Genomic DNA, 530,115 nt, shown 5'->3' on the forward strand with positions numbered 1-530,115 from the left:
CGGCCTATGAGCGCTACAACGAAGGCAGAAAGTACTGGGCGCAGCTGATTCTGGCAACCCAGAATTTGGGTCGGATCTACTGGGTGCACGCTTCTGGCCGCAAAGATGTGCCCGGAAGAGAAGAAGGACCTGGTGAAGAGACGCGAAGTCCTGGAGAAACTGTAAGTCCCCAGGCCGTGGAGAGTCTAGGCGCATGTGGGCTGACCTGTTGGCGTGACGACCAGTACCGCTATGAATCTTTTGGTGGCATTTGCTGTTGCCCTTAAGCACAAGCTGCGCTTCGAACCATACACGTGCTACGAGGACATCTCGAGTCTCATTTCGCACCTGGATACCTTTGCCAAGGTGGCCACCGAGGAGGACCCGAAAATGCGCACCGGACCTTCAAGCGCCCGAGTTTCTTCAAGAGCGTGGGCGAGTACCTGGGGTGTCGTTTGCAGAAAGCAACCCACGCAAGTCCCAAGAAGGCTGCCGTCCCCCCCTGGGCAACCTCCCCTCGAGATTCTGTCGTACCTTGCCTCCTTCACCGACGAGCTCGCCCTCAGCGGCCGCCTGCCCGTCACCATGCACCAGACCATGGCCTACAACAACATCATGTCGCTCAACGACGTGCAATGGGCACGGAAAGAGTGCTCACCACGCCGCTCCCCATTGCCTACTCGATCGCCATCGCCCAAATCACATGGGTGTACATCCTGCTGCCTTCCAGCTCGTCAAGGTGCTGGGTGGATCACGATTCCGCTACAGTTGCCGCGGCGTATATCATCCTGGGCATTCTGTTCATCGGTCGCGAAATCGAAAACCCTTTTGGCCAGGACGTCCAACGACCTACCCCTCGAGGCCTATGCTGCTCAGGTGGCCGCCGAGATGGACGTGATCGCCAGCCGTCCCGTCCGCCCCAGCTACAGTGGATAGAATCCAGGACAACCACGTCCTGTGGCCCCTGTCCCACTCCAGGCTGGCCCGTGGATGAACCGTCGAAGAAAAGATTCACGAGGCCGTCAACCACAAGGTCCTGGCCACCTTTCACAACAAACGAGCCAGGAAGAGGCGATTGCACAAGGGAAAGTGCACTCGGAAAGAATGGCCACAAAACGGTGAGCGTTGAGGCCGTGTAGGCTGTAGGCAGAGTAAGGGGCGTCTTGAATTTGTGTATGAAGGAAAAACGGCGGGGCGAGGAAGTGTCGGGGTTGGAAAATGGTCTGGTCATGACAAAATAAGCCAAAATGATGCATGGAATGGCGTCGAGCATTTTGGTTTCACTTTCTACAAATCTTTTTTCTCCTTCCTCCCGTTGCTTGTCTCATAAACCACACGACAACGCTGGGGTTGTTTTCGTCACACATACCTATTAACCATCTAATAAATATTGATCATACACATGGCTAGCTCTTCTCTGTCCCATTCTTCTCCCACCAAACTTTTTATCTTGGCCTTTCAACGATAGGGCAACGTGCGAACCATCTCCTTGATGTCTCGATCCTGCCTGTACTCGGCAATGCTGTGCTTGCCGGCAACATGGCAGACCAATGTCTCCTCGGTTTTACACAATGTGTCTCGATCGCGATGACACAGGCATAGGTAACAGGCGTACCTGAATCTGGACGATGACACTTTGCCACAAACCGCGGGGTCAATATGAAGGACTTAGTATCGACCTTTTCGTCTTTGTCGCCGTAGCGACTTCCACGTGAAGATGATCTTCCTCGACGTTCCCAGTCCCGATCGGTCTCCGGATAACCACCTCCTTTTCGATTCGCCAGGAGGATTGACGCCCCTCTCTCTCTCATCTCGGTCCGCGGGGGATTCTCTAGCAGGGTACCACACGCCGGGCAGGTGACGTGGACCAGTGTGGAGACTGGCTATGCTGCAAGTCTACCGCATATGGGCAGAATAGAGGGTCTTTTCTGTTGGTGCCGCTCCGGCTGTCGTCATGATACAGATTGTCGGCTGCTGCAGGAGGAGTGCTTTCGTACAGGTGGATGGTCCCAGCCAGCCTCACTTGCTCATCTCCTCGAAGAGAGGGCGTGGAGGACGTACGGCGGATGGGCGCTCCAGGCCTTGGCCCTCGTCTGGGGATCGGGGCGGACTGGAGGAAACGCTGATACTGATCTTGGAGGGCGCGAATGCTGCCCTCGCGCAAACTCGGATGTGTTGTACAGCCTGCTCAGATCTGGCGGTTGGCCAGTAAGCAGGGCTTCCTCCAAGAGCTTGATGACGGTGCTTTGGAGTACTATGATTTGGCTCTGCAGCTGGGTTTGAGCGACCACTGGTCAGGAAAGCCAACAGTCAGCACGTCGTTCCTGGAGAAAGGTAGAGCGGGACTGGAGGTCTTACGGTCACCCCGGGCAAACTTTTGTCCCATCGTATTGTAGAAGCGGTCGTACTCTCGCTGGATACTTGGGCCGCCGTGCTGAAGAGAGCGTCGAAGATGGCGGGCGCCATCATCGTCTCGGTCGTGGTCATCATCCGCATCGGAATCAGACGCGGAACCGCCACCCTTTGCTCTCTTTCTCTGACCCTGTTTGCCTTGCTCTTCCTTCAGTTTCGTCCTCTCTTCCTCGGCCGTGTTCAAACGCCCTCGAGCTCCTTTGATTCGTTTGTTTTGGCCCTTGTCCCGCTTCCTCTGCCGGCGCTGCTCGACCAAGCGGTCGTAGAGGTTGATGCCTGTGATGAATGTGCCTGCAATGGTCGAGATGAGCGTTGCGAGGACAAATGCTTGCTGCGGGAGCTGTCAGCTTTCACGTCGTCAAACGCAAGAGAGATGGATGCTCTACCTGCCTTCAACTCTTTTTTCTCAGCCAAGTTGGCAGCGTCCATGGCTGCTGCTGGTCGGTTGTCGATAGCGGCTTCTGCACAATAGACGGTCGATAGCGACGTTTGCTGGCCAGAACTGGAGGGGAATCACGGATAATTAAAGTAGGACATCTGATCGACATGCAATACGGCCCAAGTACTGACCCTGGGACCAAGATGGCATTCCTCAGGCCCCCTCGACATCATCCCGCATGGGCTGTCTCGGTTCTGTGGTGTGTTGTGTCCCGTCGAAAATACAGGGTTCCAACCCATGACATCATGGGTGCTATTGAAGTCACTGGCAATTGGCTGCTGGCTGCCATTGGACGGGTGGGTGCAGATCATGCATCTGGGGCTGCTATAGTACTAAGTGTCGGATCAGCTTCATCAGCATCGGTTGCATCCGAAAGAGCCAAGTGGCACATTTGGAAGTACTGTTGTCTGCTAGCGTCAGCAGGTCAAGTGACCGCCGTATGATGATGGTGATGACGACGCTGCAGCAAGAGGTAAAAGAGGTAAGTAGGTAGGTAGTGTTATTCTGTAGGTACTGCGGGTCACACTGTGGCTCGTGCACTTGCCCTTCACCCTTAGATATCGTGCACAAATAGAACGGGCCGCCCGCCAGCTGAAGGCGGGGGGCTGCCCCTCACCGCCAAGCACGGGGCTCCTGTCCAGCTTGAAACTGCCTGTGCTGTCCATCGGTGCCTGGACCCGACGCGGGTCGGGTGCCCTTCCTCGCAGCGCGTTCCCGGCCGATTTGAACCACCTACTCCGTAATATCCCCCGATCCAATTGAAGCTGAGCTGCAACCACCACGCGGACAGCAGGCCAACCTCACGATGCTGTCGGGAATCCTCATCTTCAACCAGAAGGGCGAGAATCTAATCTTCCGTGCCTTCCGCAACGACTGCCGCCCACGTCTCGCCGATGTCTTCCGCATTCAGGTCATCAGCAATGCCCAGGTCCGCTCACCCATCCTGACCCTCGGCAGCACCACCTTCAGCCATGTCAAACACGAGAACATTTACCTGGTGGCCATCACCAAGAGTAACGCCAATGCCGCTCTCGTTTTTGAGTTTCTCTACCGCTTGATTCAGCTCGGCCGTGGCTACTTTGCCAAGTTTGACGAGGCCGTCAGAACAACTTCGTCCTGGTTTATGAGCTCCTGGATGGTGTGTTTGTCTTGTTTGCTTATCTGCTTGTTGTCTGCCGCGGCGGCCGCTGCTAACGGTGCTCTCTCTCTCCCTTTTGCGCAGAAATTATCGACTTTGGCTATCCCCAAAACACCGAGACCGACACGCTCAAGATGTACATCACCACTGAGGGCGTCAGGTCGGACGCGCGCCGTCGAGGACTCGGCCAAGATCACCATGCAGGCCACGGGCGCGCTGTCGTGGCGCAAGGCTGATGTCAAGTACCGCAAGAACGAGGCCTTTGTCGATGTCATTGAGGATGTGAATCTTCTGATGAGCGCAACCGGCTCCGTGCTCCGAGCCGACGTCACCGGCCAGATTATCATGCGCGCCTACCTGAGCGGGACACCCGAGTGCAAGTTTGGCCTCAACGACCGCCTGCTTCTTGACAACGACGGCATGCAGACTCTTCCGAGCGGGAACAGGCAGGGGAGCAAGGCAACCAAGGCGGCTGCCGGCAGTGTGACGCTGGAGGACTGCCAGTTCCACCAATGCGTCAAGCTGGGCAAGTTTGACAGCGACCGCATCATCTCATTTGTGCCGCCTGACGGCGAGTTTGAGCTGATGCGCTACCGTGCCACCGAAAACGTCAATCTGCCCTTCAAGGTCCACGCCATCGTCAACGAGGTCGGCAAGACAAAGGTCGAGTACAGCATCGGTGTGCGCGCCAACTTTGGCTCCAAGCTTTTGCCACAACGTTATTGTCCGCATCCCGACCCCGCTCAATACGGCTAGGATCACGGAGCGGTGCACCCAGGGAAAGGCCAAGTACGAGCCGTCGGAAAACAACATTGTCTGGAAAATCGGCCGCTTCACCGGTCAGAGCGAGTTCGTGCTGAGCGCCGAGGCCGAGCTGACCAGCATGACCAACCAAAAGGCCTGGAGCCGACCGCCACTGAGTATGAGCTTCAGCCTCTTGATGTTCACCAGCTCCGGGCTGCTGGTCCGATACCTAAAAGTGTTCGAGAAGAGCAACTACTCCAGCGTCAAGTGGGTGAGGTACATGACGAGGGCCGGGAGCTACGAGATCAGGTCAGTTTGCCAACCCAACTGGCTTTTAGAGGTGGGGGAAGTGTCCATGCTAACACGGCCATGCCAGGTTCTAACCCCGTTTACTAATACCATGTGTTTTCTTTGGTGTGTCGCGGTATCTGCTGCATTGCATAGCACTGGCGTTTGGCGGCGTTTGGTTATTTCAAGAGCATGCGAGAATCTAATGATACACAACTTTGATCGGGAATGGGAAAAAAAGAAACACCGTCTCCCACAGTGGCAGACCAGGACATGGCAGCCCACGCCAGCGGTTCTGCACAACGGAACTTTGATGTCTCCTCGGAATCACGTACTCCCTTCGCTGTTGCATGTGCTACCTCTTGGAGGGTGACCGGCGGGATGGGCCCCAGAGCTGACGAGGTGGCGGCGCCCGTCTCGATCATTTCTCTGGTTCCCATAACCTTATGTTCAGATGGCTTGCTGGCAAACCACTGCTAGCAGCCTGCGGACTTCCGGTTAACCCTGATCTTCTCGCTTCGTTCCGAGAGCACCCTGACACCCGCCTCCATCCTTTAACCGCGCTCTCGTCGATGGCTTTTAGCGTAAAAGCCGCCTGGTTTTGATCATGCGCTTCTCTCTCTCCCTCGTGGCCTCGTTCTCTGCTGCTAGGTGCCGTGGCCTTGTGTGCCCTGGCCACCGCCCAAACCTACACAAGCTGTAACCCAACGGCCAGTGAGTGCCCAGATAGCCGTTTGAGGTCCTCTCAAGGGACAGATGGCAGCTGACCAGACTTTGTGCAGAGCGCTGTCCCCTGATGTTGGCCTGCCCGTTCCTAAGTACAGCATTGACTTCCGCAATGGCCGGACAACAACCATTGGTCATCTGTCGGCACGGGGTCCGTCACGTACACGCCTTTCGGCGGTGCCTTCACTATCAACAAGCAAGGTGACTCCCCACCATAGAGACAGCCTGGTACTTCTTTTTTGGCCGTGCCGAGGTTGCACATGAGGGCAGCCAGTGGCACGGGCATCGTCAGTTGTGGGTCCTAGAGTCGGATGACTTGGACGAAATTGACTGGGAATGGATCGGCGGCGAACGGAAAGAGGTGCAAACCAACTACTTTGGGAAAGGGAACACAACCACCTGGGACCGTGGCGGCAAGACCGCCATGGGAGACACCCAAGGGCTGATACATAACTACACCATCGACTGGACCCCAAGCCTGGTAACATGGTATATCGACGGTGCCATTGTCAGAACCCTGGCCTATCAAGATGCCCTCGGTGGCCGCAATTTTCCTCAGACGCCCATGAGGCTGAAATTGGGCATTTGGGCCGGAGGGGATTCAAATAATCCAAACGGGACAATTGACTGGGCCGGCGGCGTCACCAACTACACCCAGGGGCCGTTTACCATGTACGTAGAGAGCGTCTCGGTCACGAATCTGAATCCAGCGGCGAGTTATTTTTATTCGGATTTGTCCGGAAGCTGGAAAAGCATCTCCATGACAAATGTCACAACCGGGCCTGTGCCAAGCCAAGCTCCAGAACCGATGCCGGTAGGAGAGAGTGGCGGTGGCCAGGGTCGTGAAAGGGACAGACAAAAGAGACAAGGGCGGAATCACCAGCGACGAGGAGCCCTTTGTGACCCACGACGTGACCGAAACAGCATCTGGCGTGGCTTCCTCGGCGACCGGTTTTGCCGGACATGGTGGAAATCCCATCACAACAACCACCATGGTTTCCACAGACCGCCCTACGGAGCCTGCCAACATCATTTCCGGAGGAAGTAGCTTGACGACTCGATTTGGTCTCATGGGGATCTTGAGTGTTGCGGTGTGTACAGTGGGAATGCTGGCAGCAGTTTAACTTCTTTGTTGGATTCGTATGGCTGGAGTCTTTCTTATTGAAAAGTTGATGGTATGGGCACCTACCTAAGCAAACCTTTCCTTGCAAAACTCATTAGAGATATTTGGAGAATATTAGTAGTTCAAATCGAAGACCTACTACTTACAAACTGCTCGACGCAAGCTCCATTGTGAAATCGTATCTGACTGGTTGCAAGCCTCGACCAGTGGCCTTCTTATCTTGCTGTCTGCGAGCAACTAGGTGGGTGAGTATGTAAGGGTGCTCAGGGTGGAAACATAGGTCTTGGCCTAGCTGAACACACGATAAACCAAAGTCGAGTTAAGGTAACTCCATGTAGGCGATGTTGGAACTAATCTTGGATGGTTGATAACAGGTTAACAAGGAACCCATAGTGCAACCAAGTCTCTCGGCGATCATCCCGAGCCTTCTGCAACACATAGCAAGCTTGAGCTTAGCTGCTGATCGTATCTGTTTTCTACTTTACAACGTATGATACAAACCACTCGGTGCTCTCGCGGTAGTTATATCAGTCGTACCTGTCTCTCAGTAGGTAGGAACGTGCACCAGCATCGGTGTATTTACAGCATCTCATCCAACGATGCATTTGTCATGACATGGCTCCTATGACACATTCACCCGCCACGGATGAATTTCCCGAGCAATTTTCACGAGAAAATCTCGAGGAGCGTCTTCACAGGTACACCAGCAATGCCTCGGACGCGGCCAAGCTCAACGTAACACTCCCCGCTCCCACGCTAGCCTCCTCCACCTGTTCGATTCCTTGCTTCACACACGTTCCGTCTTGGAAAGTCTGACCACCAAAGGTGGCGGGACTAGACCTGTCGGATCTAGAAGTAGCACTACTCCCAGTCAGTCTTTTGGACAGGACGCTCGTGAGGCCGGAAGGCAGTCCAGTCAACGTGAAGCTTTCTCTCGATCTGGTCCCCGATTCGTAGTAGTTGGAGTTGATGAGCAAGATTCGGATGGGCTTGTTGTCCTTGTAGATGGCGTATCCCCCAAAGTTATTCAAGAAGCTATCCAACGGAGCAATTCTTTGTGCTTCTGCCAGGGCCGCCGTGATGAAGTAAGCCCCATAATAAGGGTTTCCCATACTGAACCTGCCCCACCAACAGTACTGACAGTTTCCGATAGTTCCCTGGTGGAAGTAGATAGACTTGATGCCCAATAATAGGGACTGGGCCACATAGTCTACGATCCACAAAGCGGCGCCGAATGTTGGGCTTATGCCACCCCCTCCTGCGATAATGCTGTCAGTAGCCGCAGAAAACACAGACGTTATATAGGACAAACCTTGGGTTGCGCTGTTTGTCTCCCCCATGATATAGTCCTTGCCAGCAACTCTGGCTGCCGCAGCCTCAGCCTTGAAGGGCGCAATCTGTGTCGCAATCGCGCTATGGCTCATGAGTCTTGCCAAATTGTAGGTCCCTGCCCACTGTGGGTAATTATGCGAGTTGAAATTTTTGACAGCTGCCATCGCGTTTCCTTCCTCTCTGGCCAGATTCGCATTGTTGAATTTGTCTGTCCCAAAGAAGACGCCCGCGGAGATGATGCTGGAAGTTGTCAGATTGCTGGCCAAGGCCCTCTGCCATTCAACCTGACTGGCACGGTCCCGAGCTGCGTTCCAGGTGCCACCAGCGATCGGGTCGCTATTGGTGTAGAAGTTGGGTTCGTTGCCGAGCTCGATCGAGTCCAGGTTTCTCATCCTTTGGTGAGCGAGCCTTGAAGCTGCGAGAGTGTTGCCCAGATTATTCAGTCGCCTGTTGAGTCCAATTATAACCTTCCCGGGGTATGAGGCCGCCAGGTCGAAAAACGAAGGACCAAACGTCAGACTCATGGGTGCATCAGCGGGGTTGCTGACAGAGTAAGTGACCGCTGCCGATGATTGGGCATTATATGTTGCCCGGTCTCTGTTGATATCCATTAGAGCGTGAACCCGAGGTGTCTTCATGCAAGAAAGATATGCTTACTGCGTTGTTCCACCAACCCTTACCGGCGGCCATGAGCCGGTGAGATCTTTGAAGTTCTTCAAGCACGTCATGGTGGACGTGACATTTTCCATGTAGCCAGGGAAAGTGAAGAATTCCAGTCTACCCTAGAATGTCAGCCAGAGGTGCCTTGAGTTTCACTCGAGGGGAGACAGCAGTTGACTTACGACACGCCCACCGGCGCCGGATCTAGGAGAGGACTGGAATTCGATGGAGGCGATGATGGCACGCTGTACGAAACAGCTGCAACGAGATGTGGTGCATAGCTTGCAAGCCACAAAAAACACAATCTGCTCACCATCATTGCTAGATAGGAAAACCAACAGGAAATAGTATACAACTTCCAGACAACGAGTTAGTTATTGGTCATAAGGACGTGTCCATTTTATTCTATATTGAAGATCTCTGTCAACACGAGAAAGGTTGCGTTGCAATGCCTAGCTCGGGTTGCGTGTGGCATACAGGGGTTTGACAACTGGAGGTAGTAGTACCCCTTGTTGCAAAAGCTTGGAGCCGGCAAAATACAAACATGATGCGGAGAAACTTAGTTCATTGGTGGAAATAATAGGCCGTCGAAACTGGCTTGCCATGGCTAAAAGGAAGGAAAAGTTTGTTTCACAGGGACATCGGAAACAACCCAATTCAGTCTCTACGAACATGACATCGAGACTTAAGGACAATGTCTAGGAAGACTCAGAGCTCCTGAGCTTTACGATGGTAATTTTAGCTCAACTAGCTACACAGCACTATAGTAACATAATCCCTGCATCGTTTTTCGCGCTGATCTGTATCGCAGACCGACATGTCGGGCTGTTCCGCGAAGTGGGCAAGACATAAAGCCATCCCCATGGAAGCTAGGCTTTATAGGCTGCTGGGATTTAATATGTGGAGCGAAAACCGTCGCGTTACTGGAGGCCAGTGTACACTCCAGTTCCGTGGCTAAAGGTCGCCTGAGCTTCTTCCAGTTTGTCGGGGGCTCCCTGGGTACGGTAGTACCGTGGAGGGTATTTATCCTGCACTCTGCTCCGTACGTGCTCCTAATCTCCTATCGTTAGTTAAATACTTTTAAAGCTTTTTTAGTCGTAGATAGTTACTATCCCTCTAATCGATATCTAGGTTATAGTCTTTATACTATGGTTGCCCTAGGATTATATTTTTCGAGGGTCCTATATTTATAATATCGAATATAATTAATATTATTTTTCCTTCGATTATAATGTCTAGGGGTAGTATCTTCCTATAGACCTTTTACGTAGGAAATAGTTTTTATATAACGATTTTTTTTTGTTTTTTACGGTATACGGGCCTGGTATACGAACTATAGTAAAATTAAGTTTATCTCCGCACTACCGTTTATTAATGCTATTACCTAGAGATCCCTTTACCGTATAGTAACCTAAAAGTATTTATTTTTCTTACCTTCTCTCTATATGGTAGTAACCTCACTAACGAGCGCCGGATCGTTATTCTATACCTTTACCTTACGCCAATACCTTTAAAAATACCGTTTGTGGTCCGTTAGAGGTTAACGGTTCCCGCGAAAGGCCGCGAGTCGTTTCTTAAGCAGTTATATCGTTTAAAAGCGTTCTCCTACTCCGGGTTATTTAATAATACGAAGTCTTTTAATTATACTTACTTAGTTTCCTCCTATTTTCCGTTTTTAAAAATTTTTTATATTTACTTTCGATAGCGGTTTTTTTATTTAATCTTAAACGTTTTAGCTTAATAATATTACTTAACTTTCTCCTGTAAATAAATAACGTAGTCTGGGCTTAGATATTATCTTAATATTATTTCTTCCTATAAACGTATATTATCGTTTATATTTTAACCGTTTATATATTCGATATGGTATTTTATATACTTTAATATAATCTATATAACCTAAAAGCTATCCTTTAATTTAATTAGGTCCTAAACTTTTTATAAGATATAGTCGTTTAGGTCCTTCTATTAAGCTTTTTTCTATCGGGCTATAGTCCTTTTAACTAGCTATAGCTTACTCTCTTTACTTACCTTACGTACTAGCTAGTAACCGTATAATAACTTACTTTAATAGTACTTTATATATTTATATATAATATATTAAAACTAAAGTACTTTTTAATATTCTGGATATTTAGGATAAAGCTATACCGTATCTCCTTTATAGGGTATATATTATATAGGTATTAGTATATCCTTTAGTAACTTCGCGATCTTAATACTAATAACCTTTTTACTTTTCTAATATTTTTTTTAGCTTTTATATAAGAGCTTTATAAACTATAATATATTTTATAAAATAATAATTCCGTATTTATTATATTACCTTTTTAATATTATTTACTTAATAGGTCCTTACGTAAGACCCTTACCCTTAATAACTTCCGTAGTAACTTCCGTAATAATCTATATTAATTAATTTCGTAAAACCTATATTTAAAAATCTCTTTCTTTATACTTTACTTTTAGCCTTTTTAGTATTTTCTTTACTTCCTAAAACTCTATATCTTTTTATCCGGCGTATTAATTAAAATCTTCCTCGAAGCTTATTACTCCGCCTTATTAATACCCGATAATTATTACTTTTATAACTTTCGGTCCCTTCGATATAGTAGTTAATGCGATCTTCTTTTTCTATCCGAGCTACTTAGGTACCTTATAATCTTTTTTAAAGTATTTTACTTTACTATAATTGAAATATTTAAAGTTATTTTTACTTTAGCTCCGGCCTTACGGCCTCTACTACTATATAGTATCGACGTTTATCGGTCTTAAGTATATAGTACCGGAGTAGCTAGTACTAGGGTATCTATTTATATTTATTGTTAAAACGATTATTACTAAAGTGCCTTTTATAGTTATTACCGTAGATACTTTTACCGTAGTTTTTTTTTTTATACGATACTTAAACTACCGATCGTCGATCCGTATAGCTATAGTAATATATTTATCGATAGTATCGGGCTTTAACTCCTTATATAACTTATCCTTTACCTTTTTTTTAAAGCTATAGTAAAAGAGCTATATTAATCCTTTATTGTTAATAGTATTACGTAGGCTATTAATTTTAAATTAAATTACGTAGTTAGCTGCTAAGCGCGTTTAGCGTAGGCTTAGGAGCCTCCTTTACGCGCGCTTTACCTCGTTGTATTTCCTAAATACTTTTTTAAACTTAGCTTTAAAGGTACGGTAGCTCTCGAAGTATTCTATAGTAATTTTTTTTAGTCTTCCGGCTCTTATTTATAGTAATTATCGAAAATAGGTTTAAATTGTACGAGAGCCCTATCCTTAAGCTTAATAACCGCGAAAATTATTTTCGACTCTTTATTAGTAAATTAGTTTAGATATTAACGAAAATAGGTTTTAAGCTAAATTAAAAATCTTTTAAGTTCTGCCTTTTCTCCTTTATAGCGCTCCGGTACCGGGAACTTAATAGTCGACTTAGTCGTAGTTAAAATAGCGAAAATTTAATTCCGGGTTTACTAAGTCTCGTCCTTAAGTTCCTTAAAACGCTTAATAACCTACTTTACGGTAAAGGGTATAGGTCTAGCGGAAGGTCCTTCGGCGCCTAGGCTAGGCAGGACGCCTCCTATCTAAACGTTTTTAGGTCCGGCTATAGTAGTGAAAAGACGCCTTTAACTTATCCGTAATAGAGTTAAAGTAAGTATATAATATATAACAAACTCCTATCTAGAACCTCTAAAAGGGATACTAATTGACGGCACTTTTAAATAATCCTAGTTCGGTATAGCTAAATAGTATATAATAATGGCTTACCTTAATTATAATAGTCTGATACTAACGATTGTAACTTATATTGTATACTGCGGAACTATCTATCTATACTAGCTAGTTCCTCCGTATATATAGACCCGTGGACCGTGGACCGTTGTCTTGCATACGGTCCTCGGTCCGCTCCGTATTGGCCGATACTGGACCGTGGACCGTGAGCCCCGCCGCGGTCCCCGGTCCCCATTTTATTAGTCCGTCTGATCTCCTGGACCGTGAGCCCCGCTCGATGGCGCGGTCCAGTCTTGATTGGTCCTCGTGGCCCTACTGTCTTCCAGAACCGTGATAGTATGTATAGACTTAGGGACCGTAGACCGTTAACTTATAGACTGTCCCGGGTCGACTCTGTATTAGTCGATACTAAACCGTGGACCATAAGCTCCGCCGTGGTCTCCAGTCCTAGTTTTATTGGGCCGTGAGCCCTGCTCGATCGCCCGGTCCAGTCCTGATTGGTTTATTGTGTCTCCATTGTCTCTCAAAACCGTGAAACTACTTTAAATTAATAATAGTAATAAATATATAATCGAGTAATATAGTTTTTAAAATCTTTAGTAAAACTATGAAAACCGAAGGACAACTAAATACCTTTAAAATCAAGAAATGACTTTCAATTTATTTTTATAATATTCATTGTAATTTTTATAAAGAACTGTCTTTAACAACAAAGCGCCTGGGGGCAACGTAATAGAAGGGAATAGTGGCCTTATCCACTGTCAAAAGGGTAAATAATTAAAATTCTAAATTTTGACAATTGGATCTTAATAGTATAAAACTACCATTGAATATTTTTTATATTGAGCCAGCTTAATATTTGAATTGTATATTAAGAATATTCTTTTTTATTTTTTAAATATTTTATAATATTATTAAGATATATACTATACTGTAATGATTATTGAAATAACTTCGGAAGTTTTATTTAATAAACTTTCTAACAATAATAAGTGAAGTATAAAAAGTTAATAAAGATATTTTATATTCAAAAATACTTGATTTCATGTAAAAGGCTTTTAATACTTTACTTTCAAAATTTATATAAATTTAATTCAAGATTTATCGAATATAAATTTTTGAAAATGTCTTTGCTTTTGAATTGTTGTTTATTATTTTACTGTATAAAAGAGGAGAGTAATAATATTTCATGACTTTTACATGTATTCTTTAGTAATCAATGCGCAGCCTTAGGGATTTATTTACTTCTTCTATAAAAAAAATCGTTATTTATAGTTTGTTACTCAGGATAATTTAATGCTTTTATAATATATTTTATTACTTTTAATTCCCCACTTTCTTAGAGATATCCTAAAAAGGACTTTATTATTTTCTCTTTTAAAATGACATAGTCTTAAAATGAACCTTTAAAAACACAAAGCTAAACATGTTTTTAATCTACATGTTTTATTATTGTTACTTATTAATGTATTTTCATTGATTCACGTATTAACCTATGTTTTTTTATTTTAAGTAAGATAATTTAAATTAAATTGATAACCTAATCAGCGCCTATATTATTAGCTTAGTCATACTTACATATTTTAATTAGTAGTATTTAAATTCACTGATCTTTGTCCCTTTTATATTATAATCCTTTCTTTAGTACTTTGATAAAAAAGTTTAGACTTCATGTTAATATTCTATCAGGAATATTGATGGTGTTCTCTATATGCTATAATAGCTAGTTAAAATAATTAATTAGATTTCTTGTTTCTAGTACTAAAATCTTTCTACTTCTAAAAAACAATAGTAATTATATTTTAATATAGTATGATATTCCTTGACAAAAATAAAGTTATTATTGATTTACAATACGAGGCAATTCAGTAATTTAAACTTCATGTTCACTTTTATGTATTTTCATTTCAAATTATACTCTTAATTTGAGCCTCCTTTTAAAACATTATTATATTGAGATGGAACTTTACATATTGTCACGGTTTCGGTGAAATTGGAGATGTAAGCAACCAATCAGGACTGGACTGGGCGATGAGCGGGGCTCACGGTCTAGGTGGGCAAGATAGACTAATGAGATTGGGACCGCGGACCGCGGCGGGGCTTACGGTCCACGGTCCAGTATCGGCTAATAAGGAGAGGACCAATGGCCGTCTGGAAGTCAACGGTCCACGGTCCTTAGGTTTATATATGGGGGAACTAACTAATATAGATAAATAGTTCCGTAATATATGATTATAAGTTATAATTATTAATCCTTAAATTATTATAATTACGACAATCATTTATTATACATTATTTAGTTATACCGCACCAGGATTATTTCAAAACATCTTAAATTAGCATCTCTTTTAAAGACTTTAACTAGAAGTTCGTTATACGGTATATATTTTGTTTAGCTTTATTATAGATAAGTTAAAAGTATTTTATTATTATACCCGGACCTAAAAACGTTTAAATAGGAAACTTCTCGCCTAGCCTAAATGACGACGAGCTTTTTATGACAATTATTAGATCGGATATTGTATTTAGAGAGTACTTCATGAAATATATTAAAGAAATTTCAAATCGAAGTTTAATAAATCCGGAATTAGATTACTATAATAATTATATCTAAATCAATATTTACGTTCTCGGTACCGAAATGTTATAGAAAAAAGCTGGAGCTTAAAGGGTTTTTAATTTAGTTTAAAACTAAGTTTTATTACTATTTATTCTAATTTATTAATAAAAGATTAAAAATAATCTTTAAGGTAATTAAGCTTGAAAAAAAAGCTTTAATATAGTCCGAATCTATCTTTAACAATCATTATAAGGAGAAGGAGGATTAGGAGAAAATTACGGTTTAATATATTAAAGGTTATTATATTTTCGAGGTAAAATTTAAAGAAGTATTTAGGGAATACAATAAGGTATTTCTAAAAGAGATTTATAAATTTGATATTAAACGCGATTTATAGTATTACGTGGTTTTATCTAAAATCATTAATTTATATAATGTTATTAATAATCATGGACCAATATAGTATTTTTACAACAGCTTTAAAAAGAATAAAGGATAAATTATATGAAAGTCGGGGCCTAAACTATTGATAAATATATCGTTGTAGTTATACGGATCAACGATCGGTAATTTTAACGTGATACCGAGTGGAGAAATAATACTAAGGGATAGTAAATGAATAACCGCTTTAACGATAAACGTAAGCGGTAATACTTTAACATTGGCTACTCCGGTATTTTTTAGGTAAGACTAATAGAGGTTACCGTCATATAATAATAAAGGCGGTAAGGCCGAAGTTAAAGTAAAAGTAAAGTTAAGTATGTTATGTATAGAAAGTAAAGTACTTTAAAAAGGATTATAAAATTTAAATAATGTAATTGAGAAAAGAAAATTACGGTAGTTACTATATTAAAAAGCATGAGGGTTGCAGAAGTTATCGTTGTAGATATTAGGAAAGTAAAGCTTTGAATTTCGAAGAAAACTCTAATTAATATACCGAATAAAAGGAAATACAATTTTGGAAATTATAAAAAATAATAAAAAAGTTAGAAGCGAAGTATAAAAAAGAAAAGTTTTAAATGTAAAATTATAGGATTAATTGATATAAATTATTAAAGAAACTACTATAGGAGTTGTTAAAAATAACAACCCTGTATAATAAATAGAACCTACCCAGTAAATAAAAGTAAAAAAGTAATACAAATAGAATAGGATAATCTATATGTAGCAAGTACTATAGATTAAACGGTTTGCATAAGAAAAACTAGAAAAAACATTAAAATAAATACTTTTATTTTCATAATATGTATTTTTTAAGGAAAATAAAATATAACTTTATTTTGAAAAATCGGAATAATAAATCGTAATTTTGTTAAAATATATTATGAATAAATATGTATATGTTATATTATCAAAGTATATTACTATACGATTAATCGCCGGTATATGAAGCAGATAAGGAAAGTAAAGAATAATTAAAGAAGAATCTAATATGGAAATTAAAACTTTTTAAAAGAAATGGACGATTTTTGTCTATAGAAATTTAGGATTTGGTTAAATTAGAGGATAGCATCTAAATAATATATTTTGTATTCGAATATATAGGATACTATTTCCAATAGGTAAAAAATTGAGGTATAAAAGATAGTATAGGTTTATAAAAAAAGTAGTACTTACGTGATATTGAAAACGCGGACTATAAGTTTAACTTACGAAAAAGTTAAGCGATATTGGTATATAAACGAATTTAGAGAAACAACAAGCAGTAAAGCTATATCAATATAGTAAGATAATAAAATGGTTAAAAACGGGAAGTAAAAGGATATTAAGCGGAACTAATTAAAGAAGTTACGCTATCAACTAACTCTGAATAAAAAAAATACTATTAAATAATATAACCGTTTAAGAAACGATTCACGGCTTTTCGCGGGGGCCGGTAGTTGTTACTAAGTTATAAAAAGTATTAGTTGAAGTATCGGTATAAAGTAAAAGTATAAAATAACGACTCGATATTTAGTATTAAAATCACTATTATATAAACAGAAAGTAAGAAAGATCAACGCTTTTAAGGCATAGTGTATTAAAAAAAGTATGTCACCGGTAATATTAGTAATTAAGAGTACGGAAAAAATTCAAGTTCGTTATAATTCGTATATTATATTAAAATATTTTCCAAAAATTAAATCGTAATATAAAGATTATTTTAACGTAAAAAGTATGTAGAGATATATTATTTTTAAGTAATATAATCGAAGGGAAATAATTTTGATTATACTTAATATTATGGGGATAGTATTTTCCAAATATATAATTTTAGGGTAATAATAGTATAAAAATTACAACTTAAATATTGATTAAATGGATGGTAGTTATTTACGATTTAAAATAAAGTTTAAAAGTATTTAATTAATAATAAAGAATTAAAAAGTATATATACAATAAAGTATAACATAAGTATCTCATATAGTATTACCGTATGGTGTTTCCAAGTAATAGTATACTTTATTGATGTAGGCGGTAAAATCGAAGAAGCAAGGTTAATAGTATGAATAAAAATATCAAAGGTTAATTGATATATTTATTATAATAATATAAAAAAAGGCGAGAAATAAGCGGTACCGGTAGAATATTCAAGGTATTTAACATTTACGGTTAAATATTAAAAAGGATGTCAAAGCGGAGACTATAGAATCACGAAATTAAGTTAAAAGAAAAAGTTAAGCTACGGTTATTTAAAGCTTATTATACTAACGATAAGTAAACTAGAAAGTTACCGATGTATTGAGACGAAAATTTAAAAAAGAAAATTTATTAAAGAATTTATATTACAAGTAAAACATGCTATTTTCTTTATACCGAAAAAGACAGGTAATGTACAAGTATATAGAAATTACTATAAATGGAATAAAGAAAGGGTACTTGTACAATATTTACTTATGACTGATGATATTTAAAATACAGAGCTAAAGAACTAAAATATAATATTTTATATATTTTAAATATACCCATTAAATATATTCACATATATGTTAAAGAAAAAAATCATAAAACATAGGGTTTCATTTAAGTTATAATTTTTTCAAATGCTTTGTAATTTTATTTGAGTTAATTAATATGCATATAAAATTTTAATGTTTTATTAATTACACGATCTAGAAATACCTTAATAAAATAATAATATTTTATTTCGATAATGTTTTGATTTATTTATATTTCTTAGAAGAATATAAACGATACATATAAATAATACTTAATGCATCATATAAAGCCGGACTTTTAATTGATAAAAAAAAGTAAGTTCTATATAAAAAACAGAATCTTAAGGATAGTCAATATTATTAAGTAAAGTTTGAACAAAGCCTAAAAAAAATTGTAGTAATTAAAAATTAAGTAACGTTATAATTATTCATATATATTAGGTAATTTTCAAATCGTATAACCTTTTATTAGATATATTTTTGGAAATATGTAAGAATTACACAGGTATTTCATTATTTAATTAAGAAAAACGTAGAGTTCCGGTAAAGGTAAAAGGAACTATAGGGCTTTTAACAGTTAAACAAGCTATTTTAAAGGAGCCTGTTTTTCATTACTAGACTTTAATGGACTGTTCGAGGTCGTGGCTAATATATTGAATTATACGATCGCAGCATAATTAGGTTAGGGAATCGACAATGAAAAATTTTATTTAATAACTTTTCTTTCAAGAATTTAAAGGAGGTATGTAAAGACTATTTAACTTCGGATAAAATATTATTTATTATTATTTAAGTAATTAAAAAGCAAAGGCTATATTTTAATAGTATTAACTATATAATGTATACTTTATGTAGCTTTTAAAAATTGTTAACGTATAATGAACACGATGGTTACAGTTTCTTTCCGAGTTTAACCTTTAAATTAATTATACAAAAACTTCGAAAAATATTAGGGTGAGTTAATTGAATTAAAAAACTAATTAATAGAAAAATATATTGATGGAGCTATTTTTACTACTTCAACACGAATGAAAAGGTATTCTTAAATATTTACTTTAACCGTAAATAAAGTATTAAATAATCTATTATAAATAAATTGCTATTAATAAGTATTATGGCAAACTAAATAACGATATTATAAAGTAATATTAATACTGAAAATAAAAGTATTAAAGTATTGAAAAAGATAATTAGGGCAAACTATAGTAAAACAATGGATTATTTATAAAGTAAAGTGATAAAACGGTATTAGTAATAGAAGCGTATAGGTCGAAATACGTAACATATATAAATATTTTAAATTATATATTTAATTTATAGTATTCTATTAATAGAATTGATTAAGTTATACTGTTTTTTATATACTTAAAATAAAAAGCTAAGTTACGGTAAGGATTTCGTAATGGAAAACTGAAGATTAGAGTTAAACTAAATAAATTATATATAATTTACGGCAAGTTTAAAGAAAATTTAAAGTTAATGTAGAAAAGAATACAGAAATATTATAGGAATAAAATGCTCAAGGAACCTCGCTTTAAAGAAAATACATATAGTTTTTCTTTCTATGTAATTCAGATATTAAGGAGCCTAGTAAGAAACTAGACAATAGGAAAATAGGTTCGTTTAAAATTATAAGGACACCATCAAAGACAATATTCGGATTAAAACTACCTAATATAATATATTTACGGTTATATACTTTCTATATTCTATTTTTAAAATCTGTGATACCGGCAAGTAGAATTGATATATAGGAAGTAGCGGAGAACGAAAAAAGCAAAATAATGTAAAAAAAGTTAAATTGATAAGTTAATAAAAGTGAGTCAAAGTATTTTAATTAATTACTTTGAATGGTTAAATTTAGATAATTTATAAAAAATAACGATATACTTTAGCGATTCGAATCAATTAAAAAAAAGGTTTTTTGGTAATATTTAGACTAGGGAAAACTAATACTAATAAGCAGAAACTTATTGTTACTTTAACTAAAAATTAAAAATAATAAAGCAAAAGCTTACGTTTCTAATCAAGTAATTAATATAATATATACTATGCTATAAAGCTAATATGAATAACCAACTTGAAATATTATTAGTAGTACGTATTTTTATTACTTTAAAAGTTAGTAACGTATTATGAACGGTACTTTTAGTAACAAAAGAAAAACTATATTAGGATTTAAAAAAACGTCGGAAGACTAGTCGAAGCTTACGTAAGGGGCCGAAACGTAAAGAACCTGTAAAACGATACTTTAAGTGGTGTTGTGCTACGTAAAAGTACCTAGTAAAAAGTTAAATAACGCTATAATTATATATTATACTATTTAAATATCCTTCTTCTAAATACCTTATGTAGATAAACGCTCCTGGCGTATAGGGAAAGAGTAACGCGTCCCTTTTACCCGGAAAATCTAGCGGTTAATTACAAAGACTAGTTTTAAACTCTTACTTCTTACGCTCGAACTTATCTTGCTCTTTTATCGTTCGGGTTATTATAAATAGGTTAATTATAATATTGGAAACAAGAAAAGCGTATTTAAAAGCAAAGCTTACGTTAGGCTCACTATATAGGACTAGACAGTAAATATATTGTGAGTATAAAGAAAATTTAAAAACTATAACATGAAAATTTCTGGAGGTATAATAAATAAAATAAGGTATTATTATAAACCTATAACGGAGGATTTGCGAGGCGAAAAAAAGAACTATTTAATTTTATAATAACGTTTCTATACGTAATTAAATATAATGATTCTTAAAAAAAAAAAAAAAAAAACCTATAATATTGTTAATAGTAAAAAATGTTAAGCCGTAAGGGTTTCGGCTTAGAGAAAAGTATTATAGTGCGGTTTTGGGAGAAGGTAGAGACGTAAGGTACTAATTAAGACTGGACCGGGCGATTAAATAGAGCCTACGGTCTAGGTAAATAAAATAACTTAATAAAATTAGGACCGGGGACCGCGGCAGGACTTACAGTCCACGGTTTAGTATCAGCTAATAAGGAAAGGACCGAGGACCGTCGAGAAAGTAACGGACCACGGTCCCTAGGTCTATATATACGGAGGAACTAACTAGTATAATTAAATAGTTCTGTAATATATAGTTATAAGTTATAATCGTTAATATTTAAACTACTGTAATTAATATAAGCCACTAATGATATACTATTTAACCATACCAGACCGAGATTAATTAGAAGTGCCTTTAACTAGTATCCCTTGTAGAGTTCCTAGATAGAGGCTCGTTATATATATTATCAAAGACTGTATAATATATACCCTTACTTATCATTTTATTTAAAACTCTTTGTTTGTTAATAACTGTTGTAATAGCTTTAAAATATTCCTTTATTAGGGTATAGAAGATCAACTTAATTTAACATAATACTATAGTTTATATTTAATTGGTGTTTCTATTTAAAAAAGTACGAGAGCACTTTGTTGCTTATCGATTAATTAAGTTTAATCTTTTTATGATAGATACATACAGTATTTTAAATTATTTATTTGATATAAAATAAAACATCTTAACATTCGCTTTTTCCTATTTAGTTATAAATTAAGTTATTACTAATATATCAATTACCTCATTTAGAATACTATCGGACCATAGTACTATTAAACTACCTATATTTTACTACTTATAAAAATAACATACTATATGTATTAATTAATAATTTCTGAAATTTATTATCATTTTCTTGATTATTTTATTAAGCATAAAATTGTAACTTCTCTTCATTATTAATTTTAATATTTCCCTTGGAGATGTTTTGATTAACTTATCTCTTTCTAAACTTACTAATGCATTATTCAATTATTTTATTGACATATTTTGAAAAAAACTAGGCTAGTCTTTTGGGATAACTTTAATTTAAATATGCATTATTTCATAAACAATAAATCTTTCATCTGTTAAGTTTAACCTAATCATATTTTTTTAAATCTTATAATAATTACTACAGTATTATCTTATTGAAATGTTGTATAATTCTAAGGATATTTTACGATTACCGAAGCTTATTACTTTTATCACTCTAGTTGACTTCATCATAAAATTCATCTTTCTCACTAAAAACTAAAGACTACATGATTTATAAAAATGTAATAACAAAAATTGATCTGATAATTAGCATGAAAATTTAAAGATGAAAATAGAATACTTTGATCTTTAAATATATCACTCACATTTATGAAACGAATACTTTAAATTTATGAGAATTTTAAAGTAAATATACCGCCTGATCGTCCAACGATTACATATTATCCAGTAGTGTTTCTACTACTCAATTCGTCAATTCTTTTATTGAAAATTATAAACTGAATATTTTTTAAAAAAAATACCACTATAACTTTCCAATCCTAAAGTTCAAATATTCTTTTAGTAATTCTATTTTCATTATTTATTCATTATGAAAGAAGTGTGCTTGATATCTTATTAAGCTTGTTCTTATAGAAACCATTAATAAATATATATTTATATACTACTATACCACTTATTTAATCTCTTTTCCGATACCAAATACTATACCTTCGACTCAATATACTGTGCATTTATCTTCTATCTTAACTTATTTTATACAATTCGTTGCTATTTTTTATTTCTTATTTTATTTTAAAAAAATATCTACTTTGTAATGTAGGTCTTTTTATTTTAGTATATACTAATACAATAAAAACTGTAAGGTAAATTTTTTATTCTACTAGTAAATCTAATTTACATTTTACTCTACTCTAATTTTTTTTTAGTTTAAAGAAATAATTCTTTACTGAAAAAACGTACCTAGTAGTTCTCTTATGATTATGTTATAGTTCTCAGTATACTATATTGCAAATTCCAGATTCATATACTATTTTATTTTGATTGTAGTTTATCTTACTATTAATAATTAGATTAACTGTAAACAACCTATCTCTTTTTAATAAATTAGATATCATAACATCAGTTCTATTTATCAGTTTAAATCTGAAGAATAACTTTCCTAATAAATTACTAGACTGATAAATATATTTTATGATAATAACATCATAATTATAGAAATATATTTATGTCTTATATATTGTAAGTTGTAGTAATACAGTATTTAATATTAACTCTAGCATCGTAATTCTTTGACTTAAGTACCCTTTATTTATATTTTAGCCTTGATAGCCTTGATAGCCTTGAAAATACCTTATCATAATCAACTTATTAGTTTAAAGTTTGTATCAGAAGCAATTCTAAAAAAAAGATCCTTGATTATCACATTGTAATTTCATAATAAATAAGAACTCGTTTCCTAATATTTATATAATACTACAAAAAAATTATTTTTAATAGTTATGTACTTTGCTACAATGTATGTTTCTATTTATATTCCAATCTCAACAATAGCCTAGATTTTGAATAAATATTAAGTTAATAGTACAGAATAACATTCATATAAATAGAAAATAAGGTTTTTGAAAAAAGAAAGTACCGGGGCATAATGTAAGAAACGGAAATCTTGACTTTATTTATTATTGAGATAGGAAGACAAAGATAAATACTGAAGAGCTAAAATAGCACCAAATAGTAGCGCTTACAACTCCTATAATAGTATATGACTATTAAAACCATTTTTATATTTTACTAAGCATTTTATAAATAGCAATCCTTTTGGTAGTTTGATTTGAAAAAAGTGATGGTTTTTTTTGATATTTAGTAAAGATTAGGATAGAAAACAAGAATACTTTAACCACCATAGATTATTTAATGAGGACAATATAGTTTTAAATCAATATGTGTAAAACTTTATGGTAACAAAGCTATATCTTATGAATCATGAATATTAATAATTAAGAAAGCTAATATTGCTTGGATAAAAAGAAAATGTAATTCAATAGATTCTAAAGATTTTATGATTATTTCTTATAGAAGAAAAAAAGATTTATTAGTACTAATGATAGTATCTATATTATCGTTAGCGTTTTATCCAACATTATACTAAGCCTATTGAAAGCGTTTATTCTTTGTTGTATTAACTCTTTTAAATTATTTTAAGCTTACTCTGCCATATGTTTAATATACTATATAATCTTTTCGTCTAACTTAAGACTCTCTTTATATTCATCCATTTTTAATCAGTATTTCAATATCTTCGTAGACTTTCTTTTAAATTTATAATAATCGTGCTATATAATGTAAGAAAACTATACTTGTTTTATTACGCTATACAAGGTATAATATAATTTAAAGGCTTTATTACCTTAACCTTTTGAAAATCTGTCATTAATATTCTGAAGTGAATTATTATGATGGAGCTATATTCTTTTTTAAAAAAAGAAGAATGCGTTGATAATGTTAACTTATTATAGTCCTCAATTAATACTTATAATAAAAGTTATAGTTGGGGAAATTTATGAAAATTTTGAAAAAAAAAACCTATGAATATTAATTATTATATTGTGTTTTGATAATAAAGAAGGTAAAAATAAAGTGTCAATTCTCGATTAGGATGGAGTAAATAGGTATAGTACTGGGATAATAGAAGGTTAGTAGAAAGAAAGCAGTTAGTTACTTTCCAGAAGTAGTAAAATGTTTTTCAAAATTAATATATATAGCTGATTTATATCCTTAAACCTCTTGACTTTAACCTTTACCAAGAAATTTATGCAACCTACCTAAGTAACTCTCCGCAAATAAAATTCTTCTTAATTGAATTACCGGGATATAGTACAGCAATATCGAAGATCAACCTTAATTACAAAAGGGTACCGGACTACAGTATAAAAAATAGTTCTTAGAATAGTAGAGCAAATGCTAATAATAAAAGACTAAAATATCACCCAAAAAGAATACAATAAGCCTTTCAAAAAGCTACATAAATTTTAAAGTCTAATAAGTAAATCCTAAGGTAATAGTCATACTATACTAATTATTGTTTTATTACATATAGTAGTTTATCATCATTAGGATCAACCGTATTATTATATTGCATTTGAACTATACCTACATATACTCTGTTAAATATATTGAAGGATTTAATTCATCCTATTCTTACACTAATATCAATTTAAGAAATTGAATACGTTTTTAAAGTCTGATATTAAATAATGAACTATTTCAAGACCTTACTCCTTTCAATCAATTTAGTACTATAGTGCATCATGACATATTGTTTTTCAAAGAAAAAGCTATTTATTATTATAACTATTTATCGTTTTAAAATTTAAATTCTTTACTTTTTAGCCCTTGATAGACTCACTAGAGAATTTACGTAATTACTCAGCTATAGAAATCTTGCTTATATTTTAACTTTTCAAAATTTTTAATTCATGTATATAACCTACCTTTTTTTTTGGAGTTGTATAAATCTATTTTATCAACGAAGAAATTAGTTCATTATCGAATTAATTAATTCATTAATTCTTTTTAATCATATATACTTTCTTTTTAATGTCAAAGTTGCATGTACAATGATATTGACTTACTATTGTGCATTATTTATTCAACGCTCTATTTGCTTCTTCATGAATAATTTAAATATATTAGTAAATGGTCTAATCCTTTTTTCAATAATTTTGTATACCAAATTCTTTCTCATCAATAAATTAGGGCATCAAGTTTACTTTATTTCTCTAATAAAATAATAACTCGATAGAGTAACCCAAAAATGTATTATAAGGTAAGACTTCAGGACTATTACTTAATAAACATATTTATATAGTATTTACTGTAACAATAACCTCTAACTTACTATGCTAATCTCTTATAAAGAGTATATGTAGATTTTAAGAGAAAATCCTTTCAAAACTTTAAGTTATCTTACTATTTGAAACAGATTTATAATTTCTTTTTTCAAATAACCTCTACAGTTTTGACGAATCTTATTGCTAAAAGTATTTTTTGAATATAATAATATTAGAGAAGTAAAAAATGTAAAATACTACTTTATAATATATTCTAACAGTTGTTCTAATTATAGCACAAGTATTCTGAAAAATGAATTTGATAATTTTGATCAACCGATTCTTGATTTATAATCAATATGTTAAAGAATTTATATTTGTTTTAAAAGAATAATTTAACAACCATAACCAGGCTTTTTAATCTATATGTTATTTTTTAATAAATATATAAATTTAAAGATCTTAATTCATAGTGTTGATATTCATTTATGGAAATCATTGGGAATATATTAAATTTTGGGCTTTAATAATACCTATATACGGATCAATAATATCTCTAGCAACTTTTTATTTCACTTTAGCAAAAATTTATAATTTTACTGTTTTATAAATTCTAACAAAAATTATAATATCCAAATCATACTCTTCAAATACTGGCAAGTATCATTTATAACATAAAATTAGGATATTTATTAGTAAATTTTCTTTGCTGAAATAATTGTAATATAGTCTAAATCGTTTTGTTATTTTATCAATGTTCAATATAGCGTTAAGAAAATGGTAATTAGTAGATTATAATAGATTTACTTTATTTCTATTTTGATTTTCAAATCTTTAAAAATGGACTGCATTATCATACCCTAAACTTATGGTTAATTTAAGAAATGTAAATACTCGAATTATAATGATAAATAACATTTTTATTTATAATTAAATATTCAGTCTTATTATTCAATGAGGTAGCCTATATATTGATTAATACAGTTCCGTAGTATAACTATTCTTTCTTAGAGTTTACAATCCTTGGTTTTTTCATAAATAATTAGTAAAGGTATTTTTAGTATTAGCGTGGTATATTAAATACATATACTAAAACATTCTTTTACTACTGTAATTTATCACTTTATAGTAAGTAAATATATAATTAAAGGTATTTCAAAGCCTTGCAATTTGCCAAAATAATAAATAGGGTGCTTTAGGACTTACTATCTCTCGCCCGTTATACTTGTAATGATCTTGTTACAGTAAGAAACTTTTTATTTAGATTGAGAAATTCTACTTGGTACTTTATATTATCTGAAAGTAATATACTCCGGGGTACTAAGTTCTTTTAGAGGTTAAATGTTATATTAGCTAGTATGTAAATCAAAACGGTACTTTCTGGATTCATGAATTAAATATAGTTAAAATACTAAAAGATAGAAGCCTTGAATAGGCTGTTTGGTTCTTGATTTATAATTTATAACTTAAATAAATACTCTCTTTTTTTATTCAACTTTTGAAAAAAATTAAAAATGCTACTATGAAGTAAAGTATTTTAAGAGGGTTAATTATAGTACTCTAAATGTTAATAAGCCTTTGATAGTTCATCTATATTGAATAACCTTTGTACATTTTAATTCTAGTTTATAATGCTACCTCTTTTAAATATATCATATTTATTGAATATAAATTGACTCTTTTACAATTTAATAAATTAGAATATTATGGAGATAGACCAAATGAAATAAGTGTAAATACCCTACTATCGTTTCATTAACATACTACTGAGATGTTAAGAGTTTATTAATTATAATACTCTATATTTAGACGTACTGTACTATATGTATAGTATAGTCAAATTTTATTATTTTAAAGTATATTTGAATATATTTATGTATTTAATCTCTATGAATCCTAAGATATGTTTTAGCATATTTAATATAAGCTACAATTTCATTAATGTAAAAAAGAGGGCAGTAGTATTTGTCCATAATAGTACTTAACTTTTAATAATGTGTTTAAAAAATGAAGGCTGTTGTTAGCTTTGTGCATACATAATACCGGTACTATTTTATAATTAAGATTTCTATAATGTATACTTTCTATAGTATTAGTTTATTGATTAACATTTTAGAGTATTAGGTAGTGGATATATATAAGTATAATGAAGTAGTAGTATATTTAATTACTTTTTACTAAATATACTTAAAAGTTCGTAGCATTTTAAAGAATCATAGTTAATAACCAGTATTATAACTCGTTACTCTCCTTAGGTAATATATCATAAGCCTTATTTATTATTGTTTCTCGTACATGAATTAATTTCATTTATACAAATTAGTTACTTTTACACATTCTCCTATTGAATTATACAAAAGAACTTTAGTTATTATTATATTAACAATTACGAAAAGAGCCTATAAATCCTCACGCTAGGTAATAGTAAGTAGACTAATTTCTAAATCTTCAAAATTTTGTAGAATCGTTCTTTAATATCTTTCTATATTTGGTTTTAAGCTTTTAATCTATAATTAAAACTTTGGAAGTTCTTCTGCTTATTAATTTTTTTATAAGCTAATCTTGAAATTCTATAAATCCGGTTAACTATTCGTTTGCTTCTGTTCTACTTCTAACAGCCTTAGTATATTTTAATTCTCTAATATACTGATATCAACTAGTAGTAAAGTATTATAACATAAATTATCTAGTTTCTAATTTTGTTAAGAAATGATTAAAATTATCCTTTATAGAATATTTGACTTCAGAAGTTTTATTAGAATATAAAAGATATCATTAATCATAGTTTAAACAATTTTTTTCCACTTTTTCCCTTTTGATATCAACATTATATACATTCCGAATAATTAAAAAAGTTTATATTAAATCATACATAAGTTTATAATATTGAATCAATGGTTCTTAAGTTTTAACATAACTTCTCGTTGAAAAATTATTTGAAGTAGAAAAATTCTATTTTTGAATAGTTAAACTACCAAAACGTTCATTAAACACGCACTAGTAATAGTTTAACTTATTCTGCTATAAATAACATTATTACCAGTTTTTTTTTTAGTTTTTATCGTTAATTCTCTTTTTATCCTTTCAACTAATTTTTATTACTATAGCCTTACTCCTTCCACATAGAATAATAACCTGTCAATATTAATTTACATATATCTTTTAACAATAAGGAAGTCTAGAGAGTTTTAATAACAATTTACTAAAGATAGCAATAGTATTTCTATTGTGTAGTTTATTTGTGTTAATTTAAAGGAAAAAATTATTTTTAAGTGAATATATAGATTTCTTTTTAAATGTTATAAGAGTATTTATTAATCTTAGTAGTGGTCATTATAATTATATTTATTATTTTTATAATAATATTACTATCATAATTGCGATCTTAATCCTAAAGTAGGTATTATGAAGAAAATGATATTTACTGATGTATTTACTTTTTTATATATGATATCAAATTTCTGTAGATTCTCTGCCACAATATGTATAAAGATAACTAATTTTCTTTTCTTATTACTATAGAAGTAAGAAGCGTTTAGTATTCTAAACGTATAACTAGACTTTAAATAGTAAAAAGCTTGAAATATCAAGTATTATGAAAATGATACGATACTTTACTTTCGATACTAACGGCTTTTAGCAGGATAGCCTTATAAGCATGTTGTAGTTTAAGCCTACTCTTCTCTTTGGATGATAATGCTTTATTAGTAATAATTATCATAATCTAATCAACCATCAACCATGGTAATCTTTATTTTAACAAACTTCAGTTCTAGCCCCTAATATAATAGCGAAGTTAATTATTTACCTTTTGGTTTCTTGATATCTATTAATAGATTCTGTATACTAGGTAAGACAATTTATTTCAATTAAATATCATACTTTATAAAGGCTCTTTCTAGGTTAAATCTTTTAATAAATCTTCAATAATATTGTATATTTTTGTTATATCATTTTAACCTAATAAGTAAAGGTACATTATTTTTGAGTTAAAGTCGTTAAACAAAACAGAAACCTTGTATATTGATTATATCATGCAATGAACCTTCTTATTTTTACCTTGAAATCATTAATATAACCTCAACAATATGATTAAAACGTAATTCTGAGATTGTAATGTTTGAAAATTCTTTAATTTTGAATAAAATACATTTACTACTATTAATCTTAATATTACTATATAGGTAGAGGTATTTTGATCATTTAAAGTTTTGGTAGTATATTTATGAGGAATTAAAAACACAATTATAAAGAATACTAGATGAATAGAGGTTTATTTCACAGTTGTTACGGTTTTCATTGAGGAAATTACTTGAGCTTACAAAGATATCGATTTTAATATGAATTTACCACTTAACTTTAGTCATAGCTCTAGTAGAAATCATAAATATAGTTATAAAGGAACTTACCAAACTTCAAGTTTACAAAAAGACTAGGTACTAAATTAGTTATAGTTAGATTATAGAGCCGGCAAAATAATATGGTTAATTTCATAATGTAGAGGTATGAGTTTGTTGAAGGGATATTATAGTTCGTAGTAAACTCTTTTAATTGTATATATACTACTATAATATATTGTAATACTGTATCCGCTAATTACTTTGCGGATTAGGTCTCTTCATAAAGTAAAAAGTATAAACATTTAGTAAGCGTATCGACTACCGTTAATATACTATCGTATTTAGCGCCAATTACTATATTTCTTAATCTTTATAAAGTCCATTATAACTACACTTTATAATCGTTTTGTTACTAATAACAGCTTCAAAAATCTTCAAGGCTTATGCTTTATAACACTTATTCTTATGTATATAGCACAACCAAATAACTTCTTCAACGTTATCTTCAATCTTTAACTATGTAAAGTAATATTTAATCTTTTCTATAGTCTTTACGATGTTAGTATATATTCTAAGCTACGGCCTGAAACTCTCTATTATTAATACTAAGCTATTTTGTAGTTTTATGTACGTTTGATTTTTATATTATGATCTTTTTTAATTATCTTTTTAAATACCTTACGGCTTAAATTTTTCTCACTAATATTACTCCGTAATATCATAATTCAGCTTCCTTTAATCGGTATGGAAAGTAACTTATCTCTCATATATTATATAATACTGTGCTTATAATTAAAATAGATACTTAAAAGTAGTTTTTAACATTTTTTAGGTAATAATAGTAATTCTTTAGATACATTTTTATAATAGTTGGCTCGCTAGTTGAACGTGTTTGCTTTGACGTTTTGCAAACTCTGTTTATAATTAATCTAAAGTTAAACTCCGAAAAAGAACTAATTATTATATTTATTATATTTTCCAACCCATCGTAAAAATAAAATATCGTAGGTTTGTATAATCGAAATAGACTTATATTTCGGAATTAATATTACTAATGGTTTGGGGTGCGGCCACAAGCCTAAAGTCGTCCTGATCAGAGGGTGATGAAGTAGGGCTCTCGGAGGATTCGGGAGTTCAGGGGGTTATGTATATAAGCGGTCTGCTTCGGACATTCTATTTTAGACAGGACATCGACTTTTGTTCCTTCGTATTTTGTGCCTTGCCCGCGTGCAGGCAATTCTGGCCCTCTGATCAGGCCATTCCGGTGCTTATTATGTGGCCTGCGAGCCCATAGTGTCTTTTCATTGTCCTGCGTGAAGTGCGGCCTGCGAGCGAGACACTGTCACGTAGGTATATTCATTCAGAGACCTATTGAGGGTATATAGTGGTGTCTTGGTTGTATTTGTGTGTTTTCTCAACATTTCACTAAGGTATGGCCTTTACTTTTTAAATACTTTAATAATAGTAAGTAATTCCTTATTTTAAATTAGATAGTTGTAACGTACCCCCTCCATTGTTTTCGAAAAAGAAATACCGGGTATAGTTTTCCGTCATCTCGCTAACTTCATTATCCTCCGATCGCATAATTTAATATATTAACGTAGACTTAAAAGGTTAATTAAAATCTAGTAATTTAAAACCGGGTCTCTTGAAATACTTTCCTTTAGTTCCTAGATACCGTGCTCTTTTTTTCTATCATTACCGGAACTTTATATTTTTTACTTATGTAATTCAATAGCTACGTAAATTGTAGGTACCCTCGGATAAATGTTGATTAGAAATTTATAAACTTTAAGAATTCTCTCACTTATATTTATTATTATAGCGTACATTAATCTTTCACTACTGTAATCTTGTTAAGTTTTACCCAAAGCTTATTTAATAATATTAAATATCTTAAATATATTTTCTTTTACATATAAAACTCGCTCTTTTCCTTACCAACAGAACTTACGGCTTTATATAATACGTTAAATATTTCTTATATATATCGTTTATATTTCTTTAAAGCACGTAAGTAAATAAAATATTCTTAAGATGGTATATTACTAGTTTATCGAGGTATTTCTGGATTATATAATTAACGAAATATTAAAACGTTGCGGGCTTACTGATTAACTCAAATAATATTACGAGATACTTGAAATAATTCTAAAATTGATAAAATGCTATTTTCTGATTATCGTTTACTCTAATTTGTATATAAACGAACCTAGTATACATAGTTAGTCGTATAAAATATTACGCCCTATTTAGTTAATTTCGTAATTTGGATATTCAGAATAGCGATTACTTATTTCTACCGTCTCTTTATTTAACTAGTAATGATCTATTTATACTTATAAGCTACCGTCTTTTATCTCTATAAAGAACACGGAGTATCTTATTAGTAATAAAACATTTTTAATATATTCTCTTCTAAAATTTTTATTCAACTACCTTTATGATTCTTCACTTTATTTATAGATTATATAGTACACTTTATATAACCGTAGTTTAGTTGCTTCTTTTAATTTAATTTCATAGCCCTACGGTTCATACTCTAAATGTCCTTCTAAATACTTAACTATAAAAGTTAGGTATCCTCGCTATTCTAATAGGATGGCTTTTTTCTACTTTTCTTATATTATTATATTCGGTATATTTATTTATAAACCTTACGGCTTTGATCTTATTACCTATATTCATTAAATATATTGTGACTTTTTAAGCGCCTTACAATAGTACCGTAAAAAGTATTTATCTTATATTTTACTTTATATGTACTGCTAATTTATCATCGTGAATTAGATATTTTTAAGCTGCTTTTAATCGTAAGTCGTTACTATTTCTCTAATTAATATCCAAGTAATAGTCTTTATATTATAATTACTTTCAGACTATATTCCTCGATGGTTCTATATTAATAATTTTAAATATTATTAAGATTCTTTTCATTTCGATTTGAATCTTCAGAAGTAATATTTTTCTTAAGTGATTTTACGGTAGAAGTAGTCCTTATATTACCATCTATCTTGTTATAATATCTTAACCTAATTTATTGATTATAGTAAGATTAGCTCTATTTTATAGTTTTTATTTATTAACATTACCGCATAAATATCTTTTTAATGTATTATAACATAAAAATATGTTTTGGTGACTTTCTTTTTATTTTCCGTTTTTAACTGTCATAATATCTTATCGTTCCCATATTTAATAGCGGTTCAGCTACTTGATCATTTCTTTAAACTCCTTTACTGAATAGAATCCCTTAACTTTCTTTCGTAAACATAATATATAGTCCGGGCTTAAATATTACGTAAGTATTATTGTTCCCTATAAAACTATATTAGTTTTTTTGGTTTTGTTTTTTTATTTGTTAAAAATGTTATTTAATATCTTTTAATACACACTATATTACTTAAAGGTATTTTTAATCTAATTAGCATTTAAATTCTTTATGGAAAATAACCGTTTATGTTTCGTTACAATTTTCTATTTAATTATTATTTTCATAATTAATTGATGTTTACCTTTCCTGGTTACTTTATATACCGGCTAATAACCGTTAGATGACTTAGTTTAATGGTATATTATGTTTCTATATATACTATCTTTAAATTCAAGTATCTTTTACTATGCCGAATATTTAGGACAAAGTTATACTATATCCTCTCTATAGGGTATATACTATATAACTCAAAATATGTATTTCACTATTTCGAAATCCTAGTTTTAACAACTTTCTTATTTTCTTAACGATCGTTCCAGTTCTTATATATAACCTTTTCAAGTTATAGTATTAATTATAATACGCTGATTATCCTATATTATTTATATTATTTCTCTAGTATCGTTTATCGTGAGAGTTATTTTTATTATATAGGGTTATTAATTTTTATAACCTCCCCAATAATTTCCTTAATAATTTATGTTAGTGAATCTTATAACTTTTATAGTTCAAAGTCTCTTTCCTTATACTTTCACTTTTTTCTTAAATCCCGTAAGTCCTATAACCTTCCTTTATTTAGTATGTTAATTAGAATTTTCCACGAGACACGAAACTTTCTTTGCCAATATGTAATAATTATAATACCTGCAACCCGTGGTCCTTTTAGGATAATAATTACCGTAATCTCCTTTTTTAAACCGAATCGTTTAAATACTTTATAATCTTTTTAAAGTACTTTACTTTACCGTAATTAAAATACTTAAGGTTACTTTTACTTTAACTCCAACCTTATAGCCCTTATTACTATATAACGTTAATCTTTATCGGTTTTACATATATAATACCAGAATATTTAATACTAAAGTATTATTATTTATGTCTATTGCTGAAATAATTATTTCTATATTATCCCTTATTTTTTTTCCCCTATATAACGCTATAATTACTCATCGTTGATTAATATTATCATAGTAATATATTTACTCATGATACCAAATTTCGACTTTTTAGATAACTTATCTTTTACTTTTTAAAGCTATTATAAAAGAGTTATTTTAATCCTTTATCGTTAATAGTATTATATAAACTATCGATTTTATATAAAACCGCGTAACTCATTTATAAGCGTATTTAACGTGAGTCTATGAATCTCTTTTACGTATGCTTTACTTTATTATATCCCTTAAATACTTGTATAAACTTTACTTTAAAAATATAATAATCTTTAAAATATAAAACTATAATCTTTGTCCTCTTCTTCGTAGTAATCGTTAAAGATAGGTTCGAATTATATTAAAGCTTTATTTTTATGTTCAATTACTATAAAGCTTACTTTGAATGTTTCATTAATAAACCAGTTTAAGTAATATTAAAAATAGGTTTTGTACTAAATTACAAACTAAATCAAATTTTACTTTTCCTCTTCCACAGTATTCTGGTACCGGAAACCTAAATACCGACTTAAATACAGTTATTTTAGTAATAGTTTAATCTTAGATTTCTTAGACTTTATTTTTAAGTTCTTTAATACGTTGAATAAACCATGCGCGAGTATAATATTAAATTTGGTTATTAAAGTAGAAGGCTCATTGATAATTAGGCTAGGGGGAACGGTTTTTATTTCAATACTTTTAGATTCGGCTATAATAGTAGAAAAATGATTTGGTCTATGCGTTATAAAGTTAAAGTAAGTATATAACGAACCGTTATTTAGAACTCTAAAAGCGTTTTAATTAATGTTATTTCTGAATGATCTTAAGTCGGTATAGCAAAATAGTATATAATAAATAGTTTATGTTAATTAGAATACTTTATTTTAGTTATAGTAGTTTATTTTATTTATAATCGTTTAAATATTATTAAGTATAACTCATATTATATACTACGGAACTATTTATTTATATTCAACTAGTTCCTCCGTATATATCGACCTAGTGGTCTCCTGGATTACTAACCTTTAATAAAAATCATATCTCGAATTATTAACTCTTAGCAATAATCCTCTGCTATATCATTCACTCTTAGCAATAATCCCACAGGTAAGGCTATTCCCGTCCTAATTGGTTCTGCTAGCGATTGACTGTGCGTGCCGTACCCCGCACACGGTCCGCCCTGCCCGTTAGCTTAACTGTAACAACTTAAGAGTTTATTAACTTAAATGATAAAGAGAAAAGATTCTTTAAAATTAAATACAAAAGTTTAACAATCTATACTATATAGATTTTTGAATTCTTTTAATAAAAATGTACTAGTGTTTTTATAGGTTTCCCAAGAAAATTTAAACTTTATTAATTTCCTATTTATAGACTTCTATTTATATACCACAAAGTGTTTAAATTCGATAAAGACTAATCTATTGTTTTTAAATTTACATAACATTAGTGTTTAATCACGAAATCGATAAAATAATAAAACTAACTAATATATAATATTAATTTAGTTTTATATAAATTACTTATAATTTTAGTTTAATTTAATAAAGGGTAATTTATCACGAATATAATGTGGATACCCGCAAAGAACAACCAATAGGAAAGAGGAGGCACGGCGGTCAATTAAGAGAACGGAGGATAGACCAATAAGAGGTAGATTATCCGGGACACGAAGGAATTATAAGCGATTTCTAGGAATTACTTATGATCCTTAAGAATCGGTTATGGTCCGGGGAGAAATAGAATAATCCAGACTTAGTATTAGGTCTATATATACGGAGGAGCTAGATAGCTTATAGATAGTTCCGCAGTATGCAATTTAAGTTATATTCACAGTATCTAGTGTTTATATTGAGATATCTTATTGTGCACTGTTTAGCTGCACCGAACCAGGATTATTCAGAAGTGCCTTCAACCGATATCCCTTTCAGAAGTTCTGGATAGAGGTTCGTTACATAATTTTACTATTTTTTGATATTTTATATATTATTTGTCTTCTTGTATTATGAGAATACATTGATTAAGTAATACAGAAATATTAAATTGTTATATTTGATTAAAACTTTCTTTTATCGAAAAGTACTTTTTTATTTCATATAAGTATTTTCATTTATGCTTTATAAATACAAGAATTTTATATAATAAAATATCTATTAATAAAGATTAAACTATCTAGGTTTTTATAGGTATAGGGCTTTTTATAAACGTTAACGTAAAAAGTTTAGGATTATGGGACCTTTATATATTAATTTTCTCAAAATATTATTTAGTTTTAATTCTATATTATTCTCGTATTATACTTTTGATGTTAATTTTAACCATTTTATTTATTCAGAACTTTTCAAGTCTAGAATAATATTAAAGAGCTTTTCAATAATTCCAGTTTTTTTGTACACTTTTTGGAACTTTACTTTCTTTTTAATGAGTGATATTGTGGTAAAATATATTAAAGCTAAACTTACAATATATTTTATCATAAATATATGCTTAATGAGTATTAGTGAGTAGTATTCTAGGATAAGATATTTACTAACTATATAGATTATATAGCTCTTAATAGTTTAATAGAAACAGAGATAATTCTTAAAATGGCATCCGACTTCATACGCTCCAATTTAATTTCTTAATAACTAACATTTTTAATGTTTAGTAGAGAATTATATTGATTTTGTTGTATTAATATTAATTTTTTTAATACTAATTTAGTAATTGATTTTACTAATTTATCTTTTTTCTTTTTCTATAATAAAGAAATAAAGTTATTACCTAATTATTTGGAAGGTTTATAATATTATGGTCTACGGCTACTTTGGTTATTTATCAATAATATTTACTTTACTATTGTAATAGTAAATAAACTTTTGGAGTTTAACATTTTACGAATAGTTATGGTTGAAATTTTCTTTTTAATAATTAGGATTAGAGTGATTAGTTAAGTTTTGATGGAAAAGAAATTTTAAAAAAACGTTTAGAAACCGGCCTTCTGTTTACTGATCCCATTGGCTATCTAGCTACTGTTCAATTTAATACATTCTATAATACACTTATCTTAAAGTTTCATATTTTTTATTCATTACAAAATATTAACTTTATATTACCTTCCTTTATTAATACAGTACCTTTAAATCTATTGTTATTAGCGTAATATAATATGCTAAGATTTATAGTATGTTGAGTAACGACGTGCTGGACTATATACCTCACATCATATAGATACTCTCCCCGTGATTTCTTCTTTTTTTCCTTATTTATTTTAATGTAACTCACTTGGACCATATCCTGTTGGGCTACATAAATTATCTGCGCGTACCTATTATTATACAAATCCCTTAATATTTTTACTTGATTAATATTATATTTATTAAAGTAATGTTCAGGACGGGTATTGGAAGGTTCTAAATAATCACTAACTTTCCTTTAAAAGTAGGGACGTTAATTATATTATTTAAATAGTATATATTATAGTTTTGATTTACTGTAAGATTATCGAGTTTTATTATTAACGATAAATAATAAAATAAGTCTATATTTTAATTCCAGTATAATTTTACCTATAGTTAATATATTGTGTAATAATTTGCAATAAGGTTACTTGAAGTATTAAAAAAAAGGAGAATTTAAGTAAAAAAATATGGAAAAGGATAGGATTTAATAACTGAACCTTTAACTATATAGCTTTAGCTATAGAGGTATTACTATAGAATTATTAATTAAATAAGACGTAATAGAAAAAAGCATTCCACGGTTTTGCTCTATAGCTAATATATATAACGTGTGATGATAAAGATACAAAACATACATAACTCTAGGGCTTTAAAAGTATTTTTGAATCTAAAATAAAAAGTAATATGAAGAGCCACCTATAAACAAATGATGTTTTTGGCCTATGATTCTTTTTAAATGCGATAACGATATATAAATACAGTTACTCCTCTTCCTTCTATATTATACATAAAAACATCTTTTAAAAACTTATATATTATTTAATAAGATTAATAGTAAAATACTATTTAACTTGATCCTATTGTAATATGGTATAAACATTTTTGTTTTATTTAAAATAATAGTTTCCCGCTTAATTTAATTGTTTTACTTATTTATAAGTAATAAATAATATAGTACTATTCATGATCGTTTTCTGAATATTCTTTTAATTTATAATTTAAAACCAAAATATAGTAGAATTGTTAAAGTATATTCTATAGAAGATAAGAGGTTAATCGATATTTTAATTATAAACATATATTTAATAGGTATAAAGAATTAATACCTTGGTAACAAGATAATATAGTTAAAATTATAGAAACTGTTTGGTTTTTGTAATTTAATAGGAATTAATATAGTTCTGAAAAAAGTATTATATTTAAACTAATAGAGATCTTGATAGATTGGAATTAAATTTTACAATAAATAATAATTCCTCTATATATTTAAAACAGAATTATATTAATTTCCTATGTTATTATCGTGAGAGGTTTCCTATAAGGAAATAAATGTTTTATATAGGTTTTATAAACGCTTGCAGTTCTACCACTCGTGGTTATTTAGATCTCATTTTATTAATATTACTTTTTTACCGTTTTAATATTAAATGAAGCTACTATTCATGCTTACTACCATACAATACGGCGTTTCTTTTACCCAACTTATTTATTATATTACTTCAATCTTTTAAATTTTAAACCGTTGGAATATTTTATATTCATACTATATATAAAACGGTACTTTTATATACAATTTATATAATTCTTACATAGTTATTTAGTTGGTTATACTTTACGGGTAGGGGAACTTTTTATAAATGTTAGAGTAGAGTGGTCTAAAACTATAGAATATTTATACATTAATTCTTTAGAAAATTTAATTATCATTGGTAACATAAATCAATATACCTTTCCCCCTATCCTTAATGTATTTAAATACTATATATCTTCTGTTTAATTTAATCAATTTTATACTTAATTTAATTCTGTAGTTTAGTCATCTTTTAGCAACTTTAAGATTTTTAAAAGCCTGATTAAGTTGTATTCTCCTTTTAATTACTAACCTGGCATTAAAACATATAAATATTATTAATTTAACTTTTCTTAAAAATAAAATTACTATATATTTTAATGATAACTATTTACGTATTTATTATTAATATTTTTTTCCCGATAATTAAACTAATATAGTTTATAAGTTTTATAGTTAATTATAATTTAGTTATATCATAGAAAACCCTTTCTTAGTATAATATTCAATATATTTGAATTCGATCCTAGAGTACTTAATAGGTTTTTTTTGATCTTATATAAAAGGTAATATATTTTGAAATTATATTTTTAAATATCAAGTTTATAGTTTACTATGTTAGGTTCTTTCATATTTTATAGAGAACCTTTTTTAATATTGCCTTTTTAAGGGTCTATAACGTTTAACCCCTCGTTATCTATACTTTACCTTACTATTTTAATATTAGGAAAAGATATACTCCTATCTTCTAGAAACATTACGCCCTTGTTTTTTTTCATAAACTTATTAATAGTTATACACTTACTCTAGTAACAAATTTTACAAAGAATTAATCAATAAACTTTAATCTTATACTTCATAATTTCTCATCGTATTACTATCACAATATAAGTAATAAAGATAACTTAAAGATAACTATTTTTTGCACATTTAACTTTATTTTTAAAGTTAATTTATATTTCTACAAAATGAAATTTAACTAAAAAAAATTCAGGCATAAAAAAAAGGTTCATTAAATAATTAAATTTAATCTAAAAAGGTATTCCGGGTAAAGAATAGTACTAAAGAAAGATATTGAAGTAAGATAAAAGCAAACCGATTTATTATTAATGTTACTAAAGACATTTCAAAGGTTTAGATATTAACATATTTATATCCCTAAAATAACATACTTTATAAAACGGTCTATTCATTACATAGATCCAATTAAACTAAGATCAGTATTGCTAAATTTTAAGCGATATTAGTAATTTATAATAATAAAAAATATATATTATAAATATACATCTAATTAAAATTAAATAAGTCAAGATAATTGCCCAGAAGTACGAATTATTAATTTAATAGAAGGTTTATTCTAAAAAAAAAAGTAGATTGACACTATTACCTGTATTTTGAAAACCTATAGTTAGGCCGTTAAATATAAATTATAATGTATTTATAAATTTATAATGTTTAATGTTATTATTATATAAAATAAAGCGTTATAGAAGTACCATTATTTTTATATACCAATCTAATAAATATCCTCGGTGACTTCTATTTTTAAACTAACAATTCCTTTACCAGCTGTTTTAGTAGTATTCCAATATCTTTCTTTACTATTACTACCTATACCTAAAAGACTTTTTTAATATTTAATTAAATTACGTAATAGATTTCTTTGCTTTAATTCGATAATCAAAAACGTAACTTTATTTTAGTTAATTACAATTTAAATTATAATTATTCCTTTTTCGTTTTCTTTTATCTAAACAAAAAATTATTTAGACTTATAGTTCAGGATAAGATATTATCAAAAGAATTATTTCTAACTTATTAATATATATATAGAAAGTTAGATAAGGATATCTAACCTCAAAAAAACCTCTTTTAATAAAGTCCGCCTCTCTACGTTGGTTTTTCCTACAATTAGAATTATATTACTAGAGCCTTACTATACGTATCTATTACGTAACTGTCTTTATATATTTAATTATATAATTAAATCTTCGAGCGCTTATTTTTACTACCCTATTAATGTACTACCTTTTACAGTAATAACTCTATAGCTAAAGCAACAGTAGGAGGCCCGCTTAAATTCTAGAAAATAAATGATTAATTTTATACTTAGGGAGTTTAGGTATAGAAGGACAAAAAGTCTATTAATTAATATTTCTTGAATGTTTATTTTTATAAATTATTATATTTGTTCGATACTAATAATATAGTTATCTATATTCTATTCGCTTTATAAAGTAGTTATAAATCTTTCGTTATTTTCAAAGGTATTAAAAAACAGTATACCTGCTTAGAGCTTTATAAGGCTTTATTATTACACTTAGTTATTTAGTATAGTAAGTACGGCTACTATTAAAGTATGATTTTTACCCTATCTAACGTTTCCTATAGTTTTATTATCCATTGGGTTATAATAAAGGTATTTTATTATATACTTGTTTTATTTTTAAAGGTCGATTTATAATTTTATATTTAATTTTTTTTTCTCTTTATAACTATACAAAATAGTACTATATTGTCTATTATCCAGAACTATAGATTGCAAAACAGATTTAAAACTGTTCTATTTTACTTCAATTCATTATATTACTTATATCTATATATATTCTGGTAAATAACTAAGAATCTAGTATTTCTTATTAATAAATGATATTTCAAAAAATCAATATTTTTAAATATTTATTTGAAAACTCTTTATAAGTTATACTAAATATTAAAATAAACTAAAATAAATTAAAATAAATTAAAATAAATTAAAATAAATTAAAATAAATTAAAATAAATTAAAATAAATTAAAATAAATTAAAATAAATTAAAATAAGTTAATAATAAAACTAATACATTACTTTGTAATGTTTCAAGATAAATTAAAGGATTAATAAAAGGTAAGGCTGTTTCATAAGCCTATTAGTAGACTTTAAAGTATTTTGGTATTATAGTATTTCAATTTTGATTTCAATTCTTAAATGGGGATTTACTCTAGATTATTATGCACTTTGAAAAAAATTTTAATTTATTTAATAATATTAAAAGCTTATTAAACTTGAATTCTTACAATAATATTACTAAAGGTAAGTTCTATCGTAGAGGTATTAAAGTTGCTTTGATTCCTTTAAATACAAACTAAAATCTTTTATGTTTTTTAATATTAAAGGAAATATATATAAGCAATATAGTTATATTAACAAGATATATTATTCAAACCATAGAGGAAAGATATCAATACAGATGACAAGAATTATATTATTAATTATATTAGTAATTTTCTTATTAAGTGTATTATTAAGTTTATTATGAAGTTTATTATTAACTTTATTATTAAGTTTATTATTATGTTTATAATTAGGTTTAGTATTAAGTTTATTTATAATTCTATTATTTATTTGTCACGGCTCAACACTTGGTGGGGCGCGGGGCGCACTACGGACCAATCGTTAGTACAGGAACAAGGACCAATCAGAACAGGATCATTAGGATCGAGAATCGATCCAGAAGAGTCAATCCCAAAAGGGACAGTATCGATAGGGTCGATAGTCGAGTCTATCGATCCAGGATAGTGCCAGGCTTAGTATAGGGTCTATATACGGAGGAACTGGCTAGTGTAAATAAATAGTTCCGCAATAGATAATATAAGTCACAATCGTTAGTATTTAGACTGTTGTGATTAAGATAAGCTATTGTTGTACACTGTTTAGCTGTACCGAACCAGGATTATTCAGAAGTGCCTTTAACCAGTATCCCTTTCAGAAGTTCTGGATATGGGTTCGTCACATTTTTTCATTCGTTAAATTGTGATAATAATTAATATTTTATATCATTAGATTATTAGAAAATTATTGATTTTCAAGCAAAAGGCCTTTTAAGATTTAAATCAACATTAATCTTTCTCGAAGAAGTAAAGATACCTACTTAAGTATTTAATGTAGTAACCGCTTATGGTTATATATATTAAAATGAATAATAGATTTATTTTCAGGAAACACTATATAAATAAGTAATAAAATAATAATTTCTAACTTGGTTTTATAAAACTATTTATTTCTAATTTATATCAATCGTTTTATTATTTAAGCCTTGTAGAGTATTATTTTAAAAGAAATAATATATAGAGTATAAAGTTTTTTAAATTCTGGTTAAATATGCTTTTTATTTTTTAGTTTAACATTTTAAGAAAAGCGATATATGTAGAGAATAAGATACCTTTGATAATTTGATTATAAGACTAAAAATTAAATAATTTGTTTTATAGCCTTTATTAAATAATGTTTTCATAATAAAGGGTTAATGTGACGAACCCCTGTACAGAACCTCTGAAAGGGATACGAGTTGAAGGTAACTTCTGACAATTAGTTCGGTGCAGCTAAACAGTGCATAACAAGATGTCTCAATGTAAATACAAGATACTGTAAATACAAGCGTGAATTGCATACTGCGGAACTATCTATCTACGCCAGCCAGTTCCTCCGTATATATAGACCTTATGGTCTCCTGGATCATTGATTCTTGTCGATGATCCCGCGCTGGATCATTGCCTCTTGGTAATGATCCCACAGGCGAGGCTACTCCTGTCCTAATTAGCTCTGCTAGCGATTGGCTATGCGCGTTGCGTCCCGCACACGGTCTGACCTGCCTGTTGGCTTAACTGTGACAGTTAAAATTTATTCAATCTTTTGAGATTAGGATAGAAACGAGAAAGTTTTTATATAATATTTACATATTATTTTATCACGAGCAGCCACCTAGCCTAACCTGCAGGTCTGTAAAGGATAACGACAAACAATACGTGGCCTATCACTAGATATTAGATTCTACCGCAATACCGAAGCTACCTTAAGCTACAGGCTACGAACGCTATATACTATAATAGTAGTAAAGAGAGAGTTTCCGTGCACAATATTTCCACTGAAATAGTACCCCTACGACTAATATTTTGGTCCCTATTACTATATAGGTAAATGGATTTTAATTGACTTTAAAGTAGATCAGCGTAGAATAGCTATAAAATCTTCGATTTTTACAGCTCTAGCAATCTACATTTAATTGATTTCCCATTAAAGTAATTTAATAACAAAAGTTAATAAAAAACCTTTGAAGTTATTATTATTTACTAAAAATGTAAGAAGAATGATAAATTGTTTAGAATTCTTTTTACTATAAAAAATAGTTTATCATTTCTTGCTATGATTAACTTTTAACAAAGTAATAACCAAAATTATAGATTTTTTATATGATAAAATGAAAAAGTTATTCAAAAAATGTTATTTCCTATAAATTAAATTAGTCTAAAGGTATTGATCTGCCTAGCTTTTTTCCCACGCGCAAGGTGCTTTTTAATAGGGGTCAAGGTAGAAAAGTCTAAAGGTTATCAAGTATTTCTAAAGATCTTTGAAACACAATGAATATATAAATGAAAAGAAATAATGTAATGCTAATTAATTAAGATATCACAGATTACGCAAATATAATAAAAAAAAAGTAACAAATAGAAGATAACCAAAAGAAAAGCTCCAAGTAACTCTATTTAGAAAAGGAGATATAGTAAGTTACTAAATAAAAGAATATGGTTTTTTAATATAACATACATTTCAATATATTCTAATAATCAAACCTAATAATATTTTTGATGAAATATAGTATCTATAAAGATAAATACTGCAATTTAACCTTACAGGTAGACTGTTTACCCTTTGATAATATATTGATAAAATATTAATGAAATACTTAAATCTACTCTGTCTAACTGAGATTAATGCTATTTTGATTTATTTCAACAATAAAGGAAATTTGGATTTATTTAAAATAATGCTTGAAAATGTCAAAAAGAGTAGCATTATAAGTTAACATTCAACCATTATATGCTAAGATATTCCTATAAAATGTTAAAGTCTCATCTTAATATTACAAATATTATAAAGAACAGAATTAATAAGTGTATTCCTTCAAAAAAAAACATAACGCCGGGGTAAAATGTAAGAAAAGGAATCAGTAGCTTCATTTACTATAAAATAGTTAAAGAATAAACTAGCCCCAAGCAATCATCCTGCAACCTATTTATAAAGAGCCGTATGAAAAATGTTTTATCATAATGAGCCATTAAGTTAATGTTAAAGGAATTTTGCATTAATATGATTTTACTCTTGATTAAATCTTAAAGGAAAGTTATTATTTGCTATGAAAACAAATTTTAATGTAGCGAATACTATAATATATTAAATGCTATACTTTTCTTTTAATACTTTCAAAACAAAATAACCTTTATAATTTGAAACTCATATTACTCTAGCTTTTAATAGAAGTGTCAAATTAAACAAGGATAGTGAACCCTGAAATTTATGTAATCCGTACAGTTCCTTACGTTAGCTTTTTCTAATATTAATAACTATTTTATATTATTTTATAGATCCATATAGCGATATATTTATTATATAGTTACCTCTTAAAATAAATAATATTAACTGGGTAATTAAAGCTTCGCATATCTTGTTTTACTGTCCTATAATTTAATGTAAAAACTTTAACTGCTTTATTCTATAAATAAAGATACGGCCGGAGGTTCGGTTATTAAATCCTACTTTCTTCATCCTCTTTTACCCAGATCCTCGTTTTGCTTCTTCGCTTAATAACTTAATTAATAACGCGATCGTAAGTATACTAATATTAAAAGGATAAGCTTACCATACCACTTACTATGATATACTATCAATTAAATAACTATGATCAACGTCCCGATTGCTTAAACAGGTTCGGCAATTATGAAAGCTTTCCCGCGCTTTAAAAAATAGTTATCTCGACAGCCCAAATACCAGCTAAGTCTCAATCTTTTAAATTATACTATAATAGGTTCAAGAAAGTGGAACTTAAAAGAATATATTAAATAGAAAAACTTGCCAGGAAGTATTAGGTAAAAATATATTTAGAGTAACTAACTAAGCCTACAAATAAGAGACCTATTTATAGGTATAAATGTATTTAAGTTGATTAAAAAAATCTAACTAGTAACTTAATTTTAACTATTAAAAAGATAAGTGTTATCAGAGGCCATCTGTAAACCCTCACAAACCTCTTGGGCCCTAGCCTTTAAAAGGCGTTCAATAAAATTCGGATTATTTACTTTAGTATATTGGAATTTTGTGTTAATAATTAAATAAGTAATAAAGCTCAAAACAGCTTGTAGAGACAACCAAATAGTTAAAAAAAAATCATCAGTGCTATTATATGGTTTAGGGGTCTTAAAACAATAAAAGAATTAAAACAAAATGTAAAACTTACATTTGTATTTAAATTAATGAGGAAATATATCCCACTAGAATAGTATAAATTAATATGAGAAAATACAGGTAGTTAGCTGTTGAAAATAAGGGTTTTTTAAACAGGATGTTAATATGTAGATCTTTTATAACTTCAAGTTTCTCTACTTTTAACCTTTATTGAAAAGTCTTCTACCAGTAGGAGCTTACCAAATCCAATCCCTACAAATAAGGGTTGGCCTATATATATTTAGTATAAAATATAACGGGAAGTTTCCTACACATAAAAAAGAAATTAAAGTTCTTTTGCAATTTTTTTAATTTCCATGAATAGTTTATTCAAACATATTATCAAGTTATTTAGTTATGAATGAATATTCTTGAAAGTTTAGTCTTCTATTATTAAAATTATACTCTACTGTTAAAGTTGAAAACAATAATCGCCAAAAATATATTAATTAGTATAATACTTTGATTTTCTCAAAGAAGTTAACATTAAGTAGAAATTAATAATTTTGTTTAAAGAAATAACGTATTACAATAGAATGTAAAAAAAAGAAATAGTAACTTGACTTACCATTAAAAGGTAAAATTGATACCTTGAATAACAAACACAAGTAATCCACAATAATATTACTGTAAACCCTTGAAGTATACAAAGAAATCATGTTAAAATTATAAACTGTTAAATTGATATAAAAGAAATATAACATTGATAATATGAAAACAAAAACTAAAAAAGATAATATAAACTTTAAATATGTAAGATATAACAATATAATTATAACTTTATTTACTATAAATTCATGAATAATTATTTTAAAAAAACACCCGAACGTGACGTAGAAAACAAGAATTAATGCCTTACTTTCACGGCACTGGGCTGACACTGACACTGACACGGACGGACTGGACTCTGGGCACGTGCGGGCCATGTGGAGCATGTGGGACTCTGGGAGCGAGAGCAAATGGTTAATGCTTTGCCCTGTCAAAAAGCCATGTTTTGCAGGCACTGTTGGAATTTCCTCTCTTTTTCTTCTTCAGCGTACAAATCAATTGGTATGGTATAACTGTTGCCTTGTCCCAGAACTTACCTATCAAGCTGTGACACTTACTTATTACTAAAATAATATATTAAAGGTAAGTAACGAGGGGCTAAAGTAGCTCCGAACGGTAGTATTGTAAACGCTCAAAGGAGCTATATATAAAAATGTTATATAATATGAGGAAGTTAAGTTATATAATGAATTATTAAGCTAATATTAAAAGAATATAATACTAATACAAAATTATTGACTAATAAATGAAAAAAAATGATACAATTTATTAGCAAGTTGAATTCTAGTATATTAAATACCATATAATATCAAAAGGTTGGTTGATTTCTGTTATACTATGAAAATTAAACAACTTTTATAATCCAAACGTTACAGAGTCCTAGCCTTAAAAGGCCGGCTATTAAGAACTATTAAATTCGTATCTACATTCAAGTATATTGTGATTTTTTCTTAATAAGATTTAAGTTAATAGTTTTCGTATACTTTGAGCCTGAATCAGTATTTAAATAGAAAGTGTAGGTGGAAGAAGTTTATAAGAAACTCGAAGTAAGGAAAAAATTTGTCAATAGACGATACAACTTCAATAGATAAAATAGTTAAATTAGAGGTGGAATTTACACCTTCAAAAGGGGCGGAAGGATAGTCAGTTGATTGTCGAAGGTAGCAAAGATATAAATAGAAATTAGTGCGTAGATATCTTACAACCCCGGACTTCTTTACCTTGACTCCTGTAAATACGCCCACTGCCTGTGGGGACCTAGTTAGCTCAGTCCCTACAAGTAGAGCTTTTTTTACTATATTAAAATAAAAGATAAAATCTACAAAAATGAGAGATTTATAAAGCCCCAAATAACGTGATATAATTTTAGTATTTTAAAAGAATATTAAAAAGTCTATTTTGGCTTTATTAAATATTAATAAAACATAAAAGCTCTTTAACTAGTTATCAAAAATATGTAGAACTTATTAAATACATATTACAGAAATATTCAATAATAAGCCTTTTTCTCCTTTACATTTAAAATTCTTAAATATCAAAAGAATAAATCAATCTCTATATCTTATCTGCTTACATTATAACTTTCTAATGTTATTGACAAGTATAAGTAATGAGATATAGATGAAATAGAATATTTTTAGGTCATTCAACTTTACTTTAAAGCTAATAAATCTTTCCAAAATAAGATAAAATACCAAGATCTATCATGAAATTAAGACAAACCCAGCTTTAAGGTAATTTAATTAAGTATAGAAGCAACTTTTGCAGATAAAAATAATAACAAAGAAAGGTAATAGAAAAACATTGAAATAGTATGAAAAATTAAATTAAAACTATAATTAGTGCAATATTAAGGTTTTTTTTAAAATATATTTTGAAAGTTAATATATAGATGTATTTATAACCCCAAGAATCCGCCTCACAAAGGAGGTCTTCTATTCATAAGCACTTAGTTAATTAAAACTCTATACATCAAAGCGATTTTGAAATAGTACTGCTGTTTATTAAATATTTGAAAAAGCTTACTAATTATTATAAATTAAATTTTGGCATCTTAGAAACTACATCAAGGTGTATATATATTGTTATTATAGTATAAACAATAACTGATCTACATAATCGAAGACTACAGTATTTTACTTTTGAACAGACTAATTATAAATAAATATCAAGTAAATATTTCTAGTTCAAAGTATTTTAACTTTCTTTTTTCAATTATTTTGAAGTAATAATTTGAATATAACATCTCTAAAAAAAAGATCATAAAATACCCCAGAAATATAATTTACAATATTTTAGTAGAATCTTTATTTATTATATAATTTAACAAACTAAATGTTAAAAAAAGGCCCATAGAGCCCTAAATAAACCTAGTCTTCTTTCCACAAAGAAATCTATTTTGATTTACTAAAAAGTACTAAAAGAAAATAGATTTATTAGATTAATATTCAACAAATATAACAAATTATCACACTAACCATTCCATATACATTAATTAATTAGTCTGTATTTCCTGTAAATTAAAAAACTTTTCATCAAAAACTAGTAAATGATTTTTAATAGTTTAATTTTTTATTTTGAATATTATTTAATATCATGAATTAAATATTAGTTATTAAGCATAAATTAAATATATTTACGTTTGTAATACTAAGCTTTATTTCATAGGTAAAATATATTTCTTCTGAAAATTAAATAAAATTAAAACAAATGAAATAATCGAAAATTATAATTATCATTATATAGAATAGGTTAAAGTTTATATAATTAAACAGAGGTATTACATGCTTACAGAGTAGTTCAACAGAATATAAGGGCAATTACTTTAAATAAAAAGAGTAAAGAAAGATTTGAAAATAATGTAAAAATAGGAGCGAAAAGTACTAGTAGTTTGAAATTCAAGGTTATCCAAAATAATCAAAAGGTTAATATATAAATATATTTTAAAACTTTCAAGGTCATTACTCTATGAGAGGCTTTTCATGTATGACGATTTCATTTAGTTGGTCCTTATAAGTGGAATTAAAATGTAATAACCAGAATTGATAGAATTATAAAGTACTTTCTTCATTGTTGTGAAAAGATGATACAATGTGAGAATGATTTTCAAATAAATATCTATTATATGTAAGTATATACACAAAATTAAGAAAATACTTTCTTATCATTTCTATTTGTTATATTATCATAACGTGAGAAACATTTCAATGAATACTTTACTAAAGAAAAGTAAAGGTTTTATAATTCGCTTAATAATCTTTATTATATTTCTTTATTTCTTTGGCAAGTACTATAAAGTAATTAAAAAATTAAATTGAACTAATATTTTAATGATGGATAATACGACTTCTTTATATTAGTTGTTCAAGAATTATATTTATGAAATAAAATATTGATTTAAAAAGAATTAATAATACAGTTAGTTTTAAAAATGAAACTCAGAAATAATAATGACAAAAGTTAATGCATTATAATTCCAATAATACGATATTTTATTGAAATAAAAGAATAGTCTTTGCTAAAAAAAAGATTTGTAAATTAGTTTAAAAAGATATTCTTGTTTTAATAGTTTCTTTTATTGTATGATGAGTCACTAGCGGTATTCAAGGAGAACGGAATATATATTGAAGCCTTTAATAAAGTGATTAAACCAAAGTAATGATTTATTCATGTTAAAATAATGTCTCGAACGCCTATCCAAAACCTCTAAAAGGGATGCTAGTTGAAAGCACTTCTGAAAAATCCTGGTTCGGTACAGCTAAACAGTGTATAATAAATAGCTTATCTCAATTATAATAGCTAAGATACTACGGTTATAATTTATGATTACATACTACCGAAATATCCATTTATACTAACTAGTTTCTTCGTATATATAGACCTTAGGACTGTAGACCGTTAATTTATAAATAACTCTCAATCAATTCCTAATTAGCGGATACTGGACCGTGGGCCGTAAGCCCCGCCGCGGTCCCCGGTCCCTATTTTATTAGTCCGTTCTACTTACCTAGACCGTAAACCCCGCTCGATTGCCCGGTCCAGTCCTAATTAATGGCTTATAGCCCTATTATTTTTCAAAACCGTAATACAATATTCCCTCTTTAAGCCGAAGTCCCTACGGCCTAGTTTTATATTATTGTCAATAACATTATAAGTCTTTTCTCTTTACTTCTATTTACTCTTTACTATATTTCACCGTATATAAAAACGTTATTATAAAACTAAATAATTTTTTTTGCCTTACAAATCTTCCGCTATAGCTCTACCATACTACTTTATTTTACCTATTTTACTTCCGGAATCCTTTACGTTATAACTTCGAGATCCTTACGATACTCCGAATATATTTACCGTAAGAGTTTATATAATAAATTTAACGTTAGCTCTACCCATAATATACTCTCCTTTTTTACACTCTAGTTAACCGCTCTATAGTAACCCAAATAATGGAAAATAGACTCGAACGTAAAGAGTAGAAGCTTAAAGACTAACTTTTATAACTAATTTTTAAATCTATTTAAATAAAATAAATACATTGTTTCGTTTATATCTAAGAAAAGTATTTTTTCGCGCGAGAAATTTAGAAGAAGGATATTAGGTAGCGTAATTCGTATTTTTGGCGTTACTTAATTTCTTATCGGGTACTCCGATGCGGCTGGACGTCGCCCAAAATACCGTCCCGTAGTCTTCTTACGTCCCGGACCCTTTTTTAGACCTTAACTAGCCTTCTGACCTTTCCTTCGATCTTAGTATAGCCGGTCTATCCTTTATAATTCGTAGGGTACCGCCGGTAACGCGTCTTTTACTTCCTAAAATAACCGAGCTACGTAGTATTAATTATATTTAGGTTCCTTTATATATTCAAACTTTATAGTATAATATATAGTACGTTAGCTACTACGTTAAAAGTGTAGTTCTATTTCTGTCGAGGTTCTATATCTAAGTTTATAGATACCATCCGTAAATTTAAATACTTATTTTTTTAATTACCCCACCAGTAGTACGTCTTCGACTTTTTCTTACGGTAGTATAGTATTAGGTAGGCCTAGATTCGATTCCTATCGAGGCTTTTTATATTTTAAATTTCTAGAAATCCTTTTATAACCTAAAATACGTTTTTTTTTTACTTATTTTGGTTCAAATAAATTTAAGTATGAATAACGGAATTCAGTCTGTCTATTTAAGTAAATAAAATTGACTTTAATTTCTATAAACCGTTCAAAATTTAATATTTTAATTAATTTTTGTTAAATAATACATAAAACACTTCTTTTATATTATACCTTTAGTTTTTATTTTCGGTTATTTACTATGTTTTAGCTTTATTTACTAGTAGTGCGGATTCTAAAAGTATAAAACAAAAAGTATATATCCTTAAACGTATTATATTAAATTAGCTTTATTTCGAATACCGTCTTTAATATTTTTCTTTAACCTTCATCAAACCTACTATTTCATAGTATAACCTTTTACTGAATCTTTTGATATATAAATTATATATATAAAGAAATATAATATTTCTTACTTTAAGTCTAGGTCCTCCAACGGTTTAGTACTATAGTATTTTTGTATACTTTCCCTGATAAACTTTAGTTTTCTTTTGGAAAGTTACCGTAAAGTATATATAATTTATTTACTTTCATTTTAGCCCTAAGTACTTCAAATTAAATCTCTATTATATATCTATCTTATATCCTAAATTCATCAAAAATAATATAGCTTTAGTTTTTTCTTTTAGTGATATTATATATTTTAACTTTATCCTTTACTCGAAATTAATATAATTCCGTTAGTATTGATATATAATTAAAGTAAACAGTTCTGTTTAACTATTTATCCAAGAGTTGTAGGCCTAAGACGCTTTATTTACTACCCATAGCCTCGTTATTAATATTTTTTTTAACCACCATACAAATTTCATATCGCGGTCCGTTAAAAAAACTGTTAACTATAGATTTATTACTATAATATACCGTAACACTATATTTGCTAATTACTTTACCGAATAGGTCTCTTTATAAAGTAAAATATATATTTATTTAAAAACTTTATCGATTATTATTAAAGTTTTATAGGTTTCTATAATTTATTTAGACCTATATTAATATTATTAAAATTTTTCGAATGTTTCGATAATAGCGAGTAGCTCTTTATTATAAAGACGGTAGTTTTAATATATGTATTTTAGTTCGAAAAGAAAGCTACCGGGTATCGCTTTCTGTTATCGTTTCGCTAATTTAATTATTTACTAATGGTATAGTTTAATATATTAAGTTCGACTTTAGATTATTAATTAGGGTTTAGTAGTTGAAATAGTAAGACCTTCCAAATAGTCTCCTTTAATTCCTAAAAGCTTACTTCTCTTCCTACCCCTATTAAAACTTTACATTATTCTTTATTAAATAATTAAATAGCTGCTTATTTCCCGTATATCCCTAAATAAATGCCCGATAAAAATTTATAACCCCTAAAAGTTTCTTAACATATATTTATAATTGTAGTATAGTTAATTCTTAATTACTATAATTTTCCTAAATTTTGTATAAATCTTTCCTAATAATATTCAATATCCTAAATATATTATCTTTATATATAGTACTTACTCTTTTCTATATAAATTAAAAGTTCGTTTTTGTCTAATACGTTAAGTATTTCTCGTACATATCGGTTATATCTCTTTAAAGTATATAAATAAATAAAACTATTTATAAGATAATATATTATTATTTTGTGATAGTATTTCCGGATTATATGGTTAATATAAAATGAAAACGTTACCGACATATTAATTAACTTAAATAGTAGTACGAAATTCTCGAAATAACTAAAGGATATACGAAACGTTATTTCCTATTTATTGTTCTTTAATTTATACATAAGCGTATCTTATAAGTATATTTAAGTGTGACGAACCCCTATCCTGAACCTCTGAAAGGGATACTAGTTAAAGGCACTTCTGAATAATCCTGGTTCGGTGCAGCTAAACACTGCATAACAAAATATCTTAATGTAAATACCAGATGCCGTAAATATAACTTAAATTATATACTACGGAACTATCTATCTATACCAGCCACTTCCTCCGTATGTATAGGCCCTGTGCCAAGCCTAACGCCGTCCTGGATCGATAGACTTAAGCATCGATCCTATCGATACTATCCATTTTAGTTTAACTCTTTTAGCTCGATCCTCGATCCTAATAATCCTACTCTGATTAGTCTTTAACCCTATACTAACGATTGGTCCGTGGTACGCCTACGCCCCACTGAGTGTCAAGCCGTGACATTAAGCGTATAAAATACTATATTGTTACTCGTTAAATCCGTAATCTAAATATTTATAGTAGCGAGTAATTATTTTTTTACTATTTTGTTATTTCGTTAACGGTAATCTATATATATTCGTAAGCTACCGCCCTTTTCTAGTACGAAGAATACGGGGTGCTTTACTAAGGATATAAATTCCCTAATATATTTCCTTTTTAACTTTTCGTTTAAATCTTTCCGTAATTCCTTACTTTACTTATAGTTAGTGTAAAAAACCTTAAATAGTTATAATTTAGCCTTTTAATATCTAATTTTATAGTCCTACGGTCATCCTTCTAAAGGTCCCTCTAAATATTTAACCCTAAAAGGTAAATACCCTTAATATTTTACCGGTACCGCCTTTGTTTTTATCTTTTTTATTATTATTATAGTAAATATATTTATTAATCTCTTAAATTCTTACTAATATCGTCAACTTTACTTCTTTAGCCTTACCATTAATATCGGTAAAGTAGAATAATACTTTTTAAGCTCTTTACGGTAGTACCGCAAGGGTACTTACCTTATATTTTATTTTATATATATTCCTAATTTCTTATTGTTAGTAAAGTACTTTTAAAGTGCTTTTAACCGTAAATAGTCACTATTTATCCAATCGATATATAGGTTATAGTCTTTATATTATAAATAGTTTAGGAATATTTTTTCCGAGGATTTTATATTTATAATATTGAATATAAATAAAATTTTTTTTGTACTATAATATTTAATTGTTATATTTTTCTATATACTCTTTACGTCGGAAATAGGTTTTATAGCATATATTTCTACTTTATACCGATATTTCTAGTAATATAATTTGTAATCCGTTGAAAATCACTAGCCTCCGCGAAAGGCCGCGAGTCGTTGTCTAAATGGTTATTTCGTTTAAACTCTTTTTTACTGCCGGTTATTTAATTATATAAGGCTCTTTAATTATCCTTACTTTACTTTTTCTTATTTTCCGTCTTTAACTTCCTTAATATTCTTTTATATCTATATTAAATAGCAATTCCTTAATTAATTATTTCCTTAAACTTCTTTACTTAATGATATTGCTTAACCTTTTTTTATAAATATAGTATATAGTTTAAGCTTCAGTACTATTCTAATATTATAAATTTAAAACAAATTGTAGTATTATTTATATTCCTGCCGTCTATATATTTAAGGTAGTATCTTGTATACTTTAAAACAAATTATATTACCCAAAGGCTATCTTTTATTTTAACTAGGTTCTAAACATTTTATAAAAAATATTTTTTTTAATTATTTATAGGTTCTTCTTTATTTAATTATAGTTATTTTATTAAATTATAATTTACTTTTTTTACATACTTTATATACCGCTTAATAACTATATAATATATTAAAACTAAAGTACTATTTAGTATTTTAGAAATTTAAGATATAATTGTAGACTATTTTTTATAAGATATATATTATATTAATATAGGTATATCCCTTACTATTTTCGCGAACCTGATACTATCGATCTCTTTACCTTTCTAATATTCTTTTTTAAATTTTTATATTTAAGTATTATAAAACAATTTTATATAATAGTAATTTTATATTTACCGTCTTATTTCTTTTATATTATATACCGAGTAAGTCATTTGTTTATGTAAGGTTTTTATTTTTAATAATTTATATTAATGGACCTCATAATATATATATACATTTAAAATTGTCTTTCTTTATATTCCGCTTTTAGCCTTTTTGTTATTTCCCATGGCTCCTAAAACTCCACTTCCCTTTATTTAATATACTAATAAAATGTTTTTTTAAAGTTTACCGTTTTACTTTATTGATACCCGATATTTATAACCTTTATAACCCTGAGTCTTTTCGATATAGTAATGAATATAATTTTTTTATCCGAATCGTTTAAGTATTTTATAATCATTTTTCAAATATTTAACTTTACTATAAATAAAATATTTAAAGCTAGTTATAACGAACTTCTATCCAGAATCTCTGAAAGTGATACTAGTTAAAGGCATTTCTAATAATCCTAATTCGGTATAACTAAATTGTATATAATAATAGCTTGTCTCAATTACAATAGTCTAGACACTAACGATTATAACTTAGAATTATTATATATTAGTAAACTATCTACCTACACTATCTAGTTCCTCAGTATATATAGACCTTAGGACCGTGGACCGTTAACTTTAGACGGTCCTCGGTCCACTCTTAATCAGCTAATACTGGACCGTGGACCGTGAGCTCCGCCGCGGTCCACGGTCCCCACCTTATTAGTCCGTTCCGTCCAACTGGACCGTGAGCCCCGCTCGATCACTCGGTCCAGCCCTAATTAGCTCCCGTCGCCCCACTGTCTCCCAACACCGTAACATATTCCTCTTTTAGTTCCGGCCTTACGGCTATTATTATTAAATAAAAATAACGTTTATCGGTCCTAAATACGTAATACTGAAGTATTTCCGTTTATATTTATCGTTAAAAGTACTATTTTTAAAGCATCCGTTATTACTATTACTGTAGTAACCTTAGTTATTACTTTTTTTTTATATAACGCTAAAACTATTAATCGTTAATCCGTATAGCTATAGCAATAGATTTATCGATAATATTAAACCTCGACTCTTTTCATAATTTGTCCTTTATTTTTAGTAGTATTATATAGGCTTTTAATTTTAGAAAGAATTATATAAATAACTGCTAAACGTATTTAATATCAACTTACTGGCCTTTCTTTCGTACGTTTTACTTTATTATACTTCCTAAATATTTCCTTAAGTTTAATTTTAAAGATATAATAACCCTCGAAGTATTTTATAGTAATTTATTTTTAGTACTCCGGCTTTATTTTATAATACTTATAAAAAAAAGTTCGAACTACGTAAATACTTTATTTTTAAGGCTAGAGCCGCGAAAATTAATTTTAACTTTTCGTTAGTAAATTAATTTAGGTACTAACGAAAGTAGGTTTCAAGTTAAATTGAGAACCTTTTAAATTCCATTTTTACTCCTTTATAGTACTTTAATACCGGAAACTTAAGTACTACTCTAAATACAGCCGAGATAGTTATTATTTACTCCCGTTATTATTAAGCCTAGTTCTCGAGTTCTTTAAAGCGTTTAACACTTATTTTACAATAATAAGAGTAAGTTCAATACTAGTGGAAAGTCCCTTGCTGCCTAGGCTAAGCGGGACACATTTATTTCAACGTTTTTAAGTCCGTTTATAAGAGTAAAAGACGTTTTTAATTTTATTTATAAAAATATTAAAGTAAATTTATAACGTATAACGAACCCCTATTCAGAACATCCAAAAGAAATACTCATTTAAGGTACTTCTAAATAATCTTAGTTCGGAATAAATAAATAGTATATAATAAATAGCTTATTTTATTTAAATCTTAGGACCGTAGACCGTTGACTTATAGACGGTTATCGGTCCACTTCTGGATTGGTCGATGCTGGACCTTGGACCGTGAGCCCCGCCGCGGTCACCGGTCCCCATTTTATTGGTCCGTTCTGTCCACCTGGATCGTGAGCTCCGCTCGATCGCCCGGTCTAGTCTTGATTGGTTCTTTATAGCCCCACTATCTTGCAAACCATAATAACTAAACTACGGACTTTAATTAATTTTCAATACTATTTATTTACTAAATATACTTAAGTGTAGAATAAGTATATTATTGATTATTTATATCGGTTCATTTCTTTATTTTAATAAATATCTTTTGGATAGTTCTATTTTTTTTCGGTATTAATTTACAAATGAAAAAGCTGGATTTTATGTTCCGAGATCTTGAAAAATAAATATAGATTTAATAATATCTTACTGCCTATAAATAAATTAAATAAATCGATTTATGTATATTTTATAATATCTATACTATAATACTATATATTGCTAAAATATATTTATTATAAGAGATTTTTTTATGTCACTTAATTGTTAAATATTTTATTATTTAGTAAAGGCTTTTGATTTATTTTACGATATTTCTAGTAAATTAATAGCGGTTAATTGGAGATTAATATCCATAGGTTATTTTTAAATGGTATTTTAATAAGATTTTCAACTAGATGTGACGGGCCCCCATCTAAAACCTCTGAAAGAGATACTCAGTTGAAGGTGCTTTTAGATAATTGATTCAGTGCACAACAATAACTTGTCTCAATCAAAATAGTCTGATATCAACGAATGTGACTTGCATTGCATACTGCGGAAGTATCTACAAGCTATCTAATTCCTCGGTCTATAGAGACGTATCGTTAGTTTATTATAAAAATACGATAGTCCTACTTTTCGGATTATGTCCTTAACTTAATAATCTTTTTAGTAGGTCTGTTTTTTATTCCTTTGATTAGCAGTCTCTTTCTTTCTCCTGATTAGCCGACACTGCCGAAAACCCGCATTCAAGACGTAACGCTAGATCTTTAATTAACGCTTATATTTATTTTTTGGAAAGTTTTAGGATAATGAATTAATGACTACCTGTATAATAGGCACTAAATGAAGGTCTTAATTATATAATAATACTGAGGTCTCTTTTACAGATTACTTGTAAATTACTTTGTGAAGCAATCTTTTTATCAAAACTTATACAAAATAAATATACCTTTTTTAATATATGACAGATATTCAATGTTGACAATAACTGAAAAGGAAGTCTAAAGCTAGTTTTAAGATTAGGAATAAAGTACTTAATTATGAAGATAGATTTCTTCATATAATGATAAATTAAATTTCCTATCATTAAATCTATGAAAGTTCTGATGTTAAAAGAGTGATCTAAATAATTTAGAAATACTTAGAAGTTAAGCATATAAATAATACACCTATAAATAACTTGTATTTATATAAAGTTAATGAGTTAGGCTCTTATAAAGAAACGTCTTTCATATAGAGGATAAAGTGGAGAGATTTAAGGGTTATCAAATATTTATACACTAATTTCTGTAAATATTGCTAGTATTATTTAAAATTGATTGATTCTACTTTTTCACGTTCACTTTATATTATTTTACTATTAAACTTTTCGCTTTTACTGTATTTAAAAATCTAAGATTCTATCTTTAATTTAGTTATTTTATTTACTTAGAATTTCTGAACAACATAGTAATATTACTTTACTGGTAGGGATCACGCTAGCTAGGTTCTTACAAGTAGAAGGCTCTTTTATAGTAGTTAAAGTAAAAAAGTCTAGAATTATTAAAATATTCATATACTAATTCTTTTTAATAGTTTTGTTTCCTCTGATTAGTTAACTTCATTTTTCCCCGTTACTTTTATCTTATTCCAGTTCTATACCAGTTTCTTTTTTTTTAATGACCTAACCAGTTAAGTCTCCATAAATAGGGGGCTTTTTTATAGGGGTTAAATCAATGAAATTTCAGGTTATAGAATATTTACATATTGCCACGAGTTAACCTAACGATAGGTTGCACAGCATGTGGGGCGCGAGACGCCTTCAGCTATTCATTACGAGAGCTAGGAAGTAGCGAGTCGGAACAGGCCAGCAGTGCTACGGCGCTAAGACACACGAGCATTTTGCAGAATGCAAGATGCTTGGGGTGATCGAAGGCATAGCACGACGAGCACGGCGTATCCAAAGAATAATTTATCAGAATAAAGAAGATATTATTAAAGGCCATAGATTAAAGTTAAAAAAGTTGAAAATGTTAAAACTATGAAAGATAATAAAGATATAAAAAAAGAAAAAACACTTTTAAAACTATAAAAGATATAGAAATTACCTTAGGTTTTAAAACCTTAAAAAATAAAAATACATAATGTACCTATATTATTAAGTTTATAATTTCATTATGGCAAAACATAATTTCAATAATAATGTTATTTATTATACTTATATACCCATAAATAATGATAAAGTTATTAAAGTTTTTGAAAATATTGAAAAAAAAAGTTTATAATTTTAGTTATAAAAATATTTGTACTATCATATAAAAATATTGGAGTATTATTAAATTAATAATAGAAAGAAGGTTCTAAGAATTTCATGGGTTTTCTAGAAAGAAATAATTTTCAAAAAGTTAATTTTTTAAAGTTTAATATTCAATCTATAAGAAAATTAAACTTTATATATTTAAGAAAAATTAATTTCTATAGATTCATGAAAAGATTTAATCAAGTAATTTTTTAAATAAAGTATGTTATGAAAGAAACTTTATAGGCGTGTAAAAAAGCTTAAATCTTTTAATATTTTAAGCTAAAAGGCAAGTTGAACGGTATGTGGGGCACGGGATATTCCCAGCCAATTGCTACGGGAACCAAATGGGAAATGGAGCGCCTGGGAGCGCCTGGGAGCGCCGGGAGCGTGGTGATCTAAGTGATCCTAAGATGACGAGAGTAATCCAGGACCACTCTTGGCACCGTGATCTATGGTGATCCAACGCTGGAAGAAGTGATCCAGGATTCCGCTTAGCATAGTAATTCAGGTAAACTACTAGTCTATACAAAAAAACTGGCTAGTATAGATAGACAGTTCCGCAGTATGCAATTCAAGTTACAGTTATTAGTATCAAGGCTATTGTGATTAAGACAAGCTATTATTGTCTACTGCTTAGCTGCACCGACCGAACTAGGATTGTTTAGAAGTGCCTTCGACTAGTATCGCTTTCAAAGGTTCTGAATAGGGGTTCGTCACAAAACTATAGAAGGTTATATTTTTGAAAGGTATTTACAAATATCATTAATTCTATTATTAATAAAAAATTCATGAATTTATAAAAACAATATTAAATTTTTATAGTGAAATGAATTATATAAGTTTATTATTCCTAAAAAAAAAGCTCATTGAAAAGTTTTGTGTTTATAGTAAGAAATATATCACATATATCTATATCAATTTCTTGAAAACATCAAACTTATTAAGAAAATTATTTTTAAAAATCAATTTATATTTTATAATAAGTCTTTTACTATTTCATTGTTTTTGAATTTTATCTTTAATGATTAAGCGACTATATTCTCTTTGGATATAATATTTGTTGAAATAGGTGCTATTAAGGCCTGTAAATATAGGCTCAAATAGCTATCGGCCCAGTACACTAAGAGCGAAGAAGACTTTGACTACAGCATTCGACAGTTGCCGTAGCACTGAAGGAAGGAAGATTACAGAGGCGGCGCCCTATAATATATAGAAGAGAATTACTATAACATAGGCTTGTGAGGCACTGATGAGTGTGGTGAACCAGTATATTGATTGAACCTTGTAGACTAAAAAATACCATAGTGGATAGGGTGTGAGGCAGAGGTCTTATAGGCTATCGGCCTTTTACTTGCTCCCCGAGGGTGGCTCCGTTCCCGGGCTTGAACGCGCGTTTCCCGGGCCCAAACGCCCGCTAAATGCGCTAACCAAATATAAGGTTAGGGACCACGTTACAGGCCACGTTGCCGCTACCGTTTGACCACTGCAAGGCACGTTGGCGCTACCGTTTAACTACTGCAGGGCACCGGCCTTAGTGCTCGGCTTTCCGGAACCTCGGACTGCTTCTGGAGGCCGGGCTTCCGCTCCGGTAACCGCAGTCCCTAAACACTGCTGATTTAAGCCATCGTATTGCCTCTAAGGCCCTATAATATACAAGGCTCAGATACCCTGTAAAATCCACAAATAAAAGCTGTATTTTAACAGATTATAGTAGTTTATTTACTATTATTATTTAAGTAAGTTATATAGAGTATATCTTATCTTATAGAATACCCTACTTTTTAATAAAGTATTTAGTTATCGCTTATGTTAAAATACAGCTTTTGTTTGTGGATTTTACAGTGTATCTGAGCTCTATACATTATAGGGCCTTAAAGGCAATACGATGGCTTGAATTAGTAGTGTTTAGGGACTGCGGTTACCGGAGCGGAAGCCTGGCCTCCGGAAGCAATCCGAGGTCCCGGAAAGCCGAGCGCTAAGGCTAGTGCCCTGCAATGGTTAAACGGTAGCGCCAACGTAGCCTATAACGTGGCCCTTAACTTTATATTTGGTTAGCGCACTTAGCGGGCGTTCGGGCTCGGGAACGGAGTTACCCTCGGGGAACGCGTAGAAGGCCAACGGCCTATAAGACCTCTGCCTCACACCCTATTCACTGTGATATTTCTTAGACTTTAAGATTTAATCAATATACTGGTTTACCACACTCATTAGTGCCTCACAAGCCTATGTTATAGTGACTCTCTTTTATATATTACAGGGCGCCGCTCCTGTAATCCACCTTCCTTCAGTGCCACGGCAACTGTCGAATGCTGCAGTCAAAGTCTTTTCGCTCTCAGTGTACTGCGCCGATAGCTATTTGAGCCTGTATTTACAAGCCTCAATAGCACCTATTTCAACATAATCTTTGAGAAATATACACTTTACCCTTAACAGTTATTTTTATTGTTTCGGTTACTTACTTTTATAATAACTATGGAGTTGTAGATTCATTTATTATGCTAGACTATAAATACAGTTTTTGTAAATCATACTATTAGAAATATATAATATATTGTTAGAAAACTCTAGAATTATTTCTTTTATTTATATGAATTCCATTGATTGAATCAATTTAGGTTAGATTTCCACGGTAGCTGCTATTGGATTTTTATGTTTTATTTTGTTTTAATGTTATATTAATTTCTATAGTTATTATAGAAGTAATACTTTTTATTATTTAACTCATAGTATGAAGGTAGATATAGTTGACTAAATTTGTTCTATTTATTAAAATATACAATGAAATATTTAACTTATGTTTTATCAGGTTAGTTAAATCCATATACAAGTAAAAGATTTGAAAGGTGTTCGGCTACTATTAAGTTTTAGCTTTATTAAAATGATATTTCAGTTAGGTAAAGTATATAAAGATACTGTGTTTTATAATGTATAAGTGATCAATAGTATAGTTTAATTTATTCAGATTATTATAAATTTTGATCAATGTTTGAAACATTAAGCTTAGTAATAGAAAGCTTCTATTATTGATAATTTAAGGCGATGTCAAAGTGTAAGTTTGTTTATAAAAATTCTAATAAATATATTAAATATAGCCCATTTTAAATCCTAAAGTGTCTTGATTAATATATAGTTTAGTTTAAGCTAATGAATCTAAGATAAGTCAAGTCATAAGCTTAAAAAAAAGCTTTTAGAGTTTAATAATTAAATTCAAAAATATTATCAGCTAAGTTAAATAATATAGTCACTAATGTAGTATTTAAACGATTTAAACTAATTTTCTCAGTAGTTACAATAGTATAGATAAATTAAACTAATAAAAAAACAATTAAAATTATTAGCCATAATATGAAAACTATTTATAGTATTAGAATAGAGGGTTTTGCTATAGATATAGTATTAATCGAAATATTATTTCAAGGTTTAAAAGTTTATATAACATAGTGAGATTACAAAAATTAAAGTGAGTTACTAGAGTAGTAATGTACAATATAAATTAGTTAACATGATTAGTAAAGAATTAATTAATAAAAGCTTAAAGAGTTTAGAGAAAGATATATTAGCTAATTCAGTAACTAGGAAAAGATGAGAAACTGGTATCTTCAGTAGATCTAATAAATGTAGTAGATTTTGAAGATCTAGTGAAGAAAGAAGATTGATTATTAGAGATTAGTAAATGATTAATAAATATAGTAAAAAGTAAATTAATCAATATAATAAGTAGTTCACTTTTTTTAAAAAAAAATAATATTACTATGTTAGATTTCTGCTTTTATCTGCGAAATTGGTAGTAAACTTAATATAATACTAGCTTATTATTTATTAATTATAAAGTTAGTAACTGTAAGCGTATTATAGTTAAATTATTATAAATTATTTAATCAAAAATCAAAGTATTAGAAGAGCTCCAAAATAGACTTATTTTAGCTGTAGTATGGAACCTGGAGCCAGTATGAAGATATTATTATATTAACTAATAGTATAAAAAGGTAGGTTATAAATCTATAAAATACATATTTATAAGCTATAGCTAAATACTTTATAGAAAGATAGGGTACCTAGTGAGGTAGAGTGCGTTATATAAGAGCTACCTCACTATAAATAACAGATCTAGGCTTCCAACCATAGAAGCCGTCGTACCCGGTAGTTTTATTTTTTTAAGTTAAAAAAAGAAATTCTGTTATTATTGATAATAGTGGTTTACAACTAATTTTTAACATTTATTGTATTACATTATAAAGTATATAAAAACATTAAAAGCTTATATCCAGTAGCAAGGTATTGGTTTAGTATAAATTAATTATACTACACTATAAATACTATGAGTATCTACCGTTATAGGGCCTTTAGGCTTATATATAAAACATAACTTTCAATGGATTTAATAGCATTTTATTAAAAGACATAGAAAGAATTCTTTATTTAGTGCTTTATAAAGTTTCGTTTTAAAGTTTATCTTTTTTCTTAGTTTTATTATAGTCAGTAAAGCTATAATGAAAAAACTAAATTTAGTAAAAAAAAAAGCGCCGGAACATAATGTGAAAAACGGGAATAGTAGCCTTACCTATTATTACAACGGCAAATAAAACGAAAGTAACAAGGGACTAAAATAATGCCAAACAACAGCGTTATAAGCCCTAAATAAACAATATGTGTAAACAGTTATATAGTATAATAAATTGTAGGAATAGTCCTAAAAATCATAATATTAATATAATACTATTCTCTATGAGATATTTTTCATTAAAAAACTGGTATACTAAGAATTATATTATATTAAACAATATATTCATCTCTATTATACTATAAAAGCTTAACGACTTATATAATCCAAAAATTATAATGTTTTAAGCTCTAAAAGACCAGTTATGAATGATTATTAAATAAATATTTATTAATTAAACATATTTTAATACTTTTAAATAAATAAAATAATTAGATTAAATATCAAAGTTATATTCTTGATTAGAGCAAAAGGGAAAAGTATAATATTGAGATAGTATGCAGTTAGTGGGAGGAAATCCGGTTAATTAATCGTCGGAAGTAACGTAAATATCTTATAACTCCAGACTTTAACTCCTATAAACAAGCTTTTTACCTGTAGGGACTTAGCTAGCTAAGTTTCCACAAGAAAGTAAAACCATTATTAAAATATATTTTATATATCTAGTGTTTGCTTTACTTTCTTTTTTTCACCTAGACTCTTATTAAATTACGGCATATACTTCAGTCTATTACCCGGGCATTTTCCAAGCTACAACAATTTCCCTCTGTAAGATGACTAGGTAAGGAATATAAGAAATAATAGTATATTCTATTAATATAGGTAGTAAGATCGAAGAAATAGGGTTAACGACGTTAGTAAAAATATCGGAGGTTACTAAGTACGTTTATTATAATAATATAGAGAAAGGCGAGAAAAAGGCGGTACCGGTATAATTTTAAAGATATTTAGCTTTACGGCTAAGTATTTAAAGGGATTTTCATAGTAAGGACCGTAGGATTATAAAGTTAAAGTTAAAAAGAAATTAAAATACGGCGATTTAAGATCTCCTATATTAACGATAAGTAGAGTGAGGAATTACGGAAGTACTTAGACGAGAATTTAAAGAGGGGATATATTAGGGAATCCATATCGCTAATAGGATACCCCGTATTTTTCATACCGAAAAAGGATGGTGGCTTACGACTATATATGGACTACCGCTAACTAAATAACGAGACAGTAAAAAATAATTACCCGCTACCGTTAGTATCTAAATTATAGAGTTACTTAACTAAGGCGTAAAACCTTGCACGCTTAAATATGCCTATCGGGTACACTTATATACGGATTAAGGAAGGAAATAAATGAAAAATAGCGTTTTGTATACCCTATAGTTATTTCGAATATCTCGTAATACTACTCGGGTTAACCAATACGCCCGCGAAATTTTAATCTCTCGTTGACTACATAGTCCGGAAGTATCTCGATAAAATAGTAGTATACTATCTCGATAATATTTTTATTTACTTACGTACTCTAAAGACGTAAAAAACGGTACGTACGAGAAATACTTGCCGTGCTACACGGAGCTAGACTTTTAATTAATGAGGAGAAGAGTAAGTTTTAGGTATTAAAAATAATATATTTAGGATATTTAGTACTATTAAAAGAGGTTTATATAGGGCCTAGGAGAATTACGGTAGTTAAGGATTAGCTTACGCTAAAATTCTAAATATATATTAACAAATTTTCAGGGTTTATAAACTTTAATTAGATATTTATCTGGAGGTATATTAATATCGTGCGATTATTTTATTATTTAATTAAAAAGGACGTAGAATTCCGGTAGGGGCAGGAAAAAGAGCAGGCCTTTTAGGAAGTAAAAAAGTTTATCTTAAAAGACCCGATATTTAAATTACTAAACCCTAATCGACTATTTAAGGTCGAGATTAATACATTAGACTATACGATCGATAGATAAATAAGTTAAAGAAACGACGACGGAAAGCTATACCCGGTAGCTTTTTTTTCGAAGAAGCTAGAAGGAGTACGTTAAAACTATTTAAACTACGATAAAAAGCTACTTATTATTATCGAAACGTTCGAGAAGTAAAGGCTATACTTTAATAGTACTGACTACGAAATATAGGTTTATACAGATTATAAGCACTACGATACTTTGTTACTACGAAAGTCCTTAACGTACGGTAAACGCGATGGTTAGAGTTTCTTTCAGAATTTAATTTTTAAATTAATTATAAACGGGTTTGGAAAACGCCAAGTAAATATACTTAGCCGGCAAGCCGACTACTATAAAGATATACCTAAAAAGTGACTACTACTACTTAAGAAGATACTAAATGATACTCTTAAATATCTACTTTAGCCGTAGATAGAGTATTACGTAATATATTATAAATAAGCTACTTCTAATAAATATCAAAGAAAGTTAAGTAACGATAGTAAGAAGTAATATGAAGAAGAAAAATTAAAGCTATAAAGTATTTAAAAGGATAGTTAGGGAAGACTATAGTATAAAAATCAAACGTACGTAAAGCTAGGTAATAGGACGGTACTAATACTAGAACCTTACGGATTAAAGTTCGCAGAATATATAAATATTCTAAAAATTATACAAAAAAATTAAATAATGCTTTAATTAGCTTAGGATTAAAGACGACGTTAAAGAAGCTATTTAGTTATACTATATATTAGAGAAAATAAAAGTTACGAGGTATAAGCCTTATAGAATTATAGAACGATTATTAATAACGGAACGACTATAGACTTCAATTATAATAAACTTTATTACTAAATTACTAAAATCTAAAAATATACTAACCGGTGTTAAATACAACAATATAATAATAAAAATCGATAGGCTTATAAAATAAATATACTTCTTACTTTAGAAAAAAACTTAATCGGTAAAGTAATTAGCGGATATAGTACTATAGTATATGATACTAATATATATATAACTAAAGGAATTTATTACGGACCGCGATAGTAAATTTATATTATAGTTTTAAAAATCGTTAATAATAAAACGAAAGATACTAAGTAAAGCGTTTTCGGCCTAGTAACCTTAAATAGACGGATAGACGGAACGGTCTCGTTAAATTATAAAATAGTATTTACGGAATTATATTAATTCTAAGTAAAATAACTAGGTTAAATTACCACTTGCGGAATAATTTTAGGAAGTATATTGTTAACCAAGACGAAAAAGTAATATTCGTCTTTAAAAATTATAAATATAAAGTAAGCTTGTGTTAGGGACTGGATATAACGGTGTTTAGGGCTACAGTCAAAGTAGGTCAGTTATATATACTTTATAGTAAGCTTAGAGTTTACAAGGAAAAGAATACAGAGATACTATAGCTTTAAAAAGCTCGAGGGACTTTACTTTAAGGGGGGGTATAGTATTCCCCTTTATACGTAATGTACATATTTAGAGATCTAGTAAGAAACTAAACTATAGGAAAGTAGGCCCATTGAAAGTTAAAAGGAAACTATTAAAAATAGTATTTAAAGTAAAGTTACTTAGTACAATATATTTTCATAACTATATACCTTTTAAATTGTATTTTTAAAACCCGTATTATTTGTAAATAAAGTTAATATTTATGAAGTAACGGAAGACGAAAAAAAAGGTATACTATAGAAAGAGTTTTGGATTTATAGTTTACATAAACTTATTTAAAATACCTATTTAAATAAATAGATTATTTAACTATGGATAATTTATAGAAACTATCGGTAAGCCTAAACTATTAAAATAAACTGAAAAAACTGTATTAATAATATTTAACTGGCCTAAGAAGAATTAAGATTTCAGTTTATAGTCGGGTACTTATCAACTTAAATACGAAAATTTTCAACGGGAATCGAACCCCCGCTTCCGATAACATAGTCGATATACTATAAAATTAATAAATGTTTAGGGATTTACTTACAAATAACGTTATATATTTTGATCTCTTTAAGAGGTTAAAAGAGTTTTACCGGTAATACTTGAATTAATTAAGTAGAAGGGACCGGTTACGTTAAAGCTAGGATTTAGGAAAAGATCAAGAGGCTAGTCGAGCCTTAAAGAGGAATTTGAGACATAAAGAGCCTATAAAGCGGCGTTCTAAATAGCTTCTTCTAGCTACATAGAGATCTCGTAAGAAGATTTAGGCGGTACGGAAATAACGGGCTATACTACCCGGGTGTTTTCCTTTTAAATACCCTGCGCAAATAGCCGCTCTTGACGAATGTAGAGTTGTATTTATTTGATTCCGAGAAGCTTAATGATTAATTGCGAAATTTGATCTTTAGGTTTTTACTCTTTACGTTCAAGTTTATCTTGCTTTTTTATAGTTCGAGTTACTATAAAGCAATTAACTATAATATAAAGTAAAAAAGATATATTTACGAGTGGAGCTTACATCAGAACCGTTATATAGGATTTTACGGCGTACGTATTGAAAGTACCGAAAAAAGCCGGAAACTATAGTACAAGGGATCTCGAAGTAAGATAAATGCAGTAAAGTATTATATTAGAACTATTGCGGAGGATTCGTAAAGCAAAAAAAAAAAAACTATTTATTTTTACAATATCGTTTCTATGTACAGTTAAATATAATAAAGTACGGTAAAAAAAAGATTTATTACATTATTAATAATACATAAAAATTAGGCTATAGGGACTTTGGCTTAAAAAGGAAATATTATATTACGGTTTCAGGAAACGGTAGAGATATATGTAACTAATGGCCGCTAGACCGGGCGATTATACGGGGCTTATCGTCCAATAGTAGGATAGACCAATAAAATCGGGACTGGGGACCGTAGCGGAGCTTACGATACACGGTCCTTAGGTCTATATATACGGAGGGACTAGCTAGTATAAATAAATAGTTCTGTACTATATAATATAAATTAGAACTGTTAGTATTATAATTGTTATAATTAAGACAAGCCATTATTTTAGACTGTTTAGCTATACTAAAATAGGATTATTGAAAAGTAACTTTGATTAGTACCCCTTTCAGGGGTTCTGGATAGGAGTTCGTTATATTTACCTTTAAAAATCCATTTAGAATACTTTTTTTTTTCAATAAAAAAAACCTATAATATATTTAATGGGAAATTTATTCATAATAAATTTTGAAATCTAGTCTAGGTAGTTAATTAAAATGAAATTATACTTGTGGTTAAGAAAAGCAAAATAATAATAGAAATTCTTAAGTTTTTGCATAAAATAATATATACTACTATTTAAACTTTACAATTATTCTGGAAATTATAAAAGTATTTAATTACTAACTTGAATTACTTATATTAATAAGAAATTATCTTTAAAAGCTGAAGTCATTAATTTGATTAGTACTAAATTTATTAAAAGCATTATAGAATGAAAAACTAATTGCATTATATTATAGAATACTATGATTACTATTTAAAAAAAGAAATTTATTATTTGATTACTAGTGATTCTAGAAATATTCTTTAGTTATGAGAATTAACTATGTAACCTATTTTAAATAAAAGGTTTTTTTATAGAGCTTCAAATAAAACAAATTTATAAAATATTTATACTAACTTCATTAAGTATTTTCGTTACCTTTGATAAGTTATTCACCGTACTTTTTCCCATATTATACCGGTATTGTACCATTTTTCTCTACTTTAATTCATATTCAAAATCTAGATTCATATACTAGCATTCATATTTTTTTTCAAAATTTTTGAGATTTGTATTAACTCTTTACATTATATTTCTTTTTAAATACTTTCCTAATCTAATTTTTAATGAAAAAAAACCTCTTAAATGTATTTGGATTATAAATATTTCTTACGTAATTATTAATTTTTAATTTCTTAACAGTTAAGCTAACGGTTTTGCAAAATTTCATAAGCTTTTGTATTTGTATAATATTAAATAATATTGAATATATCGGAATTTGATTTTGTCATATATAATAAGTTTATTTTTATATTTAATAAAGAAAAATTCTACATAAAATGAATTGAAAAATTTGTTTTATTAGTTTGGTTTTTATATAATAGAAAATTAGTTTTGTATGGTTCTATGCAGAGTTTATAACGTTATTATTTGCGGCTATTTTAGTTATTTTTATATTAGTAGTAACTTTAACGCTTTAATAGTAGATAAGGCTATTATTCCTATCTTTTATATCAAACTCCGGCGTTTTGGTTTCTAAAAATTAAGCTTTTATTATTACTAACAATTATTATATTTCCTATCGATAAATTTTTCAAAAAAATGATTATTAAAAAAGTTTCAAAATTAATTATAATCTTCTTCGAAGAGAATATTATGAAATAGAAAAAATTGTGAAAAAGATTATTTATAATTTATATAATTGTATCACTATAAATTGAAATATCGTAGTTATATAATCTTCATTATTAGAATAATGGAAATCTAATATATAATGATTATTCCTATTTTGAATTACTACCATTTTATAATTATTACAAAGCTAAGGTTTATTAAGTCTCAGTTAATATTATATTCTTATAATTAAAGTGTATATATATATATATATATATATATATATATATATATATATATATATATATATATATATATATATCAAGGAATGTTTATGCGTAATTTACGTACTCACCAAAATATCTTTATCCTATCTTACTTATACTCTACCTATCCTATACCCCTTCTTACTTTTGTTATTAGCTATAGCCCTATCCATACTCTTTCCTCCTTAGCTTTAATCTCCACTTTTCAATAACTCTGATATAGTATCTTACTTATAGCCGTGTACAGTTACATTTTTCATAAAGCAAGTAAATGAATTCGGTTTTATTAAATCGATTCTGTAAACTCTGAATAAAGAATTTATTTATCTTTTAATTCTTTAATTGAAATTTAATTATCCTTTTTTCTTCATAGGAAGCAATATTTTATCGGTGTTATATCTATCTTTTTAACACTAATCTCATAGCCTATTATATTAGTTGGTTTGTTATATGACGGATAAATGGTTCTTCTCTATGTAGTTGTCCTTAAAGATAATAAAACTGCTATTCGGGGCCATTTTAGCCCTCTATTATTTATATTTTATTAGTCGTTTTAATACTGGACGAGGCTATTATTGCCGTGTTTTATATTACATTACGCCCCGGCACTTTGTTTTTCTCCTTTTAAATTATTTATTATAACTATACATTATTTATAGGGACCTAACTAGCTAGGTCTCTACGTGTAGGAGTCTACCTTATGGAGGTTAAAGAAAATCCAAAGTTATAAAATTTTAATATACTTAGTTTTCTAATGTATTTATTAATTTCAATATTTGACTATGATTCGTTTTATTGACATTATAGTATTATAATCTTATATCTTGTTTTTTTTTCGTTGTAAATTGCAAATTTATATTTCACTTTATGTTACTATTAATAAGTTTTGTATGATGTTTAAAATCTTTATAAATTCCTTTCTATTTGTATTGTTTGATTTAATTATGAGGTTAAAGCTAAGATATAGGCAAATTATTAGTTTAAACTTTCCTCAAAGCAAAAGGTTTAAAGATTTGGTTCTAAAAACTTATTTAATTATTACAAATAGTTAGTTTATCAGCAGTTAATGTATTCTATTTCAAATTATTTAGATTTTTTACTTTTTTTCGTTTAATAGAACGAATATAGTTTTTAATCAGTATGATATTTAATATTTCAAAGTTCACTCCTATAGGAAATAATACGGTTTTGGATAGTATTTATGAGGAAATATATAGAATTAACCTCCATTTTCAATGATTGAGTTAGTAGTATATTTCATTCATTAGTTATTTATAAAACAAAAATAAGAATCTATATATGTTTTCTAAACTTTGTAATATTGTTATTAACGATTTTTTGAATTGTTAATTATAAATATTAATTTTATTATTATCATAAAAGATATAGTTATTATTTCTTTTCTTTACACTATACTTAAATATTTCCTTGAATCATTTATTTTTTTATCCCCTATTTAGTTTTATATTGAGCATTCTATTATATAATCAATCAAAATTACTTGGGAAGAGATACAATATTCAAGGTATTCAATTTTTTATTAAAAATTATAATAATGGTATAATCATTCCAGTTTTAACCATTAATTGAATTAATAAGTATATACAGATTATAAATATTCAACCAAAGGTTTCTCTTATTTTTAATAATATTTTCATTTCTGAGTAGAATAGTACAAATTGAAATAACATTCATTATCATTATTATTATTAGTAGCGATAATCGACTTTTATTATATTTTTTATATAAAATAATTTTCATAAAACTTAAAATTGATTACGGATCTACTTTTAATAATATAGTATAAAGGATCTTTCTCTTTTCTAAAAATTAACGATATGCTGTGTTTTTATACTAACCTTTTGAGATACAATATAATAAATAGAACATGTATCTGTGTTTAAATAAAACTTTGATTTACATCAATTACATTAGAAAATTAAATTTAATTAACCAAGGAAAACTGTAAATTTTACAATTACGATTATTCTTTTGAAAAAGTAAGTATTATTTAGTTGCAAAGAAAGCATATGATTACTCCAAAATTAAATCATCTTTGTTAATATTTTATATATAAGTAAATAGTATATTTTCTTATTAATTTAATTTCCAATGTTAAACTAAATATATATTAGAACGTAATAACCTGTGCTTAATTTAATAATTTAACAACTTGATAACTTTCAATGATAGTGTTCTAAACCTTGAAGAAAAATTAGATAAAAAGAGTTCGCATTTCACTTTAGAAAAATATTAATTAGTATAAAACATTATCATCATGATACTAAGAAATATTTTTTATTAAATATTAAACGCCCTTTTTAATTATTATATCTATTTTGAAATTTTCATTGTCAAACATCATATTACATTAAAATTACAATAGATTTAATATTTTAGTCTCATAATTAAATAATAAGTGGAAAAAAAAAATTTTAAAAAAAAGGGTTATAAAGGCTTGAAAACTACTAAAAAGTCCATCAAAACTATTATACATTTTAAGATTCTTAAGATTTTTAATTAAATAAAATAAAAAGAACAGCTACAAGATTAAGATGATATTTGGTTAATAGAATAATGTGACGAACCCCTGTACAGAACCTCTAAAAGGGATACGGGTTAAAAGTAACTTCTAACAATTAGTTCGGTGCAACTAAACAGTACACAACAAGATATCTTGATGTAAACATTAGATACCGTGAATATAAGCTTAAATTGCATACTGCGGAACTATCTATTTACACTAGCCAGTTCTTCTATATATATAGACCTTAGGACCATGAAGTGTTTATACTGTTATAGCCCCGATTACTGCTAGCACATTGCATCCTGCAGAGTGCTCGTCGTACTATGCTTTCGATCACCCCGAGCATTTTGCATCCTGCAGAGTGCTCGTGGGTCTTGGCGCCATAGCACTCCTGGCCGACCCCAATTGGCTGTCTCCTGCTTTCCTAATGATTGGCTGGGGACGTCCTGCGCCCCACATACTGCGCGACCTGCCGTTGAGTTAACTGTGACAAATAACGTCTAATTAGTTAATTATTAAAAGTAATAAAAATATTTAAATCAAAAATTGGTACACAGACATTTTATAACCTTGAATTTCTTTACTTTAATCCTTATAAAAAATTTTACTGTTTATATAGGCCTAACTAGCTAGGTCCTTATAAGTAATAGAAAAGAAGTATAGTTACTTAATTATTCCAAAAAAAAAAAGGTATAACCTAATACTCTTTGACTTTAGCTTCTATAAAGAAGCTCCCTACTTATAGAGATCTAAGTATCTATAAGTAAAAGTTAACATAATAAAGCTATGAAAAAAAAATTGTGAGTGAAGGAGAAAAGTGTTAGCTGTAGGAAAAAGATAACTAAAGCTATAGTATAAACTTTGCCTGGCTCGGAGTATACTATTTTACTTAGACTGGCGGAACCCTAACTTTAGATATAAGCAACATTGATAAGACTCTATAAGCTTATAATCTATACCCAAGATGTAAGCCCTCTACCTAATACTCTAGAGGTAACTACTTCTCTTACACTACGGGGTCCGCAAGTGTCGTCTTTGTATTAATTCTATACACCGCCTCTATTAGACTAACTTCATTCTACCCGGATATTCCACATCCTGAGCTAACTACTCGTGCGTAATCTATACGACCAGCAACCCCACTAGTATTGTCCTCAATCCCATTCCTCTGGTCTCCCACTTCCTGTTCTCCTCTTTTATTATACCTCCCATTTACGTTCTCTCCCCGGTCTTCCTTCGCGTTCTTGTTTGCGCAGTTGCACAAACCTTCTCGCTCTGGCCATGGGCGCATAGCAATATAATTGCTGAAGCTACCCCAGTATGACGCGGACCACCAAACGATTCACAGAACGGCGGAAAATCGTCGAAGATGACACCAGAAGCCAGATGCTCCAGCCTTTCACCATAATCAGATGTTCCAAACCCCTCAAACCTCAACTTCCACGTGGTAGGGAATGGCACCATCTCATCCCACTCCAGAGTCAGGTACGTGTCTGTGGCAGGCTTCAAGATTCGGCCACTGTCATATACTCCTTTGAGCCTTGACCTTTCTTTCACCAGCGACTTCTCTTTTTCCAATCTCTCTTCGGGGTGGGCATGTGACAGCTCCTGGAGCAGTGTCTCAATCTCGACGGTTTTCTGCTCCACAGCAGCCTTGATACTTTTTACGCGCTACGGGGCCATAAAATTGGAGAATCCCTCGTACGAAGAGTCGAGCTTGATCCTCTTGAGCTTGCCTTGCGTGTCATGTCCACGGCGTAGGTTTTTGAGTTGTGCCAACACCTTGATCATGGTAACCAAGCCTAGAACTGCCACATGTTTGGGCTGATAGATGGCAAATTGATGCGAAAAGTTGGATTGGTAGGTTGGGGGCTCGGTGTCCCAGCAAGATGCTGTCTTATTGCTCGTGGCTGTATGAACGTCATTTGTTTTGACTTTGTTTGCGTGGTGTTAGAATACAACATGTCGGTCAAAAACTTCCAGGTAGCTGTTATCATTTCAGTTTTGTCGGTAACTCACAATGTCGCAAATAACAGTGTCATCCGGCTGAAGGCTGAGAACAGTCCCCTCGCGATCCCCTAACTTGACTTGGATATTCCCAGTGGCGACGCGAACGGCTGGTAGCTTTACGCTGGATCGCTGGGCGTTGAACCAGAGTCCTGAGTGCCTCGTCATCGTTATCACTGCCATTGAATACTGCAAGCTCCTGGATCTTGGGCCAGTCGCAAGTGGTTTGGCCGGCAGGCTCTACTTCCCGCCGCTCAAGCTCTGCTCTCAGATCGTATAGATCATCGAGTAACATGCTGAGAACAGAAGTAAACGCCAACACGGAGGTGTAAGCGCTTTCAAGACCCACGAGCAGAAATATGGCAGCGGCTTTGCCCAGCTCAAGCTCATTTGTCAGTATGTGTGTTGCAACATTTAGCCCCAGTGTTGTCATTTGGTGGTATGGTCCCTGTGACTTCCAAAGAGCCATCGTCTGTAAGAAGAAATCTTCCTTGTGATCATGCTCTTGTTCGCTTCCACTATGATGCCTTCTTCCAACACCAGCCTGTACAGAAATCTCATGGACCTTTTGAAAGCTAAACGCCGCTTCAGCATCTTGTCTCGTCTGCATTGTACAAGAGGTATACTTGGCAGTTTGTAATGTGTTGGTAGATATCGTTCTCGGAATATTTTGCCAAGGGGTTAGCTTCGCGTCTGACCATGTGGCCCAACCCCAGGAAATCGGCGACGTATCTGGTTACGGCTGGAATTGCATAATCTCGCGTAACATCCAAAGAATAGATTTTCCTGCCGCCTAAGGGGTCCATAGCAGCAGACTCACGCCTGATGATCCCCCTCATGAGGTTGGTGAAGTACTCAGCGAGAGCTGCAGAATCATCTGGGCTCTGTTTAAAATGCCCCTCCGTCGAGGCCTTCACAGACGGCTGGCGTGGGCATAACACCGCTACCATCTCAGGTGGAGGATCCAGAGTGTCCAACCGCACAGGATGAACGATGACATTGGACTGATCTTGGAAGAGCGATCTGATTTGCAGTGCATCCTTCAGATATACTGGTTTGGAGGGCTTTCGGGGCTCCGATGGTTTGGTATCGAAGGTGTACTTGATCTGCTTAGGAATGCCAAGCCAGTTCTTCTCGCCCGCCTCGGCTGTCTGGAGGTTCATGCGGAACTGTTTACCATATCCTTGTTCTTGTGCGAGTTGGGCATTCTTCTCCGAGGTGTAAAATGGATGGAAAAACCGGATCGAATCAGCTGGAACCACTCGGGAAAAGCGCGCTGGAGAAGCTGATGGAAAAGAGAGCTTTTGAGAACGTTGTTGTCCGGCGTAACTTCTTTCATTCCCCATGAAGTAAGAGAGTCTGTGTTCCAATCCACCGTGTAGAATCGATCGGATCTGACTAGCGTGATTGCGTTGGAGAATGTGGCAGCCCACAACGCCGAGTCAGCGTCGCTCGGTCCCGGATCCCCATTCATCGCACTATCAGACTCGCAAAAGACACCAGGATAAAGCTCGACTTTGTCAGGGTGCTCATACAAGTCGCACAGCGCCTTCTGAACAACAGGGCTCTTGCAAATGCTCTCAAAAGTGTCGTGACGCTTGAGCCCGAAGAATTCACGGAAATCATTCAAAGTGCCCACACCCCATTTGCGCGCCTGATGAATACCCATTATCTCGACGGCCCTGAGGCATCGTGGCACATTGTTGGGTCAAAAGTTGGCTGAAAGAAAACCGGGATCGTTAGCATAGCTGTCTGGTTTCCAACATGGACAGCAAACTTATCAATTGAGTCATCCATCGAGTCCAGCAGCTCGTCAACCATCTCTTGATCATCAAATAACCCGGTTAAGCTGTTGCGCTTGAAGACCTTCTTCCCTGCTAGGTTGCGTTCATTGTCCTCCCTCAAGCCAAACTCCCTCTCCCAAACTAGAAGCTCAGGCTCTTGAGCCTTCCCACGAGCCTCCTTCGACTTCTGCATCAAGTTGACAAACTCAGGAAGAGTCATATTCTTCGGGGTCCCACTTGTTGTCTTTGATGAAGAACATATCGCGCATGGAGTCTTCAGCATATCGTTCATCCCTGGCAGAAATGGCGCAATGGAAGCGATAAAGCAAGTTGAATTCAACTGTTACTTGATTTCCCAGCCCGCGTGTCGTGGTTTTTGCAGCAGTCTCGTGGACGCACGGATCGAGTGTGAAGTTTGTGACATGGGCGTGGAAGCCCATCAGAGCCCGAAGGTAGTCATGGATCGACACCTGGATGTACAGGCCACATGTGATCAACCGCGCGGTGTTGAAAAGGTCGTCGTCGAGCTTCTTCCATGCAGCGTCATACGCGTCACAAAACTCTTCAACTATCTTCTGGCAGGGGGCGTGCTCATAGACGTATGTCTCCAAAGCCTTGACGGCTTTGGCAAACCTCGGACTTGCATCCGTCCTTTTGCCGTTGGCCACAAACTCGTCGTAAGCCTTTGCATACCAGGCGATACTCAGCGAATGTATCAGGCTTGAGTAGACCAAGCCTGTACTTGTCGTCTCGCACCTGACGCTGCATCTCCTCGTTGAAGCCTAAAGGGGGGAAAGATCGAGGTACGAAGATGTGTCCGAGATGTTCTTGTCGCCATCATTGGTTCGAAAAATGTCGTGTATGATAATGGTGGCGTGATAGATCAGCATGCTGGAAAGTCCAGAAGAGCTGTTCCGTGCTTCCTTGCCTCTGGCCATAAGTCGGTCCAAATGTCACCGGGATCGGGAAGAGCACCGAGTGGGTGAGTCTTGGACGGCACGGTCTTGGCGTAAGGGGCTCCTGCCTGTCCGAGATGGGGGTCCAGGGCGCTGTTGAGCTTGCTATCGGCAGCACGGTACTTAAAAGCATCGCCTAGGTAGGTCAAGGGGGGATGGAGCATGCGGTCGTACTTGGTCTTGACTTGGCTCTCAATAAACTTGGCCCTGGCCTCACTGCCGTTCGACATGAAGCCTATTAACTGGGCTCCTGCTTTGATATCCAAGGTCCCATGCTTTAGAAACATGGCCACGACATTCTTGATTCTGGGAATGTTTTTCAAGTGAGAATTCTATGTAGATCGCCAAAGACCCCGAGCTTTTGAGCCCGCCTTGTTCTATATAGGGGTTAACGCCTACTTCATGATACGCCATGCTACAGGCATGTTCAACAGAAGACTCACACCGATAAGTGTATCCCCATGAAACCCATTTGGCAATTCCGTTGTGCTCAGGCTTGCCAGCTGTTTGTCCAGATGCTCCAGCTCTTGTTGAATTTGGCTGGCTTTCTTTGCCGCACCTTGGTTGACACGACTGTTTCTCTGGCCGTAGGCTTTGCCATTTCCATCAGTATGACCGTTGGTAGAGAAAAGAGGTCTTTCCAAGTGGGACGACATGGCCGAAAAGTGACAGTAGCCCCAGTTGTACCTGGGGGACGACCAAATGCTTGTGAGATGGGCAAGCAAACAGCGAAGCAATCGCTAGCTAATAATCTGTGAATCACCGAAGAAGACAAACGACGCCTTGGAAGAAATAAAACCACAAGTGGGGTAGGTAGGTAAGGAAGCGTGCATATTTAGCAGCGAGTCCAGGTTTTCTTTTTGACTGGAGCAGTCATGTTGTCTACAGCTACCGGCCCTTCCAGGCCCAAGAGCAATACTTTCCCGTTTCAAGATCCAAGACGTTTTCAGCTTCGCGCCCCATGGATACGGATGTGGGCTGCAACTATTGACTTCATGTCCCAACATCATATATCTGATCTCCAGGTTGGGAAGTGTGATCCGAGCTGAGGGTTGCCTATCGATTTGCTCGAGTGCCTAGCCAATACTTTCACCGGGCAAGCTGAATCATAAATGTCGCGGGGGCGGTAACTGAGAGCGCTCAACTCGAGTCCAGATTAGCCCAGTCAGTTTCAGCTGAGCCTAGAACCGGGTGGGTGCGGTGACTAGGCAAAATATGGCTTGCTTTGACTAGCTGTGCTGCAACTTGCATCAAGCCATGCTACATATGAAGCACTTGTTGGGTTCGGAAGACACATGGCGATAAGGGATGGGCATCAGGCTGACTGGAACGCAACCCGGCGCTCCCACCGTTGAACAAACTGTATGCATGTGCTAGGGGAATATTACTATAGGAGGCTGGGCCTTTCTGATTGCGCATGAGTTTCTCGCTGTTGGTTTCAGACTCGGTCGATTTTGGCAAATGATTTGATATTGTTCCCACGAGTACTTCCCAAGGTGGACATTGCTCCTGGCGCTTGATTTGCCATTCTCTCCTGCGCCCTGCCAAGACATGAGGATCAGGGAGGTACCTAGGTATTGTAGTTGTCTAGGTGCCTACGTATCTATGTATGTCAGATGGGTGGCTTCATTTCTTCCGGCTGACCACAGGCAGCCACCCTGCTGTCCATCAGAGCTACTTTCCACCACCGTATTTACCTTGATTACTGTACCAATAGCCCCTATCCAGAGATCTAGACAAGTTATTAACCTTTGCATGTTCAAGTGACAGCCCCAGGCCTGCCCTTTCATCCCTCACTCCACGCACCCTGGTATTCCCAGTCAAGCTCATCTTATCTTCCTCAGACCTTTGCTGTCGATTCTGTTACACACAGTCCCCTGGCCTGCCATCATGTCCATGTCAATAGCTGCCGAGTTAAACGATGTTGCAGTGGGATAATACACACGACCAAAGCCAACCAACATTCGCAGCCCTTGCCCATTGTTAAATGCCCTTGCAAACCACGGGTATCTTCCCCGCGATGGCAGGAGCTTTCACCAAGCAGAGCTTTCGGCAGCCCTGAAGAAGGTCGGCCTGTCCCCGACACTTCGCCTAGTACTCAGCAACCCCGTGATTCTCGAGCATCAGACAGCAGCGGCAAGTCAGCAGCAGAGACCGGCCTCTTCATGGAGCAAGCTGTGGTATCTCATGCGGATTCCGTGGGCAATCTTCTTCTCCTTTTTCGGCATGCGCAGACCCGGACAGCAGGACGTCAGCAGGACGACAGCGGCGAACCGGTGCTCGATTTGGATCAGATTGGGCTCCCTGGGGTTGCAGAGCACGACATATCCCTTACACGTCGCGACGTTGCCCAAGGCGATCATCTGAAGGCACAGCCGGATTTGGTCGAGGGGCTACTGGCATCCTCCCCAGATGGCGGGAAAACAATGACAGAGGAGGAGTTCGCCTTTCTGCGTAAGCGTCGGATGGATGCGCAGAAGCAAGACAACCCAGGGCTCTTGTACGGACCGTTGCAGCATCGCATTAGCTGTGCTGAGATTGCGCTTGTGCTCTGTGTTTTTGGAGACGACACCAAAGTTCCGTGGGAATATGTGCGTGCTTTGTTTGCCGAGAGATTGCCAATCAAGGAAGGATGGAAGCCACGCCGCTGGTGGCGCTCGCTAGGTTTGATGGAGTTGTCGAGGACCTCAAACAGGGTTGCGCAGCTTATCGGCGTGAAAGTTGAATAACCATGTTTTTGACCGACAGTATGAAGCATAGATAGATCAGACCTCGAGTTATTTAGATACTTGCTCCAGAAACTATCAATATATACGACCATATCCAGCTGAAAACTCGGGATCCCGTCCGCTCTCCCCTGGATAAGTAGCTGAGAGCTGAACTAGTACTCAGGTGGGTGACCACGGTGGAACCCACGGTGTTGTATGTTGTTTTGACGCAACCAAAAGATTGTTGATCTTGGCATTCTTTTTGCTTGCTGTGGTGCTGTTATTCTTTTCGGCACTGTGTTATATGCAGTCTAGCTGACGGAGAGCACGCGCCGTCCCACCGAGCCGGCAACTCTATTTTGACCTACCTCCATGTCTCCGTCAGATTGTCAGAAGAGACCACCATTACGGGAACCTGCGCAGATGACACGGTAACACACATTATCACAGGATGGCGGCACAAATCCGGATGACAGGAGCCAGGCGGGCCCTGGTTGCATGTGAGCCAATCAGCTGGCACAATCATGATTTCCCCTTCTGCTGCCCGATTACGTTGTATGGGCTGCAACTTGGCCACGGCTGGTGACATCGTGTGTCGCTGGCGCAGTCAGCTGCCGCACACGACAAGGCACATCGCCAGGGAACAGCCAGGAGACAGCCAGCAACGACTGCCAAGCGGCCAGGCCAAGTAAAGCTCAACCAATGCCGCCCTGTCCTGCTTGGCACCATGCATCATCGACAGGTAGGCACTTACTTGGACACTCACTTGGGTTGGGTGGGATATATAGGTAGGTATCTTTCCCTTCTTTCCCCGTGTGTGTGTGTGTGTGTCGCCCCTTCCAACTTTGTCTGCCTGCTCTCTCCTCGCCCTCATCTTGTTTTGAATAGCACCAGCATCCCTCCCATATCATCCATCGTTCTGTCCTCATGTCACACCCACGGCGAACTCCTGCTGGCACTCCACGGGCCCAGTCTATTGGCTTTGAGAAGCGGACGCGGAGCGAATGTGGTTTTGATGATGTCGAGTCGTCGCTGGCCCCATTTGGCGTTTCGGCGTCCCAAACCCACCAGCGCAATCTCACCAAAATCCTCTCTTACCTTGGCTCTCGAAACCCGTTCCCTGCCCAGATAGGCAAGGACGATATTGTGTGGCTGCTGGACAATGTTGCCTTTCGAGCCCAGAACGGGAACTGGCATGCCGAGTTTGTCGCCGCCGCTTTTGACCACCAGGCCTCGCCCAAGTTGGTCGATCTCGTGGGCGACATCGCGTCCAGGGTTGGCTTGTCCAAAGGAGACAAAGAGGAAGCCACCATCGAGAAACGTATTGCCCCCTTCGTCATGGAGGTTTTGCCCGGGAGACAAGTAAACCTCAAGTTCGACAACGCTACCGATATTCGTCTAGGGCCAGGCGGGAGGAATGGCATCAGCAGCGACGTTAGGAAGGTCACAGATGGCCAAGAAGGGGCTGTCACCGTGTCCAAGGCTGTCGTCCCTCAGGGTGTCACCGGAATGCTTGAAATGAAGACTGTTTACGCGGAACCTGAGGGATGGGCCGTCATCTCAGGTATGTGATTTTCAATTGCCTACTCGGAATTGCAGGAGCATGGGAGAAGCTGACTCAAAACATGATGTGGCAGATGTCGATGACACCATCAAGGTCACCCAGACGAGCAGCCCAGTGGGCATTCTACGCTCGACATTTGTTGTAAGTTAATCAACGGATGAGAGCGCCAAGAGGTAGAGTTAGGAAAGACTCACCATTGCCTAGTCCCAACCCACACCAATTCAAGGCATGCCCGAGCTTTATGCCTACATCCAGACCATGGTGACAAGCTCAGCACCGTGGTTCTACCTTTCTGCTTCTCCCTACAACCTGTATCCCTTCCTTCGAAAGTTCAGGGATGATTACTTTCCGCACGGACAACTTATCCTGAGGGATTCCAATCTTATGACTATCTCGGGGCTGCTGTCCAATCTTACCCTTGGTACTGAGAAATACAAGGTTGATCGAATTGAAAAAATCCATCGGTGGCTCCCACGAAGGAAGATGATTCTCATCGGAGACTCGACGCAAAGCGACCCAGAGGCCTATGGAGACGCATGTAGGATGTTTCCAGGTTGGATAAAACTGATCCTTATTCGCAAGGTTGAAGATATTGCGGCTGTCGGGATTCACGAGAAGAATGAGCCACAGAGGTTTGAAAAAGCCTTTGAGGACCTTCCCAGGTAAGACTATTGCCTGCTGATCTTGGACAAGCATTCTGAGAGCAACTTCTAATTGAAAAACAGAGAGCTATGGCATGTGTTTGAGGATCCTGCCGAGTGCCAGGAGTTGATACATAAGACGGTAACTGCTGGATTGTGAAGCGTTTCAGCGAGCGGCACAGGGAAGGACTTGGACTGCAGTGGGTGTTGTCCACCTTTATTACGTCACCATACCAAGTTGAGAAACATCTCGGAATAAGACCCCGCACCGCCTTACCGCAACTCTTCCCGAGCATGCCACCCCGCTCTCATCCCCTCGGTGGAAGAACAAACCTGACTCACTGTCACCATCTCTCCAGCAATATACAATCTTGCCGGAAGCGTGACCCCTAGCCAGTGACAATGGCATCTGAAACCCCAGCCAAGCGACAAAAGTCTTCCAAGGATGTGCCATACCGTCTCATCTACTGGCCTGGGCTTCCCGGCCGCGGAGAACATATCCGTCTAGCATTGGAAGAAGCCGGTGCTGAGTACGTCGACACGGCCCACCTCGAGGATGGCATAAACGATGTTCTTGCATACAACAGTGGTGAGCAACCCAAGGACGAAACCAACATCCCGCTCTTTGCACCACCGTTTCTGCAGCACGGAGACCTCGTCATCAGCCAGACACCCAATATTCTCTTGTATTTGGGGCCTCGTTTGGGGCTGGTGACCGACCTGGAAAATGATCCTGATGGGCTGTACAGGATCAACAGCCTTGTCCTCACAGCTCTTGATGGCTTGAGCAACGAGCCTCATGACTGCCACCACCCAATTGCCACAGGTCTGTACTATGAGGACCAAAAGGAGGAGAGCAAGAGAAAGGCCGAGGACTACGTCAAAAACAGGCTCCCCAAGTTCTTGGGGTATTTTCAACGTGTGTTGGAGTCAAAGGCCAGCGGCGACGGTCCGTGGCTCTATGGTGGAAAGTTGACATACGCAGACTTGGTCCTGTTCCAGGTACGTTGCACCACAAGAATTTGGTTCTCGTGCTTTGCGCGTGTTTTCTGACCTGGTTGCGCGTTTCACAGTGCTTGGACGGTTTGATGTTCATGTTTCCCAAGGCAACGACCAAGTTGGAGCGTGAGGGCAAACATGGGAAGGTTTTTGCGCTTCACAAAGCTGTCGCGGAGCGTCCAAGGATCGAAAGCTATTTGGAGAGCTCACGGCGACAGAAGTATTCCAACGGCGTCTATAGATACTACGAGGAGTTGGATTTTGAAGGCTGAGTTTTGCTATTCTTGGATATGTGCTCGTATAAATGGAGACTGTAACAATTTCCACGCCAAGATGATAAATGTTGGAGTTGGGAGATGGGTGTATGTATATCGTGCCTGTGTCGTCAGCTGAATGATGACGTATTGATTTGACATCCATGATTCTATCTCTCCAGATATTGCATCGCAAGCCCTAGTGTATTTTAGACCTAAGACCTTTTACTTTTTCAAGGCCGGAAATACCACCAAAGCTTTACAAGAACAATGCTCACTGTGCCGCCTGTACGTCTAAGATCCTCTTGGTTCACAGCAGCTGCCCGCCTTCATTGTATCACGCTCCGCCCGGCCGACCATTCATCCCGTCAAATACACGCACCCCCCCTGAATACAGTTCGTCCCGTATCGGGTTCGACAAGAAACACAATGCCGCCGTTTCCAAAGCCCAACGAAGAGCCACCTGCGCACAGGATGGTGTACTTTCCTGACATGACGACGGCGTTGCCGTCCGAATCAGGAGAGTTTCGTCGTGTGCTTTGGACAGGACTGTACTCGCAGGTTGTCCTCATGACGGTGCCGGTAGGAGGTGACATAGGGGAAGAGGCATGTATTACCTCACAGTGCCGTCTTGGTCGGGGTGAGTGGGTGCTAACGACAGCCGAGGCAGATTCACACGGTGGATCAGATCCTCACCTTCACTTCAGGCAGAGGTCTTGCACAGGTTGGAGGAGAGGAGCGGGGTATCAAAGCCGGGGACATGGTCGTCGTGCCTGCGGGGACCAAGCACCAGTTTCTCAATACTGGTCCTAACCCGCTCATTTTGTACACCGTCTACTCGCCTGCGGAGCACAAGGCCACCACTGTGCACAAGACCAAGGAAGAAGGAGACAAGGCCGAGGAGGAGGGACGGGACGAGCCTCCTGTCTGGAGCCAGCGGAGCAAGCAGGAGAATGAGGAGGATCGTCCAGTGGGCTGATGATGTGCAGGTGTTGCATGAAAGTGCTGGTGGTTTCGTTAGGGGCACTGTATGTCAAACTGGATAAGCATGACATTTTTATAAGCTTTATACACTGCTATGAGTTTGAAGAGACGGTGTTGTGTGATATTTGTATAAACCTGCCCATCAGGGGGTTATTGCGTGTCCCCTGCCCAAGATGACATCTCATTATGATTGACGTCACATAACGCCAATGGAAGACATTAAATCAAAACTGAACGAAGAAAGTCAAAAGTGTGTACATGTTGTTCTATCAATTCAAATTTATTATACATCCTGGACTGTCAGTCCATTTTGAATTACTCCAAATCGCCAATGGTAATCTCAAACTCCCCAGTGAGCGGCTGCTCAACCTCCACCGTCGTCTCGACCGTCTCATCTCTCTTGCGCTTGCCAGCTCCAATGACGGTGACCTTGGTGATCTTGACCTTGGTCTGGAAGCCAAACTTGCCCTTGGCCGTCAAGACACCGCGGGCGTAGCGGAAAGTAATCTCGGTAGTGCCCTTCTGCTCGACGCTAACACCGTCATCAAGGTAGAGAGTACCTGTGGCAGTGCCATCGGCACCAACGGGCACGAGAAGCTCAAAGTTCTGCTCACGGACCCCGGTGGTGGTCATGGCCGACTTGACGCGGGCTGGAACAATAACACCGCCCCGAAGGAAGAGGGGAATGTCGGACAGACCTTGATTCGCGAGGCGGATGGTGCGACCTTGACCCTGGATCTTCTTGTGGGTGTAGAAATCATAGAAGATATCCTTGGGGAGGTACACCTCGACGCTGGTGGAGCCCTCCTGGGTGACAGGTGCCACGAGGAGGCCAGGGCCATAGAAGTACTGGTTCTCAAGGCCGAACGTGTTGGCGTCGTTGGGGTACAGGTAGAAGACGGGGTTGATGAGGGGGGTGCCGTCAACGGTCTGCTTGTGCATGGCGGTATAGATGTAATCGAGAAGGCGGTAGCGGATATCAATGGCTTTGCGGGCGGCCTTGGTAACGCTCTCCCAGCGGTAGAACTCCTGCGAGATGGCAGGGGGGTACTCGTTGTGGTTGCGGTAGAACGGAGCGAAGGCACCAAGGGTGGCCCAGCGGGCGCAGAGCTCCTCCGTGGTCGAGCCAGCGAAACCGCACACATCAGCACCGACCATGGGAACCTGGTAGATGGCGGCAAATGCCATCATGGCTCGGATGGTTCCGCGATAAGCAGCCCAATCGGCAACGTTGTCTCCCAGCCACTTACCGACTGAAGCGCCGGCGCCGGCAAAGGTGGAACGAGTGATGACCAGAGGGCGAAGACCGGGACGTCTGGCAAGCATGGCATCGCTGGAAAAGGTTGACATCATGGAGCCGTAAAGGTTGTGGACATCGTACTCGGCGAGGCCGTTCTCGTGAATGGTGTTTGTGTTCACGGTCTTGTTGGAGATGCCGCCCTTGTCAGCGTTCCACGAATCCATGTAGGCGGCCTTGTTGTGGATGGAATACTTGGGGAACAACAGGTCACGACCGGGAAGACCCTTCCACTTGGTCACGGGACCGGCGTGGGGGTTGCTGAGGGGGACAACATCCCGAGCAGCTGGAGCCGCGATCTGGGGCACTTCATCGCGCTTGCACTGGGTGCCCTCTGGCTGGAATTCACACGGCCAGCCTGGGAGAGGGCGCTCGGAGTGGCTGCGCACAGGTGGCGGGGTGGGCGGGAAACCGACGGCAGCCGCGAAGGGATCGCTGCAGGGGAAGAAGCAGGGGAAATTGGAGGGCTCGTTCATGTCGATCCAGAGGCCGTCGATATCGACACCGGTGTCTCTGGAGAAGAACAGAGAAAACTCGTTATTCCAGTACGTGGTAATGTTCGTAGAGAACCAGTCAGGAAAGACGGAGACACCAGGCCAGACGACACCAAGATACTCGGATCCGTTGTCGCGCTTGAGAAAGATGCTGTCCTCGACACCACGATGATAAGCAGGATAATCGGCGTATCCGACAGCGGGATCGACCATCACGATATATTTCTGCTGGTTCTTGTGGAGGTGGTCAACAAGACTTCGGTAGACGGGCATCGGGAACCTCTCGGGGTCGTTGGAAAACACCCTTCTCTGGTCCATGTAGTCGATATCTGTCCACATGACCTCGAGGGGAATCTGGGCTTGGCTGTAGTTGTATACTACCTCGGCGACCTCATAGATGTCACGGTAGCCATACCTGCAGTTGTGGTAACCCAGACCCCAGTACGGCATCATGGCGGGGAGTCCCGCGACCTCGGCATACTGGCGCGCAACGTCAATCGGGGTTGGGCCGGCCATGAAGTAAAAGTCAAACACGCCTCCGATGGTGTTGTACTCGAGGAACTGTCCTGATTTGTCCTTGTCGATCTTGATGTCCATGCCGTTAGAGTTGAGGAAAAAGACGCCGTGAGTGCCCGTCTTCCTGTGCTCGTAGTACACGGGATGGCTGCCATACAAATTTGCCCCCTCAGGCGTGGCAAACGAGTCCTGGGACCACATCGTGCGGATGTAGTTGGTGGTATTGAGACGGAACGGATCCCAGTGCTCACCGAGGCCATACAGGTTGGGGTTGTTGGGAAGCTTGGTTCTCAGGCGCAGGTACTGGGACTCGAAGACGAGGGGGGCGGCGGAGGTGTCAAACAGAACCTCACCGGTCTTGCGCCGGACGACTGAGAACGAAAAGGGATTCGTCTTGTACTTGAATTCCAACGCCGACCGCTTAGCGTTCGATCCAGAGCCCTTGGGACGAGGAAACACAGATTCCGGGACCTGGAAGACAGCATCGTTGGTGTCCTGAATCTTGACGTGGATGCGGTTATCTGGCGGGCTGTTAGTGGGAGGGAGAGATGGGCGCCGGGAGTTTTGAAGAGATGCAGAACACTTACCAGTCTCGTAGGTGACCTCGAGACGGAGTTTCTCCAAGTCCGTTCCGTAGGTGTTGCACGCGCGACCGGCCAGCGACAGGTCGGCCGTGAGCCCGGATGAGGTGGTCTTGACGTGGGAGGCTTTGTAGCCAGGGCACTCGCTCAAAGGGCGTTCGACAGCGACAGCGACAGCGACAGCCTTGGGCGCGATGGCGGCCGAGCTGAGCCCGGCCAACAGCCCGAGACCCAGAAGACGAGGTCCGATCATGTTGTCCCTCTGGCACGTAGGATATTCACACGGACAGCGGCACCTAGGAGGTTGACCATTGGAACGGCAAGTAAGGGGTTGGGAGCGCTATTTATCCCCGCGAGGGATGTGGATGCACACATCTACATCACAAGCCCACCACCCCGCATTCTGGTTCTGCGGTGCTCGGTCATGGCAACCACGGATCATGGTGACACTGCTGTCGATCCCATCTACGCCATTCTTCCACTCTCCCCTGTCGATTAACCATATGGCAAGGAGTTGCAGTGCGCTCCGTCACGAAGAAACTCCGCAGTGTGGACAGAGGAGGTCCATTGCAGTCTTGACAAGACCTCCGAATGGCAAGGCAAAAGGGCCGTTTGACATCTCAAGCCAGCGACATACAGCAGTATGTGATGTTGGTGAAGCTTGGCACCTAGTCTCTTCACCGGCTCTGCCCAACGTCTTCAACCTGGCCGGCAAGGTGTGGTGGAGCGAGAAGGCCCGCTTCTTCCCCGGCCGGTACGGAGTATGACATGGTGAGCGACGGTCAACAGCCGTTCTTCGTCCCCAGACCAGCTTTCTCCCCGCACCATATTTGCTTCGATTGGCTTGTCCCCCCGAGTCTGGTAGGATTGGAGGTGGAGCCATCCCCCGGCCCGACAAGAAAACCGTTGTGCCATGCACGCCATAAAGGGCCGAATGCGGGCTGGAGAAGCCCCGGCTAGAGCCATGTCCATCACCATCCCGACCGGCCGCGCCAAGTTGCTGCAGGGCGGCGGTAGCTTCATCTCGTTGTGGCCCTGCTGCCGTGTTTTTCGCTCTGATGGCCAGTTGGTTCAGCGGTTGGTGGAGAAGCTAAAGCCGGATCGAGCGGGTGTAGATGGAAATGTTTAGGGCGACTAAAAGACGTGGAATTTTATTGTGTGGTGGTCCCTGAATAAACAAACTGCCGTGCTGGTGAAGGGATAGTAGACACAACGGATTTACGTCGCTAGTAAGATCGAGCTCTGCCAGCTCAAATGATCCCATAAAACCCCCTTGACTCTTCCAGTAAATACACTCCATGTTGGGGGGAGGGGGCTCGACGTCAACAGGTCAGCCACCGCCCGATGTGCTGGACAACCCAAATGCTTCCTACAGTAAAAGACCCCAAATCCCTGCGCACAATTGCCAGCCTTGATTTGTATTCCGACCATGCCCTGGACCCCCTAGGACAAAACAAGAATGTACCAAATCGACTTCTTGTTATACATGCCTTCATAAGCGGTGTCTTGATATTCGTTCCAGAAATAGAAGATACTGCGAGTTTCGCCTGCATACCGACTTTTGCGAAAAAAGAAAAACCCATTCAATCCACCTCCATATCGTCAGCCATCGGCAACGTTATCGCTACAGTGATGGACGGGTCTTCGTCCTCCCTCTTCCCACCATCCACCAAAAAAGAGTTGTTGGTATTGCTGTTGCTGCTGCCGCTGCCGTTGCCGTGACCGTTGGAGTCCCTCTCAGCAACCCCGTTTCCATTCCCATTCCCACTTGTAAGCTTGTATTCCCCGTCCTCCACTCGTTCAATGATACCTTCCTCCAGCGCCCAATCAGACAGTAGGCTGTCAACGCCCATTTGCTGGGCCTCACCCTTTTCCATGTGGCGGCCGACGTGTTCGGTCCACTCATCCCAGGACCCGGGTCCTTCAAAAACACTTTGGCAGTCTTGTTTCGGACAGGCCGAGCGTTGTGGTGGTTGCCTCCTCGTCACCAAACAAGAGGCCTGCATCTCCTTGACATGAGTTTCCCATTCCACTTGCAGTTTGCTGTCGCCCTTGGCGATGGACTTTTTGATGGCGAACGGAGCATGCATCCGCCGAAGATGTTGCGTGAACAAGTCCTTGCGGTTGAACTCGTTGCCTTTGCCATCGGGACTGCTCTGCGGACACGAAGAGCATCGATAATACTGCAGACACAGATGCTGGGATGCGATGTGCCTCTTCCACTCATTTTTGGAGCCAAATGTGCTCGGGCAGCCGGCGAAGGAGAAGGCACAAGGAAAGGGTCTTGTGTGGGCGGCAGCGACATGCTTTCGGAGCGACGAGGAATCCTTGAAAGGTGCATGACTGCAGAGGTCACAAAGGGTATCCTGCTTGGGAGTTTGTTTCTGCAGGGGCCTCCGAGCTTTGGACTTAGCGGTAGGAGTCCCATATTCGGGGGCATATTGGATCTCGTCGGCCGTTGGCCCAGCCACTTCAACTGGGGGCGATCCGGGATCGCCGGCATGTCGCACGGCGATGCTGTCCCCTATTCGTGTGTTTGAGGGATCGTGGGCCGATAGGCCGTCATCACTAACGTGACGGACGTGGCTCAGTGCTTTGAGCTGCTCTGCCGCTTCTTTCATTTCAGCTGATTCCTCCACCTCTTCCTGGGGGACAGCGGAAGGCTGCTGGCCTTGGGGTGCCGGAGGTGGCGCTGATATCGCCCCCCCGTTGACCACTGCCGGTTGTGAACGTGAATCCGCCTGACGCCCCGGTGTTTCCTGTTGAATGGGGACGAACTGAGCCACAGCTTGCTCGCGCCGAGTAGCGGATGGACTACCCTTGGCAGGTGGGCGAGCTTCGAACGCCGTGCGGTTCTCATCTAGCTCTTTTGGCTGCAGCGAACCGTTGGCAGCCTGATTTACCAGTCGCTCGTAAAGGTGGATCATATTATGTGACCCAATGGAGCCCAGGAAGCAGCACACCTTGTCGTGCTGAACAACATTCCACACGCTGTTGGGCATGGATATGAGAAGCATCGTGGGAGGGCCCAGGAACATGCCTTCCACCTTGATTTTTGACGCTGCAGGAGGCGTGTTGTGAAGCCACTGATTAAAAAACGCCATGTCGGGACTCGCCTCGCCAACAAACGTGGTACACACCAAGACTCTTTGTTCGTCAAACGTCAGGCCCATCACCTCCTCAGAGCTCAAGGGCCGGTCGTTACGGCCGGACTTCCACGTACCCTGAAGATCCGTGTCTGCAGACTGGGGAGGCGACTGAAGCTGGGCGGCTTTGGGGTCCAGAGGTACCAGAATGATTCCATGCCCCCTAGTGTGGGTAAGCGTAAACAAAGCAGGTATCCTTTCATGGGCCACGGGTTGCTTGCTGCCCCCGTTGGCCAGTCTGACCAGAGCTTGTGCGCTCTCATGCTGTCTTTGTTGTCGAAGATCATCGAATAATCGTTGAGCACTAAAAGGGCGACTCGTGAGACTCAGCTTGTGAAGTGTGTCGGTCAAAGAGGCGGTAAATGAGCGAGGGCCGGGCTCAAAGGGGGTCTGCTCTGGGGTGTATGCCGCAATGGCTTGCTTGGCTACGTTGCTCCCAGCCATGGGCGCATTGGGGATGGCACATGAGTCAAGGAGGAGCAGTATTTCGGACTGTGCATCCTCAAACAGGCACCGGACACCGTCCCACTTCAGCTTGGCAGCATCCTCACGAGCATTGCTAGAGCAGAGTATTAGCACATCGAGACCCCAGCATCGAGACCTTTGATAACCTACCAGGCCCAGTACAGTTGGTTGTCGGAACCAACATAGCCATGGCCAGCATAATATATAATCAAGAGATGATCTGGGCGGGCATTGTCCAGAAACGAGGCCATCTGAACACCGAGCTTGATGCTTGGATTTGGTACCGTGGGGATTGCCCACTTGTCAGTGTGATAGTTGTAACGCTCAATAAACACCTTTTCCAATGCCAGCAGGTCCTGCTCCACGGAAGTGTCATCCTCCCATCGCAGCATGAGCACCGACACGCTGGTATGCTGTGGCTTCAGTGTTTGCTGGTGGATGTGCATGGCGGCATCTTGGAGATGCCGAGCAAAAGCCTCGAACTCGTGCCGCTCGGGTGGCGGCGCAACAGACTCGGTGGGCGCATAGTGAGGAGGTGGAAGCTGTCGACACCGTTAGTGCTCCGGCGGGCAGGTGAACAAGGGCGACACGATACGCACCTGTTCTTGGGGGAAACCGTGTGGCGGAGGCTGCGCCTGAGTATGTGGAGGTGCTGAAGCCGGGACCGGGACCGGGACCGGGACGGACGCCGGAACGTGAGGAGGCAGGACGGGCGGATCGGCGACTTTGGGGGCAAGCCTCCGGCGTTTGGAAGAAGGCTCCATGGTGGTGGTGGTGATGGTGGTGGTGCACGAGGACGACTGTTGGGCAAAAGCACGGGGCCCAGGCGCAACAGCCAGAGACCCAAAAGACACGGCAATCCGATGTGTGTGCCGCCTTTGCGGTGGTCCTAGAGAATGAGAGATACCAAGAGCTGAGATGGTGGGGAGCAACCGAAGGGCCCAATGGTTCGGCAGCGTTCAAAGGTGCGGTAGTAGAGACGAATTGATGGCGACAGCGTCAACAACAGCGACAGCAGCAGACGGCGTGGTGGGTGCGGGGGGAGAAAGGCAGGCAGGAGAATGAGGTTTGAGGCCGCACCGTCGGGGGGTGGGATGGGATAGGATAGGATAGGTGGGCGAGCGACACACACACGCACACCTCTCACACACAGTAAGGCTGTGCTGAGCTGGAAAAGGACCACTCGGCTCTGGATTAGCCTTGTGGCAGGGCCATGGCGCTATATGATTGGCTGGTGGCGGCTTGTCCTAGATGGAGCCGGCAAGGAGGGGGAGCGGGGCTGTAACTCTGCCTTGCGGCCAGTCACAGGCCGCCACAAGAGCGCTCGAGCCACCCGGCATGTGTGATCAGCTGACAAGGTCTGGCAAAGACTTGGCTTGGGTTTGGGATTGGGCTTGGTTCTCCTCCAACCTTGTCACTTCTTCTCATCTCTCACATCCTCAGCGTTAGCTGTGTTGTCTGTTGTCTGTTTCTCTTGTGCCTGTTGTGTTGTGCTGTGTTGTGTTGAGTGTGAGTGTGTGAGTGTGTGTGTGTGTGTGTGTGTGTGTGTGTGTGTGTGTGTGTGTGTGTGTGTGTGTGTGTGCGCGCATGTTAAACAGGTGGAATGAAGCACTATGTAAGGTAGTAAGTAGTGTGTAGGTATGTACGATGGATTGGATTCTCCTCGTTTCCCATAGACCCATCCCTCCCCCCGGTGGCACTGTTTATTAAAGCACCAACCTGGAGCCAGATCGAATTTATCTATCCGTTGCATGCATGCGTCTCTGCCCAACTGCCTTTTCTCGCTCGCCTTGCTGCTACAGGCGGGCTTGGTCTGGCTGCTCGTTCTGCAACGGCGCCTTCTTATTCGCCTCGTAGCTCGACCAAAAGAGACAAATCAGGCCAGCAAATGGGGCCATCAATGGCCATGCAAGACGAGGCCGGATCCTGACCAAAGCTGCAGTCTTGCAGGCTCTTCGGCCTTCTCATTGGCGCCTGTCAGCCTTCTGCAGCACACTACCTGCAGCACTTAATTGGCACAGGTTAGCCGTTCACCACCTGACTGCCAAGGTAGAGGATGGGACCTATCTTTACACCGACTCCAAACCGCCATCCGAGTTGCCAAGCCCCCCAGCTTCCAACCTGGCGATGGCCCTCTCAACCTCTGTCTCCCAGTTGCTCACCCCCACAATTACCCACTCTAGAGCCCCGACTAGATACAGCGCAACGCACTGCCCGACCCATAGTCCGACGAGACCCCATCCGTGGAAGGCAAGGTAGATGCCGCCGGGGAGCGCCCCTCCGTAGTAGCTGATCAGGTTCACCACAGCTCCAACCCATTGCCGGCCCATGCCGCGCAGTGCACCGCCGCAGGATCCGTTGAGCCCGTCGGCGATTTGGAACAAGGCTACATACGGCATCACTTCAGCCACGAGCTTCACCACCCGCTCATCGTCGTTGAAGATTCGCCCAAAGACGTTGCGTGAGGCCATGAGTATTATCAAGATCAAAGTCCCTGCTATCGTGCTGAGGATGGCGGCTGAGTGAGCAGCCTGGGCCGCTCCCCTCGAATTGTGTGCGCCGAGGAGGTTTCCAACCCTCGCCGAAGCAGCGACGCCAAGGCCGAACGGGATTGTGTTGATGATCTGGTCCGCGGTCATGATGACGGATTGTGCCGCCAGAGGAATTGTCCCCAGACGGCCCGCTGCAAGTGCAACGATCTCGAAAGCCCACCATTCTGTCCCGACATGTACAACGCCCATGAGCGCAAGGTGAGCGAAAGGTCCCATGTGGGAGACGGCTCTTCGGACGTCAATGCCTCCCCAGCACTCCTTCCCCCGCACAAAGGCAGCATACGCCACAAGCAAGAGGAATGAGCTCCAGTATGATATGCCGGTGGCCATGGGGGCGCCATACAGACCGAATCCCAGCCGGTGGATGAAGAGCCAGTTGAGCAGTGCGTTCATCGGAGAGGTGAGCAACAGCACGTATGTTCCTGGTCGGTAGATTTCTGTCATCGCGTTAGTGTGGATCTGGACGTTTCCTCTGAGCAGGAGCCATGCTCACCTTGCGCCTGCAAGTATTTCTTCATGGCCTCAAACCAGACATAACCGAGACCGCCGGGGATCAGATACCGGAGAAACTTGGAGCTCTGTACGCAGATAAACTCCTCTTGGCCTAGAGCGCGAAACAAGTGTTCAGAAAAGGCCCATATGATGGCCACAACCGCATAGAAAGAGGTCAAGATCACCAGGCCTCGCTGCAGCAGGACACCCAGATCGTGTTTGTTGGACGAGCCGGTAAAACTGCTTGATGCGAGTGTATCCAGAGCAGTCGTGCCGCCAAGAGCAATCAGCCACGCCGTGGCCATGGCGAACATGTACGAAAAGGCGGCTGTAGCAAGAGCCTCGGGACTCAACCGGCCGACAATGAGCACCGAGACTGTCTGCAACGAGTTCTGCAATATGTACGCGAGGATGACGGGAAGCGACGTGCGTGTGAGCAGCCACAATTCGTCGAGCCATAGCCGGTATTGAGGGAGCATGAAGATTTCGGATGAAGCAGCGTGTCCGGTGTCTGATGATGACGAATATACCGATGCCGGCTTTGTCAAGAGGGATGTTCTTTCGTTCGGAGGGTGATCAGAGGCCTCTGCCCTGTGGGCAACGCCATCGTGTGCCATCATGCACGGCGGCCAGTTGCTGTACAGGAGTTGGAACGAACTTCCCCGATGATGGTGGGAGGAAATGCTCAGATATAGGGTCCGGCATCTTGAGCCGGTTGTTTCGATGTCGGAGATCTCCAGTCGATGAGCCGGGTGGATTTGTCGCCCCTTTCCTCGACAGCCTATAGACATTGCAGCTAAGCTGATAACCAGGCCCCACGCGGAGCCAAACATTGGAGAATGAAGATGAGCGGACTGTCCTGCTCGTCTTGCAGGAACGTCACACATCTAGGTACATAGGTACATAGGTATGGACATCTACTAGACATGGAAAGATAAGAAAGCGGTTAAGCCAGGCAACGCCCAGCGAATCTCGGCTCGCAAGAGAGCACTCAACGTATCTACCAGTTGCCGCAGAGGAGCTGTTGGACAGATTCAAGCCAGAAAGTAAGATGTTGCAGCTCTCTTTACTCGAGCGTCTGGCTGTTGAGGTGTGGGGTTGGCTTTACAACCTCCAACTTGTGCCTACATCCACTTCAGCATTCAACGGCCTAAGTATCAATCAGTTATCGTTCAAATACAGCGCTGGAAGTAAAGCTGCGAGGTTGCCGGGAATGCAAGCACGCCGTCTGTTATCTCAGACCAATCCCAATTAAATAACGTAACGATTCTACTAACGGAGTCTACCCAATCAGCTCTGTTGGGGTCTGTCCAGCATTGAGCCCCAATGTCTCGTCAATGGCGATGCTGCTATCTTGCTTCTGCACGTATGACGGATGAGTTTGGCCAACTGCAGCATCTCGTTGAAAGGTTGGAGTTACCACTGGCCTTTACGTAAAATAGAGCTCGAGGTTTGGTGCCGATTTGCTTGGTCGGGAGATGATGATATCGTCCGCCAACAGCTTGCAATCAGACACAACAAAACTCTAGTCGGAACAATACAAAGAGCATACTGTCCCATGATTCAGTTTCGAGAGCATGCTTTTATTTCTCGTGATTGTGACATTAAGGCTGACCGTAACTTGTTACGAACCCCTCCCCCTCCGCATCCCCCTCCCCCAACCCAGTACCAGACATTACCTCGAACCAACACACCAAAGCTGACGTCTGCCAAGCCCCCACCCCTTTTCTGGCCCCCTTGGCCCCTTAATAGGGCTGGCCCCAGAAGACACCAGAGAGTAAACAAGTCTCCTACTTACAATGGGTCACTGTGCATTCGCCCAAGACGACCGAGTCACGAGTTGAGGCACCCATTATCTGCTCTCAGCACGACACCTACCTATTCATGGCCACATTGATCAAAGCGAAAAAAAGATGGTATCCATGTACATGAACTAAAAGGGGGTATCGATGTCCAGAAACAAAAGTGAACAGGAAAAATAAGAACGGCTATCCCACCGAGCGTTCCTCTATCTAAAATTTTCTTTTTGGGCCAGCCTTTTTATCATATTCCAGGCGTGCACTTCACCCGGCAACCTGCTTGCCCTTGTCCTTCGGTCCCTGGCCCCTATCCGATTTCTCCCCTCCCCGTTTCTCCATCTCCGCCCCATCATCTTTTTGACCCTCGTTGCCACCGTCCCCAGCTTCAACTCCGCTCCCTGACAACCACCTCTGCAGGCCCACGGACGCGTCCATAACCCCGCCGCACAGCTCCCAATTCTCCATCCCGATTTGCAGCAAGCTTACGTTCAGCATGCCCTTGACAAAGTGCCCGTGGTTGTTCGAGTCCTGTTCCTGGGTGCTCGACGACGACACAAGAGGCAGCAGAATCCAGTTGAACACCCCGAGGAGGGACCGCCACGTGGACAGCGGCACCTTCCATGTGGTCCTCCAAAGTTGTAGGTGCTCCGCCGGTGTTACAATCTGCTTGAAGGGACGGCGGAGCATGATGGCCCGGCTGTAGAGGATGGCGGCGAGCCGGACCGACTGGTAGATGTAATCTGGAGGATCCGACGGCATCATCGCCGTGGAGTGTGTCGACGAGGCTGCAGCTCGGGCTGGCGATGGTGAGCCGTCGAGGCGCAGCACGCTGGAGTGTTCGTCGCCTGGCAGTTGCATGGGATGAACAGGAAGTGGAGAGTGTTGCTGCTGCTTCAGACCAAGAGGCCGACCCCTGGTGCTGCTGTGGTAGTCGTCTCCCAGTTCTGGACTAGGCCTGGTGTCTAATGGGCTAAACGTTGCTGAAATGGTGCTGGCGGCTGATGACGGGGCAGGAGACGCCGCGGCTGCGGCAGTGGACAGGCGACGTAGCGCCGGGCCCTCCACGGAGAGGTTCACCATTCTTTCGTGGATCCATCCTGATGTCGTATGCACTTTTTGGAGCTCTTTCGCTGTCGGCTCTTCGGGCAGCGCAAGGACGGCGGCAAGGAGGAACCGCATGTCGTCGAGGATAGAGGCCACGGCGCCGTGGGTGCGAAGGGCTTCGCCACAGGATGCAAAAGTTGCGAGTTTGGGGATAAAAGGTGTGTTGAGCGGCAGACGCAGCGGCACATGACTGTTGTCACGGAACTCAAACTCGGCGCCGCCACGCAGGAAAGGGGCCGTTTCAGAGGATAAGGCAATGGCCACATCGGCTCTATCATGGCTCTTTTGTTAGCCCAGAGTTTTCTGAGCACAGAAAAGATCCCGGATGCCAAAATACTTACGTGATGGCAAGCTTGCTGATCAGCCCGTGTAAACCCAGGGTACGAAATCCGCCTCGGACCCTGATCATCTCTCGCAAGCCGCTCAAGTGGGCACGCAAGTCGCCTTCGTTTCCCCAGTGCCTGCGGTGTATCAGTACGGTTAGCAAAATGACAACCGTCGGAGTCATCAGCCGGACTTACCACTCGTTGAGAACAAGCTGAACGACACCCGTGATCCCCTCGTCGCTGGTAGACAGTTGCGAGCTGAGATGCATGTTGACGAGCTCAAATACTTGGCTTTTCTGCGCCATGGCCGCCGTGAGATCAACATGTCCAGAATCGGCGAGGAAACACGCAGCTGTGTAGACACCGACACGCTGTAGGAGCCGCGACTGAATACAGTATGGAACATAATACTTGATGTAGGGGTTCGACGCATCTGGGTTCCCATCTAACGATGCCTTGAACTGGGAAATGAGGTTTATATCTGGAAGAAGAGCCATAAACAATCAGCACACCGGATTGAAAATGGCACCAGGACCACATTTGTGAGTAGAAGCCGCTTAAACCTACAGACCGCAAACAGATCAGCATCCTCTAGAATAGGCGGGTGCCTGGATATGTCCCATAGTATGTTGCTGTCGCCAGACATGCTCGGAGGTAGGGGTGAGCTGTTTGCCCACCCGCTGCTTTCCGAGTCCCATCCCCCTCCTCCCCACGGATGAAGCCCCTGCCCTCCTGGGTAGTAGGCACGAAGGGTTTTGACGACACCATGGACAGCCGCGGCGTGTTGCGTACAGCCTTCTTCGCAGGCTGATAAGTGGGAGTAGAGAAAGCTGCGATCAGTGCTCCAGGCGTACTGGGGAGTTGACGGTGCCGTGGGAGAGTGTCCCAGTGTGTCGAATCCGGGCCAGCCAGCAAGAGGACCCGTTACCTCTTGCCCTGGCGTTCTGGGCCATGGCGAAGCGAGAGGAGAAGGCTGCCTTGGGGGTATCGAAGAGGGCCTGATGTTTTCGACCCCGTAAAGACCAGGGCTCAGAGGTGGTGGTAGAATGGAGATGGAGAAGGCAGGCGGGTGTGTTGCTCCCGCTGCTGCGGCCGCCGCCGCTACGGCGCTCGATCGTCTACAACTTGGCTTGTAAGCAACTATCATGGTACAGACCATTCCCGTCCATGTGATGCAATTGCGCACCTGCTGTTGGGCCTGTACTCGCAGAGCGGTTGGGGGTATCTTCTCGCGCAGTTGTTGCATGGCTGGCCCTGGTTGCACTAGGAGAAACAGCCACAGAGACACAGTGTTAGCAGTAGCGTTTGTGACCTAAATAAGAGTGAAAGGAAGAACAGTCTGGCAGCGGCAACGGCAACGGCACTGGGACTGGCACACAGAAAGAGTGCTTGGCCTTGGCAGGCTTGCTTGCGGTGTTCTTTTCGAATGAGCGGTTAAGACATGGCATGGAAGGAAAAGACGGTGTCTCACTCTTTGCTTCCTCCTCCTGCACTCTCCACACGACGTCGTTGTTCTCTCCGCACGTGAGGGACGTGGTGGTACATTGTTTTGCGTAGGGTCGGACATTACGGGTATGCTGTGCTGGATGAGAAGCTTATTGACGGCGACACGGCCGGCAATCTCTGCATTGGCAAGGGATGATGGTTGGTTGTAGGGCTGACTTATAACGCTCCCTCTTCTTTGGGACCAGCTTTGCAAAGGGCCGAGATGGGGTCGTCGGGCTCGTTTATGCAAGCCTTCGGCGCTGGGAGCACTCGTTGGGATTAGCGTGTTGAGATGCCAGCCGAGCTGGTTGTGGGCAAGGGGTGACTGGGTGGTATAAGGGACGAGGTAAAAAGGTGTGTTGCCCCGCGGCTCCAGACTGGGAGACATGAGGGAGGGAGGTAGTATTGAGGATGGCAGCTGTGAGCGAACACTCCTGATAAGAGGATGAGCACGAGTAGCCAGACCGCAAACCTTTGCCTCGTGGAAGGTTCTATGGACTGGTCCACGATGTGATGAAAGGTCGTGCGCGAAGCAGATAGACTTGGAACGACCAACTCTTTATGCTTCGTCTGAGGCCTCTCTGTGTGTACGAGAAAAGAAGAGGAGTATTCTTGGAACATGGAAACAGAAGAGAACAGAAGGTAGGGCTGAAGGAAAACATTTCTTACATTCGCGTGGGCGTATATGTGCCGGATGAACAACAGCCATCCACTTCCCAGGGACATAGAAAGTGTATTGATGGCGGTGCTGCTGGGCTGGGGTCAAGTGGCTGCTGGGACCCTTCCTACACGCACATTTTTGTATTCGGGACCATGTGTGTATATGTAAACAACCAAGTAGGTACTCTGGTACATGGCGGTGAGTGATTTGTCCGGATAGCAAAAGGCGGCTCTCTTGAATGACGCACCGGCGGCCAGGGATAAGGGGACATCTCAAGATGGAGCAAGATGCCACCAAACTTCCCATCCTTTAATCTGGCTAGTGCGATACAAACAGGCTAGGCTCCTCGTATATTTGAGGGCGGCAGGTTCTGGGTACTCTTCTGGCACTCATGGAGCGAAGCCAGGCAATTGTGGCCTCTGTGGTGTCCAGCCAGACAAAGGAGAGATGGGATTCTGGAGTCAGACCTGTTCATGAGGGTGTGAAGTCGTCCTGATCACCATATGACCAAATCGAGCGTGCTTTGCGGCGAATGTTGTGACACCAAGCACCTGTCTGTCCCAAAGCCCCTCGTTGCCTATGCTCCCTGGCGAAGGTGACATTGATCCGATCTGGGTTCCCTGATAGACCGACCTGGTGGATGGCTGGTCCCTGAATTGCAGGCCCTGTGAGCGGAGGATGCCGTTCACCCTCTGGTGCAAGGGCGACGGCGTGGCGTCGGCTCTGAAACAAGGAGCCAGCTTTCTCGCTCTGGCAGTCACATCTCCGGAAATGCCTCCGTCCAGTAGCCATCATGCAACGAGATGCCAGCCAGGAGCTGGCAGTCACAGGGCTAGGCAGGGCTGCAGGACTTGAAAGGTGCCCAATGACGCAAGATAGTAAGACCTCGACTCTCACTTTCCGGCTTGTGGAGAGCGGGCGAATAGAAACCAGAAGCAATAGTTCAAGGCCAGTAGTCCATCAGAGTCAAACACAGCGCCTCGATGCGGCGTGGTCTGATGCAGAGCAGAATATTGTAGCTCAACCGTCGTTCCTTGACCCATCATCATCTGAGTTGCCCACCAGCACCCAATAATCTAACCCAACCCCGCACGTCCCGCACACAGGATACGTGCAGCCACAAAGCAGCGGGTAGTAGCCAATGGAGTGGTCAAAGATGGGGTCGAGTTCGATTCCAGCTTGCCAGAGCCCCCAGGGCTGGCCTGGTAGTGCCGACCAGCTGAAGGCTTGGGTATTTAGGAAACGCGGGGTCAGCGTTTGAGAGTGCTGCCAGCCCATCTAGGTAGGTAAGATGGGCTTGCAAGAGCGGACTATTGCTCTCACATCCAAACGATTCACTGGTGATAGCTCAAGATCTGGCGAGGCAGTGCCCGCCAGCACGTCGGATGGTGTCAACCCTTTGGTCCGGACGGCGGCCTCCGCACCTGACTAGAGCAGACCGAGGTCGGTCTCGATCGTCGCGATGGATATCTGATGTAGTTCATGGGTTCATGGGTTTATGCCTGTCGAAATAGAGTTGGAGAATTGTGACGTAGCCTGAGCTTGATGTCCCTAAGCCTGGTGAGCTTGGCTGACTTAGGGCCAACCATCCTATGTACAGGGGGTCAAAGTGCTGCCAGCCTACTGGTTAGCCTATCGGTCCTGGGCATTCTTGGGCAGGGGTTCGGGTCTAGACTGGTCTCTCTGGTCTCTGGCCAAGTTCTGTCGTAAAAGGCTTCCCCGCGGAGCCATGGCCTACCAGGGCGGCTCCCCTTGACAGGCACCACTGACACTTGAGAGAGTACATAGGGAAGATGACCCGGTATCCATGTGCAAGCCATGTGAAATTCCGTTTAGCCATTGAAAAGCAGTGCTAAAATTGGTATCACAACAACAGAAAATGCTCCTCCCTCCTGCGCAGTCAGTCCTGAACGCCAGCCTGTTACCCAGCGTCTTGCTGTGACAGTGTCTCCCAATATCTCCCAATATCTCCCAATGTCTCTCATTGACCCCAAAATACCCAGAAGAATTAGCATTCTATAACATATCGGATATCATTCATCATCATTATTATCATCATTCATGGCTGCGAAAGCGGTTGGTCTTGCAATGACCAACCCTCACGTCTTCCCTCAGCTCCCCGTCCTCTCTATGTTGGGACCGTTATCTGGCCACATAGTTTGGTTTCCTGGCCAGGTTCACAGCCGGCGGTGCATCTTCATCCAGGGGGTAAGGCAGCGCAGGAGCAGCTCCTCGCCCAGAGGTTGAATGTTGCCTCTCGGGAAGCGGTGTTTTGGGAGGCAGGGGGGGGGGTCCATCATGTACTGGTAATGGCTGCTGCTGTGATGGAAGCTCTTGGTACCGTCGAGGGTAGTCATCCGCGCTCACAATAGCAATCTTGTCTGATCCTGACGCCGTTCGGTACTGCGAGGGCGTCGGAGCATTCACCGTCAGCCGGTCTGCGTCGTCATTGTTCTGAGGCTTAGCTGGGCGACCACCTTGGGGAGGCGGCGGAGGGGCTAGAGTAGGGGCGCTCGAGTACGGCTGCGTGATGCCCAGCGGCGAAGGCGGGAACCGCTCGCCTGAACTTCTGGGGGACGGCGTGCTGACACCGGGCCTTGGAAGCATGTCGCTTCCAGACTCGTACGACTGTCGACTGGGTGTTGTGCGAGGAGGGAAGACAGGAATATCGCCTGGCAACTCAACAGCCAGAGGCATCGAGATTTCCGGCAACTTCTTTTCTTGCTCTGCGGCACTCATGGATCCGAGACGCTCCCACCGCAACTTGGCGAAGTGAATCTTGGCCAGCTTCGATGACGCTCCCTGTACCATCTTCTGCTCCTCCTCCCTCGCCAAATAGCGCCGGGTGTTGGTACTGATTTCGGCCAGCCGGTTCCACTCATTCATGCCAAACTCTCCCACGCCCACCTCCACATTTAGCCGGTAATAATGCTCAATGTTGACACCCCGCTTGGGCAGGTGTTCCTTTTTCATGAGCTCATGAATCTTCTCACAGCCCTCAATCTTGGCTATCAACCTCTTCCTGGCCTCGGCAAACTCCCCCATGAAGCCCTCGTACCACAAGGTCGAGTTTGTGTCACTGCTCTTTGGACGCTTTCCTGTTCCGACGCTGACAAATACGCCAACCTCACGGCCGGGCCACTCATTCACCACTGCCTCGTCCAGAGCAGTGATGGAAGGGTTGAAGGTACCAGCGCCATCGTCGTGGAAAACCGAGTGACCGATCTGAATCGGCTTGAAAGCCAAACCGATGGCGCAGGTTGCTCTCCCAGCTTGCCAAATCTTGCAGTCAAACTCGGGAGCGGGCTCCTTTCTGGAATCGTAGGATCGCAAAAGCGCCGGAGCGCCGCCTCGTTGGGTACCTCGATATACAGCTGTAATGGCACTGCAAAGATGAAATCAGGGGTCAGTCAGCCGTGTCCGGGTGGAAACGAGGGAATACAGAAACTACTTACGTCTTGGTCCTGTTCTCCCTCTCGTCATACAAGCGGGCGTTGGGATTGCCCCAGCGTGAGGAAATGGTGGGCCTTGCTGCCTGCGATGTTGGGCTCTTGGCGCTGAAGCTGATCACACTCGCGTTGCTCGAATGCCTTCTCGGATAGGCAGCGCTCGATCGCGAGGCAGTGGACATGGGATACGTGCTGCTCGTTTCAGACAGGTCGTTGCCCTCTCGTTCATACACCGTATGCTCCCTGACACACTCCTTGATTGCCTCCTCCAGCTTGGTCGCCTTGAACAGCGTGGACCTATAAGGAATCCCAGCGATGGTCTTGTCCGTCTCAAACACCATGCGTGTCAGGCGCACATACAGTTCCTTGCATGTCTCGATATCCAGACGCAGCCTGCCAAGCATCAAGGCGATGAGGCCACCAGTGCCAGTGCCAACAATGAGGTCAAAATGATCACATGGCTTAGGTATCTCGGATCGTTTGGGGGCCCGACCTTCGATTTCGACGAACGTCCGGTGCATCAGCTCTTGCAGGATCAGGAACATGGAATAGCCGCGAACACCTCCACCATCTAGAGGCCCCAAAAGACGGCGTTAGTATGCTATGCTTGCAACCTTTGCGCTGCGCGCACGCAGGCTAAGAAAGGGCCGGCCATCAACATACCTAGTGATAAGATGCGCAGGGGCGGACCTTTGGTGGTGTCCTTGCGCCTCAGGTGGGAGTCCATCTCCAGAATGTAGGCAGTCACTCAGAGAAACTGCAGACTAGAGAATGTGTGAGTATCGGGAAGCCTGCAAGGCCCCGAGGACTCGACGAGCCCTGAAGATGACGGCTTTGCCGCCGAGAGGCCTACAGTGGTTTGCTTGGCGCAACGACTGGGAGAGGGGGTGGGTGACGCAGGAGCTTGGGCCGGACAGGGAAGCGATCAGCCTGGAAATGCGCCACACCTGGCTTGTCTTTTTTGTCTTTTGGTGCTGTCACAAAGAGCGAGGTTGACTGAACGTTTTCTTTTGGGCTGCTGGGGAGCAGGAGGATGTTGTGTAGAAAAAGATGACCTGGATCTGTATGCGATCACTCCGATCTCAGCGCTTGCAGATAATCCGAGAGCAACAATCACGGGCGGTTTGTGGCAGTGCCTGAGCGCCGAGTCCCGAGAAAGGAAGCCTTCTACCAAGTACATGGTGCACACAATTCCTGAATGGGGCCCGTGCGTTGGGGGACTTGGGTGCCTGATGACGAGGCATCTACCTATCGCCTCCTGACAATCAGGGCGCTTTAGGACGGCTCTTGTTGGGCCCGCGCAATCCGGCCACAGGAACCCGCTGCTCCGAATGCACAAGGCTGTCATCACCTGCTCTGATTCGATGCCACGCGAGCTTCGGTGCGTGGGCGAACAAACACATGGCTGCAAGTTGTGGCTGTGCCAAAGCATGTCTTAAAGACAAGGGATGAGGTGGGAAGGGAATGAGGCCTTTCCTAATGTCAAAAAGAGTCTCGCGCCTCGGTCATTTAGAACCGAGCCATCTGAAAAGGCCCTTGTTGAAAGACGGGATTCCGGTGTCTCTTATTGGTCGTACCTACCATGGGCTTGTTGGGTGGTAGGTAGGCAGTTGCTAGCACAACAAGGGCAACTAGCTGTCTACGTCATCGTTTCGTTGCCCGCTATCTGTGTCACTCCTAATAGAGGACCAGATCCATCGTGAACAGGTTCAACACAACCTTCACTTCTGCATCTCCTGGGCATCCCCGACTGCTTGATTCTACTCTGCCCAGTCAGCCGTCATGCTTTCGTCTTGCTTTGGATCTGGCCGGCGCCTGTCAGACGAGCATGAGCCGCTGCTGCCCCAATACGATGACACCACCTCGCTGCAGAGACAGCTGCACCAGAAGCTGCACACGTACCAGATGCTTCGAGCTCTATCCAAAGGTTTCATGCCCTCAAACGAGCAGACCATTGTGAAACTCAGAACCCTTCTCGCTGCCGACATCCTCAATCCAGATCTCGACACAACGGAGCTGAGCGACTCGGGCCAAGCGCTGGTGCATTACAGCAAACAGTTTGTCCACCAACTCATTGAGTTCCTCCAACACAAGAACAGCAATGATCAGATTCAAGATTTTATCTGGTACTTGACCAGGGCGAGGGTCTCGGTGGACATGGAGCACATCGCTGAACAGGCAGCCAAGGCAAAGGCCAAGGCTGACACAGCAGCAGGTTTGTTGGAGAATCTGGTCGATTTCCACACCAGTGCTTGCTCGGCCAACTGACACATTTATTCTTGAATTTTAGCTTACAAGAGCCTTCAAACCGTGGGTTCCCTGCTTCTCACAAATTCGGACTTTCGCCTGTTCCTCACAGATCTCAACTTGGTTGCCCGCGAGGTGTTCAAAGACACCGCCTTTGCCCTTTCCGAGGCTTCGAAAGAAGCGGGTAAAAGTCTTGAACCGTCTTCTCAGGAGCAGGAATCCTTGAAGGCACCGGGGAAGGATGCGCAGACACCGCCAAGCAAAGAAGACCTCTTGAACCAGGCCTCAGAGATTACCCAGGTGCTCACCGGGACCACGTCTACCGTGGTTGAGGGAGCCGAAAACAGTATCATCAGCAAGCTCCAAGGTGATGAAAAAGACACCATGCTTTTTCGGTTGAAGCAGGCCGTGTTGAAGCTTAGAAAACGACGCGACTATTCCGACTCTGTTTCGACCCTCTCACTACTGCTCAAGCGCTATGCCATGGTTTACTCACGCATTGCTCGCGACACTCTTGAGGCGGCTGACCAAGACGTTGACCGGAATCCGGAGACGGACCGAGCGCTGAAAAACTTCTGGCTGTTCATCCGATCATTCGGGGATGCCGAGGAGTGGGAAGAGCTGGAGCGGCGCTTCAGGGACCTTATGGATCATGGCCAGAATGACCCGGACTTTGAAGACCTGATTCAGCAACTAGGAAACGCACTCCAGGAAATGTTTACAGACGCAGCCTTCTTCGAGCACGCCGAGGAGAGGTTCCAGGCATTACGGGTCAGGTCGAGACAACTTGTCTCGGGGTCATCTTTACGGGACGACATTGACGGACTTCTTGCTCAGGTGCAGTCAACCTTTCAGTTGGTCATCAGAGACAAGGATGTTGCCAATCTCATCAAAACCGCAACCACCATCGGCAAGATTCTTTCCCCCAGGCACCAATATGCCAATACAGATTTGCTGACGGATTCGATCAATGTTTTTGTGCCACTGCTCATCCAGTCAATCAGTTACATCCCGATACCCAGGCTTGAAATCTCAACACCGCAGCTCGACTTGTTGCTTGAGAATCTCATCTTGGAACCCGGCGTCACGGTCAATCATTCTTCATTTTTCCCATATAAGCTCCGAGTTGAGACCTTCAATGACTTGGAGATCCGCAAGGCGCGCTTTCGGACAACTTCGGCGATAAAGAGCCTGATGCGCATCAGGATTGATGGATTGTCCATCAAGGCCGAAGAGGTAGGGTTCTGGCTCCGGGCGCACACAGGGCTCTTACGCCTGGTGGATGAGGGAATTGCTTCGTTTGAGCTTGACGAGCGAGGTCTGGATATCCAGCTCGACGTGGAGGTTGGGAGAGACAGACTTGAGAAGATACTCTCTCTAAGGGGGGTAAGGGTGCGCATCCACAAACTCAACTGGACCCTGCGGAGAAGTAGGTTCAGTTTTCTGGCATGGCTCATGAAGCCACTCCTCAAACCCCTTATTCGCAAAACCATCGAGATGCAGATCGCCTCGGCCATCAAGGATTCACTGCACTTTGCCAACCGGGAACTCTTGTTCGCACGGGAAAGACTCCGTGCGACACGTATAGCTGATCCTGATGACTTGCGGACTTTTTTCAAGGCTGTTTTGGCAAGACTTACACCCCCTGACGACCCAGATCTCTACGCTCGTGTCGGTGTCGGCGAGCCAGGCCAAGGTGTTTTCGAAGGAGTTTACGCGCCTGGTAGCATCGTCAAATTGTGGAAGGAAGAGGCACAACAGGCACCACAAAGGATCCGAGAAAATGAGAGAGACGGGTGGCGCAATGATGTTTTCGATGTCCACGCCAGACTTTTGGGGTGAAGGGGTGTATTACTCATGGTCTGCTTGTGTCTTGGATCCTCTTCACTTGTGTCACGATAAGGGTTGATGACACACCTTCAGTAAGTAGTCAACGTGATGCAAAATATCATAACACTCTCAGCAAAATGCGCTTGATGTTCTTGCACGTGCGTTTTACTCGACATCTGATCCGGGATGTAAAGCATGTCTTGGGCTATGACATCATAACTGGGGGTTCACTGGGCGCATATGGCTGGACGCCATTCGTGGTTCTTGGCAGCAGTCAGCTGAAGCCGAGTGGCTCAATCAAGAAACCAATATCGAACAGGCCTGTTCTCAGTGGCTGGACTGACCAAGCTGCACGCTTTGAAGTGAAAACAGGGTCCTGTTCGTTTCAACGGTGGTGGTGGTCCGGCCTACCCAAACAAGTGACGTGGTTCAAGGGAGCTGGGCGCTTCTGGTTTGAAGTCATCGTCAACAGCTAGGTCTTAATCGCGTCAAAAAAACATGGTCAGAAGGGGGGGCGGGAATGACGAAGAACAAAAAGACTACCAAAAGAGCCAAGTGCTGTCCGGTGCCACGACATAACGTGTAGCAGTATATAGCCCAACGGTGAGCCGTAGGTTCCTCATCGATCTGCCTCCATTCTCTAGTCCTGTAATATTCAACAGCAACGACGGCTTACCCTGCCCATCCGCTGATAGATATCCCCAGCAGCAACCGTTACGCCCACTCGCGCTACTAGCCTAGCCCAACTCAACATGGCGCTACCCGAGATCGCCTCCATCATTCTGCGGCTGGCAGAGCTGGCGTTTGCGGCCGTTGTCGCAGGCTTGAACGGCGACTATCTACACTCAGTTCGCGGCGCTTCCTCGTGGGATTTGGGACGACACATCTACACTGAAGTTGTTGCGGGATTGTCCATTTTGTTTGCCATTATTTGGCTGTTTCCCTTCAGCTCCTCGTTTATCCATTGGCCGGCCGATCTGTTCTTCAGCATCCTGTGGTTTGTGGCCTTTGGTCTATTGGTGGATTGGCTGGATGGTTCTTGCGGGTATGTATCATTGCTTAGACTTGTTTCGACCTCTCCGGGGCCAAAATGGATTAAAGCTAACTCTTCCTCAGACGGGTTTTCGACTGGACCAACCTCTCATTCCGGGACACTGCATCCTGTGCCCAGTTCAAGGCCGTAGTCGCCTTTTCCTTCTTGAGTGCCATCTGCTGGCTAGCCAGTGCCATCGTCGGGTACGTTTACCACTCATTGTTTCCCATACATTTTGTTAAAGGCAATCGACTAACACGAGGGGTCGTAGTTTCTGGTGGGTTCGCCGCAACACTCGTGTTCGTCACACCACCACTGCACCCACCTACCGTCGTCGCCGTTGGTATCGCTCTCGCGTTTAAGCCTACCATTACCGGTACCCCAGATGACCATGACAAATCACGATATTCCATTCAGAGCAGCAATTTTCTCCTAATCCAAGTACCCTATTCATTTTCCTTTATCTTGTGGTACCAAACGATAAACTTTCCCTACAATGTCGTGTAACGACATGACGGTATGAAGAACGATGGGGCAGCGAGGCGAAGGACAAATCGGAACTTCTTGATATACTCCATATTATTCTCTTCTCATGTATTTAAACAGAAGCAAATTTTTGTGTGATCAGGAGTGATCTGTGCATACCAAGCTCATTAAAGTTGACTCTATCTGCTGTTCATTGAACATCTCAACAATGATCATCACAACACAGGCGCCCAGGATCAGCAGGGCATGAAGTGGCTGAGTGGGGGTGGGGTATCTGTCACAAACGGGATGACCCTTTCGGCATTTGGGTCAATCAAACAACATTATACAGCACGCGAGCACAGAGGGCTGTGGCTCGGTCAGCGTGGCTCCTTTACCTGGCAATCAATGACGTCGTTGCGTTATGCAGAGCGGCAAGCCCGGCACCAGACGGTGTAAGTGGATGTCCACCTGCTAAAAAGAGAACAATGGGGGGAAGCTTGAATTGACGGGGCTTTGCGCCACACCTGGAACCGTGACGCCTCCTCGTGCCCCTTACATGACGTGGATCCTGCTTTAATGGCAGTGATGCCAAGATTAAAGCAAGAATACTGCAGTGGTACCGCGAAGAAGCAGCGGCTGCGCGTTGTAGAAGAATGTACCTTCAAAAGCTGTTTGCTCACAAGATCGAAATGTGGCGTGGATCCACAGAGAATCAATGGGTCCAGGCCAAGCAATGGGGAAATGCTCGGCAGCTCCAACGTCACCAGCCACACAACTTCAACCACCAACGACGTCACAGCATCCCAGGCGAATTGCATCTCCTTTGCCCATGTGGCCCGAATTCCCCATCTTGGTGATGGGCTTGTCGTGTTGTATGTAGAGCCCTGGAAAGCGGAGCTTCATTGTTTGATCGCATCTGGGTATGCAACTATGACGTATATGAGGTAATGCCCATTTGCTGGGTCGCCATCTCTGACGTTCTATTGGACTCGGCGGGCTCTGACAGCTTATTCCAGCTTGAGACGAACAAGGTACGCGTCTCAGGACATGCAACCGGCCGAGAATGATGCCATTTGACCAACTTCGCTTCGGCTTCTTTCCATCCCTTTTCGAGAAGCCTTGATGGAATGGGCTAACATCTGGCCCAGGCGAATGGCCATGCTTGCTATGACACAACCAGAGCGAATCTTGGTTCTGGGTGATCCACATCTCGATGATGTTTCCCATGTGCCCATTGACGCCTTTCTTGTTCCGTATCTGGTGTCAAAGGGATATAAGGACTGTTCCCCTTCCTGTTGAACTAGAATTTTCTTTCCTCATCAACACACAAAGCATTATCACAAAGCAATCACAACTCAAACAAAGCTTCACCACTCACCTCACTATATCAACACACAACTACACTTGAACTCAACACTCGAATACAGCACCCAACATGTCTTCCATCGTCAACAAGATCAAGGAGGCTGTCCACTCCGACAAGTCCCACCATGGCGCTCCTGAAGGCACCAGCGGACCCCACAACTCTCGTGTCGCCAACGCTGCCGACCCCCGCGTCGACTCTGATCGTGACGGCTCCCACACTGCTGGCCGCACCACCGGCACCACCGGCACCACCGGTACCAACGAAGGTCTCCACGGCCCCCACAACTCCCGCGTTGCCAACACTCTCGACCCCCGTGTAGACTCGGACCGTGATGGCTCTCGCACTGCTGGCAACACTGGTACTGGCTTCGGCAACACTGGTACTGGCTTCGGCAACACTGGTACTGGCTTCGGCAACTCTGGCCGCACCGCTGGCACCAACGAGGGCCTCCATGGTCCCCACAGCTCCCGCGTTGCCAACACTCTCGATCCCCGCGTCGATTCTGACCGTGACGGTTCCAACACTGTTGGCTCTTCTGGCACGGGCACCCACACCACCGCTGGCTTCGGCGGCAACACTGGCATCGGCTCTGGCAACACTCACCGCGCCACCGCCGGCACCGGCACGACTGGCATGACCGGCACCCATGGTGCCCCCGCCGGCACTCACGGCCCTCACAACTCTCGCATTGCCAATGCTGCTGATCCCAGAGTTGACTCTGACCGTGATGGCCGTGGTGCCATCCACAGCGGACCTGGCCCTGCCAGCAACACTGCCGGCCCTCACTCCAGCGATATGGCGAACAAGCTCGACCCCCGTGTCGACTCGGATCTTGACGGTTCCAAGACCATTGGTCAAAACAGGACTTACCAGTAAGTAAGTAAAATATGAGACAGCAACAACTTGCAGACAGTGGTACTAACATCGTCTTCTCTCAGATCTGGGACAGCCACTTCCATCGCAAGAGACCCTACGGACGCTTCTCAGGTCCCTCCCTCCGTCCTTCGCAAGCATCTGGGTGACCCGGTGGTTGAGCATGATGACCACCACCATCACCGCGAGAGGCGAAATAGCGTGAAGTCCCACCAGGAGGCCTTTAGCGGAGTCTAAATAGGGGGTTGCTTTTCGACCAAGATGGAACATGCATTATGAGTTATGACGGATGGTTTTGAGCCTTTTTTTTTGTAATAATACCAAGTTTGCTCTTGTTCTTTCATTACTGCCATCACTCGCTTGCGCTGGTTGGAAAGTGGATGATGTGGTATGCAATATCAGGTAGCTAGATACCCCTTTGGTGTAGGATCAATGCAAACAAAGTCGCTGCAAATGATCAAAACTGCCTACATAGAAGTGAACATGATATGGTCAGCTCAATGGACAAGTCTTCAACTTCCTCGACTCTCCCTCCCGAGCTACATATCCGACCAACAGAAATCTAGCGACAAGTCTCTGAAGAACCTGGACTGTTGCAAAGATCAAGCTACCATCCCCCGTTTTCGGTTTTCTAAGTGAAGCTCTGGTCGTCTTTGAGCCCAAAAAAATAGGTCTCTTGGAATGATGTGTGAAGTCAGGAAAAGTGGGGCAGGTTGCTCAACCATGGATTTGGAAACTTTGACAACACTCAATTATCGTTCAAGCCGACAACAATCCAAGATTTTCACCTTCATCGACACACTAATTCCACCGCCAGCTGCAAAGAGGATAGCGCCATATTGGCTAATTGAAAATGTCGAGTCAGATCGACTCATCAGATGAACAATTTTCCGCCTCTGAGCAGGCACATTCGAGCTCACCATCTCCTTTGCAATTTTCCCGAGCGTCGTCCTATCGAGGCCGCGAGTATACCCTTTATGACGCGGTCGCCGGTATCTAAACTCTACTCCTCGTTTCGTACTCGCTCAAGCATCCTAACTCGGCTACTAGGTCAGGTATCTCTAAATGAACGCGTCCAGCCACATGGCGGCAGCAGCCGTCGCAGCAATCGACCTGGCTCAGGAAACCTCACCTCCCGCACCTACAGGCTTGCCCCAGAAGAGGTTCTATTTCGGCGGCACAACGCCCCGACTCGATATGCCGAGCATGATATCTACTGGGCCCATGAGGATTTGCTGCCGTCACAGCAACTACCCGACAGTGCCCTGCTGAGATCTGTTCACTGTTACGCAAGTAAATTCTACGACTACACTGCCTTGGATTCTTCCCACCTCCACTCCAAGCTCCCCAAGGATGGATCACCTTCTCTTCCAAGCCAGACACAACCACACTCGGAGTTTTTCCAAAAGAAAGCAAACACAGACCTCCGGAGCCTAGATGAGACGGCCATCCTGGCTTTTGGCGTCCTCCTTGAAGAAGCCAGCCGTGAAGTGCTAGGGAAGCGGGGCGACTTGGTGTTTACCGAGGCAGAGGGATATCAGCCTCCCCAAGCCCCTTCTCAAGCAGCTGGTGCAACGCCAGCAACCACGGCCGCCACCCTGGTGCCATCATCAACAGGGGGAACCGAAGAGGGAAAGGCAAATGGCGGTGGGGCCCTGGATACTGATGTCTCACACGGTGAAGGAGGCCCAAAAAAACGAAGGAAAGTGGCGAGCAGACGCAAAAAACGCCCTGACGATGGTCCTGACAGACTGGACTGACGACAGTTCATTGGAAGAAAAGAAACCCAGATTCTCGACCCAGAATGTTGCTCGGCTCGAAGGACAGGTTTGGAATCTGTTTCAGTTGGAAACCCAATTCTCCAGTCCGGATTGATGGCAGCCATGAGAAGAAGCAACGGAAAAAAACAACGCAGCTGTTTGAGAACCTGTCGTTCTTATTTCGCCACCTCGTGGGTGCGCCAGACTCGAGAGCTAAGCCGACGGACCGGCGTGGGAAGAGAGAACCCACCAAACTGGTTGCGCTTCCCGTTGGCTACCGAAAGGACGCCATTCGCATTCGGGTACTCGTCTCTGTCTGTTACCAATAAATTGTTCCACTACTGCCGGGCGTTGTTGCTTCTGGAAGGATCACGCCTTCCATTCGACTGACATCTCAGAGGATTGGCTAGCCAGTTTATCGTCTGCAATTCCGTGCAGGGGCAAAAGAAACAAGAGGAACGACGCCATCAGCCACGACATGTCTTTGCAGCAGGTAGTTTCTGTCTCTAATGCGGTTTCCTGACAGTCCGGTCTGGGTCTCTCTTTGCCTGGAACCGAGAAGGCCAAAATGCCACTTTGTTTGTCAGAAAATGTCATGATGCATCATATCATGTGTGAGCGAGCTAGTCCACCCACATACACATGGAGCGAAGCTTTTGAGTCGTTTTTTCTTTCAAGCCGTGCATATCACACAGTCAGCCTGCCCGCCCGTCCGAGCCCAGTGGGAACAGGAAAAGAAAACATGATGGACCCGATTCGGTTCTTGGGCCCGCCATCCTGGTGCTGGAAAGTTCCGACCTCTTGGTAGTCGCCGGCTGGGACCGACAGCCTCCATGACGATTGGTCAGCGGGCTGAACCAGCAGACAACAGTTTGTGGATTATAACCGACGGCCAGGCAAGACATGCAGTCGACAACAGGATGATGGTGTGGTGGCGCTCCGTCCCCTTCCCCCTCCCCCTCCCGGTCACCAAGCTATTGGGACGTGCTGATTTGCCCATCAAGGTATCAGACCATGCGGTTGGTGCGCCTGGGGGGAATAAGCGTGGGGTTGGGAGAAGGACGTTGCGCTTTGCTCGCTTTCCCCAATGACTGGGCACGTGGGAGAAGGCCGCTCAAAAAGACCTGCAAAGATGGAGAAAGATGCGGAAGGATCAGCATTGCACAGATTGAGAGCAGCAGAGGGGTTTCTGATATCGGGATTCCAAGTGAGAGTTAATGCTCCGTACGGCACAGGTACAGGACAGGATACCGTGGGCCCCCCCCCCGCCATTACACACCACGACAGGCCATGGGTTAAATAACAGATCGCGGAGTTGTCTCCGACCACGGCTCAGGCTGCTATGATTGGCTTATTTGGCCTTTCGCCAGACGATACAAGAGTGTCTGTCGTCTGGGCTTCTCACTGTCGGTGTCTTGCGGCTGAGGTGATTTACTTTCTCGATGTTGTCTCAACCGGTTATGTGGGGGGAGGGGAAGCAGGGTGCATAAAACCACATGCACTGTGTAGCGCGGTCAGGCAAGGCTTTTGCTTCTCTTTGGCCAGAATGGCAGGTGAGAGGGTCGTCAGAGTTGCATTGGGTTGGTTTTATCGATAGGCACCAGATACCAAGCACACAGCCGAAACAAGCTGGCTGGCTGGCAGGAAAAGAGTGTTTGCAAACGTCGAGCCTCCAGCGAGAATTGCGGGGGAACCAACAACCTGGAAGTCTCATCAGGGTCGGAAATGGCGTTCAAGTTCTGCAATCCACAACCTCACACCACGGCGAGGGCGAACAGGGACAGACCTGGATGGACAGACGGCCTGTCAAAGAAAATGGCCGGTCTGCGGCGAGCCGAGGATTTCTGGTGGAAAATCTGGAAGGCCGCCGAGCCTGTCAGGGAACCCGGCAACTTGTGCGACCCTGTCTTCAGATGCTGCACCGTGCGTCTGTCCAAATCTCGCTCCCACTTGGCTGGGAATCATCGCGATGGTACGAAGTTTGTCAACCCCCCAATCCCCGATAATCCCCAGGGCTATCGCTTACAACAGTGCAACATTATGGGGCGATATCAGTATCAAACTGCTTGGATGTTCATGCTTGGCCTGCTGAGAATGTCCTCCATGTGTGCGACAGCAGCCACAACGACAACGACGACGGCGGCACATTGTAGCATGTAAGCTAGGTATGTACCACAGGTTGGGGCGTCAAGGTCCGTGTGTCTCAAATGGTCCCGACTTTGTGGACGCGTCGCTCCAGGAAAAAAAGATAGATTCCCAGTCTAGCCCGCAGTGGCATGGTCTCGCAACCTCGGTCGGGTCGTTGGTACTGGAAAGGACTTTGGAAGAGAGTGCGCCGTCGACTGTCGCGGCACGGTGCGGAAGCAAACCCCTGTCAAGGTGACAGCCAGCCATCCAACCAGCTCTCCAGTGGGACAGACAAGGCGGGAGGCGTGGTGGGGTGGACTGGTGTGGTGTGGTGTGCTGGTGAGGGTGAGGGCACGGTGTGATGACCGATGGCGCATCTCTTTTGGTTCGTTTTGAAGAACTCGGGGTTTGCATTTTCTGCATCTCGATGCTGATGCTGATGCTGATGCTGATGCTGGTGGTGGTCTTTTGGGGGGCCCGGGAGTTGTGCTGCCCCATCATCTCCATCCTAGCGTTGCACATATTGTCGAGCCAAGTTCTTCTTGGCGTCGTCTTTTTTTACATTGCTCTCAGCTCTCCTCCCCTCCATCACCGTTTCCATACCAATCCTATGATCCATATCGCCCGCCGCGCTAATCCATCCTCCTGGGCCCGTCCAAGCTGATTCCACAACTATCTGAAAAGGACGAGGACGGGGGCAAGTTCAAGGGCGACGCGTTGGAGAGGGGCCGGCTGCCCGTAGGGGAGGAGGGGTGGGATTACCTCGTTGCTGGCTTCTGCTGACCACCACATTCTGTGTCACCGTCGGACTAATACTACTATCACTCACTACCACTACCGCTACTACGCTGCCACCGTCTATCCTTCTTTCTCCGTTCGCCCTCATCCTGCTTGTACCTCATTCCTGCTGACCTCTTCGGCCTGGCTTCGGCAGCTGTCACCGCCTATCCGGCTCTATTTGTCTGCTCCGGCAGCAGCGAGCTCGACCAGCAGCGCGCAAAGGGGGGAATGCGGCCAAAAGAAACCGATGCCCCACTAATTCTCGTGAAGCTGTCACCTACCAAGCCGCCTATTCGTCGAGGGGGCCCAGGCTGGCAGAGCACGAGAGGGGACACCCCGGACTGGACTGAGGCGCTCTTGACCCACCCGTTTGCCCGCCTTTGATTGTCCCATCGAACCCTGGCCTACCTAGCTTCCACCACCCCGGTTCGGCTTGATGAGACGTGCTCCGCAGGGTTGGTGACCGTACCTCAATTTTGTCGGATTCTCTTTCTCTCCCAAGGCCCAAAACACCACCGGACCCAGCTCCAGCTTGCTCCCTTTTGCCATTGACCGTCTTTTTGGAGCCCGTCTCCAGCTGCTGCCCATCAGCACCACCCACACCCCCCTCCGCACCGCCGTTTTTGTGTGTAATAAACACGTCTCGGGGACCCCAGCCAGCCAGCCAGCCAGCCAGACCTGTCACCAGCAGCACAGCACAAGCACCACAGCGAGAGACGAGTCAAGGAGGCTTTGCCCCGACCTCGCGCTGCCGGCCTGCCGAAAGCCGCATCCTTGAACCGAGCTTCTGTCTCTTTTCGAGCCTCCCCACTCACCCGCCCACTCCAAGAACCGCGACCACGCAACCAGTTCTGTTGTTGCTGCCCAACTGGTTGGTCCGGTTCTGCTCCCTTTCTATCGAAACCCGGTCCCAAGTGAGGCGGAAAGGCTAAATCCAGGGGAGCCTTTTGTTCTTCTGCCGAGACCTCCCCTCCACAAGCAAACCACAGCTTTATGCCAATCTAGGCCAGGCCAATAAGCAAGCTCCTCCCGGCGAGCCCGTTCACGAGCTTGCGCGACCACCACCACTGCCACCACCGCTGCTGCTTCTCTTCCTGCTGCTGCCACTGCTCGTGTGCCTGCTAGCTGTTTCTCTCCTTGCTGCTGAGCTGCTGCCTCGTCTCCTGCTGTACACCACACAGACAGCGAGAACGAGACAGGAAGAAGGGGAGAAAAAAAAGAGAGGGACCTGGGTTCGCGCAAGTCACGGGTTGCTCGTGGACGATCTTGCACTTCCACTTCCCACCCCCAAGACGGGCTCCTCCCCGCTTGTGTTCCATGCAGGTGTTGCCAGGCACTGTCTGTCCATGGGCCATTGCTTTTCTGCCGCTTGTTGCCTGACCTCGCGTCTGGCCGCCGCCTTCTAGTGTCAACGGCATTCATGTACATACATATATAAGAACCCCCCCAGCCATGGACCACTCAGGGGCGCCTGACACCAAGCGACCCCGTCTGACGACTGGCTCGCCATGGTCAGCAGGCGGTTCACATCACGGCAGAACACTCCTTAATCCCAATCCCTCCCCGACGAGTGGACAATCGCCTCATCTGCCGCCAACGTCGAGCCCCTATCATCAGCCATCACCACATCACTACGCCCGCCCTTCTGGTACCGGCGATCACAACCATCCACACCCGCACCCTCACCCCCATCCTCACCCTCACCCTCACCCTCACTCTCACTCCCATCCTCAACCACCACCACCACCGCCACCACCATCACAAGCACCTCACCCTCACGCCCACCAGCAGCACCCTCATCCTCAGGGTCCGCCGCCGCCTATTGCGCAAACGCCCGTCGACGACCGAAGACACCATGAGTCCGAGAGATTCCAGACCATGCACGATCACCGGCAACCTCCACACTCGCCGGCCCGCCCAGCATTTTCGAGCTACCCTTCTAGGGAAACCATAGTAAAACCCGACCCAGGCGAAGACACCACGCTGCCACAGTTGCGCAGGCCTCTATCAACGAGCAACGGTCCCGAAATCATGACGCCGGGAACACCACATAGCGCCCTCCCGCCGCAGTCATACGCCGACGACAAGCGCCATATGAGTTTCGACAGCGGCCCTCAGCAGCAGCAGCACCAGCAACAACCACAGCAACAGCAACAGCAGCAATCACAACCACCACAGCAGCCGCAGCCCCCGCCGCCCCCGCCGTCACAACAGCAGCCCATGTACGGCAGGCAACCAAGCTATCCACCGCAGACGCCCTTGCCACATGCGCAGCCATATGAATACCCACCACCTTCATACGGAGCACAACACGATGGCTTGCCTTACTCGATCCATGTGGCCTCTTCGAATGCAAAGCGCAAAGGACAGCGTGCCTCACAGGTTAGCCGATCTGAACCATGACCATGCCATATCTGTAGCCAAGGAAAGAAGAATGACTAACCATGTATGTATGTGTGTAGGCCTGTGAGACGTGCCGTCAGCTCAAAGCAAAGTGCGACGAGTTGAAGCCTTGCAAAAGCTGTAGAGAAAAGAAGGTGGAATGCAAATACCGAGAACTTGTTCCCAAACAGTGGGTTTTGTATCTGGTTAACGACTGTTGTCTCAGTGACTGACCATGGTGATACAGGCAAGATAAAGTGCAGGCGGACATTTTGGAGCAGCTTATGATTATGAGAAACGACTTTCAGGACTGGATCGCGACAAATGACAGGCGCGTGGGCAGGCTCGAAGAGGCGGTAAAGCGAATCGCACCAGCAGCAGATCTTCAGCAGTTCGAGCCGATACAAGAGGAAGAAATCCGACCAGCCTCAGCTGAATCAGGGAGCGCGCCCGTGGCAGAGGAGGCGTACACATCATCACCCACCGGAGGGGCTCAGGCACCCCCCATCGATGCCGAAGCTGCACGCCAGATAACACGTGAGATGGAGGTTGAAAAGGAGGTAGAACCGGGGCCGTTCGTTCAGCCCGGAGTCCCGACCATCCCGCCCAATCATACGACATTGGCTGCCTTCTTGCTCAAGTGGCGACCCATCGAGGCGTTGGTTCGGCGCTATCTGGATGCCGAAAAGATCAAGTATGTGGACGAGTTCCCCATCAGACAGGAGGAAAGACGAGGGTTGTTGCGAGTCTGGGGTCGAGGCGAAGGCATGGACAGCAGCCGGGACAGGGACGCGCCTCACGATCTGGGGATGATGGAGGTGCATGATGACTACTCTGACGCCGGCGCGCCATCTCCGGCAGACTGCTGGGGCGGAATCAGCGGCTCACCTGGCCCCATGGACGGAAAGTCTGGCAACGGACTCCTCCATATCCCAGACTTTTCCGAATCAACTGTGTGGAAATACGTCAAGAGCTTCAACGACAATATTCAGAACATGCACCCACTCATTATCCCCAATGAGCTGAATGCCATGGTCAAGCTGTTTCTCGACGGCCTCCACCCAAGCTCGAGAAGCAAGGGCGGGGGCTCGAACATTGCCAAGTTCGCCGTTGGGTCGCAAGGGGAGACCTCGCTCAAGAGGAAAAGGACCTCGCCCGGCCCGGAAGGTGGAAGTAGCGAGCCCTCGTTGCCGCCCAAGGTCGGCAGGCCCATGTTCCAGCGATCTATTAACAATGCGCTGGTTCTGCTGGTCCTTGCCCTTGGTAAAATCTGCCTTCACAAGGACAAACGGCTGCCAGATGTTGTGCCAGTCAGCGAGCCTGTCCAGCACGGCTCCCCCTTTCTGCGCAACGGCAACCCGGCGCCAGCATCCCCGTCGCAGGGCTCGCCTCCGTCCTACGCTTCTCATTCCAACGCAGCTGGCCTCCCTTCGCCCAAGGACAGTGGCGAGCGAGCTGGAACCAGCAGGCGGTCCTCGTTTCAAGGATCCGGCGTGTCGGCCAAACCGGTGGCTTCCCTCAAGAGGAACCTGGACGTGATTCCTGGCCTGGACTATTTTGCCCATGCTACCGACATTCTTGGCGGTCAACTGGCTGGAACAAGCCTACGTCATATTCACGCGTATATTTTGGCTGGGTTGTACCACGGTCAGCTGGGGAGGGTGGTGGAGAGCTACGCCTACATCAAGGAAGCCGGTTGGGCGCTGCAGATCAAAATGAGACCAAGTCTGGATCGGTTCAAGAGGCTTCAAGAGAGCCAGACAACCAACAGGGACTCGGTCACCGAGAAATCGGACAACCAGCTTGTCTTTGCCTTCTGGACATGCCTTCAGCTCGAAAGCGACATCATTGCCGAGTTGCCGCTGCCGCAGTCTCACATTTTGGCGTTTGAGGAAATCATGCCTTATCCCAACATCAACATGGCGACGGGGCTCGGTTTTGACGAGCACGTCCTGCGAAGCTACTTGGCTCAGCTCTACCTCCGCAAGAACCTGAACCAGATCCATCAGACGCTGTACAACCCGGAGAACCCGCAGCCTCTCGAGACTCACTCAGCCGGGGGCGGCATCATTGAGATTATCCAGAACTCGTTGGACATGCGATTCGTGCCACCCGAGTTCAAGTTTTTGGAGTCTGATCCCCCAGCAAAGGATATCCTGTCTGCCCGGTTGCGTGCCAAGTACTGGGGCGCTCGGGTCATCACCTTTCGCCCGTTCATCAGACAGATTCTCGAGCACAATTTCGACAAGGCCATGTCCACCACGTCCCCGATGCAGGGAGTGTCGCCGGCCGGCAGGATCCAGGATGATTTCTCTGATGATGTCAAGGCGTATGCCCAGAAAGGCATCAAGGCTCTGGTTGAAAGCACGAGGGCCTTTCACGGGGTCGAGGACAAGCGATTCATCATCACCAATGTATTCGGCACAGCGCATGCGTAAGACAATCACCTACATGTGTTCTTGTTTCTCGAGTGAATATTTGCTGACCTGATGGCTGTAGACAATGGGGCAACCTGCTCACGCTGGCGGCCGTGTTCAAGGACCCGGTGCTGAACCAGTACATTGACGAGGGCCTCTTGAAAGAACTTTTTACCAAAACAATCTCCTTTTTCAAGATTATCTCGCACCCCTCGAGCGCTCTATCAATCGACATGCGGATTCTGGAAGGCCTTCAGAACGAACTGTGGCGACGGCCAAACAGTATCGACCTGCTGGACCACCAGCCCGGATCCAGCTTCTCGAGCAACGCCAGCAACGGCATCCCACTGTCTTGCATGGCCCCGACCACGCCTCTTCCTGGCATGCATGCTCCCAGCACACCAGTGGACGCCTTCCGCCCACCGCCGCCCGCTCAGCTGCACGGCCCGCTCCTACCGCCCGTGTTGGGTGCCGTACCCGACGGCCCACCGGTGATGTCACCGGGGTCCCTGCCCCCCATGCAGCATCCACCACCACCATACTGACATTCGAAACGAACCCCGACCTTTCGATAAGGACACTTGACGCTGCTTTCGCTAAACAAACGCCATACATACCCTAACCTCTCATGCATCTCATATACATACACACAATCACACACACACACACACACACACATATATATATATATACATCTACAGACACCTAATCGTCTTGTTCACGACCCTGATAGAGAGGGAAAAGATGGAGAAAGAACGAAGAAAAGATACCTCGGAAAGTTGTGTTGCGGGAAACAAAGCCAATTGTGGTCTTTTCTTCTTTTGCGGTCTTTAGGGGAGAGAGGGGGAGCAAAAGAGAGAGCATGGTGTCATTTAAAGCATCTGCATCATCATATGTGTGCGTGCTCTGGACAGGTCTTTTCTTTCTCACGGTCGCAAGGGATAAAGGGGGAGGGAAGAGAAGGGGAGATACCCACTTTGTGTTGAATCGAGATTTTAGCCAAGTCTTGTTGTTTTTCGCGCGTGCAGACAGAACTATGGTAATATTCATTTTTGTCTTCCAGGAGGTGGGGGGGTTTGGTTTGGTTTTTTGTCCAATTGGAAATGGTTTCTGGGTCATGTCTTGTTTTTTCTTTTGCCCCCCGGGTGTAGCACATAACATGCCCTTACTCCTCTTCTGTGTCTCTACTTTTTTCTATGGAGGATGGTTGGTAGGCTGGTGATGATGATGGTGGTGGGCAAGGGCGGTGGTTATTTTTTTTCTGTTTTTTTTCATCTTCATGTTTTCTGTTACCTATCTTTACCCAAGTCATCCCGCTCCTGTGTTTACCTAACCTAACCTGCTTTGGCTACACTATCCATTAACAACGTACCTACTACATTGAACTATTATACCATACAATATCACACTAAGTTCAGTCCATGATGTTTAGCAAATGTGTCCGAACTACTATCGTGCGAAGTGGTTCGCTATGAAACTCAAGAGTCTGTGATAAGTATGATTACATCCCAAGCGCTCTCTGGTCTATAACAAAACAACAATCAAGCACACCCACCCGTCCGGATACGCCGCCTCTCTCATCAACTCTTCCAACGGAGCCCTGAACGGCACCGAACCCCCGTGCATGATGACATTCGCCAACACCGGGTCTCGACTAGACGGGAAAAGTGACGGGAGATTTTCCTTCAGGACTTCTCCCAATGTTTGTGGTTTCCCTTCCCAATGACACCACATCAGCAGTCATATCAAGAACAGCACTAGGCAAGGAAAACAAACTCACGATTGGCATTTCGAGGTGGTATCAGTGTTTGAACCACCTTGAAGGACCCATGATCGCCCCCCGAAGTCTGCAAGGGGGACGACGGAATATAAATCCGTACCGGCACGTTCCTCAACGGCGTGGGCGTGTTCAGCAAACGGCTGTTGATTCTGCTAAACGAAGCATAGTCATCTTTTTTCGTGTTTGATTCTCTCACGTTAGCGCCCCCATCATGTTGGGTAAGGGGAGGGAAGGGAACAGGAAAGAAAGAGAAAAAAATACTAACTATCCTGCACACTGTTCCACAAGGCGGTGCTGTCGTCCTTGCTCAACCCCATAATCTGCTTGGCGTTCCCGTTGCGGACAAAATCCGCCTCCTTTGCCGAGTTGGTGAAGGTGTCGGCTATGTCCCATTCGGGTCCGTCACCGACCGTCAGCCTCCATGGTAGCGACCCCGCAGAATCGGGGGGGAGGTATAAATCGACGAGGAGCCCAACAGCTAGGTTGCGGAGCTGGACGTCCTCGTAGTGAAAGGACGAGCAGGGGAGCGGGCTGAAGTAGGCGGATAACCGGGGGAGCAGAAGGGCAAGGTAGCTGAAGCGGGGGACCGAGACCACAAAAGGATTGGTCGAGGGTTGGGAGGTGTGAGTTATGTAAAGGGGTATTTGAAGGGACCAGAGGGCCTGGGGGAGGGGCGGTGGTGGGATGTCGACATCGTCGTGGTTTGGGGCGTTGGCACCGCGACAGCCAGGACGGTGACTGAGTGAAGAAGGGGAGACAGGGGACGATGGTGGAGGAGACGAAGGCATGGTCCAATGCAATGCGGTCCGAGATTGTGGGGCTGGGCCGGGGCTGATCACGGCGGCGGACGGACCAAGAACCGGGCCAGCTCGGTGCCGTCGTGGTTGGCGGTGGCGGGTGCCAAGAAGGGACGAAAAACGACTGCCGTTGCTGCCGCTCCGGCTTTGTTGTGGATGCCCTGGTACAATGATATGTGTTGCAACTGGGTGGCCTGTCGATCGATAGTCGGCGCTGCTGCTGCTGCTGCTGCGGGGTAGGTAGCAAGGCCAGGCAATATGGGGTGAGGGGTAGGATGGAAGCACCGCGTGAGTCTGATGCAATGCGAGCTGGGTGTCCCGTTTCGAAACAACGGGACGAGATTGTTGGAGAAAGGCTCTGGCGGTGGTGGTTGGCTGGTGGGTGGGAGAAGGCACATGCATGCACTTTCACACGCTGCAAGGCCCTGCGTGGGAGACACGGTGCCGCTTGCACCGTGTGCTGCCGTACCTGCAAAGTATACACTACCCTACACCACTCGGCACTTTCGGTTCCAGCAGCGCTGCTCTGAGGATAGCAAGTGCTCGGAATCCTCGGGATGGCACTATCGGTGATGGATGGCTCTTGTTAGCCGGCACAGATAGACCAACGGCTACCAGCCTTACATACATGCACATGTCCGTCCGCCTGTCCAATGTTGTTGCGTATTCCATCAAAAGTGTTATCTCCACGTGTTCTGTGGCTTGATCGAGATTTGTCTACCGCGAGAACAAAGTGAGGGGCATCCGGCATTCATCCATCCATCACGGGCCGAAGTTCCCCCCTCCCTCAGATGACCGAGACTGGATGGGTGGTTGGGCAGACGGTTGGTTGGCTGTATCGAGTTCCGTTGGTGAGAGTGAGACGGGCGCTCACTCTTACTCCTGCTGATGCTTCATGCTGTGTAACTGACCATTCTACCACTCAACGAATACTGCCTGCCACATGTGTAGCCTATTCCCGTCCTCCGTCCCCGTCTGGCAAAGGCTATTCCCCGATCGATCAATTCAGGCGTCTTTTCGGCTTACTTGTGGTGTTGTTGTCCAAGTGAATATATAGAGCCCCCCCGATGTAACCCACCCAGGGCGAAAAGAGGATCGAGGTTTATGGTCTCCATGCCGACAGTTCTTTTATGTTATTTTTTTATTAAATTTTTTTGAAACTGCTAGAAGCTAGGAGAGAGAGTGCGTGGCAGCAGTATTGGCTTGGGAAGGCATGCAACTGGCGAGTGTGTGAAAGTCGTGTCTAATGCCTTGATACTTATAAAGATTCATCTTCAAAGATGATGATGATTAGAATCAGTGCACAGATTAGGACCCAGACGTTGTGGTTCATGATTGTATTGCTGCACGCTCCAACCCCTCCAACCACACCTAGCAGGTGTGATTTCATATGTTTTTAAATCCATCCAAACCAAGATTGAACTTTCCATCCACGTGATGTAACTGTTTCCGCTAAATGTCTGTCTGTAAATATGTGTACAAGAAAATACCAACAATGTGTCCAAGACAAAAGCAAGAGAGCATGTGTACACGGATACGCCAACGAGCACAAGAAGAAAATTAGAAAATAGATGAGAAAACCATAAATCAAGAAATGCTCGACTTTTTCCTCCTTCCAAAGACCTTTGAGATACTGTTCGATTCCCGCCGGCGATGTTCAGGGGACATGGGCTCTGGGAATGGGGCTGCCATTGTCATGCCTGGCGGAGGACCCGAGTGCTTGAGAAAGTCGGCCAGGTCAGAAGTACCTCGGGAAGGCACCGAAACAGCGTCGCGTGGCTCAAATTTCTTCATCGGGACCCGTCCGCTGCCTCCCACCGGCGGCCGGTTGGCCATACTGGGGGGTGGACCACCGCCCATCATGGCTGCTGCCTTCGAGCTCATGTTGGGCACCACTTGAAGGGGGGTATAACTTCTTCCACCCATTGTCCCGCCCATACTGGCGCTAGCCCGGCTGCTCAGACTTCTGGACTCAGCTGCAGGAAGCTGAGCAACCTTGGGCCCACCCATGAAGCCAGAACCTGGTCCGCCACCCTGTCCGCTGTCACGCCTCGTCAACCTAGCCATCAGGCTCGCCGAGCTCGACTTCTTCTTGGGCTTGTTTCGCGCAGCTGCCGCTGCTTGGGTCTCTTGGGTGGCAAAAGGCAAGACAGTTGGCTCGGGCGGTGGGGCATAGTTGTTCAGAAAGTCAATCAGACTCTCCTCCTTGGCCGCTGGTCGTTTGGGTTTGGGCGTTAGCTCCTCCTCAAGCATCATCTCGTCCTCGTCGCTGAGGTCAATGGCATATGGGTCGCGAACGCGCCGAGTCTTGCGCTTGGGTATCGGCATGTCGAAGTCCATCTCGTTGGGCGTAGGGGCAGGGTGCGAGGTGGGGAGAGGCTTGTTTCTTCCGGCTAGGAGGGCGCTCTGCGAGTTGATAGACGACTGAATAGAAGGGGGAACCGAGCTGGTCGAGTCGTTGCCCCTCATCTCGGCCTCGTTGAGGTGGGCGTCGACGGCCCGACCGCCAACGGCTCCCGACATCTGATCCGAGTCCATGGTGGTTCGGAAAGGGGCAACAGCCTTGGGGATCCGCGGGTTGAGGCTTGGGGGACCGCGGCGGATGAAATCGATCAGGTCAGAGTTGTCATCCTTGTAGTCCACGGCGGCATCACGTGCCTGAAGCCTTGGTCTGTTGGGGTTGCTCGTCATGGATCCCTTGCTGGAGGCGACGCTAGCCATTGACACCATTCCCGGATTTCGCGAGCCACCGGGCCCAGCGAGCGCATTGACAGGAGCCGCGCCGCCGCCGGGGGGTCCGGTGGAGCGGATGAACTCCGCAAATTCTGCCATCGACTCTCGAGGCAATCTCGCGTCCCGGGCTTGGGGTATGTTTCCACGTGGCTTGGACGGGCCCGGTGGAGTCGACCGCGGTACCACGCCTCCATGCTTGCTGCTGCTTGGGGGATAGCTCCTCAGACTGTGGTGGGTGTCGCTCGACTGGTGAGCATGTCCCACCGAACGTGGGTTGTTGAACCCAGAGGCACCCATTTCGCCAGGCCTGGCCGCCGACGACGAGCGGGACCGTGGCGTGTTTTGGCGCGCGTCCTCACTCTTCCTGGTCTTGACCGAGATGACGGGACTCCCAGAACCCTTTTGCCGTGTTGATGACTGGGACTGTGGCCGGTGGATACGCATGTCAGCTCACATCTGTCTGATAACGCACGGCAGGCGGGATGAGGGGACTTACGTTGTTGTCTCGCATGTTTTCAGGAGTCAGTGTGTACTGGATAGTCTGGTCGCTCTGGATGAGTTCCTCAAAGTTCCGCACCACATCAATACGTGCCTGCATTCCCTCTTCCGAGGTTCGCACAGGCTTGATCTTGGTTGACCCGGGTGAGCCTGAGCCGCGTTGCTGTTTGGAAGACGCCCCGGGGGCTTCAAGACCACTATCGGTGCGAGACCTCTCCACCGACACCTGGCCAATGGTGGCCGGTTGGCGTTGGGCTGATGTGTTTGCCACGGCCTGTCTTCCGGCACTTCGCTCGGGGACAGCGGGCGCTGGTGTGGTGCCTGTCGACGGCCGAGAGTTTGTGGGCTTGGCCCATTGGTGTTTGTCTTTTGCTGCTTTTCCCTCGGCCAGCACAGGCATCGATTCGATAAAGAAGGTTGAGCTCGCCGCAGTCGATGGTCTCGATGGAGACGAAGACGTAGATGGCAATATGGTAACCTTGGTGAGCGCCTTCTGCGAGGACGGTGTTGTAGCACGCTCGGCATTGACAGGGACAGCAGATGTGGGGTTTTGCTGTTCGTCAGCTGTGCTCTCGATTTGGCGATTCTCTCTCGATGTGGCTTCCAGAATCACTGGTAGGCTGTTGTTGTTGCCGCTGCCAGGGCTGATGGGGGTGATAGGGGACACGGCATAGTCATTCTCAGTCTCCGAGGCCAGGTCGTTCGCTGCCAGCCCTGAACGATGGGCATAGTTGACAGAAAGTCGGGAACGGGAGACGCTGTCCGGAGAACGGCGCGGGCGCTCGTCTGGAATAGGAGGAGTATCAGCGCCGCTCAGACGGGAGGGGCTGGGTCCGCGAGACGAGTCTGTGGCCACCAGCGAGTTGCGTGCAGACGTCACCACCGGGCTCCGAGGGCTGGTGACTTCGATCAACCTTGCCGAGTGAATGCTCGGTGACCTCACCGGCAGGTTTGTGTTGATCATGGTCGGTTTTCCATTTTCAGAGAATGTTGGTGACGGATTCCGTCCTCCCAGGATCGAGACGCGGGAGGACCTAATGATACGAGGCTCCTCGATCGAGACCTCCTCCTCCTCCTCCTCATCAATTCGGTCCTCTTCGACGGTTTCGAGCTGAGTGACAACTGAGGGGGCGACCTGGATCTGAACAGCAGTCTCTTCTGACGGCTGGACTTGTTCCTTCACCGCAGCATCAGAGGTGTCTATCGGCTGGTTCTCGTCCAAAGGCGCAGCGGGGGCTTCGATCGGGGAGAGGTAAGGAGTAGTGATTGGAGTCGGCAGCGAGTTGGAGCGTTTGCGACGTGCGACAATTGGTGTTTGCGGTCGAGACGATGCGGGGGTGAGCAGTCCGGTAGCTAGCGGAAGTATAATCATGCTCTTGGGCCGGGCGGGCTGCTGCTCGCTTTGTCCAACAGCGGCCTTCTCCTCCTCGTCTTCTTCGTAGGTGGGCGCCAGTCCGGGCACCTCGATCTCCTCCACATCATTTGGTCCCATTGGCAGCGAAATCGCCGCCGCTGTCAGATATTCGTCCTCCATGAGCTCTTGGGCCCCTTCAACTGTCTCTTGCGCAACATTCTCGACTTCGCCCTCGACAGCGGCTTCTGGCTCCAGGACCGTGGCTGGAACCATCAGTTCCGCCGTGCTGCTGGGGGACCGCAGGTGGCCTGCCCCACGCGTCGAATCACCCGAAAAGGACCTGGCCAGACGCTCCATGGTGCCAGCGGTCGGAGTTCGAATCTTCTTCTTCCATGATCTCCACAATCGGCCCAGCGTGCGGTCCAGGGCGACCCGCTCCATGTCGAGCTCCTCCACCACGATTTTGTCGGCAACCCCCGTCGGGCTCCGCAGGCCCTCTTTCAGCTCCTTGTCATATTTCACGCGCATGCGGTGATAAGCAGCCTGACCGGCCACAATGAGGGCCTGTTCCCCCATAAATTCCAGTATCGACGTCAGGAAGATGGCGACTGCAGGAGACACGGCCTCGGACAGCCGGTCGTCGATTCCCATCTCGAGATGGCCCTGCTCCGTGTAGTAGTCCTCGTCCTCCTCCTCCATGTCCCCGAGCGACGAATACACCATGCACCGCAGGCGGCTCCGCTTCCACACCAGTTCAACGTCCCAATCGCTTGCGAAAACAGGGTCCTGCCCCTGGGCTTCAGCAGGAAGCTCCTCCTCGCCTCCGAGATACTCGCGAAGTTCCTCGTCGGCCTGGTTTATGGCATCCTTGGCGAGCTTTGGCTTCAGCACTTCGGACACGGCCGGACGCAAAGCAGAGAGGGCAGTGGAGCGGGACACGCAGAGAAAGTTAAAAAGCAGCTGATCGAGAAAGCTGTTGACCAGCTGCAAGGCGGCGGGCGACACGGCTGCAGTCTCGCCCGATGGCTCAATGCCATGCTGATCGTACCAAGCTTCAGCATGGCTGTCGTGATCGTTGGTGACAATTTGCGAAGCAGCTGAGGCGGCGATGAAGGCCGGTTCAGGTGACACTGTCAAAGGGGGCGACATCAAGCTGTGTGCGACGGTCGACGGCCGGTCGCTGGATATGCTCAGGGCCCTCGATCGTGAAGAGGGAATTCTTTGGGGGGAGGTCATGCCCGAGGAGGACCGGGGAGTGGCCGAGTCTATAGAGGAATACATGTCGACGGTTAGTGGGAGTGGCGGCAGCAACAATAATGGCGGAATCGGTTGCAGCTTCCAAACTGCAGGGCCGCTGCTGCTGCTGCTGCTGCTGCTTCCTCTTTACTGATGCAGGAGGATGCTACAGTGACAAGAGACAAAACGGCACGAGGCAGTACAAGATCAGCGCCGCGCATCCGAGGCGCCTACTGCTTTCTCCGCCTTCGGTCACACAAGAATAATACTGAGGGAATGCGGTCGGCCGGCTGCTAGACGGGCGGTGTCTAGGATTGGACGGCAACGGTGGTTGGAGAAGGCCAAATCGACGCGGCTGACAGGTTCGACAGTATGGTCTCGCAGGTCCTGGCTTGGACGGTGTGAGACGGCTGACGGGCCATCCGGTCTGTTAGCTAGGATTCGTTGAGATCTGCTCGGCACAACTGCGGGAGGCGTAGCTGAAACAAAAACGACGCTGGAAGCCGTGACGGGGGGATGGGAAGGGGATAGGGAAACAAGAAGTGGACAAGACGCAGAGGAAGATGCTCCAGGTTAACAAGCTTCACTGTGTCCAAGTGGCACACTGTCTGACAAAAAGCCTCTATCGCAAGCAACAGGAATGCAGACACGACACAGCATGTACGGCGCAGGCCAGCGTTACGACGTCGATCCCCTTTCCTTGAGCACTTTACACACCGCCGGACAGTCCAACCACCTCCCGAGAATCCTGTGTTCAGCTTCTCTGGTGGGAATGCAGCCGTCGATGCGACGAGCCGAAGGGAGAGGGGAGGTGAGGAGAGTGATGGAGAGCAGCCGACAGAATTGGATATAATAGGGGATGGAAACACACCTGGCGGTCGAGCTCCAGCAATTCACGCATCCATTGGTGTAGCTCGCTGGACGATTCCGGTCTCTGGTCTCACGACGAGAATTGGCTGGAGAGAGTCTCCTATAGGTAACAATAAGAAAGCCACGCGGTCGTTTGGCGCAGCAGGAAGCAGGTCTCGGGCACAGCAGCCCACACCTGTTGGCTATTTCGCGATCTGGTTATGTAGGCCGCTGCACGGGTCGGTTCCAGGTTGGCGTTGCGGCACGCTGCACTGTTGAAGAAGGGGGACGCAACCAGATCAGATCGATACAGGTACGCGAGATGGTCCTGGAGGTGAGAAAAAACAACTTGGGAATACAGACAGCATGGGGGAGGGGGGGGGAAACATGGGTGATTTTGGCCATTGGGCGCACAGTCGCAAGAGTTACCATCACAAACCAGGGGTCCATGATTGACGCATCCAAGATTCCCCAGGAGGGGTTTAGCGGCCCAAGAAGGAGGGCGTGCCCGAGATGACCTCCGCTAAGAAGGCCCCTAAAACACACGGTCTTGTCAGGTACGATGTACCTCTACTCCTCTTGGTCCATCCTGATATGGCATGATATACAGATAGCTTCTACAGATAACTACTATCAGTACTAGATACTTCATGGCATGGCGGGTTACTGTGCTCTTTGCAAAGATCTACACAGCACGATACCAAAGCGTCTCAGGCTATTCTCCAGGTGTAGGGCAGACATAAACATATATCGACTGCTTGGCTGCGGCGCATCGAAAATTCGGTGATGGTCGCAATCGGCAGACAGCAGCCCCAGAAGCGCAAACAGGAGATGCCCCTGTTCCCCGTGTCTCCCCCACTTGGAATTTAGTTGGGTGGGGCGACCGGTTTGGCAGGGCCTGGGAGAAGAAGCGAATGTTCTGTGCCTACAATTCACATTAATCGCCAGACACCTACAAACAGCCATCACTTGCTGACAGCCCCGAGTAATAAGCCGGTCTGCCACGTTGTGCAGCATCAAAAGTGTACAGTAGATATGGACGCCAACGACTATCTGGTGCCCTAGAGCATCCTACTGCTGCCAAAAATGCGGGGGATATCAAGGTCTGCTCCACCTCGAAACGGCCGGGTTTGTTCAGCACGGACAGCTGTTCGGCCGTGATGGAGTTGCTGTAGTTCATCCCACAGGCATCACAGACATCACAGGCACCACAGACACAAATCACATCAGCAGCCTTGGCCACGGTCATGGTTTAATATGAAACAAACACCAGTGACCCATGGGTGATCCTCAACTGATCGACAAATGAAACGTCTTTGCATTTCTTCTTTTTTTGGGAGACACGGAGAGCATCTGGACAGATCGGCTAACCACCTTGCTTCGACAAGCCAAACAATATATATTAATACAACGCATCTCCTGCAGGTAGGCACCCGCAAGTTTTGACCACAATGTATAATATGTAAAAGAAATAAAAAACGTGGTCACTGCCAATGCCCGTGGACTGCATGTTTTGGAGAAAAGTAAAGAAGCCATGTGATGTGTGCATCCGCGTGTCATCGACATTCTTATCCCCCCCCTTCCTTTTTTTCCCGTGTGCGAGTTTAACCGTCGCCCACTCCTAGTCCTGCATAGGGATCATCAAGAAAAATGGACCAAGAGGCACCGAGAGAAAAGCTACTTTTTTGTATTCTTGTTTTGTTTTGTGTTTTTTTTTCGTATCGTCGCTTTCGCCGCCTCCTCCCCCTTTCCTCAACCCCCCTGCCTTTTTCTTTTCTGTATTTTGCCTGCTCATCTCGCCCTTCCAACCAACACGTTGCAAAACAGCAAAGCAAGACGAGTCTACATAACTTCAAATCTGTTCAGAACCACAACAGACAAAATTCAAAACTGAGATTATGTATAGCAACAAACTGTATAAAAATTATTATTAACTCGCAGCAAAAATTACACAGTGGTATTATGCTCCGCTGTTAGCCCAACTTCTATCTCTCTCTCTCCTCCACTCCTTTTGTGTAGCCAGCAAACGAAAGATACATGGGAAGACAATACGAACGTCTGAATAACGACAACCATGAGCTTTTCCCTGTTTTTTTCCCCTAGCCAGCAAACCACACATCCCTACTACTACCCTTCAACCCACTCCAAACCCTGCATCACTCCCCGTGCTACTGCCCCTTCCCTCCTTCCTCTCTTCCCCTATCCCCTCTCTCCCCTCAAGCTCTTTTTCTGTTCCCCCTTTTTCCCTTCCCCATCCAATCCTAAAATTCCCATCCCGTCCAACCCAGCAGTAGGGAAATGTACATGTAAAAAATATGTTTGTCTGTCCATGTACCAGCTGCTGACCATGTTCAAAATGAAAACAACCAAAAGAAGAGATAAACAAACGGCTTTTCTACTCACCCCCTTTCCCCCCGCTTTTGTTTTTCAACGAGAAAAAGATTGCGAGGAAAAGCCAGAAAAAAAAAAAAAAAAAAAAAAAAAAAAAAAAAAAAAAAGAGAAGTCAGCAGAGACGAGGACAAAGGAAAAAAATACAGGGCTTTGTCTGTGTTTGTATGTGCGCGTCTCCAAAAGATGGGGAGAGTTGGTCCATGTGGGTTGCTTTTGATCAAGCTCTGGCTGGTCAAACTTTTGGTGAAACACAAACTCCTTGGGTCTTTTCTTCCAACACTTGCTCGTGGTCTCCTTATCATTTGCTCTTCGCGGCATAATCTCGAGTGAGAGACAAACCTAGTAAACCTGCCCGATTGCTGCCACGGCAACAGCCACGAACCCAGCCATGCCGAAGCTGGCCTGGAAATTGACCGCCGCTCCTGCAGTATAGACTGGTAGCGGGGCGGAATCGGATGGTGTCGCGGGGGGTTGCTCATGGGGAGGAGCAGGAGCAGGAGCAGGAGCAGGAGCAGGAGCAGGAGCAGGAGCAGGAGGGGCCTCGTAAGGCTGGGCCGGCTCGGGCAGAGGAGAGGGGATCACAGGGCCGGGGCCGCCGATGACCGGTGGAGGAGGCGGGACGTAGCTTTGCTCTTCAACATAGCCTCCATCATCAATGGGAGGGGCAGGGGGGTTGCCACCGCCGCAATCACTCGGACCACCGTCGTCCTCGGGGCACTCTTCGTGCGGAGCAACTGGGGGAGCCCAATAGTCATCCTCATTATCCGAGTCAGAGTCGGAGCCGGAGCAAGAGTCGGAGCCGGAGCAAGAGTCGGAGCCAGAGTCGGAGGAAGAGCCACAGTCATAGCCAGAGTCGGAGGAAGAGCCACAGTCATAGCCAGAGTCAGAGCCAGAGTCAGACTCATACTCCGGAACATGTGCTGGGACTGGGACCAGAACCGGCTTGGGGCCCGAGCAGCAAGGGGCCGGTGGCGGATTGGAAGCATTCCCTTGAGGAGCAGGTTGAGGCTGAATATAGTTGGGGTGCTCATAAGGAGGAGCCTGGGGTGCTGGAGGTTGGGAATTCTCTGCCTTGGGAGGTTGGGCCGGAGGTTGCGGCTTCCCGCACTCGGGCTGCTCTTCGCACTCGGGTTTGGGAGGCTGAGGTTGCTGAGGTTGCTGAGGTTGCTGAGGTTGGAGCTGCTGAGGTTGGGGCTGCTGAGGTTGGGGCTGCTGTTGAGGCTGCTGGGGCTGCTGAGGCTGTTGAGGCTTCACACACTTGGTGGGCTCGTGGTCGGATTCGCTTCCGGAGTCGCAGTCTGAATCCGAATCTGCATCGCAGTCAGACCCAAAGCTAGAGTCGCAGTCAGACCCAGAGCTGGAACCACAGTCAGACCCGGAGCTGGAATCACAGTCAGACCCGGAGCTGGAATCGCAGTCAGACCCGGAGCTGGAATCGCAGTCACCGTCACTGTCACTGCCCGAGTCGTCCGAGGTGTCCCAGCAGTCATCGTCATCGTCATCGTCATCGCAGCTAGCGGGCCCCTGGGTATTCACCTCACAGTTGCTTCCCTTGCAGTGCTTAGCAGGAGGGGCAGGAATGAACGGCCCGCAGTCTGTCCCATTACCGCAGTGAACTGGCGGCGGAGGAGGGCAGTTGTCGCCCTGACAAGGCACGTAAGGCGGAGGAGATGGAAGGCAACCAGCTCCTCTGCAAGGAACATAGGGAGGAGGGCAATTGTCCCCATGGCAAGGCACATACGGCGGCGGTACATGGCTGCAGTGTTCGCCCTCGCAGGGAACAGGAGGCGGGGGCCGGTAACCGCCTGTGGTGTTGAGGTTGACGTCCCGCGGGGGGAATGGATGGGCGTGTTCGGGGTAGTTGGGTTGGCAAGATTGGAACGGAGGGCAGCGGTCAGTATCAATTTCACAGAATGGAGTCCTTCGGTCGCAGTATTGAACAGGGCGGCAAGAATAGCCTTCAGGGCATCGAGCTCTGTGATAATCATCACCAAGATTGCCGCTGTGGCCGTGACCGCGATCAAACCCAGATCCGTCTTGGCCACCATACCCGTTGCTTTGTCCGTTTCTGTCGAAGCCAGGCACAGGAGGCGGTGGAGGGATCGGAACGCCGTATGGTCCGGTGTCAGGGCGGCCGTCATGATCTGGTAGACGATCGGGAGACACCCGAGGAGGAGGGTAGAGAGGGTTGGGGTCGCTGCCATGGTTGTTGCCATTGTGGCCATGGCCGAAGTCATCATGTCCAGACTCGTCCTCAAAACGGTCATGATCATGACCTCCAAAACCACTGTCACCATAGGGGGGGAAGCCATGACCGCCGTTGCCGTGACCTCCGGGGAATCCTCCACCATGTCCATCGTGTCCGCCATGACCGTCTTGTCCACCATGACCGTGCTGACCACCAGGAACAGGGAATCCGGGGAAAGGATTCCCACCATTATGGTCTTTGTTGTCGTGCTTGTTGTCATGCTTGTGGTCATCGTGCTTGTGGTCATCGTGCTTGTGGTCATCGTGCTTGTGGTCATCGTGCTTGTGGTCATCGTGCTTGTGGTCATCGTGCTTGTGGTCATGCTTGTGTTTATTGTGCTTGTCATGCTTGTTGTCATGGTGCTTGTTATCATGGTGCTTGTTGTCATGGTGCTTGTTGTCATGGTGCTTGTGGTCGTGCTTATTGTCGTGCTTGTGATCATCGTGCTTGTGATCGTCGTGCTTGTCGTTATTGCCGCCTGGAAGATGAGGAATACCTGAGAATGGACTCTTTTCATCTTTGTCCTCATCATGATGCTTATCCTTGTGCTTATCATGCTTGTCGTGCTTGTCATGCTTGTCGTGCTTGTCATGCTTGTCGTGCTTGTCGTGCTTGTGGTCCTTGTGCTTGTGGTCCTTGTGCTTGTGATGTTTATCATCGTGGTTGTTGTCATCATGGTTGTTGTCACCGTGGTTGTTGTCATGCTGGTTGCCGCCAAAATTGTTGTCCTTGTCCAGGTTGCCGCCAGGGAAGTTGCCTTTTCCTCCCCTCTCATCATCAAAATCACTATAATCGGGGAAGTCGAAGCCTGCACCACCGCCGCCACCGCCGCCGAAATAGTCATCATCCGTCCATTCGCTTTCCCAGTCTTCAAGATCGCCCCGAGACTTGCCGGGTCTGAAGCCAGACTCTCCATCATAGCCATTGTAATTTCCTTCATCAACAGAGTGACCCCACTTCTTGGAGGCATTGCATGGTGTTTTGCTGTTCGGGTGGCAGCCGAGGTCAAACTCCGCACCGGCAGGAGAAGGCTCCGGGAAAGGAACCTCTGTAGCGGTGGACGGGTTGGGCTGAGCACTGGGGGCAGAGGCTTCTGGCTTGGGCGATGGCTGCGGTGTAGGCAAAGGGTCTGACCGGACAGAAGGAATGGCAGCAGAGGCCCGGACAGAGGGGTAGTCAGAGGCAAACTCCTGTTGCCCCCCCACCTCTAGCTCATCCTGTAGCTCATGTTGGGCCTCGGTCTCAGCATCAGTCTCGACATCAGTCGGGACCTCCTCCTCAACTTCGATCTCGAGCTCGCTCTTGACCTCGGTTTTCACCTCAGTCTTGACTTCCACCTCGACCTTCGGTTCAGGTGAAGGCCGGGGAAAGACAAGCGAGGAGACCAGAGAAGCGATGGGAGAGATTTGCAAAGAAGGCTGGGCGGATGGTTCGGCCGAGGGGTGAGGACTGGAAACTGTGGCAGCTCCCGATGTTGGCTGCCACGCAGCTACGGTTCTGGTGTGGGCAATGGGTATGACGATGGGCCTGGTTGGGTAGACTGTGAGACCTGGTCTCACGAGAGTCTTGGTGTGGCAGTAGACACCGCTGCCGCCGGCTTTGCACAGTCTGTCGGCGAGCTCGTCATCTCCTTCCGCACCCTGATAAAAGGGAAGGGGAGAGGAGATGGGGCCAGCAGAAGCCGGCGGAATGGTATCGGCTGATGCTGCCTCGAGCGGTTCAGGTGGTATAGATGACACCGGAAAGGGAGCAGCCTTGATAACCCATGCGGCACCAAGGGCCACTATTGAGGCCTTCATGGCTTCCGGAGGCGACGTTCAACACACAGGAGGAGCAAGAGGGTTGCTGCTACCTCGTTGAAAAAAACTGAAGAAGGGGTGTCGTGGAAGTGACCGAGTGAGGGGACAGAAGAGGATCCAGAAAGATGCGTTTCGGGGAAGGACATTTCTAAATTGATTTTATGGCTGATCACAGGATCGGTTCCGTGCCGTCATCAATGTCCGGCTTGCATCTAGGTTTGTTGGGAAAAGCCCCCATGGGCCATGGCACCATGGACTCCGAATATGTTGGACTGGAGCGGACCGACGGCGTCCCTAGCACGGCATGGAAGACACGAAAACACAGCATTGACAGCGGGACCGGTCTTGGAGCTGTCAAGAGTATGCTTTGTGGCGTAGTTTTGGCGTGTTAGGAAGTCCGTATTGACCAGAGACGGGCTTCTGAGGGCACCCACCTCTGCCACATCTCCCATTGCCGAAGCCATCCTGAGTCGGCTGCGAGGGGCAGGTGGAGTTGCTGCCGAGTTCTTCCTCCGGACGGCTCAGCCTGGGGCAAACCTTCAAGTCGGAATGGGTACGAGTACAGGGGCGAGTGTGGAACCAGGTCTTCTTGGGATCGGGTCAATGATTGTATCTGATTGCCTGTTCAACTGACGATGCCGTCTTCTCCATGGAAATGATCGATATCATCGACTGCTGCTTCCCCACCCTATCTTCCCTACCTCCTCGCCGCTACCTGTTGCCTGGTGATACCTTCACATTCTCTGCCTCTATCGAAACCATGAACCTAACGCCCCAAATGCATCCTAATCTTCAGGCACTCCCGAAAACAGTCCAACGCGCATGCGGTGACTCTGTACGTTTATCATGTGTGAGAAGTGACGTTTCCAGCCAAAAGGGTGACAAACAGACTGAGGGGAACAAAACTTACGACGGGCAGTTTTGGAATTACGACTCCCAGAACAGCGAGAAAGTTGATTGTAAAATAGGCCAAATCGTAGTGCGTATAGTGCGTACTCAGGAGGAAGAGCACAATGGGGACGCTCAGGAGAAATTTCTTGGCGGGCGTGTACTGGGCTCCATCATCAATTTGCTCCCACATGTTCAGGTTGTCGTACGCTCCGCCGTTGAACTCGAATGGCACGCCGCGGACGTAGTGGAACATAATGTAGGAGCCAAACATGTACGTGATGTTGGTCAACGTCCATGATGTCTCCTGTGAAACGCCGGGGAGACTGTCGTAGAAGATCTTGAGGCCAAAGATCAAGACAAAGTGAATTGTCCATGCACCTGGCAGAGAGAGAGATATTAGCACGGGTCTTCCTCTCCTTTGAGTCCTTCCTTGATCGTCTTCCCCTCTGAGAGCTTGTTACACTCTCCGCTGCTCCCCCCAGCTCTCCTGAAAGAGTTGATTTCGGCAAACCAGATATCACAAAAGCACAAAGGCAAAAGGCTGTACCTTTAGCATTGACCCAGTTGGCGTTCAGGTTCGGCAGGGCAGACTGGTCGCTCAGCTGCTCAATGGGCTCTGGTGGCTCATGGTAGACCTGGAGGATACTACTAGACCTCCTTCTTCGGCCGGCCTTGTCTGCCATGTTTCCGTGCGTGAATCCACGACGCGGAGGATTGGCGCCCGCGTCGTAAGAGACGGTGCGTGGTATAAGGATTGGGGAAGACAGCTTGGCGGTGTTGGCGGTCGGCGAAGGGTGCGACACACAGGATCGAGAAGCCGGACCGGGAGCTCGGAGGAAACGGGCACGAAGCACGATCGGTCGGCCGGGAGTTAGGTTGGGGAGAAATGCGGTCGGTCGAGCGAGGTCACACGCGGAGGATTGACACAGCCAATGCCAGTGCCAGATGTATCGCCAGTGGGATGATGTCACAACCAATCGCCGAGCTGGACAACAGACAGCACAGGAAGAAGTTGCGTGGTCTGTCCAGAAGCCGAGTGCCTGAGTGAGGCTGCGGCGGAGAGCTTGTGGGGGCGTTTGAAGAATCGATGTTCCGTGAAAGCCGAAGAGAGGTGCATGAGGCAAGGAAGAGGTCTGAAGAGGAGACAAATAGTGGACGTGGCTCCCCCCTGACAGGACCGACGGGCACTGATCTGGCTGCCCTTTTTCGCGACGTATTCCGCTTTTTATTACAACGTGTATTCTGTAGTAGGTAGTGTACTGCTCTTCGAGACTTGGAGTGAGAGCACACAGGATTCAGGTACCAGAGGGAGAGGCTGAGCGGGTGTTGATATGGAGATGCAGCGGAAGTTGGCTGGGTTCGGCGTCCGATGGCCGGGATAGCCACGACAGCCAAGGACAATGGGAAAAATGCGCAAATGCTGGTGAGAGGTGGTGGTTCAAGGTGGCAACCTGGCCAGAATAAGACCCCCCCAGGCGATGGCCTGTCAGGTACCTCCACTGCGCAGATTGGTCCGAGATTGCGGAGGAGAAGACGTGCAGCACTAACATTTAAATGCCGGCCATTGCAAATTACTGCCTGTGGCCGCTGCCACATGTGCTGATAGGCCGACCTCGTATTTATTAGGGACTTCCATGCCCTGTACCCTGGGGCGTAGTGAAATTTGATAGTGATGCAGCCGACTGTCAAACGGCCCAACATCTGTTGCCGTTAGGCTGCTATCAGAGATGTGTGGCTTTCTCTCCCGCCTGTTTGCTGCTTGCTCCACTTCCGAAGTCGACCCACAAAACATCAACATCATCTCTTTCATCATCAGGCCTCGTCAACGATATCTGCGTTTTTACTCTTTACTCTTTGGGCTTTTGGTTTCGGTCATGGTGAAGACTGACGGTCTCCCCCAAATACTGTGAAGCTATACCATCTTGGGTCTTCCCCCCAAAGCTACAGACAGCTTACTTATCAAGGTTCGAGAACATCACCAGCTGGCTTGGCAATGACAGGGATTTGGCTGGCCACTTTTTTCTCGATTAATATTTGACATCTCATCGCGGAATGCAGACCGCAGACGCGTCATCCCCTGCCTGCCGAGACGACATTACCACCATCATTCCCTTTCGTCCTCTCATTCACCACGGCTATTTTAAGAACCTTCAACATGGATACAGCGCAAGATACTGTGGTGGACGACCACCCAGTTGCCAGGAAAAGATCTCTTTCAGAGGTGGAACCTTCCAGTCCAGCAGGCGAGGAGGATGTGGACTCAACCAGGAAACGCACAAGGACTGTCGAGCTTGATGAGAAGGATGAGGGGGAGATCACAGATTCCAAGTCTGGCTCGTCGCCGGCACCGGAGAGCTTCACGCCAGTCCAGCCCTTCGCCAAAGCTCATCATGGCTGGAATGCTGGTGTCAATGGCGGGTTGAGGATATCCTTTCCCTCGCTCAGGAAGCCACCCCAAACAAACGCTGAGGGTGATCAAGTCCCGGAGGCCCCAGAAGCGGAGTCCGGGCAGCCGTCCGAAGAAAAACCCCAGGTCCAAGATCAGCCAGATACTGCCGTCGAGCTTGAGGCAAGGCCGTCTATTGAGGGTCTGATTACACCAGATGGATATCCGAGTCAGCCTAAAAGCTCTCGACGACGATCCTGGGATGCCAGGTTCAAGCATTGGTGTATTGAACTGATGAGGTTGAACAAGGACCACGAGGGAGTGCAAGACCCAGAGGTTCTGCGAGAGGCCTGGTCGAACTGGCTGCAAAATCGAAAAAAGCAAGACCCGCTGGCGCAGACGGCGGCACTACGGGCAGCTCAAAGTTTTGAATTCACTCCAGAGGCCCTCACAGAGATGGCATCGGCAGCTCTTGCTCCGGAGAACGAACCAGCATCGCCTGCAGAGCAGCAGAGTGACCGCAGCACAGACAAAGCGACCAGCGATACCGGCAAATCCGAAAACAGCAACAAGCCACTGACAACTTGGGAGGCTGGAGGCATGATCCAACCCATTCGGCCAAACCAGTCCGCACTTCCCCTGGACGCCAAAGACGACCAAGCATGGGAACACATCTTCACCATATGGTGCCAGGACTTAGCTGAAATCAACTCCAAGAAGATCAAGACCAAGGAACCGCGAGACTTCAGCAGGATCTTGACGGCTTACAATCAATGGATTGGTACGATTGATGGGCTGCCGAAAATCAGAGCCACGGCAGCCAGGCGTAATGCGAGCAATTACCTGGCGAAGAACAAGGGCAGGGTTGCCTCTCTGCTTTCTGGTCGGCCGTTAGACGACGATCAAGAGACAGAAGAAGAGGAGCCCAAGGAGAAGGAGGCCGGGGAGGAACCAGTCCCAGAAACAGTGGTTGCGGAGGAAACCTTGCCTCTCGCAGCACCAGTCACCGACAGGAATGAGGAGGTCAAATTCATTCCGCTCACAGAAGGGGAAATGGCGTACCGGGACCGGTACTTTCCCGGCCTTGCTCCGGACGCTGTCTTTTGCGTCATGTGCGCTTCTTCGGAGCACAATTCGGCCGAGTGCCCCGAGATGGCCTGCAAGTTCTGCCACAAAGACCACCCTTGCTGGACTTGCCCTGCTCGACAACGCTGCTCCAAGTGCAAGCAACTTGGGCATTCTGTGGCCGAGTGCAAAGAGCGACTGATACTAGCCCAGGACGAAATGGACTGCGCCCTCTGTGGCTCGCGCGACCACATTGAGTATAGCTGCGTCAACTTGACGAGAAGCTTCCGACCCAACCCCTCCAACACCCCCAAAGTCCAGTCCTTACCCGTCTTTTGTTACCGATGTGGTGCTGAGGGGCACTATGGTGGCGACTGCGGGCTCAGCGCGCTGGAGAAAAAGGGCAGCAGTTTCAACCCATTCACCAAGGCGAACGCAAGCCAGTACGTGGATCCAAACTCTTCAGAGACGGCCCTTGCCTACCGCGGCGGTCACCGGTCTGCAGCAGATTACAGATCAGGTGGCAGACCGGATCTTGGCAAAAGCATTGTCCCTCGCCAGCACATTCAGTTCGAGTCAGACGACGACGATGATGATGAGTTCATACAACCCATTGTTCAAAAGCCGGCGCGGTCTGGGCACATTAACTTCTCTGTATACAGTGGGAATGGCAGTCAAAACCAGGAGAAACCCAGCGCGAGATACCCATCCAGCCTCCCTCCAAAGCCTCCGGCGGTGTCGGTGCAACCACTACCGCGTGGGCCCCCTCCTCCGCTACCTCCAGGGAACAATTCTTTTGGGAGAAAACACGGCGGTGGAGGAAGTAGGGGCGGGGGCAGAAGTGGAGGTGGGGGTAGGAGCCGAGGTCGCTATTAACAGCGATAAATAGAAGTGATAGATGAGATAAAGCCTCTACCAGTTGCGAAGTCCTGCAGGAAGAGAAAGAATACCACGACATGATGCTACCAATGATCCACATGCCATGACCAGTCCACTCAACTGCTCCTCTCTATGTGGTGGCAGTTTGAAGCACACCGCTTGCGAATCACAGACGACGAAGCAGGGGGGGGAGAAATTTCGAAACATTTCTGATAGGCCGGCAGTTGGGCACCGGGGGGAAGTGGGGGCCGCGTCCTGGTCACGACTCAAAAGACTTTCTCGGCAATTTGAAAGCGAGGCCTCAGAAGGCGGTGGTTTTTGATATGTCCACGACTGTGAGCATGAGCATGAGCATGAGCATGAGCATGAGCATGGGATGGGTGCTCCTTTTGAGTGAAATATTCGATATCGGCATGTAAGGAAACCCAACATGGGCCATGGAGGCCTAAGGCAAAGGCGACATTGTTCTGGAAGACGGGCGGGGCGCTTAGTGGCTTTATGTGATCGGCCGCGGAACCAGCATCGCGCCAGTTTCGTGCACTAATCGCGCGTGTTTCGCGCGACGTGGCCTGCCAAGAGCTATCTCAACGTTCTCAACGCCATCGATTGGACAGAAAGTCACCGTCGACGAGGACCCTGTCTTGTCCTCCCGCCCTATCTTTTATCGATAGCGACTTCCCCCCTGGTCTTCCCCGCAACTCCAAGTGCCGTTTCAACATCTCCCAGTGGTCGAGAAGAGGCGGCCTTGAGACAGCCTGCAGACGGCCGCAGTTGTCGCATGCAGGTCTTGTAGCCTCCAGGCCACTCAGGAGACCCGGCGCGGTCCGCACACGTCAGTCGCGGTCGCAGCACCGTTCTCATGTCCCTGGCCCTACCTTAAATCCACGCTTGTCCAGCTGCATGTCCAGTCCAGAGCTGCAGAGGGACATGGGACAATGAGTCACTCACCACCACTCGTTCCCAGGTCGGCCATCTGGGGCGACGACGAACCATGACCCCTAGCGAAATCGCGCACGAGAGAGGAACCGCGAAGGGGGAAAATTGGGAGGTTGTTGAGTCGGTAGGGGAGGAGGAGGAGGAGAAGGGGAAGGGGGGCTTGTATAACTTGGTCCACGGGCTTTCTCTCGCGCGTCCGGTGGTCAAGAATTTTTCTGTTCCTATTTCCCCATCACACCTCTTCTTTTTAGATCAAGCAGATATCTATTTCCCCGTTCTCAGCGAGAAATACAACCCGTTCTCTTTCTCTCTCGTCTCTGACAGAAATCTCAGGTTCCCAGGTTCTCACCTCCACAGCGTTTGCTATACACCTATCCCACCTACACATCTCACCTACACATCTCACCTACACATCTCACATACACACCTCACTTGAAACCACCACGTTTTGCTTGGCGCAGGGCTCCTGGCAGTTCTCAAACATTCCAGTGTTGGTTGTGTTTCTTGACGACATGCTAGAGCTATGGCGTCAAGTACACAATTATTCTACCGCCTTTGGCAGGAGGAGACGGTGCGCGAGAGATTCTTCGAGCTCTTGTCCAAACAGGACCTCTGTGCCGTGAGAGTGGCCAATTCGGCCTGCTGCAATCTCGTCACCAGGCGGCTGTTTGTCCGCATCAACTTGACCTTCACATCAAACACCTTCACCAATCCTCACCGCATTCAGGCATTGTCAAGGATTGGCCACCACATCGAGCACCTCAGCTTCACCTTTCCCCATTCCAATGTCACTTTTCTACCCCCTCTCATTCACCCACAGACAGGCCAGGAGATCCTGTTTCTGTACAACCCCCACACGTCCATGGCTTCGGCGCTCACAAGGCCAAAGTATGGCAATTCGGAGCTCGGCGACATCCTCACGCAGCAGTACCCGCCTCTTTTCCATGCGGCCAGCAATGTTCCCTCCTTCATCAACGCCATGAAGCACATGACCAACATGCGCCACCTCACCATCAGAACTCCCGGCCAGGAGCCCAGTGAGCGTTACCGGAGGGACATTGTTGATTACGCCCTCATCAGCCTCCGCATCTCGGTCGAGCGCGCGCCTCTCACCAAGCTCACCAAGCTTTCGCTCTCTGGTGTTCACCCTTCCTCCTTCAACTACCTCCGTCACAAGCCGGGCTTCGGCGCTCTCCCCTCGGCGGCCCTCCGATGGCGCCAAATCAAGAAGCTGTACATTTCTGTTGAGAGCTGGGACTTTTATGGCCCTGCCCCCGGTCTCGACCACCTCAAGATTATTGACGACTACATCCGGGAGTTCGCCCCTCAGCTGGAAAAGTTTTCATTCACTTGGCTTGGGAGGAAGGGACCCTGCCCCATTGCCCTCTCTGGCGACCCCCTTTTCGCCGCCCCAAGACACTCCAAGAAGCTGTTTAACGAGGTCACTTCCCCCATGTCTCCTCTTCCGCCCAAACCACTTAGACACCCGCTCATGATGCCCAAGTTGAGGTGCATGGCGGTCAAAAACGCGACGATGAATGCGCAGCAGGTGAAGGGACTCGTCGCCGACCATCGGGGCACTGTCAGGGAATTTGACTTTGACAATGTGGCACTCATCAGAGGCAGTTGGGATGATGCGCTGGGCCCATTGGTGGACAAAGAAGAGGGCGGCAGTCCCGACAGCTGGTCAAGAAAATCATTCGCTTCCGCAGGCTCAAACACAAGACCCGGGACATCCAGGACAAATACCTCGGCAGGGTCTGCGGTGGCAAACTCGTCGGAGGACGAAGCTGTCACACCGTCGTCGGCTGCGGCCGAGGCAAGCAGGGAGTTGTTCGAGGTCGACCTTGAGGGAATGGTCTTTGGCGGTGTCAACGACGTCGACAACTTCGAGGCCGGGGTGAAGGAGTGGGCTAGGGGTGTTACTGCTGCCGCTGCTTCTTCGTCTGCCAGCAACGACCGCTTGGATGACTATGATGACGTCGCCTCTGACATTGAGGCCGCCAAGCAGGCGAGCGAAGGGTTCAGCACGACGCTTAGGAAGAGGAGGTTGAGAAAGAAGAGGAGACACCATGACCACGATGAAGAAGACGAGCGCAAGAGCCAGAAGAGCACCGAAAAAGAAAAGGAAAAGAGCACTCGCCACTTTCCCGGCCTCGGCAAGAGCAGCAGCAAGCTTACGCTCAAACACTCGCGCAGCCGCAGCGACGAGACGGCTTCCACCACCCCCAAAGAAACCAAAGACCGTGAACGCTCTGAATCCCGTCCTCGTCTCCAACGTCGCCGCCGCCACCATCGCCACCACTCCTCGGATGATGCTCTCCCAGCTCTCCCTACAATGCCGTCCATGCCGGAGGTGGTTGGCTCTGACGACGAGTCCTACTTCAACTCGCAGCATCCTTACTATACCTCCCCTGGTCCATCCACGCCACCCCCCCTCAGCCGGTCTAACTCTCTGTCTTCCTCCCATTCTGTCTCCCCGGCCCCTTCCCCATCCCCTACCGGAAACAACAGGGGCAGCTCCAGAATCGAGATCTCAGTCCCTCTCCTCAACCCGGACCCCTTCCCCGTCCTCCTCCAGCCAACAGTTTACGACCCCTCGGCCAAGACCGGGCCGTTTGTGTGCTCCGTCGTCGGAGAGGAAGACAATGGGCTTTATGAAGACGACGGTCTGAGCCCAGCACAGAGACTGATCGAGGCGGACATGCTTGCCGAAGCGCAAGAGCGTGAGGCTAGGTCGTCTGCGCTCAAGAGAGCAAGGGAGGCAGTCATGACGAAGCTCTCGAGAGAGTTTTCGAGAAAGGCCAACGCGAACAGTGAAAAGAACAAGGGGTCGGCGGCGGTGCAGCAGGTCGCTGGGATGATGAGCCTTACCGATTTGCCTTTGCACCCTTTACATACCGGAGGCAATGCTAACAGCCACAATATGGGCGGAGGCAATAACAGTATCGGATGCAGGATCCGGGAAGGGCTGTTTGGAAAGAGCATGGCGAATGTGGCCGAGTGCAGGTCGGATCAGCAGAGGGTGACCATGGAGAGTAACGGCAGCGTGTTGGTGCCGCTTATTTTTGCCAGGTCTTGAGGTGGTTTAATGGGGTTTCTTGTCATTCTTTATCAACACCTTTTTCTCTGTCTTCTCTCATATTAACGAATGAACGGACGGGGATGACAAGACACGCTGTTATGTATTTATGATTCAAGGACGGAAAAAAAAGACTGGCTGGCATACTTTGGCAAGTTACAGGTGCAACGGACCGGTCAAACAAAGATACCTTGGGAATGGCATCATCGCTGGTGTTGGGGATGACGGGACATGGAAGGGGGTGTGATTGGGCGGTGGGTGGCAGGTGTTTTATGACATTTACGACCATTTTTACATTACTATTCTGAACATTGTTATTTATCATCATCGACTTGACGATCATTACCATGATATGATATATCTCAAGTCTCTGTACCTTAATTATCTTCTGGTATCACCGAACTATGCACACCTTGATTTCTAGAAATCCCTCAGTACCTACCTTACCTAGGACAGAGACAGCAGACGGTGTGACAGGGTCCGAAACAGAAACTCTGTGACACTGACTGGCTGCCAAGTGCTGGTGTTTCGAGGGCGTCCAAGCAAAAGCCATCAGCATTGATAACAATGCCATGCCGTCCAACCAAGAAAGCGATCGATCGAAAATGGGCACGCTCGGCTCACTCAGCAGATAAGACTTCTTGAGATCAACGATCACCAAGCGATGAAGCGATGAGGTGCAGCGACCAACAGGCATGGGACATGAAGTGCCTGCAACGGCTTGGCAGCACTGTTCTAGGCCCGACCGAAGGGCCGGGACGAATCAGACCAGAGCTTGCAAATATCCGTGTCCGCCTTCAGGGTGGTTGCTAGCCCCGACGGGCATAGCGTGGACGTGTTCGCTCAGCTTCCCTGTCCCAAAAATCCTTGGAACCTGGAGATTTGCTCCATCTGAACCCGTGAACCCGCTGCCGCAATCAATTGAGAGCCTCGACAGGTTCCCGCCCTGGGGCTAGAAGCTCAGAGCTCAGACGTCGTTTACGGTTTCGCTTTTTGATTGATTTCGTCCTTCTATCATCTGTCTGTCAGTGCTGTCAGTCTGTCCGTCTCTCGCCCGCCTTGTGCCTGTCCTGTTCGTCTTTTTTGTCAGCCACGTGTTGTCCCCAGCAATCAGATCATCCGAACCTCCTGACCTGACAGGCCCTCCCGATCTATCTCGGCTTGCTTTGACTATCCGAAAACCGAACCGACGCACATAACCCACAGACGACACCTGTCGGCCACCATCCTGTCCGTATCTTTATGACTCGGTCGAGCCGGTATTGAGTCCAATCGCCGTTCACCTGCGAGCAACCGAAGCCCTGGATATCGCCCTCCCTCCCCCGAACTGTCACGATACGATCCCGTCAACACGCCCACCAAGCTCCGAGCCTCCATACAGCAAGCAGCATGCATCGGCCCCGACAGACCCGTCCAGACTGTCTTTTATAGTCTGCCGAAGTCTGCCGAAGATGAGAGTCGCGATCCGGGAGCAGCTCGCAGCCCTTGTGATATTTGCCGTCCTCGTTGCGCTCGCCATTGTCTCGATTCCAACATGGATATTTGTCAACAATTTTGTCATTGGCGTTGAGTCGGGTGGTCTGCTTCTGACTGCCTCGCTCAAGGCTGCAAGGATATCATCCGAAATCGATCTGATTCAGACGACATGTCTTACCATCTCGACGCGCTTGATGCTGCAACAAGCATTCAAGAACTATTATCAAGGGAAAACCGAATCTGGAAGCGAAGATCCCTGGGTGGAAGCCGTCGCCGATCTCAAAAGCGCTCTCGGCAGCTCAGGCTTCTCGGGACTTGTGCAAGGCCGCTTATACTCGAGGAATTCAACCGGCAATGCCAATGGGCTATTGAGTATCACCGGAAACGGAAACGGTGGCCCCATTTATCTTCCCTACCTGGGAAGTAACGGCTTGCCGGTTGTGCTTGGAGACGATACTTATGGCAACGGCTTCCCGCCCATGCTCTATCCAAACATCAGCTACCGAAACAACGGCCGGCAACACCAGTTCGTCAACACGACATCCTTCTCCGCCGAGGTATTCCCCGGCGTGTCTCTCGGCAATGGAAGTGATGGAAATGGCATCCTGCTTGGCCCTCTAGTTGTCAACTCCAGCTTTGCCCTGGTTTCCATCACCGTCCCTGTTCGCCAGAACGACCAGCCCCGTTATATATTGGGATACATGACACTCGTTGCCACTGCGAATACCTTGATAGATGTCCAGAGGTCTCGGGAAGGGCTGGGTCGTACGGGAGTGGTCCTTTTCATGGGCTCTACGAACCCTTGGAATCACTTTGAGAGGTGGGTAGCGGCATCGAATGAAACATGGCAACCGCCGCCGGACGAGTTCTCCAAAGAAGATATACACTTCCTCCTCCCACCCCATCCGCCAGAGGATCAGGATGATCGTCATGACCAACACAGCTATGAGTCGGGAAACTTTGGTGCTCCTTTCCCCGTAACCTCTTATCCCATGGTTCACGACGTCTTCCGCAAGCAAAACCTTGAGCATCCCAACTATGCAATCAGCGACCTGACTACTACCAACGAACAAGGGCACTCGGTGGCGGTGGGTGCTGCCCGACCGCAAACATCACTGGTGTCGTGGGCTGTGGTGGTGGAACAAGATGCAAATGAGGCCTTTGAACCCATTCACACCCTCAGGAGCATCCTCTTGGCCTGTGTGTTTGGCACCTTGGGACTTGTGCTGCTCCTGATCTTCCCTTGCGCCCATCTCAGTGTTATGCCCATTTTGAGGCTCAAGTCTGCCACAGAGAAGTCGATCGCCCCGCCAGGCTACGAGGATGAAGACAGCGACTCGTATGACGAAGAAAACCCCAGCTCGGGGGGCACAACTTCCGGGCGGCTATCCGAAAAAACGATCGTGGGCAAGATTCGCCGTCACATCCGCAGACGCAGACGAGCCAAGGCTCGGCAGGGCATTTCGAATGAACCCACTCGTCGACAATTCAAGATACCAGCACGTGTGGAGGACCGCAAGCACTTTGTGACGGACGAGCTGACGGAGCTTACGCAAACCTTCAACGAAATGACGGATGAGCTTCTGAAGCAATACACCTCGCTGGACGAGAAAGTGGCCGAACGTACCAGGGAGCTCGAGATCAGCAAGAAGGCTGCCGAGGCTGCAAACGAGAGCAAGACCCTGTTTATCGCCAACATCTCGCACGAGCTCAAGACACCGTTGAATGGAATTATGGGCATGTGTGCAGTTTGCATGGAGGAAGACGACATCGTTCGCATCAAGCAATCACTCAAAACGCTCTACAAATCGGGAGATTTGCTGCTCCATCTGCTTGAGGACTTGCTCAGTTTCTCCAAGAACCAAATTGGGCAACAAGTCAGCCTTGAAGAGCGGGATTTCCGGTTGGGTGAGGTTCGATCACAGATGCTTGCCATTTTTGACAAGCAAGTCCGGGAGAACAAGGTCAGCTTTGCTGTTAACTTTGTCGGCACCGAATACATCGACGGAAACCCAAGTCCAGAACGGACAAGCATCGACAAACGGCTTCCTGCTCTGGGCCCCCCTGGTGTCGGCAGGTTGAAGGATATGTGTCTCTGGGGAGATCAGCATCGTATCTTGCAAGTCATCATTAACCTGGTGAGCAACAGCTTGAAGTTCACGCCAGCAGGAGGCAAGGTTGAGCTCAGGATCAGGTGTCTTGGTGAGATCGAGCAGCCAAGTGATGAGAGTAGGACATCGTCCTTCTCCAAAAATGGGTCCAACCGCCCGGGACGAACGCGTCATCGCATGGGTTCCGGGTCTACACATTCGGCCAGTTCCAAGGGCGGGCAGTCTCCAGCGTCACCACCACCAAAAACAGATGGCACGGCGCTCTCTATCAACCCCGTTGATCGAAAGGTTTCCACCCACATTCAAATCAGAGAGCGCTCACCAACACCTCCACCGCCGAATGCAAGAACGTACATGTTTGAATTCGAAGTGGAAGACACAGGCCCTGGTATCCCCGAGCACATGCAGCAAAAGATCTTTGAGCCTTTCGTACAGGGCGACTTGGGCCTGAGTAAGAAGTATGGCGGCACCGGTCTGGGGCTGAGCATCTGCTCGCAGCTGGCGACCATCATGGGCGGTAGTATCTCGCTGAAGAGTACTGTTGGTGTTGGTACGACATTCACCATGCAGATACCACTCAAGTACATTAGAGATCGGTAAGTCAACAAGCCTTTTTATTCATGGTAATGACGTGGTCATGGCTAATTGTTTCTCGTAGCGCTTCCAGTACAGCATCCAGTAGTATTGGGTCTCGTCCACAGAGCGTGTCTTCAGCAGACGGGCGCGCGGCTGCTGAGGCTGACCGGCGGAATTCGCTATCTAGAGCCTCCAACGACGTCCAACCTCCGCCATCTACCGTGCTCGATAAGCAACCCCGCCTAGTAGGCCTGAGACAGCCATTTTTTGCGACAAATCTCACAGCCCGCCCTACTGCAGAGGATCAGTTGGCCGTGATTGATCGCGCCATGGAAAACAAGCCACCTGAGCAAGGGAAGCTCCGCGTCCTCGTGGCCGATGACAACTCGACCAACATTGAAGTTGTTAGTCGAATGCTCAAGCTGGAAGATATCTACGATGTGACCATTGCCAAGGACGGGCAAGAAGCATATGATCTTGTCAAAGCCAACATGGAGAACAACCAGCGCTTCGATGTCATCTTCATGGACATTCAAATGCCAAATCTCGATGGTCTCCAGTCCACTCGATTGATCCGAAAGATGGGTTACTCTGCACCTATTGTTGCTCTGACCGCATTCTCCGAGGAGTCCAATGTCAAGGAGTGCATGGAGTCGGGAATGGATGAGTTCCTGAGTAAGCCTATCCGACGGCCGGCATTGAAACAAGTGCTCAAGAAGTTTGCCACCATTGAGGAAGAGCCCGAGACATCAAGCTTGACGACAAAGAAAACCTCGCCAAACCAGACCCCGGCACAGACGCCAGGCCAAGAGAGCTCCGATCCCCTTGCTCTCACTAATGGAGACGCTGCTGCACCTAAGGCTAAGGGAACTGCCCATGGCCCTCGTATAAATGGCTCGGCCTGAAGTGGATCTTGATCTCCCGCCTTTCGATACACTTTCTGTCATATCTCTTATAATCTGGTGGTTGCTTCTTGGACGAAGATATAATCAGCATACTATTTCGGTGCAAGGCATTTTTGGATTTTGGTCTTTTTTTCTCTTCGTTCTTCCGAGCAAGGCGTAGGGCGTTTGCTGTTTTTTTTTTCTCTTCTAGCACGATTCCAACGCCCAATCTGCTTTTTGGGCGGGTTTCTAGAATGCTCGGTGGGTTTGCCGTCTCTGCTGCTATGCTGGACGAGACGGGCTTGCCCGCCAGGATCTGCTATATCTATCTTCTTTGCTCTTTATTCTTTTCTTAACCCTTTCTCATTGAAGTGTAGGATTGGCCGAGAGCTTCTGGGATGGGGTAGCTCGTGTATATGGGCCATATTTTTTTGGGGTATCTAGTGTTGGACCGGCAAGGCAAGGGGAATAAAAAGGGTCAGTCGGGTTTTCTTTGTGCCAACGACCAACATAAAAAATGGTCAGGAGCAAAAACGAGAGAAGATGCAGAGGTACATAGTAATTTTTCTTGTCAATTTGTTGATGGGATGGGTGGCCGCGGTAGGCAGAGGTTGCTTATGAGGTTGGAAGGGTGTGGTTAGTTTGCAAATATAGGAGCTGTTCTTGTCTTGAGAGTCATAACTTTATGTCTGAAATTTGTGAATACATGTTGTTTTGTAGGGTCAGGGCCTAAGGGGGTCTCATCTCAAAAAGGGGGATTTAGGGGTAGGTTCATATTCACCTCTACTATGACGCCAAATTGAGCAGCGGCCATTTAAAATTATCATCGTAATCATAAAAAAAAACTCTTGCACTATGAAGACCCTAGGAGAAGGCACACTAATTTGTTGCCCAAACAACGCGACTGCTGAACCGTGCTCTCAGTCTCAAAACCAACGGCAAAGGCATTCGTTCAATGTGCTCAACCCGAACCAAACCAAAAGTTATCAACTCAAAATTCAGAATGAGTACATCCTCTCATGGTATAACCTCTTCCTCCCCGTCTTCCCAAGACAAACTCAGACCTCCCCCCCTAAGCATGGCCGTTCTGTTGTCCAGTCATGTAAGCACTGAATGATCTCTGTTGCTATTGTCAGTCACGCAGTCCTTTGTCAGGAGAAGAAGTCTGAAAGAAAAAAGAAGAAAACATACCGCGTTTCTGGTCTGAATAAACACCGTCCCTGGGCCGGTGAACTTGCAGACGAGACCTTCACCAGACGCAAAGCCCGAAATGATGCCTCCCGAGGTGACCCGCTCCATGATGTACTTGACGTTCCAGGCGACCAAGTGGCCGTTGTCCACAATGTATTTCTCGCCTTCGGCCAGCTGTTTCCATGACATTAGCATTTCGGAATGTTTATTATCAAGACTGCGCGGGAGAAAAAAAAAACTCACGTCTTTCCTGATAATGGCACCAAAGCTCGTCAGCCACAACAGGCCCGTCCCGCTAATCTTGTACACCCAGAGCCCCTCCCCGCTAAACATGGCCTTCCCCAGCCCCTGCCTCTTGTAGTCCTTGATCACATGCTGCGTGCTGGCGAGATACCCATCGTGGCTCACCGACCACGACTCGTTCCCGGTCAGCCTCAAGCTCGTGATGTCGCCCAGCATCGGCGGCGCGAGCAACAGCTCTCCGGGACCGGTGTAGTGTGACTGGCTCATCTCGCCGCCTGCCACCAGCTTCTTCATGCTGAACTTGTAGGAGCCTTTGAGCTGGATAGACGGGGACATGGCAATCATGGCTCCGGGTCTCGCCTCAAAGGGGCAGCCAATGGCAAGCTGGATTGTGAGGACGGTATTGCAGTCGCGGTGGCTGATGCGGTAGGAGCCACCGTTGAAGGTGCCCACGTCGTCTACTACTGTGGAGGTAGCACCGACGAACTGGCCAGCGGCTGGGGCGCCGAGCAGGGTGCTGGCTATTGAGGAGGGATCCATGGTTACGGGTTGCTGTTGCTGTTGCTGTTGCTGCTTGTCGGCTGGATAAGAGGCATCCTTGTCTTCTGTGGGATATGAAGGAGGCGGTGCGAACTGTTGTGGCTGCTGCTGCTGCTGGGATGTCTGTGATTGACTGCGTGCGTGTGTGGGCAGCGCAGCGTGTTGCGCCGGCGAGGGGGCTTGGGGTGGTGGTGAGAATTGTGGCTGCTGGGGAGGAGGAGGGTACTGCTGGGGTGAAGAGGCAGCAGGGGGTGGTGTGGCAGCAGCTTGAGGAGGAGGAGGGTAGTTTCTACCCTGAGAGCTGCTTGGGGGAGCTGGGTAGGAGAACTTGGTCTGAGTCGGGGGAGCTGACATCGGTGGAGGCGGGTAGCTCTTCTGTGCTGGATAGGTCAAAAGTTATTAGCATATGGAATTCTCCCTACTGAGGATGTGAACAGTCCATCGTACCTCCAGCACCGGCCGATCCGGGAGGGGCTACTCCAGTCAGCGCATCAAGTTGCCAGAGTTAAGTTAAGCAATAAGACTCACGAGGATAATAGCCAGACATGCTGTAGAACTCACGAATACACTGAGGGTATGATGATGCGCTTTCTCTTCTTCTATTCAAACACTGTTAGCATTGCGCAGCAAATCATGCACCCTTCAGATCATGGATCCAGACCTACACCCCGCACTTACAAGTTTCCCCGCGTTGATATCACAAGGGACTCACTTTGGTGACAGGTCCTGGGTATCACTGTAGTTTTTGAAGAAGATGAAGAAGAAGAATGTATTTGACAATACTAAGGGAAAGTAACAAGCTACAGCCTCACGAACAGACAAAAAAGAGGAATAGGAACGGGGAAGAGGTCAACCCGAGGCAGCTTTTGAAGGGCCGCGCAACGAACGACCCGCAGCCGCCTCCCCCATGCTTTTGCAGCTTGTCGAGGCTGCCCACCACAGCGGCATTCGAGGGGGGAAAATGGCTGACGATCCAATCAGACAGCTTCACCTACCGTGGGCAGGCGCGGGGAGCTCATGGACGAGGGCGCTTAGATGGATGAGTGCGAGCAGACTGAGCTGTTGATTGGCCGGCCAAGCATAGGGGTCGTACCAGTGCATTCTTCATCAGCATCCAGCCATCTGGGCGTCGATTCGGAATTGATTGCATGGTGCATCTTTAGGGTATCTTCCATGTCGTTGGCGGTCTCGGGGTTTTTTATAGATCCTGTCATTCTACACGACAATGGAGCCCTTGAGAGTTGTCACTTCATCCCAAAGTCAATGCATGGGTATAAATGAGGTGTCACAGGCCTTGGCAATCGCAGCTGACGGCGGCTGGCACCCCAAGGCACCCTTCCAGAAAAAGGTCCAGACCATTCTCCCAACGGCCCGGTGAAATCTCCGCTTACAGATAATTGTCCAATTAGAACGCACCAGATCGAGCATGATTGCATCACTGCGCATGTGCCAAAGCGGGAGAAGCTTCGTCGGGAGCCCGGAGCTATCCTGACGAGGGAAAAAAAAGATCCAACGTCCGGAACTCACTCAGCACACATCCCGATCCCGATCCACATCGAACCACTCCGCCGACCGTCCCCCGGTGACCCGCTCGGTGATCAACAAATGAACAACAACAACAACAACGACAGCTCGAGCCTTGAAAAGGAATGCCCAGCTGTTGACCCTTCCTCAGTCAGCCGAGAGGGAGCCCGTGACGACGCTCTTCGCCGCGCCCTAGCTCGGCGTTAACGGAGAGACAACAAACCCGCCAGCGCAAGGAACCTTCGGTGACGACTTTGTTAAAAGAGGTGGAAGGGCGAGGTGGACTGTAGACAGCATTGTTCAAACCGACACAATTTCGATTACTCACGCCGTCATGTTACGAACAGCCTTCGGGACGCTCGAGGCCCTTGTAGAGCGGAGCGCCTTGTCCATTACCAGAAATATCACAGGGAGACAGCTTTGGGCGAAACGGATATCGGCCAATACAACCAACGGACTACCATGGCATTGGAGGGCGAGGTTGTCACAGCTTAGACAGGCTTCACCAACCAAGTCCGCCTCGAACAAGAGCCCCTCGAAAGCCATCCCGCGCCAACCACTCAAAAACTCTTTTTTCACATCACGGCGGAATTTTCACTCTTCCAAAGCGAGGCGGGGGGATTCTGAGTCGGCCAAGAATGGGACTAAGACCACTGGGTCGCTGAGTCTGCGCGATAGGTTGAAGAAGCTATCGAGAGAGTACGGTTGGACGGCCATGGGTATCTACCTGGCTTTGTCTGTCTTGGACTTTCCCTTCTGCTTTCTGTTGGTGCGGACTGTGGGCACGGATAGGATAGGTAGGAGCTACCCCAGTGTAGTATATACTGCTGGGACAATCAAAGCTGACTGGTGGCCTTGGCGTTGAACAGCTCATGTCGAAGAAGTAGTGGTGTCAAACGCAAAAAAAGTGATTCCGGAGCGAGTTCAGAATCGATGGAACGAGTATCGCAAGTCTTTGAAGGAAGCAAAGCAAGAGCTCACTGGCAAGGCTGATGCCGAAGTGGTGGGCCATGGCGTAGCCGAAGCGGAGGAAGCAAACAAGGGAGAGGGAGCCAGTAAGTTCATGCGGTGCTTTTGTGCCATGTCACGACACGTAACCTAACATTTCGTCTAGGCTTGGCAACCCAGCTCGCGCTGGCTTATGCTATTCACAAAAGCTTCATCTTCTTCCGCATTCCCTTGACAGCAGCTATCACTCCCAAGATCGTAAAGACCCTTCGGGGTTGGGGCTGGCAAATCGGCAAGCGCCCGGTCAGGCCACACAAAAAGGCATCTGACTAGGACCTCGAGTAGGCTCTGTGGTCTCTGGACCAAGCGGTTGCTCGTGCCTGTGACAACTATATGGCGACATAGCGTTTGAGTATGGTATGTCAAAGCTGCATTTTGTTTAGAGAAACCTCTCCCTCATAGAATATGTAACATCACCTCTGTTCCACTTATCGTCTGCTTTTGTTTGACCCAGGATATCGTGGATGTCTCGAGCATAATATATGGCGAGGGGGGGGTGTCAAAGTTCAGCGCAGATCCCCCCTGAGTCCTGTCCAACATGGAACTGCGGAACAATTCCGCGAAACACAGACTTTTAGCTTTCTCTCTCGTTTCGAAACGCAAAGCAATTCCGGGTCGCCGAGGCAAGCGATGTTAGTGCGCGCGGGCTGCCTCCTGTTAGTTCTCCGAGTCGACGTCGGAGCATGTCGTCAGAGCCGCAGCAAGCGACTAGTCCTGTCAAATGGGCAACGATGTGGGATGAAATGTCTGGAGGCGACAACTTTGCATGGCATGGTCACCGGAACCCTGTACATTAGTGCAGAGGTCAGAATAAGGTTTACGCTACTGAGCAACGTTCGTACAAGGACCAATCACCTCTGCTTATCTGGAACGGACTTTCAAGGTTTCCTGGTTTCAAATCGCGCCTCGCATTGTCATTTGCTCTCGTGGCGGTTAACGGGAAACCCCTCCCGCGTCGTCTGGAGACCGGGTGGTCCTTACGGGAGAGGTACGAGGTAGCAGAGCGAGGCATAGCCATGGCCCAGTGACAGGGACTTACTCACCAGGGATGGACCGTACCGAGACTCTGGCATTGGAAGAGTGGTTGACGGCATCATCATCATTACCAATCGAGGGACACTTTAACCTTTGCCCTGTGGTGAGAAATCTAACGCCTACAGGAGGCAGCCCGTCTCCATGATCAAGCCCCCTCCCTGGAGCTTTCACAGTCAGATGAATCAGCCAGGATACCCTACCCTAGGTCTGCGCTGGGTTCGAGAATAAGGTCCGATGGTTGCGGGATCTTACCTTGATATCTGTTTTCCAGGTCCCCGAGAAGTCCCCGACTACCCCCTTTCTCATCGTGCTCCACGATTCATCGCTTGGGCCCTCAGCTACATATCGCTCGCCCCCCATCCCACCACCCTCCCGAAAATACATATCTTGGCAGACGTTTGAAGTCTTATGATCTTGACATCGTCGTAGTTTGGCTTCTTTTCGCTGTGAGTTTGGCAGATAGCATACCTTCTACAATCCTGAAACTCGAAGTGAATGCAAAAACATCACCATGAACTGGCCAGATATGGGAGACCAAGACTGGAACGATAACTGTCTAGTCATCAGCATCCCGTCTCGAGCAATCTGACGTGTCAAAATGGGATGAACGGCTGCCCATCCACGTGTGCTTCACTCGGACGAATGTTCCTTGCCAGGTGCTGGCTGGTGTGCTGAGTAGCTTGCCCAACGGCATTTCTCAGACACCTCTTAACACTTTACCTTGCCTTGAACGGAATCGGAAGCTGGCCGGTAGCCCGTGGCATTGGCCGAGGTTGCCTTACCTCCAGATCCCCGCCGCTGTCAGTTTACGAGACGCTCTATTTCTTGGTTTTCGGCCCTGCGGTACAAATACGTCCTCTCCTCTAGCTCATGAATAGCGTTCTGCATGTCCTTCGGACGCGGAGAACGGGATGCATACCCACATGGTGGTGGCTGAGCAAAGCTGGTGTGCTTTGATCCACCCACGACTTGTACCTCACACGCTCCAACATGGATCTCGCTTGTGTTGCCATCCGATACAAGAAGGGAGGGTTCTCTTGCCAATCAAATAGGAGGGAGGAGTCAAGCTCAGCGATCACACTCCCTTGTTGGCAGCCATATGAATGACAAACGCCGAGGCACCACTCATCTCAAACAGATTCTGCCCACTTCTTTTGCTCACCCATATAAACCGCTTCCTACCCGTCTTGCACCCCCAAAACCCACTAATCATGCTATCCACACAGGAACACCAGATCCCACTGCCCACTTTATGCCCTTGTTGCCTCGCTGCCATATCACCACCGGATCTGATCACCAACCTCCCTTCCCTGCATACAACTACCACCGATCAACAGTCAACTACAACCAACTCAATATCGTCACAATCGCCCGCAATGGTCCCCTCCTCCCTCACGAGACCACAAGAACAGTCCGCCTTGGTAGCCCTGTATGGGCTCACACCTGAACAAGAGCTGATCCTGCGCGAGAAAGTAACGCCTTCCTCGGTCATGTTCGCCTTGGAACTCGCTCGGGAAAGCGAGGAGGGGGCCATCGAACCAACAGTCGCGAAGCTCCTTACAGACGCCTTCAACAAAATCTGGAACAAAGTCATGACCAGGCCTGATCTCTACCTCATGTCAGAACAAGAATTCGCCGTGTTCAATTATTTCCAGCCATTCTGGCCGGACAAGGAGATTGCGAGAAAGGCAGTAGCCAGGTTTTGGGACAACTCTTGGGCCTTTGCGACTTCCGCAGGCCAGCGCCGGTCATGACGGGACTGGTCATGGTCTCCACTTTTGCCGTGCCGCGAAAAACCAGGTTCGGATCGAGGTCGGGGTCGGGGTCGGGGTCGGTTCTCGGGGGATCCACAAACCGGAATTGTGGAGCTCAACCGACGTCTTACAGAAACGAAGGCAACGGTCTGAGTCAGGGCTGGCCTGATGGAACAAAAAGTCAGCTTTTCCAAATAATTTTCAAAACACGCCGTCCCTGGAGATTCACCGATAGCCTCTCACCCCAACTCACAAATCAAAGATGCGGTCGTTTGCCGGAACTGCCCCTCCGCCAAGCCTTTTCCCCTTTTGATCAACTGTCTGCACCACGGAGCGGGGGAAGACAACAGCCAATAACAAGCCAACGCCGGCTGCCACAGTTTCTGATGGCTGAATTGTGCCTTGATGTTTAATATACCCCTTATTATTTATTGTGCATGCTATCTCGGGTTCGGAGCGCGGGGAATGGAAGGACAGCAAGCGGCGATGTGTTTTGAGGTTGCGCTTGGTTTATCAGGAGTTTGGGGAATGGAGGAGGGAGTGTTGCACTTGGGGTAGATAGCACCGCATCTGTATTCACCTCTCTCTCTGCCTGGTTTACTGTTCTTTTCCCTTTTGTATGCTTTTTATCTTTGTGTTTGAAAGGTTTCCTGTCTGCTAGTAACAATACATTGATCGCAACTGACAGACCAAGGCCAACAACATTCCCCAACTGTGAAACTTGATGGGTGCTGTCATGGCGGGCCCTGAGGGTTGCTACGATGAAGATCTAAAAGACGGTTCCCCTCAACGCCCTCTTCTTGTTCAAGACACCATCACTCCCGCCAACAACGGCCAACTACGGCGCCGGTGGCGTATTATGCTCTGGCTAACGGCCTTTTTGGCGGGGCTAACGCTTATTTCCGCACTTCACCAGACGCCTTGTTTGAAAGAGCATGGACCAGCAACGGCAGCATCGATTGCTAAGCATCATCTCGACGATTTCTGGCAATCCCTCAGATCTCGAGCAGCACAGAATGACGATCCCCCGCCAGCCCCTGCCCCCACGCGGGCTGTTCTCAAAACCTTTGAAGTCGCACAGCCAGTGCGGATGCCAGATGGCCCAGTTGAGAGCGACGGCTCGACCCGGCATGGGAATGAGTATAGCCCCAAGCTGTGCACGGTTTTGCTCATGAGAAGGGACTTTGCGTGGAGCTATGGTGATCCGTTCATTGGTATAGATGTCCCTTTACCACTATGCCGCATTTGCACCATGAAATTCTGTCGTTTTCTGAGCTGTCGATTCTGATACAAGAGTCATAACCAGGGGATTATACACCTCCCGACTGTCCTTTCAACAGAGTGGTGCTAAACTTTAGCTCCGTTTCTGTTGGCAGACAGTTTGACCGGCTTGCGGTGATGTACTTTGGGGATACCGAGGTTTGTAAGTGTATCCGCCTTCACATCATGCCTCGAGGAAGTAGATAACTAATAGTAAATTTCTCAGGGAGAACTTCCACAGCCCAGCCCACCGCGCCTCCCGGAATAAGCTGGATCTACCTCAAGGACATGACGCACTACATGTACTTTTGGAAACGCCCTCAAAAAGTCATCTTTGACCTGGGAAACCTGATCAGTAAGACCTTGTGCCAGCCGATCTCGTCCGTTTCGGTGTTGACGTGAACCAAAAGACGAGAAATACACCGGCATCTTCAACACCACCATGACAGCCATCTTCTACAACGACCCAAACTCCCACCCCGCCAACCAAGCCCAGCAAGCCCCTCCCTCAGACCTGATCCTCCCCATCTCGGCCCGGTTGTCCTCGTCCAATTCGCCAAGCGTGTTCACCCTCCCCTCCCAACGCGCCGTCACTACCTTTTCCGCTGGCTCCCTTCCCCGTGACATCCGCCGCGCGGTCGTCTCCCTCTCCACCACGGGACAGGCAAGCGAAGAATTCTTCTGGTCCAACGTCCTCGAGTCAGACACGGCAACATTCGAAGGTGACCCCCTCCCGGGGCTGTCCCCCTTTAGAGAGGTACAGCTCTACATTGACAACCAACTCGCCGGGGTGTCGTGGCCTTTTCCCGTCATCTTCACCGGGGGTGTAGTACCGAGTTTGCACCGGCCCATCGTTGGGATCCAGGCGTTTGATATCAAGGAGCAGGAGATCGACATCAGCCCCTGGTTACCTCTGCTCTGTGATGGAGAGGAACACACGTTCGAGATCAAGATTGCCGGCGTGGGCAGGGATGGGAAGTTGACGGAAAAGGTAGAGGACAACTGGGTGGTGACTGGCAAGGTGTTTATCTGGTTGGATCACGACAGGAAGGATGAGCACGCTTGTGCAAAGGGGAATGGGTGCATCATCACTGGGCTGAAGCAGCCGGTGGTTACAGCGCCGGAGCCCGAGATTGTGGCGCGCAGTGAGGCCAAGCTGGATTGGCAGCAGCTAGGTAATGAGACGTTGGATTACTCGATTGTGGTCAAGAGAAAGATCGAGATTAGGGGGCAGGTGTCGGCTTTTCTGGGCCGGGAGAAGATGCAGGAAGTGAAATGGGTGCAGGAGCTGGCGTATTCAAATCAGGGGTTGATTTCTCAGCATGGATTGCAGGCGATAAATGATTTGACGATCGAGGGGAGAGACCAGGCTGGGTTTGTTTCCAACGATCTGGAGAAAGGCAACCAGCGGGGAGGGTATGAGGTGCTGTATCAGTACCCGCTGTCCGTGAACTCAAGCTATGCGGTATCAGAACAGGGGAACTTGAGTATTTGGGCGCACGCCATTCAGGGAAGGCAGGTAGAGGTGGACGGATGGGGAGGAGGGGTGGTGTTCCCGACCGGACTGGAAGCCTTTGACACGGGATACAGCAGGTCCAAGCTGTACACGATCAAAGAGGGCAAAGCAGAGTATCGCCAGACAGGCGATCAGATGAGCAGTACAGGATGGGGTGAGTCGAGCCAAGAGTTTGAGTTTACGGGTGACGGAGAAGAACTGTACTGGAGGAGCGTGGGGGCTGTGAATGGGACTGTTATTTATGACCGGAAGAGAATGGGAGGGGACGTGATTGTGGGAGGTCCCAGAATAGTGTCTCAAGTGGCACTGAACGGTGACGGCGTCTCTATTCAGGCTTCTGGATATGATTCTGGAGAGGCGGTAGCAAAATGGCCAAGGTTGTTTCCGAAGGAAAATGGGGCTTGAGCCTGGGTTTGATCTATTGATTGGTATGAGACAGTAGCACAGCCACTGTTTACTTTCTCCTCTTGATGATGTACCCACATGTCGATATGGCAACGTGTTGAGTGATCCGGAGTTACGGATAATGGGAGGTGAGTGATAATGGCACCACGGAGGACACTTTTTTCTCATAGGTAAACTGGGAAAAGAGGCCGCCAAGATATTTGGACCAAGAGCTTCACAACACCACCGGGTGCCAAGCCTCGGTGTGGAGTGCTCACCACAACCGGGCACGGAGCTCTCCACCGGCCCCGAGATACGGGTGCGCGGAATAGAGTCCATTGTTCTCCGGAGCCGCTGCTTTGGAAACGGTGTTCCACACAATGAGGGGGGAGGGGAGCAGCACCTGGCACTCATGCATCGCCGTTGCTGGGTCAGAGAGAACAAAAAGGCTGAAGGCTGTCATCAGGGGTGGTGGACTGCAACCCTCACCACAAAATAATTTGACTTACAAGTAGGTTAACTCATACCATATTGTGAACTATGCCCTGAAGATAATTACCAGGCTCTCAAGATATTTAATAGGCCTTTCAAGATATTTGATAGGCCTATGAAAATAATTAATAGGCCTATGAAGATATTTAATAGGCCTATAAAGATAGTAATAGGCCTTTTAGAATGTTTAGAAGGCCTATTGATTTGCCTCTAAGGCATGGGTTTATGATATGGGACAGCTTATTTGCTGTCTCAATATTTTGTGAGGAGTGTGACGGCTTATCGGAGCATTGGCCCAATGGCGCTAACGGCTTCGACCAAAAAAAAAAAAGGTGGCTTGTGTCCCAGCCAACCGACCCCATCACCCTTCAACATCCTTGTAGCAGATCACCAAATGTCTTGCGTGGATTGAGGAGCTGGCGGTAAGCTCGGCGCATGGCTATGGAGGCTATGGAGACACAGAAAGTTTGTGTGGATGAGAGTGTCGCTCTTTTGGAGCAGCTGTTTCGGACTAGGGCAGACAAAGAGGAATTCGGGGTCGTGGACGGAAGCGCCATTGTTGACATGCGGTGTCGACAAAAGGAGCTTGGGCCGCTGTCGCCACCAAAAAACTGCCGTCATTGCCCCACTTTTCAGCAGTGTTGTGCAACAGCTCGATGATGCTCTTTCTTCTCCAGTTTCCCCTCGGCCATCCTGGGCATTATCTTGAGGTTGTATGGCTCCTTCTTTTGTTGATCATATGTGACGGGCTGCTTTCTTAATAATACCGCCCTCCGATTTATTGCGACTAGCACTCTTAGCCAGCCTTAAAACCGAACCCCCCACCATCCACACATCCCAAAACCACACCATCCATCATCCGTGCAGAGAGTGACGACTCGCATTCCTGGGCACCTACACACCGGATAGCCAACAGTTCGCCTACAAGACCAGAACTATCCCACGAGTCGTATTATATTTCTCAGCACACTTTTAAAAAACAACACCTACCCATAGCTATTTACGTCACAGACCTCACCTACACGAATTGCCCAATTGATCCAGTTCCGACGACAAAACCCGACGACAGCTACTACCTCGCACAAGGAAATCGCCAAGATGGAAAAAACACCGCTCTACTTCCGCTCAGCGCAGCTCCTCTTCATTCTCATCACCACGGCCCTGATAGGCAATGTGATCGCTACCAACGTCTCGGCCGCTTCGTCGGCCACAGCAGCCATCAATTTCACCATGTTCGTTCTTGTAATCACCTGGCTAGCCGCCCTTTACGGTCTCATTTCCACCGTCGTTGAGCGTCTCTCCTACCCGGTCGGCCTTCTCGCCCTCGACGCCGCCGCTACGCTCTTCACCTTTATCGCCGCCATCGTGCTGGCTGCCAAGTTGACAGTTGTTAACTGCGCCGACCCAGGCGATAAGGCGGCCGATTGGATTGCCTACGGCAGCGCCGACAATACCAAGCGGTGCAGACAGATCCAGGCGTCGACCGTGTTCATGTGGTTCTTGTTTCCGCTGTTCACGGCCGTTCTGGTGCTGAGCCTCATGGGATTTCGCAGGGGGGGTGGTAGCGTGAGGACTGGTCCGACTATGAGCCAGATTGGCGTATAAGCTGCGCTGACTTATTGGCTCCCTTTGGTTGTTATGAACGACGGGAAGAGGAGGAAACAAATGTAATGAGGATTAATGACCAACGCCGAGAGGGCTATGACGAGGGAGATTCCATGGGCTTCGTAATGATAAGAAATGATGGGAATGCAAAGGCTGGGACATGTAATGATGGATTAGGTACATGGTTTGGGAGACGGGTTGTCTTTGTTTGGTATATAAGTGGGATCGTGTGTTTGGGATGCGGTAGTGGTGCCCCTGGAGCTGTACACTCAAAATAGCAACGATGTCGATAGGTCGACTTGAATACCAACAGTTGTATTATCTGCGCATTTGAACGGACAAGTTCAGTATGCCGTTAATGTAGCTGTTTTCCCATGTTTTGTGCCGTGTGTATACATATCCCAATAACGCCATAAACGCTTCGCGGGGCCGCCCCTTATATAATGCTTCTAATCAGTTGTCGCAAAGAGTATATGTACTGCTCAGAATGGCTCTTCCCAGCCCGTGAAACCACCAAGTCATAACGAAGATGCCGCTTGCACAGCTCCCACGGCCGCAAACTCTCTCTTATTTGTCCACCGGATCTCGACGTTGTGCATCCATTCCATATACCGCGCCCAGCCTGAAGAATTCCAGTTAGCATTATGGGACTAAAAGGCAACCAGGCACAAGAGCCAGCATACTCCAGTAGGCAAACTTGCGGCCAAGATACTTGCCCGCAAATGGCATAATAATCATTGTCAGCAAAAGCTGTAGCTGCTCTAGACTTGTCTCCCACTCCCTTTGGGCATCGGATTCGTCTTCGGAATCGAGAATGCTGCTGGAGATGGATGGAAGGGAATCGACATCGTCGTTGTCTGAGGAGGGAGCCATGTCGGAGATGACGAAGGAGTCTGAAGTGCTCGCCATTATGGAGCTTGGGCGATGAGGTGGGGAGCAGAGCAGCGTTGGTTGGAGTACGTCACGATGTCTGAGGACGGGGGGTGAATCGGGTCTCGGTAGAGCTTTCGCTAGAGTGAATGATTCCCTCTCGTGGTATCGTGGACTGTCTACACAAGACTCGTGGCAACCGGCGCAGTGGTGAATGTATTGTATGGGTGCGGCAACCTAAGCATGGAGCAATCCAGCACATTCATTCATCTGTCCCACTGGTACTGCAGTAGCTGCTGTAGCGGGCTGGAGTGCTGGCACTGTCTACGCACTGTCTCCTCACCACAAGGCTTATCGTTGTCGTTATCGGCAGCTGGCAGTGAGGTGGGAGCAAAAACCCCCCGCTTGTCAGGTGACTGAGGGCCTGAGTCACAGTGAGTGAATCCAACGTCATGAAGAAGGCGCCAAGTCAGTGATAGGGCGACCATCTCTACACAGAAACCACACTTGTTCGGCTACCGAGAAAAGGCAAGGCATTAGGAACCAACCTGGCAAAAGAGACGGCTGCTGTGAACCCAGCACTTGTTGCACCCCACGAACCAGCGCACCCCGATCCCTTCCCTCACTAGCGAAAAAAAGCGGTGGAGAGTCCAGAACATCTTCGAGAAACGAGAAAACCAAGAACCCTGTGACATCCGTGGCCAAACATGAGCACTGAAGTAAGTTTTACATCTGTCTATCCTAGCCCTCACCTCCCGCCGTTTCCCCTCACCGGCAGAGGCACGAGCACAAGCACTCCCACAGTAAATTCACTACCCCTCCAAAGACTACCCTCCCTTTTTTTTTTCTCCCACTCCCTTTTGCGCCACCCGAGACCCTACCCCCCCCTCCCCTTGTCCCTTTGACGGTTGACTCTTCCTTTGACCACCTAACCCGACAATCGCCCGCCCCTCCGGAAATTTTAGTTCCGAAGCGACTTGACAACCTACGACTGCGACTCGAGACAAACAGCATCACTAACATCGTTAGGAACCCTCTCTCCAACGACGTGCCTCGCGCAAATCAGTTGCCTTCACCGACGAGAAGCTTGTAGTCGACGCAGACGGCAGTGTAACCATGGTTGCTTCCCCGAACGACGATACCAAAGAGACAGCCATGTCGCATACCCCTCGTACGCCGCCTCTCTCCGCCGCTCTCGGTGCCTTTACTGATGCTGCCTCTCAAGCACCCGCCGCCGCTCCTGCTGAGGATGCTGACGGGCTCGATCTCAGACTCATGAAGAAAAAGAAGAAGGCCAAGGTCGGGACCGCTGAGGGTGACGACGAAGCCGCCGCCCCTGTTGCGGGCGAGGAGGGCATCGATCTCTTGCTCAAGAAAAAGAAGAAGAAGGTTCCCAAGGACAATGATGACTTCGCCAGGAAGCTCGAGAAGCTTAACATCGAAGGCAAGGCGGGTGAAGAGGCTGCTCCTGAGTCGGAGGAGCAGGAGGGTGACTGGGAGAAGGGTACCGGCATCTTCAAGCACGACGAGACCAGCACCATCAACTACAGCCCACTCCTCTCCAGATTTTTCGCCCTCCTGTCGCAGAAGAACCCCGACCACGCCTCAACCGGCACCCGCTCCTACAAGATTCCTCCTCCTCAGTGCTTGCGCGAAGGCAACAAGAAGACCATTTTCGCCAACCTTGCCGAGATTTGTAAGCGCATGAAGCGTGCCGACGAGCACGTCACAGCCTACCTCTTTGCTGAGTTGGGTACCAGCGGTTCCGTCGACGGTTCCAGGCGGTTGGTCATCAAGGGTCGCTTCCAACAGAAACAGATTGAGAACGTTCTTCGCACGTATATTATAGGTATGTCGTCATGTCTCTGTGGCTCTCTTGTCCGTCGGACGCTAACGCTTCGAAACTAGAATATGTCACCTGTAAGACGTGCCGTTCCCCCAATACCGAGCTCTCCAAGGGCGAGAATCGCCTTTAGTATGTCTTCCTGCCCCTCCCGTTCATGCGAGTGGCAATGCACTAACAACCTCTCAGCTTCATTACCTGCAACTCTTGCGGCTCTCGTCGTTCCGTCCAGGCTATCAAGACTGGTTTCTCGGCCCAGGTTGGCAAGAGAAGAAAGAACAAGGCCTAAACGCCATGGTTTCTTCGTACAGCATCGGCTTTTGCTTCGGTCGTTTTTTTGGGTCGGGATTCATAAAAGCAACAACGGCGGGGTTTTTTCCTTTCAATGGGTTTTCGTATTGCTCGGTAGAGGGAAGCTTTCGGCAGCGCTGTTTCTGGTCGATAGATGCTCTTGTTGCTGGTGTTGTTCGACGCTATTCAACTTTTGTTGGAGGTAGACTAGTCGACCAAAAACTTCCCCACACCCATACCCCTTTCTTGCCTTGTGGATATGACGGTTGACGATGGGTATAAGGGGATGGGAATGACGATCATGACGAACATAAAGACGGGGGAGATGGGGCAAACGGATGACATGCATTCGAATGCTTAGAGGGCAAGGTTAGGTGGTTCATTCGGACGCAACTGGTCTAGCATCTTTGTCAACCTAGAATGTGCGTTAATCTAATGCCGAGTATAACGAAGCGAACGGAATATTGAGAGAAGTGGTGCCTGATTTGATGGTGTCTTGGTGATGATTCTTGATGAAGCTGCGGGTGGCGGTGTTCTCTGTGCCACCCTTCGAACAGGCGGAAAAAGAAGTGAACGAAAGGGGAGAGACGAGAACCTCGAGGAGGGGAGAAAAGACGACGGTTTTGATTGTGTGGTTGTCCTCAATATGTGAGTCATTCTATTGATCTATCTACCCATGCCCCCACTACACTCGGCAACAATGGCGACGCGAAGACAATAAGATGAATGCATTGACCTTCTCTCAGCGAGTAAACAATGGGGATCTCTGCCGGCTACGTCGTCACTATCTCCTCATCTTTGAATGCACGCTGCGCAGAGAGTACCAGCCACATTACAAATGGTATATACATAGTTCATCCAACACGGGCTCTTACGGTCAATACAGCTGGCATTCTTGGCTCTCTCTCTTTCTCTCTCTCTCTTCCGCCTTTATACGCATACAGGACCAGACAGCTTTACTCTGCTCAGTGATCAAATCACGGATTTTGTCATCAATTTCTTCAGGCATGTATCAAGGTAGGACATGAAAAATCGCGTAGAATAGATAGGTATAGGGTAAAAGAGTAAAACAAGAGAGTAAAAAGGAAAAAAAGAAAAGAAAACAAGGAAAACAAGAGGTTCCCCTTCTCTCTCAGACCAGAGGGGCAGCAGTACAGGCACAATGGTAACGAGATGACGGGAAGAGAGACAGACGGAGCAGGATCAAGAGTTTTTGAACGAATCATGCTTGTTGTTCGTGTGTGTTGTGCTGGTGTTGTTGAAGAGGGGGAGATGATGACGAGTGTTATGTCTTGCTTTCCACAAAAAAGATTCCTTGAAATCCCTTTCAACCCATTCTTCGCCATCCCAAGACCCCAAGTCCAGTTCAGCCAACTGGCTCCCGGCTTTTACCTCCCCAGACCCTCCCCCAGACCCTCCCCCATACCCTCTCCATATCACCCCTTTACGTGTATTCCACAACCCCTCCCCCCTCCCACAACAGTTCCCGCCGATACGCTAACAGAAAAAGCCATACAGACATGCTCGAGATGCCATCCTCCAGAGACTATCCCTCTGACCCTATACTTAAGCGTCCTTCTTCATCTCCGCCTCGCCGCTAGGTTTCCCCGCAGCCTCTGGCGTTGGCTCGGGCTTCTTCTCCTGCTCCTTCCCGGCAGTAGCTTCGCCGCCCTCGACCGACGACGCTTTGGACACCTGGCTTGCGAGATCCTTATCCTCCTCCGAGTTGTCAAACATCTCAGTGTCGTCTGAGTCGGTCAGCACCTCGGTCCCATCACCCAGGAAGATGATGCGGCCCTTGTAACCACCGATGCCGAAGCTTCTGCCAGCGCCACCACCTTGCTTGTTCTCTTCGACATCATACCCGCTGTCACTATCATCAAAGTTGTGATGCACGCCGGGGCCGCGGAACTCAGCTAAAATGTGTGAAAAAGCCATGTATTAGTAATGATGTTTTGGTAGAAAAAGTGTGCGATAGACCAGTGTCAAGAGCGCGCTCGGTTCCGAAAAGTATGATGATCCATATGAAAAGGGAGACGAGAAGGAGAAAGATACAGGATATAGGGGCAGATAGTGGTCTTGATGTGGGCGGAGGAAAACAACCAGAGCGTGCGCGTTTAAGAAGACGGCGAAGATTCCCTACCATATTCGGGCGGGGCACAAGGACCGTCTCCGTTGGCAACCCGCCGGGCAATCTCCTCATACCACTCTTCCTTGGTCCGTCCCCTGAGGAAAGCGACAATGATCATGGTCATGTTGTCGCAGCCGACGCCTCCCGTCTCCGAGTTGGAGGCCAGGCAGTTGTCCATCATGTTCTCGCAGATCTTGTCCAAATCCTGCTTGGCAGCGATTCCACGCCTGACGAATTCGACAACGGCTTGGGAAGACTGGCAATCCCAGATGCCTTGTAAATGGACAAGGTCAGCGAACAGTCCAAAAAACAGGGGATAGAGGGGGAAACTGTACCGTCACAAGCAAGCACGAGGAACTCATCGTCGTCGCCCAGGTCGTGAACCACAACGTCCGGATAAGCTGTCACGATTTGTTGTTCTGGCGCGAGCTCGGCGCTCTTCTTGAATTCGAAATCACCAATGGCTCTTGACAGGGCCAGGTTCCCGTTGACACGGCCAAAGTCGACAAAGCCACCTGCAGCCGTAATTCGCGCCTTTTCGCCTACACATCCGCAACACAATCACCCGGTTAGCGGACAGGCGCGGCTAGAGAAGAGTGACAGCTGTGTTTTCGGCGCACCTTCGTTCTGTGGTTTGTGGTCAAAAGAAAGGGGCTTCGCCCGGCCCTTTACGCCCAAGACGCCTCTCGAGTCACCAGCGTTCGCCTACCGCGGAGAGGCAAAGTCAGCATCAGTGGGCCAAAGTGGGGGTGCACAATGAGGGGAATTCTCCTCAGCAGCACGGGGTCAAACATACAACATAGATCTTGTCTTCCGTAATCAGGCCCACGCAAGCAGTGCAGCCGGACACTTCCTCCTCATATTTGGGATCTGTTCAGGTGGCAGCAACAGGTTAGCGAACTCGTTCCAGAAAGGGCGCCATTTTCTGAGTGATTTGGGGATGTTGAATCACATAGCCTTCCCCCCCTAGCAAATCTGGACCGTCCAGAACCCCCCGTTTTGTGAGAATAAGAAGACCAGGCTGGCATCATACCGTTGAGAATAGCTCTGTCGGTCGCCAAAAAGCCATCCTTGAGAGCCTGTTCGTAGTTGCCGGCTTTAAATGTATCCTGCTTCGCAATAATGTTGTGAATGTTGTCGCCCGCAAACAGCGCTACCTTGTCGCCGCCGTGGCCATCAAAGACGCCAAAGAAGGAGAGTTTCGAGCTGTGGTCCTTGGCAGCCTTAGTGCCAGCGAGCAGGTCGAGTACTGTCGTGTGAGAGTCCTCCATGCTGATGCGCCAGCCCTGCATGGCCGACACGCCATAGAGTAGTCGTTCGTCTCCGCCATTCTCTGAAGCCTATAGGCATTATCCCTGCCGCGTTAGCCTCTGATTTTTGTATCCAGCGCGAGCAGCTGGAAGACGATATTGGCAAGGAAGGGAGCCATGGGCGCGGGCATGTGAGCACCATGATCGGCCCCTGGCCTGGGGAGGAGAGCTTGAGGCAGAGAGGGCCAGACGAGCAAAGTGTGTGCGCGCCCGCGATGGCCAGGATGGCAGCACGGACGGCCAAGGGCTGCGACAACCACCTCTTCAGGAAAAGGCACATACCTTCTCGACAACAGGCTCAGAAAGTGTCTGGCCCATGATGACGCGGTGGTGATATGGAATTCAGCAGCAGCGCGGCTACCGGTGGTCGGTGGGAGGACGGGTTTTGGTCGGCGAGATTGGGCAGAAGGGTGAAGGGGGAAGGGAGGGCAGACGACACAGTCAGTTTAACGACAAGTCGATTTTGGGCCGGACCGAGCTCGTGGGGTGGACGATGCCGATACCGATGACGTTGATGTCGGAGATAGGAATCAAGAAAAAAAAGGGAGCCGCGAAAAAGGACGTCGGTGAGCTGGTGTAATGCGGTATCCCGTAGTCGCCAGGCGCTTCGTGTTATTTTTTTTTTCCGTTAGGTGTTCAGGTCAGGTCAGGTCCCTTTCTTTGGCACAGTCCCAGGTCGCTGGGCGGGTTTGCGTCCTGCTGGGTGGCGCACGGAGCAAATTTGTGGTGGAGCGGGGTTGTTGTTGGGCGGGAGCCGGCCGTGCCTGGAAGAGACAGCAGCCAGAGAGACGTCTATCTTTTGTGGTGTGGCAATTGTGCAACAGCTAGGCGGCTAGCTGATGAATGACAAGCAGAGTAGAGAGACTACACTATCTTCCACATGTCATCAACAATCTGGACTACATAGACCACGAGTAGAGACAAGTGCGAGATTAAACACTACATACAAGAGAGAGGCGTCTCAGAAACAAAGGACAAGGATCTGCTGCACCCAGACACATGGGCACATCCACTTCTAGATAACAACCTTATCACCACTCGCAAGGCAGAAAGCTGTGATGCTATTCAGACTGCCTGCCCTCCCTTGCAGAAGGATGTCGCGTGTGGGGTAGCTCTTTCTATCAGTCACAGCCTTGACAGCTCTACCCAGACAGCCATAGGTAGATAGGTGTAGCTAAGGTGCCCGGAACATCCATCTCATGAGCAAGCCTTGAGATATCAGGTCAACCACCTCAGCCCTCACTCAGCTCATCATCATGCGAAACGCAAGAGAAGGTCGTTCCTGAGTCGACAGCTGACGGTCTGGCCTCTCTCCACTCACGCTCGCAGTGGACTCCTGCCGATACCAGACCTCACAGTGCGCGAAAAAAGGACTGCGGGGCAATGAGGAGACCGTGGGCTGCTAAAAAAAGGAAGCCAGGGTTGGGGGGACTCTCCACTGTGCCAATTCCTACCCCTGCGGCTGCCTGGAGTGCCTGCCTGGTCCGTCCGCACTTTCTGTTAAGGCTCAGGAGCACAAGATTTCAGCGTCACGAGAGGCTGCGTATTTTACCGTATTGACTTCCTTGGCGTTTTACATCCATGACGACATTTTGTGTGCTTTGAGTAACAGTTTTAAAGCACATACTGTGCAACATCCCCCATCATTTGGATCTTTGAGGTCAAGGAAGAGTTCAATTCTGGGTATTTGGCTAGGTAAACGAAAAACCAAAGATATTAGAAAGATATTCCAATCAAATATATACCGCAAAGTCTGACTCCTCCTCCCTACTTTTGCCCGACATTAACGATACCCCTTTCGACTCACTACGCCCAGGCAGTCCAGACTGGTCCCGTTGGAATTCTCTCTTGTAACCTACTGCAGCACTTATGTTGGACGGCTGTGTCCTCGATGACGTCGGCTGCTGCTCCCGCTTCTCATTTCCAGCAGGAGTGGAAGCGTCTCCTGGTCCTATCGACACGGGCGACGGCGAGTCGATCCCGGCATCCCAGTCTTTGATAAATGGTGAGTCTTGCAACACGGCCCAGTTAGACGGTGTGCCCATATCCTTCTTGGCCGTTTCCCTCTGTGGCGTGTCCATGCTCACGACTGTCTCATCCACCCACTCGTCGTTTGTATTTGTAGAAATTGATTGCCATGTGGCCGACGGGTGGAAAGATGAGTTCTTGACCAGATCATCATAGGAGAGACCCAGGAAGTCGTCGGGTGACTCTCGCCAGTCGGGTAGAGGGGGTAGAGAGATGTCTTTTTGAGAGGCGACGCTTGGAGCACCAGGTCCCCCAGGGGTTGTTGGCGGCGCATTCATGGGAATACTCATCCCACTCTGGCCATGACTGAGGATCATGCCTTCCAGACTCGCATCGGTAGGCCCCCTCCTGGTTACTGGCCGAGCCAGTGGAACTGCCCCAATAAGTCTTGCACGAGGAGGCGGTGTTACCTCAGGCGCCATCCCCGCATCGGCATACCCTAGATTGATAGACTGCCCTGTTCTCTTGTAGGCAAATGTATCGACCGTCGACGTACTCGGTTGCTTGCTATGTGTCCTTGAGCCCCAGCGGAGCTTGGAGCTGCGGCTTCTCGAGTTGTTTCCCCTGAACCACGGCCACATGAATCTCCTCGTGATTTCCGGCGGTCCGTAATGTGCCAGTCTCGATTCTGCTCGAAGCGGGAACGTCTCTGGGTCGGATCCTGCCGAGGAAGAACGGGACCGAGGACTTGCCATCGCATGAGGTTGATATGGCGAGTTTGGAGAGTCATTGTACCTCGACCTGGGCGTCCCTTGAACGCTGGGAATGTTGATCTCAATCCCGTCCTGGAAAGACCCTGTTGTCTTATTCCCAAGCAGCCCGGCTGTACGTGCATCCATCTCGCCCGCCTCGTCGTTAACACTTCTCTCGGAAATAGACGCCAGAGAGCTCCCGAGCCACATGGCACCAAAACTTCCGCCCCCTAAGAAAGGTATCCGTCCGCCACCGGCACCCCCGTGCTTGGACCGGACGCTCGGGGGGAGTAACTTGACGGTAGCCAGGGATGTAGGCGCGCCCCCCTTGGTCAAAAACGAGCTGCGTGACTCGACGTACATCTTCTTTTCTGGCGTAAACACATCGCCGACAGTGAAGCTTCTGTCAAAGTTGTGACTGATATCGGGGAGAGATGGCGCGGTGTTGGGTCCATTAGACGTGATCACAAAAGACCCCGGTAGAGGCCCTGAGATATCGCGAGTGGTAAGCCGTGGCCTTTGCTTCGCTTTTTGTCTTCGGTAGCACCAGAACACGGCGAATGCCACGACAAAAGCGGATAAAATTGTTGGCAAAAGTATCCCCAACAACACCACATTGACCTTCCCGCTTGAAGCAGCATCTCCCCCGACTGGGAGGACACCGCCGAGAGGCGTTGAGTCTGCATCTGAGGGCGTATCGGGGTTAGGTGTAGAGTGTTCTGCCGCTCGAATTAGTAGTTTCATGGACAGCTTGTCAGACTTGTTGGATGATCTCGATTGCGCCGAGACCTCCAGCGCAGCAATGGTGTCTTTGGAGACAGAGGGAGGGTGTCCAGACAGGGTCTTTCGGCCGGCGTCGAACCGGATCCAGGATGCTGAGTCGCCCTGCGAAACTGAAATCTCGATGTCGTCTGGACTGACCAGATGGGGCCGGAAATCAAAGGAAAAATGTTGGCCAGGGGTGGCTGTCAAGATCGGTAAACTTCCTTTGAAGACACCAGCCGCCTTCGTGACCTGGCTTTCCACGTCCACCAGCATGGTGATGTTGAGAGTATCGGAGAAATTGTCCTGGAATGTTATGGTGAAATTGGTCGATGTGGACTTTTCCGTAGGGGTGCCCGTAATATCCCAGCTGTCTTTGTTGACAGACAGCCAAGCAGGCATGTCGGAGCTTATGTCGAGTGTGACCTCGCCAGTGCTGGGTGGCTTCCCGTCGATTTTGACGATATCCTTCAGCTTGGTGTAAGATACAGGTTTCCCCGGGACGGCAGTCAAGATGATGGTCGTTTCCTCTGCAGAGATTTGATGAACTCCCACCACGAGATCGAATTGCAACGCGGCACCTGCGAAACCTGCCACATCGCTAGCAACCAAGTGGAAAGCGAAGCGCTGTGGCGGTTGTATCAAAGAGTCAAGTGGAGGCGTTCGTCCGGAGAAGGACAGTTTGTCTGGATCGAATGAAACCCAGGCCGGGAGCGGTGTATTGTCAGCCATGACAGCGCAGTAGCCTAGGCGACTGTTCGAGACACTTGTAAACGTCTTCTGGTCCAAGGCGAAGGAGAATGGCGCGTCTGGGCCAGACAGAATCGAGTATGGGCTGGAAAATATGCCAAAGTTTGGTATTTGTTGCTCCAGAGGGATCTCGACATTGGGTCCTCGATTTCTTGACACAACAAGCGTAGCTTCATGTGTTGTTGAGCCGGTCTGGTCTGTTGCCACCAAGTTTACTGGAATTCCCACCACCTCGCCCGGGCCGACATCTCCTTCACTTGGCGTGCCAAAAAGACGCCGGTTGCTGCTGTCGATCGAGAGCCATCGGGGGGCATTGGCCAGCGTGTACGTGAGGGGGAAGCTCGAGGTGAAGGTCGAGGGCGAGAAGACAAACGCGAAGGGCTGGCCGATCCGAGCAACCGGGGGCACCTGCGAGTTGATGGGGAAGGAGACGGTAGGGGCGGCCGCTACGAGGTCTGCGAGGAGTATTGATATCCAGGCCGCAAGCTGAGGCCTCATGATGGCGACGGCAGACAAGTTGCTGCTGCTGGTGAGAGTAATAGCAGCATGCAGGTGCGCTGAATACGTGGTGGTATAGACAAGCAAAGACCAGAAAAGACAGCAGTTGCAGAATGCCTAGATGCAAGAGAGAAAAGAAGTGTTGTTCATGTCGAAGAGGTAGTGGCTGTCATCTGGGACTTCAATCTTCAACTACGGAGGCCACCCCTTGCTTTCACTGTGATGAGAATGAGAATTGCACCCGTTACTAGGGGGCGCAGTGAGCCTACAGATTGTCCCTAAATTCTTAAGAATGGATAGTGCTAGATTAAATTGAACAGAGGGGAATGTCGAGTCCATTTTGCTGGGCTGGACGTTGAAACACAGGGTTGGATGACGGGAAAACATTCCAGCGTGGAGGTCTTCGCGAAGGCAGGGAGAGACAGGCGCGTGGTGAGTACTACTCGACGTGTACATACGCGACGACCCGGGTATTGGCACCCTTAAAGATGAGATGAGGTTGAGAATGGGGTCCATGGCCGGGCAGGCAAGCCAGATTATCATCTTGATATCAGATAAGGAGAGATCGGCCGCCAAGCTTCGTGGATGTAGCGGGCCATGGGACGTTTTGCTCGCGCAAAGTGGGCGGCGGTTGCAACCCAACCCCAACCATAAAAAAATGCCAAAAAAACGGCGCTGAGACCCCTTCTCCAACCCCGCCATAATTCAGATCACCAGCAAATACACAAAACACATCATTTTGATATTCAACCTTTTCCGCACCAATTCGCCCAGTATGAACGGCCGATCAAGGTCATCGTCGCCTGAAATCTCACCGCTGGACTTTGGAGAGGATTTGGCTCCTCTGCCCGTCTACAAGGCCGCAGCCACCACGGCCCTGGACTTCTCAGGCCTCTTGGATGAGCCATTGAAGCTTCATGAGGATCTCTCTTCGGGTTGTGGAGGGCAGCTTTGGCCTGCGGGGATGGTGCTCGCCAAACATATGCTGCACTATCATCGGGATATGCTGCAGACCTCCAGAGTGTTTGTGCCCTCAGACGCTGCATGAAGATCTTTTTGATGCCGGGAAGTTTCCCAGCTTTGGGACGGTTATGAACTGACAGACATCTCCAACTTTTCCAGTCTCGAGCTCGGTGCTGGCGGCGGTATTGTCGGACTCACGATTGCAAAGGGCTGCAGGATAGACCAGCCCCTCTACATTACCGACATGATAGACATGGAGCCTCTCATGCAACACAACATTGCTCTGAACGAGCTGGACGACCGGGTCAGAGGCCGCATCCTCAACTGGTAAGTTCTCGCTGTGTGACTCCCCGGTTTTATTGCGTGACATTGTTGGGTAGCTGGCAGTTGGCTGCGTTGTTGTATGGGAGTTTGTTCTGACGGCGAATGGGGACAACTCAGGGGCGAACCTCTCTCACAGGAAATTATCGACTTTAAGCCAGATACCATCCTCGCGGCCGACTGCGTCTACTTTGAGCCGGCCTTTCCCTTGCTTCTGCAGACGCTGAAAGATCTGCTGACGCTGAACCCTTCGGCCATCGTGTTTTTCTGTTTTAAGAAGAGACGGCGGGCTGATATGCAGTTCCTCAAGTCTGCCAGGAGAGCCTTTCGAGTGACTGAGCTCGGGGACGAAGACCGGCCCGTTTTCACCAGAGAGGGCTTGTTTCTGTATACCATCACAGCGAAATAAGAATGAAAACTTTCAGATGATTGGTTGCCATACTGTGTGCTGTCGAGTAGTCGCCACCCTTGAGAGACAAACACGTATGCACTGGATTTGGAAAACCCCGCGGCTTCAGAGCGTCTCGGCCTCGACTCAAAATTACTAAGAAAGAGACGGGACTATCGGTACTTGCCATAGTTATTGCTGATGTTGACCGTAGACGAGGCCCGGAGCAAGAACCAAGGTTCTCAACGGCGTGTTTCTAATTCCAAGTCAGGCTGGTAAAAAGCATGTCCCGAATGGATTATGTTTCCCCACGGAGGTTTGCACCCAACCGTGCCGTACCGAGCCACACCCAACTTTCGGAAGAATAGTTTCTCTCCTGTCCTGATACTTTGAAATCGAGATTTGCGACTTGGTCTGGCCGAAGTTGGGCGAAGTGTGCATAGTGAGAGTAAGAGAGTGAGACGGGAGAATCAGCGGCCCATCGGATGGGGTCGCCACTGCAGTGTTGTGATGCAAGAAAGAGGGGAAAGAGAGCAGAAAAAAAAGTCTTCTGCAGTCTGCAGTCAGTCTCCCTCGAACTGGAGGTTGTCTGTTAGTCGATGATGAATATGAGTGGGACGTGGATGGCGACTCTTTGGCTCAAGCTGGAGGGTGGGGTAGATCGACGTGGCCTTCCTTCTCGGCGGCGTCTGTGATTGGTTGCGGTGGTTTCCGCATTGGATGGCAGTTGGTTCGCTTCCCTGGAAAAGTCAGGGCTCCCGGGACTTGTCCCGGTGCCTTGCAGCATCCTGCAAGGAACAACACACTGGCGCCATTTTCTGTCAAGATTCGGACGGCAGGGCTGTGCTAACATTTTCTGACCCCCCGCGACGATGTTCCCGCCAAAGTCCTGTTAGCTCGGTACACCCAGCACCGCAGCGGCCACTAACAAGCAACGCGGTGCCAACCACTTATTGCAAGGGGGCGGCTTAACGGCCGCGTCTCCAATTTCGGTACCGTCCCAGGCCTTCGTGTTAGCAGAGAGATGAAGCGCGATGCCGCCCAGCATGCATCGAATTTGGCGAGAGAAAAATTTCCACCAGGCCTGCGCCTCTCAGCTCCCCAGCTCCCCAGGTCCAGCGTGTTCCACCACAGTCAAGGTCCGCAACCCCCCTGGCCCTGGTCCTTGCTGGTGCCCTCACTCGTTTCCCTCTCTTGGCCGCCCAAAACACTGGGATGGTTCATAAACCCCCGGCATCTTCCCTTCCTCACATCTTCTCTCCTTCATCTCATCGTTCGCTGTCTGTTTCGACCCACCGACAACCACACATTCATTCCCTTCTTGACCAGGCTCAGCGAGCTCACCTTCATTCATCAATAACCACCACCACAAGATACCGTGGACCAACGTCCTAGCTGACGTTCACTCAACCTTCTTTCATCATCTGTGGTACTCGATTCACAGCGGCATTCACATTCCTTGCCCATAAGCGAAGCGGGATCCGGGAGACAGATCAACAAGACATTCACCAACCACGCGTTTCAACCACTCATTTATCATCATGAAGTCCACCACCGTTCTCGCCAGTCTATTGGCATCTGTTGCCCTCGCCCAGCCTCACCATGGCGGCCACGGCCACCTCCACCGCAGAAAGGCCCATCATGACAAGCGTGCCATCGTGACCGAGTGGGTGACCGAGACTGTCCACGAAACTGTGACGGTTCTCATCGACGAGAGCACCACCGAGGTCATCCTGCCCACCAAGCCTGCTGCTGCCGAAGTCAAGGTGTCGGACCTCCCTGAGCCCCGTCCTGGCCAGTTCTTCGAAAGCCTAAAGTCCAAGTCATCAGTGGCCCCCGTCACATCAGTGGCACCATCCCCTCCCCCTCCTCCACCTGTTGTCGTGGAGCCAACTCCTACTCCTTCTCCCCCTCACCCATCTGCTCCTGTTCAGGCTCCTCCTCCTGTTCAGGCCCCTCCTCCTGTTCAGGCCCCTCCTCCTGTTCAGGCCCCTCCTCCTGTTCAGGCCCCTGCTCCCCCCCCGGCGAACAACAGCCCTCCCGCTGCCAAAGGTGGCAGCGAATCCAGCTCCAGCTCCAAACCCAGCGGCGAAGTTCACAACGGCGATCTCACCTACTACGATCTCGGACTTGGTGCCTGCGGCTTCGATGACAGCGGGCTCGACCACACTGACAACATTGTTGCACTCTCTCACTTGATGATGGGGACTCAGTCCAACGGTAACCCCTACTGCGACAAGACCATCACCGTCAAGGTCGGCAGCAAGACCGTTCAGGCCCGTGTCCGCGACAAGTGCATGGGCTGCGAGCGGGAGGCCATCGACTGCTCCGAGAAGATGTTCTTGGAGCTGTTTGGCTCGTTGGAGGCCGGCAGAAGGCCAGTCGAGTGGTGGTTCAACAACTAAGAGACTCGCTCCAGTCTCGTATCTTGCACAACCTATCCGGCCGGCTGGTGGAGGTGCTGGTATATATACAACAAAGACGACAAGTTGGACACTTGGAGATCATGCGATGCCGTAACGACTATTTGCCCTTTTTTTCTTGCAACCGAAAAAAACAAAAATCAACAGATCATTATTCGCCTCAGCCATTTTGGGCATTTTTTTAGAAGGGAAAGAAGGAGCAAAAGGATTGGAGACTTCGGTGGGCTTGTATCATTTTCCCACTCTAGGCTTATGAGTGTCAGAAAGAATGAACCAGTTGTGATACTTTCAAGCTTGTTGCCTCCGATTCTAAACCGGACCGGAGCGTAACACAGCAGAACAAGACCTGGTCGCGTTGGGGAAAATCACTGTTGGGTTTGGTTTTTTTATTAGAAGGATACCTATATAGACTTGCTTCTTCTTGTATATACCAACTTTTATCTTTCGTCTTCTTTTCCAACCAATCAACGACCTTACGAGTCGAGGAATTATACTAACCTCTTTTTAACTGGACGCTTTCCGTGACATGGAAACCCCAGTGTCAACCCATCTACATATCAATGAGGGATAGCTTCTGCGCAATGGCGTCTGTCGCATCGAGACTGGCAAATTCTACCATGCAGTGAGTGTAACACTGTCTCGTTCTCGAGGGTTGGTTATTCGTGCTACCGAACCTAGGAGACAATTTCCCGGGTACAAGAGGTCAATGTTTCTGACAAAAACTCAAATATAATAATAATTAAACAGTCGTGACCGACCAATGCCCCAAGGCTACGAAAATCGCCCGCCCAATCAACAAAGAATATGTACTGTCATCCTCACGTATATATACCCCACCCAGTCCATTCAAACCTCACCGATTCAAGCTCAACAACGCCTCAATATACCTCCTCGTATCAACCCCAATCCCCTGAGCCAACTTGGTCGCCCCATCCGCCCACCCTCCTCCCCCTCCTTCCCCTCCACCGGCACTGCCACTGGCAATATAAGACGTACTCACCCCCCTCAACCCTCCCCCGCCATGATCACTAGCCCGCCGGATAAGTATAATCTCCTTTGTCACACCAACCTCCCCCCTCTGTCCACCCTCCTCACTACCACCGCCATCAGAGGAGCCATGGCCATCCACCCACCCTGTGATCGTCGCCGTGCCGGTGGTGCTTGTCGCCGTGGTGATAGTAGGCGTCAAACTGCCGTCGGTGCTCTTGCTACTCCGTTCCAGGATCCTGGTCCAGACTATCCACCACCCCCGGCTGGTCTTGCACGTCCGTTCAAACTCTGACAGATCGTCTCGCGTGTTGCTGTACACGTTGAGAATCTGGTTGTGGGTGTTGAGGGACTCCACACGGGTCCAAGCACCTGGTTTCTTAACGCCATGCGCCGTTACCGATACTGGCTCGGGAATGTTGGGGATGGTGGAATGGATCGTGAGCAGCTTGGGGTCCCAGACCAAGTCATAAATCTGAGCTGTCGCCGCAGCACCACCGACGTCTGGTCGCTCGGGCCGGTATGCTGTGGAGGACAGCAATGGCTTGTGCAGGGGGGCAAGTTGGGTGTGTAGCGATCTGTACATGCCGTCCCAGGCCAACGAGTCGGTTCGGAGCTGGAATAAGAATATGTAGATGAAGGGTCGGTTGGCATATACCACCACCCGTAGCTTCTTGGTCTTGTTACGATCTTGGCTGTCGAATTCAGTGTTGGAGGTATCCGCGGGCTGGCCCTCCTTATCAGGAACGCCTTCCTCAGCTAGCTCAGTGTTTTGGCTGCCCAGGTCCTTGGTCATCTTTGACTCGGGCTTATCCTCGCCCTCTTTCTCAAGCTCGACGGTGAGGGTGCGCAAGAGGGTTCTCGAGTTGGGGTCGGCTGCATCTGCTGGGTCTTGGGCGTCTGGATCGTCCTCCTTACTCGTTGGTTCCTCGATATCACCCATAAGCCCAATGAGATAGCGGCCGGTGCTAAGAGAAGGCTGTCGTGATTTGGGAGCCTCTTCCGAAGTGGGAATCTGCTGTTCGCTGGCCTCAGCGGCTGGGACCTCTTGTTCCGCAGCTGGAGTAATTTCCGTGATCCTTTTCCCAGTCAGAGACCAAGATGTCCCGTATCCCATCTTCATGTACCCAAAAAGTGTATCCATACCGCCCTTTCCTGCTTCATCGGCACCCTTTGAAGATTCACCACTACTTCTAGAAGATGCAGCCTGTTGTTGTTGTTGTTGTTGTTGTTGCTTGCCCTCCTTAGCAGCAGCGGCAGCCTTCCTTCCAGCAGCTCTTCTCCTTCTCGCAGCCTGTGATCGAGTCGCAGTAGGGCTGTCGTTCACTCCATATGCATTCTCCCCAAACATATACATATCTTCCATCCAGAATGTCAGGGCCCTCAAGGAATTCCTGGACAGCGCTCCAGTCCCGAGAAAAACCGCTCCATCTTCCGCTCCAGGTTCAATTCCGTTTCCAAGCCACTTTTCATCTTCCTCATTATCTTGCTCATCTTCAGAAGGAGCCTTTCCATATCTTCCGACGACCAAGTCAACCAGCCCTTCTGTTCTTTCGACCAACCCTTCCAATACTTCCCTCTCCCCGCTGCCCCTTTCTTCCTCCCCAACCCCGATCCCCAGCTCTCCACAGGCAGCAATCTTGATACCCCCAAACACGGCGCACGCCGGATTACCGTGGAGCATCACATTCCAGGTACTGAGAAACAGATCCCAGTACCGCCCCAACACCGCCACAAACTTTTGCCTCTGCGTCTTGACAAACAAGGCCGAAAGCGAGCTAGCATGATGCAGCAAAAACACCGAATGTGCCCTCAGTAAATTCTGCAACAACAGCGACGTAGGCTTCACTTCCCTGGAGCTATACTCCATCTTCCTTTCCGCCCCTGCCTCCCCAGTACTAGCAGAAGGCAGCTGCGTAAGATCAATCGACTATCCCGCTCATCTTGTCAGTAACATACTTCACCTCCCCATGCCAGGCAAAAGAAAAAAATAGTAAAAAACTCACAGCCAAAATCCACCACCCCGGCTCCAACTCATACACCACCACCCTCCTCCTCTCCGTCTCAATCCCCTCCACCGCCTTTCCCCCCGCAAAACCCCTACTAAACTCCACCATCCCCTGCGCCAGCCCAACCTGCCTCAACCTCTCATTCCTAATCTCCCTTGACACCTGCTGCTCCATCCCACCAGTCAAAGACCGATGCCGTCTCCTCTTCTTTTTCAAACTCCCACCTTGCGACGAGGCATGCTGCTCGTTCAGCGAGGCATAATACACAATCTGGTCATTGACGCTGTTCTCATCATCGCCGTCGTCGCCAGACCGCGAAGACAAGCTCGGGTTGTAAATCGCCAGAAACCCAAGCTGGGCCGGGATGATGGACGGTGCCGCCGCCGGTGGTGAGATGATGGGAGGTGGCAGGAGGGAGGGGGGTGGTGCTGCCATTTTTTTCTCTCTTTCTATTTTGGTTTTCTTAAGGACCCAAAAGCCGATGCGCGGCGGTATAAGTTGAAAGATGATATATAACAAATCCCCAGCCTAGAAAGCCAGAGGGAGACAAAATGGCAGGTTAGGTAAGATAAGTTAGATACCGTCAGAGGTACTTGGGATCGCTTTACCCCGCCGGATCTGGCCTGTTGACAAGTCAGTACCTGTCGATGTTGACAGGGCGGGTCCAAATTGAAGAAATGGCAAGTTGCGCTTCCCCTCAAAACGGAGATAAATGGCAAGAGCACTGGACGAGACCCTCACAAGTGAGGGATGCTAGGTTAGGTACACACTGTGCATGTTGTTAGGGGAACGGCGCCGAAGGAGTGTCGTCATAGCGAGCGCCAATTGGCTGACCTCTATCTACACTGTGGAGATCCCCGCACTGTGGAGAACCGTCCACGTATTGTATCGGCGCGTCCGACACTAACAAACGATGGGAGCGTTGACCGGTTCAAAAACGGTCAATAGCAAAACAGAGGCCAAGTCATGATACTTGAAATTGAATTCTTGTCATCAAATATGACCGACTGTACACGCTAGAAGAACATATACTCAAGTCCCCTCGCAAACCGAACATGCCCGCCCACTCAAGAACTCCGATTCACAGCGCCTCTCTCACTGACCTGAGAACCAAAAGCGCCCCTTGGATACCTCATCCACCCTGATGCGTAACAGAACACCTCCTACCCGGCCCAAATGCATGTTGTGTGTGTGTATTGTCCACCTGCCATCCATCGAACCTGCGATACAAAACCCAACAAGCACGCCGAATTAAAGCCCATATAACAAAACAAGAAATGAAAAAGAACACGAAGAAGGAAAGTACAAGAGGTCATGACGCGTAGAGGCATCTCAGTTAGTACACCTCGTTCGGGTATCATGCGCACCCGACAATGTTGAATGGAAATTAAAGCCGAGGTCGTAGTGCACCCCTTTGACGATGCTGAAAAAAACAATCCCGAAAAGCACAGGATTGCGTAAATAATGACAAAATACAACCGTCGGCGGCGATGGGGCGGTTACGTAGAAAAAAGCTTGGAAAACGCCAAACTCTTTAGACGTCAATCTCCATCCTCGAAGCGATGTCCTCGCTCACACCCCGCCCGAAGTGGCTGTCGTCGGCAGCCAGGTCGAGGTTGTCATCGTAATCGTAGTCATCGTCGTCGTCGTAGTGGTATGAGACGTCGCCGTCGGCATCGCGGTTCCATATTAAACCGTCATCCATGTCGTCGTCACTAATTTCGATCCGCTCGGCGACTCTATCGCCTAGCCAGAAGATGGCTCGCTTGTTCGCGCCAACAGTGTCATCATCCTGATTGTCGGCCCACGACTGGGTGCTTCCCCGCGACAGGAGGGCATGCGGTCTGACACTGGGGCTCTGGCTCATGACAGGCACGCCTCTAACGTGGATGTAGCAGACTCTCTTCAAGGCCTTGTTGAAGAAGAAGTAGTGGAAGGCCCAGATGGCACCCTCATCGTCCTCAAAGGGGTCATTGGCGGGTTGGTATGAGAAGATGCTGCACTCCTTCAGATCCATCTCCTGGTCGATCAACGACCACATCTCAGGGCCCCAAGGTGGGGATGGTGAGACGCCCGTGTCAAACTCGGACACCTTGGAGGACGGGGAGTCGTAAGCGGCCATTGGGTCGAGGAAGTTGGTGTTTGGTCGCACGCTGCGGAGTGTGTTGTCAATGTGGGCCATGACGGAGCGCAAGACATTCTCGCGCTTGAAATCGCCCGGGCGGAGAACCTTGGAGAAGTCATAATCAGTGTGCGATGCGTTGAGGGTCGCGATAAGGTAGGCGAAGGTGCGCCGGTTCGACACCTCGTTTAGGGAGCCAAAGGGCGAGGAGCGCTCCAGGTTAAGACTCGCTGCCATTGAACTGCGCCGAGGTGGGGAAAGGCTTGCGTCGAACTTGAGAAGGGCGGCATGTTGTGACTCGAGGGATTGGGAGATATTCTTGTAGAGCTTCTTGTCCGAACCGGCGGCCTTGGTCGTGTAAAGATCACAGCTGCCTTGTATGTGACAATCGGGTGTATCAAAGTTGAGGGCGCTCGTCACTTTGTCGAACGCTGGGAGAGATAGGTACTGTCGCGGCTTGTCAGCTCGCTGCCCTGGCATAAACGGCAACTATGATGTCAAGTGTCCACAGCACGCATACCTTCATTTTGGAAGCTGATAGCGGTGGGAAGCAGACTTTGCAAAGTGTGATATCTTAGGGAGATGTGCTCTGGAAAAGGTAGCCCTATCTTGCGGGGGCATCAAGACAGCAACGTGTCGTAAGATGGAGATGCGGAAGGTTGTCGGATGGGCGCAGCGCGTGACCAACCAGGCGGAGTGGTGTGAATTGTGGGTAATGTTGACGGATCTAGGATGCTAAGCAGCTGTCCTGTTGACGTGATGCTTCGAAAAACTGATGAAAAGGCCGAGAAACTGAGAGATGGCTTCGGGAGGAAGTGGTGCGCAATCCTGGGAATGTCGCAGAAGGCTGCCTGTGTTGTGTGTGGTCACTGATAAAGAACAAAGAGCCAAGTTTCGGCGGGGGTGGTGTGGTGTTGGTGAGTTGCCGGGGACGATGCGATACGATGATGCGATATGGCGCGGCGCCAGATGCTGGCTGATTCGTGATCAAAGGCACGTTTGAGAAACACCTTTTGCACAGTTGAAACCCAGAAAGAGGGGAAGTGGAAAGCAGGAAAAGAAGCTGGTTGCTGTTTTAGTCGAATGTCTTTCAGCTGGCGGTCTGGGTCGGTGTTCGAGGTGCTGCATCATCTGGCCGCTGGCTCTGCCCACGTTGGCTTGGCCTGACCTGGCCCAGGTAGCGTAATCCCGGTTTCGGGCGGGCACGGGGGTAAATGATCGGCAGTCCCAGGTCCTCCACCACCCCTTCCCCCTTTTCCGAACCCGGCACTTCCGTCATCATGCTGTCAACCATGAACGAATGGGAAACTCTCTTGTAACCATGGGCTGAATCTGTGAATAGCATCAGGTATAGGACTCGCAATCACATCTCAGCATCTCCCAACAAACCCTTCAAACACATGGTCGCAATGCGGGTGACAGATTCAAGTAGGGTTGGTGGAGCGCCTTGGTAGCGTTCCAATGTTGTAGTTATTAGTAAGTCGAACTGACGTGTGCCGGGTGCTTGCTGGTCTCCTCAAAATGCATTCCCGAGGATGACCTGTGCGTTGCATGCAGTCCTTCTTTGCGGACCAGCACCGACAGACAGCCAAGTTATCTACACAATGCCCATATCTAATATCTAAGGATGGAGTTTGCTCCCTCCTCATGGGTAAATGTAGCCTAGCCCAATGCCTTCCCGCTGTTGCCGTCTGCCACGGCCTGCCATGGTCTGCTTCTTTGCAGCCAGTCTGTTCCTGCCTATAGCCATCATTTCCGTGTCCGTGCTGTATTTATTGTGGTAACCGTCTTCGTCGCCTTCGGTTTGTTGGTTTGTTCGTCTTTCCTTCGTCATCTAGGGGGTATCATGCCGCGTCTGCCGCCTGCTTCACAGGATTCCTGCCTCTTTGAGAGCCTTCTCGAGCTCTTCCGAAGTCTGTCGCATGTGTAAGCCAGCGCACTCAGTCAAGTCATGTATGATCTTTGTGTCGCCGGTGCACAGTTTGAGGGAGGGACCTGCTGCCCAAAGTGGGAAGGGTGAGTGAATCCGTGGAGAGAAAGAGGTGCAAGTGATGATGCCGATCCTCTACATGATCTTGGTGACCTCATCCTCGACCTGAGGGGATAGGGTTGACGTGTCAGTAAGATCACCAGACTTGGCCGCAATAAGGGACTCGCGTGGAATGCCGTGATGAGGAAAAGAAAGGCAAGGCATCTCTGCCAAGCAGTCAACGAGTGGTGGGGAAAGAAACCAACCTCCATGTCCTCAAGGGCATCCTGCTGGGAGATGCATCGCAACACATTCTTCTTGCTGCTTTCCTGCAGTTCTCCCGCCAGCAATAGCTCGTCAAGGATGTAATAGGCTTTGGTGAAAGAGAAGATAATATCTAGCTCGCACACATTGCCGTAGTACTTGTCCATCTGCTCAACATATCGGTGGATGATTTCGAGCGTGATCAGTTCGTTGTCTTCGGAGGAGCAGCCGGCGATGAAGAAGAGGGAGGCATATCGGCGATAGACAATTTTGGTATCTGTTGATCATGCGGTCAGTATGCTGCCAAAAAAGATATCACCACTGACATTCTCCAAAGTAGGCATGACACACCCTTGTACTCCAGAAAGTTGCACATCCGGGTTCGTCTGGCAAGAACAAGCTGTGAGACGTCCTTGACAATCTTGGCTTTGTCCTTTGGGGACAAGGTGGTGAACCACTTGGCCAGGCGCTACAGCTGAGGTTAGGATAGATGTTCGTTGAAGCGACCGTGATGTGGGAGACAATGAGAACTGACCACCTTGCCCTGGCGCGAAAGGAGGATGAGATAGCTGCAAACACGGTAATTAGCGCAAAGAGCCTGGATGGCAGCACTGCAGGATAAACTGCTTACTTGATGGCCATGATGAAGCTATTCAGGCTTCACCGACTGGCAGGAAGTTGTGTAGGTGTGAGGGAGGAGTGGGTGTTGTCAGGATGGTCTTGGGGAAAGTCGGTTGGCATGCTTCCATGAACAAAGTCTCCTTGCTCCAACCATCTGGAAGGTCGGCCACGACTGGACGCTCAGCCTGGGGAAATTTGGCGCCTCCCCAATCGCCGATGATGAGTGCCTGAGGAACAAACTTGCAGCGCTTGGACCCAAATTTGGCGGGGCAATCCCTGGGCAGAGGAGCTTGGGCAGATCGCCCACTGGACTGGACATCTCGAACGCCTCACAAGTGGGATCGATGGTGGGCGTGGTGGGGTAGTATACCCGACTTTCCGTCAAGGTGTGGTTGTTCCGTCGTCACCGTCCTTCGCCATGGTCTGTGAAACCCTTTCAACAACTCATTAGAACTCCAAGTCTCGGCTCACTGAATAAGATATCTCTTCACCCAGCCAGTGCTCCTCGGGTGCACTGTGCAGCTTCGGCTTACAGCGGGTCAGACAACCTCGGAGCAGCAGAGTCTCAGTGGAAATAACTTCCTTATTCATCGCTTCTTGTCTGGGCTTTGAAAGTGTGGGTAGAGTTCCTGAAGGGACGGCCTGGGTATGGCATGTGGGAGGTTCTAGGTCCCTCCCCACGCTCCGCGACAGAGTCCGTTGATGAGGTGGGACGGGCTTTCATCCCACGCTCTCGAATCACAAGGTCAATATTGAACAGTCTGCTCCCATCATTACTACTCCCTGTTGAAGCTGGTTCGATTTCCGCTTTGGGTACATCAATCCGGCTCTTCGAGAGAGGTACATATACTAGACCTCTCCCAGTCGTTCAGGGTACACTTTCCTATATAATCACGCCTCATGAATGTTCAACCGTTTGTCACTACCCAGTGTACATTCTCACATCACCAACACACATATTGACGAAGCAAGCTGGCGGGGCTCCTGTTGTTCTGACATGAATCATTAATAATTCATTGGAACCCCACCAAGAGAGAACGCCTGCTGCGCTCGCGCTGTGCCATCCTCGAAATCTCCAACCTTTGCTCTTCTCTCTATGCGATTTCTAAAACTGTTCTACTTGCTCCTGGCGGACACCGGACAATCAATTTGGTTATTCCTGACCGGAAGAAAGAAACAACTTGGGGGAAAGCGAACCATGGCAAAGCTGATACTCTCTACCGGGTAACTCTCGACCTCCCCGTTTCTCCCCATCCCATCCCTCCCCCTTCCCTTCCCTTGCCGCGCTGGCGCTGTGACTGTGTCGCATGAGAGTGGCTGCTGATTGCGTGATTTGGCATCTATCTAGGAACATCGTCTCGGGCGGCCCCTCCATCATCCGCAAGCCGGGCGCATATCGATCCAACCTTGAACTCACCAATTCGCTCCGAAGCAACTTCCTGGCCGCACAGGAGGATTACGCTACCGCCGCCGCCGACGACGAAGCCCAGGACGGGAAGCTACATGCTAACGGCGGAGTCGAAAATGGCGCAGCGAAGAGCAATGGCAATGCACTGCACGTAAACACAGAGACGGGTGGACGCCCTCCAGTATCGGTCTGGACTGCCGAAGAGGATGGCGCCCTGTATGTACCCCGCATCGATTGGTCAGAGGCAGGCCTGCAGGAAGAGCCGTTGCAATACAGCATCACGGTCAAGCTCTTTTTCTTGCCGTCTGCCTCTGTCGAAAGGCGGGCGCAGTTTGCAAAGAAGGCGCTGGACTTGGTGCTGAAGGAGCTGGATGCGCCAGCTATCGACCTGCTGATTGTATCCTTCCCCGGCATGTCCTTTGAGGGCGACTGCGAATGGGAAGCTGACAGACACAACGCGGTTCAGGGCAACGACGAGGAGGAGCTCGCAACTTGGGCGGCGATTGAGGACTTGCACAGAGCTGGACTGGCTAAGAGCATCGGCCTGGCCGAGTTTGGCAGCGAGAAGCTCGCTCGCTTCCTCCAGAGGGTACAAGTCCGGCCGTCGGTCAACCAGATTAATATCAAGAACTGCTGCAATGTACCACCACCACTCACGAAGTTGGCCAAGGAGGAAGGTATCGAGCTGCTGGCGCATAGCGACTGCATCGACATTCTTCCCGAGGGAACACTGAGGGAGCTGCTCGGCCAGGGGCTCGGTGGAGCTGGTATACTCGCTGATCCAGAGACGGGAGCCGGTGGACTGAAGGGAGATTTAGCACCGCAATGGGTTGCCAAGTACACAGCCGTGGTGCGGGACCGGGGGGTGATTGAGAATAAGGGGTACTTTGCCGGTGCTGAGCTGACAGAAGGTTGAGACCGGAAGTAATCTAGAAATATTCTGGGGTTTACATATGGGTGGTTATCTGCTCTTTTTTGGGTACTGGATCAGACATGATATCAAGCGGAGTGTATGTATGTTACGACCAAGATGCATGTAGCGAGCAACGCTGTTTTTGATTCTGTTTTTCGTTGTGGTCCTTGTATTATCCAAGCATACTCCTCTTCCTCCCGCGCATCCTGACATCTTCGAGCTTGCGAAGCACCCCCGGTGCCTTCTTGAAGGCTTCCCTATACGAGTCCAAGATGTGGTGAAATAACCTCTCCGCCCTGGGATGTGTACTCGCGAACGCTCTTTCCAACACGTAGAGATCTACCGCCCGGTCCTCGTCCGACTGACTCTGCATTGCGAGCCCAAAGTCAATCACCACCACATCGCCCGCTACAGCCTTTGCCTTCTCAGCCTTGTCCCCGTGCCCGTTTGGTAGTCTGTCGTCTGCCCATGGTCTCAGCATCATGTTGCTCGTCGTCAGATCTCCGTGTACCACGCCCGTCCTGTGAAGCGCCCCGACGGCGACTCCAATCCTCTTCATAAGATCGATCAGGGGCGTCTCGTCTTCCTGGCTGTGATCCACAACGTCATCGTCCTCTGGCCGCTTCCCTAGCCATTTGTTAATTCCTACTCTGACCGGCTCTCCCTCGATCCACTCAATCATCATCCAGCCGGCAGTGGCATCTTTGGCGAGAACAGCCGGTACTGGGACGCCCTCACGGTAGCAGCGGTCGAGGACTTTGGCTTCGGAGGAGATGCGGGCTTTGTTGAGGCGGGCGTCGAGAATGGGGTGGCGGTAGGGTTTTGGCGGGCGGTACTTGAGGGCGCAGAACTGGTCTGGTTGGAAGGGGGAGGGCGTTTTGTAGAGACGGCCTTCGGCACCTTGAGTGATGAGGATGGGCTTGTGGGCAGGGGAGAGGGTGAGGATTTTTGGTGGTGGGAATTCGGTTGCTGGTTCTGTCATGGTGGGCGAATCTGCTTTCTTTTGTCTGGCGGAAATCTCGAGGTTCTTGTCGTCGGCGAGTGTGAGTTTGTTGGGACAGATATCCTGTTCAATATTTTGGCGGTCGCATTTGTTTCCTTGGACGTTGAAGAGGGGCAGTTGAAGAAAGTGGGATGGATCATGGAGGGGCAGAAATGTTATCCACTTGATCTGCCCGCCCACGCGGAGCTATGTAATGCTGTGGAATGGGCTATGCCCGATGCAAGGGGAAGACTTGGTGTCTGTAACGTTTAAAAGACCGTTTATCTCTCTCTTCTTCTTTTGTCTTTACCAAAAACTTCTCCAGACCTTGTCCACATACGCTTAGTGACTTCGGAAGGCATCCAAGACCTACGATTGTTTGTCCTCTCGAGTCGGCAAGCCCTTCCGATGTGAAGCACTCTCTCTTGATAAACTTCAGCACGACCTGATCCACCACACCTCGAACTCCCATCCTTTCAAAGATCAGAGGACATCTATCATCATCAGCGAGGACTGCGAATATGAAGCATCAACCGAGGAACCGCCAACAGCATCGCGGGGTTCTCAAGCGGCAGAATGTGATCACGTTCGGCGGCTCGCACCCCTGTCGGTGCGGGCGGTGAGGTCACCACCTCTCACAGCCAGAAAGCAGGAAACATGTGCCTGGTCCAGGGTTCGGGTCGTTCGGTGGTGGTGAGCGGGGGACAATCAAGTGACGTTCCAGCAGCCACTGTCTTTGCAATCACACACCAACGAGTGAAAAAAGCCCAGCCATCTTTCTTCCTGGCTTCTGATGGTTCGAAAGACGCCAACAATGTCATATCGTTCGCCTACCATGCCCTGAGAAATTAAGGAACCAGCGCAGTAATCCAGGCACACGCACCACTACTGGCAAAATGACAGCGGTTGACAACACATCAGCGGGCCTCGGCGGGGACAGCTATGCCCAACAGTGGATCCTCATGCTGGCCCTTACTACCCTCGTCCTCTCGCTAGCCATCCTATCGCAGTTTGCAACCTGCTATGCAAGAGCCTACATTGATGCGCCCAGCGAGGTGTCTGCTTTTCTGGATGCCATTGATAGCTCTATCGCCGAGAACGAGTCCTACGACCATGATATCGCCAAGGTGAAGCGGTTGGACGATAAGCTGCGGCTGGGGAAGTTGTTGCACGACATTCAGAAAGCAGGGGATGTGCTGAGAGAGGCGCTTAATGCGTTGATGGAAGAAAGGGAGGGCGAGAAGAGGGCAGCCCAACTACGGACCGGCGCGAGATTACTATGGGCTAGTCACCGACAAGAGTTGGAGGATAAAGTGCGCCGGATGGATCTGTTGAGGATGCGGTTTCTGGTCGTGCACATGGGGATTATCTCCAGTAGGGCAAGTGACACGGTGGCAATGGCGAGCAGGACGAATGGAATGGTTATCAATGCGAGCACCAGACGAGAGCCGTCACAGAGGCCACTGCCGCCGGCAAGCCCACCTATGACACCTGAGCCACCACCCTTACCACCACCGCAACGCGCGTTTACAGATTCGCCCATCAAGTCCAAGCCACCTTTGAGGAGGCTAACGGTACATTCGATGGGCCATCCAGAAGCAATAGAGGTACCGCATCGAACGGGGTGGGCAGGTGTAATGCAAGAGCTTCAGAGAAGCCCGGTATTGAGAGAGAGGCACGCCAGCATCGAGCTTGCCATGTCTCGAGCGGTTTGTTGACGAACTGTTATGAATACATACGACGTCTTGACGATTATGATCATTACGACCTTTATGGCATTCCAGCATTCGGCGTTCGCGTCAGCCAGCTTCATTCAAAAATGGAAGAATGGTGGAATAGGTCTATAGCGATGTTGATGGGTGCTGGCAGGATTGGTTTGGCAGTTGTTTGTCTGGTGTACTTTGACGCGATACCCTTTTAGTCCCTTTTTCCGGTTGTTCGAGCAACAAAGCACATGTTCCGTTACATTCTGGTTGATCTGTCTTCACTTTGAACTCTTCAGTACTTGTATAATCACCATACCATTGGTGGCTTTAGATGTATACAGGTCTTCTGAGATGTAATTGTACAATCACACTTATACAAAACTGTATCGTCCTTCTAGTGAGCAGCATCGGGACCTGTTCCGTTTCTTTCGCCAACTGTTTTGTTTTTGTCAGCATAACCGCCACCCAGCTGGAAAATGGAGCGAAAACCTACCATCAAGAGCAACCAAGAACCGACTGACACAGTTGTAGCATGCAACCTGTTATGTTGTTAGCTATTTTGTTGCATTGTTGTTTCTCAGGTAAAAAACAAAGCTTACAGTAGCAGTTATCTCAACCATCTCCTTGTCGCTGAAGATCTCTCTCATCTTGGCAAACGTCTCATCCCTCACCTGAACGTTTCTTGTCATCTCATCCGTATAGCAAGTAACAGCCCACTGCTTATCCGTAAGCTCGGCATGCTTCTGGGTCTCACCCAAAACGAGAGGCTGCTCAGTCTTGATGGCGTTCATGCCCTCCTTGCTCACACCACCCTGCTCGGCGAGGGGAGCATGGTGAGCCCACTCATACCAGGCCCGGTTGACAACGGCAACGCGGGAGATGGCAATCTCACGAAGGTCCTGAGGGATGGTGGTCTTGGTGCGGACCGCGCCGAGGAAGGAGTTCCAGCCGTCAGCAACTGGGGGTGAATGAAGGAGGGTGAGATCCAGGGGTTGAAGGGGACGGGGGTGGCGGCGGGTCTGGATGCGCTGGACGATCTCAGCCTCCTCGGGGGTGGCCGTTGGGGGTGGGTCGGCGATGTAGGGGAGACGCATTTTGCGAGTTTGATATTGGGGATAGGGGATATCTTGTTTACCTAAGAGTCAGTACTTGTATAAACATATGAAGCTCGAGTCATTCTCATCTTGTGATGAGAGACAGCAGGTAGCACTTACAACAACGGGAGTTGCCTAATCGAGGTCTGAGACAAGGCCTGAGAATGGAGGTTACCTTCATGTGAACTCACCTTTGAGAGGAAAAGAGAAAGATCAACAATGATTCAGACAATATGGACAAGGGCCCGGCAACGGCAACTGATGTCATCCCCACATTGCCGGTTCCGCAGCGGGTGACGGCGGGACAGAGCGGAGGTTTAGTGCGGGGGTATCCACCCCTTTTGCCGTAGCGGGACCATGTTCGGTAAGTATTTGTTTACTTCGGCTTCAACTCTTTTCTAAATCTTGACATGGAAATACATGAGACACCGGATGACCAAATTATATAGGGCTTTCTTGCCACGATGCTGTTCACAAGGACTCAGAAGCGATTCGAAGCTTGATTTCCTAGGTACACATTCATTTCTCTTGTGAGGTACTGTTCGTGGCCCATCTTCCCAGTGAGCTTCAAATGACAGTCTTTATTACTGTGTGTCACAAGGGGAACTTACACATATGATTCCTCTTGGAATTGGAATAACTTCCGCTTCACCACCACACCTTTTGCAAAGTTTGTGGAAAAGAGGCCTCTCTGCCTGGTAACTTTTCTAAGCACAAACTACTTCGATAGCCATTTCTATATTCAACACTTCTCCTGATAGCTTGGTCTTTCATCTTGAACAAATTTCAAAACAGTGATGAAAGGACAACGTCCACAAAAGAGATATGAATGACTTGGTATATACACAATGAACTGACACACACGCGTTACTCGCATGCCAATGACATGAGATCTCAAGCTTGCATCGATGGGGTCTCAAATGGTCGTTGAAGCCGGCATGCGCTTGCAGGTACTCACCGGGCCGTGGGCATTTCCTTTGAACTGGAAATGGAAGTGGCTCCCAAGTCACTGGGGAGCATGAACAGGAAGGTTATTTCCAAGATCAGCTGTACCGGCGTCAAATACCCCCCGAGACCCCACTCCTGGGTAGGCAAGCGCAGAGAAGCTCCTTCTCTGGTATGTGATAGACTCAGCAAAGTGATGCTCTGGTGTTCCCAAACCTTCTCTCCTCTCCTCTCTTCCAACAATTCATCACAGAGCGAAGTTGGGATTTCCAGCCCTACATAGCCAACTTGCCCACTCCCGGCCTCCTCTCTTCTTTTTTGGGTACATTGTGACATATTGTCTTTACCGGCATCCTTCATCAATCTGGCCTTGCCTTGTTCCACCTTGTGAACACCACCTGAGCGTTTTTTTGGGAGCGAGCGAGCGATCGAAATCAAATCACAACTGCATGAATCATCTTGGACGACCGAGCACTACAATTGCCAATATAAAGAGGCTCGATACCTTACCTCCTCCATCATCTCTGCCGTCTCTATTGTGTCTTGGACTGGTCTCTCGGCACGTAATATTCCAGTCTGATACCTGGGTGCCTGGGCTGCGTAAAATTGGCTGCGAGCTGTCTAAAGAGAAGACTGAGGAGCTTTGCACTGGAGGGAGGCATTTCAAAGCCAAGACCACTCTTCAAACTGCTATTATTGGCTCAGTTTTACAATTGACGACATCATCAGCTTGGTTTCCGGGGCCAAGGGCAGGATAGCTCTCGCCATTTTGGTCACATCCTGCTGTCAACACAGGACCAATTTCCCGGCGGCTGGGAAAACCCCTCGTCTCCCTTCCTAGGCAACTGTCTTTTCAACCTGACCACAAGCAGAAACAATTTCCTTGTCTCTCAACTAGCAAGCTTCCTGGCAAGTTCGTCAACCATCTAGCTTGGAACAACTTCAGCGATCTCGCCTCAGTACAACTTGGTGTGAGGCTTCTGAAACGTTCAACTGGCTGGCCATCTTCTGGTTGACCATACTCTGTAAGTCTTCTCATACTTGATGCTCCCCATTCTCCAATGAATCAGGCCTTTCAGTTGATGATTCACTGGGGGTTGATCCTCTTTTGGCGAGGATATTGAGAGATGATCCAAGGATTGAGTCCATCTGGGGATATCTGCAACAACGTCAGCTAACCAAGGATTAAAACAGTCTACTGCCGTTACTCATTCCTCTCGATTTTAATCTTGGTCCTCCGATCGGACTTCCCAACATCAACATGCTTCTTCCACGCCACTCAAGCAAAATCCAGCCTCATGGCTCCCAGGCCACCACTAGGCAAAGTCGGCTGAGATCTCCTGGTCTTCGGCTCAAGACAAGTTCGCTCGATCTTATTCCTTCAGATGAGAAGGCCCAGGCGATGGCTTCAGCCGACTGGAGAAAGATGGCGCCGGATTCCGGCCTCGGCGATAATCGTCAGCAAATTTCAGACGAGAATAACAGACATCCATCCGACCAGAATGATGGCTTTTACTCGCCCTTCGTGCTGGGGATGAAGCCTATGAATATTGGATCAAGGGCTCAGTATCAGTATGCTAGGGACCCTACAAGCGGCATTGCTTGGGAGGTCATTTCATCGGCTCCTGGGTGCGATTTCAGGCGGGAGGAAACGAGAACCAGCGAGTCGTCAGGCATACCGTCCTCAATCCTCAAGGCGTGCCAACCGAACCTCCAAGACACCACGATGGTGCGGCTCAAGGCCATCAAGCCAATGAACGTGAGCATCAACGGCGACATCATCAAACTGCCCAACAAATACTCTTTGGATGTTACCCCTGTTGACATCCAAGAGCCAGACGCTGCTTGCTTTATGAACAGGGAACACGGCGAGATCCTGGCCACTCTCAAGCTCCTCAAGCCCAAGGCCCGCTTACGCCGTATGAAGTCCGAGCTTCACGAAGAGAGCGTTCTGAAAGATCTGGATGACTTCTTGTCCCGACAGAGTGGGAAGCCTCCAAAGATCGTCGCGGCAAGCAAGGAAATTCAACGCCAAACCCGTAGGTCATCGGGGCATTGGAGCAGCCATGACTCTGGAATCTCAACCGGTTCTGAAACCTCTGGCCTTCAGAAAGAGATGCCTTTAGGGGCACATCATCGAACACCTGCGGAAGGTCACCGCTTTCAGACACTACTCAGCCGCCTACACTTGACCACGGAGACAAGAGAAGCTTCCCAGTCGCCGACAGCACCTGATCATGCTGAGACGTCGAAGAGCCATGCTCAGGTGGTGGATCCTGCAATTATCGCCGCAAAGGTCAAAGACGAAGAGCGCGAGGAGACGCCCGACAACTCGGAAAGGGGCGCGCGCGAAGGTACCTTTTTCGGAAGGGATTCTACCTTGCTGTTTGGGAAGGGTAAATGGGCGCAAAAATCACACGATTCTGGCTATTCAACATTCCATTTCATGAAACAGGGCACACAAGAGCCAACAAGGCCCAAGGCGGTCGAGCATTCTGGTCCTACGGTTCAGAAGCGCAAAGAAGATTCAATATCATGTTCAACCATCTCAACCAAGTTGAATCCCACAGCTGCCGAATTCAAGTCGGTCACCAAAGGTGACCTCAAGTCAGGGGTGAAGAGCGATTTCAAGCCCGCGCCCGCAGCTTATCCTGCCCCTCCCTGGACTCCAAAAAGACGGACACGGCCTTTACTCAACAATATCTTTCCTGGTGTACTGGAAGATCCCGGTTTCATGGCCCAGACAGTGCCATTTGTGGCAAACGATTGTCTTCAAGGTAGTCCATGGCAGACAAGTGGTCCTCCAGCAGGGCCAGTGTGGGTGGCTGAACCGGGACAGCCTATCCCAGAGATGGCCTTCCAACCACCAGTAGCACCAATAGCAATGGCACCTCTTCCCATTGTTGATCCAGTTACGCAGCAGTTGGTCCCACCACCGTTCGTTCCTCCGCCCAGCAACTTTGGAACCTTCCCGCCTTCCGGAATCGCTCCTATTCCCAGCCAGATGCCAGGTCCCAACCCCGTATTTAGCACGCTTCCTCCATTACGGCCTCCCCCAGCCCCCAGACCAAGATTTTCTCAGCCTATCCCGATTCCTCCTGGGCAAAGAGCCCCTATGCCCGCCGTGCCGAATGCAACTAGCTTCCAAGCACCTACTCTATACGGTCCAACTCTTGTTGCCGGTCCACCGCCTCCTTTGGCCTAGGATGGCAAGGGACCACGACCGGTATTTCCCGTCACCCAGAAACCACGCGACCATGACCCTGTGAAGCAGCAGGCATATGAATCGTATCTGGAGTGGCGAAAGGCCAATGAGCCTGGCTATCACATGAAGTGCAAAATGCGTCAAGCACACCGTGTGGTTCGTCAATACCAGCAACAGGCGCAGACTGCTGACTGGAAGACTGTAGCTGGGCAGGCCAAAGCAGCAGCTGGAGCGTTGGAAGCACATGCAGCCGAGGAAAAGAGGAGGTCAAAAGAAGCAGCTCTCAAGGAGCAATTCAAAATGAGCGTGAAGAAGGTAGCAGAGTCCTCTGAAGCCACGGAGATAAAGGAACAAACACTTCCGGACACGAATAATGAAAAGCAAACACAAACATTGGTCATATAAAGCACACGATGACGAAAAGAGGGATATGCCCGTTTGCTCCGGAATACGATTCTTGTCATTTCGAAAGCTCGCTCGCTCAGGACAATTCTTTTCAACAGTTAGCAACCTTCGTTTCCGTTCCCCATCTTATTATATTGACTTCGATCATCTCAGCTCAGCAAACAGGCATAACTACGATCCTTCTTTTTCAGCATGAACCCGGTGTTCTATAGACGAGGAATGAGTTATTTTACCGTTTGCTTTGGAGAATCAGAGGTAGCTTTACCGGGGGAGCTTCAGGAAATCATATTATCCATTGAATGGTTATGGACTTTATGTCCTGATGGCGCAATTTGCTTTTTCTTTTTCGTTTCGGTTTGACTTATCCAGCTACATCAGCAGAGGAATCAAACATGGATAGTACGTGACTCGGGAGGTTGGCTAGGTATTCGGCTTGACCGAGAGTTATACAGCACAACAGAGTTTAGTATTGGTAGTTTGGTTGTGCCAGCAGTGGTGGTTATGTGATGGGTGTAACACGATGATCTTGTCATTCGCCATCAGCCGGACCCGAGAAATAAGCCCCCTCCCAGCCACCACAGTCTTCCAATTTGGCTCCCTGTCTCGCTCTGTTGATCCTCTCTTCCGTGATCTTGAATTCCTCGGGAAGTCTTGCATGTCCTTGTCCTGATTCTGGCAAACCCAGCATCTGGGCCGCCACAGCTCTGGCAGAGAGAGCAGCAGATGGCATGCCATGCCCGGTGTACCCAGCACACACCCATATTCCCCTGTGGGAGGGAACCTCTCCCACCCAGGCATTAGAGTCACGAGAGTAGCCCATCACGCCCGTCCACTCGTATGTTGCGGGTAACTCTTCGTCTTTTCCACCCAAGTCCAGCGGAGGAGAGAGGTTCGACTTCAGATAGTGAGCCACTTTCAGCTCAAGCTCATCATCGGTGTATTGTCCCAGTCCGAGCCGCAGTGCCAACCGACGGCCTCCACCGTAGATCATCTCGCCTCCTGAGTCGGGGGCCAACATTGGTCTCTGAACGAGGTAGTCGTCTCTCGGTGCGTGTTGGCCCTTCTCGGGGTCGGCGGCGAAGAGGTAGGAGTGGGTGAGGGTTTGGACTGGGGATGGGGGCACGATGGCGCTTATCTGGCCGCGGACGGGGACGATGAGGTCGGAGAAGGAGGGGAGGAGGTGGGAGGTGTACCCATTTGTTGCTAGGAGGACTTTTGGGGTGGTGAGGGTGCCGCGGGGGGTGATGATTTGGTGTTTACCGGGGGAGGAGGGGGAGGGGGAGAGGGAGAGGACGGGGGTGTTGGTTTGGAGGTTGAAGTTTGGGTTGGGGAGGAGGGAGGTGAGGATGTGGGCGATTAGTTTGTAGGGCCAGAGGGAGGCGGCGGTTTTTTGGATGATGGCGCCGTGGCAGTTGGGGGCTCTGAGGCGGGCTAGTTTGGATGGGTTGGTTGGGAGGATTACTTCTAGCTGGGAGGCGAGAAAGGGGTGGCTTTTGGTGAGGGAGTCGATTTGAGCAACAGCGGTTTGGAAGAGGGGGGTTGACATGAAGGCGTGGACGCCGCCGGAGAGGGTTATCCTGTGGTGATGAGGTTAGTTTGGGGGGAAAATTGGTAAGAGATATGAGAAGGGATATACCAGTCACAGTCAATGTTTTCATCCCTTACTAATCTTTCAAGAAAAGAAAAGGTTTCCAACTCAAAAGCAGCAACGGCTGGGTTGGTGCCATAGACGAGAGGCTGGCAGTGGCCTCCATTCTGATGGAACTGTTAGAATTATCATGTAAACCTCATCAGATAAGTCAGTCCAGGCACACACCCTTCCTGTGGCACCACCACAGGCCTCCCTGGCCTCGAGCATCACAACCTTCTTGTTACAGGAATAATCCTGCAGAAGAGACCTCGCGGCAAAGGCACCGGTTATACCACTCCCGATAATCACAATGTCTGCTTCCTCTGGCAGATCTGATGTTGATCGATGTCCCAAAAGCAGGGTATTCGGTTCACGAAGCCAGTAAGAAGAGGTCGGGTTGGCAGAGGGAAGGCCTGCCTGGTTCGTTCTGGGGCCGGTGTCGGAGGCCATCTTGACTGGTCAATGTTGCTGTTTGTTAAGGTTGTTGAACCGCCTCCAGCTAATATAACTCGTATCAGAAAGCCGTGTTGAGATGAGACTACGCGAATATGAAATCCCTCATCCCAAATGTTCAGATGAGACTGAGACGGAGACTGAAAGCTAATGCACTGAAGGCATGACATGACATACAGCAGAGGTTCTCCACTTTTCCAACCCCTTTCCAATTGGAGTCTATTAGTCAAGATGGTACCTTGTATTGAGCAACAGCTAATCGCTGCGACATGTGGCAATATAACAACAATAACAAGACACCTATATAAAGCTCCTGGATATGCATTCATCAACTCAGTCTACACAACCTGAGATATCCCGCCTGCCCGCTGACGCTCTAGCGTAGTACAACACGCGGATGTTCCGCCCATCCAAAGGGTCTTCCATCTTCATTACAAAATCAATGCAGTCTACTCCTCCCTGGGTATAACAGCCTTTATCTTCTTCAATTTGCTCTGAAATGCCTATGGATTCAGCTGGACGTAGTTGCCTAACGACATAATAGGGTTAGCTGCGAACACTCAAGTGGGTCCTTGGATGGACATAGAAACGTACCAGGAAATTGCCCTTGCTTCCCATGAACCTTGCCGGTCCACCATTCATTCTCATTATTGGTTCTTGATACAATCTCAATCACGTCGCCCGCCCGGAAACTGAGATCGCCCTCAGCCTGCGCCGAATAATCGTAGAGTGCCGTTACCGTTTCCACCTTGGCCACCGAGGCGCCGGCAAGATTCTTTGGCTTGGGCTTGGGCGGTGGGGGCTTCGACTTGGCTGCGGCGGCCAGCGACATTGGGCTTTTTTGCGCTGGCGAAATCATGGCAGGAGAGACGGGAGCAGAAGAATATGGAGGGGGTGGTTGTTCGCCACCGTCATTTTCCTGAGATCGCCATGTTGGCCGTAGAGAGGATACTGCAGGCGCTTTGGTTGCGGAGGCTTCACCATTTGTCGCCGCATAAGGGAAGGGCGAAGGCGAGGGCGCAGATGTCGAGGCTGAAGCTGATGGTCCTGCTGTGAGCAAACCCGCTGCTGCTGGCTTTGCCGCGATGGCCGGTCGCGGAGGCCCATATTTGGGTGGCCGCCTTTGACCAGTCGTCTTGAACTTGACAATAGAGAGTGCCTCAGCTCGCTCTTGGACGTCGCCGCGTTTCGCAAGGAAAGCCTCCTCGACGTCCAGTGTCAGGTCGAAGTATCCTATGTCGACACGCTGCATGCGTTCGTGGAGAGTGTAAAAGATGTTGAGCTGCATGTAGTAGAAAGACTGGAACAGAGGCTGGATGAAATCGCGCTCGAGCGCAAAGAGCTTGGGGAGCTCGTCTTTGAGCAGATCGTTGAAGTAGTTAAATTCCTGTGTTGACTGCTCGACGTCATTCTCAGCCTTCCACATGGCCTTCTCGTCCTTTGCCGACCTTTCCTTCTTTTCCTGGAGCTTCTTGAGGGTGGTGCGGTGTCGGTCGTAGTCCAACTTCTTGTGCTCGCGCTTGGTTGCTGTTTTTCGAATGGCCTTGATCACATCCATGAGTTCCTGCGCCGGTCTGACAACCCGCGTGTCAATCATCTCCAGCTCGGGGGCCAGAGTCTCCTGCAAGTCCCGTACAACGGCCTCATACTCCTCGCACGCCCGGATGCCGTCCAAGTTCTCTTGCGCAATCAACGAGTCAGGATCCGACATGCGGCCACTAATGGGCTTGTAGATCTCGGTCATTGCTTTGGAAAACTCGATCTGGTGGTTGAGCATGCCGTTGATGGCCTCGAAGTACTTTTTGCTTTCATCGTGGAGGTTCTTGGTCTCGGCCTCAAGTTCCTGGAATCGTCGTTCGGCATCGATGTAGACGGGGTCTTTGGTGTTCTCGCCGACATTGAACTTTGCCTTGAATTGTTGGGGGGCCTAAAGCAACACAGAAACACAAGAGTCAGCATCATACTCCCCCTCCTCCTTCATCACCACAAGAGCTCTCCTCGAGGAAACACGGATGCTGCGGGGCAGAACCTACTCGAATAAGGCCCTTCTGGAAACCCCTGAAACTCATTCTTAGTTACTGCTGAATTGTTGTCTCGTTCGATAAGGTCTGATCGGGGCTAAGAGTGCTGCTAGAAGCAATACGGAGCGTCGCCGGCGTTGTGAGAGTTGAGAATGGGAAGAGTAAGCTTGGCGGCTGTGTCGACAAAGGTTGGTTGTGGTTGATGATGGCTCTCGGGAGACGGATGATGACGATGGCCCGGGGGCTCAGCGGGCGTCACTCCAGCTCCTTGGCAGATGAAATCCAATGAAAGACGGGCCAAGTGGGCGCTGCAACGGCACCGAAACCCGATTTCAGGCCTCTCGCCAAGCCAAGGATGCCCTAATTTGGTTTGTCACTGCCCGCCGGGGATTACGGTCAGGATTATGTATTAGTGGACCCAGTGGTGATACCCAAAAGAAAATGATATCAGATAGTTTATTGGAGGCCTTCAGTTCGAGATAGGTAGCTGGCACTATGTACGCAGTTGAGGTGTCAAAGGGACAGACAGAACCGGCAGCGCAGCTAAGAGACACCTGCCCCACCCGGCATGCGGTTCTTCTATGACCTTCGTCATTCCTGAAAACGTTCTCAGCTTCGTCATGCGCCACCGCCGTGACTGGCAGAATGCGGGGCAGCGCCGTGCAACAGCCACAGAGCGAACAAAGCGTGGGGAAAGGTCTTCGCAGATTGGCCACATGTTATCAATCGAAAAGACTGCCGCCCAGCATTTGGGTTATCCATGGTGCATGGAGAATGCGCAAAATCGGAGCTCCGTCCCGCCCACCGAGAAGGAAACTTTTCTTCCCCTACATCTCGCACAACTTTTTTTTTCTCGTACCATGGCAACTATTGCACCATCAGCCATCAGACAGGCATCTCGCTTGGCATCCAAGTCGGCCCTCACTGCTGCACCCCGTCATGGTCTCCAGCAGCTAGCACGAGTAGCATCTGCGCCTGTCCAGCGCACTGCTGGCAAGAAGAGGAGCTATGTGACCGAGTCGAAGCGGGATAACGCCCAGGTCCAAACCGAAACCGCCATCCGTCTTGACAGGAAGGAGCTGGAGAAATCCGGGCTCACCATCACCTCCGAGAAGGGCTCGACCGAGCATGTCAGCCCAATGGCTGGTAGGTCTTTTCCCATTACAACTCGATATCTCGGCTCTAGCATGCTAACTCTGAGCTCGCAGATGTCCTGAAGGCGGCGACCATAATGGATGAAGGCCAACGGCCCATCTATATGGATATGCAGGCCACAACTCCACTGGACCCCCGCGTGCTTGATGCCATGATGCCCTACTACACAGGCTTTTATGGCAACCCACATTCCAGGACGCACGCGTACGGATGGGAGAGCGAGAAGGCGGTCGAAGATGCGAGACAACATATTGCCAGCCTTATCGGGGCCGATCCCAAGGAAATCATTTTCACCAGCGGAGCCACGGAAAGCAACAATATGAGCATCAAGGGTGTCGCCAGATTTTTCGGCAGGTCCGGCAAGAAGAAGCACATCATTACCAGTCAGACTGAGCACAAGTGTGTGCTTGATAGCTGCAGGCATCTCCAAGACGAAGGGTTTGAGGTGACATATCTTCCCGTCGAGTCCAGCGGTCTCATCAACCTTGACAAACTGAAGGCCGCCATCCGCCCCGACACAATGCTTGTCAGCATCATGTCGGTAAACAACGAGATCGGTGTCATTCAACCCATCGAGGAGATTGGCAAGATTTGCCGGGCCAATAAGGTCTTCTTCCACACAGATGCTGCTCAAGCAGTGGGCAAGATTCCTCTGGATGTCAATGCGATGAACATTGATCTGATGTCCATCTCTTCCCACAAGATCTACGGCCCCAAGGGAATTGGAGCTTGCTATGTCCGCCGGCGGCCGAGAGTGAGAATTGACCCCATCATCAGCGGTGGTGGCCAGGAGAGAGGTCTTCGTAGCGGCACGCTGGCTCCCGCCCTTGTTGTTGGGTTTGGTGAGGCGTGCCGCATCGCAAAGGAAGAAATGAAGGTATGTCTCAACTTTTTCCATGGTTCGCGTTACACATACACATCCCCTGGTTTTACCTGATGATCTGCTCATACATGCATGGCTTTCTGAAGTCCGTGACAAGACTGTACTGTTGAGAGACAGCACCTTTTCTGATTGAAACCTTTCCTTCTTTCTCTTTTGACACAACCGAATATTTTGCTTGGGTGGAGCTAACAGGCAAAACAGTATGATTCGCAGAGAATCAAGTTCCTTTCCGACCGGTTACTCAACGGTCTCCTGTCGATGGAACACACGAGCCAGAACGGTGACCCGAACCACTTTTATCCCGGCTGCGTCAATGTCTCGTTCGCCTATGTCGAGGGTGAATCCCTGCTTATGGCGCTCAAGGACATTGCCTTGTCTTCGGGCAGTGCCTGCACCTCGGCATCGCTGGAGCCCAGCTACGTATTACGAGCCCTGGGCAACAGCGACGAGAGTGCGCACTCCAGTATCCGGTTCGGTATCGGCCGGTTCACCACGGAGCAAGAGATCGATTACGTCCTGAAGGCGGTGACAGAGCGTGTGGGCTTCCTTCGCGAGCTGAGTCCTCTGTGGGAACTTGTCCAGGAGGGTGTCGACCTCAACACGATTGAGTGGAGTCAGCACTAAGCATGGAGCGGCTGTTTTCTTGCGTTGGAAATTGTTCATTTGGGCGGGCTGGGAGTGTAAAAGCAACAGCAGCCACCACAACACCTGTATAATACGTGTATCTACCTACTGCGCAGAATGATACCACGGGGAGCTAACAGCACCCTCACGATGAAATGACTACCTATTACTGGTCACGAGTTGAGCTTGACTTTGCTACGTTCCCCTTTGCTGCGACTTGTGTTTTGACTGGGCGATCTCCTCCTGCTATTCGGTCCTTTGAGAGTTGATCGCTGACCCAAGGCGTCGAATGACCAGATTTCTCACAGGACAGACTTGACGACATGAATATATATCGTCGTATATGGGATGGAAGTTGGCTGCTTAATATCCGACCTTATCTTCTTTGTGTGTTCTCGCCCCCGTCGAGATGGTTCTAGATTGTAGTCACTCTCGGACGCCCGTAGTTTGTTCAAATTAGAAGCACGACTGGTCGTGATTGCTGGATAGCCTAGGAGTGGGGTGGCGTTGACATGGTCTTGATGATGTTGAATGCTCATCACGAAACATTTGGGTGGTGGTAGTGTTGTTGTTTTACGGGGGGCGGAACGTGTGTGGCTCAGACTGGACGGCCTTTGTGGCTAATCCACGTAGTGGTCAGGCGTTGTATGTATAGAGCTGGCGTATAGAATCGTAAAGTTATCGTGGACGGCAAAGAAGGCACGCAGGGTAGGTTGCCGGTGTGCCGAGCGATATGGTTGCACAGAAAAACCTACTACGAATTGTGTAAATGTAGGTCAGCCTTGGGAGTGATTTGGCTAGGTGCAGTTACTGTGTACACGCCGCTATCGTACAGTATGCATCGGAGAGAACTGCACTCATACCCTCAGCTGGGCCCGTATAATGGGTTTCACAGGGAAGAAGTGAGCCTAAGGATTATGGGATCGGGTGGTGTTGGGTGGCTGTTACGGGGCGAGTGTGGAGATGCAGGGCATATGGAATAGACAGCTTTTAGGAAGATTGATGATTGAGTGTGATTTTGCGTCGTGTTCTCACGCCGGTGTGGTTGCCGGGAGGCCGGGATGAACCGGAAATAGGGACTGGGCATATATTCTTCACGATCTGTGATTTGCTTAGTTCCGCCGTGTCGGGTCGATCTGAGGGGCGCTGCTCGGGAACGGTAGCCATTTGTGAGGTTTCGAGATAAACAACTCTCCTCTAGGTATGGATTCGAGAAGAAATCAAATTATATTCCCGGCAGGAGGCCTGTTCGTGTTGATCAGCGCGTGAGGTGAAATTCAGCCTTTTTTGCGTCTTTATGGTGGAGAGGTGGAAATCATGTGAAATCTATGGGCCGATTGGTAGGACAGATTTACACCATGGGGTTTCTATCGGTAAAGTACTTTCGTAATTGTATAGCCAGACTGCTCGAAGTAGTGGATACCTGAATTGTCAGATAAATTGTAGACGGCCAGCTCCTCAACACCCACTGTGCTTCACTGATGTCCTGAAGCTGGGCTAAAATTGTGTACCTATCCTACAACATAATTTCATATGCTGGCAACAACGGCAAACTGAGAGAATGCGGCGGATGCATGCGCAATCAATTGGATTCATGTGAGGATGGGAGCATTAGTTCAGTCTCATTTCTGATTTAGGAGCTTCTAAGCCGCGAGACAGATCTGATAGGGCTGAAGCTGGTAGGTGCGCAGTGGTCTACGGGCGCGCTAACGAACAGGCGGGGTGCGCGCTATGATGTCACCGCCCGTCCCATGACCCCTATGACATCACTCGCAACCTGAAACACCAAGAACAACATCGTGGACGGCGGAAGGAACTGCTCAGAGAAAGGCAATGACGTGAAGCTACCAGTAGCTTCGGACCTGGTTTTGTTCTTAACGTCTGCAAAATATAAGACAGGCTTCTTCTCACCAACAACTCTTCTCTCTCCATCAAACACCTTGAACATCAATCAATACCTTTGAAGACAAACAACACTCTCAACTTTAACTATCTCCATCGCAAATATCAAACAACATGTCTACCGATAACACTTCCACTCTCAAGTCCTACGTCGACTCCGCTACCGGAGCCGTCCAGAACGCTGTCGGTTCCATCATTGGCAGCAACGGCGATCAGGTCGAAGGACAAGCCAAGAAGGAGAAGGCTCAGGCTGAGTACGATGCCTCGCATGCCACAGCCAAACTCCCCGGCTTCACAGCTTCTTCGTCCGGCGCCGTGGCCAAGGACCATCCCGATCGCAATGCCGGTTCATACAACCAGACTGCCGGTGCTGCTAAGGAGTTTGTCGGAGGAGTGCTCGGCAATGAGGTATGTTCCTAAAATAAAGGTTGTCTCGCTCGTCACTATGAAGGGGTGCTAATCAGTGTCTGCAGAGCCTTAAGCAGTCCGGCCGCGAGCAGAACCTTCAAGGTCAAGAGCAAGAAGCCAAGGGCCAAATCAACGACTACGTTTCCGGTGCCGCCGATCGTGCTGCTGGAACCCTCGGCAGCGGTTTTGCCGGCCTGACGGGTGACCGGGTCAAGCAAGCTGAATACCAGGACCAGCACGACACCGGCAAGACTCAGCAACGCGGAGCCGAACACGACATTGTCAAGCAGGCAGAGGCGAAGCAGTAAATCATAATTTGGGGAGAAGCAGGCGTTTTCATTGCATGGAATTCGGAAATAGCATGAACCGGTTGATGATACCCTAGGAGAGTGAACCGATGTTAGTAGTGCAAGGCTCTACATTACCTAGTTTAGGTTTTTTTTTTTGGTTTTTTTTTATGTTGAATGCAGGTGGCATTTCCTAAAATTTTTGATTTTGCAGACTTTCGTGATTGTTGCTATTTTTGTTGCTTTCCCAAAGACATGTTGTGCCTGGCGCGAGGTAGAGATCTCCGATCTGGAAACCTTTCAAGTTGGGGAACACCCGAGAGCCAAGAGTTCTTCCCGCATGTGAAGTTGCTGCATTGCCGCAAAGTACCCGAAATTGTGTGCTTGTCGTGTGCTCAAATTTCAGGCAGTAAAATCATCAATGACCATGAACAGCCTCCTTGCGAGGCAGCTTCATTTCAAGCGAGCCTAGGGTCCTATGCTTTCCCATTGTGTCTGAGGACTCTTTCCACACCAAAGAACAAGTGAGGAATTGAGCCAGGAACGAGTTACCCTGGTGTCAATGCTTTTCAGCTGGACCAGTCAGGAAGGCCACAAAGAGACCATCGCAAAGTTCAAGAGTTCCAACTTGGGTAACCTGCATCGTTGGAAGTTTAGGTATCTTCATTGGCCTAAACATAACGGCCTATCGAGAAGGCTGGGGATTTGTGAGAACCTGATCCAGTCAGCTTTCCAAGCATATTGCTCACTACACCGAAGAAAAGACGATACTGGTGAAGTTATAGTGGAGCATCACAGGGCACCCCCATATTTTTGGTGTCCGTCCCCCCACGTTCCCAAGCAGCACGGACCATGTCTTCTGCGCATCGTGGGAGGTATCCCATATTGAGATTGTCCATTTTAACTGGCCATGGATTTCCGCCGCTTACATTACAAACCGGACCGTTAGGTATGTTTTTTGGCCAGCAACGACGATTTGTCAACCGCATTGGATGCTAGTCATGCGTATAGAAGACGCAGCTTTGCTGGGCTAGGTACGAGGTAGTGCCTCAGGCCCCAGAACAAGGCCCAGAGGCAAGGCTTTATCCACTAGGGAAACAGTTCTGGCTGCGAAAATTGGCCCCCAAAGGTCTGCCTAACCTTTGGTGAGTGCCAATCTCCAGGTCTTTTGCCGTGGGTAGGTACCTGTACAGTGTTCTAAAAAAGGATACATTCTACAGCGGCATTTTTCTAGCCTTCGGTTCTTGATTGAAGCTGTGGTGGAGGTTGTTGTTCGCTGTCTTCCTTGTAGTGTGCGTCGCGTTGCTGCCATTTTGGGCAATTAAAGCTGAGCTTGGCATGAAATGCTCATTTGATTGGTCCCAGCTGGTTTGTCTTTTGGTACTTTTCAACGTCAAGTGCTCTGACACCCTTTTCGATTGCGCTTTCCACTCAAGCAGTAGGTATCTTTTCTGGAGCAAGAAGGCAGCGAAATGCTCGTAGGAACCACGATTCAATTTGGAACCTCTCTTGCTCATCGATTTTACTAGGTCCGGTTTCTTCTACACCACGACCTAGGCTTGGTTCATGTGCCTCAAACGGACCAGTAGACACATTCATATGGACCTATTGGGATGGCCAGTTGCTACAGAGATGTCTACAAATGCCAGGTTCTTGCACCGCATTTTGGTCCTCGATTCAGATGAGCCGATTCCTTCCCTTCATCCTCTCCCGCAGGCCCGATGCCGTGTGAACATATGCTGACTGCCTCGCCTAGCCGTGAACAAGCCCCTTTGCTGCCGTTTCGCTACGTTGTACGGTTCCTGGCGACCCATTTCAAGACCTCCCATCGACCTGGCTGTTCACACACGATTTTCTCGGCTGCCCAGGATTTTTTTTCGAAGCTTATCTCATTGTACTCGTCTCAATGGGAGTCAAGACCATCATTTCTTGAAATCACTCTGTTCTCCACACCATGGCCCCCAACCCTGCCAAATCTCTTTGGAAGCTGCCTGCACCAGTTCCACTGGGAACGACTAACTATGATCCAACTATCGAATCAGAAACCAGGACTCTAGTATCTAGCTTTCCGAATTTCAGGTATTTTCTCATTTACCAGTCAGGCGTTGCCTCCCACATCACCCTGCCTCTCACCGCCCTCCAATACCACACAAGGTGTGGTGTCAATCCGTATATTAAGCTTGCTCAGTGATCAACTGCTTGCTATTTTCACCCCCTTGCGTATACCCTCTCATGGTCCGAACCTATGGCTTGACGGTGTAATGTCGAGATGGTGGGTTACATGGGGCTCGGAAGCAAATAGTCGGGACTACAAATCCATATCCGCCTACCTCCAATCCCTTACTCCCCCTGGAAGGGGTTGTGGTGCCTCATGCTTGCTTCTGGGTTATGCAAAGAACCTAAGCAGCACCCAACTCACGAAGCGCAAAGTGTGTTTCCTGGTTGCCTTGCTCTGGGTACCTCTTTATGCTATCCGTTCGGGTATTCTGTTTTGGCAACCACTGGTGATGGGGTCAAAATTTACAACTGCGACCATTACACCATCAATATCTAGACTTGAGGCTGAGTCATTGGGTATTGTCACTGAGTGGTGACCGAACTCGTAGCTACATGCCTTCAGATAAGTTATATACTCTAAGTCTGTCCTGCCCTTCCGGTAGAAGATCTGTCTTTGCATCACCAGCAGCATCAGCGACATACCCACCTGCATATCAAGCAACATAACACAACCCGGTTACAATCGAGTCTACATCCACGACGTCCTTGTGCTCTAGCCATGAAGAACAGATCTAGCCAACAGCCCACAACTATGAGAGTGGCCATCGCCGGAGCTGGCGGCTTGGCCCGTATTCTCGCCCAGTACATTAGCCAAACCCACTCTGTTCTCATTCTTTCAACTCAGGTAAGTCCAATGTCGTGTGTGGTGTTTCGGATCTTTTCAGCTAACATATCACCAGCCCCGGCCCGAGGTGGATGAACAATGCCCTGGTTGTCAGCTTGTCGTTGTGGACTATCAAGATATCGAGAATCTTCGGTACGCCGTTCTGGGAGCTGATATCATCATCTCGACCATCTCGGGCGCCGAGCAGCTCAATCTCATTGATGCTGCTCGTCGTGCTCGGGTTCGTCGTTTCGTCCCTTCTGAATTCGAGGGTGACATGTCACGCCGACCGACTGACGACCCCCTGGACCGCGGCGGACAATCCGCCATTGAGATGCTGGAACAGCTCCACATGCGATACACTATTTTCTCCTGTGGCATCTTCATGGAACGCTTTGCCCCGGGAGGCTTGCAGACCTATCACATCGGGGCAGGATCGGGAGTTCAGGGGCCAAGTGACTACCTTGTTGATATTCAAGGCTGCAACGCTGAGATTATCCCCAACAACCCAAGTGGCCGGTCAGTCCGTGTTACGCTCACATCGGTATACGACGTGGCCCAATTTGTCACGGCAGCCATCGATCTCGGCATCAGCAACTGGCCGAGAGAATACCGCATGAGGGGCGAAACGATGACTGTTACTGACTTGGTTCATACATGCTCCGATGTTCGTGGGGGTTCGTATTTGCCCCTCCTTCTTTATCGTGCTTGAATACCTTAGGTACTGACCTGCCCACTAGTTCCATTCAACCTTACTGCTCGCCATTACCGTGAGGTCGAGGCCCAAGTCGAAGAACTCCGGCAGAACGGGGATTGGGGTTACTACTACTTCTACTATCAGCGACTCCTGCAGACGGCCCTTGGAAGGTACCATGTCCATTCACCCAATCTTAACGACGATGTTCAGGTACAACCCATGTCATTTAGGGCTTGGTTAGAGAGGTTCTGGGGTGCGGCAGCCTAGGCCTCCCGCTGAATCATGATAGCACAATCTTCATGGTGATGTCTGGGACACAAGATTGGGCTACCAGTGGAGGCATGCTGGTGACATGCAGGAATATTGCGGCTCTTTCCTTTGTCTTAGATGTGACAAGTTCACCTGGCATTTTCTCATTGGGGATTCTTCCCATGTTTGGCATAGATGCGGAGCTCCAGTAGCCACCGGGTTACTTTCATCGCTGTTCAGATCATTCAAAACTACCATGTACAAGCTGGTCTCATAATAAATCACTTCTCTTCTATGTTTACCTGTAGTCGCCTGGTAACTATTGTTCTAGATCACCAAAATTCGCCGCCAACCACTTGTCACGCATAGCCCATCAGCGGGGTGGACGGACATTTGCTACTGAAGCTCAGGTAGCAGCATTGCATGGTGTAGAGAGGGTTGGAAGACGGTAGCCGCAACTTCAGGTTAGATGGAAAAGTTCCAGGGCTTTCCCACAGAGCCTCAACAGCGGGCTGAAAAATGCGGTGGGCGGCGGCCACCAACCAAATTGTCAAGTGCTCTCACACTGAAGTTTACATATCAACCTGGAAGCCGTACAGCCAACAGCCAACTCTAGTTCGCCGGGTCTGGATCACCATGCATACATTCGTCGTAACCCATCCATTTAAGCTATCCATGCCACCGCTTCTCCTCTTTCCAAGGTCAGGAATACAAATAGAGTGCGCCGTGCTCGACGGTAGTTGGACGCACAAGGATGGCACGGCCCGGGCGACACTGAAGGACCCTGGACACCCATAGGGCTGGCCCAGCAGTGGGGATGACTGGGCGATCCCTGTCCACTGGGAATTCTATGTACAGGACATACGTACGTCCTCATCGTGTACGGTTCTTTTCTGGACCAAAGCAGTTTAACTCCCCATTCAACAATGTGGCTACATGATCGCTGTAGGTGAAGTGCTAGGCACACTTTTCCGGGTCTGAGCGCACCTCTCTGGCTACTCACCTCATCTATCATCAACTACACTAGCAAGTACCGTAGACTGACCCGACGGGAAGGAAGCTCACCTTACCCCCTAGATCCCCACCTGTTCGCGGCTCTTTGCCTTACACCCACTTCCAGGTCAAGAAGCATTTCGATTCCGCGATATCCAAACATCAAACAAGTCTTTTAATCCAATTCAACACCCCTCCGTGGTAACCAAACAATATGCGAAAATAAATACAAGACCTGCATCGCGCCCCAACAGTGAATCCAAGTCCCTCCACCATCTACCTCAATCTAACCTTACACGACATCGTCGCATCGATCGCATAATGCACAACCCATTTTTCCAGGCAAAAAGATTAGATGAGGCTGTAGGGCAACAAGTCACCTGGGGAAAGGTACAGGCGAAACAACCGGACCGGCAGTAGCCGAAGTGCAAGCAGCATGTTTGCTTGTTTCGATTTCGTTCCTTCCATCAAAGAGAGGAAAATAAACGATTCCAGAAGGAATAATTAATCAGCCAACCGGATGTGCTCCTTCTCCATTACAGGAGCTGCCTAAGGGGCACATGGGATGAAATCTGCCCCGATTGCCAAGTTAGAGGAGTCAAACATCCGTCATCGCCAACGTCATGATATAGACATATCACGCCCAATGTGACGGTTACAGCACCAAAAGCAAACGCTCATGAAACACATCACCAGCGCCCACGATGTCATCAAATCTCTCGTCGTAAACCACACCACAAGCGCGGCTAATCACTGCCCCAGCAACCTTGCCAACCACCCCTCTTCTCAACAGGCATCGAGATAAAAGACATTGACTGGCAGTCCCTTAGTTAGCCGAAGCAGTGACACCACCATCGCCGTCGCCATCTCCACCCTCGCCGTAATCATCGCCGTACTTAGTAACAATCCAAAGACAGAAGCGCTCCCACTCGACCGCCCATTCCTTTAGGCGTTTGGCTTTCAGCCCAGACCCCACGCTTGCTGCACGAATATCCCGTATCCTTTAGGCAATTAACAAGTGGTTAGTATCTCTTGCCTCTTCAACAAGAACGTAGATGGGAACGGAGTGATATCCTCTCCAGATCCCCGTATACTACTATCCGGATGGGGGTACAACTTACCATGACTCAGGAGGCTGGTCCTCAAAGGCAGCCCACCGAACACTGTTCTCCGCCAGAGACCCGATTCCAGCCAGGCCTAATGACTCGCACGCATGCAGTGCTGTCCAAAACTGGTGTGTCATTCCCAAGCCGGCACTTTCTCCCGCATGTTCCTTCGCATCACCAAGTGACAAGGCACACGGGACACCCTGAGCGATGAGGGCCAGGAGCGGGTGGTTCGAAATGTCGTCTTTGCCCGGTACCAGACAACTCTCTACCAGGATCCTCTTGTCCTTAACAGCCTCCATCATGCGCGGGTGTCTGTAGAGCGACGGAGCATTTCCGAGCCTCCGTGTTCCGAGCAAAAGAGCGTCGAAGAGGTTGCATTCGCCGGCTCCATCAATGCCACCCCCTGCGTCCAAGAAAAAGGGGATTTCGACTTCTTCCAGTGCGCACTGCTTTCGGAACCAGAAGAGTTCTGGTAGCATGTCCGTGAGCGATCTTCCGAGAGCGTCGGTGTCGGTGTCGGCGAGGTCGTAGCCGGCCACCAGGTCAGACCAGATCATTTTGGCCGCGATGCAACTATCCGCATCCTCAATGATCGACCGTTGATTCTGGTTGCGGGTGGTTGACCAGATGATCCGGAATCCCCAGAAGGGCGGTCGCTGACCCGGGTCGTCGGGAGTGGTTGTGGCTTGGCGGCAATAGCTGGCCGCTTCTTGTCCGATGACGACGAACAACTGGTCAGAGTCGGGTTCTGGCGACTCTAAACCTGTGCGGTAGTAATCAAGGGGGAAAGTAAGCCTAACATGGGGGTTGTGTATTAGTCGTGGCACACTCTCGTTGATCACCATAGTGGTGTTGTTGCCACCCGTGGGGTTTAGAAAAGGGGGAGATGGATTACGAGGCCCATCACGGCGGCCTAGATAGAGTGTAGAGAAATCCTTACCGTAGTTCTGACCACGATAGACCGTCCTCCATTAGTTGAACCAAGAGATGACGCAGGAACTTTCGGAATATTGGCTCGTAGTAGAGCATGCCCCTGAGTAGGCGTGAATCTGCCCGGCCCTCGGCCGATGAGAAGCTTTCGGTTTTTTCGGTTTGTGGCGTCGTAGTAGTGATGCTGTCATCACTCCTCGATACTATACCGCATCTTGCCTTGAGCCATTTGCTGAAGCCTGACCTGCCTCCTTCGGGGTAGTCATCCGCCGCATTGGTCAGGGGCACAAAGGTTCCGCTCTCGTAGTCAGAACTCCATATCGACTGCTCGCTTTTCTGGTCGTTCTTTCGGAACCGGATTTCGACTCTTCTCGTGGTATCACCCCTTGCCTCTGCCGTAGCGAGATTTCCATTCGAGGATGACAGACACATCCCTGGTGTCTCGAGCGCCAGGGTGATGAGGTGGTCGACATTAGCCAAAGCGAGGGCGTCCATCTGGGCGCGGAGGAGACCGCCTTTTGGTAGCCGCTGAATGATTTGCCATGATTTGGGTTTGATCATAGCGTCGGGGGTGAGAGGAGTGGTTGTGACATGGTGGTGCTCTTCATCTCGTATCCTGTCGACGATGCGGCATGCTGCCTTGGCGATGGGGGAGAGGGCTTGTCGAAAGGAGGAGTCTGCCTTGTTTTGTCTTTCAGTTACTACTACCTGTTACTTTTTGGGTATGGAGTGGGGTTAGGGTGGGGATGAGGTAGGGTACACATACCGCTTCGCTGTTTGTACTCTTCGTTTATGAGGGCGGTGCGGCTGGAGAGATATTTTTGGAGGATGGGGTCGGAGGAGGAGGGGAGTTCGGTTGTGAGGATGGAGTGGTAGTCTTCGTCTGTGAGGGGAGCCATATTTTCGAGGTGAGAAGATGCCTAGCGGGGAGATTGGTGATGAGATGGTTCGGATGGTGATATGGTAATAGGACTGCGTTGTGAGATGACGTCGGGGTTGCGGTTATAGCGGCTGTTTTTGGTCGGCAGCGACGTTGGCGGGTAATTAGACGCTATCTCCGGGTGGTTGAAGCGGTTATTGTGGGGTCAGAGTTGGCGACCAACCTGGGTAAAATATCATGGACAGCTTTGATTTTATTGTGACCTAGGTTGGTCTTTGTCATTTTTCAATGCATTGGGGGAAGAAGGTCATAGGAACTGAAATAGTCTTATTTATTGTCTCCTGTTGCCTGTTGGGGGATTTGTGCTTTTTGAGAGGTTCTTGACTGAGGTTTGTCAGCGCGGAAAATCAGAAGAGTTTGAGGGACGGTGATGCCTGAACGTGGCATCAAATGCTTGACAGTTGAGGCTCGCAGCTTATGTCCATGATGGAGCGAAATCTTGACCTAAATTGCCGGCCTTTCGATCAAGACACATTCTGGCTTAGCATCATTGCGGCGAGATGTAAAGTTACTGTTTAAGGCAATTGATGCTTGAACGTTGCATGGTGCATACACAAGCCTCTTTAGCTCCCCGCGATATCCCCGCTCGGCTTCATCCCGATGCAAGATCCACGAGTCGCCAAGGCATACCGTGAAGAGTTGAGCCTCGGGAGGGCCGAAAGTGGTTATTAGCAGGCAGTATCTACATCCAGAACTAGAAATACGGTTTAAAAGATGAATAGAATAGGCAAGTCGGCGACATCAACGTTAGAGGGTTTGTCAGCCTGGGTAGTCGCGGGCGTGGGGACATGGTGGGGTACCCTACAGTAGCTATCCGGTCATCGGTCGGCTCCCGTGGGGCAACCACCCCGAGCTACCCCTCCGCTGATTCCGCTTCCTAACTGTCAGGTATCATACAAAGCAGCGAATAAGATTACTGCAAACTCCAGAGTATATGGCTTGGATTGCTTGCTGTTGATCAGTCTCGCTCTGCAGCCATCGTGACGCCATCTATCTCATATTCTCATCCCATCTGTTTCAAACCTCCAATTTCTACATAAGCTCAGTGGGCGTTCATCCCATCCAATACCTACTCTGTTTTTCCTTTCACATCATCACCTCAGATCGAGTCTCCCTCGCACCAACCACTCTTACTTGCACAAGCCACGTCAACACCTACAAAACCCGCCCACCATGTCTTCCTCACCTGAAGCCTCAAAGAAAGGCGGAATCCGCATCGCCATTGACCGCGGCGGCACTTTCACTGACTGCGTTGGGTCCCTGAACGGCGAGACCATCATTATTAAGCTTCTCTCTGAAGACCCCTCCAATTACTCGGATGCTCCCCTCGAAGGCATCCGACGCATCCTCTCCCACTTTCTCAAGAAAGATATCCCTCGTGATCAGCCCCTCGATACGTCAGCCATCGAGAGCATACGTATGGGCACCACTGTGGCTACCAACGCTTTGCTGGAGAGGAAAGGAGAGAAGATCGCCTTTGTCACCACCAAAGGGTTTGGGGATATTTTATTGATCGGCAACCAGTCTCGCCCAAAGATCTTTGACTTGGCAATCAAGAAGCCGGATGTGCTTTATGAGGAGGTGGTCGAGATGGAGGAGAGAGTGACGTTGGAGGATTATGCTGAGGATCCGAAGCGGGTGCTTACTAAAGTGGAGGCCAAGGCTGGGACGGAAGAGGCAAAGAAGGAAGAGATTGTCATGGGACTGAGTGGAGAGGCGGTTAGGATTCTGCAAAGACCGGATAGGGAGGTAATCAAGGGCAAGTTGGGGGAGATTTACAGAAAAGGGATCAAGAGTGTGGCTGTTTGCTTGATGCATGGGTATACTTTCCCAGACCATGAGAGGTTGGTGGGCGAAGTGGCCAAGGAGATTGGGTTTGAGCACATCAGCCTGAGCCATGAGCTGATGCCGATGATCAAGTTGGTCTCAAGAGCAACTTCGGTCTGCGCTGATGCGTATCTTACGCCAGCGATTAAAAAGTACATTGCTGGGTTTCAGAATGGATTTGAAGGCGGTAGCTTGGGCTCGAAGAGTGTCAAGGAAAATGGCGAAAAGAAGGGTGCGAGGTGTGAGTTCATGCAAAGCGATGGTGGGTTGGTGGATGTCGACAAGTTCACAGGCCTGAAAGCTATCTTGTCCGGCCCCGCAGGAGGTGTTGTTGGTTACGCCATCACCTCGTACGACAAGAAGACCAAAGTTCCTGTCATTGGGTTTGACATGGGTGGTACCAGCACAGATGTCTCGAGGTATGGAGACGGCAGGTATGACCATACCTTTGAGACAACGACTGCCGGTGTCACCATCCAGTCTCCACAGTTGGATATCAACACAGTTGCCGCTGGTGGCGGATCAAGGCTGTTCTTCAAAAATGGGCTATTTGTTGTCGGACCCGATTCTGCCGGTGCTCACCCTGGTCCTGCTTGCTACCGAAAGGGTGGCCCGGCGGCCGTCACCGATGCCAACTTGTTCTTGGGCAGATTATTGCCCGAGTTCTTCCCCAAGATCTTTGGGAAGAATGAGGACGAGGCCCTGGACACGGAGGCGAGTAGAAAGGCGCTTCAGGAAATCGCAGACCAGATTCAGAAGGAAACGGGAAAGAAGATGGACATCGATGAGGTTGCCTATGGATTCTTGACAGTTGCCAACGAAGCCATGACCCGACCTATCAGAAGCATCACTGAGGCCAAGGGCCACGACACATCAAAGCACCGTCTGGCTACCTTTGGAGGTGCCGGCGGTCAGCACGCTGTTGCTATTGCCGAGTCACTGGGTATCAAGCAGATTCTGGTTCATAGATACTCTTCGGTTCTCTCTGCCTATGGCATGGCCCTTGCAGACGTGGTGGATGAACGTCAAGAGCCAGATTCGAGTGTGTGGAGTCAGGACAGCGAGGTTGTTGGCCATCTCAAGCAAAAAGTCGGAAGTCTGAAGGAAAAATCTCGCGAGGCCTTGAGAGATCAGGGATTTGACGACAGCGAGATGGTCTTTGAGGAGTACCTCAATATGAGATATCGCGGCACCGAATCAGCTCTCATGATCATCAAGCCGAGCGATGACAGCTGGGACTTCGGCAGGGCTTTTGTGGAGCACCACCGTTACGAGTTCGGCTTTACGCTAGATGAGAGGGATATCATTATCGACGACGTCCGTGTGCGTGGCATTGGCAAGAGCTTCCAGTATGGGGAGAAGACAGTCGATGAGCAGCTTAAGACAGTCCAGCGCACAGATGTATCTCCAGAGAAGAAGCACTCCGAAGCCAAGGTTTATTTTGAAGGAGGCCGGCTGGATACCCCCATCTACAAACTTACTGATCTTTCCGTTGGCAACGTTATCAAGGGTCCAGCCATGTTGGCGGATGGCACCCAAACCATTGTCGTCACCCCTAACGCCACTGCTTTGATTCTCGAGACGCACGTTGTGGTCGACCTTCCCAAGGCTGCGAAGGAGAAGTCCTCTGAAAGTATGGAAGAGCATGAGGTTGACCCCATCATGCTCAGCATTTTTGGGCACCGGTTTATGGCCATTGCGGAGCAGATGGGCAGAGCGCTCCAGAAGACAAGCGTCAGTACCAACGTCAAGGAGCGTCTTGATTTTTCTTGTGCCATTTTTGACGCGTCCGGAGGTCTCGTAGCCAATGCTCCTCATTTGCCTGTCCACTTGGGGTCCATGTCGACTTGTGTTCGCACCCAGGCCAAGATCTGGGAGGGCAAGCTCAAGAAGGGCGATGTCATCATTTCCAACCACCCGTCATACGGTGGCACTCACTTACCAGATATCACTCTTCTGATGCCAGCATTCAACGAGGCTGGTGATAAGATTCTGTTTTATGCCGCCTCTCGCGCCCATCACGCTGACATCGGAGGTATCACGGCTGGCAGCATGCCCCCTCACTCCCGCGAGCTGTACCAAGAAGGTGCCGCCATCAAGTCTGAGAAGCTTGTTAGCGAGGGAAAGTTCAATGAAGAACGCTGCATTGAGCTTCTTTATCACGAGCCAGCCAAGTACCCAGGATGCAGCGGTACCCGCACCCTCGCTGACAACATCAACGACCTCCGCGCCCAGGTTTCAGCGAATCAGAAGGGCATCTCCCTCATCGAGGGCCTCATCAGCGAGTATGGTGAGGATACGGTCCAGTTTTACATGGTGGCCATCCAGAAGAACGCGGAACTCCAGGTGCGCAATTTGCTTAAGACTGTATCGAAGCGGTTTCAAGGCAAGGAGCTCTCAGCAGTTGACTACATGGACGACGGGTCTCCCATCCGCCTCAAGGTGACCATTGACGACCAAGCGGGCGAAGCCATCTTTGACTTTGCGGGCACAGGCCCCGAAGTCTACGCCAACATCAACGCTCCCGAGGCCATCTCGTACTCGGCCATCATCTACTGCCTCCGGTGTATGATCTCGGAAGACATCCCGCTGAACCAAGGCTGCCTACGCCCCATCACGGTCAAGATTCCCACGAAGAGCTTGCTGTCTCCGTCAGACAACGCTGCCGTGGTGGGCGGCAATGTCTTGACCAGTCAGCGCATCACAGACGTCATCTTCAAGGCCTTTGAAGCCTGTGCCGCCAGCCAAGGCTGCTGCAATAACTTGACGTTTGGCTTTGGTGGAAACGTCACGGGCCAGAAAGAGGTCAAAGGGTTCGGGTACTACGAGACGATTGCGGGCGGGAGCGGCGCCGGGCCGTACTGGGAGGGGACAGATGGAGTTCACGTGCACATGACGAATACCAGAATCACGGATTCAGAGGTGTTTGAGAGACGGTATCCGGTTTTGTTGCGGGAATTCTCCATCAGGAGGGGATCAGGTGGTAAGGGACAGCACAGGGGTGGCGATGGCGTGGTGAGGGATATTGAGTTTAGGTTGCCGATGCAGGTGTCGATCTTGAGTGAGAGGAGGGTTTACCAGCCGTATGGCATGGCCGGGGGTGAGGATGCGGAGGCGGGGTTGAACTTGTGGGTGAGGAAAGTGCAGAAGGCTAGCTGGGAGACAAGTTTGAAGAGGCTACAGGCTGAGAAGGAAGGGGAGGGGGGTGATGGTGGTGATGACGAAGGGGAGACGGAGGAGAGGTACATCAACATGGGGGCCAAGAACACGGCGCCGATGAAGGCGGGTGACCGCATCATCATCCAAACTCCCGGAGGAGGTGGCTGGGGCAAGGTAGGTGAAGCGAAGGCACTCGATGCCTCGAAACATGATCCGACCCAGGGATGGAAAAAAGGTTCCCATGCAGCGCGGGAGGATGCCGCTCTGCAGGTCTGACGGGCTGACGTTGGCGAGCGGCGGCGGCGGGTTCGAAACCACATGGAGGCGAGGGAGGATGGTGAGGGGCCACGGGGAGGGGGCTCTGTTGACTTGGAACTTGTTTGAAGGGTGGAGGAGGAGGGGTTGTTGGGGACTCCCGAGGGAGTGGTCTTCCCTGTCTGCAGAGCACAGACCCATGCACAAAGGGTTCTCTGGGACTTCTTGGGCTCTTGGGATTTGTTGAAGAGACCTTGTTGGTTGGAGTGGGAGAGCATCTTCTGGCGGCGGGTAACCCGGAAAACCTGTCTGGATAGGAATACAGTCTTGGCAATGTTGTAATTTCCCTCTCGAAGCGATCCACATTGAAGATGTGCCCAGCCACCGTGATTTCCATACTTTCCCCATCTCGGCGTAAAGAAAAAGAAAACTGACAAGAGTTTTGCGTCATGGTACGATGCTGATGTGTGTTGATCAGTCGACGAGTGGAGAGGTACAGAGTAGCTGTGGCAGCACAAAAAAGAGAGTGATGACGGGTCGGGTTAGGGTTCCCCGTGTGCCGAGTGTGCAAAAGGTTGGGGAAACAGCTGAGCGGTGACGCTAGCGCACGGTCGTTGCAGGTGGTTGTCGCAGCAACGCCCCGCCAAACAAACAGAGCAGGGGTGCTATGGAGCCCACTGACCACTAGCGAACCGCGGTTTTGCCCTCGTCTTGGGAAAGATTGCCATGCTGTTCGTGGGCCGTGACACCCGTGGGTCTTTCAACGACGACGAAGCAACTGTAACTGCACTGCACTGCTGAAATGTTACCCATCTCCGTACTTCGGGAATGACGCCTTGATTTAGCAAGTCCCACGTCCCAAGACTGTCCCGATTTGTTCGTGCCCTTTCCCAATTCAATCTTTCTCGAAGGAGACGCATCCCTGTTGGAGGGCCATTTCTACCTGACGGGGGGCCATTCTTTACTCTCTCTTCCGCTCCACCAAAGAAAGAAAAGAAGAACCGGCGCTGGAGGGAGATGCGAAAACAACGACCAAGATGATTGTGTCCGAAAACCTGCGTACGGCGTCGCTGTACATTAACAACCAGCTACTGTCTAGAGGCCTGCTGCGCGATGGCCAGAACATCGACTTTACCAACCCGGGGGAGAGCGAGGAGGAGATGGGCGAGACCATGAGCCGGATCATGTCGGTGGTGAATGACTTGATTTTGCGCCGTGATGTCAGTTTTTATACCCAATTCCCGCCACTTCTCCAAGACATCGGCGTACTGACAGGAAACCAACACAGCGCGATGCAGAGCACCGTGAATCTCTCTCCGCTACTCTCCGCACGCTGCGCGCCGAGTCCCTCCGACAAGCCAACGACATCCAGCGCCTGCAAGAAAAGAACGCAGAGGCCCAGCGCAAAGCTGGCCTGAGCGACGCTGCCGAAACTGCTGTGAGAGCGCACATCAAGACGGCCGAGGCGACGATTCACCGCCTCAAAGAAGAGGCTGCGAGGACGAAGTTGCTGGCTGCCCAAACACGATCTGCCTGCGCCACAGAGGTCCGCAAGAGGGACCGCCAGATTGAGGGGCTGAAAAAGGCGGTAACAGAAGCGGCTAGAGCGAGAGGCGCTAGCAAGAGCCCAGGTGTCACCTCCATCACGGTGGTTGGCGATATCGGCGCCGATGAACAGGGCAACCTATTGCCTCCCACGCCCACGACGACGGCCAGTAGCAGTGATGGGTATGATCTCCGTCAGGAAACAAACTCGTTCCTCGCTGAATTGGCCAAGGGGCTGAGCGAAGAGAATGAGGGGCTTCTGACTCTAATCAGGAGGACGACGGAACAGTTGAAGGACATGAGCGGCTGGGACGGTGGAATGGTGGACAGTGACGGGTATGCTCTGTCGTTGCCCACCAGTTACGATGACATGGCCGCTGAGATTGAGGCTGTCCTTGAACATCTGAGGACGATCCTTACCAACCCATCATTTGTGCCGATTGAGGAAGTGGTGGTGAGAGAAGATGAGATCAACAGGCTGCGCGACGGGTGGGAGAAGATGGAGACGCGATGGAAAGAGGCGGTCCATCTCATTGATGGCTGGCGGAGGAGAATGCAGGCCAGTGGGCGGCCTGTTAATGTGGAGGAGCTCAAGATGGGCCTGCGCCTTAGTCCGGTCAAGGTTCAAAACGTGGAAGAGACGGCTCAAGGTGGGCTAGGACTGCAATTGGAATCTGTCCATGAGGGCCATGAGAGTTATCATCATGATCAAGTTGACTACCAGGACGAGGACGAGGGTCCTTTGGAGTTGGTGCCTGAGGGTGGCATGGAGGAACAGGACGACAGCGATACTTCGAGTGTCTTTGAAGACCAGCAGATTGATATGGACGAGTTGGATGTCGAGGAGCCTAACGTTGAGATCCTTCAGCAGTCGGTCGTGATGCCCTCGCCTCCCGTCGCTCTGGCCCCCCAGCCCAGCCCGTTGCGCGAACATTTTTCGGCCGGAAACAAGGGTGGAAGAGACGGCCCCAATTTGAGGAGACGTCCAAAGTTTGTCGAAGAAGGCGTCCGGAGCCGACCCCTTTCTGAAGAATCGCCGTTACCACCTCCCCATGCCGACAGACCCCAGCAATCACCATCCAAGAAGCCGCTATTATCAGTACGGACCGTGCCTTCTGAGGAAACTGGCACGGCTGCGCAACCGCCTTCCGCGGCCGTCTCTACACCTGATACATCTATCTCTCTGGACAGCGTCTCGTTGCCCAAGGCCGCCGCGGCGGAACCGAAGAGTGCAGTCACGAAAAAGTCAGCGCCAACGCCCCCACCGCATGCGACAAGACCAATCAAGAAGCCATCCCCTGCCCCGAGACCAGTAAGGGAAACACGAAAACCTCCATCTCGGCAACAAGAGCGGGAGGAGAAGAAAACTAGTACTACCAGCACCACCACTACCCGGCAGCAGCAACAGGAAAGCGAAGCCAGGCAGAAAAAGGTCACTTCCCGGCCCCCCGTAACACGTCCTACCAGACCACCCATCACCCGTGGACGCTCAGAGACCCGCAAAGGGGACAGCGATACCTCCAAGCCCTCCAAGCCAACCCCCCGCAACACCTCCGCTACCTCGACCACCTCTACCCGATCCGCGCCAGTCTCATCGAGCTCCAAGACCTCTATCCCGCCCAACCCAGAACCAGCGCCCGGGAAATCCCCTCGCCGCGTGAACTCTCGCCTTCCCCTCCCACGTAACGCTGGCAGCAGCGGAAGTAATAATTCTGCCTGCGCAGCTGGTACCGCCACTAATAACGCCCCGGTATTGCAACACCCTCAGTCTCCAACACAAGCCCAGCAATCCCCTCTTTCCATGGCGACCATTCAAGCCAAGCTTGCCGCTTCGGAACGCGATGCTGATGCGGCCCGCGTGAGAGCCAAACTCAAGGCAGCAAGGAAGGGCATCCACCTCCCAGGTCCCGGTTCAGGTCGGGTTACAGCAGAGAATAGCATGCCCAACACACCTACCGAAACAATGTCGACCAAGAGTATGAGATCGGAGCAGAGCGACTACATTCAGTATCAGCCTGAGCAGTACGACGATGGTGAGGATGAGCTCAGCTCATCGGCTGTCCAGCCTCATCAGGTTATCCATGCAGAGAAGCCACGCAAACGGGAGAGGAATTATGGAGAAGCTGTGACGGCACGGAAGACAAGCGACAAGGTGGCAAGCCGGAGAAGGAGTACTTTGAATCCATGGGAGCTGGAGACGTTGATAAAGGGTGGAAATGCCGAGTAGTTAGGACGGGTAGTGAAAGAAATTGGATATGAATTGGAAAGGCAGGAACAGGGAGGCAATCGTTGTTGGGAGTTGAAGGAGCTGCGGAGTTGGAAAGTGTTGGACTGTTGGAATTTTGGAGTTCAGTTCATCCCCTTTCATCCTGGAAGGCATGTTCATGACGGGTTTTTTTCGTTTTCATATCTTTTCATATCATTACATCGCATTCCCTTCACATCATCAACCTCCTACCACCAATCCCCCCCAGGTCCATCGTTTATATAAGGTATATACACCCTCCCGCATCACGTACAAACACTGCCATCACTTTTTTTCATCATGCATTGGGAGAGTTTCTGGAAATTCGGTTACACATCACATCATACATCACACACACGTGTCCCCAAACTTATCTACCTTGTCTTAATCAGCGCTCGCTTTCCCCGTCTTGACTGTTCAGTTGGGTTTCTATTCATGTTTCGTGGCAGGCTTTTCGTCCTGAAATGTGTGTTGTTGCATGGTTGGATCTGGTGTTCATCTCATGTCTTTGTTATTGCTGCATTTTGTATTTGCATCCTCTCACTTTGCAAGCATGCTTGCCCCATAATCATTGTCAAAGGAAAGGAGTATCTGGAATTTTGGAGAGCCTTGTGCGAGTTTGGAAAGTGCTAGATAGTGCTATACCCCCCCTACCCCCCCCTCTTTAATAAAAGAATATCCATAGTTTTCAATCTTGACTCTTGTTTTGTATGTGACTGTGCTGGGTAAGATGCTTGGGTAGCTTATGACACAGTGGCATTGTTCAACCCACAGGAAATATCTGATGGCCTGGCCGTTCAGTTGGCAAGACAAAAGAAAGATAATCCCATCAAGAGGATGGTGAGGATGTAAACGACAACCCAGTCCTTGGTATTGGGAGACAACGGTGCCAAGACTTGGTGATGGAGTCAAGTGGACCCCCAAAAAGAGCCAAAAACATACAACACCGAGGATTCCCCAGTGGTCACCCACCTGAGTACTAGTTCGGCCCTCAGCTGTTTGACTAGGGGAGAGCGGACGGGATCCCGTATTTTTCAGCTGGGTATGGTCGTATGTGATGGTTGTTGCTGATTTTTTCGCCTATATGTGAACAGGTTTAGCCTAGCTGGTAAGCTGAGCCCATGATTGCAGCTTCCCGTGTTATTATGACTCAGTGATCGCTCCTGCCGTTGGTGGTAGATATGGGGATGTGCTGTCATTGGGAAGGTGCCACCTGCTCAAAGAAAACGGCAGAAGAGACAAGGAAGGGACGACGATGACTTGTCTACCTTGAGTTATTGCTCTGACTTTCCATCCCCCTTTACCTTTTACCACATTACCACATTACCACGTTATCACATTACCACATTACCACATTACCACATTCCCACATTACCCCATTCCCACATTACCCCTTTCCAGTCTTTCGCCTTTCGTTACTCCTAAAAATCGGTTGACAGGGGTCTCGAGGTGATCGGGCATCGTTTCGTCGTGTTCAAGTCGGGTCAGTAATCCAAGATTTCCAAGATTTCCCCCATGTAGCCTTTCCTTGCCTTTGAATCCTCCCTCACACATGATGCCTCCTTCAAGTCGAGAACCACATCGCGTCCTGTCGTCCATATCCCCCGTGAATACCCACCTGGGCCCCTTCCCTCCTCACCCTTTCCCACTCCCCTGATTCCCCAACGATCTTACTTGGCACCTTGCCAACGGCCCATGACCAAGACTCTCCCCTTCTAGTCTGCGCTTCCTCTCTGATCCTTCTCGAAGTTGAGTGGGTACCTAGTCGGATCGGGGTGTGAAGGATCCTCTTTCAGCCAGTTCTCGCGGTTAGTCATGACAGCCAATCTTCCCATACTGTATCATATCGACCTCTCACTCGTCCTCCCACTCAGTCAAATGTCTCTTTGATCTTCATGCTTCTCCATTGCTCTCTGCCGTTGCGAATCCCTGCTTGTGATTATGTTGTCGTCGATTTCGTTCTTGTGAGCTTCATTTCTTTCGAGTCCCAGGCTTGAGGTCCTTCTCTCGTTATCCTGTCAGGCATCGTTGCTCGGGTGTGGTCGATGTCGAGGCCGATATCAAAGGCCATCCTATTGTGGTGTTGTCAAGTGTTGATGTTGCCTTCACGTTGCCATAGTTGTGCCTTAACCGCCCAGATCGTCCCATCATCCATCAAACGTCGAAGTCCATGCCCGTCATGATCAAAACAATCGAGGGAAGGGACCATCTCTTCTGCAATCGGGGTTGTTGTTCTCTTCAACAAGAAATGATGGACAGGAGAAGAGGGAAGCAGAGAGAAAGGGGCCGACGAGGGGACCAAGGGGGGGGGGGGCGGACAGTATGATATATAGATACTTCATCCTGATGCGAGATCGGGGAGGATGAAGAGGGGATGATATGCGTACTTGCGCGTACCTTGCCCAGCCCAGGTGTGGGCGGGTGTGCGTCACGAGCCCTCCTTGCTGTCCTCTCCCCCTTTCATCTGACACCTGTCTGTCAAGTGAAACTTGTCGTTTTGTCCGGTTTCTGTCAGATGTCATGTCATGTATGCCACCCTCCTGAACAGCGGTCATGCCCACAGATACCCGACTCTTGTTGTTTCGTCCAATGATAAGCTGATGTTCGGTTTTATATCCATGGAATCGTTCATCTGGGGCGTTGGTGGCGGCCAGAGGGCGGTTGTACAAGGAGTATGGGGGCTTGATGGCGTAGTTGGGATCGTCTTGATACCTACTCGCAGAGCAACATCGCAATCCCCGTCCGGTGACGGCGGTGGCGATCCCATATCAATATCTTCTTGTGCTTTTTCCATATCCCTCGCCTTCTCGCGGCATCGGCCATCGGTTCTTTCGGCCACCGACTTTTTATTCCGTGTGCTGTCGTGTGTCTGCAGCATACAAAGACGGGACGAAACGAACGTGCATGGTGGCCAACGAAACAAGAACAAGCCTCTTGATGCAACGTACAGCGAAGAAAACACTATACGGGAAGAAGAATCTAGAGTTGATGTAACGTGTGATGAGGAGTTGAAGTAAAGGGATGAGGACTTACACTGCCGTCGTCCGGCACCGCAACTCCCTGTCATGATTGAAAACCGTTAACCATAGGGTTCCCTTCCCGTTCACCCATCGTCGACAGTATTTTCAAAATGAAGATAGATGGCCAGAATGCAGCTCAACCCGGAGACTGAATGACTCGAATATCTGGTTCGCTCTTCCCCCCCAAGTCCTCCGAGATAGGTACCCATTCTCGGACTTCTCAGGGACACCACCGGAGGTAAGCAAAAGCATGTCTCTCTTCCTCCCTTGAGACGGAACACGGGGAAGCCGTGTGCTTGACACATGTCAAAAGACGTCAAGGATCTGTCAAGAAGCAGAACGTCCCATGTACCCTATTTCTGCCTTTGGCCTTTGGTCTCGCGCACCTTCTGATCCCTTATAGCAATCTCATTGATATTAAATAGATGCCTCATAACGTCGGAGCCCTGCAAAGTGAAAAGGCTTCACAATATCCTCTAGAATGGTAATGACTGGTAGCCAGGAAGCAGATAGACTGATGTTACCCATCACTGCCATCCAAGCCCACTTTCTTTTCTGCATGATGTACCAACAACGATCATAACCACTTTTCGTGAGGCTTGGACAATGTCATGACATCTCACGGCAGAAGGGGGCCCTGGAAACGAGGCTCTACCTTCGGAATCGCCTCGCCCTTTCCCCATCAATGGCCGATCGGATTGGCTGGCGCCGTCAACAGACGCCTCTTTTTGTACGTACGGGCTTCCCACAAGCTAAATCTGGTCCGAGCAGTATTACATGTCCGGTCTGCGTATGATACGCCCCAGCTTGTTGATATTTCGGCACCGAGCCGTCTTTCTGCCCCAATCCACAAGGCCCTCGAGGGGGATATCTATCAGGCAATCATGGTGTGCTAGGACCAGTGGACACCAGTTGAGCCTCCCCCGACTCGAATCGACATTCTAGAAACACAGAACTTCCGGCGCCGGCAACAAAGCTAACCGAACGTTGAAAATGGCCGACAATTACTGGATCTCCGATGATTAAAAGAACAAGGGGAGACTTGTAATACCGCCTATGGTGAGTATCTACCCTGGCTTCAAGACCACACATGAATGGTTAATCTTTCGGATATCGGGGTTCCTCCGAGAAAAGGCAAGTGCCAAAACAGTCATTGAAATGGCTAATGGTCGCGGCTTTGACCGATCCAAAACTCAAGACCCACGTGCTGGAGGATCAACACACTTCGGGTGTCCGTCATATGCTGGACCTCCGCGAGGCGTGATAAGCTCCGGGCATAGATAAAAAAAGAGAAAGGGACCTCGGCCATAGGATTTTGATGTTTCCCAGACCATTGTACACATCACTTGACATTTGACAATGATGCTTTGTCGGCAGATGAGAATGAAGCTGCGCGTCTCGGTCAATAAGTGTTCGGTGGTGAGCCATGCCCGAGATCAGCCGGCTACGACGTGCTGCCTTGTCCAATCAACCTGCCGAACACAACATGAAGAACCGAAGCCAAGGCACGCCTTCTTTTTCGACCAGCTCTCGAGACTGCCGCCCCGTTGAAGCCATCACCTCAGTTGTCAACTCGACAATAAAAGCGCCGAATCCATGCTAGACACCCTCCTGTTCAGCGCCGAGACGATCTCCCGCACCATGATTACGACGCTAGATCAGCCAGATCGTCCAATGTGACATGGGGCGAACCAATCAGCTGCAGCATGGCAGGGCAGACGATAAAAGCCGTTGGTGTTTTCCAACCGTCAGAAGATTACCTAGCATTGGAATCGGAGAAGCAAGACACTACAACGGCTACTAGATGTCTTGTTTGTCGGGAGTTGGTTGCTGTGTCAGCATCTTCCGCTCTTTGTTTACCTGGCGAGTTTTGAACAGGAAATGATGGAAGACAAATGGCGACGACATTGAGATGGTGTAACTCGCACCCGCACTCTGACGTGTTCTCGAACACCCCCCCTCGCGGCTTCCTTTCAAGAAAGAGGTGGGTGGGTGAGTGGAGGAGGGGGAGGACGTTGTGGCAGGAGCCATCCATCATGCCTACGGAAGGCACATCGGGTAAGGTAGGTACGTCTCTTACTCTCTTGCATTCTTACACAAACACAAACAAACACACAGACCGCAGTAGATCACCAGAGATCAACCAACCAAGAGAAACGCCGCTCCCGCCCTGAGACCTCGAGTCTCATCAAGCCAGCCTCTGAGCCTTCGGGATGTCCAAGACACCAGAGACCTGGTCCACTCAAAAGCTTCCGACTGTCTCAGACCAGCAGATTGGTGCACGGGGACGGTGAGCGCTGCCCGTCTCCCTTGCTCACCGATGGAGTCACGTCTGCCTATCAAGGCATCAATAAGATTTCTCGCCAACCCGTTGAGGAGGTCACCGCCCCTTCTCCCTTCCGGGCCATCGTCATGCCGGCGGCCCCGGAGTGCCAGAATGACCGGCATAGAATCGGGCGCCTCGTATGATTCGTGATGGTGGACTCGGTATACAAACTTCAGCTTGGTTCAGTCATCAAACAAAAGAGATCGCCCCGCCAGGCGCCGACATAGCCAACAAATGCGGGGGGCTATCGCCGGCTTGGTCCTCCGCTCGGCGTCTCCTCGTGACCGAGCCACAGCAGCTCGCTAACAGCTCAGCGACGCCATCCAGCCCTGTGCTTGCCGTAGAGCTCGAAAGCGATATCCAACACGAGTCCCGGGACCAAGAATATCCATATCTGGAAATGGGCCAGGATCATGGCGCGCCCCAATTGGCCCGGCCATGAAGGTCGTCGCGCGGGCTTGGTGACTGGTTGGCGTTTGTGGTCCAAAGCATATTCTTGGTGCCTCCCAAGGTCCAATGTGCTCTCTCTCTCGACATTTTGTTGAGAGAACCCAACGGTCTCAATCAATCAATGCATTACTCGCAAGTCGCCAGGGTGTCGGGCGACAAGCAAGAGACTAATGCTCTTGAACCAAATCAGCCTATCAAACGGACACCTTACGATTAACAGCCGCCCACCCCGCCAGCGCCGAGAACTGGAGCCTTCATCAACAAGCTTATTTTTAGCGGACTCGCAATATGCTCGTAATTGGGCCCTCTAAATCAAGATATGGTTCAAGATATTCCCGCATGTGCGGAGACGAAGCTTTACGCGGGCTCGCACGACATCATCCTCTCCCCCTGACCCTGGTTCTGACTCTGGCTGGCCCCTGGCGAACCTCTGAGACAAGCATCATCTAGCAGAGAACCTAGAGGGAACATGACTAAATGACAGTCGAGAAAGAGTCACGAGATGACCGAATCCAGCAATCTTACCAGAGTGACCCCTTTGGAGAGATGAAGAGCTTTGTTACTTGAAGTGGTCATGTTGTTGGGGGGGTGGGCAGCCTTAACCCTGATGGCCAGGGGTCAACCCCAGATTCACAGGGGGGGCTCATTCGGGTTAGCCTATGCTCGCAGCTCAGTGGAGCTCCCGGCAGTGGGGGTTGTGCTGATCTGTCCAGGGACAAGGCTTATTCACAAAAAGCTTGCTTGCACCCCGTCATGCAGTATTCTCAAGCTCCTCGAGGCCGTCGATATTGAGGGCCTCATCTATTTTCCAGCACCTGCCACGGAAACCAAACCAGGTTGCGGGATGAGATGTTGCTTCACACTATACAAAGTTCCCAAATGTTGATATGGCCATATCAAGCCGCCTTTTGTGCCGCAGAACCGAGCTGCTTCTCCCTGGCTTCCAGGTCCCGAATACGCAGCAAAAGTATTTGTCAACCAGTAGCAAGCAGTAGATTTCATAATTCAACGAGAAACCTTCACCCTCAGCTATCGACAACTCTGGTCGGTGGCACCGACAGTCTGACTTGGCTTCACCAACTGTTGTGTCGGCCAAACCTAGATTGAACCCCCCAACATGCACAATGACTCGTGCCCACATGTGTTCTCTACGAACTAACTGGACAATTTCTTGGGACCGCTATTCCGTCTTTCCCTGGCCGCGACGGGTAACGGGCGTGAGAGTGACTTCCCTAGTCGGTCATATCAGATGCGGGCGGGAGAGGCAGCAGATGCAGGGTGTTATGAACGGATGAAGAGGAGGGGGGTGGACCAGCCGCCCTTGGGCCGCGCTTAACAGCCAGATGCAGCGGCTGGCAGCTCCAGCTCACGGCGTGACCGTATCAATGCCGATGATGTGGGTTGATCTCCCACCTGGCCCTTTGATACAACACCGAACCTTGCATACGCTTAGTATCCATTCCCATCGACGTTGGAGAACTGGCAAATTGGCATTGGCACCCTCTTCACACCGTCCGGCCGCCGCGCCCCTTCTTCCGCTGCCTCATCCACCTTTTGCTCTCGCCGGCGCCGAATTGTGCCTGAGAGACAGCCACCTCACCCACCTCATCCACCTCACGAACTTGCCAACAGTCGTCATCGATGCCATGCCTGGGCAGCCAGCCACTGGATGATCAACGACGTCGTACTCAGCGACGATTCAGTCCCGAGACGATGTCTTCGGGTCCCACGGTGCGGGCCTTGTCCTTCGTCAATGGAACCCTTCTAGCACCCAGATCGAACCCCTCTCTCGCCTGCTCCCCTTGTTTACTTGGCAGCGTTGCACTCCCGGCGGGCTTACCCTCGTCTTGCTGTCCCTCGAAACCCTTACAATTTCAGCCCGTCGGCCGACTGGCCAATTTGCGCTGTAGTCTTCCTCTTCTTCCGGGACTCAAGGGCAACTTGTGCATGTATACACCTGAGATCACCAGCGCGTGCTGTGCTGCCATGCTGGCAGGTTTCACTCCCTGGGGAGCGCTGCTTTTGCCCTTTCTGCAGACAGTGATATTCTTCTGTCGGACCTGTGGCGCCGTGGTATCACTGTCTCTGACCCTTTCGTTCTTTCTTGTGTCCCAGAATCTGTCTCTCGTTGCTGGACGCGAGAGGTGCCCGCCTTTCTGACCGCTCCTCGACTGCTGTCTACACAACATCGTCTTCATCCAAGGTGGTGAAGTGGATTAGTGGCTCGCACCGTCGATACCACAAACGTCACCCCATCTCTTTTATACTCTGCACTACCGCACGACCATACTTCATCGGGAACAGTGTTATCTGGCCTTGCCCCCCCCCTTTGCCGTGGACCTGTTTTAGACAACCAGGCGACAGGAAGACGCGCTGTCTCAAGTGTGGGAAGGAAGTACCCATGTACCTCATCCCACCACATCCTTGACCCCTGCTTCTCTTCCATAAACCACAACCCATCCACATGCTGGATGAGCTCAGCTTTGCCGATGCTCAACAGGCACCCTGATGAGCATGAATGGGTGTCTTATCAATATCTCCGTCGTTCAAAAAGCTTCCGGCCCTCAAACCCGGCACCTTCCTTACCTAACTTCTCCATCAGAAGAAGAACAAAAGCTGCATACCGAGAAGGTACCACCTGCAGACGCTTAAGTTGATTGCCCTTGCTCACGTCGATCGGGCCTCGGCCTTTTGCTTCTTCTGCGTGCTTCCAGTCTCTGTTAGACTCCTTCTCCCTTCACATTTGTCGTCGAAAAACATCACAGGAGCGTCAACTCCTCGTCACCACCCACGCCTTTGGATACACACAGCACTGCCCACAACAATCTACCTGTCACTGTGGCCTCTAGGTTCCACCAACAACAGCAAAGACGCACAGTATTATGGTTCGAGACGACATCCCAGAGGAAGGACCTGGTGATGTGCAGCCCACCAACAAGGTATTCTGTACATACTGCGGAAAGGGCTTCACTCGCAAAGAGCATCTCGAAAGACATCTTCCACAGCGTAAGCTCATTCATCCAACTTGACAGCACACATATGAGTGATACTGACGTCGTGTGGACTTGTAGACACCAACATCAAACCACACGTCTGTCAGTTTTGCAAGATAGGCTTCAGCCGTCGGTAAGATGCCTGCATGACCTCTTAGCTATATACCAACCCTTGAAGCTAACCATGGGATCCAACAGGGACTTGCTGCAACGGCACATCTCCTCGCTCCACGAACAAGGCCCCATCGATGCTATCACGGGCGGGATGATGACTGTCACAGGACGGACACCCATTTCGTGCCAGAACTGTGCCACGGCAAAGACAGGATGTGACAAAAAGGTGCCATGTACGAGGTGCGCTGAAAAGAGCCTCCACTGTGAGGCTCGCTATGCCCGACGGTCGTCCAAGGCGGCTATTCGTGTCCAGCAGGCACATGCTGCGCAAGCAAGCGCTGTTGCATCCCATCAACAGGCGGCGGCAGCAGCTTCGGCTGCTGCTGCTGCTGCCAATTTCATGGCATACCCTGCCGCTCCGTTTGGCCATGTGTCCCACTTGCCTGCGACCATCAACCCCTCGTACATGGACCTTATGAGAGGTGTTCCACTTAAGATGGAGGAAAAGATGGAATCAATCACAGTGGACACGAAGCCACACCGCTCTCCCATGAAGTCTCCCATGGTCACCCACCCTATCAGCCCGCCTAGCTTTCCCTCGCCACACAATCGGGGTGATATGGGCATGGATGAGTACATGGGTGACATGACGGATCCCCAGTACTTTTTGTCGCCCTGGGACACCTACACGATCGGCGGTATCGACATGTACCAAGGTGATCCTGGGACCATCCCGCTGGAAAGGGCCGACATTTCGATGGATTTTGGTGTAAACGATCTGTCTGCCCCTACATCAGAGCCGATGACGGCGAGTTCCTCGCGCGGGTCACACACCAGGGAGACGAGCATCGTCTCGGCAGCCGAATATGAAACTACAGTGAGGCAACGGCAAAATCAGCATGGACAGGCGGATTTGTCCTTGTCGACCATGCCGACCGACAGCTCCATCCCCGAGTTTGAGGTTGTGCAGGTGGCCGAAGGGGCGTGGAACCTGGCGCGATGTTTACCGCCTTTGCCCACAACCAACTGTCCACGCACGGCGATTGTGCATCTCGAGTGCCTGGAGAAAAAGTCAAAACAAGAAGGGACGTGGAGTTCGTTGGAGAAATACCTGGAGCAAGCGCCAGACGTGGCTGATTTGGGGTCGGTGGTACCGATCAAGGACCGCACACGTGATCAGCTGCTGGCCATCACGCAAGGATTTCTCTACAAGGCTCTCGACATTCATCGCAGCAGCATTCCGCCCTCCTCATACAGGCCTGGACATCCCAACGCCGGGGAACCTTCCAACTTCAACTACATTGTGCTGCCGCCGTCCAAGATTTTGGAGTATTTTTTGAGCAGCTATGTCAGAAGTTTGTCGGTGTACTATCCCTTGGTCAACGGGGGCGTGGATCCCAATGAAATGCTGCTGCAGGACAACTTGGCCTCGACACTCTTGGTCCTGCTCATGATTGCCCAAGGAGCGGCTGCGATGCCCATGGCTGAGGCGCGATACCTTTCGGCTGGCTTGACCGAGACGTGCCGGATTTCGTTATTTGATATTGTCGAAAAAGACGTCGAGTTGTCAGCAGACCCGATTACTCTGCGGTGCGCTTTACTTTTCCTCGTGCTGGGTGCGTGGAGCGGTGACAAGTGGTTGATGGACATTGCCATGGGTCAGCGGGGGATGTATATTTCCGTAAGTTTGAAAATCCTTGTCTTGAAGAGTGTAGAACAAAGCTAACTTGCCACGCCATGAGATGCTCAAACACGCAAGCATGATGGAGTCGCAGCCTGCCATGATTCCTGTGTTCAACAAGTCCAGCGACCTTGAGCTGGAATGGCACCATTGGAAAGAAAGAGAAAGAAGGAACAGGCTGGTTTACAACTACGTCATGCTCGACCAGGAGCTCTCCCTCTTCCACGACGTCACGCCCCTTTTTGCCATCACCGAACTCAAATGTCCTCTCCCCGGCCCGGAGCCCCTCTGGCAGTGTCAGACATCCGCTGAATGGCTCAACAAGATGCAATCGGCGTACGGCTCCACTGCCAACGTGAACCCCCAGCTCCTCGAAGCCGCCACCGTGACGCCCTCCCTCTGCGATTTGTTCCAAGACTTCCTCCATGACAACCTCTCCCGCCGCCAGAGCCAAGGCGGCCTCTCGCCCCAGCAGCTCAGACTCCTCCTCCACCCCATCCAGTCCCTCATCTGTCACCTCCGCCAAATGCTCTCTTGCTTTTCTGACGTTCTCAGCGGCGGTCCCATTTCCCGCTCGCGCAACCCGGGCACCATCACCCGCTCCTCCACCCAGCAGCGCATGGACGAGGTGCAAACCCTTTTGGCCAAGTGGTATGACATGACGCGGGCTTATCTGCAAAGAGAACCAAACTGCCCCATAACGCGTTGCAACCTGGTGCTGTACCATCTCATCTCCCTCAACGCGACGGCCAACTTTCCCGAGATTGAAAGACTTGCCAGGAGGGAAGCGTTCTCGGCCGAGGGCACGGACTGGTCGTGGGAGTTGAATCTGAGGTCGAAGAGGTGCATTTTCCAACGGGATCAGTCGATGTACCACTGCGGGCAGGTTTTCAAGTTGTTGAGGGCGATGCCGAACAATCGGCGTCCGGCGTGGTGGAGCGCGGCGATGTATAGAGCTACCATGGTGCTTTGGGCCATGAGTTTGACTTGGGGGCAGAATCCGGGGTTAGTGGATGCTGGCGGCGCTGGGGCTGGTGTTCCTGGTTCGTCGACGTCACCGGTTATCAAGCAGCAGAATCCGGAGGAGGGTGGTGTGATTGCCGCGGCGGGGGCGGGGGTGGGGGCGAGAGCGGGAGCGGGAGGAGGGGGAGGGGAACAAGTGGTGGTTATCGATCAGATAACTACGGAGGAGGAGAAGAGGGTGATGCCGGTTTTGTGGGAGGACTCTACGGTTGTAGCGCTGACGAGATTGCCGCAGCAAGGAGGTGGGACGGTCGTGATTAAGACGAGGGAAAGCAAACCGGGGGAGTCGTCGGGGGAGATTTTAAGGTATGCGATTCAGAATATTGATGCTGGGTTCAGCTCGAGGGTGGGGGATGGGATTAAAAGGAAGTTGGAGCAGCTGGGGAAGAACTGGGACGGAGGAGCCGGTTCAGAGGTCCATGGGCTTCCAGTCATGAGTTGAGACTGGGCGGGTTTGGCTTGGTAGGGTTTGTTTGTTTTGGTTTTGCTGATTACTTATGACGATGATCGAAAAGAGAAAATGGGGTCAAATGAAGCGAAGAGCGTTTTGTTATGGATATGATTGTATTGTTAGCTTTCTGCTTCTTGCTTACTTCACTTCTTTGGCGAGACTGTTTGGGGTCTGCTGTTGCGGACTGGACTGGACTTTGGATTGGCAGGTACTTGGAGAAGAAAACAGATTCCAACAGGGGTATCAGGAGACTCTTTTGTTTTCTTTCGGTTCATACTTAGGGATGTCAGGAGTTTATGGTTGATATGAGATTCGGGATGCGAGCGGGCTTTGGCAAGGCAAGCAGTGTCATTTGTACATTATTTTTACTGTTTGTATTCTTGAGGCTCAAGAACGTGTGGCATCTGCCATGCGTTTGATGTTGCTGAAGACTATTGGGATTTTCTGCCTACATCTCCGGAGGTCCAAAATTGCTGCTATCGAGTGATAGAGGGGTCAAACAGTTTGACCTGGCTTGTCAGAGCCGATGATAGACCTACACAGCTGGGGAGCTCCGAGTAGATAGGTATTCGACAAGTTCTCATCTATTCCCCATGTGACGTGCATTTTGGCCTGTGTACCTATCTATCATCACAGTGTTGTCGGTGCTTGCCCTCTCTTCCCCCCTAAGGGCAAAACATGGGAGATGTGATGAATCACTTTCTTGTCTGTTACATCTAACCCCCATCACCCACCCCCCTTCGGCCTGGGGAGGTAGGCTCGTTCCGCTGTTGCTTTTTTTTTATTCGCTTCGGGTTGCGACTTTGCGACAGCATGTTTTGTCTTATGTCAGGACCAAGAAGGATGTTGCACATAATGGTCATGTCAGAACTAACAAACTGTGTGGCTTTGTTCGTGTGGTGGATGGACTGGGGGCAAAGCGAGCTTCTCGGATGCCGAGTTTGAGCGATTGAGACTTTTGAGGTGAGGGCGTTGACGTTGGAGGTTCGGTGAGGGCACTTCGTTGTGATGGTGGTGGTGTTGTTGGCTTGACTTGTTGGTGATGAATCCCTATCGTGGTGTCATCGTCTTCCTCCGTACGGAAGAAGAGGGAACGGCGGCTGAACAACAGGGCTGAATGTCTTGCAGAGTGAGCCGGGCAAAAGGCTTGTCACATCTCACCTGCAACCATAACCACCCATGGGTGAACTCCTGATGCGAGGGTCTGGATGCGAGAGCGTTGGTTGTTGCGTGATGGAAGGTGTGAGTCGATGGGATGCTGACGGACACCACTCGCTTACAGGCATATATCACCACGACGTCTCGGTCACACAGTACTCAAAAGACAGTGGTAGTTACCACGTCGGCAGTTGGCGTCCCGGATCAACAGACACAAGTCCATTCCATTGCGGCGCAGGGAAGAACGTGGTCTGCTTTGCAGTCTGGGTGGGAGATTAGGAAAAGGTAGCTGATGCTGCTTACGGGCGAGGTTTCCCAGAGAATGGATAGGGCCAAGCCCGAGCACACACATAGGCTTCGGCGGGGGAGGCACAGACATTCCTGGACAGGCGATACTTACTCACATTTTTGGTCATAAGTTTCCTAGAAGGAGAGTCGACGACTTCTTGGCACCAGCCCAAATTCTTACTTGAAGCCTTCCTGGTGCTTGGGTCCGAACGGTCGGTAGTCTCCAACCCCCCGAAGCACCGGACGAATACACCCAGAGATAACATCAACCAACAAACCAATCTGCTGTCACAAGGTCCAGACTTCTGTAGAACAGTCAGCTTGATGAGACCACTCACCCTTCAGCGTATATATTGCAAAAATAAGCTCATTGAACACCCCCTTCTTGGCATCACGCATCCAAACTGCTTAAATGCTCTGCATACCAAGCGAACGTATAGGATTGGACGGTGGGGGTGGGGGTTGTATAAAAATGCTGTCTATCACCCGCATGCCAAGACTTTGACTCTTCGCATTTCTTAGAGCCATCCGGGGAGGAAAAAGGGTTTTTTCCCAGGCGGACGGGGGTAAATTATCATCGGAACATTTCCAACGCTATGCCGCCTGGTTCCTGTCTTGGAAGCTACTGCGAGGGGGTGCGGGATACCACGCTCTTCTGAAGCGGCGAGCCTTCTGATTCGGCCCCCCAATGACCTGGTCGGGACGGGCTTCTGAAGAGGTGTGGGTGAATTCCAATCAAATGCCGCCAGTTGTATATTAGCCAAAGATATTAAAACAGGGGGTATCTGATTAACAAACGATAAGTTGGACACTGCCTTGACGTCTCAACCCAGTTGACAGTCTAAGCAAGGGGAACATATTCGTTCCGGTCTTACTTGCACAAGGAACCCCCTGATCTAATCTTTGTTTTCGATATGAACGGTCAATAAACGAGGCCTCCTGTTTGGCCAGTTCGCGACTGCCAACGTATATCCTCCTTTGGGTGGACCGGGCAAGCCAATACCAACGCAAGGAACATGGGTAAAAGAATGCCGTACCATGTACTTGGATTGATAGTCGAACACCCTCCTTGATGACCGCCATGGAACAATGTTCAACAAGGGCTGTCGCGCCCTGTGGTCCCATCTTGGTAGTCTTAAGCGACGAGGCTTATTCGCGAGGGGCAGTCACTCCGTAGGACGGGAACTCTTGATCCCCAAGATTTAGTGTTGTCTTGGTCGATCTGTTGCAGAGCGGATGGTGGTTCTGCACAGACCAATGTCTGTGAAATCGTGGAGTTAGGGTTGCAACAGGAAGTCGATCTGCCGCCCCCTGAGATGGACATTGTGCTTCACCAACAATGTGGTTCATCTTGCCTCACTCAAGATGGTCACCTGATACTTTCTGCGACCATCCGAGCCCGATAATGACAAGACTCAGATTAGGTCCATAATATTAGAGAAACCGTGCACGGCAGACTTAGACAGCCAGGTGTTGTGGGTGTTGTCACGATATGACGGGCTGGCGAGAAGGATGCCGAATGAGGACATGCATACAACATGGGGAAAGACACAGAACTTGCATCCTGTGTCCCAAGAATGCCTCAGCCGATAGACAGGGGCGATATGGACAAGGGCGGGGTGTCTCGGTGGTGATAGGGATAGCGGCATTAGCTTCTTGGGGGCTCGTATTGAGATACAGCGAGGTAGCGATACTGTGTCTAGTCTTGATGGGCCGCGGCCTTATTGTGTTACCGGCTCCCAGAGCATTGGAGATGAGGCAACAGAGATTGCACTCGCTGTTCTCGTGTGCATGCGCAGCCCGGAAAGTCGGGAACTGTGCAGCAGGCGGCCAAAATCCATGTCGCGATGTTGCCATTCTCCCACGGGCATGCCGTATGATGAGACCCAAACAACTCTGGCGCAGAAGCGGGACGGGGCACGGGAAAACAGAGCACAACATAGAAGACTCGGCCGACTCTCCGGGAATTCTTCGAGACGGGCCTGGCGATAGCTATCTGTTGGATGCGTCCATCAGGCTAAAGTCAGCCCTCGCGCATGGAACCAAGCTGCGGGTATGCTATTGTTAGTGTCTTTTCCAATACGTCAATATCAGCGAGATTGCTCAGGCATCCGCTGGAGCGTTTCTGTAAGCAACAAACTGCACGTTATCTCGAACCCGTTCATGACACGAACTTGTTGCACAGCGAGGCGGCCACCAGACGAGGGACGCCGCCAGAAAAAGGCCCGCTACTGTCGACGATCGAAACCGACAACCTGATGCTTGGGACTTATCCCAGCATGCAGGTCGCTTCCTGACGATAGCGTCGTAAATGTAACCCAGAAATCAGCAAAATATATCCGGATCAGATGTGCCGCAGCCTCGGTGCCGCAGAGCAACTGGTGTGCGAGAAGACCCAGGCCGGAGTGAATTTAGGGTCTAGTGCCTGGATTCTGGCAATCAATGGCGATCTGGGTGTTCCAATCGGTCAATTAGGTTGGTCTTCAGGCTGCCCGTGTTGGTGTGGTCGAGTGAGACGCTGTTTTGTTGTTGAGTTGACGTTGGAAGGTTGAAGCCAAGCACCAGGGCATCTGAGACGTCTCTTAAATCAGCCCTAACCCCGGATCCACTAGCTTAAAGGGGCTAGTGCGCCCATGCCTGCTCAAACGGTCGATTGTGCACAGACCACATCTTCAAGGCCTGCCCCTGCACGCGGTGTAAATCATCACCGCCAAGCTTCAACATCATCACAGTATGGAGATTGTCGATTCTAGTTCGCATCTCCCATCCCATTTCAGATATCACATCAGCGTTGTTCCTGGATACTCTTTGGTACGGCAGATCTCACACCATACTTCTATATTGCCAATCACATCAGTACTAACACTCGTCTAGTCACCTATCATCCGTATTCCGAACGGACCCGGCGAGAAGAAGAATGGCCGCAAACTGTCACGTTCCCAACTACCGTGGCCGGAGATACAATCAACTAGTCTCAATGTTTTTCCCGAGTGATTGCTGGGCTAGAGGGGATTATGGGATTCACCACTTACCTTAGTCTCATGTTCACAACACGGTCCGGACCTCCGTGGGGATCCTGTGACATCGCGCCTTGGAGGTTTGTCTGCTTCAGGTCGGCAATTGAAAGTCACCCTATCGACTCAGGCGCGCGGCTGCTCTCCAGCCATCGGTGTGGTAACAGCCGAGACCTTGGGACTCCTCCGACTTCTCATGCTCGAAAGGAGTGTCTTTGAGCGAAGGCTTGGTGTCTTGCGGGCCTGGATTTCATCATTGCCATTACCACCCTTGTTGCCATCAACCACTTTTCCCGCGGGCTCGACGCCGGTTCCCACGGGCCGGACTCACATTCTCACCCATTGTATCAGAGCAATGTTAACGGCATCATATAGGAGTGTACACCGAATGGCCTGATGTATGCTCTTGCTCCGCCTCCTAAATGCCAGCTACAAGTTGCGGTTAAAAGTGGATCCTGCCTCGATCGTTTCACCACTCCCACGGATGTCGCATTGTGCTGGTTGAGATGATCTCTGCCGGGGTGCCAAGCTGTCCCAACCCTCTGTCTTGGAAGCGGTGCCGGGAAGGCCTTCATCTCGCCATTGTCTACACCCGCAGACTGACAGCGTCTTGGTGCTGTTCGCAATATCAAAATCCCCTGCATGAAGAGGACGAGATTGCGGGGGCTTCCTCTTGCCCGGGCCGGTCGTGATGCACGATCTCCATCTGGTCTACCGATTAGTCACAGACGCATATGAAGATTCCGCTTTCCTGGAAGGTCTGAAATGAATTGGACACCATCTGAACATCGAGCCAGTTCCGGATTTTGGTTCCCTACGCGCAAGATGGCATCTATCTTGCAGTGGTATGGTGACGAGACCAGCACTCCCCTGTCTGTCGAGGCATGACATTGACACACAGCTACTCGGAGAATACTAGATCTTGAAACCTCTCTAACCTCTCTTCACACACTCAACTGGTATGCTCGTCCGTAGGACAGAAGCAGCAGCCGGGCCGATATCTGTGGATATATGCTGAGTAAACACGGACAACAGGGTTGCCCGTGGTTTCTATTTCCAATCCTTGACAGTCGAAGGACCGCGCCTCAGTGGTGCACTTGCACGTCGGTGGTAGAAAACTTCACTCACCATCGCATCAAGGAGTCAACACCATCCGATAAAGCACTGTTCTCTCCAGCTATCTCAAACAGAGTGGGACTATTCATAGGCATATTCACAATCAGATACGCCTCGAGGTTGATATCCATCTATCTGATAATTACATACGGCTTTTCAGGACAGACAAGGCTTGCGGATCGTTACACTAGGCTGATCCCTTGTCGCGTTGCGGCCCGCTCTGATTTGTGTATCACCACCTGTCTCTCACCGTCGAGCTTGCCTCTTGGGACGACGGCAATGGAGCCACAGCTACCACGTGGTGCATGACCTCCCATCGCTTACCTTACTGCTATCGGTGACGGCTACACGGTGACGATATTTTGAGTGGTGCTGGCAGCCAGTCGACACTCATTGACGTGTCTTCCTACTGTTTCAGGTCGAGTTGGGAAGCAGTGAGAACAAGGCTCTGCACCCAGTCAAAGGGGGTTGATGGAGAGTAGCGTTCGCTGGTCCCCATTTTGTGAAGATAATCCTTCCATGTCCGTGGAATCAATATGGAAAGGGCGCTCTCCATCGTGGTTGGCTCCAGCAGCAAGGTCGTGATTCACAACCAGTCTGGGCATGCTATGGTTGCATTTGGCTCGCCACATTCCCTCTTTCGTCTATTGGCCCCCATCCCTTCACACCACCTAAATTGTGGCTGGCTTCCACACCAGACTGTCGTCATCGAAGATTCTTCGGGCACAGCAGCCTTGCCAAACCTTAAGACGCCAAGGGGCATCATGGGCACAGGTTTATTGAAGAAGCTGCACCTAGGGCAGGATCGATCACATTCGCATTACAGTATCTCACAGACCCTGACCACGCGTCCTCGTTGTTGATCGGGGGATATTGGTATGAGCAGATCCAGCGGCTCAATCTCAAAGGCTATCTTGCAGCTTGCGTTAGCTCCAGAAAATCCGATCAGTCCGAATCCATAATTCAAGGGTAGTCAGTTATCGTGACTTCTTTGGCCTCGACTCGGCCTATTGACACAGCGAGCTTTGACGATTCACCGTCTTTTCTCAGTTGGTCACTCATTGCTTTAAGATGCCCCATGACATCACACCCAGATCCAGGGCACGAATGCCCGAGGTCAATGCTGACGGCGTGTACACACTTGCATAAGGTAGGTAGGTAACATCGACACGGCTCTTATCAAAAAGCATTGAGGGCCTGCCGCTGTGCGCGCTGCTGCTACCAGCTGTCGACGTTGAGGCCTTTTGTGGGACGACGGGAAAGTATCTTCACGCCCGATCATCTTCGGCACCCTCTCTAGACATCACGACCATGTAGTCCCTGGCATGCACCGTAGGCCAGGACCATGAGATACACAAGAGGAAATATCGTGAGTCGATCCAGATCGTCGGGAGTCCCAGCTGCTGCATGGTTTGTTTGATACTGGGCCGCTTGCGGCACGGGGACCGATGCGACTTGTCTCCGGCCGAGAAGCAGGACGAACTACTGCCGGCAAAACGGGACCGGTGGCAGACACACACCACCGGTCATGATATTTGGGTTCAGAAAAGGAAGTTGATCGACAATGATAGGTCCTGATCTAGGTACCGGATCGTGCGAGATGCTGGAAACCAGCTTGCCGATCCGTGTCGAGTCCAACGAAGATGGTGTTGTGAACGAACCTTAAAGGTATGCGTCTACATGACCACACACTTATGTGGTTGCGAAATCACCCTTGGCTTCCCCCGCAAACAAGATTTTATTCTCTCAGTATGCAGCTGCTGAAGGCCAGTAGAGGAAAGGAGCTGAGCTTGGTAGCAGCGGCAGCGTTCAGCTACCACAGAGTCCAGGAATCTGGATTGCAACCCTCCCCAACACCACAAAAAGGTTCGAAAAAGTGCTTCAATCATGACGACTTGAGCACATAACGACGGAAATCCCTTTTGTTTCCTGACCTACCTGAAACCGGTGCTATTACTTCACAATCGCGAACCATCTAAAGAAGGCAACATCGTGCGTCTGAGCTCGGGGCTCGGGATTCTTCGCTGGAAGCAGCATGTGGTATTCCACCACCCCCACTTTAGAGAAAAAAGAAACAGTGAAACCGGGGAACCAAAGTCTAATTTACCTAGCATCCTCCTAGGATGAATAATCCTAGATTAGTCGGCGGCCAGTCTGGTCGTTGAAGATAGCGACAATTCCACAAACGGAGGAGGCATTGAAATATAGCTAACCGTGAAGACCAAATTCTCTTTCTACTACAAAAACCTCCAGACCCAGAAAGGAACCCCGAGTTTACCGCCCCTTTACATGCACACCGCGATCGTTTTCTGTCAAATTCCCCTTCTCCCCCAATACCCCAACCAACCAGAAATGTTCCAGACATCCAGCCGCCGCCTACCTACCTTACTCACACACGTGTAGTGTTACTCTACCAGAGCTGAAACTGCTTTCCCTCTCTCTCCCAAACGCAGAATGTCGTCATATTACAACTTCACTTTACTAGCCAAAGCCCGAAACAAGAATCGCATTTCATTCAAGCTTTTTTATCTCTCCTTCATTCTTCCCCAGACAATACTATTGGCAGTGCAGTACCATCATCATTAGGTATCATTCATGCTACTTGACAGGTGACCAAAGAGTCTGCTGTCATGATACCTTGCCACCACTCGACCAATAAATTTGACATCTGCAACATGGCATGAGAATGACAGCCTGCCATCCATTGCAGCTTTTCTCGAAAAGAGTTAAAGATCGACATAAAAAACGTTGAAGGTAACACCCTGCAATGCCACACGATAGCCACGATGGAAAATCACTTCCCTGGTTTTTAATCTTTCTACCCCTGTTGAACTGCATACAGTGAGCGACGATCACTAAGCCCCCTTATTTAGATGAAGAAAAGATAGAGTGCTGAGTTTTGACACTGTCAGTCACAACGGGGGCACGTATCCTATAAGTGAGCTTATCACTTTGTTGCTCTACTAGCTACTTGTACTATATACCGCTTTGTCATTAACACTTTATATATATAAAATAATCTAACTACCTAGTTTTTAACTATTGATTTGTTTAGTTTACTTTTTTTGGAATCTACTTTATTTAGGTAAGTATTTTATAAAACATTATTACTATTTATAGTACTTTTACTATAAATAACGCTACGTAGTATTATAGTAGTAATTTACTATAGAATAAGTCTGACGCTGACTCATTCTAATAAATAGTATTAAAGATAAGACTTTTATAATTTATTAGATATATTACTTTTTTATTTAAAATGTGAAAATTTATATCATAAAAATTAAACATATTTTTAAAATTAAAAATTGAGTCCCATATACAGGCTTAAGGGCCCTGTAATGGTAGCGCGCTCTAGTGCTTACGGTGTAGCAGAAACTTGCGACACGCTATCTGTAGCTCACTTCTAGATATGTGTAGGCTCCAGCGCTAGCCTTCTGTAATACCTCTGTAGTAGGGTTCGCACTCGTCCTTACTATATACTTTCTGAGGGCCTGGTAGGGCCTTGCAACCCCCAACACGCAGATGTGTTAAAGCTTGACTTAAAAGTCAAATATTTGGCTGCGTTTTGCTAAAAACGTGCTCACGCTCGTACAACACAAAGCAAAATCAGTCACTGGCCTACCGTAAGTACAGGTAGTTGTAGGCTCACAAAGCCACTGATATTACATAGCAGTTATAGAGCCTTTAGTAGCCTAAATCCAAAATTTGGACTATTTTAGGCTACCGTAGCCTCCGATGCAAGGTTTCGAAGTTGACTGTGTACTAAGTGGATCCTTAAGGGTACCGGGTCAGTATGTTGAAGCCGTCTTTGCTATATCCACTAGTTCTTTTGGAACTAAACGCCTTATAGTATTACAGCGGTCACTTACTGTAAAATAGGCTATACAGGAACTCATTTTTAACAATTAAGATTGATTTTAATAAGCTAATAAAAGCTATAAATAAAAAAAGTAGTTAAAACAATAGTTTTAAAGCTAAAGTAAAAGTATTAAAAAATAGATAACGTAATTAATTAAAAAATATTAAAATAAATTTTAACGATAAATTTATTATTATCATTAATATTATTAGAGTATAAACTCATCTTAATAATGGTTTTGATAACTTATAGAAATATATAGATCTTTAGCTTTAAATAGTGTCAGAAGGCTTTATTTAATTTAATATATAAAAGTAGATATCTATAATACAAATATATAAGTATTATTAGTCTTACATGAAAATATAGATCTCACTTATGCGTGAATGCCTGGTAGCGCAATACCCCAGTAGATTCACTTTTTTCCTAACTAACTAACATAACAAACCCTGCAAAGGTAACCTTCTTGGCTTGGTATTCTACGCTTTACTCTATTTTCGAACCTCAGACCGTTCCTCAGCGACTAAAAGAGATACCACCTCGTCGTCGTGATTTCCCCTCCTTCCCTATCAATCATGATTCACTAACAGGCCACCAGCTCCCACTAGTCGACGGGAACTCACATACGCTCCCCGGAGGAACTTCCCCGGCAGCAGCAGTAGCCAGCAGCGGGTCGCTACCATCCTGCCCTATCCGATTATTGCTCACCGGTCAATCAAGTCAACTCCCTTGCGATCGACACTAGGTCTGATCTGGCCAAGTGTTGTTCGGCCTTTCCACCCTTCCCGCCCAAGCTTTCCCGAAGATCGAGATTCGTGAGAAATTCCATGTTCCAAAGATCGGATTCCTGAGCGCGCGCGGCACGGGAGGGAGGTTCTAGACCTACAGCCAAGTATGGTAGAGAAGTGAGACAAACCTCAATATGGCCCGGTCATAATGGATTCATAGATTGGGAAAGGTAGACAAGTGTGCAAGGCCACAGCCAAAAGCTGTTCTACCCTTCACACACGGGCACACAAAAGGGGAAGTGCGGTTCGAGAACCGAACCATGCAATATAGGAGGAAATAACAAAAAATACCACCTTAACCCGCTCTTACCGCGCGCTTTGGTAGCGTTTGCCCCCTCCGGCCTTCGGATCCGAACCAGATGGAGAGCTTGGATGCTTGATGCGCTGGCCAAATCCACGGTTGGTTATTTGCTCAAACTCGCCTGCTTACTCATCCATCCGGTCACTGAACAAGAGGTTGGGAAGCCTGACTCTGGGCTGACCCCTCATTACCACACTCATGTGAATGAGCTGGGCTTCTCCGGGCTGTCTGCCCCTCACTTTGCCAAGTTCAGGTTGTCACCATTCCTCAAGCCTCCCAAGCCCCAAAGAACTGTCACGATGAAGATCATTTCCTCCTTGTTACCCCCGTCTCATGCAAGCCAGAGCACAGAGTGGTGGAGTGACTGAACCACATCGCAAACCATCCGCTTCCCAAACAGGTCAAGTCAAGGTCGTACGATGGAATTGACACGAGCATCCTATGCCTATCCGCCCAGTTCATCAGACAAAATCGATAATTGGGATAGAGAGAAGGTTGGAAAACATTCACCGACTGACTAAATGGCCGTGCTCCCCTTGGCTTTCTTTGCCTTAGTTCCCGGAGGCGGATAGATGCCGAAGCTAAACTCGCCAGTCAATAAAATCTCCTATAGGTCAGTTCAGACACGAGGCTGTGCGTCAACTGGAGAGGTGTATGCGGTCAAGTAATAGTCCATATGATTTCCTGGCTCTGAGACATGGCTTGCATTCGTATGGGGCAGACAGGCTGGGCATTATCTCGAATTTGAGTTCCGCCATACCTATGTAGAAAGTAACATGGTCTCTCCATCATGGATCAAGACAAGATCCAAGGAGACTCGAGATACGATGGCTGCATTCGGTCCTTTCAACGTGCAAGGTAGGACAGCTACTGCAATTGCTGTATGAGTCTCGGTTGTGGTTGGTTCTAAAAAAGAATTGCCTTACTGCAGCTGCAGTGGTCTGATATTCCAACATCATGGTTTGGGGCTGCTCCCAATGTTTCTGTATCATGATGTCTTGAAAACCACTCCAAGCAAGTGACGAGACCCTTTCTTACTCTTGACCGGCTGCACATACAAGCATACACTTCGGTCCCGAGAAGCCTTCCCTGGAAGAAAAGCGCCACCAGACCACTCCAAAAGGATTCGAAACGGCGGATACGTGGGTGGGGTCTTTGGCCCTGGTGAAAGCTGAACCTATCAACGACATCCAGACCTGGATAGAACCTCTGTGCTTCATGCGGCTGTTTGCCCGAAGGCGTCAGTCTCCCAAAAAAGACAGGCGAGTCTGTGTGAAGCAGCAGCATCGGCTTTCCTACCGAACCGGGCGCAGTGCAGATGCATCGAAAAGGGTCGAGATCGACAGATTCCAGCAAGAAGAGGGCTGCATGATAGCCGACCGACGCGGCTGAGAGATACAGATCAGGGTTCTTGCCCTCGCATACCGTCCAACAGTCTCAAAGAGAGGCGCGCCCACGATACTCGGGACCGGCCAAATGTGTATGTGTGTGTGTGTATTCTTGGTTGGCTGTTAGGTATGTAGTGTACTGCGTCTGTTCCAAATCTGTCCATAATCCGGGTCGTGATGACATATGCGTGCGATGCGATACGCCTGTTGCTGGCGGCGATAGGTCCTGGTGAGTGTGCTACAGCATCTCTTGTCTATCTGTCAATCAGCTCTAGGTTTCCCTTCTCATTTGCCTCCACAAAACCCTGCATATCAGGCAAGGTCATTAACACACCGCGATGAGGTCTGTTTGCTGGCCTAGAACCCGGCAATCGAAGAGGAATGTCCCAAACAGGGCTGGGTTGCGAGAAGGGTGGAGTTGCTTCATACGTCTCAACGCGACACCTGATCCAAGGCCTTGAGTCACTTTGGTGATAATGTCGAGACGGATGGCCAGCGATTGTGGCTTTGTGCTACATAATTCGAAAAGAGGCAGTTAAGGAAGCGGCCCGCCCGCCACCCGAGAAGCTAAGCCGCTTCGCAGAGAGTGTGAGTGATAGCGTGATGACATTGATCAAGTCATGTTAGCATACGGGGAGTGGGTCAATCCAACCCTGTCCGCATCGTTTGAGCGCAACCACGGCATATGGCGTCTTGAAAGATAGCTAACTCTTCATGATCAGTGGTAATGGGTGCGGGGTTGTGAGCGTGTAGTGAATTCGAGGAATCCAGCCACAAGTTGGACAGGCCGATGTGACAAGTGGTGAAAAACGTGGCTTCGAAGCCATGGTGGAATGTTGGAATGGCGGAAAGGCCACCCGGCGCAAGTAGCCGAGCCATGAGCAGATCTGGACTCGCTGGGGCATCCGTTAGCGTAATTTAATTGATAGAAGAGCGCAGAGGCGGAACTGTAACGCGGGCCGTTAGCAATAGAATGCGTGTTCGGAACCACGGGGTTACACCAGGATGCGTAAAGGGCTACCTTGAGGTGGCCTTCTCGTGCCGCAGGAGTAGTGTGGTTGGGGTGGTTAAGGTGGTCCATGCACAACCCCAAGGTGATGTCGTCAACGAAAACGGTGATGGCCGGCTGGTGAACGGACCGCGTTGCGACCCGTCCGCGGGAGGTTGAGAATGCCTTGATGAAGAGGGCGATGCTCGCTAGGGAATTGATGAATTCCCGAGGCAGGGAACTTTCCCCCGCGCGTTGTTGTCTCCCGTGTGCACACTCTAATAATTAAACTTCTGTGGCCGATTCCCATTGCCCGGGAAGACGGATGGGATGGGGATGGTTTCCTAGAATAGAACATCAGTCGTCCCTAATTGCCTGCTCCTGCGCAGGCCGAGTCTCGTGCGAGAGATGTAAGTCAGTTATTGCTTGTGGGGGCAGGCGGAAGAAGCGGATTGCTTAAAACATCCTTTTAAGCGGGGGACGGCAGGGAGAGATGAGGGACTGCTCTTTTGCCTAGAAAACTGACAGCTTTTGTTGCTTGAAGTCAAGGAAAATAGTGTGCGGGACAAGGCGGGTTGGACCCAGGCACAGTGGGGGTCTGGATCAAGTGGGTGAGGGGACCCTGACCCACATGGATCGTGCGCTGCCCTGAGCAATGCTATTGGCCAGAAGGCATGTACCAGTTCCTAATCGGGAAGGCAGAGCTAGCAGGGTATCCCAGCCTAGGTCTGAAGGGGCATCGGCCCGGCCCTGGCACCAACTTCCAGTGGTGAGTCCTGTTTCTGTTCAGTGCTGGATTAGGAAGCGTTGAACCATCGACAAAGCGTTGATCTCCAGGGCAAGGTGCTGAGCTATCTTGGAATTTGCAGAGTGTTTTCTTGATATTCTCTCAGTAGTGCACATCATTCTTGACAGTGGCGATCAACTATGTGAAGAGGGCGGGGAAGCCGTTTTATCTCCAGCGCTGTGGTGGTAACTCCGGAAGCTTAGGTAGGAGGGAACAAATTGAATATGCAAATAAATCTCGACAAGCAGTAAGCTAGCCTCCCAAGAAAACGACTCTGATACACAGCTGCATCTTTTAGCCGTTGCTGCCTCGGGTCATATCACCATCAGTCCACAGTCTCGACGGCCATTGCAACCCGTGGGTTCCTCGTTTATGCTGGTTTCATACGGCATGATGAGTGTTGTGAGCTCTGGGTTCGTGGGGTGGAATTCTCATGTCAAGGTCTTGGCAAGGGATTTATCACTGCACCCCGGTTGATATGGTCTTTATTATGCAGTCGATCATATATTCGTACCCAACCTGGGCTACTTTATTTAGACCTCGCCGTTTCTTTCATCTGCCATTCTGGAATTACTAGCACATTTGTGGCTTCTGGGATGAGAATGAGCCTAAACTCTTCGAAATCGTCTGTCATGGTTTGTGGGCAGCGAAAAGAAAAGGGCGAAAGTTATATCATTTAAATCTTGTGCCCAGCCAGTGTTAGGCAATACATCACTGGTAAGCTCGGGCTTGCCACCCACTCCCCAGTGGATGCTCTCCCTTCTTGGCTGTGAAATGGTGACATCTGTAATACCGCTTCGTTCCAGTCCCGGGGCCATCAGCGGGCTCTGTGCTGAACTCACTCTGTATCGTGTCCAAGAAACTTCCAGCTGAATCATCGTCCCGGAGAACCCCACCCAAAACGACCAACCAAGCAACTGGGACACACTGTGCAGTGAAATGGCTCGAGAGGTTGTACCACCAGGATTCTTGGCATTCTGTCTTTACTCTTTTTGATTCTCTTTCTAAATGTTGCGTAGCTAGGATACAGTACAGGAGGGCCGGCAAAACAAAACGCTAAAACACCAAATCAAGCCAACCCTCTAACTGTGCTGATACCAAAACAAATATCCAGGTCAAATGTTCCCAAGTCATGTGGCATTACAGCCAAGGAACAGTCGAAGACACCGCCACCCATCGTGTAGACTCGAAACCTGAAAGCATCCGTTAGGCATATTAGCCAAGACCTGTTCCAACTCTTTTGTTGGGCCTCAACGGTCAACCGTGAGGACAGTCCCATTTCTTCCAGAATAACGACAACTCCCAAACACCAGACGCATTGAAAACCCCCCACAAACGCCTTGATTTCGCCAAATGCACCCAACCAGGGCCATATACAACTGAGGACTGTGAGCGAGACAGTCACCTCATCCTCTCCTGGTGTAGGCCGACTAAGGGACCTCCCACTAATCAACGACTGAAAAAGAAAATAGACAATAACGATTATCTCTCTGAGCTGGTCATCAACGGTCATCAAATCCCCGACGCTGCGGTAGCGACCCGATCGGAAAAAGGAAACGACAAGAGCGAGAAGAAATTGAGACCCAGGAAAAAAAAGTCCTTCGGAACTCCGGAAACAGTTGGTGTTTGATGGGAGAGGGGAGCTGCAGATGCAATGGACCGTTGTCGTTGCATCGGGGCGGACGGCTATGTGTAGGCAATGTCGCCTTTCCTGTGGTGTATGACTTCGAGGGTGGACCCGAGGTTGTGCCCGAGGTATCCAATCATGGCCCGGCTGACTTCGGGGTCTTCAGATAGATCTGCACAGACCTCACGAAACTGAGCATACACTTCTTCCAGCTTTCGTAGCTCACGCGCCAGGATCTCCAACTCGAGCCATCTTCCCTCTTCCCCCATAAGCGTGTATCCGCCCAGGCTAACTCCCAGCGCATTTGGTGACGTCGCCGCTGGGATACTGCCTTTCTCAAAATAGGTGTGGGATGCGTTCTTATAGAAGGAGGTGATCTTGCCAATGACGGTCGCGAGAAGCATCGCTGCCGTGTGTGTTCCTGACCTGCTCATGCATCGTGGGCAACTGAGCATCGAGGCACATCCCTCCACTGCTTTGCGGTTCAAGGACAGCACGAGGTCGAAGGGTGGCGCTCCAGGGCTGGAGGCATTGTGAAGTGCTTGTAACGACTGCAAACAAGCGGTAAAGCATGTGCAGGAGCCCCCAGAGCTTGCCGAACTTGACGAGGACTTTGTCCTTGGTGTTGACCTCAGCTGGGGCGTCGCGGTAGGGCTGGGGAAATAGGTAGCTGACATGCTTCCAGGCGTCGGGATCTGTGTTTGGCCGTATGTGTACATGTCTGCGGCAGTTGGATCGGTCCAAGGCGGCATGGCTGCCGACATGGCAAAGTCGTACGAATGGGAGCGCCCGTGGTTGAGCTGGGCTGCCATGGCTGGGGAGTCAACAAACTGGGAAGACATGTCGTTGGGTGGGGTCCAAGGCATGCCTGTCGAGTAGATGTCGGTGGCCATTGTCGGATCCACGTGGGTGGTCGAACCTGTTTCCATACCCAGCATAGCCAACCCAGACATGGAATGTGTTCGGCTCATGCTTCCATCCACGCTGGTGGGAGGTGTGTGCCATCCAGTTTCCAGCTTGTATAGTGGGTGCGCTGTCTGGTGGACCGAGTACAGCATGCCCTTGTCGTCAGATACTGGCGAGGTCATTCCCGTCATATCAGTGGGCGTTGTCGACTGTATGTTGGAGCTGCCATCGGATTTTGGTTTCCCGGCCCTGCTAGATGGGGAGTACCGACATTCGATCCCACAAGCTAGACAGCGAGAACATATTGGCCTTGCCTTAGAGCACTTGACCTTGGCATGAAAGCAGCCATCACATGAGGCGCGTAGACGAGGTTGACGGGGCTTTGAGGAAGCCATGTTGAAAAGGGTGATGTGTTGTAAGATTGCAGTGAGATGGAGTATAAACAGCTGAAAGTGTGTTGCGAAGTAGAGGCGAGGTGACAGTCGGAGAGGTCAAGGTGATAATAAGACGAGTTTGAAGAACAAGGGGTGTGAAGGGTGCGAGGGAGGTGGGGAGAGAGTATAATATAACGTTTGGCGGCTCGAGGAAGCTGCAGGAAGAACTACGTAAGGTGTTATGGGGGCAGTAACTCGGAATGATAAGGCGGGCGGAAGGGTTGATCAGGTCTTGAGAGCCCACGAGGAGGAGACGTAAGATGCCACAGCCATTACCCAAGCCCTTTTCGGACGGATCCAGCAGCGGGAGTGAGCGGTAAGCTGACCTTGGACGGAGCAAACGCGTTTGAGAGGGGGAGACAATTAAGTTTAGAGAAGCGAGGGCAGGAGGACCAAGTAGCTTGACGCTTAAAAAGAAAATGCCCAGGGGCTCGAGGAGGCCCGGTTAAAAGAAAAGAAGCCGTCCACCGCGCTAATGCCCGGACGATATTTTAGAGACACGACCCACTTGAGCGACGAGTTGTGTGAGACCTGCTCGGTGGAATTTCTGTGGTAGGGCAGCATTCTTTTCTCCTGGTGATTGACAAGGAAGCGGGAAGGGGAAAGGGTCCCTGAAGTCATGGGACAGGGACAGGCAGGCCATACTCGTTGCTACATGACTGAACCGTTCTCATACAGGGCACGCGCCAGTGGCGCTGGTGAACGGCCAGGTTAGCATGGACAGAATTATATGAGGCCCTCGAGCTCTCTGGCTTTCGTCTCATTCGAAGCCATGGGGCCACCAAACACGGAATATGGACGACCTGCGCGATCTGATGGTTGTGCCGGTGTATAGATCCGACAACTGGACATCGTGAGCTGGATGCCGTCCTTGATGCAAAATGAGATGAAGAAAGACGGCACAACTCGCTCGGGACGGAACCTTGCAAGACAGGCCCCTCTTCTGTTCCCAGATCCAAGCAACAACGGATACTAACAAACAAGAGAGGCGCAAGAGGCTTGCCGGGGTGAAGGAGCTTGTGTAGGAGAGATGTGAAGCTGGGTGTATGACGCAGTGGCCACTCGAGTGCTGAGGAACTACCTACCTGGTCCCACACCCTCTTCTTCCCGCGGCTTGAGCCTCGCATATTCGATATGCAAGCGTGTGAATGCATAAGCGGGGTGTGGGTGGGGGCAATGTCAACACGGTGAGCTTTCTGTCGTACCTTGTATCTGCGTCCAGCCAAGGCCTGGAGTCGAGGGAGGTAGCGAAAAAGACCAGACGGGACTGGGACATAGTCGAGGTTGACCTTGTGGGCACGCTCCGAAGTTGCACTGGGCTTGCTGGAGTGCCACGGAAAATACGATGCAGGTAGCATGCATCCTGCAAATAGAGCGCGCACCTGCAAGGCAGGCAGACAGTTACAGGGTCTCGAGCTCATGGTAGCGCGAAAGGAAATGTAAATCTCGTCTTCTTCTCCTCCTCCCCTGATTCCCAGGGACCAGCACGCAATCGGCAGCTGAGCTATTGGCAGTTGGTCGACGTTTGACTGTTAAGCCAACAGGTTAACGGCGCTATTCTAGAAAACGGCTGTTAGTGTGGTTCCAGGAACGACAAAGGATGCTCGACAATGGGGTGGTAGGGGTGGTGGTGGTGCCACAGTTACTGCGTTAGTCCGGAGGCTACCTTGGTTGACTTCCCCAGCCTACCGACCGATACGGAAGACAAAGTCACAGTTCCGAACTGCGTTGTAGTTCGTGACTGGCTCGTAACCAAGGAGAGATCAGCCAATCAAATCCAAAGGACTCGAGCGAGAAATTGTTGGTTTTCTTCTGCGCTCCATTGGACGAGAGACATCTGCGCACAGATGGTTCCCAGAGGCAGAAAATATCTGTCCTGTCTTTTCCATGGTCCCAGGTCACCGTCCCTGGCCGGCTCAGTTCCAGTCCAGCTGGGGCTAGCTGGCTTGTTGGCGGTGAGGTGAGGTGAGGTGAGGTGACGGAGCTGGAAGAAGGAGAGTTGCCACCGCTGCTTGGCTGACGAGGACTCGTGCAGAAGGGCATCATCGTGAAACATAACAATCCTCTGTTGCAGGCAAATGCCCTAGAGAGGTGGTCAAAGTGATGGAGTTGAACAGCTTGCTGGCTCGGAGAATTTGGTCTCCACTGCGGTCCGCTAGTGTGAACTGTGGAGATTCGAGGTGATGCCAAGGGTTGCTTACCTAAGGTAAGCATATACATGACCTGAGAACAAGCAACGGAGCACAGACAATATCATCAACAACCCGCTTTCCGAGCAGAGGGAACCACCATCATCAAGACTAAGTCCGTGCCCTCTCCGTCTGCTGGGCTCCCATTTGCCGATCGTTCGTCGCCGCGGATGCTCCAAGACACAGAGCATCGGATCACGGATGCGGAGGATTTTCGACCTCCTTTCTCTGCCGCATCTCGCAACGGTGGTGAGAAGCTTGACAAAGCCCGCAACCGCTCTCGCGAAGCCTGTCAGCAGACACATCAATCGGCCCTAATGCGCAGTCGACAACTTGACCGCTGACTGGCCGTTTTTGGAACATTCGACACAGGTAGTGCAAGCAGTTGCTGATCGCCATCTTCGACAACAAGCCCCCCTCCCTCGAGGGCAGGAAACCAGACCCACGCATATGGAACTTCCATCTGGAACATGGACAAATCTCCTGATTGTGATGTTTGGTCTACCAAGGACGCTTTTAACGGCGATCCACCCTCCATTGTCCCAGCTTTCTACCCTGGCGGTTGACGTGGCGCCCGTTTGAAGAAGGTAAACACCCAACAACCACTGAGGACCTCCCGTCGGAAATGCAGGCGGGCCGACGAGAGACAGGACCTGCCTGCCGAAACTCCAGACGGAAGCCCGTGTGCTTCTTCAACACCTCAAGCGTCAATTTCCCTGTTATCCGATCAACACAAAACACCTTAGCACCAGTGGAATCGCGTCTTCGGCAGTCTATTGTGCTGCACATCATTGAACCCCAGAACAACAAGCCACCAAAGACGATTTGTTCCGGCTTCCGAGATATCTCAACATGGTGGAATACGGATCGACGTCTCGGAGTGGTTATTCTCATCTTGTTCAGCTGAGCTCATCTCTGGACTGACTGTACGCCCTCCGTCTTATAGATCTGGACATAGAGATTGCCGGGTTCGGAGCAGCATCACCGCCTACACTGGAGCAATGGCCCCTATGACGATCAGCCGGCTGAAACGTTGCGGTGAAAGAGCGGGAAGGTTGGAGATCAGGGTACGAGCATCCCAAATTCAGTGCCGACTCTGGAGATTCCCATCCAGATACCTCTGCCATCCGGCAGCCAGCCGACCGAGGCTTCCTGCGTACGCTGCCGATCACTACTACGTCTTCAGGGATTACTTACTTGGTTCCTCGAGGTCACGGCAGATGCATGCCTTAGGGCCCTGGCCGCCGCTGTCCAGCGTGGCTCAGGCGGATGGAGATCAACATCAGAATCGGCGATGCCTTCGAACAATCAGCGTGTCACAAGCTTTATTATGGCGTTTTCCCAGGTCTTTGCAATATTAAAAATACGGAGAGCACAGGCCAGTGTCATTCTTGATTAGGCATCTGGCGGTGACCTTTGTCATGGGTTGTCCTCAGTGACTCGGGTGACTGCATAGGAGGCACCAATAGGCTCAAAACCAGCACTTGCGATTATCGAATACATGCATATAGAATCGCGGAAAATACCCTCGCTGGGACAGCTGATGTGTCAGTTGCGGGAACATTGTCGAGAGAAGCTTCTCCAAGCAAGCCACATCACGGAATGGCATCTCGACGCCGCCTGCTTGCTTCTTCCTGGGGAAACCAAGGCAATGGAGGAGAAGCCTTCTTGCCTTTGCAGTAGTACCTGTCAGCTTGATCGTCAACGCTTCCCTCCCTCCTTTCGGAATGCGAGAAATCCCAACGGCGCACATGTCAGCAAGCACACTATTCCTTGGGCTGGCCCGTCACATGCTCTTAAAACTATCACGAGATTTTGAGTGTTGGATTTGATGATGACGACAAAAAGACCAGCGACTTCTGCAGGGTGTTGTTTTTAACAAGCATCCCTTGCCCACTGACTGCTCTCATGTGTTGGCTTTGCCTTTGCCGCGCTTGTCTCTTACCCATCTTGCAGATATTGCCCTGCACAGCTCGCTAGCTCAGGGACCGGTCAAACTCTACAGTTCCCAGAAGAGCCAGACGCGCTGCACCCACCCGGACCTCTTCTTCTCAGGCACAACATCTCCATGAAAATATCACCGTCCATATTTCTCTTCTGGTTCCGAAGGCCCGGTGCCTCATGGAAGACGGCCATGTAGGGACGATCTTCGGATATCGGAAGGATCCCGTCAGCAAAGAGATAGGCGACGACCGGGGCCCGGGGAACCCACGTCTGCGATAACACCGAACCCGATGAGCGTACATGATGCTCTTTTGGAGTTTACGATAGCTCTCTGGCAGGGGCGGTGGTACATGATGTCTAGTAACATGGGGGACCCCCAATTTCTTAGGATGTTTCCCGGAAACATATTCTATCACTGGGGCCCTGTTCCCCCACGAGGGCCCTTTCGTTCTGCATATGGTGGAACAAGCAATGTGCAGTCTTCAGGGAAGGGATGTGTTGGGTTTTTGGCCTTGCTCAGAAAAGGGTAAGTTGTACAGGTTGGATGCAAATACCCGATTTCTCCTTTTTCTTCCTCTCCTTTTTCTTTCTCTCCTTTTACTCCCTTTTCCCATGTCTCTCCTGCCCTTACCGGGTATGTCCTGGTAAGATAAAAGAAGCGTATGCACAATCATGTTGACTGTGCATATATTCGCCAAACCCTTGAGCTTGCTTTTTGGGAAGAGGGGTGAAGCGCCCATAGTTACGCAAGGAGGTGATATACGAAGGAGTGGTGGATGTGCCATTTCAAAAATGGGTGGGGGAGGGAAGCGGAAGAAAAGGGGGTGGGGGGCGGGGACAAGACAAGCCTCGTTTTCCGGAAGCATAGTCCCTGTCAGTGACATCTCTTTCCCCGCCCCCTTTCTCAACAAAAACGTATCCAACGGGAGGATAAGAGAGGAAAGGGGGGACGCGGGGGGCAGAATATGCGGGTAATTTGAGTCTTGTTACACGATTACAGGGTAGACAAGGGGAGCACAAAGGTAGGTAGGGGTTCCCCAGGTCAAATAAACAACAGAGACATTTTTTTTCCTTGTCTCTGTTTTTGTTTTATTTTGGAGGCCGGGAGCTTGGCTTCTCTCATTGGAGAGGATTTGATTTTGGGGGTTTCTTCCCTGGTCCCTACAGGCATAATCTGAGAAACAACTGTGTATGGGTGTGGGTGTGGGCGGGTAGGCAAGGTGGAGGGAAGGACCATCCACAGTAAGGTAGGAGGAGGGGGAAAACGGCGATTTGCAGCGATGAAGAGGTTGGGTTCGGATCATGGAGCCACAAGAGGGATTACCAGATCTGTGGAACGTAGCAATTAGACATGGGCACAAACACGCAAATTCGATTTTTGGGGAGAGGTGAGCTGGTTGGATAGGGTAGATAGTTAGGCGGGCTGGGAGAGACAGAAGAATAGAGAAATGGGTCAGGTCAATAATGAACAAGGCAGAGCCTGATGGGAGGAATGGTTCAAGCTTATTAAGATGCTGTGGAACTGATGACTCAGTGCCTAGGAGGTGAGGCTGAGGTGTTTATATTGCGGTTATTTGTTTGCTACCTAGGTACTTTGAAATCAAGTTACCAAAATTCCCATGCGTCTTTCGTTTTGGAATGGGGCTCTCCCATGTTGTTGGTGTTGATACCAGGGTGGCAGTAAAGGCATAGGTAATAAACAATACTGTGTGGTGATGTTGCTGATAATGAGGCAGATGCCTGACTACGCAACCCGGAGACGGAGATGAAGATGGTAGATATCTCCTAGCCATCTTGCCATTATCGATGGACCTTACCAACAGCGTAAGTGAAGTCACATAATTGCCACTTCTGCGGGCGGAAAGGTTTCCTTCGCGGGGTGTCATCCATCCGAACCTTTCCCTCCTCGCTTGATGATCACTAGATGGAGATATGGACAAGTTACCATGGAATCTTACTGAGCAGACTTATGTGGATAGCTTCATGAATGAAGATACGTGGATGGAATAGACAAGGCTCCATCTCACCTCATCTTATATACACGACTCCTATCTTTACTGCCCGTTTCACCGCTTGGCTGAGCTATGATATCATAATGCAAGATGTGTGTCGATCTTCAACAGTAATTCAGGATTCAGTAACGATGTCCAAGGCTGTGCTTATGCCATACCCACCTCCTGGTTCCGTGGCCGGTGGTCGGAAGTTATCCCGGATTATTTCGACTGGCGGCTCGGAAGGTACGGCGGATAACGCGGCCCGGGGATGTCAGTTGGAGAAGAGCAAAGATTGAAACAAAGGCACGATGGGAACAAGACGGGATGGCGTCTTACCGGACCCCAGATGTGGGGGTCATAGCACTGCCTTATGGGCATTACCGAAGCCACTGAGAAGCTTATCCTCTCTGTAGGTTCTTTTGTAAAACGCAGATTTCTTTGTGAGGTGAGCGTACGTGTGAGGCTTGAGGTGCGGTGGCAAGTCTTGGTGACTCGCTGAGTGAGCACCTGCTTAGTCGTAGATAGCCTCGTGGGCTGTTGCTGTTCTGCGGTCGGCTCAAAGTCATGATATCATCTATCATTCCCTGTTTGGAGAGCTTTACCAGGTGTGCTTGCGTATGTTTGATTCCATCAGCCAACGTTTCAAATTCTCAACTGATTCTTGGAGTCAGGTTCGACTTCTGTCAGGCATGAATGAGACAAAAATGCGCGATGATGAAGGAATATGGCAATCTTCATTCGAGATGGGAACATGATAAGATGGTGACCTCGGGGTGGGGCTCTACATGCTCGCGACGCGAGGCCGAACCAAAGTCTAGAGAAAGATGGTTGAAAACGGCTGTGGCTTGCCACTGCTGGTTCCTGGTGAGTGGTGTGGGGGAGATAGGGCTGACCGCATGGCCTTACATGATATGGCATGTGGTTCAGAAAGACGTAAGCTGCAGATCATGAAACTCTGAGCAGTTCTTGTGAGTATAGATACATATGAGCGAGATCGGATGACGATCATGTGAAAATTCAGAGATGCGAGATCAATCCGCGGGTGAGATCGGGCGCATCTGAGAAGTAAGTTGTATCGTTAGATCGACTGACAGATTGTTGTCATTCGACGTCGATATGAGGATTGTTTATGACATACAATTGAGAAAGGTAGTCGCTTGTAGAATGGGCGATAAGGTTACACAGCAGATAAGCTGTCACTGGTGAGAGGAGTTCTCTTTTGACTTATAAATTTATACGTGGCTCGGGAAGGTCAACAGCACGTGCAAGTCACGAGGATCCGAGTGTCTTGAGTCGGCCATCGGTAGGTACCGATAGGTTGGCCCGTGTTGGTTTCATGTTGTTGCTCAAACTTGTCCATCTTAATCGACAGCTAGGCAAGGAAACCAATGATTTAGTATCGGGGGATGTGCTTCATCGCTGGACACAACAGAAGAATTCGTCATGCCTCCTCCTTGACCGCCCGTCTCCGTGATGCTCAGCTCTGACCAGTATTTCATACCCGACGCCGACTGGAATCAAGCATACGAGCCCACCGGGTCTCGAGGTAAGCGAGACGAGGCAAAGCGGAGGTGAAGCAAAAGATGCATGTACGGAGGCCGCGATCTTTTGTGATATGTACTCCCGGAGGCCTACCGCATTACCGTACATGTCCGTCACTTGAGATCTGAACTCATCGAGTAATGGAAAGAAGAGGTTACGGCGGTCGGTCGGTTTACGGTTAGCTCGGGGGATGACGCATCATTGGATGGCCTTGTTGTTGCCCAGACGGCTGGACGGGGTTGAGGTGGATAGGGCGACATTCCCTGACATCTCGACATCTCACTCACATGTCTTATCATCTCGCATTTTGAAAAGTGTCAAAACTTCCAGATTGGGCGTTCGCCAGACAGCAGATACAGGTTATGGTGTCGATGCTTACCTACCCGCTGACGGTGGAGGCGGCGCGGTTCGATTGATCGCTGGGTTGATGAGACCTCGTGAGCAACAACTGCCGTGAAACACATGCAACCAAACACATCAAACATATGGGAGCCTCGCAAATACTAGGATACGTATACCACCCAACATCGAAGACAGATCCCTACCGAAGAATTACCGCCGAAGCGATTGTGCTACTGCCGCCTCATGCTCGAGATGGTTGCAGTTCAGGTAGCAACAAGTCAACCACGCCAAGCACATTCATTCACCGCCTCCAGTGAAAGCACACGGCGAAATACGATCTCGGTCTGCAAAATCACCATTTGGGTGCCTCTATCAGCTGCGATGTGCTTCCTATCAACTTCCTAAATACGAAATAAGAAATAAACCCGTGCAAAAGCGAAGAGATACTCCATTTGGCATTGTCCGAGAAATCACAGGATGTGGTTGACCGCCACTATCACGACTTGCAAAATCCCCTATTGGCTTTGGCGTAACACCAAGGACCATGGTGATGGTGTCATTGATGGATAAGAGTTGTTGATTCGAGATTCCTCTTGGAGAATGCTTGAAGGAGCGAATCACAAGCTGGTATTAGGGGGGTTATAGAGAGGCCTCAAAACGCCATGATCGCCGCCAACATCACACCGAAATTACGCAATCCAACCAAATTCCAACTTCGCTGACTGGCTTGATCTAGACCTCCACAACGTGGTCTTCAACCTCAGAATTTCTTCTTTTGGCGCCCTCCAGTCTACTTCACTCGAACCTTGCATAGAGGCAAAGACGCTATTGAAGGCGTTCGATTGCTTGCAGGATCGAGGGCTAAGATCGTGCATTGTGGTGACGATGTGTTATGTACGGCTGATGGCTGCTACGATAAATGCAAAGAACCAGTGAGGTATCCCTTAACAAATATGACAATAAGAGGAATTATTCAGCAGTAGAATTGAAGCCTCGTGTACTAATGTCTATGTCTGTTACTTGAATTGATTAATAGATGCATGTTGAGCCCCGTTGTCGTCATTGGATCCCTAATTAGGTATTATCTCTACTGGTACTAGCTAGGTACTATAGGTCAATAAACAAGGTAGTGTGCTGATACCCCAAGACACGACAGCTCGCGGATGCCGAACTCATCTTACGTGGATAGCCTAGAATATACCATCATCTCGCTCGCCCAGACCAACCTCATTGGGTGTTTTGTCCGTTTTAGAATGAGGTTGGGAGGCTGTGTACCTATTAGAAGAACAAACGAGGCCAGTCCGGGGCTCCGTGGCGAATTGTAGGTCGATTTGAAATCAAAACCAAAAATAACTGCCCGATTTGGAGCCAACAGATACAATTCAAGCAAAAGCACAAGCACCACCCGGAGAGTTTTGAGATTACATATTCAGCAGATTGTGACAATAGATTCACTAATGGGCCCAGAACGGTGTTGTATTTGAATTCAAGTTACCTACTCAGATTAACAGATACACTGCACTGTGGAGATATACCACTCCAACCTCCTGTGAGAAATTAGTATCAAAACACTCTGACATTTCTCAGCATCTCAACACTCAACACGCAGCATATTCCCTCGACATTCAGCCTAGTGCTATGAGCAGGTAAAATACGCCCTCGGTGCTCATCAAGAACAAAACATCAAACACACTTTAAGCATCCCAAGAAACATCATCATAGTATCAACCAAAACTAAAAAGGACTACTTCATTTCAATCTGAATCATCTATGAATAAAATCTGCGTTTCCAGGCACGCACTTGACGCAGCATAATAGCCACATTTGTCCACCTCCTAATAAGTATACAGCCAAATTCATCCGCCGTCAAACGTTGGACGAAAACGACAAGAGAGCATTGGCATGATCTATAACAAAAAAACAACAACCCAAAACTGAACCAACAAACTAACAAAGAGATAAAATAACACTACCCGAGAGAAAAGACCCTTCACGCAATGCTAACAAAAGACCAAAATATTTTTAAAAAAAAAAAAAACGGAAAAGACTTTGACCTCCAGTTGACACTTCCAAGGAAAGAGATGAGATGACCAAAAGGAGATTGAAAGTCGTTAACTATACTTGTGACAGATATAAATCAGCAGTCTCTGACTGTACCAAACCAAAAAAAAAACCATTTCATCCAAAGACAGTAACACATAAAAATGACACCCCATGGTAAAACAAAATGAATCCGACCGCCCCCACCGAACCTGTACATGAGTTGTTCCTCCCCCCAAATGAGAGACTAAAAGAGGAAGAAAAGAGAAACAAACTAGTACCCAGCACCCTCTCATTAATAGGAATCCTCGTCTTTCCCGTCCATTACACACACATCTTCGTTTTTAGTGACTACCCTCTCCTCTCACATGTTCGTATCACTGTTGTTTACAAAAGCACTTCGCGGATGAAGCTTCCGAGTTGCTTGGCCTGTGTCAACGGTGTGGTTAGTTGGATGCTGAAATGCATGGAGGAAACAAAAGACATACCTGATCATCATGCATCATCGAGAAGTGGTTCCCTGGCATGTGTCTGAACTGCATCTTGTTCACATCCAAGTACTCGTCCCACCTGTTGGGACCAAAGTCTGTCCGATTGTCCAACAGGAAGAGGGCGTGTCCCTTGGGGTATGGTTCTGGTCGGGGGTCGGTGGGCAGCTTGCACACACCGTCCTCGCACCAAATGGTCGTCACCTTGGGACACTTCTCCTTGGGAATGGGCTCCGCGTCGTAGTTGCTCAGCGCCGAAACACTGGCAGCGAAGTGGGGCAGGAGCCAAGGGGGGATCTTCTTGTCGTCGCCGTCACCGAGGAGGCCGATGGAGGCGAACCAAGCGTGGAGTCCCTCGGGGAGGGGCTCGATAGTGACGGGGCAAGGAGCATCGATAATGATCAGGTGCTCAACCTCGTCACCAGCCTTGACTAGCTGGGAGACGATCTCATAGGCGATGACACCACCCGCGGACCAACCGGCAAGGGAGTATGGGCCCTGCGGCTGACGACGCTTCATCTCCTCAATGAACTTGGAGGCCATGCCATAGACACCGCACTTGTATTCCTCAGGGGTCTTCATGAATGGGGAGAAGAGACCCCAGACAGCCCAGTCACCTCCCACGTCGGCGATCTCAGTGTAAGATGTAGCGGAACCGGAGCCATCAGGAATCATGAAGAGATGCTTCGTGGCGGTGCGGTGGCTGCCTGAGAGAAGAACCGAGGAAGCCTTGCGGTTCGGGTAGTCATCGACAATGTTGGTAGGTCTGGGAGGCTTGGGAGGGCCGGGCTGCTCAATGCCAATGCGGGGGTGCTGAGCGGTCTTGGGAGCGGGAGCCTGCTGCTTTGACTGCTTAAGGGCAGCAGGGCGAGGCTTGGGGGCATCAACGATGCCCAAGGCACGCTCAACATCCTTGAGAGATGGGTTGGAGACAAAGAGATCAGATGGGATCGTCAGACCGGTCTTCTCACGGAGTGTACCCAGGATAGACAAGCTCATCAACGAGTCCATGCCAAGGTTGGCAAGGTCGGGGGCAGCGAGGATCTCGTCAACCTCGACCTGCATCTCACCAGCAATGGTGTTGCGAACGATGCTCTGAAGCTCGCTGCTAGAGGACCCAGACTCGTTCTTCAGACCATCACCCTTGAGAGAGCCTGTCTCACTCTCATCAAGAGGAGTGGTGACGTTGGAGTCGGAATCAATCTCAGGTGACTCATCATCAGAGTTGTCGGATTCGCTGGAAGAGATGCTCGCCTGGACGCCAGACTTCTCAAATTGAGCCAAGTAAATCTTGAAGACGCCAATAGTGGGGTGGTCAACAAAGGCATTGGAGTGAAGATCCAGGTCCATCTCCTCACGGATGCGACCGCTGACAGTCAAGGACATCAGAGAGTCAACACCAAGATCTGTGAAGGCGATGTTGTCGGCAAGCTCATCGTGGCTGCAGCCGACCTCCTTGGCAAGGATATCCATGACCTGGGAGACAACACCCTTGAGCTTCTGGTTCACCTTGCCAATGTTGGCGGGGGTGACAGTCTCCTTCTTCTTCTTGGCGGGAGCAGCCTTGACCGGGGCAGCCTTGGCCGCAGGAGCAGCACGGGCAGGTCCGCTGGAAATAGCAGTGCCGCGAGGAGGCAGCATCATGTTGAGGACCTTGCGAGGGATTGCTTGGAATTTGATGTCACCCGTGATACCGATGACCTTGTCGCCGTCGAAAACGTAGGCATCACCGGCATACATCTTGGAGCCCTTGATGGGTTGCATGCGGATGTAGCTGCGATACTCCTTGTTGGCCTGAGGAACCTCGGTGAATCTCATCGAACCCCAACCGTGAGAGATGAACACCTGCTCACGGGAGTCGACGGCGTCAGTTCCGTTGATGATGAAACCGGAGATGTGGCAAGAACTGTCGATGTGGTACGGGCTGAAAACGTAGTTGCCATCCTCCGGCGTAGTCTGGAAGCGGATCTTGGCAGTAGCCTCGCAAGTCTTGCTGTCCAAAATGACCTCCTCCATGCCCTGGTATCTGCGGTTGTAGTCGACAAGAGCACCGAAGAGCTTGTAAGCAAGCCCACGGCCAATCTTGGAAGCCTCACCACGCTGCTCAGCCGCCTTGAGTGAGTCGATGCGGGTCTTGATCAAGTAGGCAACACGGTCAAACTCGTTCTGCCAGTCCTCGAGCTCACCGAAGTAGACCTTGCAGATAGCATGGTCGGTTCTCTTGGCGCCATCACCAGTGTGGAAGACAATGTCGGCTTGGCCGGTCCTAGCATTGGCGTTGATAGTCATGCGCAGTATGTGGCTCTTTGCGGTGTCGTTGAAGATCAACGTCTTGGGAACTTCCATGTGTGCCACATTGGTGCCGATTTTTTCGGTCCCGGGCCGTACCAGCTTGTAAGCGTACTGGCATGCTGTCATGGCCATGTCGCCATAGAGCGAAGATGGGCACAGAGGAGCACCGTTGACCAAGTGACCAGAGACCACGTTGCGAAGCTCTGGTTGGCAAAGATCGGACTCAGTCTCGAGGATGACAACGTCGCCGTTGACCTCCTCCTTGGTGATCTTCTGAACGGTCGTGGTGGACAGCTTGGGCTTGGGGGCCTCGATGGCCTTGGGACCAGCCTGGGTTCCGACGCGGTTCTTGGACAAGCACCAGTCGCCAGTGTACTGCAGCCAGTAGTTCTTCTCATCGAACGAGTAGCTGGGCAAATCAAGCAGGCGAACCGATTCGGTGAAGTCACGGTGGAACTCGTTAAAGTCGATGTTTAGACCAGCGGTGTGCAGAGTGCACAAGCTGGAGGACAGAGTCCTGTAGCAACCCTCGTTGCGACGAAGAGTCGGGACCGCAATGGTGGCAACGCCAAAAGAAGCCTTGACCATACCAGCCAACACTGGGTGAGGGCCGACCTCGAGCCAGACAGTCTTCTCGTCAATGGCACCAGACTGCTGAGCAGAAACCAGGCCACCGAGAAAGTTGACGGCCTCACGGGCATGATTGCGAAGATAGCCAGGCGTGATGGGCTCGTTCTCGACCATCTTGCCAAGAAGGGGCGAAATGATGGGCACCTTGGGGGTGTTGAACTGTACAGACTTGGCGAGCTTCTCAAAGTCGTCCAGGATGGCGTCAACCTGGGCCGAGTGGAAGGCGAAGGGCACACGGAGCTGAGTGCACTTGAAGCCGGCGCCGGTGAGGTGTTGGGCAATCTCAGCCATCTCGCTAGACTCGCCGCTGAGAACAGTCTCGCGAGGGCCATTGATGCAGGCGACATTAACACCAGTGGCCTTCACACCAAGAGCGTCCATGATGGTCTCGACAGAGCCCATGGTGGCAAGCATAGCATGGGTGCCGGCGGTGCACTTCTCAACAAGGAGCTGAGCACGCGCGCCGACGAGGTAGATGGCATCGCTGGCGGAAAGAACACCAGCCACCTCGAGAGCAGCATACTCACCCAGACTGTGGCCAAGGACCACAGCAGGGCGGATACCCCAAGATATCCACAAGCGGGCAAGAGCCATCTCGAAGCAGGCCAGGCCAAGCTGCACAACCACTGGAGACAGCTTGGAGACATCAGACTCGCTGCCGTCAATCAGGGGCAAGAAGGATGGGAAACCATGGATCTGAGCAATGCGGTCAAACTCGTCAATGTTCTGACGGAAGACCGAGTAGTGCTCATAGAACTCTTTGCCGAGGGCCGGGTAGTGAGATCCCTGGCCAGTGAACATGAAGGCAACCTTGGGCTGCTCAGGGAGAACAGGGACGAAGTTCTCCTTGAGGCGGGTAGAAATGGCCGACTTCGCCTCGTCGAGGTCACTGGCAACAACGTTCATGCGCCAGTAGTGCTGAATCTTTCTGGCAGTGGTGGTGTAGGCCACATGAGACAGCGGCGTCTCGGGGTTCCTCTCCATCCAGCCAACAAGGCGTTCCGCATTACGGATCATGGCAGCCTTTGACTTGCCGGTGAGGGTGACAACGTGGTGGCTGCGGGGATCAACGGTGGCCTTGGGGCGCTGAGGCGCATCTTCAAGAAGCAAGCCAGTGTTACCGCCAGCGGCACTGAAGTTGTTGATGAAGACGCGTCTGGGCTTACCATCCTTTCTTCTGAAGGGGGTGGTGTGGAAGGCAATGTTGACGTTGCGCTCAGACAAATCCTTGGGGAAAGTCTTGTTGATGACGGAGCCCTGCTTGATACCCACGTGGGGTGGGATGGCATTCTTTTGGAGCATCATGAGCACCTTGCACAGAGCAGTCACACCAGAAGCAGCCTCTCCGTGACCGACATTGGCCTTGACGGCACCGAGATAGAGAGGTCTGTTGGCAGGTCTCTTGCGCTCTGCGGGGGCAAAGACATTGGTGACAGACACCATCTCGGTACCATCGCCAGCTTGAGTGCCGGTTCCGTGCATTTCAACATAGTCGACATCAAGGGGATCCACACCAGCCTCGTCAAGGATCTGGCGAGAAAGGACAGACTGCGTGGGTCCGTGAGGATGAGTGATGGAGATGGCATCAGCAGAGTGGTTGGTGGCCGTACCCAAGATGACAGCAAGGATTCTGTCACCCTCAGCTTCGGCATCCTCCAAACGCTTGACGACCACAGAGGCGCAACCGTCACCACGGCAGTAGCCGTCAGCCTCGTTGTCGAAAGTAGCGCAAGGTCCCTTCTTGGATAGGAATTGTCCTCTGCTGAGACCGGAGAAAATGTCCGGGTTGGTCATGCACGACAACCCTCCGACAATGGCAGTGTCACAGTCCCGAGCCCACAGAGAGGAGCAAGCGACGTTCATAGCCGCGGCACTGGACGAGCAGGCAGTATCAATGTTGAGACTGGGTCCGCTGAAACCAAAGTGGTAGTTGATGCGTCCGGGGCCGAAAGCACGCACACCACCCGTGATGTAGTAGGTGTCGACCTCCTGGGCCGCATTCAGTTCACGCCAGTCATCAGATGTCTGGCCGTAAAAGGTGCCGATGCGGTCAAGGCGGGTAGTTGGCGTCCGGTTCGGCACATAGCCAGACATCTCGAGAGCTTCATAGGCCGTGGTCAAGGCCATGCGCTGCATGGGATCGGTCTGGAGCGCTTCACGGGGCGACATGTTGAAAAACCGAGGGTCGAAAAACCCGGGGTTCTCAATCCAGCAGCCATAGGGCGTGTGACTGGTGTTCATGATCTTTCCGGTGGGATCATAGTGAGACTTGACATCAAAGCGATCCGCCGGGACCACACGGTGGACATCCAGGCCCTTCTCCAACAGCTCCCAGAGCTTCTCGTGGCTGGCAGCATCAGGGAAGCGACCTGCCATGCCGACAATGGCCAGCTTGCACCTTCCCACCGACCCATGGTTCCCGATTGTCGAGGACGTGCTCTCCGGTGACACAGCAGGCGGCTTGCGGAGAATGACCTCCAAGTCTGTCTGAGACTTGAGAAGATTCGCAAGCGTCGCGGCATTTTGAGTGGGGCCCAGCGGCAAAATGAGACAGCTATCTCCCTTGAACTGGCGCGCCCGCTCGAGACACCCGTCGAGGACCTTGTTAAACATCAGAGTCTCATTGAGAATTTCAAACACGACTGATTTGATCAGCGTCCGCGTATCCGTCGCCGCGAACCAAGTCCCCGATGTGCATGACATAACCGCCGACCGTGGCCGAGTGTTGTAGAAGGCATCGACCACTTCCGGATCATCTAAATGCAGAATCTTGTCGATATTGGCGGAGGCGTGTAGATGAGCGGCATGATACGGGCCGTAGACTGGAATCGACGTCGGCTTGGCTGACAGCCTGCCCTTGGCAACCAAGAGTCTGAGCGTGGTGGGCGGCCCAGAAATGGCGAGGCTGCTGGCGGAGGCGGCACTGACATAGGCACGGCTCGCCTGGGGAATGCCCTGATACAGGTTGTCAGTTGGCATGCACAGAATGAGACACTGAGTGAGACTGTTTACACTTACATTTTCGCGATGGAAGCTCTCGAGGGCAGCCGTGGCATCGTCCTCCTTGAGCCCTGGGAAGATGTATGTCCAGCTCTCTGATTGCTCATTGGCAGGACATAATCGGTCTCCCAGTGTGTGAACGTACGACCCAGTCCTGAAGGCGAGAAGGACAGCCTGGACGGCCACAGGTACCAAGGCTGACAGGGATGGTGTCGATGCAATGGCAGAGGCGGCAAACAGCCCAGAGCAGAGACCGACAAGGTGGGTGCTATCATGCCGGGTCACATCCTCGAAGTTCTTCTCTGCGTGGCTGTAGTGGTACTGTGGTTAGCTTCAACGGTGTGCGGTGCAACCCCAGAGAGGGGGTTTGAGGGTGGATCGCCGGGGGGGGCAGTCTCACTCGATGTAGTGTGCCAGTTGAGATATACACAACAACGCCCCATCGATTCCTGGGTGCTTGAGCTTCTGGGCGTAGTATCTCTCGTTTAGTTGCTGAAGAGTTCGGAAAATCGGCAGTCGTGATCGTTCCACTCGAGGCAACTTCTCAACTTCCTTCCTCAATTCGTGCCCGGCTTGTTCCAAGAAGGCCTTTGCGAGTATACCCTGCTTCTCCTGGCGAAAGAACTCGGCGAGGAAGCCGTGGGTATCAAGAGACTGGTCTCCGAAGAGAAGAAATGCCAACTTGTCAGCCATCTTGGAAGCCTGTTGACGGTTGTGATTATTATGGGGTGAGTGGATGATCCAGGAAGTTGGGTCCGGGAGGGAGCTACCACGGTCTTATTATATGAACGAGACCGGAAACGTAGGGCAGGATCCTCAGAGACAAAAATGATACTAGATCTGCCTGCCATGTGAGAAGGCTCAGCACCAGCGTCGAGAGTCAACTCCAAGCAGGGGGCGGGGTGCGAGGTGTGGCAACAACAAAGAACGGTAGCCACACCCCCTATTGCACCATCCAATCCACGATCCTTTTTGCCGGTGGGATAAGCCCAGTGTCCGGTGTTGCTAAGTTTCGGTGACCGAAGACTCATTGATAGTCTTGGGGTTTCCCCTTTGGGGCGGCCCTCGATAGGCAAACGATGGGTACCTCGACTCGGGACACCGGCTCGATAGCCACCGCACTTGGGCCTGAAGAAACGCCATTGTCATGTAGCGGGACTCTCCAACGCAAGGGTCATGGTGCTAAGATGGGGCCGGGGCTTTTGTCATGACCAACACAGACAGCTGAGGATGCCGTGGGAGGACGGAGGGCCAGAAACGGCCCTTGCCGGCAAACCACTGCGAAAGCCAGGCTCCACCAATCCAACAGTTCCTGAACGGACAGCAGGAACAGGGTTATCGGATAGCACGCCAGCCCTGCACTTGCAGGCCCCATCAGTACCCCCTAGCCAGCGGCCACACTAGCTCTGCTGGTAAGGGATATGCAGCGACGTAAACTCAGAAGCGAGAGGCAAGGACAAAGCGTCGAAGCCAAAACAGACCATTTTCAACGGCGTCGATGATACGGCACCCGCCAGTGGCCCGAGAGGGTCCCGCCCTTTGCTGATCGTCATGGCTGGCAAGGAGGTTTGCAGTGACCGGCCGCGGAGCCTATCGTTCATCGGACTATGGTGACGGACTCCCCCACGACACCCACGGCGCGCACGACCCGACCATACAGAGTACACAAAAATTGCTGAAAAGCGGCTCGCAGTTTCCCCTTTGCAGCAAATCGTGCCTGATTTAGCCGCGGGTCCCTGGCGGATCAGGCCACCGCTCATGGTGCTGTCAAATCGCCCTCAGGAGAGCCGTGGTGAGAATGGTTGCGGACAACAAGGCATGTAGTTACCGCCAGCTGACAAGGGGTGGGAGCCTCATCGGCCGTAGGTGGCATAACCGGCGATTGCAACTCTCCACGGCATCCCATAGGTCCAGATCATCCCACCAGCTAGCTGCTGCAGCTGTCAAGCAGACGGACACATAGATCGACCGCCGGATCGGTTGCGGCAGCAGAACGGAAATCAACACAATACTGCCGCGGGAAACTTCCAGAGCGACGGCAGGGTCAGGGCAGACATGACGTTGTGCCGAAAACGACCAGGCAGATCAAGCTTCGACCCCAGGTCTGGCAAGGTAGCATCAGCGGCCTCAAACTCGCTCATTGTGCTTGTGTCGCCGTTGCCGTGGCCATCGACAGGAACGAGAATGCAAGATAGGAGCACACTTGATGCTGGCTCGCACGGGTCCAACTGATCCCGACACACTTGTCATGTACACGGCATGATATCGAAAACCTGAAGTCTGCTCCTGCTCCTCTAATTGTGCACCCACTGCGAGACGCGCCTGCAAGGTTGTCAAGGGCTGCAATGGTTCCAGCAGACAGCCGGATGAGGGGAGGTCAGATGAGAGACATCAAATTCCAACACCCGCCCACGCCACTGGGCGGATCGACGGCGACCATGTCCGCACACGACGATATGATCTTAACGGTCGGTTCGCGATCAAGATGCCGCATGTAGGCGACTGCTGCTGTTGGTTGCCGGCCCAGGACCCAGTATATTGGCACTGATTTTCGACATGCTGAACACAACCAATTTTGTCTTTCTCTCTCTCCTCTAGCCCCATTAACTGGAAGGATGGATGGATGTCCTGCGTCTCAGGTACAGCAGCACAGCCGAACAGCTGGTCCGTGATTCTCCAGGGAAGAAGCATGTTTTCTTCAAGGCACACAGCGAGGGCCTCAGCAAACGACAGGGCCATCCTGGCAAACGGGCCCTGGGTCTTGATTCAAAGTCCACAGCCTCGTGAGGGACGGGGGAACAAGGGGGTGTCGATAACAGGCCTGAACGGTCAAACTAGCTTGGTAGTTGGCCAGAAAATGGCGTTCAGATGAAGGTGTAGCGTAGCTGGCCTGGTGCAAGCCTCCGAGACCGGTCCAAGCAGGAAGCTAGGTGTGTGTGTGCGTTCGGTATGCATCGAACAATTTGGCCGATGGTTGCCGCTGAGGTCTCTGGCTTGGCTCTTCCGTGATCTCGGCCCGTTATTTAGTGTTGACATTCGGAAACGGAATGAGGGAGCGCTGTGATAAGCATTGGGCGGTGGGTTGAATCGTGACGCACTGCTCGAAGCTTCTCATTGATGGAGAGCACGCATTCGGGCTCTAGGTTCCCGCCAAGCATCTTTTGCTGGGGAAAAAGCGGGGACGCCTTTCGGTAGCTGCCGGAACATCTCCACCACTCAGCTCCACAGTTGAAGATTGGACGCCCACTGATAACCCTGAAGTCCTGTAAGCCCCTAACCCTGCTCTATTCAGAATCACCAAAGCAACACAGGATGAACACAGAACACAGAACATACACAGAGCAGGAGCACATGGCAAAAGCTCAACCACTGGAAAGGTATCACGACAACTGGATTGTATACAGCTTACGTTGCCCCTCACCTCACGTCATCGCCACAGTTTTGGGTGGTGGTATCTGATGGCTCGCAGCCTTGTTCCAGGCCTGGATTACATCAGCTCAACGGCTGAGCGCCTCCTCCCGTCTTCTGCAAGAAACGGCGATCGACAGAACGCCCGAGACGGGCCAGTTTCTTCTTCCAAATCTACCATCTCAACGGTCACTGCTCATCAGTGCTCGCACCGGGAGGTCAGACCCTTCGTATCTACGAGCTTTATCTCCTTCCAGCCTTCCCGATCAGAGTCGCCGTGTTGTGCTCACCGGGCATTGTCCCCGCCCCGAGGAAGCCCGGAAACCAGCTCCCGGCCGTCCGCTTATCGAAACCTTCTCATCGACGTCCAGTCTTGCGGCGCGGCTGTCTGTGGCCAGTCTAGCGGAAATAACCGGTCGCTGTTCCCAATGTCATCATGCAGCCACCACCACACCAACACCACACCACCACCACCGGACTCCGGGTTTCGCTTCGCCCGTCAGCCGCTGTGCCGTTGCTCTTAACCAACAGATACCCTTGTCCGGCCATGCTCCCCAGATCAATACCAGATTTGCCAAGACACCACCAGGCGATTGTGTTCCATAACCAAACCCATGGGACTGCATTCCAGTCATATTTGTACCTTCGGCATGCTATATGCTGTTCGATGAGATCACCCGGTACTCATCAAGGGCAACCGCATATTAGAGCAAGATGAGGCACTTTGCTCTGTTGATGCGCTTGCTAGCCCGTCGTGCTTTTAAGTCCATGGCCGTACACACAACATGACAAAGTTCCGTGAGACAGCTTCAATGCCAAATGTCATTGCTGGCTGGATTCAGCTTCCATATGCACCCAAGAGCTGTGCGGTTCGGGGCTTGCGCAAAGCTGGGTCCTCTGTACGACCCTCGGTCAACCTCTTTTTTGCCAGACATCGTGTTCTACTTCTCTTCGCTTTCCATCTTCACAAGCCCTCCTTCTTTGAGGCTGTCAATATTTTCGTGCCGACATGGCACCGGCACTTACTGGTCCTGTCATGAGCAAACACTGAGTCATTTTCAGCCAGCATCTGTCGTCCTCCCCAGCCGGAACTCGGGCGGCCTTTCCTCAAGCCACAGGTGGCACAGAAAGCGATAACCACATCCTCAAGTGAACAACAAGCTGGCTACATTCTCATGGCCATCTCCTGGATCTCTTCTGATGGCTATGTGCAAGTTTTCCCGAACAAGACCGGATCACCGGTATCGATGGCATGACCAAAGATAGCATACGGATGGCCATCGGCATTCCGGAACATATTCCGATCTCCATGCGGCTGGCTGCGCTCAAAAGACTTGGGGAAGCACGCCAACGTGGATGTCGGTTAGAGGTTGAAGATACTAAACATGTAAGACAGGTTGATATCAATTTTCTTCTATCCGACGGGGAAGCCTGTCAACCCGTTGTCTGTGTGACACCGCAGTCTCCGGATTTGTGATGGCATTATCAGAGAAGGTTGAGGCCTTCGCATGGTGAATGCCCAGCCCTAGTCAATGCTCTCTAGGTACTCACCGTTCGGGTTCATGGGATGCTGTATTATGAAGCTGTGTACACCAGGAACATCCCAAAATTAGACTTTACCAAAGTATGCCGTCCACCGCTCACTACATTCTCTGACGGCATGAAACACTACATATCATATCAGGAATGTCTCTTAGTGGAGCCCACTACCACTCCATTTCATAGGTTTCCTGAGCTTTCGGTACCAGTGATATCCTCCAACCATGGTCTTACCCACGAATCGGAGGGCACATGTGCTTTTTGCAGGGTTTACGCAGATATACACTCCCCGAGACGTACAGGTTAGCCATCTGAGTGGTTGTCCCCGTACCTGGCGGCCCGTCTTCGGTTGCTTATCGACCGAAATATCCTGGTATGAGGGTTGTTGGCATTTGCCATCCCAGAGGCTCTCTAATACCATATCCGACGAAACCGTGGCACTTACGCAGGCTCTGATGGATAAGCATCACAAGAAGTCAGAGTCCGCGGAGAAAAGTCCGTAGTCTTCTATCTACTGTTCCTCTTTTCGGACCTGAAACGCAGGGATTTTGACCGAGTCTCGCCTATACGGTTTGTCATTCCTGGCGAAGACATCTCTCCACACCGCGGTGAAGAATACTACGGGAGGGGTGTGCAAGCGGGTTCTTTTATGCAAAGCTGATCCTCTCCCTTCGAGTCCGATTGCAGGGAACCATAAAGCGCACCCGCGTGGGGGACTGCGTGATGTCGTGGTTGGCTGCTCAGCAGGACAGTAATATTGACATTGGCCGGGCAACTAGATATTGCAACTCTGGGCTGAAATGCTGTGCACACTTGCTTGATATCAGACAAGAAATACTTCACGCAACTCGATACCATCTTCACCGCCGCTTGCCAGTGGCTTTCCGTGCATCGGAACCGGAGTGAAGAGACGAAAGCCAGGCTCTCATAAATAGGGATGCAGGCTTCAAACAATAAGGTTATGTTTCCTGACCATGATCCCGCTTCTCTTGCTGCTCAGCACTAAACCCCACAATGTCTCTCCTTTGGGTCTTGTGGATCTTTCCTCTTCCCGTTCTCTCCTACGCTCCCTTTCTTGGCCATCTCTTTATCTGTGACCACAGAGATTTTCCTTCAGTTCATGTAGAGCCATCACATTACTTGCAGCTCGTATTCTCACTTGATTCCATAAAACCAACGAAGATCTTTAGTCAATGTAAGTCAGTGTTTTCAAGTGATTGTCTTTCCCTTGATCATTTGGGCACAGTTTTCGTTACCAAATATCATGGGAGAAGAGAACTGTTCTGGAAAGCCGGCATATTCAAGATATTCTAGACATCTAGACCTCGTATAGTAGCAAACTGCAACAGCTAACAATGCCATTCATAGCAGGTTCATCCAAGGCAACACCAGTGCAAAGTCTCAATGTCAACTCAACCTCTACAGCCGAGTCTTTCACCAGCCCTTCATCTTCATCACTCCTAACCACACCTCAAAACTATTCACCCTCCCCAGGTAATTTCACTTACAACAAGTTGCTGCTCATTGGCGCAACCTGCAACTTGCACCATTCTCAACTCACTTAAGCTCACTCGCCTTCAAGTATGGAAACTCAAAACTCACTCACCCTCCCAAAACAGCCACCCACACAAGCAACTTTCATCACTTCGTCCCGCACATTCTCATCTCCATCTTAATCAAGGTGAGCCCTGACTTTTCATCCAAACTTCATTCTCTATTCATTCTATCTCTTTTAACAACACTACCTTATCGTCATTAACACTCAACCCCTACATGAAATATTCTCTCATCTCGCAACAAAAGCCAGCCATTAATCCGCCACCAAATACATCACCATGCCCCGAAATCCCCAAATCAAAAAACATAACAACAATTTTTATTTTAACACATCGGAGGTATTAGGGGCACCTAATAAAAACAGCAGTTTGCGCCCCAACCCCATACAGAAAGGCAGAAACAAACGGAATCTCCTTTCCTCCTCCCTCCAATCCAACAACGACAAGAAAAAAAAGGCTCAAATCCAAAAGAGCCTAAAACCCAATCCAAAAACCGCAAAAGAAAAAGCCCAAATCCAAAGCCAAAAAAAGATCCATGGTATCATCCCCATCTCCAACCCGCCCTCCATGCCCGAGTCGGCATCCCTCATCCCTCCAAATCAATACTTAGTCCACTTCCTAGAAGAAGAAACTCCCCATCCCTGAGGCAAGCCTCCCCATCAACCCCCTCTTCTTGCTGCTAGACCCAGCATACATAGCCCCGTTATAAATCGTCGGCGGAACCGTCACCATCCCCGTGGTATCCAAATAATCCTGCGTATTGCCCGCCGCGTTGCCACTCACCGGGATGCCCATCTTGTTGCAAGCATCCAGATGATCCTGAGGGAAGGTCAGGTTTCTCAGCCTGTCCGGCGCCTCAATGATGGTGGCCGTCAGGCCCATCTCGACATGCCACTCAATGTGGCAATGGAACAGCCAAGTGCCTGGGTTGGTGGCCTTGAACCGCAAGACGGCGTGCGAGTGCGCCATGACCGTGACGGTGTCGCGCCGGGGCGGCTTCTGGTTGTAGTTGGTATCCCTGCCGGACCAGTCCCCGGTGCCGGTCTTGGGGCGGTCGAGAACCTGGAAGTGATGGCCGTGGAGATGGAAAGGGTGGGTGGCAGCATCCTGGTTGTTGACCACGATCTGGACAACATCGCCGTAGTTGACAATGAAGGGGTTGATCTGGCCGTAGACGATGGGATTGCTGTTGTCGTCGCCCGTGGTGGCGGCCGAGTACAAGGCGGGTACCTTTTGGTCGATGTATGTCAGGTTGTTGAAGCAAGCGCGGGGGTAGCCGTTGGCATCTGTGCAGAATGCGAAGTCCATCTTGATCAGAGTGTCATAGTTGGTGTCGTTCCCCCCGAGGATCGCCTCGTTGTCATATGGCTTGAAGTGGGAGTCGTCAGCAGGTTTCCACTTGTGCACTACGTCCTTCTTGGTGTTTGGTTTGTTGTAATCCATGGTGAGGTAGCCGGTGTAGTTGTGTGGCCATTGGAGGGGACCCAAGTCGGGATTTGTCCAGTCGCGGTTGATATCCAGCGAGATCAAGAATGGGTAGTTGTCGTTGTCTCGATCAATACACTCGATGATGAAGTCGTAACGCTGAGCCGTGGCAATGCGGAGCTGATACTTGACCTCCTTTTGCAGATAGTCGGCGTCATTCATGATGATGTTAATGTCGTGAGAATCGAAGTGAATCATGGCGGAAGCCAAGGCGGCGAAGCTGATCATGCGGAAGCGATACTTCCTGCCTTTGGTGAAGTTGACATTCAACCCAGCTCCCTCGTTGATGATCATGCCATCGGGAATGGGCGGAGCGAATCGAGTATTGCTAGGCTGCAGCATGTTGCGGACCATGGTAAGAGACTCATTGTGGTACCTGTCACTTGTTAAGTTGAGCCTCACAACCAGTGGATGGTAAGCAACTCACCAATCAGAAACCGTCAAGATAACCTCTTCATCGTACGAGCCGGCATAGGGGTCATTAGGATCGTGAACAAGGAAAACTCCGCGCAGGCCGTCGGGGTATTGACCCATGTTGTGCGAGTGATCTAAATGTTATTCTCAGCAAATGTCGCTTTGCATATCGGTCGAGCCAAACTTACACCAAAAGGTACCGCCGACATCAACCACGAATTTATACTGGAGAGTCGAGCCGGGAGGTACTGGGCACTGGGTAACACCGCTTGGCCCATCCATCTCGGGAGTCTGAACCTGGTTGATGCCGTGGAAATGGAGACCACTTGTCTGATTCCCGAGATTGTTGGTGAAGTTGATGATCACAGTATCACCGACCGTGGCATCAATCTGTGGACAAGGCCAGGCATTGTTGATGCCGACCACTGGCCTCCCAACTCCATCTGGGGCTGCCCAGACCCAGGTTGCCGTCCAGTCATAGGTAACAGTAGCTGCTTTGACCGCCGTAGCGAAAGACAGAGCCGCAAGCGATAGAACACCAGACGACTTCATGGTCACCTGTTACTGCTCTCCAGTAAAATTTCGTTGACACCTTGACCACGATCTGGCCGATGGCAGGTGCGAGGGTAACGAATGAGGGTGAATAAGTATTAAAAATTAAAGAGGTGAAGGGGGGAGGAGGAGGAGAGCCAGAGGAGAAAGCAACCGAATGCCCGGTTGAAGAGGTGTCGGATGATCCAAAGGAAAGATAGAACCCTCGAGAGTGGGAAACGAGGCCATTATATCGACCGGCCACGAGATAGCGCGAAGGCGAGAACGGAAATGCAAGGCCGCATGGTGCACCTACCGCAACAGGACACTAGGCCATCGTGAGGATCGCCCAACCAGTGCTCGGGTGCCAAGCGTCTTCTCCTAGTCCAGTATCGCGGGTTTTCGCTAACCCCCGGACCATACACTCCAAACAGGGGGGGGGGGAAGAGGCTGAGGGATCCATCAATGGCCGAAGATGTTGGGGAGCAGAATACGGAGCTAGTATCGATTGTCTGTGTTCTCTTGGTATTGGTGAGTGGCTTCTTGGCCAAAGTTCCGTTTCTGACGACTGTTTGATGCTGATTAGGTCGTCAACTGGGCTGATGGTCTCTATGGCTGCAGATACAAGATGAGAAGGCGTGGCAAAGGCGGCGAGCTGGTGTGGAGAATTGGAAGCTGGGTCCAACCGCTGCCACGGAATCGCGAAGATGCCGTGGCATCAGAGAAACAGAAACAGGACACGGGTGGGCGCGTTTTGGCCGCCTCGAGCTTGTGGGGAGTTGGGTTTGGGCTAGCGGGCTGGTGCATCTTCCTCATGCATGTAGGTAAGCCGGCCACGGAAAGAACAAAAGAATTCCTGTAATCTTCCAAATTGGGCGTCCTTGACGCAGCCATCGAAGCAAGGGGGTCGGTATCAGTCGAAACCATCACTGCTGGAACAACAGGCACAAGTTCCCACAGAAAGTGTAAACCTAGAGCTGATATTTTCGGTGTTGTTTCCACCTGTTCCTCCTCGAGTAATCATCAGGGCGCAAGCTAACAACAATAACAACACCACCACCCACACCCAGCTCGCAAAACAGCAATCCGAATCCCGAGAAAAGGTCTCACTAACAACGTACAACGGTCAAATCGGCACCCGCCATGGGGAGACTGAATGCGGCTAACGGCGGTTAGCCCCCTTGGACTCGATCCGCTCAGCCGCTGGCATAAGGTCCAGCACAAAGGGTATCGAGGACGCAGTGGGAGGCAACCGCTCAACCACCAAAGTTCAATGCGCAGATGTTGCCGGTAAAGGTTCGCCCGTGTAACTGCCAGACATGGCATAATGGCTGCGTCTCTCACCTGACCCTTGGAAGTCATGATGGAGGTGTGGCAACGCAACTTTCGATAGTTGTTCGCTGTGTGAAACCTGGGCTGAGCGGTGGACTTGGCCCAGACCTTGAACGTCACTCGAATTTCAATGAAGCCCTTCTGAAGAAACAGATCGGCGCAACCACGAGGGTGAAAAGGCGGGAAAACAAAACACCTAGCGTTGGTGTTGCGGAAGAGCGGCTCTCACCGACACCTACATCCTGGATCTCCAAGTCGGCTGTGACCTCCATCGTCATCTCCCCTATCAAGCCCTTGAAGCTTTTTGACGGTCAACTATTGCCAATAAGAATCCTTCATGCGGCTTGTGCCTTGACAGGTGTAACAAGACTCGAGAAGCTGTGTTCGAGGGGAGAGATCAAGAGCCGTCTTGGCAGAGGAAGTTAAAAGAAGCGCGTGGGGAGTGGGGCTTGGTGGAGCCCGCTACCGCTAGGACCAGGGGCTTTTAGCAGGGTCCAGCGGGGCGTTGAGTGCCGGAAATAGCGCGAGGCGCTGGTGATCTGCAGATGGGATGTTTTCTTTTCCACTTGCATCTTGGCTCGAGCAGCAGCTCTGGTTTGCTCCCTGCGTACCCCAACCCTCCCGTCCCGGCTTGTCTGGCTGCCTTGCCAACCCTCCCTGACCGCTCCAACGGCGTCGGCCCTCGAGCCGACAGGATGGTGGTCTTCGGTCTTGAGTGCGTGCTGCGAGATCGAGCCACCAAGAGAGCCGGCCTTAGGTGCTCAGCTTCCGGTCTTTGGATGCCCCGAGATCGCCGAAGCTTTGTTACCGCCGGTCCCGAGCCCATAATTTGCAATCCTTCATTTCTTGGTTCCCCTCACGGCTTCCAAGTCGCTTTGGTCTTCTTTTTCTCGGGGCTTCTTTCTCTCCTGAACTGTGGCTTGGGCAACTGCCTGTGGCAGCCAGTTCTGCTCGCAGTGGTGCACGCCGGTCGCCAATGGCATGATGGGGCCTTTCTTATTTCCCGATGATGGCGTTTTGGGGCGTCCTCCATCCTGCCCAGGGTTTACGGGTGGTGATGAGGGTGTGTTGCTGACTTTGTTGTATGCTTCTTTTCTGCGAGAGCTCGGTCATGGGCTGAGATGTGTCTGGGATACGTGAGATACGTGGGCCACTCCCCGGCCGAGCTCGGTGATTCTGTCAGTTCTGTCAGATAGGCCTCGCAGCTGGCTGCAGCAGCCAAGCAGTGCACCGCATTTTCGTCGACCTCAACTCGCCCAATTACGTTCATGGTCGCACTTTTGGGTAGGATATGTCCTATCTGGAACAATCGAAGGCTGGATAACATCAAGTGGAAGCAAAGTAGATCCTTCACCACCCCGGGTGTGCACTGACTGACTAATAGCCGCTGCCAGCAGGACATACCCGCATGTTAAAATACGAGAGGCACTCAATTTGTGAACTTTGAGTACGAGAATGGGATTTGCAAGCGACGAGTTGCCCGTGTTTCAAGTGGGATGAAAGGATGCGTCTCTCCGTCTCATGACCTTCTCATTATCGGAACGAGCATTGGATCCTTGGTCATTCCCATCCTTGATACGGCCAGCCCTAGGGGAATTAAAGGCGTGCTCGGTCTACAAGCTCATCCTCGGATGAAATATCTCACCAATCACCCGAGGGGAACCTTCCGAGTCCTAAAGATGGTGTGGATGACGAACGAGGATCCGGCAGAAATCCTGCCAAGAACCGGCAACATATTGGTGGGTAACACACGATGCTGAATGGAAAAGCTCGAGACCTGCCCTGCAAGGTGCTAACTTCACATTTCACAGGCAACACTCTCACAATATGTCCCGTCGCTCCATCATGTTCAACTATCATATCCCTTAGTGTCAAATAGGTAGGTAGGTATACCTCACAACACAGTCCTCTGCTCGTTTTTGTGGTTAGAATACGCTTCACATGGACCAGACATGCTCGGAGCACATGCTCCTTGCCACACAAGAGCTCAGTCACCTTCCCTGCTCAAGGGTTATCCCCGGCACTTTCCGAGTTCCCGGAACGCTGTAAACAACAATTATTGAACGGCTGAAGGCATCTGCAAGATTGCTCACCAATATATTTACACCACATGAACACCATAGAGCCGTAGCTGCCCGTTATTACATGCCCATACCACTTGGCATAGGACGCTCCACAGCAGTCTACCTTATCACATAGCCAAGCATTGCTCATGATGGAAAAGCAAAGTCATGATTATCCCAAACAAGAACGTCACACACGCCAAGGAGACTATCACTGAATATGAGCTCCCTTAAATTTCCTCATAGATCGTCCAAGTATAGAGCAGGATCTAATATTCAGGGGCAACAACGTTTGTGTAACTTTATGAACAAACACAGTACCAACAGCAATACTACTCTCTAGCAACTGAACACAAGAAAAAGAATTTATGCAGCTTTGACAACTCCATCTCACCTGCAGTTAAACTATTGAACTTGTGTGAAGTATAACAACAGAAGCTGACAAGCAGCCCAAGAATCCTTGATGAGATATTGACATCTTGACTCCTTTTTCGCGACAAAACCTCAAAGCCAAGTTGTCTCTGAACTACGCCGCCAACTAACACACTTACCCACATGTAAAAACGACGTCCCCCTCCTCCTAAAAGATGGCGCGCTACCGCCAGTAGCACCCAATAGTCTGCATTGTGCGTGTAACCATCCTCCTCCGGCAGCTGCAACAGCCACTAGACCACACCATCATGGCGCGGATGAGGCTGAATCCGTAAGCGCTTCACATATGTTCAACCACACCACAGCCAACTTTCTACTCGCAACTACCAGCTCAAAGTCGAAGATAGGTAATCATCCATAACGTCGTAAAACCATGACAGTCTTGCTGACCATCATATGATGCCGTTTTCAACCACTCATATACATACAATGACGCGGAACTGAATACTATGTGCTTTTGCGTAGCTGGCATAGATAGATAACAACAGACTCTTCTCCTTGTTGTGGCCCATGTCCCTTCATGCAAAATTATGAACTCATGGTCTAACTCATCACCGAGAGCCCATTCGGTTCTTTGGTGTGTTTTCAGTAAAATGGAAGAAAAAACTAGAATGTGCACTCCCTCACTTTCCCGGTCCTCCCAGCTTCATACTCGATCCACCTGGCCACGCCCTTCTTCCCGCTCACCAGAATGCTACTCGGATTCATGACATGACAGCCCTCGTAGGTGACGCAAAATGGTGGAGCGGTCGTATCAACCAGCACCACCGCGGTCGGAAGCGGGTAGAGATACAGCGGAGAAGTGTAATCCCAATGAACCGGCCTGATCGACTGTCGGAATGGAGCCAGATAGCCCTGATCCAGAATCGTCTTGACCAGTTTTCTTGCCGCCAACACATCATACGGCATCGCATTCGGATCTGCCACCGGTGACGGTCGTTGCTCCTGCTGCTGCTCATCCCCATCCACCTCCATAGCATCCCCATTGTCCTGCGTTGCCCCAGCCATCTCCACATCCCCATCCCCCCCCGCCTCCTTCCCCTTCAACCTCACATTCGCCCTCCTCAGCCTAGCCGAGATGTCATCCCTAAACACCACCACCTCATGACCAGGCCCAAACAAACTCAACCGACTCGGATTACTAGTCCACACCGCCTCCCCCCCCTTCTTCTCCCCCGTCAATCCCGCCTCTTGGTTCGCCGCTGCAAACGTCCTCCTCACCCGGCTGGTGAACAACCCCGGAACCCCCCTTCTCGGCAACGGCACCGCCGCCCCTCCCCCAAAAGCCGAAACCCACCCGTCGTTATCGCCAGGCACAAACACAAACGTCGCCGTGGTCAACAAGGTGGGAAAATCCGCCAGCGTCGACGCCAGCGCGTCAAAGTACTCCTTGTACTCTATACTCCCCGCCCCTCCCGCCCCCGTCGTAGCCCCCCCACCATGGCTGGCCATCACCCCGCAACTGGTGAAATTGCCGGTAATGATAAAGCTCATCGGTGTCTCCCCTTCCCCGTCGGTGGCATACAAACTGAGCACCTTTTTCAGGGCTTGCAAACTCCTCGGTTGGTCAAGGTTGATTTCACCGAGTATCACGATCCGTGATCGTTGCTGGCCGGCGGGTTGCTGTCGTAGCAGCCGCTGTTCCAGTTTTCTCATCTTGCTGCCAATGGCGCGTTCACTCCCTACCCCGAGGAAATCAATCCATCCGAATCCACCCCCAATGGTATGCTCCTCGTCCCCAGCCATGCCATCCAGCCCGCTAACACCCAAGGTAGCGCGCCGTTTCTCACAGGGAGGCTGTCCGATGAAGAAACCTTGGAATCGGCCTCCTATCGTGCCTCCTACTCCCGAACTGCCAGACAGTCCCTTGCCGACGGATTCTTCTTCCTCTTCGTAGATGCCGTCTACCAGGACGATCATACCTGGTGTGAACCAGGCCGAGTCATGGGGGATGGCTGCTGCGTGAGAAAGGTCAAGGGTGATGGCTCCGGTTAGGTCGGATATGGCTAGGGCACCGGTGGGGAGGACGATTAGCATGCCTAGCAGGAGGTGAGTGGTGCCATGGCGACCCAGTAAGTTGGCGATGGGGGTGATTTTATGGGAGCGGAAGGAAGCGTTAGAGGATGAGCGGGAAAAGGAGGTGACGGCAGAGGTTTGGAAGGATTCATTCCTCAACAGACGTTGGTGAATGATGTGGTAACGGTTGCGGAAGCTGTCGGTTTTGTGAGAGGGCGGTGGGAGCAGGCTTGGAGGAGTTGTTATTCTGAATGATGTTAGGCCTAATGTTGAGATAGGGGGTAGAAAGGGGGTCACTCACCTTTCAAAGTGCTTCTTGGCCACATTATACGTAAACCTCGGCTGCTCAAAAGCCGACACAACCTTCAACCACCTCCTTGCGTCTTTGCTTCCATCCTCATCAAGCTCATCATCTTCCCCGCCCAACCCAATACCCGACATACCAAAACTAGCCTGGCTGTCCTCTCTTGCCAAACTCGTAGGGCGCAGCCCCAACCTGGTCTTGGAGTGGTCTGCCTCGTCACTTGGTTCCAGCATCAAACTATTCTGCCGGCTGAGGCCACCTCTCTGACCATTAACTCCCGTGATAATCCTCCCACCGCTCATATTTCCCTCCAAATTCTTCAGTATATCCTTCAGCTCTGGGCTTGCGCCGTCAACAATCACCCCGCCATTCCTGTTCTTCCACCCCCTAGCTACCTCTTCCAGCACCTTCTCCGCTAGCCCTTCCTCTCGCCATCCTGACCCGCAGTGTCGGCCGATAAAAGAGGCTAGTTCTTGTAGAGCAGAGGATGTAAGAGTCAAGTTGTGTTTCTTGGTAAAAGTTCTAAAGGCAAGGGGTCGGAGCGTAGGCGGGGGCAGGATAATAGGTAGGATTGCAGCTTTGGCGGGCGCTGGTGGTTGGAAGGGTCGCAAAGGGTGGGCGGGAGTTGCGAAAGCAGGCGAGGAAGACGGGATTGGGTTTTCTGCTGCTGCAACATTCTTCCGAGCACCGAAGAAAGGGGCGGGAAGAGGTTTTGGGCGTTTGCGCTTTTCGGGGCTGGTGTTTTCTTGGCTTTGTTTCTTTTTGAGGGACTTTGAGGGACTGGAAACGATCATCATTTTGTCGGTCTGTTTTGTAGGTCTTCTATACTCGTACTATCGCAGGAAAATAGGTGTCTGGTATTTGCAGCAGTTCGGTCGGGTGGTGTGGTGCTCTGGTCTCCAGATACTGCCTGGTCACTGGAAACAAAAGTCAGGTCGGACAGGGACAGGAAGCGCGTTAATTGACCCTTCAGGGTCGCGCGTCTTAGCGCGTTTTGCGGGGCACAATAGCGACAGGGGTCTATGAGCCGGAGTTACGCTGCTGGCGGCAAGTGGAGCTCGAGAAAGCTTCAGCACAATGCCGTCATTGTCGCATGGCAAAGCTCGAGAGCTTCATTTTCAAAGACTATCTTTCAAGGCTTTAGAGATCTGATCAATTGCCCACCATGATACTGTCAACACGTCTCCAGGTCCCAAGACAGCTCCCCCGTGTGGTGCGGGGCATTTCAACCCTCCCTAACAACTCCAATATCGTACGCCTGAAATCCCACCATCTTTTTCATTAGGTAGGGCAGAGCTAACAAATCTCATAGAAAGTCTTCCCTCACCCAACTCAACCCTCTTCATATCTCCTCACATTGCTCTCCAGAGACCCACCAACACCTTCACTCGCCATTGGCACCACTGCCGCTATCCCACCTACCCCCAGGTCCTTCCAGCACAATCCTAAATTTCTCACCATATTGGATGAGGTCCTCACCAAGCATGCCATCGACGATCCCGGCTTGAAAGCTCAAGCTCAGGCTTTTGCCTCTCCTGGCGGATTTACCTTCATTCACAATCCAGGAAAAAAGGATAGGGGAGCTGGGGGTGGCGGTGGTGCGAGTGCCGAAGGCGGTCCTGGTGGAGCTGGAGTTGGTGGATGGGTGCATCTGAGTGACGCGAGAAATCCTCCTGATTTCGGGAGGATAGCTTGGTAGGTTCCATTCTCGTTGGCATGACAGATATGTCGTGGAATTAACATGTCAGAACAGGCCAGAGGACATCTTTGGAAGTGTGGAGGTCAATGGGAAAGGTAAAATTGTTGGCAACTACCAGCGGAGTGGGACGTACCGAATTGTGACGAATCAGGGAATGTGAGTTTTCATTGTTTTCCATCACTACACTCATTTGTAATTGTAGATGCTGATCAAATGAACGCAGTCTTGGGCTGAGTCCATTTCTTCAAGAAAGGCTCCTAGCTAGGCTTCGCGAAGAAGAGAGCAAGGAGCAAAAATAATGATTCTCCGGAGGATGTTAGTTGTGTACGATAGGTTGGCATACAAATTTATACCCAGCCTTACTTCGAAGTTGATGCACATTTTGATGTTCATGGTTGAAAGAGTCCAAGCGATTATTACAAAGACTGGGATTTGTGGAGGACTCGTATGACCAGCCCATAAACCTATCGACAGAGCAAAGCAAAATAGTAGAATACAAATCATTATTGGTCGTTGACCCATACCATTTACCCGAGCGTTTACCCACCAGAAGCATATCAGAAAGCAGATACATTGAAAGAATAGCACAACTGCTGCAGAGCCGTGCATCAAAAGGACCAAAGACTATGCCGAGTCTCTACTCATTGTCCTCCCCGTCTTCATCCTCTTCATCGTCTTCCTCCTCCTCGCTCGTCACTTCAATGTTGGACTTTTTGGCCTTCTTGGATTCGGTCTTCGTGGCAGGTTTCCTGCTACTGCCGCCAACTCCAGCAGGAACATCGTCCACCTCGACCCCCTGCGAGCGCAATTCCTCGTTCAATTGCGGGATGGCCTTGAGGAAGGCTTTGTATTGGTCAATAGAGAGCGAGATACCCTAGCATTATGTCAGATGACGCTCATGGCAAAAACAAATTTGTGACGCCTACCTTTTTACCAGGCCTCAACTCGCCATCCGGTGTGGTGTAGTACTCTCGAAGATTAACCAGAGTGGCATTCTTGAACTTTGAAGCACCGACACGACGATTGTTGCCAAGCTATTAGACATGTTAGTCAAAATGAAACGGCCATATTGGAAGGAATATTAATACAGACCTCCCAGTAAGCGTTGCCCTCTCCATCTGTGCCTTTGCCGCCGCTTGGAGTGGCCTTGGGACGCTCCTGCTTCTGCTTCTTGGCGGGAGCCGCCTTTCTCTGGGGAATGTCTTCCTCATCGCTCTCGATCTGAACGCGACCTCTCTTCTTGTACGACGACATGATTGCGAGTTGGTAACGCGATGTGTGACAGGAGATAAATAACTGACAAGGGAATGAATGGGTCAAGTAGTAAGTGAAGCGGTATGATTGATCAAGTTCCAATTTTGCGTTGGGTTGTGAGATAAGTTTTGTTTTCAGAAGAACTGCGGGGCAGTGAAGAGAGGTATCTGGAGTGCTGAGCAGTGAGCTCTTCGTGAAATCAAATCTCTCACAAAACCAGGCTTCCAATAATTTCCCGACGCCTCAAACGCGAAGGCTTGATAGTGACGTGCCTTCTGGGTTGGTGGTCTTGACGCGTTTTCACGTGAGAGGTACCTCGACTGTGATATCAATCGATGCCCCACTCATGATTAGGGTCGCTTGGCAGATGCAGCACGGACTCTTGAGCGGGCACCGTTCGAGGTGTCAGGCGGTCTTGGCCGTCAGGAGTGGAAACCCGGAATGTTGAATTGCTGGGAAAGGCCCCTGATTGACTAAAAATATAGAAAGCTTGGGGCTTGTTTCGTCCTTCAACAGAAATCCGGGGGAGATTGGGAAGTGATCGAAATACCATTTACATATCTTTAATGCCTTCCTCAAGCTCAACTTAACCTGTTTTAATCCTGTTCGGTTTCCTTTATAAGCTTTGTATTCAGATTGCTTTTCCAACGGTGCGACAAAGCGCCGTCCCCCGCTCACTTCTCCCACCTTTAAATCGTTCGATCCTCCCTTGCGGTGAGCCGTGTCTTCCGTCGCGGTCGACGCGAATCTTCAACAATTCTATATGAGCCAACAAGATGCGCCTAGCTCGGGCGCGACTCCCGATTGCACAATGGAAGATCGCAAAGATCTCGAACCCAGCGCGATAGCTGCGACCGCTGCGACCGAGAAACCGACACTTGACGAGAGCACCGTTGCAGCGATCGTTGCTGCTGCTGACAACGCAGTTCCGAGCCCTCCGAATGCGCCGCCCACAGACGACAGTGTTTCGACCAAAGTGTTTCGCTTTCTGTCCACAGCAACGCCAGAAACACTAGGTGGTGTAGCGGTTGGTCTGGCTGCCACGACATACCTGGTCCTGGGGAGACTCGGTCTCGTGTTAATAGGGGCATTCGGCGGGATAGTTACTTTCATCCAATGGGAGCAACGGAACCCTGATGTGGCACGAATCGTCCGCGGTGAAAGAGGCATTGACGTCCTCGCACGACTGCTAGAGACCAAAAACAAGGTCATTCAAGAGAAGGAGGAGGGCGCCGACGCTCAGGATTGTGCCTTGATTCGCGGATTTGAGGATCTGAGGCCCGAAACCCGTGAGGCCATGAATGAACTCGTCGATGCTGTTGTCGACAACTATGTAAGGTGGTGGTACTCACCAATCGTGTTATCAGACAAGTTCTTCCCACTGGCTTGTCGGAAGACGCTTACAGCGTTCTTAACGTCGGCATCCAACCACCTTGCGAGAAAGCGACCGGCCGACGCGTTTCTTGACGTTCTGACAAACTCGTCCTCTATCGTGGTTGTGTTCTTTTCCGAACTATCCAATGCCTTTACAGAGTTGCCGGCCGACTCTAAGCTCTCAGCGGCGGATGCTGTCTACAATTACCTGGCTGCTCATCCAGACTCTAATCTGGCCAGCCTGTTGAACCAAAAGCAGCAGGCAAACAAGTTCCGAATGATTTCAGAAGACCTGCTCAACTTTTTGGAGCGTTCCTCGTACGAATGTGAACCAGCCAGAGTGTTTCTGAGGGAGATGCTGGCCGGTGTTGTTTTGGAAATGACACTTCAGTCTTTCTCAAAGCCTGAATTCATCAATTCCTGGATTGTTTATCTTCTAGAGGCCGGTGAGCCGGATCTCAATCAGGCTATCGACGTGGGAATGCAGACTGGTCCTGATGTGGCGTTTGCAGATATTGACGGCAATGTGGGCAACATCGGGCTCACTAAGGGCAATAGGAATTCTTTTGATCATGAGCGGGCGAGGCGCAAAGAATCCTTGGCGCACAAAAAGAAGCTCAGCAAAGCTGAGGAAGAGATGGAACTGGCCATGGAAGAAATGAAACGACTGAACCAGATGATTGCAGATGAGACTACGCTCTTGGCCGAGTCGTCTCAAAACGAACCGAAGCACCACGAAGCAACGACTACAACCGAAACCCAGAATGGGCAGGAAACCCAGGGGGATTCAGCATCCCAACCTAAGCCGGTTGATACCACGTCAAAAGATCTGTCAAAGAGCATCGGCAGCGATAGCTCTTCAAGCAAGAACGATGTTATCAATACGCCTGTAACACCTCTTTCTGCCACCACACCTTCGAGCCAAACGTCCCCTTCGGCATCGCAAAATCCACCAGCAGTGGCAGCGACAGCGGGCTTCACAAGCTTCGACCAGCTTGTGCCCCCAGCTCGAGAGGGATCGGAGGTTGACTCTATAGTGGAGGCTGCCAAACCACCATTGACGGTACACAACGCTAACATCACTGTTCTCGATGAGCCTGGTGACAAGCCGATCAAGTCTAAACCCGTCTGGGATTATCTAGTTCAGATCGAACCTGCCACCACACTCTATCCTGGCTGGATGATCATCAGAAAGTACAGCGACTTTGAGGTACTCCATGAAGTGTTGAGGCGGATTGCGACTATATCAGGTGCTGTCATCTTCTCACAGCAGCACAATGTGCTCCCTCCCTGGAAAAACCACACCCGCACTTCCTTGAGGATCGAACTAGAGCGCTATCTGAAAGACGCCTGCCAGCACCAGAGTTTGGCTGAAAGCGAGGGCTTGAGAAAGTTTATGGAGAGAGACAACGGGCATCTTCCCCAGCCGAAATCAGGCCTCCAAGCATTTGAAAAGATTGGCAAGAACGTGTTGGGGGTATTGGCGAGCGCACCCTTGGAGGGCTCCAAAGCTGTGATGGATGGCGTGACTGGAGTGTTGGGGAATATCGGACTGGGACCGCAGAAAAAGCCAGCGCCGGCCCCATCACCACCACCTTCCGCCCTACAGGATGTGACAGCGGCCAGCCGCCTTTCTATGTCAACCCTTTCTCGAAATGACAGTACTCTGTCGCTGAATCGGTTGACCAGCAAGACTCGTGACAGCATAGACAGTCAGCGCTCGTCGGTAGTGGCCACCCAGCCGCCCAGACTTCCCGCTATGGATCGTCGTCCTAGTTATAACTCTCAAGGTGATGCGGAACCTGAAGCCAGCTTGCGTCCATCAAGAGCGTCAACCAGAAACAGCAGAGAGCAAAGCAGAACTTCTAGCCGAGCGCCTGCACGTTCACCTTCTATTCTCAGTTTCGATGGGTTCCGTCTTCCTCCCCCACCCGACATGATCACGGACGACTACGAATCCCCCATTAGCCCCCAAGGGCGCTTACCAGAGCATCTTACTCACCATTCCCGCTCGCTGACGATGCCCACCCTCAGCAGTCAGCGGATTAACGGCCCGCCATTGACAGGGAAGCAGCACACAAAGCTCTCTGAGCAAGAGACTAGGGTAGCAGTGGAGCTCATGTTTGCCGTCATCAACGAAATGTACACCCTCTCCTCGGCCTGGAACATTCGGAGAACACTCCTCGCGGCCGCCAAGTCATTTCTTCTCCGCCCAGGCAATCCCTCGCTGTTGTCAATCCAGACCTTGATTCAGCAGTCTGTCCTTGACGCCAATACGTCTGACGCCGGAATCGCCGCCCATTTGAAGAAGTTGAGGCAGAATGTAATGCCTACTGAAGAGGAGAAGAAGGAGCGGCCAGTAGAGATGACTGCTGAGGAAAAGGAAGCCTTGAGGGTCAAGGCAAGGAAGTTGCTGATCGAGAGTGGGGTACCGGCTGCCTTGATGGGAGTTATGGGACAGGCGGCGACGAGCGAGGCACTGGGACGGTTATTTGACTGCTTACAGATCGAGGAAGTGGCAAGGGGATTAATGTTTGGAGTTGTGCTACAGGCTGTGAGGACTGTCACGCACTGAGGAAGTCATATGTACTTGTCAGGAACCAAGTGTATGAGTAATGTGGTGAAATGCTTGTTGATGTTTGAGATGCACGGGATAGGATTTTCGGTTATAATTAATGTCAGATGATTGGTGGCGGGCTGGACGGAATGATTACTGGTTCTGATACCACCCTGAGAGTTATGGGATGAGAAATAACACACCTGTTGGGATGGGCTTGTGCCATCTTTTGTGTTTTGCTTATGAAAGTAGTTCTTTTAATACACATTTATCGGAGGTTTTGATTACAATTGAGTTTGACTTGGGAGCACGGGTGGTTTTGATGTGCAAGTCCAAATCTAGCTAGGTCCAAGACATGTGGCCCAAGCGTCGGCGTCTGTAACCGAGCTGCCCATAATGGCAACCTGGCCTTATGTAAGCATGCATTTCGATCACATCTACGACTACCTGCTCTTGTCAATGATCACCTGACAGTCTCACTCACATGTCTGATGGCATTTGTTCCAAGTTTTTTTTTGAATCTCATAAAACGAAATCTCGCACAATATCATCGGACTTCTCACTCGCTCAAATCCAACGGTGGAAGACAATGTTCTAAATTGCTCCTTAGCCGCTCGCATCTGGCATTCGCAGCGATCTTGGCTTACGGCACCACAAGCCTACAACACCACATACAAACAGCGCTACAGAGTGAAATTCCAACATCATGAAATTCATCATCGCCGCGCCAGCGACTTTGGCGCTGGTCTACCGCGCCTACAGCAAGAACAGCCTCACTCCGTTCGGTATCTTCGCCGCAGCCCTCACCGCCATCGCTCACGCAGTCCACCCCTGGAACCTCCCCTTCGTTCTGCTAGTCGTCTTCTTCCTGGCAGGAACAAGAGCCACTCACGTATGTTTCACCCCTTCCCCATCACCCTACCTCATCACTGATCTTCCTCACAGGTAAAAGAAAACATCAAAGCAAACCTCACCCTCAAAGCAACCGGCTCCTCCCCCTCGGGCGGCGGCGAAGGGCCCCGTACCCACGTCCAGGTCTTCGCCAACTCTTTAACCGCTACAATCCTCACCCTCCTTCACGCGTATCAACTCCACGCAAGGAAACAAGCCCTTTTGTCCAACGCCTCCTCCCCGGACAACGGAACCCTCTGCTTCTCATGGAAAGGCGACCTCCTAGTCATCGGCATAATCGCAAACTACGCCTGCGTGGCAGCCGACACGTTCTCCTCCGAACTCGGGATCCTGTCAAAGTCCTCTCCAAGGCTGATCACAAGCTGGAAACTGAAAAAAGTGCCCCGAGGCACAAACGGGGGTGTCACCCTTGTAGGGTTGGGAGCGGGGTTGTTGGGAAGTATAATCATCGTCACCACCTCTGTCTTGTTCCTGCCGTTTTGCACCGCCGATTCAAAGACCTTACCCGGTGGAGGGCAGCCCTGGGATGTCAAGGAACGGCAAGCTCTCATTTTAGGGTTGACGGTCTCGGGTTTGCTGGGTAGTGTGATGGATTCTGTTCTTGGAGGCCTGTTCCAGAGGAGCGTCAAAGATGTTAGGAGCGGGAAGATTGTCGAGGGGGAAGGAGGGGAGAGGGTGTTGGTTGCTAGTCCGGTTGTTATCCCTGGTCATCATCACAAACCTGGGCAGGAGGAGGATGCGGGAGCGGAGATCAAGGCTAAGCTTCTTCGTGGCGAGGGGAAGGATGCGGTTGAGGAGACTGCGGGGTCTTCTGCTGTGGAGGAGGGGGATCACGTTGTGGATTTGAAGAAGAGGTATGACCCGAAGAATAAGCAGCGGAAGTCGAGTTTTGGGGATGAGAGGCCTTCTCGGGAGGTGGTTACTGGGTGGGACTTGCTTGATAATAACGATGTGAACTTTTTGATGGCGTTTGGGATGAGCTTTGGGGCAATGGCAGTGGCGGGGTGGTATTGGGGGGTTTCGCTTTGGACGATTGTCCCGGGAGGAGTCGCGGTTTAGTTCTTGATAGTCAAGACTTTGTGTTGGTTTGGAGTTCCAGCGGATAGCGATGATATAATGGCTGGTTGGTGGGGGAGGAATCTGATATACGTATGTTTTAATGATGATCAAGACCCAGGTCTTTGTGGGCTCCAAATATTGTCTTTATATGTAAAGGCTGACTGATTCCATCTGCCGCAATACAGATGTTGTGTAAATTAGGAAGCCTGGCACATATTTGCCGTAGGCCATGCTTTGGTATATAATGGTATCTAAAACTCCTGGACTCCACGCCTCTTTCTATAACCCCTGAAAAATCTTTCTGCCTGTCGACCCCTTGACAGGTTATAATCCACAGTCTTTTCCGCTCTTCAAATGCGTGCAGTGGTAAGTAACTGTGAGCTAGGACTGCGCAGGAAATGAATCCCGGCATCGACCTAGCGAAATAAGAGAAGCAAACTCAGACAAGGAAAAAGCATGCAAACACCCACAACAGCCATAATGCTCTCCTAACAAAACAAAAAAAATGGTGAGAACAAGAACACCACCTCCGCTCAGCTCAGAATACCCCCAAATGGTTTATACGTATCCAGGTCTTTCAACAACTCGTCCACTACCCCTGGTAGATACCGGTCAAGGTGCTGCTTCTTGGCATCCACACTCAGCGTGTTCCCACTTTCACTCTTTGACCTTTGCCTGCCACCGCTAGCAAGCAGTTTGGACTTTCCTGGGCTACCTGGGATTAACTCTGGCCCCGCAATCACACTCGTTCTGTCTGGTTTGGGGATATTTGGTGTTTCTGGCGTCAGGTAAAAGTACAAGAATTCCGTGAGGCGGAACTTGACCTCTCTGCCGGTCTCACGGGACTTGAACAGGGAGGTTACGGTAAGTAGACCGTCAAGGGCTTCGAATACTCGAATATTTTGGGGCATGTCGAGAAGGGCAACGACAAGGGTGATTATCGTGGCGCATTGGATGGCAGGGGAGTTGATGGGTTCGAGAAGATCGAGGAGAAGCTGAAGATGAGGATACATGTTAGAACTGACGGGGAAGCTGGAATGGCGGGCGTATCTTACGTTCATATGTACGCTGCGCTGAAAAAGCACCCTGCTTGGCGGGTGCAAAAGCAAGACGCCCTGGATGAGATCCAGTGCGTTGACTATCAACATGTTGTACGATCCATCTCCTCCTCGCACAACGAGCCAGTCGAGTGTGGTGAGAAGACGCTGCGCAACGTTCCATTCGAATCCCTCCTGGAGCTTGAAGAATTCTCGAAAAGCTGGATCAGGGGAGAGGTCTGCGAGCATTCGGCGCGGTGGTTGTTGTTGGTTTTCTCCTTGTTTCTTGGGGCTACCTTGGCCGGCAAGGCAGATCTGAGCAAGAAGGCCTTCGACCTGCCTTAGCCCCTTTTTGATTTTGGAACCATCGAATGACGAGAGGTTATCGAAAGCGAGAGAGAGTAATGATTCCATCTTGTACTGCTAATCCTGGACTGTTGCGCTCGCGTGCTTCGTCGATTTGTTGCCTCAAGTATTGAGAATTCACAATGCGCATTCGCCACGTATAGTCGATAGTATAAGAGAAGTACCACGGTTGGCGAGCGGCACTCTTGAATCTGTATTGCTTGCGCACGAACTGCTCGGATGGTTGGTTTTCCTAGATGTTGGACGCAGTACCGCGACAGGCGGTATAAGTGGGCGCGGTGATGGTTACGGGCCGGTTGTATACAGTCCAAGTAAGAACGCAAGCGGGTATCGACGGGAAAGGGAGAGAGGACGGTACGCAGAGAGTCTTCGGACGCAAAAGAGTGCCAGACTGACTCGAGATGCTCTGTCGCGCCGGTTGGACTTGAGCGTGGTCCAAACTGGCGGGATATCGAGTCCACTGTCGAACAGTCAAGCATTGGGTGCCACAGCAACCGGCTGATAAGATAAGAATCTAGCTGCCCACCTGCCGAACAGGGATCACTCAACCTCAAACTGGGGAAGCAGGGCCGTGCGTTTTGTTTCAATGCTTGTGGAACCTCTTGAGCAACATTCCATCCAACACTGCATAAGACTTCCAGAACCAGACCCAAAGCATTCAAGTCCAGGGCATGGCACAAGAGTCCAAGGACGCATGGAAAAGGGACGGTATGCAACTTTGAAACCAGATCCGCAAGGGAGGGAGTTTGTCTCCTTTTTTATACCGCTTCCTCTGTTGGGCTTGCTGCTTTTGCCCGCCCTTCACAATGTCTATTTCTTTTTATTTTGACAGATACTCTAGAAGCTCAGTAGCAATCCCTTGATCAAAAATCTTGGATCTCTTCCGTTCACTCTCAGTGCTTTGACGGTCAGCTCAGCTCATCAAAGTCTCCCGCTCCCACATCTCACCAACCAATGTCTGTGGCTTAGCTTTGGCCAAAGAACCAACCAATCGTCTGTTCCCTACCTCCAAAGGCTTTGTTGCAGTGGTAAATATTTATTACAAAGCACAGCCTTCGGCGTGTAGCTATACCTGTCAGAGGAGCCGCTATTTCGCATCGAAAACGCCTGGAGGAGTGCTTGGGTTGACACAGAGACAGCAGCCCACGGACTCTGTACGAGTTTGGCATTTCGACGAAAGTCTATTCAATCCAATTAAATTCCTAATTTGTCTCAATTCTACCCGGTGAGCTTGCCGACAATTTCTTTCTTTTCTTGTCTATGATTCGGGATCTTCAACGAGCACATGCAAATTTACCCCACCATCATATATCCCACCTCACAACCCAATAGTGCTGTCGCTGTCACCCAAGACATGGTGGAGAGAAAGGCCCGATTTGCAGCAGTGAATCATTTCATATGTTTTACCTCCTCTGGTGATTTACAGATTTGCACGGGTTCCTTGCCATCATGTCTGCAGGAACTGGGCTGATGGTTGTGTCCTGACATTGATAGTGGGGTAAACAGGAGAGCTGGAGCTAACCGTCAACTTGGCGATTAAACAGAGCTACACTGGAGCTCACAGATCGCATGTCGTCACCAACATCGAGTGCCGCCCACGATCCGAGATCGCGCCCCACCACGGTACCTTCCAAATCCCGATCGTTGGAAGCCTCGAGGACGCGGAGGCTGATTTTTAAAAGCTCGCGCCGCAAGCATCAGGCAACCATGGACAGTTCCTCTCCTCTTCATCCCTCCTCGTTCAACAATCCCGCAGCTGCCCCTCATCCCCAGGCTCCTACACAGATACCCTTCCTGCAGTCACCTGCTGTCATCCCTCCTCGGACTACATCGTCAAACTTCGCTGCCTCGACAGTCCCACCAGCTTCAACAAAACCAAACTCTAAAACCATCCTAGAGAGCAGTTGGCTATCAGGCTCCGCTGCAAACCCTAGTCAGACAACACCTGGCCATACTCGCCATCAAAGTCACAAACCTTCTGTTACTTCCAGTTCCTCGTTTCCCTCAAACGCAATGGCTCAACAACAACCGCCAGACCCCTCCCGTTTCGCAACCGAGGATTTCTTCCTCAACACCAAGAGGCTATGGACAGAGCAGAAGGACAAGGTCCTCACAGCCCCATATGATTACCTCAACGGCCACCCTGGCAAAGACTTTAGATCCGCCCTCGTCAACGCCTTTGACGCTTTTCTCGAAGTGCCAAAAGAGTCCAAAGAAACCATCACCAAGGTGGTTTCGATGCTTCACACAGCCTCCCTCCTGGTCGACGACGTAGAAGATAACTCTCTCCTCCGCCGCGGTCTCCCGGTGGCGCACACCATCTACGGTATTCCCCAAACAATCAACTCGTCCAACTACATCTACTTTGTTGCCCTCCAAGAGCTCCAGAAGCTCAAGAACCCAAAAGTAGTCAACATCTTTGCCGAAGAGCTCCTGAACCTCCACCGCGGCCAGGGAATGGACCTCTACTGGCGCGACACCCTCACCTGCCCCACCGAAGACGAGTACCTCGAAATGGTGGGCAACAAAACGGGCGGGTTATTCAGGCTGGGCATCAAGCTGATGCAAGCTGAATCCCGCAGCCTGACGGATTGCATCCCCCTTGTCAATGTTATTGGGTTGATCTTCCAGATCGCGGATGATTACCAGAATCTCTGGAGCAGGGAGTACACCGCCAACAAGGGCATGTGCGAGGACCTGACGGAAGGAAAGTTTTCGTTTCCGGTCATCCACAGCATCAGGAGTAATCCGTCTAATTCCCAGCTGCTGAATATCTTGAGGCAAAAGACTACGAATGAGGAGGTGAAGAGGTATGCGGTTTCGTATATGCAGAGCACTGGGAGCTTTGAGTATACGAAGAAGGTGGTGCACACGCTGATTGAGAGGGCGAGGAGAATGGCAGATGAGCTGGATGAGGGGAAGGGGAGGGCGGTGTTGGTGCATAAGATTTTGGATAGGGTTGTTATTGATTGATCGCAATGTTATCGTTTGAGCAGGATCTTTCTCTATTGTGTGGCGAGGAGTCGAGCGATGGGTTCTTTGTTTGAGAGCCAATACCTATGACACCTATGATGAAGTGGACAGAATAACCGGTATTGCAACTCAGGAAGGTGTAATAATCTTCAACTTGCACCTTTAATATGGGGAATATGTTTAGGAGAATATGGTTAGGGAAATATGTTTAGGGGAATATGTTTAAGGAAATCTTTACCTAGCAGCGCATAAAGTTATGAAGCGTGTTGCGCGTTAGGGTTTCATATTTTTCTTCCTTGGTATTCTCTATTTCTTTGTCCACCACGTGGACAGCAACATCAATTTCCAGCCACGCGGTAAACCTCAAGTTGCAACCAAAGCAGTGTAACCAGTCTCACAAATGGAAAGAAGCATGATCATAACTCATCCCATTCATAAACCTATCCTCTACCATTCTGTAGTTCTGTTAACCTAGCCAGTAACATTCTTCCTCCTCACCATCCTCACCCACCTCCTTCTCCTCCACTCCCCCCTCCGTCCCATCCCCTCCTCCCCCTCCTCCCAACTCAACCCCCCATTCTGCTTCATCGGGGTAGACTGATTACCGCTCCTCACTGGCTCCTCCTCACTTTCCTCCCCAATCGTCCCCATCCCCCCACCACCACCAGCAGACTTTTCCGAAGAAGAGGCGATATCATAAACCCACCTCTCCCCCTCCGTCTCAATCTCCACGCCCGTAATAATCCTCTCCTCTACCCACTCCCTGCTCCACAGATCAAGCCCCCACTTCTTCTCTGACCACTCCCACCCTTCTGGCGGCTGGACATCCTCAAAGAATCTCGTTCCCTGCGGTCGCTGCCCAGAGATGCGCTGGGCTGATAAAGGGTCGTATGGCGAGGGGGAAAAAACCCATGGTTCCCACTCCCCTCCGGGGTAATGACTCAACCGTTGAAGTTCAAAGATTTCCACCTCGCGGGTTTCAGGGGCGGAGTCGAGGATTATTTCCTTCGATAGCAAAGCTGGGATGTCAACAGTGGGGATTTTAACCGGGTGAGGGTCGGTCGGGGAAGAGAGCGTGGGATTGTGGTGAAGGTACTGCTCCGTGGCTTGAGCGACAAGCCTGTTGATTGTTGGGTGAGCAGACAATATGGCACCCCAGCCCCCCACAAGCATGAGGTAGCGCCAGGGGATGAGGTGGGCTGATATGAGCATTACTACCAGAGCGGCGAATAGCCCGACGAAAATAGCGGATGAGAGCGCCTCGTCGGAGAAGTTGGTTACGGGGACGATTAGAGTCACGACTTTGTCGTGGACGACGGAGAAATCCTCCATGACGTTTTGGAGGTCACCCATGTTGCGGAAGAAGTCCTTGGACAGCTCTTTGGTGGGCTGGAAGTTGCGAGCTGGTGCTAAAGGAGGGCCACGGGGGGAATAGCCTAGGTTTCGGACTTGGTGGTCGGGGTCGGAGGATGTTGACGGGGCAGGGTGACGGGCGATGAAGGAGGGGACGAAGATGAAGAAAACGCCTATCGCGAGGGGAAGTGCGAAGAGGAGGTAGGGGTCGAGGCAGACGAAGGTGTAGACTGCGAGGAGGGAGAGGGTGTGGGTTGGTTTGCGCCATGAAAGCACTTTCAGAGCTCGAGACTGGAATTTGAAAACCACACCAATGCGAGCGTTGAAGCGGCGGAAGTTGTTGGACATCAAAGGGATAGAGAATCCGGGTCGTTCGGCAAAGGCTGGAGGGTCGTCACCTCCCATGATAGAGGGTGTTTGTGTGTGACCATCTTCTGCTGGTATCACTTGTGATAGAAGTCTGTATGAGAAGTGGTTAGCATACCAGGACTCGAAATTAGAAGAGTGGAAAAACACAAAAGACCTACTTTTCTAGTAGTTTGTCTTGTATACTTGCAGCCCGAAATATACCATTCTTCAAGCTTTTTACTTTCCTCGCCGAGCGAGATTGATGATCTTGTGGTTGTGATGGTTGGCTTTCATCACCTTCTGGCATGACGGATTCATCGGCGGCAGTCAATAACTGTTCTTCCAGTTCATCCACCATCGTGATAATAAATCAAGGGAGATCGTGATGTTTATCGATGATTATGCGCTGAAGACCGGAGTGTGGATGATTCTGTCTCACTATTCTGTTCTTGGATGCATGTGAATCTCATGCATCACTCATGAGAGCCCCACAACCGGTTCGATGGTCAAGTCTGGATGAGAGCCGGTCCCAGGAGTCGAACTGCGCGATACGCAGGAGTCTCGATGAAAGAATGGGTTCAACGGTTGACGGGTGCTCGGTAGATGAGGCTGTTACAATTGTTGAAGGGGAGATGCCGATAAGATTCAGGTGGTGGCTGCAAGACTGAGGTTGCGTGTCCGGTGTCGTCACTGGTGAACCTCTCAAGCCCGGGCCACACAACGTCACATGCCACAAAACTGGGCCAAGACAAGCGCTACGTTTAGGTGCTGCAAAGTACAGCAGAAAGGACATTTGTACATAAATAATCAGCATCTTTGTTACATTTCACGGAACGCCATATCGCACCATTCGGCCAACTTGCGTGGAATAAGAGTGTACGACCAAAACATGCGATGCCCAAAACCACGCGCTGAAGCACGCCCGTTCGTACCGGAGCGCCGGGTTCAGTGGCTACATCCGGGGCCGTCACTCCGCTAAAAGGCACGGAATTCGGCAGGCCATCTGCAGGGTCCCGCGAATCCTGCTTTTCCCCGCCGCGTCCGATGGCTTCTCCAAGAACGAGGAGCTTCACAATTGTTTGATGTTACATCAAGAACGTTGACAGGAGATGAGGCACGACATTTACTGATGATACTACGGCGTAGTATAGCGCGCCTGGCACGCGTGGTTGGCGCGTGGCCGAAATGTTCTCGAAAATCGAAATGAACTGGGAAATGCATCAATACTACTCCATACCACCAGTTGGTTCTGCATCCAAAAACAGTCAACAACCGAACATTATTATCTCCCCAGCCAGTTTCGATGAGACACGATCGGAAATTAGGGATATAACTCGCCCTTCTATCTGAAGAGCCAATGGCCATGACGGCTCGGGGCATTTCCGGGTCGATAGTCGAGATGCCCTTCAAGATGAAATCCATTGTCGCATAATAACGAGCCGGGATGAGGGGCCAGGTTGCTGAGGTCGATTCCTAAACTGTCTTAATGCCCTCTGTTAAACAAACAACAAACAACAGCCAGGTAGTCGACAACAAGCAAGGTCGTGCTGGTTGCTGTGTTGTTGATAGGCACGATGCGCCGATGGACCCATTCAGGCACATGTACAGATAGATCTAGGTATGTAGGGACACCGCTTCTTCGCAACACGATACCTGGAAGAGGGGTTTGCAGCAGCGCGGTGCACAGGTGGCAGGCTGGGAAGCTCTCGATGCTGGAAGGTGAGTGGTGCCAAGCAAGGACCGCAGAAGCCGAGCGGAACCCGCTGGCAGCAGAGACTGTGCTCGTCATTCCCGTTTCGAAGACAGCCAGGCAGAGTTTGCTGGCTTGGTGGTTTTTTTGGCGGTCCCCTCCTCACCGTCGACGAGTCGACGCCACTAACAGCTAGCATCTGGAGTGTTGCCGTGCCTTGAATGGGACAATACTGGCATTGTGCTGCAAGGGCAGCCTTCCTCCTGCATGTTGCTCCCGTAGCGCCATGCTAGAGGGCCGACAGTTTCGAGTTTGTTTTTGTTTCCTTTGCCCAATGCCTCTTTTGCATTGCTCTACGACTCTGGAAATCTCCAAAAAAGATTCAGTCTCCTATTCATGGCCCCACATGCCCCTGGACGCACGTACCATGCTGAGCCAGGCGGTTCGTTTGCAACTTACTAAGTTGGGAGGAGCTGTCGTGATTCATATCCAATCAATCGAGTGACAGATATATGAGGAGCTGACATGTCCTGTGGTTGTTGTAATTCTATCATGTTTTGAGGCAGAAGAAGAGAAGAGCTGCAGAGAGAGGCAGAGAAAGGCAGAGAGAGGCAGAAAGAGGCAGAAATATAAGGGTTTCTTACCGTAAACTTAATATGGTGGGACGGGGGCCAACGTCGGTGCAGGTGACGGGAAATGTGTTTGCACGATCCAGCCAGCCTCAGAGCAACCGATCGATGGCCCTGCTCGGAGTGATCGAGAGAAGGAGTAGGTTGTCATTGTCCTCGATGAATGAAGTGAAGCCGTCTCCACGTGTTCCGAGGGCTCTGCAAAAGGTTCCAGAACATGTCGTGCTTCCTTTGACGTTGATGATATCGAGGTGCACCCTGCATACCGTTCCCTCGCCTCTTGCACTCCACATGCCGTTCAGCTGTTGCCCAGTGAAAAAAGCGTGCTGCTTGTCACGACCGCTGAAAGTTGCAGGACACCCCAGTGGGGCCCACCAAGCCCAAGCCCAAGCCCAAGCCCACTGCCCGCTGCCACCTGCCACCAAAAACAGCCTGCAAAACAACTGTCTCTCTCGCCAGTGGTGTGTCCCAGACCAGAGAGGAGGCCAAGAGACCAGCAGCGTCCCTGCACCGCACCATAACTTGACCCTCACCTCTTCTTCCATCGTTCACTTCACGACGTACGCTCCCAGTGCGCGAGAAGCCACCCCCATTGTATTCTCGACACGCTCGATCCCACACTCTGCGCGCCCCCGGAATGAGGTAGCCTTTCGATTGTTCTCAGCTCCCTGACCGGACTGAGCCTTGGACGACGACGCTCCTAACCACTGGCGTTGATCCTTTGGGGGTTCGAATTCAATCTACGCTGCCGAAGCGTGAATTGCAGCCATCGCCTCCAGACTGACGCCGGGACATTGGCCTCTCCCGAGCCCACCAGCCTCTGCCACATCATCATCCTCTTCAAGCACGAACCCCATTGATTTAGAGACTCTTGGACGCTGCTGCGACGGAAAAAAACGAGTGGCGCGTTCTCGGCCGACCCTATGAATAGAGACCATCGCGCTCCGGCTGGGCCCAGACGGGAGAACCAGTCGCCCACCAGGTTGTGCTCCCCCTTTTGAAGTGGCTGTGTCTTGAATTCGCTGCCTCTTTGGCGTCGAAATATTCACTGGCACCTGCAAAAACTTTTGCGGCACATGGGACCGTTGCCTCATGCAGCATTGTGCTAACCCTTGCTATTGTTTTGTTATTCTAGGAGACCGCTGAACCTGAACCCCCCCAGTCCCACCAAGATCGGCTCCATCAGACGGCCCACCGTCGACGCTCCAATGCTCAGTGCCTCCTCTTCCAACAACCACTCCCTCTTCTCTTTCGGGGCTGGGAATGGCGTGTCCAATAACGTGACCAACATCGCCAACGCATCCTTCGAGTTTCTGCCCTCGGTCAGCTTCGACGACCTCCAGAGCAGCCTCGAGTCTGCCTCGACCGACTTCAAACTCACGCAATTTCCTTCACCGACTGGGCAGGGAACAATTTTGGGCGATCGAAGTGCGGGCAACAACCACAACATGGTCGAGCGCCCCGACATGACACGGCCAAGCGCCGCTGCCCATGCCTTGCCTCAGCAGCCTGCCATCACGCGTTCACGAACAGGCTCAATTCTACGAAGACCTAGCACGTCAAGCAGGCCGCCTCAACCTAGCACTGCTTCTACGCCATCTGGTAACCCAGGCGTGCCCAATGCTCCCACTGCTCCGGCTGCCATGCGTGCGCGCCGACAAAGTCATTATCCCCCAGTCTCCAACCCCAATCCCGCCAAGCCGCCACGGAAGTCAACTGGAGATGTTCAGCTGGGAGAGGCTCAGGTCAAAGAGGTTCAGACCCGAAAGCGGAGACCTAGTGCGGTGTCTTTATCAGACAGGCCCGTCCTCGAGGCTTCGAGAGCGTCGGTGGATGTTGCACCTCGATCTACGGTAGTGGAGAGCATGCGGCACCTGACAAGCTCGAGGGCATCCAAGGCAAGGTCTGTGCAGCCATTGCCCAGATCCAACCAGGATATGCTCACACCAGACACCACGCTCAAACCCGAACATACTCACATAGCTATGGCAATGCCTCGCTCCCCCAACAGAGTTGCCGCCAAGGGTTCTACTCCAAGCTCAGCGAAGCGGATATCTGTCATGCCAGGAACTCATCATGCCAGTCACGCCACTGGACTGGGTGCACGAACTATCAGCCCTACCGATACAAGACGAATGAAACGCCTATCTACGATGCACCACGTTCAACAGGGCCCTGTTGCTGGCGCTTCCCCCGCGCTGCCCCATCCACCACCTATTTCGGCCGACGGTCGCGCCTCGTCTCGATCCCCTTCTATGCTGCCTCGAAAGATCTCGACCCCTTCGTCTTCACGAACCACGCCCGACCACACCAGAAAGTCATATAGCTCAGGTTTGTCCGTCAACTCAAGCACCAGTCTCAACACGGTGCGGACGTCCACTGGCTCCATGCAGCAGCGAGCCATGCAAGGTGCAAATAGTTCCCGATTGCCTGCCCCCAAGGCGCTCAATCTTCACAATTCGGCGAGCTTTGACAGCAGCGAGGAAGTGCCACCGGTGCCCGCGATTCCAAAGGCGTACGAGTCTCCAAAGGAGGCGCATCTCGAAGCTGCTTCGTTTCTGGAGAAGAGGAGGTCCAACCTGGCCTATGATGCCAGCAGCATCCATAGCAATTCGACAGCGAGTATATCGGGCGCGCAGACGAGTGATTCAGCACCTGCCAAGCTTCAACGTAAGCCAAGTAACAGGAAGACAGTACACACCTCGAAGCTGGATTTCGAGAAGAATCCTGCGGCAGCTCAGTCGAAGAAGAGCTTGCAACCGCTGCGGTTGCCGCCCATCACCCTTGGTCCCCTCAGCACCCCAACCGCGGCCAAGATTGCTGCTCTTCAAACTCATGGTGACAGAAATCTCTCCCCGCCCCCATCAAGGCAGATCCCAAAAACGCCGACGACTCCCATGACGGCATCGAAGGGCACATTTTTTGGAAGAATACGGCCTGAAGACAGGGCCGATATACAGCATCTCAGGAGCAGCGCGTCGGTGCAGAGGCTCCATCGGGAAAGTCCTGCCACTACGGCAGAGCCACCGACCAGTTCTACTGAGTCCTTTGCCGGTGTGAAGAATGGAACCGCCCGATCAGGGCCGTCGCCTTTCTTGAGCCAGTCGGTGCCGAAAGGAGGGAACTTCGAGACTACTTTGTTCAAAAGGTCAAAAACTGGCGGGGATTTCACCCAGCCTTTGGATGCAGCAGCAGACATGCCAGTTCAACACAACAAGCCCTCGGGGCCCCGAGCGCAAAAGTCTGTCGCGACACGGCCTGCAGGTGGAAAATCCCCGCCACCGCGTCCCAGTCCGGAGGAGCCGCCCACTCCTTCTTCCATGAGCTCTCTCAGGCGCAAATTGAGCTTGTCCTGGAAGAGAAGCGCCTCCAAAGCCAGCGGAAGCCAAGGACATCACGGAGAGCAAAACGCCGTCAAGCATGATTCAATGCCACCGCCGAGGATTCCTGTCTCGGCAACTCTGAACAACCTTCCCTCCGGCAAGCCTCCAAGTCCCACTCCGTCCACGAAATCCAATGGCAATGGGACATATCTGGAGTCACGAAGACGGAAGAGCTCGGCCTCCAGCTTGAATGCGGTGCTTTCCGGGGAACGAAATCGCGGTGATACTGGTACAGCAGCTAAGAAGGATTCGACCCTGGGAACAGTGAACGAGCGTGCCACGGTTCCCCACAACTCGTCTGTGGTGCAAAGGATACTGAAACCTAAGGGCTCTACGGCAACTCTTCGACACCACGACGTTTGGAATTCGGAACTCGACAAGGACGATTTGATTGCAGAAGACGAGATGAGGAAGCTTGGTTCACGGCGTAAGGATACTGAGCTGGCAGCCAGAACTTTGGATGCTCTCCGCAAACGTGCCTCGGCCAAGGAGCGTGTCAGCCCTCAAGAAGCCATCAGAATTGCAGTTCTCAATATCTACGAACGGGGAGAGATTGTGGACTATAAGGACATCTACTTTTGCGGCACACAAAACGCGGCAAAGGTTGTGGGTGATGTTCAGTCGGAGAGTCCCAATTTTGGCTACGACGATGAGCGCGGTGACTACAGCATCGTACCCGGTGACCATCTTGCGTATCGCTATGAAATCATAGACGTGCTCGGAAAAGGAAGTTTCGGTCAGGTGGTACGGTGTATCGACCATAAGACTGGCGTTCTCGTGGCCGTCAAAATCATCCGCAACAAGAAAAGGTTCCATCAGCAAGCCCTGGTTGAGGTCAATATTTTGCAGAAACTCCGCGAATGGGTGAGTGCCTTTCCTGGGGATACGTGCCTGGCGCCCGAGCTCTAACATGACTTGCAGGATCCCAAAAACAAGCACAGCATGGTCAACTTTACGCACAGCTTTTACTTCCGAGGACATCTTTGCATCTCCACCGAACTATTGGACATGAACCTCTACGAATTCATCAAATCGAACGCTTTCCGGGGTTTCTCACTGAAGCTGATCCGCAGATTTACCAAGCAGATGCTGAGCTCACTCAACCTACTAAAGCAGCACAAGGTTATCCACTGCGACTTGAAGCCCGAAAATATTCTCTTGCGCCACCCTCTTCACTCGGAGATCAAGGTTATTGATTTCGGTTCGAGTTGTTTTGAAACAGAAAAGGTGTACACGTACATTCAGTCCCGGTTCTACCGTTCCCCCGAAGTTATCCTTGGTATGCAGTACGGTCTGCCCATCGACATGTGGTCTCTGGGTTGCATTCTCGCCGAGCTCTATACGGGTGTGCCAATTTTCCCTGGCGAGAACGAGCAGGAGCAGCTGGCCTGTATTATGGAAGTGTTTGGCCCACCGGAAAAGCATCTCATCGAGAAGTCGACACGTAAGAAGTTGTTTTTCGACAGCATGGGCAAACCTCGCCTCACCGTCTCCTCAAAGGGCCGTCGCAGACGCCCATCCTCAAAAACACTACAACAAGTGCTCAAGTGCGACGATGAAGCATTTTTGGACTTTATCGCACGCTGCCTCCGCTGGGATCCCGACCGCCGCATGAAGCCTGAAGAGGCGATTCGCCACGAGTTCATCACTGGCCAGAAGACATCTGTCCCCATCAGAATGCGCGAAGGGTCCCCCAGCAAGCGTACCAATAGCGTCTCGGCCCCCAGACCCCTTCCCGAGCCTCCAGCAGTTGTGAGGGCCGCTACTATGCGAGCGCGGGAGGCTTCCGGTCCCAACAACGGGTCGGTCGGTACGAAAACCGGAAGCATGCCAACAGCCACGGCCCGTAGGACCTCCAACATGAGCACCGCATCTAGCATGAATGGCAGTATCTCCAGTGTGAAGCGTACGAGTAACGGAACCACAACGACTTATACCAACGGCAATGGCACCATCGGCCCCAGCAGTTTACCTAGAGCATCTCTGCGCAGCGTGAGTGGTGGGGTTGGGCCTGTGAGCCTGTCCAACAACTCCAAAACAGACCTTGCCGCAGCAGGTGCAAACGCAGCCATGAGTCGCCGCGCATAGGAGGGACGGGCCTAGGAGGAGCGGACCGCACGAAGATCGAGGGTACAGCAGCGCTCTCGCAAGACTCAGTAACGATGTCAAATACGCAACCTTGGAAACAGGCCAAGCACTTTATTCCTTTCGTATGGCGGTATCGGTTATCAAAAATATGGGTAGACTACTGGTCTTGGAGACGACTTGGGGTAAGGTTGGGATGGTAACGACGGACGGGATTCAAAAGTTGTGGTGTTCAGACATGATGGTAGTTGCAAGTGTTTTTTGGCCTCTCTGGACACTTTTCCCAGCGGCATGATTATGCGGGAGGGGCCGCAGAGAAAGTGATGATACCAAATGTTTATCCTTTTATTTATTCTGTCTCTCTTTTGTTCATTTTGCATGGCATTGCGCGCGCGGTTGTGGGTTGATGTTGCGCAGACTACTTACTACATTTTTTTTGGGTTGGGTTGGGGAAGGGTTTGTGATGAATGAAATGGCGATTAGTTGATAAGGTGGGTGTGTGTGTGAGTGTGTGTGTGTGTAGATGGACGATGGATAGGGAAGATGAGAGAGCTTAGAAGAGAGTGCATGGAGGGAAGAAAAAGTCAGAGATACAAAAACCTGTCTTGGGGTCACTAAAACCAACGAGTTCCGTTCCTTGATATTATCAGTGCTGAGATGGGGAGAGAATGGGGGTTTGAACAGAGGTTACATTACATTATGATATATATGGCATGGCGTGGATGGATGGCAAGGCGTTGTTAGGCTAGGCTAGGGTGGGTTATCGAAGTACAATATACATTGTCGATGGGGGATTCGTGATCCGTTGCTTTGTGCGTGGTTGTGGGTAGTGTGGTGTAGACATACTTGCCCTTTTTATTTCGAGCATACGCAATCTCGTCGTACAACAACATTTTGGGGTACAGTCTATGTCTTTTGCGAGGCAACACACACGACGTCAAAGATGTCAACTGTTGGATTCCATCCTACTATTAATCACCCGACTCACTGTCTTACAACGTTACAGAAAACACACTTGGTCACGATGATGATGCTTCGACCACTTTACTTCTCCCCCTCGATCCCCATACCCACCCCGCCTGTTGGAAACGTATCACCTTTTGAGGGCAACAAAATCACCCAGGGCGCAAAAGGCTTAATCAGGTAAGCAAGTAGCGGCTGATTTGCAGGATTTTGAATCTGAAGAAGAGAAAGTCACTTGCCCCTTGCTGCTTGCAACAGACATATTCTCCTCGGGTTTATGGGCATTGGTGGTAGAGAAACCAAAAGTCTGGATAGATATAAATAAGGTTATCTGCGACATGGAAGAGAAAAAAAAAAAGAAAAGGAAAGCTCACCGGCCAACCCGCAGGGTGACCAGTTACGAAAGCCGTTTCGGGGTCAAACGGCTTTGCTTCGGAGGGCACTCGAACTGGGGTTGTCCGAATCCCCATGGGAGGGGATATGAGTGGGCGCCAGCCAGCCAGCCCACTTGACCATTTGGCCAGTCGGATAGTGGGCTGCTGTTGGAAGGTAGGTGTGGGAGGTGGTATATGTACTATGGGAAGGAGAGGGTGGGAAAAGCTAATGAGAAGATGCAATGGGAAAGAGCAAGCCGGAGTTAAGAATCGGGCAGGTGTAGGGAACGATGAGAGAGAAAGGGACGGTGGGATCACGAAAATCCAGGTCAACTTGGAAGATAAGCTCGCCCGTGCTAGTCGGAATGGAGGACTGAAATCCAGCGCCAGCTCTGGCTGGGGCCGGTGGACTGGACGACCCAGAAGAGCGGCAGAACGGGCAACGTAACGCGCGATGCTGGCGGTTAGGAGACTTAAGAAGCTGCCTTGCTGTCATCCATTTGGTCAGTTCAGTTGATGAAATGTTGTCGCTCCCCTATCTTGGACCACATTCTTGTCCTTTGCTATGCCCAACATTTGGGCCGGCACTTCTTCGTCTCATTGTGTTCTTGGAACCAGACATCCCCCTTAAGGTTGATAATGAGTTGGTTAATGACACCGCCAAAGTGAAACCCAACAGCAGTGGAACTGTGAAGGCAGTGAACCAAAACCATGTGTTGCCCTTGATCATGCGCTATTGTTGAAGCAGTCCACAATATTTAGAAGCTGATCTTGACCAAAATCCTGAGTCCCCTTTCATTGACTCCTCATCATTGTTGCTCTCGTCCTGACTCGGCCTTCCTTTTTGTATTCATATGGGATCTCTTAAACAGGCTATGAACATCCGGTAAGGAAGTGGATGCGGCGGCTGTTGAGCCAGGGACGGCCAAAGCCGACAAGAAAGCACAGCAGTTGAATAGAGGTTTTCGTCATGGCCATCAATTTTGCGCCTTAGCCATGCCACAGAAGAAATACAGCATGTAGACCTTCAGCTCTTTTTGAGCGGGTTGCGGAGGATGTCATGGCCAATGCAGAGAGTGCCTGTCTCATGACTGAAGTATGGAATTGGGAAGGCCGCTTGGTCATGAGAGCGTTGTTGCGAGTTTGGAGCCGCTCTTCCACACGAGTGCTTCAGTTGATTGGGAGGGCCATGTAAAAGTATGTCTAGCAAGTTGAGATCGTCTTTGGAAGAAAGTAAAAAGGTACATAACGGTATATCTGTGAAGAGCGTCGTGAGTAATCACCAAATCACCGAATCGTGAAAACATGGTACTGCGAACACCAGCGGAGGCGTCCACACCCCAAGTTGTGCAAATAACAATATATACAGTACAGTACAACCAGCAGAAAACTCACAACCATGCGCTAGAAACACCACCCCATGCCATGCCCACCCAGAAATAGTGCATCCAGCAACAAAAGCTCCCAAACCCAACCCATCCTATCCATGTCCCATCCAACTCCAAACTCCCGAAAAAGTCTCTACCAATTCTTAAATAGTGAAGGCCCATACGGCACGTTGAAATCGCAATGGTACAAATCCACACTCCGCTGCACCGCCAACAGACACGCCTCATCCCACTCGTACCCCGTCCTGAGCGAGTCCTGAAAGATCTTCTTCACCCTTGGGTGCAAGATCAGCTTCCCGATGAAGGGCATCACCCCTTCACCAGGCCAGTCGGGATACACCGACACCGAATTCAGCGCCGGGAACTTGTCAAGCCAGTCCAAAAACGGCTGCCCGTTGAACCTTTGGCCGTACTGGAAGGCGAAGCCGGCGTAGTTGAAGAAGTAAAGCCCAAGGTGCTCTATCTTCTCCGACTCCATCCAAACAAACGCCTCCGCCGGCACAACAATGCTCTCGAGCCCCACGACTGGGCACCAGAGGTGGCGCTGGCGAACCGCCCACCTCTGCTCGACCGCGAGCTCGAGCACCCGCAAGCTTCCTTCGCGCGCGGCCGGCACCGCAAGCAAGCGCCCCAGAAGTCCCACATCGATCGCACAGCGCGACCGGAACAGCTCCAAGTTCGGCAACTTTGGGAGCTTGCCTTCGTCAAACTCTAAACCCATCTCCTGGGAGTGGAGAGGGTGTCTCGCCTCAGCCCCGTCCATGACGGTGAATAGGTAATTGTGGGCAATTACCGGGTTCATCGTCATGATCTCGATCTTTTCCATGCTCTCCGTCATGGGGGGAAAGATGCGAGGCAGGAGAATGGTCCCCTGGGTGTGGGCTTCGATGCCCATTGCCGGACCGAACGAAGCGTGCTTGAGCTGTCGCCAGCCCTGGGGAGTGGGTTGACCGGGCGTCCACTCGAGCTGGAAGCCGTTCAAGCAGAACGCTTCCAGATTCGGCGTGGACGCCACGATCTCTGGCATTCGGAGCACGTGCTCCTCGGTGCTGGTGCCGGCCATGTCGATGTCGACCCATAAGCTCCGGAGCTTTGGCATCCTCACGGCCTTGATCGCCCGCTCAGGCTTGCTGCCAGTTTGGACGAGGTCTAGAACCTCAAGCGTGTCCTTTGACAAATCTAGAAGTTGGACCAACAATGAGACTGGGGCCTGGTAGCCGTCCAGTGAAAGTTGGGCCAATCCAAGCTTTTGACTAGGACTGGGAGCTGGGTCCAACTCCTGGATGGTGTCGCAGCGGTGCGGGGCCGCAGTTTTGATGATGAGGCATTGAAGGTTGGGAAGGCCAAAGAGAAGCATGTAAAGACGCTTGGCAGAGAACCCAAAGCCTGATACTTCGTCTATGGTCAAGCTCTTCACTCCCTGGTGCCCCCTCAACCATGTGGCAAAAACACGGTTGCCAGGATTGCGCGGCTGGGCAAGACGAACTTCTTCCCAGAGCAACGTATCGTGCTTAATGATACGGTTCCATTTTTTGCTGACTCTGAGGGAGCGGATGACGTCGGAGGTGTCCAGGTGAGAGAAGATCTGGCGGAGGAGTTCGAGTGGCAGTTTGGCTGCAGGGTCGCGAAGAGAGTTTTGGAGCTTCAGGCTGTGAGCCATGCGCATGAGAATCTGGTCGTATTCGTCATGGGCGTCATTGCGGTACTTTTCGGAGGTATTGTTCAGGCCGGCCTGAACAAGTTTCTTCATGAAAATATATAGGCGGGCGGTGGTGAGCCCAGCATCCTTCTCGAGGGTTGCGAGTGTTCTCGCAACCTTAGGGTTGACTCTCTTGGCTTTCTTTCCCTCTTTTTCGAGCTTAAGGATGAGCCGGATGGTCTTTGCGACGCGGCAATAGCCCTTTGACAGTTGTTAGTGATTTTTCCTGCAACTGGTCGACAAAAGAGACTTACAGCAGCAGAGATTGGGCGAAGGCGAATTATTCCGAGACCGGTCGTGATGGCAGAAACATAATGACCCTCAGTCTCCAAGGATTCGGTGAGGAGATCTATTGCCTCGAGATGTTTGGGCGATGAACAAGAAGGCCAAGCAAAACCGCAAGAACAAGGACTATTCGCAACATCGTAGATTGCGTCGAGATCCTTACTCCGGACGCCATTGACGAATTGCTTCAGATGGCAAGACTTGTCTTTGCCATGCCGGAGTTGCTTTGTGTTGCCCTTGTTGCAGCTACAAAAATCAATGGCCTGTTGATTGTTAGAAGGGAGTCTTAAATAAGATGCCGATCTTGTGCGAAGTGAACCTACCGCGAGGATATCACCGATGGCTTCCTTGATCTCTTTCTTGGAGATAGAGGCACGCGCCTTGTTCAAGAGGTTCTCGATAGTCTGTTCGGACTGAGTCGTGCCGGAGGAACCAGAAGTCTCGGCCATCGTGAAGAAGGACGTCTGTGGAGCTGTGATGTTGGGAAAGAAAGTAGATTCCGAGAGAGACAGCAAATTCCGAGAGAAAAAACCAGGCAGTGTAATATACGGCTGGTCGAAATGTGGCAGCTGACCTCGACTTCACACGAAGGATTTGGCGAGAAGGAGCGATAAGACCAAAGAAAAGATTCTTCGCAAGATTTCAAGAAGGCTAGCGGATGATAGCCCCTATCTCACAAGAGCACGCCTCTTTCGAACTTGGGCCGCCGTTATTCGAATTGCTGAAGCCTTCCTTAAAGGTTTGGAGGTGAAGAAGATAGAAAAAACGGTCTTTTTTGCCCTGATATTCGTGGTGAGAGGAGGTGACGAAGTCGGAGTTGTGACGGTGAGTTGAGTCTTCTCAGCCCATGACCAATGACAGTATCAGTTGTTGTTTACTTGGCTCACCAAGGGTCGTCCAAAGTTGTGCAAACAGGTTGTCGTTCCTTTCTTCAGGGGCTCAATGCCTAGGCTAACACTTCATATTGTGGCTTTTGTCCGATGTTCAACAAGCAGAGTTTTCATTCACAATAATAAAAACAAGGAATCGTTATCGTGGCCACAGGTCGTTCTTTCCTTTGGCAGCGACTTACGCTGAGAGATACCACTTTACGCGCTTGAGACACGTCTCCGATAGCCGATAGCCGATAGCCGATAAGGTTATATCGGGTCTTGTATGTAGTACCCCGATAGATCGATATCATGCCCGATACTCTCATATCGGCCGAGCTCTCTCAACCGTTGCCCACAGACCGTGGAAGCTCATCCTCCTCCTATCATCAACCCTGCCGTTGATCCCTAACTCTACTTTGACGTCACTCTCAGCCCTACCCCTACCTATCTCCATCTCCATCTCGGACCCGGCTCCGAAAATCACTGCCGAACAAATCCGGAGCCGTAAGCCGGTTACACACCTCCGTGCCGTCTCCGCCGTGTAACCCTCAACCCACATGGCCATCTCCACTCTTCTTTGACTTCAACATTCCCAAACGGCCGGTGACCTCCGAGTTCAAAACGGCTTCGCCACAGTATCACAGCTCTCAGCACCGGCACCCAGACTTGGTTCCCCACTCATTCAGAATACGAGACTCAATGAATATATCCAACGGCGTGAAAATACTACTCTACCTTACCCATCGTCTTGTCAACAGTCCAGAAGGGGATAGTCAGCAACTTACACCTGCGTAGCGTACCTCGTCACCACGATTGGGGGCGTGTTGGTGATAGAAGCTCCCTTCCAACAAATCCAACTCTAAACCATGCAACCACAGCACCAAGCCGGAGATGCCTTCGCGGCATTTCCCCCCCCCTCCTCGCTTGTAACAGTTCGGAAAGAAAGGATTCATGACCATCTCTGGTGTAACCCATTCCACGTGTCTCCTCCCCCGTGCCGCCCAACTATCTCACGCCAATCTCAACGCCACGAAAGCCACATCTCTCTTACCCCTCTCATCCGCAATACTACATTATCAAAGTCTCACCGAACACATCCATTCTTTACCTTCTAGAATAGTTCCAGAAACCTGCATCTCACCGGCACAACAAGAAACTGCAACGGTATTCTCAGCTTACACAAAACCCCCATCCATCCGGTTCCAACGGATCTGAAAACAGCTTGATTCGGGCAATTCTTTACTGCGTGTTTCATCTCACCACCCGCATATCTTGAAACAAACCACACAGCCCGCCCTTCCATGCACCCTTCCACGCGGCTTCTCTTGCATATGCCTAGACTTTCGATTTACCCCCCGCCACACCACCCAACCCAGTCATGCATGCTCACATTTTTTGACTACTGTAGGAAAATGGCACACACACACATTAGCAACAACAACAGCAACAATGACGTTAAACTTTCTTGTTGGTTTTGACAGCGCATTAGTCTGCAGTAGCGCGTATGGTTGGGTACGTACACTGTTCCACGGTAGGAGTTGAAGCACCCTTAAGCGCCAGCCTCACCGTCACACGTATCGATCTTGAAGGATCAGAAACAACCCGGAGCTCCACGCGGCAACTCGAGACCCTTAGAATAACGGCAGTTAGATACACCAAAAAACCTAGCAACGGCGCGGCCGGCACCTACTTGCCCGAATCTCGTCGCCATACCAGGTAGGTAGACAGGATCCCAATCCTCTTTCCATCTATCTGTTGGCTGTACCACACGGCAATTGAAATCCTTCCCCATCAACCTCAAACCCCCATCTGGAACAAGAATGTGGAATTTGACGAAAGCACAGCACGGCCGCCACCGGTTCTCCAGAAGAAGGATCGTATCCTCTCTGTGGCTTGACGCTCGCCCGTTCGGCACAAGGGGGTGACGAAATCACATCAACTTCCGAGTGCCGCCTCTCACTCATCAGAGCAGCAGCAGTTGCAAGTTCGTTTCATGAACAAACTTCTCGTTTCATCATCCCCCTCTTCCCACAGTGGGGTCGAGAGAGACGAATCTGAGGTTGAACAAACTTCCATGGCGTTCATCCCAAACAGGTGATGTCATCTTCCCTAGATACTGTCATCACCGTCGTGATTCACATGCTGTATGTAATCATCCCACATCACCAATTTGACAAAGCTCTCCCTACCTGCACATGACAATACTTCATCTCGGCTCCCCTTGACAATCTGAGTTGTCACTATCTCCCCCACCCTTTTTTTTTTTCCTGACCTCAAAACTTCAGAGTAGTATTCCAAAGCCTCCTCCCTACTACTCAGCCTAGCCACCAAAAACCCAGGTCCATCCGGTCCGGTCAACGGGTCGGGCAGGTCTCGTTACCCGAAAGCGAGAGGAGAGCAGCAACCCGGCCGGGATTGCCATCATCTCCGATACTCATAGTCAAAAGCAAACGATTGTGTCGTAGTGGATCAAGTCATATCGGCGAACAGCGAAAGCTGCATGTGTGACTGAAAAATGTGACTCTGTATAGCCTCTGTACTCGAACTCGGCAGCAATTGTACAATTTCAAATAAACCTCTTTGTAATCGTAATCTGTCATCATTACATGTCTTGCCAGCCTGTAGAATTAATGTACTGGGCCTTTCTGTGCTTGGCTTATTCCTTCGGTCAAGTGTCCAGTATTAGCCAACCTGAGTCCAAACTAGAAAAAGACTCCCTGTACCGGACTTCATCAACCCCGCCATACCGAGCAAACGTCATATGCAGAAAGCCATAGCATTGCAGAGAATACGAAGGAAAAGAGAAATCGCAATACGGAAACGCGGCTGCTTCCTCCACGCTTTGTCAGAGGAAGATCATGTGCTGTTTAGCGCAAGTTGTCATCTTTTTAGTAGAGTAGGGTAACACAACCGCAATCAGTGGTGTGTGCGTGTAAGTGTGTGAGTGGAACTCGCTCCGTTTTGAAGATGCAAATGTACTGGTACATGAAGAGGGGAGGGGGACCACACCCATCAAGTCGTTGTGTTCCCAAGTCAATCCAAAAAGAAAATCACCATTCTGGGGGGGGGGGAGGGCAGGGTTAGGATAAAAAAGCTGATTTGCCCGAGTAAACCCATGCAAGGGGAAAGAAATCAAGAGGAACACCACTGCGGCCGCGGCTGCGGCTGCGGCGGGTATTCGATGGGTCGCTCAGAAGGGGAAAAAAGAGGGGGGAAGCTTCATAACGCTGTGTGCGGATAGGCTCGCTCGTTTCTCCATTTCCATCCCATCTTTTTGCTGTGTGGGATATGCACGTCGCAACTCTCGGGTCGTCTCGGCTGTGGGATTGCGGCGCTGAGGGGTGGTCTCTAGAGAGGAAAAGCAGTGGCAGCCTGGGCTTGACGCAAGACGCAAGGTACGGTGCACTGCAGCGCAACCCATCGCCCATCCAGCCGGTAAAAAAATATTACTAAAAGCTCCCAGCTAGCAGAAGCTTCTATGCATGACGCGGTTTTCTCACCCTTTGGCACTTTTGGTGACGTCGGGGGGCACTATATGATATTTCTGTCAGAAAGCTGTCAGACTGCCACCCATCCAATCCGCCCCAAAACGGTTGCGGTTGAGTAGATTATGCGGGAGGAGTGTAGGTGGTGTGGGGTTGCCCAGCAAATTCTCATCGGTAAATAGCATAGAAAGGCTTGGAAACAGCCATCATGCTTTGTGTGATGATGATCATAAGTCCTATGATCTTCGAAGAGGTGGTGTGGGTAAGGGTGGTGGGCAGCTGAGAAGGGGTGGCGGGTAGGTTCACGAGGGCCGCCAGAAATGGTCGATTGGTGCATGCACACTCGGTCGATCAAAACCAGCCCGTCGGGCCACAATTCAAGGGCTGGAGCGCATTGACGATGTCATGGCAGGACTGGACAGGGGAAAAACGCCTGCGGGAGAGGCGAGAGATTCACCGTTGCTCGGTGGGCAACCCCGGGGCCGATACTCGGGTCGGATGGGCTAACAGCTCCTCCAAGCCTCCTTCTTCGTTAATGCTGGTCCGACCCTTGACCTTGATCATAACGGAGACAGCAAGAATCGAGACGGTGTGATGTTGGGAGCTGTCGGTGTTGATGATTGACAACCTGCTTACAAACTATGCGAAATAAGCGCCGTCAGATATCTTTTTTGCAAAAAAGTACCATCTGTTGAGATGCAAAATCGAGCCAAGCGTGAGAGAGAAAGCTTGGTGCCCCTCTGGTTTGGTATTTTTGGACCCCACCACTTGCCTAAAGCGGGAGTTTCCTCGTCCTGAGCCAACGAAAGGGCGCCGCGGGGGGCACCCCTCTATTTTTATCGTACCAGGCACCCGGAACGCCTGATTGGCGGCCGACGCTTCGCTTGCACCCTTTTGAGCTTAAAGTGCTGACGGGCAGGGATGGGAGCAGGGCTTTGTCACCCCCCCCGCCATGAATAACTCTTCAACGTTTTTTCTCTTCGGCTCTTCGAGCAGGGAAGAGGGTGTGCACAGCATTTTCTATTGTCTCATTGTCCTTGAATCTTCGAGCTCTCATTGAACAGTCTGCTAATAAAAACAGAAAAAGGAAAAAGGCCAATCGGCTGCTGCAGGAAACGGTGCCAACATGGGTGGAGACGAGATCTACCAAAACGTCCGATTGGGGAGGGGGAGGGGTGACAACACATGTCTTGGCTTGCAACTCATTATTAGCAGCAAGCTACAGACACTACCGCCCAACTATTGAATCGTCATGTGATGCTTGCTTTTGCTGCCAGTGTGTTGAAGTGAATTCCTCCTTGGGGACCATGATGGTCGTGCCTCTATGTAAAAGCCGATACAAGGATCCCCGCCATGATGAGCCGTAGCTGGGACCGCCTCATCTTAGATCGAATCGGGTGACATGCCTTCGAATCTGACGGAACAGCTAGCGTCGGAAACCTCAATCCTATCCTGACATCACGGCACTTTGGTTCACTGTACGTAGGCAGTTATTGATATTTCCTAATGCTATTCAACAGCTATCGTCCAGGATCTGCAACCCCTGGAATCCCGCCAGAGGTGCTAAGCCGGCCTGGCAAGAATATCTATCTGACTGCGCGAGTAGTAATGAAAGGCTTCCAGAGTCCCGCAAAATCCCTCCCCTTGTAACAGTTTCCTCCGGTACCATCTTGCCCGCTGCTCCTGAGCAGGAATTAACTAAGAGATAACAAGAGAGTATTGTCATATGCATCAAACATGAAAACATGACTTGGAAGGGGAAACAAAACAGCCGACTTGAATGTAAGGAAACAAGATAAAAACACACAAATAAAAATACAGAAACATTCGCCAACGCTTTCCGAAATGTGATCAAACCATAAAAACCAAAAGAAGAAGAAAACCCAAGCCAAAATGTTCCGGTTGCCCGGAAGCCCTCTGCCCAAACGCCTGGTATCGTGACCCATATGCATCCATAACATGACATCTTCCATAGAATGAAGAAAATCGAAAAGAAAATGCTGGTGTCTAAATGATGAGGGGTGTTGTACAATCGTGTGTTGTTTCGAGTGTTGTAGTACAGTAGAAAAATGCAGACGCTATGCTTCTAGATTGCCGAAACCCAAGGTGCCGTAAAAGCCAAATAACTCCTGAGCCAAAATCGAGGCTCTATTGCTCTGCTGAGCCTGTAGCGTTCAAGTCATGGTAAAATGTCTTGGGGAGCCCAGTGTGAGGTGCGGTGTCTCTTGGTGTTTTCCTTCGTCTTCGATAACAGAACTGCCTGTCCGTTGGTGTGCATTCGTCCGTAGGGGAAATTGAGCGACATGGGCGAGATGTTGAGTCCTGTTTGCCGCTTAGAGAAAAGCAGGCGGGGCTGATATTGACATCAATCGATCGTGGCCCACGAAGAGATAGGAAAGCCGAGAGAATGGCTGGGTTGGTGCCGGAGCCCGTTCTCGGAATGAGTAGAGATAAGAGACCCAATCTTCATACTCAAAAGGTACCAGTGGTGGTGAATGCGAGGAACGGCAGCCTATTGTCGAAGACACAACTTTTCATCGGTACCGGCTGCCGTGTGAGCTTTTGTGTGATCTCTGGCCGTGGGAGTGGTAGCCCGAGTCGGAATACTGGGAGTATCCGTAGTCGTCATATCCGCTGGAGTGTGCTGTGTGATCCGCGCAGGCGTACCCAACCAATATCGTCCTCTGCTGGATCGTGTGGCCTACACGACCATATGCCGCACAACGGTCGATGGCGTGCTGGTAGTACAAGCAGCGGCAAGATGAGTACCGCTCGATCAACTGGTAGCACATGATGCTGACTTGAGCTTGAGACTGAGTGTGAGTGTCTGTATGTATGCTGGGGGTAGGAGATGTCGTCCGTGCAGAGGGTGTTGACTGCCGGAGTGGGAGGTGGCGGTGGGGTTGCTGTGATGGGATGTGTGATCTGATCCGATCTGATGTGTATCTGACTATCGAAAACCAAGGCTTGGTGTGCGAACTTGTGTAGAGGGGTCGAGTGAAAGTGCACGAGATTCCTGAGAGCGAAGGCCAAAATAAATATAGGAGCAATACCGAAGGGGTGGCAGAGCCCGAATTCGAGGTGTGCAAGAAGAGTGCGAAGCGAATGGCAACGCAAGGCAAGCAACAGAACAAGAGAAATGAGTAATTAGGCAATACACCTTCATGCAAGCCAGTTGTGAATGTTCGACTCATCATCTCCAGACCGAAAGAGGACATCGTAGGAGCCTTATAGGCGTAGGAGCCTGTCGAAGGTCTCCAGCCGTTGTTTGGAGGGGACCTGCGTCTGCGGCGTGAAGGCAGCAATCACCACCTGCTGCCAGGGGAAGGGATAGTAGCTCACACCTCGCCCTCAGTAACCAGACTCCAGCATAGAGCCATGCAGACTAACGCAACGGAAGAGGGCGCAGGGACCGTTGTTGGGTGGTCCATGAACCGGTACATGGCTCTGTTTGGCATGGTGTTCTCTGGCGGATGCACAAGGTGCATGTCATGGTGCAGGGTGCAGGTGTTGTTTGGGAGACTTCGCAGTCCTGTTGAACGCAGGTGCGACAGAAATCGACGGTAGGTGGGTGGGTTCTGCTGGTACGAAGTCGCAGTACTAGCGGTTGGCCGGCAGGGATAGCTCCTGGAGGGTACAGCGACACCTCACCCCCCAGCCCCCAACTAAACGGAGCCCAAGCATCATAACGGAGCGCGGCAATCTGACTGCAGTGCCGGGGAAGCCCGTTATTGCGGCGTGACTCCCTCTCTAGTGTCGAGCTTCGCGGATACCGGACAACAAGGTCACTCATCGCCGCCCTTGATTGAATTGGTGTGTGCCATCTGCCGTCTTAGAGCTTGCTTCCAGAATTGGCAGATACATTAGGGCACAGGGCACAGAACGAGACGCTGACGTCAAAAGCCACATAGGCCACTCCCGTCATGCCTGAGGTTCCATTTTCGCAAACAACACGCGAGCTGCTTGTGCTGTGCGTATTTGCTGATGCGTCTTTTTTCATGACGGCCAGCATGAACCAGTGCATCAGACTCGGTGTGTGTTGTATGGCGCGGTGTGGTGTTGATGATGGTGGGTGGTAGTGAGGTACAGCGGGAGCCACTGCAGGAGACAAAGTACTGCAGCGTGATGCAAGCGCGCTCCAGCGATCGATAATCAGATCTTGGGACCTGCCGGAGCAACATTGCCTGCGTCGGGTCAACTCTACTGCTGCAGGCATCAATGTGCCACGACAGCAGCATTGGCCGAGTACATACATACTCCAACAACTTCCAGCGTGGTTTTTTGTTCGGTAAGCTATGCAAGCAATATCGACGACTGATCATCAAAGGTCCCGGATCTAGGTGGGCCGCTGCGCATTCCGGCTTTTCCAAGCAACTCAGGAAGCAGATGTTGCAGTTGACGCCGTGTTCAGCTCGAGGTCCTTTCAACTGTTCAAACACGCAACGCCAAGTTGCAATAGCAACCGAGACAAGTTCCGTCCATCATTCGACTTGTGGAGCAAGCTGGGCATCCTCGCAGCAGGGACGGCGATATCAGCCATCCTGTTCTTGGCAGGCCAGTTCGACGATGACCTTGCCGGGAGAGTCCAAGGCACACCCGCGGAGCCGTTCCCGGCCGTGAGTTAGGCGGCGGTCCTTCTCCTCCTTCAAAGCGGTCCCTCCCGTCGGCAAGTAAGGTAAGGAATCAACCATCGTCATGCGCTGGGCCTTGACCTGGGAAGTCGGTCCGCCACATACTCCCACATCAGCAGTCTATTTGCTGAACCGCACCGAGAGCCGCAGAGCATTGTGGGTGCGGCGTAGATCTGAATCCTGTATGTCGATGGGGCGTGCAGTGTACAAGCCTCAGCGGGGGTTTCGGAGGTGGTGTGGCTGACCAGGCACCACGCCTTCTAAACTCGTAACGAGGAGACCAGTAAGGCGTCTCCAAAGATAGTTCGAGTTCATTGTGTAGCAGTGGGGGAAGTTGCTGTATTCTCCGATCCCATGATGGAGTACTAAGTTAAGGTAGTTGACTTTGAGGTCCGAGAATTAGATGGTGTGTTGTACGAACAACAGACCCGGGGTTGTCTCCCGGTTATCTGGGTGGGTCAGTATAGACAAGGATGCTGACGACTCACTAGTGATTTCTCTACTACTGACGAGAGATCATCACCAGCATATGATATCAGAGCGAACAGCCCAATCCATCCGCAACGAAGCGAGTTGAAACGGTCGTGCCAAGAAGAGATCTTAGAAACGGGACAGGGACCAGGGACGGGAGCATCTGATTGGCGTGCGGGAACCTGTGCTCACCGCCAAGGCTGTCAATGTTTCTTGAAACAAACCGCCGCTGCCATGGCGGCCTCTGTTTCCTGGCGCCGGTCCGGATCACGGAGTCGGGGGGCTTGACCGTGGGGCCGGGAGGATGCCGCTCAACTCGGCCATTGGGCGTGGTACGGAATGTCGACCGGAACCCTGACGGTCTTCTGTTCTGCTATGGCTAAATCTGCAGTCATCCTGTGTGGGTGCTCCCTCCCCTAGTCCGGCTACAGAATGGCATGACGGACATCGATACCAAAGATGCTGGATTTAGCAGTTGGATCTCGTCAGCACCCGAGTTTTAGGGCTATTGTTGATATCATCTTGTCACAACGGGCGCTTCAGCCGTACCTCGCCCAATGGTGGCCAATGCGATGCTGCAGATGGTGGCTGCCCTCCCTGACCGTCACCCTGGGACTGGAACCCTGGTTCGATCTTGCGATCGGTGGGGGATGTGCCCCTCTACCTCCACCAGTCGGCCTTTTACCACAGCTCCACCATCCACCATGTGTGTACCACATCACCAAATGTCGAAAAGGCGGCTGGGGACGGTGAGGACGGATAGCATACTATTGCCTGACACTTTGGTGGTTAGTTTGGTTAGTTTGATTTCAAGGATCGGCCGCTCCTGTCAGCGCTGGAGTCCTGCGTGCGCAGAGAGTATTTCCTAGTGGTCGCCTGCCTACTATCTGGGCAGTCACCTGAGGTTGTACCGCGGAAGGGCATCAGAACATCAATGTCTTCCACCCAAACCAGGGGTTATCGGCCATGGAGACGGCAATGATGACTCGGCTGCCTCGGGACGACGACGGTATGCGTAGAGAGTACTCCTTTCAATGACGACATCAAGACAGCACTCACCGAAAGGGCCGCCCAAACGAGGTCCCATAATCCCTTCGGTCCCCTTCCCGTTGCTGGTTGCTACTGTATGTGGCTCGTATCCACCGCAAGCACTTCAAACTCATCGCCAACACCTGTGTGCGATGTGTCAGCGTGCTTTCGAGTTTCAATTCAACCTTGCGATATGCCTGACCCCACTGCGCGGCACGATCTTTTCGGGAACCCTAATCATCCTTTGCCGGCGCCGGGCCCATGGTGATGATGGCACGATGGAGCCCTAGTGGTCTTTGGATGCCGACCGGGGAGCTCTGGGACGCGGCATGCGGGGACAAACGGAGTTTTGACCGACGGGGCTCGGGAGCGGGCCAACCAGGCTGGCTTGACGAGCCCGCAGTGCTGCATGTCTTGCGGCCTTTCGTCTTGGGGTCCAATCAGGAATCGGCTCGATAGGACGGCCGCAACACAGCCTCGCGATGGCTGACGGCTGCAGCTATTCGCTGTCGTCGTTGACTCGGTCGCTCAACAAATGGAGCATCAGTGACGTCGAAAGTGGAAACGGAATCGCCGGCAGGAATTAGGAGACGGAAGATGTAAATGTTCGCAGTAGCCTCTTCTTGTTGTGTTTCATCATTGGCAGTCTCCCCCACTAAACTTTAGTTGCTGCCAGTGAGTGCATTTACAATTGCTTGCTTGGTCGGCTAGCACCCAATCAGGCATCAAAATCAGGCAGCAGTCCTTGGGGGTGCTGTTGATGCTGACCATGTGAAAGAGCCAACCTCCCAAGAAGCTCGACGGAAACAAGGAAGGCGCAAGCTGCAATCTATCTTACCCCACCACAGCAAACGTTCATCGGTTATGTTGTCGACGCCGTTGGGATGAGATGCGAGATTCTGGGCTCATTTCCAGCCCCCATCCATGATATCGCCGAACACTTTTATATCTCTTCTGCCAACACGAGCCTCTGTGAGTAATTTCTGAGTGGCTGTGAGCCATGGCCATGATTCGGACCAAGGGATATACGTGGTAACTGACCGAAAAACATAGGTCTGCCTCCCGTTAAGTGCCACAGTGTATACAGGAAAGTGTGGCTTCAAAACGACTAGAAACAGTCAAATGAGCGTCAGATTAAGCTTCATCCGCACTCATAGATGCCCGTCTTATGTCGCACAAACTCTACAAGCCACCATCAGGACCCCCTCTCGGGTTGCTGTTCGGTCTGCCTTCTGCCGTACAAGGAGGTTCCCAACATCAGCTTCTCGATATTCATCTCTCCTGCGCTTACAGGAACCCATCGCCGTGTGGTATACTGTCGCCCAATCTTGAGGGCTCATGCCACACAGTGCCGGAATCCGGACGGTTTCATATTTGGGCGCAGAGAGACTGTGGCGATTACTACCCCAGATTCTTTAAAATGCCTTGAGATGCGGCACAGAGTCTTTTCACATTGTGTCGGGCCTTTCGAGTTGGCTTTGAACCCAACAGTCATGCCTAGTTCAAGGGGCAAAGCTGCCTTTTAGGCCCCAACCCGCCCCCACGTTCCCAGCAAACTCGGTAAACTCACGTTTCACCTTGAAAATCCACAGAGAGGTCCTTTTGTCGCGGTACAATACGAAAAGACACTCGGCAGCGAATATCGCCCCTGTGCCTTTCTGGGTTGATGGCCACCATGGATACCCATCGAACTGTGTGTGGTTGCTGACATCGAAGTCGGTGTCGAGCATACCATATCCGATGAAGCTGTCCGGTCTGACTTCGAGATCACCTCTTGTATGCAGGAGACTGGACCCCACAGGCTTTCTTAGCCAACCGTCGGCTCTCTTTCAATAGGGGGTAAATTGTGACCACCTGGGGGGCCTTTTCTGACACCCTGACGTCTTCCGTCCTGCCCTCGCGGTGTCATGGGACACCACCTCTTTCTCAAGTGAGATGGATGCGTGATATTACATGCAAAGGCGATGAGAATAGCAGCAAAATAACCGGTACGAGGAATGTCTCTGGCACCGAACAGTTTTGGTTTGCCCTCAGGTCCAACTGGATGGTCACACACAGGGCCATAGCAAGGCACATATTCAGACTCCCGATTACACTGCCCAAGCCAGACTCGCATGAGTCGGCGTGGAGAGATGGGCATTAGCGAAACAGTCAGCATCTTGCACGGGACGGGACGAGACGAAACGGAACGGTTGCGATCCTGAGGATTCCTCCGCAAAGGCGTCGTCCACCCCCGACCGTGCGTCTTGTTTGCGCGATCCTTCGTCTCCGTCCTCTGTCTCATGATGAGGATCATAAGAGTCACTCGCCTTAGGCAAACACATCCCAAGTCTAGCTGACCCTACCCAGCTGAAGAGCCGGAATCCTGCTTGGTCCATCGTGTCCACTTCGTCAGGCTCGTGACGTCTCATCAACCACATGGCAGCCTACTTGGTAGAGTTTTCTTTGGGACTCTGAGATTAGCTGGTTGTTGGAGCTGGGCCAACCACAATCTAGGACCACATATCGACCAGAAGCAGCGCCGTAATACAACGGTGATTGCGTGACGACTCTCTCCGGGTCCTTCCCCGGCGCAGTCCGAGATATTGTGCCTGTGAGATTCCCGAGAAAGCGGGCACAGTTTCAGAAGCAGTATACAGATCGCCGAATATCGCCAGCAACGACGGAGAAAACGGAGATGAGTCAACGACAGACAAATGAAGGTAGGTACAAAAACCCGATGTATCTTTTGCTTCACACCTCTATCCAATACTCTCACACCACCTCACACCACACATGCTCAACAGCAAGAACTGGGATATCTTCACCGGATTATGCTACCTGTCTTATACTAGGCGCCTCGATGTTTGGGTAGCACCACGACTCAGCCCAACGAGGACTCCTGGTTAATCAAGCTCGAGGCTGGACAGGTATCCACCTTCTGGCAGGTCGCTGGCAGGTCGACGACAATGCAACAATTGTCGAGGCATATTCAATCTTGAGTTCGTGTTGAACTCGGTGAGATCAGGCCTGTCCAGTCAATATACACCGTCACGATGTTTCACTCTCCTCTATCGCCAGACTTCCGGACAGCCTCCCATCGTTGTGGCTCTCTCGGTATTTCTACTCTCGGCCAACTCGGAAATCAATCGCAAGCCTGTAAATGAGAACAAATTCTTACCCTGTAGATCCCCCTTTCCCGTCCCAAACTGTGTATATAGACAAGTCCTGGACAGAATTGCTATCCTTCAAGACCTATAGGCCATCTTTCCAGGCCTATTAACTGTCTCTTCAAAGGTATGGTTCAGTATTTTTGCAGCGTCAGTTATTCTGTCCACGACATACGTGATACCTTTGATCATCCCGTAATGCAAAACCCCCCAAACATCAATAATCAACCTCCCAGAATATCTCCCTGCTTTGCCTACCTACAGACATCACATCCGCACATGCCTCATTTTTACATGATACAATGTTGTGATTCCTCATACCCACACTCACAAACATCAACCGACGTTCAGAATGAGAAAATAAGCGCGCGCGGCCAACAAGAGGTATCGGATACCTCGCAATCAATTACCCAGGCCAACCGATCGTCGACCTGGCTTTTTTTTTAATGTACATCATGACCAGTGCATAAACCGAGGCACAACATATTTGAAATCATGATATCAGTATTTCGAAATCATCAAGGCTGCTCTCGGGCTGGTGTGCAAGTGTAAAATCGTGGTGAATCTCGGTTACAGAAGAAACTAACCTATCATACGCCTTTAAATAAAATGAAGCCCCGTCAACAGGCAACTCTCGTAACGACCACCACGGGGAGGGTATTCATCTCCATCGTTGTAGCCCGCCCCCCCTTAAAGTGAATACCATGTTTGCCATATCCTTATTCCAGCCAACAGCTTCCACTTGGCGTGTTGTGTTTATGATCTCGATCGTTATTATGGGTGTACGTAAAACTTCACAATAAATTCACAGCAAAGCTACCCACCGAAACAGTTGTATATTGCTCGGGTAAGTAAATTCTTTGACTGAAACGCCGAGGAGATGGGCCTTTTGGTGTAGGTAACTACCTGCGAATGGTGTCTTTCTTCGTCTTCGTATGAGATACCTGCTAAAGAAGCCGATTGTACCTTAACAAGTCTTGATGTAATGGAAATATATTACCGCGTTGCTTATCACCTCTTTCAAAAAACAAAACGGATATGTACAAGACCCAAAAGACAAACACACACTGCAGGCCCCTAACCTCGTCAATATCTAATGCGCTCTGTTAGTTTTATATACTATACAATACCTCACCCGTCATATACTCGAAAAATGATTCTCTACCCCATCATGCACCTTCCTGATGTTAAGCTCTATGTCAAGAGTAGTGGTATAATACACGTCTATCAGTCGGCTAGAATACAATAAAACTCGCCCTTTCTAGGCCTGGCCAACCAAAATCGTCTTCTCTCATCTATGATTTCATCCTCCCTCTCAAAATTGCCCTCCGCTTCGCCCTTACCCTCCTCGCGGCGAGTGGCCTTTGCCCCTCTATAATCTCACGTTCCTCCCGGGTGGATCTCTTTTGGATTGCCCTGACCTCAGCTCCTTCCTCCGTCTCTCCCTTTCCCCCCGTGCCGCCAGCGGTTTCGGTTGCTGGATCTTAGGCTCATCTTTCTGCACGTGAATTGCACCGCGACCTGAAACCCCAGGCCTTTTTCCCCGGCGCACGGCCAGCAGCTCCCTCGCCTCAAAAACAAACCACCTATTTTTCCTCGCCGCCTTGAGCAGGGCCTCATCCTTGGCTGTAGCCCGCTTGATCATCTCACAAAGTGAAAATCTCGGCCTGAGAGAGAGATGTGCCGTTTTTGACCAGTCCCAGAAAGAGCGGATATCGTTGGTGGGTGCCGCTGATGCCCGATGTTTCCAATAATCATGACGGCGAAAGTCAGATAGCAACAGCCGTTTGTAGATGTCGGGCTTTGACAGGCAGACCTTTGCCGTCTCTTTGTTCAGCCACTGCTTCCACCGTTCCACTCTGGAAACTCCCCTCTTGATCAACGACTTTTCCAGAACTAAAATCTTGGCCAAATGTCGTTTGCTTCGAACGAAACGACCTGCCTGTACCCACTTGTCAGGCAAAGTAGAGAATCCCAGGTACTCTGTGAAATCAGGCGAGGTCGCCTTCAGGAGCGTCGCGACGCGGGATCTCATCAGATGTGAGTCAAACCCGGCGAGGACAGCATGGCGGAATATGTAGGTAGTCAGGTGGAGGCGCCTGGATGTCCAGGCCATCGAGAAGAGCAGTCGGTATGTGATCTCGTCTGGCTGTGCCAGGCTGTGCTTGGAAAAGAATCCCAAGGTTGACATCGCCAAGCCGAGTTTCCGCTGGTCCCGGCAATGGGAGAGTATTGTATTCAACGTAATTATATCCGGCCTTTCTCCAGCAGCAATCATAGCCTCAAGAACCTGGAAGAGGTTGTTGAGCTGCCCTGAGGCGCCGTACTTGTGAATCAAGATATTCCCGATCCAGACCGTCAGGCGCCAATCGGGACCATAAAGGTCGCGCTGGCTCTGAAGAAAAGACTGAAAATCTTGCTTCAGTTCAAGAGCCCGGTGCAGGTCGAGGCCAGCCATCTCTGCGTATATCCGGCGCATGCATTCTGGGTCCGTAAGATAACCCTTCGTGTTCATCGCCCGCAGAATGTAGCGCCTGACGTCTTCGGCCTTGATTATTCGCAAGAAAAGAAACCAAGTTTTGAAGTTTGGCGCATGCCCTTCTCGAACCATCGCACTGAGCGTCCGCTGGAAGGCTCGGAGGTGCTTGGACTTGACTGCGAATTGGGCAACCCAGTTGAAAACATCGGCATCGAGTTTAAGACCTAAAGACTTCACGCGGCGTACCAGCCCCCCTGGCACATGGGTGAAGCGGGACCCATGAGGTGATTGGGCGAGATATCGAAGAGCGTCTTTGAGGGCGGGAAGCGAAACTGCATCAACGCACTCCTCATCATAAAAAGCGCGCTGCAGCTGGCGGACAACGACATCCACATGTGTGGCCTGTTCATCACCCTCATTCCCGTATAAGAAGCGGTGCTCACCAGGCGTCAGTTGGCCACCCACGAGTCGGCGAACGTAACGCAAGAAAGAAGCCTTGGTCCAAATCTCGCCAGGTTCCAAGGGTGGAATCTGATCTGCCCTAACCGCGAGGCGATATGGCTCTGGGTGAATTTCATGAAACCTCGCTAGTTCACGGGGACGCGAAACGGGCTTCCTGAACTGCATCTCCGTTGTGCTGTCTTTTCTCTGCTTCGAGTCTTTGGCTTTGGGACCCGCGATTCGCAAAGACAGCTCCTCCACTGTCTTCGGTGAAAGCTGCAGCAGGTCTTCCCAATTATCCTCGGTTCGAGTTCCAACGAGAATGCCACCCTTCACTGCGCGAACAACCCCGTTATAGGCCGCTGTGACGTTATCAAGCCCACCAAAGATCAGAATAAACTTCTCCTGTGTAGCACTCCATTCCAACCCTTTTAGCCCACTCTCCCACACGGATGGTACCGGCCCCGTTCGTTTCCTATTTGTCGTAGTGTATAACCTCATCCGACATCCTGTTCGCGAACAAATATCCCAAAAGTTGTCATGAAAGTCGTCTTCCAAGCGCTTGAAGCCGTCATCTGGAAGTCGTACCTTGACCACAAGAATGTCGTGATCAAGAATAGGAGTCTGCTTCAACAGAGTCTCGAGAATGAGACGCCAGTCTGACACCCGCTTGTGACGCTCGTCGATATGTTGTGCTGCTTTGAGAGCGGCGCGGTGCTTCGAGGCTTGTTTCTGTCGAGATCCCCAGCTGGGGTTGGTGCCTAGATAGTCGACAGTAACGGGAATCGCCCCGTGAGGTTGGTATGGCAGAATCTCCAACCGGCTCACCAAGTTCTGTGCATTCTTAGTGGCGGCGGCCTTGGCGGAGGCATGAGCACTCGGGCGTGCATTGTTTGCTGGCTTCGGGGTGGTTTTGGCAAGGTTCGAGCGGCCGGCGTGGAAGAAGGCTCTCTGGTATCCGGAAAATGGGACAATCGCAGCCGAGGAGGACCAGTAGAACCGGGGAATCCGTGAGCGTTGCGACCAGGCCCTCCAAGGTTGCGTGACTCCCAGGCTCATTTGCTATGGATGTGGCATGTCGAATGGCGGAAGCATTCGGCCGGCCGGGGGTTCAATATCCGGGCCTTCCGATCTCTGTAAATGCCGCAGTCGCCGGCGTCGTCGCAGTCGCAATCGTCGTCGTCGTGGTGCCGTGGTTGCTGCTGTCTCAGCAAGCTGGAGCTTGTCAAAAAAATTCAAGAGCAACAATCCTGTCCCGCCCGCAGCCGCACCGGCTGCCCCACTTTCAACACAGTGACAAATAAGTTGCAAGGACACTGTGCTAGCATAATCGCTCTCTTTCAACAGAAAAAGGGGGTATTTTCATTATCAATATTGAACTCCAGTTCTCCCATGCCGGTATTGCTATTCCCAAACGATATTACCCACGCCTATGAAACCATCATGACCTCAATTTTTGGTCTCGCCGTTTGGAGGAGCTGGCTCTGAAGGGCCGGATTTATCAACGCCTTGCCACGACGGATCCCACCCCTTTCGATGATCCACTGCTCCTGTCGAATCGCCCTCCTCAGCCATTCCCTTGACGTCGCTCCAGTACTCAAGCTTTCTTACCTCCTCATCTGCATGCTTGACTGCGTCGGCGAGATTCCTCGCCCGCCGTTGTAATTCTCCATCTGCGTCCTTGCCTTTCTTCTTGCTTTGTGCCACCGTTTGATCATGGATCTCGGTCAATCTCGTCAGCAAGACCCTCCTCGAGGCCTGAAATACAAAGAGTGACATGATCTCGTGCATCACCTTCTGTAGCCCTGCCAGGTCTTCCTGTGCATGTTCAAGGTAGTTGTCCACTGCCTCGATCTTTTCCCGGTCGATTCGGGATGTCCGCAGTACGGCCAGAAGATCGCCAACATGCTCGATGTCGTCTGGTTGTTCAGCACCACCTGATTTCGTTGAGCTCATGCTAAGTCTGCTGCCTCGGGGGCTGGCAGTCCGTTTACTCATCCTGCTCGAGCTGCGTTCGCGTTCGCGTTCACGACTCATCTCTGACGACGGCCGAACGGAAAAGTACTCGGGATTGAGCATTTGGGGGTCCTGTGCAATGTACCCGGAATCTTTTCTGACCCGTTTCCTGATCCATGCTCGACGACGAACAAACGAGTTCCACCATCTCGCCTTGTGCCATGAAAACTTCTTAGAAAATGCAAACGAATACTCCCAGCCCTCATCGTCGACATTGTCGTCCTTGTTGATTTTCCACTCCGGCCAAGCCCACTCCCAGCTAGGATCGGGCACCTGAGCTGTGTGTATATCTGTCGGGCTGGGCTTGTGGGCGTAGTTCGTCCATGCTGTTGGGTCCAAGTTGCCCAGGGCTTTGGAGGAGAAAAGAGGTATCCCGCAGAGGAAGCCGCCTCTTTGGTTCTCGTAGAGAATCTCGATTGCCGACTCAGGCGCCTTTTTCTTGCTCACACTCTTCCTCCTTGCTGTCCCAGCGTTGACAGCGTCGACGACGTCTTCCCGTAATGGTGTAGGCTCTACAGGCTGTTAGTGTTGCTCTTCAGAAAAGATATGACACCGTGGGCGTACCATTGATGTGGATGGAGGGGCGCGGGCGTTCCTCCTCGTCTGCTACACCTACTCGCGCATTGCTGGCATCACCATTCTCACGATCAGATACCCCTAGTGCTGACTCCCGTGTTGAGTCCTGCAATGACGAAGACGGCCCCGCAGTAGGAGGCCCGATGGAGTCGTCCTCGGCCTCGGACTTGTCAACGAGGTTGATCTCGTGGTCGAAGTCGCTATCTTTGGGCGGGGGCACGCGACGCGACGAGCGGTGATGTTTTATTCTCGGCATGACTACCCCTTTACCAGAAGCATGACGTACCGCCGCCTTCTTTCAGATCCCTATGTCCGCAAAAATACATTGACAAAACGAAGAACACGGGGCCGACGGCTATAGCTGGGGCGCTTTGTTGGGGTTCGTGGAGATGTTTGATGCAATGCGCTGGTGCCTTGGACAGAAGTTTGTGTTGGAGCTGGCGCGTACGTGTAGAGATCGATGAATCGACAGGGGTGTCCTCCTCAGGAAAAGGCTCCACGCAGGTGCAATTCAAGACTAAGGCATGTGATTTGAGACAATGGGCATAATTAGGGGCTCCTGATGGAAACCAAACCAGAGAATTGAAGTGTGCTTGTCGAGAGAAGCGTGTGAAGCTGAACTGGAAGCTTCGCCTGCGCCATGATGTAATGTCGTTGGGTTAGCGGCGGTGCCCTGGCCAGTTTGATGCCAAGCTCCCCAGGCTGGCTCGTGCTTTTGCATCTTTACAGTGGGCTGAAGAACACTGTCTGAGAGAGCAACTGATGTATAGCTGATGGCTACAAAACATGAAATAACCCCAAAATCTGACGATGTATCAAAGAATTCAACAAGCACTGTAGAGCTGTCTACTAAAATGATATCCGCAGTGTCAACGAAGACTCTTTCCGTGTCTGCAATCTGAATCTCGAATACAGTGGACCCCATCCCCAAAGCGGGGCAGCGGCAGTGGTCGTGGCCCCACCGCAACGGACCTCTCGACCGCGAACTGCCCCTCGTCTACGTCATGCATGACCCGTGAATGAAGAGCTCTCTCCAAGAAGTCCCAGTTTGGTACCAGACAAAAGAGCAGAAAAACGTGCCATGAGGTGTAACCGGGAACGAATAGGGAGGTAGCAAACCAAGTAACAACTGGTTGCTTGCTTCCCCCAAATGCATTGAAATACCACAACCACCCATCTTGTTTGACCTCCAACTTCCATTCATCAATCAGATTTCACACAAGACACAGCTCCCATCCCATCAAAAGCAATAACGCTCGACAGCTTCCACTTCACCAACAAAACCACATAAACTTTACAAACAACCACAATCAAAATGTCCAAGTCTCGCGCCCCCCTCGCCCTCGGTGCCCTCGCCGCCTCAGGCATTGGTTACTACCTCTACAGCGCCGGCGGCAACCCCAGAGCAGCCGAGAAGCAGTTTGAGAGTACGTCCGACCATCACTACACCACCCACCCCATCATCTACCCCTGATACTAACTTGCCCCTTAGGCGACGCCCACCGCGCCGCCGCCAAAATCGAATCCAAGATTCCCACCAACTACCCAACCCACACAACCCACAAGGCCGAGAAAGAAGGCACCCGCCTCGGCCACGAGGTCGGCACCAAGATTGACTCTGCTGTATGTTTTCCTCGTTCTCGCCCTTTTTTTCTTTAAAATCAAAAACACTAACAATGCAAAGGTAACCACCGTCAACCGCGACCTCAGCCAAGCCAAGCACGAAGCCGAGGCCATCGCCAAACAAGCCAAGGCCGATACCCTCAAGAAGATTGACGAGTTTGACCGGACGGTCGAGGAGAAGGCCGCCAAGAGCAAGAGCTACCTTAGCTCGTGGTTCGGGAGCAAGTAAAGCCCAACTTATCAACTACTTAATAATGAAAGGAGGAGGCGGGAGGTGTATGATAATGGAAGGGGAGAGCGAACGGAACTGGTTTCTTTGTTTATCATCATGACATGAAGGTCGCGTCAGCGATATCTATACAACCACAACAGTTATGTTTGGGGGTTTTGATAACTGGGTGTTTTCAGGTTTTCGGGGTTTTCTAGTTTTGTTTGAATTTGATCTCAAGTTGATCGATCAATTGATATCATTATCCTATCCATACGTGCCCTAATCCCGTCCCATGTCCCCAAACCAATTCAACATTACAACACTCCTCCAGGACCCTACTCCGGCAAAGAAGCAGCAACCAACTTCAACATCTCCCCCGTACCCTTCCCCGCATTCTTCGGCATCTTGGCCACCCGCTGCCAATACTCCCCATGTCTCGGCTCCGCCAAAACACACCTGCTCACCAACCCAGCCCTCTTCTCTTCCGTCCCATGCTGCAGCAAAAACTTGTAATACCACGCCCACGTATCCCCATGGTCCGTGTCCAGCTTCAGCGCTCTCTCAAACCATTTATCCGCCTGCTCGAGTTTCCTCTCTTTCCAGAGGATATACGCCGCCGTCACCATCAGCACCGGGTCGTTCTCCACTTTCTTCATCGCCTCCGCCAGCAGCGATTTGCGCTGGGTTCGCTGTTCCAGGTGAAGAATCCTCTCCGCCCAGAGGAGACCGCTCTTGGGCATCTGCTGCAGGGCAGTAGCCATGAGGGTCTTGGCCTGAGTGATGTTACCGGCGCGACGCTCAAGACGGATGAGCTCAGTCCACAGCTCAGCCGATTTGGGAATTGCCTGCCTTGCTCTGTCGAGGACGGAACGGGCCTTGACCACGTTGTTGAGGCGCTCCTCCAGACGGGAGTACAAAAGCCACAAGGGGACCGACGAAGGAACGGCGCGGACACCGGCACCATATGCCTCCCTTGCCTGTGCCGGCTGATCCATGTCCTCGTAAATCTGCCCCTTCATCATCCAAAGCTTTGGGGCGTTAGGGAAGAGGCGGAGGGCGTCAATGACGAGGTCAAGGGCGGCTTCGCTGTTGCCTAGCTGGCGCTCAAAGGCCACGGAACGCATCCAGACACGATCGGTAGGGGCGTTTTGCCGGGCAGTCTTGAGCAGGTCGCGGGCTTGATCGATAAAGCCGTTGTCAGCCTCAAGCTTGACAGCCGCAAGCCAGATGTCCTCGTTATCGGGGTTTTGCTTGAAGGCACGGGCCAGAACGCGACGAGCCTCGTTAATCTCGCCTGCCTTTTCGCGGGCCAGCATGAGCCAGAAGGTCTCTTGGTGAGGGCAGGCCTCGACGGCTTTTTCAAGCGCGTTCCAGAGGTCCTCCTTGTTGCCGTGCTCTCTCTCCAGGTCAATGGCGGCGAGGTAAAGGCTCTTGCTGTTGGGGAAGACACGAAGAGCATAGGCGTATATCGCCCGGCCGGTGGCGTACTTTTCGCGGCTGATACTGGCTTTGGCATCTTCCATCCAGAGCTCCTTGCGGTCGTCGTCCTCGTCCAGCCCCCAGCCAAGGGTCTCTTCGATGATATTGCTGCAGGTGATGACCGCGCCTTCATCCTCGCACTTTTCAGCCTCAGCAATCCATTCTTCACGCTTGGGCATGGCGTTTTGCTTGACCAAGAACTTAACGGCGTTCTTCATGACTGGTCGTCTTGCACCCTCACCAAGCTGCTCCTCCAGGCGAGCGGCCGCAATCCACAGCTCGTGGGAGTTGGGGAGCTTCTTGACGGCCTTGTTGAGCACCTTGCGAGCATTCTCCGGGGTCTCTAAATGTGCCAGTCTCAGCCACAAGTCGAGTGATTCGGGGATAAGCTCAGTAGCCTTGGCTAGCAAAATGCGGGCATCTTCCACATCTTCTTCCAGGTTCACCGCATGAATCCATAAAGCCTCGGATTGTGGGTTATGATCCAGCGCCTTTCGGATCACCTTCTTCCGTGATCTTTGGTCATTCTCCAGTTTCATGGCCGCCACCCAGAGCTTCACCGACTTTGGGTTGTTGCGGATAGCTTCAGCCGCAATAATCTTGGCATTGTGAGTGTCGTTGATGTTGATATTCTCAAGCCAGATATCCTCATTCTTGGGACAATGCTGGCACCCAGCCGCAATCAACTTGCGGGCGGCACCCGGTTTCCCTGCTGTCATCTCCAATCTTGCCGCAGCCATCCAACTGGACGCCTGTTTGGGGTTTGAGTCTACAGCAGACTTCAACATCTTTCTGAACTGCTCAATATCACCGATACTCTGCTCTGCACCTTGGGTGCTGGCTAGTGAGGTCAAGTAACCCCTCGGATCCAGACTCGTGGCGCTACCTGCCGTAGCAAGCCCGCTGGTTTGTGATGTCTGCTCAAGTCTTGCCTTCAACACCTTGTCGCGGGCGGCACCGATCTTTGCAAAATCCGTTGTCGTTTCGGTTCCTCCGGGAGTAGCGCTGGTAGCAGTCCCATCGTCTGCAACTGTCGTGCCAAACTGACCCTGGTCTCTCGCAGCAGCTAGCACGCTGTCGGGCACAGCATAGAATCTCTCCATCCTCGCTTGTCGTGCCCTCTTGGTCTTGCCGGTGGCATCCTTTGCCTCGGGTATGTTCGCCCAATCATCGTCGGTGAGCTCGGCCAATTTTCTCTTGAGCCCGGCAAACTGCTGCTGAATCTTTGGGTTCTGTCGCTCGTATTCTTCTCGTTCGGCTTTTTCTCGTGCTTCCCTGTTCGCAAAAAGTAGACCGTTGGTATTTCGTTCTCCATTCATCTAAGGGTATAAGACGATAAACCGAGTGCTTTTGGGTGTACGTGTGGGAAGGAAAGCGCTGGGTTAGACTTGAAAAGGGGAGAGTACTAACCTTTGCTTTCTCCTCCTGCTTGCCATCTTCTCGTCTATATCTTCCCAGATCTTGTCTGCCTCTTCATCCTCTTTATCATAGAAACCGCCGGCAAACAGGCCAACCTCGTTGTCTGGATCCTGATATCGAGCGGCGTCATCGTTGTCATCATCTTTCGCATTGTCGCCACCGAGTCCCAATTGGGCTGTCCTCTTTGCGACAGCAGCCTTGATTTGGTCTTCGCTGGGACCTTCTCGCGCCGGACCCAAGTCAGATCTGGTGGTAAAGCCAGTGGCACCACGCCCGAGACCAGCGACGTAGTTCTCGGGCGCGGGCATGCTAAGGAAGTCCCTCCGTGACATTGTGGCGGCTGTTTATCGATCGCGATGTGGATGATGATGTCGTCTTCTATGACGAATCTTTATTCATGCGCCTGCAATGGTTGGCGGTCACCGTGGCCGGGGGCGCGAATCAATGATGGTAAACTGGTAACTTTTTGTTGCATGGATTATCAGTTGTCGCGCCAGGCACGAGCGAGCTCCGAGAAGTCAAGCAATGCTGCACGCCAAGCTTTGAAGAAAAATAAGTGGGACATACATCTGGCTTTGGGTTAGGGTTCGGTCTCTAGCCGCGTCATTCAAAGTTTTGGACAACTCTTGTATATAAGGTGTTGAAATCATTAACATAAATTCGTAGAATTTGGAAACTGATAGGCTGGAACGATCCTCTATCACAAGGTCAGTTAAACCTGTCCCGTGTGAGAAAGAGTGTTCCTACAACTTCAAGATGCTGATTATGTAACCGAGGCAGCCCAGCCTTCTGTATCCTTGGACACATAAGCCAAGATGCAAGTAAGACTCCAACTAATGCAGTTGGGCATATCCTGTTGCTATGGCTTGGCTGAAGAATCTGGATGCTGCCTAGGATTAGTCTGGGAGGCCGCGTCATAAAGCTTTGGGGCTGGCAAAAGAAGTTTACGAGGTGTAAGTGAGCTAATGGTAAGGCACTTGCTGGGCAGACTCTTGAGACTTGGCTTCCAGATCTTACTGTCAAGTTTTGACACTTGGAAATATATATGAAATAGTAGCAGGAAATATACAACTCGCGGACATCATGGTCCCATGCACCAACGGCCGCCTTCGTGACTCCGAACCCGAGGAAGCCGTTTTAAAACCGCGGGGGTTGGCCCATGGTGGTTGCTGTTATACTGTAGGGCTGACGGGTGAGCGCTTAGGGGGGAAGCAAAAGGGTGGGTTAGGGGTGGCTGGCAGCTGAGCGGGCATTGGACAATTTGACGGGAGAACCTGGGCAAAAGACACAGCCGCAATGTCTACCAAAAAAAACAACAGCCACATGCCCCCATCTGCCCCCCCCATCTGTCTCCAGTTGTCCCCGTCATAGTTAATTACCTTATTAGCGGCGCTCTCCCTAGCCGACTTGTACGGATGTACTTTTGGAAGCTCAAAACATCTCGACGTCGATTACAACTCCTCGCGCAAGCGCCCCCTACCCAAAAACTCGTTCTGTGTCGCTTGCCTGGCGGGCCTTCTTTAGCGGGGCATTGGATCGGTCAATGAGACATCACCCCGTTGCCGCATGAACCTCTGTGACGTCGGCACTCCACGAACACCACCAGAGTTGAACCTCAACCAACCTTCGGACGAAGCCGTGTAATCACCCAGACTAGCACTAGCCGACGGGCAAAGCGCACTTGAGCGCACACGATGGCAGGCATTGAGCAATTGGAAATCCACAGCAAGGTATGTCCGTTCTGCCTACGGCATTTCTCAAAGTTGCCGCTCCTCACGGACCTGACGCGCCTTGCACTAGCTATTCCATATATGCTGACAGTTTGTCTTGTATCGCGAAATAGGCCTACATTGTACGATGGGTCAAAGTAGATGTTGGCCACACCATCTCCTGGAGCGTGCAACCTCACAAGAAGTCCATGTAATACCTCGGCCCAATGATGCCCCAATTGTCAGCCTGAGCCTTATGCTGATCCAATCTTTTCACCTAGTAACTTTGGCATTGTTAAGCACCCCGGGACCGGCGAAACGAATCTGACCTCCTTGGCCGACGATGCAGGGCTTGCCGATCAACACACCGAAGGCGTCGCCGAGTCGAAACCCGGTCTCTTTGCGAAAAGGGACGCTAGTACCGCCCAAGATCAGCTCGCCAAAAAGGGCTTTATACCGATACACTGGCATGGAAAATGCGAAGCAGACAAAGTCTCGGTCGGCACCTACGATGTTACACAGGCTGGCATGTTTGGCCTAGTTTTTGACAATACCTTCTCGAAGCAAACATCCAAGACGGCGACATTCGTCCTTCTAACATATCCGACCGGCGCCCCTCCTCAGACTGCACGAAATCTACCCAATCTACAGGCGGGACCTCTTGCCAGTGCGAGTAGGACGAGCTTAGGCAAGCATGGCAGCCCCCGGCTCGGTGCTGCTGCCTCGGAATCCGTCGACAGTCTACCCAGCCACACCCGAGGACGCGCATTGTCCACAGCTACCGCTGCCGGTAAGAGTGAGAGCGGCGTGTCTAGCTCCTACCATGTTGGCGTCCTGCTCAAGAGGAGGCGCAAGAAGGGCCAGGGCTACGCCAAGCGTTTCTTCTCTCTGGACTATACGACTTGTACTCTGTCTTACTATCATAACCGCAACTCCTCGGCTCTTAGGGGGGCTATTCCGCTTAGCTTGGCTGCGGTCGCAGCGGACGAGAGGAGACGCGAGATTACCATTGACTCTGGAGCTGAGGTATGGCACTTGAAAGCATCGAATGCCAAGGAATTCAGTGATTGGGCACGGGCGCTGGAACGGGCAAGCAAGATTGCTCGGGGGGTGGAATTGCCTGCCACTCAACCAGTGTCCTCGGAAAGTCAGGGGGGAGTTGCACCGGTACCTCATATTACCATTCCGAACAGCGCGCAAGACGAGGAGAGGGAGTGGAGGCAAGTTGAATCTCTGGTCAGCAGGATGGTAGGCACCAGAGATGCTCTCCGGCGCCTGGTAAAGGATATGGCTGCCGAAAAGCAGCCACCTAGCGGCCATGGATACCTTTCTCCAAGCACTCCTACACTTCCAGAGGAGACAGAAGGTTATTTCGGCCCGCCGACAACCGCATCAGCAGCAGATAAAAAGTCTTTCTGGAAGCGCAAGGCTAGCGGCGCCGCGTCTCCTCTCACCCCCCAGTCTTTCCAGACAGCTGCCAGTTCCTCGTTGACAATACCAGCATCGGGCCATAGCACCCCAACACAAAATGGGTTCAAGAAACAATATGGTGCTCTCCAGCAGGAAGGGCCAAATACTCTGGAGAATTGCACCGCGCTGTTGAGCGATCTGGATTCAGTCGTGATGGAGTTCTCGACTCTTCTCGCCACCAGCAAACGGCGACGGTTGCCTGCACAATTATCTGCTCAGCCAAGAGCAAGCATTGAGTCGTCCGCTTCAACGGTCGACGAGTTCTTTGATGCTGAAGCCGGTGATGCGGATAGGTCGACAAACCAGCTGATGATCATCGAGCACCATAGTGAGGATGATACCCAGGCATCAGATGTTGAGGAATCGATCCACGAGTCCTCGTCTGTCTCTTCGATTGAAGATGAAGACGACTATGCTCAGAACGCAGAGGGTGGTGCCAACCTGTTCCCACCAAAGCCGAAATCATTGATCCCCCTTCCAATCACGGAACCAGTCACCAGACGCAAGACGATCCCGCCAGCCAAGGTAGCGCCCCCAAGTTTGATCGCGTTTGTCCGCAAGAACGTCGGCAAGGATCTTAGCACGATCAGCATGCCTGTTTCTGCCAACGAGCCGACGTCGTTGCTCCACCGCGTTTCTGAACAGCTCGAGTACGCTCAGCTTTTGGATGCGGCGGCTAAGCATTCTGACCCCAAGGACAGGTTGTTGTACATGACTGCATTTGCGATCTCTGGGTTCAGCAACACCAGGGCAAAGGAGAGGTCGATTCGCAAGCCCTTTAACCCACTCCTTGGTGAAACCTTTGAGCTTGTCCGTTCCGAGGCAGAAGTGCCTGGTGGTTTCAGGCTTCTTGTCGAGAAGGTCACTCATCGTCCTGTCCGGTTGGCTATGCAAGCTGATAGTGCGCTGTGGTCTTTCTCTCAGTTCCCGGCTCCGTCCCAGAAGTTTTGGGGTAAATCTGCCGAGATTACCACTGAAGGCCGGGTAAGGGTTAGCTTGCGTTTGCCAGACGGCACAGACGAGCACTACAGCTGGACCATTGCCACTGTTTTCTTGCGCAACGTGGTCATGGGTGAGAAGTACGTCGAGCCGGTTGGGAGCATGAACGTGAACAATGATACGACCGGGGCCAAGGCTGTCATCGAGTTTGTAGCAAAGGGTGTTTTCGGCGGCAGGGGAGAAGAGGTCAAGGTGGAGACGTACGGCCCCAACGGCAGCAAATTGGGTGCTGGGTTGGCGGGCACTTGGACCAACGGGCTGAAAATCGTGCCGGGAAACAAGGAAATCTGGAAGCCGGGGCAGTTGGTCGAGAACGCGGTGAATACCTATGGTATGACTACCTTTGCCGCCAGTCTGAACGAGATCACGCCGATTGAAAAGGGGAAGCTGCCGCCTACGGATACGAGGTTGAGGCCTGATCAGAGGTTTGCGGAGCAAGGGGATTTGGACCAGGCGGAGGAGTGGAAGGTGAAGCTGGAGGAGGCGCAGAGGGTGAGGAGACGGGTGTTGGAGGAGAGTGGGGAGGAGTATAAGCCCAAGTGGTTCGTCAAGGTTGCCGGGGGGGAGGGCCAAGGGGGGGAGGAGGTGTGGAAGCTGAAGGGAGGGAAGGATGGGTATTGGGAGGAGAGGGCTAGGGGGAAGTGGGAGGGGGTGGTGGATATTTTTGCTGGGTAGTTTTTTTTTCTTTGAGGAGACAAGCTGAAGTGGGTTTTGGATGATGGGTATACCGAATAGAATTTTGGGTGGTGTTTCTGTGGTAAGATTTCTCTCTTCTCTGTACTCTTAGCAGGCAGGTGTTTATGTGTCAATTCAAGGAAGTATTGAATGTTCAAAACCAAGTCCGCGCAGCGTGGAGGAGCAGGTTTCTTTTGGGGGTTAGGGTTGTAGGTAGCTCCTGGATCTATCGCCATTCGCATTTTCAGCACTTCGCAAAGCTAGCATCATGGATTGCTCATAAGGTATCATGGTTGGCACATTTATGACTGTCTCCGATGGAAAAGTTGGTTTTGGAATCTAGTACGTCCATACAAAGAATTTTGTCGGTGTTGGTTGTGTCTAAGTATGGTTAGTCCTATGTGGACAATTGAATACCTACCTTTCCAGGTTGTAGCCGTCCTCACCTTCAAAGATTCAATCATAGCAAACATTAGCCTTTCACATGATCAAGTTTTGTTTTGATATCCGTCTCGGCGAAATCGATATCCTCTCAAAATCCGGTATGAGAATACATCTTGGCTACCTACATCTCCCCTCATTGGCGAACCCGAACTCCCTCAGCTAGGTAGCTCCTCTCTTCCCATCCGGCCACTCACCCCTCAAGTAAATAATTCCGCGGCCTCGTGATTCGATCCTCCCCTCCCATCCATTCACCATACCTATTCACCCTCAAACTTTCCATGTCTGTTTGTTTGGGTGGTAGTCTGGCACGTGGCCAGTCTCTCATGTAAGGCAAGTGCATGGTACTTCATCACATCACATCCCCTTCTCCCACCCCCCCACACACACATACAATGTACAACCCGCGACACTCTCCTAAACTCAACAACGAAAAAGCATGGGGGTTAGTCTTACTTTCTTTTCTTTTTCTTTCATTACTGACGACATAAGGCTATAAAGAATCCTTCGTGGGTGGGGGTTGCCATGCAGAAGGGATGTTGATATGCATGGGCTCGGGAATAGGTAGAGAGTCGACAAGCTTTGTTGATGTTGGTTGTTTCCTGCTCTGCTACCTACTGACGGGAGTTATAATACAGATACCACGTATATAACCCACATTGTATCCCACCACTTCTTATCTTTTGCCCACCTCGAGAGAGCACGCCTATACGAGCGAGCCACCCCCACCCCGCGGTCTTTCTCACGTTGTCACATGTTCGCTATGTGTATGTTGAATGGCTCCATTCAAAGATCGAGTGTAAATTCTTCCACAAATGTTGAAGCGTGGGAAATGTATACAGGATAGTTGGCGATGAAATCAACGTCGAGTTATCCCAGAGGTGGTGGTGTAAGTTAGTAGTCAAAAAAAAAAAATGGACGATTCAAAGCACCCATTTCCTTCTTTTTAAACTTTTGTGTGCTCCTTGGGCTTGGGGGGGTCTTCCAAAATTCCATTTCCCCTTTTCGGCCGGACCCATCTCTGAGTTCGTGTTGTATGGCAGGCCAAGTAGCGTAAAGCCGGGCAATGGTTGCACCAGCCGTCACAAGGCTCCTGACCCTAGTTCGTCCACTGATCTGATCTTAACGGCTCGGTATATTATATTGAAAGCAAAATGCAGCTCTCCATCCCCATCTGTACCCCTCAGATGCTTCTCGACGAGGCCTCATATCGTCCCGTCAAGTCATCAATAGCTTCGTTTGAGATGCACACACCTCTCCGCATCCTGCATTAGACGACCGATCTTGCCATTTTTCAACCCGAGGGGAATGTACAACAGCAGTCCGAGACAGGATCAACTGTGGGGGCCCTTCATTCTTGGTCATAGATGGCGGGAGCAGTCCGAGGAACGCGCGCAGAAAATCGCACTTTGCTCGCTTGTGGACAATGGCTCCATGCAAATACTGCATCTCACGAGGGGGCCGCAGACGCAGGAAGCCATCCAGATGCTCTGCAACCATAACAAATATGGCTCAACGTGCCAGAGCCTAACAAGTCGGGCAACGGCACCCCTCCAACCCGCATGCTGAAATTGGGGTCGTCTCGCACAATGGAACGGCGGGTTCTGTCTCAATGCACATTCCTTCAGAGCCTCGTCTACCATGTGGTCGTCCAGCTGAGATGTGCTTCTCAGGTAGGTATATGATGGAGAAGGATGGCGAGTGGCACAAAAGCTGTCGAACCTTTCTGTATATAAACATATTACTTGATGATTAGCTGAAGCCGGGATGTGATCCTTGCCCTCATCCCGTCCCCTTTCCGTTTCCCCCCTTTTCCTATTTCACTGCACTTCACTCCAGCACCCTCAGATGGGTAATAGAAACGCATCCAGTGCAGATTTGTTGCACCTGCAACCACATTCACATGCAGGCGACGTGTCTCTGCATCTAAATTGCATCCATGATACCAGTTTGAAACCTTTTTGGCCAATTGAGTGCTTGCTCAGGGATGATCCGCGTAATATCTGTCATCTCCAACTACCGAGCGAAGTGGAAACCTGAGCCAAGTTGATGATACAATGCAGGTTCAACTTTTTTCCAGCGGCTATCCTGGTTGGTCTCCGAAGATGATGTCGAGTCTGTGCTGCCGGCACGTAGAAATGGACTCGGCGACTTGCTAGGGTAGCTCCAGGTGAACTCCTTGCCTTTTCCTTTCTCCTGGAAGGGTATTATCCCCGAGTCAGAGACGTCACTGTGCCCTTCCATGATGTGTTGAACAGGTGGTACGCTCAGAGAGGGCCGATAGTCGGAATAGGACAATGTTCCATCCAGGTGAATAGAAGGGTCCCAAGAGACAAACACCAGGGCATTGAGGCCTCCGGGGGAATCGCTACCTGTGGAATAGACCAAGGAGCGTTCATCCCATGCCCCTCGAATGTTGCCGGTAAAGCCATCCGGATTCAGTACGGCGTACAAATCGAGGAGCACAGGATCTGGATTGGAAATGTCTGGCTCGGCAGGCCAGGAAACGACATCTTTGTGCCTGTAAAGATCATTTACTTCCTGGTCAAGTGCATCTTGGGCGCTGTAGTCTTGTGCTACGGGCGAAATTTGCCGTTCGTCCCGCTGCCCCAGGCTAGAGGTACCCCTGGGCCGTCGTGAACTGCCTCGGAAGCGGATTCGTTGATCATTAGGATCCGTGGAGGTGGGGTCGTCCACCACGTCCAAAAATGTTTGACATGCTGAATAATAGCAGCGAATAGGGCTCTTGCTGATCGCGAACATCAGAGACGAGGCGTTGTCGTCCCCCGGATGTACAAAATGGGGATCTCGTGATGGTGGTGCCGTGTACTCGGTGTGCTGCAGTTTGGGATTCATGGTCTCGGGTGATGCTGCACTAGGGCTCCCAAATGATGAGGCTCGGCCATTTGTTGCTCGAGCGACGTCGGAAGTGGCCTCGTCGAAGTTTACCACAGTGGTGTAGTAAGTGCGTCTAGGCCAGATGCGCCCTGCAAGCCACTCTTTCCTAGACTCAACCACCTTGAGCTGGCCTGTTGACTCGTCCTTTAACATGCGAAGGAGGTACCACCTGTCATCGATCACACCCTCATGCTGATTCCTTCTAAAGATTGGTGGGTTCGGTGACTCCCATTTTTGAAGGCCCTCTCTTGTGACCGGGAACCTGAAGCAGGTATAATGTGAGATCCAATCAACCTCTTCCACCTCCAGAGCGGCTTGGTTGGAGATGCCGTAGAACCAGCCATCAAAGATCTCAAAACAAACTGTCAAGCCCACATCCACACCCATGACATCCTGTATCTCGAGTTTGTCACTCAGCCATCTGCGAGCACTCAAGTCGAAACCCCAGATGACCCAGTACCGGTACAGGTCCCTGCCGATCTCGGAATTGGTGCCATAGTAAAGAAAGTTGTTGTCGTTGCGTACAAAAATCTTGGTAGTTGAGGCGACTTGGCGGACGGTAACCACCTGGCCAGTACACACGTTGAAGGCCAGAAGCCAACTGACTTGCTCTTGGTTTGGCTTGGCGTGTGTGTACAAGCAAGAAACAATATCGTGGGCGTAGTGCAGTACCCGGACCTTGTACCTGCGGGTCATTCTAGACTCGGGAAGGGCCACGTGGAGAAGGGAGCGGATATTGATGACGGTCTCCTGTGTTGCTGAACCGTGAAGATCCAGGATCCGAATCTCACGCTTGCGAATATAGCACAGTATGCCATTCTCGTAAAGCCATGTTTCCGCGTGGGCGACGACTCTCACAAGATAGGGAGACACGGACGAAGTGGCAGCTTGGCGCTTGATCAGCCTCCGCAGCTGTTGGGGCCAACGCTGAGTGAGTCTCGCACTGCTTGCCTCCAAGCTGTAGGGGGCCTTTGTCTACGCCACCGTCAGCGTCATCTTTTCCGTGTTTTTTCTCCAATCACGACAATACAAGTACTCACCTCAAGGATTCGCTTGGCAATGCAGTATTCCAGGGTCAAATACTGCATCCGCTTGCAGGTGAGACTGAGATTGCCGACGTCGAGCAAATCCAGATACTCAATAATAAATGAGACCAGCTCGTATGGAAGCTTGACCAGCGACATCACCTTGGACCTTGATGTGGAAGATTGCCGTCAACCATCGAAAAAGCTCCATGGACCGGAGACAGTGGTGGTGAGGACAGACAGGTCCGGAAGACGAGGCGTGGCAGCGAGCAACCAGGAAGGAGTGAAGGTGCGGATCTTGGGATTCAACGCATTGTGACTGCTGCTGAGTGTCAGAACCAAAGGCAAGAACTGGGCAGTCGCTTCCATTTATAAGGGAGACCTGCCCTTAAGAAACCAGGAACGGAAAGTAGGTACCTCGATAGGTGAGGTAAGTATGTACCTACTTAGCTTTGCTTCTCGGCCCAGGCGAGGCTGGGAAACACTGTCTGCCATTAGCTGGAGCTCTTGCAGTTGGAGCACACAGGCCCCCCGCTCACGCAACGAGACTGCATGGATATCCACTTCCGGAAAATCTTCTTGGGTTGTCGTCTTGCAGTTTATTCGCTGAGTAAAAGGTGCAAATTTCAAGTTCCCATCAATTACGAGTCTCGAAGTGAAGATCCCTTGAGGGAGATGGAGGTGGTTTCGGAATGTGGAATGGCAAGAGACACCGCGCTCGGCAGAGGGCACCCACCCTTGTTGATGCGTGATGCGGCTCTGCTCATGCCCTGAGCGACGGATCAACACACAAACACTTAGTCTGGCTGGAGGCGGCGCTATCGCTCTTGCTGCCACATGCCCCCCTTCCCATCCATGTATAACCCCGAAGGACCTAGGTTGCATCCCAAACCCCTGTCTAGCCGCCCACGATACCAGCCAAAATATGACCACCATTGTGAGTGGCACATTGATACCTAGGTACTTAACAGAGCCGCATCCTCTCTGTTTGTCTCGCTAATTTCTTAATGTTTTCGTGACATCAACCTCCTTGTTTGGTGCTCCCTCCAGAGTTGCAAAGATTGGCCAATCAAAAATGGCGGAGCTGACCTTTAATGTGGGGTACATTCAGTTGAGCCTCCTTTTTCAAGATTCTGACTGGCCCCCCCACAATCATGCTCCGTTAAGCTTCAGTCTGCTGAACTTCAACGCTTCAACATCACAACATTTACAACAGAACCCCCACTAACTACCGATAACACAGTGTGTTTCCTCCGTATCCGTTCCTCAATACCAAGGATCATTGTTTGCCCAGACCATTTATCACATTTGTTGCGTTGGATCGTCATGTTGGCGGTATACATATACCTGCAAGCTTACCTACTTAGGTACAAGCCAAGCGTGATGAAGCTCTGCTCTCACATTTCAAATTCTTGGTGCCGTCCATTGAGAAACCGTTTCAACAACCTTCCTTTTGTGCGTCATGGGCTTTGATTCGTCGGTTCAAGGTTGATGCAAGCTCTTTACCCCGCTTACTTTACTGTCCTTGTGAGCATTAATTCTTGCTCAAAACTGGGCGCTGTCTTACCTTCCCTCCTGATGAGGCTCTGTTGTAGGCCCTTTACACTAGCTTCCATCCGGACTGGCACATGAAGTTTCAGTCCCGTGCCTCCTCCAAATCCCACCTCTCTCCCCCTCTCAGGATATCTATAACCATATGATGTTTCATTTCAGGGTGATATAAGACCCTGTCACTGAGACTATCAGCGCCTCTTTACATACCTCTAAAATGTGCATAGGTATCTCAGGAGGCCTCGCGGCAAGGTGTGCCAGGCTACAATCAAGCCGCCGCAAGCAAGCTGAAGATCAAAGCTCGTAAGGAATTCAACATGTCTTTGCGGCATTCCACAGTTCTAACTTGTCAAGTGTGACAATCTCAACAATTTCTTATTGACAGCCTTGCCGCCGCCACACCAGCGCTATACCGTGAACACCATTCAGCGCCGACATGATATCGTGTGACAACACGCTCTGCTATCACCCTGTTGGCTCCGGGTAGTGGCGAACCTAAAAACACAGAACTTTGGCTCCGCTCCGATGGCACTACGGTCCGGTTTCCTTGGCAAGAGCCTCAGTCCACGGTACATCCTGAGGGACATGCATTCTTTACCAGACTTGGAATCTCGGCGAGCAGTCTTATCTTGTTTGAGCCTCCGTACATGCGACTTGGGAATAGGGAATTCGGAGTCTGAGAGAGCAGACGACCGAAATCAGCACATTGTCATGTGACCCTTCCCGTCGACCGGACGTGCGATCCCGTTTGAGCATGCGGTCAGCTGAATACCTGCCTGTTTGAAGAAGGAGAAAGTTCAAACTCTGTGGGAACACGAGAATCCGGATGTTGAGGTATCGAAAAGCTCGCGATTACGTCAAGGAGAACATTGCAGGACCAAGGATGGAAAAGGACAGTTTGGCTACTTCCGTTTCTGTCACCGGGCTAGGTCAAATTGCAGAACGTGGGCGAGACTTCAATGGGTGTGTCATTGATCGATGCCGTCAAGGGCTACCCACGTTCGCGTATCAACGCCACATCTCCTCAAGTGTGGGATGGAATTATGCCGCATCTTTGCATCGATGGCTGCAAGGACGTGGTTTGATCATCTCGGGAGGATGTCCTGTTACGCGTGCAAAGTTTGTCAGGTGACGATTGAAGGGGGCTGTGTAGGTATGTCAGATTTTATGTGCCTGAGGTTGGACGTGAGGGGTGCTTTGGACTAACACTTGAACAAACCGCAGCTCGAAGACATCATGATCAAACTCTCCCAAATTTTCACATCGAAACTTGCGCCTTTACTAAACTTGGTGTTTGCCCAACAAACTACAGCGAAGACACCATCTCTGTTGCTCCCTGCCCTTGGCCGGCAAAGCAGATGGCCTGCCACCAACCATGGGTGGTGCGGGAAGATCCAATGAGTTTTCCTCCCTCTTGATCTGCCGTTTCATCCGTCTTCTCTCAATAAGGTAGGCCCGGGTATTTGCGGTACCTTATATTTGATAAATTCGTGACGCTGTCACGTCGCACAAAGAGGCCCTGCAGCCTTGACCTGGCCATTATTGAGCCTCAGGGTTGACTGATAGCCACATCTTACAATCGAGGGTTAACAATGAGATACTGTATCTCGTAGCGGTTTGGCGCGGGTTAATCACCAAAACGCACGCTGCACCGATTCTCGAACCTATGCAAGCTGCCCTCTTTGCCGCGAGTTCTGCATCGTTTGCGAAGAACTCTATACATCCATGAAGCTGCGTTGCTATGCAGTATACCACCAACCACACCCTCAGCCTTCTGTGTGCGGGGCCAGCATTTGCCCCTTTTTTTACCCCTTTTTCTATCCAATGCTACACGTCCATCTCTGCAGCAACAAAACTGTGGAGATCACCCAAAGGTCTGATTAAGCAGCCGCTCACAACCATCACCTGAGGTAGGGCAAAAAAAATAATAGCGGATAAGTCATGTACATGAGATGAGGAATATGGATTAGTAACAAGGTAGCAACGAACCGCATTGTCGCTGTTGTTCTTTTTTTTTTCGGCCGTCAAATTCGGGAATATGACTTGCTCGATATCAATGAAGAGGGGGGATGTGGGGTCGGGAAGCTATGACAGCATCAGCTTGGATGATAGCTCACTTTATCAACATTTCACTTACATACATCAAACGTGCTGGAAAGACACCGTGGCTGCCTCATCACTTTTATTCAAGCTGCGCTGCTTGCTTGTAGCGTTGCGACATTCTTTTACAGTCAACAAACAGCATCAACGCTATCCAAATGGTTCACCAACCACCCCCTCTTCCACTAGGTTCAGACGGCGAGGTCGACCTCCGCGCCCCCCTGACATCAGATACCATCCTCCAAGTCCGCACCGGCCGAATGGCTCCTCTCGCTCCCTTGAGCATAAAATCCGGCATCAACAAAACTTTGAGGTCTGGACCTGTTCAAATCACAAAGTTGGGGTTGGAAGGTGACGAGCAAGATCCTACGTTTCATGGGGGTGTTGATAAGGCTGTTCACGGGTGTATGTCCCCTTTTTATTTCTCGACAAAAATGTACCTAAACAGTGGCTGATAAGACGAACTACAGACTGCGCAGCCCACTACAAGTCCTGGCAAAAGGAATTCTCCCAAGCCGCCGACAGGTTCGTCCCCGGGGGGTTCGGGGAGAATCTCGTTCTTGGCTTCATGAACGAGAGGAATGTTTGCATAGGCGACATCTTTGAGATATCAGACTCAACTGCCGTGTTGCAGATTTCACTTCCAAGACAGCCTTGGTAGGTACCATATACCTCTTAATCCACCAACCACACAAAACCTCTTCTTGCTTTTTAACAGTAGTGTTATATATACAAAGCTTCAAACTTAACCACCGCTTCCACCTCCCCAACTTCGCACCCAACACCTACCGCCTCTCCCGGACGGGGTACTACTTCCGCGTTCTCACTCCCGGGCCCGTCGAAGCAGGGAATAAACTGACTTTGGTCTCCCGCCCCCACCCCGACTGGACTATTGAGCGCATCCAGCGGTACCTCCATAAGGAAACAGACAACTATGACATGAACCTCGAGCTTTCTCAAATAGAAGAGTTTGGGGCCGAGTGCAAAGACAACTTCACCCGGCGAGTCCTACGAGCGAGGGAAAAAGCCAATAAAAAACCAAAGGAGAAGTGGGTGCCCTACAAGGTGGTAGAAAGAAAGGAGCAAACGAAGAGGATAACTTCCTTTGTCCTCGAAGCGGTTGACAAATTTACGGAAAGGGAAGAGAAGGAGCTTAGCCCAGGTGCTCACGCAAAGATCAAACTGGGAAAGTGCCTCGTCAGGGCGTATTCCATCGTCGACGGTGACAAAGAGCGGTTCCAGTTGGCTGTTGCCCTTGAGGAAAAGAGCCGCGGTGGGAGCAAGTACCTCCATCGCGAGGTCAAAGTAGGGGATGTGCTACAAGTGGGGGCTATCACGGCTACGGTGCCGACTGTTTCGGCGGCTAGTCACCATGTTTTTGTCGCGGGTGGCGTGGGTGTTACGGCGTTTTTGGCAATGGTATATATGTCTTGGAAATGCAGCTTTAGGTCCCAACCAACCCGGCTGACAAAGATTTTCTACAAGGTCGAGTTCTACAAGAGTATACACTACAGCGTTGTCCTGCATTACGCCGTCCGATCTGCAGATGATGTGCCGTTTCGAGACCGGATCGAGGAGCTGAAGAAGGAAGGACAGCTGGTGCTCTACGACAAGGCTGCCGGGCAGAGGATGGATATACGGCAGATCATCCAGAGTAGGGGTTGGAACTCGCAGCTGTATTTCTGCGGGCCAAAGAGATTGATGGATCAGGCCGAGAGGGAGGTCAAAGAACTTGGTGTTTATCAAAAGGAGGTGCACTACGAAGCCTTCGAGGCAGACATGAGCGGGGATCCCTTTGAGGCTGTCGTGGCGAACAAGGGCGGGGTGGTTGTCAAGGTCGGGGAAGACGAAACCCTGCTCGAGGTCCTGCAGAAGCAGTTTGACCAGCCCGACTCGAGCTGCTGTGTTGGAAACTGCAAGACTTGTCTGGTTGAGCTCAAGGCTGGCCAGGTTGATCACCGCGGGACGGCTCTGACGGATGACGAGAAGGTCACCTCAATGTTGTCGTGCGTCAGCCGTGGGGTTGGGCGTATTACCATTGAGATCTGATGGATCGGCCGGGTGGCTTCGTCAAGATAGCCGGCTGCATGTTCCGGTCTGCGTCAGCTGATGCTGTGTTGAGCATGCGATGGCCGTTCAAAGGTGGGTAAAGATATCACCCATTGCACGCTAGAAATGTTGAAGAACTGCACTTGTGACGACTCATCCCGTACTTCTCCCCGAGTCCTGCTACATAACCCCGCTTGATGATGCCGGTAGTTCTTCATCATCAGGTCTTTGTCTTTTGGGCACCTCATCAGGCCTTGCCCCAAGCCAAAAAGAGACAACCGCTCCTGCCGCAGCCCACACACCACAATACCATGCGGTGGTTCCCCAACCTGGTCCTGCTTGGATGTACCCAGCTGTGATGCTGCCAATCGTCCCACCGAGAGCGTATGCAGTGGTGAACAGACCATAGGCGATACCGTAGACCCCCTTTTCACCCCACACTCCCGGCTGTTGAGCCTCACGCTCATCGATAGCGTAGGTTATTTCTGCCATGAGGGGTGTGTTGGCCAAGGTAACAAGTGTAACGCCCAACAACGTCAAAAGTGCACAAAGCAAGACCTTGTGCTCTATCGTGTTACGCGTCACAAATCGAAGGCAGACCAACGGCGGGATAGAGAGGGCAAACCCGGCGACTGAAAACCACTTGGCGCCATGCTTGTCGGCGAGCTTACCAACAATCGGAGATACAAAACCGGGGACCATGACACAGATGAAGATCAGGCCGGCTGCCGTCGAGTTCCATTCGAATGTTTGTTTAACGTAGAGCGGAATCACAGTATCAAACGCGAACCTGTCAGAGAAATCAGCACTCGCAAGGCTATTGGCAAATGACTGGCCTATCGGACCCGATCCGGAGCAGAAAGGACAAGTTCTCACACGATACACGCTTCAATCGCTATGCCAACCAAGGCAGCTAACATGCGACGATTCTTGATTAGCTCCCAATGGGGGTGTTTTGCAGGATTCAGGACCGGCGTCGACAATGCTGCAATCGGGTCACTGGAACTGGTTCCGGCTCGGGTCGGTGAGGGTTGCAAGGCTGGGTCGGCTCCTGCATGGCTTGTTGCTTGGACCTGCTTTTCCACATCTTCCCTGTTATCGGTAGTTGTAGTTGCACTTTCAGCTTCCGAAGACTCAGGTCCTACGACCCATTGTTGAGCAACTCTCTTCTCGACCAACACCAGGCGGAGAGCGATATCGCAGGCTACAACTGCAAAGGCGATATAGAACACAGCATAGTAGCCAGCTGCTTCGTATACCGCCCCACCAATAACCGGTGAGATCAGCAAGCCTACCGACATGGCAATCGTGACATATCCCATGGCATAACCGATGTCTCTCCCGACCGTGTCGACCAACAATGCCAGCCCAACCGACCAAACGATGGCGGCACTCAGTCCTTGGAGCAGCCTCCCCACCACAAGCAGGGCAATCGTCTTGCTCAGACACAACAGTAGGGTAGACGCGCAGAGCGCCACCAGCCCAAGAAGCAGCGGCCATCTACGCGATGAGGAATGGTCGGCGTAAAACCCGACAATCGGGGCACCCAGGAAAAGAGTGACGTTGTAACAGGCGAGCAGGATGGCGGTCCATTCTTGCACTTTGTTTTCTGCCAACCCGATCTGTTCCAAGAGGCTAAATGGGAAAACGGGCACGATTAGGCCGTAGAACAGAATGTCGGTGAAAATAGCCAAACAGACGGTGAGGAGGATAAAGAAGGTGGAGGAACGGAACTCGAGGAAAGGCGGTGGTGGTTGTTCAACATTTTTGCGGCGGGTGCCGGGGAAGTGGATAAATGATAGTAGACGTGACCGCTTGGGTGTGGTAGCACCAGCTGAGACACTATCCAAGCCAGTCATTCTCTTGTGATGGTAACTCTTAGTAAATCTCATCAACTCGGCGTACGTTGGTTGGGTCTTGAGGTCAAGGTATGTGTGTAACCACTCATGAAAAATCAACGAAGCATCCTGGGAGCTGAAGGGGGCTTCTCAAAAAAACAAGCAGATTTATAGTCAAGAAGTCATTGACGAAAATGGCGGAAAGCGGCATTTTGGAGCTGGTCATGATGTGACCGAATCGCCAGCAGCAAAAGACCGATCATTCATACAAATCGGAAGCATGAGCTCAAAGCACTTGCCCCAATTCATCGTCACTACCGCCGCTCCGATAAGCTCAGCTCTTATCGCCTATCGCAGGCCAACCAATAGACTAACATGGATAACGCCGCAAATGCCAAAGTGGGCCACAAAAGTTTCTTGACCTTCAATCAACCACTCAATCCATCGCGACCATCTCCCACACGCGTTCACCAGCCGAATTCATCCCTACATCCCACAAAATGCCTTCAACGCCCCCCACATTAGGGGACTTCACCGTCCTCCCCATCTCCTTCCCACCATTACCCTCCTTCCCCAAACCAACAACCCACTACCTCTACCTCCGCCGCAACACCCCCAAGATTCCCACCCCAACCGACTCCCGCTCCCTCTTCCTCACCAACTGCCCAGTCGACAGCACCGACATCCACCTCCGCTCCCTCTTTGTATCACTAGTGGGACCCGGCCGTTTTGAATCCGCCACCTTTGAAGACGAGCGCAAAGACACCGCCCACAAGCTCTCCCCACTGGACGCCGCCGTCCCTGTCAACGCCGTCCACCTCCTCCGAGCGCACGGTAGCACCAAGAAGCGAAAACGCGAGGAAGAAGAAGACGCGGAAAGAAGCAAGGAAGACGAGGCCGCCAGGCTCCCCTCGACGTGGACCCGCCCGCTACGAAGGTCGGGCAGCACAGCGGTGGTATTACTAGCAGACGAGAAATCCGTCGAGCAAGTCCTCAAAGCATGTGCCAAGGCTTCCAAGACGAAGAAGTACCCCGAATGGGGCGCTGGTGTCGCTGATAAAGTCCCTGCGTTGGGATCAGTCTGGGTCAAGCAACATAACCGGCTCTGCTACCCCGACCCTGCCACCCTTCAACAAGCGGTCGACGCTTTCTCTGCTGTTTTTGCCAGAAGGGAGAAGGAAGCCGCCGAGATTTCCAAGAGATTGCGCAACGAGCCGGATGAGGATGGTTTCGTTACTGTGACGAGAGGGGGCAGGAACGCACCGGCGAGCAGGTCCGAGGCGGAGGAGGCAAGGAAGAAGATGATTGAGCGGGCGGAGAAGAAGAGGCAGGAGATGGAGGGATTGTACAGATTCCAGCTGAGGGAGAAGCAAAAGGAGGAGCAGGAGGAGTTGCTGATGAGGTTTGAAGATGACAGGAAGAAGCTGGAGGCGATGAGGATGAAGAGGGGCAAGTTTGTGCCTGAGGCGTGAGGAAGGGTTGGAAGCACTGGAAGACAAAAATGAGATACCCCCATGGAAAGCGTCAAGGAAGCTCGAAATGAGAAGTGATATTGCGAATGGTGAGTTCATTTTCTCTGCCTCTTTTCTTCTATCACACCACAAGACTATGATGACGCACGCGGGGCCATCAGATTATCCATTGTCCTTTGGCGTTTTTATACCCATCGAGGCGAAGGATGTATGCTGTACATAAACCGCGTTACAATAATCTTCTCAAACATTCTGAAGTCTTTACCTACTACACTCTTACCTCGTTGAGCGCAAATCTGGAAGGGGTTGCAGTTTCGACTAACATTGTCAATTTTACTAGAGACCTAATCAAGTCAGGACGGAGAGTGACCATCACAACTAGATATCGATGTTCAAGGACTAGAGAAGGTTAGGTCATCTTGACATAACCTTAGTTTGCTGGACTGCCCTTCTACAATGTAGCAGCTGCAAAGGTGCAATGCCAACAGTATTGTCGTATGAGAACGAGAGTTTGAGGAAGTTTAAAGATTATCCATCCTTGGACTCGTGATGATTATGAGTGATGTGGGATTAGTACTATTGAAACCTAGTGCCTCGTAGCTACATGAAGTTCGGCAGTTATCCTACCAGCGGGCTCTTGATGTTTGATATTCCTAGAATGCCAGAAGACCATCGGCGATATCCGCCAGGATCAACAGTTAGCGGCTCCATATTTTGGATTCTTGGACCTGCGTCATAGGAATACACATTGGTGATTTGACGTCACAAGGTAACTTCAACTTCGTGATGGATACTCATTAAACATACCAAGACAAAAAGGGTTCTATTTTGCCCTTTGTAAAGGCATCTGTCTGTCTATTCATCGCAGAACCATTCTTTACAATACACGAAAAGATTTCGCCTTCTCGACTTGCAAACGCCGCCATTTTCCCCCTCTTTCGAAGAAACACACAGAATGCAACCCCGCCCAGTGTCCTCGCTGATAAACAGCCCGTATGAAAAACCCAAAACGCTAAAAAGGAATCTCATGAAGCTCATCTATCGTTCTGCAAAACCCCACCCATATGTTTTGAAATCATCATCTCTAGCCCAACCAGCAAGCTAGCCGGTGAAAATGAGGATGGTTCATTATCCTCCCTTCCATGCCCCATGTTATCCCAGGACTCGGCGTTTATATCCCGCCCAGTCCCGACCCATCGAGGCAGGACCCTCTAGAAGTAAAGTTATCCGGACATGAGTCCCTTCACTTCTTCTCCTTCTTCTCAAACTTTGGCTTGCCGATATCGCTCCCTCTGAGTTTGACGTTGAGGACGCGCTCCATATTGGAAAGGACCTTCTGGTCTGGGGTGGCGTCACCGCGCTCGAAGGAGGCGACGATGGTGGGGGTGGTGTTGCACTTGGTGGCGAGATCCTTCTGGGTCATGCCCTTGGTGCCGTTGGGGTTGGCGAATTCGGAGCGGGCTTTCTGGATAGCCTGGCCGACTTCCTTGCCGACGGTCTTGGGCTTGACGATATCGTCGGCGCGGTCGACCATGGTGAGGCGCTGGCCTTCTACACCGGGCTTGGAGGCCTGGGAATGGAAATGTTAGTTATTGATGACTACGCGGTTGTTAAAAAGACGCAGAACATACAGCGTTGCCAGCTCCGAACTTCTTCTCGGTCGCGATGGCGGCACCGCTACGGCGAGCAGCGTTGAGGGCTGATTGACCGCGGACAACAGTCTCACGGGGTCCGCCGGCGCCGCTGCGGACATTCTTTCCAATCTTGACTGTATCGGTATCCCAGGCAGACATCTTGACGGTTTGTGTGGGTTGTTTTTGTGGTTGGGGACGAGAAGATGGATGAGTTGTTGAGAAGGCGAGCTGAGTGTTATCAAGCTGGCGAGATGTCTGTTTGCTGTGGTGGAAGGTGATGTCTGGTGTAAAAAAAACTTCCAGAAAGAAGTGGATGCAAAGACAAAGGTTGGTGGTTTGTCCCGGATGGTTGCAGTCGAGACGGTAAGGCGGGGATTTAAAGAGGTGGCTTCCTGGTCGGCGCGGAAGGCGATGGGCGGCCGTCGAACCGCAGTGACTCGAGCGGCGAGAGTGGTCCACACCCAGCAGCCCCGCGCCACAGGGAGGCTGTGGGCCCGACCAGCCCAGGCACGCAGGGATCCACCGGCCCGGCAACTGGTGGAGGGCATGCCCGTTTGGGGATTCTGCAACTTCAACACCACCACTCGGCCGCGATATCCATATTGCCTTCCGTCCCTGACATAATTTCTTACTTTGGTCTGAATTTGGTCCTTTGATATTCTTGGGGACCTGTGGCGGTTCTAGGTTTCAAGGGGCACCTACCAAACGACGCTTTGGCCTGCATCCTCCACCAACGCCATGTGGCGGCCATGGCTGACAAAGCTCCAGGTCTTTTAACCATAGACAGCCCAGATGGCAACTGGTGCCGATTTTACTTTAGTCACGGAGATACCCATTGCTTCAGGACCTGCCTTCACTATAACTGTTCCCCCAATTTCCGATAGGTTGGTCTGGTCTGATTCCAACACTCCGGGATTTGGACAACGCCGATCTTGGCAAACCTGTTCGCATATCTTGTTGATGCAGGCTCCCGAATGGCCAGCTAGGGTCGCGGGAGTTACTTGAGAACACCTGTGCCCGATATCAGTTGTTTCGCATCCTAAAAAGCAGTACTGGTAGAACAAAACCTGCCGGGTGCCTCGCCGAGCAACACTCCTGAGGATATGCTCGTTGACTGCGAAGGAGTTGTGCCAGGCAAAACCTCGTTTTTGGTGGTTGAAGCAAACTGGCCGCTCTTCGCGGTCTCCATATCCATCCGAGATAATTACCATCATGCAATGAGCACGCTGAGGAGGTACCTGGTGGCACAGACCTCAAGCTTGTTTTCAGGCATGAGTAATGGCCGTCAACTCCACGTTTCATGGTCAGATAGGGTTGGATGAACCATGGCAGCTTACTCACAGCACCATACTGACACTAGAGAATGATTCCTCGTCTCGATATTCACCTATGGTTTGTTGAAGGATGAACAAATTTGGAGCATTGTTATTACAAACGAAACATGTACCGTAAAACAAACTGATGAGGGGGTCTCCGGAGTTCAGTCGGGGTTGTCGGACACCTTTAACCAAACAGACAGTGACACAGATATATGTCTATCTCAATGCTGGAATTCTACTAACTCGGTCCCGCGCTGGCGGACCCGAGTAACAGTAACTTAACATCCCAGTAAATAGGTCAATTCCAAATACCCCGTTACATAGTTGGTGGGATTGTTGGTGACACCTACCTATATATGGAAAGATAAGTTTGTGGGGTTGCCCAATCATGACAAATAAGTTATACCCCGCGCCAAAAGCTGCCATTGACAAGCCAGGAACCACAACGTTTTGTCGAATTGGTCTTTGTGAGTCCGATCCTCGCGGCAGGTCTACTCGGATGAGAAGCTCTCACAGGAAACAAGGAGTTTTTCCAGTGCTTCCAAATTCCCCATTTTCACCCGATCCGGGGGAACGGGAGATGCAGGTATTTGGAAAACAACCCTGTGATAGTACCTTATCTCACTGTTGTCTGGGTCTGGCGATCCGCCAGCGGCGCTTGGGACTGTCTCTTGTGTCCCGTCAGGAACTTGAACCGGCCCCGGAGCTTATTCACATTGTGCATTCGGGACGGTGGGTGAGTTGGTGCTCGTTTGAGTATTTAAAGATGTTGATCGTCCCCTCTTTGTTGAACTTGCTCTCCATCTTTCATCTCACAACGTCCAGTCTCATCAAACTTTGCTTGACTTGTTACCTTATCTTTCACTTGTATATCTTCACTTGACCATATACTCAGCTCAACATGCCTCTCTCCGGACACTGCCTTTGCAAAGCCGTCACCTACAAGGTTGACATTGACGCCCCTCTCCTCACTGGCTATGACCACTGTGATGATTGCCAGCGTCAATCGGGCTCTACCTACTGTAAGATTATCCCGTCATTATTCCTACCTCACTGCCCGGACTTGAGGTGTTACCCCGCCTCGGACCTAGCTCCAACCCCACCACCGTTTCGATCTTATCAGATCGCTAACAAATTCGATGTAACAGCCCTTGTAGTCGTGGTCCCCAAGGACAAGCTTGAAGTCAAGGGACCCGTCAAGAAGTGGAAGGGCACTGCCGACTCCGGGAATGCCGTCTGGCGTTGGTTCTGCGAGGAATGCGGCTCTCCCATTGCTCATGACCCCGATGCCGCTCCCGAGATCATTGCCCTCAAAGGTGGCAGCTTGGATACCGGGCTCAAGAAGGACTTGAAGCCTGTGAGTTATTAGTCAATCTGAGCAAGAACTGGAAGCTAACAGAAGCATAGGACACCGAGATCTGGACTGCCAGCAAGCTTCCCTTCTGCCAGGAGCACCTGGCGAAGCCTTTCGTGCACATGCCCCAGTAAATACTTACTATCTTTTCTAGTCATTGATTGATCTGGCATAGCATTCGCATAGCAAACTGGGAGGATAGGGACTAGCAAATGAAGGATCTGAGAAGGCTGATTAAATGAATCAACTCAAATTTATATAGCGATGGCGAACCAGACGAAAACAAGAAGAAATCCAAAGGCAAGGCCGTGTCCAAAACCCAAGCGAATGCGGGAACCAAGATCTCCAAACCAGTAAACTCGAAGATACCTACCCCGGCGAAGACAGCTACAAGTAAGAGTAAGTCCACAACGCAAGCGTCCACAAATAAGACCAAGCCCGCGAATAGAACCAAGACCACGGCGGCGAGTAAAGTATCCGGCAGTAAGGTAGCCAAGGAGGATGTCACTGGGATAAGACGGAGTCCACGTTTTAGACCCCGCGGCGGAGATCCATTCCCGAAGAGTCCCATGCCAGAATGGGTTCGAGGAGATAGGCCGTTGTTTGGTCCGCCATCAAAACGATGTCGAGGTAAGTGAATGCTGTAAAACCACCGCATACATACTCCCTGTTTTACTGCCGAGGAAGTCTCCATCTCCAGGTCCATCTATTGGGGCTACCAACCTGTAGGTTGACTCAACATCGCTTGAAACTGAACCATCGCGGACCAAGAACGTCGTGTAACAGTAAAAAAAACAGAAGTAGGAATCACCACCGGGCCAGCAAATAGCAAGTCCAAATTTCCACCATCGTACAACTCCGTTCCTAGAGCCAAGCTGACATAGCAGCGGTAGAAAAAGTCATTCAGGAGTTTCAGGAGTCAAGGTTCGAAACACTGTATCTACTATCAAAAAGCCAGGTAGGCAGCAAAAGACAAAAAACACAATCCCATTCAACTACATCCAACATGAGATTATAAATACCCTTTCATGTTACTCACCTTCCATAACCCCCCTGAAACCAACTCCTCCCACCTTGTCCCCCTTGCTGTCCCTCACCACCCTGACCCTGTGGCCTCTCATCAGGAGTATAAAATCTCTCATCCGCCAGACTCATCGGGCTCAACTGCCCAGGATCACTCCCATAAAGCTCAAACCTCGCACTATCACTCCTCTGAACTCCCCCCCCTTGCCCAACATCACTCTCCGTAACCCCACTCACACTCCCTATCCCCGTCCCACCCGTAGCCGTCGTCGCCTGCCTCCTAACACCCCCCTCGGCAATCTCCACAGGCCGCTGTATCTCCCCGGGATCATTAGGCATAACCGGCACCCCCTGCCCCGTAAAATTCGCCGACGGCGCCGGAATAGGTGACATCATATTCGGAAAGTAAGCCTGCTGGTCAACCCCCGGTGTCGTGCTCGCCGACTGAGGATTAGGACTCCCAACATACCCACCACCACCATCGTTGGGGTAATAACCCCCAAGATCATCCGGCGGCGACGGATCAGAATACGGCCCTGGCCGCGCCTCAGGACCGGTGTACTCCTGCGTCCCAAACGGTACCCGTCCACTCTGCACCTCCGACGCCGCTGGTCCTCCCCGGCCGTCTTCCGTCCCGCCAATGAATCGGGGAACTCCAGAAGCGGAAGTCGCAGTCCCAGCTTGGGTGCGGCCTTTGCGTCTGCGGTGCCAGTACCATGTTGCTGCACCTATTAAGATTCCGGCTGCAATGACGACGCCTACCGCTATGCCGGCTTTGGCGCCGACGGAGAGGTCGTTCGAGACGTTTGCCTCGTTGCGGTCGATGGAGGAGATGTCGCTTCCTGTCGGGATGACGGTCGTCATGGCACACACCGGGGAGCTGTCAGACTGGGAACAGGCGAGGGTGTTGGGGCAGCAGCCGCCTCCTAGACTGCTGGCGCAGGTTATTTGCCCTTGGGTGCAGCCTGATGGGACGGGGGTTAGTAAAGGGGGGGTGGAGGGGGCAATGGTGTTGAGGCATAGGGAAGAAGTGCCACAGGTTTGGCCGTGGCGGCAGCAGGCGCCGCCAAAGTCTAGGGGGCAGCCGTAGTAGGAGATTTGAGGGCAGCGGCGGGGGCAGCAGGCGGAGGAGGTGGTGGTTACGGGGGTGTTGGAGCTGGTGCGGGTGACGGTGACGAGGCATTGGTACTTGTCTGCTGCGCAGGGGGAGTCACAGGTCGAGCCGATGCGGCAGCAGGCGGCTTCGGAGGGGTTGGTGCTGTTGATGATGCAGCTGTTTGGATGTTAGTATATGAGCCGGTGTGTGTAACTGTGGCTCCATGACGCCGGACAGGCGCATAGATCCTTTAAAGACCTTGAACTTTAGGGAAGACCTACTATTGATTATTCGGACAACAGAATCGTTCTCCTGGAGGCCCCAGCTCGCCACCTGTGATATTGTCAGTGATAATGCTTGAGAGAAGACGATGAGAACTTACATGGATGCATATCATCTTGAGGGCATCCAACCTGCCTCTTCTCCATTGGAAATCCCGGTATGGCATAGAAGGCTCGCGGCATCAAGTATTCCTCATGTGGAGGGGATGTTTCGATCGCGGCAAAGCGCTCATGGCTGCTGCTGGTGGACGGAACAGCAGCACGGACGTCCCGGACAACGAATAGAGCCGCAATGAGTGCCCGCGCAATTATTGAGGTAACCATCGCGAGAAGGCGCGCAAAGTAAACTCAGGCTAATTAGATGAGTAAGTAAGACACTGAGACCATGACTGAGAACATCGCCACCATCAACAACAACGCCGCCGAGGATGGAGAATGGGGTGAAAGAGCAAAAACTCGAGATGTCAATTCGATAGTTCCATGGTGGTGTAGTCAATGGAAAATCCAACCCGGCCTGGTTTACGAATACATATGCATGTCAGCAGCGCAGCACCTCTTCCCAAATCTTCTCGTAGTTCCCGATCGAGCTGTTTGGTGTGAACACCCCATGGAAATAAGGACCCAGATCACCGGCCGGGGTTCTTTAATGCCCGTGAACAGGGGTCATGGAGGGGTCTTGAGCGCGATGGAGCCGTCGTTGCTACCCTTCCTCTTCCAGATGAAGATGGTGGCTGTGGGTTGGCCGACCGCAGTCACTCCCAGTTGAAGAGCCAATAGTGGCAGAGGATGCACGCCTCCCGTCTTTTGCCCTCCAACCCGGATAGACGCCAATCTCTAAAATGGATTTCCGTAAGGCGGTGCTCGGTAAAGGAATTGTAAATGCAGAAGGAGGAGGCCAACGGCTGCTGGTTTTCACATGCTAGTTTGTTGGTGTTGGTGAAAGCGCCAAGGGTTACTTCAAGAATGTCAGCAAAGTTGAGCTTCCGACGGGGATCTCCAAGCGTGGTGTATGGTTCGCTGATACAAAGGTGAGAGCATGCCGTAAGGTGAGAGCTCACACCTCACCTCAGACGAACCATAGGTAACCCAAGTTGAAAAAGGGTCCTGTTTGTGAGAGCATATTGGCGGGGCTCTAGGATGATTAGAGAGATAATGGGGGTCGTGGTTGTTCGAATCCCATGGACGAGAGTGGTCACTGTAAAGATGTTATGTCGTTATCCTCATCCAAACACCCATTCCTGCCTCGTCTCTCGGCGTAAGAACGCACCGAGTAGCCGTGAAATCCATCATGAAATCAACGACATCACTGATCTCCAGATATGAATTAAGGTTCTGGGGCACCCCAAGGGCACGGTGCTGTCAAAATATAGTGCGGGCCCCCAGCGGGGTACCCCAGCGCTAGCAGCTGGCGATTGCTATACCGTATAGGACGGCCCCGTTAAGTGCGATTTCGGCGTGGCTGCCCCGCGCACTAGAGCCAGATACCGACAAACTGAGCCGGGGAACCCCTCCACCGCCCACCCCCGTCCCAGCATCAACACCGCACATCCAGCCAACGACGGGCGTCTTCAAAGGGGTCACTGCAATAAAGTTGAATGCTGCACTGCCGCAGCTTGACGTAGTGGGCTCCTTTTCCACATACTCCACCCACACAACCGAAACTCGATAAACCGATTACCCATTCCACGATAGCCGTCGCCAGCATGGCCCAGGCCTACGACGACGAGGAGCTGTCCATCTCCCTGTCGCCCTCTCAGATCCGCCGGAACAAGAGACAGGGCGACGTAGGATACGGCCAGACTCCCGTCGGCTCCATCAACACCGCCATCATGCTGCCAGGCAACGCCAACCCCCAGTTGCCCATGCGCGACAAGATGCGCACCGAGCAGCGCATCGGCGCCTACAACATTGTCAAGACGCTCGGCGAGGGCTCCTTCGGCAAGGTCAAGCTGGCTGTCCACCGCAGCACCGGCCAGCAGGTTGCCCTCAAGATCATCTCTCGCAAGAAACTTATCAGCCGCGACATGCAGGGCCGTGTCGAGCGCGAAATTGAGTATCTTCAGCTGCTCCGCCATCCTCACATCATTAAGCTGTATGGTCCTCGTACCACCAACATGTGATCCACGGCTGACGCTCGTGTTATACTCCTAGTTATACCGTTATCAAGACCCCGACCGAGATCATTATGGTCCTCGAGTATGCCGGTGGAGAACTGTTCGATTACATTGTCCAGCATGGCAAGATGCGCGAGGATGAGGCCCGCCGGTTCTTCCAGCAGATGCTATGCGCCGTCGAGTATTGCCATCGCCACAAAATTGTCCACCGTGACTTGAAACCCGAAAACTTGCTTCTGGATGAGAACCTAAACGTCAAGATCGCCGATTTCGGTCTCAGCAACATCATGACGGACGGAAACTTCCTCAAGACCAGTTGCGGCTCCCCCAACTACGCGGCCCCTGAAGTTATCGGCGGAAAGCTGTATGCCGGACCCGAGGTCGATGTGTGGAGTTGCGGTGTCATTCTCTACGTTCTACTTGTCGGCCGTCTTCCCTTCGACGATGAACATATCCCGAGTCTGTTCGCCAAGATTGCGAAGGGAAGCTACATGGTACCGACTTGGATGAGTCCGGGCGCATCCACCCTTATTAAGAAGATGTTGGTGGTCAACCCGGTCCAGCGTGCGACTATCGAGGAGATTCGACAAGACCCATGGTTCCTCAAGGACCTTCCATCGTATCTGCACCCACCAGTAGAAGAGTTCCTCAACACCGGCGTCGACCCCAACAAGGCTATCAGGGTGAGCGACATCGCCCCTGGCGCACCTCCACAAGAGCAGGTGAAGCTCCACAACGAAGTCACGGAGAAGATCAGCAAGACCATGGGTTACGGCAAGAGGGATGTCGAGGAGGCGCTGGAAGCCGAGGAACCATCCGCCATCAAGGACGCCTACATGATTGTTCGCGAGAACAAGCTCATGGAAAACAACCGTAAGTGCACTTTTCTTTGATGTAAACCTATTCTTCCTGTTCGTAGTGTGAACCCCATTACATGCCTTTCCTATGTCATTGGCCATCGAGAGCCTGACGGGATTGAAGCAACCCTTGGACACGACAATCCATTTGGGTCATCGCCGACAGACAACATAGAACTGGGTACTAAAAGCGCCGAAGAACTCTCAGTTCTCACACCAGATGACCCGAATGCGAGTCCCATGTTGGACGCCACAATGTCCTCGGCCCGTTCCATCGCCTCCACGAGCACTGGAGCATCGGCAAGACCCTACGTTAGCAAAGTCGGCATCCTTCCCAGCAGTCTGCCGGCCTACCACAAGGTATTCATGGAAAGGGAGAAGGCCAAAGCAGAAGGGCAGGATAACTTTCCCGATCAACCGCCAATTCCCGAGCCAGGGGCTCCACGAAGCCAAGCAGACCAAGAAGAGACTCTTCGACGGCTCAAACCCCACAGCCGTAGTTTCGTCCGCATGGAAGATGCAAAGCGGCCCCAAGGCCTCACGCCAGTCAACCCACCAAAGAAGAACAAGCCCGTTCGATGGCAGTTTGGCATTCGCTCTAGAAACGCACCTTGGGAAGCGCTTGTTTGTATCTACAAATCTCTCCACAAACTGGGAGCAAGCTGGATTGTAGATGAAGACTATGATCTCTTGCATGAGGAGGATGAACATCAGGATTACGACGGCAGACACTCTAGGAAACCGAGCTCGTCGTCCTATACCGACCCAACCAAGCACTATAAGCTTCCGGCCGACCCATGGCATATCAAGATCAGATGGTGCACAGACAGTATGCCCCCCTTTTTATGCCCTCTATCTCTTCTTGGCCCTGACAGCTATGACAGCATTCCAAAAACATTCCGCGGCCTCGGGCCTGAGCGAAACAGGTCATTCACAACCACACCACGTCACCACTCGCGGCGAGAACAAGGATCACAAGGTGGTGGCGACGAGGATGGACGTACAGATCTACGAGATGGAGCATGGCGTGTATTTGGTAGACTTCAAGGTGGACGGGTACGAAACCCCCGAGGGCAAGCTGCTCGAGGACAAGGAGGTGACAAGCCCCTTCCCATTCTTGGACATGGCCGCGAGGCTTATTATGCAGCTGGCGGATGCGGATTGATTATTGCATATTAATAGAATTCTGATATTTCCGCGGATGGAGAAGATCAACATTATTTCTTCCGTTTCTCTTTGTTTTGCTGTGCATTTGCTGAGAAGGGTTGCTGTTTGTCTGTTGCTTTGTGGAATTCCCATCACTTGACGGCTGGGGTTGGAGGACGAATTGTATCATTCCAGTTAGCTGGATCTGTGTGTTTGATACCTGTCTGTAGTCGAAATCGGGGCTGTGGCCCCCTATCTGTATCATCGACATGCAATGCCGGTAAGGCCGCACCCGCCTCATAGGCCAGCATGTTGAGGTGGACCCATGGGGGCACAGGCTGCTGTTTTAGCTTCACAGCATGTGTTGTGTGAAGGAGCCTCTCCAATCATCTCCAACTACGGCTCTTACAACTCGTGGCCCTGTCATATGGAAAGCGAACCGACGAATCGGATGTCACCATGTTAATCTACCCTGTACTTCACACAAGAGCTGAAGCACTACTACCTGTCTCCATAAGGATGATCTGCTCTAGGTGGAACGATACTTATACCGTGCACCCTCGTAAGGCTGGCCATTCTGGCATGAGCCATGATCCAGGCTGACTTCAGCACACTGAGCTGTAACAATGGCAACTAACTCACCACGATATGACGGACACCAATACGCACAGGTCTCAGGACCACCGTCGCCGCAAACCACGGTGACAGGAGGGCGCGTTTCCATGGAGCCATCGTCAGTGCTCCTTTCACCGCCGAGTCGTTATGCCAGTCCAGTATCACCTTTCCCCCAGACCGAACACCACAAGTCGAGCAATATCACATTCGTTCCCATCGTCGATACGGACGAAGATCCGCAATATGGCCACACGCCAACGGGAAACCCAGTCACTCGGACTTGGTCGGCAATTGGCAACTGGTGGCCTGAGATCGCCAGCTCCTTGTTCAGTCTCTTGTGTATCCCAGCCCTCGTTATCCTCTTACGCAGCTATGATGACCGCCCGCTCTCAGAGTGGTATCTCACTATCACACCCAACATCGTGATTGCTTTCATATTCACCATCTGCCGAATCTCCTTCATTTATCCTCTGGTACAGGCCCTTGCTCAGCAGAGATGGAACTGGTTCAAAAGCCCTAGGTCTCTAGACGATTTTCGTGTATTTGACGAGGCCTCTAGGGGGCCATGGGGCAGTTTGTTGTTGATGATTAGAATGAAGGGGAGGTAAGCAATCATGACAATATTTGTATGAAGGCCGCTGGGAATTGTCAGTTGTCTCGTCCTCATCACAAGCATCGCTACCTCGACTCTCACTCGTCTATCGTCACTTACCCAAGTCGCATGGTGCCTGTCATGGGCAATGACACGGCTGTTGCGAAAAAAGTTGACGAGTTCTACTATGTCTCAGGCAACCGCGCTAGTAAGTAGGATGCCGCTGTTGAGACAGCGTAACTCAGCTAACATGTGGCCGAGATGGGCGCTTGTTTCCCCTTCAGCAAGCCCTACGAAGCAGCGGTTCTACCACACCCATACAACTTGTGCCCTATCCACCACCCACCTGCCGAACTTCCGAGTGCACATGGCCCGGATTCAACACCATGGCAATTTGTGTAAACATGACCAGTGCGTGCGGAGTACAACCCCCGAGCAGAAATTTCCAGGCTAATCACTGCGGGCAGATGTCACAAGCCTCCTCACCTACGACGACCTAATCCCAGGAACATCCGAGTGGCACAGAGGCGGCAGACCAAGAACAAATGTCAGCCTATCCAACGGAGTCAGCTTCCAGCCCTACCCCTACAGAAAAGCCGGTCGACAGATCGGTCTCGATGTTGGCATCGGAGCAGGTCTCACCTCCAACTGGTCAGAGCCGCATCGAAAACAGGAGATTGCCTCCCTCTCCTTCAACGGAATAGAAGGCCAGAAAGCCGAGCTGACGAGCATTTTCCTCTTGTATTCTGATCCCATCCGGGCGACAGAGGTGATGTTTCACTACTGCGTCAACAGATACAACATGTCAATATCGGAAAACGTGCCCAAGATCCAGCTTTTGGAGTCTAGTACAAAGGTCGAGTATCACAATGCTGAACACCATCACATGTACAAAACTCTTGTCGATCCTCAAAACTCGAGTGTGACGTACAAATTCGGGTCGACGTCTAATCACTTTCTTACTGGGATGCTGAGGGATTTTTTCGTGGAGAATTCCACTGATAGATCAACGATAGGGACGATGAGGGATATGTTTCTGTGTTGCTGTACCAGCTCCCTTTTTCGAAGGGGAACGACGATAAAGAGGAGAAGGATGAGCAGGGGTTGGATGATTTTAGGTATGATGTTGTTAGGAATATGTCGTTGAATGTGGCTATGGGGTTGACGAATATGTATGATTTCCCCTCCCTTTATTATTCCCCCCTTTGATCGGCTGGCTGATTTGTACGGATGGCAGTATGTTTGACAGCACGATGCAAGCTGTTTCCAGTCTGGTCAGTGGCACGGCTTGGCAGGAGGAGAGGTATATCTCTGTTCGGTGGGAGTGGCTTTCTCTTGTGGCGGCGCAGATTCGGGTTGGCGCTGGTGGTTTTGGTGTTGGTCATGGTTCAAACTGCGAGGTTGGGGGTGCCGGTGGTGAAGAGCGATATTTTGCCGGCGTTTTTTGCTGTTGGGTTGGCGGAGAGGGCGGAGGCTGAGAGGGGGCGGGTGAGTGATGTTGGGTTTTCTCCAGAGGTGAAGAAGAACGGGGCGAAGCCGGAGGAGAGCTTTGCTTTGATGGGAGAGCTGCAGAAGACGCAGAAGGGGAAGTGGGTTTTGGAGGGCTTGTATAGGGGGAGGTGATCTTAGGAGTAATAGAGAGAAGTAATGATAGGTATGAGTGAGCCTTTTTGGAGCTACCTGATGGTTACCTGCCTACCGAGTTGATATGCCTTGAGGCTTGTTGACCGTCTTTCAAGACCTATTTAACATGTGATGAGGCCCAGAAAGACGATTGGAAGAATCTGCTTTGAAGACCTTTCGGTAGCTTCAAGTAGGCTCCGGTATAGTGTCTAAGGTATTTCAACCTCACTGTTACCTAGTATAAAATTGATTGGACAATGGGACAAAGGACTTTGAGCCAAAGTCTGGCAGTCGAAGAGAGATGAATGAACCAACCAATGAGCCCACAGACGGCTGCGAACTTCTAATATACATAGCCGAGCTATGGAAGTGCCTTACTTTTTTTCCCGTCTTTTATCTCATACTCAGGCAATATCAAATGTGGCCGATTGTACCTCCTGTTGAGTCACGCCGTTCCACAAACTGAAGATATATTTGCGTCGGGGACGCACTTCGCCATCAAGCCGTGAAGTTGTATATCATCACGGATTGGTAAGTAGGTACGCCAGCGTCTTCAGACGTGATGATGTCTCCCAACCAAGACACCACGGCACTTAAAAACCCCCTCGGGGCAGTTTTTTGGAAACCTGTTAACCTGCAGCACAGCTACCGATATGCCACAAAACACTACACCTCATGGAAAAAAGCCCCAATATCGACATGATTCATCACGCTTCACTACGGTCGCTAGGCACGATGCTGCCTGGCCCGATCGAAGCCTCGTCCATGGTTTTCCTTCCAGCCAGTCCACATAACAGTCCAGCAACGGTTACATTGTAGGCAAAAAGACCTGTTTCTAAACTCCGGACAGCAGTCATTAATTGGAGGCAGAAACTGGCTAGCATTGCTTTTAGTCTTTGCCTGTGGCTTCCCATAATCATCGGTATATTGCACGTTTATGATGGGCGCCCTCTGGCGGACTGGCCGCTTCCAATCACACGCAACGCCCTTATCGCTTTCATTTCAACTGCCTGTCGGACGGCTTTTATCTTCTCATTAGTGCAGGCTCTCGCTCAGCAACGGTGGGATTGGTATGAAAGCCCAAGGTCACTTGGCGATTTTAGTGTTTTTATGAGGCTTCGAGAGGAATATGGGGAAGTGTGAGACTGATGGGCACAATGAGAGGAAGGTAAGAAGCCTACACCAGCCTTAGAATTTGGCATTCCATAACTAACACTTCCTATACAGGCCGCTGAGTAGTATGACGTGCCTTGTTTTGGTCACAAGTCTTGCGACGTCAACCATGACTTAATCCGCCGTCACTTATCCCGTCCGTTTTATTCCTGTTAATGACGTCGAGTCTGATGTGATTGCGAGATGCATTGGGTCGAGAAACATGAGGGCATTTAATCCGTAAGCAACACTTCCTAAAGCGGCGGGAATAATACAGTTTTGACCTGGAATCAAGCTCTAAATTCAAGCGACTTCTCGTGAGCAGCCCTTTAACTCTGTCATCTCACAATGCAGCATCACGAGTACCAATCTGCAAGACCGCAAAATGCACATGGCCCGAGTTCAGTACCATGGAGGTCTGCGCGAAAACTGCAGGTAACGAACGGGATAAAACTCAAGCCAGTAAAACCAACCCCCGACGTCTCAGGAACCTTTACCATGGCCGCAGGGATCACTGACCCATATTGGTCTCGTTCAAGCCTCTCTTCGCTGTACTTTGATGGACTGATAAACATAAGGTGCAAATCGCAAGTCTTTTTTGCCCTGGCAGATTTGCCGTTCTATCGCGCATACGAAGTCATATTCTACGACTGCGTCAACCGATACCAAGTATCAGTATCTGAAAACATACGAACGACAGAACTGATTTCGTCAACCGCTCACACAAACGTCGATGACGGTGGGCAGTGGTTGATCGACAAAGAAGACCCTCTTGTCACATACCTGGTTTCCAAAGGCTATAGCACATTCACGTCCAAGAACCTGAACGACCTCTTCCTCCAAAGCAATGAGTTTGGACAAATGCTATGGGAGTGGTGGTCATACTATAATAATTCCAAAGACGGACAAGATTGTACAAGCCAAGAGTTGCATCTTGACTCCGTTATCCATAAAATGTCACAGAATCTTGCCGCTGAGCTCACCAATGAGTATGTCAGACTTTCGCTTCTCAGCTTCAAGCTTTCCAGCGCAAAATGATATCGACCCCTACCAACTCATCCGAGCATCTCAGCTGACAATCTTGCATCACAGCCTCCTCGATCCCAGGAGTGAGGATGCTAGCCTCGCGTTGGGAACAGCATGGCAACAGGAGATCTAAATCTCAGTCCGTTGAGAGTGGCTTTTACTTATCGCCGCACAGGTTTATCTAACTCTCATTGTCCTCATACTGGTCATAATCCAGACATCAGATCTCGGCCTCCCCGTGGTCAAGAGCTCCATCCTGCCTGTTTTCTTTGCTGTTGGAATGGCCGACAGAACGAAGATAGAGAATGAACATGGGAGAGGAGCTGCCGGATTAGCCACCTTTGGCTTGACAGACGAGGAGAAAGACATTGGTCCGGAAAAGGCATCTAAACGGGGCAATGAGATGGACAAAACAACACCCAAAGAAAGCTACGCCTTGCTTGGGGAGCTACAGAAGACACAGAATGGAAAATGGGCTCTCAGGAGTGTGCACCGGGAAGGCTGACGATAAGCGTTCCACCAGAGCTTCCTCTCGATCTAATACAACCAGAAATCCTAACAAGACAATCAACAAGGGATGCGAACACTAGTATAAATATATACAAAAGGCTAAACAATATATACAATGACAAGCCTTACAGCGCAGCACACATGGAGGATCGATATTAACGAAAGTGAAACATCACGTTCTCAGCCTCAAACATTTCTTCTGGGAGATCTATTACTCGTTGCCTTGTCCAGCAAATTCGACTCTATCCTGCCCTAAAGTCTCCCCTCCTCCAAAACCTCGATCAGTTCATCCAACCTCTCAATCACCAAATCAGTATGCTCATGGTCCACCAAATGTCTATTCACATCATTGACCAACAAGACCGTCTTGGCACCCGCCCTCCTCCCAGCAGTGATATCATCCACCGAGTCACCCACCATTATCAACCCACTCGCATCCGCCACCTCCTCTCCCTCCTCCGTATGGAGTAGCTCCCCCTCTTCTTGCCTCCTCTCGGCAATCTTTTCCTTTTCCTCCGCCTCATCAACGGGAATGCCAGGCTCACCAGTTGACTTCCTCACCAAACCCCAAGAACGGGCAATATGGAGAATACCAGCGGGGTCGGGCTTGGGAGGGCGGAAATCACGGGTGACGATGGGGCCAAAGACGGAGGAAGGGAGGAATTTGTCAAGGAGGTTCTGGACGGGGAGGTCGAAGTTGCGGGTGCAGATTCCTTTGCGGATGGAGCGGGAGTCGAGGTAGGACATTAGGGGGGCGAGGCCAGGTTGGGGGACCTGGGTAAGCATGGCTTCGCGTTCTATGGTGCGGATTTTCTCCATGGCGGTGTGTTGGTCTTCGGGGGTGGGGAGGGAGTAGACGTGGTCGAGGATGTCGACTGATTTGGGGATGCCGAGGGCGGAGCGCATGGCGGCGAACATGTAGGTTTGGGGTTCACTAGTTTTATGTTAGTTGGCATGCTCTTGAGGTTGGGGGGAATGGAAGTGAGAGTGAAATGGTGGGTGAGTGAGACGTGATGGTTAGGAGGTATGAGATGTGACAGGTAATATGGGGCAGGCTTCATAAGAGCTAGAGGTCAAAAGACACAACCTCGAAGTCTGACTCAGAGACTCAAAGCCCAGACTAGAAACACAAATAAGCTCACCATAGCGTCCCGTCGACATCAAAAACGATGCCCTCTAGCTTGCGGGTGTTGGAGCTAGGAACAAACGGCTGTTTCAACGGCGCGAATTTCCACGGGGCTGAAGTAACGGCGGACATGATGGGCCAAAATCTTCGCATCCCACCGTCTGGAAGTTACTTGAAATAAAAGGTGCGGGGTTGCCAACAACCCTATATAAAACTTGCAAAGAAAGTGAGGGTATCACAATATCGATAACTGATGAGGGGCTCGAGTGAGGATCCAATTCGTAAATGCCAAGAGATATAGCTCCAAAAAGATTGATGCTTAAATAAACGGCACAACAAGAGGTTAGGTACCAAGGATTCGGAATGACGAGAAAAGGCAATCAATCAGCAGCTCAATGTGGAACGGCACTCGTACAAGTCACACTCTGTCAAAAGAAGTCTCACTTGACCCCGCGATTTCACCTTTTGCTTGCTCTCAAAGTGGCCGTTCTTCTAGAATGTTTTAGGGCTGGTACGTCACTGGCTGCGATTAGGCGATGGATCACCTGCGGGCGGCTTGACCAACCGAACAGCGCGCAAAACATCCCGGTCCGGCAGCCCCAATGCACGGCCTGACAGGGCAGTTTTAGCGGGAAGTGGCCGCCTTTTTCTTTCAAGGATCTGCGGGCAACACAAGGAACCTGCGGCGGGGTGCGACAGGAAGACCAGAGACGGATCGAACGGCGGCGGCAAGCTGAGGCAAGCTGTGGGTGGTGCTGCTGCCCGTTGCCGGAAGCTGCACCTCAGCTTGATCTGGGAACCTGACTTGCCTGCCCAAGTGGAAGAAGCATCAAAGAAAAGAAACCAGGAACCAGCAAAAAACAACCTTCGAATTCCATTGCATACCTCGATTCAAACCACCATCCGAACTCTCTGACGGCGAGGGACCTGTTCTTTTTTCTCCCACTCGTGTCCCTTGCATTTCCCCTTTCCAACAACATCAACACGTCTCTCTTTGCGTCTGCGTGCTGGAGACTTGTTGTTCTATTCCTAAGCCGCTCACCCCTAGGTTGTTCGAAGCTTATCTTCAGATTGACTATGAACTGCTAAATGAGCTCCTCTCCGACACTGCCTTCGCCAGGCCAATGGCCACCGCGAAGGCCCTCCAAAAGAAGTGTATGTTATTATACTCCATCCCGCTCCATGATCCCCAAACTAATCTAACATCCTCAGAAACTGCGCAATGGCACCTTCATCATCCCCGCCACCGGCGAGCGCTCCCGCCGCGTCTTGACCCTCCGCACCAACAGCTCCGGCCTATCCTCCCAAACCGACGGCACCCGTTCCCGCTCCCTCTCGGGCCTCACCACCTTCCCCTACGAACAAACATCCTTCTCCGACCGTTTCTCCCACCTTGCGCGACAAACTCGCGAGAAATGCGCCTGGATCCTCCGCTGGCTCGACTCGCCCGTCGGCCACGGCGTGGTGAAATGCACGCTGGCGTACACACTCGGCAGTCTGGCTACCTTCTGGGCGCCCATCTCCGACTGGTTGGGCCGGCCGGACGGTAAGCACGTGGTGGCCACGCTGACTGTTTATTTTCATCCAGCGAGGTCCGCCGGCTCGATGATTGAGGCGGTGCTGATTGCCATTGTTGCAGTGGTGTATGCGCAGATTGTCTCGATTTTGTCCATGGCGACTTCGGTGCTGGTGGGAGGGCAGTGGCATTGTGTTCCCTTGGCGCATGCGCTGGTGCTGGCCGTCTTCATAGGGGGAGGATTTGGGTTTATTGGTTGGGTGAAGCAGCGGATGGGGAATCCGTTGGTGGATGTGGGGAGTACGCTGGCTTCGTTGGCGATTATTGGGGTGGTGACCAAGGAGACGGCGGTGTTGACGGGGGTGTTTTCGAATCAAAAGATCATTCAGATTCTCAAGATGTTCTTTTTGGGGGTCAGTGCTACTACCGCGGTTAACCTTTTGGTGTGGAGGATATCGGCGAGATCGTTGTTGAGGGACACCATGACCAAGTCTTCGACTTCGCTGGGACACATGTTGGCCTTGATTACGAGTGGGTTTCTCAGTGGCTCAGAGGAGGATGTCACGTCGGGCCAGTTTGCGGCTGCTTCAGCTGCGTACAACCAGGTGTATCCTCAGATGATTAAGAACCTACGGGAGTCCAAGTTTGAGCGGTATCTTCTGGGTCAGGAGAAGCTGTACCAGCTTGACAGAGCTGTTGTAAGGTCTATGGAAAGGTTGGCACAGTCGATTGGTGGGCTCAGGAGCGCGGCCAACACGCAGTTTGCGCTGTTGAGAGAGTCGATGATGCAGGGGTCTGGAATGATGTCTCCGGCGGCGTCGCTCTACTCACCCGTCTTGCAGCGGACGTTGTCAAACACCCTTAAGAGCGGGAAAGGGTTTGGTATTTTGTCCGCGATTGACGAGGCGTCAGACGAGAGCAACGAGGACGAGAGAGGCCGTGTTAAGGACCGGCGTCGGTCGGATGCTACGACTGCTAGCATCCCGTTCCGCAACTCTTCTGATATCTTTGAGCTCTTTATCAACCTGCTGGGTCCGTCGATGAAGTCCTTGGCGTATACGCTCTCCGAGGTGCTGCGCGACCCACCATTTGGCACGGCCCCCGACTACGAAATCACTATCAATGATCACTTCCGCCAGAGTCTTACCGATGCTCTGTCACTCTTCAACGGGGCAAGGGCGGACGCTCTTCAGGAGTTGTACAAGCACATCGAGCTGGATCGTACGAGATCGGCCAGTATCCAAGCCGACTTTGAAGAGGTGGCGGCGGCATGCGGCCACTTCAGTTTTAGCCTGCAGGCGTTTGGGGAGGAGATGCAAAAGTACCTCGACGTGCTGGATGACTTGAAGTTCGCCAATGAGCACAGGTTACGGAGCTGGCATTGGATGAAGTGGTGGGGCAACCGACGCGGATACAACAACCGCAAGATCACGTTGCCGTTTGACCATGCGGAACGGGAGACGCTGATCAAACCGATCAAGAAGAGCCAGATGCCGAGGGGTATTGCGGATTCCATGGTGCAGAGACGTGATACGTATGCATGGAGCGCTGTTCCTGGGACGAACAAGGTTATTGCTACGCTCTCCCAGAGGCTTCTCCGGGTGTTGAGAAAGGTGGCGAGGGATGACAGTGAGTTAAATTTCTAGCTGCTATGAAATATGCCCATGCTAACAGGTAAACAGTCCGGTTCGGCTTAAAAGTCGGGGCTGGAGCAGCATTTTGGGCCATGTTTGCCTTCATTCCGCAAACTAAGGATACTTACCAGCACTGGAGAGGCGAATGGGGTCTGCTGTCGTTCATGATCGTGTGCTCCATGACGGTTGGCGCATCCAACACCACAGGCTGGGCCAGATTTATGGGAACGGTGGCCGGTATCTCAGCATCGGGCTTCAACTGGACTATCAGCCAAGGCAGCGCACTGGCACTTATCCCCCTCGGAGCCATGGTGGCCTTCTGGGCCTTTGTCGTCATTGTCGCTTGGGGTAAGGCTCCGCTGGGTAGAATCACGCTCCTCGCCTACAACGTTTCGACCCTGTACGCCTACAGCCTGTCGCAAAAGGTGGATGACGACGACGACGATGAAGGCGGCTCGAATCCCATCATTGGGGAAATCCTCCTCCATCGTTTCGTGGCTGTCACGGCTGGTATCTTGTGGGGATTGATCATTTGCCGGCTGGTGTGGCCCATATCGGCACGCAAAAAGTTCAAGGAGGGCTTGAGCATGTTGTACTTGCAAATGGGGCTCATCTGGAAGCGAGGACCGCTGGCTATCCTGCTCAGGAGCGATTGTTCCCGGTCCTATCTACGGTCTGGTGAGCAGGCTGCTCTCCAAAAATACGCCGCCCGGCTGGATGCCCTTCGTGGGAGCGCGACCAATGAGTTCGAGCTCCGAGGTCCCTTTCCAGCCGAACAATCCGCTCGTCTGATGGGCTGTGCGCACCGGCTCTTGGACGCATTTTACGCCATGTCACTGGTCACGCAGAGGAAGGGCAGTTTAACAGAGGGGGAGCGAGCGCTGCTGATGTACACGGCTGACGAGAGAGCGCAACTGTGCGAACGCATCTGTCATGTGTTCCAAGTGCTGGCTTCTTCCCTGATGCTGGAGTACCCCCTGACGGACGCGGTGCCGAGTGTTGACCGGACGAGGGACAGGCTGCTGGCCAAGATTTTCCAATTCCGAAAGGAACACAATCCTAGCGTGGTGCTGGACTATTCTTCTTCTAATGCGGGAAGTGGTAGTATCGGGTCGTCGGGGATGGGGTTCGGAGGACTGCTGGGTAAGCTGTCGCATTTGAACGTGGAGGAGAGAGATTATGCTCTGCTATATGCATATGCCTTGGTAACAGGGCAGGTGTCGGAGGAGCTTAAGGTGGTGGCCAAGGAGATTGAGGGGTTGTTTGGTGTGTTGGATGAGGATGCGCTTTTGTTGCAGTAAATAGGGTCAAGATTGAGTATGATAAGGGAGTGACGGCGGGCTAAAAATGGAGTTGGTTTGGTTTGGGCAGGATGGGCAATGGGAACAGGAAAGGGAATTTGTATGGGAAATAGCATGGTAATGATACCTAAGAATAAATGACATAGATGTACAAAGTTCACTTGAAGCCTTTGGTGACGTTGGTGTGGAGGTGTTGTACGATGCCTGGCTGGAGTCTGATGTTTTGTTAGAAAACGGACTTTGACTTTGAACTGGCAAGTTTGTCATGGGCACCAGTCACTGAACTCATCCCGCGATATCCCAGACTTCCCCAGACTTTTGCCCGCCACTCATGATCATGACGCTGTTGACATCTCGCGACAACAGGCAGGACGAGGTCAAGAAAATGCCAAGGAAAGACATTCTTGTTGTCTGATTGGACAATGGTTGGCTGACAATGGGCCTCTGTGGAGCGCTGTCTGAGCTGTGACCCGCCTGTTTCGCGTCGTCGCGAACAATTTACGCGTGAATGCAGCGCGTCGCGCAGGGGCAGGAATCCCAGATCCCTGCCTTTGCTCCTTCGCGTTCTTCACTTTTTAGCAATCCACTTTCGACTTCAACCTGCACTTGCTTCTGTTTTCCCTCCATTCGCTCTTCCCAGCTGTTTTCAAGACATCGCTCCCTACCCAAAAGATACCCAGCTGTGACTTTCCATCAATTCCTCCAACAAAACATCGCAGGAAAGAAAGAACCAGATCACCATGCCTGGTGTAATAACTCCCCGTAAGACGCGGTCGACCGTCAAGGGCACCAAGGTCCCTCCTGCCACGTCGAGTATTGCCAACTTAACAAAGATCTCCAAGCTCTCGACCCTTGGGAAGGACGTCACTTCCGAGAAGCAGGCCACCACCGGCACCATCTTTGGTCGCACCTCCAACATTGAGATTGTCCTCACCACAAAGAAGAGGAAGGTTCAGGACGAGGTCGAGCCCACACCCAAGAAGCAATGTCGGGAGCCCGAGTCGAGACCAATCACGACTACCACTCCTGTTTCGAAAAGGAAGAAGACTGTCACATTCGACCTGACTGAGAACTCCGCCCCGGCCAAGCCAACTCCAAAACGCGCCGCTCCGGCATCCACACCCAGCAAGAAGCGGTCATACCAAGCCGACGACGAGACCGATGCCTCTTCTCACACCTCGGCTCTTCTGGAACGTCTCAACATCCTATCCCCCATCCCGAAGCGCACCAAGACAGTTGTCACCCCAGCCCAAAATGATTACGACCTCCCCCAAGAGCTCCTCGACCTCCTCGACATGCAGACCGCCTTCCTCAAGACCCTGAACATGGAATACGCCCACAATGGCACCAACTCCCCCATCGACCTCCGAAACCTCTACCCCAGTGTCACCCGCACCTGGGGAAAACGTAGAGTATTACTCGTCGACATTCAGCGTCTGCTCGGAGTCCTAAACTGGACACCCGCCAAGTCCTCCCCCGAACCCCTCTTCATCCTCTCCGACTATGGCCGCCAGAAAATCTGCATCCACTTCTCCCCATCCCTGCCTGCGAGCCCGATCAGAGAGGCCGACTTGAATATGGATTTCAAGTCCAACCTCCGCACGTTGTGGATGTCCTCCAACAAGAACGTCACCCTCTTCCTCGGCACCCTCCCCAAGGCTCCAATCAAGAAGTGCGAGAGCCTTCTCAAGGCCGCGATCCCAAAGCAGACAACCCTTGACTCCCTCAAGGCTGGTATCCAAGCCAGAAAAGAAGCCGAGCAAGCCGCCAAGGAGGAAGCCGCCAAGAAACTAGAGCAGGCGGTTAAGCCTGACGGAACAAAGATGACGCTGCTGGAGCGGATCAAGATGAAGGAGGTGGAGCTGAAGAATATGCCCGTGGGTCCTACGCCTCAGGAGCTGCAGAGGCAGGCGGCGCTTCACAGGGCGGAGGATGTGGCGGCCGTGATTGGGATGTTGTGCAAGGCCAGTGGTGGGCAGGCGAGGGTGTCGTTTACGATGCAGCAGGTCCTGACCAAGCTGAAGGATTCGCTGAGGACGTCGATTAGCAGGGAGGATGCGGAGATTTGTGTGAGGTTGTTGGCGGCGGAGGTGACGGCCGAGTGGATTAGGGTTGTGAAGCTGGGGGCGAGGGAGATGGTGGTTGTTACTGTTGCTGGGCAGCCTAGTCTGACGGTGTTGAAGGAGAGGGTTGGCAAGTTGTTGGGTTGAGGGGAGGTTGAGATTAGGGTTGTCTGGGTGTGGCTTGAGGTTATTTACGGAAAGGGTGGGGGAGTCTGGGTTATGGCTTGGGAAGATGATGCGTTCTTTTTCGACATGGGAAACATGAAGAAGGAAAAAAAAAGGACATGGTGATACCCCTGTATTTTGTTGGGGAACTTTGTTGTATAAATTTCTGGGAATGGGGACTTTGGGGTATGTTGTTACTACTACTTTTATAACTTTGCATTTTGGGGTGGGCATAGCATTGCGTTTTTTTTTGTACTTCATGGGAAAAGTACGCGCGTGGTATTATAGCATAGCATATTTGGACTGAGCAGTCTGTCGTGTTTGAATGAAGAAAAGTCAAAGCAAGAGTTGTGCCTGATGGGCTTGATGTGTGTTGGTGTGGAGATATATACTCATCACTGCGGAGCAAAGCTTTTGGAAGAGGATTTTTGTTTTGTTTCAAACAGCAAGAGGTAGGTAAACAGTTTGGGACTTTCTGACTGAGATGTTCATTTTTGAGAGGAGAGAGATGCTTGCATGCATGCCATTCTCAACTTTTTCGGAATGGTACTTGAAAGATAGTCCGCCGACTTTTAGAAATCCTTGGTAGGTCTCCGAGGATAGTTGTTGATAATCAGTTCAGGGTATTCAAAACATTCCATACCTACCATGATGCCCAAACCCAGTGTAACAAAAGCGTAAGCACAAGGATCTCCCATAGCTGCTGGCTAGATAGGCAACCTGGAATACAGGCGCACAGTGTTCAACCAAGTTTATTGCACATTGTACAAAACCCCTATCATCTTCCATGTTGACTTCCCTTCCAGATCTAACAAAATCGCCTGCCGGGCTTGGCACACAATATCCATCGTCCGCCCCATCCATCCAAGCAGCTTCCCAAGCCCCTCCCAGAAAAACCCATCCCCCCGTATCCTCCCGTTTAGGCTGGGCGAGAAGTGATGTTGTAGTTAGGTCGGGACAGCTGTTGGCTTGATTAAGAAGGCGACGGCATAAACGTGATCTGGTCTGCTGATATAGAACTGATATTTCATCGCTGAAGCTATGGAGAGACTCTTTCTTTTTGTGCCCACGATTCTGAACAGATCAGGGGTGGAGAAAAATGTGAGTTGAGAGAAAATAGTGAAAATCGAGGAGAAAAACAAGTCTGAAAAGAGATGATGATGTTGATGCAAGGAAACACCCTTTTCTCGTACGAGTGGTTTCTCTTAGTAGTGCCTGCCGCCTGAGGATGACCCCGGCCCCATGGCCCGTCGTAGGTTTTCTCTTCTCAGCTCCTCGGAGGTTAACTGTCTTCGCGGCGCAGGAGGGAGAGGTCCGCTGGGAGGAGCTGGTCGCATGGGCAACGACATGGTGGTTGATTTGGTGGCGGTACTGGGAGATGATGTGCGTTGAGGAGGAGCCATGCTCGGGGACGCTGTGCGCTGCGGGGGAGCCATGCTAGGAGAGGCGGTGCGCTGAGGGGGAGGAGCTGTACGTTGGGGAGGAGTAGCCATGCTGGGGGAGCCGGTACGACGAGGGGGCTGTTGGTCTTCATAGGCAACAGAGCCAGAGGGCCTGGATCTGTGCTGCATCACCGAGTTCGTGCTGGCTACTCGCGGTCCCAGTCCCGGATGTACATTCGCTCCACCTGCGCGGCCAAGGCTGATTGATCCGCTGCCGCTGCGTGGCGGGGGTCGTGTCGGTACGCTATCAAATTGGTCACGAGGTGACACCATGGTCCCCAAGATGGGAATCTCACCTGAAGTGGGTGTTTGCTGAACCCCCCCCTCATTCTGTGCTGGGTACGATGGCGAATCACTGGAGCGCAGGAGATCCTGGATAGCCGGAGAGAGCTGCGGTGCCAGATGGGACTTGCGGTTGTCCCTATCCATAAGACCGCAGGCCCATTCTCTCAGATCCACAGGTGTTCTCTTGGCTGCTTGTACAAAAGGATCGCGGTCCTGTGGGTTGGGTCAGTGTCGGTGTTGAGTAACATGCTAGGTGAGCCATCACTTACAAAAAGCTCTTGAGGGGTTGGTCGGCGCTCGGGTTCCTTGTACAGACACTTCTGAATCATATCATCAAGAATCTGAGGGAAGGCGTCGCTCTTGGGTAGCCTGGGCGCGGGCTCGTGTACAATCTGCTGAAGCAGGTCAAGAATACCGGCAGGGGCGCTCTCGGCATCAGAGAGTTGGTCCGCTGCGGCGAATGGGAACTTTCCAATAGCCAGTTCCATGATGGACAAGCCGAAACTCCACACATCTGACTTGACCGTATACTTCTCACCCTGAATTCTTTCAGGGGCCATGTATGTCGACGTACCGACAAAGGTGTCAGCGATCGAGTTGATGAGCTCACCGGATACGCCAAAATCGCAGAGCTTGATGGATCCTCGCGAGTTAACGAGGATGTTGGAGGGCTTGATGTCGCGGTGCATGATGTGGTGTTTTGAGTAGAGGTATGTAAGACCTCCAAGAGTCGCCTCGGCGATCTTGCCCAGAACATCCACACGGACGGGACCGAATACTCGTGATACCCGGTCCAGAGAGCTATCCGAATTACTGTCAGCCGTGTCAAACACCTTGAGAGCAAGAATACAACACACCCGACATCCATGTACTCCATGCACATGATCACATCGTTGTTCTCGTTCAGGAAAGCGCCGTAGAAGGTCACGATGTAGTCGGAATGGCAGCCACGCATAATCTGAAGCTCACGAACTATGCGCTTCCGCATCTCCTTCTTGGCCTCGACATGAATGATCTGTGATTTGGAGGTTAGAACACCCATGGAGCCAAGCAAGCCACCTTACGAAGACTAACCTTGCGGGCCATCACTGTGTTGGTCGGGATATGCTTGACTTTGCTGACGGTTCCACCATTGCCAGCTCCAAGATCCTTGATGATCTCCAGGTCTTCAGGCTTCAAGTCCAAGTTGAACTCGATACCAATTTCTAGCTGTTCGTCTTCCCCCTTTGGGCGAGCATTCTCGGCGGTCGGGGGAGGCTTAGGGGCGGCAGGTGTCAGAGCAAGACCCTTGACGTTCTTGCGCTTCATAGAGCGCGGGGCGAATGCGTCAGCCATGGTAGACGGTTCGAATTCGCGACGAGTCTTGTGTTTCGATTGTCTGGAATTACTGAGCGCGCGCCGAACCTGATCGCAATTGCCTGCGGGCAGGAGGCAACACAGGTGGAGTTTGGGCTCGGGGGGCTGGCAGGCAGCTTTGGACCGTTCGTCGGGCGCCGGTGAAAAGTAGTCTGTTGCTCCGTGGTAACCCTCTCAGAGCTACCCGAGACTAAAGATAGGTATTACTGGCAACGGATTCTCGCGTACGTCCTCGGGGTGCTGGGCTCGTCACGTTTAGTGAGCGGTGGATCGGGCAAACCACAGTGTTGGAGAGGTCCTTGTAACCTGGAAGTCCTTGAGGCGGTATACGTATGATATGTAGGCTACAAGGCAGGTAGACACAGACAAGGCGCAGCACAGGTTCAAAGAAATAGTGAGTGAGGCCTTAAAGCGATGGCAGCGGAGAAGGAGGTTTCATTCAGAAAAAATCGGGGGGATGTGGACGTTTCCTAAGACTGAGTGTCGCGGACGGTCAGTGGCAGTCAATGTGGGGTTCCAGGAGGTGGCCTGGGCTGCGAAGAGAGAAACGAGGCACAAAGGAGGGGTGGTTGTCCGTGATCCCCTGCGATTGGGAGGGGACAGGGGATGAGCCAGGGGCACGTCCCATCAAGGTGCCCTCCACCCGCCAACTGCCACTGCACAATCACCAATGATTTCTAGAGAACGGCTGGTTTGCCGCCAATATTTGCAATGTCTTGGATGAGAGTCAGCAGTAAAGGAAATACGACTGGATTTCCCAAGATGCGAATAAAAGGCGCAGAGTTGACTTATCAGTATTGTCCATGTCTCTCAAAGCACAGTGTTTGGTTGAAATGCACTGCACTGTGTAAGGTAACCAAGACTTTCAGTTGTGATGGGAACCCAACTTTGAAGATGGGCTGGTAGCTACTGTAAACCTAGGTGGTAGGTCCGTCTGTTATGGCCTGGATCTGAGGTCACTTTATTACGAATTCAATATCGAGGTGCAGGATGAACGGTCCCCTTGCACTGGCAGGAAATCTCGAATCCGCGGCGAGAAATAGGGGCAGGCGTGTTTCGTCTGGTTTTGGTTTTTGGTAAACCATGCCGTCTGGCTTGATGGGGAAAATTTCATGCGACCTCCTCTATATCTGAAGAGAGCTATCGCCCACGACCGCGGAGATAAGCGCTGGGCGTTTAACTGCCCACTGCGTTTGGGCTGCTACCACCACGCTACAGCCGTCCTCCCTTGATGATCTCATCCCTGGCCTCCAAGAGCCGAGTCGTTCTCGGCCTCCACTGCACATCAAGGAGTTTCCTGGGTAGCTTCCGCCCCTGCGCCGCCCCGCTGCCGGGGAAGCGAACGCCGAACCACGTGCGTCAAGCCCGGGATGCTATTCCCGACCGACCTGAAGCTTTGAAGAATAAAAAAGTGAGATACTACACAGAACAGAGACTTGAACTGTAATTGGAGACAGAAGACAGTGTACGTTATACATCATCAATATCAGGGATTTCTGAGAATGATATTACAGAGCTTAAAAATCATTGGGATGCGGCACCAGTGTGTGGATCTGAAATGTAAAGTATTCTTCGTTAACCAGCAATTTTGAAGGATGCTGAGATTTGCGTTGGAATCGAGTGGAATATAAATTCAAAGCAGCATGTATTCAAGATTGTGCGTTGGCTACTGGGCGAGAACAGTTAAAGTTGAATCCCAAGTCTTACATCACTGGACCTTGAAGCACGGACCACCTACATACTCTGCACGATTACAGGCGAGGCTGAACGCGTCGTGGTGCCACAGTTGGGGCGTGCGCTGCTCCAAAAAAACCAATCTTCCTGGCTTCGCAGTGTCAGCCTTCCCGTCTGTGTCGCCAGCAACTTTTGGCAGCAGGCAGCCAGAACCTTTGAGATCCCCACCACTCGCTGGACAACTTGCGCCGGCCACTCCTTGCCCTTTTCTTTTGCTTTCTTTCCTTCTACACCACACACCCGCGCCCAATTGCTAGCGGCGCTTCCACTACCGCAAGTGACCGCTTTTTGGCCAAGCAACAAAACGCGCCAACTTACTCCGTAATACTGCTGCAGACCGACCTTCAGTTTGCGCAATCCCAACCACGAAAATGAGCAACGACTTGCGCAACTTGATCGATGGCGAGGCTGAGCTCGATGACGAGGATGATGATGCCTCCTTTGATGAGGAGGCCGGCGAGGGCCGTAGGGACAAGCCCTTAATCGATGATTCCAGCGAGGAAGAAGATGATGACGATGATGAGGAAGAAGCTAGAAGAGTATGCTCCACCTTCACCATGCGCCCACCATCCCTAGTTTCTGTTGCTAATTCATCTTTGACGTGCCTAGATTCGAGAAGGTTTCATTGTCGATGAGGACGAGGAGGAAGAGGAGGACGAAGATGTCGAAGAACGACGCAACAGAAAGAGGCGTCGGAGAGCTGAAAGAGAAGAAGAGCAACTCGATGAAGAAGATCTCGATCTCATCGGTGAAGCAAACCCAGACTGGGGACGCAAGGCACAGCCCCAGGTACGCTCAGCCAGTTGATCATATCAACATTCATCATGTGCTAACACCATGTCCAGCAAAACAAGTTCAAGCGGCTGAAGCGCGGCCATCGCGATGAGGATCGTGGCTCCGAACGCCGCGGCCTGGCCGAGATCTTTTCCGACGATGACGAAGAAATGGCCGACGATCGAGCCTATGGCCGCCAGAGCCACCGCCAAGCCGACGAGTTTGATGACTTCATCGAGGAAGACTACCCCGAAGATGATGAGGAGCGCATCCAACGCCAGGAGGATATGGAAGTTGCCCGGCCGAGAGATAAGGGTCTCACCGTCGATACGACTGGTCTGGATAAGGAGGCGCTTGACGACATGGAAGCTATTTTCGGAAATGGCGAAGACTACGACTGGGCTCTGCAGATGGAGGAAGAAGAGGAGGAGCGCGAACGTGAAGAGCAGCAGATCGAGCTCAAGGATGTTTTTGAGCCGTCGCAACTCAAGGAGAAGCTCCTTACCGACGAGGACAACGAGATTCGCGTCAACGACGACCCAGAGCGTTTCCAACTGGATCGCAAGCCTTTCCAACATCAGCAAACTTCGGCCGAAGGGTTCAAGGAGGAGGCCAGATGGATTACCAACCTCATCTTGCCACACAAGCGCCTTTCAAGTGATCTTCACGGACCGTTGACCAAGGCTGTGTGCCAGGTACTCGAGTTCTTCGTCATCGACGCCTATGAAGTGCCCTTTGTTTTTCAGCAACGCCGAGACTACCTCATTCATGCCAAGAAGTCACGAAACTTGGATCGTGATGATCCGGATGCTCCCGCATTCAACATTGATGCCGAAAAGTTGCTTAACCAGGATGATCTCTGGCGTATTCTTGAGTTGGATATCAAGTTCCGGTCCCTGGTTGAGAAGAGAACAGTGCTCGAGAAATCATACAACAGCTTGAAAGAGAAGCTCAACATCCAGGACGACATCATCGAAAGCATGACTCGTGCGGCCGAAACGACAGAAGAGTTGCAGGATCTACAGGATTACTTCAACTTCCGGTACTCTGCCGAAATCAAGCAGGCTGCTGCCATGGCCGCTCAGGAGGAGGGTCACCAGACCGAACACCTCAAGCGTCCGGGCACCAAGACAGCCCTCTTTGAGCGCATCAGGAAGTCCAAGGCCTACGAGTTCGTGCAGGCACTCGGCATCTCGCCTGATCAACTTGCCAGAAACGCGCTACAAGACGGAAGGAGGGTTTCATCTGATGACAATCCCCAGGACCCCATCTCGCTCGCGGATAGTTTAGTGGACAACTTTTTCTACACGGCCGAACAGGTCACCAACGCGGCCCGCCAGATGTACGCAGAAGAGCTCTTCGTCAGCCCCCGGATGCGCAAATTCTTCCGTAAAAACTACTATGGCACTGGCATTGTGAACTGCCGTCGCACAGAAAAAGGTCTCAGGAAGATTGACGAGTCTCATCCATATTACGAGATCAAGTATCTTGTCAACTACAGCATCATGGATTTCGTGGATCGGCCCGAGGTGTTCTTGAAGATGATGAAGGCAGAAGAAGAAGGCCTGGTGGAAATTCGCGTCGAGCTCAGCAACGAGCGTAGCTTTAGGAAGAATCTTTACCAAGATTTCGTATCCGACAACTTCAGCTCGCTGGCTGATGCGTGGAATGGGGAGAGAGAAAAAGTTCTCGACATGGCCATTAACCGTCTCCACAAGGTGATTGAGAAGGGTGTCAAGGAATCCATACGGACTGCGTGCCAGGAACGGCTTCTCCAAGCCTGCCGTGAGGAGTATTCTAAGCGTCTCGATCAAGCCCCGATCAAGCCCAAGGGCATGGTTCTCGGCACAGTACCTCGAGTGCTTGTTCTCACCAACGGCATGGGTGACCCCGGCCGCGACCCTATCTACTGGGCGTGTATGGACGAGCATGGCAAGGTGAATGAGTATGGCACCTTTAACAACCTGGCTCGGGATGAGAACCAACGCGAGGAGTTTGCTTCGCTTTGCGTACGGAAGGAGTTTGACATGGTCGGTATTTGTGGCTTTTCGGCAGACACACAACGACTCATCAAAGACGTCGAGGGCCTCATCAGCGACAAGGGTCTTATGGGCCCACCCTACCCTGACCCGAAAACTGACGAGAGTCGTGTCGATCTCTTGGACGTTGTTGTCGTCAACGATGAGGTTGCGCGCATGTACAAGGACAGCCCTCGGGGCGTCACAGACCACCCCACGTTGAATCCTCTTACTCGGTACTGTATCGCTTTGGCTCGGTACATGCAAAATCCGCTGAAGGAATATGCCGCTCTTGGCAAGGATGTGATCTCGTTGTCGATCCACCCATACCAGCAATATCTCCCGCAAGACAAGCTCCTCAAGCAGTTGGAGACGGCGATGGTTGATATGGTCAACCTTATCGGTGTTGAAATCAACGAAGCTATGAAGGATCCATATACCGCAAACTTGCTTCCCTATATCGCTGGTCTTGGCCCTCGCAAGGCGCAGCTTTTGATCAAGGGAATCAATGCCAACGGCGGTGTCGTCAATGCTCGTGACGAACTGGTTGGTGATTTCTCTCGCCACAAGATCCCAGTGTTAGGCCCAAGAGTGTGGAACAATGCCGCAAGCTTCCTCTACATCGAATACGACTCTACCCATCCTGACTCGGATCCACTGGATAACACACGTATCCATCCCGAGGACTACGACCTGGCTCGCAAGGTCGCCGCCGATGCCTTGGGTCTCGACGAAGAGGATGTCAAGGCCGAGACGGACCTTAATGGACCAGCCGCTATCGTTCGCAAACTCTTCAATGATGATGTCCAAGAAAAGGTGAATGAGCTGATCCTCGAGGAGTACGCCGAGCAGTTGGAGCGCGAGTACTCGCAACGGAAGCGCGCCACGCTTGAGGCTATCAGGGCAGAGCTGCAAGTGCCGTTCGAAGAGCTTCGCAAGAACTTTGTAACTCTTACTGGCGACCAGATCTTCACCATGTTCACCGGTGAGACCAGGGAGTCGCTTTGCGAGGGTATGATTGTGCCAGTCAATGTCCGCGTTGTGAAGGATGACTTCGCTATCGTCAAGCTCGACTGCGGCATCGAAGGCAGAATTGAGGCTCATGAAACCTCGCACCGCCACTCCGTCAAGGATGTTTTGAGCGTGGGCCAGACGGTTCAAGCCAAGCTCATCGACGTCAACCGCAAGGACATGACCTGCAAGCTCACCATGCGGGAAGAGGAGATGCGCAGACCTTATCGCAAGAACTATGATCACGGCCGGGATCAATGGGATTATAGACTGGAAGATGCCGACCGTGAGGAGCTGCGCGAGAAGGACAGGGTGACGGGACGCACTCAGAGGGTCATCAAGCACCCGCTTTTCAAGCCTTTCAACAGCACCCAGGCCGAGGAATATCTCGGCGGGCAACCCCCCGGAGAGGTTGTCATTCGGCCATCGTCCAAGGGTAATGACCACCTTACCATCACGTGGAAGGTGGCCGACGGTGTCCACCAGCATATTGACGTGCTGGAGCTCCAAAAGGACAATGAATTCTCTGTGGGCAAGGTCCTCAAGGTCGGGAGCAAGTACACATACACCGATCTGGACGAGTTGATTGTCGACCACGTCAAGGCCATGGCGAAGAAGGTCGATGAGCTGATGCAGCATGAGAAGTTCCAGAAGGGATCGCGTGCCGATCTTGGTAAGTTCTTCCTGCCAACATACTGTTCTGGCCACTGATGGATCACTAACACGTCAAAACAGAAAAATGGCTCACAACATATATCGATGCCAATCCAACTCGTTCCACCTACGCCTTCTGCATCGACAAGAAGCACCCGGGCTATTTCCACCTGTGCTTCAAGGCGTCCAAGAATTCCAAAGTCAACGGATGGGTGGTCCGTGTCGTACCCCATGCTTACGAGCTGATGAAGAACGCCTACCCGGATATGAGAGCTCTCACGAACGGGTTCAAGCTCCGGTATCAAAGCGAAATGCTGAAGATGCAGCAGGGTGGCGGTGGAGGAGGGGGCCAGAGACGCTAGTAGTGTCTACGTCGATGGTTCTGTTTTTCGACGAGTTTGGGGTTGTTATCAATCTTATGTATTCTCACTTGCCTCTTATCTTTTCAAGGGGCGAGCAACAAAAGAAAAATCATGGATTTCAGGCTGGTTTTGGTTTGGCATGCAAGGCGGGCGGTGAATTGAGGAAAGGGGGTCCTAAGCGAACGAAAAACCAGAAAGTAGAGTTTAGTAGATAAATGTTTGATGGGGGGAGGGCGCATATAGGGGACAGTGCCATGAAATTGTAGTTTGATAGTGTTGTTAATGAAAAGCAGTCACCTAATGCATATGTTGTTCGAGGCCTGAAGGGAGATAGCATTGGGGCTGGAGGCCACATAGCTACTACATAGGAACAGTTCGCCGAAGAGATCACCTTGTGTGGCAGTTTCACCCAGTCTCACCAAAGAAGCGAAGCTCTCATGTTGTGGACAGAATAATGGGTACTGCAAGTTAGTCATACACATCATCACTATCAAACTATCAACTTACACCTTTTTCAAAAGTAGATAGGCCTCTTAGTATTCTTTTATGCCTATTAGCTATCTTTTAAGGTATATCAATTATTTTTTGAGGCCTATCAACTATCTTTTGAGGCCTAGTAACGATCTTTCGACGCATGGTTGAAGACTTATGCAGCGCCGGTGATTTTGTTCATGGTGTGGCTCTGAAGCATTAATCAGAACCATTGAATGCAACCCCAACCCCTAACCATTCATCTGCACCATGGGTACGTCACCGCCAAGACTTTTGACCGCAAGGGTTCACGTCGCTTTGAGGACCCCTCTTCAGGGAGCTCCAGCTCAACAGAAACGGCACAGCTCTGGACCCCCCCATTCCTTCTCTGTCTCTGTACACATCTACTACCTCACATCAATCCCGCATTCATCAACGCATATTCTCAAAATGCCTATCTCAGAACTTGATCTAGCTACCCGAGCTCCCGAGAGCGACGCTGCCGAAGACCAGCAAGACTCTCCAGCTCTTTCTGCCATTGCCGCTCCAACTCCTCCTCCGGAGCAACCACAACTATGCGACAACTGCGTATCTGACAGACCAACTCCAGCTGGCAGTGGAGTGCCACAAGGAGAGCTCACTACTCTCGGCGGGATAGATGTACAGCGTCCTTAGACCTTCACCCCTACCAACCGGAACTAACTCTGCCCTCCTGCCAGGTCTACATAACCAAACCCCCATCCTACCCCTCCACCCCAGCCCGGCTACTCCTCCTCTTAACAGGCGGCACCGGTCTCAAGTCAACCAACAACCAGCTCCAGGCCGACCTCTTCTCCATCGAGGGCAACTACGTCGTCGTCATGCCAGATCTCTTCTCTGGCGACCCGGCGCCAAATTCCCAGGTCAAGGAAGACGACCCCGACATCCAAGCCGGCGATGGGGGAGGCTTCTTAGGGATGTTTAAACTCAAGGCTGTGGAGACGGCCAAGAGCTTCATGATTGACATGTGGCTTGCGCGACACACCGAAGACAAGATCCTACCCATCATCCACAAGGTTCTGGACGCGGCAAAGGAGGAGTTTGCGGATGCGGTTGGGAATGGTGGGGGGGTGTATGCGGTGGGGTATTGCATAGGGGGACGGTATGTCCTGTTACTGGGGCAACAGAGGGAGAAAAGGGGGGAGGATGTGGAGCAGGGGGATGTCAAGGAGGGACCGTGGATCAAGGCGGGTGCGGTGGCGCATGCGACGATGGTGTCGAGGCAGGATTTTGTGGGGTTGAAGGCGCCGGTTAGCTTGGTCAATGTGGAGAGCGATCCTATGTTTCCTGATGAGGTGAGGGTTGCTGGGGAGGATGAGATGAGGAAGGTGGGGGTGGAGCATGAGGTGAAGGTTTATCCTGGGGTTCCGCATGGTGAGATTTCTTTCAATCAGGGGGGTGATGAAAAAGAGAGTTGGCTAACGTGATGATAGGTTTTGCTGTTGTGGGGGAGTATGAGGATGGGAATATCAAGGAGGCGCAGAAGACGGCGTATGGACAGATGTTGAAGTGGTTACAGCATCATTGATGGGGGAAGGGTGTGGACTGCTGGTTAGGATCGGGCGTCGTGGGCACTTTTTTCTCTCGTTTTCGAATTACCTATGGAATGAGCAGAGCAATGCCATCATGCAGGCAGGTTCAGTGTTTGGGTGGCTTATTGCTCTTGTTGTTAGTGTTATTCGTCCTAAATTGACAGCTCAAACAGAACCAAAGTGTCACTACTTTTCTTCACAAAATGACATGTGAAAGAATATAATTGCTGTTATGGACGTGGACCGGCGTAGAATGATTGGCTTAGGCGAACCTCAAGTAATAGAACGGGCGCGGAAGAACCCCCAAGCACAGCCATGCACGTCCCGAAGTTTTAGGACCAGTCGCCATCTGCGATGTACTTCGATTTCCCCCCCAAACAGGTTGCGATGAACAGTATAACATGAAAAGCACATCAAAAGCCGCTTCGAGCCAAGCCTATGGAGGATCATGGCGTCCCTCGCCCAGGCGGGCTATGGACTTGAAACCGTTGAGGGAGAGAATTGTCATAGTGGTCAACGTCATCTGTAAAGGAACCACGGGGAGCCAAAAGAGGTAATCGGCCACGGGGCGGGAGCAGACATTGTAGGCGCCACCCGGCTCATATGGTCACCTTTCTGACGGTGGGTGTTGTCAGGTGAGACACAAGGCAAACTGCGGGGCAGAGAAGCGATTCTTCAGTCTGCCCGGGCAAGGAGTTCGGGCACTGCTCGTTGTCATGATATAGGACTATCAGATCGGCTTTCTAAACACTTGCCGGCTCTGCAGAAGTAGGGTCTATAGCCCGGAACCCCATGGGGATATGATCGAGGCTCTAACAGCAGTTCGCAAGATAAACCAAACTTCAAGTTGTAGGATCTCCACACAAGCAACTGACATCTTCCTGGGAAATTTCTCGCGTTCTTAATGTTGCGGAAGTGATAGGGCAGACAATGCGGCTTCGGCTGCTTGGTCTGGCTCGGGGCGGGAGTGGGAAAGCATATGGGGGGGGGGCGCGGGAGCTGGAGAGAGGTTGAACAGCCTGGCGCGTAAGCCATATGCCCAGCATACACGTTGAAACAGCCCACCATTATAAGCTCTCTAGACGCTGGTTTGTTTCTTGACCTTCCTTTCTCAAGTACTTCCTTTTCCCCCCTCTCTCTTCCAATTTTGACACATCATCACACTTGTTTCCTGCCCAACTTTTGCACCTAACACCTTCCCAAATGGACGTTATCCTGTACCTAGCCGGCTTTAGAACTCGGAGGCACCGAAGGCAGCAGCCTCATTCCGACGCTCACAGAGCAGATTCCATGCGCCGTAGACTTCCGACCAACAATCGCACAGAACCGGCGATACAGCTTGTGGCGGCTAACAATGAAGAAACCAATCATACAATTGAAGAAGCACGCGATGTAGATTTGCCCGATACACCTAACGCTGGCGTACCTGAGGCGAACAGCAGCACATCTCTGGAGATGAAACTGAACGACCTCATCGAACTCGTTACCTCGCTCACCACCTCAACCGTGACCAGGCCTGAAAACATAGGCTTTGCCCAGTCACCAACTGGTTTGGTTATCAACACCTCGACGGCGGAGCGAGCCATTAATGAGCATCAGCCAACCGATGGTTTCGTTGAAGCAACCGCGGCACCTCAACAAGTCAACAACCCAAACACCCCTGGTCAAATCCCACCCGTGGCTGGCCAAGGCTCGAGTCTTGAGGAACAGATGAACAGTCTTGCGGTCATTGTCACCTTCTTGGTCCTCATGTTAGCCGAGAGAGCCCAAGCCCCCGTCCCGCCCGAGGCACCCGCCGCCGGTCCTGTTGAAGCCTCAGCACAGGAGAAAACCATGCCTCCATGCAGTCAAGACCGCACCGAAACAGCCCAGACAACACCGCAAGCCGATAAAACTAGCACTGACAGTGCCAGCACGAGCACCAAAAGCACGCAGCTGCCGTCCACGCTCAACGAGTCCCGAAGAGCATCAACTGAACCGCCTCTCCAAGCGACAAAAATCAAACTCCCAATGTCAGATCAGCACCAACAGAGCAAGAAGAAGCACAACACCGCACCGGTTTTTATTTTGCTGGGTCTCACAGATTTACTGGTCTATTTCTCGTCGGTCAGGGTCCTTGTGGAATGTCTGGTCTTTCCCGTGATCCTGTTTGCGCTTTACCTCTGCTTTGGCAAGTCCGCCTGCTTTTGCTCGTGGACCTGGAGACCGCGCATTCGGAAAGAACAGGTCAAGGCGGCTTGGGCTCAGTTGACCGGTGGCGGGGTTGGCGTGGGCCTGGGGACTGGCAATGAGGAAAGAAAAGCTCGAGGCGGTTAGTTGGGTCTCAGTTGAACGGCACTTGAGAGCGACTCTAGAACAGGACGATAGCCCCATCGGGTATGGAGGTTTCATCCTGAGTTTGTTTCAGCATTGCGGGCTAAGAGAAGGTCTGGATTTCCTTTTCACTGTTGGATGGGGGATAGATTGGCATGTTAATGATGCTTTATGACAGCTTGGTGTAGATAGATATGATCATCGGGATGGGATTCCCTCATTTGTTTCCTTTTTCATCAAAACGGTCAAAACTGTAAGTTGGACCCAACTCGTTTCCTGTTTCTCACACTTTCTGGGGAGCAATCCTCATTCTTATTTCTTTTTCCCAGACAGAAAAGGTGGCTTCATTGTTTACAGAGCCTAGCCAAGTCTGGGATGACGTGTATATACTTTTCTTCCATCCTATCTATGGAGCCTGGGCGGTTGGCGGGGGGAGGGTACGTTTTTGTATCATATCAACCAGACGGCAGCATCCACGAAGCGCGAAGACGAAAACCGTTTCCGGGTTCGTGGACGATAGATGATGGGAAGATGTGATATGGTCTAAATGAAACTAGGGGAGCTGGGACAACATAAGAACAGGATGGAAGACAATAATGATGGTTGTGCCGACTTTGACTATCTTTCAAGACCTCTTAACTATATTTTAAGGCTTATTAAATATTTTTTAACGCTTAATTGTCATTATTCGTAATATAGTTAAACTCTATGTAAATGGGGGCGGGGGCTTGGTTAGATAAACAGGGGGCTCCATAAAGGTTCTCTCTTCACTTACCCCAAACGAAGCCACAAAGGGACCAGTTGCTTGACTCTTCTGGTATTTGGCACCCAATAACAGCGAAATTCCAAATTACTCGCAGAACTCAAGCTCCGCGACATCCTGGTATGTGTAGCAGCTTTAGAATTGTCTTCTTCCAAAACCCGCTGATACCAAGAACCTTCAGTCTCTGTTTTGCCGAAATGGCCCCTCCGCATGTGCCCGACGATACCTATCATGAGGGAGCGGTGCTTGAGATTCAGCGACATCTACCACCGGAACCATTTGGCATTTGTGGGACGCATTCGCTATAAACTCCCGGAGAAGAGAAGCGAGTGGAATGCGTTCTGGTCGAGTGCCACCTACTGGTGTCGGAAAAGCCGAGTCGAGCTTATTTTGGCTCATCCCCCCATCACGACAACCGAAGTCAAGAATCCTGAAAGTCGCAAGTTCACCATCACTCAGATCATTCAGTTCAATGAGCATACGGAAGGTCAAACGGTCTTCGAGGGAGTCATCATATCGGCGAACGGAAAACGCAACGAAGTGATCGCTAAAGTTCACGACGGCGCTTATTACTCTCTGGATGAACGCTTCGGCAACTCTTGCGACACCGCCTGCCCGGATGTGATGACGAAAGCGGACCTGCATTATTACACTGAGTCCTCGCGCATATGAGGAAATTCGCACTGCTGGCTTTGCCGGGTCCGTTGTTCCCGACTTTTACGGGGCATGGACAATCTCGCCCGAATCGGGCGACGGTGTAGTACGCTCTATCCGCATGATTTTTCTGGAGAAGATACACGGCGCTTGCGCGATGGAAAAGATGATCACCCAGGCGACTACGCAGGAGGCACCGCATTCTTCCTTCGACTCAAGTCGGTTCGCTCCGCTGACCCAAGAGTTTCTCAACTCCCAGCACCACAATAAATAGGAACCTAGGGTGCTTTATTTATTGGAACAACCTGGTCGAACCGCTCACCCGACTTGACATAAGAGTCTCAGTGTGGGTGTGTGTGTGTGTGTGTGTTGAGGCGAGCAAATGGAAATTCGAGGGCAAGCAAGCGTTAGTGAGGTTGAGGTATTGGTGCAGGAGACGTATGGTGAATATGAGGAGCTTGGGGTTGGTGAGTAAGGTATCTCGTCCCATCCCTGAGGCGGAGATCAGCATGCCTATCGACCCAATCTTGTAGTAGAGAATCTCGTTTCTAGAGGGTATATCGATCCAACGGGTCCTCTACCTTACCACTGGCCATAAATTGATACAGCTTCCCATACCATTCTAAGCCAAGGTAGGCTTCCCGATTTGCAACAGAGGGCGTAAGTCCTGTAAGTAGAGATTCCAACGGACCTCCAATCCCATCAATATCCTTAGCTAGCCTATCCCCCACCGAACTAAATAAAGTCCCTCCTCCAACAGAGCAGAGTTTAAGGCTGTCCTGCTATGTGGGGTTCAAACTACATGGCCAGGCCTTTTACTATGTTCCAGGGAAGGTAAGTAAATCGGTAGATAGGGAGGGGGGCCGCTAGTAAGACAAATAGGGGGCTCCGTAAAGATTCTCTCATGCTTATGAGATTGTGCAAATGACCTTCCCCATGGTCTCATTCCCCTCCAACACCTCATGTCCCTTCTGAATCTCCTCCCAAGGCAAAACCCTATCAACAAACACCTTCAGCTCACCCTTCTCAAACTTTGGAAGATACTCCTGCTCCAACCTATCCCTCAGCTTCCCCTGATACTCCTCATCCCTACTCCTCAACGTACTCCCCTCCACCCTCACCCTCTTATACAGCAGCTTCCCAATATTAACCCTATCCGGCGTCTGCATGCCCTCCATCAACCCCAGCATCACAAGCCTCCCATCCCTCGCCACCACATCCAGATTCTTCTCAAAGTAACTCCCCCCAACAAAATCAACAATAAGATCCACCCCCTTCCCACCCGTAGCCTCCAAAACCCCCTTCACCCAATCCTCGCTCTTGTAATTAAACCCCTTCATCGCCCCCAACGTCCCCTCAATGAACTTGATCTTCTCCCCCGTGCCAGCCGTAGCATATATCTCCTTCGCCCCCGACACTCTCGACAGCTGTATCCCCGAAATCGACACCGAGCTCGCCCCAGCATGCCACAGTATCGTCTTCCCCTCCGCACCCCCCAGCACAAAATCCAACGCTTGAAGCGCGGTAATCCACGTCTCTGGTATCCCAGCCGCCTGCTCAAACGACAACCAGTTCGGTTTATGCAAGAGCATCCGGGTAGAGACAGAGATGTACTCCGCATACGCCCCACCATAAGCCAAACCGAAGACCTCGTCTCCCTTCTTGAAGTGCTCATGTTCCTGGTTTGGCTCGTCTCCACCGAAAGAGACGATCGTGCCGCTGAATTCTACTCCTAGGGTGGACGGTGCCTGGGGAGGGAGGGGGTAGTTCCCTTCTCTTTGGAGGAGATCCATACGGTTGAGGCCAAAGGCCTTGATTCTGACGAGGGCGTGGCCTGCTGGGGGATGGGGGATGGGGGTGGAGGGGTTGATGAAGAGGGCTGAGGCGGGGCCTTTGCCGTTTTTGATGTCTGCGGTTGAGGTTAGTGGTTGGTTGAGATGACGGGGGTGGTGATGGTGATGGTGAGGGGGACTTACCGACTGCTTTCATGAGATCAGGCATTTTGTCAGAATTTCAGGCTGAGCGTTTCGATGAGTGACTGAATTGGTGAGTGGCAGGAAAATAAAAACCGATATAAAACACGCTGTTAATAGACACATAAACGCCGTTGATTAAAACGGAAGACGTTGAAAGCGGCGGCTTATAAATGGTGGGGTTTAGACGGATGACGTTATGATATGGCGGGGTATATCCGAGGAAGACATCTGTGATCCGGCCCCATCCAGCAACCACCAACCGGCCGGGTGCCGACATTGTGCAACAGGCAATCAACGTCGAGGGTACCGGCCGGTCTCCGCACACGACGTCTACCGACGGGCTGTCCGGGCACGACCCGGACTTGGCATATTGCATGAAAGGAATGTGGTGCAACAACAAAGGAAAGTCGGACACAACAGCCATGTCCGACTATGAAAGGAACACTTGTTTCGTTGACCATTTTGAGAAAACAAAGCAGCTAGCCATACATTCAGAGACCAACGGATGAAAGCACTCAGAAGCCGTCGTCCTTGATAATCAGCGATTCAGCATCATCCATGCCGTCTGGCAAAGATGGTGTGAGAGCCAGAGTTGAGCAAAACTAAAGTTCAAGATCACCAACACAATATACTATGCTTCATGTTGTTGTTTGTGTCACGCTCTCTTCGCTATGGGCACCATATGCAGCATCTTGCATAGTGGGTAATAGATGGCGGAAATTACACACACCTATTGGACCTGCATCTGCCAACATGTCCAAGAGTTTGAAGCGGTAAGCGTCAATACATCCGGCATCGGACTGCACATTCCAGCGAGGTTTTTTTTTTTTTTCTTCTTATCTTCTGGACGCGTGTTTGATAGACATGATCAACAGGTGGTGACAGCTTGATAGGAAAGATGACGTCGTCCCGAACATCCGGATCGGGTCGCCGTGGCATCGCGGGACTCGGCCATCAACGGCGGATCATAGGGCCTGGGCAAACTTGGAACATGTGAAGGGAGCTCCACAGTCAGTCGACTGATTGGACCGGGTTCCTTCAGGGGGGCTGGAAGGAAAAGTTCCTGTTGTTGTCAAGGAGATGGGCATAACGGGGGCGGCCTTTTAATGAAGCTTCAGGCCCCCATAAAACAATGGGGCCAATCGGCTGGGAGGGAGTCCAGAACAAACACGGCGTTTTCCAGAAATAGCCGGCGCATTTCCTGAACGACCGGGTCGAACCGTGATAAAAACGAAGTGATGATCTATCAATGCGAGCCACCAATTGACAAGTACGCAAAGAGGCAGCAATACGAGACCACCACAGATGACATGTCGATATTTAGCGCCCGGTTGACCTGATTTGGCCGATGCTGGGTGGGGTGGTGGTGATGCGATGGAAGCGGTGAAAACCTGGGAAGAACGGCGGTTGATCTGCCAGAACAACCATGCCCTGAATTCAGGCAGGATCTCGACGCGTTAGCCAGAGTGCGTGATCTTGCCGAGCACCGCTATCGCGCGCTAACATCATCGTTGTTGTCACTGATGAGATGGGATGGGATGGATGCAGCATGCAGCCAAGTGCAGGAAGGAGGTGTGGGTGGTGGTAGCGGCCCACCTGCAAGGTACGAACCAAACAGTCGCCTGTGTGCCACCTCATCTGTTCATTTCCGCCGATAGCAAAGGTGCCATTTCCAGGCACGCCCAGAAGCCCCGAAAACACCGGCTTGATATGTATCGCTTCGTTTTGTTCTTGGAGAAGAGCCCCAGCATGTTCCTGGTCGCGAACACGTTCATGGAATATGGCCATGAGACGCGCTGCGAAGAGGCGCGGTGACGACGACTTGCATCGACGGCAAGCTGAAGAGAAACCTCTCATTAAACGGCTGAGAGAGGCCCAGGCGTAACAGGAAATTGGGCTGTTGCTGGCACCTGCCACGGTGTGCCATCCATTTCCGAAGAGGCAATTGACAGCCTCCCGTTGGCCGCCACCGCCTGGCCAAGGGTCCACACTCCCCTTTTCCACCCTACCCCTGGCAAACCCCCTGCTCGGCTGCTTGATTTGATCCATTTTCGGAGACACGCTATCACAGCGAGAGGATCCTGGATCCACTGGTTCGCCTGGCTCTCCTGGCAACCCCAAGGAAAAATCGGCTCTCTCTGGGGGGGCAGGCTGGGTTTCCCCGTCCATTTGGCGAGTATCGCTATATAACTCGTGTCCGCTCTCCAAAATGGTCTCGTTTCCCTTTTCTCTCTTCACCCACTCGCTCTCTATCAGCCCTGACTTTTAAGTCAAGTACATTCGTTCTTCAACGACAGCGCCTTCACCACCAACTCACCATCCTCTCCAACGTACATACTTTCGAGTATATAATTTAATACCCCACAAATCAGTCAAAATGAAGTTCTCCACTGCCGTCCTTGCCCTCGCCGCCGGCGCCAACGCCTTCAAGAACGTCACCTACACCACCGAGGTCGTCACTGCCATCACCACCTACTGCCCCGAGCCCACCACTGTCGAGTATGGCGGCACCACCTACACCATCACTGAGGTACGATCTTCCATAGAGAGACGACCGGGAAAGAACCACTGGAGCTTTGTTTCAGAACTGGGACGCTTTCTGGGGAACAACCGAGCTCGATCTCGATCCACCGGTTTCAGAACATCACCGCTAACTCAACCTCACAGGCCACCACTCTGACCATCACCGACTGCCCTTGCACTGTCAAGAAGCCTGTCACTACCATCTCGTCAGTGATCTGCCACGACTGGTGCGTCCCTAACATCGAATTGGGATTCGCCATTCCTGTTGAACGTCCAATGCTAACATTTTCTCAAGTGCCCCTGTTTACCACAACAGCACCGTTGCCCCTGGTCCCACCACCACCCCCGTTGGCACCATCGGCCAGCCCGCCCCCACCCAGCCTCCTCTCGCCACTGCTGGTGCCGGCAAGGCTGCTGCCCTCTCCGGCGGTGCCCTCGCTGGTGTCCTCGGCTTCGTTGCCCTTGCCCTCTAAGTTTTCTGCCTGTCATGACCACATTTTACCCGCTGCGGCTCTCGGGGCTTTGAGAGCTGTCAAGCTCCGGCCCTGGGAAGACCGGCTAGTAATACTTAATCAAGTCTTTTCATGATCTGGGATGGAACAAATTTTTTTTTAAAAGGATACCAATGGCAATGATGTTTTAAGGGAATACAAAGGGGAAGTTCGAGGGGATCTAGGATCCCGGGAAAAGGATGATGGGATGGGATAGAGTTGGAATACCCTCATGTGGTTGTGCAAGGGAAACATTTCGCTCCTACGGAGGACGGTTGTCACCTTGCCAAGTTGTTGAGTCTTCATTTTTCTGGCGGGTGTTTTGGAGATTGGTTTACCCCCTTTCCCCGAGCACAGTCGAGGTTTCTTGAAGCTCACAGCATCTTTTTGGAAAAGTGTTTCGGATCTTACGGACCAAAATATCAACGCTTTTCAGCCTCGCCTCTTCTCTTCTGTGTTATTCTTTCCTACTTTCAATTGTGCTCTGCCTGTACATGCTTTTTCTATCAAGTTGTAAATGTTTGATGGGCACAATGATGGGTCTGCTGGGCGTGTTTATGGCTTCTGCTTTGAGGGAGAGGAGGGACACAACAATATCTTTGTTTTCGTGGGTCATGTACATAGTTGTGTATCTTCTCTCTATTGCTCGAAGAGCTAGTTTTGGTCCGGTGGCCTATCCTTTGTACATTTCTCTCGGTTCCTCTTTTTTTTTGTTGCATTTGTGACGGGAGTTTTATGAGATACCATTGATACCTGATGTTTCTACTCGTATTGACTTGATCGATTGACTGAGGTTGGAACCTGGCGAAAAGAGAGACACGGGATCCCGGATTGGGAGTTCAACTCGATGTTGTTTCATTTGATATTTTGTGAACTTCAAGGCAGGGAGAAAGCTGGTTATGCAGGGTGTCACTGTATGCAGCACTGAATCATGATTCGAATCGTGCATTTTTCGGAAACCCTTCCCCTGTTATTTTTTTTTTTTTTTTTTTTTGTATTTCCTTTTTCCCGCAGTTCCCGCCCCCGTGTTGCTGGAACCTGGATGCTGGGACGTGCCGGGTAAAGACATTGTGTTGGTGTTCCAGGTTCCCAATATCGCCTTTTCTTGCCCGCCGGATGGCCTCGGGGGTGCCAACCTTTCAAGACACAAAGTTCTCAATGGCGGTGACAGTGCAACGTTTCATCAACCATGAGGTAGGTTTCGCTGAGAACTGCCAACAGAGAAAAGTCATCAATGACCAATTCAAGTCTCCGGTCCTGAACCAAGCAGTTGCAGTGTGAAGTCCGAATCCTGTAATGCCACCATGATCAACCTCCACCGTTGAAGCTGTCGGCCGTTGACCGCTGCTACCTTGCCACGATTCTGTCGTTCTCAGAATAGGAATGATCATCCCTCTTTTTATTCTAGAATCTCAATGCAGTTCATTACATTTCATAACCATAATCATATCGAAAGGTTTTCGTCTATTTCCATCGTCATGTTCCTTCCTAATAAAAATCCCTAGAACAGCTCACCAGGGAAACAATCTCACTCTCTTCAAAAGAGCCGGCGGCACAGCCATCACCTCACCACATCACAACAGCAGTAACCAATGCAAACAATTTCCGCCTGACTCTGCATGAATTGATAGCGTGAGAGAAAAGACGAGATGAGCGTTCTTAGCGCCCAGACCGTCACGAACCAAGCAGATTACGAATGATACGGAGTGAATTAGGAGATGATAATAGCTGCACGCCCTAATCTTAGGGGGGGTGTGGAAGAAGGAATGGTAAGCGAGATTTGATTGTTCTGTGCTCACGCACCAGGAGAAAGTCCGGGCACTTGGACTGTGCAGGTGAAGAGGGGAAATGGAAATATGAAAATAATGAGAGATGATGGATTGGAGAGCAAAAGGTAAGGTTTGCGGTGCTTCGTAAGAGAGATAAGATATGATGACAGGAAGGTCGTTGATAAGACGGAAGAAAAGCCTCGGTTGGTTTTATGCAGTGCATAAACTTCACACCAAACACATCCCAAACCACTGACTTTGGTGTAAGACAACTGGCTCTTTTCCCCGCCGTTATCAACCGCCAAACAGTTCAACGACTCTCTTAAACATGAAGAAAAGATCGCCCCCCCAAAACGGCAGCCATGATGATTTGGCGGCGTTGAACAAATTGCCAGTGATCATCGGGTGAGCCACTCGAAGCACATGTTTTTTAAAGTTCAGACCGTCGGCCAGTGGCCAGCCAAGATTTCCTTCCCCATGGGGAACAACGGTCGAGAGCGGGTATCAAAACGCGGGGAAGCGGAGTCTTTGACTTACACGATCCTCACATCATTCACGATCGAACAACAAAGCAACCAGTTCCATCTTTCCGTGAGATCCAAGGCACTCGGTATTGTCGAGAAAGTTATCTGGTGATTTTAGCAATGCCATGTAGTTAGGTTGGGTAGCACCAGCTTAGAAAAGGGACAGGGCGACCAATGGTTCATCGCCTATAGTTGGGGTCCATTGATTGCCCCGCGCGGCCGATCCCCTTCCCCGGGAGGAAGGGCACGATAGAGGTTGGGAACTGCATGGCACCTTCATTGTTCGGGAGTCGGGGCAACGGATTATATGCGGGGGAGAACGTGCAGCACCGCGGTTACAACTCTCTTACCTTCACCACCAGCTTTTGGATATAGAGTTCTTCCATCATATATTTCTATATCATCATATGTTTCAACATACTTTTACATTTTTATTGTACCACTACTTGTATTTGTGCTCCTCCGATATTTGGTATCTTGTTCCTGTCACCTGTGACATCATCTCATCACACCGCCGACCTCACTCGCCTCGCTCCATCTCAGTATCAAGACAACAAAAATGACCAAAGACCACCCCCAAAACCACACCCAAACACACTCCCTCACCTCCCCCGAAACCTTCTGGTCTCACCAAGCCGATCAACTTCATTGGCACAAGAAACCCGCCACCGTCCTCCAAAAGACAATCAAACAACTCCCTTCTGGTATCTCTCACGACCACTGGGCCTGGTTCCCTGACGGCGAGATCTCCACATGCTACAACTGCATCGATCGTCACGTCCTTGCTGGCAGGGGGGATGTTCCTGCCATCTTGTATGACAGCCCGGTCACGAACAAGAAGGAGACATACACCTATGCCAGGTTACTCGACGAGGTGGAGATCTTTGCGGGTGTGCTGAGAGAGGAGGGGGTGAAGAAGGGGGATGTGGTGCTTGTTTATAGTAAGTATCCAATTCTCTCTTTCGAGGGCAGGATTGATGCTGACAAAGACTGTAGTGCCCATGATACCCGCTGCCCTGATCGGGATTCTAGCTATCAATCGTCTTGGTGCGATCCATGCCGTTGTGTTTGGCGGTTTTGCTTCTGGGGCACTGGCCCAAAGAATTGAGGCTTCGAAGCCGGTTGCTATCCTGACTGCTTCTTGCGGGATAGAGGGGAATAAGGGGCCGATTGGGTACCAGGGTTTTGTGGAGGAGGCGATGAAGATTTCGAGTTGGAGGCCGCCAAAGACTATTATTTGGTAAGTCTCAAGTCGGACTCTGGCATTTCACAGCTGACAATAACACAGGCAAAGAGACGAGCTGCCATGGCGACCCATTGATAGAGCGAATGGCCAACGAAAATGGCAGGCCCTGGACAAGAGCTGCCGTGCTAGAGGTTGGCGAGCGGCGTGTGTTCCTGTCAAGTCGACAGATGGCGTCTACATCATCTACACCAGTGGCACGACGGGTCTGCCAAAGGGTGTGCTGAGAGAAGCTGGCGGCCATGCCGTCGGTCTGCACCTGATGATCTCGTATCTCTTTGGTGTCCATGGTCCTGGTGATGTGGTATGTACTCTGTGTCTTTGACATCCTTCATGGCTTACTGACACGCATCAGATGGGATGCTACAGCGATATTGGCTGGGTCGTCTCTCACAGCTATACTTTATACGGCCCCCTCTTGACCGGCGCTGCAACCGTCTTATATGAGGGCAAGCCAGTCGGCACCCCTGATGCTTCGGCCTTCTGGCGTCTGGCCGAAGAGTACAAGATCAACACCATGTTCACTGCCCCCACGGCCCTCCGCGCAATCCGCAAAGAAGATCCGGATAACATCCATTTCTCTCGCGTTGGTGAGCGCGGAGGTCTCAGGAACCTTCGAGCACTATTCCTGGCCGGCGAAAGATCAGAACCATCCATCATCACCATGTATCAGGACCTGCTAGCCAAACATGCTGCACCTGGCGCACTGGTGATCGACAACTGGTGGTCATCCGAATCCGGCTCCCCCATCTCGGGCATCGCTCTCGTGCCCCATGCAGGTCATGACAGAACCAACCCCACCTCCTCTGCCTCACACCCACCGCTGAAGATAAAACCTGGTTCGGCAGGCAAAGCAATGCCTGGATTTGATGTCCGCGTCGTGTCTGACTCTGGTGAACCTCTATCACCAAACACCATGGGCAATATTGTTCTAGGCCTCCCACTTGCCCCTACTGCCTTCAGGACACTGTGGGGAGATGAGGAAAGGTTCTACAAGGGTTACCTCAAACGCTTCGACGGGAAGTACATCGACACCGGTGACGCAGGTGTCATTGATGAGGATGGCTACATCCATATCATGGCACGCTCAGACGACATCATCAATGTGGCTGCTCATCGGTTGTCCACTGGCCAACTGGAGCAAGCTATCACCACCCACCCTGACGTCACGGAAGCATGTGTGGTTGGCATCCCTGACGCACTGAAGGGGCAGATGCCGTTTGCTTTCATCAGCACTTCCCACGGAGCGGCAACTACAAAAGAGAAGAAGGAGAAACTGTTTCAGGAGATACAGACCCTGGTCAGGAAGCAAGTGGGTGCTATTGCGAGTTTGGGGGGGATGATTGAGGGTAAGGGGATGATTCCCAAGACGAGGTCAGGGAAGACGCTGAGGAGGGTGTTGAAGGAGTTATTGGAGAATGCGGTGCATGGGGAGGTGGACAAGGAGTTGAATGTTCCCAGTACGGTGGAGGATATGGGGGTTGTGGAGGTGGCTAGGGGGAAGGTGAGGGAGTACTTTGTGGAGTTGGAGAGGAAGGGGAAGTGGCATGCGAGCATTGAGGGGAGGGAGAAGGCGAAGCTTTAAGGGAGTATCCTGCGGTGAGGATCGGTGCGATGATGAGAGTGGAGAGTGATGTTATGATATTTACCACGAGGCATGTTAGGCACTTTGTTGAAAATATAGTGGAGTTCCAAGCTGTGAGGGCCACGGTCCTTGGTCGTCATCCACTGACTCTCCTTCTTCATCAATCTGCTAGTAAGCCACCTCCACCAGCGCAATTACAAGACGTTAAGGCAGAGCCCTAATTAACTTCATCCGGACAGCTCGCAAATCAAAGTTATAATCTAAATTTACTCAATCTTTTATATCCTCAACATCACGGGTTCAGAAATACCCTGTTTTCACCAAGGGACAGGAATACCGCGCCCGCGCGTATCTGACCATACCTTCAGTAAGGGAGCGGTACTTAAGATCCATCGACATCTACCACCGGGACCGTTTGGTATGGTGAACAATGTTGGCTACAAACTTCCGGAGAAGAGACGCGTGTGGAGGGCGAGGATAAAAAAGGTCATGATGCAGTGAGCGGAAGCTAGGAATGTAGGACTTGATATTGCCTTTGTATCAGTGCACTATCTCAACTTTTAAGGGGCATGACGGGATGTTATAAATACGATATTGCACACTATAATGTAGAATGTAAGGTCATGAAAGATAGTAATAACTACTCTGGGCTATCTTGAAATGCCTTTTGACTCTTTTCAATTGTCTCTTGACTATATTTGTAGGGATAGTAGCTATTTTTGGAGGCCTATAGACCATCAAAGATGGTCTATAAAGTATCTTTGAAGGTCTGTAGAGTATCTTTGAAGGCCCATGGATTGCCTTTTAGGGCCTGTCAGGCGCTGTTGTCAAAGATGGTAATCACCATTCTTTTATCATCAACGCCTACCTTAATAACACTTACGTCTCTCACTTTAGGTATGTGGCCACTGGTAAGGTTAACATCACACGGCTACACCAGGGGCCAGCCATACCCCTTCTCTGAAGGGGTTTTCACCAAAGTCACACTCCAAGTCGTTCCTCGCCGTTTCTTTTCAACCACCGGCAGGCAACCTACCTCACTACCTACAAGTCAACCGTCACCAGTCAAAGGCTAACCACCAGTCAAGCAGGTAAGTAACAAAGCTGTGCACCAGATTTTGCCTTTCATCTCGATATTGTCAGCTCACACACACACACACACACACACACACACACACACACACACAAACACACTAACACAAACACACAAGATCTTGGCACACTTCCAGCGACAGTAGCCACCACAGTCCCTCATCCGGACGACGGACAAAACAGCAGCAGTAGCACGCTTGTGACTTTGGGGCGAGGTAGCATTTTTGCACTTCTTTTTCGGCCCGGATCTGCGTTGTGCTACACCCAGCGTCTAGATCTCGGAAGCCCCCAGTGTGTATGTGTGCGCGTGTGTTCATGTCCACGTTTCGCGCGCGTCATCGATGCGGGTGGGTGGTATGTCAATCTTGAAGAAAATCATGATCTGACTTGTTATTATTTTAGAGAGAAAAAAATATCAACAATAGTTTGAGAGAAAATGGTTGGGCATCAAGACACGCCGCGGGAAGCCGCGCCTTTCTCCCCGGGCTGTTCCCTGCAGACAAGACAGGAGGGAAGAGAATCAAAACTTGATATGTGTGTGTGTGTGTGTGTTCAAGTCCACGGCGTCTACCTATATCACCACGCTAGTCTTGCTCAACAAGCTGCTAATGCATGATCTACCTGACCACGCATACACACAGGAAACTGCACAGTGGTGTTCCCGGTTGCGGCAGTGGAGGGTGTGTATGTGTGTGTGCGAGAGAGAGAGAGAGAGGTGTCTAGTACGGTGGTATGACAGCCAGACCACCAGATGGGAGTTACACCAAAGGGACGGATCATGTCCGGGAATGGGGGGCGGGGAGTCTGGACTCGAGAAGCAAAGCAAAACACCTCTCTGCTTTTTGTTCAGCTAATCCTCTTTTGTCTCTTTTTTTTTCACCAAGTCTTGTCATAGTAGTAGCTGAGAGCTGTCTAGTACACACACACCCCTATTCCTACCCCTATGATCTCTTCCACCTGCCCCCGCCCAAAGAGAAAATTGGCCACCCGGACACCCGACTCGATATTAAACTCGTCTTTTTACCGCCCCGAAACCACGTAAGATCCACCCCCTTTTCCTCCTCCAATCCCCCCATCACGAGGCTTGGCGCCGCTGGTGGAAGGGAGAAACTGACGAGTTCGTTTTGTACGACACGGGGCAAAGAACCTGGCGATGATGGACCGATAATCTACCAATCCTTCTGTAGCACCAAACCCTTACCTCAGCTAAAAGAACTTCATTGGAAGAGATCGATCCTGCGGAAGGGAGGTGAGGGTGGGGGGGAGGGCAAAGAAACACTGGTTTGGTCAAACAGGAAAGAAAGAGATACACAGAAGTGACGGAAGGGTATACGGTGGTGGTAAAAAGAAGCTAGGAAATCGAGTGAGACATTCCACACCACTCCGTATACACAGTGACACACGGTAAGAAGAAAAGAAAAAAGAAAAAGGTGGCTTGTGATGAGACAGCCCGTTGTTCCGTTTTCTCCGACGATTTCTTCTTCTGGAGGCTTTTCTGATGGTGGTAAAACGGACACAAGGCGCTGTCCGACAGATGGATTTGTTTCGGTGTTCTTTTCCTTCCATCGTGTGCCCTTTGTGTGCGAGATCTGAGAACAAAAAGAACGGGACATCGGGACACAGAGGTGACGTGAGAGACTGGCTGGTTATGGAGATAGCCGGTGTACTAAATAGACATTTACGTGGCCTTTGATCGAGAGCTGTTCAACAAGGCCACTTCTAAAGTTGAAAATGCAAAAACTGCCAAAAGCAATGCTGTCAATGGTAAGTATTTTCAACAATTAAACCGCCCTATAACCACACACATCCCACCCAGCCAGCATCTGACATCCTTCCTGACCCAGCATCCATCCTCCCCATATCGCCATCCAAGTAATGCGTCACACACACACACACTCACACACACAAAAAAAACCCCCCCACAAACACACGCCCCAAAAATATGCCCTTCCCCCGAATGACGACCACTGTTGTTGGCGCCTCACTCCCTTTCCGCCTCGTCCCACCATAACTTAATATATCCACGGCGAACATGTCCCTCCCCAATTCCTACACTTTCCCCAACCCAAAGTCTAGCTAGCGCGTGAGTGGCAGCGCAAAAGCAAAACAAGCGCGCCCGCGCGCCACCCCACCGGCCCTTCTCGACGGGGCTCGCAACGGGTAACTGCACCCTCACAGCACAGAGAGAGAAAAGAGCTGGCCACCGGTGGGGTGGTGAGCTAAGAAATCTGCATGTTTCCGTTGGGTAGACACAGTAGTCTGGGGGAGGAGCCAAGTACTGTGCTCTTGGAGTTGCCACTTCACATCTTCAGCCAGCCGACCGTCATTCGGGGTTCCCCAGCCCTTCCTCTTAGGATTCCGTCGGCTCGGGGCTGTATGGGTCGTCGTTCCAGAAGGAAAGCAGCTATTTCCAACCCCTTCCCCCATCGCAAGGTATACCACATTTTACAGTAGACAAGAGGGTTGCGTTTACTGTATACTTGTTTGTGCTGCTGCTGCTGTCTTTGCAAAGAGCCCACCCCCAGACCCGCCCTGTCGTTCATTCACTGTGCTCTCTACAAATCTCCCCTCTGGCTGGCGCTTTCCTGCCTTGATGCTTTCCATGACCCAGTCAACGCTGACGAATTTGACGCCTCGGCCTCGGATGGTCTTGATCTCTTTTTGTAGCTTTTGAGCAGCGAGCCCACCGCCGGCAAAGCTGGATTTCCCCAAGATGACATGTGTGACTTGTTTCTTTGCTAGGTGGAGGGCGACGCTCGCGCCGTTGGTGGCAAGGAGGTGCTTGAGCATGTGGTCTGAGATGGCTGGGTAAGTGGAGCCGTTGATGTAGATGACGAGGTTGTCGAAGATACCCTTTTCAGGGGAGTCTGGTGCGGATGGTGACTTGGTAGGGGAGTCTCGTGATTGGGGTTTGACGGTGGGTGGTGATAAGTTTGCGGGTGGGTGGTATATTGCTGTGGAGGATGACTTGCTGTTGCGAGTAGCCTTTGGCGAGGCGAAGAAGCGAGGCTTTCCGGTAGGTCTTGGGTCCTCTTCGACTACTTCCTCCTCGTCATCGAGCTCTGGAACTGTAAAGGATCTCGACGTATGTGAGGTTTCCCGTTCTTCTTGCTCTAATCGAGCAATCGCAGCTCTTTCTTCTGGAGTTAATCCATCCTCTTCATCTTCGTGATCGTTCCCTTCTGTGGTGGGTATTGGCCTTTGCTTCAAGAGTAGCAGTTGAGCTTCTTGCTCCTCTGCTTCCATCCTCGCAAAGATCTCTCTTTCTTCCGCTGTTAGCCCATCCTCACCCTCCTCATGTTGTTGTGGTGGTACTGATGCCGGTGGCTTTGCTGGTATTGGCGGCTTCTTCTTCCTCATTTCATGTTCCTCCTCCGCTTTCCGCTTCTTACTTGGATTCCTCAACATTTCCAGCACACTCTTCCTTTCCCCTGTCGCCAGTTCCCTCACCTCCTTTGGTATGTATAACCCTAGCTTCTCATCATACTCGTTCGACCCGCAGCCCACTGTGTCACTCATAAACTCATCACCTCCGCCGTTCCCCCCCTTGAACTGGTAGTTCATCTTTTTGAACCGTGACACCCTCCATCCTTGCGGACCGCGCGTTTCGGCACGCTGGTGGCCTGTCGATGATGAGTTCCAAGGGTCGAAGCGCTGGAGATTCTGTTCTGTTGGGCCTTTTGGTTTTGCCGGGGGTGCCAGTGGTATCTTTCGTGGTCGTCCTCGAGGCATATTTTATTGCTTTTTCCTGCCTTCCTTATTTGGATTTGCCGGGGGTAGTGATTGGTCAACCTGGTTGAAGCAAACGGATGGGTGCTGATGATGTCAATTTTGATGCAAAGAAGCAGTTATTATTTGCCATGTGAGGTAGTGATAAAATAACGCGCGAAAATAAGCAAGTAGGCAGAAATGAAGAAGCCAACAAAGTGAAACACCCAGAACACGCTCTCTGCGCGCAAGTCGCGTCGGTCGCCACCTGGCAACACCAACTCGAGCTCCATTATCGCAGGTCTGCGGCACGAAATCACATGATACCCCTCCACAAATCTGCTCTTAGCATTCATTCTCAGCCTCTCCAATGTCATCCATCGGGGAGTTTGCGCCTTTTTCCACTGACCACCCATCGATGTCTAGACTGGCGTGATGATAACAGTGTAACATCCCCTATTCCCCGAGCGAAGCTCCCCTAAATAGCCTAGCAATTAACCCACCTGTCACACCCAACAGAGTCACATCAGGCATACTCGCCTCTGTCTTTCACAGTGAAAACACTCCACACTTCGGTTTCGGTCTCTTTGCTCATCGCCATCAGAGAGCCATTCTTTCATCTTTCAGGAACTGGTTCCTAAATGGCAGTGCGCTCTACCCATCTATCTGGAACATCTCCATGGTAGCGATCAGTCACCCCCCTTTTTACCCTCAAGCGATCCGAGCTGAAGTCCTGCTTCTCTCCTCCCCACGAAATCTAATTCCATCATTCGGTTTAGCTAAACTCCCTAGCGAATTTCTGCAAGGGAGATCTTATCACCCTCCTCTGCCGCATAAGACATGTTTCCCGTGCGCCATGTTCTTCAAAATTCTAGGTTACCTTGACTCAAAACTCAGGTAGCGAAGTGTGATATGTGATATCCCCCTTATTTACCCCCTATTATACCCAGGATTATATCCCGTCCCAGCAGCCCGTTCCCCCACGAGGACGCGGGGTTCTGTTTCTCCCTTGAATGCATTTTGGTTCAAGTTTCCAAAACGGCAGGGTTTGTTGTTTAGTCTGGTTCATTATTCTTGAACACTAAATACACCTGTCATATATGTGATGTTAAACACACCCATGGCATGGATGATCTCCATATTATCATATTGTTAATAGCACACATTTGTACGGGTGTGGGGAATGGATCGTTCCGATGCGCATTGTATATCTGCAGTGGCGGTTGTGCATATTCATGCCGTCTTTGCTTCCTTCCGTCGTCCCTGTCCGCATCGCTGGGAGCCGCCCAAGAGCAAACACCAGAGCACAGTAAGAAACACTGACAGAAAGACCCCCTTTTTGGTTTCGTTTTTCTGCAGCATGGGCCCCTTATTGATCTCTTCACCGTTGATGTTGCTTCCTCCGCCGTTGAAACCATGCACGATGGTCATTGCGGCAGTAATGGTGATGGTGACATTTAACAGTCACAGTCCATCTGTCTATGCCATGCTACTGTCCCCATGCAAATGTGAGTACGGTAGATGAACTGTAGGTATGCTCGAAGCATCCCGTCATGTAATGTAATCCTCCTGCCTCTGCCTTTGGCCTCCCTACCGTACCTACATGTAGGCACCCACAAACTGCGCCGAGGAAACAGTAAGCAATATCAACAACAGCCGGACATCATGCACCTTCAGGTACTCGATATTTTCTTACGCGCACAACCTCACCACCACATTACATTACCTTCACCTATCCAAATTCTACCTTGCCCTCACAGCAGTTCATGCACAACGGATGCTGCAAACTGTGACCACCGCTCTGCAAGTACACACCTCCTACTCCATGTATGTAACGGCGACGGACAGGAACGGACGGATGGACCCGAAGTATTCTGCAACTCCAGCTCCAGCTTGATGCAATGCCACTGTCCTGAACCTCCCTACCTAAACTTCGTCTCCCATAACCCCAACAAATCCAAGTATCATCATCATGTTTGACGCTTAAGCCCATGTTTGGCGGCATATAATCAGTTTTGAAGGAATGTGATATAACCCCCCCATTACACAATGCATTTCTCATATCCTACCTTACCCTTCCTATATTCCCACCATTAATGGAAACCAAGCCACTCACTCCCATCGATCAATCCTGCACGCCATCCCCCCCAGATCCAGCCAGATCTTGTGTCATACCTACCTACCAGCATCATATTTCATGCGCTTGTCGTTGATCCCTCCCCAGCCGGCCGTTCACATAGACCCATTCATATGTCTCCAGGTCACGGGCCAGCAACAAACAATATTTGTTATTTGTATCAAGATCTACAATTGTGATCTGGAGATCTTTAGTGCCCCATTATTGTGTGCCCTGAAAACATGGTCATGGTGGTTGCTTGAACATCGGTGTTTCCAATCCCGAAACCCCCCACATTCTGGCCATCATCGGCGGCTACTCTTCTCACAAACCATGCTCTGTTGCTCATGAGGACTCAGCAGCCAGCTAGGTTGGACCTCGTTGGGCCCCTCCCCCCCGGGTGCTCAACTGCTATCAGTCCGTGCCGCTGCCCATCAGCCAACCCACCACCACCTCCATGCCATCTCAACCCTCAGCGCCGCCGCTCTAACCGTCACACAAGTTCCTTAATTCTTTCCAACAGAAGAACCAGATTACATCCAAACCCCCCATTTTGCTGCTTCAAACAAACTCAGCCCCCAACCAAAAAAAAAACCAACCAGGGAGGTGAATAAATGTCGGTGATCTAAACCCAGCAACCCACCCACCAAAGTGTCCTTTGTGTAACCGCTCCTTAATATCAACTTTCCCTAATAAGGGGGCAAAGAACAAAAAAAAAAAGGGCAAAAGCGGTGTGTGCGTGCTGCTCCTGATGAAAAATAAAACCCATAATATTGTCTTTTTGAGAAAAACATAACTACCTAATCACCAACAAACCATGAAAGAAATATCATTCCCCAACCCCCCCAAAAAAGCCAGCAGTATTCTCAAACCGCAAAAAAGAGGCTCAGCAATTGCTGTCCCTTCTCAATATCACTGTTACGGATACCCTTACCTACTTACCTGCCTTACCTGCCCAAAAAATATGCGTATCATACTGACTTGCATCCATCATTATACCTACCGTGCTTGCGCCGATGCCGGGTGGGTGCATACAGACCAGACACTCATGCACCACACACCATGCTCAGTCAGCCTGTCAGTCGTGGTGTCTCTCTCTCTCTCTCTCTCGCTCGCCGATCTCCTCTTTGTTCTGTCCTGCTCAGTCAGTCAGTCAGCCAGTCAGTCAGTAGTCAGCCATTCACTTCCCCCCTCCCTCCTCCCTCCCCATCAAATCGGCCATTTTCTCACCATCCCCCATTGATACCAATTCACAACCCCCCCCGCCCGCGTCCATTTATTACCCAAATGCAAGACCCCCCTTTCCCATCCATCCATCCATTCTTAGGTAGCAATTCTTCGCGCAATCGCGGAGACAAAAGATCTCGTACATACATACATACATACATAACGCAGCAGTACACATACTCACACTACATTTGCTTGCTTGCTGCATGTCGGGAATGCGAGCGAGACCCCTCCCCCCCCCAAACACACAGACCCAGAGCAAAGCAAAAAGGCACAACGAGGGGGAAAAAAGCCACCCCTCCCCCCGTCCAGGGTTCCCTTCATGCAAATTGTGGCCCAGCCAGCCAGCCAGCCAGCAAAGAGAAGAGCACAATACCGCACCTTGATCCGATGGGGCAGAATCGGGGCTGCCTCTGCTGCTTCATCAGAGCAGTGGGTGGTTTGGTTGGTTGGCTAGGTTGGGTCGCAACTCATAGTACTCAGTGTCCGTCCTGACCGATGAATTGCGATTAAGAAAAGACAAACCCGGCTCCTAGTCAAACTTTCCCACCTAGTTACAGACTCATGTCTCTTATTTTTCGCTTTTCAGAATCATGGTCCGCTGCCGCATCTTGTCTTGTCTCGGCGAGAGGCAAAAGCCAACCCGATCCCATGGCCCTATCTCTGTATATGCTTGCCCCCATGTCGTAGCAGTGGTGGTGCGAGGGGGGAAGGGGGGAGGGGGTGAGCTGTAATATGCAACAAGCCAGGCTAATGTGGGACAGCGCATCGGGAGAGAGACAGATCTTCCATACAGCATACAGAGAAAAAAAAAAGCCTTGAGGCTAACTTCCTGCAGTGTTCCCGTCGTCACCCATGCTGACATGGTGCAGCCGGCAGCAGCGAACAACACCCTCTCAAGCTAGGCCACGACGATGAAAGAGAGGGGCGATAGAGCCGCCCGCGAGGAAAAAATCACTAGACGGATAGATCCTAGCGGTAGAGCTCCGCTCGTGAACGGTTTGGTTTGGGTGGCCTACCACCGGTCAGTGAGTATTGATTGTCTGGGAGCCAATATGGCAGCGGGGATTTTGACAACACTTTACTACCCTCTGAAAGCCTCGAAAAAGATCTGATCTCGCTCGGTTATGGGCTGTCGGTAGAAGAAGGACTGACCAGGGCAAGCACCGGAGGCATCAGCAAAGAAGAGGCGGGAGCGGGGAAGCATGGAGAATGCCGAGGACAACAAGAGGTGCAATGACGGCACAACCGAGTTCAGTTGCGAATCGCTTCCATTGTCTGAAATGCTTTTGAGCTGTCAGCCATGAAGCCTTGGGAGAGTCGGTCCAAAGACGGCTGGGCGTCCTTCGTTCAAAAGAGTCGATGTACCACCGAAGAAGACAATGACTGTGGAGCAATGAGGAGAGTTGAAGACGGGCTTTCTGGCGCTCTCTCATTGGCTTCCTGGCGCCAACGACTTGGCCATGTCTCTTTTCATCCTGGCCTGGGGGGGTTGCCGATGTGTTTATCGAGCGCGACTTTTCGCGAACCGGGGAAGACGACGTCAAAAGAGGGGTTGGTGTAGTGAGGGCGAAGTAGCGGTGTGAGCCGGTTGGAGGGACACAGTGTGAGACAGCAGGTCGGGGGATGTACCCGTTGACAGAAGAGAGCAACAACATCGAGAATGTCTTCCTGTTCTCCTGGAAGCTGTGCAGTGCTTCCAGAACATGTCACCACCACAACCGCCCTCCTAACCGTGCATATGTTTGCAACAACTCCATGTGGACCTGGCGGACAAGCACTGCACTTGGTGCAGATCCAGAGACGGGTATATGGGCCAGCAAGATGGTCCAAATTTGGGATATCAGATATCGGACCCGTCACAAGCGGCGTGTCAAGACGGCTAAAACCCTCCTATCGAGCCCTGCCGAACCAGACTTGCCATTGGGTAGCAGCCCAGCATCCGGGGCGAGAGCCTCGACTTGTTGAGCCGTTGAGACGATGCTATGATGGAGAATGGTCATGGTTTGGTGGTCAGCAACAGGAGATGTCGAATTTGTTTGGTGGGTTCGGGAATGAGAATTCAATCGCACTGTGAAGGTCCGGACCTTCTCTGCTTCTCTTCGTCCCCTCACACCACATCAAGGCCACCCTCTCGCATGTGCCACACACACGGCACGCACGCAGACTGTCCACCGCTTCCATCCTGGCAGCCATGTAAGGCGGAAAACGGTCCGCACATGCAGCTTGTTTTCTGGCGAATAGGAGCAGCAAAGCGAGGCAAGAACAGAGTTCAACTGCCCTATGATTTGCATGATCCGATGTCCCGCCCGAACAATCCCAGTCAGGAAGAATGTCTTGATCGAGACTCGAGAAATGAAGAGGGAGTTGCTTCAAATGTGAATATGAGAGACGACAAGGTCTTGGACGAATATGGAAAGCCAATTGGAGGTTTGACGGCAAGCTGACCTCGAGCCCAACTCCCTCCCACAAACAAACCAAGCCCCAGGACTGGACAGGAGCTGCTGGGATGCCTCTCCAAAGTATCTCGTTGTGGGTGTGGGCTTGAAGACGTGGTTCGCGTTGATTGGACTGATGGGCTGGCCAGCCAGTACCACATCCCACCAAAGGTTGGCGCGGGAAGATAAAGCCCAAACCCGAACGAACATGCTGGGAAAGAGGAGGGTTCGTCTATCAGGTATCAACCTTCACTATCGCGACGCCCTCATCATTATTGCCAGCTTCCCAGTCGAGTCGTTATTGCGCAATCAGGAGTTTGGTGCTTCGGTCCCGGGTGAACTTGTGAGGAATCGGTTGGCTTGTCGGCCATGGGAATAAGCAATCGCTGTCATGAGCTTGCTTGCACTGCCGTCATCATACCTATATCATGATGTATTCACAATGCTTTGTGGGTTGCGGGAACGCTAGCGGATACGTAACAAGAAGCCTGTCCGTGAAGCTTCAGATCTCTGTCGATGGCTGGCTGGGTGCCCGGACGTGCTGAGGTCCGGCTTTGCAGGGGAAGCTTCGGGACGGTCCACACTCGGAGGCGTCGGTGCAGGGCTAGCAAGAAGGGGCGTCGTCGAGGGTTGAGACTGATGATGAAGGTTGGAAGAGATGGGGGAGGGGGTTGGAAGCGATCCCCTGCAAGAAGAGGAAACTGAAACATGACCACACGCCCCCCCTATTCGATTCGAGCAGACTGCAGCAGCATGATTGGAGGATCCATCCTCCATCGACGCACAAGCACCTAACCGCTGTGCATTTGTCCGCATGCAAGTGTTGTCGAGCCCTTGGAAGTTTTTCTATCCAAGATCCCTGTGCGCCGAGGCTCTGGATTCTTGCTGACCTTCTTGGGTTGGACGTTGTGCGTAGCCTGGCGACGCAGGGACCTCATCTGCCTTTGGCGAAGAAAACAAAAAACCCATGGCCATCACTCCCGCTCCCCCCCAAAAGGACGTGATCAGAGCGCCGCTGTGGTTTCAGGCCTAATTTGGGAGAGACAAAAGAAACACCCAAGACATCTGGTGGCTTTGACCGTTTTGCTCAAGGGAAACAAGCCCCCAGAAGACGGGACCCATACCGGTAGAAGGCCCTTTGGCAGAGTGATATTAAACAAGAATGGCTTTTGCGGCACGGCTAGGATAACGCTTAGTACTTCGGACGAATACCTCCTCCATATCAGTAAACTTTCCACGCCGTGAACACTACATCGTTACTTCTTGGTGGACCTTCGGATGGTTGGGGGTTTCTCTGGATGGATTTGCACAGGATGTTGCATAACATGAGAACCAGGGAATGTATGAGGCTGAATGTGCTGCATCTGGCACCCGCCAGCACACGAGCATCGCAGTTGTATCTCCGAAGTGAGAGTATTGTGACCGGTCAGCTGGCTTTGGGAGTTGGCGGTCGACAGGTTTGCTGCCGGCTTACGCCACTGCCATCCCTCGACAAGAATGTTTGCTGCTGCGCCAGTCGCAACACAGGCAGGCACTCGACAGGACCGGCAGTTGACGAGAACACAGCATGAAAAAAATGCGGTTGTTCTGCTTTCTCCCCAGGACCTGCCGCCGGGTCATGCACCGCACCGCATGAAGTTTCCAGAAATCCGGCCAGGCGGTATCGGCAAGTGACCTGTCATCGCGACATGTTCCCGCCAACCGTTGACGGCTTGGAAGAGGTTTGACAAGATGGCGAATATCGAGCAATGACCTCTTTTTTTAGCATCAAGTTCAACAGACGAGAAGAACAGAACTCCACTTCCAGTCACCCGTCCAGGGTGACATGATGGTCTCGGGTGGAACATGAGCGGGAGCGAGATGGACGGGGTTTTTTTGGTGAGGGTGCGGTCCGCTCGGGATGTCGTCCCAGTGGGCGCCGGTTCTACCCACACAGGGCTCATCGGGACCTCTCAGCGTCAAGTGACCTCGGTTACAGCCAGTCCTCGAGAGCCACGATTCCAGACGAAGATGCTGAGTTGTGACAGAACATAGCGAGGCTTGCCACGTACGCACACCAACAAATGTGCTTTTCTTCTCCTTACAGGTGTCGGAGTCGACGGCGATGTCTTGTGATGGAGGTCGGCATGAAGAAAAATCTCCTCTGTTGCCAAGTCCACATCGCCGAGCCGGCCAGTTCGATCTTTCTGGACCGTGATCGAAAAGAGTAGTTGGCTCGCCGTTGCAATCCGCAAAAAAAGAGCGCCCAGCCACTTCGGGAGGGGGGGTTGGTGTCAATCCGGGGGAGACTACCAAGCGAGCCGCTGTTCTGGCGATAATCATGATGATGATGATGATGATGATGATGATGACCGAATTCGATATTCCTAGGCCCATGGCATCAGCAACTCGGGGCCGAGGTCCTTGACATCGAAACATGTCATGACAGGAGCGGTCGTGCATTGCAGGGCAGGGCTTTTGCAGTGATCTTGCATTGGTGGCTATCAACCCGGCAGCACATCGATGGACGCGCATCTGAATCTCCATCTCTGAAGATGATCCATCGCTCACCACAGGCACAGGCAAATTCCCTCGCTTCTCCACTGCAACGACTGGATGCCCCCACACAAGCTTCTGCACCGACAAGAAGCATGGGGAGGGGCGTGCTGTTGAACGGACAGTGTCGACATCATGGGGTGCGCACCGTATACCTCATTACCCCGCTCTTCGGCGAAGAATCACTTCACCCAGCATTCTGTCTCCATCTCGTCTCTCTCTCTGCACGTGGTTTGTTTCCGCGGTTGTTGTATCCCGAGTTGGGTGTGATCATTGTGCGATTGAAGATTTGCTCAAGTGTATGTCGGTCCAGTGGTAATGATAGAAACAAGGGTTTGATGTTGAGGTCGTTAGAGTGAGCTCGAGGTTGGAACAGATGGTGAGTGGCTCAAGCTTTCACATGGCCCGTGCTGTGCTGTAAGAAAGTGCGGCACTCGCCGAGCCCGAGATCATCACAGCCATTTCGTCAACCTCCAACCACCAACCAAGCAGCAGTCTCCAATCCTCTTTCCGCCGCCATTGTTTTCGTATTCTTTTTTTTCTTTCTCCCCCCCCCCCTCTTTTCTTGTTTCTCCCGCGAAGTGCCGTCTCAAGGCTGAAATTGTCTCTCTCTGAGCCTTATGAGCCTTATGCATCGCCGTTATGTCAAGTGCTTCCTGTCGATCTGTTAGTTTCGAACGTTTGGATATGCAGTATTTGAGCCGGGCAGGCACTGCATGAATCCGTCAGGCCAGTCTTCTATTACCATCCCCACGTGTTGGGGGGACGCACGACAGCCCAGCGGTGGCCTGGTCAGCGGGTTGCGCGCAGTTGATCTTGTTGACATCACAGCGTGGTCACAATGAAGCGTTTCTTTGCTGTTCCTGAAGCCAGTGCCTCAGATCAGATGCAGCAAGGTACACGGCGTGCTCGTGGTTCGGAAAAAGCTTATAGGATCTGGGAATGCCTGAGATCCAATGCATGCTCCAAGGCCAGGCCCTCCACGCCAGAAGGTGCAGAAAACGCAACGCCGGTGTTCGGGTTCATGTGCGTAACACGACGCTTGTTGCCCACCGCACCGCACTTTGCAGCAAATCGTGCATTGCAGCTAAATGGTCAATCGGAGTTTTTCTCGACTGATGCGGATATCGACTGATGAATCATACAGGCCGAAAAGACGTCTCGGGATCGGGCGGACTCTGAGTTCCCTCATCTCATCAATTGATTTTTGACCGGTTCTTGATTGTTCGTGGTCGCCAAAGGTGGTCTCGTCGACCTTGCTTGCAACCTCGCCATTCTTGATATAGCGGTACGGTGGTCTGGTGTGGTTACCTTATCTCTGACACTTTTGCAGAAGATCGGCAATCAAGAACCGGTCAAACGATATGTCAAGCCAAACGCAGCGAAAAGACGGGAGGGCCTCTCACTTACACACTACCCACCACGCCGTACATGTGCATTGCATACGGTATGTATGTAGATGCACCTACCACCCTGAGTGAGCGGCGCGTTGCATGCATTGGTTGCCGCTTCGACTAACGCACCAGCATCTTTTGATCTGTTTTTCTTCTTCTCTTTTCTTACCCACCAAATCCCCGTATGGATGGATGGGTATACTATGCGAAGCACGAAGGGCCTGGGCTCACGGGTCCCTCCCTGACAGCAAAGACACCACAAGAACAACTCCCATTGTGTCTTCCACCCAAGTCATCAGATCATGAGCCAAGAATATCAGCCAGCAATTTGCCATTCGCCTATCGTTGGTTTTGAAGTCCACGAAGACGACGAAAGAGCATCCCTTTCTGGACTAGCCTCTCGCCGACCAATCAGCCAGGACATGGCTGGTACCTACCCTGCATGAGAGGGGCTTGGTGGCGGGGAGGGGAGGGGGTGGCTGCAGCGAAACACCTGCTTTGCTTTTTGCACAGTGCGGGGGTTCAGGGCTTTCAACTGCTTCCAAATGAAGAACGCCTCCCCAGCAGTTCCGATACAATAAAAGATGTGATAGGACCCGGTAGTCGCGATATCAGGATGTCATATCTCTAATCTGGGCCGAGGAATGCAAAAGGAGAAGGGGAGGCAGAACATATCGGACTTTTGGGCGGCGGTATCGAGCCAGCCCCTTCGTACCCGCGGGGCGTCTTCTGTCACAGCTGAATCGGCTTGGTTCCCGGCCCTACGCTTTTCTGGGTAACTGCAGCAGTGTCGAAAATAAACATCATTGGTGTTTGCTCTGCCAGTCTTCCATGCTTGGCTATGGAAGTGTGATGGAACAAGTTGATGGTGGGAGATAGCGTGGTGATCGGCCCAGAGGAGACGGGACGGGTTGGACGGGCTCCCCCGTGTCTCTCGCTGCTCTCTTGCGAGACCCGAAGACAAGGCTGGGGAGGGGGCCTCGGGGAACCACTGCACACCACCGCACACCACCGCTTTCTTGTACTGGCGCGCGGATATCACCAGATGACAAGTCGGAGCAGTCTCATCGGCTGATTCGTGAAGAAAGCGCCCATCACAGAAACGTGGCTCACTGACGAGCATTGGCCGGCGGCTGTTTTCGAGAGCCTCTCTACCCACACACACCAGCAGGTCCTTCCCGCCGTATTCTCCGAGTGTCCGTTGAGCCTAATGTTTAGCTCTTCTCACTTGCCACTCAAACGGTCTATGAAATGGTGATTATTTCGTGGCTTGTCTGATGAATGATCCGTTTTGGGATGCCATTTTACCTACCCTCGATGATTTGCGCTACGCCACAGCCAGGACGCCTTCTGATTAGCCAGTGCAAGAGGTCTTGATGGGCTTTCCGGGGAAGGGGGGGCAAAGTAACACGGTATATAGAACACATTCCAACCACCCGTATCCAACTCACACATTTAATCTATTCGTACACGTCCGGAGGCCGAGCGGCAGCATGTCAGCATCACCACCCGCTCATAAGTTCGCAGCTGACTGATTCCATGGACAAATGGATTCGGACTGAACAACATGATGTGGGGCCAGGCATGGCTGCTACTAGAAGAAGCTGCCCATAGCCACATGGCTCAACATTCTTGCATCTACACTACAGGAGTCTGCCGGCGTATAATAGAGACAAGTCTATTGGCTAAGAAATCTCTTTACACTACAGCTCCCGCTCTGAGAAAGAACCCGGGAGGAAATGCGTTATTCCCCGGCCAATTCTTGCAGAAAAGGTGCCGGCGCTTAGAGGACGGCAAAGCTTCCTTGTTGGGAACCGTTCTTATCAGCTTATCTGATAGGTATCTATATACCCACCAGTTCGGGCACCAGAGCCTTAGTCCAAGCAATCTGCTTGTAAGTCCGGTGGCATGCTCTCAACGTTCGACTAGTAGGTATCACTCTACCTACCTGCTTGTCTGAACAGGAGAGGCAATGGCTCGAGGTGATAGCGTGGGCTGTAAGCATCATCCCCCCCAGGCTGCTGCTCATCATCAGTTGTTCGTTTTGTTGCGCACCCCACTCTCTCTTTGGACGGGAGGAGAGTGTTTTCTCACCCCCGCCCCCTCTTCTCTGTTTTTTTCTCCCCACTGGTAGCTCATGGCCAGTGCGACGTTGAAGACGTGTACCCGGGCTCTCGACTGGACGGACTGCCCACACGCCTCCCTGGGTGAGGGCTGCTGTTCCACCGCGGGCCACTAAACACGGCCGCTTACGCACACGCCCCATGATCCCGGTCGCGGCCCACATCCCAACCTCCCGTCTCCAGTCAGATTCGCTCAGAAGTTGTTTTCCCTGGTCGAGCCAGGCCCGGACAACAAACCACACCCTAACCTCCTCTAGCTTAGCCCCATCCTCCATCCCCATCCCCATTTGCCTTCCCCATTGCCTTTCCCTCTCTCCCTCATCACTCTCGTCTCTCGTGTCTTCAGCAGTTGTTGGAAACCAATATCAATGGAGAGTAGTGAATGATGGAGGATAGAGAAGTAGAAAGACATTTAGCTGAAGGATGGCGTAGTAAACAACAGAGTTCTCGTAGCGGGTAGCCTGGAAAGAAAACGAGAAGCTAACACCGTTGGCCCCTGCTCGCTTGTGTGCTCGGCGGAGGACACTTGCTGCTACCCTGGTTTGCTGCCCTTGCTCCTTGCACACTTGCTGGGGCCCTTTCGCGAAGGTCCCTGCCAGCACCACCCGGCACCACCACCCAGCATTTGGTTTTTGGTGCTCTGCTCCAGGCCTTGCTCGCCTTTTCGCCCTTTTTTTCTGCCAATCTAAGACCTTTCCGGTACTGTCTTTGGGCCATACCCCTCTTGAATGGTCGGCTGGCGAGCGAGCGGACCAGGGCAACACCGGTACGTACAGCTCAGAGAGAGCGGAACGGGACACCGGGCCAGGCTGGACGAGAGAGAGAAGAGAGAGCTCAGTTGTTTTCTCTGCTGGGGGGGGGGAGACACCCCGGCAAGCCCACAGAGAGCTGATCGTCCTCTCACCACCACCACCTAAATCAGGCCGCATCCCTTCCTCCTCCTTCTCTTCCCTCCTCCTCACCACCGCTCCACCGACCTCCCCCAAATTTTTTTTTCTCTCTTTTGGCTTTTGAAAGAGGCAGGAACGTCTGAGAGGCGAGGAACAGGTACGATCCGATCCGCACACGCACAGTTTTTCTCTTATCCACGCCCACGCCCATGCCCATGCCCACGGCCCCGTCCCCCGCCCCAATTTGTCTCGCTTTTTATTTTTTTTATTTTTTTATTTTTTATTTTTTACTGCTTGCTTGCTGGCCGTCCTGAAAAATTCTCCATCCCTTTTCTTTGCTCTGCCTCTTGCTTTGCTCTCTCATCTGCGTCTTGCTGCCTTGGTCATCCCAACTTTTTTTTTGGTTGTGCGCCTACCGATTTTGGAGCTAACCGAACCTGCATGAGCAGTTGTGCTGAGTCCCGACACCCCGAGTTGCTTGCCGGTTTAACTGGAGGGTCGAGCTACGAACAGAGCGCAAAAACGTTGTCGAGAGGGCCAAAAAGAACGCAATCAGGGACACCCAAAGCTTATCCCAACCCCAACCGCGTGTCTTTATCGTTGAGTTCAAACGTTGGTCGAGATCACCTGCAATTCTCATCTACCGCTGTTACTTCTGCATCCCACCTGCTGGTACCACCGCCTGCATAAAGTATCTTCGACCGCCCCTCGCCACCAAAGCATTGGACAGCCAGCCAGGCCCGACATCACAGAGATCCGCTTTCTCCCTCCATCTGAAGCTCGACTTCCTCGACGACTGCCTCGCGTCCGCTCACAAACACGTCCTTGGTCTTGTCCAGTGATCTGGTCTTGTTGTCAAATCCAACCAACAGCTACCGCGTCCAGCATTTTGCTATGCTGGTTTGATCGTGATCGCGGATTCCCATATCGCAACCACGCACCCGAGAAAAAAAAAAGGTTCGACCTATACCAACGTTCCTGGCGCCTACCGAGACTAGTACTCGACGCGCAGTCTCTTTTGGAGGAGCCCGAGAAAGTCAATTGGAGCTAACCATTGTCTCAGCTACCCAATTGGGCCACTCTAGAGAGCTTGTCGTGCTATAAAGCCTGACTGTCTCGTCTTGTCCCCCTCCTCGGCCCGACAGTAGTCTCCATCGTGGAGACTGGCGGTTACGTGACCGCAAACTCAGATTCACCCAGCTTCGAGAAATACCGAAAAGCTGGATCTCCCGTCGATCTCACAAGGGCATACCCGGGGTCCGTCCACCGAAGTGCCGTACTATCATCAGCAGCGACCGTTGTATGTGAACGAGAGACTGCCATCTTTACCTTTGCCGCAGCCTCCCCAGGCATATTCCTCGAGCGGTTCGTCACCCCGGGTAAGCTCGATATCATCTGCTGCAAGCTCCCACCTTGGTTCGCAGTCGTCCTTCACCTCAGCTGCGTCCTCCAACGGCCCCAAGACCCCAGGCACGCTTTCCCCAACGCTTCCGGGTAACTCTGTACCAGGCCCGCAGAGTCAAGGACATCCGGGATACGAGCATTACCCAGCGATGCAAAGTGGAACGGAGATGTACTACCAACCGGCACCTCACATGTCTACCGGCCAACAGCCGCCCCCGCAGACTGTCACTTCTCACTACGGCCAACAACAACCACCTCTGTTACACCCAGGTCCTCCTCAATACCCCCCAGCTCCCTATGGAAGTCAGTACGGTTACGGAAATGGCCTTGCCTCTCCGCAGACAGGACCGCCCTCGGTGTCAAACCCGATGGGTGGTGGTCAGCCAGTCCTCCCTCTCCCCGGCGTGAACCAGCCAGGCATGCCCAACAACGCATACACGGCCGGCTTCGATACGACTGGCCAAGTCGCGCCACCGGGCATGAAACCCCGCGTGACAGCAACGCTTTGGGAAGATGAGGGCAGCCTGTGCTTCCAGGTCGAGGCTCGCGGCATCTGCGTCGCCCGCAGAGAAGGTTTGTTAATCCATTGTCCAAGCCATGGCACCGCCTCTGTTTGCTAACTCTGTCGCCCAGACAACCACATGATCAATGGTACCAAGTTGTTGAACGTGGCAGGAATGACACGTGGGAGACGCGATGGTATCTTGAAAAGCGAGAAGGTCAGACATGTGGTCAAGATTGGCCCCATGCATTTGAAGGGTGTCTGGTGAGTGTGGCTCGCTCTTGGTGGCGTGAGGTGACCTGCTAACATGGTTCTTTAGGATCCCATTTGACAGAGCTTTGGAGTTTGCCAACAAGGAGAAGATCACCGAGCTTTTGTACCCCCTATTTGTGCACAACATCAGCTCCCTGCTTTATCACCCTGCGAACCAAAGTCGGGCCAACCAGGTTTTGACCGCGACGGCAGAGCGCCGGAAGCAGGATAGTCTGCGCGCAGGTCAACCACCAAATGGCCTGCCGTCTATTCAGCAGCAGCCGCAGCACCACCATCACTCGATGTCCCTTCCCGGTCCTCAAGCTCCTCTCCCATCGCATTCCAGCATGGGCCGCCCCTCGATTGATCGCGCGCACCCCTTCCCCACCCCTCCCACCAGCGCTTCCAGTGTGATGGGTCCTATGGGTGCCTCTGAGAACTTTCAATGGAGCCAGCAGAGCATGAACAACGGCCAGACGAGTCAGATCTCGATTGACACCACTTTGAGCAACAATGCCCGGTCGTTACCCAACACACCTGCGACCACGCCTCCCGGGTCTACCCTTCAAAGCATGCAGAATTACCCCCCGGTCAGCCAACCATATGACAGCTCGCGCCAAATGTACCAGGCACCGCCCCCGCAACAGTCCTCGTACACTTCTGCGAACTCCAGCACCCAGGAAAGATCCATCTACGGCCAGTCCAACTACGTAAAAACTGAAATGGCCCCCCCAGCCGGTCGCGCCACGGGCCAGGGAAACGAGCAGGGTGACTCGAAGCCGCAGAATGGGCTGATGCACGGCGAAAACCAACCTGCCTCTGGACAGGAAGAGGAAGCCGACCACGAGCATGACCCCGAGTACACTCACGACAGCGGGGCCTATGACGCAAACCGCAACTCGTACAACTACAGCAACCCCCAAGTGGCCTCGTTACCAAACGACCACGCTCATCTGTCTCCCGAGATCTCTGGTTCTCCCCACCAAGCTGGTTCCGGAAGAGCGACTCCTAGGACCGCCGCTGCCCCGCAATCATACTATGCCCAGCAAGGTTACCACACACCACCGCGCGCACCCGGTCAACCGTCAAGCAATCTCTATAGCGTGATGAGCAGCGACCGCAATGCTCCCAACGGAACCAACGGCAGTGACGTCTATGCCAGCCAGCCGGACATGAACTCGATGCCAAACGGCTATGCGCCCCAACCACCAGTGCTGAATGGCTCAACATCTTTGAAGCGCGGTAGAGACGACGATGACGACAGACCGAGCAGCGGCGGTGGCGGCATGTCAATGGACATGAAGAGACGCAAGATGCTTGATGGCAGCGGGTCGATGCCATCACCCACTTTCAACCCCCCCATGGCGCAACCTGCTTCTACCATTCCTTCACAAAGACGGAGGTAATACGGCGATAGCATTTTGATTTTCGCGACGAGTACCATCATTAGCGGCGTTGGCGGGACATTGTGAGTCTGAACACGAGACGAACCGGATAGTGAGAGACGGGTACTTCTGTCCAAGCTCTCTTTGCAGAACCAGACGGCAAGCTAGTTCTGTAAAAGCGAAGGCAGAGACCAGACGCACCAAACACACATACACCCACACTCCTTGCTCGTTTTCTGTGCAAAATCTTGCTTTTTTGTACTCGCTCAAGACGAACGACCAACAACGAAGGGCTCTTTTTTTTCCCTGGGAGGGCCCGGGTTCTCAAGGACGATTGCTCAGGCGAGCAAAACAGCTGACGATTCTCTTTGTTGGATGCTTGCTGATATGGCTGTACATGGCTGATGAATTAACGGATTTTTTTGCATGGGCTGGCTAGGCGGGTCTAATCACTAAAGAGGATGGGCCAGGGGGGTGAGAGCAGCTTCTCTCATCCCTTGGGTTCGGGATGACATTTTTTTCTTCTCACTCGCCAAAAAACAAAGAAGGTTTTTGTCGGAACCGTCGCCTGTTTATGATCCTAGGCGCGGAGGCGGCAAAGAAATGTGACGATAAAACTGGACTGGTCCTTTTTTTCTGCTTCTCTAGGGCTGGGGCTGCTGCTGTCGGGTTTCGTGGGGGGACAAACAGCGACGATTACTCGACATAGAGCCGAGGATATCAGAGGATGTCGATTAGGGGATGTGCTCGCACTGGTTGATTGGTCAGCGATGAAAGTCCTGGTTGACTTGGCTGGTGTGGTGGCATAGGATCTGTTTGTTGCCGTTATAAACTGTTTCCCATCTTCTGTATGATTGTTCGAGTTGGTCGGTGAGCGTTCCGGACATGATGGAAGAAGGAAAGGCGGTTAGCGGGATCAGATGAGCGAAAGCAGCAGCTGCAGCAGCGGTCGCCTATGAGTGAGAAAGCGGTTCAACAGACTTTTTTTTCTCTCTACTCTCTTAACCATTGTTCATTTTTCCTAGCTCATGACGCTTATGACCAATGACTCTCGAATATTATTCTCTTTTTTCTCTCTCTTTCAATTGCTTCAAACAAAAGTTGCGGGTGGGGGGAGAGGTACGATGGAAGGGGATGGGATAGGGGAAGGCGTGAGGGGGTTAGGGGTTGTTGTTGTTGCTGTTGTTGTGTGTATGTTGCTGCTGACTGATGATGATGTCAAATGATGGATGGTTTTTTTTTTTGATGTCGTCGCGCGTTGGAAATGGTTGATGGACTGGAAATGGTTGATGGGGTTTTGGTGGGAAGGGGGATGGATGTTTTTTTTTTTTTTTGATTGTTTTTTCTGTTGTGTTTTTTTGGTTCTTGAGGTTTTTATCAGAGTAACGACTTTATGAGAAAAAAGAGAGATTTAAAGTTTACAACAACCCAAAAAATTTTTTTGATTGCCTTTGACAGATGCGGGATGTGAAGAAGACAGGAGAGGAAATAGGGGGCGTGGTTTTATGTTAGTTGATTTTGTCTTGAGATAAGTGCTGTGGTTTTGGTTGGTTTTGATCTGTTGTTGACATCATCATCAGGGGCGGCAACACGGCGGCACGGTCTAGTTTGCGGCCGGTGAGACTAAGGGGATATGATTGATGGTGGGTAGGGTGGTAGGTTAACAGAGACCGCGATCAAATGTCAAGGTTGTGTTTGTAGATGTTTGTCATGGTCCTCTTATAGACTGCGAGTCTCATGTGCCGCCAATCGACGCCGGTCATGACTACTACATCCTGACCCATTTATATTCAGGGGGTTAGTATACAGTCACTTGAACCTCAGGTGTAGTCCCTTGGACGAAGCTTTGTTGGGGCGGCTGTCCTTCCAATCTGTCGAAACATCTGGATGGCTATTCAAGGCATGAATGTTGAAACGGCGGGTTTAAGGGGGGTGGAGACACATGCAAGGGACGCGCACATGTAAGGGGCAGGTCACGTGTCATAACCGTTGCTGGGCCACAGGGATAAACAGGCACAAACGCTGGCCTGAGTCGAAATGATTGGCTGGCCAGGACCAGGTGCCGTCGCAATCAAAGCAATTTCCCCCAGAGGGACAGGCCACTGGAAGCACTATCAGCGCCATAACTCGGTGCAAGTACCACCAGCATCACAACAACATCCCACCACCGACAAATCCCTTTTTGCACAAGATTAGCTAGCTAGATTTCGGGGCTCTCTGCTTGCGATTTCTACTGACAGATTGCCTATCTGCAGCAAACCTGACGCGGGTAACTGACTTGCTTTTGTCCGTGTACACACTGTGGTCGACCGCAGCATGGCAGCGCCGTTATCGCCGACGCCGAGCGCGGCTCTCAACTTCTCAACGCCATCGGGCAGCCTGCACCACGGCGGACCGTACGAAGCTCGACCTTATTTGATGAGGGATTCCTCCACCTCACAGCCGGACCGTTATAGCACCGAGAACGGCGCCGTCATCGTCGAGGAGCAGCAGAGCAGCAGAAACAACCACCACCACCACCGTAGCCGCGACGGGTCGCCTACCCCGCGTGGACCCTCACCGCCCAAGGTTCGCCCTGGTTCAACCTCGCGCATCATGTCGGGCAACGAACTTTCACCGCTCAAGATTCTGCAGTCGCACCAGCACGCGCAGGTCCAGGCGGCACACCAACAGCAAAGTACAGCCTCATCATCACAGCCCACTTCTGCCGATTCTACTAGTAGTGGTCAACAGCCAGAAGATCTGACGTCGCCTCCTCCGCCAAGGAATTCTTCTTCCATGCCCCCGCCGCCGGCGCTGCAAAGCCCGAGAAAAGCACCGATCAAGAGATTTCCCATCCGAGTCAACCAGCCCGGCCAGTTGTCCTCGTCCAACGAAAGCTCGCGACGCCCGTCCAACGAACGCCGCGGGTCTGACGAGCAGCAGCAGCGATTGGGCAGCTCCATGGGATCGTCGTCCCACCGGCCGGAAAACATGCTGGAGAACGAGGGGGTGAAGCACGCGATTGAGATTTTTGAGGACGACATCAACTCTGATGATCACAACGACGGTGAGGTTGATATGGATGATAGCAACAACCGTCACAGACGGAGGGACGCAGACGGGGACGAGAGGATGGGCATGCAGGACGAGACGACGATGGACGATGACGACATTGGCGCGAACGATACCATGACCAGCACGTTTAGCACGTTTTCCGCTGTGCCAAAGGCGACGGTTATGGGCATGAGGAGTGACAGCCCGACCAAGTTTTCCATGTCCACGTCGTCGGGGCCGACGCCGAGGGGGGGGAGGGCGAATAATGGGACGGGGGTCCCGGATCGGTCGGGCGCGCAGCAGTTGTATGACGGTGGGGGTTCGACGAATCTGATGGACTTTACGGAGAATTTGCGGTTTGGGAGTTATGGAGCTCAGCCTATGCCTTCGAGACGGGGTGGTCAGGCGTCGCTGTCGTCGTCGTCGACGTCGGGGAGGGGGGTGGGTGCTACGCCGCAGAGGAGTGGGGTTGCGAATCTGCTTGATTTTGATATCCCCCCGGCGCCGACGCCGAGGAGCGTTCCGACTATTACTCCTCGGGAGCTGGAGTCGCTCAAGTCGGGGTTTTTGTCGGAGATTTCGAGTTTGAAGGCGAGCCTTTCTGGCAAGGAGGCTGAGGTGCAGCATCTCAAGACTGCGGTGGGGGATGCGGAGAAGAGGGTGGGGGAGTGCATGGAGCAGCTTCGTGAGATTCAGGATGTGCACGAGTCCCTGACTACCGAGAAAGACTCTTGGGAGCGCCGAGGAAGGGAGATGGAGGTTGTTCTGCGGCAAGTCAAGGAAGAAATTGTCATGACCCAGCGCGAGAGAGAGGAGTTGGAATTCAAACTTCACGAATCAGAGCAGAGAAGAGAGGCAGCAGAGATGATGGCCCAGGACGCCGAGTCGAAAATGGCGGGTATGAGAGCTGGTCAGGCAGCCGGGAGCCATAACGCCCCTGGACAGGCGATCAACGCCAACAAGGAGGTCGAGTTGGCCGTCGAGCGAGTAGCCAAGGACCTCCACGCGCTTTACAAGTCCAAGCACGAGAACAAGGTTGCCGCCCTGAAAAAGAGCTACGAGACGCGCTGGGAGAAGAAAGTCCAAGGTCTGCAGGCTCAGCTGGACGAACTGACGCGAGAGAATGAGGACTTGCGTCATGGGAGGGCGAACCAGATCAACAACCTCAACCACCACCGCATTGCCGAGCTGGAGGAGGAGCGCGCGCAGAATGCGGCTCATATCCGTGAGCTGGAAGCCGAGAGCCAGAAGTTGGAGGCTATCCTGAGGACTGTCCAGGCTGACAATGCCGAGCTGAGGCTGCTTTTGGAGAGGGAGCGGGTCGAAAAGGGGGAGCTGGTGCAGCTGGCGGAGGAGATGATGAATATGCAGGCCACCCTTGCTGCTGCTGCGCCTGCGCCGGCGCCTGCGCCGGAGCCGGAGCCGGATCCGGAGCCCGCGCATGCTCCTGCTCCTGTTAGGACGATCAAGTCCCCTTCTCCTGAGCCAGCGCCAGTTGTTGCGCCTACGCCGAGCAAGACGCTGAATCGGAGGCAGAGCATGCTTGGTGGACCTGCAAAGACGCCTGGTACCGGGCTGGGAGTGAGATCGAGCATGCCGCCGCCCAGTAGGTCTACTGGGTTGGGGGTCACGGATGAGAATCATGCTCCTCCCACGGGGAATAATTTCCGGATGAGCGTCGGGCCAGGCGGGTTCAGAGCTTCTGGATTGAGGGCTCCGGGAGGAGGCCCGCAAAAGATGGGACTGGCGAGGAGCGGGAGTGTAGCTGGGCCGCATGAGAGGACCAAGAGCTCGAGCAGCGGCACTGGAGGACTACCCCGCCCCGGATCGGGGCAAGGGAGGGGGTTGATGGGGAGTATTGAGAAGATGGGCGGCGGTGGGTACAGCAGCGGTTATGGGAGGAGAAATGACTGAGGGATGGGTTATGAGATGATGATGCCTTGTACGGATTTTGACGATTTTTTCTTTTTCTTTTACAGCTTTGATTCTGTTTTGTTGTTGTTTGTTGCAAAAGACTTTGGCGTGTGGGGCGGGAAGAGAGAGGTGGGAGTTGCTGCGTGTTTGTTGGTTGACTGTCATTCTCGATTTGTTTTTCTACAAGGCCATACTGGCGGTGTGGGCAATGGGTTCTTGAGGTATTTTTGAAGGAGGAAAAAAGTTAAAGTCAGTCATGGAGGGAGGGGTAAAGGCGGCGTACGTAGTAGGGAAAGATATTTCAGATACCCCCCCTTTGCATATAGGCCATTAGCTATTTCATGGTTTCTTTTCTTTTTTCCCCCCCCCAAGGCTTGTACTGTTGATCTTTCGTGCTTCTTGGGATGGGTGGTGCTTGTCCGGTTTCTGGCTATGATAGACATGTTCGCGGCGGATTGATTTGGGGCTTGTATCCAGTATCATAAAGGCATCTTCCCTTGTTAAGATCGTAAATTTATTGTGTAATCATTCATCTAGTTTCTGCCACTGGATATATATCTCATGTCGATCTGGTCTTGGACGAACAAGTATTGAAACCTCTCAAAAGGTTGTAATCTATTAATAATTATTCATCAAAAAGTTTCAGCTAGGTCTCCTAAGTTAGGTATCAGGTAGGTATCAGGGCCTCGTCTACAAGTCGTGCGGTCATTTGATAGTCATAAGTAATATACACGCGCCCCCGCCCCCCCAACCCTTTCCCCCGCCCCCCCAACCCTTTCCCCTTTTTCTAACTCCAATTCTTTGTCTCCTCACTGCTTATCCTCCTTGTCACACATCTCCTCCAACCTAATATCCCCATCCATCTGCCCCAACTCCTCATTACTCCGCTGCCCGTGATGCACCACCTTTACATCATTCCCCAGCGCCTCATCCATCTCCCTCCTCCACTTCTCACCCCTCCTCTTCAACAAGAAAATCGCCCCATTCCCCGTGATCCACGCAAATAACCCCACCATCAGACACAACCACCGATTCCCCATGGCGTCAATCAACGGCTGTGCAAGAATCGCTCCCACGCAAGAGACAAAGTTTCTCACAAAGTTATTGACCGCTACCCCAGACGAACTTCTTTGGGGCATGAACTCTGTCAGCATTGTCGTTACCGCACCAAAGACTAGCATACTCCCTACTCCAAAGAGAAAGGTGGCGATGGCTGGGGCGGCAATGTACTTGAGCCCCTGACTAGCAGTGAAACCGTACACGATGAGAGAAAGCGGGTATAGAGAAGCAGCAAGCCACATGTTCTCTCCCATACGGTCCTCAGGGAGGTATATCAATTTGGGGGGGCTGACGCTGTCGTCGAAGCGGCCGGCGCGAAGTGCTTCGCGCTTCATTATGTGGTCGAGCCAGCGGCCGCCGACGGTGGAGGCGGTGATGTACCCCAAGGAAGGAGCGAGATACATGCAGCCGATGATGGTGCTTGTGAAATTGTAGGGTGGAGTGGAATAAGTTGATTGAATGGAGATGTTGAGGACGAAGAGAGAGCCAAAGGCCACGCTGGCCGAATAGACTGATATCAGCACCGGTGGATAGCGAAGGTAAGCAAGGACGGTGAGGGGGTCCCAAAGGAAGCGCTTGATGGTTGAAGCGGCGGATTTGATCGATTTGGCTGTCGTGGTGACACGGGTCAGAGGGTTGGCGGTTGGATCGGGGGAGCTGATGGGGGCTGTAGCCGGCTTCTTGTTGGCAAGTGTTTCTGGCAGACAGAAGAAAATCATGAGGAGCATGACGCCACCGTAAATAGTCAGGAACCACATCGTCGAACGCCAACCAAAGGCTCCAGATAAGCTACCGCCAGTAAGGGGGCTAATCAGCGGGCCGATGAGAGGGCCGAGATAGAAGAGGCCCATAGCTCTCCCACGCTCGGCCGGTTCCCAGATATCGGCAATGGTGCCGGCGCCGACGGCCTGAACAGAAGCTGACGCACCGCCTCCCAAGATTCTCATGACGATCAACATTGAAATATTGACGCTGATGGCGCTGAGTGCCGAGAAGACGACAAACATGGTGAAGGAAATGATGTAAATTGTCCGGCGGCCGAGGGTTTCAGAGAACGACGACCACCAGAGAGGAAAGATGGACATGGCAAGCATGTACATGGCCACCGTCAAATTAGTAATTGTGGTGGTTGCGTTCAACTCTTTTGCCAGGTCAGGGAGGGCAGCTACACGTTGTCAGTCAGCCTCCACAGTGTAGAGGGAAGAGGAAGAAACAAGACTCACGCAGAAATATACCAGAACCCATAGGGGCGCCAGCGGCAGCTAGAGCAACGACAGCTGTGATGGTCCATTTGGTGCCTCTCTTGTATTCTAGTGGTGTCTCGACTTCGGGAATTATGGTGAATCTTCCAAACAGGCCACGCCGTTGGGATCTTGGAACGATAGGATTGTTTGGTCGAACAAAGGAAGAGCTCCGCCGCGATCTCGTCTGGGTGGGTTGAGTAGGAGAGAGTACATTCTCACGGTGTGATAGGCTTATCCCACCCTGGCCGGGTACATCATCCACGATGACGGCTTCTTCATCGGTGCTTATCGACGTTCCTGTGTGGCTGCCGACCTCGAACTCTTCTTGGCCCGGGGACGATGGTCGGTCCGGCTTGGCAACGGATCCGGACCGACCATTCTCGTCAGAAGAGCCAACGGCCATGACCTGTTAGACTTCGATAAGATGAGTGCTGAAAAGGAGCGGCGGGCCTGTCGTTGGCAGCCCCATATGATAGGGGCAGGTTCGATCGATGACGAAATAGGAAAGGAAAAGATTCCTAACATCTAGTATAAATAGGGGACGATATGAAATATTATTTTAGGGGAGGTAGAGCTTGGCCGGGAATAAGCAGGCCGAGTGGGTGCTTCGACATCCTCGGCATCGCTTCTTCTGGGGCCGTTCCCAGTCCCGGGGCACGGTCAAACAAGCCGGTCTCTTTTAGCGTTGAGGAAGGAGCTGGCTGCCCCATGGGGAATCATCCATGGGAGTGCGGGTACGGGGTATGAGCCTGTAGCCGAGCGGATGGGAACCTATTACCAAGCAGTTCCTTCCACTGATACTGAATTAACAAGCTTCCGATACCCGTTGAGTTTTTGATTCGGACGAACATCTCGAAGCACCAAAAGAAGCCGGCTTTGACCAACGGGCTCGGAAGCGAAAGCGGCGAAATCACCCTTCTAAACGGCAAATTCGGCAACTCGCGACAAACTGCTCCTGTTTCCAGCACACCATGACAAACCGATTCCAACCGCCTCGTTTTGTGCACGCCTTGTGCTCACTGCCGTGGCATCATCGATGAATGCAAAGTCGGGAAACATAGGTATGAGCGGGAAAGATGCAGCATCGTGCTGACTGCATTGGAGAAAATGGCGGCAAATCCATTGCTTCGGCCGGAAGAGGATATAAGATGAGGAGGAAGGATCAATATTAAGGAGAGCAGCAGTCCTAACAGGCAGAATCATGGAGACACTGGGCTATCGGCCGTGATACTAACGTCCTGCCGGGCACCTCAATGGGTTGTCGTTGAAAGATGCAGGGACGTCCAGCCCTAAAGACTTTGACAGCACCCCGCAACCCCACATTGACTCACCCTCGCCCTGCCGCGTTGGAGGGGCACAACATGAGCCCCTCTGTATCCTCTGACCTACGGCCTGGCACCCGGTGACGACACTTGGAAAAGAATCCACTGGGATTTTTATATCAGCAGTAATAAACCTTCAAGTCAAAATGTCTCTTACCAGCGCCTCCCCCCTCGAAGCCGCTCAGTCGGCCAAGTCAGCTTCCCATATCCTTGCCACACTCTCGGCCGATGCGCGCAACGATGCTCTCACAGCTATTCACTCGGGACTCACAGCTGCTCGCGATGACATTCTTGCCGCCAACGCCAGGGATCTCGAGCTTGCGCGCAAGGCTGCTGCCGACGGGCAGTTGAGCCAAAGTCTCGTCTCACGTCTAGACCTGACTAAGCCCGGCAAGTGGGAGGATATGCTCAAGGGCATCCTCGACGTCCGTGGCCTCGAGGACCCTGTTGGCCGTGTTACTCTGCGCACCCAACTCGATGAAGGTCTCAGCCTCGAACGGGTGACCTGTCCCATTGGTGTTCTCCTCATCATCTTCGAGGCTCGTCCTGAGGTCATCGCCAACATTGCCGCCCTCGCTATCAAGTCTGGCAATGCGGCCATCCTCAAGGGTGGCAAGGAATCTACCGAGTCTTTTGTCGCTATCTCACGCGTCATCTCCTCTGCTCTCGAAAAGACCCAGGTTCCCAACGGAGCCGTCCAGCTCGTCACCACCCGCGATATTATCCCCCAATTGTTGGCTCTCGACAAGTACGTTGACCTGGTCATCCCCCGTGGTGGCAATGAGTTGGTGAGGTACATCAAGGACAACACCAAGATCCCCGTCCTGGGCCATGCCGACGGTCTCTGCTCCATCTACCTCGATTCCTCTGCCGACAAGGCCCTTGCGGAAAAGGTTATCGTCGACTCCAAGACCAACTATGTTGCCGCCTGCAACGCTCTCGAGACTCTTCTTGTCCAAGAGTCGGCGCTTTCTCTCCTTCCCGATGTTGCCACTGCCCTCGCAGCCAAGGATGTTGAGCTTCGTTGCGATGCTGCCTCCAAGGCCGCTCTCGCCAACACCCCTGGCCTCAAGATTGTTGACGCCACTGAGGAGGACTTCAACACCGAGTTCTTGTCTCTGACTCTCGCCATCAAGGTCGTTTCTGGCTTGAGCGAAGCTATCAACCACATCAACTCCCACGGTTCCCACCACACAGATGTTATCCTCACTTCTAACAAGGAGGATGCTGAGACTTTTATGAACGCTATCGACTCAGCCGGTGTGTACCACAATGCCTCAACCAGATTTGCTGACGGAATGAGATATGGTTTCGGCACTGAGGTGGGTATCAGCACAAACAAGATTCACTCAAGAGGACCGGTGGGGTTGGAGGGTTTGATGATTTACAAGTACAAGATTCGTGGTGGTGGCCAAGGTGCAGGTGACTATGGGGAGGGTAAGAGACAGTACCTTCACCAAAAGTTACCTTTGGAGTAGATCTATCTCAGAGGGCTTGACACAAAATCGGTGCATATCGGAAGACAAAATGGGCATCATGAATGACGACGAAAAGTATACAGCTCAACTTCGAAGGTTATAGCAATTGGACTGGTTTGAAAAGCTTAGTGAGACAAAAGCAAAGTCTTGCCAAAATTCCTATTTACATGTTCAAGTTCCGTGGGCGAGTGCGATGCGCAAGACAGTCTCCTCTATCAATGGCGACGCTTTACGTATGTTCTTCTGCTGACTAAGCAAACCCTTGGAAGCCCCTTTTTCCACGGTTCGGGGGGGAACGAAGCCGCAAGAATACAGTTGCACACTGGCAGTCTTCTCTACCTATTACATATTCTCCGGTAGTTGAAGATTTGCATGTCACTGAAGCTTCCCCCCAACAGAAAAAGAATGATCCTTTCAAACTGTGATTGTGTACCTAGGTACTTGCTTGTTGACGTTCGAGTTTCTCACCAAACACATCTCCCACGTAACCCATGTCCTTTATTTCCAGAGGAAAGCTAGACTGCATATACAGCTCCGCTAGGCAAATCAGAAGAAGTTGGTTCGCGAAAGGGTATTGCAGCAAGATCTTCGCCACCTCATTCACACCAGACCGGCATGCAGTAGGTTGCCGATGGCTCTTCAAACAGGTCCATTAATGCGCGACGACCATTGATTTATGTTGCATTTCCAAACTTATGCCACCGAAGCTCGTGCCCCACTGGGCGGGATGTAGGACAGGCAGATTCAGCCTTCTTGGTGTATACATGACGACTTGAGGGACCAGGCAATTGATGCTTTTCAACTACAATATATGCTATTGTTCTCTATTCCGGTGTCAGGACGTCGAAGCTTACTATCCTAACAAGAGCCTATCAAAACACACATGGCTCAATGGGTACAGACACTTTATTTTGTGATTATTGAAGCCGCAGGGGGGCCGTGACCCAGTTGTTTCCGCCAAGGGGTCAGACGCCGCTGAGCTGCTTTTGCCAAGGCTTCAAACACCGTTGAGCTGCTTTCCTCAAGGGCTCGGGGTCTTGGTCGGGTTGAGCGATCGTCTGAATATCTATTTTATAAAGTCTGCTTCTGTCCAACACCTTCTCCTGTCTTGGCAGACTTTCTCTTCCTGTGTCTATCAGCCTCATTGTGTTCCATTCTATTGTTTCCTTAAGAGAGGGCCACAAAACCTACCTGCCAATAGTCAAGCCCAGAACCGATCAATCATGTCACGAATTCTCAAAGCCATACGGATGGCAAAGAAGACGGAAAAGGCACCTCGAGATACCAACCCCGGTCTCGACAGCCTGATCATAGCAAAGCTTGAAGATATCGATTACAAAATAACCACCTTCATCAACACACGAGATGCTCCCACACTTCACGAACTCGAAGGCAGCACCCAGTATATAGGACCGCAGCAAGTCCTGAGGACTCTCCCACCGATACAAAACGATGTTGACAACAACATATGGCAACAACATGTGCAACAGGACGGCAAGGCTGAATCAAAATTTTGGGAGGCAAAAACATCACACATTCCAGGCCTTGCTATTATTTGTGTTTTTCTGCTGCTCGTTCTCTCACTCCTTCTCCACCCAACACATTCACTCGGGGTTCACAGCAAGACCACAGATAGTGGTAGATGGGGTGTTGGTTCGGTGGGGTGATATATCACTACAGTTGCTTTTCTCTATGGACAGATAACATGGCCGTGATTAGTTGTTCTGAGAGACATGTTACAGTTTTGGGGGTGGGAAATGCGGCTTGATGAAGAGAGAATTGAGGTTTCTTACCAAGTGGTGTAGTTGACGGCTTGGGGTAGGGATTGGGAGATGGGGACGCGGGCTGAACTGACATGGTGATGTACTGGGCTACGCCTATGTAGGTAGGTAACAATGAAGACTCTATCAACCACCAGGCTGGCTTGTATCGATATTTCCGGACTTGTATCCCATATACAATGAGAGAAGTTGCCCTCTGCAGTCGGCAAAAATGTGATGGATAGCAGAATTAGTGCATGTATGACATCAAAATGTGGTGGCCTGTCACAGTCCGGAGTACCAGACTGTCTCTAGCATTTTCATAGAGATCTCTTTTCATAGGGTCAGGTAGAGCTTCAAGGGCTTGCAGGTAGGTAAGGTAGGCACGTACTTCGGTTGATGCCAATAGTGCATGGTTAGGTAATGTACCTTTCACTGAAGAGATTGCATCGGGAAAACGACCCCTCTTCCGCAGTACAAGTGCAGTTTTGATTTCCCCTTCTTTTCGATCCCACCCATCTACAAAACGCTGCAGGTGGGCTGGTTGACTGCTTCTGACGCTGCATCAGGTGCGTGTGATTGATTGGTCGGAGCAGAACCTCTCTTAGAGCAGCATGCAGCTTCACTGATACCCAAAACACTCACAGGATGACTGCCTCTCTTGAATATTAGGCCGCACGACACTGCGCGGCTGGCAGACAACTAACCTCATAACTCATCGCCCAGACTCCCACGGGCCGCCTCATGTACGCTTCTTCTTGCTATTGCTATTTATCTGCTATAAGTATATATAGTTCGCTTTTCCCAATCTCCCTTTATCCAATATCCTGAACTTATCCCTCGTGCTCAGACGACTATCCTCCATCAACATCCATTCCTTAACTCTTTACTCGTTCTCAGACATCATGTTTAGCTTCAAGTCTAAGAACAAGACTAGACAGGAGAACGAAAAAATATCCGAGGTTACCAACAAAAGACTGGACAATATCAACAACAAGCTCTTCACCATTGACAGCAAACTTGACGCTATTCTTAACAACCGCCGTCACAATGCTATATACGAGCTTGATGCCCCTTCTCAGCCCATCCGGCCATTGCCAGCCCTAAGAGATCATGACCAGCCAATAGCCTACCCCATCTTACAACAACGACCTCGCCAAGAACAAGAAGTAGAAACAGAAGCCCGAGTCGCCCAGTCACAACCTTTGACTGCCAACAATGCCATCATAATTTTCTCCGTGGGGGTTTGTCTACTTATTGTCTTCTTACTTGGCTAGGTAAGCCCACAGGGGCTTCATTGAGGTTCCGGAGATATACCTCTGAAATCTTCTTTTTCTTTTCATGTATCGGGCGAGGCTTGGGCGAACATAACATGAGAGTTAAGAGTATACCAAGGCACAAAATTGGAGGTATGAATAGGTTAACATGTATGTAAAAGATGAGAGAGATTGGGTACGTGGAATCGAAAGAGACTCAGTGACACCGTGGGATACGCCGAACCTGGGAAGATTCATACTCTTTGTTGGCAGGTTGGCGATTCGCAGGCGGGTGTATGAAATATAGTTCGTTCATTAAAAGTCTTCTAATTACCATTCACTACCTCTTCGACCTCTTTCTCTTCGCCAAGCGGTAGATCCATACGAACTCGTCAGGCATTCAAAACGTTGACTTAGGTCTAATATCACCACAAGGGCTGCAGGCTATCCACATTCCATTAACAAGGCCATCAGTATTACGATATCTATAGTACTCATATGGGTTCCTGGCGTTCTGGGCGAGAGTTCTGTTAAGCAGTTAGTTCTGAAGCAGGATAGCCCCTCGCATGCTTTTGACACAACAGAGAAGCACACAGCACCACGAAAAGGTAAGTATGGTAGGTATGTTCAATTCTCACATGTTCTGCATAGTAATTCTTGGATGAGAGGAACTCAGCTCGGCTTCTACCAATGGTGTTCCTGGGAAATTTTCTAGGGTGCTGCCGGCTGTATGTAAGAATAGAAGCCAAAAGTAGTGCTTAATACCAAATAACACAACCCTCCCAACCGAGCCTGCTGAGCTTGTTAATACGGAAAAACAAATGATGAAGGGACAAGGCCATATTGATCACAACAGTTTTATTCTTCAAAGGCACCCTGCCGACTCCTAGCAGAGCCCACAAGAGGCAGATGTCTAGTTAAAACAACCCCGAAACAACCAAACATAAAAGATTCCAGTAAAATCCTGACAAAAAGAGCTCCAAACGACCATGCCAAAACCCAAGACCAAAGAATTCCACACCAAATCCAAACCAAGAGAATACCTCAAGTAATCCCCCCCAAAAATGATCCCGAATAATGCTTGAACCACCAGGTAGGTCCACATCGAAATAAATGCCCCAAGCCAAAGACCCCCATTTTTTTTTTTTTGAAAATGTCCAAACATACAAAAGAAACTCCCCCTATGGTTCACCCCTACCTAACCAGTCAAAGTCCCATTCAACCACACCTTAACCCACCCCAGCAACGACCTCCCCCCCTCCAGATTCTCAAGCCCCTCCGGCCCGTCAAAAACCATCACGCCGCCAAGGTTAAACAGCCCGCTCAGTCCCAGCTGTCGCAGCTGACTGGCAAGCGACCCCGCAGCTTGCGCGCTTCCCAGTTTGGTGTAAGCACTCGGGGCGGCCTCGACCCAGGATGGGATTCCGATCAAGAACTTCGTCCCCGCGATCGCCACGCTGGAGCCGCCTAGGGAGAGGATGCCATCTGTTATGAGACGGGTCCTAGAAAAGCAAGCGTTGTTAGCACTCTTGTGAGTTTGGAGACAAAGAGGGTTTGGGGTGCTGCCCTTTCCTTGCGCTTTCCTCTGATAGTCAAGGTTGCTCCTTCCCCTGTCTTACCGTTCCTTCCTCTCTAACAAGGGGATTTGCTCAAAACAGGAAGGAACACGGACGGGACAAACCGCCCCAAAAAAGGGGGAAGGAGCAAGCAACATCCCCAGACCCAGCAGAGGGAAGGAACACCACCACCTCCTCCTCTAGAGAAAAAAGAAAGAAGCAAAACTCACCATGAAAGAATCGGCGTCAAGAAATTCTCACCCCCAATCTCGCACCTTCCGGTGTCGTCTCCTCCAAAGAATCTCGGCCAGATAAAGTTGGCTTGGGCGAGGTACCCAATCGGGATCGACCTGTCGAGCGAAGCACACCCCGGAGCAGCAGACAAATAATACATCTTTGAAGTGTCCTGCAAGAAGTTGAAGCGCATCGTCGCTGCGAAGGTGCCCCAGTAGTTGGGGAGGAGTCGAGTCTTGCTGGTAAGAGAAAGGGGTTAGTTATCATGAAGAAAGAGGGGAGGTGGTTGAGAGGGGGGAGAGGGAAAAAGGGGTAGAGTGGTAATGTGTTAATGTGCAAAAGGGGTAATATGTTGTTGTTGTAATGTGATAATGTGGCAAAGGAGACTTACCAAGATCAAACCCATCCACCACCGCCGTCCCAAACGGCCTCAACCCATTCACAAACTCATAACCCCTCGTCGTCGCCGGCGTCACCGGCCCAAACAGCTGCCACAACTTGTTCGTAAACTGCTGCGCCTCGCTCTCCGACCTCAGCACCAACGAGCTACCACCCCTACCCAGCGACACCAGAACCTTCTTCCCGTGCGTCGTCTGGCAAGTCTTGATGTCTTCCTCCCACTGCGCGTAGTAGTCCAACCCTGGAGAAAAAAGCTGCTGATACCCAGTCTTGACGCCCTTGATCACAGGCGCGAGCGTCAGTTTGGGCAGCCCGCTGTTTTGGTAGCTGATGTCTGTGACGAAGCCGAGGATGACCAGATCAACGTTGGGATCGGCACAGACATCAGCGAGGTGGATGCGCTCAGAGGCTTGTGATTGCCCGTAGTAGACTGCCACGTTGGAGTTGGACATGGCGTTGAATCGGGGTGGCCGGGCTGGTCGGGAGAGGAAGGAGGGACGTGAGGATGTTGGGAACAGAAATGGGAGGACCCAAGTTGATGAATGGAGGCGACCGAGTAGTGGCCAGCGTCGGGATGGTGGTAGGAAGGGGTGGGAATGTTATGGTCTGGAGGGCGATGAGAGGGTTGGGGAAGAGGGTTGCAATTGGGGGGAATGGTAAGATAGAAAATGTTGGCAGCTGGACGGATGGATTTGGGAAAGGTGGGAAAGGCAGAATGGAGAATGTCGGCTCCGGCAAAAGCAGAGGCTCGAGTGAGCTGAGGAGACTTGGGATGGCCGAGGGAAGGGAACCGACTGCAGCACCAATCTCGCTGAGCAGGCTAGGCAAGATAGGGGCACCAGTCGGGATGGGAATGTTGTTGCCGATGGGTTGGGTGATGGCTGGCGTCTGGATGAGAACCAACCCATTAATGACAGCGATAAGGCCAGGAACCAACGGGGTTTCGGTTGCAACAGCTTGGGAGGGCTGGCTCAAAATGTTGGGGAGGACCGCCTGGACCAGAGAGGGGATGACAAGGGGAGGGATGGTCACGGCAGGTATGGCAATTCCTGAAGCTGTGAAGCCCGAAGGATCAACAGTGAGGTCAATGAGTGCTGGAACCCCCACAGTACCAACAACGGGGAGATTGGCCGAGATGCCACCGACGGAGAGGGTCAGGCCGGGTGCTGGCGAGACGATGACCCCAGGGAGCTGAGTGCCCGGAATCGTAACTCCAGGCAGTAGAGTCTCGGGCAAAGTTGGCAACGACACGCTTGGGAGTGATAGACTGGGTAAAGACACAATCGGTAAGGTGAGAGAGAGGCTCGGTAATGAGATTGTCGGCAAGGTGAGGCTTGGGAGTGAGACGCTCGGCAAAGACACCGCTGGCAACTTCAAACTCGGAAGCGTCACACTCGGGAGAGATACGCTCGGGAGAGATACGCTAGGGAGAGATACGCTCGGAAGAGATATGCCTGGGACCGAAATGCTCGGGAGAGACGCGCTGGGCAACGAGATCGATGGCAGTGTGGGAACCGGCGGAAGGGTCGGGACTGAGAGAGACGGCACCTGGACGGATGGTACCGACACAGACGGCAACGACACAGACGGCAGCTGAATCGAGGGAGCTGACGGGAGGGTCACCGTCACCGTCGGTGGAGGAGGTAACGTAATCGCCGGGATACTGAGCCCAGGAACCGTCAGACTGATCGCTGGACTCAGACCAAGCGGAAGGTTGGCCGAGGCAGCAATGGTCACGCCTGGAAGCAACTCGCTGGGAATGACCTCGTTGAGCACCGACGAGATGGCACCCTCGAGAGCCGTCAACCCCTGGATGATGATAGGCACCGGGCCCGCAGTCACAGTGGTAAGCCTTGTTATTGTCACAGTAGGAAACCCGGCGATGGTAACTGTAGTCGTTGTGATGCAGAGTGTGGTCGTAGCCAACCCGAGACCTGTTCCGAGAGGATAGCCGATGTTCGAAAGAGCGCTCAAAACTGCCTCGGGAGAGTATTGTCTGATAGTGGTGGGTTCAGCAGCCCTGGGAAGCGCTGGGGATGGAACTGGTGGAAGGAGGAGGTCAAGCACACTATCAAGGAACCCGGTGACGGCCGGAACCACTCCGCTGAGGTCGCCAATGAGGATGTCGAGGAGGTTTGGCTGTCTTGGCTGGTTGAAAGACGCAAAGTATTCGAGGATTTTCTCAGGGGTGCCGAACATCGACAGCAGACTTGGGTCGGCTTGACGTTTCTCTAGCTGCCCTTCGGAGTTGTCTGATACCGTCGAAGGTGTGTCTTGATCATGGTCTGATTGACGCTTCTCCATCGCTTCTTCTGGGAGAATCGGTATAATCAGCCCTTCTACCAGACCCCCGATGTCAAGTTGGCGCTTCTTCAGAGACTCTTTAGACGCATCGTCACCGGCACTAGGGACGTCATGGAGGACTGGGGCGGGTACTGGGGCTGCTTGGTCCAAAGGAGCAGCTGCGACCGACAGACCGCCGAGGGCGAGGGTGCTGTAGAGAACAAAGTATTTCATGATGGGTTGTCGTTCCTAGCCACCAAGGCTCTGCTTGATGATCCCAAGCTTCTCTCCCAAGGATGCCTTCATGATGGCATATATACGACGGGCCGTCCCGTACAATCAACCATGGACCTGGGAGTGATTTCGAGAAAACGCGTCCAAATAATTCCTTCAGACGCATAAAATGGAATGCCTCTGCCATTCTTTAATTCGATTGCTATATGTACGATGGTAGACATAATGGTGCGATATTGTCCCTCCTGCCCAGCCCAATTTTGTGATAGATTTCTCCGCATCACGGCAAGCTGTCTTGACTCCTGGAATGCGGCCAGTTCGCGTGCTCCCGAATGTCTAAGAAGACGGTCCGCTCATGTAGGGAGTGATCTTTGGCCACCGATAACTGTCGGCTGTCTTGATATATGGGGACCAATGCCATGTAAGCGGAAAAGGAAGAAAGATCCCGAACGACAAGGCAGTGTACATGGCTACAGTACACTGTGTTCGATGCATGATGCACTCGCATCTCCATCAATGTATGGTGTTTCGACTGTTATCCAGTCCGGCTTGAGCCACTTGGTCAAAGCTGCCATGCACGGGTTTGGTGGTGAGGATATCAGACGAAAGTGGTAAAAAAGTCTGAGAAGGTTTCATGATGCCGTGGGGGAGGTCTGAAACATGCCGCCGAAGAAGTGATGCTGATCAATTGCAGACACCGGCAGATTTGGGTGAACGGTTTGAACGCGAGCCACTTTTGGTGTCGTGTCGGTTTGTCTCCCCGCGGAGAGCTCAATCAGTTCGCGCGACGAGAGAAAGGAGAGAGACGAGGGGAGACCAGAAGAGGGGGGCGGGTGCAGACTCTCGGCGATGCTGAGCTGAGGTTGGCATTGTTGTGTCCCACCCCATTTCCATTTCCTGTGCGTTACTCTACGCTCGTTGGAGGTTTGGTTGGGTCACATCGACTCTCCCCTCTCCGGTTCCGCACACAAAGAAATACTGACCCCATTCCGGCCGTCAACAAGAGTGGGAAACTGGGGGGCAGTTGACGATTGATGATCTCGATTCTTGAGTCGAAGTCGATGATAAAGAAGGTCAAAGAAGGATGGCATGGATGGTTACCTAGTCGCTGAATTGGTCAGCTTCGGAGGCCCATCCATGTGTCGGCACGGCGTGAGACCTTTTTTTTCAGGTGGTGGATGCGACGGCCCAATCCCAAGATACCAAAAATGGGTTGGGAGACTGGCCGTGTGGCCTGTGCCGGGGAGCGAGGAGGTCACGGTGCGTGATGAAATCCACGACTCGAGCAATCTGGCATAGCGTCATTCCAGTACCCTAGATATCTTCAAAATCCAAAATCTAAAATCATGCCGAGTCTTTTTGTGTGTACGGTCAGGTGGGCTGAGGTGGTGTGTGGCTGCTGCTGTATCGTGCTGAGAGAAGCCTAAAAACCTGCACCTCCAGGGCAAACTCTGGCGAAAAAGATGGGACTGGTGATGATCCGGAAAGAAGGGGAAAGGAGCGCAATTTGACGAGTGCGCAGCCTCCAATGAATGGGAGAGCCGATGATTGGTTGACGTGAGGTACAGAGGTACTTAGGGTTGGGGTTATGTACTAAGAACCAGGCCCCAGAAAAATCCAAGACGAGACTCCCTTGCTGTTGTTGGAGACTCCGCGCAGTGTCCCCCTCGGTTCGTGCGAACAAGTCGACTGCCCGACCTTATTCTTTGGCAGCATGAAGGCAAAACAGGTGGACAGCCCGCCGCCTCACCATGGCTGCGAGGGCTCCAAACTTTTCAACCATTCCCATTCCCATCGTTCCTATTCTCTCTCTCCCACAACACTTCCCGATGCCCATCATCACCACAATCCATCATCACCACCCTCACCAACCACCACCTCATCACCACCACCAGCCCTCCCCGTCAGCAATAATATTAGCCTGCGTCAGGAATAACGTGCAACGCTGAGCTGCACACACACAACCAGCAATTCACCGCATCACCGCCCCGACAAAGCAAAATTTCCAACCAGCCAACCACCACTTCTTCCATCACCAACTCCAACGCCCACCACAACGTCGTCGGCTTTTCTGTTGGGCGTCATGGCTCCTTCCAGCAAGAGCGCCGCTGCGGCCAAGGACCGTAGAAAGTCCAACAACAACTCAGCTGGTCTCGTCACCCTCAGAGTTCCCAGCGCCAAGCTCCGAGCTATCGTCGACCCAGATTACGTGAAGGAAGATTCGCCTGTCAAGGAGTCGCCTGCCACATCGACGACGCTCCCGGCTGCGACGGTGAATTCCACCACCGAAAACGCGTCGGATTCGAGCCCCAATACTCCAGCCGCCGGCACACCTGCACCCCCCTCTGTGAGCATGGGCCCTCCCGCCGAGGGTCCCAAGAAGAAGGGCGTCAAAAGAGGTGCGGCTGCTCTCAACGGAGAGCCCAAGGTCCGTGGGAAGCCTGGCCCCAAGAAGAAGCAGAGACTGTATGTCACCCTTCCATCATTCATCCCATCATCACTGACTGCCCCTTTACCTGATGCATTGCTGACACATTACACAGTGAAGATGGAACCATCGAAGGCGGTAGAGCCAGTCTCGGAGCTCACAAGCTCGGTCCCAAGGCCAACCAAGGTGCTATCAATGCTGGCCTTCGCGCTCTCGACCGATCCGGCAAGCCCTGTCGCAAGTGGAGCAGAGGCGGCTTCACCATGAAGAGCTTTACGGGCGTTGTCTGGGAGATCCCACGCTGGGTCGCACCTCCCAAGATCTCGCCCGAGACTTCCACAGACTCATCATCAGCTCCAGTCTCGGTCGACGGCAGCAGCAAGGAGAATAAGGACAGTGCCAGCCAGCAACTCAAGAGCGACACAAGTAACAATGGCGGCGACATCGAGATGACCAGCGCTCCCAGCATCAGTGCTGCTCCCTCCCCAGCGCCACCGGCACCTGCTCCTATCGCCGCCGCCTCTTAATCATCATTGAACCATTCTATGCTGTCAGCGAGTTCATTCGTTTATAATCCCTTTTTAACAACATGGCGAATCACGGGATATGATTTGCATCAGCCAGCACAGCACAGCACAGCACAACACAGCACAGCACACAGCCTTGGGCGTTCCGGTTTCTTTTTCAGGTGTAATTGGTGGGGGCGTTCTGATTGCTTTTACTTTTCACTTTTCATTGCACCAGGTGTCACACAGGCCGAGAGCAGGCAAGGCAAAAACTGGAACAGGGGGGACGGCGACGGAGCGGCCGTTTGCTTCGTCTGGGGTTCATCATGACGCACTCGCCAGTCAGGTTCAGTGTGTGGCAAGGCGTTTAGGAGCACAAGGGAAAGATGGTTTGGGGTTTTGGGAGAGACAGGAGAGACAAACAATTGAGTGACTGTATATTAGGGTTGTTGATAGGGTGGAAATGGAGTTTGGCCTTCTCCGCCGTAAGACAGAGAAGAGGCAGGCAGGCGAACAATGAGGAAAGGGGATAGATCTTTTTCACTTGGTGCTCATCAAGCATCGTTTGTCGGTTTCGTGATTGGGAATTTTAATGTCTGCAAAGTGTGGGGGTTGCCAGAAAACAAGGCGTTCTTCCATGGCGATGGCATTTACAACTCGGGCATCGGTGTTGAAAATACAATGAATCAACAAACGCCTTTCATTGTTCACTTTATGATCAATATTTACACGGTGCAAAGATGGACACAATAAAGAAGGAAACCCCAGCAAACTTGGATCGGATGAATGCTCCAGGTCATCTGGTCAAAGAGGTTCTTTATTTCACAACACCTTGGCTCTGCTCTCAGGCCCAGGGGATAATTCATCCGGTATGACTCGGGAAAGGCCGTCCGCATAAAATTCAAAATAAAAACCGCAGAGAAAAAAAAAAAAAACCTGTGGGGTTTTGTTCGGCCATGACCAGGCGGTTACGTACGAATGAAGGATGGTGATGTTGGGCAAGCAGAGACAGTAGTGAGAGAAAATCCCCCGATCTGATTTAGAGTGATCAATTTTGGGGAGTTGAGTGGTTGCAGGTTTGAGAAAATGAGCAGTCAGCTTGTGCCTCTTCCTGTGTGCTTCCTCTTCTGTGTCTTTTCCGGTTTTGGTTTTAGTTCTTGGTTCACCACAGGATTACGTCGAGGGAAAGAGAGAGAGAGAGGTACGGAGGTACCTCGCTATATTCCGTGCCAATGGCATCAAGTAAAGATGCCTCAGGTTGTTGTCGGTGAGGCTTTCACTTGATTGGTTGGCGAGGTTGGGGAATTCCAGTTAAGCAAACTTGTCACGATTATCTGTGAGAATAGCAAAAGAACACATATCTGTAGACAGCTTGAATGAAATGTTCAACTCCTCCCCTGATGAATCCGAACATCGGAACAAGTCGTCCAAAAGATGACGACGATAAGGCAAGTGTGTCGTGAGAGAGGGAACGCTTTGGCCACTCACCCACTGTGGAACTTGTGGGTCTCCATAGAGACAAGCGTTGGGGGAGACCCCATGATCCCGCCAGTGCCCACTGCCCGCCCAGAATCTCCACTGAAACGCCAGATAGGGACCCGCACTTGCTGCCAGAAGCGACGTCCCGGGCACCTCACAGGCAATGATTGACCCGACTTGATTAGAAAGACAATCAGAACAGAACCGAGAAGCAGCAACCTCGATTGATTGATCCTCACCACGGCTTTTCCCAACCATATTCCCTCCCTCCAGTAACTACCAACCTAGCCAACGCAGCCATCAAAACCACCTCTGCTAAAGACGCCGGGTCCTAGAATCTATGACATAGCGTCCCAGCGACAAGAAAACCGAGGGCACCTAGTACGGCTTGAACTGTCGACACACACACACCTCACCAGCTACGCACAACGCCCCAATTACCGTAAAGCTATAAGCCCCCTTCAACCACCGTATAACACGTTTGTCACTTTACGAGGTACGGGGCTCAGGTGGCCGTCTTGCGGTCTGGAGATCCTGCCGTCGTCGTTGTCGCCGCCCAAAAGCTCGGTAGTGACCAGCTCCACCCCTCCCTGTTCTTTCTCCCCCTCAGCTGCTCCAGCTGTTGCCACCCCTCACCATGACGAACCCATACCAACAGTCACAGCAGTCACAGCACGGCGCAGCCGCCAGCAACTTCCCCAGGAGTACCTCATACGCCTCCATCGTCTCTGGATCTCAACAGCAGCAGCAGCAATCCGCTACCCGATCTTCGGCCTTGGGCTTCTCACATATCCTTGACCCGAACCCTGACGCCGAACTCGATACACACAATCCCTACTACCCCGAGCTCGATAGACTTTTCTCGCGACCCAATATCCCAACATTTGGTGGTGCCGGCATGGATATGGACACAGGATATACATCACGAAACCAAAACGAAAACGGACACAACAATAATAATACCAATAGCGGGCCGTGGCCACCACCCGCAAGACTAGGTTCCAACTTTCCAATGTCCAGGGCGTTCGACATGTTTTTAAACAAGGAACCTTTAAGCTTCGCCGATGCTACAGATGTGGACAGCGCCGCGCATAAGGGAACCGGCGCGGGCGCCAACCCCTTTTTGTCCGGCGGGACAGCGCCAAACTTTCTTGCCCCCTCTTACCTCCGAGGTACCGCCTACCTCACCAAGCTGGAAGAGCAGCACCGAGCGAGAATTTTGGCCGAGAGAGAAAGAGAGGCTGGCGTACCAGGTGCGAAAACGCAGACGAGAGCAGGAGTACTAGCCACCAACGGAAACAGTCATCACACTCTATCGCCCATGTCTGGAAAGGTGCACACAGGCGGGGAATCACACCGGGGGGTGGCCTTTGATGTGGTGGAAAAGTCGGCGTTGAGCCAGGGTTTGGTCGAGGAGGAAGTCAATCCGTTGCCGTCGAGGTGGAACAAGGACGACAGGGAACCCTCCCTAGAGCTCTCGGGCGATGGCTATGAAGTTACCTTCACCGGGCGAATGAGCAATGAACACGAGGCCTCGGCAGTGAGGGCTGATCACCCCATGAATCCGGCCTGTGGCATATACTACTTTGAGATCACGGTCCTGAACAAGAAGAAGTCATCGACCGATGACATGCCACCCATTGCCATTGGCTTCTCTAGCCAGATGGCCGCGCTGAACCGGGCGCCAGGATGGGAACCGGAGAGCTGGGGGTACCATGGGGACGATGGAAACTGCTTCGCCGCGCAAAACGTAGGGAAGGCGTACGGCCCCAAGTTTGGTCCGAAGGATACGGTCGGGTGTTGTATCAATTTCCGGCTGGGGCAGGCGTTTTTTACAAAGAACGGCAAGGAGCTGAGTAGGTTTTGATATCTGTGGGGAATCAAAAGAAGGCGGTTGCTAACATGTGGAACTGCAGAGGTGGCGTTTCGGGACATCAACTTTAAGGATGTGAAGGCGGGCAAGTTGTTTCCCATGGTCGGGCTCAAGAAGACGGGGGATCACATCTGGGCCAACTTTGGGCAGCAGCCGTTTATGTTTGATATTGATAACTACATGCTGGTCAGTTTGTTCAACACTCGGAACAGGGCGAGTGGTAGCTAACGTTCGTGGCATAAACAGGAGCAGCAACAGATTATCGAAGACGAGATAAACCGTGTCGATACACGCATCCTAGCACCAGGACTGTCAGAAACGGAGCTTATTCAGCAATTGGTTTTGCAATTCCTGCAACATGACGGCTACGTTGAGACAGCTCGTGCTTTTGCGGAGGAGATCCATTCCGAGAAGTCGGCTCTTCGGCTTAGTGCCAAGGAACAGGTCAAGGGCATCAACATCAAAGACGACGAGGACGCCAACAACCGCCAGAGGATCCGTCGAGCGATACTCGAAGGCGATATCGACCGCGCCATGCGTTACACGGAGCAATACTACCCCAACGTCCTCAAAGAAAACGAGCAGGTTTATTTCCGTCTCAAATGCAGGAAGTTCATCGAGATGATTCGCAAGGAGGCCGAGATGAACCTAAAGTTGGAGGATCGAAACCGGCGACTCGAAGAGCAGCGCGGCAGACAAGGCCTGGGGGATAATGACGAGGAGATGCAAGATGAGTGGGATGACGAGAGGGAGTTCTACATTGATCAACTCGGGAAGCTCTCGATGGAGGCACTGGAGTACGGACAGGAGCTGAGGGCCGAGTTTACCAACAATCCGAGCAGAGAGATGACGAAACACCTGGATGAGATCTCCAGTCTGATTGCCTATCCGCATCCGCTGCAGGTGCCAGAGGTGTCTCATTTGATGGATGCGAAGGGGAGAGTGGCCGTGGCGGAGGAGTTGAACTCTGCTATACTGAGTAGGTTTCTTCCTTGTTTCTGCCCATTTGTGATGGGAGGCGTTACTAAATAATATGACCAAAGCATCACTCGGCAAATCATCCCGCGCAGCACTCGAAAACGTTTACGCCCAGACCTCGGTGCTTCTGGAGGACCTGGCGAAGGACGGGGGACCGGGTGCTTTTGTGACGTTGGAGGCGCTCTTCAGGCAGTTTCCACCCAGCCAATTGCTTTAGGGGGCAAAATCAAAAGGCAAGGAAGGCGCATCAATGGTGGAAGAGATGGAAACAGGGGCGTTGAAATGTTGTTTGGACATGGGTATACAGCCCGGGACGCGAGAGGGATGCTTGATCATCAGCAGACATGTTAAGCGCAACATCACTAAACAATCAAGAGAATGGCATGGCGTTACTGGAAAGGGGTGGTTTTTCTTTGGACTAAACATACAACAGCAGAGCAGCGGATGGAGGAGTGGAATGGAGAGAAACAGGTCACCATTACCTGGCGGTTCTCGATAAAACCAACTTTTTCTCTCCTCTTGTTTCGGGAGTTGGTGAGGGTGTGGTGTTTATGGTGCTATTCACAACCAGGTTGCCTCTTCAGTGGGGTTTTTTTTTTTTTTTTGCGGTGGTCCTTTCTCTCTCCCTCTCTCTCTATTGGGCATTTTGGTCTGCTGTCTTTTATTATGTAGCTCATCTCATCCTCAGTTTCTCACCTTGTAGTCGGCTCTCCATCTGGCCTCTCGTGAGTGGTTTGGTGGTGAGGGGAATCATCTCAGCTTGGATTTTGGGCCTGGTTTTTGGCTTATAAGTATGCATGAATAAACATATCAAAATCAATATGAGTTACTGTGTCGATATTGGAGGTGGGAAATATGAGGGTGGGTTTTGTATGGTCTTACGGAGTACTGCCTGTTCTCTCTCCTGTCCCTATGCCCCTTTTCGAAACCCTAACCCTCCACTGACCGGTCGGTGCCTGCCGAGTGGCTTTTGAGAACTTGCATGCCCCGCCGTTGCGACTTGCCCCACCATGAGTTTCGCCGTTTGAGCTCCAGGACAGTTTTGTCTTTTTGCTTTTGCGCAACCGACAGCCGCGATTTTGACACACTCTCTTCCCAACCGATCGTATTATTTCTACAATTAGACTCACAGCGAACGAGCGCCCATCGGACTCTCGCAGCGAAATTCTCACTCCCATACCACACATCACCCAGAAGAAAGTAAAAGAGACATCATGGGCGACGCTGAACAACTTCCCCCGGTGGCCGACCAGCCAACAGATGCAACAACTACAGAAAGTACACAAGAGCAGAAACCCAACGACCTCGAAGCCATCCTGGCGCGCCACCGCAAGGAACTCCGCGACTTGCAGTCGAGGGTGACGCAAAAGAAGAAGAATGCGACCAAAAAGACGAGGAAAAAGGTTAATGATGAGTGTGCTGAGCTGGAGAGGGCGTTGAAGGAGAGGCACGAGGCGGAACTGGCGCAGGTTACGGGTGGTGGCGGTGATGCTGAGCCTGAGCCCGTATCAGAACCTGAGGAGGAGAGCGGAAAGGATGAGGTTGAGACTGTTACGGAAAGGGTTGAGGAAATGAGGGTTACACCACCATCATCACCATCACCACCACCACCACCACCACAACAACAACAACAACAACAACAACAACAACAACAACAACAACAACCAGGGAAGAAACGAAACCGGCAGAAGGAAAGATTGGCGAGACGGCAGGCTGAGGTTGAGGCTGCTAGTGCCAGGGCACAGGAGGAGGCGTCGCGGATGACGGATCATGGGGCTGTGGAGAAGGCTCATGTTGATGGGGTTTTGAAGAGGGAGGGGTTGGAGGAGGTGGAGGTTAGGGCTGATGGGCATTGTTTGTTTGCTGCTGTTGGCGACCAACTTTTTCGGAGGGGGGTGACAGAGGAGTTGTTGGATTATAGGGAGGTGAGGAGACGGGCGGCGGAGTATATGGACAGGAACAGGGATGATTTTGAGCCGTTTGTGGATTTGGAGAGTCAGAGTTGGGAGGAGTATTTGAGGAAGATAAGGGATACTTCTGCTTGGGGGGGCCAGCCGGAGCTGTTGGCTCTGGCGAAGGTGTTTGGGGTGGGCATTACGGTTGTGCAGGTGCCGAGGAATGAGGTTATCAATAGGGAGGGGGGGGGGAAGATGCTGTGGGTGGTTTATTATTGGAGGGGGAGTAATTCGGGGAGGCATTATAACTCTTTGAAGTCTGTCTCTTAGGGGAAGGAGGGAGGAATGTAGTGGATACAGTCATAGAGAAAAGCAAGGACTTGGAGGTTGCTAGAAACCCTTGTTGACATGAAATAAAAATATGGAAACACCTTCGACGAGTCCTCCCGACTACCTTGTCTTCAAAGACCATCAACACATAAGGCTGATCAACTACTTGGAAGACCTCTCAGTTATCTTCGAACGGCTGTTGATTACGTTGAAGCCCCTCATTTCCAGCAGGAGTCTCCTTTTTTTTATATTCCACGACGTCAATGTTTAAAGATAAAACCATCTCAACAGCATCGCCAACATCAGAAATGCTGACAGCCCTTCCCCAGCTTCCAAGAATGTGGGGGAGCAAGGAAAGCAAGTCTTGGCCTTTTGGAGAAATCGCGGGGAATTTTTGTCAGTTTGATACCCAATCAGGTTAATGATTCTGCCCGTTGGGGAATAGACCGTTTGTGTATGACGACGAACCTCGGCTTCCGGCTGGCGGCTGTCTCCTCCTCAACGGTTCAGATATCGATTGTCCATCTCTAGGATTTGTGTCTAGATTTGTCGGAAAAGGACGTCCTTGGGAATATATACATCTACCCAGTTCATCCCATCAGCTTGATATTCTTGCTTCAACCAACATACACCCCAACAAGCTGTCAGTCACACCACAGTACAAAATGGACGTCAACAACCTCTTCTCCATCAAGGTACACCCCCACCCTCACTCCCCTTCCCCCCCCCCTTCCTGCTAACTTCCCCAGGGAAAAGTAGCCCTCATAACTGGCGGCGCCAAAGGCGTCGGCCTCATGATCTCCACCGCCTTTGTGTCCGCTGGCGCAAAAGTGTACATCTCGTCCCGCGACGCTACCGCCTGCGCCTCCGCCTGCGCAACCCTCAACACCATCACCCCCAACTCGGCCTTCTCCCTCCCCGCCGACCTCCAGTCCGAAAAAGAAGTCCACCGCCTAGCCGCCGAGCTCACCAAGCTCGAGCCGGGGGGGCTGCACATACTGATCAACAACTCGGGCGCCACCTGGGGCGAGCCCTACGAAAAGTACCCCGACGCCGCCTGGACCAAGCTCCTCACCCTCAACCTCACCCGCGTCTTCACCCTCACCCAGGCGCTCACACCCCTGCTCATCAAGGGGAGCAAACAAGACGATCCGGCGAGGGTGGTGAATATCGGTTCCATCGATGGGTTGCGCGTTCCTCTCCTTCCAACGTTTGCGTACAGTGCCTCCAAGGCGGGCCTGCACCATCTGAGTAGACATCTTGCTGTTGAGCTGGGACCAAAGGGGATAACGGTGAACAACCTCGCGTGTGGGCCTTTTCCGAGCAAGATGATGAAGCATACTTTGGACACGATGGGGGAGGTGATCAAGGAGGCGAATCCGTTGGGCCGAGTAGGACAGCCCGAGGATGTGGGCGGGGCGTGTTTGTTTTTGTGCAGCAGGGCGGGGGGGTATGTCAACGGGGCTACTTTGGCGTTGGATGGGGGGGTTCATTTAATGGCCAAGATTTAGGGGCAGAGAGAGATCAGGAATGGGAGAAGGTTAATGGGGTTATATACCAAAGAGCGAAAGATATTCCCTCTATTTAGAAGTGGTTGCGTTATGCGAGCAAGAAGCGTTGAACAATCGACCGGCATGTGAATACTTATTAGATATTTACATAATCATGTCAAGACTGGACATCTTCAACATGGGAAAGATGGCCTTGTGAAAATGACTTCAAGTTCCGGCTCGCATGAACGTTACACATCATATGATTATCCTCATTTGACAAGTATCAAAAGTTGTACAATTACTATTCGTGGTTGTATGTAGAAGACCCAAAACCCAGATGCACCTTGACGGTAGAAACGAGATATGTAGTGAAAAACCCAAAACCCGAATGCTCATCCCATAACCTGTACACCCAAATCCTAATACGCCATATCCTATCCCCACTCCCTATACCCGGCCATGTGTATTGTTGTTGTGCCCCGTGATGATCCGATCCGGTGATCCGATAATGATAAGCGACAAAGTGATGAGCGATGATGTTGATGAAAAAAACAAGAAAACGAGGCGGGGGGGCCTTGACGTTTCTCTGGAGAAATGCCCCACCGGTTCAACTTTTCGTCCCACCTCTCCTTCTCCAATTCTTCCTTCTCCAACCCTAAGAAGCTGATGACGCCAGCCCAGCGACCATCTTATCAAAAGGAGGAATTTATGAAAGGCCCACGCTCTCAAAATCCCTCATCAGCACCGCCATCTGCGCCCGTTTCGCCGCCTCGGCGACGAGTGTGAAGTCCTTGAGAAAGGGGTCTGTCGATGATGTCTTGGGCGTCTGTCTTGGGGGCGGGACAATCTTGGAGGACGAAGAGGAGGCCGAGGAGGAGGTGAAGGGAGACTGTTGGGTGGAAGACCCAGTAGAGGTGAAGCGGGAGTCCATCTTGTATAGCAGTGGTGTTTGTATCGTGGTAGTGACTGACGATGTTTTGGTTTGGTGGGTTGTATGTGTGCTTGTGTGTGTCCTTTCTTAAAAAAGAGAGAAAAAGAGACAGGAGCAGGCCGAGCGAAGAAACCAGTTTTATGTACCCGTCCAAAAGGTCGGTGAGAGAAAGACCGAGAGTATGACGCTGGCGCAGGAAAAAAAGAATCCCCTTGCAATAATGGTTGTTGGGGCTGCGGTGGGAGATTGGAGACAAGCTGGGTCCTTGCCTGTGGGTGGTGTAGTGTATGTGGATTCCTTCGAGAGTCACCAAAGAAAAAAAAGAAGAAAAAGAAAAACGACGCTCGCTCGTTCGATAAGGGGAACGTGGGCAATGCGTCCGCGGGAGATGTTGTATCACCACCACCTTTTTGTGTTCTTTTCCCACACGAAGAGGAGCAGAGGGGGGCTTCCGATCGATCAGGCGCAGCCGGTGAGATGGGTAGTATCTCGTAGCGAACAAAGCCTGTGAAAGAGAGAGGTCCTCGGCTGAATACAACGTAGACTGAGGGGAGGAGGTAAGGTAATTTGGCTGGAGTTGTGTCGTAAGAGGGACGGGATGAGGAGGCTGCAAGCTGCAAGGCAAAAAGCAAGATATGCAGGTAGATGCTGCCGGAGGGAGCGCTCTCAAACGATGACTCGTGCGTGATGCGCACTGCAAAAGGCCCAAAGGAGTTTTGATAAGATAAGGCCTTGATCAGGTCAGGCCAGCGAGAGGAGGGGATACAGAAAAGAGTGGGTGCGGGCAATATTGTGATATTGGGTGTTTATAACTGTCAGTAGACGACTTGGTTGCGTGCTTCTTGCTGCCGGTGGGGGAATATCGATCTGGTGGGGGACCGAGGGGCGGCCAAGGGGGGAAACAATGAGGTCAGGACAGAACTTTACGTATACGGCAACACCTCGACGGGAGAGACACGGCAGGGCAAGCGAGGGGGAGAGGGCAGAGCAAAGAGGGAACACAGAGCGATGGTGTTGATCTAGTTATAGACAACAATGAATCAATCGCCCGTCTTTTATTTTTCTTTATCTCGACATCGGCTCCACGACTGGAAACGGCGTCATCGGTTTCCACTCCTGCCCAGGCTGCTGCCCCTCTTTGGATGGCGTCGAGGTTAAAAAAGAGACATCGAGATACCTCCGCGAAAGAGCCGGCACCAGGACCGAACACCCGTTTTGCCCGTGTCTTTGCCTGAAGACGCACCGAACGGTCTCGCCCCGCAAGTACCTCGGGGTCACTCGCAAAAGTAGCGTCGGCGTATGTGTCCGGGATGCCTGCTACATACCGTCAAAACCCCCCACACTCTGCGACGACAACAACTCGCAATATCAGGCCAGTGTTTGCTGTTGTTGTGACATTGTGACAGCCAGACAGTCACAGGCTCGCGCCTTCGGCCTCAGCTAAAACACTCGCCCCAATCTCCAAATCCCCATGGGGGTCGTAAAAATCCGGGGGACTGATGGCTGGGGCCGAGCTTGGGTCGTCTGGCGTCGAGCTTGAAATGTTTCGACATGCCGAGGGGAATCTCTCTCTTCCAAGCTGCTAGCTCGGGTTCACGTGGAAACGCCAGGACGCATGGGAATTGCTGTCGGATAGGTGATCGAGTGGGAGAGTAGGATCCAGGGAACAACGAGGATTCTTCGGAGCTTTAGCTTCCACAGGCTGCAGCCCAGTTGCCCAAAATGATTCCACCGTATCTCCGATGATGCCTCTTGGTAGTAGGAAAGCAAGGGTCGCCTGGCGGAGCCTCAATCGCCTCGGCAGGGCTGCTGCATGGATGAGGACGGGGGAGAGGAACGGCGACAGGCATTGTCGGCCCTTCGCCCGGCTTTGACACTTTTCTCTTGTTAGGTTGGCCGGCGAGACTCCGGGTTATTTTTTTTCTCGCTTTTCTTTCGTCTAGGCAAGACTAGCGTACAATTGCCAACGAAGAGGGAGCTTCCTGACCGGTCAGGTCGTCCCGAGTGGCTTTCCGTCCAGGGCCGCAGCGGATAAGATGGTGGCAGTCCAGGCCGGCGATAGATTAAACTCAGTACGACGCCATACCCAGGATTTTCCTCGGCCGGCGCTGCAACACAAGCGACATGGCCCTGCGTCGAGAAGTCTTGACCGAGACATCCTTCAGTCAGCTCTTCCTGACCTTCCTATTTCAAAACGTAAAAAAGACTCGTCCTATGGCCAGGGAACGGCGTCTATGGGCGGCCATCGCGGCAAGTAACGACCTCGTCAAGAAGTATTTAGCCGCCTCAGGTCCCGAAGTTCCGCCAGATGAATTTTCACGGTGGCAAACTCTTGAGATACTCGGTCTAATCACGTCAATCTTTTCTCTTTTTTTTTTTTTTTGGTTTTGCTGTTCGGCAGGTACGGGTATTGTCGATTCTGCATCCGAGGAATCTGATGATGGTGGACCAAGAAGGTAAGCAATCGATATTAACCACCAGGATGTGTCGATCGTCAAAGTGTCACTAGGACACTTCTCCCACATGAATTCCGCAACGTTGCTCTTCCTTCCCCCCCTCCCAAAAAATTGCGGCATTCTATGACATCTCGCGGCATCGAAGAATGGCACAAGACAGTCAGCTGATTCCTCTGTCTTGGGCAGCTGTCACCACACCAACAGCCCTACTATTTGCTAGACACGAATGAAAATAGACTCTATAATGCCACGGGAACCCCTCGAAGTTGTATTGGGCGCAGGAATCTCGAACCGTTTTCCCAATATGACCGGTTCGTTTATTCTAGAAAAAAAGTCGTGGGGGTTGTGTGCGCGGGTTGTGGTATCAATCACGGCCTTGCATTCTGTAAATTGGGGGGGTTGAGAGAGATAAGCCTGGACCGTTGTTAGGGTCTAATCGATAAGCTCACCTCACCCCGCCAGGGGCAGGCATCTTCCGACACGGATACGGGATAGCCCCCCGGCAATTTCATGCAGCTTCCCGCAGCGTTTTGGACCCACCCGCCCGAACTTCTGCACTTTGATCGGTGGGGCCGCCGATGTCAGCACCGAACATTCAGAATTCCATACACCAGCAGCACAGCAACAGTGACGATGGCCTCAGCTACAGCAACCCCACCAAAACCCTCCGCGAGACCAAACCAGCCGGCGCCTTCGCTGTGGTCTATCCCAGCCCCTCTCCAAAAGCTCTTCAACCAGTTCCCCCTCGTAACCCTCGACCCGAACCCCCTCCCAGCGCGGTCTCAAACCCTTACCTCGGCGTCCGACACCCTCCCAACACTTTATATCTTCTCCTCCGACGAGGATGCGCTGGAGGGGAAACCATCAATAAACCCAACATGTCTTAAATGGCAGGTCAGTGGCCCTGTCCCCTTGCTCCCGTTCCTGTCCATACCCCAGCTAACCCCCCTCCCCCACCCTTCAGACCCTCCTCCGCCTCTCCCACGTCCCCTTCCTAACCTCCCCCTCCTCAAACCACGCCTCTCCCACCGGCTCCCTCCCCTTCCTCCTCCCGCCCCGAACTGTCTCTCCCAATCCGATCCCCTCAACCTCCATCCCCCTTTACATCTCCCGCCACACCAACTCCCCCTCCCCCCTTCCCACCTCCCCCCGTTCGGAAGCCTACCTCTCCCTCCTAACCCCCATCCGCCTAGCCTTCCTCCAAACCCTCTACCTCACCCCTGCCTTCACCCCCCTCCTCAAAAAATTCTACATCGACCCATCAACCCGCTCCTCACTCCTAGGAACAATCCTCCAAACCCAACTATCAGCCGCAGCCTCCTCCGCAGTGTTGCAAGGTCTGGGTTTGCACAGCCAGACAGGAACAGGCGGCATCGACTCTGAGAACCTCTACGCCGACGCAGCCGAGGCTTTGGACTCACTCGCGATCCTCCTGCAGGAATCCCAAACCGGCTGGTTTTTTGGGGAGGAGAAACCGGGCGAGTTCGACGCTGGGTTGTATGGTTATGTGGGGGTTATAATGGCGCACATGGACACGCCAGAGGGCAGGTTGGGAGGGCTGGTGAGGAGAGCTGGGGGTGGTGGAGGAGAGTTGGTTGGCTGGTGGGAGAGGATTAGACGCGAGGCATGGGGGGGTGATGGTTTATCAGAGGGGGGGAAATAAATGTGTGGTTGGGAGGCGGTTGGTTGCATGATAGAGAGAGGGGGAAAATGCATATATGAAAACAAAGGATGGAGAGATACCCAGGCATAAATCAGCATTCCAAGATTAAATTATTTGTCTCTTTCTTGTGTCATCATCATCATCATCCTGTGAAAGACAGTGTCTGCCTATCATCTATATACACCTCGTCAGCACTCCAATCTTGAAAATCAATACGCACGACATTAAAGGAGTAACAAACACAAAACACAAACAACCACACCCAAGATAAACAAAACCGGTGCTTTTTAAAATAACGCTGCCTGCTGCTATGCTGCGCTCGCTAATGCGAATAACTTGCCCAAAAAGCTCTGCGACATTGACCACCGCATGACTCTGCAATCATCACCGTACCCCTCTCCACATTTTCCACACCCTCAGTCAACAGTGCCCAGCCTCGCGGCCTGCTGTATAAACACAATACCAGTCCATCCATCCACCTGCAGATCTTCTAGATAGGTACACGTCCAAAATAAAACTAAAAACAAATACATTGAATGGTAAGAGAGAAAGGAAAATAGAGCCACATATCAATGATGGCTTCAGCTGTGTTGCGTGCGTGCGTGCGGTAAATGGTATCACTCTTCCCCACCTCCCTGATAATGATACCCCCTACCCCCCCCCCTAAATTAACGTTGTAGCTTTCCCATCTTTTGAAACTCCCAAGAGAAACTCATGTCTTTTGGATAGAGATGTCGCCCAACGCTTGTATAGAAATGACAAAAAAAAATCGACGTCAGTCATGACTGCAATAGTAATTAAGAAAAAGATCAAAAGCCCTTGAAAGGATCGTCCGTCGTATACCATTCATCCACTTCATTCTCAGTGGTTGCTCTGGTACCTCGGCTGTGGTAGCTGTCCCGTTGTCGGCTCCGGCTGGCTTGACGCCTCGACTCCTTGCTCCTCCTACGAGCAGCATGTCGACAGTCGTCGTCCCGCTCATGGGCATCCTCATACGGGGTATCGCTGAATCGACTGAACGCTAGAGGGCTGATAAAGGCCTCCATGCGCACAGTGCCAATGGCGTCAAAGAAATTGGGACCGTTTGGCCGGTTCGAAGCTTCAGAGGTCCGCACCGACCCTGTTCCCCAGGTGATGGCGCTGGATGCCCCTGTGATGGCGCTCGCCGCTGCATTGCTATAAACATCCGATGATCCCGCAATGCTGTTTCCTGCTGTACTATTCGATGAGGCATGGTGGCCTCCACCTCCTAGCGGTGTCGAGAAGCCTCCCGAGAAGCCTCGGAAGGAGAGCGGTGGTGGCACGTGGCCGCCAGTGTTGCTACGCTTGCGGCCGTGTACTCCACGCTCGCCATACCGTGTGATGGGAGGTGGTGCAGCCGTGTCTGTGGATTCCTCGCGCGTGTGGGATGGAATGGAATAGAGATCAGGCATCGGTGGCCGGTAGCCCCCGATGGCGGGGGGTGCGCTGTCCACCTCCAATGATGGGGGCTCGATGGGATCAGACTTGATCACCGGCGCTCCGGTCTTGGCCTTGGTAAGGCGAATCGAGTCTCTAATCGGTCGCCGTACTTTGGGCTTGGGCAACTCATACTGCTCCGGCGATGGCTTCGCTTGTGGCACGGGCAAACTCTCCGGGATGGCCTGGTTGGAGTGGGCAAGGAATGAAAGCGAGTTCAACCAGATGTAATGACGCTCGGCGCTGGAAGCCGTAAACTTGAGGGCGCGTTGCGGCGTCAGGATCAAGATAGACCTGTTGAATAGCGGACCAGCTCCCCTGGGAGGCGGATTGTCGTCCTTGACATCAATGACGGATTGAATCGTGACTGAAGAGGGGTTAGTATCGGTCCGGAACATTGTGTTGATTCGTGAAAACGTACGCTTGCGGCCAGATTTGCCCAGAAGAGCACCTCCCGTGGTCGGTTGCTTGCTGCTCCAGAGGATACAACGGTCATATGGCTGAAGCCAAACCCATCTCTTGTGACGATCATTGCTGGTGTCATCGCCACTCTTGACATCTGCCATCCCAAACGATTTGCGTCTCCGCACATACTTGTACATCCACTCACCCACCATCGTCTGAGCAATCGCTTCCACAACCGTAAATGCCTTCTCCTTCGGTTCTGCCTGCGAAGCGGCGGCCGTCTCCCCAGTGGTTGCCGTGTTGGACGAGGGCTGGGACCTGTGGGACCTATATTTGGCGTACGTATTGGACTCCTTGTGCCGGGGCGTAGTAATGTCATTTAATGGCAATGGGGGAAGATCCGGGCTCTCGGGGATATCGACCGACTCGTTGAAACGAGACGGTGAGCGAGATGGCCGACGCCTCTGCCCACGCGGAAGACCTGTGACTGAGCGCACCTTGCGAATGCTACCAGCGCGATAATGACTCCGGCTCGAGCCTCGTCTGTGCCAAGTATCCGACCCTCTACTCGGGCTTCGTCCTTCACTTGGAGCGCTACCGCTCAATGGCGGTTTCCTCGAGCTGGCGCGTGTGGGGATCGGGAATGGTGGCTCCTTGGTATCTGTCAGACTTGGGCTTCTAGCCCTCGAGTGCGAGTTGATGCCGCTCTGGATCAAGGCAGCTCTGCGCATAACACTGGCCTTGGTTCCAAACGCTGGGCGGGGTCCGCCACGGCGAGAGCCCGAGCTGTTGATCCCCGAGTCCCGGGTCTCGCGAGTCTGAGAGATGATGTTGGTCGAACCGTAGCCACCATAGCCATCAGGCTCATCAATCAGACGCGGCGAGTATCCGCTGCTCGCCTTGGGTGAGAAAGCAGACTCGGAGGTCTCAGAGCCTCGCTTGCCCATCCTGCTCGAGCTGTCTATGGTCCTAGGAGCCGAGGGCGCAGATAATGCTGTCCTGTACTCCGAGTCGCTGACGTCGAGATCCATAAACTCGTCACCCTCATCCGTGCTGTTGCCATCAAAGCCGGCAAACAGGCTGCTGATTCTATGCGGCCTCCTGATTGCGGCAGATCGGCTTGATACTGGTCCATTGTCATTGTTGCCAGGATAAACATCTCTAGCTTCTTCTGACACAGGGGAAGAAACAACAGGCGGCGACGATGGAATATCAACGATGCTTCGCTTGCTGGTCAACCGGCGGGGGTTGCGAGGTGGTGGCACATCTCCAGGAACTGGAGTGAATTTCCGGAAGTCATCGGTGGGTAAATCTGGTGTGGGTAAAGCTGGCGAGACTGGCCTTGACGTGATCGCTGACGGGTGCAGGTGTGGAGGCAACTTGGCCAAACGCTTGTCCACACGGATTTCCTCTGTCTGCATAGAAGATGATGCTGTAGGTGGGCTAGAGATCAAGGACACTTGGCAGCCAAAGTCTTTGGTCAACTGCGGCAAGAGAGGCTGTCTAGGTGTGCTGGGACGGCTTGAAGGAGGAATGATGCTAATGCTGGGAATCGACAGAACTGGAAACTGGAGCGGTGGGGCAATGTCCTCTGTCTGGGTAGATGAAGAGACCATGGCAGGAATTTGAGGCTTTGGCGTTGGGGGCAAATCTTGGAAAGGCGTCCTGGGCGTCTTTGGTGGACTCAGGGGCTGTTCCAGTGTTTGAGAGGATCCATTGACCATCAAATTGCTGGTCGATGTCTTGATGGCAAGCGGCTGGCCAATTTGCACCCGCTTCTTCCTCTGGTTTGCTTCAATTTCGAGATCAGCACGGGGCGGGCTGTTCATGTTGTACAATCTTTCATATCTCTGCATGAAGGGTGAGGGCTCGGGTGTTGTTGGTTTCACTGCAGTGATTGTTGGTGACGGCGGAGGCGATGGCTGAACACCAGTGTCGACGTACACAGCCTTTGGGGCTACTGACTCAGTCTCGTCATCCTCTTGAATGGTGCCGCCCTCCAGCCTCTCTAGAGCCGTAGCGCTAAAAGCAAGCCTTGATCGATGCACGCTTCCGGATCTCATCAAGCTATCATTGCTCTGTCCTCTCCTGTGCGTCTTAGACATGATGCTGTCCCGGCTCATGTTGCGTAAATGTGTGCGATGAGGCCCATTAGACAGCACACTCTCCCGACCACCATAATTGCTCTCCTCGTCAAATCCGTCCAGCTCGTCGGCCAGAGAGTTCATCCCGTTCGTCTTGGGGGAAGCTAAGAGCGAAAACCTGGTGTTGCTGGTCAAACTCATGGTTCGGACACTGGCGGCATCATTCTCCCTGCCGCTCTCCTCGCCTTCGCTCTCGTGATAGTTGAGTATCCCATTCTCTCCAGCGACTTGGACGGCTTGGAATGCTGTGACTTCATCAATCACCGCCTTCAGTCGACTTTCCGCAACGTGAATCTTCCGCTCCAGCTTTCTTTTCTCCTCCTCCCACTCGTCCTTTTCCTTTTCCCATTGTCGATGTACCCGTTCCGAATCTTCCTCTTGGTTCCTCAGCTTCTTCTGGGTGATGTCGAGTCGTTTTTTGGTCTCGGCAGCTGAGTCGACAGCCTCGTCACGTTCTCGAGCCAACTCACCAAGTGCCGAGGACGTTCCACCTTCCAGCAAGACCAACTGACGTTTTAATGACCGGCTCTCCTTGTCTGTAGATACCACCCTGGCCTGAAGAGACTCGGATTCCCCTCGAACGGCATCCAATGAAGATTCCAGGCTTTCAATGAGCTTCAACTTGTCCTCCTGATCTCTTCTTAGGGACAGAATCTCCGATACCAGATTGGCATGCAACGTTGGCGTAAAACGTTTGCTGTCAATACTGACCGGCTCATCAGAGCAAAACTCTCTCGCAGACATCATCGACGCCCTATCCATCCTCTCACCATTGAGCGGCGCTGGTGATCGACTCTTTCCATTCTTCCCCGGGGGGGTCACCGAGCGTTTTGACTTGCGTGAGCCTCGTGATACGTTTCGCGAAGGGACTCGGTAAGGTGTGTCTGCAGGTGTCGGCAAGGACGCAACCGGTACGGTCGACTCATCTTCGGTTTCCCATGCGCCAACCATCTTTGCGGCCTCTTGATATCTCGGTTCTGCAGAAAGATGCCGCCTCGTACTCGATACAGGCGAAGAAGTCTAGCACATTTCCACCAACCGATCAGTTGTCGGGTATTAGAACGGACCTCGGAAGAGGATGCAACGGTGATCACTAATGCCCTCGGACTGAGTGGCCATGTCCGCGTAGTTAGTAGTGTTCCCCAAGGTCAGTGTGTTTGAAACAGCGATCCTGCAAGATGTTGCATAAGGCACGGGGTTGCCCCCACTTCCCAAACGTCAAAGCTGACGCTGTGGAATATGCGTAGGGCTTTCGTGCGCCCAGAGTTGAAGTTATAGCATGATATATTATGAGATGCCGTTCTTAGGAGAGGTCCGGCATTGGGAGACTTGTGTTCATGAAGGGGCCGGGCATGAAGGGTGAAACCATGTTCAACAGAAACAACTTACCAGACACTCAAGACCCAAAGGTCTTGCACTAGAGTGAGGGTTCGCAGTCGGTATTTCCAACCGGCATCCCCTCAAGGCAGTGTGGGCTCGTGAGGGGGTGGAGCTCTGGACACCTGATGGGTTTGGCTGAAGTGAGGAGGCGGGGCGAATGCGTCAAGTGTTCAACCTCAATGACGGAAGAGAAGCTACCACAAGGCATGTGTGGTCAGTACATCCCATCCCGATGCTCGACCTAATGTAGGCTACCAAAGATTGCCCCTCAGGCCTGTGACCCAAGAGATCGTCGTTCGCACTTACCGAGCACCACCTGTAGCTTGACGCAGGTGATGTGTCAAGCAAAGTCTAATAGAGTTTGGAACTGGTCGGAGGAAGCCGCAAGATGCACGAACGAACCAAGGGGTATCGGGTATCAGAACGTCAGAAACGAAAAAAAAAAACGGAGAAGGAAGCGAAGGATCTCGTGAGCGTGAGTGTTGTAGGTGCGAAAGAGGGTGTATTAGCGAGTGTGAGAAAGGTATAAGTGAGGTTGGGAATGGAAAGGTAAGGCGTCGCCGGTCAGCGTCGAGATGCGATGCTCGTGAGACACGACAGACAGACAACCTCCGAACCCGAAGGGAGGGAGAAGAGAGAGACGTCGTCGACAGCTACGAGACGACGAGCATCGTGGTTTGACAAAAGTCAAGAGGCCCTGAGAAGGCCTGGTTGAGTTATGTACGAGCTCTCCACCTTTCGCCCACTCGTTCCATCAGCAAATGGGCTGGTGGGGCCTGCCGAATGACAACCCTGGAGCAGTTCCCACCCAGCAGACCAGGGGCTACTCGGGAAGCCACCAGGGGCCCCCTTCCAGGCCTTTTTTGGCCTGTTCCTTTGGTGACGTTCGAGTTCAAGTTTCCCGCCTGTCCCACGGCTGGCTGCAGACGGGCGACGAACACAGTCTGTGCTGCGGCAGACGGGATGAAGCGTCTGAAAGAGTATCCTCACAAGATAATCATTTCCGCCTCACCCGCCAGAAAACACGCAGCAAGAATCTGGTCCGCTTTTGTCTGCAATGTCCGACCGAGCGTCGTGAGTGCCATCACGAACCCTGCCCAAAGCCATGCGTCGCGAATCTGAACAGCCCAGTTCGATAATTACACTACGACGCTGGCCACATGCCCGAACACCTGGGTCTGGAAAGGGGCCAGCCTTACTTAGCAATTCCTTAAGTTGATCCTCCATCATCATTGGAAAGGATAGGATACAGTTGAAACGGCCAGCAATGTGCCTGCTGCAAAGAAATCACATTTTCCTGGAGTTGAGCCGTTGGTTCTTCAACACTTTTTGCATCGAGGTGGAAGGATGTCCCCTGTTTGAGCATATTCAAGTGGCCCAAGCTCTCTCAAGCTTCGAGAAATGTCCCGAGCTTGGATCCTGGCCATCTGCAGTAGCTCGTTCATGTTCATGCGGCATCAACTGACACTTGTTGACAGGCAATGACAGCAGCCTTCTTTCTCTTCCTCGTTGTTCTGCTTCTTCAAGTCATCAGCATTCATTCATCCCATCTCTGAGGCAAACAAAGCATTGCCATGCAGTGTCGAATTAAAAACGCTCTCAACCGGGGTCACCCTCGAAAAAGGGGAATGGGCTAAGCCTCTTTGGCGACAAGGCCTTCTGTGACGGGCGGCTGGCAGCGAATGGGAAGCCAGTCCAGAGCGAGACAAATTTCCAGATGTGATGGCCTGCTGCCGATCTCACGAAACCCTGACCCGAACTTACTCCCGAATCCGCGCAACCGTGAACTTTAACTGATCCTTAAGACAGACCTGTGCGGGATCGACCGAGACCCACATCCACCCCGAAATGAGCCTCCAGATGGAGTCTTGACACAGCAACGGAGTAACATCTGGCAGTCTCATCATCAACTCGCAACAAAGACTTAAAAAGTCTATGGTGCTTTCCAAGTTGGTAATGTGGTGGTGTAGGTAGTGTACATACATGTGCGAGCGCGGCGTGGCACATGTATCAAACTTCGGGCCAGTTGAAGGTTGCCCAAAAGGGAATTGTGGAGGTCCTTAATTGAACGCAACTCCCACCCTCCCCCACTGCGGGAGCATGCCCGCTCGCCGTACCTTATCACCGGAACGCCAGGGAACGCCAGGCCTTGGTCAACCAGCTACCTAACCGAATGAGACGGTTGTTCCTCTTTCTTGCGCGCAGGCAAGCTGAGAAGTGAGGCGAGCCGCTTGGCTTGGCCGTCATCTCGACTGGATGATAACAAAAGTTGCATGCCATCCTTCAACAAGAGGACTCCGGAGGTTCAACGCCTGTGCCGCTGTCTGACGGGAAGCGGCATCGAAAACTGTGGATAGATATCACAGCGGGGAAGCAACGGCTTCCTCGCTGAATTCGGACTGCTGCTGCTGTGCGACAGTCAACCAACAGGCCCATCCCCATTTAAAAGGTCCCGGCCCCGGTCCCCGTCCCGATGCTACACACGTGCAAAAAGACCCCGTTTTCCAAGATTCACCGGAGATCGGATACGGCCTCTTGCCTTGACTGTGAATGTCAGTCAGCATGATGATGAATAACAGCGCTTTCCCGGAAAATCAGATAACAGAACACATTTCTGTCTCATGGCCAATCATTTCCACAGACAGCTTAGACTGGTGAAACGGTCGTCGCGCAAAAAGAAACTGGACGAAGAAGAAAACCCTTGCTCAATCCAGCCCCGCCAACAGCCAAGCTGCAGCGCCCGTCACGGGAGTTTGAAGATTGATTGGAAGCTCAGTACCGGGAAGGCAAGCCAACGGCGTTGGAGGAGGGCAGCATTCACCCTCCAACAGGTTCAGCAAGTTCGAGGCCGCGTCTGCGCGACCCCGCGCCCTTTTTATTTTCAACGCGTTATTCGTCGAGCCATTGGCCAATCAGTGTTTAGGGTTTACCTATAACAAAGTAGGAACTTTGAACTTGGTAGCGGGGTGAGTGGTGAGTGGTGAGTGGTGAGTGGTGAGTGGTGAAGAGTTTATTACTCTAAGTTGAGGGCCAACGCGGGGACCTCGTTCAGCTCAATGGGTTTGGTCGAGGAATACGAAGGCCAGTGTTGGGACCAGTAGGATCAGGATTTCGCAATCGAGATTTGGGAAAGTTCCCTCCCCTCATCAGTGCCGTGCCACCGAGGTTTCTTGGAGTCAAAGAGCCGAGAGGGAGGGTTTACTTACCTCTCATCTCAACGCTCAAGTGCTACCCCTCTGTCGATTACCCCGACTGATTACCCAGGCACTTGCGTTCAATGAACCCAACCGAGCCGAAAGGCTCTCTCATCCAGTGAGACCGGTGCCGAAGTGGTATTAGCAAGACGACGGTGGGGATTTGGTTGTGTCTAATGAAGTCCGGTTCATCACCTCGCCTGCCTCGCATGCGGTTGAAGTTTTTTGCTCTCCACTAGCGAGGCTGCATAGGTTATTGCAACCACGGAACGGGTTGTGGTAAAGGTCAAAACGCAGCGGGTATATTGCTCGCTACGCTGGGTTGGACGGTCCGGTTTTTGTTTGGTTTTGTTTTGTTTTCTTCAACTGTTGTTGAGTTGTTTCTTTTCTACTGTTGCTGGGTTTCACTTTCTCCAGAAACAAAAGCTTTCTCGAGTTCGCTCGCTTATAATATGTGCTTCTGTTCTGCATCACTAGCATGCTTTTTGCTGCATGAATAGGCCTTGTGCTGCAGGATTTTCCAGTGCGGTTCTGTCGTTTCTCCCTTGTCCCTACAGCTGCAGTGCAGTGTAGGTTTGCATAGAAGGTACATACGCGCCGCTCCGCCGTAAGCTGTCACTTACATGCATACATGCAGTTGATGATGACTGCATTTTGTTTATGAGGGTCTGAAACGGAAAATGCGTTTTTATATATTGGATGGATGGATTGATGGATGGGTCTGGGAGGGGTACTATGGGAAAGGGGAAGGGATGGTCGATTACCTGCAGCCGGTCAGGGTTTGTTTGTGATGCCGGTAGTTTGGGGGGGTGGTGCTGGGCCGATGGAATCGGCTTCGAATGATTTTGAGCGATGATGTCAGGAGAATATCATGTCATGTCTCGGGATTTAATAGCCATGAGGGTTGGGAAGTAGACACGAGTGTTTTCTGTGAGACCATGAGACTACTTCCATGAGACCGGAGGTTTTACACCTCAGCTTACAAGGGTGATAAGTATCACCGGTCTCTCGGCCCGTGATGGCAACATATCAGAGTGAAGCGACAGTCGCTTGATCTCGTGATCTATCTACCTGCTACAAGCGCACACCACCGGAAAAGTGCCTGGGATGGTAGGTAGAGTTGAAACGAGACAGCCGAGACATAACTTCAGGTACCCGTGGAAAGCAAGAAATGTTCTCCTTCTGTGCCACAAGGTTGTTTGTGGGCCGAGACATGACGGACAGAGACATGCTTCGTCCGGCTCTGTCCGGTGGGGGCATGATTTTGGTGTCTTTTGCGTCAGCTCTGGACATATGGCGTGGTGAACCTGGCTCAGGAGACCAGAAGCGATACCTGCTGTTTAATGATTAGAAAACAAACAGTCTGTCTCTGTGGCTGTCGTGTATCGGGATCAATCTCGCTTGCGTCGCTTGAGAAGGTTGAGATCAACTTTGCCGTCACCTGGTAAGGGGGAAATAGGGAGGGATGTTGTGGTGGATTACGAGAAAAGGAAGGATGGAGGCTACGGTTGAGTCGAGATGGGTTCTGGCACCTGGGTCCCGCGATGCTGTTAAAATCTTATGAATGATAGGGAGGGGTTATAGTTTTGAGACTGAGAGCGGTTGGAAGACTGAAGGAATTCCAGGGAGTGTGTAGTAGGTGAGAGTGGTGAAAGCATAACCCAGGAAGTTGAAGAGGAAGGGACGGGACTCTGGGGGAGAAGAAATGAAAGCAGCAAGGCAAAGTTACCTTGGAATACATACCTGAAGGTCATGCTGGCACATCCTCCTGAACCTAATAACCACTAATGTAAGCAACCAGTATGAGATTTCCTCTGATGATGAACCGAGATAGGTATAAACTTGAAGTCGAGTACAAGCTATTGACTCATACAAAAGATTCACATGGAAACTCTCATTGTTAGTTCTCCACACACCAGGTACCTAGATAACTCAGGTAGGTCAGTAAGGTACCTTGAGCTATACCAATACGGAACAGCAGGACTTGCTCAATATTCTCCATCAACAAGTCTCGTAATGACCTTCTTGCTTACTATTTTGGTTGATGTTTCTTCCAAACTCTACAGCTCCCTGGCCTGTTTCTGTTTTGCATCACCGTAGGCCCTGAACCATCCTAACGTACCTCCTATGAACATGTGTTCCAGGTGAACCGAAAGGCCAAGCTACGTAGCTTGTTTACTTTTTATTGTGATGAAATAATAGTGAACATAAGGTAATCTTTGACCGCAACACATTCAATCTCGTCAGCGAGAAGCCTTACAATAAACGACATTTCTGTGTCTTTTTCCACAATTACATCCTCATACCTTTCTACAAATGCTTCTAGAAACACAATGGCTACATGCCGTATTCGACACTCTATGTATTCTGAACAGTCATCTTATGCTTTGAGTAGATCCACATGTGGTTTTCCCCACTGCATATAAGACGACATCATTAGTCACTACGGGTGCTTCTTATATGTTCTTATGTGTACCGGCTGACTGGTTCTCGACCTAATTCAGAGAACAGAGTTCACTGCCATATCAAACCTCGCACACCTTAGGCAAAAGCTTTACTCTGACAATGAAGCTGGTCTCGGAAAGCTAGCTTTATGCTCAGTTTTACATTATCATTATGGGAATTAGGGCCCGAAAAAGATTTAATGGGCTTTCAAAGATAGTTAAGGTAGTTGATAGGCCCTTCAAAATTTCGGCCCTAGCTAGCATGCCTCCAGGGATAGCCAACAGGCTTTCAGAGGAGCTGAGAGGAATGTCCGTCATCCTCTGCAGTCTTTTCCCATCGTAGTTGTCCATCATTACACCCATAATGTGGTCACGTCGATAGAGTATCTGTTCAACAACTGGTGTCATATATCCGGATCACTATTGAGCTTGAATGGGGGAACAAGTACAAAGCCTCCCTCATGGTCAGCGAAGAGCTGGATAAGATAAATGTTTCGGTCTCTAATATTATATCCAATTTTAGTGATCTAACTGTAAAGCCTATATCAGGAGCCAGAAGACAAAGGAATGTACGCTCAGAGTTCCACACAGATACCTTTTATCGCATATAATAACAGCTATTGGAACAGACCGTCTTCCGAGTTTTTTTGCAGCAAAAATCAGTAACCGCAGACAGTGGGTGTTGGAGGCATGGAGAGAAGCAGATCTCTTACATCATACTTTTACCCAGTTTGATGGCTTTGTTATCCTTGATAATATGGCTTTGATTCAGGCAGAGTTAAACCTCGATCTTACGGTGTCTCTGTTGTGTTAGTTCTTAGTTGTTCCAAATCTTGGGTGTGTTGAGAGGCTTCAGAAGTCTTTGAACTCTTCTGTTATGTACCTACTACCTACACTTACCAAACTGACTTATAACCTTGTCTCGCCTCTAGTACCTACCGCATGAAGCCGGTGAGCAATGAGAAGCCCATCCCATTTTCCGGGTTAGTCTGCCCAACTCAGTCATGCACATCAAAGTGTCCTGGCAACATGATAACTCCAAAGACTACCAGGCCCCGACTTCGGACCAGACTGGTGAAGATGCCATCAGCCCGAGAGATGAATTTACCGTCGGTGAAATTCTCTAAAATTACCATACATATGCCGGTCGATCTCAGACCCAATGCCCGGCACCCTCCCATCATGCGAACATAGAGTCGGTATCCCAACAACTACGTGGTCGATGTCCTAATATAGACATGAAGACGGAGTGTACCGACACCCGCCATGGACTTTTCCTATCTCGTTTATCACACTGCTCCTGCCACTGCCTCAACCCAGCTCATCAGTCCTCCTACCTTCGTGAAGCGCCCAGCTGGGCCGGTCCAACTTAGGTCGCAAGACGGGAGCTAAAAACGGCGGCTTATCCATCTCGATATCAAGATCGTCCTCGAAAGGATCGCGGTCCGCTGTGCCTTTCCCTAGACTTCCCGTCTGTCCGCCTCATCTACTTGTAAGCAAAAAAATCCCCGGTCCAACTGCATTGCTCTTTATCTCTCCGCCTGGTCCCCAAGAGTCAAAGCGTGCATACTTTCATCATGTCCTTGCCCTGAAAGTTGTTAGATATCACCAATCCTTCCGCCTTGGCCTTGCCACCCCCATCTGTCCGGAAGGAACTGCTGTTGTAACTGACCGGTAAGGTGAGCTGGAGGACCCTGAAGGATAAGGGAAGCGAGGATAAGGGTTGGTATACGGGCCTACCTTAGTTAACTAGGACTCTTTAACCAAGTCAGGAAAGGTAATGGTATCAATGGGATATCTATAGCCCGGTATGCGTTGATAAGGACCTAGCAAGGTGAGGCGTTCACGTTCGCTTAACCTTACCAAGATCGCAACTCTTCCCCCATCTTTCCCACTTGCGATGAAACGAAACATCTGCGCCATCACACCGGTCAAGATATTGAGGGAAAATAATCAAATGTTGATAATGAAAAACCAATGGCGCAGGAAACGTGAAAAAAGAGCACACAATTCAGCTTGCCAAAACCTTGGGTAGCTTTCCACCACCCGCGAACGTGGGGGCTTGTCGAGGAAGCACCTTCTCAAAATCATCACGAGACTTCCGTGCCTTCCTACACCATCCAGCCAAACCCGCACGTGGACGATAAGATTTTCACTTTTGGCGTGTATCGTGCCCTGCCCTGATGATTGTGACGAAATTGTTCCTGTTCCTGCCCAACGCTTTCAAACATCCCACATGAGAGAGTCAACACCCTCGGTGACCGCGTCAGGCAGGTCACCTTGGGTAGTCCCTTGGGTAAATCACATCCCAATCTTTTTTACCTGTCAGGTACCGAAATGATGCCATCTCAAATGTTCTCTCTCTCTCTCTCTCTCTCTCAATCCCCCCCCAAAAAAAAAATATGATCTTGCATCGATCCCTCATTCCCCAAAAAGCCTTGCTGCCGGCGCATCACGCTTGTCCGTCCGAGCACCAACCTCCCGGAATTTCCCAAGTTCCCAAAAATCCCCCCCCCAAAAAGTGGACACCCGGCACTTGCCCACAACCAACCGGACACTCCCCCGGAATCCCTCCTCGACGTTGAAAGTGGATTTTCTTTCTGGCTACCAAAAAAAATCTAAAAGTAAGCACCCTGATGGCCTGCCTTCTCTCTCTTTTCTGACACAACCCATGTGGAAACACAAGAGGTTGGCGGGGGTAGCGGGCTCCATAGCACGGTACTGTATTGAACTTTTGTGTAGCGCTATGGGGAATCTTTGACATAGATATTCCAGCGGTGAGGCACCGGTCTCCAGAGACAGGACGAATTAAAAAATCTTTACGGAGTAATGAAAGGAGCACCCCAGCACGGAGCGAATCCCGGTGGTTCGGGATTTTTCTCTTCAAGCCCGAGGATTTTCATTAACGGGGGGCCAGGGAAAAGGGGAAGATCAGATAATTAGGTTGGGACCTTCCGGATGTGTTCAAGGTGCCGGGAGGCCGGTGGTCCCGCCCCCCGGGGACCGGAGAGGGATACCCGGAGTGGATGTTTGGGAGTTTGCTGGGTCAGTGGAGTTTTTTAGTTGTTGAAAAAGTTCGGAGGTGTCGGTATCGACTGATGATAATACCTGTTGAATGATTTGAAGGAATAAGATCCATGGTCGAAGAAAAAGGGGATATGGAGACAGGAAAAGAGAGAGGGTAACATCCAATCTTGGCTCTTTTGCGTGCATCTCGGCCCAGAAAGAAAAGAGGTGATCAGCAACTTTTTTAGCACTGACATTTACAAGGGTTTCTCCGTCCTTCAACGGTCTTGATGCCGTTGCCGACCCTCCACTTTGATATGCCAGCAGCTGTCTTTCTCTCTCACCCAACCCTTCCTGTGAAGGTATACCGATTTAGCCGGGCTGGCTGGTGCTGCAGTTCGTTGACCGGTCAATGCAAGTCCATCTTTGCCGCTCATTGGTGAAAAAGGAAAAAAAAAAGTAAAAGGTTAGTTTTCGATAGTCCATCGCCAATCTTTTTTGGCATCTGGATCTCTATCGACCGACCAACCAACCTACGTGTCTCCCCACGATGTGTGTTGTCTCTGAAGGTCCAGATTCGACATCACCTTTCTCAGATTTGACACCGTCCAGTTAGATTATCGCCAGAGCAGTCAGATGGTGTTAATGTCTCAGCTGTAAAGGACCTTTTTGGGGAGATACCAAGACAGCACCCAAGCTGGACTCCTGGCGTACCGTACCCGTCATCAGCACGTCAACGTCAAACCTCCCTTGATTGAGGCTTTCAGCAGCCACGGCGCCAAGCTGTCAACTTTTTTGACGACCGACTGCCATCTCCTTTCCATCCCATCCCTTTCCCTCCTCCAAGAAAGTAAAAGATCAACCATAAAACTACTCCGTCTTACTCCTCCGCAGCCAAGCAAGCAATCCATCCGTTCACCTGAAATTTTGGAACCAGCAGGAACAAGGTTACATTTCTGTTCTGGTGCTTTCGAAAGTCTCTCGAGATTGATTATCTGTGCGGAAAAACGGTGGGGCAGCTAAGGGAGCTTGGGCCACATCGCATCATGGCGTGTGTGTGCACGAACCCCACTATACTCAAGTCTTGGAAGGTGCTTCCGAGGTGAGGTGAGAAAGCTCACCTTGGGAGCGTTACATTTTGAATGTAATTTTTTTTCTGATCTTTGTCGAGGTTTTAACGTTGCTATCGACATATCGTGGTGGTGCTCACTTTGCTCACCGTGTTCTTAGAGTTAGAGCTTGATAGTTGGTGTATTGAGTACGATACCTGGTCATCCCCAGCCTCCTTACCCTTCTTGGATCTAGAGTGAACAACGCATACATACATACATACATACATCCATCTATCGCTCTTGGTACAAAGTACGTAAGCTCCCTCGATTCTTTGTCGATGGGTTCGGGTTCGGGTCCGGAATAAACCCACCGAACAACAACACGACGTAGGCACATACGACAGAGAGAGCCGGTATTTGCGGGTGATAGTCCCGAAGAGTACCGGCAAACAACGTCGTAGAGAGCCAGACTTCAAAGCTGTTTGGAAATCGCCCTGTTTGTGTTCTGCATATTCGAGGGTCCGTGAACGGAGCATTCAGACATGGGTTGGCAAATCCCATTTGGATGGACCTGTTTGGGAGATTCGGATGGAAGCTCACAGCACAATAGTCACATGTAAATTGTTTGTTTTAACTTCTTCATTTTGCTTCCTTGCTACTACTATCTTGGGGTATTCTTGAGCTATGCAACTACTTAGCAGGTAAAAGGGTAAGGTGGGATGATGTGTGGTAAAAGGCAAGGCAGGCCCCCAGAATTGGCAGAGGGGAGAGGGAGAAAGAAAAAAGCATCACTACCTCCGTCGCCATCGCCGTCTTTTAAGATCATCGTGATTCCATGTCCGTCGTGTCATTCATCTGCAGTTGCCCCAATGTGCCTCGCTCTTCTTCCCCTTCCATCTCTCTCTCTTTCTTCGTAGCGAAACCAGTCGCCTGCCCTTCTTCTTCCCCAATTTTTGTGTCATTTCCCCCTTCCATTTTTACCAAAGAAATGATTTGATCCTGTAGGCCCTGAAAAATGCAGGTATTACACCACCTATCCCTCCCCCAAACTGTGGCCTAGAATCCAATGCCTTCCAGATCATCCTTTCATCATCAATGCCTCGGGTTGAATAGACATACGCTCCCTCCTTGATGACTCCGAAAATAAAGCAACTGCAGCGGCTTGCCCGAAAAAAGAGATCTTCTCAAGATTTGATTTGGCGATAAAAAAAGAGAATGAACCCGCACCTCTCCCCCCCTCTCCCCCTTTGTCGAAAGAAACGAAATGGATATTTACGCCCCAATGATGCCCTCTTTTGATTTAATGCGCCATTCGCCGTGTCGGTGAAATGGGTAATGGTTGAATTCGATTGCTGCGGGAAATGGTTGTCGAAAATTGAGCAACAAGATGCCGAGGAATTCGGAAAGAAGAGATAAAGACAACGAATCGCAAGCTGCCAAAATTAAAATCCAGATGCATATTAGTTTTCGTAAAAAAGCTTTGCGAAAAAAATGGCCAGCGTGCATATCGAGCCCAAAATTTCGCGCAAACCCGGCTGCCAGGAACACGGGGGTGTTGTGTATTCAAGACGTCGGTTGCCAGAAGGGAAAATATGACTGAGTGGCGGCGAGGCGAGGGACCGAAGGAAGCCGCTCATAATATGACACACCCCCTGCGACGCTCGCTTTGTGTGCGTCGGTATCGGCTTTCCTTGGACTGGATGGTCGAATCGGCCCTCCTTGATTCGTACTTGCTGCTGCCGGTTGGCGAGAGGGGCTGGGAAGCGGCCTGGCGCTGTCTCCGGAGAATTCTAACCACATCGTAAAAGGCCTTGTCCACGTTGATATAGTTCTTGGCCGACGCCTCGACAAACTCGCATCCCAACTCGCGCGCCAGAGCGTGCCCTTCTTGTGTAGATACCTCGCGTTCCGCAATACGGTCGCTCTTGTTCCCCACAAGCATGATTGGCACGGGTGCCGCCGGGTTAGCCGCCGAGATAGGTGACCCTGGGTATGAAGGCGACGAGGCCGTCGACTCTTTTACTCTTTGGATCTGGTGGTGGAACCTCTTGATGCGCGTGAAGGACGAGCGGGACGAGATGCTGTACACTAGGATAAAGCCCTCGCCGTCTCGGATCCACTGGTCTCGCAGCGCTGTGTACTCTTCCTGCCCCGCCGTGTCCAACACCTCGAGCATGCAGGCTTGGTTGTCAATTACGGCTTGCTTTCGGTACGAGTCCTCAATAGTAGGGTCATACTAGGAAGGGAAGATTATGGGTTAGTCCAAGATGGCACAAGGGAGGGTGAACAAGACAAAAACAAAACATACTGTCTCGACGAAGTGTTGCAAGCAAAGTTGAATAGTAAGAGCGGTCTTCCCCACGCCACCGTCCCCCAGCACCACCAGTTTGTATAGTACCATTTTGCCCGCCATTGTTGCGAATGTAGTATTGGGATGTAGTCGTGGTTAGCAGAGTTCTCGGAGGTGGTGCGAGGCTATCGAACGAGAAGGGGATGCGTGGGTGGAAACGGAGCAAGGCTGGGTGGGTTTGGTGGTGCGATGGATTTTGGCGGAAGAGAAGAGTACCGGCACCGGGCGGAGCTAGTCGCGCAGCTTAGAACTGGGCCGATGGAGAGGGGCGACCGACGGGAGAGACGCAGCACAAAAGGCACGGAAAACAAGGACTCGAGAAGAGGTCGTTGCCACGGTAGGTAGTTGACGGGGATTGGTGCGTGCGTTGCGGATGATGGTGGTGTAGTAAGTGCGGGCGTGCGCTGCGTTGCCTGAGAGTTCGGGTGGTGGTTGTGGTGAAGGGTAGATGGTAAGTAGGTAGTGAAGTAGGCAGTGGATAGTGAAGCAAGTGTATACGAAGAGGTAGATAGATGCTCCGGCTCGGGACGGCAAAAAAGCGCAGGCGGGGAAAGTCTTTTGCAAAGACAAGAACTCGAGTGTGCAGTTGGGAGAAGAGAGGATAGATACCAGCAGCTACGGGTAACAGGACGGCGGTGGGCTGGCAGTGTTGAGTATGGAGCACCAAGCAATAGAATAGGGAGGGCGGCGGTGGAGCAAAAAGTATTGGAGTTCTCTGGTGGACAGATGCGGGCGGAAGTGGGCGGCTTTGCTTTTTTGGAGTCCCCTAACGCTTTAGGGTGGGATGGCTCGATGGGATATCGGGACCAACTCTTTGGCCACCCTGGACACTCGCGGCTGGAGGCTTCAGATCCGCGTGGTAGGGTCCCGGGTCTGAGAGAGAGAGATAAATATTGATCTTGAAAAGACAAAAAGATTATTTTTCTACCGAGTTCTTCTGAGGCCGCGGGCAATCGGAGAAGTTTTGATGGAAACCGGTAGGGGGTAGCAGTAATACCCTCAAGAACGGCTTAATAAGAAAATCACAAGCAACCTGGAACCTCTCTCTCCAAATACCTGGAGGTTCCAGATCACCACACTGCCTTGGGCAATACCTGTCAACAAAGACTCGGTGGTCTGACCCCATATCCCATGGGCCCCATGATGGACAACCAGCATATGAGGGACCTGGATATCTCGCCAAACAAGTACATCCGGCGGGTCCGTTGAGCTGAGGCTGGGAAAGGTAAACAAAGGTGAACTGGACCTTTCCTTTCCTATCCGACCTTAACTCAATCCATTCACGGCACACAGTCCTGATGTTGGAGGACCGAGATTCAATGTCAGTGACCTCTCTGAGGTGCAGACGCAGGTGCCTCGGACTGGCACGAGCGCATTCCCGCCTACCACTAGAGTGCCCCACTCTCCACCACTGGCTGCCCGCAAGGCGAGCGGTCCTGTCTTCGCTCGACCGCCTGGGCCAGGCCTGTGTTCCCGATGCAAGACAGATTGCAGAACATGACATCTCGCCAAGAATCATCAGACAGACCTCACCCCGAGAACTCTCGCCCTTGGCTGGCCGGCATTCGCAATTGCTAATCCGGGCCGGCATCAGGGCTAAAGACGTTAGACACATGCCAATACCCCCCCCCGTTACCAGCCGCGGACAAAGTGTGGGTAAAACAGTCGTGAGATTCAAACTTCTTAGGAATACAACAGCCCGGATGCTGGTGCCGACCCGTTGGCGCAACATGCTGCGGCCCTCAACCTTCCCTTCCTGCGGCCAGCACAGCATTGCCGTGGCCTCGAGTCTGCAGGGCACCAGAGCATAGAGCACCTCGGCAGCTTCAACTTGTCAGCCTCTCGCTCGCTATCGAGGTGTGTAAGCTTGCAGATGCAGATGACCAGGCGGTTGCCCGCAGCCCCGACCCATGTAATCCAATGTATTGGATACTTTGACGGCGGGACGATTGCGGGACAACCTCTCTCCTCACTCACTACGTTCCCCAGGTCTCTGGAACAAAACCGGTACTCCAACCAATCCCCAACATGGAATCCGTGCCGCTTTGTCTTCTTTTCCCCCTCCAATTGGGTTGCCACCGACATCGGGTTCTCTTGCGAGCAGACAAGTCCAGACGATTAGCCGCGCTCTACGGCTGTGTCGACGAATCTTGCGGCAAGCAAACGGTTTAGATCGATCCGAGGTTGGCGCCCATAGGTTTGTGACTTTTGCAACAAAGAACGGCAAGATCGCCCGGACGACACGGTGGTCACGGCGATCTCACGTCTACCTCTACGGCGGCCTTCATACGGACCGTGACACCCCCATACCTAACAGCAGCCGGTCTCGTCGCTCGGCCCGGGAGAAAGTCCTTTCGCCCAGGGCTGTCCGCGTGTACATGCCTCGGGGCGGCAACATGTCCAGACAGACACGAGATCGTGGCACAAAACAAATAGATTGCCCACTTACAGCGGTAAGCTCCCTCCCCGCTTCCCTAGCTTCGATTCCATGCAGACAGCGGAGCTATGCGGCGTCAAAACTATCTGCATCTACACTGCTGCTTCCCCGTCACACACTCTATCCCACGTGCAGCCTGCTTGTTGAAACGGGGCCATCATCCGCTGTTGTCGGGTGGGCTTTCCCTCAATAAATGTGTGGGCCTTTCTATCAAGTCTAACGCCTCCTGCTGTACGTCTGTACACTCACGATAATCGGTCTACCCTGTTGCAGGACGACCAAGTGTAACACTAAGTGCAGTTGGCGGGAGCCTCTTTGGATACTTTGCTTTGCCCCAGATTCCTGAGCATTGGGCTCTGATTTTTTTGAAACTGAATTCTGCTAACTGTTGTTGAATGAGAGCTGTCAGTATGTTTGCCTTCACGAGTATCATATATGACATATCCCTCCCCAACCAAACAAGGATATATCCCTCCTTGGCAAGCTCACGGGACCAGCTGTTAATGCGGGGACGCATAAATCAAGAGTCCATCGTCTCAGGGGCTGGCCTGTGAGCCTGTGATCCGACATGGGAGCTCCCGACGAGCCGCTTTTAGCACAGTACAACCCCGTCTGTCATATCACATCCCACATCACTTTTACTCTTCCTCCCCAACCAACCTATTCGCCACCTCCTCCAACCCACCCTTTCCGTCGTCAAGCCCAACCCAGAGATCCACCCACTCTTTTGCTTTCTCGTATCTCTCCTCGTCGAGACTCCATCTCTCTTCGTCTGGACGCTCGACGTAGACGGTTTTGAAGCCAAGTTTGTGTGCGGCGGCTAGATCTCCTAGGTGAGCTGCCGCCATGGCCACTTCTTTTGGCTCCAGGCCTAGCTTTTGGCATGCTCCGAAGTAGACGCTCGGGTGAGGTTTGTAAGCTTTGAAGTCCTCCGAGGAGCAAATCTCGTCATATCCCAGGTGGCCGTTTCTGTTCAGATCCTCCAAGCATGACTTGTTCCCGTCAGATAACATGGCCGTCCTGAACCTCTTTTTCAGTCTGGCGATCCCGGCAGCGGAATCGGGCCATGGTGTGAGCTCGTGCCAGGTTTGGACTAGGAGCTCGATTTGGGAGGGGGAGAAGGTGTCGGGGGGGAGGGAGAATTCGGTGAGGAGGGCGGGGAGGGAGTCACGGTGGTGGGAGTCGGTTGTTTTAAAGGGGTTGGAAGGGGAGGGGAGGTAGGAGCCGCAGAACTTGCCGTGGGAGAGGCGCCATTTGAGGGCGAAGAGGGGCCAGTCTACTTCTTTGAAGGTTGGAGGGGCTAGAGCACGGAGGGTGGAGATGATGTGAGGGCGCCAGTTTACTACTGTGCCGAAGATGTCGAAGGTGAGGGCTTTGACGCCGGTGAGGGAGGGGTCGGGCATTGAGATGGTGGGTATTGGGGGTAATAATGGGTGGTGTGTGATGTGAAAAGGTGATGAGACAGTCATGATCTGGTTTAAGATTGAGTATAAGTGAGGGGAAGAATGATTAGGCCAACGGGGGAAAGCCGGGAATGCCCGGAGGTGTAATGGTTGGTTGAGAGACTGGTTCACGTCTTTGAGGGGATTGCATAGCGAACCTGAAGAGTAAAGATCAGCAATAGCAAAAGTCCCGTACAGTATATCGAGATTTATTATTCAGGGAATACTGGAAGTACCAGCATATGGGTTTATAACTTCATCACAGCTCAGCCAAACAATCTTAACACCGAACCTGACAACACATGCTAAGTAGGTACCTACATACGCTACACAACGTAGCCAACAAGAAAATATTCAAAACGAAATACATGCGCTACGCCTTTAGTTTATCTACGTATGGTGTGGCAGGGTAACCCTTCCCGTCACGTTATATGTCCAACAACAGAGGTAACGCCTGAATACCAATCTCTGTAGACGCTACCACATCTCTCAAATCTTCCCACCAGTTTGGGCTCTCCCAATCACAATTTTAATCTGGCCGTTCCGCCATTTTGATCCTCAAAAAGTCAACAAACACTCCGTTTTAGCCGACAGACACAAGACCAGTCCCCTCCTGTTACAGCCCCAAAAGCTCTCGTCAAATCACCAATCTCAAAATGTCCTGGAAGTAGTACATGATATCTGTCTCTAGACTGCATACGTCAAAGACCTGTCTTTTGATTCAACAGAGTTTATTTTCTGACTTGGCTCTTCTCACCTTACAACTTTTGCAATATATACCTTCGTATACCACCTCCACAATAAAGCGGGACGCTGTGAACGTTTCATATCTCTAGTAGAAGAGGATCGACGTACCTACTATCAAATATTGTCGTTCAAACCCGCCGCGTGCGTACCCAGCATGTCCCGTCATGCTTGTCGCAGCGGGCGATAACACAAGGCAAGCACAGGTCCGGTATATACGGGTCTTCTGGCTTCGAGTCCACCTTCCTCACGCACTAAGGGCGGGCCTGGGTTTTCTGTGATCAGCAGTGATGGGACGATGTTGATAGTGGATGAGAACTTCGGACTTGGTGTCCTCTGGTGCTCGCTTGCGAGGCTGCCTGGCTCTTTCCATCGCAACCTTTCTTGGGATTGTTGTTCGGCTTGCGATGTGGTTATAGATGCCCGTCGTTATGGCGGGCTGTGTGGCTGCACGCGCTGCTCTGGTTGAGATGATGATAGGGAGGTGGGAGGTAAGCGGATTTAGGGGGACATCGTGGATAATTTGTTGGAATTTTCTGTGTGTGTGTGTGTGTGTGTGTGTGTGTGTGTGTGTGTGTGTGTGTGTGTGTGTGTGTGTGTGTGTGTGTGTGTGTGTGTGTGTGTGTTGGAGGACGGGGCCTTGACATTGGTTCAACGTGATGTTGTCAGCGAAAGTTTTAGTTCGGGGGGACGGGTTTATGGACTTTGGACAGTCCTTCATTTACTGGAGAGAAGGATACGTCGAATTGAATCTTGTTAAAAGAAGACGACGAGACTTTGGTAGTTCTTGATTAGAATATTTGAGTTGAGGCAAAAGACTGTCGTATGACATTGGATAGATGGATAATACTTGGGTTCTGACTTTACACTTCATTCGTGAAGATGGATTGTATCTCGGTTATCGTGGACAACGACTGGTGCTATCTCAGGGACCCTTGTACTATTCTATCCAACTAGACTCGGTACCTTTCTTCTTGCGCTTTACAAATATCCCTGAATAGCCCCAGCTATAAAGGCACAAACCCAAGACAGCATCACACGCTCTGAAGAAATGTTCAACCACTCATCCATCATCGAGGTCCTACATCGTGCCTACCTTACTTCCACGCATTGGGATCATCTTTAGCAGGTCGTGGGTTTTGAACGTGCGCGGGTGCTGCTTCCCGGCTGTCTTGTACTGTATCAATCGGCAAGAACCTTCGCAATTTTTTCAAAAAGGGTGGAGAGGGAGAAGAATAAGATCTGCCTGTTTTCTCATTTGGCGATGGTGGCTTGGAAAAATTGAAGGGAGGGTTGAGCAGAGGGAGACGATAATATATCTACGCCTGTCAAGAGCGCTGCCATGGATGACGCCATCTACCGAAGCTATTGCTTTGCTACTCTTCCCCTAGGAAAGGAAAGCGTAGGTTCCCTCAAGACTGACAATGGACAGTAACTGTCTTGGCACGAGTCTTGGAGAAATGTATGGTTCCTGATAGACGAAGAGCCTGTCTTTCATGTATCATCCGTCTTGTTGGTGCAACTCTTTGCAGTCCCTCCCAATACAATTGCAAAAACTCCAACCGCACCTGAAAATTGGTGCTCACTGTAAAACTCAAGATTTTGTGACCTAAAAGGCGCTCTCTTGTTTAAGTAGACACGTAGGGAGAAAAATGTCGCCATAATGATGAACCAAGGGTTAATATATGATCTCTACCCAAAGTATAGGCAGAGGTTGAGTCGAGTTATTACACAGGCCGTATATAGGGGGGAGACACCCGATTTAGAGATTCTCAAAAATGGAAAGTCGGCGACGATGAGTTCCCTTGAGATTTCACAGCCTCGTCATGTACCTAAGTTTATCTGTATCCTCGGAGCACGATTCCAAGGTTTTTCTTGTTGTCTCTATGAACAAAGCTTTGATAGCTAACAAGAAGGGATTTTCACAACGGCCTTCCCGAGAAGGCTTGTTTGTGTCACCACTTATGCAAGGTAGGTAGTTTGTCATTTAGAGCTTCGAGGCTGAGGTTGTCGCTATTTAGAATTTGGATCTCGGCAGGTATCTTGCACCACTAAAAAGCTATGCCCAACTGGCCCTCCTATCTCTTTGGGAATCATTTTAGCATCAAAGAGGGAGATACTCCTCCATACACCACCCCAACCAATCCCGCCTTCATCCTTCCAAACGGCGGGCAGAATTGCTGTTTTGACAGCAAGGCCTCAAAGAGCCCATAGAAACCAGGCGCAGGCAGCCTCGCGCTATGTACTACATCTGGAGGGTTTTTGACCGTCCCTTTCGGAGAAATCTTGAGCTTGAAAGAAGGGGATGACAGACTGAAGCGTCCTGCCAGCTCTCAGACGATGAAGCAATTCTGTTGTGAAGTGGGAATACATGAAGCGAGACATTCCTAGATTTTGGGAGCTGAATCAACCGCCAACTTGATGCCCCAAGGAAATCAAAGACACCCAAATAGAGAGCTGTTTTCCCTCATCCATGATTCACCAACATAACTTCTATACATGGCCCACCAGTATTCTGATAGCGAGGCCTTGAGACTATGTCGAGATTACTCTTCAGTGCCTTTCAACCATCTTCAAAGACCTCTCAATAGATATTCAAGACCTGTTCACTCCGAGTAGCAGTCTCCAATTATGCTGTCCACGATGTGAATTCCTTGATGGAAAATAGCCAGTAGGGCTAATGATGAACAGCACCTGTTATGGGGGCCAATGTGTTGAAGGTGATCAAGTCAACTCAAGCAGAGCATGAACGCTGGATTAAGGGGTTCAGGGGCATTCCATTCACTTCAACAACACATCAACACAAGTCCAGTCACAGCAACACAAAGTCAAGCCCACAACTCATGTATTGGAACCTGTTCCTACTACCATCTCATAAAACCACCTTCACACTCTCCCCCAAAAGAATCCAATACACTCTCAAGCTTCATACACCCGCTTCACCGCAGGCCGGTCATTCCCCTCCACCCAAATAAGATACACAACAAAAAAAACCCATTTTAACGCCCGCTTCTTATCTGTTCTTGCCCTCATTTTCAAGAGGGGTCCGATATATCAAGAAATCCAAAACATAAGAAAATATAAAAATTTCCACGACCGTTTCATCCGAAAAAGTAGATCACAAAGAAGTAGAGTAAAGTTGCTCCCCAAATACACCAGGATATCGTCAGTTCAAAAAAGTCAAGAACACATCAAAAGAAAAAGGCCATCCAAAAAACACCTCATGGTGCGGCATGCTCATCGCCGAATGGACTCCTTTCCCGGTTCTTGACTGGTACAGAAGAGTCTCTTTGAGACGCCCGTCGTGTCGCCTCCTCGATGACAGCACTGAGGTTGTTACTACTGATGCTGCTGTTGTGAGACGGCTTCGGTGGGTCAGAAAACGGTCCGAGATCGTTCGTTTGTGGCGAGTCAACAATGATGGTAGCGGCGGTGGAGTCTCTATAGGTATCGCCCGAGACGGTGATAGGGGAAGAGAGGGTATCCTGCTCTGATCTCGCTTTGCTGCTGGTGCTGTTGCCGTTCAACTTCTTGATGCTTCCAACCCGAACAACCATAGCCCTAGCCGGCGTGGCTGTGTGGGTGCTGGCATTGTTCAAGAAGGTAGACCCGACGCTGAAAGTGCTGTTGGCGGGACTTGGCGGCCGGAGAGAAGAGTACTTCTCGTAGTCGACAGTGGGAACTGGGGGAGTGGCGGTGCCGCTAGAGTTGTTGGAGTTGGCCGACCGGACACTAACCATGGCCGGCTTCGCTCGCATACCCGTCTGCGCGGGAGCCACAACAACGGCGCTCTTTCCATAGATGGTGGACGCCACGCTGGAGCGCGGGGCGTACGAGGTCCGGGCGTAGGAAGTACGATCAGTGTAAGAGGAGATGCCAGAGTAAGTCGAATCACGCAAGTCACCCGGGATGAAGAAATGCTGATCTTCTGTGCTCGATGGAGTGCCGGCCTGCGAGTGACTGGCAGGAATTGGCGGAACGGGAGGAACCAACACTGTGGGAGAGGCTGTGGCTCTGTTGGTAACCCCGGGAATATAGGCGATCTGGATGATGTTCGAAGCGCGGGTAAGAACGGTGGAGGCAATCGAGTGAACAGTATGGGTGGAGGCACGATAATCCCGGCGTTGAGCAAAGTTCTTCTCCCCATCCATATGCTCAGCTGAATCTTCCCAGACCTCCTGGGCAACTGGTTGCTGCTGCCTCCTAGACTTCACGCAAAACCTCCATACCAAGTACGAGAGAATGACAACGGCCGCGATACCACCAATCACTCCACCAGCGATGGCACCGACATTGGTCGACGGTTGCGAGGGTCTGGAGGGAAGCATGGCTGGATCGAGAGGCTGGCAGATCATATGAGCACATTGCTTGCATGTCTCGGGGATCATGATGCATTCATGTGTCGTCTGGTCGCAATTCTCTGGGCAGACGGGTTGTTGTCCCTTGTTGCACTGAACACAGACTTCCTGGCGCTTCCATAGCGTCGAGAAGGACATGGCGGCCGCGCCATGTGAATCGAACATGTCGGCCATGGTGAGCAAGAAACCTGAGACGTTCGTGAGGCGGGGTGAGGAATATATAAAAAGGGCGATGCTGTTTGGTGTTTGGGTGACCTGTTCGTTACGCTGTGCCGATCTCGAGGATGTGTAACGGGCCAAGCCTGGACCACTTGCTCAACGTCTATCTATTCCACGCGCGTGAATTGTTCGTTTGTGACCCGAGAGCTTATCGTATCAGATGAAGAAAATCGAAACGGTATAAGGGGATGGTTTGCGTCGTCGGTCGGGTTTCGCACTCGGCGGCGGGCGCAAGCAGAGAGGACAGGATGATGAGTTGAAACGAGTGACGATTGAGACTAGCTCAGTAAAGAACGGAACACATTTGGTTTGATAAAATAGAACGAATTGAAATAATGAATACAGAGCTTCTTGACAGTTATAACAACAACAACAACAGCAACAGGGCGCGTGGTTGATGTTGAAGATGGGACGCCAGGAACCTCGCTGCGAGGCAAGAAGGCGGAAGGCGGGAAGGGTGGAGGATTTGGCTGAAGGACCTGGAACTTGGACCTGGCTCCTCCCTCAATTTGGCCAAGGGGCCAGTCAGGAGGGCAGAGCCACACTCAGGCGCCCCGCAGCGGTTTAGCGAAAACGTCCTGGAGGGCGACACCAACGCCCCATTCGCTCGATCAACCACGCCTGGCCTGGCCCCTGGATTCTCTCTTGTGGCACGGCATTAGCATTACGGGAGCACACTTCCATGTTTCTTTTTGGTGCCTTTCCAGAACATTGATGAGCTTTTCACATCATCACCATCCTCTCTCTTTTCATTTCTATCAATAACATCGCAATCAATTGCCTCACTGATGGAGCATATCGGCTCTTCTTGCCACAGCTCAAACGTGGCATGAAATTCGCTTATACCTCTCGCCTTCCCAAAGAGGATTTCCCCGCGACAACAATCGCTCGGTAGGTCCCACTCAGCCCAGCCCACCATTGCCAAGGCATGCTCCACATGTGAATCCCTTCCACCCAATCACGGACCACGCCCAGGCCAGAGGTTTCAACGCCTTTTTCGAAATCCCGAAGCCATACATACGAATGCATGGGTTGCAGATCAATTCTGAATTTGCATCAATTTATGGATTTCCGACCCCGCGTTGACGACGACTTCTGGGGAAATGATCAAGAAGATGTCCTATCAAGATTTCTAGACTCAACTTGAAGTCGTCGCTGATTGGACAACCCCCCTTCCTACCGCCAAGCCACAGTTTCTTTTCTTAACAAGACCCATCAAATAGTTCCTGCAGACCTGCGGTGGTGGTGTGGTGCTGTTATTGCTGACCTTACCATGGAAGGTCCAACACCAATTGAGCAAGTTCCAACAACGGGCAACCAACCACCGTCATTACACTACCATAGCCATGCCATATTTTTCCAGCTTTGTGTGTCTCGGGTGTATATTACTCAGCTGCAAAACCTCACGAGCCGAACATGCAATGTTATGTGCGGGACCTATAGAAAGCATAGTCTCGGGATAATATACCGGGCAAATCCTGGTGGTCCCAGTCCCCAAGAAACCCGTGAGGGTGTTTCGGGTTGTTTTTGTTTCTGATGGGTATATGTGGATATCCGATCCCAGGCATGGTGGCTTGAGAGACTTGACACGAGATGGGGAGACGGGGATATCCTATGTTGAGGTTTGAGGAGTAGGAGACCTCAAACCTTCATGGCTGGGTATCCTTTCATGCATGGGAGCCGTTGTTTTGGAATGATATCCTGACATCAACTCTTAACAACATGTCGTTATTCCCGAAACGAGTCCATATTGTCATCATCACTACAGCAAGTCCAGACCCCAACTGTCATCTTTCGTATTTCATATCCCCCATAGTAACCCGCATGAAATTTTCAGAGATATAGTGCTTCCCATTCCCGTCTTCCTGCATAGTTCTACCGCTGCGGGTGAAAAAAACAGGGAAGGGAGCACTATATCGTCGGAAAGGGAACCGGGTGGGTGATGTTACGCTGCATTTACATTTCCCGAGTGGTCAGTTGGTCTGTACACGAAACCTGACGTATATCGTCGATGTGGATTTTAGGCTAAACACGAATCTGGGGAAATCTAGAAATCTAGATGTGCTGCTGGCTTGGAATGCAGTTGATATAAAGCTGACTGTCTGTTTCCCTGGCGGTGGCGAGCAAGGTGATGTCTTGTCTGATAGTGCGGATGCATGTCAGTCATCGTTGAGCGTCTTCGAGCCACAGCTCACCTCAACTCCAGGGTTGCAGAGAGACGCAATTTGAATTCCCGTCAAAGATTAGGTTTGACAGTGTCGAGTCCAAGTTCACGGACCTATCGTGACCGGAGCAATCCGAGAGTCAGGGCCAACCGGTAGCGTTGACGGCGCATATGTCGAGCGTTGGGTTGAGGTGACAGACATGGCGCAGCCGAATTTCAAATGTTCGGTGATCGACCGGACCTATAGGATAGACTGAGCCTTAGCAGCACCACTCGGATCATCACCTGTGCTGAGCACCGAAGCACTTTCTACCATCCGAAAGCTCCCCTGACGGCTCGGACCGTGAACTAATACGGTGCAATTGTAAGGCTTTTGAAGTCCAGACTGTGGCTTGAGAGACCTTTGGACCCTGAACCCTTCAGCGGGAATGGCTTAAGCCTTGCGAACCGCAGTCAGGCATCTATATGTATGATTGGGTTGGCTGACAGACCCAAACTGAACCTCACCACATGGAGAAGGATTTCCCTGTGAATGTTGGTAGAAGGATGACTGACAACGCAGCAATCATGTCCGGAGTTTGCAGTGCATGGCAGTGTTCTGTTGGTCGGTGAGCGCTTGCACAACAACATCATTCGACAGAGAGATTTTGTGCATCCGCCTCGGACTCGAAGGCGCTTATAAGATCTTGTGAGACGAGCCTCGACGAATGCAACCTCTGACAGAGCTGAAGCGAGAGAGATTGAAATAAAATGTCGAAACAAAATGACAATGGCCTTCGAGGCCATCATCGCAGTGAGAGATCCGACGGGATGTCACAATCCCACCGGCCGCTTCAGTGAGAACGGGAGATAGGGCCACCAGCGGCAGAGACCAGACCGGACGACACCAGATGAGTGGGCTGATGCCATTCCCACGGCCGCTGTGAGCCCGAGAGAGAAATCATCGTTCGCAAAGAATGCACAGCTCGTGTAATCATGGCGAGGGAACCCAGCGAATCTTTGTCGTCCAAAAACGTTTCTGAACGAGGCTGGGCGGGATCCGAGCAGCCGGCACCTCCATCTTGCGCTTGATGGGCAGCAGTAGCGCCAGCTCAGCCTCACTACGCAAGCACGCCACCACCCAACAACAACTGGATACGGAATGCGTGTTGCGTTAAAAAGTCTCCGTTTTATGACCGGCGGTTGGCATTCGACGATATTTCTTTGAGGGAATGATCTGGGCTCCGGTAGGGTTCCGCACATCTGAGACCCTCTTTGCCGGCGCAATTTTTTTCTTTACGGATCCCAAGTGTTCTATTTTTGGCCCCAAGTCGATTTCTTTTGTCCCCATCATGGAGATTCGTGATCCGTGTGAGATCGAAAAAAAAACCCCAAAGACAACCACAGGCATGTGGCAACCTCAGTTCGTGTTGGTGGATGCTAGATATCCTCCGTATGGTAGGCACATACAGAGGGCATGCTGCTTGCTCGTGAGAGAAAGTTTCCTATCTTGTGCAACGCGTGGCAAGCGGCGAGACGTGGGTTTCCGTGATGTCGTGCGAGAGAAAAGCAACAGCAAAAAAAGGAGAGGAGAGATTTCAACATTCCGTTTGTCCCTCTGTAATCCCAAATAAAGTTGGGCCCCAGCGGCCCCTTGATGTTGCAGCCGCGTCGATTGCCAAGAGAAACCGTTTGGAAGACTGAACCCTTTTTTTTTTTTTTTCCCTCAAACGTTCTGGACGAAAAAGCGGGAATTGATAGCTATCTGAAAGCTTGTCTCGGTCTATTATTTTGTCTAGATATACGTGTTTGCAACTGGGAATACTGTGTGCCAGTTGGTGCCAGCCTGAAGACGTTCCAGACTGACGAGTTCAGAAATGATGGGCGTTGTGGAGGGCATGATGGACGTCATGCATTCGCTGAGCGGGTGAGCTGTTTCAGGCCTCAAGGGATGAGTACCCATAGGAACAAAACAAGCTCGACACGCTCGATTCTTATCAAGGAACAAATGCTTTGATCGATCAACTGTATTGGATATCACGAATGCTCGATAAAATGACAATGAGGCCGTGATACCTCACAATGAACAGACCCCAGTGCTGAGGAAGAAACGAAGACCCTGAAAATGGAAGGCTAGGCCCATGCTGGCTGGTTTGGCGATCTGGAGTTAAACGGCACCAACGCACAGTACCCGCGGCTGCGGTCCAGACTGTGCGAAGAACGCTCCCAAAACTGGAGCACTCACTGCCCAGTCGCCGTGGAAACTCAAAATGATGAATGCAACTACCAAGTAGTTGCAGATGGGTATGTACACAGAAGCTGTCATGTTTCTAGGGTCTTCAATGGGCTCAAAGAAAAGAAGAAGGCGAACCTGCCTCGCAACAATGTTCCTTGGGCCATGAAACACTCCTGAGATGGCAAACGAGATGTGAGTGCCGGGACAAGGTGACAGCTGCTTGGCACTCAGGGGGCCGCCTGGCAGAAGAGAAAGACGGCGACGACAGCACTGACGTCGGTCTCTTCCAGCGTTCGTTCGTGTGGGCGGGCTGTGGGCGGTGGGCAACTGATGAACCTGGAACTGGAACGGGTCGAAAGCGAGCCAGTCACCAGTGAGCAGCTCGCAGTCGCAGCCATCCCTGGCTAGCAAAGAAGGCGGTGGAGTACCCTCGCCCATCCCTGTCGCTCAGCCACAGGCCCCCTTCACCAACTTCATAACAGGGCCGCCGTCTCCTGAGAGCTGTTGAATCAGGTTTTTGAGACCTCTCTCTTAACATTTGTATTTTTTTTCCCCGTTCTCTTTTCTCTTCTCTAGAGACGGGCGATTCCTAGAATATCACTGCTGTTGCTGCCACCAGCTGAGCAGCAAACAGCGAAAACATCATCTTGTCCTGTGCCACTCGGTCACCGGCGCTTCCCCTTCCTGCCGTGCCCTGGAATTGGGTATCAGAACGACTCGTAACGGCAGCTGACGTTTCGCACTGCAACTGCGCCAAGCTTCACCATCTCTTTTTCTTTGACCGACCTGACAACCAACACCCAAACAACCTCGACCTAACATTGCGATCCCCTACGAACAGTCCCCCTCGACGATCCAGCGACCTTTGAGAATCTTGCAAAATACCCAGAATATTCCAATCTTTCGAGTAGATCTTGATTTCAGCTATTTCTCGCAGAAGCGAGCCGCGACTCCATCATGGCGTACCACGGCGCTGGTGGCCGTGGAGACGGCTATGAAGACCACCCGTTGCAGAACCTCGGCGGTCCCCATGGACAGGTAAGCCACCAAACCATACTGTGGAGGATGGCAGGCGGGGTGCTTTGTTGCTAATATCTGAATGATCTGGCAGAACGACGATGAAGTCCAGGCCTCTCTCCTCAACGACAACCAGGCCTACGACAACAGTCGTTTGGGCGCCGGAACTCCTCCAGTTCGTCCAGTCTCGGCATACAGCTTGACCGAGTCGTACACACCCAATGCCGGCACTACGCGGGCTGGCATCGGTGTTCAGCCCACTCCCCCTCCCCACGGATACACCAACGAGTATGCCGGTGCCCCCCAGTACGGAGTGTCGGCCAATGGTGGATTCGGCGATCAACAATATGGAAACTCTGGGCACTCTGTCGCCGAGACCGATGATAGCTGGATTCAACGCCAAAATCCCAACGCTGCCCCAGCTGGTGGCCTGAAGCGCTATGCTACCAGAAAGGTCAAGCTCGTTCAGGGTTCCGTTCTGAGCATCGACTACCCAGTGCCCAGTGCCATCAGAAATGCTGTTCAGCCCAAGTACAGAGACGTCGAGGGCCAGAATGAGGAGTTTTTCAAGATGCGCTACACTGCGGCCACTTGCGATCCCAACGACTTCACTCTCAAGAATGGTTACGATTTGCGCCCTCGCATGTACAACCGGCACACCGAGCTTCTTATTGCCATTACCTACTACAACGAAGATAAGGTTCTCCTCTCGAGAACACTCCACGGCGTCATGCAGAATATCAGAGACATAGTGAACCTGAAGAAATCGTCGTTCTGGAACCGGGGTGGCCCTGCCTGGCAAAAGATTGTAGTCTGCTTGGTTTTCGATGGTATCGAGAAGGTCGACAAGAACGTTCTTGACGTGCTTGCCACTATCGGTGTATACCAGGATGGTGTGGTGAAGAAGGATGTTGACGGAAACAATACCGTTGCCCACATCTTCGAGTACACCACCCAGCTCTCCGTCACGCCAAACCAGCAGCTCATCCGGCCAACGGACGACAGCCCGGCTACCCTTCCACCAGTGCAGTTCATCTTCTGCTTGAAGCAACAAAACAGCAAAAAGATTAACTCGCATCGCTGGCTTTTCAACGCCTTTGGTCGCATCTTGAACCCAGAGGTGTGCATCTTGCTTGATGCTGGTACCAAGCCCAGTCCCAAGTCGTTGCTCGCTCTCTGGGAGGGCTTCTACAACGACAAGGATCTTGGCGGTGCCTGCGGTGAGATTCACGCAATGTTAGGTGGGTCTTATCAATTTTACGTATGCATTTCCCATGATGAATAGCTAACCATCGCTTGTAGGCAAGGGCGGAAAGAAGCTGCTCAACCCTCTGGTCGCTGTCCAGAACTTCGAGTACAAGATTTCCAACATTCTGGACAAGCCCCTCGAATCTGCGTTCGGTTACGTCAGTGTGCTGCCAGGTGCTTTCTCGGCCTACCGCTTCAGAGCCATCATGGGCCGACCTTTAGAACAGTACTTCCACGGTGATCACACCTTGTCCAAGCAGCTCGGCAAGAAGGGTATCGAGGGCATGAACATCTTCAAGAAGAACATGTTCTTGGCCGAAGATCGTATCTTGTGCTTCGAGCTGGTCGCCAAGGCTGGCCAAAAGTGGCATCTGAGCTACATCAAGGCGGCCAAGGGAGAGACGGATGTGCCTGAAGGTGCTCCCGAATTCATCTCGCAGCGTCGTCGCTGGCTGAACGGTTCCTTCGCTGCCAGTTTGTACTCGCTGATGCATTTCGGACGTATGTACAAGTCTGGCCACAACATTGTCCGCATGTTCTTCTTCCACATTCAGCTCATCTACAACGTCCTCAACGTCATCTTCACCTGGTTCTCGCTCTCTTCGTACTATCTCACGACCACCGTCATCATGGATCTCGTCGGGACTCCAGTGCCCGCATCTAACACATCGGCGCTCCACCACGCTTGGCCATTTGGCGATACCGTCACACCTATATTCAACGCGGTTTTACAGTATCTCTACCTGGCATTCGTCATTCTGCAGTTTATTCTGGCTCTGGGTAACAGGCCAAAGGGTTCCAAGTGGACGTACATCACGTCTTACGTGCTCTTTGCCATGATCCAGGCCTACATCATCATCCTCTCGGTTTATCTCGTCGTCCAGGCTTTCAAGATTCCGCTTGCGGACCAGATCAAACTGGACAATGCGTCTAACGCGATGGAGTCCTTGTTTGGTGGTACGGGGGCGGCTGGTGTCATTCTCGTGGCCCTGATTACCATTTACGGTCTTTACTTCTTGGCATCCTTCATGTACCTCGATCCCTGGCACATGTTCCACTCGTTCCCCTACTACATGCTGCTCATGTCGACCTACATCAACATTCTGATGGTGTATGCCTTCAACAACTGGCACGATGTGTCGTGGGGTACCAAGGGTTCAGACAAGAACGACGCGCTGCCGTCGGCCCAGGTCACCAAGGGCGAGAAGGACGAAGTGTTGGTTGAAGAGATTGAGAAGCCGCAGGAAGATATCGATCAGATGTTTGAGCAGACTGTCAGGAGAGCTCTTGCGCCGTACAAGGTGGAAGAGGCGCCCGAAACCAAGGAGCTGGAGGACTCTTACAAGTCTTTCAGAACGAGTCTGGTGGTGATGTGGCTATTTTCGAACTGTTTCTTGGCTGTGGTTATTACCAGCGAGAACTTTGACTCGTCTTTTGGCGCTGGGGTATGTTTACAGTCTTTTGTCCTGTTGATAATGAGATTCCAAAATGCTAACTTTTGTGACAGCGGAATGCCACCGCCAGAACCGCCTGGTTTTTCAAGTTCCTCCTGTTCGCTACTGCCGGTCTGTCCATCGTCCGTTTCATCGGTTTCTGTTGGTTCCTCGGCAGGACCGGTATCATGTGCTGCTTTGCCCGGCGTTGAAGCGTTTGTCTTTTTCGTGGTTTTTCTGCGAGCGCGGGCGCGGAGTACTTTCAGGGCGGTACCTGTACGGATATGGTCACATTTTCAGGCCCTTGTTCTGACTTTCACAACTTCCCTCCTTATCCTCTAACTATTCATCTCTGGAAAGATTGGTTTTGGCTCGGGGCAACTGGAGTGGGTGGGGGAAAGAGGGTAAGGAAAAAATAATTCACGTCATCAACTTTATGAAGCGCGGATATCATGGAGAAGAGAAAAATATGAAGGGCATTTTGTGTGTTTTAATTGTTGTAGCTCAAGGGGGGGTTGGGGCAAGGAAATGGGTTGATATAAATCTTGTATTTGTGGTTGTTGTTGTTGTTGTTGTTGTTGTTTTTCTGCAGTGCGTTGCGATTCTGAGAAAATTAAAAGAGCGGATATCATAACATGGAGAGTGAGCGGCATATTGGCGGTGGCGTTTGTTTTTCTGATGTTTTGGTTTTGTTTAATTGATGCCATCTCTCTTATTGCGTTGTGTTCTACTAGAGCATTGCTGAGCCTTGAGTGTGACTACGCAGAATATATAGCGGTCTTTATACCTACCTCTCTTACCAGGTTGCCTGGTTTGATGATTGTGATGACTCCATCATTGCTAGAACAAGTTGAGAAGAAATGGGGGAAAACATAACCCAGTTGACGATGTATCCTTTCTCACCGAGGCTGTCGATGCCTACAGATACGTCATACCATGGCTACGGCTCCGGAGTTGCGAGTACCGGACGTTGACGTTGAATATCAGCTCCGATATGCCTTCAGCTCCGATTCTGTCCCTTCAGGGATCGACAGTTGATGACTCCGCCTCTCAGCTCACCAGGTTCCTCTTCACCGATGTTCGGTGATGGGCAGCTGTGACTGACCGAAAGCGCTCTCCGAGGTGTGAGTGAGGTGGGACCCCACATTGGGACCAGCCCCACATTGTTAACGGAGGTCGGTCGGGGAGCCTAAAGAGTGCCCAAAGAAAAGGAGCGGTTGTGGGCGTCTTTCAGGTTAATCTGATGGGAGGGAGAAGATAGAGCTAGGCAGCAGGGGTATAGCTAAGCAATTAACTGTTGGGAGCAAAATGTTGCTGCCTCCCTCCCTCGTAGTAGTTTGAGGAGAGGATAGGAAGAAAAGAACCCCCACCTTTTTCTTCCATCCTGATTACGAAGGCGGTAAGGTTGGGGCAAGGCGGTGGGTGATCCGTGTGCCTGGGACCTTGGGTTTCTGCCCCTCCATTTGCCAACGGAGCAAGGTAGGTTCCTGGCCAACCTGAAACCTATTACCCGTAGAAAGTAACAAAAAGTTGTCTTAAAACTTATTTACCTACCTGAAATTGCTTTTCTACCTGCGCGGCCTGCTGCTGCCGGAGTTTATTCAATCTGCGTAAAAGTGATAACGGAAACTAAGCCGACTGTTAACGCGAAGGACGGACACGAAGCACGCGACCTACGCCCGTTCCCCCCCCCCACCTTTCCGAACCGAGGCCAGAGACAGTTAGAGAGAGAGGGCAAGAAGAGTAGTCAAGATGTTGAAGATATGGTCGATGGTATGTCGCATGCATGGGCTGGGGGGAGAAAGTGGGGAAGGGTTCGATGCTGATGATGGTGTGAAACCTCGAACAGAAAAAGGAGCAGCAAAAGGCTGAGAACTCCGATGGTGCTGCCGCTGGTGCTGCTGGAGGGCCAAAGAAGAAGAAAGTTACTGCGGCGCAATTGCGTGTGCAGAAGGGTATGTGTTTCTCTTCCTCGACCACGACCAGCAAAATATACTGACCTCTTGTCTGTTGTGTTCTCCAGACCTCAGCGAACTCTCCCTCGGCACAACGATGCGAACCGACTTCCCCGACCCGGACAACATCCTCTCGTTTATTCTGTATATCGAGCCCGACGAGGGCATGTACAAGGGCGGCCGGTTCTCCTTCACGTTCAACATCACGCCCAACTTTCCGCATGAGCCCCCCAAGGTGCAGTGCCGGGAGAAGATTTACCACCCCAACATTGACCTGGAGGGGAAGGTGTGCTTGAATATTCTGAGGGAGGACTGGAAGCCGGTGCTGAACTTGAATGCGGTGATTGTGGGGTTGCAGTTTTTGTTTTTGGAGCCGAACGCGAGCGACCCGTTGAATAAGGAGGCGGCGGAGGATTTGAGGAGTAATAGGGAGGGGTTCAAGAGAAATGTGAGGAGCGCGATGATGGGGGGGAGTGTGAAGGGGGAGGGGTTTGATAGGGTTGCTATTTGAGGGGTGGACCGACCTCGTGAGGGAGAAGAGCAGGGGAATACATGACACAGTGGGGGAGCAGAAGTAAGAGAGCAGAAGTAGGGGAGGAGAAGGAGGATATACCTACTACCTGGCCTGGGGAAGCGAAATTACAGCACGCTGGTGAGAAGGGAAGCGGGTTAGATGATTATATGTCTACAGACTGGTGGAATGTTGCTTTGGTTTTAGTGTTCTGTGGGTTTGTTTTCTTGAGAACGTGTACATCGCCGTCGGCTTCTACATATCCATGGCATGGGCATGATGTTAGATACACGTGATGTTGCTTTCTTCATGGGAATCACAATCCGATACGGGAGGTGAGCGCCGATGGCATTCCGGTCCCAATTTAGAGTCACCGAATATCCCCACAGCGCCAAGTCTGGACAGGAACCACGCTCTCGGCTCCCGGCTCTGTCGCTAAGCGGAGGCCGGCCGGTCCAGGAGAGCCCGGAGCTGGTACGGAGTCGGGTGAGTCAATCAACGGCGGCCACATCGGACAAGTCTGGGTCGACAGCGCGCTGAGTGCTGGCACGGCCGTTGTCACTCTCACCTTGGAGATGCCACGAAGTGCTGCCTCCAAGCAAATGCCCCGCACCCGCCCGCACTCGCACTGGCAAGCTAACTGAGCCTGGATCCAAGCTTGAGAAGCGGTGGACCCTCTGGCCTGTCCCTGCCGCCCCGGATTCACCCTGGCCAATCATATCGGGGCCATAACCCACCCTCAAGCACGCCAGTCCCCCCGAAGTCGGTCTGGACGGCCGCTGGCAGGGCAGCAGGGAGACCGAAAAATAAAAAACTCTGACTCGCAGCTCCGGTGACTGTGTGTTTGCCAGGTGGACGTTTCGACGGTGAACCTCCTACATAACCAACAGCTCTCCCCTCTCTCTCCCCAAGCTTCGGAACTTGGAACCTTCTTTTTTTCCAAACCCAATCCCCACTCCCCTCCTCAACCACCAGACCAGACCAGAGTCAACATGTCTGCCGCCAGAAACCTCCAAAAGGCCCTGCGCCCTCTGGCTCGCCAGGTGGCCTCCCCCGCCGTCCAGAGACGCACCTTCGTTGCCGCCGCTGGTGCTGTCCGCGCTGCTGCCGTCTCCCGCGCCGCTGCCCCCGTTGCTAAGCAGCAGACCCGCGGTGTCAAGACCATCGACTTTGCCGGTCACAAGGAGGATGTCTACGAGCGTGCTGACTGGCCCGTTGAGAAGCTCCAGGTATGTTTTAATCCGACTCTTTTCGACCAATTGGGACTCAACTGGGTCCTGATTGGCCCTTTTTGGAGAGGCATTTATAGCTAACTTGAGTGACCACTCCCACAGGACTACTTCAAGAACGACACTCTCGCTCTCATCGGCTACGGCTCCCAGGGTCACGGCCAGGGTCTCAACCTCCGTGACAACGGCATCAACGTCATCATTGGTGTCCGCAAGGATGGCAAGTCGTGGAAGGATGCCATTCAGGACGGCTGGGTTCCCGGCAAGAACCTCTTCGAGGTCGACGAGGCCATCTCCAAGGGTACCATCATCATGAACCTGCTCTCGGATGCCGCTCAGTCCGAGACCTGGCCTCACATCAAGCCCCAGATCACCAAGGGCAAGGTAAGCTCATCCCTGTTTTGTGGGCTCCGTGGAGAACAACGTCATGCTGACATAGCTGCCCTTAGACCCTCTACTTCTCCCACGGTTTCTCCCCCGTGTTCAAGGATCTCACCAAGGTCGAGGTCCCCACTGATGTCGACGTCATCCTCTGCGCCCCCAAGGGTTCCGGCCGCACCGTCCGCTCCCTTTTCAAGGAGGGCCGTGGCATCAACTCCTCCTTCGCCGTCTACCAGGATGTGACCGGCAAGGCCAAGGAGAAGGCCATCGCCATGGGTGTTGCCATTGGCTCCGGCTACCTCTACGAGACCACCTTCGAGAAGGAGGTCTACTCTGACCTCTACGGTGAGCGCGGCTGCCTCATGGGTGGTATCCACGGCATGTTCCTTGCCCAGTACGAGGTTCTCCGTGAGCGCGGCCACTCCCCCAGCGAGGCTTTCAACGAGACCGTCGAGGAGGCTACCCAGTCCCTCTACCCCCTCATTGGTGCCTACGGCATGGACTGGATGTTCGACGCCTGCTCCACCACCGCCCGCCGCGGTGCCATTGACTGGACTCCTAAGTTCAAGGACGCCCTCAAGCCCGTCTTCAACAACCTCTACGACTCGGTCAAGGACGGCTCCGAGACCAAGCGCTCCCTCGAGTACAACTCCCAGCCCGACTACCGTGAGAAGTACGAGAAGGAGCTCGAGGAGATCCGCAACCTCGAGATCTGGCGCGCCGGCAAGGCCGTCCGTGCCCTCCGCCCGGAGAACACCAAGTAAGGTGTTTGAAGGAGTGTTGTGGCGTTGATGGTGGTGGTGCTGGTTGATTGGTTTCTGGTCCGGGAAAACAAAAACAGTTTATGATACTCTGGTCATGGGATTGGGAGCAGAAAAAAAGGTTCACGGAAAATGGACTTGTGTGCCCAAACACTAGGGGATACGGGATATACCTCGGGCAAATGGGGATCAAAAAGCCTTGATTCGTTTTGCGGCCATTGCGATGTTTTTTCATTTTTCTCAAGTTTTTCTTTCAGTTAATGGGTGGTTCTTGTACATATATACCTGATGAATGCATTTCGGAGTTGACATGGAGAGAACTTTTGTTTCAAGGTTTATGTGTGCTTTATGTGAGGTGATGTGGTTGGATGTGTAGGGTAAGTAATCTTGTTTTCTATTGGTTGGTCGTGGCTAACATGGAGATAGATCCACCTCGGAACGTCGATTGGATATGGAGCGTTGTCAAGTTAAGCAGCAATCAAGTCGACTTGGTGAAGTAAATCATTATGGGAATTTGGTGGTGTTCACAGCATTGGTTTCTATCTTTCGGTTTCAGACTCCTCTAGTCTCAACATTCACTGGTCCTTGAACAGCTCCCCCAGCGCAGCCAAACTCACATTTCCACCACTAAACACCACCCCCAGATCCCACCCCTCCTCTCCCCCTTCCTGCTCAACCATTTTCCTAAAATCCTCGTTATACAGCGCAACTGCTAAGCCGACCACAGCAGAGGGCTCAACCACCACCTTGAGGCGCTCATACACCAGCCTCATGGCCGCCCTGATCTGGTCCTCGGTGACGGAGTACATCCCGTCGACCAACCTCCTTTCATAAATGATACTCCAGGGTATCTTGCCCACCGGCGTCCTCAGCCCATCACCAATGGTCAGCGACTTGACGGCCTCGACTCTCTTACCAGAGTAATACCCCCTCTTGCCGTCGTCTGCCCCCTCAAAGGAGGGCTCAGCACCAAAGACTTTCGTCTTGCTCTCGGAGCAGGCGAGGGCGGTGCCGGAGAGGAGACCGCCGCCCCCGCAGGGGGTGATGATTGCGTTTAGGGGGGTGGGGACTTGGGATAGGAGCTCGAGGGCGGCGGTTCCCTGGCCGGCGATGATGTGAGGGTGGTCGTAGGGGGGGATGAGGGCTGCGCCGGTGGAGGAGATAATTTTCTGGGCGGCGGCTTCGCGCTCTGGGGCTGTGGGGCCGGAGAAGGTGATTTGGGCGGAGTAGGAGAGGGTGGCGGCTATTTTGGAGGGGGTGGAGATTGTGGGCATGACGATGTAGGCTGGGATGGAGGAGGTTTTGGCGGCTAGAGAGAGGGCTTGGGCGTGGTTGCCTGGGGGGGGGGGTTAGGTAAGTGATGGGGTGAGGGAGGGGGGTAGTGTAAATACCTGATGAGTGAGTTACCACACCGCGGGAGGGGTCAAAGTCGGGGGATTGCTTCAGGCGTTCGATGGCGTGGAAAGCACCGCGGGCCTTGAAGGCGCCGATGCGTTGGAAGTTTTCGCATTTGAAATGGATGCGGAGGATGGGGTTGGAGGGGGTTTGGCCGGACCACTCTGTGTTGGAGAGGGATTCGGGGGTTTGGGGGGTGGAGGCGAGGGTATTGATGTAGGTTGAGGTGAGGACGGGGGTCTGGTGGATGAAGGGTTTGATGAGTTTGTGAGCTTCTTGGACGGAGGCCAAAGTGAGGGTTTCGGGGGAAGACATTGTGATGGTGTGTTCGAGCCCGGGCCGGGAGTGGATCGGGGTTCGGATCCGGATCGCAAGGTAGTTTTGGTGTAAAGTGTAAGTTGACAGCACACACGGACTGGTGATTAGCAAGTTTTATGTGCAATGAGTTTGGTATGGCAGTGAGACGTTCAAATTGAGTTTTAAAGGTAAAGAATCCTAGCCCAGGATAGCTCCACCTGTCTTAGCCCTGCTGTTGACATTTGACATTCTCGCCTTCCTAATCGAGGTTGACATGGCGGGCTGGCCGGGTGAGGGGTTGATTAGCTGAGGAGTTGCTATGGCCCGATAACGGAGCACCGCAACGGTCCGAACCGGTCAGAGGAAGCGTTTTCACCGTCAAAGCCCGTTAAGAGCACCCCGACCACGGGAGATAACGGCCGGAATTTCTCCGGCCGTTTCGATCGGGCGTCTTGGAAAAAAATGGGGAGGGAGGCCGGCTGAGGCCGGTTATGGCCGGAGATGGGTGGAGCTCGTTTGTTGCTGTTACATAGCTAGTGCATAGTCGACACAACTGCATGGGTTGCTTTCTTCGACTTCATTCGGATGCAAGGGTGACGACAGGAATATAGGGTGAGTTTCTCTTATCTTTTCGGCTGGTCATGGTGAGGGCGCATGAACTGTATTTTGGTGTGTTTGGACTGACTTGCACGACCATAGGCGTGCACCAGTGACGTTGAGGTTAAGGTTGGTGCTGGTGGTTATCTTGCTTGATATTGCGAGCTTAGGAATATATAATATACTGATTCGAACCATTATATCTTCGTCGAGATCCCGCTGCCAGACACAATGGCCGGGCCAGCAAGGTGACAGTCTCGTGGTCTCCTCGTGGCTTTCCATGACAAAGAGAAATCGGTCTGTCGGATATCAAACCATCCGGGGGAGTTGCTAGTTCGCATAGACGGTCAAAATGTAACCAGGGCGAGGCCGGAATATATTCCGGCCATGGTGTATATAGGCGAGCAAGTTGGCCAGTCTTCAGGACCAAATCAACAGCTTCAATCTCAATTTCAAACATTTTCTCGACACTTCGAACCCTCAAAGATTCGTGACCTCAAGACACAATGGGTTCCCTATCCAACCCCGTCACCTCCTTAAATGTCCTCACAGACGCCAAACCAGACGACACCTCCCTCCCAGCCTTTATGGTGTCCACCACCCGCGGCTTCCTCCCCCGTGCCGACCCCATCGTCACTCTACCCCCCGAGTTTGACCCTCTGGAGTCGATCCTTCAGCGTATGCCCGTCAAGACGGCCTCTGGTGAGCCTGGCCTCCTAGCCGAGGGCAAGCTGGGCAATGTCGTCCTGTCCGAGCTCCCAGACTTGACCTCCCACATCGACAAGTACGCCCCCAACCTCCCCTTGATGAACGCCCTGTATCGAGACTACTCCTTCCTCTTGTCCGCCTTCCTCCTCGAACCCTGCCACCTCCGGTTCATCAAAGACGAACCTTACGGCCTAGCCCGTGATGTCCTCCCAGCCAACATTGCCCGCCCAATCAAGCGCTGTGCCGAATTGTATGACACCCCCAACCCCCCTTCCCTCTTATCACTGTTGCTAACCCTCCTGTCACGAAAAGAACAGGCTTCAAACCCTTCATGGAATACGCCGGCTCCTACGCCCTCTACAACTACCGCCTCGCCAACCCCCCCTCTGGCCTCTCCTACCCCAACCTCCGCCTCATCCGCGCGTTCGAGCACGGGCTCGACCCCGCCTCCTCCGAGGCAGGCTTCGTGCTCGTGCATATCGCCATGGTCTCCCACTCCCCTCTGCTAGTCTCAGGCTGCGTCAACGCCATATCGTCCGCTACCTCCCGCGACAGGAGCAGGTTCAACACCGCCCTCGGGGAGGAGATGTTGACCGCGTTGCGCAACATCAACAGGTCGATGGAGACGATGTGGCAAAAGTCCAAACCGGGGAGTTACACCTCGTTTCGGACCTTCATCTTTGGGATCACCTCGCAAAGCATGTTTCCCGACGGGGTGCTGTACGAGGGGATAGAGGAGTACGAAGGGGAAAGACAGAGTTTCAGGGGAGAGTCGGGGGCGAACGATAGTATGATTCCACTGATGGATAGTTTGTTGAGTATTCCGATGCCGGAGACGCCGTTGACGGAGATATTGAAGGATTTTAGGCAGTACAGGCCGTCGAATCACCGGGATTTTATCAAGTATGTAGCTGAGAGGCAGGATGAGTTGGGGATCAAGCGATGGGCTTTGGGCGAGGAGGAGGAGGAGGAGGAGGAGGAGGGGAGGGAGACAAGGAGGCTTTGGTTGAGGCTGTTGGATCAGGTGAGGGAGTTTAGGTGGCGGCATTGGTGTTTTGCTAGGGAGTATATCCTCAAGCAGACTTCGCATCCTACTGCTACGGGGGGGAGTCCGATTGTGACTTGGTTGCCTAATCAGTTGGGTGCTGTGTTGGCTGAGATGGAGAAGATTTATGGGGAGAGTGGTGGGGGTGGGAAGCTGGGGGAGGAGATCGAGGAGATTATGGACTTGGTGGGGAGGCAGAGGGAGATGTTGGAGAAGGAGGTGAGGAAGTTTTGCGAGGAGAGGGGTGTTAACTAGGTAGAAATGTGGCTCGGTATGGCGTTTGTGAGTAAATGATGCAAAATCGAGATTTGTCTCCCCTTAACCAATGCTATGCTTTCTACTTCTCTCTTTCTACAAATCGCAAACAGTTGCAACGCCAACTCCATTAATACCCCTTACTCATACCACCCATACCATTACATTATCATGACCCATTCCTGTCACTTTAAACCAGATCCCCCCTCCCCCCAATTCAAAAAGCCATAACCATCCCAGCCACCCAAACCAAAGCTCCCACAAATCCCCCCTTATACCTCACAGCAGCCCCCGTCCCCAGCAAAGCCTTCGCAACCCCAGCCGTCTCCCCCGCTCTCACAAGCGTACAGCTCGCCGTCCCACAACCATACCCATCAGGACAGCACCCCTCACTTTCATCCCTCTCATTGCACATGAACCACCCATTAGCACACTCATCCCCCATCACAGGCGGCGCACCAGTCGGCATCGGCACCGCAACCGTCACCCCATTGCCATCAACCACCGTCGTCGAGGAAGTCAAAGGCGGGCAATCAGTCTCGGCGCAATCCCGACCTATCTGACAACACCCCCCCTCGTTATTCGCGCGAGCAAGACAAGCATAGTACCCCGTGGGACAAAATCCCGGTTCACCCGTTGTAGACGTCTCCGGGGCGTCATCAGACGTAGTTGTCGATGACTGGGGTCGAGTCGACGTTGTTTCTGGAGTAGAACTCGACTCTGAAGTAGTTGTTATTGTTGTCTCCAGCGGAGCCGAGGTCGTGGTTGTAGTTAGGATGGGAACAGGAGTGGACACTATCCCCTCTTTGACACCTACAGTTTCATATCAGTCAACCATCCCACCAAAAATCCATGTCAAGATGGGCACTTACAACCCAACCCGCCGCAAACCCACCCCTTCAAACAACACCCTCCCCCAACCTCACTCGGGCACCCAACCCCCCCCTCCCCGCAACTCGCCACGCCCCCCGTGCACTGGGTGTTATCCGGGCAGCAACCCACCGGCCCCAAGCCAGTATCCGGGATTTTGATGCATGTCGACCCTTCGTAGCAGCAGGTGTTGGGGTAGCCGATGTTGCTGCATGATAGGGTGTCTGTCGGACAGGACCACTGTCTTTTGCTTACTCCCAGCACCCCTCGTCGTTGTGGGTTGGGGGATGCGGGTGGAGGGGGGTTGTAGACTGCGCGGAGGGGGGCGGAGAAGGAGGTTCCATCTCTCGGGAGGAGGACCGCAGCAGAAGAGTTGGAAGGGGATGTATGGGAGGGGTCGAAGGCGCAAAAGTGGGAGTGGAATTTGAGGGAGGGGTTGTTGGGGGGCATTTTTCGGATGGCGGTTGGTTGTTGGAGGGGGTTTTGTTGTTCGGCGAGGGAGAGGTGGGCGGTTATTAAGGTCCAGAGCGGGAGGGGGAGGGGGCGCATTGTGGTGGTGGTGGTGGTGGTGAGTGAGTGAGGTTGTCTGTGATCTGGGGAGGGAGCGGTGTTGCGAATTGAATTGAATTGCGGTGTAGCGTCGGGTGCACAAGAGGGGTTACCGTCGCGCGGGCACAGCGGGGGTAATTCAACAGAGAAAAATGTGTCAACAATAAATCATGCAAGAACCTCAACCCTGGAAGAGCCGTCTGTATCGCCAGAGGAGGCGTGGTCGTGATTGTAAATGTTCAGCTGTCGCAAGTCGTATGCGCAAACAGCTATGTTGACATTCTGTGGGTCCGGCTCTTTGGCCGAGAACACCCCGACAACGCAACGGTCAGGGGAGGGGGGGGGGCGTTGCTTATCGTTGCTTGGCGTACACGTTGGCTGGAGCTAAACTGTGAGAAGGGGTCAATGATGTCTGGACAGACAACCAGATAAAAGTCAGTGAGTGGATCTCCTGTAAGATCTGAGCCAAAAATGAAGAATAGAAAACAGGGTGAACAACAACATCAACAACTGGAAAAGCTCAGTAACACAAACTCTCGGGAACCCCCCTGCATCACCCCACCCGACCATCGGAACCCCCCACGTCCAATCATCCCAACTCGGCAGTTTGTTTACATGTCCCCTGAATTGCTTCAACGTTTGTACATTTTAGATTGAGGGTATCTACCACAGGTGCACATCCATAGTCTTACACAACATCCCCCCACTTATCCAAACTTTTTAAATCTCAAACAGCGTCTCCTTCGTGACCTCCTCACCATCCTCCTCCGCTGCCTCCTTCTTCAACACAGCCTTCTGCATCCCCTTCAAAAACGAGGCACACAGCAACGCCCCCGCCACATTGACATTCAAACTATCCACCACGCTCTGCCCCGCCATGGAAGGGATATTCAACTCGTAATCCGCCTTCTTGACCACCAGCCTGTCCAACCCCTCACCTTCACTCCCCAGCAACAAAACACACGGCGTTCTCTTCAACGGGTCCGTCTCCTCAATATCAAACAAATCAACCTGTCTTCTTTGTCTTGTAGCACCCGGCTCCTGCGCAACAGCAGCATAAACCTCCCAGCCGTTCGCCCTCGAAGCATTGAGGAACTCGGGCAGAGAGTTAATCCCAAAAATGGTCACCTCCTCCGCCGCACCAGCCGATGCCTTCAACGCGACAGGCGTGATTTTTGTCCCACCATAGTTTGTAATCGCCACAGCAGCCGCGCCAAAGAACCCGACACTGCGCAGAATAGCACCTAGGTTGACAGGGTCAAGAATTCTGTCAAGCACCACAACCAAAGGTTTGTGCGTAGCGCTCTTGCGCCAGTAGACAAAGTCATTCGTGCCATTGATAGCAACGTCCTCAGCCGACTGATGGCCCAACTCGACCGAAAACCCAGGCTTAGCCGCGTACTCAGCCGGGTCCTCAGGAATGGCGCCCAAGGCCACGATCGGTGGCTGAGGGAGAGCAGACGCTTCAAGAACAAACCCGTTGTGGGGACGGGAAGAAGACATCTTGCTCATGAGACGCATGCCATACTTCCCGGAGACGACCTCGACAGGGACGTTCTTTTGCTTGGCGAGGGTGCGGATGACTTTCTCGGCTTTGATGTCATCTGAGTTCTGGGACTCGCGGACGTCGTCGCCTTGTTGGATGTAGAGCTTGTAGAGCTTGCGGCGGCCGGAGCGGAGGGCGGCTTCGACGGAGGAGGAGCCGTAGAGGAACTGGGAGGCGGCGGTGGTGTAGGTGATGCCGATGGGCTCGGGGCGCTCGTAGGCATTACTGTCGTTGAGGGGTTTGTCCTTGTAGTCTCTTGGGGGGCGGTCGTTGAAGTCTCTCGGGGCGCGGTCCTTGAACTCTCTTGGAGGTCTATCGCCGAAGTCTCTTGGGGGTCTGTCCCCAAAATCTCTGGAGGAGCGCTCTTTGAACTCTCTTGGAGGCCTGTCACCAAAGGTCCTGGGGGGTCTGTCCCCAAAAGCTCTGGAGGAGCGCTCTTTGAACTCTCTTGGAGGAAAGACCCTCTGAGGCACATCGCCGAAGCTTCTCGATGGCCTGTTACCGTTACGAGGCGGCCTGTCACCAAAGCTCTTGCCCCGTCTATCCCCGTCACGACTCCCCCTATCAAACTTTCTGTCCCTCGACCCGAAGCTCCTTTCTTCCCGGTCACGAGAAGGAGCAGTCTTAGCATAACCCCCAAAAGGCCTCTCTCTCCCCTTGTTCGACCTCTTATCCTGCCCCCAAGGATTCATACCCTCCTCCCCCCTCATCATAGAAGCAAAACCCCTAGAATCCAACGGCTTTGATGCCGAAGACCTCTCCCTATCCCGGCGAGAAGGACGGACATCCCTCCCTCTCTCACCTCTTGAATTGGTAAAAGCATCACCGTCGGCAGAACCCATCCCCATTTCCCGTTTCAGCTGTTTGACCTCTTCGGCTAATTGTCCAGTCTTGAACTTGTAGACCAAACTTTTCTTGCCATGGCTGTCCTCGGGGTCAAAGAAGCGGGCTTGCTTGGACTTGGGTCTGGCCTTGTCTGGGTACTCGGTGATGTCCTTTCTTCCCTTGCGGATCTTGTAGTCGGGGCGTTGGGCTTTGAGTTCATCCCGGAGCTTTTGACGCTCGGCGTAGGTGTGGCCGTCATTTTTGAACTTGCCGGATTGAAGGGTGGTTGAGACGGAGAAGGCCCTTGAGGAAGGGGTGATGAGTGAGATGACCGAGGGAGATGAGGTGGTTATTGACGGCCTGGTGGCACGGTAGGCCAGTTGGAGAGCCATGACGGCTCGGGAAAGTGTGAAGAAGTGAAACTGAATGTATGTATGTTTGCTGAGTGAAGCCTCACTTTTTGAGGTCTCAAGGATGCCAAGAGATGTGTACAAGAGAGATGCACTTGAGGTGTCTAGTGTGATTCAATGCGAAGAAAAGGGTTACAAGCCTCAACCTGAACCACAATCTAAAATGTACAAACGCACAAGACGAACTCAGCCCCCAAAATGAGAGAAAATGAATGCTTTTGAGACTATGTTTGCTCCTTCCTCGAAGAAAATCCATGCCTTGAGATGCAGAAAAAGTCGGGAAGGTGCCAAGCCCAGGACCCAGCGGCCCCACCACAGCTGCCGGGCAGCCAACCAAAGTATTCAGGACATTATATTTCAATTTAATCCCTGCAAAGCCTTAATCCATTTAAGCAAACGCGTGTTTTTGGTCCGTCGCGTGAAAGGCGGCGCCCCTCCACTTCTCATGCTTTGAGACTGTCTCTCTATTAACCATCCCCCCTCACCCCGACTCTGAGCTTGTGCAGTTTTCAGTAAACAGCTTGGGCATTAGTATGAGCCCACAGCTTTTTGTTTTCTGTCATCTCAACTGACTTGCTTCTCCAGGAGTAGCTTCCCCAAACTTGCTTGCATTTGGAAACCTTTCGAACTCGACATTTTGGCACAGCAAACCAGCACGCACCCCCTTCGACTTATTGTTGATGTACTGCCGACCATGGCCACCAACGGTCTTTTGAACTCAGATGATGAGCTGTTTTTTGATCCCATGCCGACAGAAGAACCCACGACCTATGAGTTTCAGTCCGAACTGTCAGACGATGAGGATCCAGATCTGATTGCGGTCGACGAGATTACCCAGCCTGTTGCGCCTTCGGTACCGTCACATTTGATGCCTGCGATGCCTCGTGCGAATGTGGACGACTTTTTGCCCGACGACTCCATACAGTATGAGGAACCACCGGTAACGAATGGGCATGGCTATGACGGACATCGAAGCGATAGAGACGACTCGGCCGGTCCAGTCACAAGAATCGTCGACATTGAAGTAGCGTTACAGGAGATGTCGGAGGAAAAGAAGGCCGAGTTTGAGTACATTGAGGTGCCAGAGATGAAGCCAGAAACTGAGGGCTACATGACAAGGAGGACACGCAATGGGGTAAGGGGTTGTGCTGGGTGATTTGCTGTTTGTGTCTGCTGTGGTGAGAGATATGATGAGCAAGGCTCAAGGATGCAAGTGCGTCAACATCATGGGAGTTGCGTTGTGCTGTGTTAGGTTGTGGCATTTGTCCAGGGAGTTGTAGTTGGCAACTCTTCCAAGTGGTTGAGTGGAAGCTGGGACGACAACCACAAGGGCCTCAGGGGTCGGGGGGTGGGTGGGGTTGCCATCAAAGTATCAAGTCCCAACATGGAGAGCAAGTTGCTCTGTCGGGATGTCATGCAATCCCGGGCTCCTGATCCAAACTCTTTTGGGTTTGTCTTTAGTATGGAGCCAGGGGTTTTTGGGGAGCTTGAGTTGTGCGGTCTTGATGCCTACAGTATCGCTAGCCTCGCTGTTCTGACTTCAAACATGGTCAGCATCCTCTTCCTAACCCACATGACGACCTCCAGCTTTCGGCATCTCCCGAGCCGAAGACTTGTCTGGCTTCTTTTCTGCCTTCACCCATCGCTCCTTCTCCACCTAAGGATTTTGGCTGGATCACACAACTACTGTCAATGACCTTCCCCTATTAATCACAATATTGCTCCTTCCCAACACACCTTCGTCTGAACCCTTAGCGCCTTTTCATTATTTGCAGGTCACACGGTTTTATTATCCATCTATTTCTCCGTTTGGTTTGATTCGTCGTTTTCCTCTTCCCGAGAACCTCAACTTTCTTACTGCTGCTCGCCTCCCAAGCTTCTGAAAACGCCCATTCTCGCCGGTTTGTTCCTTCCAATGGGGTCTTCCAGTCGCTCCAACGGCGAGTATACTCCGCCTTTCGACGACGAGAATAGCGGGGATGACGGGGCTCTGCTCAGCCTGACTGCCGAGGCCAGCAACGGCAGGCAGTTGTCACCTGACGACTACTATATTGACGAGGTTGAGTATATTGACCCAGAGGAAGCCGACTGGAATATTCAATCAGGCAACAACCTGCCAACCAGCGACTTCGACCGCGACTATTTGAACAATTTTCACCCGGCCTACCTGGATGAGCACCAGCCAGAGCACAGGAATTTCGTTCAGTCACAGCAGATGATCATGGATCGCGTCAACCAGGAATCCGACCACGCCTACGAAGGCGATAGCGACTATGCCTCTGATCACGCCTCTGAGTACAAGGAAAGCGACTACAACTCTGACCCCATGGATATTGACCAGATTGACAGCGACGACGGCATTGACTCTGTAAGCGCAGGCAGCCAGATTGGCGGAATTGGGCGACCAGAGTCAAGTGACTCAACCTCTGCACTGCATTCACTTATTCATTTACTTGTTGCAAAACTCTCTATTTTCGGCATTTCTCTTTTTCACTCCAATCAATGCCCATTGTTCTTTCTTGCCGGCAAATTGTTGACCCATACTTTATAGGACTATTACGATGACTCCAGAAAGCGCAAGAGAGGTTCTAACGATAAATACTCTGGTGCCGTTGACGATTTCGACGAGGCCTCTGACGACGACATCCCCCGCACCCGAGGTGCCCCCACCAAGCTTCCGCCTGTTAACTTTGGCAGATCTCTGCGCAAGCGTGCTGAAGTCACCAATTACTATGGCGGTCTTGATGAGTTGCAGGAGGATGATGAGGATTCATTCATTGTCACCTCTGATATTGTGCGACCCGGTCGAAAGAAGTTGAAGCGCTTGTCTTCGAGGCTTTCTGCCAGGTCCACACAGAAGACCACGTCTGTCTCTGCCTCTGCGGGTGACTCTGACAGAGAATTTGAGAGCAGCCGCCGCCGTTCATCCCGTGCCAACAAGAACACCAGAAAGATGGTCGACAAGTACGCCGAGGACGACGATGACGAGGATGATGAAGCTTTCTACATCTCGGACAACAAACCTGCTGCTGCCCCCAAAGTCGCCAGCGTGAAGGAGATCTTCCAGGGCAACATTCCCACCGACTTCAAGGAAGCTCACAGGTTGACCTGCGACAGTTGTGCCTATCCTGATGACCGCAACAAGGGAACCTTTGTCTTTTGTCAAGGCTGCTCCAATGTCTATCACAAAGTCTGTCTGGGCAACCGCAGCAGCCGTGAGCAGCGTGTGACCAAGGTTGGGCCAGATTCCTTCGTCATGCAGTGCCGCTTTTGCATTGATGTTTACAAGAAGCGAGACCCGCGGGCACCCAGCCACGGCACATGCCAAACTTGCCATGTCAGAGGCCCATCATGCATCCCTTTCTCCGAAAAGAAAACACCCAAGCAAGAGGAGAAGTTGCGCATCGATAATGGCGGTGTTGATCCCATCACGGAGGTCAATCCCAAGCTTATCAACAACCACAACAACGTCCTCTTTCGCTGTGCCAGGTGCCATCGAGGTTGGCACTATGAACATCTCCCCCATCCCAATCCGACTCGAGACCCGTCTTGGTCAGAGCCTCTCAATCTACGCAAGCTCAGGTTGGAAGAGTACCAGATCGATTGGATGTGCAAGGACTGTCGCGACACAGATGGGCTCAAGCCTGACAAGATTGTGGCCTGGCGCCCAGCTGATCGCAAGAGCTACATCGAAGGTCAGACTATCGCAGACTTCGACGAGGATCAAATCGAGTACCTGATCAAGTGGGAACGCCAGTCTTACAACCATTGCCAGTGGTTCCCTGGCGCCTGGGTCTATGGTATCGTCAAACACAACATGCGTGTCTCCTTCCTCAAGAGGACATTTGGAGAGGGGCTTGAGGGAGGTCCCGACAGCGAGATCAAGGCAGATTCTCTGCTCAGATGGACTGAAAAGGAGGCCATCTACAATGTCTGGGTCACACCTGATATCATTCTCGATGTCCACGTCGCTCCGCGAACCGTCGAGGCTGAAGCAAAGTACAAGGCTCGGTCTCGCGAGGACAAGTTCCAGGAGGACTTGAGCCGGATCTTCCACGTGGTCAAAATCCTTGTGAAGTTTGAGGGCCTTGGGTACGAGGATGTTGTTTGGGACACCCCTCCGGACTCGTCAGACGGTGCTCTCTGGGAGGCGTATCAAGAGGCGTACCGGGAGTACCTCAATGGCAAGCACTTCAAACCAGAGTCCAACCGTGTCATGCGAGAGCGCCTCCAAGAATTCCGCCAACTCGATTTCGTCAAAGATATCGAACTCAAGAAGCAGCCCGAGGGCCTCAAGCGCGGCCAGCTTATGGAATATCAGATCAATGGCGTCAACTGGATGCTTCACAACTTCCGTCATGACAGGAGTGTCATTCTTGCCGATGAGATGGGTCTGGGCAAAACAGTTCAAATCGTGGCACTGCTCTACACTCTCATCATGACCAAGCCTCGCATCTGGCCGTTTCTTGTTGTGGTGCCCAATGCGACCTGCGCCAACTGGCGCCGTGAGATCAAGAAATGGGCTCCTGACCTTCGAGTTGTTGCATACTATGGCGGACGAGTGTCTCAACAGGCCGCAAAGGAGTACGAGCTGTTTCCAGGCAATACTCGCGACATGAAGGCACACGTTGTCATCATGTCCTACGACTCGGTCAAGGACAGTGAAACGCGATCCCGGTTCAGCAGTGTGAAGTGGGCTGGTCTAATTGTCGACGAAGCTCAGGCCCTCAAGAATGACGAGAATTCGCTGTACAAGGCCTTGAACATGCTCAATATCCCGTTCAAGGTTCTTCTGACAGGAACGCCATTGCAAAACAACAAGAGGGAGTTATTCAACCTCCTTCAGTTCATCGACCCCAGTATGAAGGCCGAGCAGCTTGACCAAGAGTACGACCAGATCACCTCGGAAAACCTCAGGCATCTTCATGATCTGATCCGGCCGTATTTCTTGCGCCGCACAAAGGCCGAGGTGCTCACCTTCCTGCCGACGATGGCTCAGATCATTGTCCCTGTTTCGATGTCGGTCTTGCAAGAGAGGCTCTGCAAGTCGATCATGGAGAAGAACCCTCAGCTCATCCGATCCATCTTTGCTCAGGGCAAACTGAAGGCCAACGAGCGTGGGTCGCTGAGCAACATCCTCATGCAACTGCGCAAGTGTCTCTGCCATCCTTTCATCTACAGCCAGGCTATCGAAGATCGCAACCTGTCTCCCGAGCTCACTCGCCGGAACTTGATTGAGGCCTCTTCCAAGCTGATGCTCTTGGAGATTATGCTGCCCAAGTTGAAAGAGCGCGGCCACCGCGTCCTCATCTTCAGTCAGTTCCTTGACCAGCTGACGGTCCTCGAGGACTTTTTGATGAGTTTGAACCTCAGACACGAGCGTTTGGACGGCAGTCAGTCTAGTTTGGAGAAGCAGAAGAAGATCGACGCATTCAACGCTCCAGATTCAGACATCTTCTGCATGTTGTTGTCGACGCGCGCTGGTGGTGTTGGTATCAACCTGGCGACGGCCGACACCGTCATCATCCTCGACCCCGACTGGAACCCTCACCAAGATATCCAGGCTCTTTCACGCGCCCATCGTATCGGACAGCGCAAGAAGGTCTTGTGCTTCCAGCTCGTCACTATTGACTCGGCCGAGGAGAAGATTCTTCAGATCGGTCGCAAGAAAATGGCGCTCGATCATCTGCTCATCGAGACCATGGACAATCAGGACGACGCCCCCAATGACGTCGAGTCGGTCTTGAAGCACGGCGCTGAAGCTCTCTTTGGCGACAAGAAGAAGGATGCCATCAAATACGATTCGGCTGCTGTTGACAAGCTTTTAGATCGATCCATGCAGGAGGAAACCAAGACCGACGATAAGAAATCGGCCGAGTCTGCTTTTGCCCACGCCCGAGTGTGGGCCAACGATGGTCTTGCTGACGAGATAAAGGAGACCGAACAGCAGGAGATGTCGCTCAGTGTCTGGGACCAAATTCTCAAGCAGCGTGAAGAGGAGGCTCGTCGTGAGGCCGAGAAAGCTAGGGAAACTCTCGGCCGCGGTGGACGCCGTCGTGGGGTGAGTAGTTATGCTTCCAGTCTCTGGAAGTCCAGAATACTAACGAACAACAGAATGCCAATTACGCAGGTCCCCAGTTCGAGTTTGATGAGGGAGAGAAGCCAGACAGTGATCAAGGCGAAGGTGATCATGACTTCATCGCTAAAAGCGATGGTGGTGATACAAGCGACGAGGAAGTCGGCACTCCAGCCACTGGGCTATCAGCACACTTGCGCAAGTCAGGTACGAAAAGTCAACTTTCTTTAGTTCAGTCAAGAAGCAGAGCCAAAGGCAACAAAGGGGGCGCGACACCACCAGTCACGCCCAGCAAGATGAAGACCCCGCAAAAGACCACTCAAACACGCAGTATTACTCGAACCACAAGCTCACTCAAGACAACTTCTCAGACAACGAAAGCGGCCAGGCCCAGACCCAAAGCAACGCCCAAGCCCAAGGGAAAGCAGCAGCAGCAGGAGCAGCAGCTTCCCTCGCCCCCCAAAACGGCCACGCCAAAGGCGCCGTCAATGGTGATAAAGTTAAACGTTCCCAAGTCGAAGTCGCCATCTTCACGGCCCAAGGCCCAGGCGCCCAACAACAAAACGGCGGTGGCGCCAGCAACAGTCGCCCAGTTAGCACAGACGTCCGGTTTAATGTCCCGGACAATGCTGCGTCCCAAAACCAAAGACGGCAACAGCAGCAGCAGCAGCTCGGAGCTGTCGGAGGTGTCGGGGGAGCCCCAGTAACTCACCACCAGGCAGGTGCAAGCATGACAGCCTCTCAAAGGGCGGGGATTGACTTGTTGAACTCGATTGCGATGAGGCCTGCTGGGCAGTCTGGAGGTGGTGGGGGTGGGGGGGTGATGGTTAACCAGATTGGTGTGCCGACGGTTCCGAGCTCGACGTCGTCGTCGGTGGCGGCGGCGGCGGTGGTGCTGCCAAAGGCGGAGCAGTGCGTTGTTTGCAAGTATAGTCACCCGTGGGGCTGGGAGTGCCCTGAGATGAGGAGCATGAGGAATTTGAGGGTGGCGTTGGATGAGCTGAAGCGGGATGGGAGGTTGACGGAGGAGGAGAGAAGTGGGTGGAGGGGGTTTTTGGTGGAGAAGTTGAGGTTGTTGAGGGGGTGATCTTGGGGCTTGCTCATAATTTTTGAGCATTGTTGTGTGTTGTTTTCTTTTTGGAAGGGGAGTGCTAGTCAGACGGGGAGACAAAATGATGATGGGGAGGGGCTGGCTGGTGATTCATTGCGAAAGAGAGGAGGTGCTCTGGCAGGATCTCTAAGCTCATTTCATTCAGAAGAGAGGGATTATCTCCTTTTTAATACTCTGCGGTTGAGTTTTCTATTGCATAGCGCGATATACCCTGGGGTTTTTTTTGGTGCATTGAGGCATTCGGATGGAGGTGGGGAGGCGTCGGGGGTTTGCTTTTGCGCGCCACGCAGCATCATACAGAGAGATTTTTATTTACAAAGACGGGGATTGCGTTTGTGCTTGCTACCTACCTATGTGATGTACTCAAGAGTGACTGTTTACCTATGTTTGTGTGATGTTGCCCACACTGGTTTGTTTCCATGAGAAGGGGAGGGGTTGTTGGCCTTGTTCGGGTGGGCTGCTATGGGGAGGGGAGAGTTGGGAAGGGGAGAATTGGGGAGGAGAGTGTCGGAGGGGAGAGAGTTGGGGAGGAGGGTGGGCGACTTGGCATGGTCCAGGCGGTTGTGGAGGGGGCGGGGGGAAAACTTGGGATGGTATGGAAGGGAAATAGCAAGGTGGCTAGATTTTAGGTGTTTTGGGATAGAAAGTGAGACGAGAGGAGGAGGTACAGTGCGGGCATGTGATGATGGAGATTGGGATGTAAGTCAAGGGAATGAGAGAAGTCGAGACGGGGAAGTGGTTGGGTCATTGGGACAGAAGATTCAAGGTCGGGTTAGGCAACATGACATCTTTGTGACGTGCTCGAGGTGGGCGAGCAAGATGCCTACCTCCTCAATGGCCAACTCCAGGTGCAAGGCACAGGGCTGGCGGGTTGGTAGTGTGACATCTACACTCTCGGTGAGAGCTCAGGGGAGCTCGCTGGCAAGGATGTGGGAGGGAGTGGTTGGGATGGCAGTGCTCCATGGTTAGGATCTGGGGCTGATGTCCAGAATCGCGGGAGAGGGGTAGAGGAGGAGTTCCAGCCAGACCAAACTGGAGGAAGGGCGATTGACAGTCTAGATCTGAGGGGGGTGTCGGACCGATGATGTGAGTGGTATGCGGGTAGATGGGAGGGTTTCCCAAAGCACACTGCGCCTCCATGTGGAGGTTGCTTTTGGGTCTGGCAGGTTTGTTTCAGATGATAGCTTACTTTGTTAGATTTGGGTTTTGAGGGTGGCAAGGCTGGTGAGATGAGATGACGCCTTTAGGCCGGCTGAGAGGTGGTCGAGGGTTTCAGGAAGAGGGGTGGGTTGTTCATTATCGGTCTGTCGGGAGGGAACGACTCGCGGTCGGAGGGGGAATAGGGAGGTTGGGATGCGAGTTGCAGGGGAAAACTGGAGAGGAACGGAGTTGTAGAACGGTGAGATTGGTGGTGCGCTAGCTACACACGATGGATCCAATGGGTTGGTGGTATGTACCTAGTTTATTGCTGGAATGGGAATGGATGGTGAGGGTTGTGGCTGGCATTGGTGTTGACGTTGACATTTGACAGCTGACGGGTTGACGTGCGTAGCGGCCCGTTGAATGGACTGAGCTTAGCCTCTTCAGAAATGAGGGACATAAGAAAGAGTTTTGGTATTTTCTGTGTTTTAGAGCTGCCCAAAAGCTTTGTTTATTTATTGGCTTTGGAGATCTGTTGTAAGTGGCAGGATGCTTAGAGGTTGATATGGCTCCATTGGGATACCCACCAACTTTGACACTGGACGTAAAGAACCCTTTCTGGAGGGCGTGTGACCTTTGGAGATTTGGAAGTATATAGGGCAAAGACGAGATGTTGGGATCAAACTGTCAGTACTTGTCATCCGATGTCTTGGAATACACGTGGTAACTTCAACATGCATAATCTTGGTATTGACTTGATGCTGTTATTCTTTTTGTGGACTTAGCCACATCTTGCAAGTGTCAAGTACCTACCTAAGCCCTGGGAGTAAATAACAATTCAATGTCTGTCCAGTAAGTGCTCACAGGCACCGGTGTTTGGCGTGTGGAGTGCTATGTGAGCGGAGGTTGGCGCCACTTCTCACCACGATGCTGGAAAAGTATCTTGATCAATGAGATGATATTCTCCCAGTCCCTGAAGCCGTACTACCCATCCCATCCATCAGCCAGCTCCCGCCGTGTAGCCGCCCTGAACACAGATATCTCACCAAGGATCACAACACACATGCACTAAATACCTCTTTGGTACCTTCCGGTATCTTTTCTCCCATTTGCGGTCGGAGTGGCCGTTTGTCACGTGTGACTAGTGAACCAAAAAGAACAGGCACCAAATGTGGCTTCCCGTCCAGTGCCTGGGCAAAGGCAAGCAACCTTATTCAGATTGACTGTGAGGCCGTTTGCTTCAACCTTGTTCAAGTCCTTTTGGTCTGTCCGGCATTTGTTTACATGCATTGATATGAGTCAACGGGGAGATGTCTGCTCGTTCCGATAGGTTGGCAAGTTGCTTTCTGAAGTGTTGAGGCTCATGCATTCCACAAGCCCCCCACAAGCTTATGTGGCTTGTCTGTTCGTTTGGTTGCGGTGGAGGAGAGGTTAGCAACGGAAAACACCGATCAAGCGTGGATTAGGGCACCAGACTAAGGTAGTCAGAACCAGAAAAATAAATAACGGGACAGATATCTATGTGGCTGTTTAGGTTCTTTCGCCTCTTTTCTAATGCTGGCTGTTACGCTGTCAATCGGTAGCAAGTAAATACCCTACCTAACTTAGATATCAACACTAGGGTATTTTCCAAGTGCATTTGCTGTTTTGCCTTGCAACTTCATCTTCAACCCTGGTCCCTTGTCCCTCGTCCCTTCCTGCCCTCTGCCGGAGACGCACAACAGGCAGGCGCACAACACCTCAAAGCTACGGTCGTACTTACTTGTGATCTGCTCAACTGGCTACACCTGCCAGCTAGGTAGATAGGAGGGCTCCCAGTCACCTAGCTCCAGCACCATCAGCGGCATCAGCCTTGTTTTAACTGACACTTGTCCGCTGGCCCACTGGCGTGCCGTTCCACGAGGCCTCATTCATTCTTGTCCTCGTTCTATTGTTACCGCACGCCTCGTTACCATTCTCAGCTCTATTTTCCGGCCAAGGATACCAGTCCTGCTGTCAACAGTGCTAACCTGCATATACTTTCTATAGAGGAGGTTCACGGCGGTATAAACACGACAACCCAAGTCGACCAGGCTTTCCGCCAGCTGTCTCAATTGATTGGACTGCGACTATATCATTCCGTTTGCACGCACCCACCACGCACATCCTGTTGCCTCTCTTTCTCTTTTTCTCTCTCTCGCCTCCCGGGGGGCAGTGCCGGCATTGTTTCCTTTTGGATTTGACTTGACCAGTGTGTGCTGTCTCCGCCATTTGTTTTTGTTCTGTACTGTTTCCTTTGACTTCCCCGAGCTTCTCTGCTTTTTCCATGTACACGCCTTTGGCTGATGCGAAAGCAGGGTTCTCTGTCAACGCAATGTCTGGTGGTAACCTGCATCAACAGCAGCCTGACTGCAAGCAGCCTAGGCCTCATTGGTTCGCTGGGGAGTTTTCATCGCCTTCCGTGGCATCTTCTGGCCGCTCTCCGTCATTGACCAGTCTTGAGTCCGTTTCTTCTCTTGATAGTGTGTCAGAGTCGGCCTTGAAGACACCAACAGCACCGGCAAACTGGCGTGCTGATTCCAACGAGACAAAAGAAGCTGCAGGCACGACCAACCAAGTAGTAAATAAGCCAGGCAGGCGTCACAACTTTCATCAGGGCTCTCCATCTTCTCTGTTCACCAGTTCTGGTACTGCGACTCCGATATCGTCTCATCGCATTCCTTCGGTAGTGAACCCAACTTCTCAGAACGCGGGTATCCATGCGCCAAAACCCTCTGTTGAAAGGGGACGACACGAAGAAGATCCTGCTGGCAGTTGCGGAGCACGCGATCCTGACTGTTTTGATTCGGTTAGTGGTGTTGGGTCAAGGCTCGACACTGATGGTGAACAAGGCCACAGAGGTACATACCCTCTTGCACACATGTTCCTGATGCAGCTTACTGACTTGTAACTGAAGCTCACGAGTTCTCTTTTGTTGACGATAACAGCCTGAAGGCATCTTCAGGGCTTGTATCACGTAGCTTTTCCCCCCAAGCTGGATACAGGAGAAAGTATTCACATGAGCGTGACAGAAAAGCCCATATTTTGCAGCAGTTTGAGAGTATCAGAGGTGTTTGGCCGTCGGATTCTGTAACTGGTTGGTGTACCCTGCTTCTAAACGACGATGCCAGTATGCCTGACTGATGATCATAGCTCCGTTGCACAATACAAGCGGGTCCAGCCTCCTTTTCAAAGCCCCCATCGCAAAGAACATCGCCGAGATCAAATCTAAGCTCGCATTCGCTGGGCTTCTTGCCTCAACGGCCCTTTCTCAGCCAGCAGACAGGCACAACTACACCACCCCCCGTCCTCCTTCCCCGAGCATCGGCTCGGACACTACAATAAGGGCAGCCCCGCATCAGCTGACCACGTATTCCGGCCAATCAATAGAGGTCACATCACCAGCAATACAAACAACAGGCAGTGCCCCGAACACCTCCGAGCCATTGTCCTCCGTTCCGGACCCACTTTCCGGAGGCATAAATATCTCCTTCGGGCAGCTCCCAAACTTGAACTCAGATTCCTCTTTTTCTTTTGATGAGCAACAGCAACAGCAACAGCAACAAAAATCGTCCAAGCATCTTGAAAAAGAAGAAATGTCTGGCTCCGTCGTGGGTAGCGTTGGCGCTGGTGAGCGCTCGCCCTCAGGCGAGCAGATGCGTCTGTCTGGTGGTTTGAGTGGAAGAGGGCAGCTTGCTGCCAGCACTGCCGGCCCCTTTGGTGGTCGCGCGAGAGGTACGTTTATTTTTTTCCATTCATCTGTGTTAGTCGGTGTGTTTTGGAATTCATATACTTTCTCTTTTCTCTTTTCTCTTTTTTCTTTTGCTTTTCTTTTCTTTTCTTTTGCTTTTTCTCTCTTTTGCTTTTTACGTTATCTCTGCTATGGTTGTTGCACCGGTTGAATTTGTCTTCACTGGTAGAAACACAAGCTCTAACATGCTTCCAGGCATTGACAACTGGCGCCAGCGAGCGCAGTCCCCGCCCCAGCCCAGGACCGGCAATGGTATATATCTATTCAATCTCAATCATCTGAGTCAAGCTGATCAGTATATAGATACAACCTCTTCTCCTTGTCTGGGCGTGGTCCTTTCTCCCGCCAATGGCAACTTTGCTGCTGGCCCCTCCCAGGGGTACAACCCTGGCTTCTCTTCGCCTGTTGCGCCGCGCTCTCCCACCTTGGCGTCTTTTTCTTCTGCCCCGACCCGCCCCGCCGTCCTGTCCCCTGCTGCCCGGCAGCAGTTCACTCTTTTCCCCGGCCCATCCGCCGCCACCGGCATCTTTTTACCTGGCACTCCGACCGTCTCTGCCGGTTTCAGTTTTAGTGACTTTGCCGGTGGCTCCGGCTTGTCGCCCGTCGGCTTCTCTGGTGCTCCCAGCTTTGTCGACCCGTCTGGTTTCGCCTCTCTGTCGCTCTCTGACCCCGCGGCCGCCCGCCAAGGCCAGCTCACCCATCTGCGAATGATGGGTGATGCTGGGACTGGCAATCTTTTCTCGCCCCCGACATCCCAGCCCCAGGGGCTGTACGGAGTCCCTTCGTCTTCTGCCGGTGGTGGTGGCTCGGCCGCGACCCCAACCACGACCGCTCCCCCGGCGATCCCGGCCCCGCGCCCCCAGAACAGGGATCTGGCTCAGTACCAGAGCCAGTATCTGGTCACCATCGGCCCTGATACCCAGGGATACTGTTTTGTCCGCCCTGACGGCAGCCGGACCCGACTGGTGCCCGTTGACATGCTCCCATTCTCGCTCGTTGGGCTTCCGCCTTCGGAGAACGACAATGACAAGCTGATTGAGTTGGTGATTCCCACCGGTATGGACCGACTCTGCAAGAATAGCAATATTGAGCGGGCGGTTGTTCAGGTACGTTCCATTCTAGTGTTTATTTACTTGCCCCTTTCCTTGTTGGGTGGGTGACGGGTGATGGTCTGTGCACTCAGCCCTCAACCCCCACCAACCCTAGCCCGTCACTGCTCTGCCTGATGCTGACTTTGTGAACAGTCCCCCCCTAATCGCCATCAAGACCCCATCCAGGTAAGCAGTTTTCCTCTCTTTTTCCTCATAATCACCTGGAGAGCTCTCCCGCCCATTCAGCCCAATCCAACTGAGACTCGTATCAGAACCGTATTGACCATATCCTGCTCGCGTCTGATCCTCAGGCTTCTTCTGTTGCCGCCACTACCGGTTCCGGTCCGACTTCCCCTTCTGCCGCACAGCCTAGAAAGATCAAGGTATATTGCGACAAGTGGGTTCACGAGGGCACCTGCGCGTTCACCCAACAAGGATGCAAGTACAAGCACGAGATGCCTATGGACAAGGCCACACAGCACAGTTTGGGGCTGTTTCATGGTTTGCCTACCTGGTGGAAGAAGAGGCAGGCAGAGCTGTCTCGCGAGAGCGAGCGGGGTCCTCTGGAGCGCGGTGGGGGTGTTTCCGTTGGTGGAAGGTTTGCTACGGGCGGTTCTGGTGGCGTCACCGGCACTGGCGCTGGCGCCGGTGCTGGTGCTGAAGGTGGTCACAGACGATATGGTTCGAGCTGGTCGCGCTGGGATAGTGGGAGTGGTGGAAGCGGTGTGGGGAGCGCATCTGGTATGCGCCGCGGTTCTTCTTCTACTGGTAGTGAGTCTGGTTTCCATTCTTCCAACTGGAGAGAGCGTCACCCGGCCCCGGGGTAATAAGCAGATGGTGTGGTTTCTTTTTGTTGCTCCCCCAATCTGAAGGTGGTGCGGTTGGCGTTTTCGTTTGCTTATATGAAGAAGAATACCCCGCGGTATAGTATATACCCCAAGCGGTTTGAGAGCGTTGAAGGGGTGTGGACGATTGGGCGGGATGTGATTTGGTGTCTGCGAGTGCAGTTGTAGTTGTGTACTGACCGAGTGAATAATGTGGTTTTTGGGATGTTCGTGTCGCTGGTGAAGTTTCATCAGTGTGTGGAGATTGTGGAGGGGTTACCACCGCACGACAACCCGAAAATACAACTTCGTCAACGGCCTTTACGACCAAGTAATCCTCCAACTGCTTGTCACGATTTTGCGCCCTGCATCGACTACCGTCTCTGTGATCCTTCTTCAACATCTCAATTTGCTTGACTGTTATTATGGACATCATACCCTCGCAACACCAAGAGTCCACCGTATTCGACATTCATGGAGACATTCGACTGCCGGATGCCTTCTAATCTCATCAAGACCGCGAGAAATATTCGCCAGCCTGATGTTTCAATCGTTAGTTACCAAGTCGACTTTTACTTCCCAGCGGAAAGCATGGTCAAACCTGCTTGGAAAAAGCAACTTTGTGGAAGATCGCAGTTCGCCAAACTTTTTGTCAATGGAATGAGAAGTCTTGGTCACAGCTCTTTACACAAATCAAAATTTCTGTCCCCTTCTTTTCTGGGGTATTATTAGAGGCGCGATTATCGGAGAGGCAACAAAGTTTATCACTGGAGATTACTTTCTCTCGTCACCTCGACACTATCTAAGCTTCGACCGTCTCAGTCTAAACGAGCTTTTGGTTAGTTGTTGGACATCTCGACGACCACATCCTCCCATCGCTACTACAACACTATCAAGATCACGACGAAGATGAACACGTTCTGGGGTGGGCTAGTCGTGGTCCTGGCTGTCCGATCCCCGAGAGGCATGTTCCAGTTCAACTTTGGCATGTGTTTGTCACGGATAGCTGAGGTGGTTTATTTGTCTGTTATTATTGCGTCTAAGGTGACGGTGGGCTTGGTTGCCTCGGTTTAATCCGCCCAAGTGGGCGGTTTGATGGATTTGTGGCGATGATTTCGTTTTTGTTTTTTGGAGTAGGAGTGTACTATTTATCACAACGCGCACACCTCGGTCACTTTTAAGACCCAAAGCTAACTTGGCTATAGACCACCCGCCTCCCAACTTTGGTCCTGTCGGCTCAGAGAGACGCCCTGGGCCTATCCGCCACGGCGAGGTCAATGATGAGGATTCGGAGAGGAACTCAGTTGTGAGTGAGGGGAGGAGTGTTACGGGTATGATGATTATTAGTCCTGGTAGGGCATGATGGATATGAGAACAAGAAATTGGGCGATGATTTGATAACGATAAAATGGGTTTGGAATTGCATGGAAACAAGGATCAGCATGGAATATGGTTCGGAAAATATGGGTTATGGATGATGGATTACGGGGAAATGTTTTGTGGATTTTTGTTGTCGTTTTCTTTTTGCTTATATTTTCTATCTTGGAAGCATTAAATAGCTTTGTGCTCACGCATGGGAATAGTTTGGGAGATGTGCATGTTAGGGTAGTTGGCATAGAGTTTGAGTTCTCTGATTTTGAGAGGTTGTGGTCATTATTGGGCTGAGGTGTGTTGCGGTGTGGTGTGGTGTGGTGTGGTGTGGTGAAGGTGACTCTGGAATGTGTGTTGAAGGTGACTTTGAGATGTGTGGAGTTTTGAAGGTATGTCGTGGATAAGGTATTCAACAGGATCCGTGCTGTTTTGGCTGCCCGCTTCACAGCGACATGAAAAAGAACAGCCCAAAGTTGGATTAACTCACCCTTTGTTGACTTGGACACATCCACTTTGGGAGACAAGAAGCACCCATAAATCTTATAATTCGAGTCTTCGACGTCCTGTATCCATTCACTGACGACCACCGTATTCCGGCAGCTCTTTCCATGACATATAATATTTATCAACAGATAGCTGGTGTAAGTGAGTCGGCAAAACTGTGACGTGATCTGTCCTACGTGAAGACAGTCTCTACTATCGAACCTAAAAATCACCAAGTCAAACGCCCCTTCTCCCCCTCCAAACCAAGTGTCATCTCCTATACCCACCCCGCATACGGGCTCACTCTTATTGTACGATCCCACCTTTGGCCGCATAAGCCCCCCTCCGCCCTTCTGCACAGCTAGGATGTTGTGATAACATCAGTTATCAATATCTTTTCTCCCTCGCTCGCCTCGACGCACTTCCTTGTTTCGAGATCCCAACATAATCTCAACGGACGGAGACTTGACGAGAGTTGAACCGGCTGGCTCCCCGCACTCCTCGAGGTACTGTACACCTCTTCCTCTGTTGCGCTGCTGTCCCGCTATCAACAGCCGAGGAGAAAGAGGGGAGCATCGCTTGCTCTCGCTCCTCGAGCGTACTGTACACTCTCTTTTCTCCTTCCTCCTCTTATATTCCCTCCAGCTACCGCGTCGTGACCCAGCTACCGCTCGCGGGCGCTGTTGCTTTCCACCATAAGAGGAGGAGGGCGGGAGGCGAGCTTCGACGTGGTGGACAAGGGGGAAGGGAGGGGGGAATCAAGGAGAAGGGTCGAGCGGGGGGCTGCTGGGGACAGGTCGGTCATCGTGCTGAATGATGGCCATGGTTTGGCGGAGGGCAAGTGTCGGAAAACGTGTAGCGGTCGTAGTTGTAGTCGATGGCTGCCAGGGTTCCCTTGATGGCATACTAGGCCGTGGTGGGTGTTTATATCGAAAGGTTCTGCGGCACAGGCGGACGGCCCGACGGCTTCAGCAGTGTTTCGAGATGGGGTGGGGTAGTTGTAGTTGTCGTGAACGAGGGACGGCACGGCTGGGATGGGTGATGGAGGGGTGGGTTGGCGCGAGTGCTGTGGTTTTGATGTGTCTATGATGGTGAGTGGGTGGTTAAAATGGGTGGGAATAGTCGAGTGAGTGATTGACGGTGAGATGGGTGTAGAAGTGGAAGATGGGTACAAAAGTGGAAGTCGGGTGCAGAAATGGGAGCGAGGTGGCATGAGTCGAAGATCACGAAGTGCTCAGCGACCAAGCATCAGCAACTAAAGTCCACAACACGACCAACACCACAAATAAACAAGGACAGACCATTCAAGAGCCCGACAGTCCCCAACAACACTGACCCACCCCCTAACACCCCCCAGACACAACTCATGACCAACCCAACCCCCCCTTCAACCCTTCATATAGAATGTCCGCATTCTTCCTCCCAACCGAAGCAAGCTGACCCTCGGCGTGGTCAAGTGGTCAGCTTGTGGTCGGTTAGGATAGTTTCTCACACCCAGGGCGTGGTCTTGGGCACAGTGAGTTCGACCCAAACTCGGGCAAAAACCCCGTGGGGGTTTTTCCGGACGAGGTAAATTGCCCCCAGCGTGGTTGGGGTGCAAAGCAGTTGGTCGTCTCTTTTTTTGTCATTTTATCCATTCTATCTGATTCACTTATCCTTAAAAAAGTGCAAGAGAAGCCACTAAATCGTGTGCTTTGTTCGGTAACTGATGTGTTGCTATGGTGGTGGGAGAGCAATTTTGCCTGCTGCTTGAGGTTTTGACTGTCCATCTCAATTTTCACAGTTCGCACACAATGAGACGGAGAGCAACAAGGAATTACATTGGGCATTTTTTGACCGAGGTTATCATGGCCAGTAACCTGTTCAAGAGCACTTTTTATCAAGGTGGTTGGTGCTCAAGGTCGTCCAGATGGAGTTGGCGACTTTCTGCTTTATTATGACCGGGCACTCTACCAATCTCCTGCCATTTCTCATAAAATCAGGTGATCAACATGCTATCTAATGCTACACAGTGCTCATCATCTGATCAAGGAGCACTTTCGACTAGAAAGCTATTGCTTCAGGTGGTCGAATGGATATCGCGACTTCCTTCTTTTATGTATTAGCACACATCAAACCCACTCCTGTTATTGATTATCAAACTATCTAATTAATATACTGCCTGCAGCTGCAAGGTGTTGTTGGTCTGGTCAAGAGGCACATTCTTCCATGATGCTTGCTGCTTGAAGTTGCTGACATGCATACTACGACTTTCGACCTTATTCTTCACTAATCACCATGTTTCCGTTCAAATTCACGATTGACAGCATAATTCCACTTGAAAATAGAGTCCATAATCTCTTGCTATTGCTATCCTCAAACCTTACCCATAACCAGCTGTCTTCTAAAGCAGCCTACACATACCCTCTCCAACGCCATTGCTCAAAAACTATGCTTCATCCCCCTCCAAAATCATTTCACCAGGCTTCTAGCCGGCCACAATCCCCGTCATCAAATCCTCATCCTCCACCACATCCCCAAAACCCGTCACATCCACCGGCCCCCCACCCTGACTCTGCCCTTGCTGCTCATGCTTCTTCTGCTGCACCAACCACTTCAAGTAATCCTTATTACTTGCCAACCTCTCATTCGTAGCCTTGACCACCGGCCCCAGCGCCTTGATCCTCTGCGCAGTCGCCACCATCCTCCTCGTGAACTCTTCCTCGCTCAAGTCATCCGCCGTAGAGCTAAACGCCAAATACGCCAGGCCATTCTCTGGGTGCACCACCTCCCCTTGCAGGAGGCCCTCGTCAATCATTCCCTGGACCAACACCTCGATCTCCTGCACCGATCCCAAGGGCGCAGCCGTCTCGGCGGATTGTGTTCGAGTCCGTATTTGCTCGAGAGAGATTCTAGAGTAGACATGTCTCAAATTCAAAATCTGCCACTTCTGATAGTGCTCAATCACCAGCTTCAGAAGGGAAACATTCTTCTCCTCGTCCCAGAAACCCTGAGACAGCCCTTCGTATTCCGTCTTGAAAGATTCCGCTGTTCGCTTCTCAAATGCCTGCGCCAACGAGTAGTATGGTTTGCCCGTAACCTCGTAGACTTTTCGTGGCCCGTTTGGCGTGGTAGGTGGGAGAACAGGTGCCTTCCCGTTGAGCAAGAGTCCAACCAAAACCCACTTGCTATAGGCTTCCACTTGAATTTTGCTCGCGTTGGTGTTGTCTCTGGATGGATAGGTAATCACCCGCTCAAAGGCATCGAAAGCTTGCTGCCAGGATCGTCTCTGAATAAAGCAAAGCCCGCGCAGGATGTCATGCTCGAGGATATCTTTGTTCTCCAAGGATTTGGTGAAGTCGTTTTCGACAGTAATAAAACCCGAGGGAGGAAGATCGGGATCGCTAAGATTTCGAGTGCTTGTCGAGCCCTTCATGCCAGGGTAGAACACGATGCTCTTCTCGATGATGGGCAACACAGGCTCGATGTTGTTGGTCATGTAGGCGAATCGAACGAGGTAGGTATGGTGGCTAGTGAGAACCGACCCGGTGGGATCGAGGCGGAGAAGCGCTATGGTGATGAGCTCGACCGCAATGGAAGCCTAAGACCGTCATAATCAGCAGGCGACAGCTACAGAATCAGCCGCAAGAACCTACAGGAAACAAATCCTGCAGCCGTGGCTGTGTTAACAGCTTTGTGAACGCATGCCCAGCATATCGAATCTGGCCGGCGTCGAATGATGTGAGGAAGGTGGTGAGCTTTAGCAACAGGTCGTCGAGAGGGTAGCCATTCGACGATTTCAAGGTCTGCAGCACATAGAGGTAGGATAGAGAATGGGTAGCTGGATCGAGTCGCTAATTTCATGTTAGCAACATCAGATCTATTGCCCAGATCTGCAAAAACAGGCATACCTCAATGAGCTGGGAAGCTTCCGAAGCCCACTTGGAGTCGGCCGACAACCTCGTCAATGTCTTCGTGTGTGCTTGCGCCGCCTTGTGGTATTCCTCATTATCCCCAAGCTGCCCCGCCGACGGGAAAGCCACAAGTGTCGCGAGTGTCGATTCCATCGGATTAATATGTAGCACTTTCTGAATGGGACAGTCGGTCAGCCGTGGTGCTGGTGGGATGGACGCTTTCGATGGGGACGGCGATGGACGAACGACCCCTCCTAGCTGTGGTCTCCCCAATCTCGCTCTTGTATGGGTGTCTCGATTGGCGTCAAAGGCCAGCAAACTGCGGCCAAGTTGTAGCTGAAAGGAAGGTCGTGTTAAAACAGCTCGATATCGGCACGGGTTGTTGTCGGTAGTTCAGCGCTCCAGATTCCAGATGTCAAGGTAGGGTTGGGTTAAGCTCCCCGCCATTGAACATTGACGTGGGGAAGGTGCCTAGCTCAGCTCCACCACCGGCAAGGCTGCAGGGGTATGACACAGTGCGCTCCTCGTCATTCTAGGCAACTCTGCACTGTGAGTAACCATTGTGGTGCTCCCGGGTCCAGTCAAAAAACGATGTAAAGCATGGAGCTGTGAAATCGGGATGGTATTTGTAATTGCACCAATACATGGTCACTCTACAGAATAGGCCAACATGAACAACAGACAAATCCCTCTCTAATACATATTAACCTCCCCGTCGCCTCGCTTCAACGTCCACTGAACAACACTACACACCCAGCTGCCTGATCATCTCTGCCAACCGGTTGCCTTCCATCTTGTAATCCAATGGCGTCGCCTCCATAAGCTGATAGCGCACCCTAGAGCCACAGTTAGCACATGCAAAAGCAACTTCAGATCATGCGGAGCAGACCTACCGTTGCTGTTCACCATACGTATCCATCTTGGCCCGAGCCCGGAACGTCATCTTCCTGCAGTTTGCACTATCAAACGCAGTGGTAAATCGAACCTCCGCCTCCTTCCTGGCCTCATCTGAAGCATCACCAGACTCCTTGATCTGCTTCCACTCCATGAGCTCATCCGCCGACGCGCCCAGCAACTTCCTGCCCTGCTCATCGAAGCAGCTCAGCCAGATCTGGCCAGTGTGGTCGCTGCAGTTGAAGTTCAAGATGTACCGATACTCCGGCCTGTCGTGCGTAACATCGCATTTCTCGCAGCGCCAGGTGCCGTCACCCATGTCGGTGACCTTCTTGTTGCAACCCTCACTGCGGCACGCCGGGTAGCAGAAGTTATCCTGCTTGACGTGAACAATGGTGGCCTGAACGGAAAAGTATTCGGGCTTGTCAAAGCCAACATCCTTCTCCTTCACCTGCTGGATCATCAGGATCTCGTTGGTGCGACCCGAGGCAGCACCGACTGACGACATGTTACTATGTGTCGCGAAGTCGCTGTGCCTGCCGGTAGAGTCATACCAGCCCTTGAGAGCATGGGCCTCTGGAATATCAGGGTCAATGGCCATGGTGCCAGATGACAAAAGAGACAAACTCCTGCCGTTGAAGTCACTGACACGGGTGCCCTTGAACGCAATGACTTCCTCCGGCTTGCCCTGGAACTCGGTAGCTGTCTTGCCCCAAACGGTAACACGCACCGAGTAGCCAGTTTGGTCCACCAGCTCCAACTCACGCTTGTCGTATGGTTTCTGGGTGCTCTTGGATGTGATCGATGAGACCTCATGCACCGTCTTGAGCACACCGAGAACATCAACCGTGGCGTCCTTCTCAACGCTTTGGAGCTCTTGGATGTTGCAGAAGTTGAACCGAACCTGTGGTACTGAGCTCTGATCTTCAGCCTTCTCGACAACTGTATCCCGCTCAAACGTGAGCTCGTAGTCGTTGGGAAGGTTGCTGAACTGTTTCTTCGCAAGCTGGACTCTGCAGGGTGCAGAGATGTAGTACACCTGGCCCTCCTGAAGAACATCGTAGAATTGGTCGACCTGATCGTTGAACATGGTGGCCTTGATCTCGCTGCTCTCGTCCAACAAGTTGACGCTAAAAAGCTTTCCTTCGCCGTTGTTTTTGTGCCATGTCTTGATGTCCGACTTGTGGGTGAGTCTCGCCTTGATCGTCCACTTGTGAGCATAGGGGGATAGTGCCTCGATGGGATAGATGGTACTGCTGACACCTCCGCTGGTGCGAGTGTTGTTGTTGTGGTTGTTGTTGGGGCGTGACGCCAGTTGTCTCTGGACCTGGGACTTGGACTCTTGGGTCGGCTCGCCCTTGGGGGCACCATAAAAGGCGGGTGCAGCAGCAGCAGCAGCAGGTTGAGCTTCTTCCAGCTTCGCTCCTCCTTCCAAGCCAACAGGGTTTCCAATCTTATCCGGCGCACCAAGGGACTCGATGGCCTCGAGCTCTAATACTATAAGAACGCTGTTCAGAAGTTAGCAAAGGCTAAAGGGTATGACCGTGGGAAACAGCGGTGACGCACTTCTTGCCCTTGAGGGCCTGGGCTTGGTATGACTTCATGCGAACGATTCCTCCTCGCTTGAGCTTCCCCTCGTGAACGACATGGTTGGCCTGGGTGGCCAGCATGCACTGCACATAGTTGCGGACATCGCTGAGGACGATGCGGTATCGTTCTGGCGCACCGCCACCTTTTGAGTCGAGGGTCTTGATCTGGAGGCACTGCAGAACCGGAACGGGATACTGGGCACGGGCGCGCTCAGGATCGGAAAAGATGGCTCTGTTTGAGTTGGTTAGTCAGTATCAAAGCCTTGGACCTTGAATCGGGTACTTACTCTATAGCACCTTGTGTGATCGCTTGCTCCGCCATCTTGTGTTGCTCTTGTTCGTTATCGTGTGGTTTTGGCCCGGTCAAATTAGGCGTGGAAGGGGTATCTGCCGGTTTGGAAAACAACAAGTCTGGGATGATGTCGCGGAGTTGGGAATAATTGCTGGAGGGGTCGCGTTGGGTGACCGCGTCTTGCCAGGCAGAACGCGTCGAGGGGCAAGAGTTTAATTGCTTGAAGTTTGCTGGCAGTGGGGCCGTGCGTTGGCGTTGGCACAGTGTTTATTTAGGCACCAGTTAGCTGCACTGTCCTGCAAGCTTCTCCTATCTTGACATCAGGTACTGATTTGAAGGTATCAAGCTGCAGCAACGTGACAGTATGGAGATATCACGTCGAATAATCAGATATGACTCCCGTCTCTTAATAGGATGATACCACTTCACAACTATCATCCCACCTGCCATACATTAAATTGTGTGGTTCTCAATGGGAAGTCACCATCCACCCAGCAGCTGCCACTGCAGCAAGCGGGGTCTCTTTGCGTGTGCCCAGCCAGATGTCGGTGAGGGTTGACCCGACGTTGATCAACAACATCAACATACATCTATCATCGTAAAGAACAAACAGATCATCTCATCGACCTACACCCATCTCCTTTTAGCCCTTATCAACCCTATCCAAAATGTCCATCCCCATCATCGACTCCCACATCCACCTCTGGAACGAAGCCGAAGCCCCCAGTCACAACTGGTACGCCTCAGACTCGCCCCTCGCAACCCGCCACTCCATCGCAGAGTACCGTGAAGCCACCAGCTCATCCGCCTCTCAGCTCTCTGGCTTCATTTACATTGAGGCTGACCGCAAAAATGACGAATCCAAGGACTGGTCAGAACCATTGAATGAGCTAGCTTGGATGCGTCGGATCATTGAGGGCAAGCCTCAGGAGGGTGAAGGCCATACTGCTGATAATGCCAAGCTATGTCTGGGAATCATTCCTTGGGCTCCTATTGCTTCTGGCTTGCCTAAGCTGAAGGAGTACATTGCTACTGTGGAGGAACAAGCTGGGGAGGCTGCTTGGGCAAAGGTGAAAGGTTTCCGGTATTTGTTGCAGGACAAGCCGAACAAGACAGGGTTGACAGAGGAGTTCATTGATGGGTTGAAGTTGCTGGGGGAGAAGGGCTGGGTATTTGATGCTGGCGTCGACCAGCACAGGAGAGGGAGGGTGCAGTTGGAGGAGCTGGTGGAGATTATTGACCGGGCTCATGATGGTGTGGAAGATGAAGACAAGAAGGTGGTGTTCATTAT

At 49.5% G+C, this 530,115-nt stretch overlaps 141 protein-coding genes across 141 annotated transcripts in view; 73 read left to right on the plus strand and 68 right to left on the minus strand.

The window, feature by feature from the left end:
- Positions 1-105: 105 nt before the first annotated feature.
- Positions 106-915, plus strand: QC763_0028970 (uncharacterized protein; the record flags this gene model as incomplete). The annotated part of the gene is made up of 2 exons (XM_062905491.1): positions 106-161; positions 225-915. The coding sequence occupies 2 exons, from the start codon at positions 106-108 to the stop codon at positions 913-915; spliced, it is 747 nt and encodes a 248-aa protein (XP_062767762.1).
- A 522-nt stretch (positions 916-1,437) lies between these two features.
- On the minus strand, positions 1,438-3,000 carry QC763_0028980 (uncharacterized protein; the record flags this gene model as incomplete). Its single annotated transcript, XM_062905492.1, is given in 6 exon segments — positions 1,438-1,594; positions 1,627-1,862; positions 1,880-2,144; positions 2,161-2,269; positions 2,338-2,722; positions 2,962-3,000. 6 exon segments carry the CDS (start codon positions 2,998-3,000, stop codon positions 1,438-1,440), a joined length of 1,191 nt encoding a protein of 396 aa, XP_062767763.1.
- A 355-nt stretch (positions 3,001-3,355) lies between these two features.
- Positions 3,356-4,724, plus strand: APM4_1 (clathrin associated protein complex medium subunit; the record flags this gene model as incomplete). Its single annotated transcript, XM_062905493.1, has 2 exons — positions 3,356-3,968; positions 4,053-4,724. The coding sequence occupies exons 1-2, from the start codon at positions 3,636-3,638 to the stop codon at positions 4,722-4,724; spliced, it is 1,005 nt and encodes a 334-aa protein (XP_062767764.1). The 5' UTR covers positions 3,356-3,635.
- An 883-nt stretch (positions 4,725-5,607) lies between these two features.
- Positions 5,608-6,850, plus strand: CRH1_1 (transglycosylase; the record flags this gene model as incomplete). Its single annotated transcript, XM_062905494.1, is given in 4 exon segments — positions 5,608-5,699; positions 5,783-5,927; positions 5,947-6,540; positions 6,545-6,850. Coding segments are annotated over 4 exon segments (1,137 nt in total).
- Positions 6,851-7,275: 425 nt separating this feature from the next.
- On the minus strand, positions 7,276-9,233 carry QC763_0029010 (uncharacterized protein). The gene is made up of 4 exons (XM_062905495.1): positions 9,024-9,233; positions 8,839-8,958; positions 8,162-8,778; positions 7,276-8,107 (listed from the first exon to the last, which is right to left on the minus strand). Exons 1-4 carry the CDS (start codon positions 9,158-9,160, stop codon positions 7,542-7,544), a joined length of 1,440 nt encoding a protein of 479 aa, XP_062767766.1. The 5' UTR covers positions 9,161-9,233; the 3' UTR covers positions 7,276-7,541.
- Positions 9,234-80,686: 71,453 nt separating this feature from the next.
- Positions 80,687-81,228, plus strand: QC763_0029020 (uncharacterized protein; the record flags this gene model as incomplete). The annotated part of the gene is given in 2 exon segments (XM_062905496.1): positions 80,687-80,746; positions 80,758-81,228. 2 exon segments carry the CDS (start codon positions 80,687-80,689, stop codon positions 81,226-81,228), a joined length of 531 nt encoding a protein of 176 aa, XP_062767767.1.
- Positions 81,229-81,572: 344 nt separating this feature from the next.
- On the plus strand, positions 81,573-83,572 carry QC763_200030 (uncharacterized protein; the record flags this gene model as incomplete). The annotated part of the gene is made up of 4 exons (XM_062909030.1): positions 81,573-82,771; positions 82,845-82,912; positions 82,976-83,433; positions 83,497-83,572. Exons 1-4 carry the CDS (start codon positions 82,135-82,137, stop codon positions 83,570-83,572), a joined length of 1,239 nt encoding a protein of 412 aa, XP_062767768.1. The 5' UTR covers positions 81,573-82,134.
- A 242-nt stretch (positions 83,573-83,814) lies between these two features.
- On the plus strand, positions 83,815-84,683 carry QC763_200040 (uncharacterized protein; the record flags this gene model as incomplete). Its single annotated transcript, XM_062909031.1, has 2 exons — positions 83,815-84,414; positions 84,486-84,683. The coding sequence occupies 2 exons, from the start codon at positions 83,815-83,817 to the stop codon at positions 84,681-84,683; spliced, it is 798 nt and encodes a 265-aa protein (XP_062767769.1).
- A 252-nt stretch (positions 84,684-84,935) lies between these two features.
- QC763_200050 (uncharacterized protein) lies at positions 84,936-85,754 on the plus strand (the record flags this gene model as incomplete). Its single annotated transcript, XM_062909032.1, has 2 exons — positions 84,936-85,288; positions 85,336-85,754. 2 exons carry the CDS (start codon positions 84,936-84,938, stop codon positions 85,709-85,711), a joined length of 729 nt encoding a protein of 242 aa, XP_062767770.1. The 3' UTR covers positions 85,712-85,754.
- A 127-nt stretch (positions 85,755-85,881) lies between these two features.
- Positions 85,882-88,790, minus strand: QC763_200060 (uncharacterized protein; the record flags this gene model as incomplete). The annotated part of the gene is made up of 2 exons (XM_062909033.1): positions 85,882-88,477; positions 88,544-88,790. The coding sequence occupies 2 exons, from the start codon at positions 88,788-88,790 to the stop codon at positions 85,965-85,967; spliced, it is 2,760 nt and encodes a 919-aa protein (XP_062767771.1). The 3' UTR covers positions 85,882-85,964.
- A 1,330-nt stretch (positions 88,791-90,120) lies between these two features.
- QC763_200070 (uncharacterized protein) lies at positions 90,121-92,912 on the minus strand (the record flags this gene model as incomplete). Its single annotated transcript, XM_062909034.1, has 3 exons — positions 90,121-92,242; positions 92,299-92,690; positions 92,748-92,912. The coding sequence occupies 3 exons, from the start codon at positions 92,910-92,912 to the stop codon at positions 90,121-90,123; spliced, it is 2,679 nt and encodes an 892-aa protein (XP_062767772.1).
- Positions 92,913-94,217: 1,305 nt separating this feature from the next.
- ERC1 (ethionine resistance protein) lies at positions 94,218-96,784 on the minus strand (the record flags this gene model as incomplete). Its single annotated transcript, XM_062909035.1, has 3 exons — positions 96,470-96,784; positions 95,194-96,342; positions 94,218-95,137 (listed from the first exon to the last, which is right to left on the minus strand). The coding sequence occupies exons 2-3, from the start codon at positions 96,077-96,079 to the stop codon at positions 94,218-94,220; spliced, it is 1,806 nt and encodes a 601-aa protein (XP_062767773.1). The 5' UTR covers positions 96,080-96,342; positions 96,470-96,784.
- Positions 96,785-97,078: 294 nt separating this feature from the next.
- On the minus strand, positions 97,079-98,918 carry QC763_0029090 (uncharacterized protein; the record flags this gene model as incomplete). Its single annotated transcript, XM_062905497.1, has 3 exons — positions 97,079-98,366; positions 98,437-98,556; positions 98,617-98,918. The coding sequence occupies 3 exons, from the start codon at positions 98,916-98,918 to the stop codon at positions 97,256-97,258; spliced, it is 1,533 nt and encodes a 510-aa protein (XP_062767774.1). The 3' UTR covers positions 97,079-97,255.
- Positions 98,919-99,257: 339 nt separating this feature from the next.
- QC763_0029100 (uncharacterized protein) lies at positions 99,258-99,988 on the minus strand (the record flags this gene model as incomplete). The annotated part of the gene is made up of 2 exons (XM_062905498.1): positions 99,258-99,539; positions 99,893-99,988. The coding sequence occupies 2 exons, from the start codon at positions 99,986-99,988 to the stop codon at positions 99,258-99,260; spliced, it is 378 nt and encodes a 125-aa protein (XP_062767775.1).
- A 2,721-nt stretch (positions 99,989-102,709) lies between these two features.
- On the minus strand, positions 102,710-105,472 carry QC763_200100 (uncharacterized protein; the record flags this gene model as incomplete). Its single annotated transcript, XM_062909036.1, has 3 exons — positions 104,680-105,472; positions 104,023-104,587; positions 102,710-103,952 (listed from the first exon to the last, which is right to left on the minus strand). Exons 1-3 carry the CDS (start codon positions 104,741-104,743, stop codon positions 102,710-102,712), a joined length of 1,872 nt encoding a protein of 623 aa, XP_062767776.1. The 5' UTR covers positions 104,744-105,472.
- Positions 105,314-108,105, plus strand: QC763_200110 (uncharacterized protein; the record flags this gene model as incomplete). Its single annotated transcript, XM_062909037.1, has 2 exons — positions 105,314-106,231; positions 106,307-108,105. Exons 1-2 carry the CDS (start codon positions 105,799-105,801, stop codon positions 108,103-108,105), a joined length of 2,232 nt encoding a protein of 743 aa, XP_062767777.1. The 5' UTR covers positions 105,314-105,798.
- Positions 108,106-108,845: 740 nt separating this feature from the next.
- QC763_200120 (uncharacterized protein) lies at positions 108,846-110,016 on the plus strand (the record flags this gene model as incomplete). Its single annotated transcript, XM_062909038.1, has 3 exons — positions 108,846-109,138; positions 109,210-109,329; positions 109,398-110,016. The coding sequence occupies 3 exons, from the start codon at positions 108,846-108,848 to the stop codon at positions 109,486-109,488; spliced, it is 504 nt and encodes a 167-aa protein (XP_062767778.1). The 3' UTR covers positions 109,489-110,016.
- Positions 110,017-111,029: 1,013 nt separating this feature from the next.
- Positions 111,030-112,353, plus strand: QC763_200130 (uncharacterized protein; the record flags this gene model as incomplete). The annotated part of the gene is made up of 2 exons (XM_062909039.1): positions 111,030-111,832; positions 111,899-112,353. The coding sequence occupies 2 exons, from the start codon at positions 111,030-111,032 to the stop codon at positions 112,068-112,070; spliced, it is 975 nt and encodes a 324-aa protein (XP_062767779.1). The 3' UTR covers positions 112,071-112,353.
- A 240-nt stretch (positions 112,354-112,593) lies between these two features.
- Positions 112,594-113,593, plus strand: QC763_200140 (uncharacterized protein; the record flags this gene model as incomplete). The annotated part of the gene is made up of 2 exons (XM_062909040.1): positions 112,594-112,825; positions 112,884-113,593. Exons 1-2 carry the CDS (start codon positions 112,687-112,689, stop codon positions 113,591-113,593), a joined length of 849 nt encoding a protein of 282 aa, XP_062767780.1. The 5' UTR covers positions 112,594-112,686.
- A 1,546-nt stretch (positions 113,594-115,139) lies between these two features.
- QC763_200145 (uncharacterized protein) lies at positions 115,140-115,746 on the plus strand (the record flags this gene model as incomplete). Its single annotated transcript, XM_062909041.1, has 3 exons — positions 115,140-115,146; positions 115,191-115,565; positions 115,649-115,746. 3 exons carry the CDS (start codon positions 115,140-115,142, stop codon positions 115,744-115,746), a joined length of 480 nt encoding a protein of 159 aa, XP_062767781.1.
- A 2,206-nt stretch (positions 115,747-117,952) lies between these two features.
- On the plus strand, positions 117,953-122,719 carry QC763_200150 (uncharacterized protein; the record flags this gene model as incomplete). Its single annotated transcript, XM_062909042.1, has 4 exons — positions 117,953-118,882; positions 118,963-119,072; positions 119,130-121,316; positions 121,382-122,719. 4 exons carry the CDS (start codon positions 117,953-117,955, stop codon positions 121,842-121,844), a joined length of 3,690 nt encoding a protein of 1,229 aa, XP_062767782.1. The 3' UTR covers positions 121,845-122,719.
- Positions 122,720-122,725: 6 nt separating this feature from the next.
- On the minus strand, positions 122,726-124,450 carry ATG5 (autophagy protein 5). The gene is made up of 3 exons (XM_062909043.1): positions 123,345-124,450; positions 123,080-123,250; positions 122,726-123,014 (listed from the first exon to the last, which is right to left on the minus strand). The coding sequence occupies exons 1-3, from the start codon at positions 124,276-124,278 to the stop codon at positions 122,824-122,826; spliced, it is 1,296 nt and encodes a 431-aa protein (XP_062767783.1). The 5' UTR covers positions 124,279-124,450; the 3' UTR covers positions 122,726-122,823.
- A 714-nt stretch (positions 124,451-125,164) lies between these two features.
- Positions 125,165-131,017, minus strand: QC763_200170 (uncharacterized protein). The gene is made up of 3 exons (XM_062909044.1): positions 130,569-131,017; positions 127,106-130,107; positions 125,165-127,032 (listed from the first exon to the last, which is right to left on the minus strand). Exons 2-3 carry the CDS (start codon positions 129,740-129,742, stop codon positions 125,464-125,466), a joined length of 4,206 nt encoding a protein of 1,401 aa, XP_062767784.1. The 5' UTR covers positions 129,743-130,107; positions 130,569-131,017; the 3' UTR covers positions 125,165-125,463.
- A 2,260-nt stretch (positions 131,018-133,277) lies between these two features.
- QC763_200180 (uncharacterized protein) lies at positions 133,278-136,985 on the minus strand (the record flags this gene model as incomplete). The annotated part of the gene is given in 3 exon segments (XM_062909045.1): positions 133,278-134,582; positions 134,588-135,225; positions 135,233-136,985. Coding segments are annotated over 3 exon segments (3,696 nt in total).
- Positions 136,986-137,147: 162 nt separating this feature from the next.
- Positions 137,148-137,449, minus strand: QC763_0029210 (uncharacterized protein; the record flags this gene model as incomplete). The annotated part of the gene is made up of 2 exons (XM_062905499.1): positions 137,148-137,350; positions 137,420-137,449. 2 exons carry the CDS (start codon positions 137,447-137,449, stop codon positions 137,198-137,200), a joined length of 183 nt encoding a protein of 60 aa, XP_062767786.1. The 3' UTR covers positions 137,148-137,197.
- A 321-nt stretch (positions 137,450-137,770) lies between these two features.
- On the minus strand, positions 137,771-139,432 carry ORM1 (sphingolipid homeostasis protein orm1; the record flags this gene model as incomplete). The annotated part of the gene is made up of 3 exons (XM_062909046.1): positions 138,424-139,432; positions 137,896-138,254; positions 137,771-137,818 (listed from the first exon to the last, which is right to left on the minus strand). Exons 1-3 carry the CDS (start codon positions 138,557-138,559, stop codon positions 137,771-137,773), a joined length of 543 nt encoding a protein of 180 aa, XP_062767787.1. The 5' UTR covers positions 138,560-139,432.
- A 599-nt stretch (positions 139,433-140,031) lies between these two features.
- On the plus strand, positions 140,032-142,203 carry QC763_200200 (uncharacterized protein; the record flags this gene model as incomplete). Its single annotated transcript, XM_062909047.1, has 1 exon — positions 140,032-142,203. The coding sequence occupies one exon, from the start codon at positions 140,032-140,034 to the stop codon at positions 142,201-142,203; it is 2,172 nt and encodes a 723-aa protein (XP_062767788.1).
- A 1,462-nt stretch (positions 142,204-143,665) lies between these two features.
- Positions 143,666-146,224, plus strand: QC763_200210 (uncharacterized protein; the record flags this gene model as incomplete). Its single annotated transcript, XM_062909048.1, has 1 exon — positions 143,666-146,224. One exon carries the CDS (start codon positions 143,666-143,668, stop codon positions 146,222-146,224), a length of 2,559 nt encoding a protein of 852 aa, XP_062767789.1.
- Positions 146,225-146,776: 552 nt separating this feature from the next.
- Positions 146,777-151,927, plus strand: SLN1 (Histidine kinase osmosensor). The gene is made up of 2 exons (XM_062909049.1): positions 146,777-150,407; positions 150,479-151,927. Exons 1-2 carry the CDS (start codon positions 147,676-147,678, stop codon positions 151,290-151,292), a joined length of 3,546 nt encoding a protein of 1,181 aa, XP_062767790.1. The 5' UTR covers positions 146,777-147,675; the 3' UTR covers positions 151,293-151,927.
- A 305-nt stretch (positions 151,928-152,232) lies between these two features.
- On the minus strand, positions 152,233-154,351 carry QC763_200230 (uncharacterized protein). The gene is made up of 6 exons (XM_062909050.1): positions 153,924-154,351; positions 153,774-153,844; positions 153,693-153,719; positions 152,706-153,625; positions 152,463-152,636; positions 152,233-152,391 (listed from the first exon to the last, which is right to left on the minus strand). Exons 2-6 carry the CDS (start codon positions 153,790-153,792, stop codon positions 152,344-152,346), a joined length of 1,188 nt encoding a protein of 395 aa, XP_062767791.1. The 5' UTR covers positions 153,793-153,844; positions 153,924-154,351; the 3' UTR covers positions 152,233-152,343.
- A 102-nt stretch (positions 154,352-154,453) lies between these two features.
- NAT2 (DUF1279 superfamily) lies at positions 154,454-156,050 on the plus strand (the record flags this gene model as incomplete). Its single annotated transcript, XM_062909051.1, is given in 5 exon segments — positions 154,454-154,565; positions 154,576-154,593; positions 154,655-155,566; positions 155,639-155,824; positions 155,884-156,050. The coding sequence occupies 3 exon segments, from the start codon at positions 155,104-155,106 to the stop codon at positions 156,048-156,050; spliced, it is 816 nt and encodes a 271-aa protein (XP_062767792.1). The 5' UTR covers positions 154,454-154,565; positions 154,576-154,593; positions 154,655-155,103.
- Positions 156,051-158,023: 1,973 nt separating this feature from the next.
- QC763_200245 (uncharacterized protein) lies at positions 158,024-158,566 on the plus strand (the record flags this gene model as incomplete). The annotated part of the gene is made up of 1 exon (XM_062909052.1): positions 158,024-158,566. The coding sequence occupies one exon, from the start codon at positions 158,024-158,026 to the stop codon at positions 158,564-158,566; it is 543 nt and encodes a 180-aa protein (XP_062767793.1).
- Positions 158,567-159,964: 1,398 nt separating this feature from the next.
- On the plus strand, positions 159,965-161,951 carry QC763_200250 (uncharacterized protein; the record flags this gene model as incomplete). The annotated part of the gene is made up of 3 exons (XM_062909053.1): positions 159,965-159,989; positions 160,068-160,181; positions 160,237-161,951. The coding sequence occupies 3 exons, from the start codon at positions 159,965-159,967 to the stop codon at positions 161,745-161,747; spliced, it is 1,650 nt and encodes a 549-aa protein (XP_062767794.1). The 3' UTR covers positions 161,748-161,951.
- A 1,137-nt stretch (positions 161,952-163,088) lies between these two features.
- Positions 163,089-165,055, minus strand: QC763_200265 (uncharacterized protein). The gene is made up of 2 exons (XM_062909055.1): positions 164,507-165,055; positions 163,089-164,445 (listed from the first exon to the last, which is right to left on the minus strand). The coding sequence occupies exons 1-2, from the start codon at positions 164,730-164,732 to the stop codon at positions 164,342-164,344; spliced, it is 330 nt and encodes a 109-aa protein (XP_062767795.1). The 5' UTR covers positions 164,733-165,055; the 3' UTR covers positions 163,089-164,341.
- QC763_200260 (uncharacterized protein) lies at positions 163,317-163,823 on the plus strand (the record flags this gene model as incomplete). Its single annotated transcript, XM_062909054.1, has 1 exon — positions 163,317-163,823. The coding sequence occupies one exon, from the start codon at positions 163,317-163,319 to the stop codon at positions 163,821-163,823; it is 507 nt and encodes a 168-aa protein (XP_062767796.1).
- A 59-nt stretch (positions 165,056-165,114) lies between the features above and the next one.
- On the plus strand, positions 165,115-167,643 carry SUI3 (translation initiation factor eIF-2 beta subunit). The gene is made up of 4 exons (XM_062909056.1): positions 165,115-165,412; positions 165,723-166,542; positions 166,602-166,668; positions 166,726-167,643. Exons 1-4 carry the CDS (start codon positions 165,401-165,403, stop codon positions 166,823-166,825), a joined length of 999 nt encoding a protein of 332 aa, XP_062767797.1. The 5' UTR covers positions 165,115-165,400; the 3' UTR covers positions 166,826-167,643.
- Positions 167,644-167,751: 108 nt separating this feature from the next.
- PTC2 (Protein phosphatase 2C 2) lies at positions 167,752-171,605 on the minus strand. Its single transcript, XM_062909057.1, is given in 8 exon segments — positions 167,752-168,241; positions 168,254-168,743; positions 168,971-169,231; positions 169,294-169,500; positions 169,579-169,663; positions 169,755-169,828; positions 169,992-170,298; positions 170,551-171,605. The coding sequence occupies 7 exon segments, from the start codon at positions 170,584-170,586 to the stop codon at positions 168,394-168,396; spliced, it is 1,320 nt and encodes a 439-aa protein (XP_062767798.1). The 5' UTR covers positions 170,587-171,605; the 3' UTR covers positions 167,752-168,241; positions 168,254-168,393.
- A 396-nt stretch (positions 171,606-172,001) lies between these two features.
- Positions 172,002-174,998, minus strand: AXL2 (polarity establishment/cellular polarization; the record flags this gene model as incomplete). The annotated part of the gene is made up of 1 exon (XM_062909058.1): positions 172,002-174,998. One exon carries the CDS (start codon positions 174,996-174,998, stop codon positions 172,002-172,004), a length of 2,997 nt encoding a protein of 998 aa, XP_062767799.1.
- A 645-nt stretch (positions 174,999-175,643) lies between these two features.
- Positions 175,644-176,691, plus strand: EFM6 (Protein-lysine N-methyltransferase efm6; the record flags this gene model as incomplete). Its single annotated transcript, XM_062909059.1, has 3 exons — positions 175,644-176,021; positions 176,121-176,288; positions 176,403-176,691. The coding sequence occupies exons 1-3, from the start codon at positions 175,774-175,776 to the stop codon at positions 176,689-176,691; spliced, it is 705 nt and encodes a 234-aa protein (XP_062767800.1). The 5' UTR covers positions 175,644-175,773.
- Positions 176,692-178,211: 1,520 nt separating this feature from the next.
- Positions 178,212-179,075, plus strand: QC763_200310 (uncharacterized protein; the record flags this gene model as incomplete). Its single annotated transcript, XM_062909060.1, has 1 exon — positions 178,212-179,075. The coding sequence occupies one exon, from the start codon at positions 178,212-178,214 to the stop codon at positions 179,073-179,075; it is 864 nt and encodes a 287-aa protein (XP_062767801.1).
- Positions 179,076-179,946: 871 nt separating this feature from the next.
- On the minus strand, positions 179,947-182,865 carry QC763_200320 (uncharacterized protein; the record flags this gene model as incomplete). Its single annotated transcript, XM_062909061.1, has 2 exons — positions 182,087-182,865; positions 179,947-182,010 (listed from the first exon to the last, which is right to left on the minus strand). Exons 1-2 carry the CDS (start codon positions 182,522-182,524, stop codon positions 179,947-179,949), a joined length of 2,502 nt encoding a protein of 833 aa, XP_062767802.1. The 5' UTR covers positions 182,525-182,865.
- A 139-nt stretch (positions 182,866-183,004) lies between these two features.
- Positions 183,005-184,737, minus strand: MAF1 (RNA polymerase III-inhibiting protein maf1; the record flags this gene model as incomplete). Its single annotated transcript, XM_062909062.1, has 2 exons — positions 183,005-184,661; positions 184,732-184,737. 2 exons carry the CDS (start codon positions 184,735-184,737, stop codon positions 183,624-183,626), a joined length of 1,044 nt encoding a protein of 347 aa, XP_062767803.1. The 3' UTR covers positions 183,005-183,623.
- Positions 184,738-185,301: 564 nt separating this feature from the next.
- On the minus strand, positions 185,302-185,613 carry QC763_0029390 (uncharacterized protein; the record flags this gene model as incomplete). Its single annotated transcript, XM_062905500.1, has 2 exons — positions 185,302-185,543; positions 185,601-185,613. The coding sequence occupies 2 exons, from the start codon at positions 185,611-185,613 to the stop codon at positions 185,302-185,304; spliced, it is 255 nt and encodes an 84-aa protein (XP_062767804.1).
- A 663-nt stretch (positions 185,614-186,276) lies between these two features.
- VAS2 (AP-1 adaptor complex sigma subunit Aps1) lies at positions 186,277-187,670 on the minus strand (the record flags this gene model as incomplete). The annotated part of the gene is made up of 5 exons (XM_062909063.1): positions 187,076-187,670; positions 186,980-187,013; positions 186,796-186,913; positions 186,447-186,721; positions 186,277-186,306 (listed from the first exon to the last, which is right to left on the minus strand). The coding sequence occupies exons 1-5, from the start codon at positions 187,084-187,086 to the stop codon at positions 186,277-186,279; spliced, it is 468 nt and encodes a 155-aa protein (XP_062767805.1). The 5' UTR covers positions 187,087-187,670.
- On the plus strand, positions 187,405-189,836 carry QC763_200350 (uncharacterized protein). Its single transcript, XM_062909064.1, has 2 exons — positions 187,405-188,289; positions 188,414-189,836. Exons 1-2 carry the CDS (start codon positions 188,162-188,164, stop codon positions 189,387-189,389), a joined length of 1,104 nt encoding a protein of 367 aa, XP_062767806.1. The 5' UTR covers positions 187,405-188,161; the 3' UTR covers positions 189,390-189,836.
- On the minus strand, positions 189,559-190,368 carry BUD32 (serine/threonine-protein kinase bud32; the record flags this gene model as incomplete). The annotated part of the gene is made up of 1 exon (XM_062909065.1): positions 189,559-190,368. One exon carries the CDS (start codon positions 190,366-190,368, stop codon positions 189,559-189,561), a length of 810 nt encoding a protein of 269 aa, XP_062767807.1.
- Positions 190,369-191,264: 896 nt separating this feature from the next.
- On the plus strand, positions 191,265-192,086 carry QC763_200370 (uncharacterized protein; the record flags this gene model as incomplete). The annotated part of the gene is made up of 1 exon (XM_062909066.1): positions 191,265-192,086. One exon carries the CDS (start codon positions 191,265-191,267, stop codon positions 192,084-192,086), a length of 822 nt encoding a protein of 273 aa, XP_062767808.1.
- Positions 192,087-192,305: 219 nt separating this feature from the next.
- On the minus strand, positions 192,306-193,542 carry QC763_200390 (uncharacterized protein). The gene is made up of 4 exons (XM_062909067.1): positions 193,289-193,542; positions 192,674-193,200; positions 192,568-192,613; positions 192,306-192,509 (listed from the first exon to the last, which is right to left on the minus strand). The coding sequence occupies exons 1-4, from the start codon at positions 193,347-193,349 to the stop codon at positions 192,469-192,471; spliced, it is 675 nt and encodes a 224-aa protein (XP_062767809.1). The 5' UTR covers positions 193,350-193,542; the 3' UTR covers positions 192,306-192,468.
- An 816-nt stretch (positions 193,543-194,358) lies between these two features.
- QC763_200400 (uncharacterized protein) lies at positions 194,359-198,232 on the plus strand. The gene is made up of 2 exons (XM_062909068.1): positions 194,359-197,024; positions 197,319-198,232. Exons 1-2 carry the CDS (start codon positions 195,375-195,377, stop codon positions 197,721-197,723), a joined length of 2,055 nt encoding a protein of 684 aa, XP_062767810.1. The 5' UTR covers positions 194,359-195,374; the 3' UTR covers positions 197,724-198,232.
- Positions 197,725-199,803, minus strand: QC763_200410 (uncharacterized protein; the record flags this gene model as incomplete). Its single annotated transcript, XM_062909069.1, has 3 exons — positions 197,725-199,300; positions 199,360-199,478; positions 199,540-199,803. The coding sequence occupies 3 exons, from the start codon at positions 199,801-199,803 to the stop codon at positions 198,253-198,255; spliced, it is 1,431 nt and encodes a 476-aa protein (XP_062767811.1). The 3' UTR covers positions 197,725-198,252.
- A 506-nt stretch (positions 199,804-200,309) lies between these two features.
- hob1 (BAR adaptor protein Hob1) lies at positions 200,310-202,369 on the minus strand (the record flags this gene model as incomplete). Its single annotated transcript, XM_062909070.1, has 3 exons — positions 201,840-202,369; positions 200,401-201,733; positions 200,310-200,335 (listed from the first exon to the last, which is right to left on the minus strand). The coding sequence occupies exons 1-3, from the start codon at positions 201,873-201,875 to the stop codon at positions 200,310-200,312; spliced, it is 1,395 nt and encodes a 464-aa protein (XP_062767812.1). The 5' UTR covers positions 201,876-202,369.
- Positions 202,370-202,428: 59 nt separating this feature from the next.
- Positions 202,429-204,669, plus strand: NFS1 (cysteine desulfurase). The gene is made up of 3 exons (XM_062909071.1): positions 202,429-202,973; positions 203,036-203,859; positions 204,067-204,669. Exons 1-3 carry the CDS (start codon positions 202,448-202,450, stop codon positions 204,487-204,489), a joined length of 1,773 nt encoding a protein of 590 aa, XP_062767813.1. The 5' UTR covers positions 202,429-202,447; the 3' UTR covers positions 204,490-204,669.
- Positions 204,670-206,211: 1,542 nt separating this feature from the next.
- On the plus strand, positions 206,212-207,174 carry QC763_200440 (uncharacterized protein). Its single transcript, XM_062909072.1, has 2 exons — positions 206,212-206,799; positions 206,865-207,174. Exons 1-2 carry the CDS (start codon positions 206,506-206,508, stop codon positions 207,105-207,107), a joined length of 537 nt encoding a protein of 178 aa, XP_062767814.1. The 5' UTR covers positions 206,212-206,505; the 3' UTR covers positions 207,108-207,174.
- Positions 207,175-208,532: 1,358 nt separating this feature from the next.
- QC763_200450 (uncharacterized protein) lies at positions 208,533-211,207 on the plus strand. The gene is made up of 3 exons (XM_062909073.1): positions 208,533-209,988; positions 210,044-210,644; positions 210,708-211,207. The coding sequence occupies exons 1-3, from the start codon at positions 209,863-209,865 to the stop codon at positions 210,929-210,931; spliced, it is 951 nt and encodes a 316-aa protein (XP_062767815.1). The 5' UTR covers positions 208,533-209,862; the 3' UTR covers positions 210,932-211,207.
- A 1,110-nt stretch (positions 211,208-212,317) lies between these two features.
- On the minus strand, positions 212,318-215,210 carry QC763_200460 (uncharacterized protein). The gene is made up of 4 exons (XM_062909074.1): positions 214,712-215,210; positions 213,956-214,646; positions 213,028-213,810; positions 212,318-212,907 (listed from the first exon to the last, which is right to left on the minus strand). Exons 1-4 carry the CDS (start codon positions 214,842-214,844, stop codon positions 212,733-212,735), a joined length of 1,782 nt encoding a protein of 593 aa, XP_062767816.1. The 5' UTR covers positions 214,845-215,210; the 3' UTR covers positions 212,318-212,732.
- Positions 215,211-216,058: 848 nt separating this feature from the next.
- On the plus strand, positions 216,059-220,147 carry QC763_200470 (uncharacterized protein; the record flags this gene model as incomplete). Its single annotated transcript, XM_062909075.1, has 1 exon — positions 216,059-220,147. The coding sequence occupies one exon, from the start codon at positions 216,059-216,061 to the stop codon at positions 220,145-220,147; it is 4,089 nt and encodes a 1,362-aa protein (XP_062767817.1).
- Positions 220,148-220,974: 827 nt separating this feature from the next.
- QC763_200480 (uncharacterized protein) lies at positions 220,975-224,630 on the plus strand. The gene is made up of 2 exons (XM_062909076.1): positions 220,975-221,346; positions 221,415-224,630. Exons 1-2 carry the CDS (start codon positions 221,164-221,166, stop codon positions 223,896-223,898), a joined length of 2,667 nt encoding a protein of 888 aa, XP_062767818.1. The 5' UTR covers positions 220,975-221,163; the 3' UTR covers positions 223,899-224,630.
- A 1,296-nt stretch (positions 224,631-225,926) lies between these two features.
- QC763_200483 (uncharacterized protein) lies at positions 225,927-226,067 on the minus strand (the record flags this gene model as incomplete). The annotated part of the gene is made up of 1 exon (XM_062909077.1): positions 225,927-226,067. The coding sequence occupies one exon, from the start codon at positions 226,065-226,067 to the stop codon at positions 225,927-225,929; it is 141 nt and encodes a 46-aa protein (XP_062767819.1).
- A 6,527-nt stretch (positions 226,068-232,594) lies between these two features.
- On the plus strand, positions 232,595-235,965 carry QC763_200490 (uncharacterized protein; the record flags this gene model as incomplete). Its single annotated transcript, XM_062909078.1, has 4 exons — positions 232,595-232,718; positions 232,784-232,838; positions 232,904-234,500; positions 234,562-235,965. The coding sequence occupies 4 exons, from the start codon at positions 232,595-232,597 to the stop codon at positions 235,963-235,965; spliced, it is 3,180 nt and encodes a 1,059-aa protein (XP_062767820.1).
- A 467-nt stretch (positions 235,966-236,432) lies between these two features.
- On the minus strand, positions 236,433-237,505 carry QC763_200492 (uncharacterized protein). Its single transcript, XM_062909079.1, has 3 exons — positions 237,136-237,505; positions 236,850-237,095; positions 236,433-236,775 (listed from the first exon to the last, which is right to left on the minus strand). Exons 1-3 carry the CDS (start codon positions 237,258-237,260, stop codon positions 236,691-236,693), a joined length of 456 nt encoding a protein of 151 aa, XP_062767821.1. The 5' UTR covers positions 237,261-237,505; the 3' UTR covers positions 236,433-236,690.
- A 1,958-nt stretch (positions 237,506-239,463) lies between these two features.
- Positions 239,464-244,551, plus strand: QC763_200495 (uncharacterized protein). The gene is made up of 3 exons (XM_062909080.1): positions 239,464-240,231; positions 240,295-243,218; positions 243,325-244,551. Exons 1-2 carry the CDS (start codon positions 240,154-240,156, stop codon positions 240,412-240,414), a joined length of 198 nt encoding a protein of 65 aa, XP_062767822.1. The 5' UTR covers positions 239,464-240,153; the 3' UTR covers positions 240,415-243,218; positions 243,325-244,551.
- A 2,831-nt stretch (positions 244,552-247,382) lies between these two features.
- On the minus strand, positions 247,383-248,574 carry QC763_200498 (uncharacterized protein; the record flags this gene model as incomplete). The annotated part of the gene is made up of 3 exons (XM_062909081.1): positions 247,383-248,143; positions 248,224-248,401; positions 248,522-248,574. The coding sequence occupies 3 exons, from the start codon at positions 248,572-248,574 to the stop codon at positions 247,904-247,906; spliced, it is 471 nt and encodes a 156-aa protein (XP_062767823.1). The 3' UTR covers positions 247,383-247,903.
- A 19-nt stretch (positions 248,575-248,593) lies between these two features.
- Positions 248,594-249,355, minus strand: QC763_200499 (uncharacterized protein; the record flags this gene model as incomplete). The annotated part of the gene is made up of 2 exons (XM_062909082.1): positions 248,911-249,355; positions 248,594-248,785 (listed from the first exon to the last, which is right to left on the minus strand). Exons 1-2 carry the CDS (start codon positions 248,968-248,970, stop codon positions 248,594-248,596), a joined length of 252 nt encoding a protein of 83 aa, XP_062767824.1. The 5' UTR covers positions 248,971-249,355.
- Positions 249,356-251,350: 1,995 nt separating this feature from the next.
- Positions 251,351-252,592, minus strand: QC763_200500 (uncharacterized protein; the record flags this gene model as incomplete). The annotated part of the gene is made up of 1 exon (XM_062909083.1): positions 251,351-252,592. The coding sequence occupies one exon, from the start codon at positions 252,590-252,592 to the stop codon at positions 251,351-251,353; it is 1,242 nt and encodes a 413-aa protein (XP_062767825.1).
- Positions 252,593-255,124: 2,532 nt separating this feature from the next.
- QC763_200502 (uncharacterized protein) lies at positions 255,125-255,358 on the minus strand (the record flags this gene model as incomplete). Its single annotated transcript, XM_062909084.1, has 1 exon — positions 255,125-255,358. The coding sequence occupies one exon, from the start codon at positions 255,356-255,358 to the stop codon at positions 255,125-255,127; it is 234 nt and encodes a 77-aa protein (XP_062767826.1).
- A 4,042-nt stretch (positions 255,359-259,400) lies between these two features.
- Positions 259,401-259,767, minus strand: QC763_200506 (uncharacterized protein; the record flags this gene model as incomplete). Its single annotated transcript, XM_062909085.1, has 2 exons — positions 259,401-259,609; positions 259,665-259,767. 2 exons carry the CDS (start codon positions 259,765-259,767, stop codon positions 259,401-259,403), a joined length of 312 nt encoding a protein of 103 aa, XP_062767827.1.
- A 2,333-nt stretch (positions 259,768-262,100) lies between these two features.
- Positions 262,101-272,372, minus strand: PaPKS1 (Polyketide synthase). The gene is made up of 4 exons (XM_062909086.1): positions 269,493-272,372; positions 269,111-269,402; positions 263,171-269,047; positions 262,101-263,111 (listed from the first exon to the last, which is right to left on the minus strand). Exons 1-4 carry the CDS (start codon positions 269,783-269,785, stop codon positions 263,070-263,072), a joined length of 6,504 nt encoding a protein of 2,167 aa, XP_062767828.1. The 5' UTR covers positions 269,786-272,372; the 3' UTR covers positions 262,101-263,069.
- Positions 272,373-274,879: 2,507 nt separating this feature from the next.
- On the plus strand, positions 274,880-276,364 carry QC763_200520 (uncharacterized protein). Its single transcript, XM_062909087.1, has 3 exons — positions 274,880-275,234; positions 275,411-275,533; positions 275,659-276,364. Exons 1-3 carry the CDS (start codon positions 275,054-275,056, stop codon positions 275,796-275,798), a joined length of 444 nt encoding a protein of 147 aa, XP_062767829.1. The 5' UTR covers positions 274,880-275,053; the 3' UTR covers positions 275,799-276,364.
- Positions 275,733-280,664, minus strand: ABR1 (ABR1-like multicopper oxidase). Its single transcript, XM_062909088.1, has 3 exons — positions 277,683-280,664; positions 277,508-277,628; positions 275,733-277,456 (listed from the first exon to the last, which is right to left on the minus strand). Exons 1-3 carry the CDS (start codon positions 278,044-278,046, stop codon positions 276,214-276,216), a joined length of 1,728 nt encoding a protein of 575 aa, XP_062767830.1. The 5' UTR covers positions 278,047-280,664; the 3' UTR covers positions 275,733-276,213.
- A 1,638-nt stretch (positions 280,665-282,302) lies between these two features.
- Positions 282,303-285,124, minus strand: DPB2 (DNA-directed DNA polymerase epsilon, subunit B). The gene is made up of 2 exons (XM_062909089.1): positions 284,170-285,124; positions 282,303-284,115 (listed from the first exon to the last, which is right to left on the minus strand). The coding sequence occupies exons 1-2, from the start codon at positions 284,967-284,969 to the stop codon at positions 282,459-282,461; spliced, it is 2,457 nt and encodes an 818-aa protein (XP_062767831.1). The 5' UTR covers positions 284,970-285,124; the 3' UTR covers positions 282,303-282,458.
- QC763_200550 (uncharacterized protein) lies at positions 284,719-286,384 on the plus strand. Its single transcript, XM_062909090.1, has 3 exons — positions 284,719-285,424; positions 285,485-285,867; positions 285,926-286,384. Exons 1-3 carry the CDS (start codon positions 285,338-285,340, stop codon positions 286,029-286,031), a joined length of 576 nt encoding a protein of 191 aa, XP_062767832.1. The 5' UTR covers positions 284,719-285,337; the 3' UTR covers positions 286,032-286,384.
- Positions 286,326-287,649, minus strand: QC763_200560 (uncharacterized protein). Its single transcript, XM_062909091.1, has 3 exons — positions 286,964-287,649; positions 286,798-286,905; positions 286,326-286,745 (listed from the first exon to the last, which is right to left on the minus strand). The coding sequence occupies exons 1-3, from the start codon at positions 287,123-287,125 to the stop codon at positions 286,509-286,511; spliced, it is 507 nt and encodes a 168-aa protein (XP_062767833.1). The 5' UTR covers positions 287,126-287,649; the 3' UTR covers positions 286,326-286,508.
- A 239-nt stretch (positions 287,650-287,888) lies between these two features.
- Positions 287,889-291,074, plus strand: QC763_200570 (uncharacterized protein; the record flags this gene model as incomplete). Its single annotated transcript, XM_062909092.1, has 1 exon — positions 287,889-291,074. The coding sequence occupies one exon, from the start codon at positions 287,889-287,891 to the stop codon at positions 291,072-291,074; it is 3,186 nt and encodes a 1,061-aa protein (XP_062767834.1).
- A 417-nt stretch (positions 291,075-291,491) lies between these two features.
- On the plus strand, positions 291,492-293,305 carry QC763_200580 (uncharacterized protein). The gene is made up of 2 exons (XM_062909093.1): positions 291,492-291,948; positions 292,002-293,305. The coding sequence occupies exons 1-2, from the start codon at positions 291,763-291,765 to the stop codon at positions 293,025-293,027; spliced, it is 1,212 nt and encodes a 403-aa protein (XP_062767835.1). The 5' UTR covers positions 291,492-291,762; the 3' UTR covers positions 293,028-293,305.
- On the minus strand, positions 293,154-294,902 carry QC763_200590 (uncharacterized protein). Its single transcript, XM_062909094.1, has 2 exons — positions 294,083-294,902; positions 293,154-294,022 (listed from the first exon to the last, which is right to left on the minus strand). The coding sequence occupies exons 1-2, from the start codon at positions 294,476-294,478 to the stop codon at positions 293,561-293,563; spliced, it is 858 nt and encodes a 285-aa protein (XP_062767836.1). The 5' UTR covers positions 294,479-294,902; the 3' UTR covers positions 293,154-293,560.
- A 1,097-nt stretch (positions 294,903-295,999) lies between these two features.
- Positions 296,000-297,403, plus strand: BTS1 (geranylgeranyl pyrophosphate synthetase; the record flags this gene model as incomplete). The annotated part of the gene is made up of 1 exon (XM_062909095.1): positions 296,000-297,403. One exon carries the CDS (start codon positions 296,000-296,002, stop codon positions 297,401-297,403), a length of 1,404 nt encoding a protein of 467 aa, XP_062767837.1.
- A 420-nt stretch (positions 297,404-297,823) lies between these two features.
- Positions 297,824-301,334, minus strand: PEX29 (Peroxisome size and maintenance regulator). Its single transcript, XM_062905501.1, has 3 exons — positions 301,221-301,334; positions 299,284-301,155; positions 297,824-299,216 (listed from the first exon to the last, which is right to left on the minus strand). Exons 2-3 carry the CDS (start codon positions 299,460-299,462, stop codon positions 297,875-297,877), a joined length of 1,521 nt encoding a protein of 506 aa, XP_062767838.1. The 5' UTR covers positions 299,463-301,155; positions 301,221-301,334; the 3' UTR covers positions 297,824-297,874.
- QC763_0029740 (uncharacterized protein) lies at positions 298,428-299,160 on the plus strand (the record flags this gene model as incomplete). Its single annotated transcript, XM_062905502.1, has 2 exons — positions 298,428-298,453; positions 298,625-299,160. 2 exons carry the CDS (start codon positions 298,428-298,430, stop codon positions 298,836-298,838), a joined length of 240 nt encoding a protein of 79 aa, XP_062767839.1. The 3' UTR covers positions 298,839-299,160.
- Positions 301,335-301,890: 556 nt separating the features above from the next.
- On the plus strand, positions 301,891-307,684 carry POM1 (serine/threonine protein kinase, CMGC, dual-specificity). Its single transcript, XM_062909096.1, has 3 exons — positions 301,891-302,405; positions 302,559-305,670; positions 305,728-307,684. Exons 1-3 carry the CDS (start codon positions 302,347-302,349, stop codon positions 306,892-306,894), a joined length of 4,338 nt encoding a protein of 1,445 aa, XP_062767840.1. The 5' UTR covers positions 301,891-302,346; the 3' UTR covers positions 306,895-307,684.
- Positions 307,685-309,496: 1,812 nt separating this feature from the next.
- Positions 309,497-312,661, minus strand: QC763_200640 (uncharacterized protein). Its single transcript, XM_062909097.1, has 3 exons — positions 311,924-312,661; positions 311,570-311,863; positions 309,497-311,516 (listed from the first exon to the last, which is right to left on the minus strand). Exons 1-3 carry the CDS (start codon positions 312,047-312,049, stop codon positions 309,750-309,752), a joined length of 2,187 nt encoding a protein of 728 aa, XP_062767841.1. The 5' UTR covers positions 312,050-312,661; the 3' UTR covers positions 309,497-309,749.
- Positions 312,662-318,491: 5,830 nt separating this feature from the next.
- QC763_200645 (uncharacterized protein) lies at positions 318,492-318,749 on the minus strand (the record flags this gene model as incomplete). Its single annotated transcript, XM_062909098.1, has 1 exon — positions 318,492-318,749. The coding sequence occupies one exon, from the start codon at positions 318,747-318,749 to the stop codon at positions 318,492-318,494; it is 258 nt and encodes an 85-aa protein (XP_062767842.1).
- Positions 318,750-326,609: 7,860 nt separating this feature from the next.
- Positions 326,610-329,216, minus strand: QC763_200650 (uncharacterized protein; the record flags this gene model as incomplete). Its single annotated transcript, XM_062909099.1, has 1 exon — positions 326,610-329,216. The coding sequence occupies one exon, from the start codon at positions 329,214-329,216 to the stop codon at positions 326,610-326,612; it is 2,607 nt and encodes an 868-aa protein (XP_062767843.1).
- Positions 329,217-329,606: 390 nt separating this feature from the next.
- On the minus strand, positions 329,607-331,665 carry QC763_200660 (uncharacterized protein; the record flags this gene model as incomplete). The annotated part of the gene is made up of 2 exons (XM_062909100.1): positions 330,738-331,665; positions 329,607-330,685 (listed from the first exon to the last, which is right to left on the minus strand). Exons 1-2 carry the CDS (start codon positions 331,003-331,005, stop codon positions 329,607-329,609), a joined length of 1,347 nt encoding a protein of 448 aa, XP_062767844.1. The 5' UTR covers positions 331,006-331,665.
- Positions 331,616-332,823, plus strand: QC763_200670 (uncharacterized protein). The gene is made up of 3 exons (XM_062909101.1): positions 331,616-332,176; positions 332,242-332,372; positions 332,434-332,823. Exons 1-3 carry the CDS (start codon positions 332,065-332,067, stop codon positions 332,599-332,601), a joined length of 411 nt encoding a protein of 136 aa, XP_062767845.1. The 5' UTR covers positions 331,616-332,064; the 3' UTR covers positions 332,602-332,823.
- On the minus strand, positions 332,757-336,075 carry prp1 (U4/U6 x U5 tri-snRNP complex subunit Prp1). Its single transcript, XM_062909102.1, has 2 exons — positions 335,473-336,075; positions 332,757-335,337 (listed from the first exon to the last, which is right to left on the minus strand). The coding sequence occupies exons 1-2, from the start codon at positions 335,811-335,813 to the stop codon at positions 332,919-332,921; spliced, it is 2,760 nt and encodes a 919-aa protein (XP_062767846.1). The 5' UTR covers positions 335,814-336,075; the 3' UTR covers positions 332,757-332,918.
- A 442-nt stretch (positions 336,076-336,517) lies between these two features.
- On the plus strand, positions 336,518-340,605 carry OSH3 (Oxysterol-binding protein 3). The gene is made up of 3 exons (XM_062909103.1): positions 336,518-337,211; positions 337,325-337,401; positions 337,472-340,605. Exons 1-3 carry the CDS (start codon positions 337,176-337,178, stop codon positions 340,332-340,334), a joined length of 2,976 nt encoding a protein of 991 aa, XP_062767847.1. The 5' UTR covers positions 336,518-337,175; the 3' UTR covers positions 340,335-340,605.
- Positions 340,606-341,158: 553 nt separating this feature from the next.
- QC763_200700 (uncharacterized protein) lies at positions 341,159-345,425 on the minus strand. Its single transcript, XM_062909104.1, has 2 exons — positions 344,714-345,425; positions 341,159-344,648 (listed from the first exon to the last, which is right to left on the minus strand). Exons 1-2 carry the CDS (start codon positions 344,855-344,857, stop codon positions 342,792-342,794), a joined length of 2,001 nt encoding a protein of 666 aa, XP_062767848.1. The 5' UTR covers positions 344,858-345,425; the 3' UTR covers positions 341,159-342,791.
- A 346-nt stretch (positions 345,426-345,771) lies between these two features.
- QC763_200710 (uncharacterized protein) lies at positions 345,772-350,552 on the plus strand. The gene is made up of 5 exons (XM_062909105.1): positions 345,772-346,552; positions 346,604-348,754; positions 348,820-349,006; positions 349,087-349,768; positions 349,835-350,552. Exons 2-5 carry the CDS (start codon positions 348,508-348,510, stop codon positions 350,396-350,398), a joined length of 1,680 nt encoding a protein of 559 aa, XP_062767849.1. The 5' UTR covers positions 345,772-346,552; positions 346,604-348,507; the 3' UTR covers positions 350,399-350,552.
- Positions 350,356-353,675, minus strand: QC763_200720 (uncharacterized protein). The gene is made up of 2 exons (XM_062909106.1): positions 351,275-353,675; positions 350,356-351,188 (listed from the first exon to the last, which is right to left on the minus strand). Exons 1-2 carry the CDS (start codon positions 352,288-352,290, stop codon positions 350,579-350,581), a joined length of 1,626 nt encoding a protein of 541 aa, XP_062767850.1. The 5' UTR covers positions 352,291-353,675; the 3' UTR covers positions 350,356-350,578.
- On the plus strand, positions 352,737-353,708 carry QC763_200730 (uncharacterized protein; the record flags this gene model as incomplete). The annotated part of the gene is made up of 1 exon (XM_062909107.1): positions 352,737-353,708. One exon carries the CDS (start codon positions 352,737-352,739, stop codon positions 353,706-353,708), a length of 972 nt encoding a protein of 323 aa, XP_062767851.1.
- A 780-nt stretch (positions 353,709-354,488) lies between these two features.
- On the minus strand, positions 354,489-356,949 carry QC763_200740 (uncharacterized protein). The gene is made up of 3 exons (XM_062909108.1): positions 356,698-356,949; positions 355,340-356,631; positions 354,489-355,278 (listed from the first exon to the last, which is right to left on the minus strand). The coding sequence occupies exons 2-3, from the start codon at positions 355,888-355,890 to the stop codon at positions 355,260-355,262; spliced, it is 570 nt and encodes a 189-aa protein (XP_062767852.1). The 5' UTR covers positions 355,891-356,631; positions 356,698-356,949; the 3' UTR covers positions 354,489-355,259.
- Positions 356,950-357,371: 422 nt separating this feature from the next.
- QC763_200750 (uncharacterized protein) lies at positions 357,372-358,939 on the plus strand. The gene is made up of 4 exons (XM_062909109.1): positions 357,372-357,683; positions 357,810-358,018; positions 358,069-358,815; positions 358,909-358,939. Exons 1-3 carry the CDS (start codon positions 357,563-357,565, stop codon positions 358,147-358,149), a joined length of 411 nt encoding a protein of 136 aa, XP_062767853.1. The 5' UTR covers positions 357,372-357,562; the 3' UTR covers positions 358,150-358,815; positions 358,909-358,939.
- A 25-nt stretch (positions 358,940-358,964) lies between these two features.
- Positions 358,965-360,928, minus strand: QC763_200760 (uncharacterized protein). The gene is made up of 3 exons (XM_062909110.1): positions 360,517-360,928; positions 360,416-360,467; positions 358,965-360,311 (listed from the first exon to the last, which is right to left on the minus strand). Exons 1-3 carry the CDS (start codon positions 360,737-360,739, stop codon positions 359,051-359,053), a joined length of 1,536 nt encoding a protein of 511 aa, XP_062767854.1. The 5' UTR covers positions 360,740-360,928; the 3' UTR covers positions 358,965-359,050.
- A 1,001-nt stretch (positions 360,929-361,929) lies between these two features.
- On the plus strand, positions 361,930-363,422 carry SNF1_1 (Protein kinase; the record flags this gene model as incomplete). Its single annotated transcript, XM_062905503.1, has 2 exons — positions 361,930-362,507; positions 362,567-363,422. The coding sequence occupies exons 1-2, from the start codon at positions 362,119-362,121 to the stop codon at positions 363,420-363,422; spliced, it is 1,245 nt and encodes a 414-aa protein (XP_062767855.1). The 5' UTR covers positions 361,930-362,118.
- Positions 363,423-363,626: 204 nt separating this feature from the next.
- SNF1_2 (Protein kinase) lies at positions 363,627-364,551 on the plus strand (the record flags this gene model as incomplete). Its single annotated transcript, XM_062905504.1, has 2 exons — positions 363,627-364,215; positions 364,271-364,551. 2 exons carry the CDS (start codon positions 363,627-363,629, stop codon positions 364,549-364,551), a joined length of 870 nt encoding a protein of 289 aa, XP_062767856.1.
- A 607-nt stretch (positions 364,552-365,158) lies between these two features.
- QC763_200780 (uncharacterized protein) lies at positions 365,159-367,362 on the plus strand (the record flags this gene model as incomplete). The annotated part of the gene is given in 8 exon segments (XM_062909111.1): positions 365,159-365,751; positions 365,782-365,794; positions 365,800-365,947; positions 366,001-366,150; positions 366,207-366,724; positions 366,745-366,911; positions 366,989-367,057; positions 367,089-367,362. Coding segments are annotated over 8 exon segments (1,932 nt in total).
- Positions 367,363-367,780: 418 nt separating this feature from the next.
- On the plus strand, positions 367,781-368,758 carry QC763_200785 (uncharacterized protein; the record flags this gene model as incomplete). The annotated part of the gene is made up of 4 exons (XM_062909112.1): positions 367,781-367,792; positions 367,874-367,893; positions 368,256-368,499; positions 368,702-368,758. 4 exons carry the CDS (start codon positions 367,781-367,783, stop codon positions 368,756-368,758), a joined length of 333 nt encoding a protein of 110 aa, XP_062767858.1.
- Positions 368,759-368,862: 104 nt separating this feature from the next.
- Positions 368,863-369,999, plus strand: QC763_0029940 (uncharacterized protein; the record flags this gene model as incomplete). Its single annotated transcript, XM_062905505.1, has 2 exons — positions 368,863-369,503; positions 369,607-369,999. The coding sequence occupies 2 exons, from the start codon at positions 368,863-368,865 to the stop codon at positions 369,671-369,673; spliced, it is 708 nt and encodes a 235-aa protein (XP_062767859.1). The 3' UTR covers positions 369,674-369,999.
- A 232-nt stretch (positions 370,000-370,231) lies between these two features.
- On the minus strand, positions 370,232-371,645 carry QC763_200790 (uncharacterized protein). The gene is made up of 2 exons (XM_062909113.1): positions 371,193-371,645; positions 370,232-370,984 (listed from the first exon to the last, which is right to left on the minus strand). The coding sequence occupies exons 1-2, from the start codon at positions 371,327-371,329 to the stop codon at positions 370,303-370,305; spliced, it is 819 nt and encodes a 272-aa protein (XP_062767860.1). The 5' UTR covers positions 371,330-371,645; the 3' UTR covers positions 370,232-370,302.
- A 30-nt stretch (positions 371,646-371,675) lies between these two features.
- On the plus strand, positions 371,676-375,895 carry QC763_200800 (uncharacterized protein). Its single transcript, XM_062909114.1, has 3 exons — positions 371,676-372,331; positions 372,389-374,321; positions 374,375-375,895. Exons 1-3 carry the CDS (start codon positions 372,266-372,268, stop codon positions 375,625-375,627), a joined length of 3,252 nt encoding a protein of 1,083 aa, XP_062767861.1. The 5' UTR covers positions 371,676-372,265; the 3' UTR covers positions 375,628-375,895.
- Positions 375,896-376,367: 472 nt separating this feature from the next.
- Positions 376,368-377,837, plus strand: QC763_200810 (uncharacterized protein; the record flags this gene model as incomplete). The annotated part of the gene is made up of 1 exon (XM_062909115.1): positions 376,368-377,837. The coding sequence occupies one exon, from the start codon at positions 376,368-376,370 to the stop codon at positions 377,835-377,837; it is 1,470 nt and encodes a 489-aa protein (XP_062767862.1).
- A 920-nt stretch (positions 377,838-378,757) lies between these two features.
- Positions 378,758-382,475, minus strand: STE7 (MAP kinase kinase (MEK)). The gene is made up of 6 exons (XM_062909116.1): positions 382,408-382,475; positions 380,657-382,326; positions 380,440-380,597; positions 379,852-380,383; positions 379,594-379,795; positions 378,758-379,541 (listed from the first exon to the last, which is right to left on the minus strand). The coding sequence occupies exons 2-6, from the start codon at positions 380,915-380,917 to the stop codon at positions 379,444-379,446; spliced, it is 1,251 nt and encodes a 416-aa protein (XP_062767863.1). The 5' UTR covers positions 380,918-382,326; positions 382,408-382,475; the 3' UTR covers positions 378,758-379,443.
- Positions 382,476-382,726: 251 nt separating this feature from the next.
- On the plus strand, positions 382,727-387,827 carry SPT6 (Transcription elongation factor spt6). Its single transcript, XM_062909117.1, is given in 5 exon segments — positions 382,727-382,755; positions 382,772-383,211; positions 383,282-383,461; positions 383,518-387,148; positions 387,211-387,827. 4 exon segments carry the CDS (start codon positions 383,044-383,046, stop codon positions 387,489-387,491), a joined length of 4,260 nt encoding a protein of 1,419 aa, XP_062767864.1. The 5' UTR covers positions 382,727-382,755; positions 382,772-383,043; the 3' UTR covers positions 387,492-387,827.
- Positions 387,828-388,287: 460 nt separating this feature from the next.
- QC763_200840 (uncharacterized protein) lies at positions 388,288-389,723 on the plus strand. Its single transcript, XM_062909118.1, has 3 exons — positions 388,288-388,622; positions 388,682-389,375; positions 389,435-389,723. The coding sequence occupies exons 1-3, from the start codon at positions 388,413-388,415 to the stop codon at positions 389,527-389,529; spliced, it is 999 nt and encodes a 332-aa protein (XP_062767865.1). The 5' UTR covers positions 388,288-388,412; the 3' UTR covers positions 389,530-389,723.
- Positions 389,724-390,736: 1,013 nt separating this feature from the next.
- QC763_200845 (uncharacterized protein) lies at positions 390,737-393,836 on the plus strand (the record flags this gene model as incomplete). Its single annotated transcript, XM_062909119.1, has 2 exons — positions 390,737-391,844; positions 392,791-393,836. The coding sequence occupies 2 exons, from the start codon at positions 390,737-390,739 to the stop codon at positions 393,279-393,281; spliced, it is 1,599 nt and encodes a 532-aa protein (XP_062767866.1). The 3' UTR covers positions 393,282-393,836.
- On the minus strand, positions 393,637-396,005 carry QC763_200850 (uncharacterized protein). The gene is made up of 2 exons (XM_062909120.1): positions 395,240-396,005; positions 393,637-395,172 (listed from the first exon to the last, which is right to left on the minus strand). The coding sequence occupies exons 1-2, from the start codon at positions 395,262-395,264 to the stop codon at positions 394,172-394,174; spliced, it is 1,026 nt and encodes a 341-aa protein (XP_062767867.1). The 5' UTR covers positions 395,265-396,005; the 3' UTR covers positions 393,637-394,171.
- Positions 396,006-396,292: 287 nt separating this feature from the next.
- On the plus strand, positions 396,293-398,742 carry CCG6 (clock-controlled protein 6). The gene is made up of 3 exons (XM_062909121.1): positions 396,293-397,769; positions 397,907-397,989; positions 398,058-398,742. The coding sequence occupies exons 1-3, from the start codon at positions 397,617-397,619 to the stop codon at positions 398,233-398,235; spliced, it is 414 nt and encodes a 137-aa protein (XP_062767868.1). The 5' UTR covers positions 396,293-397,616; the 3' UTR covers positions 398,236-398,742.
- Positions 398,743-400,168: 1,426 nt separating this feature from the next.
- QC763_200870 (uncharacterized protein) lies at positions 400,169-404,039 on the plus strand. Its single transcript, XM_062909122.1, has 5 exons — positions 400,169-400,225; positions 400,291-401,487; positions 401,543-401,786; positions 401,835-402,093; positions 402,145-404,039. The coding sequence occupies exons 2-5, from the start codon at positions 401,106-401,108 to the stop codon at positions 403,372-403,374; spliced, it is 2,115 nt and encodes a 704-aa protein (XP_062767869.1). The 5' UTR covers positions 400,169-400,225; positions 400,291-401,105; the 3' UTR covers positions 403,375-404,039.
- Positions 404,040-406,935: 2,896 nt separating this feature from the next.
- QC763_200880 (uncharacterized protein) lies at positions 406,936-408,198 on the minus strand (the record flags this gene model as incomplete). Its single annotated transcript, XM_062909123.1, has 1 exon — positions 406,936-408,198. One exon carries the CDS (start codon positions 408,196-408,198, stop codon positions 406,936-406,938), a length of 1,263 nt encoding a protein of 420 aa, XP_062767870.1.
- A 3,415-nt stretch (positions 408,199-411,613) lies between these two features.
- Positions 411,614-412,200, minus strand: QC763_200883 (uncharacterized protein; the record flags this gene model as incomplete). The annotated part of the gene is given in 4 exon segments (XM_062909124.1): positions 411,614-411,653; positions 411,702-411,970; positions 412,043-412,067; positions 412,076-412,200. Coding segments are annotated over 4 exon segments (459 nt in total).
- Positions 412,201-412,692: 492 nt separating this feature from the next.
- Positions 412,693-413,520, minus strand: QC763_200885 (uncharacterized protein; the record flags this gene model as incomplete). Its single annotated transcript, XM_062909125.1, has 2 exons — positions 412,693-413,205; positions 413,398-413,520. 2 exons carry the CDS (start codon positions 413,518-413,520, stop codon positions 412,693-412,695), a joined length of 636 nt encoding a protein of 211 aa, XP_062767872.1.
- A 6,847-nt stretch (positions 413,521-420,367) lies between these two features.
- ASM1 (Cell pattern formation-associated protein asm-1) lies at positions 420,368-424,857 on the plus strand. Its single transcript, XM_062909126.1, has 7 exons — positions 420,368-420,385; positions 420,440-421,054; positions 421,347-421,854; positions 421,961-422,874; positions 422,935-423,067; positions 423,123-424,492; positions 424,712-424,857. The coding sequence occupies exons 4-6, from the start codon at positions 422,451-422,453 to the stop codon at positions 424,459-424,461; spliced, it is 1,896 nt and encodes a 631-aa protein (XP_062767873.1). The 5' UTR covers positions 420,368-420,385; positions 420,440-421,054; positions 421,347-421,854; positions 421,961-422,450; the 3' UTR covers positions 424,462-424,492; positions 424,712-424,857.
- Positions 424,858-426,756: 1,899 nt separating this feature from the next.
- On the plus strand, positions 426,757-429,390 carry QC763_200900 (uncharacterized protein; the record flags this gene model as incomplete). Its single annotated transcript, XM_062909127.1, has 1 exon — positions 426,757-429,390. The coding sequence occupies one exon, from the start codon at positions 426,757-426,759 to the stop codon at positions 429,388-429,390; it is 2,634 nt and encodes an 877-aa protein (XP_062767874.1).
- Positions 429,391-430,162: 772 nt separating this feature from the next.
- QC763_200910 (uncharacterized protein) lies at positions 430,163-433,038 on the minus strand. Its single transcript, XM_062909128.1, has 2 exons — positions 431,673-433,038; positions 430,163-431,614 (listed from the first exon to the last, which is right to left on the minus strand). The coding sequence occupies exons 1-2, from the start codon at positions 432,094-432,096 to the stop codon at positions 430,200-430,202; spliced, it is 1,839 nt and encodes a 612-aa protein (XP_062767875.1). The 5' UTR covers positions 432,097-433,038; the 3' UTR covers positions 430,163-430,199.
- Positions 433,039-433,161: 123 nt separating this feature from the next.
- Positions 433,162-434,493, plus strand: PRO2 (glutamate-5-semialdehyde dehydrogenase; the record flags this gene model as incomplete). Its single annotated transcript, XM_062909129.1, has 1 exon — positions 433,162-434,493. One exon carries the CDS (start codon positions 433,162-433,164, stop codon positions 434,491-434,493), a length of 1,332 nt encoding a protein of 443 aa, XP_062767876.1.
- Positions 434,494-438,302: 3,809 nt separating this feature from the next.
- Positions 438,303-440,150, minus strand: QC763_0030120 (uncharacterized protein; the record flags this gene model as incomplete). The annotated part of the gene is made up of 3 exons (XM_062905506.1): positions 438,303-439,011; positions 439,296-439,497; positions 439,691-440,150. The coding sequence occupies 3 exons, from the start codon at positions 440,148-440,150 to the stop codon at positions 438,708-438,710; spliced, it is 966 nt and encodes a 321-aa protein (XP_062767877.1). The 3' UTR covers positions 438,303-438,707.
- Positions 440,151-440,782: 632 nt separating this feature from the next.
- Positions 440,783-444,679, minus strand: QC763_0030130 (uncharacterized protein; the record flags this gene model as incomplete). Its single annotated transcript, XM_062905507.1, is given in 2 exon segments — positions 440,783-441,121; positions 441,136-444,679. 2 exon segments carry the CDS (start codon positions 442,213-442,215, stop codon positions 440,783-440,785), a joined length of 1,419 nt encoding a protein of 472 aa, XP_062767878.1. The 5' UTR covers positions 442,216-444,679.
- QC763_200940 (uncharacterized protein) lies at positions 443,874-445,680 on the plus strand. The gene is made up of 2 exons (XM_062909130.1): positions 443,874-444,681; positions 444,759-445,680. The coding sequence occupies exons 1-2, from the start codon at positions 444,299-444,301 to the stop codon at positions 445,168-445,170; spliced, it is 795 nt and encodes a 264-aa protein (XP_062767879.1). The 5' UTR covers positions 443,874-444,298; the 3' UTR covers positions 445,171-445,680.
- Positions 445,681-446,748: 1,068 nt separating this feature from the next.
- QC763_200950 (uncharacterized protein) lies at positions 446,749-450,317 on the plus strand. The gene is made up of 4 exons (XM_062909131.1): positions 446,749-448,484; positions 448,545-448,687; positions 448,748-449,480; positions 449,545-450,317. The coding sequence occupies exons 1-4, from the start codon at positions 447,266-447,268 to the stop codon at positions 449,694-449,696; spliced, it is 2,247 nt and encodes a 748-aa protein (XP_062767880.1). The 5' UTR covers positions 446,749-447,265; the 3' UTR covers positions 449,697-450,317.
- Positions 450,318-450,693: 376 nt separating this feature from the next.
- Positions 450,694-451,704, plus strand: OTU2 (OTU protein; the record flags this gene model as incomplete). Its single annotated transcript, XM_062909132.1, has 1 exon — positions 450,694-451,704. One exon carries the CDS (start codon positions 450,694-450,696, stop codon positions 451,702-451,704), a length of 1,011 nt encoding a protein of 336 aa, XP_062767881.1.
- Positions 451,705-452,199: 495 nt separating this feature from the next.
- On the plus strand, positions 452,200-453,473 carry QC763_200970 (uncharacterized protein). Its single transcript, XM_062909133.1, has 2 exons — positions 452,200-452,399; positions 452,454-453,473. Exons 1-2 carry the CDS (start codon positions 452,370-452,372, stop codon positions 453,213-453,215), a joined length of 792 nt encoding a protein of 263 aa, XP_062767882.1. The 5' UTR covers positions 452,200-452,369; the 3' UTR covers positions 453,216-453,473.
- A 430-nt stretch (positions 453,474-453,903) lies between these two features.
- Positions 453,904-454,128, minus strand: QC763_200980 (uncharacterized protein; the record flags this gene model as incomplete). Its single annotated transcript, XM_062909134.1, has 1 exon — positions 453,904-454,128. The coding sequence occupies one exon, from the start codon at positions 454,126-454,128 to the stop codon at positions 453,904-453,906; it is 225 nt and encodes a 74-aa protein (XP_062767883.1).
- A 2,966-nt stretch (positions 454,129-457,094) lies between these two features.
- Positions 457,095-458,247, plus strand: QC763_200990 (uncharacterized protein; the record flags this gene model as incomplete). Its single annotated transcript, XM_062909135.1, has 2 exons — positions 457,095-457,478; positions 457,549-458,247. The coding sequence occupies 2 exons, from the start codon at positions 457,095-457,097 to the stop codon at positions 458,245-458,247; spliced, it is 1,083 nt and encodes a 360-aa protein (XP_062767884.1).
- A 116-nt stretch (positions 458,248-458,363) lies between these two features.
- Positions 458,364-463,205, minus strand: QC763_201000 (uncharacterized protein; the record flags this gene model as incomplete). The annotated part of the gene is made up of 2 exons (XM_062909136.1): positions 458,364-460,072; positions 460,127-463,205. The coding sequence occupies 2 exons, from the start codon at positions 463,203-463,205 to the stop codon at positions 459,057-459,059; spliced, it is 4,095 nt and encodes a 1,364-aa protein (XP_062767885.1). The 3' UTR covers positions 458,364-459,056.
- Positions 463,206-463,310: 105 nt separating this feature from the next.
- On the minus strand, positions 463,311-464,305 carry QC763_0030210 (uncharacterized protein; the record flags this gene model as incomplete). Its single annotated transcript, XM_062905508.1, has 4 exons — positions 463,311-463,361; positions 463,644-463,748; positions 463,941-463,950; positions 464,292-464,305. 4 exons carry the CDS (start codon positions 464,303-464,305, stop codon positions 463,311-463,313), a joined length of 180 nt encoding a protein of 59 aa, XP_062767886.1.
- A 9,634-nt stretch (positions 464,306-473,939) lies between these two features.
- ras2 lies at positions 473,940-476,932 on the minus strand. Its single transcript, XM_062909137.1, has 2 exons — positions 475,639-476,932; positions 473,940-475,566 (listed from the first exon to the last, which is right to left on the minus strand). Exons 1-2 carry the CDS (start codon positions 475,741-475,743, stop codon positions 474,964-474,966), a joined length of 708 nt encoding a protein of 235 aa, XP_062767887.1. The 5' UTR covers positions 475,744-476,932; the 3' UTR covers positions 473,940-474,963.
- Positions 476,933-478,755: 1,823 nt separating this feature from the next.
- Positions 478,756-479,520, minus strand: QC763_201020 (uncharacterized protein; the record flags this gene model as incomplete). The annotated part of the gene is made up of 1 exon (XM_062909138.1): positions 478,756-479,520. The coding sequence occupies one exon, from the start codon at positions 479,518-479,520 to the stop codon at positions 478,756-478,758; it is 765 nt and encodes a 254-aa protein (XP_062767888.1).
- Positions 479,521-483,524: 4,004 nt separating this feature from the next.
- Positions 483,525-484,835, minus strand: QC763_201030 (uncharacterized protein; the record flags this gene model as incomplete). Its single annotated transcript, XM_062909139.1, has 1 exon — positions 483,525-484,835. The coding sequence occupies one exon, from the start codon at positions 484,833-484,835 to the stop codon at positions 483,525-483,527; it is 1,311 nt and encodes a 436-aa protein (XP_062767889.1).
- Positions 484,836-489,400: 4,565 nt separating this feature from the next.
- On the plus strand, positions 489,401-493,803 carry CHS3_3 (Chitin synthase, class 3). Its single transcript, XM_062909140.1, is given in 5 exon segments — positions 489,401-490,297; positions 490,371-491,517; positions 491,579-492,969; positions 493,032-493,508; positions 493,524-493,803. 4 exon segments carry the CDS (start codon positions 490,217-490,219, stop codon positions 493,167-493,169), a joined length of 2,757 nt encoding a protein of 918 aa, XP_062767890.1. The 5' UTR covers positions 489,401-490,216; the 3' UTR covers positions 493,170-493,508; positions 493,524-493,803.
- Positions 493,804-493,961: 158 nt separating this feature from the next.
- UBC12 (NEDD8-conjugating protein ubc12) lies at positions 493,962-495,423 on the plus strand (the record flags this gene model as incomplete). The annotated part of the gene is made up of 3 exons (XM_062909141.1): positions 493,962-494,730; positions 494,807-494,912; positions 494,981-495,423. The coding sequence occupies exons 1-3, from the start codon at positions 494,710-494,712 to the stop codon at positions 495,421-495,423; spliced, it is 570 nt and encodes a 189-aa protein (XP_062767891.1). The 5' UTR covers positions 493,962-494,709.
- A 345-nt stretch (positions 495,424-495,768) lies between these two features.
- On the plus strand, positions 495,769-496,233 carry QC763_0030270 (uncharacterized protein; the record flags this gene model as incomplete). The annotated part of the gene is made up of 2 exons (XM_062905509.1): positions 495,769-495,909; positions 496,168-496,233. 2 exons carry the CDS (start codon positions 495,769-495,771, stop codon positions 496,231-496,233), a joined length of 207 nt encoding a protein of 68 aa, XP_062767892.1.
- A 182-nt stretch (positions 496,234-496,415) lies between these two features.
- Positions 496,416-498,830, plus strand: ILV5 (Bifunctional acetohydroxyacid reductoisomerase; the record flags this gene model as incomplete). The annotated part of the gene is made up of 4 exons (XM_062909142.1): positions 496,416-496,652; positions 496,758-497,036; positions 497,102-498,171; positions 498,221-498,830. The coding sequence occupies 3 exons, from the start codon at positions 496,416-496,418 to the stop codon at positions 497,795-497,797; spliced, it is 1,212 nt and encodes a 403-aa protein (XP_062767893.1). The 3' UTR covers positions 497,798-498,171; positions 498,221-498,830.
- On the minus strand, positions 498,360-499,749 carry QC763_201060 (uncharacterized protein). The gene is made up of 2 exons (XM_062909143.1): positions 499,186-499,749; positions 498,360-499,130 (listed from the first exon to the last, which is right to left on the minus strand). Exons 1-2 carry the CDS (start codon positions 499,502-499,504, stop codon positions 498,370-498,372), a joined length of 1,080 nt encoding a protein of 359 aa, XP_062767894.1. The 5' UTR covers positions 499,505-499,749; the 3' UTR covers positions 498,360-498,369.
- A 74-nt stretch (positions 499,750-499,823) lies between these two features.
- Positions 499,824-502,190, plus strand: QC763_201070 (uncharacterized protein). Its single transcript, XM_062909144.1, has 2 exons — positions 499,824-501,041; positions 501,104-502,190. The coding sequence occupies exons 1-2, from the start codon at positions 500,590-500,592 to the stop codon at positions 502,089-502,091; spliced, it is 1,440 nt and encodes a 479-aa protein (XP_062767895.1). The 5' UTR covers positions 499,824-500,589; the 3' UTR covers positions 502,092-502,190.
- QC763_201080 (uncharacterized protein) lies at positions 502,111-504,000 on the minus strand. The gene is made up of 2 exons (XM_062909145.1): positions 502,964-504,000; positions 502,111-502,886 (listed from the first exon to the last, which is right to left on the minus strand). The coding sequence occupies exons 1-2, from the start codon at positions 503,508-503,510 to the stop codon at positions 502,309-502,311; spliced, it is 1,125 nt and encodes a 374-aa protein (XP_062767896.1). The 5' UTR covers positions 503,511-504,000; the 3' UTR covers positions 502,111-502,308.
- Positions 504,001-504,230: 230 nt separating this feature from the next.
- Positions 504,231-506,273, minus strand: QC763_201090 (uncharacterized protein; the record flags this gene model as incomplete). The annotated part of the gene is made up of 1 exon (XM_062909146.1): positions 504,231-506,273. The coding sequence occupies one exon, from the start codon at positions 506,271-506,273 to the stop codon at positions 504,231-504,233; it is 2,043 nt and encodes a 680-aa protein (XP_062767897.1).
- A 454-nt stretch (positions 506,274-506,727) lies between these two features.
- On the plus strand, positions 506,728-513,816 carry QC763_201100 (uncharacterized protein). The gene is made up of 5 exons (XM_062909147.1): positions 506,728-506,822; positions 506,877-508,659; positions 508,843-512,352; positions 512,406-512,574; positions 512,739-513,816. The coding sequence occupies exons 2-5, from the start codon at positions 508,207-508,209 to the stop codon at positions 513,452-513,454; spliced, it is 4,848 nt and encodes a 1,615-aa protein (XP_062767898.1). The 5' UTR covers positions 506,728-506,822; positions 506,877-508,206; the 3' UTR covers positions 513,455-513,816.
- A 2,262-nt stretch (positions 513,817-516,078) lies between these two features.
- QC763_201110 (uncharacterized protein) lies at positions 516,079-521,946 on the plus strand. The gene is made up of 7 exons (XM_062909148.1): positions 516,079-517,497; positions 517,554-517,733; positions 517,790-518,371; positions 518,583-519,493; positions 519,632-519,664; positions 519,790-521,266; positions 521,508-521,946. The coding sequence occupies exons 1-6, from the start codon at positions 516,924-516,926 to the stop codon at positions 520,303-520,305; spliced, it is 2,796 nt and encodes a 931-aa protein (XP_062767899.1). The 5' UTR covers positions 516,079-516,923; the 3' UTR covers positions 520,306-521,266; positions 521,508-521,946.
- A 2,473-nt stretch (positions 521,947-524,419) lies between these two features.
- QC763_201120 (uncharacterized protein) lies at positions 524,420-526,499 on the minus strand. Its single transcript, XM_062909149.1, has 3 exons — positions 526,047-526,499; positions 525,792-525,989; positions 524,420-525,736 (listed from the first exon to the last, which is right to left on the minus strand). Exons 1-3 carry the CDS (start codon positions 526,200-526,202, stop codon positions 524,624-524,626), a joined length of 1,467 nt encoding a protein of 488 aa, XP_062767900.1. The 5' UTR covers positions 526,203-526,499; the 3' UTR covers positions 524,420-524,623.
- Positions 526,500-526,650: 151 nt separating this feature from the next.
- The window catches only part of RFA1 (Replication factor A protein 1), a 5,100-nt gene continuing 1,635 nt past the window's right edge, over positions 526,651-530,115 (minus strand). Inside the window, exons 1-4 of the mRNA XM_062909150.1 lie at positions 528,820-530,115; positions 528,510-528,764; positions 526,943-528,451; positions 526,651-526,885 (exon numbers count right to left, since the gene is read on the minus strand). The exon at positions 528,820-530,115 is cut by the window's right edge and continues 1,635 nt beyond it. Coding sequence (XP_062767901.1) covers positions 526,795-526,885; positions 526,943-528,451; positions 528,510-528,764; positions 528,820-528,854 — 1,890 coding nt within the window. The 5' untranslated portion in view covers positions 528,855-530,115 and the 3' untranslated portion in view covers positions 526,651-526,794. The remainder of the gene's footprint in view (positions 526,886-526,942; positions 528,452-528,509; positions 528,765-528,819) is intronic.
- LRA2 (L-rhamnono-gamma-lactonase) overlaps positions 529,162-530,115 on the plus strand; it is a gene marked incomplete at its 3' end in the record, with an annotated part of 1,102 nt that continues 148 nt past the window's right edge. Inside the window, exon 1 of the mRNA XM_062909151.1 lies at positions 529,162-530,115. This exon is cut by the window's right edge and continues 2 nt beyond it. Coding sequence (XP_062767902.1) covers positions 529,493-530,115 — 623 coding nt within the window. The 5' untranslated portion in view covers positions 529,162-529,492.

Source organism: Podospora pseudopauciseta (genome assembly GCF_035222475.1).
Source record: "Podospora pseudopauciseta strain CBS 411.78 chromosome 2 map unlocalized CBS411.78m_2, whole genome shotgun sequence".
Taxonomy (NCBI): domain Eukaryota; kingdom Fungi; phylum Ascomycota; class Sordariomycetes; order Sordariales; family Podosporaceae; genus Podospora; species Podospora pseudopauciseta.

What these genes read in the sequence shown, in the direction of transcription:
- QC763_200750 (XM_062909109.1), top strand. Translation starts at nt 357,563, where the DNA reads ATGCCTCTCTCCGGACACTGCCTTTGCAAAGCCGTCACCTACAAGGTT. An exon ending in TCAATCGGGCTCTACCTACT is followed by an intron (nt 357,684 to 357,809) that starts GTAAGATTATCC and finishes TCGATGTAACAG; the next exon opens with CCCTTGTAGTCGTGGTCCCC. An exon ending in TCAAGAAGGACTTGAAGCCT is followed by an intron (nt 358,019 to 358,068) that starts GTGAGTTATTAG and finishes ACAGAAGCATAG; the next exon opens with GACACCGAGATCTGGACTGC.
- QC763_200580 (XM_062909093.1), top strand. Translation starts at nt 291,763, where the DNA reads ATGAAATTCATCATCGCCGCGCCAGCGACTTTGGCGCTGGTCTACCGC. An exon ending in CAGGAACAAGAGCCACTCAC is followed by an intron (nt 291,949 to 292,001) that starts GTATGTTTCACC and finishes TCTTCCTCACAG; the next exon opens with GTAAAAGAAAACATCAAAGC.
- QC763_200480 (XM_062909076.1), top strand. Translation starts at nt 221,164, where the DNA reads ATGATTGTGTCCGAAAACCTGCGTACGGCGTCGCTGTACATTAACAAC. An exon ending in ACTTGATTTTGCGCCGTGAT is followed by an intron (nt 221,347 to 221,414) that starts GTCAGTTTTTAT and finishes AAACCAACACAG; the next exon opens with CGCGATGCAGAGCACCGTGA.
- QC763_201110 (XM_062909148.1), top strand. Translation starts at nt 516,924, where the DNA reads ATGTACACGCCTTTGGCTGATGCGAAAGCAGGGTTCTCTGTCAACGCA. An exon ending in TGGTGAACAAGGCCACAGAG is followed by an intron (nt 517,498 to 517,553) that starts GTACATACCCTC and finishes TTGTAACTGAAG; the next exon opens with CTCACGAGTTCTCTTTTGTT. An exon ending in GCCGTCGGATTCTGTAACTG is followed by an intron (nt 517,734 to 517,789) that starts GTTGGTGTACCC and finishes TGATGATCATAG; the next exon opens with CTCCGTTGCACAATACAAGC.
- QC763_200720 (XM_062909106.1), bottom strand. Translation starts at nt 352,290, where the DNA reads ATGAGATTTACTAAGAGTTACCATCACAAGAGAATGACTGGCTTGGAT. An exon ending in GCGATTGAAGCGTGTATCGT is followed by an intron (nt 351,189 to 351,274) that starts GTGAGAACTTGT and finishes TTTCTCTGACAG; the next exon opens with GTTCGCGTTTGATACTGTGA.
- ABR1 (XM_062909088.1), bottom strand. Translation starts at nt 278,046, where the DNA reads ATGAAGTCGTCTGGTGTTCTATCGCTTGCGGCTCTGTCTTTCGCTACG. An exon ending in TGTCGGCGGTACCTTTTGGT is followed by an intron (nt 277,629 to 277,682) that starts GTAAGTTTGGCT and finishes AATAACATTTAG; the next exon opens with ATCACTCGCACAACATGGGT. An exon ending in ATCTTGACGGTTTCTGATTG is followed by an intron (nt 277,457 to 277,507) that starts GTGAGTTGCTTA and finishes AACAAGTGACAG; the next exon opens with GTACCACAATGAGTCTCTTA.
- QC763_200940 (XM_062909130.1), top strand. Translation starts at nt 444,299, where the DNA reads ATGGCTCCTTCCAGCAAGAGCGCCGCTGCGGCCAAGGACCGTAGAAAG. An exon ending in CCCAAGAAGAAGCAGAGACT is followed by an intron (nt 444,682 to 444,758) that starts GTATGTCACCCT and finishes CACATTACACAG; the next exon opens with TGAAGATGGAACCATCGAAG.
- QC763_200670 (XM_062909101.1), top strand. Translation starts at nt 332,065, where the DNA reads ATGTCCAAGTCTCGCGCCCCCCTCGCCCTCGGTGCCCTCGCCGCCTCA. An exon ending in AGCCGAGAAGCAGTTTGAGA is followed by an intron (nt 332,177 to 332,241) that starts GTACGTCCGACC and finishes CTTGCCCCTTAG; the next exon opens with GCGACGCCCACCGCGCCGCC. An exon ending in GCACCAAGATTGACTCTGCT is followed by an intron (nt 332,373 to 332,433) that starts GTATGTTTTCCT and finishes AACAATGCAAAG; the next exon opens with GTAACCACCGTCAACCGCGA.
- QC763_201120 (XM_062909149.1), bottom strand. Translation starts at nt 526,202, where the DNA reads ATGGAATCGACACTCGCGACACTTGTGGCTTTCCCGTCGGCGGGGCAG. An exon ending in AAGCTTCCCAGCTCATTGAG is followed by an intron (nt 525,990 to 526,046) that starts GTATGCCTGTTT and finishes ACATGAAATTAG; the next exon opens with CGACTCGATCCAGCTACCCA. An exon ending in GGCTGCAGGATTTGTTTCCT is followed by an intron (nt 525,737 to 525,791) that starts GTAGGTTCTTGC and finishes TGACGGTCTTAG; the next exon opens with GCTTCCATTGCGGTCGAGCT.
- CCG6 (XM_062909121.1), top strand. Translation starts at nt 397,617, where the DNA reads ATGAAGTTCTCCACTGCCGTCCTTGCCCTCGCCGCCGGCGCCAACGCC. An exon ending in CCACCTACACCATCACTGAG is followed by an intron (nt 397,770 to 397,906) that starts GTACGATCTTCC and finishes TCAACCTCACAG; the next exon opens with GCCACCACTCTGACCATCAC. An exon ending in TCAGTGATCTGCCACGACTG is followed by an intron (nt 397,990 to 398,057) that starts GTGCGTCCCTAA and finishes CATTTTCTCAAG; the next exon opens with TGCCCCTGTTTACCACAACA.
- QC763_200710 (XM_062909105.1), top strand. Translation starts at nt 348,508, where the DNA reads ATGGTTCACCAACCACCCCCTCTTCCACTAGGTTCAGACGGCGAGGTC. An exon ending in TCACTTCCAAGACAGCCTTG is followed by an intron (nt 349,007 to 349,086) that starts GTAGGTACCATA and finishes ATATATACAAAG; the next exon opens with CTTCAAACTTAACCACCGCT. An exon ending in TTACGGCGTTTTTGGCAATG is followed by an intron (nt 349,769 to 349,834) that starts GTATATATGTCT and finishes ATTTTCTACAAG; the next exon opens with GTCGAGTTCTACAAGAGTAT.
- DPB2 (XM_062909089.1), bottom strand. Translation starts at nt 284,969, where the DNA reads ATGATGATCGTTTCCAGTCCCTCAAAGTCCCTCAAAAAGAAACAAAGC. An exon ending in GCCAAGAAGCACTTTGAAAG is followed by an intron (nt 284,116 to 284,169) that starts GTGAGTGACCCC and finishes AACATCATTCAG; the next exon opens with AATAACAACTCCTCCAAGCC.
- QC763_200640 (XM_062909097.1), bottom strand. Translation starts at nt 312,049, where the DNA reads ATGGCCGAGACTTCTGGTTCCTCCGGCACGACTCAGTCCGAACAGACT. An exon ending in CCATCGGTGATATCCTCGCG is followed by an intron (nt 311,864 to 311,923) that starts GTAGGTTCACTT and finishes AACAATCAACAG; the next exon opens with GCCATTGATTTTTGTAGCTG. An exon ending in TTCGCCCAATCTCTGCTGCT is followed by an intron (nt 311,517 to 311,569) that starts GTAAGTCTCTTT and finishes CAACTGTCAAAG; the next exon opens with GGCTATTGCCGCGTCGCAAA.
- PTC2 (XM_062909057.1), bottom strand. Translation starts at nt 170,586, where the DNA reads ATGGGCCAGACACTTTCTGAGCCTGTTGTCGAGAAG. An exon ending in CGGAAGACAAGATCTATGTT is followed by an intron (nt 169,664 to 169,754) that starts GTATGTTTGACC and finishes TCTCCGCGGTAG; the next exon opens with GCGAACGCTGGTGACTCGAG. An exon ending in CCACAAACCACAGAACGAAG is followed by an intron (nt 169,501 to 169,578) that starts GTGCGCCGAAAA and finishes GCGGATGTGTAG; the next exon opens with GCGAAAAGGCGCGAATTACG.
- QC763_201060 (XM_062909143.1), bottom strand. Translation starts at nt 499,504, where the DNA reads ATGTCTTCCCCCGAAACCCTCACTTTGGCCTCCGTCCAAGAAGCTCAC. An exon ending in TGTGGTAACTCACTCATCAG is followed by an intron (nt 499,131 to 499,185) that starts GTATTTACACTA and finishes CCCCCCCCCCAG; the next exon opens with GCAACCACGCCCAAGCCCTC.
- QC763_200495 (XM_062909080.1), top strand. Translation starts at nt 240,154, where the DNA reads ATGGAGATTGTCGATTCTAGTTCGCATCTCCCATCCCATTTCAGATAT. An exon ending in TTGTTCCTGGATACTCTTTG is followed by an intron (nt 240,232 to 240,294) that starts GTACGGCAGATC and finishes ACACTCGTCTAG; the next exon opens with TCACCTATCATCCGTATTCC.
- QC763_200700 (XM_062909104.1), bottom strand. Translation starts at nt 344,857, where the DNA reads ATGTCGCTGGTCAAGCTTCCATACGAGCTGGTCTCATTTATTATTGAG. An exon ending in TTGCCAAGCGAATCCTTGAG is followed by an intron (nt 344,649 to 344,713) that starts GTGAGTACTTGT and finishes ACGGTGGCGTAG; the next exon opens with ACAAAGGCCCCCTACAGCTT.
- ATG5 (XM_062909043.1), bottom strand. Translation starts at nt 124,278, where the DNA reads ATGCATGTGCCTTCTCCCACCCACCAGCCAACCACCACCGCCAGAGCC. An exon ending in GTGGAACAGTGTGCAGGATA is followed by an intron (nt 123,251 to 123,344) that starts GTTAGTATTTTT and finishes ACACGAAAAAAG; the next exon opens with ATGACTATGCTTCGTTTAGC. An exon ending in ACCACCTCGAAATGCCAATC is followed by an intron (nt 123,015 to 123,079) that starts GTGAGTTTGTTT and finishes GTCATTGGGAAG; the next exon opens with GGAAACCACAAACATTGGGA.
- QC763_200950 (XM_062909131.1), top strand. Translation starts at nt 447,266, where the DNA reads ATGACGAACCCATACCAACAGTCACAGCAGTCACAGCACGGCGCAGCC. An exon ending in AAAGAACGGCAAGGAGCTGA is followed by an intron (nt 448,485 to 448,544) that starts GTAGGTTTTGAT and finishes GTGGAACTGCAG; the next exon opens with AGGTGGCGTTTCGGGACATC. An exon ending in GTTGAACTCTGCTATACTGA is followed by an intron (nt 449,481 to 449,544) that starts GTAGGTTTCTTC and finishes ATATGACCAAAG; the next exon opens with CATCACTCGGCAAATCATCC.
- NFS1 (XM_062909071.1), top strand. Translation starts at nt 202,448, where the DNA reads ATGCGCCACCGCCGTGACTGGCAGAATGCGGGGCAGCGCCGTGCAACA. An exon ending in GCATGTCAGCCCAATGGCTG is followed by an intron (nt 202,974 to 203,035) that starts GTAGGTCTTTTC and finishes CTGAGCTCGCAG; the next exon opens with ATGTCCTGAAGGCGGCGACC. An exon ending in TCGCAAAGGAAGAAATGAAG is followed by an intron (nt 203,860 to 204,066) that starts GTATGTCTCAAC and finishes CAGGCAAAACAG; the next exon opens with TATGATTCGCAGAGAATCAA.
- QC763_200440 (XM_062909072.1), top strand. Translation starts at nt 206,506, where the DNA reads ATGTCTACCGATAACACTTCCACTCTCAAGTCCTACGTCGACTCCGCT. An exon ending in GAGGAGTGCTCGGCAATGAG is followed by an intron (nt 206,800 to 206,864) that starts GTATGTTCCTAA and finishes CAGTGTCTGCAG; the next exon opens with AGCCTTAAGCAGTCCGGCCG.
- SLN1 (XM_062909049.1), top strand. Translation starts at nt 147,676, where the DNA reads ATGAGAGTCGCGATCCGGGAGCAGCTCGCAGCCCTTGTGATATTTGCC. An exon ending in CTCAAGTACATTAGAGATCG is followed by an intron (nt 150,408 to 150,478) that starts GTAAGTCAACAA and finishes TAGCGCTTCCAG; the next exon opens with TACAGCATCCAGTAGTATTG.
- STE7 (XM_062909116.1), bottom strand. Translation starts at nt 380,917, where the DNA reads ATGGCTGACGCATTCGCCCCGCGCTCTATGAAGCGCAAGAACGTCAAG. An exon ending in ACACAGTGATGGCCCGCAAG is followed by an intron (nt 380,598 to 380,656) that starts GTTAGTCTTCGT and finishes TCCAAATCACAG; the next exon opens with ATCATTCATGTCGAGGCCAA. An exon ending in ATGGAGTACATGGATGTCGG is followed by an intron (nt 380,384 to 380,439) that starts GTGTGTTGTATT and finishes TAATTCGGATAG; the next exon opens with CTCTCTGGACCGGGTATCAC.
- QC763_200970 (XM_062909133.1), top strand. Translation starts at nt 452,370, where the DNA reads ATGGACGTCAACAACCTCTTCTCCATCAAG. An exon ending in ACAACCTCTTCTCCATCAAG is followed by an intron (nt 452,400 to 452,453) that starts GTACACCCCCAC and finishes TAACTTCCCCAG; the next exon opens with GGAAAAGTAGCCCTCATAAC.
- QC763_200170 (XM_062909044.1), bottom strand. Translation starts at nt 129,742, where the DNA reads ATGTATTCCTCTATAGACTCGGCCACTCCCCGGTCCTCCTCGGGCATG. An exon ending in AAAACATGCGAGACAACAAC is followed by an intron (nt 127,033 to 127,105) that starts GTAAGTCCCCTC and finishes CACCGGCCACAG; the next exon opens with TCCCAGTCATCAACACGGCA.
- QC763_200560 (XM_062909091.1), bottom strand. Translation starts at nt 287,125, where the DNA reads ATGTCGTCGTACAAGAAGAGAGGTCGCGTTCAGATCGAGAGCGATGAG. An exon ending in AGGGCAACGCTTACTGGGAG is followed by an intron (nt 286,906 to 286,963) that starts GTCTGTATTAAT and finishes CATGTCTAATAG; the next exon opens with CTTGGCAACAATCGTCGTGT. An exon ending in AGTTGAGGCCTGGTAAAAAG is followed by an intron (nt 286,746 to 286,797) that starts GTAGGCGTCACA and finishes ACATAATGCTAG; the next exon opens with GGTATCTCGCTCTCTATTGA.
- CHS3_3 (XM_062909140.1), top strand. Translation starts at nt 490,217, where the DNA reads ATGGCGTACCACGGCGCTGGTGGCCGTGGAGACGGCTATGAAGACCAC. An exon ending in TGAGATTCACGCAATGTTAG is followed by an intron (nt 491,518 to 491,578) that starts GTGGGTCTTATC and finishes CATCGCTTGTAG; the next exon opens with GCAAGGGCGGAAAGAAGCTG. An exon ending in ACTCGTCTTTTGGCGCTGGG is followed by an intron (nt 492,970 to 493,031) that starts GTATGTTTACAG and finishes CTTTTGTGACAG; the next exon opens with CGGAATGCCACCGCCAGAAC.
- QC763_200230 (XM_062909050.1), bottom strand. An exon ending in CGGATCGGCCGGTGCTGGAG is followed by an intron (nt 153,626 to 153,692) that starts GTACGATGGACT and finishes TGACCTATCCAG; the next exon opens with CACAGAAGAGCTACCCGCCT. An exon ending in TTATTCAGACCAGAAACGCG is followed by an intron (nt 152,392 to 152,462) that starts GTATGTTTTCTT and finishes CAATAGCAACAG; the next exon opens with AGATCATTCAGTGCTTACAT.
- QC763_0029010 (XM_062905495.1), bottom strand. Translation starts at nt 9,160, where the DNA reads ATGATGGTGAGCAGATTGTGTTTTTTGTGGCTTGCAAGCTATGCACCA. An exon ending in CCGGCGCCGGTGGGCGTGTC is followed by an intron (nt 8,959 to 9,023) that starts GTAAGTCAACTG and finishes ATTCTAGGGTAG; the next exon opens with ACTGGAATTCTTCACTTTCC. An exon ending in AGGGTTGGTGGAACAACGCA is followed by an intron (nt 8,779 to 8,838) that starts GTAAGCATATCT and finishes GGATATCAACAG; the next exon opens with AGACCGGGCAACATATAATG.
- ASM1 (XM_062909126.1), top strand. Translation starts at nt 422,451, where the DNA reads ATGCAAAGTGGAACGGAGATGTACTACCAACCGGCACCTCACATGTCT. An exon ending in CTGCGTCGCCCGCAGAGAAG is followed by an intron (nt 422,875 to 422,934) that starts GTTTGTTAATCC and finishes TCTGTCGCCCAG; the next exon opens with ACAACCACATGATCAATGGT. An exon ending in ATGCATTTGAAGGGTGTCTG is followed by an intron (nt 423,068 to 423,122) that starts GTGAGTGTGGCT and finishes ATGGTTCTTTAG; the next exon opens with GATCCCATTTGACAGAGCTT.
- QC763_200492 (XM_062909079.1), bottom strand. Translation starts at nt 237,260, where the DNA reads ATGCCTGTAAGCGAGTGGTGTCCGTCAGCATCCCATCGACTCACACCT. An exon ending in ATGGGTGGTTATGGTTGCAG is followed by an intron (nt 237,096 to 237,135) that starts GTGAGATGTGAC and finishes TCACTCTGCAAG; the next exon opens with ACATTCAGCCCTGTTGTTCA. An exon ending in CGAACAAAGCCACACAGTTT is followed by an intron (nt 236,776 to 236,849) that starts GTTAGTTCTGAC and finishes GCTGTCGCAAAG; the next exon opens with TCGCAACCCGAAGCGAATAA.
- QC763_200450 (XM_062909073.1), top strand. Translation starts at nt 209,863, where the DNA reads ATGAAGAACAGATCTAGCCAACAGCCCACAACTATGAGAGTGGCCATC. An exon ending in TTCTCATTCTTTCAACTCAG is followed by an intron (nt 209,989 to 210,043) that starts GTAAGTCCAATG and finishes ACATATCACCAG; the next exon opens with CCCCGGCCCGAGGTGGATGA. An exon ending in ATGCTCCGATGTTCGTGGGG is followed by an intron (nt 210,645 to 210,707) that starts GTTCGTATTTGC and finishes CCTGCCCACTAG; the next exon opens with TTCCATTCAACCTTACTGCT.
- QC763_200265 (XM_062909055.1), bottom strand. Translation starts at nt 164,732, where the DNA reads ATGGCGAGCACTTCAGACTCCTTCGTCATCTCCGACATGGCTCCCTCC. An exon ending in CCGCAAGTTTGCCTACTGGA is followed by an intron (nt 164,446 to 164,506) that starts GTATGCTGGCTC and finishes GGAATTCTTCAG; the next exon opens with GCTGGGCGCGGTATATGGAA.
- PEX29 (XM_062905501.1), bottom strand. Translation starts at nt 299,462, where the DNA reads ATGGTGGATGAACTGGAAGAACAGTTATTGACTGCCGCCGATGAATCC. An exon ending in CAAGACAAACTACTAGAAAA is followed by an intron (nt 299,217 to 299,283) that starts GTAGGTCTTTTG and finishes CTTCTCATACAG; the next exon opens with ACTTCTATCACAAGTGATAC.
- OSH3 (XM_062909103.1), top strand. Translation starts at nt 337,176, where the DNA reads ATGGCAGGCATTGAGCAATTGGAAATCCACAGCAAG. An exon ending in AATTGGAAATCCACAGCAAG is followed by an intron (nt 337,212 to 337,324) that starts GTATGTCCGTTC and finishes ATCGCGAAATAG; the next exon opens with GCCTACATTGTACGATGGGT. An exon ending in CAACCTCACAAGAAGTCCAT is followed by an intron (nt 337,402 to 337,471) that starts GTAATACCTCGG and finishes CTTTTCACCTAG; the next exon opens with TAACTTTGGCATTGTTAAGC.
- QC763_200840 (XM_062909118.1), top strand. Translation starts at nt 388,413, where the DNA reads ATGCCTATCTCAGAACTTGATCTAGCTACCCGAGCTCCCGAGAGCGAC. An exon ending in CTACTCTCGGCGGGATAGAT is followed by an intron (nt 388,623 to 388,681) that starts GTACAGCGTCCT and finishes CCCTCCTGCCAG; the next exon opens with GTCTACATAACCAAACCCCC. An exon ending in TTATCCTGGGGTTCCGCATG is followed by an intron (nt 389,376 to 389,434) that starts GTGAGATTTCTT and finishes ACGTGATGATAG; the next exon opens with GTTTTGCTGTTGTGGGGGAG.
- QC763_200390 (XM_062909067.1), bottom strand. Translation starts at nt 193,349, where the DNA reads ATGAAGGTAACCTCCATTCTCAGGCCTTGTCTCAGACCTCGATTAGGC. An exon ending in ATTAGGCAACTCCCGTTGTT is followed by an intron (nt 193,201 to 193,288) that starts GTAAGTGCTACC and finishes TAGGTAAACAAG; the next exon opens with ATATCCCCTATCCCCAATAT. An exon ending in TGGTTGAGATAACTGCTACT is followed by an intron (nt 192,614 to 192,673) that starts GTAAGCTTTGTT and finishes ACAACATAACAG; the next exon opens with GTTGCATGCTACAACTGTGT.
- QC763_200790 (XM_062909113.1), bottom strand. Translation starts at nt 371,329, where the DNA reads ATGCGAAGATTTTGGCCCATCATGTCCGCCGTTACTTCAGCCCCGTGG. An exon ending in GATGTCGACGGGACGCTATG is followed by an intron (nt 370,985 to 371,192) that starts GTGAGCTTATTT and finishes ACATAAAACTAG; the next exon opens with TGAACCCCAAACCTACATGT.
- prp1 (XM_062909102.1), bottom strand. Translation starts at nt 335,813, where the DNA reads ATGTCACGGAGGGACTTCCTTAGCATGCCCGCGCCCGAGAACTACGTC. An exon ending in AGCAGGAGGAGAAAGCAAAG is followed by an intron (nt 335,338 to 335,472) that starts GTTAGTACTCTC and finishes TTTTGCGAACAG; the next exon opens with GGAAGCACGAGAAAAAGCCG.
- QC763_200800 (XM_062909114.1), top strand. Translation starts at nt 372,266, where the DNA reads ATGAGCTCCTCTCCGACACTGCCTTCGCCAGGCCAATGGCCACCGCGA. An exon ending in GAAGGCCCTCCAAAAGAAGT is followed by an intron (nt 372,332 to 372,388) that starts GTATGTTATTAT and finishes TAACATCCTCAG; the next exon opens with AAACTGCGCAATGGCACCTT. An exon ending in AAAGGTGGCGAGGGATGACA is followed by an intron (nt 374,322 to 374,374) that starts GTGAGTTAAATT and finishes ACAGGTAAACAG; the next exon opens with TCCGGTTCGGCTTAAAAGTC.
- QC763_200400 (XM_062909068.1), top strand. Translation starts at nt 195,375, where the DNA reads ATGCTTCTTCCACGCCACTCAAGCAAAATCCAGCCTCATGGCTCCCAG. An exon ending in CTCTTCCCATTGTTGATCCA is followed by an intron (nt 197,025 to 197,318) that starts GTTACGCAGCAG and finishes CCTTTGGCCTAG; the next exon opens with GATGGCAAGGGACCACGACC.
- QC763_200550 (XM_062909090.1), top strand. Translation starts at nt 285,338, where the DNA reads ATGATACTGTCAACACGTCTCCAGGTCCCAAGACAGCTCCCCCGTGTG. An exon ending in TCCCTAACAACTCCAATATC is followed by an intron (nt 285,425 to 285,484) that starts GTACGCCTGAAA and finishes CAAATCTCATAG; the next exon opens with AAAGTCTTCCCTCACCCAAC. An exon ending in GATTTCGGGAGGATAGCTTG is followed by an intron (nt 285,868 to 285,925) that starts GTAGGTTCCATT and finishes ATGTCAGAACAG; the next exon opens with GCCAGAGGACATCTTTGGAA.
- QC763_200850 (XM_062909120.1), bottom strand. Translation starts at nt 395,264, where the DNA reads ATGCCTGATCTCATGAAAGCAGTCG. An exon ending in TGATCTCATGAAAGCAGTCG is followed by an intron (nt 395,173 to 395,239) that starts GTAAGTCCCCCT and finishes CCTCAACCGCAG; the next exon opens with ACATCAAAAACGGCAAAGGC.
- QC763_200870 (XM_062909122.1), top strand. Translation starts at nt 401,106, where the DNA reads ATGACCAAAGACCACCCCCAAAACCACACCCAAACACACTCCCTCACC. An exon ending in GGATGTGGTGCTTGTTTATA is followed by an intron (nt 401,488 to 401,542) that starts GTAAGTATCCAA and finishes CAAAGACTGTAG; the next exon opens with TGCCCATGATACCCGCTGCC. An exon ending in TCCATGGTCCTGGTGATGTG is followed by an intron (nt 402,094 to 402,144) that starts GTATGTACTCTG and finishes GACACGCATCAG; the next exon opens with ATGGGATGCTACAGCGATAT.
- QC763_200520 (XM_062909087.1), top strand. Translation starts at nt 275,054, where the DNA reads ATGTCTCTCCTTTGGGTCTTGTGGATCTTTCCTCTTCCCGTTCTCTCC. An exon ending in AACGAAGATCTTTAGTCAAT is followed by an intron (nt 275,235 to 275,410) that starts GTAAGTCAGTGT and finishes CATTCATAGCAG; the next exon opens with GTTCATCCAAGGCAACACCA. An exon ending in AAACTATTCACCCTCCCCAG is followed by an intron (nt 275,534 to 275,658) that starts GTAATTTCACTT and finishes CTCCCAAAACAG; the next exon opens with CCACCCACACAAGCAACTTT.
- QC763_201080 (XM_062909145.1), bottom strand. Translation starts at nt 503,510, where the DNA reads ATGCGCCCCCTCCCCCTCCCGCTCTGGACCTTAATAACCGCCCACCTC. An exon ending in GGTTTGCGGCGGGTTGGGTT is followed by an intron (nt 502,887 to 502,963) that starts GTAAGTGCCCAT and finishes AAGAGGGGATAG; the next exon opens with TGTCCACTCCTGTTCCCATC.
- QC763_200910 (XM_062909128.1), bottom strand. Translation starts at nt 432,096, where the DNA reads ATGGCCGTTGGCTCTTCTGACGAGAATGGTCGGTCCGGATCCGTTGCC. An exon ending in GGGTTCTGGTATATTTCTGC is followed by an intron (nt 431,615 to 431,672) that starts GTGAGTCTTGTT and finishes GACAACGTGTAG; the next exon opens with CTGCCCTCCCTGACCTGGCA.
- POM1 (XM_062909096.1), top strand. Translation starts at nt 302,347, where the DNA reads ATGAATAGAGACCATCGCGCTCCGGCTGGGCCCAGACGGGAGAACCAG. An exon ending in GAGAACCAGTCGCCCACCAG is followed by an intron (nt 302,406 to 302,558) that starts GTTGTGCTCCCC and finishes TTGTTATTCTAG; the next exon opens with GAGACCGCTGAACCTGAACC. An exon ending in TGCAGAAACTCCGCGAATGG is followed by an intron (nt 305,671 to 305,727) that starts GTGAGTGCCTTT and finishes CATGACTTGCAG; the next exon opens with GATCCCAAAAACAAGCACAG.
- ras2 (XM_062909137.1), bottom strand. Translation starts at nt 475,743, where the DNA reads ATGGCGGGCAAAATGGTACTATACAAACTGGTGGTGCTGGGGGACGGT. An exon ending in TGCAACACTTCGTCGAGACA is followed by an intron (nt 475,567 to 475,638) that starts GTATGTTTTGTT and finishes TTCCCTTCCTAG; the next exon opens with TATGACCCTACTATTGAGGA.
- QC763_201070 (XM_062909144.1), top strand. Translation starts at nt 500,590, where the DNA reads ATGGGTTCCCTATCCAACCCCGTCACCTCCTTAAATGTCCTCACAGAC. An exon ending in ATCAAGCGCTGTGCCGAATT is followed by an intron (nt 501,042 to 501,103) that starts GTATGACACCCC and finishes TGTCACGAAAAG; the next exon opens with AACAGGCTTCAAACCCTTCA.
- QC763_200350 (XM_062909064.1), top strand. Translation starts at nt 188,162, where the DNA reads ATGCGATTTCTAAAACTGTTCTACTTGCTCCTGGCGGACACCGGACAA. An exon ending in AAGCTGATACTCTCTACCGG is followed by an intron (nt 188,290 to 188,413) that starts GTAACTCTCGAC and finishes GCATCTATCTAG; the next exon opens with GAACATCGTCTCGGGCGGCC.
- QC763_200760 (XM_062909110.1), bottom strand. Translation starts at nt 360,739, where the DNA reads ATGGTTACCTCAATAATTGCGCGGGCACTCATTGCGGCTCTATTCGTT. An exon ending in TCAAGATGATATGCATCCAT is followed by an intron (nt 360,468 to 360,516) that starts GTAAGTTCTCAT and finishes ACAATATCACAG; the next exon opens with GTGGCGAGCTGGGGCCTCCA. An exon ending in TGTTGTCCGAATAATCAATA is followed by an intron (nt 360,312 to 360,415) that starts GTAGGTCTTCCC and finishes ACATCCAAACAG; the next exon opens with CTGCATCATCAACAGCACCA.
- QC763_200590 (XM_062909094.1), bottom strand. Translation starts at nt 294,478, where the DNA reads ATGGAATCATTACTCTCTCTCGCTTTCGATAACCTCTCGTCATTCGAT. An exon ending in AGCGCAGCGTACATATGAAC is followed by an intron (nt 294,023 to 294,082) that starts GTAAGATACGCC and finishes CCTCATCTTCAG; the next exon opens with CTTCTCCTCGATCTTCTCGA.
- SUI3 (XM_062909056.1), top strand. An exon ending in TCTTCGCACGTATATTATAG is followed by an intron (nt 166,543 to 166,601) that starts GTATGTCGTCAT and finishes CTTCGAAACTAG; the next exon opens with AATATGTCACCTGTAAGACG. An exon ending in AAGGGCGAGAATCGCCTTTA is followed by an intron (nt 166,669 to 166,725) that starts GTATGTCTTCCT and finishes ACAACCTCTCAG; the next exon opens with CTTCATTACCTGCAACTCTT.
- QC763_200460 (XM_062909074.1), bottom strand. Translation starts at nt 214,844, where the DNA reads ATGGCTCCCCTCACAGACGAAGACTACCACTCCATCCTCACAACCGAA. An exon ending in AGAGTACAAACAGCGAAGCG is followed by an intron (nt 214,647 to 214,711) that starts GTATGTGTACCC and finishes AACAGGTAGTAG; the next exon opens with TAACTGAAAGACAAAACAAG. An exon ending in GACCAGCCTCCTGAGTCATG is followed by an intron (nt 212,908 to 213,027) that starts GTAAGTTGTACC and finishes AATTGCCTAAAG; the next exon opens with GATACGGGATATTCGTGCAG.
- QC763_200740 (XM_062909108.1), bottom strand. Translation starts at nt 355,890, where the DNA reads ATGCCCTCCACCAGTTGCCGGGCCGGTGGATCCCTGCGTGCCTGGGCT.
- PaPKS1 (XM_062909086.1), bottom strand. Translation starts at nt 269,785, where the DNA reads ATGGCTGACAAGTTGGCATTTCTTCTCTTCGGAGACCAGTCTCTTGAT. An exon ending in CAACTGGCACACTACATCGA is followed by an intron (nt 269,403 to 269,492) that starts GTGAGACTGCCC and finishes GTACCACTACAG; the next exon opens with CCACGCAGAGAAGAACTTCG. An exon ending in CGATGATGCATGATGATCAG is followed by an intron (nt 263,112 to 263,170) that starts GTATGTCTTTTG and finishes CCGTTGACACAG; the next exon opens with GCCAAGCAACTCGGAAGCTT.
- QC763_201100 (XM_062909147.1), top strand. Translation starts at nt 508,207, where the DNA reads ATGGGGTCTTCCAGTCGCTCCAACGGCGAGTATACTCCGCCTTTCGAC. An exon ending in GCGGTGGACGCCGTCGTGGG is followed by an intron (nt 512,353 to 512,405) that starts GTGAGTAGTTAT and finishes AACGAACAACAG; the next exon opens with AATGCCAATTACGCAGGTCC. An exon ending in AGCACACTTGCGCAAGTCAG is followed by an intron (nt 512,575 to 512,738) that starts GTACGAAAAGTC and finishes ACAACTTCTCAG; the next exon opens with ACAACGAAAGCGGCCAGGCC.
- SPT6 (XM_062909117.1), top strand. Translation starts at nt 383,044, where the DNA reads ATGAGCAACGACTTGCGCAACTTGATCGATGGCGAGGCTGAGCTCGAT. An exon ending in ATGAGGAAGAAGCTAGAAGA is followed by an intron (nt 383,212 to 383,281) that starts GTATGCTCCACC and finishes TGACGTGCCTAG; the next exon opens with ATTCGAGAAGGTTTCATTGT. An exon ending in GACGCAAGGCACAGCCCCAG is followed by an intron (nt 383,462 to 383,517) that starts GTACGCTCAGCC and finishes CACCATGTCCAG; the next exon opens with CAAAACAAGTTCAAGCGGCT.